Raw genomic sequence first — 559,488 nt, forward strand, 5'->3', positions numbered from 1 at the left:
AGGAAACAGCATTAGGCCTCGGGGCTCTCGGCCTGCCCAGCACTGCTTGGACCAGAGTGCTTGGTGTGTGTGTGTGTGTGTCCGGAGCGAGTCAGTGAGTGACTGCGTCATTTCTCCTCCAGTGATTGTCCAATCTGGACGAGGCAGGGGAAAGTTCTTCAATTCAATTAGTTGGACAAGTGGTGCTGTGGACACCTGCCACCCTCGGAGGCCAGCCTTCTACTGAAGAGTGAGAAACTGCTCCCTGGACCAGTGGTCCTGGAGTACTCCCTGAACACTGCCCTGAAGTGGCTGGAGAAAGTTGATTCTCTCACACGCGCACACACACAGGTATATGGGGTAACCTTGCGGCTGACACCCAAATCAGAAGCAAGTTCCTCGATTGGAAAACCCAACATGTGCCACATAATTTTTTTGTAACTAAAAGTATGACAGAATTACTGACTAAAAGACAGCAAAACTAGTCAATAAGTTTGGCTTGATGTCTGTTACATAGCTTCAAAGGAACCTATGAAGCTAGTCCAACTGTCTTATCCTTTGCTGTATTAAGATCCTTCTCCATCCACATTTTTCACTCTGGGCTAGAACAAATACATGCCATATTCTCCAATAATGAGCTCGCCCTTAAGCAGAAGGTTCATTGACAACTCCAGGTGTGGTTTCCCCTTCATGTACCTTTACAGTGTCATTCCTTTATTTTTTGCCCTTTGAAAATACAATAATTTATGATCAATACTATGTGTCATCTTTCTTATTGTGGTAACTTGTCCTTGAGTCAAATTCATGTTTATTCAGCTAGGATTGCATAATTGATTTCAAGGGTGATATTTTTTTGCAGAGCATAGCCCACAGAGCAGAAAATATCAAAGCCCTGTATACATCTGCCAAATAAGGGAGCATATGCTTACACATCAACCACGTATGCACTGAATATGTTATACGACTTTTGTCAGCAACACTTCGACAGAAACATGTGGTTTTGACAGGAACAAATGGATTTTAAGGGGGGGGACACAGGGGAGAGAAGAGAGACTGCATGAGTAGACACACACCCCTTGCTGGTTCTCAATTATACAACAATATCCCTCAGAGATCATGTGCTTTGGCTTTGAAAGCACCCACTCCTCCATTTCCCAGTTTGTAACCTGAACTAGGCTGTACGGCACAAACAATGCTGCTCTTTGTGTCACAAACATTCCACAATCAATCTCAAAGTCTTTAGGAGGGGGAAACGTTGCGTGAACAACCACACAAGGATTCGCTGTCATTTGATCAAATGTTGTAGTCTCCTTGCAAAAGACCAAGGACATTTTCTCATGTATCTCATGTAACTGTAACACTGGCCCACTAGTATCTATCAAAAGTGCTATCATGCTGATTACACAGAGCATATTGGGCAAAAATGTGCACTGAACTCCTGTTTTATTAATAACAGACTCTTACCTTGGGTTGAGCACGTCGAGGGAAGGCAACTTTGGGGTCAATCTGTCCAAGTTTGAAGAGATAGGAGAGGGAGAAAAAGAGATATTCAATTATATATCAAGAATGATTGAAGGTCTATTAAAATAATGCATGAAGAATGTTTGAAATATAAAAAAGAAAAGATGAAGATCTGAAGATGCCAAATGTTTAAATGTTACATTCGTGGGAAATGTAACCTTCATAAAATGTGGTTGACAAAATTGTGTGATTGGGTTTACAGATCTAAAATACACAGGACCGACATTACTGGTGGTGTGTTCAGCTTCAGGCCTGGTGATCCACACCCTGCAACACTGAACTTACTGTTCTTAAACTCACAGACTGAGTCAGACCGGTTGAGGCAGGTGAGTCAACTATCCGGCTAATAAATTACACTAATAAACACTAATATTACACTAATAACTATTAAATATTTGTGCATTAAAGCATCACCAATGTGTGTGCCTGTGTGTGTTTAATTTCACAGCTTCTTTGCCAAGGGGAATCAATAGTCACATTAAAAGTGACTGATATAACCAAAAGCCTGGATACTATTTGCATTCACCTTGTCACAATGATCCATTTCAACACAACTCCTCATTACTCCACAGCACAAATGATGGGAATTGCTCGATATGGCCTCACACTTAACGAGTTATCAGATGAAATCTGATGAAATGGCCTAACTGGGTTTGGGTTACTATTAGGAAATTGAAGATACATCAGCTGATGGATGAAGAACACTACCAACAGCTTTTACAATTATTACGTTAAAGTAATTTAGCTCATGCACTCTGTATTGAAGTTTGATATTCAAAGCAACATAATGTGCTGTCTGGTAAATGTTCTTTCCATTTGAAAACAAATGAGAAGCACATAAATCAAACTCCTCTCTGAATGCATTTTATGGATTTCCAATGATATATGGTTCAGCAGAAGCAGTTACTTAGCGTGCATGTAACCTATATGTGCTCAAAGAAAACAATCTAGTTACATTACAGTTACATAGGCTTATGGAATCCATTGTTTATGGCATTCTAGGGTCTATAAATAATACAATGAAAAATAAATACAAACTGCATTTGCAGGTGTTGTGTTTTGTTTTCTTTTACTCTACCTATGGATAAACAAGCTGCCAAGGTACTCTTGACTTAAGATTGAGAACACCTGCAAATATATGCAGTATACTCTGCCAGGTTACAGTGTTTACAGACTTTTTTTTTCTCCCTGAAAAGAAAACCTTCAGCACAAGACAATCACTCAAAAGTTCCAGGGTCATCAAGGGTTATTTGACTTTTATAATTAAGGTACTAAACAGAAAATAATACTCTGAATCTGTGTTACCACTTCACAATTTAAGACAACATAATCGTAGGGGAAAAAGACCACATAGGAACACTGCAAAAAGTGTGCTTTCAAGACCTGTCAATTCACCCAAAAACAAAGTTAAAACAGGACTGAATAACAGGGATAAATATGCCAGAGTGTGGAGCTGACAGACACAGACGTGTAACTGAATTCATCCGGTGTGCTTGAGTGCATTAGCATAGAAGAATGTTCTTTAGCTAGAGCTGTTTAGTCTAGTACAGAGAGATGGCTTTTACAAATGGCATCAGTATAAATTCTAGTGTCAGCACACATAGTAATGAAGTGTTGGGTAAACTCACTATGTCAAAGACTCAATAAAAGCTGAAATATGTCATGCATCATTTTGAAATGCTTGCAGTACATATGAACATGCAAACATTGTGTAAAGGGGCAGAAGGAAGGGGTCTGTGTTGAAGTAAGAATGTTGATGTCCAACTAACTACTATTATCTTAGCTGAATAATTATAATCGTATTATCAATAACTATTTTACTTTGAATATTTTATTATATTGTACAGTACACGTGTTGTTTTTCAGTCTTAATTAGGTTTCATTGCAGCCAAAAGTGCAATAGACAATTTCAAACACAGAATTACCATGTGGATGAACCATGTCTCTGGGTCTAATAACCTGCTTGCCTCAAGGTGTGACATGATTCTCCATCTCCATTTCACACTCCTGTCTCGTAGGCACTTGTGCACAGCCAAATCGACCTCCAACGTTCAAAACACAGAGGTACATTTTAGTTCCAAAAAGTCCTGTATGCTGGGCTATCATTTAGTCTTGGTGTTAGTAGACACCACTTTTATATGGTTCTTCATTATTATGAGATTATTAGTCTTCCTATGAGAGCAGTGAATATTTTAATGTAAAGGATCCGGGATAACTTTTCTTTTGGCCTATTAACTGACTATTTGGCTCGTGTTGTCAGTATTGAACCTGTAGGGGTTTTAAATAGGAACTCCGAGAGACAAAATCAGCCTCATTACAAACATATACAATTTGTCAAAAAATGGTTTTGAATATTTTTACGACCATGGACCAGTTAAAAACCTTGAGGACAGCATAAGTGCCCACTTGTCTCCTCTATGCTAGTCCCAAAGAAGGAAGTCTTTAAGCAGCCTCTCAGGTAAGTAAGCATGCTTGCAGTCACAGCCACTGGCTGCACTGAGCACAAATATGGTATGATTATAATTTACCAAGTACTGGGAACTTAAGTCAAAAAGAAATATCAACAGGGATCCACCATTAACACCCTAAGCAATTCCAATTAAATAAACATTGGTTTGTGTTAAGGATGAAGGTCAGGAGCTGATTGTGTAAGCTCTGAAAATGTCAGATTCAGGTCAAAATTAAGCTTTATGTCTTTTGCTTGACTGATTTAACTGACCTCAAAACTCAAACTTGAACATTAAACTGGAAAGTTATTAACAAATGTGCCATTACCTTTGGATATATTTTAACAAGCTACCAGATATTCAAATTAAAATATACATTATATATATATATATATATATATATATATATAACATATATTACATAAATACATTTGATGCCTGTAATAGCCATGTTTAATAAATGCTTGCATTATCCAGTCCTTTGTCGAGAGAACTTAAGTCTTGTTAATCACAAAATCTATTTAGAAATCCCATTTAAGACCTCTCAGAGCAAGAGCAGGAAATCATGCCATCAAAAATGATTGTGCTTGGAGAGATGGAAGGCAATTACAAACTGAGCTGTGTCAACCACCAGCAACCCTTACCCCCCCCCACCGGCCCCCCCAACCACCCACTCTCTCCCTCACACACACACACGTTTCAAGTAGCCCAGTCCTCAAAACAAAGCATTCTTTAGCAGGGAAACAAAAATAAAATACCTAAAGCCAAAAGGCATTTTCCAAAAAGTGAGTCATACAAAATAAATTCTGACCAAGTTCAATTTAGCGCCATTTTCACAGATTACAGTTATGCACTTCATATTTTTCTGCCCTCATCTTTATCTGGGGTCTATGGTTAGAAGAAAGTGGAGATAGGCAGCCTAGGGCATATTTAAGAGGAAGAGAGGTAAGGATATTCAGACCACTGAAGATGACAGGAGCCAACAGGTAGGTATCTCGTAGAGTAAATTACACAGGCAACAGACTCAGGTGGGTGTAAATGAAAGCTTAACTCAAGATGAAGTGCACATAAAAAGTACATTTATTTATAGATAAGCCTGCATTTTTGCAACACAATCTTTCAATTTTATTTTGAGGAAATGTAAAAAAAACAACAAAACACAGCACAATTATTTAGGTATATGTATGCGTATTTTATGAAGAAAAATATGTTTTATTTCTAGTTAAACAACAAAAGCTCACCACAACACTGGTCTGCTCAAAGCATTAAGATGTGCTTGGAGGGCCGATTCACAGTTGGTTAAAGTGCAACAATTACTTATTGTATTTAAGCCCTCTATGGTAAAGAAAGGGTTACAGGCCTTGCTTTTTGAAAGGACACAAGAGGCTCAGAATGCATAATTGCCTAGCCACTTGTTAACGTCATGTGTATGCGGCTGTGAGTGACAGATTCAAATAACATGGTTCAGAAGTCTGAAACAGATACAATGGAACAGGGGATCAAGGACATGCATGCAAGGTGCAAAATCGGAGAAGTAACAAAAGAAGTATCAAACATACCGTTTTCGAGTCTAATTCGTGATGTGGCTGAGCTAAGACTTTATCTACACTGGCAGCATCCGCAAATGTAACGAATCCGAATCCCCTGTGGCAAAGGAAACAACACAGAAAGCAAAAACATTTGCGGTGTGTACAACAACAAAGCTATACACTACAATGTATACGAATTTCGCATATATTTTCACTTTGCATACTAGTTCATTCAGTTTTGACCTTCAATGTACTTTTCCTTGTGGAATAAAGTGAACTGTTATTGACATATTTCCTAGACAAATGAAGGGTACAGATGTACGCATCGAAATATGTTAGTATTATGAGCTCTGGTCAATGTCAAATCATTGTCGAGCGCTGATTCAAGCGCTTGTAAAAGCGCAACGCGGGACAAAAATAAATTGCTTGGCTACTTGATATTGAGATAACAGTATGAGGACACGGAGAATACACGTCCAATGTCAAAGTATATTGAAGGCAAGCATGGGAGAACAATATCGTATTTACCTGGAGCGCTTTGTCGTTGGATCCCTCATCACCATACATTCTCTGATTTCCCCGAATTTACTAAAATAGTCTCTAAGGCTGTCTGCAAAACAAGAAAGAGAGATATATTGTGTCGATTATTTAACTGACACACATACTAATGTTTAAGAAATATGCGCGGTGACTGTTCCCTGTGAACATAGGGGTCGAATAGAGGACTTCAAATGATTGGAAATCAAAATAACCTTGCGTGCAAAGGTACACACTCTACATATCCCACACAGCACGGGCACACACGGGCAAGCAGCACGAGCAGCCTCAGCCTGCCACAGAATACAACCCGACAATGCCCCACTGTAATCCGCTTATGATTTTCTTACCTGGTGAAGTTTGCCAGCTGAGGCCACCGATAAACATTTTACTGTAAGAAGAAAATATAGCAGAAGTGAGTCCAGATGTCAGATCGGCCATTTTGACGTGTAGCTAACTACTTGGCTAGCTGTAGCTAACTACTTAGCTAGCGACAAAAAGCGAGGAAAACGAAGGTAGAGCAGTAGCAGGAGAGCTCTACATAGCAAGCTCACCGAGCCAGCAATATTGAAAAAGGGGGCAGGCCCGTTACAATCAAATAAAGGTGTAGTTGACTGCACCCGGAAGGCAATATAAATGTCAGTGATGTGATAAAGCAACATTTACAAATAGAACTAGTGAAACCATAAATAAACGAATCATTAACGTTCGTAGTCTTACCCCGGGTCGTGTTGCGAATCATTAGGGCTCCCAGATGTGGCTTGGCTCCCGTCTCCCTCCATATCTAACCTAGCTATTTGCAGTACCTAACACACACACAGACACAGCAAACGAAGCCCGCTACGAGAATATTACTGAGCCGGGAATGCAACCGTCACACGTGGGATCAGCTCAGCCTGTGGCTCCCTCCCCCTCCCTTGACCCACTTGGGGCGGGGTAGGGGCTCGTCACCTAACCAATTCCATTGACGTCATTTGCCATTCCCCGCCCACATACAGATGTAACCACTTTGCAGATTTCTTTCTATGTATGTGACACGTATTATATCATCGATACAGATGTAAAGTTAACCACAATAGTCATACATGCTTACATGCATGCTGACTGTGAAAAGAAAGTCATTAAAAAATCTATTTTAATTTCATGTAACTAGTTCTGATTGATACAGAAACAGAATCAGTTATTTATTAATCTATTATGGAAGGTTTTCTTATAATTTATTAACTGACATGGAACCATTATGCCTACGTTTTAATAAGATTTGTGTCTAGTTAAAATTGTTTCGGACTATTCACTGGCTATGTCTGGTTTGCTACAGTAGTTAACTGGCGTGATATATTCCGTGTGCACTGTGTTCTATGACGTTTTCCTTGCTCTAAATCTCTGAATCCGGATCTACAGTTGAGTACATCTCAACAATGAGAGTCTATGTGAAGTGAGCTTTCAAAGTTGCGTGTAACAGAGAACACTTGTTTTAACTGTACCCTCACCTAAACCTGAACCTACCAACATTTTGGTTGTGTAGCTGTTGCAATTCTGAAGAGATTTATAAATTACATGTTGAAGTTCAAGTCCACTGATTTGGTGGAGCAGAAGTAAGACTGGCTCTAGACCAATTGTATGTTGCTGGTGTTGACAATGCCAGCATGCAACATACCAGCACATATCATGTTAAATATTAAAATTAATCAACATTCAATTATCATTATATTTACCATATTAATTTAATAATTCCACAAACGCCATGCCACAAAAAAGCCCATACTAAGATGGTCTGCCAGCTCTGTCTATACCCATTGAACTGAGGACATTCAGAAATCTGAAAATGAGCTAGATGCTATTCTCTGGATTCAGAAATCATGCTAGAATGACTGTTGTTTATTTCCTCAAAGTTTCTTTGGTGAAAAGCATAGGCTGGAGGCAACCCTTGGTCCATCACTTTCTTTTTACCCTTTCTTTTTCCTTGGGTAGAGCTTTCAAACTGCAGTTTAGCAACACAAAGTAAAGGTGACACACATCAAGCCAAAGGCTAGGCAAAGCTGAACTAAATCTGACTGATTGATTGGCGTGTGGAGACTGCATTTGCACCTCACTTGCTAGAATCTAGGAGCTGTCTGGCTGTTGGTTAACTGCACACAGAGCCATGCTATTATCAGAGGCAGACTCAGTTTGTATAACAGAACTTTAAAGGCATAAGTTTAGTTTGGGGCTTAAATTACTTTCACAAACTATCATAGCAAGGATTTGAAACAGTACACATGCATTTTATAAAAATGTAATTGATTTTAAAATGTTATAATAGATGACATCCATTTTTAAGTGGGATTGATTTACAAATGAATCTCATATAAATTGAATACAATGGAAATGCACTAGTAATTTAGCCCTTTGTACTTACATGCTCTGGAGACCGTTGTCTCAGCATTAGAGCAGAATGAATGCTAACTCGATATATGCATAGTGGTGCCATAGCCTGTTGAAATAATCTTCAAATGAACAAATACACAAGTGTAATAACCCCTGTTCGCCTGTTTGACTTTCATGAAGTTTAGAGTTGTATGCAAATGAGGCTTGGCTCAACACTCAACTACTGTAGCATTTTCATTCAACTCAGTTGAATAGTCATAATACTTATTGAGCACAGTACTTGTGTATTGCATGTTTTGTTAAGAGGTGCAAAAGTATCATATATAGCACACTAGTATTTTGTTTTATTTTGCAACCACTGAATTAAAAAAACACTTTCTTTCAAATTAGAGGGGAATGGCTGTTGTTTGTTAGGGCCAGAGGTTGATCAAAAGGGGACGAGGTCTGGTTAGTGGTTTTTATGATTCTAAGGGGTTTGATGAAAATGTGAGAACTTTACATGGATTGGAAATGGATACTGTATCACTAACCTCTGTTTGTATGAAACAACTCCCACATAGCATCCACTGGACATCTCATCTCACTCATGCAGTTAAAAAAAACAGTTTTTTAATCGCAGTCATACAGGCTGTAAAAATAGACTTATTTTACTTCAAATGAGACATCTGCAAGAGTCCCAACTCTGGAATATGCTTCTGTAATCTAACTTTCAATTTAGAAGCCTTATCATGTACTGTGCTAAAACATCTCTCATCAGTGAGTCACCAGGAAATGAGTACACACAAATACGGTCATATGAAATATAAACACTGGCTCAGATGTCGAAGACAGTCTGATGGTGGGCATAATTAAACAATCTTTACAGTGAAAGTATTATATAATCCTCAAAAACAATGCCATTAATTACTTTACATGTTTTAGTATATAATATTTCAACCACAACTAATGAATGAGGAAGAAATATGCAAGCAGGACTGGGTGGGATGGGGTGCCAGGGGCCCTGGGGACCGTTAACAAATTGTAACAGCCATTAGAAGGAATCGTAAGAGGACATTCTCTCAGATCAAACAGTGACAGAGATAAGAGGATCCCCCAAGTAGCCCCCCACACCCACCCTCATCGGATGAGTGGAGTAAACTGGACTGTTATCAAACCAAAAGATAATAGGAAATGACAAACTGTGACTTAATTAACCAAGGGGGGTCTTGGTGCAGTCATTTCATCTCCCCATACATGATAAATCTCTTTCTCTGAGACTTAACGGATATGACTGCACAGTTTATTAAGCTACTATCATTGAAGTTAGTGCAAACTGAACACTGTACCCTATACTAACGATGGGGTCTTCCCCTGAACAATACAACTTGAAATTGTCTTTGAAAACAGTGCCAAGAACTTTATTTCTAACATCAAATGTTTCCGGACATAAAAACAGTACTTAATCATATACTAGTTTGATGAAAAACAATTCATGGAGATTTAATGATCCAAACATTTGTGCTGGTTCAGTGGCGTATCAGGTTCTATTGCATAATATAGCCTAGATATTAAGACTGGCTGGCACGTTAATGTATAACACCTTATCAGAACTTGCTTTGTAATGGTGATATGATGTAACACTAAACACTAAAACAAATAAGTGTTAGTGTCTTGAATGGTGTCAAGTAAAAATATATTGTCTATTTGGAGTAATTTCAGGTCTTCTGTTGGTTTGGTGTTAATAGCAGTTTATTAGATCATGTTTGTGATGCTGTTCTGAAATTCAGTTCAAAGAAAAATTTAGTGACTGTAAAGTCTGCTTCGCCACAGTAATGATGAATGCTAGAGAACACAAAACAATTACTTTACAACTGTGGTGATGAAAAGAAAAGTTAAGTTGAACTAAGGTGATTTATTCATCATCTGATGAGTCACAGGAGAACAGAAAATGTTTGTTGGTTTGCAGTCAAGGCCTAGTGTATAGTAGGTTTAAGATTAGGGTCAGAAAGTAATGTGCTAGTGGTACTAGATCTGTGTTGAAATCCCATTGTTCACAGTTTGTGTCACAGTTTAACGTTTAGGCCTACTTTACAGCATAGAATGTGTGAGGGCTGTTCAAGGATTAGGCCATGCTGTGTCTCAAGGGTAAAACAATCTAGTAATAATAAAAAAACTAAAATTGTTAGGTCACTATCCGGTGTGCATGAGCAAAACTAACACGACAGACTTATGTGCAACTGCTTTTTGTGTTGTGTGCTCAATACTGTTGAGAAAAATCATCTTAGAAATGTACTGGTGTGACTATCCCTGGTGTTTTCTCCATCCTGTTTAATTCCCTGGTCGTGATTTCATGAGGACAGTTTAGCAAACATCCTGTTGTGTTTCCTGCACTGTTAGATCAAGTAAGATCAGCTTTTAAAAGGACAAACCCCCTTATCTATTTTAGATATTGCTAATTAAAACACATTTCATTTGTTAATGAAAAAAGCCTCAGTGCACAGAGGCCCTATCGCATTACGCGCCTTTGTCGGTTAGCCGTCTGATGTTTTGTTTTGGCTGCAGTGTGATGTGTCAGCGTCGTGGGATGCCTGTTGCTACCGCTTCAGTGTGATGACAGGCACACACTGGCACATTCAGTTAAATACAAATGTATCCAGTTTTTCCCGTATAACTGGGCACATCAAGGAGTCCAAAAAACAAAAGCTGTTAGCTTTCATTCTAATGAACTTCCATCAAAGCGCCGTGGGCCTGTGCATCTAAGCACAGCTTCATTCACCAGCTGGTGGAGGAGAGCCTCGTGTAGACTATCCATACTGCTTTGTAGATCTATGACAGGTGCAATGCAGGCTACCCTCTCACTCTAAACTAAAACGGATTTAGACTTACTTCATATTATGTGTTTATTCCTCGAGATCCTGGACATTCTATTACCAGATGTTCATTCAGTTAATTGCGTTTTTAATTTGATGTTAGTAATTAACTTCTTAAAAAAAAAATCTATATTGAAGTCACCACCCTGTTGATGGAGCCTATATCATTGGCATTCTGGTGGCATATTTTTTGTTTGTAGCTTTCCAACTACGTTCTTATGCTGCCTCACCTGTCTTGAAAAAGTTCATCTGCGGTAACAGAATTCACGAACAAAGCATCTTCAAAACATACTGTCACCTTGAACGTTGCACAAACACAATTGGCTCATGCTCAAGGTGACAGAATCAGCGATAAATTCGAATCTAAATTTAAGGGACATTATTAAGCCTATATAATAACGTACACGATAGCCTATAGGATACATATTTGTGAATTAAAAAAAAACATCGAGAGAATCAGAATTTTTCCTATAAGCAAGACTGGCGTGGTTGTCAATACCTTAACCTATTGCGCCCTCTTGTGGTCTTAATCCCTTCTCTGAATTCTTTCTCTGATCCCTTACTGATCACAACGTGTGGCCAACGTAAAGCACGTCCTAAACATCCATGTCCTGCTGATGAAGACTGGATTGTAAAGTAACTTCAAGATATTGATCTTACCACCTGAGGTAAAAGACGAAAACCATTCCGCCTGTTTACAACGACAGCTGAATCGTTTTGAACGTAAAAGTCAGTTTCTCAAATTATGCATTATTCTTCCGGTCTGAACATTATATGATATACTATCATATAATGTATTCAACCGGACTGAAATACTTTTCTTAACCAATCGGGTATGCTTTACCTTACTGGCCGTATAAAAGAAAAGTACACATGCAGACAGTCAGGAGAAACACCCCTTGTAAATCGTTCATGTTTAACGAGAGGTCTTTGCTTTCACATTTCCATCTTACAGATTCAGAAAATACATTGTTTAGACTTGGCTACTGTTTACTGGCCACTGGCACTACGCTAAATCCATTTCCTGGACTGCTCTGTGCCACTTGGGCTTTGTGGGGCATACTGGTTTGAAACGTCTACTACAGTGTGTTGATATACTAGCGTCATTAGTCGACGCAAATGTAAAAACGTTGCTGACCACTATGTAAAAGGTGAGATTACCTACCAAAACTCTCCACAACAGCAAAAAATACTAAATAACACCTAGACAAAAAATATCCGATGACAGATCTATTCATAAGATTCACAATAATGTTTTATTTAGAGCATTGTTTATTTATATAAATAAATGCTGTTAGAACCTCATGGAAATGTGACTAAAAAGTACTTGTATATATCTAGATATGTTTACAGAAGTGGTGAAACTACAGAAACGGGATAACTGACAATGTTCACACCTAAAATGGGTCAATCAATATTCACTGGCAATCTCCTCATGTAAAGCTCCACCCCCACCTAGGAGATCGGTTTAACACAAATAGGCCTTTATTTGTGAAAGGAATAATCAAAGTCGGATAAAACCAATACCAGAAACATTTTTAATAATTTTATTTTTTCCCAATAGATCTGTACAACCAAGAATGAAATCTTTAATGAGCCTGGCAAAAACTGACCTGTACATATTAAATGATCTGGGCAGGATTGCTTAACACTCATTTAAATAATCAAATGATTAATGATCTAGCTAAGCAAACACTTCAAACCAGTCTTACCCACAGAGAACATTAAACAATTTTGGAAGGGGAGCAGAGTTGAACAACCCCCCCCCCCCCCCCCCCCCCTGAAAAAAAGAAAATATGTTCCCTTTTGCTTTCGGTCTCTCCAGTGTAATACAAAAGTACAGTGAAATATCTTATATACACAGGCCTGCACAAGTCAAAACTTATTGGATCAAGCATTTCTGATAATGGGGAGAGGACAGGTGAAGTGGAACGGGGGGATATATTCTGGATGAGGCATTGATGGGTTGAACCGAGCACAGATGTTGAAATGATGTAAAGGTCTCACGAGGATGAAGAATATGGCTACTGCTCCAACACTGGTCAGCTTTTGTACTTTTGTACAATAACGTCTGTTGAAGCAAACACAGAGCTATTCAAGACATTCACCCTCTTCCTAGAACCGTCTTCAACCAAGCAGTGTATCATATCACCTTACACATGAATAACCATTCCTAAGACAATCGAGTCTCATCCACAATAAACCAGCATTTTGAACTTTGTCATCCTCACAACAACACAGAGCATTTAGGGATAAAGTTAATGCAATTTACTTTCTGCTGCTGTCAGTCTTCCTACTGGCCTTCTGTAGTGCTTCGGTCAAATGCTGAAACACTTCTTTAAACCTTACTTGGACACAGTCTATATGAAGCAGTGGGAAATATATGGCCTTATTGTCAGAGTAGCATTGGTACAGTACTTTATAGTGTGGCAGGATCAACAGTATCTAGTCCCCTTTCAAATACAATAACTCGATTCATTTAAAACAGTAGCAGTAAGCAGCTAGTCAAATCAAAAGAAAGACTACATTTAGAATTCATTACATTTCCGAAACTTAAGTTAAACCTTTCACCTTCACTTGCTTTAGTGATGTCGACAGCAACCCCTATGTGGTGTTCAATGATGTACAGTAGTTATTTATTTCCATTTCTTGTTAAAAGTGTCAAAAAAAGTCTATGAAACCAAAACAACAAAAAGGTGTAGAAGCAACACACTAACAGCATTACACAGTATGTATAGTGTGATTGATGCAATATGCTAACCTTTCCTCCCCGCTACCTTGTCTGGTTTGCATTGTGGACACACAATTCACACACACGTTGATTCCTGTACCCTTGACATGTACCGAGTCTAGTGTAAATAGATAACACATGTAGGAGTCAACACAGTGAACATACAGGCGCAGCTGGGCAGATACCAGGCATATTATCATGCATACAAACGATAGACAAACTGGATTTGAATATCATGTAGTAGTTCCCTTTTAAAAGCCTGTAGGACTGGGCAGACTCTAAAAGCAGTTATTTGAGTGTACCAGGTTAGGTGGCGAGGCCTTTCTGGGAGTGGGTATTTTTTCTCAAGTGTTACCACAAAAACTGCCACAAATTTAATATGCCACCTTCCTCATGAAATCCTCAGAAAGCTGCAACGCAAAATTGGTGGGGCTAGGAAGGGAGTGAATATGGAACCCTTCCTCTACATGTTCCAAAGTGCCCCCCCATGCACACTGCTGAGGTCCAGCACCTGTAGTGTATGAAAAGGAAGTGGCCAGAGTGACGGTACAGAAGGTACAGGATCTGTGATGCCAAGCTTAGGGAAAGCCCACCATTGGCTCACCCACCCCCTCACCCATCTCCACAGACAAGAGTGTGCTGGATGAGGAACGAGGGCAGGCCTGCTGCAAATTGGACACGGTGCAGAGAAGGAAGCCCGTTCTCCATAAGGCCACAGTGTTGTCAGGAGGAGGCAGCCAGGTCAGGTGAGCAGGCCGTGTCTCCTAGGACCAGTGTTCTGCACCCTCCCAATGCGTCCATATCGACGAGGGGCTGGAGATAGTTTTCCCGTTCTTAGGATTGTGGTTATAATAAAATCCAAGGCATGGATCAAGAGTTTTTGTCTTCACGGACACAACTCAAGAAACCAAAACAGAACTGAGAGCACCTTCTATACCATTGTCCACCGACTAATCCACAGTTGTTGAAACAAATCCAGACAGAACATGACAGTGCGCTGATGCGTCTCAGGTAGTCTCACTTGACCCTACCAGAAGCCCCCCCACCCCCCCCCCCCAACGGTTTCATTGAAAAACGATTATTATGTTTACTATACTGTGCCAGTGTATAGGTCGTTAGATTTAATGAAGGTGAAGTTAGTTCCCCATTCATTGAAGGTTTTCTTTTTCCTATGGAGTCAATGGATACATCCACAGCATGATAATCCAGTCAAAATTGTGCAGAGGCCTGGAGAGAAGTGTCACGGCAGGACGGAAAACTTGGATCAACCTTTATTCAGTTACAATATATAATTATTTTCTTAAAATGTACAAGTACTTTCTTTTTTGTCTTCAAGTTGAAACCAAAACTAAGAAACAAAAAATTGAAAAAAAAAAGAAAATCCCCAATCCAGTGGTTGAGAGTTCTCCTATTGAAATGTGTATGGGGGTGTTCTGCGGGCAAGGAAGGATGGGAAACTCCAGGTATCAGAGTAGACAGGATCCAGAGGGGATGTAAGGAAAGGAGGGTGGTGGGGCCGGGGACAGCCATGTTCAAAAGCTGTCCACCCAGGTGCCCAGTCCTCTCTCCGCCAACGTACGATTCACTGATACCAGCTGGAGGGGCACAAGAGACAACAATCAATTAATAAAATGGTGATTTGGTAGCAGTTTGCATTTTCCAAGATGTGGTGTGTTTACACTGGTTAAGAAGTTCTACTTTCCTTTTTACTATGATACGCATTAGGAAATAATGTCAGCATTCAAATATTTATAGATTCTGTCTCCACTCCTTGATGGCAAACGTACCTCATCTCCAACCATGTTCCACATTTGCACCAACGGGACACCAGTGTTGTTGTCATAGTTCGTAACCTAGAGGAGAAAATAGACTGCTTTGTAACTCCTAACCCACAGAAATATCTGTCCAGTGGATAGGCTTCTTCATTCACCTTTTTAGAATGAATATGAGACTTGGGTATATTCATTATTGAGCTAGACAAATCCAACATTACTGCCAATAAAGTAGAGATTTTTGCAAGAAAGTAAAAACGACTTGGCTATGGGTCAGCATAATTTTATTTCACGTCTTAAAAGGGGGATTCCTGAAGACACCACCAAGGGGAAGAATCAATATTGTACCACAAACTGGTATGAAGCATAAACTGAACTCTTTTCAGTTAATGCATTAAAAGGATGTGGCAAACTGGCAATATACATATACCCACCCAGCTTCTCCCCAAAGCCCCCGGCAACTGTATCATTGTTTCTATGCATTACCTGTGCAAGCAGGGCAACTCCTCTGGTCATCTCCTCAAGTGCAGTGCTGGCCTCGGTAGAAAACCTATCCTCTCCTGTATGGTGTAATGGTATTGCCGTGTTAAGAGCATTGATGACAGTTTTATGTTCCATCATGCACAGGAATTTACATTGAGATGTACCATCATTACTAGTGTATTGACCACCATTACTAGTGTATTGACAAGTGGTTAGAGAATTGTAAAAGTAAAGTATTAGTATGGGTATGATTTGCACCTGGCAGAGGAACGATGTTATCCAGTAACACCTCAGCACCTTGAAACGGTAATGTTACAAAGTCCGACCTGAGGAAAATTATATTCAACAGGACGGATGGTCAGAGCACTGCAGAAGGCACCACAATTCACATTTTATTGATTGACTTGTCCATTTACCATGGACAGACCTATAAAATCCACATTATACGTATACAAGAAATTGCTAAACAAATGATGGAAAATTGACTTCACAATGATAGTTTCACTTTCCAACAGGGAGATACTTTTATTTTGGGGGGATTCATGTAATTTCACAAATAGTTGACAGATTACAGCGCAGCACTGCACACAGTACTGTTGACCAGCTCTAGCAAACATGTCTGAGTCAACCACTCGTAAGCTCCAAGTAGTACAGAAAAGAGCCTGCAAATTGTTGTTGAAATGCTCACGAGATGCGCTTGTTGAACAAATGCACCTAGATCTGGGTTGGCCCTTGGTAAGAGATAGATTCGCCATCAGCACGGTGAATATGTTCTTTAGAATACTTGTCAGTCATGAGCCATGAACTCCAAAAAGAGACCCTTTCTCTACCGTGCCGTTTATCTTTGGAACACCCTACCACCAAACATCAGATCCCTGTCCAGTCTCGCAAACTTCAAAAAGGCAATTCACCATTTGTTTGCAAGCTAGATTAATAGTTATGGGAATTCTTTAACTGTATATTTTATGTGATGATATGCATATATCCCACAATAATTAACAAATACACACACACACACGTGTGTGTGTGTATTTGTTAATTGTTCGAACCCTAGAAGATTAGCCCTTAAGGGCATCGCAATAAACCAATAAACCACTGCAGCCATGTAATTATTAACAACTGACCCCAAAGGCCGAACTCATTTGGCCCGTCAATCACCTACACATTCTTGAGCTACATTTAAAAATGTAAAAAGGCACCTACCTTATTTGCCGCAGGGTGTCGATCTTGACTCTGTCGTATCCACCGTAGTCTACGTATCGGATCTCCACCTCGCTGGTCTCTTTGAAGAAGGAGATGACCTGGGCTCTACACCAGGCTCCTTCTACTGCAGGCGCTGCACAGATCAGTCCCACTGCAGTGCATAGAGAGAGAGGGAGACAGATCTGAGTGTGCCATACCCACAAATACACACAGCGCCCTCTTCACTCACACGCATCAAAAAATAAACAAAAAAGAACCCAGGGATAGAAGGAAAAAGACCCTGTAACACACATCCATCCATCGTCGTACCCTCTGCTGGCGAGGGCAGGGCAGGTGTGCCCGGCTGGGAGTAGCAGAGGAACATCTGCTCATCCAGGCTGCGCAGGACATGGAAGGTGGGGTGCGTATGCTGCTGCACGAACATGTGGCCTGCGGAGACGATGTTCACCACGATCACCTCCACCGTCACCCCGGAGGGCAGCAGGAGCTGTGGACAGGATCAGACCACCCCCCAGTCAGCAGGGTTTGGATTTTGAAAGATGCACACATACATTAATACCCTGCATGTGGTACCGGTATATTCATTTGACATTAAGACTGCAAATGACAGACCGCTTCCTTAACAAGGGAATCTTGCAGGGTGTCTATAGTCATGTTCAGGTGACAATTTGGGATAGGAACAGGGTAGGACACAGACTTCAAGGACAGGAGAGGCAATTGTTCAGTAGCCCTCCTAATCTTTGTCACTGGTGGTTTGGGTTGGGAAGGTTCTCTGGCCTTACCCAGGAGGTCATGGGGAGCGAGGGGAGCGTGAGCGGCAGAGATGGGGGTGCGTACAGGTTGGTCAGGTCCAAGTCCTTGAACTTCTTCCCAATTAAGGACAGCGCTTTGTCTACCTGCTGCTGGGTGCCTGGAATGGTGAACAGTTAAGCCAGAAAGAGAACTTGGTATCTTTTAGCCATCAACAATATTTTGTTAGAGTAGTATCAGAAGATAAATGATAAATAAACATAAATGGAAATTATGCAAACAACCCCCCCCTCCTCCTCCTTTGAGGGTTTTGATTGAACCTTCAGGGTCCTTAAAGGGTCCTTCAGGGTGAGCAGCTAATAACAGACATGTTGTGATGGAGTGTGGCCTTACTTACCCTCTATGTGGCAGATCTGAAACTCCTGTGTGTATGGCAGGGTGGAGATGTAAATCTTTGCACCTGAGCTTTGCTTCAGGAAGCTCACGTATCGTCCCTGTTTCCCGATTAACCGTCCGACCAGATGCTGAGGAGGAGAAGACAACAAAAGGTTCCACGTCTCAGCATGGATTCATAAGAAAGAGAGGCCTGGCATGGAGACCCAGTTAATAAGAAATAAAAAGTTATTCGTTTATTTAACACTTTCATCCAAAGTGACGTATGAATAGTGCATATAGTAAGTGCATAGTAAAAAATCAAGGACAAAACTTGCACTTCCAACAGTACTATAGCAGTTAGTGTTAAGGAATATTGGCATTTTACTGGACAGTGCAACAGTAACTCATTTCAATTACAATATTGCATAACATCTGATACTAGAATACACTATACAGGAGAAGATGCATCAATCTAATAAGCTCATGTTCAGGTCTTCATAATCTTAGCCCTTGTATGAACTGGCGTGGGGTTGATAATGAATCAGCTGAGTGTTTACAGATCAGAGACTCAGTGGCCTGGTTCCCCCAAGTCCAATACTTTGAGTGAATCTTGTTGACATCTGAACGTATTGATGACGTCTGAACTTTTGATAAGTGTGACTGAAGATGTATGGCAGAGGCCACCAAGTGCCCCTGATGGAGCCAGGGTGTTCCAGACCCACCTTTGGCACCTCAATCTCCCACACGATGAGCTCAGAGTTGGCTGTGGGGGTCAGGCTGCTGCTGTTCTGGCTGTCCCCAGCCCCCATGGTGCAGCCACTGTCCACCGAGTCCATGCTGTTCACATCAGAACCTACACACATGCCAACAGAAAGGTCATTGGTGGAACTGGTATTACTGGTTCTTAAATACAAATGTTAATCTATATGCATTTCTTATATAGTACTACCCACTCAAACATACACAACCCATGTACTGTAGTAACAGAACAAACAGGTTATTATTAACCTTTAAGTGGAAGCTCTACGCCTTGTTTGCAGTGAAAACATCGCTCGGGTAACTCATCTTTGCACATCAAGTTGTCAGCTTAAAGTTACATTTAAATTGTCACTTAAACCAGCGAAGATGGGGAGAAGATATATCGATGTGGTGGCTGGGAGATTCAGTTTAGGGTTGAAAAGTGAATTGAAGCGAACTTGGGTGAGGTCCTGGTATTGGACTAGGCCGACAAAACATTTTCTAAGGAACAACAAGGAGGAGAATACACCCAGAACACTAATAGAAAAGCGTTCATCACCAGTATGAAAATGGAGGTGTAAACAAGCATGTGTGAGTTTGTAGCTGAGGGACCACGTGAGGTGCTGTACACTACTGTGAATACCGTCTTTCCCACAACTATGCATTTCTGTGAGTACACATTAAATAGGAAAAAGTGCTTGAGAAACTAGAAATGAATCCAAATTCACCTGAGGTATTGTAGAATGTACGACCATCTTTACATAAAACTGACGGGAGAGGAGGGACACGGCTACAGATCAGTTATGGGGAGCGTCCCCATATCCACCAGATGTCACATCAAATCTGACCCAAACCCTCAAGAGATTACAATGGAAAACCTCTTAAAAAGGGGGCTGGATTCTAAAAGACTGTCCTCTGGGCTATGAGGCATGAGTGGGATGTGAGCTTACCTCCGGACTGGTCCGTCTCAGCCTCGCTCGCCCCGTGAGCACCGTTCCTGAGGCCCACACAGTTGAGCCTCTTCATCTCACACATGGCTCCCAGCGAGTGCTCCCCCACCAGCGACGTCACCATTACCACCGCTGACTCCACCACCCCCCCTGAGACCCTTGGCCCCAAACATTCCCCCTCCTCTTCCAGTTTGTCCAGGCTGGCCAGGGCGGGATCCTGAGTCTCTAGCGAAGTGCTCGGACAGTGGCTATTCTGCGTGTTCTCTATTGCTCTGTCTCGCTGGCTGCTTATAGGCTCCCACACCGGCACAGACAGGCACCCATTGGGCACATCTTCCTCTTCCTGGTTTGCTGACCCCTCCCCCTTTGACTCGATGCCTATGGGAGAGGGCCAACTATCCCTTCTTATTGGCTCTTGCTCAGAGCATGGCTTCCCATTTGCCAGAGGCGTGCTGCTACTGCCAGGCTTGGCGATCTCTGAGTCTGATTTGTCGGTGTCTTGGCAGCAGGTGACGCTGAGAACCTGTGCGGTGGCTGCAGTGATGACATCAGTTATCAGGCCTGCCGCCATGAGCTCGAGCTCCGCCGGGCCGGTTCCGTTCTCCTGGGCCGGGCCTTGGGCAAGCAGGGAGTCTACAGGTGCTGGAGGTGATGGAAGGACTTGTATACTTGTCATGACAGTGTGCTGGATACCTTGTGACGATGTGGTTGTCTCCAGGGTGTGGGGCTCCTCTGGGGCTGTTCTCTGGTCCTGGGCTGGCAAGCATTCCAGTGTGTCTTTGGTGGAAAGGGTTGTGGATGAGGAGGAACAGGACAATGAGGGGGCATCTTTCCCTGAGACCTCCCCCTCTGGCTCTGGTCTCTCTGCATTGGCCAGTTCTGCTGCCAGTGGTGTAGCTGAGACCATGGCATATAGTACCTGGGAAACCACCACCTCTGCTTCTGCTGTGGGATGACTGGTTGCTTCCAGCTCTGGCTGTTCAGGCTCTGTTACCAAAGCAACAGCAGAGGGTGGGCTCTGCCCAGCGCTCTCCTGCTCCCTCTCAAGTGTGCTGGTGGCAGAGCTTTCTTCCTGATTCTGTGGAGGTGATGATGGCGTCTGTGTCACGCTGGTCCCGGCCGAGCCTAGGCAGCTCACAGTAGCAGGGTCTGTCTTCACTCTGTCGTGGAGAGGGTCGGAGGAGGTGTGGGGGTCTGAGGAGGTGTGGGGTTCGGAGGGGATGTGGGGGTCTGAGGGCGGGTGAGGGTCGGAGGGGACGTGGGGGTCGGAGGGGACGTGGGGGTCGGAGGGGACATGGGTGTCGGAGGGGATGTGGGGGTCGGAGGGCGGTTGGGGCTCGGGAAGGGTGTGGGGTCTGTCTGCGGTTGCTGACGCTGTGGGTGTGAGGGTACGGTGGACTTCTACTGGCGCCGCTCTGAAGGTGGGGACCTTCACTTCTACTTCCTGCTTGGTTGAATTTTTTCCTTTAACAATCGGGGGGGAGTCTCTTCCGGTGATTTGGTGAGTGGAGGCGGTTGGGGACACGGATGCCTTCTCCAACAGGCCATTGCTGCCCTCGGTGGGGGATGTAAGCAAGCCCATGGCCACCGCCCCCTCCTCCTCACTGTCGTGGCTGCTGATCTGCTCTTTCTTGCGTGAAATGTACCACCACCAGCCTATCAGCGCCAGCACTCCGGGCAGCGTGTACGGGACAACAGACCGGAACCTCAGCGGCATCTCCTCAGGACCCTAGCAGCTACACCTGGAGGAAACACAGACACAAGGGTGTAGAGGTTAGGCTAGTTTTGGACTAGAAAAAGTATTGGGCCTGACTGCAATGCTTTTGTTTGAATGCAGTGTGATACGGAAAAACCACAACCCCTGATTGCGAAAGTCCAAAACATGATCAAATAAACCAATACAGAAGAGAGGCAAAGTCTTAAGTAATTTTAGACAAGCTCTTATCGGAGCTGTGGTCTAGCGGGAGGCCCAATGTTTCTGAAGCTGTCTGCAGAAGAGCACATAAGGACACCAGTCCTCTAGAGTCCTCTAGTGTTCACAGGTGGGTCCTGGTCATATACATAGGATGAGAAGGGTGTGTCACTTTTGACAAGGTTCTGAGTTCATTCTGCCTGTTCACACAAATCTGACAACCAATGGCATATAGACACAAGTGTGGTTGCATTGTTAAGTTAAATGAATTGCAATTATTGCCATTTTAAGATCTGTAGTTCAGAAGTTTAAATATGATTTACGATGCCAAAAGTACAGCAACCTTTGATTTCATTGTAGCATTATCAGTAACAGTTGCCAAAACACAAAATGTGTGTGTATTAAATAAATCAAATAATCATTAGATAACTTCAAAGATATAGGCTTTATCTACTTTCCCAAACTAACAACCAAGCACACGACAAGGCCAAACTATCAGTAGCACCCAGTGGCATACAGTTACCCTTAAAACACTCATCAGCGTACTGGGCATGCCCAGTTACTCTCACAATGATTGGCTGCGGCAGACAGCCATTCCATATTTAAAAAAGAAGTCCAAGCATGCCTTTCCTTAACAGAACGGTAGAGGCCTTCCCTCTAGAAGGAAGGAATGAATCACAGGGGTGACTCTGTTGCTCCCAGGACAACCCCATTCCCCACCCTCTAATGTTAGTTGGTATAGCAGGGCTTCCAATGGCACTTAGTCTCACGCACGCACGCCTCTGAAGCCAGGACAGTGTACACCTGAACGGACTTTGACCTCTAAAGTGACAAACATGCAGTTCAGTTAAGGAAGCAGGGAGGCCATGGAATGCAGTTTCAAATAGCTATATTAAAACTATTACCTAAACATTAATGAGACAGATCCTTTCTATAAAATGGCATACACACTTCATCACATCAAAAGTGGCATTTTAGAGGCTGTGTTCAATATTCCTGGTTAACTTCTCATCGTGAGAGACAGAAATGCACTAGAGGGTCTATTACTTATTTCTTGTAACTTCCACAATTCTGGTCAGGACGGTGTGAAAACTTCAATGAAGCAGTTATGGAAGCAAGCTTACATGCCTAAGAGGCTCTAGTTATGACTAGAGTAAAGCAGGATTAGAACAGGGCGATGGATAGTAGACTGTGCTAATGCTAGTCTCAGGTAGGAAGGTGATGGGAAGAGACATGAATGTGTTAAGAGTTCAGAGAGGGAGACATAAGCCTGCCATCATTGTTGTGCCCCATTTTACACCCTTATCATAGTTAAAACATGGATGAGTGAGATTGTCATATATTTGAAATGTCTTGATGTTGTCAACATTTGGCACAGTTATTGTGAAATGAGGATCACATCAGGAAAAGTGTCCATGTTATACTGTAGCTGTTTTGCCACTGTGTCTTCTCCTGTTCTGAACTTGGTTATTGTCTAGACAGATGTATCCCAGACCAGCCTTTCCTTTATTTAAGATGAATAATAAGCATTCAAAAGAGTTTGCAGTGACAACCCAGGTAATTTAATTTTAATTTAGTCAATGGACCCCTTCATCCAAAAACTTAACAAAAGGTTTCATTAGTTATAAAAAGTCAAGAGTGTTGTGGAATAGTGTGATCATGTCTGAGTCTGACCAGCTTTTCGGACAACAGCTAGCCCATATGACAAAATAGAGCAACCGTCACAATATTTAAATTCTCTAAAATCCCATTTTGATTTTTTAAAGGTTCCCTGCCAATCAAGTAGTGTAATTTTGTATTGACTAACATAGTGACACCAAAGAGAAGGTTATTGTATCAAAGATCAAAACAAGCCTCAAGCTAAAGCTGCAAAAACCACTTTTTCCTGTATGTTATGGAGACAGGGGCCTCCTGGAATTCCAACGTTAGGATTCCAGCAGCGAGTTGGTGGTGTTGTGGGAGCAAGAATTGCTGGGATAGACTTGAAGGTTAGGGATTAGGGATGGGTCAATCAGATAGAATTAGTCTCTGACTGCCAGGACAACCCCCCCAACCCCCTGTGTCTTCTTACTAGAGTCATGCTTTACAGCATCAGCAACCAGTGTATACACACACGGCTAGTTGAGATGGTGTGCGATTCCAGTTTGTCAACAGAGACTACATTGCAGGGTAGCATTTCTACTAAGAATTTTTTTTTCTAATTTCACAGACATTTCATGTCTAAAACGTAATGGCACAACAAGGAAAACACGGGTTTCAGATGTTTATCCTATTTACACTGAAACAAAATAATGGAGCGCTGAAGCAGATTAATTTTTATTTCATGCATCTACATGGGGAAGATCGTAGACTGGAGTAAAAATGAACACATTTTGCTAATACTGTTCAATTTCATCTAATAAATAGAAGGTATATGCAGGAGACGATATTTGGGAAACCTTTATTAGTCAATAAAGATCTAACCAACATCATTTTGAGCGATTTGTCAAAAGGCCAAATAAGGACATATTGCTTCCTTGGCAGAGGAGAACACACCACATGGTTATGCCAGACCTAATAAAACGGGTTGTACAGAGGGGGGTAAGCTGCATGTACTACTTTCACATTGATGGCTGCGAGGCAGTTCCACAGATTCAGGTAGACGATATAGTTTCAAGGTGCAACGGTTGCGGGCATTGCGGTTATTAAAACAAAGTCTGGTTGTTATTTCAACGTTCACCTTCGACAAGGTTAGACAAAACGCCCACAATCGTTTGGACTTTAGTAGGCCAAAAGTGTTCAGCTAGTCTATGCACACATCACACCGCGTGTGGGACACTCCACGGCCTGTGCGAGTTAGATTGGCTGCACACTCGAAAGTCAAGAATCAAGCTGCGCTGCTATACGACCTTGGGGGCAGATAACGTAAGGGTCACAGTATAAATTGCATGTAACAAACCGTCCAATACACAAAGCAAAGGGGATTGCAGCTTATTATATAGATTCGCTGCATTTGGAACACTGGACAACATTAAACGAACACGACAGGCTCAAAAAGATAACTTAACCCGTGCATGGGTGGATAGTTATGTTGTATTCTAGCTAGATCTTACGAGTGGTAGGCTGTCCTTCATTTCTAGTGCCGGAATCTGACACCTGAGACCCTACTCTGCAATTCGATGATCTAAAATTGATAGCGTTTCCATACGTTCACCTCTGACAGATCTGAGAACCATGAATACAAGTTTCATCCAACAATGTACACCAAGATACAGCCTCGAGGCTGTGATGAGCTACGTGCATGTGCGTCCCTACACGATAAAGCTAGTTACTAACATATTAAATAAAACAGCAAAAGTATCATGTGTCACTAGCCAACTAGCAAGGTCTGGTGACAATTTATCTTGGAACAGTCGGCGGTCAAAAAAAACTGCTACAAAATATATGTCAGAATGAGCTAGAAAACAACTTGCTAGCTATGACCTACACTATCCGTAATAAAAGCATGGTAGGCCGCGGCGCATGATGAATTGCAATGCATTAAGTTAGCCGGCTGTGTAGACAATCGTTAAAAGATGCGCAGAAATATGCAAAACACCCATGCATGTCCTGTTTAAATGGCAAGATGGAACGACTGAATTGACAAGACGCAGACTGAATAGAAGCGTGTTTAAACTTGTCCATTGTCGTGGCTAAATCATTTAAGCCTCTTCGTTAACGTTAGCCATCTTCGTTGAGTTGGAATTCAGTGACTGACACTCCATTTACAACGCTGCGACAGTCACGCAACAAACTGTCTAGCTGCACAAGGTGTAGCCTACCTACATAAAATAGAGCATTACAATGATTTTAGCCTATATTGGGTAGCTCGTGACCAAATGTCGCATCTAGGACGTTATGGTCGTGATATATGCTTCTCTGCAACTTGGGCCTCGAAACCTTCACGTTAGCTTGTTAGCTGAACCTAACGACAGGAGAGCTAGCTTGTGGCTAATCATGTACATTCGCCTTTCACATCTTTCGGGCGAATTCAGGAACAATGATGAATGACCAACCCAAAAACAGTTATGTTTTTGTGTGATTCATTTAAGAGAATATGACATGCTAGCTGATAACTGCTGGTTTGCCTCTGCCTGTGCACGAAATCAAGCTAGGCTGCTCAATGACATGGAAATGATGTATATTAGAGCTGTGTAATTACGTAGACTTGACACCCTGTGTCCAACGGGCTACAATTTCGTTCAATGGGTGACAACCTTATAGTGCAACATTGTATCTTTACAAGGAAATATCTCGCGCTGTCTTGTTACAAATGATGCAGGCTACATAACCAGTTGCCGTGGTCTCAGCTGCCTATGCTATACACAGCTAGCTTGCAGAGTTCACTTACAGTATGTACGCGTCCTCCACGCCGCCACGATGAATTGAATTATTGAATTATAATGTTAAGTATTTCAAACTGTAGTCTATCCCAACCTGTCCCCGTCTGGTCTCTCTTTCTGTCTTCTCCACGTGTTGACCGACCAAGCATCGGACTCTAAAAACAGACCCAACAGCTGTTAAAACCTCGCGATAACGGCGCACACGCGAGTAGAGATTGTAGTCTCGCGAAATCACACTTAAACGCAGTCAACTTTTACATGACCAAGGCAACTACCTAGAAAATTGTTGTGGTAAAAATTGTTTTGGAAAGATGTGTATTACCGCATCAAAAGTCAGCAATCGCATGTTGAATGTCCATTGCAATTAAGCAATTCATACGGTAATCCATATCAGGAAGGCTTTTCAAAGGTTCGTATGAAAGTGTAGGGCAGGCTATCCCTGCTACACCAGACGTCATCCGACCAATCGTTTCGAAACGTTTAATTTCCAATTGTCCGAATTCATGCATTGGTTTAACCCAGACAACCCCTTTTAATTGGCCAAGATATACACTAATTATGGGGTCCCATCTCCCACGTTTTAAAAATAAAACTTTTTGGTTTGATCATTTTACTTTCCCTATCAGATTCTCAATAGACAAGACCATTGATGATGCAGCACAGCCTATTTTCAACAGGATTAACGCGGAACGTATTTTACTTTTATGAACGAATGTTTGTATGAAACAGATCAATCATGGACAATTAATTAAAAGGAATCATTTAAAAATTTGATATGACATTCACTGAACTCACCAATAATGTGAGGCCTATTATGGGAAAACTGTTTAACAGACGTTAATGCACATTACTCAACCAATTGTAACCCTTGTACAGATATGCTTTTGTGTGAACAATATAATTTCACACAAGAATGGGGATAACACTTTTATTACTAACACTGGAATCATTGAATTTTCTCGTCATACATTATACAGCAACGTACTGCTTTACAAAAAAGGGAAATATTACGATATCACATGTATGTACAGTTTAGTAAATATAGGCTACTTTTTTCAAAATCGTACACAAAATATTTACAGTGACACATAACAAAAAAAATCCTGACCAACACTCCACATTAGATTTTGCATAACATTAAATCAAACATGCAATGTTGCAGGTTATTTGTTCTTCACAAAACCCTTGACCGTGATTCAAAATAGTGCAAGTCAATCACTTCAGTAAGAAGTTATGGGCACTCAACATGCATCCAACTCAATAGACATAAGGGAATATGTTCTTGTTGCAAGGTGTACATTTCTAGTATGTATACCAATAAGATATTTAACTTATTTTTCAGATGATGAATGGCCAACAATAAGTATAGCAGTGTGGAAGTGTGATTTGGCAAAACACGTTCACTGTGGATGCCACAATACTAACATTTGTACACATAGGAGTTATTACCATATAAAAGATTTTCAGTTTTTGGACCTGAACAAAATACTGAGAGAAATGCATGAGTAGTGACAAACAATCAGACATACCTCAACGCAATCAAAATAGCAGGATGACTGAACAACAATGATGCTAAATCTATGCTTTACTATTTAAGTACTGTTTTGTTCTCGTTATACTGAAGTTTTTGTGTAAATGATGGATTTAGTCAATATAACATGTATGAAAATGTCTTTCCATTCACATAGTGCAAGCTAGTCTTTGGTGAAGTGTCCTTTTATCTGCTGCAAGGGCATCAGGGATTGATACCCTGTCTTGATGACATGCGAATATATACTAAATATGGTGTATGTAGGTCATTGTGTCTTCAACACTGAAACTGCCTCATTCCACATTTAGCTTGGTCATAACAAAAAAATGACACCTGACCATGAAACACCTGTGTGAGAAAAGGTAATTATAAACAAAGAATGGCATTTTATCCACCAGGTCAACATAATCTAGTTGTCTCTATTAAGTGAAATAAGACTTGTGCACTGCAATCAAGAATCACAAAGTATCATTACAGTGAATATTTAATCCTCATGTAGTCTTTTATATGGGCTGGATCAGATTTAGTTTGGTGGCCAAACTGTAAATAAATCAAACATACAAAGGTACACACAGGAAACATGATTCATAACAATAAAATAAAGGCCATATACTATTTACAAGTCTGCCTTGTCCCTCTAGTGTTTCTCAGATTATATTTGTATATGTCAAGTGTTAAAAAGAATAACTTCATAATTCATAAGGCCTATCTAGCTCGGGATAAGAGTGTCTGCTAAATGACTAAATGTAGCTCTACAGGTTAAATACTAATAGGCAACAGGGTATTGATGATTGTATATTTGACGATAATTAGATACCGTTTAAAATGCAGCTCTTTTCCACATGTATGCTTAGTGTGAACATGTCTCCATAATTAGTACCTGTTCCGTTTACCCAGAATACGATTTTTTTTCTTTATTTTACAAATTATACACATTGGAAAACCCTAATGAAGGCACACCATGGATAAAACGTCAACGTGTGAGACACAACATTGCCATATGGAATAGTGTGTGTATATATGTATATATATATCACTTTTTCTATATTATATATATATATACATATTTTATGTACATATCTGGGAAGAATACAATTGGCAAATTCATACAAATACACATACCAAGATGGTGAGTTAAACAATACTCCATGACTTGTGGTCATGTGACTGATGGCTCCACTGCATCTTCTTGGGTGGGAAAAGGTAACATAGGGTGGGGTTCAGAGGAGCTCAGACTGTGGGTATACTGTGGTCTGTACCTTGGCCTTCCTGTCACTGGGACTGCCTCAGCAGTACACATTCAGCCACACATCTCCAAACCACCGAGTGTAGTGTCCCTCAGGGTCTGGGTATTGTAGTTCTACGTGGCGCTCGGAGTACTAACAAAGATAAAAGGTCTCTGTTGCCCATATGTGCAAAAAATGAGGATCAACACATCCCAAACCTTTGTCATACATTGCAGCTATTCCCTACAAAATGTAATGTCATGTTCATTAACTGTGTGTATGTACATAGATCGTTTTTTAAAATCTATTTACACACAGTGTGTATATATAGATAAAAATCGATAAATTAAAGAATGACTTATTAATCATCCTCTGCCACACCTTGATGACTTTCAGTACTCTTTGCAGTTAGAAATATCACATAAAAAAAAACAATGGGTTTCTACACAAACATGTAGAAATGGGTTCCCCTGACATCTTTCCCTCTGTCTACACTCGTGCAGAGCTTCTGATAAAAATAATTGGATCGATTAACACAAAATGTAGCCAGTTCAATCAATTAAACAATCGTCAGGCAGTCTTGACCATCCAAAAAGAGACAGGTGGGGCGGGGAAGAGGAAAGAGAAAGAGTACATTGAAAAAGTGCAGCATAATGTCTGGCACAGTCGGCCAGGGACCTTTGGAGGGCAATGTTCTATCCATCTTTCAGTATTCTGGCTCATACTCTTTTCTTAATGCTGGGCCGCTTGAAGCTTCCAGCGCTGCGCTGTTTCTGCACCTGGCTGGCCGAACCGTGGCGAGTCCGTCCACTGGTGGACAAGGCAGAGCCGGGGGAGAGTTGGACATTCTCCTTGTCCACACCTAGAGGAGATGAGGAAGGGAAAAGAGAGAGAGCAAAGAATCAGACACAATGCTGACAAAGAACAAATCAATGAATCATTGACAGTCTAAATCATATTTATCATACAATTAAGACTAATGTTAACGGCACACTTCCTGTTCCAATCGAACAGCAGAGTTCACAACAGAGTCTACTAGTGGGATATCCTTTTATAATTTAGTCGCTGATCTTAATTCTTAGATTCGATTCAAAGGTTTTCAACAAGATAAGGTGCCATTCCACGGTTGACCATGTCAGTGACATTATAACTTCCTCCTTGCTATAAAAGTTGGCAAGCATTGGGACCCATAGGGGCAGAATAGACACTAGATGTTTTAGCTGAGAGGCGGATCATTGAGGCGTCACCCTTAATCAATGTTAGTGCAGCCTGTAGGTGGCGCCAAACACAAACTTAAGCCTCCCTGACAGATCCTTGATCCACTGGGAGACTAAACATCCTTAACATCCTGTCTTCTCTGAACAATCTTTTATTTGTTGATTGACTGCTACTAATGCAACTAATGCCACTGACTACTTCAGGGGTCTTTTTCACTGTTTATGGCTGTTCATTTCTCCCTTTTTCTGGTAGGATATTTTCTTAATGGAGGCGAGTGAAGGAGCGCACTTCACCTTTTTTGACCACTACGGGAGAAAGGGTAGGAGTGTACCTGGGAGGACGAGGAGGTGTGGCGAAAAACGGCAGACTTAGAGAAAGGTAGAGAGGCTTCACACAGTGAGAGAGAGAAAGCAAGAAATGTAGATTGAGAGAAAGAGGAGAGAATGGTAACATGAGTAATGAGAAAACAAAAGGAAAATCTGAAAACTGTTCATTAAAACGAATAAATCACAAAAAGGTGAATATTTGGCATGGGTAGAATGGAAAGATTTTGGCACTACAAGATGTTCAGAAAATCATAGCATAAATAATAACATGCTTATTTGCCCTTTGCTAAGACCAGGACATTGTATATTTATGATCGATATATACTGTTTTAATGTCGTTATTAACAGCTAAGGAAATGTAGTGCTTGTGACCAAGCTATTGTAAAACAGGAAAAAGCTTAGTACACAAGATGGAATACACAATGACAACAGCACACACAGAAAAATGGATATGTAAGTTACCACAACTTGCAATATATAGGCCACAGGGGGGGGTCATTAGCTGCCCAGGGACGCTCTAAAGTTGGGGTTTGAACCCGATGTTGTTTTCTCTGGCGTCTCGTCGGGGGGCTTGGGACGGGACAGTGTTGGGGACCGTCTATAAACTACACAAGCCCCATTTGGATACGCATGGAAATGTTAGCAGACAAAGCAAGAGAAGAGAGTGACTGGGTTAAAGTTCAAATTTGAGAGAAGCAAGATAGACATGCACACACACACACCGTGTTTGATGGCATTCCCACCTGTCTCATTGCATTGTTCAGTGTTAACGTCACATTCATTTTCAGTAAATGAATAGTACTTCCTTAATTAAAGAACTTCTTTTGAATGACATATCTGTCAAATTCCTGCCTGAGTTGAACTGAATTTTAAATTAGGAAGAATTGGGAAATTATTTTCAGGTTACGTGAAGACTTTTATTGGTATTTGCTATCAGCTCCAATTGCAGTTGCCTGACAATACTCTTAGGACCCCCGAGCACAGACACAACTTTAAGTGGTAAGAATTGTTAGACGAGAAAACTATTTTAGATGCAGAGTACAAGAGCAAGTTGAGGGAAAATATAAAATAGACATGACAAACCACATGACCTAGCTTCCAAGCACAAATAGTAAAAATACCAAAATGTGTGCAATGTGGAGACAGGGGCAGTTCTATGGGCGTATGTGAAGCCCTCTGTGACATGCTTGCGTGTAAAAAGGGCTAAACAAATACATTTAATTTGGAGACGCACGTTAGAAGTTCAGTGCAGTGTAACGCTCGTGGTCACATATTCTAAACTTATACCAATGCGGATACTGTGTGTGTGTGTGTGTGTGTGCGCTGACCTGGCGAGTGCTGGGAGGTAGCCAGTGAGGTCATGGAGTTGGAGAGGTTGAGGTTGGCGGTGATGCTGAGCTGGCTCTGGGTGACAGGTGGGTAGGGGGAGGTGGGGGTGCGGAGCTGCTCCTCCACCCTCTCGTCCTCCGTGCCCGGCAGGTAGCTCTCAATCAGGGCCTCCAGGAACTTCACTATCAGCTCGGCGTAATCCGGGATCTGGGTTTGCTAATTGTGTTGACAGGAAAGGGAAGAGATTAAAAGGGAGATAAAGTTAAAAAGGAAGGAAGAGAGAGATTGATGGAGAGAGAGACAGTAAGAGGCAGAAAAAGACCAATAGAAAGGCAGAAAGCGAGAGGCAGAAAACGAGTGAGACGAGAGTGAGAGATTTAAACACAAAATGCCAATACAGTCCAGCACCCTGACCTACATCACAGGTGACAGTGAATGACAGCTTTTGGCTCGGCCTGAATGCGCTTCCTAAGTATCAACCAAAGAAGACGTGTTTCCTTACCTTTAAGACAATAGGGTGTCAGCACTATACAGAATGACAACCTAGAAGAAGTACAGGACTCCTAAGTACCCAATTAGAGCTCATTTTCCTGACTACCATGAGGGCCACAAAATGCAGTCAAGTAACTAAGCCATGAGTACTGACACTTAGTTAGTACTGTGATGGTTCACTGGGATAACAGTTAACAGGGAGGGATCATAACAGATCCAGGTTAGGCCCAGACTTAGGTCAAAGTAGAGCTATCCTAGATTGTCCATTTCCTACCCCAAGCAACGCTTTTCTCCCTGCTGCTCAAGGCTCAACACAACAGTCATAAAGACAAACTGAGCTGGCCATAGGGAGGTTAGGAAGAAGGGAGAGAGGGGAGGACGGTGAAAAGGCTCAATAAATCTCCAGGCAATCAGCAGGCCCCCTGGTGCCGGAGGGGGCTGTTATTGCTTAGCGGGCGGAATTTCTCTACGGGCCGCTGTCGGTTCCTGGCTACCTTGGGAAAATGAAAGGGACATATGAGGGGAGCTATGAATCATACCTTTGAGAAGGGCCCGGCAAACCTCCAAAGTCCATTGAAGCCAAAGCCTGTAGATGGAGAGGGGGGGCAGAGGCACAAAGGAAATAGGGAGGGAGAAAGAGAGAGGTATGGAGAGGGAAGGAGAGGAAGAGATATAATTATTTGTGAATGATTTCACACACATGTAACTAGGTAGAACTGTGAAGGACATTTAACATATTAAAACATTTTAAACTAAAAATGTTAACGGAAATATTTAGGTTCAATATGAACATGAATCTCCAATAGAGAGAGAGAGAGAGAGAGCGAGAGAGAGACAGAGAAAAGAAGGGGGGCGACGGGGGTTGAGGACAAGACTAAATAGCTCAAGACAGAGACTGTGACAGAAAGCAAAATAATGTAAGATAGAGGAAAAGAAAGAAAAAGAGACTGTACTTTGTAAGTAGGAGGGCTGGTACTGTGGGGGTGACTCTTCATGGTAGACAACACTCTGGATGATGCCATGGATGGGGTTCAGCAGGTTGGCATCCTGGCACATGGACAGGAGTGTATTGATCTTGGAGTCCAGCAGATTGTGGCTGGAGAAAGAGGGCATTCATTCTGAATTCATAACTGCCAAGTAAAGCACAGGCAAATATGTATGCGCTCACATTCTTGCGCGCACACACATGCATGCATAAATGTATAGGCTATACATTCAGAGAACACGTCTTCTTTGGTTGATACTGAGGAAGCGCATTCAGGCCGAGCCAAAAGCTGTCATATATACACGTCTTCTCCAAAAGAAGACGTGTATATATATATTGTGTCCCTATTTCTTTACCTGTAGTAAAAAAGCCACTGCACACATTTCAATCTCTCAAATACTGCCAACATTAGCCCACTAAGTCATTAAATCCCTATGTATATGAAAGAAAACAATCTAGAAGCAAGGTGAAGTTCAGTTTTGCCTTAGGAAAGTTACTTGCATGGTTTACTTACACAACAGGAAAGACTTTAGGGAAGACAACACTTGCTTCAGCCAAATACTCATACAAGATTCTCTGGTCAAAGTCATCCGTTGTATATTTGACCTGGGTGGCCTAAGATAAACAACAAAATAAATGGTTCAAGTAAAACAGCATTATCTGATTTAGACATTAACATTCATTAGGAAATCTAACTACAGCACTGCAGTGAAATAATCTAGCCAGAAGACTAGGGTTTGAGACAAATATCAACAGAAATGGTACGTGTCTGTGCAAGCTCTTAAGTTCTGACGTTGCATGTGTCCAACTGTATACATACAGTATGGGAGTATATGCGTGTTTGTGTACATACACCTAATGTATGTAGCTGTGTGTGCCATTAGAGGAGGTCCACTCACCAGCACAGTGAGCAGGAGAGCCTGTACTTTAGGATCAGTCAGCACCTCCTCGTCCAGGAGAACGTTGGACTCTGATACAGACACCACACGGACATGGGAGTTGCCTATTCTTTGGCTCTCTGAATGGGACAGTAGAATGACAATGCAGGGATATTCAACAGTCAATTTACTCTTGAATATAAAACGTAACTGCCTCCCATAGGTACTGCCTCCCAAGTTCCTAAAATAAAAGCAACATCCGCTTCCTTTAATACTTCAACTTCCTAATTTAACCCAGTCGAAGTTAAACTAACCAAAAGCTATATCATCAGAGCTCTTTAAACCTACGCTTAACCACTAACACTAGGCTCAAGCCTGGAAGAACACACCAATCTCATAATTGTTCTCTCCAACACGCCTGATCTTGAGAGGGGTGGTCATGCCGGACTCTGTCTCTTGTCTCTTTGGTGCTTTGGAGTCCGAGATGAGGTGGTCGAAGCTGTTCCTGGTGCCTAAGAACACAAGGAAAATACAGCTTAAAAAAAACTTAAGTGAATTCTGAGGACATGGTGTCCAGTTAAGGGAGGCCATACCCAGCAGTTTCTTGGTGTTGGCGTGGGAGGGCTGACCCATGTCCAGGCTCATGGACTTCCGGGTGCGGGGGCTGACCTGGCCCACCGTGGGGTAGTGGTGCGGGGTTAGGTAGCGCTCCGACACTTTGGGAGAAGCCCACGGCTGGTTCTCTCGTAGCGTCCTGCAGTGTGGTGGTTGGACAAACCCTTTTATCAACTCATCCCAGTTCACTTTCCCCTGACCAGGGAACGATTATGATAAACGTGCTCCAACTCAAGATGACATTCATGAATACAAATAAATTAAAAAAAAACGAATGAGAATTTATCTTATTCATTTTACCTGCAGCTCGGGTCACTGTGGTAGAGAGAATAGGTATCCATGGTCACATTTTCAATGTCAGACAGCAGGAAGGACTTCCTGTGTTTCAGGTTGCAGCGACTGCGAACTTCCTCTGACACGGTAAGCAAGGCTAAAGACCAGGAGAGAAAACTGTTGTCAGAGCATATTGCTGAATAAGACAAAGGGAGATTGATTTGCTATAACCCATTATACTGGCGCCCAGATGACTGTAGTGCAGTGTTTTAGGCGGGAGTGCAGTCGGCTCTAAGATAAAGCAAACCTCTTAATGACATGGCAACGATCACATTAGCTAATCCTAAGTGACAAAATGCCAAAAAGCACTCATTGACACATTCACAGATTTTGATAGCCACAACATGGAAGTGTTGACACAACCAAGAAGAGGCACTGGCATCTCTGTGGCTCACCTGCTAGGTAGGCCACACTCTGGGTGTTGACCTCAAACTTATCGCAGTTGAGGTGCTTCCCCACCAGAGCCAACAATGTGTGAAGGATACGCACGGTTCGTGCCACTGTGGTGGGGGATGGGTGCCTGTAACCTGTGGGAGAACACCCCCACACACACACAAACACAATCATGTTTAGCTGATATCATATGTAGTCATTTTCAAACTATAAGGCGCACCGTTATATAAGCCGCAGTAGCTAAATTGAATGATGTGTACATAAATAAACCACACTGGACTATAAGCCGCAGGTGTTTTAATGTTTAATGACCCTATGCAAGGGTTCATGCACAGAGGGGATTGTCGGGAAATAGATGGCTGCTTGACGAAGTTCCCATTTATTAACCGTTAACTGTAAAAATCCATAGATTAGCCGCACCGTTGAGCCGCAGGGTCGAAAAATGGGACAAAGGGTGCGGCTTATAGTCCGAAAATTACGGTAATGCCAACATTTGTATTATGTTCGAAATCAATGCAAAAATACTTTTAGACCCTACTGCGCAAATATATATACCACTCAAGACTATAAAGAGAGGCAACACAGCCCTGTAATTATTATATTACAGTGTTTCCCACACATACACTAATTTGTGGCGGTACGCCACAGAATCAACCCCGGCCGCCACATATATATATATTTTTTTAAAATGCTGTTTAAAACTCGCAGCGTATTTGTTCAGCTGCATTTCCTTTCCCTGCTCTACCTCCGTCTGTCACGCGTCTCTCTCACATACACACACTCCAAGGCCGTAATGATAATACATATTGGGGGGGGGGGGGGCATCCATATAAAAAATATAAATGTGCTACGCAACGACAGGCTACCATGCACGCTGTCCGAAATTATCATAAACATTTTTAATTCGTCCCCCCCAATGTCACTCCATTGCTACGGCCTTGACACACAGTCACAACGTCAGCACACATTAGCAACGACGTAGATCCGCCGGTCTTGTAAGACAGACAGCGATAACAGCGACCCCACCAAATTGCTTTCTAATCTGTGGGAAACACAGATTATCCAACAAAATATCCAACAAGAACAGAACAGAGCTGCCAAGCTTGGTGTAACTGGCGCACAAGGACACATTGTCAATAGGCCCTGTTTGGGGCCATGACCGATTTGAGACACAGAAAAGACAGCCTTTCTCGACTGGACAAGTCTGGCAGACCATTTATTTTCTAATAAGACATTCCTTACAATAAGTAAGATCTATGTAAGATTGTGAGGGGAGAAATCTTGGTAGGCACCAGATTTTCAATGCTTTTTTTAACCTCTGATATCATTACATTTGATAAATGACTGGATTTAGCACCCTTAAAATACACATTTCTTAATGAATTACTTATATTGACGTATTATTCACTGACACTTACATCCTCATGAATGGATAAAGCCTGGATAATCAGTTACAAAAAGGCCCTTTGCCAGTCCTTCATTTACAGCTTCTGTGGAAAATTGAGTGTGCTGCCAACTTACCCTTAAGAAGGTGCCCCACCAGGGCAAAGTTGAAGTTGGAGCTGAAGTTGAGACCCACAAAGTGGTCCATCTGCTTGCAGTGCCATTCCAAGGGGCGCCTGATCTCCATGAACACCTCTTCAGGACTCTGACCAGACAGAGGAAGGGATGGATGGGGCAATGGAAAGTAGTAAAGGGGGTTGAGGCAGAACGAAAGAGGAACAGGAAACAGGAAAATGTGAGCAAGCAGGTTCTTCCAACACTGCGTAAAATAAAGTCTGGTAACCTGTTGTTACGTCCCCTAAATCATGTCTGCATTGTGTTGAAATTGTCCGACTGAACAGAAAGGGCGAACCAATAGGGCGAGTTTCATTCGCGTATTACATCGTCTTACCCACAGGCTACATGTGTTTTAGTGTGTTATTAAGTATAGAGTTAGATAAAATCCTTAAGTGGCCTAGTTAGTGCGTGTGGACAGCAGATTCTCTCTCTAAATTGAGTGTGTCTGTTTTACCTTATCATTGAAGGCACGCGAGCTGTCCAGCGTGTGGAGGTTCTGCTCGAGCAGGGCCGTCCCAGCTGAGTACAGGTTGACCTCATCTAGCTGGAGCACGGCAACTGCTACCCAGAACAGAGCCTTGTGCATGGGAGACTCCTGGAAGGACATGATCAAGTCACCACCTCTGCATCAATACACACAAGCGCGTGCACACACAGACCAACATCCAGGTAATCCCAAACACACACACACACACACAGCCTATTCCAAGGACAGAGGTCCAGATTGGTGGGACTCAACCACATCCAAGCATGGTTTTATGACTTTAATATTTGTCTTCAGAAAAGAGCTATACAGTTCTGTTCACTGTAGTGTGAACTGTAATCATATTCAGTAAGGAACTTACATAGAACCATTTGCCATTGGAGTACTGTACCTTGCTCAGAAGAGGCTGCAGCTTAGTCAGAGAGATGACAGTAGCTTCAATTAAAACCTGGCTGTTGTAATTATCAGGTCCCTTTAAGCAGCTCTCTAGACCCTGTAAAGGATGAGAGGAGACAGAGGAATTTGCGGTGCATGAAGAAAGGGAAGGCAACTCCAATAATACAATGATAACTGCAGAAACAGAAGTGCATTCATGAGGGTGTCAGATTATTCTCTGCTAAACAGGACCATCAGATACACACTGCGACCTAGCAAAACACATGGTGTGTCAGATTAGGTACGTTTAAAGCCAGGATGATGAAGTGCTGCTGTGTGCGTGCTGCCATCCGTCAGTGGACTTCAGAAACATACCCGGTCTATGCTGAGGAGGGGACTGGCCTTGCTGAGGATACGGATGATCTGTTTGATCTGACTGTGGGTCACCCTCTTACTGATGCAGCCAAACACGACTAGCGCCCGGGGCTGCAGAGAGGGGTTGTACTGGAATGCAAACCTGGTGTGGGACGCAAGCACGCAAACAAAAGGTGACACACACACGGTGACAAAGACACACAGCATGAATGATAGTGGTACATCGCATTTGGATGGACGGGTATCATTAGCTTGAGCGGGTAAGGTTCCAAGTGCACATACCTCTGAGCCAGCTCAGTCCACTGGTCCAGCCACTTGCAACCTGGAATGTCCCTCATGCATGCCTAGACAAGAAAACATACAGAATTAGACTTTGAGTTAGACTGATCAAGCATAGCGTGTGTTATGTGTATGTCTCTGTCTGTGTCGATGCATCTGTCTGTTGGACTGTTTCCACCTCCATGATCTCCAGAAGGGCCTCGGTGACCGTCTCCAACGAGGACAGGACAAAGGTCTCTCTCTCGTAGGAGCCCGGGGAGAAGGAGCGGTCGCGGTAGCTGGAACGGAAGGCGATGACAGCGGCGGACTTGACCTTGCTGATGCCAAACAGCAGGTAGAACTTGGGCAGGGAGAACTCTGTCAGGCTCAGCCGGAGCACCTGTTTGGTTTCCTCTGAAAAGGACGGATGGAAAAAGCCTCCGTCAGACAACGGAACACTGCACAAAGAAGAATGTATGACGCTTAAACAAAATCATAAAGCCCCCTCGTAAAACCATTTCATGGTTCACTGCTGGAACAACATTCCCAAATTGTGTTGAATATTATTATACATTTTCTATTCAGTAAAGCATGGTGCAGCACCAGGAGACATGGCTCTGGAAAATGCTACTTGACCATACATATATCCTCAAGTAACTGGGATTAACATTTTTACCATCAAACAAAAACATTATTTGATAGCTAGCCAAGATAGTAGACTTTCAAGCTAGAAAAGAAGCAATACAAATTGCAAATGTATTTACAAATGTTCGTATTAAAGCTCCATAGATGTGATGAGCATAGCCTAAAGCTAATGCTATCCCAGGTGGGGGTAGTTTGTTAGCCAAGCAATGGGGCCTCACCACTGAAGTTAAGCTGGGAGCAGGTGCAAAGTGAGTGAATGATGTTGATAACCAGGCCATGCGTGGAAGCTCGGAGGGACAGGGGGCCCGTGGCCACCAGCAGCGTCACCACGTGAAAGAGATAGGGCAAGTGAGCCGCTACGTCCAGGGAGTTGTTGAAGGACAGCATCAGCATGTAGCGTGCCAAGATAGCGATGTCATCCCACATTAGGTGCTGCTCCAGGGTTGGGGTGGGTGACAGGCACGTCTTGTCAATGATCTTGCACATTCGACCAATCACCTAGCCCGAGAGCACAGACAAGACCAATGAAAATCTGCAGTTAAAAACCCCTCACATCACACCATGTCTCGTATTTATGACCAGGTTGGATAAACATCAGTCTAGAATACTGCTTTTCGTGTACAGTAAGGATATATGTTGACCTAATAGCAGGCTAAGAAGGGACACTGATTATCTTAGGTCAAAAGGAGGCCATTGGCTCAAACCTTGGGTGACAGAGGCCAACATAAAAACACAATTCCTACATTGTTCTCAAAAGGCTGGCCTGTCATGACATCAGTAGTGGCTGGCTCATGCCATCCACACAATGCCCACCCTATTGATTGAAGTGTACACCATCAACAAGAAATAAGATTAGGGGTAAATGCTCTCAACAATGAGTCTAATCTGAAATGGGTCTATTGGCCCTTAAAAAAAGATTTGCAGTTGGGATGCTTGCCGATTTTGTTCGCTGCTCCTCAGCAAAACATCTTCACAATGACTACCATTCACTGCCATGCCTTACAGTGTATCCCATAATAGGAGCAAGGGTCTGGCTTACTATTGTGTGTCTGGTCTCTGTGTGCTGTGTTTGTTTATTTCAGTAGGAGGGAGAATTGAAGAGTGCACACCCAGACAGATGATGGGCATTGAGTGGAGGACTTTCAGTTGGGATACTATAAGGACAGAGACAGGATTCTGAAGCCGAAATTGGTAAGAAAAGTTACATTCAATATGATATGAATATTTGTGTTAGTGTTTCTTTCAGTTCAGGGGTCGTTAGAAACTAATTGGACTGATCAGTCACTTTCTGTAATTTAAACACCAGGATTTTACGAGACTTAAATCTAAGAGACTAATGTGTTTGACATGTTAACTGCAATGTTCTCTATATAAGAGGAGTACTGAGGTTTTGGAGATAAAGGCAGTGACAATCCAGAGTTCATTGAGGACAAGAACTGACAGGGGAGTCAGGTGGCTGAGCGGTTAGGGAATCGGGCAAGTAATCAGAAGGTTGCTGGTTCGATTCCTGGCCGTGCGAAATTAAGAGCCTCTGCTAAATGAATAATGTCTAAATGTAAATGACATGTCAGTCATAAGTTGAACACAAAGCTGTACTAGCAGCAGAGACTGACAGGGACAGTAGGTGAATTAGCACGAGACACTGACCAATAAAAGATAATCTGTGTTTCACGAAAAGACAGGTATGGGAAATGAATTACACCTGTAGTAAATATAATGTTGCCTTACTTTGCATCAATCTATACAAAACATTTGTGAGTGGCCTTCAGAAGCTGACAAAGTCCTAGCATGTCCTGACTGAGATGATAGAGATCTCACCTTGCTGGATACCAGCTTGACATTCCCAGAGGCTAGAGCTACAGCTGTGTCCGCCATGACCTCAGCCTTGATGGAGCCCAGGCCGCCTGTAGCGCTGGTCTTGATGAAGCTGTCCAACACCACATCCAACAGGTCTGTAATCTGAGGGCACAGTGGCTAGAAGTCAACATCTCACATCCACTTGGTTCTACGAAGTTGTTTAAGTGAGTAGTTGTTTAGGTAAATATTCAAGCATTCAACCTTCCTTCTGCCAAAAACGTAATTGTGCTTTATTCAGCTGAGTCAATAATGTGGAATTGTTCTCCATTGGGTTATTACCTGGATATCTGCACTGTAGTCACCAAAAACACAACACATTAATTCAGGGGAAAACTGACAAGAGAACATCCCATTATTACAATACCTTAAATAAAACCTTAATGGAAGCTGGTGAATACCAACAACTGAACGCTACAAACGGTAAAGAACCCACTATGTGCCTTTCAATCCATTTGTTTTCTTTTCCATACTGTGCCAACACAATGACCATATCTATCCGTTCACAGTATCTTGCTTCACCATGATTGCCTTTCTTTTCACTGGGCTCCAAAGCTTCTATAGTGCATTGAGTACATTCTGTCAGCCGAAAGATATACAACTTGGGGATGCCAAGCAAAGTTTCCGGATGAGGACATTGATGGAACTCTCTCTCATATCCAGGGTTATAAACTTTCCTAAACTAATAATACAGCTTGGCCAAGAGGCAGGGAATTTAGCTGCTCTTAAATATTTGCCTTAGGACAACTTCCCTCTATGATGTGTGCGAGGTAGAGGAAGCCTGACCTGGCCTAGGCTCCCCCAGATCTTAGCCTGGATAGAAGGGTACATCTGCTTCTCATTGATGGTCATGGTGATCAGCTTGTCCAAGATGGCGGTGACGCGCTGGCGCTTGGCGTCATCGTTGTGCTTGCAGAAGCGCACCAGGTTGAGCAGCCAGGGTGTCATGTACTCCAGACACAGGTGTTTCAATTCGATACCTGCACACAAACACAAGCTCAATTTACTGAAAGGTTCAGAAGGTGGAAAGTTAATAGGATTCCTTTGATGTAACATATCACGTTTATGACAAATGACAGAATACAACAGATACAAATGCAATGTATTGAGTCCTTATTTCATTAACTGTTATTGAAATGAATGACATTTCATAGAAGTTATTTCATTAACTGTCTACCAAGCCTTATGACTGAGACATAGCTTCTTACACACTGATGGACAAGACAATCAAACAGTGGCCTAAGATTCTCCAAAATGGGAAAGGTGGGTGTGTGTGAGTCAATGTGAGAGTGTTGACATGTATGGCTTTGTAATGCAAAGGCTAAAAACAAAGGAAGTGTGTCATTGTTTCCCACACATAGACTAATTTGTGGCTGTGCATCACAATGCGTTTCGTTATTATTTTTAACATTTGGTTGACGCTATTTAAAACACGCAGCGTATTTGTTCAGCTGCATTTCCTTTCCCTGCTCTCCCTCCATCTCTCGGTCACTCACGAGTCTCTCTCACACACAGCCACAACGTCAGCACACGTTAGCAACGACGCATAGATACGCCGTTCTAGAGAGTCAGCGATATCAGAGAGCCCTCAGCATTATTATAACATTATTATAGTCAGGTGGCTGAGAGGTTAGAGAATCGGGCTAGTAATCTGAAAGTCGCCAGTTCGAATTTGCCAAAGCAAATTCCTTTGCCAAACTTTCATGGCAAATAAATCCCTTTCTGATTCTGATTCCCGGCCGTGTCAAATGACTGTGTCCTTGGGAAAGGCACTTCACCCTACTTGCCTCGGGGGAATGTCCCTGTACTTACTGTAAATCGCTCTGCATAAGAGCGTCTGCTAAATTACTAAATGTAATTATTTGTACCATAGCTAAAAGTCTAGGAATGTTTAGGTTACTTTTCGCTAGGTAGCTCTACCTATGAACATGTCTTAATCTGCTAAACAAGTGGGTTCCTCTTCGTTCTTTTGGTGAGCAATCTCACGTGCCCTACTTACCGGCGTCATGGAGCCGACCAGCTAAATCATTATTTAGCACTAGCGTTGCTACCGGCATATACCTACAGCTGCCACCTCCGTTTTTCTCCTAGATTCAGACCTAGCCCAGGTAAATTGTAGAGCTAGCTAACTACCACACTTCTGTAGTAGTGCAGTAACTACTACACCCCACAATTTCCCCAGATATATTTTCAGGCTCTTTCAACTTTCTCTCAGGGTCAGGGAGAGAAAGTTGCTGTGAGAGAGCCAGCTGAAGCAACAAGTGAGGTGGACAAACAGATGTAGAAACAGGCAGGTAAGAAAGCAGGTCTCAGGATAAGGGAACTCATTTCTATACTTCAGTTTCTGGCAGATAGGACTTGAATGGGGTGTGAATTATTTTGAACCCCCCCCCCCCCCCCCCAGGGCAGACACAGGGCAACCCCCCACCCCCCCACCACCAGCACAAATGTATTTCTAATCTGTGGGAAACACTGTGTGTGGTGTGTTTGAGTGGGAGATGAAAAGAGCAAGTTAGTGAGCAAGTGAACACATGACAATTTGACAGGGCATGTACACACTGGATTTGCTGAAACCAGAGATGCACTCTTCCAGGAACTCAAGAGTGAGATGTGGCTCGTTGGCAGCTAGAGTCTTGCTGATAGAGACTATGAACAGTGTGTTGTTGGCTGGGATACACAGGCCTGAAGTCTCCAGCAGTTGGCCCTCAATCTTCAGGTTGAAGGTGCAGGTTAAGGCACAGAGGAGGTTGTACGCAGCAGACCTACATGGATCATCCAGTTCAAACAAAACCATATTAGCCTGATACAGAGGGGAGAGTTAGATTAAGAGTGTATTTCACAGTGTAACACTCTAGAAAATTGAACTTTGGGAGACTAATGGAAATGGTCACAATCAATCTTTTGCCAGTCTGAGGCCCAGCCTCCCCTTCCCCCAGACTAATACCATGTGGCTGACTGACCTGAGACTGGGGTCGGAACTACCCAGGTTGAGCAGGGCAATGTTGAGCAGTGTGCCCGGCACATCTTTGGGCCTTATTTTGGTGTGCTGAGGAATGGAGTCAGGCTGGGAGAGCTCCCAGCGGGTTCGGATGTGGATGATGGACTGAACGATGGCGTCACACTCCTGGTGCATGAAGGTGAGTGGCGTGCCCTGATTGGCCATGGTAAGGGTGAACTGGCTCTCATCCACCAGGCAGATCTCCTCAATCTCAGAGGCGTAGTACACGTCGTTGAGGAAGACAGGTTGGCCGAGGACACGTGTCCGCTCGGCCGAGGTCACCTGGACAGCAGTGGATCCCACCTGAGAAGGGTGAAATAAGGAGGAAGTGGACTTTCTTTTGGTTGACTGAAAGACAAGGCCATAAGAAAAGTCTGGCCAATAATCCCACACATTTTCCTTACTAGTTGCCTGGTAATGAACTCCATATCTTTGGTTATAATACATTTATCCTAATTTTTTTAAACTAATCCAGGCCTTAATAGGTGCAATGACATTGACTCCACCCCTGAGACTGAATTAGTCTCTCGGTTAGGTATCATGAGGAGAGAAAGTGATTAAGGACACTTGTCTGGCTCCCATTTTCTTGCCTCCCTCCCCCTAACCCAGAGCCCACACAAAGACACTGACCTTTATAGAGACCTTGGTGTCCTTGTGGGCCAACTTAAGAGCATTGTGGAAGACTTTTAGGTCTTCTTCCAAGGCTAGAGTAGCTGCGGGCAGTTTCTGCTGATCGGACTCGACGTGTTCTGCCAGCCTCGCCGGTGAGTCAATGAACTGCAGCCTTTTGCTGCCCTTCACGTTGGTCAGCAGCCTCTCGTGATACTTGGTGTACTCCCGCACCCAGGTGTTGCAGTTATAGACGTAGACAGCTGCCACATTCTCATAGGCGAAGCCGGGGAAGACCACAAACCAATTGGAGAGGAAGTCCGTCTTAAAGCGGTTGCTGGGACCTACGTGCGTGAGATCCACCACAATTTCATAGGGCTTGGCATAGTAGGGCTTGAGGGTCAGGAGGACATGATAGATCAGCAGGTCACCATTGATCTGTCCGGTCTTGAACCTAAGGGAGATCAGGGGTAGGCGGACATTAGATTACTTAGGACTTAAACCAAGATGAAATGAATGTAACAATTCAAACTCACACTACTTTCTTTTCTTTCTTTTAGTATGTGACAAACATCTGTGCTACAAATAAGCAAATAAGGTTCAAGCAGCCCCAAAATAACCTGACTCAAGAGACCAGGAGGACAGCACAGGAAGTGTGTCTGCCAAGCAGCTCAAGAGTGACTTCAGTCAGAAGTGTCACTCACTGGTCCTCACATTAAACAGGTCCGATTAAGACTTCAAACTTCTATCCTTCACTCACGCCCAGCAATCCACCACTTCATATAAAAGGTAAGTAATGCTCAATTAAACCCACAATTACATACATGTAATCAAGTTTAACATGCAATGTCTCATTTTACTAGATGTGACTGTAAATTGGGCTGCACCACCTTACTACTTTAGACATTCATAATTAACGTGTTTGTCCTTGATGTACACAACATTCTTTACATATACCACTTGGATTGGACTTGCAAAAAGGTTGGAGGTAAAGTACCCCCGGATATGGGCTAGGTACAAAAAAATTAGATCAAGTTTGAGGAGAGGGAATTTACATTTTACAACCAACCTTTTGAAGCTCACTAATTAGATGTAATTTCAATTTACCTTAGAAGATGTATCTGGGCTAATTAACATGTCAATTTGAAAAGCACACAGTTTCAATTCAACTCCCCTTTGAGACAAAGAGAGATGAACAGACTTAAGATCATCCACAGACGTATAATAGCATTTGATTATTGACAACCCTCACAATTGAACAAAATGTAACTTTTGTTTGTGTACTAATGTTCTTTCCTGATCCTTCAGGTACGATGGAAGGTTCCAAATTAGCTCTCTACGTCTTCCTTTTGGTACTAAGCTTCCGCAAAGCCCACTTGTCAGCAAACGTTACCACACCAATGAACAAAACGGAAGCACCAGAAAGTTCTTCTACATCAGCCCAGTACGAAACCCTGCCATCAACAGACACCCCGACTAATGTCACCGGCCCAGGCTGCTTGATCGAACCCCATATTGGTATCATTGCTGTGGCCTCAGCTGGAGGTCTGATCCTCTGCTTGCTGGTCTCTACTCTGGTGCTAGCCTGCCAGGTGTGCCGTCTGCAGAGACGAGTGCAAGCTCCGCGGCCGTCACGCAGCAATGCTGACCTGGTGAGCGATGCGGGCTACTGGGGCAGGGATTTTGAAGAGGAGGGGGGGGTAGAGGGGCCCTGCGACACCAGCGTCATGTTGCAGGAGGTGAAAGAGGACAGAAAGACGGTGGAGGAAGAAAAAAACGAGAGAGAAAATAAAGAGGACGAGGGAGAGGCAAGGCCAGCCACTAAGATAACAAATGTGGATTCTGGACATGGGGAAATGGCTATGCAGATGCAGAGCTCCAGCTCTAGGAATTCTTGTTTGGAGGTCCCTGAAAATCTGGAGGACATGCCGCTAGTGGTGTGAGAGGGCATCAGTACTCCTTGAGCTGAGATGAAGACCTATAAAAAAAATTGTAATCTGCAGCAAACAGTTTAGCCCAGCTTGCTACATGGCAAAGTGTCCAGTATCCAGTATTTTTAGCATGATATGATACTTTCAAGGGTCTTTCATCGTAGTATGAGCTTCTTATGTTTTTTTTGTTGAAAATGTAATTAACATGTAACCTGCTTTGAAACCATTTCGTAGTTAGTCTCTCTTTTAAAATCATAAAGGTCAGTAGAAAGGGCGATAGACTTGACAGGGTGGTGGGGAACTAGATTTGAATCAAGTGAATAGAGCATCTCTGCCAACTGCACAAGTTAATTACCCTTGCTGCTAAGGTTCAGGATCTTAAAAGGAGGTGAGTGACTTGTCATATGGGTACGCCCAGGCAATTTAAACATCATAGCTTTAAAAACTATGGATATTTGATTAACAAAGATTAAATTAAGGACTTGGCCAGGTGGGGGGAGTTTTTTCATGATGGTAGGCATTTGTATATGCATTTTTAAGCATTTTGAATGGACGTATTCAAAACAAATGTGAAGGACCATGCCAAAATGATTATAACTTAGAGTCAAGATAAATAAATTCCCCAAGCTTTTGAATTTCTTTTGTCATATATGGCTGGGCAAAGCGATGGATTTCAGCCTCCTTGTTGCATCAATTAGTCTCTGTTTCACGTTACACAAGCTGTTTAAGAACACTTAAATCTCTTAGCTGAGATTTTGAATTCTCTCTGCATAAAAGTTGTTCTTTTTAACACCAAATTCCAAATAAATTGCTGTTTTGTGTAATATGAATGGTTTTCTTATTTCAAATTGATGGGAGTAAAAAATTTGCCACAATTCCTTTTACAACATTATTTAAAACAGTGCAGTATGAAACAGGTAGCCTGGGAAAAAATATGCTTTAAATTAATTGTACAGATAGTTTTAACAAAATCAAGTATATCCCCTTTAATGGCCTCCTATGATAGCATTGAGTGTTTTAATATAGTAAATTAAAGAATGTCAGTGTCGTAGCTGTATTACTAATATTATTACAGCCTCAGGCATTATTTAATATAGTTAATTAGCAAAGTATGGGCGCTATAATGTATATGTATAATAACTTTAGGTTAGGACAATAACAAAAGACTGCAAAGATCAAACCAAAAACTGATAACCAAGTCTGAAGTTTAGGGTTTCTTTTTTCCGGTTTCATGACGTTTCATGAAGTTTCACAACTGTTACTTCCTGTGAGCAACAGTGGGTTCCTTATTCTGACAGACTCGGGGCCCTATGCCTAATTTAACTGCTGCTTTCAGAACAGTGAGCACAACTATGACGGTGGTAAAACCAGTTTAGGTAAGTTCAATTTATATTCCTAATACACTACCCTTCTAACGTTTGCAAGTATGTGGTTACGGTAACCTTTCCTTTGTATGATGGCCATGATATACCGGTGGACTCAGTGGTAATGATAATTGTAAGACAATGTGTGTATGAACAATGTAAAGCTCTTTAAAAGTGAGGAAAGTATTTTTTTAAGTGTGAGCAATTTTATTGAATTAAAAATGAACCCAAAATGGCATAACTGACTTGTGAAGTAGACCAGCTTGAAAGTAAAACATGTTGGTATGGGCACAAATGATGTAGAGGAACAAAAAGGAAATCAAGCCTTTGTATTTCACAGCAATGCCATTTTGCTCAAACTTCCTTGAGCTTAAACATTTCTAGATCAACTAGCATGCTGAAACAGAGACATCACTCACGAATGCCAAAATTTCACCAAACATTTCCTGTCTTTCTCAATCACCCAGACACATCATAATTCTGAGAAGACAACAATGGAAGGATTGCACTTAGCCTTTGTTCTGGTTCTGTGGATGCTGCCCCTGGGATTGAATGCCACTGTGACACCTGAACAGCTCACCCACTCCACCAGTTCAAGGAATGATGAAGTCATTTTAACTGACCAGACCAAATCCTTTACACTGGACCAACAAAACCACACCCTGAAATCCAGCCAAAACCCTGAAGCTACAATAGAACTGTCAACTCAAACTTGGATCTCTGACAACCATTCAAGGCCACTCATTCAAACCAGACCAGGAACAACCATTCCAGGGATGGAATCATACTTCAACATCTCCACAAAGACAATCCAACCCAACACAACCAAAGACCAATCAGGAGTGACATCAGTTGTGGTTGTGCGAGGACAAGACTTGAAGAGAGATTCAAGTACAACAGCCACTGAAGATCCTTTCTCATACACCCCATCACAAGTTTCAATCCTGGAAATGACGACCACCTCGACAAAATCCATTGATGAACAACCAACAGACCAGCCTGCTGCTACAACCTCAGACTCGACTGACCCTGGTTCAACCGTCATGTCTGAAACAAACCCTACAACACCAACCACAGTGAGTAAGGCTGTTGACATGACTACCAGCACCAAGGGCCTCATCACTCAAGTGGTCAACACTGATATGACAGTAATTGTTTCCACTACCACTGCAGTCACAACAAAAAGAGAACCAATTGATCGACCAACAAAGGCAACAAATCAGAAAAAACCCAAAGAGGCGGGTAAGCATGGCACAGTGGTGGCGGTACTGATCGGGGGATCAATAATAATTATGATGCTCGGTTTTGTCGTAATTTTCATAAGGAAACGAAGGCGACAGAGAAAACAGATGATGAACACAGAATGGGCTGGCCCCTCCCCTTTTCTGGACGGTGTAGTTGATGATGACGACAACGGACAAGTCCACTTAAGAGGATCACAGCGTATTTCTTTAGCGGGATTCCTGCCTCAGAGGTTGTCCACGAGGCTGTCTTTGCTTCGGGAGAAAAATACAGACTACAACATGGAGGATATTCCACAAAGTACATTTGGAAGGGAGTTAAGTGCTGGACAGGTGGAACCAAGCAATGAGACCAATTTGGGAGCAAAAGAAATCAAGGATCAGGAATCTCCAATTTCAATCTCTCCAACGATCCCATCAACCGACCATGATAGTGATCCCAAGACACCTGCTACCACTGAAGACACAGCCTCAAATTCAGACCACTTAGTTGTTCACCCTCTTTCACCACCTAAAGACTCTCTACCTTTGATGGACGTTGACCTGAGTCCCCATCCTGATGCCATCCCCAGTGTACCAAACACGGCTGGTGCCATTGTTCCCCCTGCTCCCCCTTTACTCATGTCCACATATGAACTATCATGACAAAAAATGATGGCGTTGTCTCCGTGGTGTCTATGCTTTTCCCTGTAGCCACAGTCATGCACCTGAATCAGCATCTGTTTGCTTTGTCTAAAAGTGAGACTTATTTTCAAGTAGTAGTTAAGAAGTGCATTTATTGAGAACAAGAAAATGTCTACTGAGATAGGGCTGTCTATTGTTTTAGCAACAGGACCAAATTTGAATTCACTGCATACAGGCCTTAGTGATGTGCCTTTAAAAATATTTCAAGTTTCTGAGAACTGAAAACAGGAAGGCAACACACAGCAGATGGAAATTACAATTGTTCTCTTCTGCCAAGAAACCACAATATATGACCTGAAGAACTGCAACCAAATACAATTTTCTCCAACAAAAGAGAAATATTGACATATTTACACAAAACAGATGTACTGAAATACCAAGTGGGGTTTATGTGTTACACTGCTTTATGCTAAGCCTGGAACATTCTGTAAAAAACCTCTGTTGCACAGGTTCAGACCACAATTCATTCCTGGTGGATGGTGATTGTCAAACGCCACTGCCTCCCTCCCTCCTCCAGCCCCGAAGACCAGCTACCAAACCACAGCACCTGCTTTATCCTCCTCTATAAAGTCTGTCACCCGGAAGATACAGCAGCTATCAATTCAGAGCTCTGTCACTCTCTTCCCCTCTTCACACTAAGAGAAAAATGTACAGACAAGAAAATTAGGAACAGAAAAATGACTTGAGAGCTTGTGTTGTTTCTTGTTTTTGTGAGTGTCTGTGCTTGTATCTAAGTAAATGAGTGAATGAGAAAGGGCAGACGATAGAAGCTAATTATAAAACCACACAAGTATTTTCAGTTTAGACAACGTCTGTCACATCTGACTTTTTAAATCTGAACAATGCATTGACTGCACTCCATTCTATTCATTCAAACAAAGATGATGTAGTTAATGAGCTAGAGCGTAGTGGTATGACTAACCCAACATTTAACTTTGTTCCGATGTAGGGGTTAGTCACTTTAAGAAAAAGGTGTGAATGACTATTTCCTTCCAGAAAACGAACAGTTTATGAAAACAACATTTACATTTCAAACAACTGTGCCAGGGGATTATTCATCTATTCATATCTGTATCTCAATCGGAAGTAGAACGCTGATATAGGTTTGGCAACAGTAACTCTTCAAGCACCAGTAACTCTTCTAGCCCTTTCCTCTACTAGCAAAGCTGCCTGGTGTTTCCATGCAGCTGCACACTTTTGATTGGTGTTGCTTCCTCCTTTATGAGTTCCCTTTCTGAACAGATGTGCGTGAATGGACCACCAAGGTCTACTTTGTAATCTAGTCTGGCCATAACTGAACCATTTAGCCTCCTGCAGTAGCAGCAAAACCAGCAGACTGACTCCCTCACATGCAATGCATGGCCTCAGGTAACAAAATGATGACTCGTCTCACCGCAAGCTGGTCGGTGGTCCAACACAACTATCCTGTGTGTGTTTGTGATTCCATGAGGGAAACAAGCACACCTACACAAAGATACATTTATGAGAGACAGGACTGTAAGGTTGGGTGGACTGTACCCTTTGGTCTGGGTGAAGTGAAACAAGGAGCATTGCAGAGCAGAAGGGGGAGCGAAGTAGACATTTGAGTCACAAGACATTCACCATTAGCGTAGTCTTAGATATCTGGCACTGTGTCAAAGAGTGGCCCTGACAGTAAACCTTTTTCTGCGAGGGCCAGATTATTTTTCCTTTCTTTAATGTGGGGCTGGGTCGGTCTGTAACAGAAAATGACATGGGCTGGAGCAAGGCCATAACCATGGAGTCAACATTGGGGGGGAAGAAATCTGATGGGGAGTCTGAGGGTCCTGCCCTGAGAACTTTTTTAATTTTTCAAAATTAATTTATTATTATATTTGGTTGACTGTCGTAGTGGAGCACATCATATTTTATTTATATTTTTATATCAATATATTGAGGGGAGGGGGGGACCCGATTTGAATATGGGAGGGGGATTATGATTACAGCCCTGAGCCGGAGTGACTACCAGTATTATTGTGGAGATTTTATTATGATTTTAAATGTATCCATTATGCTAGATTAGTTTATTATTTTGTTATGCACCGTACATCCGTGCATATCAAGGGATATATAGCCTATTAAAAGAGCATTATTACTATCGTAATGACTTTTTTTCATATTCATTGCTATTGAAATCAAAACATTTACTTGCTTATGGATATTAATCAGTGTAAACTTTTTTTAAATAACAATTTAAAAAGTCTCTGGCATTGTTCAAAGGGCCGGTCCAAATGCGTTGGCGGGCCATATTTGGTCCGCGGGTCGTAGTTTGGGGACCCCTGCTCTAAATTGTCCCTTTGTGTTACGACTGGATAATTCTGTACCTGTCTTTTGTATTTATGCTATTATTAACCTGTTATATATTGATATAAATTAACAGATACGTAACCGATACGTACTGGGATCAATAAAGTTGTATTGTTTCAATGTTGTATATTTCTTAGGCAAAGGTATGACCATTACGAGGGCACAGTCATCATAAAACACAGGCCACTGGGCACAGGACAGTGATTCCCCAGCATCTTTCTAACTCCTGGCTCAGCACATTTGACCAGAGCGCAGTTTTTATTACAGACTGGCAAGAGGGTTCCTGCAGATGGAGACTTCAGACGCAGACGGCAGACTTCCCCTCAAAGATAAAGCGACACGCTATGCTAGCCATGCTAATGTTCCTAAACGGAGGGAAAGAGGGATGTTAAAACGAAAGTTGAACTGACAACGGTAGTAACTACCGTTCTGTATAAATGAGAGGAATGGAAATGGTGTGATGGCTATTAGTGCGGCAGTAAATGGGACACAAATTAAGAGTTGAGACATCATTAAATAAAAGCGTTTTAAAATAAACGTCTCAATGTAACAGCATGTTTTGATGTACAGGGAGGGTGTGGTGGCATCAAGAATCATATAATATATAACATCTGAACAAATGTGGCTGTGTAAACTTGCATAGTGACTATGAGCGTAGTCTGCAGTTGCAGGTGTCGGATGTAAGACAGCTCCCCTGTTAAGAGGGGTGGGGGCAGTGTTTGCCTGTGTGTGCGCATGTGACAGAGGGGAGAGACTGTTCGTGCCTACTGATTCAGAACAATGTCACCCAGCCGGGTAGTATCAGCTGCAGAGTGGCTGCCTGTACCTAAACGCTTATATACTGGGTACAAGGGTGTGTGCGTGTCTTTGTTCGTAGAGGTTTAAAATAATGTTAAAATGTCCCCATATAAGTCTCCACTGAACCATGAGGACAGAGAGTGTGTAAGAGTGAAAGGCTGGATAGGTAGAAAGACTTCCTTTTGTAGAGTGCACGGATCCTGATGTTAAAAAGATTGGAGTCAGCAGCAGCTTTCCTCCTCCCTACCCTCGCCCCCCCCTCCTCCTCCTCCCCCCACCCCATCAGCAGCAGAGTGGGCCGTCTCTGTGCTGCATTTATCCCTCCACTCCTCCCTCCCTCTTCAGCTCCTAGACGTTCCTTCCCCCCCATGCAGTGCGCGTCAGGAGCCTGCAGAGGAGCGTTGTGGAGGAGGCTGGCGTTATTGAGGGCACCTCGCTCTGCCATGCCAGGACGAAGCCGGCAGGACGGCTGAGAGAGAGAGAGAGGCTGGCTGCACAACCCAGCACCAACACAGAACTAGCCCCGAGCGAGGTGAGAAAGGGGGGGGGACAAGGGGGAAGGACAAAGAAACACCTTTGATAGAAGAGAAGACGACCGAAAACGAACTGAAAGGACAGGATACAGAGTGACAGATATTGAGCCAGCCTACAAATCAAAAAGGAAAAAAAAGAGAAAAGGAATTCTAGTAAGAGAAAGTAATGAGGACAGATAAAAACCTGACATTTAACTATCCAATCATTTTCTCTGCTACGCAGCTTGAGAGAACAGCCAGAAAGGAAAACAAAGGTGAATAGAGAGAAAGGACAGGAGCATAGAGATGACTTTCTGAAGACATGGAAAGGATCAGGTGAGTGATATACAGTTCGGCATGGAAAGAAAAACAGTGAGGAAGGCACTCTCGTGCCAACACATGCGCACATGCATACACACATTTACAGAGCTGTGATTAGTATTACCACTTAGTCCAGTAGACTGCAGTAGGATGTGTCTACGCCAGGCTATGCCTGTTTATTACTCATCTCCAGAACAAGAAACCAGCATGAGCAGCCATTACCATGTTCAATTTGACATGTCATATGTACCCCATAAACAAATCAAATGTATTTTTTTATGTTTTGTACATTTCATACCTTGTGCATTTTGGTAAAGTATGTGATCCCGATGAGATTAAATTACAGTGTGATATGACCTGAAGAAGTTTCTAGAAAACTATGAATGTAACTTGCGACAGAGGTATCTCACAACAAACTATCCTGTGCTCCCCCTCACATGCTGCATCCAGCATTACAAGACAGTCATTTGACTGTGTTTGTGTGTGTACCACCCTAAATTTATTCAGCCGGCGCCCACTGCAGTATTTCCGAGCTCTCCAACTCTCTGGCAGGAGCTCACAGTCTGACTAGGACTCTTGTCAACTGCATCAGAGCCATTAAAACAGATTGGTCTGATCCTAACCTAAAGCACTTAGCATAGTACAAATTGTTCAATTGTCAACAGTAGCTGCAAATTATGTGGGAGGAAAGAAGAGGAAGGAAGAACAGAGGAGGTGTTCATGTACCAGGGTTGATATATTTTGTTCTTAAAGATTGATGGACTGATCCTAGCTCTTCCTAGATTCGAACGGGTGACGCACACGCAGTACTAAAAGACCATTTCAGTCTTCGGCAGCCACAGGATTGATTAACCAAGTGTTTTTCTGCTGTGCCTGGGTGCTCACACAAACATTATTTTCACAAGGATGAGAAAATGTTTAAATCAGCATAAATATTTGTTTGAATCAAAGAGATTTTACTCTCTTTTTACCACACGCAATGTCCTTATATCATTGATCTAGTCCCATGTGTGCATTTTTTTTTTTAGCTATGCAATGCTATTATGTCATAAATCTTTACGTTTATTGTGCCCAAAGTTAACCTCAGTCAGGTAATGGCTTCTTACAGGTTGTCACTGCATTTCTTGCCTTTTGGACCGATACATTTTTTTCTGGAACAACCATCATCATGATCTGTATCTGTACACCCCCAAAGCTTCCAACAAGCTCCAGCATCTTTCACTTTCTTTATCATTGCAGAGCCCTCGCCATGCCCCCCCTCAACTGTGCCCCACTGGCTGGCCTGCTCCTGCTGATTCTTTCTGGGTTCCTAGGGGGCTGGGTCCTGTCCATCTGCCCCTCTGTGTGCTCCTGCAGCCGGGGACACCGTGTGGTGGACTGCTCCTTCCGAGGTCTGACCCAGCTTCCTCCCGGTCTGCAGCACAACATCCGCTTCCTCAACCTCTCCCACAACAGGTACAATTCCATCAGCATGGACCCGCAGATATGCTAACCTTGAGATGGAGAAGGCCTGTGGGCTCGGGAGGAGAGTGCACCATTCTTGGGTAGCTGATAACATTTGAACTACTTATTGTGTAAATGACATCCAATTAATACAAAAAAGTAATTATACTTTCCAAACAGCCTACCCGGTCTTGGGGACCAATTAAGCCACTATGCCCACCTTCGTACCCTGGATGTGTCCTACAATCAAATGGGCCGCCTGCCCTCCTCCCTGCCTCGGGCCCTTTGGGACATCCGCGCAGCAGGGAACCAGCTCCGATCCCTTGAAAAGAATGACACCGCCTACCACTGGAACCTGAGGGTTCTGGATCTGTCTGCCAACGAGTTGGAAAGGGTGGTCTTCATCAACAACACCCTGCCAAGTCTTCACGCGCTCAACTTGAGTCACAATCGGTTTTGGACAGTCCCCACAAATATGCCTCACAATCTGGAGAGTGTGGATTTGTCCCACAACTACCTGGTTCAGATCTTGCCGGGCTCGTTGGACCGTTTGCCCAGGTTGAGCCGGTTCTACCTGCATGCCAACCGCTTCTCCTGGGTGGCAGAGGGGGTTTTGGATCGGCTAATTGGCCTTGAGTTGCTGACACTAGGGGATAATCCTTGGGCTTGTGAGGAAGAGGAGAACATTACTAAGCTCTTGGGCTGGGCTGAGCACACCCGTGCCATTGTTTTGGGCTGTCCTTGCTACACTAGGCCGACCTGCGGACAGGCCCACATGGTGACTCCCGGGGGGGAGTGGCACTTTGCCTCTTACACGGAGCCCCCTTTGGGAGCTGATGTGCGGGATTTCAGCCGCGATGATTCCCCTGTCAGGGCTGCAGTGGTCACCTCTGGGTACCTGGCCAAGTCGGCGCTGTTAGAAACTGGAATGTTTGGGGGGGGGAGAGGGGGCGCAAACGGTTCAGGGGACCAGACGTTGGATTGGACTTCAACATCTTCCTATTGGGTCTCCACACGCACAAGCACAACAGGGCGCCCACGTTCTGCCACCAAAAAGTCAAACATGGGAAGCGCTAGGAGTGAAGGATTTGGACTACATTACCAGATTCCACGTTTGGTAACCTTCAACCTTTTACTTGCAGTGGCTGCCTTGAAAGCCGTCTAACTCATCTTTAACAGGATTGCAACTGATGCATTTTGGAAACAGGAAAGCAAATGAAGACCTATGGGGGGAACGAGTTGTAACGCTATGACATTTTATATTAAAAAACTGACTGTTACTGCCTAAGATGAATATCATCATGTGTTTTCTCTACCATCTTCCTACAAAGAAGCCGTTCCACTCCAATTTAAAACTTGAGTATGCCGTCAAACTATGTCCTTCAAATTCCTACAAAAATATTTAGGTGAATGTACTGTAGCTATTCAAAATCATGACAGATACTACTCAAAAGCGCTACTGTTGGTGTGGCTAAATGAATGCTCAACTCTGTATAGCTGATGCTTGTCATGTGACAGATGCTACTGCATTTTATGGTTTATATGAGATAAAGAAAAAAACATCAACATCTGGACAGCATTTCTGTGTGGTTTGGTTGGAGTTTCTTATTTGCGGAGACTTCTTGACAAAGACGCTTATCTAGATGAGATCATAAGCCATTTTCTTGGCCTTTGCTTTCATAGATACAAACACACACAACTACTTGTTATGCACTAATGTAAATTTAGGGCCAATGTCGATAATTCCTTCTAATCTTTACAGCCTAGACCATTAACATAGACGGAGAGAAGACACTTGAACTAAGAGGCTTTGATAAGTTGCCAGGGGTGAGGGGGGGATATTTATATTAAACCTATACATATCTTCGTTGATAACACAAGTCTTAGACATGTTGATTCAGTTTTGAAAGTGTTTTTTTTTGCCTGTGGTAACTCAAGTCTTTTAAGCAATATCGATGTATAAAACTGCTCTGCATAAAGCCAAAAACCATAAAAAGAGGATGTGAAAAGGCTTGCAGAAATTTAAATTGAGAGACATCTACTCACATACATGCTATCGAGGGGAAAGCTCTCTCAACCTAATGAGGACAAAAAAGGGACAGTACCCTTAAGCCCAATGAAGACTTTGGTTTGAATATCTTCTCATTTTATAATGAATCATTTGTTATGCAATTATTATTTGCACAATTCTTTCATGAATAAAAAAAAATAAATGTCCTGCGCTCCCAAAATGTTTGAAGAAGCTAAAGTGAACAGTTGAGAACTTTTATCTTGCAGCAACTTTATTATTGTTTAAAAATACAAAAGATCAACATCCATTTCAGTATCATAGAGTTAGCAGCAAGTTGTCCCATCAATTGGGTCCTACAGAAACACAATAATTCAATAGAAAGTAAAAAACCTGTGTCAGGTTTTACCTGCGAGCAACGTAGTAGAAGACAGGGTTGCCAGTCTTGGAGGTGCCAGCTTGGTAGAAGATGTTAAGGGTCTTTAAGGCCTTGAACTCCTCTTTCTCATGCACCTGGTGCCTAGGAAAATGAGCCACAATATAAAGCACTTTTAATAATCTGCACATGCACCAACAGATAGTATTTTGACCAACAGTCCACATCATGGGGTTAAGGGTATAACAAATATTAACCTTGTCATGAACTCCTCAAACTTGGAGCTGGTGAGGTTAAGACTAGACCAATGAGTGTCATCTACCGGCTTGTGCTCAGGAGGACCCAGGTAAGCAAGGAGGGTGGCCATTTTGTCAAAAGGTCGCCTGCCTACTGCCTTGTGGTCTCTGTAAGGAAAAGTGAAGAGACAATCAAAATAATTTACAAAACAACTATGAAGATATATGGCTAGGTAGCTTCACAATTTAAAATAGTTTGTTTCCATGAACACAATTTTCATTTTTGAAGTGTAATTTAACGTTACATGAGTACGTTATTTTTCAGACAATTTGATTTGATCTGCTGCTGTGTCAGTTTCAGATATAATTTATTAAAACCAGGTCCACACTTATCTAGTCTACAGTTGTGAGGGCAAGAGAGAGATACAGAAAGTACAAAACTCATATATTTGACTCGTTAAATCAGTTTACAATCCACATTTTAACATTCTTTCAAAAACATAAAATATCGTTATAGTTCTTAGTACAGTAAGTTAGACCTGACGATAGCCTCAGGGTAATTACAATATCTTAAGAATAGTAAAAAAAGCATTTCATTTTGTTAGTATTTTGCCAGCTGAGACAAATACAAGGAAACACCAATAAGATGCGGATGTGTTGAGATGATGGGAAATTATTTTAATATCTTAGTGGCTCGTGATTTGTCAGATGTTAGTCAAAGTCATTAGTGTGCACACACGTTTAACTTACATGTGCTAATTAACTTGTACTGACCTGTTGCTGGATAGATACTGGCCTATCCTCTCCTGATTATTCCACAGTAGACGGTGTAAGGCCAGTACATTGCCATCACTGATGAAAGACAGGCTGTGGTTTACTGAGTCACTTGGCGGAGAATCAGATGCGATGTCCAAAAAAAACCTTTATGATAATATGGGTGAAAAGTGTAAATGTTCAAGATTGACAACATGGCTTGTTTCCCATCTAGATTGAAACCACCTGCTCAATTCATAAACTGAGATTCCACAAGCCCTGTATAACACATTATAAAACTAAGGCAATTATCAGCAATATTTTCAAAGCTAATTTGAAGTACAGTTTCAACAGCACATCCTTGAAGCTTTCAACAAGCTTTTTTTCATAATGAATGATTATTTAGCCACAACTTAAATGTCTTAAATGTCTTTGCTAAAAACAAAAATATTGATGGTTTACCGACTAGCTGCATCAAAGTTGCTTTTCACAAAGTCATTAAAAGGCCTCATGTGCTCTTCCTTGGTGAATAGGACATGGTTGGCAATACTCTGCAGAATCTGGAAGAGAGACGGAGAGCAAGCTTTAAAACATAAGGAAACATAAATTGGGATGTCTGTAGTGTCATGCATAGAAACACTGAAGTGCACCTTAGACATGAGCTTGAGGCCTCTCTCTATCCTGGGCAAGGGCTTCTTGTCCAGGATGCCCGCCTCGTAGGGTGACACAATGGCGGGGTTGATGAAACGCAGGAACATGGCACTGCCTACTGCACCAATGCTGTTCTGGGGGAAGCGCTGGCTAACCACCTGGATAGTGTTTTAGGTGTGTGGGGGTGGAAGAAGGCGGGAGGAGAGTGTATCAGCCATTTTGGTTGGGCTCAAAAACAAACATGAGGGGCCAGATCTCTTACAAAAGCCTTATGTTAAAGACAGCAAGAGCACAACAAAGATTGAATTTGAGAACAGCCAGAGAGAGAGAGCGCATGAGAGTGCGCGCAAGAGAGAGGCAGACCGACATTAACAGAGAATAGACAATACTTCCTCAAACAGGAAAGTGAGGATTTAAGAAAATGTACAGGATGCCAGAAGGGAAGGAGAGAGTACTTTTCGTTATATTCAGAACAATGGTCAAGAAAATGTGCATTGGGGGGGGTCAAATCATGACAGCAAACGGTCAAGAATAAATACAGTGAAATGTGAAGCCATGACTTGGAGAGCTTTGCAGCAAAATGAACCAACATGGCTACCATCTATACACGTACATAGCTAACGTTAAATAGGAAAAGGCAAGTTTGTTTGCGTGTATAGACACATACTACAAATAGCAAATTCAGTCCACAAAACTGGTTCAGCAACCAAACTACCACTAACATGCTTTACTTACACAAGGTCATACACCCCTCTATACACAAACACAGTCATGTTCAGTATAACTTTAAAACCAGTGGTGTGACGGCATTTGCAATCCAGGAATATGGCCACACCATGTCTAATCCCCATGGCCTCAAAAACAGTTCAAACATGCACCCCTTGAAGGCGAAGAGAAAACCAAAAGATCAACATAGCCAAGTAAAGGAGTTAGATGTATAATCTGTAGAAGTGGGATTATACAGAAGCCCCTGTCAGTTCAGTCATCTTAAAATATTATTGTGAGGAACTCCCTACTTCTCAAGTAGAAACCAGAATAGGCCAAGACAGCCTTATTCTTTTTATTACCTTCAATAAAAATTATGATATAACTGTTCCTTGCATCGTATATAACGACCCAATTACTTTTATCTTGTGTAAGGTATGCAAATACTGTACGTAGCTAGTCACTGTCATATACACGATGATGTGTCATACAATAACACTACCACAGGATATAACACGGTGAATGTGCTCAATTGTGTGTACTGCTGTAAAATGCAAGACCTGAGGGCAGAAAAAGAAATCAATTTATGAGCAAGCTGTTAATGGTCATGACAGAAAACGTTGTGTGTGTGTGCGAGAGTGAGTAAGACACAGTGAGGGACCCCCTGGGGAACTTGCAGCAGGCACCAGGAGCACAGGCTACAAACTAGAAATAGTTAATAACTCTAAAACGGTCAATAATCTTATACGTTTATATGTTCCTGTCCCTTTAGTTTAGCACATGATGCATTGTAGCAATGCAGGGGAGACAAGTTGCTCAAGCGCACCATTGCAAACTGGTCCCACCTGGGAGTCATCTGTTGGCTACTGATGCCCACTGCAGAAAAGTTCAACCTCTTTTCAGTATGTATTTCCTCCCTAACCACCATGCTCCCACAACAATACCAGTTCCCTTTGGGAGACATCAGGGCATTTTATCCACATCGCTATGACTGATTGTGTCTGATTTCCCCACTTCAAGTCTATTTAATGTCATTTGGTTGCCAAGGTGTTGTCTTTTTTTTCAAAAACTGAAGGGGAGCACAGAATCATTCAGATGTGGATCAAACGTTGGTAACAAATTCACTCCTGGGGTGCATACAAGACAACTAGAGAGACAGAGACCGCAACAGAGAGCCACTGGTTTATTGGGTTTTGTTAATAGAAAATGGAAGCAACTTGGCATTGATATTAGTACGATGATATCAAGAAAATATCGATACACAGACTTGATGTGGGGGAGAAAGTTTTGGGCAAATTAAAAAGTCAGCACCAAATTAAACCATTCAAATAATGAAAAAACAAATGAATAGTTTACTGCAAAAAAAAAAAAAAAAAACTTTTTTTTTTTTTTTGCTTTAGATAAAAATAAAATTAAAAAAAGTGTCTGAGGGGAAAAAGGTGCTCTGAACTTACTGCTTTTTTGTTTTCCTTTTTCTCTTTTACTGTGGCTTTAGTCAGTAGAGAGTGGCAAGTAGCCTACAGGACAGAGATTAGCATAAACATGGTCACAGTGCCAGCTACACACACAACGACATAAAGGGCATATGACAGCATAACCGTATCCACTGCACAGCATGGCGTGCACACGCGTGGCGAGAAGGAAACTAGGCAAAAGCACCTTACTGCACTGTCAGTCTGTGTCCATCTGTGCACTTGACTTAAGCAGAGTGTGTTAATATGCCTTATGATCATCTACAGTGTTTGATATACAGTGCCCTCCAAAAGTATTGGAACAGTGAGGCGAATTCCTGTATTTTTGCTGTAGACTGAAAACATTTGGGCTTGACATCAAATAATGAACGTGAGACCAGAGATCAACGTTTCAGCTTTTATTTCCAGGTATTTACATCAGGATCTGATGCACAACTAAGAAAATATCACATTTTGTTTGAATCCACCCATTTGTCATGTGATCAAAAGTATTGGAACAGATATACTTAAAACATATTTAAGTGAATAAGACTTAATATTTAGTTGCAAATCCTTTGCTTTCAATAACTGCAGCAAGTCTGTGACCCATTGACGTCACCAAACTTTTGCATTCTTCCTTTTTGATGCTTTCCCAGGCTTTCACTGCAGCCTCTTTCAGTTGTTGTTTGTTTTGTGGGGTTCCTCCCTTCAGTCTCCTCTTAAGCAGGTAAAATGCATGCTCTATAGGGTTTAAGTCTGGAGATTGACTTGGCCAGTCTAATACCTTCCATTTCTTGCCCCTGATGAACTCCTTTGTTGTTTTGGCAGTGTGTTTTGGGTCGTTATCTTGCTGCATGATGAAGGCTCTGCCAATCAGTTTGGTTGCATCTTTCCTTAAATTGGCAGACAAAATGTTTGTGTAGACTTCCGAGTTCATTTTGCTGCTGCCATCATGTGTTACATCCTCAATGAAGATTAATGAGCCCGTCCCAGAAGAAGCCATGCAAGCCCAAGCCATGACATTACCTCCACCGTGTTTCACAGATGAGCTTGTGTGTTTGGGATCATGAGCAGTTCCTTTCTTTCTCCAAACTTTAGCCTTTCCATCACTTTGGTAAAAGTTAATCTTTGTCTCATCAGTCCATAAAACTTTGTCCCAGAATTTTTGAGGTTCATCTCTGTACTTTTTGGCAAATTCCAGCCTGGCCTTCCTATTCTTCTTGCTAATGAGTGGTTTGCATCTTCTGGTGTAGCCCTTGTACTTTTGTTCATGAAGTCTTCTGCGAACAGTAGATAGTGATACCTTCACTCCTGCCATCTGGAGGTTGTTGCTGATCTCACTAACAGTTGTTTTAGGGTCTTTCTTTACAGCTCTCACAATGTTTCTGTCATCAACTGCTGATGTTTTCCTTGGTCTACCTGTTCGACGTCTGTTACTTAGTACACCAGTAGTTTTCTTCTTCTTCAGGACATTCCAAATGGTTGTACTGGCTATGGCCAATGTTTCTGCAATGGCTCTGATTGATTTTCCATCTTCTCTAAGACTCACAATTGCTTGTTTTTCACCCAAAGACAGCGCTCTGGTTTTCATGTTGTTTTCACCTCTGAATACAGTCTGCATAGACAAAACCTATCTTACCCAATCTGAACCTGAGTGTAGACATTCAGTGGTATTTATTGATTGAATAATGTATGTAATAGGACACACCTGGGCAACAAAACACACCTGTCAGTCACATGTTCCAATACTTTTGCTCACGTGACAAATGGGTGGGTTCGAACAAAAAGGTGATATTTTCTAATTTGTGCATCAGATCCTGATGTAAATACCTGGAAATAAAAGCTGAAACGTTGATCTCTGGTTTCACATTCATCGTTTGATGTCAAGCCCAAATGTTTTCAGTCTACAGCAAAAATAAAGGAATTGGCCTCACTGTTCCAATACTTTTGGAGGGCACTGTAGTTATCAGTATGAGTTGATCTGTGCATCTGCCCAGAGTAAAAGTCTTAACCTGGCTTCAGAGTATAGGTTTTTAAAGTCACGAGAATATCAACTTTGTTTAGGCCTTGTGTGTGTGTGTATACCACGCATACATTTTGACATGACACACTGATGTGTTCTGATTTACCATGACCACACTTTGTGTTTATCTTGCAGACGGAGCCCAGAGTTCAGTTAGAGAGAGAATGTGGGCTTTGTGAGAGCAGTGCACAGCAGCAGTGGTAATGGACTAAGTCTTTTCACCAACCATGCAAATGTAAAAGTCTGGAAAAATGTGTGTGTGTATGGTGAATGGCTAGACTTCCACAAGGGTGTGCTTTCAATGTGAGACTCACACAGGTGAGAGGAGGAAGACAACATTATGTTATTTTCACTAGCTTGTGAAAGTCAGTATATCTAGGCCACAAGCACTCCCCAAAAAGAACATTTGAAGACTACATCAATAGGGACGCTTTTTTCACAGAAGATTGTTAGAGTGTGTTTGTATGTCAGATGTTATTAGTCTGCATTGGCCAGCTAATCGGAATCACATGTAGTTGACCGGTAGATGAAAATATAAAACGCCAAAATGTCCGGTAGGAGATAATGCCAAATAAATTAAGTACTAGCACGTAAATAGTCTAATATTGTGTGACCTATAAAATATATTGCCAAAACAACTGAAACATACTTCATGTACAAGTTTGGTTTTGCCTCCGCTGTTACGACAAAGAGATTAATGAGTTTGAAACTTTGAAATGTCAAACCAGACATTCCTTAGCCATAAAAATCCATGTATCATTTATTCTTTCATTATTCAATTGAGAATCTAAACCAAGCTTATTTAGAATATTGAAAGAAGGAATGATACACGGACTGTTGTAGCCAATATGTTTGGTTTGTAATGTTTGTGAAAGGTTGCACAGAGGCATTCTGCAGACAACTTTTACTTTTATGTTAAATGTAGGCCATTATATGGCTATTTAAAACATGTCTGGTAGTTGTTCTACATATGAATTCAGGAATATTAACGTCCATATTATCAATCAAAAAAGAAGTCTAGTGTAAACTGGCATGCGTGTGTATGTTTACTGGAGTAAGTAACAGCAGTGAGGGCAGTGGCATCAGTCCCATTTGACATTTAGCCGCATATGAGGGCAAACAAGTTTTAAAAAGCGGTAAGGCATAAACGCAAACATGCGCTTACACACACAGACACACAGGGAAGGACACACACACTAAGGCTGTGGGCTGCATGAGGGGTGGTGAGGCCAGAGTAGTGTGCTGTGGCGTCAGTCTGCTACGTACCTGGTACAGACAATGGCACACACTCCGCAGCTGAGGGGGGAACTCGCTGGATGAGTTGATGATGGCCAGGAAGAAGCGTTCTGTGATCTGGAGCAGGTTCCTCTGGTTCTCCTCCAGGTTCTCCCCTTGATCTAGTCTGGAGACGGAAAAGGGAGGGAGAGAGGGGGGAATGTGTGTTATAAAATGGTGTCCTATGTAGCATTAGAGTGCTCAGTACTACTGGTTTGTGGGGATGGCACCCTACCTGGTGGGGTCTACTTCAAAGCTGATGTTTTCTGGGGTGGTGATGACCCCTCGAAGCAGAGGTTCTAGAAGCTTCTGTAGGTATACAGCACCATACACCTGACAGAGTGGGAACAAATGAAATACAATCACAAGTTACTCACAGATGTGTCTACGTCCAGCTAAGATGTCAATAATGAGTGTAAAAGAGTATCCATCTTATGCATAAACGCAATGAAAACACATTCTGGCCCTGGAGGTAAACACACTGCTGGTTAGGCTAGTTGGAACACTCCTGAATACATTTCCACTGTCTTCTGCAGCTTTTAATGATAAGCTATTTTGTAACGCTTTTTATTAAATTGTTCATCATTCTCTTATTACAAAGTTATTGGTCTTTATTGTTCACAATGTAGCTATATAATAGATATCTACGAAAACTAAAATAAATACAAAAGCAACGACAGGCTCTACAGTACTTCTTGTATTTAGATATGAATACGACAAACGTCAGTGACGAGATGTATCAATTAGGTTGTTGTGGTTACTTTACCTTGAAACAGAAGGTCATTATTTTACTGGCCAGGCTGTTGCCTCTGAAGAGCGTCTGCATGGAGTCAGCCAGCTCCACCTCCTTGGAGAACATGTTCCACAGCAGCTGGTAGAGCAGATGACGCGAATCAAACAGCGTCACCAGCACACGCGCCAGCTCGTCCTAGAGAACATTCAACAACAAATCAAACACATGAGCAAACAACACGGTGCCATCATGTTTTCGGCACGCTGACGTGCAAGACAGATCGCTGGGGCGTGGCAGCGTACGTACCCACTGGGAACCGGGCACCACGTTGGCCAGTGCCATGGCGATGGGCAGCTCGCCCTGGTCACCCATCATGGTGACCAGCTCCACCAGCCTCTCGAAGCGGTCAGCCAGCACCGTCTCGGCCAGAGTGTCAAACTCCGTCCCCTGCTGCAGGATCTTGGTGAGCACCTCCATGAAGGTGGCCCGTGTCTGCAGATCCTTATGGTAGCCCAGACCTAAGAGAGATAAAGGGAGCAAGGGGAAGAATGGGTGTGTGTGTGTGTCAGAAGGTGGCAGGGAATTTCAACTCATGGAACGTCTCTCGTCCAATCAGAAACAGAGAAATAAGTCGATAGAACCCAATTGTTTTATTATATTTAATAAGCCTTCAAACATGGGCTTTGCCTCCATAGCTGTTGTGAAATACAAAAGCCCTAGTGGTTCGACATTGAATACTCGTGCAGCTGCCCACCTATGGAATGCATGAGGCCGCTGTCCACGTTGGCGTTGAGCAGGTTGGACATGGCGAGCACCGTGCAGTGGCGCAGGGAAGCCAGACGCCGCGACATGCCCCTCTTCCTGCCGCCCACGGGCTGGCCCTCATCCTCAACCTCACTGCAGTCGTTCAGCAGGTTCATAAACAATGTGAAGTACCTGGATGTGACAGGACATGTGCGTTCGTATGTTTACAGTTATCAACATTGGCATCCATCCACATGATATGGCCTTCTGTCTCTTGGTTAAGATTATTTTCAAGGCCTGTAGGTTAAATGGAAAACTCTGTCTCCGTGTTATTTGTTTAATATCTGTAAAATTGTGTGAAGTCTTCAAAGACAAAGTTGACAAGTGGGGTCAAAGTGGACACATATCAAGGAGCAGTGTTTCCCACAGATTAGAAAGCTTGTGGCGGGATGGGGAGGGGGGGGGGGGGGGGGGGTTGGGTTGTTTCATGTCAGACCCGGGGGGGGGGACCTTGGATTAAGACATTCGTAGGTACCTAACGAAAAGCAGCCTCAACTTTCCAAGACCTTAAGCTACGGCACTAATGCTGAAGGTTCGCTGATATAGCTGTCTGTGTTACTAAAACGTTGTGACTGTGTGTATGTGAGAAAGACGTGTGAGTGACAGAGATGGAGGTTGAGCAGGGAAATGAAATGCAGCTGAACGAATACTCTGCGTTTTAACCTAAATAGTGTTAAAAATAAATATTTACGAAACGCAATATGTGACGACCGGTGTTGATTCTGTGACGCACCGCCACAAATTAGTCTATGTGTGGGAAACACTGAGGAGTCAGAAAGGGAGGAAGTGGACAAGGAACAGGAAGGGTAGAAGGTGTACTGACTTGAGGAATAGCTGGGACTTGGCCTCCATCAGTTCAACACCGTCTCCCTCTTCTGGCTGGAGAGGCAGCCCTGCCAACAAAGACACCACCGCCTCCATACTGGCCTGGTCCAGGTCCCTGTACAACACAACACACACATATAGAAACACGTAGACACAGGGAACAACACCTCCACACATGCACACTCACATCCCTACCTCGGTGCATGCTCATCAGCAAACTTTTTTTATTTTAATATTTGGGTTACGTACCTGATCTATTCCATAAAAAATTATATGAATCCCATTTCCTGATATTTAATACAACATAAATGGGTTTGGCTCGGCAGGTGAAAGGTTCCAGCCCGTACCTGGTTAGGCATTTGATCCCATCGTCTGCAGCATGGTTAGAAGTTCCCATCACCCAGTCTGTCAAGTACTCCACCATCTTATTCCTGGAAGGAGATCCACAACAATGCTTGCTAATGTTTAACAACTTCAACACATCATTGGTCATGTATATGCTGTCATCCATGAATTGAATCTACACATTTGTGAAATATATACTAAAACTTGTCAGTGGGTGTGGGAATCACAAGGTACCTTGTGATTCAATTACAATTCAGAGGTGTACAATTTGATTATAAAACGATTACTGATGAAATATAGGTTTTAAAAGTCAGATTATTGAGTTTTTTGCATCAATCTTTAATCGTTCAAGATAGAATCGCAGTGCATTGAAAAATATTTTTGCCCACCCCTACAAAATAGCACTGACAATCAGGCAGGAAAATATTATTTGCGAGTAAAATAAGTGTACAAAATCTTAGGTTATCATGTGACATGTTTTTCTAAACTTCTTCATATTCTGTAGATGAGGCTCTTGAGAGGTCCAAGAAACCTGGGACCTGGGTCGAGCTGGATTAGTCCATCTCCGGTCTGGTACATGGCACTATCTGTCTCACCTGAACTTCATCTCCTGGCAGAAGGACAGGTCGTCTCGTCTCTCCATCATCACCTCCACTAGCTGGCAAAGATTGGTCTTTATCTGGATGGCGTGCACCATGTTGCCAAGGATACGCACATACCTGGGAAAAGCAAACACGCACGTTAATTTCAGATTCAACCCCTCAAATCAGTCCAGTACAACCAATAAGACAACTGGCTTTAAGAACCCAGGCGTGTGCGTGTGCTCTTACCTGACCAGATTGAGCATCATGGTCTCTATGCTGGCCTGGCCCAAGTGTTCAGAGCTGCCCTCTGTGTGGTTGTCCAGAAGGTTCTTCAGGATGGCAATGGTTTGTTCCACAAACTGGGTGTTGGTGTCATTGATGGGGACCTGTGAGCGCAAAAACCCATCTCACTTGAATACTACTATAGGGTCAATTTAAGCAGTGAAATCTTTAATTTATCCTAAAATCTCATTAATCTAAAAACACTGTTTAAAATGTAATAAGCAGGCCAAGAACAAATCAAATTAGACTGATTTCCGGGTTTACATATTTAACCTACATAACTACTATGCCTGTTCTCTAAAATGCAGTACAGGTTGTATGGTTGTATGCTGCAGAAAAACTAAAGATGGATGGAAAGACGCCCCCTAGTGCCACTCACCAGGCCCTGCGTGTCAAAGAACCTCCCGATGCTGTTCTTGAGCTTGTTGAAGAGCATGGGGTAGAGCGCCGGGCTGAGCTCCAGACCCAGCAGATCTTTGACGTTGGTCCGCACGTGCAGGCCCACCCGCTCGTGCCCACACACCAACAGCGCCAGGAGGCGGTCCAGGAAGCTGCTCAGAGGCGTTTCATTGGAGGAGGCAGAAGAGGCGGCAAAGTTTGCAGACACCTCGCAGGACATCACGGAGATCATGGAGTGTTTGCGCTCTGTCATGGGGCCCATCGGCGGGCTGTAGGTGACTGGACCAGGGGTGTTGTGTTGCTGGAGACACACCCCACCCAGGGCACACAGGAAGCCGGTCATGTTGATCCACTCCTGAGTGAGAGGAAGAGACAAAAAGAAAAAAGACCAGCTTTAAAAGTAGAAGAACGGTCACCTCGGTCTGAAAATAGGAGAACATGTCTGTGTAGGTCTAAGGTCAAGACCAGCATGAAAAAGGACTAGAAAAACATCCTTTCCACGCAAACTGTATAGATGTCAAATGAAGATGAACATAAAGTCCATAGTTTAGGTAAATGAGGAACCTAAAAGCATTCTTACCTGACCATCCTCCACTTTGTTTTTTGGCCAGTTAAGAATCTGCTTAGTGGCCTGCTCCCATTTGGCATGCGTGTCCTCCCATGCCTGGGGATAGAACATGTCAACAGAACTGGAACTCAACAAACAAAACGAAGAATGTAAACGACAATCGATGATTCACCAGATCTCGATGTAACTGAACTGTGTGTACTGTATCAAGAGCATGGTAGAATATGTACCTTAGTGTTCCCAGGGGTGGGGTGTTCGATCCTCCTCAGCAAGGCCATCACTCTCTTCTGTAGGGTGGAGCGGCCTTCAAAAAGAACACAGTAAAGGTACAATGTTTATCTATATTTTAGTGTATATTTGTATCTACTAACCTTCACAGGATACAACACTGAATATAACAGTGACTGTACATGTAATCAATAGTATTTTCAGAGATACCAGAGTTGGATTAGGAACTAGGAATTATTATCTAGGTGTATTATCTTGTTGGAAAACACTTTACCGCAAGATCATGTGGACTACACCTACGAAACACAAGAAAATGCATCAATTTAAAATGAAAAACAGCTTACTGGTCGCCATCATGTTGCTGACCGAGGCAAACTCGCAGAAGGTGGCGTAGTTGGGGAGGATGGTCTGAACGGGCACTTCGTCTGCAGAGCAGCGGATGTCAGCTTCCTCACAGAGGTGACGGAAGCAGGACATGGCCACCAGCACTGCCTCTGCGTCAGGGCTCCAGAGGAACAGGTAGAGGCACACCTCCAGCTTGGTTTGGGCCCTCCGGCAGATAGGAATGCAACTGCCATGGGTGGCACACTCCTGAACAAAATAATACCCATGTACAATGTACACAATGTACAATTTTTAAACATAGAGACAAACATTTTGCACCTGCCAACAAGTTGACTTGCAGTGCCAACACCTTTGGGAATAATGAATCTGAAAACAACTGTCAGAACAGTGACATGCATAGAAAACTCGTCCCGATTGTGAAAAGGGTCCCACCCCAAACGAGAGAGACTTGGTTAGGAGTACCCACCTTGTTCTTGAGGAGGAATTTGTTCCTGCGGATCAGGATCTCCCTCAGCCATTTCAGCACCTCTGTGCTGTTGACGAGCTGGTGACTAATCAGCTTATCGCAGATGGTAGACAGCACCTGGGAGCTACAAGGATGCCCAGAGGCCAAGTGTCAGAAGCTTTTACATCAGCCAGTATCTCATGAATGCTGCATCAATTACATCAACTTGTGTTGAATTATTTTATGAATGCCATTTATACATTTGAGACAACGTTTTTAAGGTTCATTGAAGACTGACTTAAAATGCGTCATTCAGTGTGTTCTCAATGCTTTTTTACAAGGTGGAGCTTCCCAAGTGAACGAGACAAGCGGAGGTTATGCGCTTGTACCTTATGTCCCAGAAGGTTTCAATTGGGGCATCAGGGTTCCACAGCTCAATGGTGTCTGGCTGGTGGAGGACTAGCAGAGCCTGAGGAAACAAAAGAGGAGGGACAGAAGAAGTGAAGACCAAGAAAAAAGGAAAAGATGAGAAACAGGTGATGAGAAACAGAGGTAGAGAGAGCCACGTTTTTTTTTTGTTCCTTCCTCTTTCAAGCATTTGTCCCCGTCTCAACAAAAATGAGTACCGCCAACAGGAGAAACTGACTAAGCATAGGGCTAGGAATATAAGAGAGAGAAAGAGTAAGAGTAGAAAGAAAGAGTGGATGTCTGACCTCCATGGCCTCCTGGGAGAGTTGGGCCGTGTTGGCAAAGGGCACCAGCTGCACCAGGCCAGTGATAAGCTCCACAGAGCTGCTCTGGATCTCCTGAGCCTGCTTCCCTGGGTTCTACAGCAGACACGCGCACATACATACACAAACACGCACACACAGTCATCCCAGCCATTAATGTCAAACAGAACTAAAATAATTCCCTACTAGAACACCTTTCTAGGAATGGGGCAATTTTCACGCATGAAATATGACTTGAGCATCAGCACTAGCACAGCCTTGTATGATTTAAACTAATCTGTAAGTAGTTAATCCGAGCATTTAAACATTGGAGAATAAACAGCTTTAGAGATGTTGACAGAGTAGACATGAAAAGGTGCAAACAAGCTCTGTTTGTATTTCTGATTCCTTCTTATTCCAGCCCAACACTGATATGAGAGAACAGGACTCCTAAAAGTGGGTCTGGACTAAGATTCCTGATGAAACACTCAACTCTAAGCTTTATCAGTTGATGGTAAATCGAATCATTTAAAAAGGATTTCAAAAGCATGCAATGGAATTGGGGATGGGTGGGGAAACCATCCAGTACTAAGGAGAATATCACAATGTTTCAATTCCAGCAGACTCACATGCAGCATCAGTTTGGGGTCGGCGTGGATCAGCTTGACCAGGGCGAGAAGGAGACACTTGTAACTGCGTGTGTCCAGCTCTGTGGCTTTCTCTTTGAACTTAAGGCTGGTGGTCATCCTGTCCTTAAACGTCAGACTCTGTCACAGGGGAAGACCGAAAGTAACTTTTTAGAGGAGCTAGACATTTTCAAAAGAAGCCAACAGGGTTTGTGTGTGTGTCTTACCGGTGCGTGTGTGTTGGGGCCTTGTGTCACTTTGCTCAGAGTCTCTGAAAACATGCATCTCAGTTCCCCAGAATAGCAGTACACAGCGTCTATCATCGGCCACCAATCCAGGTTGGACTGAGGGGAAAATGAGAAAACAGGTGGAAAAATATATTTAGATAGATTATATATGTGATAAAAGAAGATTAAGTACTGTTCTGACATGAACAAATTAATTCCATTATGGTTATAGTACATAATCAATATTTTACAAAGTTCTTGTTTATGTAGCGTTTTTCTGTCTATTAAAAGCTAAATAAATCCACAATTACATTGTTGATGATCCTGTGCAGAGAGTTGACCAGGACGAAGTGAAAGGTGAAGGGGGAGGAGGAGACCAAACAGACCTGGGAAGAAGTGTGTTCCAGTTGGTGCACAGAAAACACAGATGGTACATGTGGAACAGCCATCAGGGTGTATTTTCTTTGTGGCATTTGATGGCAATAGAGCTAAGTGTTGGAGGCAGAGGTCTACCTTAAAGTGCTGGTTGTTGTGGGGGTTGATACGGAAACAGGATACAAAGCAGTCAATCATGAGGTCCACGTCGGCGCTCTGGCTGCCCGCCCCCCGCGAGAAAGGCTTTGCTGGGTTGAAAAGCAAGGCCTGATGGGACAGGGGAGACACGTGATCTCAACACAACACCAAGTCATGTTAAATGCACATACATGGAAACTAGCGTATTAGAAAATAACAGAGATGGTCAAAGTCAACAAATATACACAAATAGCATACTTGTCCATTTTCCATTGGCACACGTTACATTCAAACCATTTACAGAATTAGATTAACTAGTGCAGTGCCCATGATGCAGTCAATAATGAAGATATCGGTGACACATAAACACCGATTCCTGGAATCATAGGAATTCCTGCCATCTCTAGCTAATTGTTCCACAAAAATCCCACTATAAAACTTGCACAGACACACAAAGACTCCTCGCTAGGGAAAGGTCTGAAGCGCAGTGCTTGCGTTGCCTGGAGGGCACTGAAGTGTTGCTCTGACCTTGAGGTCCACCACGATGGACTGCACCAAGAGGAAGATGACAGAATGATCTTCCCAGTTGATGTAGGTGGAGGCCTTGCAAAGTTTGACACAAGCGATGGCCGCACTTTCCGTGAGTTGCTTGCTGCCACCCTGACCTGCTAGAGCCTTCCGTAAGCTGTCCATGAACAGCTTCTGTTGGAGGGAACAGAACCAGTCAGAATCAGCATTCCAATAAATGTAACTTGACTAGATAACTGATTTCATATCAACAGTCAAGTGGACATTTTTTGCATCTGTGTGTGAGTGAGAATAGAGAGTAGCGTATAATTTATCGATAAGTGAGTAAGCGAGTGAGTCATAACTGAAGAGGTGAGGATGGACTCTAAACAAGGACGTGTGGTCTCTGAATGCCCATGTCTATATATTCTCTCACTTTATTGGCCTTGCTCTCTTCCACCACCTCTCTTGAGATGGTCTGTGTGATCTCGGGACAGAGGACGAGGAGGATGATCTGCAGGGGCCACACTGCCGCCTTCCTCTTGGCACTTTCTGCAAAGCTGTCAACGAGGTCAAAGAGCTTCTCTGCAGCATCTGTAGCGGGGTGGGGGGGGGTAAGGGTTAGAAATAATAATTTCAGCTACTCAATACAGTCAGCTGCAGTATGTTCCGGGAAAGTGTATAACCATATTTACGCAGTACTTTTTGTTACGTAATGTGGTTAACAATACAGATGCATAATTATATATGGGCCAGTACTCACCAGCCATGTCTGTCTGTGGTCTTTGATAGAGTCTTGTGAACTCAGCAGGGTAGTTCTCTACCCAGTTCCAGAAAGCCTGGAGGAACACACAGACCTCACAGTTTTAATACAACAAATAACAACATTACATAAAGACCATTAAAAAGGGACTTCCGTTTTAGGGACAGATAGAAGCATGAAGGTCTAAAAGCATGTGACCGAGTAAAGTTTTATGTAAAAGCAAGAACTCTGTATATTCTGAATTGTTTTAGAAACACTTCATGGAATTTATAGGAGGCACAATGCTGATTTGTCTAAATCAAAACCAAAAAAGTTGAATTGATTCTGGTTTGAAAGCTTCTTTAATAAAGGGTTAGGGTTAGCTTTCAAGTAGCCCTGTCCAACTGACATTAACAAAGTGAATAAATATCTCACCAGCAGGCGTCAGTAAAAATTACATGGTAAAAATATAACACCACAGATGTAGGTCTTCCCTTTACCTTTTCTAAACTGTTAATGACGGACAGTTGTGCAGGTTTCTTGAGGGCTTTGAATTTTAGAACAGTTTCTGGAATACAGCAAGACAAAAAATAGACATATGTCTTTAAAGCATACTACCAGCACAATTACCAATACTTCATCAAGAAATACTAAGGCCCAATTTCCCAGACATGGATTAAGCCTTGCTTAATAAGTAAGATAATTCTATGAAGTTCTCCATTGAAAAAGGTTTGAGTCTAGGACTAGGCTTAATCCATGTCTGGGAAACTGGGCCAATGTTTCAATTAACTGTTAAACAAGCACCATACATGCATCTTTAATCAGGAGCATGTGCTGTGTAAGTACTACGTGAGAGTGCAGCTACCTTGGAGCAGTCTTTTGAGCTTGGAGCAGTCCACATTGATGTACTGCATGAGCTCTATGTCATGGACATCCACAGTGTCTTCTGAGCACACCGTCAGCTCCTGAAGTCTAGGATCAAAGGAGGGAGACAGGATGAATCCCAGAAATAGCAGTTACCGCTAATCCCAAAAATTACAGAATCTGCTTGATTAGGGTTTAAAAATCTGAAACAACTCCTGTGTGGACGTAGGAATAAAAAGGAGGAGTAAAAAATAAGTAGCTATTCTAGAAAGGAGCTTCCTGTAAGTAAAGATGGTATAGACATAATTCTTTCCCCCACGTAACCCTAAAAGGATGTCGCAAACAGAGAGATACAAAGACAATGGCATGAGGCTGACATGAGCTCTGCAATGGAGGAAAGCATGGCCGAAAATAATTTGTGTGCTGAAACTGTATATGTTCTGACAACCTTTCCATGACAACAAAGACAGGTGAACACATTAAAGTGACTTCCTCCCTTTATTTCCTTCTTCTTCCTTGAAGAGCTAAGAGTTGGCTACCTGGTGGAGATGCGGCTGAAGACAGCGTTGAAGTGGTTGCAGCTCAGGGAGAACAGGACCCCAGAGGCGGAGTTACGCAGCTCTGTAGCGTGCTGGTGGCCCTCGCGGTACGTGTGGATGAAGTGGCAGATCTCTGGGAGGAGTTGCTTTACCAGCATGGCCTCGTCCAGACGCAGACAGTCCTTAGATTGCTGTTCAAAACAGCGGAAAGACAAACACAGGAATTATGAGAGAAACACATGTCATTAAATACACATGTTATGATATGGAAGCAAAACTAAACCCTGTAAGAAGGAGTCAATAAATAAAAACATCAGTGAGCTCTGATGCCCTTAGGATTTCTTTCTCACCTTCCACATACTGAACAGCTATAGATTGATGGCAATAAAGTGAAGTGTGAAAATGCCACTTCTCTATACCCCCAGTAACGCATTTCTATCATGAGCAAATTCACATACTGAGATAAATACCGTATATCAGCATCCAATTTCAAAAGGGTGACATCAATCCTCACAATTGAGACAAAATAATTGTGTGTGTGTGTGTGGGGGGGGGGGGGGGGTAATATATGAGAAAAAGACATTGACCAAAGAAAGGGGAGAGATTTAGGTGAAAGCCCACGTCCAGGACGAGAGCAGCTGGCATCCATCTGATGGCAGGCTCTAACGAAAAGCCAATACAGGAAACTCCAGAGGATCCCCATTGGAGGATCTGGAAGCTGGAAAGCACTAACTCAAGCAGAGGAAACACCTGCAATTGTAATCTTTTACCGAGGGGTCTTCGAGGCGCGTTTCAGTGGAGTGAGGGGGAGCATGAGTGACGGTGGTTTAAGTGCATTACCAGAAGTCTGTGTCTATGTCACAAGACTATCACCAGACTTCTGTTTTCTAGCACTTTTAAGAGATTGGTGAGTTGTGGACAGTGCGTTTAGAGTTTTTAAGCTCAGTTTTATGGGAAGGTAACCTCTCTACAGACAAAAGGTTGCAGTCTGTGGGTATAGTATGGACATGGAAGTTAACATATGATGGCAGGAATATGACGGAAAAGACCTGCTGCATCTAACTGAGTGGACAGGAGACTAACACATTAACATAGTACAGAAGGAGTGCATATTTGTAATAACACATTCTCTTTTGGTTTTATTACAAGAGTAAAATATGTTGGCAGTCCTCACCCCTGCCAGGCACTTCTTCAGTGTGTCCAGTATGATCAGCTGAGAGAGGTACAGGTTCTTCTCAGCCGTCTCGCCAAATATCCTCTGGAGAAAGATCGAAGAAAAAGAAGAGATTTATTCATCCTCACAACCCTTGTGTATTAGAGACGAGGCATGTGAACTAGCACAAAATAAGGCCCTTTGTGATGAGAGGCATTGTAAAGTCTATATAAATCAGCTGTCTTCTAAAGTCATCTACAGCATCTTATCTTTAAGTAGTACACACATTAAAAATTACACCTCTGCTGCAAAATGACTTGGACACTATACAGAGCACTGCAGTAATAGTCTAAATTTTTTATAATCGGCCTGCATATCGTAACAACTCAAAATATTTAAGATATATTACCATATTGTTGACATTTTTTAGAATGTTGGTGAGGCCACTGATGACAAGAGAGAACTTGTACTTTGAAATGTTGATCAAACATTCCTTGTTGTGCTCTGTGCTGACTCTGGTGTGGGTGTTTTGGATGTTCCCAGTTTTGATGGGAAGCTGGAGAAAAGGTTGACAGAAAGAACATTTGAGTCAGCTCAGACTAGGATCTTGCCAAGAATCCAGTCAGAAAGAGGATATTTCTTAATTAGTACAATTAAACTAAATAGTTTTAAGGTAAGAGAATGGCAGTCGACGCAAATACAAGTTTGTCTGCATCTCTTTAAGATGTGTTGAGTCCATTGCCCAACCCAACATCCCACACAAAACACACTATACTAGTGCCTGAGAGTCATAGACAATGCCACACCTTGTTGGACTCCCAACCATTATCAGACTGGGGAGTGAGGACCAGGCCTCCTGCAGTTAGAGAACAAAGAAGTCCTGTACTATAACCATTCCCTCTCTCCCCACAACCCTAAGCACCTGTACACCAGGCAGCAAATATCCCACATACATTTGGCTCCCACACACACGATGGGGCCATAAGGCTAGATGACGTGGGAAAGAGCCCCTGTAAACTTGGCCAGCACTGTGGAGTCCTAGCTTTTGTAAACTAGAAAACACACCAGTGCCTGAGACAGTAGTACTAATGGAACATAAGTATTTCCCTCTTTCAGCCCATCCCATAAATATTTGTTTATATTTAGCACATTGGCATCAAGAGGGAAGCTTGTGCAGTCAAAAGCCCAACTATAAAGACACAGGTCAGAAAATAAGATTACACCGAAAAGGTCTGGCATGACAAGAATTACTACAAAACTGAAAATGTAAGCAAAAACAGGAGAGGATTCATTTCCTGACAACTGAGAATTAGAGGATGGAATTAACAGTATCCATAGACAGACAATCTAATTCTGGGCACCAATTGCACCCTATTGACAAACCAATACAAACCCTTCAGTGGGTTTCCAACAAAATGAGCTTAACATGAGAGGTGGATAAGTACACTTTCATTTAACTGTAATGTTCCAATCTGAGCCAAGCTGCTTATCCTGGATAAACTTGCCACTTGGTGGTTGAAACTAATGACCAATGCCCAGTTAAAAGTGTGCAGATATTTCCTTTCAAAAGACAGGAGGATACAATGGACTATTTAACAGAAACAGTTGCCAAGATTTTGCATTAGAAGTAGTTTTGTGGGAGAAATCAACACTGTAGAATTGAAGCTTTTTACAGAGTTTGGGTAGGAATGGGAGAGAGATTTTTGTGCAAACGGACTTGAGCTATTGCATCAATGTATTAGTCTCTGGTCACTTGCCAAACAGTGAAGATGATGTCCCAAGTCAGGTTAAGAAAAAATATGAAAATCTTCAGAGCCTGAAAATATGTTAATTAAACTTGTGCCAAAACAGCACTAAGACATTGAGCAAAGATAATTTTCTTTATCATGATCAGTCACAGTGCATCAATGATTCAAAGAAAACCCAATTTGATTGCAATCACGTTGTGGTTTTGACAGGCTGTCAAACCCATTCTTATACTCTTCACTAAACAGTTTGACCTACAAAGCTCAAAACTGCAGAATGGTCAGTACTTGACACCGTGTGGTCATCAGTTAATGCTGAAAAAGAGCAGGGTCTCCCACAACAGAAAGATCAGTACATAGCCTAGGTCTCGAGTTAGTAGAAAAGATACAAAACATGTTAGCCTGTTATTAAAGGCCTGGCCTCATAAAGGCCAAAGACGTAAAAGGATAAAATTTGGGAGTGTATTTCATGAAATACGATGGAAAATAAGCTCGCAGATTCGTCTAGTTCAAAGGCTAATGAAATACTGCATGACATGGAACCATTATTGTTGTAATACTGTATTATCTATTACTAATAAGTTGGATACGTTATTGACATTAAATCTAATGACAACACGAAATTTAACATAATTTTCTTAAGGTTTAAATATGTGAAGTTTGAAAGACACAGCATAGCTTGAGGTCAGCTTATTAAGTCAAATATAATTATACATTTTTGTTGTGCTCGTAATTTGCACATCCGTGCTTACTTTGAAGCTTCAAAGACAGTAAACAGAATTATGAGGTTCTTGCAGCTTGCAAGCCAAATGATTTTGAGTCACGCCTCGATTGTTGACAGAGTCTGGTTAGCTAAAGTTGGCTAGTACAACACAGCAAAGGAAGTCAGTTAGTGACACTTCACATTATCACGCACTTAATCCCTTGTCGGTTTAAACTAACAAGCAAAAGTATGGTACGGTGCTTATTCTCCCATTTCAACAGTATTATTATTTTTTTGAATGATACTAATGTAAATACGACAGGACGGTTATCCTACCAATCTGCTAACTGCTAGAAATGTTGTTGCATTGTTTGCAAACAAACGTGCATCGTTTCAAGACAGTAGTTTGAAATAAAAGACAAACTGGGATTCACGTGCTTGAAGAGTCATACGATTTTTAAGTCAGTTGTTACAATTGCAAGCAATACGCTTCATCCAAGTTAGCTAGCTGGCCAGTGTTCAGCTTACCTGCTCATCGAATCTATTAATCACGGCCTGGACCCATTCCACTGGTTTATGTGCCGCCATGGCCGGGCGGAAACTGCAAATGAGTTATTGCAATTCCAATATGTATTGCACGTTCCTGTCCAATAAGAACTTAAACCGATTCCAAACCGCTGTCGGGTAACGACAGAACGGGTTGGTTATTTTCCCCTTAAAACAGGCTTTACCATGCCGCCGCCATGACACACACCGGAAGTCTTCCCAGTGAAACTGATGAGAGTAGAGTTCACTGCGCGTGCATTCTAGCATCTGGATCTATCTGGATAGGAAGATCGCCCTGGTTGTCGGATCAGTCTGCATGAAAAGTGGAAGGACGAAAGTTGAGGTTTATAGTTTTTTTTACGCTAGTCTGAAAATGGCCTTAACTATAAAGGTTAAGTGTAGACACACCACATTAACATAATTTGTTTACTCCATATAGGCTACCTAAAACTTTTAGACGTCCATGAATACGGAGACATTTGGGCCATCGTGAAACTGTAAACATTGGCAGGACAATTAGCTTCATTAAGCCTGGTTTCTGCTTCAATGTCAAAGGCGTCTGCGTAGGGTCCGCGAACGCCGCACAGGCTACGTGCACCAGCTCAGAAATCTCGAAGCGCGTAGCTGCGCGTAGATACGCGTGCGCAGACCGCAGAGCCGCACAAACGATGATTGGTTTGATGGGAGAGAAACGATGATTGGTTAGATAGGAGAGAGGGAGGAGTTACATAGTTGTGATTTCCGGTGCTGTGCCCTTAGATGCACCCCCACCTGGAAAAGCACCCCCTCTTGGGAGGTGCGCACAAACCACTCGAATCAAAAAGTGAATGATTGTCTTGATATCACAAACAAACGGAGGGGACAGTTGTCTCACGTTATTTTTTTAATTAAGATAATAGGAAATATACCCCAGCAATAATGATTACCAATGGAACTTTATTTTGTGTAGCAGGTGTTTTACATGGCTCTTAACAATATATAGGTTTAAAGGCATGAGCTTTTAATGCAGTCAGCCTGCGCCTAGGGTGGCTATCAGGCAGGTCGAAAACAACAGCCTGATCCAGAATACCAGTTGTCCTGAAAACAGACCAAAGGTTCTAGTGCCTATAGCCTACAAAAGACAAGTAAAACCTCTATCAACATTAAAGTTAATGTTATCAACATCAAATCCTTATTTAAGATAGGAAATATTACTCTTACTGTTTAAGTCATCTAAATCTAGTCTAAATAGGTGCATTGCCCATGATGCAGTGATTACATTTATTCTCAGTGGTTTTGGTACTATATTTCTCAAATCACAAATGTATTCTGTCATCTCTGAAGTACTTATTCAACCTCCACATACAACCCAAAAAGGGTTCAGGAGTGGTTTAAGGGACCCAACGAGTTCAAGGTGTTGACTTGGCCTACATATTCCCTAGATCTCAATCCAATCGAGCATCTGTAGAGAAAAAATACACTCTTTTTGAGCTGGTGCACGTAGTCTGCCTGCCACAAAAATGATTGTGTACAGTTTCTAAATATTTAGCAACATTAATAAACAGTATTATACTATTTGGAAGTTTTCTGTCACATTAATATGTTTAAATAAGCTATACTTCCCTGTTTCAATTTTGTTTTAAGAGTTACTATGCATTTTCATGTTGAATTCACTTTGCTAATTGAGTTGTAGATTTTTTCTGATCAGACATTTCCCCTCTTCCGTGACTGACCAATATGACATCTAATTGACAATCATCATATTCACATTCAAAATAAGGGTTAGGTTTAGCCACCTAGCCAACCACATAGGACACCATAACAAGAAGGGACTTTTGGAGTGTCAAGTCATTTCAGCTCTTTATCTCTTTATGGTTTACTATTCACGAGGCCCTTGTACTCTATTCCTTCATGTGTCTCTGTTCTAAAAATGTTATCAGATCTAAGATTGCAATCAGACCTCTGAAGAGAAGGCAGCTCATTGTCTTATGAGAGGAGACCACAGTCTGCATCCTTCTATGCAACTGGTACATATTTTCACCTGTCAGTCGAAGGAAAGGCATTAATTTCTTATTTCATCTACGTCAGCCCTTCATATGCCCAAACCATGAGTGTTGGATCACATAACATTTCTGCCATTGTTCATCATGTCTGTAGACAGTGTCCCTTTGTTTTTAAAGGTCATTTCATAGCTTTTTAAATGTCACATATCAGGGTTGTTATTGAGGAGCCTTTTACTTGGGTCTTTTTATGTAACAGGTAGCAAGATAGAGGGGGAATTATCACAAGGTCATTAGCCAAGGGATTCAGTATCTGAGAGGATGGAATTCTGGGGGAGTGACGATAGGTAGAAAGATTAGAGTACTTTCCAGAAATACCTTCCTGTGCATGTACTGTGGGATAACATCCAGAAAAGGTGATCCATCTAACGCTCTTTAGTTTCTACACACAATAAGTCATCCTTGATCAGTAAACTGCACAACTTGCCATTACATTATCTAGCTCATTCTTGTTTTTGACTGACTTTACGACCAAGATCATAATTTCTGGTATGGTCTTATCCACAACTAAATGAAAAATACTTAACCCTTTTGCCTTCGGGTCACATGACCCAAAGGTTCATAACGAACCATCGTTGTGTTTACCCAATTTTACCCAATACAATAACAAATAAAAATAATTTTCTTTTAACCTTCGCAATGTGGGGGGTCTAAGACAGCCCAACGGTTGAAAGAAAATGCTTCACTTTGTTTTTGTATGCGGTAAAGTTGTCACAATACGACGGTGAGTCACAATCAATGATGGGTCAGAATGACCCGAAGATAACACAAGGGTTAAATACATCTCAAATGAATGTAGAATCATTTGTGCAAATGCACCAAATTATGTATTGAAGGAGAGTGGTCTTAAATTTAAGGAAGTTTTAATCAAGGGAATTTTAGCTGAACCTTTGTGAATCCCCCAAAAAGCCAAGGGTGTTGACAGTGATTCTGACGGACTGTCATTTAGACAAAACATTGTTTGTTTGTGGTGTAAAGGTTTTGGTACAATGGCAGAAACAATGTAGTTGCATGTCTATCAGCATTATGCAATGTGTTTAATGTCCTTAAATTCTCTCTCATATGTGGTTATACCTGTTTAAACAATTTGCATTCAAAAGGGTTTGCAGTAAATTGCAAACATATTGTGCCTACATTATCTGAATTACAATCTCCCAATCTGACTAGAATTTGGGGGAGAATTCCTGTGTTATAGCCTAGCCTAGGTGTTTATTCTCATTGCAAATTGAACAGAAAATCTCCGGAGCCGTGACGAGAACAAATCAATCCACACCACGGGGAACTAATTCAAAGGGTAGGGTTTTGTCAGTGTCAGTTTGGATGATGCACAATGTTTTTTTTTCATGTAATCTTCTCTTCTCCTTGGGTATATATCATTCATATTATATTGTTTTGAATTGTTTAAAAATACATCTGCTATGCAACCAATACATTGTGATTAACAATATGCTACAAAGATAGGCTACGTCATCCAATGAAAGGGGCGACAGAAACTGAGCTTCGAAGATAGGATGAACTGTTTCGCAGGAAAACGGCAAAACTAGGCTAGCAGCTACTTCTCTGATTATAGATGGTTATCTTTGAAGGTTGTTAAGATAATTTGTGTAAAACAGTATGTAAACCTGGAATAAAGATGTGTATCTTACAAGCCCGATCTTCCAAAGCGAAGATACGAAGTAGCCATTGAAACCAGAATACCATGTAGCCTAGTCTAGCCTACGTTTTAAGCTTATTTTTTTTCAGTAGAAATGATTTGTAAAGATACAAATATTTTCTACGCCATTACCTTTATAGCTATCTAAATGAAAAAAAGAAATAGACCTTAGCTTTGTTTACATTTCGTACTTGTAAACCCCCCCGCCCCCCTTCCAACATGCTTACCTGTGGCACAATACCAATGTGGCAAAGCAAAAGTTAGGCTCCTGTCCTTGTGTGAACCGAAATGTTAGGAGCCGTTTAGCCATTTATTTTTTAGGTAATTTATAATTTAATGAATGTGTTAACTATGCTTTTGCCCTTGCTCAAAGAAAAACATAAATATAAGTGATGATAGATATTATGTTGTAGCGTGTGTTCTGTTTACGTATTCTTAGTCAATTTTACACCTAAATGGGGTTCCACAGAACCCTGTTGGAAATAGTCATCACATCTGGAAAATGTCCCCGTTACAAGGAGCTCAGATGGTCCAAACCCCAATTCAGCTCTATCGCTACCTTCTTAGATGTTGTAAGTTATTGCCAAACCCAGCAATGCAACAACATTATCGACATGCGATAAGACAGGTAGGAAATGACCCTCATACAATTTGTGTGAATTGTGTAAAACCAATGTTAACCATTATTTTTGCTTTCCAACACAGGGTTACAATAGTCATGTGGATGAAGACGACCATGAGAGGATTCAACTTATAATTCAAAGAGCTATAGCTGATGCAGACTGGATTCTAGATAAAGTAATTTTGAAGTGAATTGCCTTACTCCTTCTGTTTTTGAGCACCTTAAGTAGGTTGTAAGACACAAAATACTTTTATAATTAACTTCACATTTGATTTCTGGATAACCACGATTTAGGGGTAGATAGTAGAAAACAATAGAATTTTCTTTAATGAGATTTTTTTTTATGAGAGTGCATAAGCCAAATTTCTCAATTGATCCTATGGAATTATGCAGATGTCAATACTGTTTTTAAAAAGGGACATCCTTAAGCATATAGGCCCTAATACATATTGTACAGAATGCGGTAATGATCTGTGATATCTGTCATTTGTTTGTCTGTTCCAGTACACAAAGAAGAAATGAGGTAATGAATCTTCAAGATAAGAAGTCCTCCGTGTGAGACCCTCACCCATCTTAAGTCTGAATAGTTTTTTTTTTATTTGTCAGGCTAGATCATCACTCTGTGAATGCACATGGACTACTCACAATATATTGATCTTTAAAAAAAAAGTATTCATAGGGGTATACAACTTGAGAGACAGGAAAGCAGGGAGAGAGAGACAAGACATACAGGGAAATACCCAGGCCAGAATCAAACCAGGACCTCTGCACCATAACCACCCTTAATGGGATGTGCTCCACCCGGTGAGCCAACGGTGCATCCCAGATATATTTAACTTTGATGTATCCTCATCAGATAAATCAGTTATTACCCATAGTTTGAGTTGACCAATCACAGAGTTTGCTTCATTGATTGATTGACCTTTTAGAATGCCATTTGATCTGAAGTGTATATGAGGTTGTGATCTTTGGATGTTCGGGATCACTCTTGCGAACGATTTGTGGCTAGCACACCCTTCGTTGAGACTGATCACAAAGTACTTTGTTTAAATCATATGTGATTGTATAATCTAAATAAATTGTATTTGAAACCATATCCTTTGACTATTCAGATCTACACAGTGCCATTCGAATTCTTCCATAGCACCAGTCTGTTATGTTGAGTTATGTTTTCATTTTAAGCTATGAGACCCATGTTGATGAAAAGCAACATGAGGCCATGAATACATGTTTACATTTAAACAACATTATTGATGCTTCTTTCCTTCTCTCTGTTTTCCAATGGCCACCCCCATAACCACATTTAATCATACACACACATTTTTGGTTGTGTGCCACCTTTGATCAAACAACATGTACTGATATTTCTTGTGGAACTTGTACAGAGCCTGTACAAGTTCACAACCGCAAACTTATAACATGCTTAACATATTACGCATTCACATTTAATTATTATTAGGCCTTTTGTTTTGTCTATGAGATGATAGGCTACTATTTGACATACCTATGTTTGTCCAAAAAATAAATATGGTAATAAACAGTAAATATGGTCTCCCATTCACTAAATGACGCCCATGCAGTGCTCTGAGACCTTCCAGAAGTATTTCCTACCTGTCTTCAGTAAGGTGTTATTGAGGTAATAGCCATGTTGTTTTGCCATATTTGGAAAAGGAAGCAATAAATAATGTTATCAACACTGATGGGCTCAGACAGGTATTTTCCAAAAGATTCTGTGTTTTATTTTTCACGGCATGTCCTTTAATAACTTGGTACAATGGGGCAGGTGATATTGTATTCTGGACTATAACGGCACAATTTACAATTCTATTATGTCTGTTCAACACACTGAGATCATCCTCCTGAGAAAACACAGGAAAACACATACCTTCGACTCACCCTTTTCAGGGAAAATACAAATTGAGGCTCAGAACATGGATTTTTAATTAATCTAAAGTATAATAAAATATCATTCGTAAGAAGCATCTTCCAGACCAAACTAACCTATGTAGGCCCTTTAGATGTAAACTTGTACGTCGTTAGTTTCTTCGTGTAACAACAGAACAAAATCAATCAACTGGCACATAGATGGATCACGTCCAGTGTGGCGAATTATGAAATAAATTAACAAACAGAGGAATGTCTAATCGACACACAAACTCTACAAAAAGAGAGACGACGTGACTTATGTTTCCCTCTATGACCACGTTTTAATTACGGAAATATTTCCCTAGAGACCTTCCCCAAAGGCAGGTTGGTGAAGGAGGCTATAAATGGGCACTGCCGGTCACTGTAGTTACATTTCAGTTGTGTGGTACACTTGACTTGAGGCAAGGTATTACCTGTAGGCTACATGTCAAATTGAGAACTGCTTTATTTAGTAACAAATGTTTTCGTTAGTTGTTGATTGGACATAATTTGACTTGACTTATATATCATTTACTCCAAACTTCATGATGCATCATTGATTTCATATGGAATAACTCATCTTGGCAGATGAAAGTGCTTCAAGATGACAAAACAAAATCTCTGCTGGCAGAGCCAAAGGTAAATACATTGATAGAAACAATTAAAAAAATCCTAGAAAATGGGCTCATACACTTCAGCATGCCATAACTGCCAGGCTCTAATTTTCGGTGTGGTTAGAGCCTGGCAGTTATGGCATGCTTAAGGCATGCTTGTTATGATTTTTTATCGTTATTATCATTATTATTATTATTTTGACAATCTAATTTGATGATCCATATTGTTTTTTGTTTCCTGTTGGAAACGAGAACCAGATGTCCGTTTTCATTAGCCATCAACAACACCCAGAATGGCTCACGCTACCAGGACACGCTGCACAAGCGGGCTGTCAAGGTTTGCTCAGACATGACAATGTTTTAATAGATTGATTGCTGGCAACTCAAGCAGAAATAGATTATTATTGCATTTTCCATCGACAACTTAGAATATTCATTGGCAAATTTTAAGTAGACTTCATTTTCATAAACATGTAGAATTTAATAGATAAGTTAAGTAGTCACTAATATGGTTGACAATGTTAACATGACCAAAAATGCCAAAAGTTTTTCCTTGTGTCATGTAGAATGTGATTTGTTAAAATGTACTCAACCCTATAGAATAAGCATATCTTGATTAGAATATCCTTTCGAATTTTCTGTCACACATGATTTACCACAATTTCACAGTTTTTTATTGTTTTGAGTACAGTTATACTGTTTCATTAAACTTTACATTTTGCTTTCAGAATCAGCCATGCGAATCAATCATTTGTCAGGGTTCATTAATGACTCCCAAAACATTGATTCGGAATCCAAAACTGGCTCCAACTGCTCACAATGAGATACTTCCCCAGGCTATTGACTTAATTAACCAGTACTTCAAGTCCAAAGTAAAGTAAGTATCTAGACACACATATTAAGGCCAAACCAGACTGCATTTTTCCTTGGACTGTTTACTTTTTGCACTTAATGTATGAATTAAGTAATTTTTGAGTTTACCAATCTGTTAGACTTAAAGTTATTTATTAATACCAACCGATAGTCCCAAAACTGAGGACCATCTTGCAAGATTGGAGACTATTGTAATGGAAACTGATGTCACCGGAACATATGAGCTGACATTGGAAGAACTGTCGTTTGCTGCCAGACAAGCATGGAGGAATGCTCCAAGATGCATTGGTAGGATTCAGTGGTCTAATTTACAGGTGAGAAAAAGTGTTGTCTGTCGGTCTTGGGGAGAGATATGTTTATTGGTCTGATGATGCATTTTTGTGTGTGATGAATATATATATATTTTTTAATTGTCTTACAGGTTTTCGATGGCAGAAAGTGCACAACTACTCAGGAAATGTTTGATCTGTTGTGCAATCACTTAACGTATGCCACAAATGGCGGAAACCTAAGGTAAGTTTTAGAAAGTATTTTTTATAACAAGACAGCTCTTATTTTGAGCCGATAGCCTTAAACATGTAGTCTTGATAATCTTAGGGATAAGATGTGTAACAACTCCAGATGGACTGTTCACAAGAGGAGTAGACAGACATGGTTCATTTCCTTACATTGCTTTCTTACAAGGATACATGTTTGGGCATTCTTAGTGGAAAGATTAACATTTCTTAACATTCTTCTGTGAAGATATTTCTTAAATAGGGTAACAAATATAACAATTTATTGGTCTGTCAGGACAAATATGATCCGTAAAGTAAAGCATTCAACAAACCGGTCTGACAGTATGTTTTATACATGACCTGTCTTCCAATATCTCTTATTTTTAGGTCGGCAATTACCATTTTCCGTCAGAGAATGACTGATAGGGGTGATTTCCGGGTGTGGAACAGTCAGCTGCTGAAATATGCAGGGTATCGAATGCCCGATGGAAGTATCCAGGGAGATCCCTCCAGTCTGGAATTTACTCAGGTAATTTTTTGCCTGAGCTGAAATACCACTGGCTTTATTTTATGCAATGGTTTCCATACAATACAAAATAGATGTTCTGCTGTGCCCTTCAAAGATTTGTATCCAGCTTGGATGGAGACCGAAATATGGCCTCTTTGACATGTTGCCTTTGGTATTGCAAGCCAATGGAGAGGATCCAGACTTATTTGAAATTCCACTGGATTGTATTCTAGAAGTTGCCATGGAACACCCACAGTGAGTGACTTTTACCCCTTGGTTCCACATTAGTTGACAATCACGACTTTCTGTTTCCTATCATAGCTTTTGATTGACACTGAAATTGTATAAATGTGAGGCTTGGATCTTAATAGAAAACCGAGTTCTAAAAATGTATGTGGGAAAATCTATACCGTCCGTCCGTCCGTCCGTCATCTGCCGCTTGTCCGGGGATCGGGTCGCGGGGGCAGCGACCTAAGCAGGGAGGCCCAGACTTCCCTCCCCCCGGCCACTTCCGCCAGCTCTTCCTGGGGGACCCCGAGGCGTTCCCAGGCCAGCCGAGAAACATAGTCCCTCCAGCGTGTCCTGGGTCTTCCCCGGGGCCTCTTCCCAGGAAAATCTGGAAAATCTATACACATTTCTTTATTATCAGAGCAAATTTGATGTTCTATTGACATAAAAGAGGGCATTTTGTGGTAGCTAATTAAGTTGGTACAAACAATTGGTCTGTCTGTTTTCAAATAAAGGCAGCTTCCAAATCTGGCACTTCAGACCTCAATGGGAATTCTTGACGCTGTATAAAACCTGTCTGCATTCCACATCCTTAGCATGCCTGTCCAAATAATTCCCCAAATCAAGCCAAGGGGTTTTCTACTTTATTGCACAATAATTGTAATGGCCAGTCACTGGTTTCAATACTAAGTAGGATAAGGTGTTTCAAGTTTCTTGTGAATGAGAAAAGAACAGGATCTCAGACTGTATGTGTACCCCACTGCAGTTAAAAAGGGCAGAAGTAAGGGATGAACTGTCCCTATAACAATTTTCATGAAATAAGCAAGATATCAGTTAAATTGATTCACATTTCGAAACAGTTGTATTTTAGCAGGGAATGCCTAACCCTTTTACTATTGGGTCCAAATTATAGCAAACTGATACTCAACACGAGACTCTTCCTGTATTTAAACTGCTCTTGTTCATTTCCCTTCAGGCATGAATGGTTTAAGGACCTTGGACTGAAGTGGTACGCTCTTCCAGCAGTTTCTAGTATGCTGTTAGAGGTTGGCGGACTGGAGTTTCCAGCGTGTCCCTTCAACGGCTGGTACATGGGCACAGAAATTGGTGTCAGAGACTTTTGTGACTACCAACGCTATAACATTCTTGAGGTAAGGTTCTGCATGATACACCCCTCTGGGATGTGTGTGCACCCCTGTATGGGAACAGCCGCAGTTGTTCAAAAGTGGAATCACAATTGACGACTTTTTGGTTGATTGGTGCAGGAGGTTGGCCGCAAGATGGGCTTACATACTCAAAGGCTGTCCTCGCTGTGGAAGGACCAGGCATTGGTGACCATTAATGTTGCAGTGATACACAGTTTTCAGGTTGGTAACCTGTGATATGACCATGAGTTCCACTAACCCTTAAAGGAATTCCTTATCACCATTTGAGGAGAAAATAATCTGTGGGAAGGTCATGATTGTCAACATTCTTAAATGCACTTCAAGAACATGCAATTTTTTTCCTGACTGGATGCAGAAAAACAAAGTGACCATCATTGACCACCACTCCGCGGCAGAATCCTTTATGAAGCACATGGAGTCGGAGTACCGGCTCCGTGGTGGCTGTCCCGCAGACTGGGTCTGGGTGGTTCCCCCCATGTCAGGCTCCCTCACGCCTGTCTTCCACCAGGAAATGGTCAACTATATCCTCTCTCCATTTTACTACTACCAGGTACTGAGAAACTAGTTTGTGTTAACTACATATACGAACTGTTCTTATACAGTATATTAAAATATCAGCTTCTGCAGAGCTGTGTAAGAACAGTTATGACAAAGTAAATTGATGCTTTTACTAGATATAAAATAATCTAAGTACAAAGTGTATACCTTTACATTATATTTTGGAACCTAGCCTGACCCCTGGATCAGCCATAACTGGAGCGAAAAGAACAAGTTCATGATCAGACAGAAGATCAGCTTCAAAGCCGTGGCCAGGTAAGGTGCCATGGACCAAATTGTGATTTGTATTAACTCTGATGGAATGGCCATGCATTTTGAAGACAAAGGAATCAGGATGAAATAATAAGGATAACTTACTGAAGCTATTCCAATGTAACATGTGAAATGCTCCCACTTGTAGCTCTCAGTAACTCAACGAAAATAGGAACACTTAACGGCTAAAATACTAAATGGATTTGGTTGAATGGCTTGCTTGCCTGAGATCAGACAAATTGAGGAGACCTGAGGGTCTTGAGAGAAAAAGTGTTTGTGATTTGGGCTTCAGCATGATGAGCAGTGGTCATGTGATGTGTGCTGTTGGGTGGTGTGAAATAAGGAAATTACATCAGATAATTTGAATACTGTCATACCATCTCGTAGGGTAGTCCTCTTGTCCTCAATCTTCATGAGGAGATTCCTGGCCAGCAGGGTGAAGTGCACAGTACTGTTTGCCTCCGAAACTGGAAAATCACAGACATTTGCAATGAAACTCCACACCATGCTTAATGGTGCCTTCAACTCCAGAGTAAGAAACCATTTACATAACACCTTAGTGAAATGATCATTTATAGGGGCTAATTACAACTCAAGTTAACAAGAGGCTCATAACAAGACAACATTATATAAATGTTTTTGTACTGAATTTATATAAATAAATGTTTTCTACAACTACTTTTAAAATCAGTACCATGCCTTAATACCTCTCAGATGCTTTGCATGGAAGACTACAACATCAGTGACATAGACACAGAAAGCCTCTTGATTGTGGTAACCAGCACTTTCGGAAATGGAAGCCCTCCTGCAAATGGAGAGGTGTGTATGTGTGTGCGTGGTAGAATCAAAGTAATTTCCTCCATGTCTCTAACAACCCTAACCCTACACTAACCCTAACCCTCTAAAACAAAATAATAAATTATGTTTTAAATCCCTAGAGCTTTAAGGAGAAACTTTTCTCTTTGCTGCATCTTAGCAAAACGTTGAGGTGGGTATCAAAAGTAAAGTTTGCATCCTTTTTGATTTACCATGAAACAACTGAAAGATATGTCTGTCTTTTGATTTTGAAAGTATTTTCTCTCTTTGAACACCCAGATACTGTGTATTTGGGCTTGGCTCCCAGATGTACCCCAAGTTTTGTGCCTTCGCTCACACAGTGGACGACAAGCTGGAAGAGCTGGGCGCTCTGCGGCTAACTCCCACTGGAGAAGGGGATGAGATGAACGGACAGGAGGAAGCCTTCTTGACATGGGCATCTGTGGCTTTCAAGGTTGGTAAACTGCAGAGGGATTCATTTAGAATTATTTTAAAATCCTCTGGGGATGATAATGCATTCGACAAAACCCTTTAGTGTGAATACAGTACACTTGAGTCAAATATCTGGATTTAAATGATATATGGGTAAGTGATTTACTAACTTTCATGATTGGCGTTTGAATAGTAAGTCTGAAAATAGTTATTACACCCTCTTTAGTCCTTATATTACATCTGGCTGCCTGATGAATGTGGAAAAACAGATAAAGCCATTCATTAATTTATCTGTCTGTTGTTATGCATTTAGGTTGCCTGTGAAGAGTTCAACATCCAAATGCAGCTGAGCTTTAAGCTGCCAGGGGCGGATCAGCTTTGTGAGTCATGGGAGCCCATGAAATATCGTGTTTCCCATGAAAACAGCCACTTGGACCGCAGTGCAGGTACCCGCAGCTTCAGGGAGTCCAATCTAGCAATATCCATTCAAATGTCTGAACTGTCTGACCTGAAAAGGTAGACCATGGGATGAAGAGGAAACCACAGGGCGTCTAGAAATGCCTCTATTGTTTTTGCAAAGGGGATGAGGATGTCCTTCTCTGTTCTGTTTTCTAAAAGTTAATGATAATCTATAGAGGTTCAATTACACATTTCGTTTTTTCAAGTTTGAAACAAAGTATTCATCTTTTCTCTAGCACTGGCAGCTGTCCATTCTAAAACATTGCTCCCAATGAAACTGAAAAGAAGACAGGATCTGCAGAGCGCTCATTCAAGGTCTGCATTTGTACCATCGCAACTGTGATTCAATTGTTTTACGGATATCTAACTGTTGATAGTTAAAAGCATGTCCAAAGCTAATCAGAATTAGACATACATTGTTTTTTGGCCCTACTGTAAAACAGTTATTATTATTGAAATAAGATTGGTGACCAAAAACATGATCATGCGGGTAAATGGTTAATCCTCTTTGTTTATAGTCAGTCCACTATTCTAGTTGAGCTAGAGATGGAAACAAGGAATGATTTCTTGAGCTTCTGTCCTGGTGACCACGTTGGTATATTTCCTGGGAATCAACTACAACAAGTGGCAGGCATCCTCAAGTTCATCCCTAATGCTCCCCCGACCAACCAGAGCCTTTGTCTGGAATATTGCAGTGACTCCTATTCTGGTAGAACTTTTCTTTGGTTCCGAAAATATTTGTAAGCATTCAGATACATTTAAGAGGTTGATAATTGTACTATATCAGTACTACTAAAAGTAAAAGTTTTAGAAAAGGGGTGGTCATGAACTGCTTTAGAGGGATTAAGGAGTGAGAAAAGTATGCTGGTAAAATGCAGATTTTTCTATTCTCCTTTAGATAACAAGAGAAACTGGGCCACTGTGGACCGTATCCCAGCATGCCCTTTGTCACAGGCTTTAACATACTTCCTGGATGTGACCACACCCCCCTCTCAGAATCTACTCTACAAACTTTCTCAGATCACGAACCAGGAGGAGCATTGCCAGCGCCTGCTAACTCTGGCAACGGTAATCAAATCAGTATTTGTTCACTCTTCTGTTCCAGATTGCCCTGGACACCTCTGTATTCAGTCATGAGAGGATGCCATTTGAGGACGTCATGTACAAAATGTTGTTTTACAACATTTTTTTGTTTTTTGTTTAGGACGTCAAAGAATATACTACATGGAAGATGTTCAAGTGTCCCACGTTCCTGGAAGTCCTAGAGGAGTTCCCAACCCTGGAGCCATCAGAGGCCTTTCTCTACAGCCAGCTGCCTTTGCTGAAGCCTCGCCTCTATTCTATCAGCTCCTCCCTCGATCTGAATCCCAATGAGATCCATGTCACAGTTGCTGTGGTAAACTACCATACCGAAGGTAGATAGATACCTGGATGGATATGTTTATACATCAATAAAATCTGCCTTTAGCAGAAAGTGAACACATGGTGCATGATAAAATAGCTTCAGCTTCTGTGTCCTCCTTTCCACAGAAGGACAGGGTCCTCTTCACCATGGGGTCTGCAGTACCTGGCTAAACAACATCAATGAAGGAGACCTGGTCCCCTGTTACATCCAAAGGCATGGGACATTTACAGTGACTATCTCTATGGTTACACATATTATGTTAGAACAATAGGATCCAAGTTAGTGGTTTATCCTTTTGAATAATAAACAACATATTAGTGGGGCAGATCAGCATGATAAGTCTGGGTCCATCCCAATGCTGCTGTACCACAATGCTGCCCCCTTGAGGCAAATGCTAGTTGTACTGATTGAATGTTCTCGTCCAACTTGGTTTTGCAACCCCCAAGTCATATGTAGTATTTGTTTTGGTTGTGATTGGATACAGTTCCAGTGGATTTCATCTTCCTGCAGAAGCCAGCACCCCAATCATCTTAGTGGGGAACGGAAGCGGGATCGCCCCCTTCAGGGGGTTCTGGCAACAACGACTGTGTGACATGAAATGTCCAGGTAACTCAGTGTTAAGTGTGCGTATTGCCCATGCTGTAGTGTCCGTGCACCCTTGAGGCAGTTTTAATTCTGATTCTGAAGCAAATGGTACCAATAAATGGTACAATGGGTGAAGAAAAAAAATATATATCTGAATGTATGTTAATGTATAATATATATAGTATTAGAAACACAGTAAGATGTGTGACTATACATGGGCCCTGATCGGTTCATTTTAGGATTCTCCGGCACTCCGATGAACCTGGTGTTTGGTTGCCAGACTTCAGAGACAGACCACCTGTACAAAGAGGAGACACTGGACATGAGAAGACAAGGTGTTCTGAAAAACGTAATATCGGCATACTCGCGTCAGCCAGGACAACCTAAGGTATGAAGCATGACTTTTGACCCTTTCGGTCTTCACTGTTTGGTAACTGTTAAATGACCAAAAAGGTATTATTATTTTTTTCAATTGAGGATAATTAATTTAAGGTAATCAATAACAATAATCAAATTGTAATTAAATTGTACACAGAGCTTTATGCCACTGGTCACTTCTGCTGTCCAGACTACTGCTTCTGGTGTCTAAACATGGCCTCTGATATCTAAATAGGTCTACGTGCAGGATATCCTGAAGGAGAAGATGGCCGAAGAGGTGCTGAGAGTTTTGCACCAGCAGGGGGGGCACCTCTACGTGTGTGGGGGGGTGAACATGGCACATGGCGTGACCCTGGCCGTGCAAGAGATCCTGTGCAAACAGCTTGGCATGACCAACCTTCAGGCTGAGGACTACGTGACCCAACTCAAGGTTGATCTCCTCCCTCAATCTGTACATTATCACACATTTCAAAGCAAACATTAGAATCCTCATTTGCAGTTTGCAGGCAGCTAATCTAAATTTGGGTTGTAAATCTGTCAGTTGCTAATGTAAAAAATTGAAGTATGTTTGATAACAAAATTGTAGGTGACTGTGAGCTATGTAATTACATAGCAATGGCCTTACCCAATTTCATGGTGTCAGAGGTTATAATTCATACTGATTTAAATGTTGCATTTTCAGATCAAAAAGAAATACCATGAAGATATCTATGGAGTCAAGATTTAGAAATGGGATGGTTATGAGCTGCTGAAGATTTCAAGGATTTCACCAATTATCTTGATAGCTGTGGAAAACCTGCTGTGTGTCAGTTTCTCAGAGTTTTTGGTAACTGGGTAAGATCTTGGGTTTCCCTTAAACATTTTGGATTATTAATAGACTACATTTAATTATTAATATTGTTTTTGCGGGGATACCTGGGGATACATTTTGGGGGGGGTTTACTCTTCCATTTATGGTGAACTGCCATCAAACCTTCCTATTTTCCTTCTACATCAATCTTAACTCTTCAAGATATTCTGATTTACTCATGGATTTGACTGCATTGTTTAATGAGTCAAGAAACCACTTTAAATAAAGATCTGAGGACCCTGTCTTAACATTCCATTTATAATGACATGTTGTCCTAAAATATTTTACATTGTCGATTGAGGATTTTACATTTGATGTTCATTTCTCACACGGAAAGCCTTTGAGAACCAAAATTTGAATTTGTCTGTTTGTGCCCAGTCAATAAATGTCAGTAACATTAACAGAATCAGACATGATATAATCACAAATCTATTTGAATCAACTTCAAAAACACACACACTGCACCTTTCTTTAAATGTCACATTTAATGATTTTAACCACTGTACTTCAAATCTACACTTTTTTCCCCCCAACACACATTTGACGAGTCAATCACATCCCTTACATTACCTTGGCTTTCAAAGTCCTCTGAGCGGGACGATGTTTCTATACCGTGTTTTGTATTCAAATGACTTCAGTTTAATACTTTGTATAAATGTCAAATATCTTATAAAAACGTGACTACATAAGTAGTACCTATGCAAGTTCTGTCAAATATAAGGTCAGATTGGTCTCTTTCAAAGCTCAAAGGATTTGTCTAAAGTTTTGATTAAGGACAAATCCAAGATAAGCAACAGTGTGTTTGTACTTCATTCCAACACAAAAATGTATTGAGGAATAGGAAACTACCATCTCCACACAAATATATTACACAGGCAGTGGGGTCATAACCTATCAAATATGTGACTCAAAGTTAACTAACAGTCTGGTACCCCTTGGCTATTGATAGGGTCTATAAGTACAAGGATCTGATATGAATTTATAGAATGATTTGTATTTTAAATGTATGGGGGGAAAACAAGTGCTTTTTCATTTCAATACAAAAGGTTGAAGGGACATTCAAGTTTTTCTAATCTCCACATTAAAATGATAAACTTGTGGAGGTAAACAAACCAGGTCATTGAACTCGAGGTAGAGGCCAATTTTGTGAATCAGTTATATACACATATACACACACAGCAGTGTTTCTCTAAGTGACCATAATAAAGAAAAGGGCTTTTACTTTGATATATCAACAGCTCTGCAGTACACACAAGACACAATTAACATAATTGGTTGTGTTTTTTCGTTTGTTTTGGGAATCATTTTTGTTTTGGATCATTCGGATTTCTACACGTGAAGTGCAGGGGGGAGGCGGGAATAAAAAAAAACTAAAGAAAATATATACATTTATATGCAAGTCTTAAAAATAAAATAAAATTCACAGCCCTAAAAATGTGCAGGCTATACTCCTATACAGCAGTACTGAGTTTTCATTTCTTTGTGTTTTGTAAATTTGTTTAAATCTTTTTTTATTTTTATATATTCATGTATATACATGTGATATTCTGTGGCTCATGAGAAACATGCCATAGAATGTCAAGGAAAAAGAAATAGAAAATAATAATCAAAAATATATTAAATTGTATTCTTCAGTTTTTTTTGTTTATGCCGACATGGTATTCATGTGAGTGGGATGAAAAACAGTGAATGAGAAGACGACCAGTCTTCATTCAACTGTGTTGCCATCTAAAATATCAGAATGATTGGCAATGTGAATCTTCTACACCTCTGTGTCACCAGTGTGTCTCACTCCAGTCTTTCACACAGCACAGCATCATCTTATGCAAGTCACTACTCTAGTTAAACATACTTATATTTGCATGAAATCTTTCATGTACTGTTCACCTCTTGTTGGATTCACACGGGAATAAATTAACATCCTCAACAAGGAATGACCCTTTTATATCATCAAATCTCTTTTTTTTTGGAAATATCTCGTTTCTGCTACAAATGTCTAAAAGCTAGTTTGGCTAGTCTGCATATACAGTGTTCCCATCTGTCCATATTTGGGTAGACTTTGTCACAATGTGGATGGCAATATGGGACTATAGATAAATATCACGGGAACATGGGACAGAGGATTTGCAGAGAATGACTGTCCCGTAGAATACAAGACCATTGCAATCGGTCTCTCAAGAGTTTTCACACCTAAAACAAGCGTTGCAAGCTGTCAAGCATCTACCCATCCTGCTTGCTCTGGTCTGCATCCCATCTCTGTGCTTCAAACCACAACCACATCCTCCCTGACAAGTCTTTAAAGTCTCTCTGCTACTTCCGTCCATCACCACTACCCCCTCCCGACCCAACTAACAAAAGAGCACAGAACAGCAAAAATAATCAGCAGGAATAATAATTGAACAAAGTAAACAAAATCACCACTGTCTAAACTATTCCAACAGTACAACACAAATAAATTAAAAGATTATGTCAATTAAACGCTATGGTTGGTGTGGGTGTGTGTGGGGGAGGGGGTCTCTGGCTAGGACAGGGTCATGATACCCTCTTTTTCCCTTCATAAATAAGTGATGAACTATGAATGTATGGAAATGTACATGAGCCGTGTGTTGCATTCTGGGGTGGGAGGCAGATCATGTGGTCTCTTTGTAGCCTGCAACACAAATCCACGAATGGAGCCCTACACCAGCCTGTTGAGCTGCATGTACATGTTTGTGTGCGTGCGTCCTTCTCACACTTTGCATCTAAACATCAGTGCGATCAAGCAAACTTGCATACACACATGCCTTCTTGCGACCCCCTTCCAACCCAGCTAGCAGTGGTTGATTCTTCTCTGAAACTTCATTAGTTAGTATTACAGTACACACACAGTGGACTTTACCAGTCCTAGACTCCAGTGAAATGCTACGCAAGTTTGGTGGGGACATTTTTTGTTCCCATTAGTCCAGTGTGTGCAGGAGGGGGGGAAGGGGGGCAAGAGGGTTTGGGCGAGAGTGGCCATGGCAGCAGCTATTCCCACACCAAGGGGGACGGGGGCATCTCTGAGGGCTGTGCCACCGTGGAACTGGAAGAGAGGTGAGAAGAAAAAACACAGAGCGATGGACAAGGTTACTTCACTGCACCAGTTTACTGCAGAAGCCTAATTAACTAATGCACACAGACTACACCCGAGTAACTCTAAAAGGTACGAGGATGGAAAGACAGAGGGTGACTTTTGTAATAATTAAAGTAAAATTAAAAAACAGGTTCATTTTAGAGGATAACGACACCTTTATACAGACGCTTCATTGATGGGCCACTGTAGCGCAATGTTTTTGGAGATTGAGAAACTGTGAGCGAACCAAAAAGATGCTAGCTCCGCAACTACAACGCAGAGGCAGCGTCGCATCAGCATTTATTCAGTGGAAATTAAAACCCTCTATATAGTGCTGTCAATTTCAGAGTTGTAAACTAGTCATGTGTGACATTTGATTTATTTAGAATGAGAGGAAGGATCTTTCTATATCCACAACTCGACAGTATACTTCCCCTATTTTCTGATGGCTTTTAATTAAGTCTCACTGGCACTAAATGTCTGAAGCGCATCTAATGACATAGTAAATGAGCCTCCACATCATATCAAAGCACACGCTGCATGACCTTCCAAAACCCATACTGATTCAATTCCCTGTCAGATTTATCAGTTTATGTGATAAAGACCTATTTACTTCAAGGTTCTGGCTATTCATGTAATTTCAGGCACCTTCCTGGTGGAGCTGCACCAATCAGCGAATGGGATAACGATGAGCTTGGTGGTAGAGTAACACAAGGGCCTTTACCTGATAAAGCTTTTGAAAGCTGCTGATTGCGGGTTGATGCAGAGTGGTACTCGATTTCCTTTCTGCTGTTCCAGGATGAACTGGTGAATGATCTCTGTTTAAAAAAAACACACACAAAAAATCAACAAAGGTTTTTTGTTCCAAATGGAGGAAATGCCCATCACCTGACATGCCATTGTGGGGGAAGGGGGGTGGGGGTGTCATAGTGTTCCTGCCCGCTCCCTCCCCACCCATGTCGGTGGTGCCTCCACCTGTAAAAACCTTGGAGTTCACCACCAGTGTCGCTAATCTCTCGGTTAAAGAAAGGAGCATGTGATAGAAGAGAGGGGGAGGTAGAAAGCCATATTTATTTCAGGCCTACCCCCTGGTGTAAGCCTGTTCTTAGCTGGCGACCTCTCTAATACTTAGTGACAGAAGTGACCCCCAGTGATAGGCCTACCAGCAGACAGATGGGGGGGGGGGACCGAGCGAGGGACAGAAGGAGAAAAAACTATCAAGCATGTGATTGGCACGTGATCCCTGAGACTGATATAATTCAATTAGAACAGGTTTCATCTTTGTGCGGTGGGGTCCAGCAGGGAATCCTCACACATCATGCACTTCATTCTGTCATCAGTCAAGAGATATACAAAAGAGCCTCTGGCTGGCTTCAGCAAATTAAAAGCTTTCTGCCAGCAGAATCAAGAACAAACAAGCATGTTGGTCTAAGGACTTACTGTATTCTAAGAATCCCAGATTCCAAAATCCGTTATCACATCTGGGACACTCATTCCTGGATGGTTAAAACTGGCGTCAGCTGGCATCAGCTGACAAGCCTTAGGGTCCATATTGGTCAAATGAACAATTAACATCCTGTTCTGTGGGTCAGATGACTGTGGGCCTCACCTTTGACCTGTCGCACAGATGTCAGGTTCTTTTCGAAGCCGTCGTCGAACTTGGGGTTGGTGACGGGCTCAAAGTCACTTGTATAGACGCGGCCAGAGGAGGTGGTGTAGCAGCACTTGCACATGCACGTGTGGTAGCGTAGCCGGCCCTCGTCCAGGTAAGGGTGGGCAAGGGCATCCTTCGCCGAGATTCGCTTCGACTGGTAACCCCAAAAGACAGAGTACATGACTTCAGTTTTACAGTACATATCCACATGGACCCCACACCTAATTGTCTGTTTTCTATTCAAATGCCTTCCATTCAAATACCTTATAGACTCTTGAGTCAGGCAAAACAATTACAATCTAAAACCTTGATGTCAGAGTAGTTGGAATATAAATAAATCAAGACGACTGATTCACAGACGTCATTTGCCCACCGGATCGAAGACCAGCATCCTGCAGAGAAGATGGACCGCTTCATGGGTGGCCTGGCTGGAGAGGGTGTAGAGTACAGGAAGAGATGGCTGTGGAAGAGAAACACCAGCAGGGTCAGGAGGGGCAGGAAACCATCTTCCTTATCATATTACACATATCAAACCTTGTGATGTTTAAACTATTTATTTTTTAGCCTTTCTAAAGAGTTTTACTTCCAAAACAACCATCATCCCACTGCGTGACACTGAACACAAGTAGCTTGGATTTATGCTCAGTTAATAAAGAGCAGCAATGCCAAGACAATCAGACAGTTATTTTTAACTCCGTAATTATCCTCACTGTCTGTGCTCTCCGACCCCATCTCTCACTCTCTCCAAAAAAACACACACATTTGATTGAAAATGTAAGCATTAGCAATCATTTGTTTTCCTTGACTTTGTTTTTGCAGCTAAAATGGAGGCCAGAGGTATAAATTCAGTTGAAGCTTTGTCACCTAGAGCTCGGAGATGGGGGGAAATCCTACCATAAAATGTTGAACCTATAGTACAGGTAGTGTTTTGCGTAGCCACAAACATTATTTGCGGAAAAACGACTAACTCTAACTAAGGATAATGAGTCATTGCTTTGTGTGTTTAACGTGTTACCTCTCCATGTTGCTATGTGAGCGGGTGTATGGATGTGGGAGCCAAGAGTGTGTGTGTTGGGGCCCCTTCTGAATAGGGAGCGTGGTAGCGCATGGACGCATTAGTGGGCATTAGCTTGGGATTAACAGTGGATGGCGTTCTAGTCAGGGAGTGGTGATGGGGGGAGCCGGGGAGGACACATGATCCAGACAGCCAAATGAAACAAATGATGACTCAGACAAGAGACACTGATGACATAATCGGCACGCTGTTTCAGACATCCCCTGGGCATTGCTCTGAGGCATGCTGCGCGGCGAAACATAAAATAAACGAGGCTTGGCTCAAAAAACAGCCAGTCACTGGAGAGAGTTGGAGCTTGACAGGAGACTGAATATTCTCTTCATTGGGAAAGCGTAAAAATTGAGCCAAGTTGTCTCAACATCAGCTATCAAAAAAGATACAGTGAGAGAGAGAGAAAGACAGAGAAAAAAGGCAATAGAACAGAGAGTAACAATTGAAGAGCAAAAAAAGAGAGCCAGACAGAGAGACTTACAGAAGAGAGGGAGAGAAATAAATAAAGACGGTATAAAAGTAAAGAAGAGAAAATCCGACTAGGCTGGGGGACATGCTTTATGAGTCCAGAGTGAGAAAAGGTGGTTTTGTAGTCTGTGCTTCAGTATAACACAGGGAGTTAGAGCCTTTATGAGCAGCGGGATCTGTTCCACACAAAGCACAGGAGGACAGCAATTAGCAAGGCATGGTTTCCGATGCCGCAAAGCCACTCAGTACCCTATAATTCATTAAACATGCTTCTAAGGCAGACATATTTGCCTCTAGGGTTCAGCTTAACCACATACATCAAGCTTCCGTGTAAGCAGGATGTGTTCTTGGCCCGTGTGTGCAGGTTGTTAAGCCATATAGGCACTGCAGTCAGCGCCTTGCCACACTGCATCATCAGACATCTACATTTGCTTGGATCTCAGTCCCCACATGGTTGCTATTGTTGTCGTTGAAACAGACAAGGACAGAACTTTCTTTGTTGTTGAACACCATCGCCATTTTTCAAACCTGTAGAGTGGGCGGGTGTTGCTGTGCCAAACCGTGACGGACAACTTGTGTGTGTTCTATTCTTTTGTGTGGTTGTTTTTTTCTAGACCATGGTGAACGGGGTCAGCAGGTCACTCACTTGTTTGTGGGGTCCTCTCAGGACGTGGGCTCTGGCCCCCTCACATGCCGTCCTCATGGCCTCAAGGGAAGGGGTTCCTAACAGGTCTGTGATCAGATCCAGCTAGAACACAAACATTTGTGTCAACATTTAGTCCCATCCAACATACCAATACTCCCACTAAAAAGCATAACAGATTACACAGTGACACACAATTTAGTCCTACACACTTTATACATAAACTCAACACATATAATGCTCACAGGCAGATAGACACCAAAGGGTCTATCTATTCTACACCGACCGAAGGGCCATTTTTGGGGGGGGGGGGGGTAATGCATGACAAAAAATATCCAGACTATTTCTAATCTATCGCATGACAATATATGGTATAATTCAGGCCAATTCCGTTTAGGCGTTTTTTCTCATTGACTCATTAACTAATTCTGTTTGAGAAGAAGGGCAATGAGGGTCTGTGTTCACAGCCTGTTTAATGCTTTGGTCAGAAACATCAGGCTTCATTGGTCATCAACCTCATTATGAATGTTTTCTAATTAGTGTCTTGTTGAACCAACTGTCCACAGAAAAACAATGACAGGGTTTAGGGAGGGGCATGAACACCACAGCATGCTCTCATTCAAGGGAGGATGCAAATATTTGCATGCATTTGCACAGAAAGTGCAAAGTGCACAAACAAAACTTAATGCCTTTTCTCAGAGCCCTTCCTTCAAGAAACAAGCTACAAGATGAAGAACCATTTAAGATGGAGGGGTGACGTGCATTGAGTTAGTTACCTGCTGGATGGGACTCTGGGCTTGGAAGAGGATGCGACGGCCCAGAAGCTCAGCGAAGATGCAGCCCACGGACCAGATGTCGATGGCGTTGGAGTAGTGGCGGCTACCCATGAGGATCTCTGGGGCACGGTAGTACTGCGTCACCACTTCCTGAGTCATGTGACGTGATTCGTCCAACTCCTCCACTCGTGCCAGGCCAAAGTCACAGATCTGACAGGGGAGGAGGAGGAGGGCGAGGAGGAGGACCAGGGGCACAAGGTCAAGTAACTTGATTAATGTCAAGACAGGCAAATTATCTTTTTTCATATTCTCTAACCTCCTATTTTTATTCCATCCATCCATCTGCCAGTCACTGTCATTTCCTGTCCCTTACTCTCTCTGACTCTTTCACACACACAAACATACAGTAAATGTGTGGGCGACCACACATGCACAGACAAATGCATAAAGAGTCTATTAAGACTGCCAAGCTGAAAATAGCCCCAAATGCGTGGGGGGAATTTTCCCCTTTGGGAAATAAGAATTAGAACCTACATTTGTAAATGTCTCATTAACACGTTCACCAAAGCCAGGGAGCAGAACAGGCAGCATCAGTCAACTTCCATTTTGTACCCAGGGCATAAAACCACATCAGTTAAAATCAATCATAAGTTGATTTCGTGAAAATCTTAATGCTATTTATAGTAGGCATTTAAGACTTAACGCTCACCTTAAGTACACAGTTGCTGTTGACCAGGAGGTTGCCAGGTTTGATATCTCGATGTAGAATCCCAGCTGAATGCAGGTACTTCAGTCCTTAAAATAAAACACATGTCAATTTTACAATACAGTATTAGAAGTACATCGGATATACATACCATACAGTGTCAATACATTTAGCTCACGCAACACCACTGTAAAAAACGGTCCACTCCCCTCCTGTTTAGTAACTGTTATGTGAATATTCAATTCACAGCCTAAAGTTCAAACAGTGTTTGTTTGCTTTGTGTGTTTGGGCAGCACAAACTGTACCTCTGAGGATCTGGTATAGAAAGACTTTGACGTGGTCAGAGCTAAGGGGCTGGGGAGACACGATGATCTTGTGAAGGTCGCTCTGCATCAGCTCTGTCACCACGTAGCTTGATGGGGGGGGGGGGGGGGTCAAGGGAAATTACACCAGAAGAAAACATGGCACAAATAAAACACCTCTTTGAGAAGAAAGACAGAATGGTGGGGGGTTACGTTTTGTTTCGCAGATAGTGTGAAATCTCAAAAAGGAGACTGAGAGGAACCAACAGCAGTAGCAGCATTCAAAACGTGTGATAACACGTGTACAAGCTACATGGTACGTGCATTGTACTCTGCCGCAAAATACCTTTATGCAAGTGCAAAAACAAGTCAGACTCCTTTCAATCGAGACAATGTGAATGTGTCAATGCAACAGGGGCCGACATTAAAAGGAATGAAAATTGATTTGAGCGACCCTTTAAAGAAAACACACTTCCAAGTGGGCGATGTTTTGATTTTTACCATGCCAACCACCACAGCAAAGAGACAGGAAATAACACAACCATACATAGAACACAAAGTAGAACACTTTCCCACACAGACTCAACTGCATACAAATACAGCATTCAATAACAACCATACACTGCAGCAGGCGTTCAAATGTGCTCCTGAGCCTCGTCCAGGCCCATTTTGGTTTCTTATCTTTGTCTGGCGACAGCAAATGAGATAGTGGCCAGTCGATGTTGTGTGAGAGTCTCACTCCACAGGGAGTTTGGAAATCGGTCGCTGGCCTCATTAGAGCCTGACAAACACAGAGGCCCCTCCTTGGGCACTCTGGCACCCTGGGACACTGAAGTTTGGTTCTGTCATGCCTGTTTGCGCACATATGCACACACACACATTTCGATTGCAAATACCATTCCATAACTGTGCCTCTAATCATTTGCTTTGCAGTATGTAAGTTTGGAGATTCTAAATCACTGACAGTGTCGTTCACAAGTCAACATCAGTGAAGACAGATCAGACACATTAAGTCTCACCTCCCACACCATCATTTCCTGTCAGTCTAGCACGACCAATAGCCGTACAGCCAGAACCCTAACCCTGTATAAGCGGCATGTGGCTTTCAATCAATGCCTTGCTGGCAGGTAATGATTGCACTCTGCCATGTTTGGAGGCTATAAATGGCCAGTCTGTGGTGTCAGTCATACTTGGAACAATGAGCTTAAACGGGGATGTGCGTAGGGAACTGATCTAGGATAATACAAAATCAGTGCCAAGATATTGCATAGAAGCTTTTAGCCAATAGGGTGAGAGCAATGAGTAATGACACCACCGACCCTCAAAAGAAAATCTCAAACCTGTCATATAGATTAGGGATAACCCCTATTGACCCACATTTTTAAATCATTAAAGTATTGCTTTAAAATAAACTACTTTGTGGAATTGGTTCTGAGACGGAGTGATTACTGTGAGTCTTTGGTAGAGCTTCCTTGTCAAGTCTCCATGCATGAAGAGGCTCAAACTATCAAGACCCTTCTCACTTCCTCATTCACTATCAACCCTACACACCCAGCAGTATTTCTCAGTGCAATAGGGGTGAAACATGTAATAAGAAGGCAGGAAAGCACAGATACCCTGCAGGTTTCTGGATGCCTACTTGTGTCTGTGGCACTCTGCTGGCTCACAGGAGTGAGATGTTGGGCCTGTCACAGGGCTCTGGGCTAGCTGGGAGACTCTTAGAGGGAATCAGCAGTGCTTCCATTCTCCTAGCTGACAACACTCTGCTTATACAATGTAGTTCCAAACACCCTTACTCACTTTACTGTGTTTAACGTGGCGGCAAGATATACTACACTTGTTCATAATTGACTACAGGCTGACAGTTCAATATGCCACCCTTCCCTTGCATCCAAAAGCATTGTTTGGTCATGCATACCGTACTTGCTACTACAGTTGCTGCTATTTGTTGCCATAAGCAAAAAGCTCAAATAAATTGTATGTCTTTATCAAGGATCATATTCCATGCAAATTAACTTGCTTATACAGAAGCAGAGTTACACAATTAAAAACTGAACAAACAAGTAATCTAAAATTAGCATCCTTAAAAACAAGTCAAATGAAAAATTCCTACGCTAAGGAAACAAGAGATTTATTTTTCTCTTTTGTTTGCTGTAAAGTAAATCTCTACAGAACATGCCAAGACATGAATCTTAAAATATAAAAACAATACTGATACCAAAAGGGCTTGACGAGAGGCTGCAAAAAGACCAAGAGGCAATTTCAGAATGGTTACATGTGTGTGATTAGTATGATTTAATTAAATGCTAGATTAGAAAGAAAGCCCAAAAAGCCTTGATGCTCCATTCTTCCACTTCTAATGCACCTAAAGAAAATTATGACAATTCCAAATGAACAAAAATGGGAAATAGCTTTTTATAAATTAACGTTTTTCCTAAAAAACTGGAGCACTCAGGCCGTATACTGGTTTATTCTGCCTTTAGTGAAACACACTTGTGGTCTACAGCTAATCATGACATGAAGACACCAAAAGAAACAATTAGCAGGACAACCTCCAGAGTGGCTTACGGATGAGGGACTTTGCGACAAATGAATGCAAACATCATAATGCATTCTACAGTAACCACAAAAACCACCCACGTCACAATCGACGGGGTAAGAGAGACAGACTGAGAGTTGTTCTGATTGTGATAGGGGTAGGTGCCCGAGTTAGCAAGCCAGTATCTTGGTCTGGGATCTACTGCTGGGGCTCAGACAGCCTCAAACTCCGTACGGGTTCCAAGCCTGTTGGAACCCGTAACAATGACCAAATTCAAATCTCCATTGCAACAACACAACCAGGTCAAACTTAATCCATGGGGAGGCCGGTCTATCCACTCTAATCTGTAGAGCCATGCAGACAGATAAACTGATATCAAGCAGAAGGATACAATGGGGTGAACATGCAAGGGCACCTATGAATTTCAATGGCAGTGGAACACCCACAGACTTAAGGCCCACTGTGTACTGTGAAAGTACCTCATGAACTCCAAGGGACAGAAGGAAGGATTAGGATGGCACACGGAGTGCTCTGATTTAAACAGAATTACCTAATTTAAAAAGAATGACGTGGTGTTTGTTCCTTTGTCCTGTCCTTTTGTGTAAACAGTGACGTACGTCAACCGTTGTAAATTTGGGCTCCCATGAACAAAAACAAACAAAAACCTCACCTATAACTACTACATGATAACTCCAGCAAAGACAGGAAGACATTGCTCAAAACGACAGGCATTGGGCTGGTTTTATACCACCAGCTGGGTAAAGGCAGCAATGAAGGATACATCTCCTCAAAGTAGTCGATGTGGGGAGGCTGAAGGATGTCCAGAGCAGAGAGTACCTGGGGAGAGAAGAAACAACCACAGTTTGAGTTTTCTTCAGATCCCATTTTCTTCATCCCCTTTTCCCCCTGTATGTACACAAATCCTATGGTCTGGTGACATGGCATGTTAACCACTTTGTTATGGGGCAACACAGAGTAATCAGAGAATACTTTGTGGAAGGAAATAAAATGCATTGTGGGACACTCAAACTAGTGCCCTGAGCTAGGAAAGGCAACCAGAAAGCTTCTGGGAGCAGAGAAAGGGTGGGGTGAGGACAGGAGGTCTGAGGGAAGGGAGGTCTGAGGACAGGGTGTCTGAGGACAGGAGGTCTGAGGACAGGAGGTCCGAGGACAGGAGGTCCGAGGACAGGGGGTCTGAGGGAAGGGACGTCTGAGGACAGGAGGTCTGAGGACAGGGGGTCTGAGGACAGGAGGTCTGAGGACAGGAGGTCCGAGGACAGGGGGTCTGAGGGAAGGGACGTCTGAGGACAGGAGGTCTGAGGACAGGGGGTCTGAGGACAGGAGGTCTGAGGACAGGAGGTCTGAGGACAGGAGGTCTAAGGACAGGGGTTCTGAGGACAGGGGGTCTGACGACAGGAGGTCTGAGGACAGGAGGTCTGAGGACAGGAGGTCTGAGGACAGGAGGTCTGAGGACAGGAAGTCTGAGGACAGGAGGTCTGAGGGAAGGGAGGCAGGTCTGACAGAGCTGTGAGGAATGCTGCTGTACATGTTTGGGGAAACTTCAAAGGGATTTCTTTGAGATTTAGAGTGGTAGGGCCTGCTGGAATCAACATTTAGGATGACAAAGACAGACTCAAGGGCTGCCAGTGAACCTGAATCCCGTGCAGCCGTTATGCTGTTGAGCTGTATGACATACACAGTTATAGGATCAAATATGTGGTTAGTCACACCATGCTGTTACCAAGGGGGCTTTACCGTTAAGACCGAAACTGTCAATAAATTATTATTCGATGATATGATGCAGCTGCGTCTTACTTTCATCTTAACCGAGCAGACAGTTGGCCAAAACCAAGCAGATTTCTGAATTATAATGTGCTTAGCTGAGGTGAAAAGAAGCACTGGCACTCAGGCTCCAGGACTGGAGAAAAGGATAACAAACTGTTTTGTCCTACTCACGTTATCATGTTTAAAAAAACAGAGCATCTTCAGCTCGCGGAAGACCCTCTTGCATGAGACAAGGTTCTGGAAGACGTTGGGCATCTTTTTGAGGGCGACTCGCTTTCCATCCCTAGGGTCGGTGACTGACCTGCAGGATGGGAGGGAAGGAGCAGAACATGAGTAAGGCTGAATGAGTCGATGCACTTTTGCCGCTTGAGCAAACACAGAACAGCTGAGACTACGAAAGGGCTTGTCAGGTCACTGTGCTGTCAACAAGGCTTTCAGGGTGCTACACCAACACAGTCATGACTCTGGAAACGGGTGGCTAAACTGGCACAAGTAATCACTGATATTGAGTGGTTTTCACCAGAAACTGAGAGATCATGTACTTTGTAGCATGTGTTGGCCTATGCAATACGTAGAAGAAATGGATACCAGCGGTGAATGCCAGAATCCCTACACCTCGTCACTGTTTGTTAAGCTGTTACTGCAAATATGTTGATTTGGTGGTTTAGTTAGTCTCCAAAAGTGATGTGAAAATCAACCAAATGTGCAGTGTAAGGGAGACATTTTTTTTTAAACTTATGTGCATAGATGCTATCATGTAAACAAATATATAGAATTTTGATAACCTAGTTTCCTCACTCCAATTTAGTACTCATTAGTAGAGACATATTCTCCTGAGCTATGTTGTCCTCAAAATTATGAAGAGCTTGAACGATACAATATCTAAAACAAACTAGGCAAGGGGCTGCTTTACTAGCTGCAGGCTTATGAAGCAGCGGCACACAAAAGGCAGCCTGCGCCTTTGAAATGGATGCCTGAGAGGACAGAAGCAGCACTGTTTGGCACTGAGAGCTAGTTAGCAGTTTCCCCTGCCCCTTTCCTTTCCGTAATTAACCCACTAAGCCAGGCCTACTCACCCACCCTCCACACACTCTCCTAGAGATCAGAGTGAGAGCCCTGCACCTTTCACAATCCCAGACTAGCTCCTCAAACTGCACTAGCTGGACAAATTGAATTTTTAGGGTGGTGTGCGTCTCTCTCTCTCTCTCACTCTCTGTCTCTCTCTCTCTTTCAAGGCTCCTACCTCTGTTCACCCTGTGCAGGAATGCGGTTAAATTAGAACAGGCAGGAATTAGACCGTGCTTGCATAATGAATCAAAGCCCCTTAGATATGGCAGCTCAAAGAAGGGAGGAGAGGGTGGGGGGTAGCCTTTTATTTTAGCACACACAACTACTCATCAAATGTTCATTGAGAAACATTCACTTGCTGTCAACAGCCACACCTGCAGCAACTGCAGAAAGCAAGACAATTAGATAACTTATTAAACATAACATACTCTACACGGACAGACACAACCACAGATATACCTTCTGTTTCAACCTCTCCCATAACATCAGTTAGTGGAAAACTTTCAGTTGGGGAACTTGTGGAACCAACTACAAAAACAGTAAGGTGCACCTTTTTGTGTCCGGAAGATGGGAGGAGGGTGATCCCTGACACATCCGTGCAGTATTTCGGTGTATGGCAGATTGACATGTTGAACGTTGAGCAGATCTGAGCAGAGTTGTGGCTATTTCCAAAACCCTCAACAGATTTGGGTCAATGACCTAATTATACTGAAATTAAAAAGTACTATTTATGTCATTAATATATATATATATATATATATATGAGAAAGTATGGTGGTGTGTGCTGCTTTCTATACCAAGAGCAACTTTAGCCTCCAATCTCTGTGTGTGTGTCTATCGACCCCCCCACCTCCAAACACATACAGACATTTTGGTGTCAGTTAGATAGTGATAAAATAAGGCCCAAGTTGGCAGTTAGCTAGAGCTGCAAAATAAAATATAAATAGAATATATAATAATCTGCAGGGAAAAAATAAATATTAACAATAGTGTGTGTGAGAGTTCACACTGCTTGTATATCTCTCCGGGGAGGTTTGAATATTTTGGAGCAATAAAGAAGACCAAAGGTGCAACTTGGAAGAAAAGATCAGCTGATGCACTACAATACTTGTCGGACAAAACTTGCCAACAAAGACCATTTTTGAAGAGAGCATGCCAGTAACGTAATAAGAGGCAACAATAATACTTTTTCTGTGGAGAAGTGGATGGTTGAGGATAATTATTGCCGAACTGCCAGCCACCGGTAATAGCAAAGGCCATAAATAGGACATCTGTCACACTCGCCACAGTCTCAAGGTTTGTGACTAGTACTGTGTCTGTGACTAGTACTGTGTCTGTGACTAGTACTGCTTCAGCCACACCAAATAATGGGATTGATGATTACCTACATCTAAAAGGATGACATCAGATAATGCTCTACAGAAATAATCGGTATCTTTTAAGATTAAGCACTTCTTTGTACACCCAGCCAATGGGATGTCCCTCTCCTGCTGAGTTACCGGGCAGACTTGTTCTGCAGGTGGATCCAGTTCATGGCCGGGTTGGTTTGTGCAGGATTTTAAGTTTTACAAGGACATTTACAGCTAAGGTCAGGGTAGGAGCGCCAAAAAACAATAAAACTCTGAGGCTGAGTGTGAACAATTTAACCAACTACACTTTTCGCTTGCTGATTTAACACTGGGATAACAGAAACAAGGGATGCCTCTATCTGTTGTCATCACAAATAGATTCTTGCAATGTATTTGTATTATTTATTGTACTCTTTTGGGACCTTGTAAGATCCCCACTCCTCAGCACCAGTTTCTTTTAGCGCATTTTTCGGCAATGCTTCCATCTGGTTTTTGTTGATATTTGGACAGTCTGCTTTCTTCTCTATAATATGTTCCATTTTCACACATTCAGCCAAGCTGACACGCAATTTTAACATTTGGCTCTAATCACCTGACACTTCAATCCCATGTTCTTTTGTATCTTACTACACACCTTGTGCCTCTATCGCCTTCCTTCTCTGGCCTCTGACAGACAGGAGCTTTCTAGGAAATAATGGGCCCCATTAGCAGCACTGCCCTGCCATGGAGAAGTGTAAAATTCTGCCTGCAGTGGGTGTGAGGGAGCATGCATGTGGGGAGATAGTACAAGGTACTGCATGGGGATACGTGTGTGTGTGTGTATGTGTATTAGACAATTAATGAGTTTGTGGGGTAGAAAGTGAGAATGTTTGCTACACGTAATCAGAATGTATTTGTTTTTTGTATGCAATCACTCTCTACCAAGTGCCCCAGGGTTGAGCCTTCTACTGTAATTAGGAGGGGCGGGGGTTAGACACTGACTGGGTTAATGAGCGGTAGAGGGCAAGCCCTCCCTGGGGAAACAACATGTGTCATTAAGCTAGAGCATACTGGCTCTCTCCACCTCGGTGCCCTGCACCATCCAAGGTAAATCTCCTCAAATAGGATGAGGCAAGGAGGCCAGATGGCAGCAGCTACTATGGTCTGAGGAGGGTTGTTCAGAGACAATAAGAACATGAGCCTGGGCTGTATGGGGCTTGAGTATTAGGAAAAGTAACAGCAAAAGACCTCAAGGTGAAACTGAAGTAGAGGTAGTAAAACAAAACCGTCTAAACTATGAAATGAATTATCCTGGTGATGACAAAAAGAGGGAAAGATTAGGCTACATCCGCTGCTGCTGACTCGAGCCATGAGGAACCGTTTCAGCGCAGATCTGAGTCAGCAGAACATGGCCAAGGGGGCAGGGACACACACAGAGGCGCGCTAATCCGCAACTCGGCCCACCAGAGAAAGTACCCACGTCATAGAGTTGACTCCCTGGCTCTCTGAAGACCAGGCGTTTATCTGACATCAACCAGTGAGTGCATAGAGAGGGTGCAGGAAGCAAGCAGAGAAAGGTGTCAACCCCAGATAGGCTACCAAATCCCAGGCAGCATGAACACACCCAAGTCTCAACAGTCTTTCTGAAAAAGTACCCCCTCTGACAGCTATTTAAGAATCTTGTTAGACTAGAGAATAGGAGTTCACTGTGGAATATTCTAACACAATAGAAAATTCCCCAGCATTTTCATTCAATAAGACAACATAAGAAGAAGTGAAAGTAGCCAAAACTGGGTGTTTGGGGCAAACACATGAGCATGTAGAATTATTTTGTGGGATACAGTACTGTTGTTGCAGTAATGACACATCTTTAGCCATTTCTCTGACAAGAGACTCAATAAAGCACAGACACACGGCAGCTGGAGGTTCTGCTGAGCGCGCCAGAAAACGTTTTCATCTTGTTTGCAAACTCCCTTCTGACAGCAAAAAGAAGACACGCGCAAGGGTAGCAGCAGACAGCTTGGTTGGAGAGCTTTGGTAATTGAGACATGGGGCCTCTCTCTCTTCTCTCTTCTGCTCCCCTCTCTCACTTCCTGTTACCCTTCAGTCTCAAAGTCTCAAAAATCGATGGCTTTATCTGACATCTCCAACATTTCCTCACAGGATGCTAGAATCTATTGAGACCCCCCCCCCGCCCCCCCCCCCCCCCCCCCCTCTCTCTCTCTCTCACCCCCACTCTCTCTGTCTCCATCTACAAAGCTGGAGTTGGATGTGTTCCTTCCTTGCCATGGCAGTTGGGCTGACTATTAAGAGCCCCTGTTTGAAACACATTGAGAGCTGATGCCTCATGGACATTCCTGGAGCCTCTCCACTGAAGACTCTGAGTGGCAACCAAATACTGAGTCACGCCAGCTGGTCGCACGCAGCGCTAGCTGCTGGCAACACTTTGATATGCATAAGCAGTGTCATAGGACTGAATCACATGCTAAAGCGGGTTCACTTTTCCAAAACACGTGGACCAGAGTGACAGGTCTGGGAAATGATAGAAACAAAGTGGAAATGTTATCGAGGAACGGTGGAACATTGCTTGGAACAGCGAACTTGGTATTTTGTTGTACATTTTCTACATTTTACTCTGTTCATTATGTTTACTGTATGCACCTATTCACCAAAGTAAATTCCTTGTTTGTGACCACTTACTTGGTGATTAAACACTATTCTGATTCTGATATGGGTGAGCGAGTGACTTCCTCTTTGTGCATTCCCCTCACGAACCAAAGGACTTGACAACTCAAGACCTTTTGTCTATCCTCTCTCCTTCAAACACCTTGTGGTGATCTCTAAAGCATTCTCCCTATTGATGCTCAAAATCAAGAAAACCGGAGAGGGCTAAAAATACATGTGAGGAATGTCCTGGAAATGACTAGTGCTGGACCTTTAAATCCAGAGACCATCTCTGGCACACAGTGTTTATAATTAACAGGCTCATTTTCGCAGGTTGAGTGAAACACTGCGTCACACATTCACTGCTCCTATAGCAGAGACAAAAGACTCCCACTCTGACTGACATTTTCACAGCCAGATTGAGGCTACGTTAGCTTTGAGACTCAACAGATATTACATTTTAATCCAAGGCTGTCAGGAATGATCCGGAACTCCCAATTCAAAGTTGGAAAATACACCATCCATACAGTAACATGCATAAAATAAATAAATGACTTACATTTTCCATCTGGACGATGGAGACTTTGCACCACCTAGTCCCACCCATGCCAGTTTGCTCGCTGGAAACAACATTCCAGTGAACATTGGCCTCTGGAATTGTTTCTGTAACGCTGGTCTGATTGTAAACATGCATGCCCCATTGTTTTAGATGGGAATGCTATAAAAAAATATGCATATTGCATTTGCTCCATTTATGGTAAGGACTGTTTGATGTATTCTAAGTATTCAATGTCAGTGGGAACATTTTAAATGCATACATAGGAGTGACTGTGACCTTTTGGGGGATGAAAACAAAAGTGTATGAGCTAGTTGTTAATTTAAAAGAGTAAAAATAATCAATTTAACATTTATTTCAGATAGACAAGAACAGCTGACACAAAGAGTTGTTCAGAGAGAGCCGTCAGCTCCAGGTGACTAAAGGGTTAACCGGGCACCTATGACAGTTGGTCAGGTATTCCTCTCAGCCCATGCGTCTGCCAACTGCAGGCCTCTTAAGAGCTCCTTCTGACTGCTACGGCTGCTGTAAAAAGCCTAGACTGTCTGCAAGCCTTTTAAGCTGTGGGTCCTAAAAGGCTGAGGCAGTCTGCACATTCATAATAGGTCCAAAACAACAAAGACATCACTATGAATGAGCCATTTTTACATTTTGTCATTTAGCAGATGCTCTTATCCAGAGTGACTTACAATAAGTACAGGGACATTCTCCCGAGGCAAGTAGGCTGAAGTGCCTTGCCCAAGGACACAACATCATTTCGCACGGCCGGAAATCGAACCAACAACCTTCTGATTAATAGCTTAACTCCCTAACCGCTCAGCCATCTGACCCCCAATAAAAGAAAAAAAAGACCCTGGCAAGACGCTGGCTATCTTGACATAAATGGAGCATTTTCTGGCCAATATGGAACATTATAGTGTGCACAAATAAAGTATTTTAGTGCACACATTCAGGGCTGTGTCTTAGCATGTCGGGATCATGTAGGTGTCATAGGTCACCCTCGGCAAGGCATTTCATTTGTGTTGCCCCTGGTGCCAAACGCAGTTGGAAGACACACTTTAACATAGTCATTAAACTTTATCTAGCTTGGTTATAAATGTTATGACAAGGAAAAAGTTACCACTGTGTTCACACAGGTGTGAAGCTGGGACCGCCGTAACAGTGACTGGGTGAATAACTACAGCCCGTTCCTTGGCATTACCCACATTCGTACTACTAGTCCTACTTTGGATAAAAGTTCAATAGATATAAAATGTAAACGTTAATAACAAGTCAGCGTACTTGTAAGTGGGACCTGACGGACAGTTAATTTAGTTTAAAAAAAAAATTATTTCTCACAAAGCCTTGGAGCACACTAAAAATGAACATGAGTGATAGGCCTTTGGTATAGCTAGCCTCTGTTAATCTAAAGTATAGAGTCTGTTTAGTTAGGAGGGCTGAGAAAAGAGAAAAACTAGTCTCATTGCTGTAACTTAGAAAGCTAATAAGCTATAAAATAACATCACCCAGACTCCCACACTTACAACAAGCAACCTCCTATGTCTTGACTAGTCAAAACACAAGTGAAGTCTATGTGCTTACCATAATCCAATTTTATCAAGAATACAAATACAACCTTCCACCCCTCGTGCACAAGCACAGACACACACACATCGACACACAAACAGACACAAAGAGACAAAAGACCCTGGAGGCAAGATAAGTTAAGAGAGGTAGGTACATTTTACTTAAGACGCCAAATTCCACCTGGGCTCTAAGCTGGTGAGCACATGACAAGCACTCCATGCAAGGGAAAAGCCAATTTACTTCACGTTCCACGGCTGCGCGCATCAGTGAGCACTTACCACGCCAGAGTGCTTTTTCTGAGCAGTGCTGCTTAGCTGTCAAGCAGTGGACCCGAGACACCAATGCTAGTTTTCTCCCTGATTTGGACAACCTTCCAGTTAACTTATAACCAAGTGAGGATTGTGTGAAAGTCATAAAAGCTTTCGTGTATTAGTCAAACTAAACAGACACACTACCTTTGAGTGTCAACACAACACCAGCATATTTTTACCCTCAATATTCATGAATATTTCTTACAAAATGATCAGTGTGTTGGCCTGTCACTTCTTTAATTTGACCAACAATCTGAAATTGTACAACTGCAACCTAATTGCAGCTTAATACATTTGCTACATATGGCTCTACAACCTCAAGCACACCAATGTACAAATTCTGCCTCGTCCATGTGTGACGATTAAAAGTTGTCCACCTATAGTCTCCTTACACCCATATTTATATATTTGGTTTTGGGGGACTTATTCTAGACAAATTGCTGTTTCTCTTACTTTACTGGTCAAACTATGATAAACTGTATTACAATTCCTAATAATGATGTGAAAGCAAAGAGAACAGTACGCTTAGGCTTTTAAAGGGGGAAGGTTGGCGGGGGTGAATATCTGAGCTTCTCAAGAACTTGGTGCCTCCAGCATGGGTCTATAAATACTCAGGCGGTCAGTGGAGCAGATTAAACGCAGACAACAGGAAGGGGTTTTGAAGAAAGGTCAAGCTGTGATGACAGTGGCAGTGAGACTGGTAACTAGCTGACAGCAGGAAAGGGAGGGGTGATGGGCTGACCATCCTGGCTGATGGTGTCCACATGAAATAGGGCAGACATTTATATTTAGTGCCACACACTGCAATACAAAATTGGAAATGGGAATACAAAGCTTTGTGAACATTCAGTAACAAACGATATATGCAAACTAGCTTTGTAATCTTGGACAGACCCCTCCAACTTGTATAAATACAGGCAGATACATTTCGTGGTCAGCTACATTTAGCGTATACAAACGTATACAAGTTGGGTTTAGGAAACAAAATGCATGGACCAAATGGCTCCGTTATTGCTATAGTTGTACTATAGCCTATAGCACTATAGCCTACACTCCTGATTCAGTAGCTTCACTGAGGAAAACAACATTTGAAACTTACCAGACCACCCCGAAAGCTCCATATCCAATGGGTCTATCCGGCTCAATATCCAATTGCTGGGGTAAGTGGTGAGGGTGTTGGTGATGGTGGTGGTGAGCTTTGACAGCTGCTGCTTGAACTTGGGCAGGTGCCGCAGCTGCTGCTGGACCAGGGGCTTGACCAGGGGCTGGCGAGGGGAAGTATGGCTGTTGCTGGCTCGGGTTCAGCATTACCGCCGCAGCAGCGGCCGCCGCTGCAGCTGCGGCTGTGGAAGCGTGTTGTTGGACTGGGTGGACAGCGGCAGCGGAGCCAGGGTGCTGCAAGTGATGCTGGCCCGAGTGGTGATGGTGGTGGAGGTGGGGCGGTGGGAGATGCGGTAATTGGTGATGATGGTGCGGATGATGGGCACCGACTGCTGATGCGCCGCCGTTATATGCAGACATCATTTTAGCGGCATTGGTAGCCGTTGTACCGCACAGAGCCATTCACTCAATAAGAACCAAAAAGAAATATACAAGTGGATAACAGTGTGTCGTTAAAATGATGCTACTAGTAAACAGGCCTCAAGATAACTACAAAATATCTGGGCAGGTGGATTACAACTAGTCGCCTAATTTCGCCGGTGCCTAAAATCAAAACAAAAAGTATTTAATGGGTTACAAATTAAACAAACATGTCTGTATGGCCTATTACAATTCTATGAGAGCAGCACTCACTCTCGCTTACGGCCTTATCGTTACGATCTGACCTACTTTCATTTTAATTGTCTTGTGCATACATCGTTACCAGCGAATATTGGTAGGCTATAATTAATAACCTGTGTAAAATGTAGTGCACCTGTTAAAATGATTAAATGAAAAATGCGACAGAAAAACCCGCACCCCCCACAATAAATAAATTATCCGCGGCCCTAGATCTCCCTCATGTTGGAAGTGGCTCTCCCCTTCCCACTGACGGAACTCGATCAATTTTCCCTCCTTTAAATGAAAAGGGAAAACGATCAAAAATCACATGGGAACTAGCACATTCATCTTTTAAATCTCAAGTTTGCCATATTGTCTGGTCCAGCACCGCTGTTGTTCCCACCGCCTGTGCTGCATTCAGTTTGCAGAAGTTAGAAGGCTTTCGGTCACGCTATTCCTGCTGGTCTGCCACTTGTTTCAGGCGTTAAAAGTAGCCATGCAAGACTTCAAATGTTACCGCATTGACTTCTTTTCCGATAATAGCCTATATGGCGAGCAGGCTAATAATCTCCGAGAACGTGTAGGCTAGTTAATGTAGACCCGTGCAAAACGAGGTGTGTGATTTGCCTTTTAATGCCGTCAACAACGTCTTTTACTTGCGTGCTGCTGTTTTGCATCAGATGTCACAATTCCTGCATTCCCCGGCGACAGAAATCCACATCATTTTGATATAATTAGCTATCTCCTTCCTGGAACGAGGAAAACAAATTATTCCAAGGGTAACCTAGTTTATAGTCAACTTATTTTCCCCATCGAATCCGGTATGTTCAGCGTGCTCCGCACTTTATCTCCTCAGGCAGCACAGACATCAATCCAATAAAGGTAAATACACTAAAAATCAAAACAAAAACACCCAAGAACTCCGTTTATTCAGAAATGTCGGCTGACTACCTCCAGCCGGATGGTGCTGCCAGGACCTCGGAAGAAACACGCACAGCCTTGGCTTCTTGGGTACCCAACTAGTCTGCTTGTGATGGCAGGTCTTAGCTCCAATCAAAATAGGAGTCTTACGTTTTTTAATGGCGTTAAGCCAATCAGTTGAATCCAAAGAGATATAGGGGTGTTACCATAACGTGCAACGTCAGAATCACTGGAAACTGTCACCATTGTGGAGCACGAACCCTGTGGAGGTCCCTCTGCACGTGAAAGGGAGGCTGAGCCAAAATGGAGGGCAAGAGATGTAGTTGCTTGAATAAATGTGGGTTGTTACTTAAAATGATTGGCATTTAACGTAGCCAATAGCATCCTAGGCTACGTCGCTACATGAAGATGAGGTTATGAAAAGGGCACGTGCTAGTTCAAGGCTGATACAATTGTATATTGTGGACTACCAGTTGTTTCATGGTCGCCTGTCATCATGGCAGTAAATCTTGTGTCTTGTGGTCCGAAGCATATGTTTCGACTCGGATTATTGTAAATTAGGCCAATACAATACTTTTATTGTCATACATATACATGTATTTTTTGGTGGTGGTGGTGGGGGGGGGGGGGGGGTTACCTGTATCTGTTAAAAAAAACAGACCATTCCTTGGCAGGCACTAGCCACTGTTAGAACTGGACACTACTGGTACTTGCTTATCTGCTGTACTTAGTATATGCACTGTTTAAATGAATACATACATTGCATAATTAACCTTACCTTATTGATAATAGCCTAATTAAAAGATTAATCAGGAGTTGAGATTTAGAAAAATCACCTGTGAGTTGCATTGAGTCATTTATTTATATTTATATTATTTATATTATTTGTCAACTGTTTAGCTTTGTCTGTCTCTAATGTATTACTATTGTATAATATAGTGTGATCAAAACCATGAATAATAGCCTCCATTGTTACTTGGCTTGATATTTGCATATATCTATATTCCTTACATATAATCAAAGAAACCAGATAGCACTGACACCTCTTTTTGCGGTAAACAAGTTTAAATGTTTCCTGCTGCTTGGCCACTCATGTTTAATGAAAAAGCAAATGTTGACCCAGACAGTAAAATAAATATGTACATGTTTCAGAATGTGCAAATAAATAAACCAGAAAACAAAACACTGGGTCCATGCAATTACAATGACTCAAAACAGAATATTACATTCTTCTTTCGATATATGAGATTAATATGAAATTAAACTATCTCTATCTGTCTCTATAAATCTAAGAGAGAGTGAGAAATATGAGATTGAGAGTGGATGAGAGAGACAGAGAAAATGAGAAAGAGAAATTCACTTTTTTCTTGTACCCTCCATCTTTGGGTGACAGATCTATTTTTGGAGGACAAGATGTCTGTTTTTAGTAGTTGTCGTCCCAGCAGTCTTCACAGGCAAGACTGGTCAAAATGATGGCAATATTTATTACACTGGAAAATAACAAGCTCCCCTGTGATGTGTTTATGCTCAAATCAATCATGGCAGCACACACTAAGTGAACTTCCATAACAACTGGATGAATAGTGGATCATTTTGTTGTCTCTATATTTACTCTTAACCGATTCTCAGTGGGGAGCAGCACATTCTGGCTATAAGCACAGTGACAAGTATTAATTAATCAGTAATGCATTTCACTGCTCAATCCTCATATGAGTGGAAAACAGCATGATACTGTAGCCTCACCGGCCACTGAATGTTTTATGGTAGGATGCCTTGCAATTCTTTTGATGTGCAAAAATATTGAGGCCATGCAGAACCAGTGGCCATGTTCATTTCTATTATGGATGCAAAATATAGAAAAACATTATTGTCCAAGGAACTGTTAACATGTAGAGCATGTTACATGTTTGGAATAAAAAACTTTGATGAGGAAGTTGCTTCAGAAACCAACATGGGAAAAAATATCTAATGGCTGCAAATAGAAAATTATTTAAAGAGACACCTGTGAAAGGAAGTGGTACAGAGAGATAAATTCAACTTCAAAGGATTAACATAAAAAATGCAGATTATGGCCATGAATAGTTTTCCATAATAATATCACAAGCTTATTTGACTAACAAATCACCCAGAGCCACTTTGTATATTGACAAGGGCATACCATGTTCCACAACCCAAAACATAAAAAGCAGTCCTTATTTCTAGTCCCAGATAAAGTAAACCAGTATTGCAATTACATAATGAAATGTAATATTTAAATGTAGATTCTATAATGTTTAATTATATGTACAGTATACTGCATGAACCAATCAAACTTGAATCAGTGGTATGTAAACTTTTGTGGGATATTTAGAGTAAATTAGGGTAATAGTAGATTACAAATGTATCAAAAATGTGTACAATAGTTATAGAATAGGATTTTTATTGGATGAAAATATCTGTGCAAAACTTGTGTCTTGCATCAGGTGCATTCAATGTACTGCTATTACTTGTTACTTACTAATGTAGGGTCACCAGAGTTATGTATAAGGAGGGGGCATGTGGTTAATTGGAAGCTCTAAGCTCTTTTTATGGACCACTGCTGGAGGTCAGTCAATACTGCATTGTCTTGACTTGTTTTGAATATTTCTGTTACTACTTTGACATCTTACCTTACTAGGTAGAGAACATTAATTCAATAACAAGTTACACAAAATATGCTATTTTAGGAGCAGGAAGTAAAGTTCATATTCAAAAGTCAGATTTTGAAAGAATATTGAGTAAGTTTGTCCCTTTATAGAGTATCTTACTGTATGTGTGCTTTTAAGATACTTTTTAGCACTCTCCTTCAAAGGCTGTTTCAGTTGGATGTTGCTGGTGTGAATGTTAAGGTTAAGGATTGTTTTCTCTTACATTTCTGTGCATTTTTTAAAAGTTAGTCCATGTTTAGGTTAAATTATCACAGATCAACAACAAATGCTCAAACTTCCAGGTGGGCTTTTTCATCAACTCTTATTTGTGGGATGGGCCACATTATCCTAGTAGTCTGTAAACAAAAGACTTAAACCCCAAGATCTTTCTGGTATAAATGAATAATGTTGCTATGCTGACTATGCTGTTAATTACTGACACAGGATGTGCTTGTGCTGATAGAGTGAAATATTAAGAGTGTAAAACCAGGCTTTTTGTACCATTACAGAACAGATTCCATTTCTTTAAGAAGTAACAGACAATGTAGAAAGTGTGTTAGGAGGATAGAAAATACAGGTAACTATTAGGCTACTTATTGTAGCTTTGGTCAGCTTGCTGTAAACAACCAGGCAGGAAGGAAACAATGCTTTTCATGACCTCTCAATAGGCATCTTATAATTACTGCCTTGGGGCTAATATCAACATCACAGTGTCTCCCCCGCAGTGTACCTTCAACAGGGTACACGACCCCTGCAATTGTAAAGAAGCATCGTAAATTTTGTTGAGAAATATTTTGAAAGCCACCTTTCTTAGAAGGCCACTTCTCTTTTAAGGGAATATCCAGTACAGTACATAGCCTACTGTAACACCCAGAGATGCCTTAAAACAACACCCTCTCACCATGTCAAATATGAGACATTTCAATCTTATGCCAGAGCTGGCATAAGGTACACTTTCCTAAATGTAAAACCAAGCTCTCTACATTTCAATATGTGGAAAAAATATAAATATAATGGAAAGGGGGGGGGGGGGGGGGGTTGGTTTGGAGTACAGAACAAGGCTCAAACAAAGGACTTGAATCAACAGCGGTCACAGGTGATAGTTGTAAAATATTTGTGTTCTTTTTCCCCAGCTTTGAAGTTCTGACCATTGTGTGTTCATGTCCTGCAGGCCACTCAGACCTGATTTATAGTACCTATTCATTGGAGACACTGAAATTACACTCCCTACCATTATTAGAGCTATAGAGTAGCAGAGTAGGAAGGTTAATAGAACCCAGTTAATTGTGGCCACTAAGATAATCTGTTGTGTGTGTTAACATAAGAAAGATGCAGATTAGTTTCTGTCGCACCCATCAATAAAGAATAATGAATAAGACAACCTAGATGTTCTACATAAAATAAATTCCCACAAAAATGTTATAACGTCTTGATACCACATTTACAAGTACATCACACTTCATCATCACAAAACCACATCCTATTGTGACATTGAACATTTGAATAGTTCAGATTAAGACACAATAACAGCAATGATCCCTGCATGACTGGAAGGGGAGGTTTCTGAGAACACACATTGGTTCCATCTGCCTCGAAGGCACTCATAAAACCACAATCCCACAATCCACCATTTCTATGAGGCCAGCCAATCACATGGCATAAAATGCCTTTAAAATGTCCTTTCCTCCCTCATAGTGACTAAGTGAGGCTGAGATGAGTTGTTGTAAAGACAGGGATGCTGGCTGACTACATGTCACAACCAGCTCCTGAGTACAACCATTCAAAAGGAGGAGCTTGGGTCTTCTAGCTCAACACAGGAACATACCAGCTCAGCTTCTGAAGGTCTATGGAGTCAGTCCCAGTTCTAATCTGAACTGGTCTTATCCTTAAAAAAAGTATTTAAGAGAGTTGGGGGGGTATAAAATATGAGCAGTCTGGCCAGTATCACAGAGCTTTCTGAGGATAGTCAGGTGGAACTTGAGCAAGACAGCACCAGTGGAAGTGACTCTGGTTTCGGGCAAGCTTCCCTAGAGGAGGTTGGTGTCACCACCAGCTGCCGAAACCATGCTGCAGTTGTGAAGAGATGCGGACGCCTGGTCCGCTCGAAGGCACACCGCGCGGCTGCAAACGTACGCGAGCGCAAGCGGATTCTAGAATACAACCAGGCCTTTAGCGCTCTGCGGAGGACTCTTAAGTACGACCTCAAAGGTAAGAGGCTATCAAAGATTGCCACCCTAAGGCGTGCCATCGACCGAATCTCCACATTGACGACAATCCTGCACAGCAATTCACGGGCCACCCCAGACCAGGGATCCTGCCCTCACGCAGAGAAGCAGCAGGAGCTCCATTCAGAGCTCAGAAAAGAAAAAGGGCTCCAGATCCCACGAGGCACCGGTCAGGACACTTCAAATTTACAGCGGTCACAGCATCAGGAATCAGATGAAGAGCCTCAGGAACTCCTGCTCTCCAGAGACAAGGAACACTCCAGCCTCTCCTGTCCACCATTCCATCCAAACGCCAATCAGGGCTCTCCCAGAATACAATGCTGTGCTCGCCATAGACCCTTGCATCGCGGAGAGGATGAGGTCGATGCCCTTTACTGCTCTAGAAAATTTGAATTGAAAGAAATTGAATTCTTACACTCCATGGCGCATAAGCTACTGACAAGTGTGAAGAAATTATATTAAAGATAATAGGTATCTATGATTCCTTTCTATTTTGGGTGTCTGATATTACAGTGCATTAGTTACACCTTTAACTACTGTCTTGTGGAATGTCTAATTACTGTGCATAATGACAAATCTGATCGACACTTTCAATAGTCAATTGCTACTTTCAACCACCAAGAACATTTCTATTTAGTTAGTAATAAAGAAGTTGTAATTTCTTAACTAAAATCATTGTGTTACTTACCTGCACTCAGTACAGTACATCAACATCTAAGGTCTGTATCATTATTTTGTATTTTTTTGTGATTTAAGAGCCAAATACTCGTATTCTGATTAATTCATTAATCAACTGAGTAGTAATACTGCATGGTGAATATTAAAAGTTTTCATTTTTGGCCTATGGAGTATTTAACAAATGTTACTTAAATGTATATTGTTGCATGGTGGCATGACTTTTACAGTCATTCAAATAATGCAGAATGTATAACAGTTTTAAAATGTTCTTAAAAAAATCTTTCTGTATTTACATTTAACAGATAAAACACAATATAGAATGCATATATACAGGATTATAGGTACAAAAAGACATTTGAAATGAGTGCTAAATGACAGGTCTATATACAAAATGACTACAGCATTGAGGACAAGACTTTAAACAAGCATTACAACTTATAACTCATACTAGCAGGTATCACACAGAGTCTTTAAATAGTTGTCCACTAAAAACACAATGGTGTGTGTATGTCCAGGCATATCTTTGTCCAACAGAAAAGCACTTAAGTTCACAATGATGTGTAGACACACAGTCTGGGTTAGTCTGAGACCACTAGTCAATATACTTCTATTTTGCATTTGTTTGCATTTTAAAGTAAGACAAATGTTTTTATTACAAATAATAATATGGACTTGATGTCAGTGAAAAGTTGAATTTTTGACAAATATACACGAATTTCAGAATTTCTCAGTTTTTGGCATGTTTCCCCTCTTTTTGCTTTAATGACAGAACGCATGGTCTTCACAAGATTGTTCAATACCTGATCACTCAAGTTATCCCAGCACAATCTCACAATGTTACAAAGAGCTCATTCTGACATAACTAAATGCTTGGCTTTCTCAGTATTCAATTCCCCCGTTAAAACATTAAAATATGGTCTCAGACTTTTGCAACCTACTGTACATAAAGAGGCATATGAACAAGTATGAGTGTATACTTATGAACCACAGGTAGCTATGCATGTATGACCATGTTTCACTGTACTATAATAACATGATAAAAAAAGGCCAGGGATAAATTAGCTGGTTTAAGAACTAAGAAAATGTTATAGAAAATATAATTGCCCTGGCAAAAGATATAGAGTACGGAAAAATTCAGTCCGGTGGTCATGGTGCAATGTCAATAAATGTTTTCAGTCTGTTCATGAGATATCAATAATACTTCAGTTTCATGCAAACATATAAAGAGTTTAAATAGAGTCAAAGGGGTTTTTCCATTCCCTGTCAAGCAAACGTCTCTTTAAGATTCCCTTTGTTTTGACTGAAAAGAGATCAAAGGGGGGAAAGGGGGGGGGGGGCTACGGAATGGGATTGGCGCTCTGTATGGGCACTTTGTGTGAGAGAGTCGTTTTGTCTGCCCCCTCTTGGTCAGGCGTGGTACTGTCTGTACCAGTGGCTTTGTTGACAGTCTCCTCTTTTGGCAGCTTGCTGGCTAACTCAGCGATACTGAAGACAAACTGCAAGCAGCCCAGTTTAATGTAGCTGCCGTGGTGGAGCAGAGCCGTGCCCTCCCAACCCGCTCCACTGCCCCCGATTAGGCTTGAGCTACTGGCCTTGCAGTTGCAGGAGAGCCTGGATCCTCCCTGGGGCTGGCTGCTCATCACTCCCCCTGCTGGCATCAGCCCTACAAGGGCACCAGACCTCTCCTCCTGCTCCTTTACCTTACAGTGGCCTGCAAAGACAACAAGGGAGAGGAAAGCATCATACCGCGCTTTACTGGCAAGGTCCTTCTGCTGATACAATGTGTGTACACAACGGATTGTAATTTGGTGAGATAGCAAAAAAATTTGAGTGTGCATGGGTGTTGACAATATGTGACCGAGTGCATTTAAGCAGTACTCACGAACGACGCCTGGCACTTTTGCCACTGGACTGCTGGCCGGAGATGCCGGAGGCTTCTCAGAAAAGTCACAGGAGTAGAGGACGTTGTCCACTGTAGTCCCGTGCTCGCTGTAGTTGAGCAACTCGTAATGCTTCGTATTCTGGACAAACAAACCGAGTGATTTACAGAGAAGACACAAAAACACAGTGTTAAATTCTTCCTATGATCGTTTATAACAACGGCAAAAAGGCCAAATACTAAATATCAGACACATTGGATATACTTTGCAATCAATGTGCCTAAAATATTTGTTTGCATCACGTACTGATGATAATGGTGCGAGAAAACAACACTCATCACTGTACCTCATCATAGAAGATACATGCGTGTTTCCCCGACACATAATTGCATTGTCCATAGTTTGTAAGGCACACATCCATGTCAGCACCTGCAGAAAGTTGAAGTCAGTCCAGTTAGACTCAAGACCTCAGTGAAACCTGATGCTGTGACCCCACCCCCCTCCCCCCCAAATGCTCATTTGAGATCTCCTCACCAGAGCCGATGTACAGAGCCCTATAACACATGCTGACGGCTACTCCCTTTCCCATCAGGGGGTAAAACATAGCTCTGGCCTGCACTTTCTTGTTCCGGGCTGCGAGAGGAACAGAACAAACATCTCAACCTATGCACGTCCACATACATTAGATTGAGATCTCACTTTTAGATCAGATTTCAAATTATTTTTGACTTACAATTGCAGTATACCTATATGGATGCATTTTTTTCTAAATGATTTTTGCACTTCAATTTCAAAAGTACGATTCTGACATGCTACACATGATACCAATTTACATTAAGAACCAGAAGAGGAAGTGCAGGTTAAAGAAGACAGCCTTACGTTCTTCGTGTGGCGTCTGAGGTTTGAGTGCGATGGTGGTGGGTGCAGGGGCTGGCAAGCTGCTTGGAAGGGTGGGGGGTGCTTTGGGGGGAAATAGCTGCTGTATTCTCTGCAAAGCTAAAAGTTTGACCAGCTCCTCATCTAGCTTGCTCATCTCAAATTCTGGAAGAAAAAAAAAAGCAAAAACTAAAAAATGAACTGATGTAAATTCGTTGAAGCTTAAAGCAAGTCTTCCAAATCATCCACACTAAAAGACACACACACACGGTTTGTATGTTGATGTGCCCTTTTGGGACAATAAACATTTTGTGCATTTGTCTAGAGACTGCACAATGATGGGAGTGTGTATACAAAACACTACAGGATTCTCAAGCTGTCCATTCATCCCCACCTATTGCGGTCATCATGCGTCCAGAGAGGTCGGTAACGGAGGGAAGGAGAGAGCTGGGGGGCGGAGGGACAACCACCACGGGGCTGGTCTTTATGCCTGGGGTGGAACCTGAGCACAGATTGTACAAATGGTTCTAAGTCACTAAAATGATGTATTCAATTGGCTGAAACCATTTAATTCATAATTCAATTAATCTATTTACTTAAAATACAATTACTGTTTGTATTTTGGTGACTATACTAAAAGATCCCATTCATTGACAATTAAGGAAGGAAGATGTCTGTGTTACTTACCGTGGGAAGGTGAGAATGTGACTAGCTTGGATGCGTCACTGACAGCTCTGGGTGGGGTGAAGATAGGGGCGCCATCAAAAGAGGGCCTCTCAACACGTATTATTGGACCTAGGCCTTGGATCTGAGTTTGGTCGCTTTGCCCAATGTCTGGGCGTATTGTGTGGGAAGGGGTGCAGTCTCTCAAAGCACATGACTCTAAGCGGTTAGTACTCTCCATTTTAACAGCCACGTCTCCTATGTGGTTGGAGAGGCCTTGGGAAGGGGTATGAGTTGATGAAGGTGGGGTTTGCGAGGGTTTCAGTCTGTTATGGAGCTCAGCCTGGCTACTCAAATCAGCAACAGAATCACCTGTTACAGACCTGCAGCCTTTAGTAAGTGACTGTTCGGCAAGAGGGCCATTCGGTTTCCTGTAATAGTTTTGACAATGTCCTTCCTCCATGGGGCTATTCAGTTCAGAAGCACCCTGGGGGTGGCCAAGGGTACTGCATGGTTTTAAACAAGCCGTTCTTGCTGGGGGAGGCAGTGAGCTCTGCTCCCCTGTCCCTAAGCAGGGTTTCAGCTCAGCTTTCTCTGTATGTTCCCAGTCTGACAACGACAACTTCTGCTCGGATGATAGATGTCGCATGATGCTGCACTGGAGAGCAATGACATCTTGAAGCCACTAAACAAGGCAAAACAATGCTTTTATAAATCATGTACAAATGTCCAATATAGTCTAGAGAATATCCCTCTACAGAGACCATTTGCGCCATGGGTGTTTATTTGCCACAAGCGTGTCGTGTTAAAACAAGAGATCATTGGCCAACATTTTAACAATACATTCAAATTGTGTTGAATCATAGATAAGATAAAAAAAATAATGAGATTTACTGTAGGTGCTAGAAGCAGGGGTACCTACCTCCTGTTGCTCAACCTCGCTGGTTAAATGTTGTGTAGGGTGCTCTTGTTTAGGATTTCCGTTGCATACCAGCTCCCCATTACGGATGCCTCTGGGGGCCAACACAGGAGGGCTGTTGTATTGGGATTTGATGCCATCTGGTACCTAGGTGGGCACACATTACAAATAAGTAGTGAGAATGCTATAGATCATGATATGTAGATCATTATAGACAGCTCTTTGTTGATCTAGGATTTAATGCAGATTAGGTTATTCTTTTGTGTGAACCTTGATTGTCTTTTTCCTGTGCTGGTGGTTGGGCGGGTTTTGCCTATGGACCCGTCGCAGGAAGTCCACCTTAACAGCATGCTGGGACATCCGGTCGTGAAACTGGTCGAAGAGCTGGCAGCGGTTGGTGAGGTTTGGGTTCCTCTGGTTCAGCTGGTGAACAAGAAAGCATGTTTGTTGGGTTCGGGTCAACCGAAACCAGAGGCTGTGAATGTATATCCACTGATGTTCACAGTTTTTTTTGTGCAATTAAAGTAATTGTTATATCGTCAATCTGCTACTACCCACTCCCATTCACACCCAAGTGCTGTTTATCCCAAAGATGATAAGACAGGGAAATAACATGCTATGCATGTCAAATGTAACCTTTACTAAACACACACTGATTTGCCTGGGAACCGCTTGGAAACCCGGCTGGGTGATGTAAAATGCTCGCCTCTTACCACCATATGCTCCATGTGGTTGGGACACATCCAACTCCCTGCTGGCATTGCAGAGAGCGGTGGGTTGAGACACTCCATGTGGAAGAGGAGGGGGCAGTAGTCACACTGGATCAGAGGGGCCATCCTGCAGCTCCTGTTAGGAGAAGAGGGATGCAGAGCTCGGGTCAAACTAAGCAAGAGACAAACGTCTTCATACCCATGTAGACGCAGACACATAAACAAGCACCCCCCCCCCCCCCCCCCCCCCCCCCCTCTTATGATAACACTTGTTTACCTGGTGCAGTTGAAGCATACTTTTACGGGCAGGGGGAGCGGCCCATTGGGGTCTGATTCAGGCTGGGGCTTCTTGAAAACCTTTTCAATAAACTCCTCTCTCTTCCTCCTTTTGCTATTGCCTAAAGACACACAGTATAGATTATTTAACTGCAGACATGTGTTTCTAAGCAGGGCTATACTGACACACTTTTGCCAACTGTCTCAAACTCATAGTTGCAACCAATAAAACTGGAGTTGGGGGATATAGCCTAACTAAAACCCCTATGTCCTTGTTTTGAAGTAAGCACTGATGGACTAACTAACCTGGTAGTGCACTGGAGCAGGTGAACTCGTTTGGCAGCTGGAATTGCGTGGGGTTTCTCTCCATGGCGGCAGCAATCAGCAGTTGAAAGGGCCTCTTAAGGAGGCGTGGAGTGGGCGTTGAGGGGGTTAAGCCCTCCGGTTCAGAGCCGTGCACCTCCTCTTCAGTCTCTGCCATGTCCTCCCCCACCTCATTCTGCTCCTCCGAGGGAGTAGGTGTGGAGGAGGCATTGGAGGTGGGCGTGCCGGGCCGGCTGTTGGTCCGGCTACTGCACCTGCGCTCTAGGAGGCGGACCTGGGCCACGGCTGCCATCCTTAGTACAGGTCCTGCAGCACCAGCTTCAGTGGTTAACCCGTCAAGATGCAGTGGACCGGGTCCATGGTTCAGTTCTGGCGCTGGGGAAGAGGAAGTCTTGGAGTTTGGCCTCTCTAAGAGTCCATTGGTCTGTTCTGCCTTCTGATCCCGCTTCTGGAAGTGAGAGTGCGACATGGTCTATAAGTAATAGCATCACCCCTTTAGTAATGTTTGTATAAACAAAAAGGGGAATAAGTTACTAACTGCAGAACCTACAGTACTAGTTATTGATTTTTGGACACACCTAAAATGACTGTTGTTTTTTTAGCTAGTGGTTAATATTTAAGTATATTAAAGTAAGTTTACAGTAAAGCAAATAATTCTGATAAAACAATGTAGCCTGACGTAGTCTCTCGAGCAACTGGACAGCACTCAGGGTGTTGTTTCCTTAACCTGTACACCCTACTGTTGTGGTTGGGGTTACACCAGATTTCTACTTTAAACTCAACATATTTGCTAATAAAGCAACAAAAAAAACATTGAGACATGAAATTGAAGAGTAGCACGTAAAAAAGAAAAGAATAAAGAAGCTCAATATTGAAGATTGCTTACCTTGCTCCTGACATTACAGCGATGACAAATCCAGTCACCAGGGGGCAGCTTTTCTTCACTTAATGGTGGATTACTACGGGAAGAAGAAAAAACTATAATAAGCGTTCAAATCAAACATGGCTCTGTTGTCACCAGTGCCCAAGGCTTCTGGTCATATTCAGAAAAGTTTTCCCAAAATGTCTGTTTTGCTTTTGTCCAAGGGAATGAATGAGAACAAGGCGATTGTATTATTCACAAGGTCCAGACCTGAACAATAAGCACTACATTTGGACCCTTCCATAAGTCACAAGTGTGGTGGTAGCACATGTGACACCAATAAATAATCACAATGGATGGCTTGCACAGCTTAGTGTTAAGTTGGACAGTTATGTAACCATCACATTGGCTTTCACCAGTCTAGTACAACTGCAATGTCCACAGTCCACTTACTCACAAACTGGTATGTACTAGTCTGAGGTTGTCCTGTAATGCACCATTAGAGATTAATAAAGTGGCAATGTCCAGTCTAGTCACTTATGTTTAGCTGCAACTACTGGTGAGGGATACTAAGGAACGTTATGAGGATTGAATAAGTATATAAGAAAGGTTGCTATTGATACTACTTAGTGCAAGGCTGGGTGAACTAGGAGGGTTTGCTTGACGGGCAGGGAGACAGGGGTCAAGGGGGAGTGGCTGCACTTAGGATACAAGTTGATGTTTCATGCGCTCTTTTGTTTTCGGCAGATTATTAGGAACTGTGTTACGTACAGTTTAGGCTAGCCAGGTTGTTTTGTTGCTGTCATTGTTTGCCCCCGTAACTGTAACAATAAATGTTGTAATCCTTACAGCATATCCCTCGTCTATCTAGATCAGTCTAGATGACCGTACAGTACTGTATATAAGACCAAATGTATTGAAGGATTCATTTCAGAATGTATTTTCTCCTTTTGTTACAGTCAAATAAATTTGGCTACATTCAATGTGTCTTTGTTACTCTTAAATCTGACATTACCAAATAATACAGCACTGGATTATGTCAACTGAATTATTTTAAATTAATGTATTGCAGACCATTCGACTGTTGCAACCAATCTTACCACAGCAATTATGACAGCATGGTGCAAACCTTTTAACAAAATGCTGAAAAACGAAGAAAACGCTGGCAAATACAATATGCCAAGATGGCGCTGTCAGAAAACATGTTCAGGGGATCGCCATATTGTAAACAGAGGCACACGAGAGAGAAGCTTCGTCCGACTCCATTTTTAGCTGCCCGTTCCCTAGTACGAGGGAGACGGAATGCCTGCGTTCAATCTTGCCGACCGCGAGAGGCGGGGGAGGAACTGGTTGCAATCATTCCGCGGCAAATTTTAACCACCAGGTGCTGACTGTCAGAACCACTAAGAAGCTCGTCTGGGAGCACATTATTTCGCCTTTAGCAAGTATGTCCAGCGAAAAAGACCCTACAACATCTTTTTGTTGCTAAAGTGTTAATCCAATTACTGCATGATCATTGCAACAGCATAGTTACAGTTATCAATAAAATACTCACCAACATTGTGGATGGAAGGCAGCAGGACAATGGTCACAGCACAATAAGTCCCCTCCCTCTCGGCAACTATCACAGGTGTTGTGGTTGGTAGCCCTGCCGCTTTTTCTGGTCTCTCTTTCGGACTTCCGACTAGTGTTCTGCCCGTCCATCGATTTAGGGGGCGAGAGCAGCGTTTGGATTTGCTGGAAAAGCAAACTTGCCTTTATAACAACATACTTGATCAGTTGTCAATTGCTACCCCAGTTCTAGGGATATAATAAGTAGTATGATTGCATAGGTTCGTCAAACCATTATACATTACCGTTTGTTGAAAACATTTGGCATGTGTACGTTATTACAATTTGACATTTGGCTTGACAATGTGACTCTAGCTTGAAACGGCCCTGACATCCGCCCGGCATTTGTCAGTCTGGTTTATCGTACATGCAGTTCCAAGTGGCACTATCCAGTCCTGGCAAATGTTTACGTTTACTGTGATGGTAACTGCAACTCATAACGGGGCCCGTTACAATTGTACACCCAGTACAAGCTGGAACTAAATAATATAACTAGCCTAAGAAACATTCATGGTTGGGACTATTGCTTTGTAGGACGGTAGTTGACATTGACATTAAACGAGGTGACATGCTTGTTACTTTAGACTTAAGCACGGTAGTCAGGCCTATAGGAGCTACATTGCCTCACCTCCATTAAACCCCCAGAGGTATCCAAGTCGTACACAATCGTTGGGGTCTCCATTTTGTCCCACATTCATCCAGCAGTCGATGACTCCTCGCCAGTTAACTAGCTAACTTGCTATGCAAATATATCCGTGCGTGACACTGTATCAGGGAGTGTTTCAATGAGCAACGACGCCAATTTGTTGACGTTGTCTAACTTGGCTATTATTGTGAGTAAAAACACACCAGTCAAAGGTTGAGGGCTGAAGATCATCGAACTGCCACCCAGTTTCTAGTACTACACACAGACTATATGGCTAGCTAGCTAGCTCAGCTCCTTCAGATGGCAGTAGTAGGATAGCAACCAAACCAGCAGTATTCACGATGCACCGCTGCCCAGCAAAAACAAACGTCAACAAACATCCACGTTATTTCAGCTATGCAGACAGTCTATTTTCTTCTCGTAACAGTTGTCGATTACACGAAAACATGAAATCAGATTTTTGCTAGCCAGCAAAACCACTTGTTATCGTTAGCTAGCCATGGTACTTGTTTCTGCTCCTGCAGTAGCTGCTCGAATAGAGACATGGAAAAATTGTAAACCCGTCAGATTTCATTGTCGAACAAAAGGATCCACAAAATCAAGCAAACTAAAACAATCTGCGAGCCACTTGCGGTGCACGGTTTTTGACAAGCATTGGTTAATAGGTATATAAGGCAGGTATCTCAAGAGATGTTGCTATTATTGTTGTGAAAAATCCTGTGCATTAAGCATCAACATTGAAAGCTAGCAACATCCTCCACTGAGTTGGCGCAACAGGAAATGTCGTTTCGGCATGCGCGAAAGATGTCGGAAGGATCAACACTGCGCAGTGGAGAATCAAAAACAATCACCATAGCCTCGCAGTTTTCTCTCGTTAACTTAATCGAAACATATAATATTTAAAATAAGAAAGCATTTTTCTGCGCAAATTAAGCATATCATTTGTCAATTCTAATAACTAGGCTACTATAGCAAACTGTTTTATTTAACTCTTTCTAAAAGATAAATGCCACAGCCTGATTAAAGATGGTGTAGGCAATGCTATTGGGAAGCACTTTTTTGTCATATTTGCCAAAATAAACTTCACAACCGATGCATACAGGTTTGATGGCAATATGAAAACAATCCGACATCTGTGGGCGTCATTGGACTGTAATAAACATGACAAATCATTTAGACCGAGACTAATGATTGGACTGGCTACCTGTCTGTCTACCAACTGCGCGCACTCAGCCTCTGCACTCAATGCTCTTCTTTTTTTTTTTTTTACAAACTATGCATTTGTGTTCACATGGCCACCTGCTGGTCGATTTGACTTAACTTTCAAGGCAGGCAGAGAGCGTGAAAAATGTCATAATAATGTATGACCGTATATCAACAATCCCTTTAGTTTTTATTGTAAGCAATCAGAAATCTAGCTGGGGGGCGGGGGATGAGGGCTACGCCCCTGTTGTGTACACATCTCCTTAAACAAATGAAACAAAGCATTTGTCAATTTCCCATTTTTTGAATAATAATTTTTATTGAAGATGTGTTTGTTCGTGAGGTGGCTTCATCAGCACACTATATACAATGAATCAAAAATAGATTACAGAATCATCATTGTCATCACACCATCTTGCAATAATAAATATTCACATTTGGCAATGTTAGAAGACCGATAATTTGAATGGTGATGCAATATCCTAATAGATTCAGCTTGGTTGCATCAAACCAATATATTGCATCAATATGCAGAATCCCTTTGATGATTACAATGGTGGCTAAGCTGTAGGAAAAATTTACAACACTAATAACACAGTTTGGTAATGTACAGAAAAGTGGTAAGGTTGTAAACTGAACATAATTCTGGCTTCCACCTCCACCATGATCCTTATGCAAACAAAAACAATAAAACACGTGTTTGAAATGTATAGAACAGACTGCAACTGATGCAAGCATTGCTTAGTTAGTGCCTTACATTTAAGGCACATTCTGATAAGAAATCTCAAACAAGAATGTTTTTAAAGTATTATGATAGTGACATACAAAGCTTATTTGAAGCTTATTATATAGAGTAAACAATACTGTATATCCAATGAAACACAGTTTAAACAACACATTTTAGCTATATTTTTGTGTCAGACACACAGGAGGAAAAAACACTTTTGCATTTGGGACTATTGGGTACAAGCTTACATTTGTTCCACTAGCATTGCCTTCTTCTTTTTCTGTGACGACATAATGTACTTAAGTCTTTAATTTTACAGGATAAAAACTGTATAAATGCTGCTGCTAGGCCGTTGCTGTTGATGCTCTAGAAAAATAATACTGTGGCCCAGTCTCTGCAGTGGTGTGGCTAGGGGTCCTCGAAGACAACGTTCAGTGGAGAGGACATGGTGGAGGAAGGGGTTGGAAAAGTTGTAGGTCTCATGAATCTTCGGAGGGGTTGAGAAGTGCAGAGAAAATTCCAAAAGGCAAACAGGCTTGATATCTGTCCATGCTTCAATGGGCCTCTAGATAGAAACCTCATACTCTCGTATCTCCTGTGAAATAAATACAAGGTATTTCATTAGTGAAAGTCAAGAATATATAGCAAATACTGTCAGTGAATGTATTGTAATTCAATTAATAGACAACAATGCAAACTTTGATGAGAAACAGAATATGGAACAACAGTTTATATGTATTTGATCATACCAGCAGAGGGCAGTATTTGATTAAATATAGAGAGGTGTCCAACAATCAAACATCATATCACTGCTGATGCTTGGTTAAACCAGACTAGACCTATTGACACATTCACTCATAAAAATGCAATTTTATTTACATTTTCTCATTTGTTTTGGTTGACCATTTAAGTATTTGCACAGTTATATTCTCAATATATGTCTTTGCTCCCCTGACCCTTTATCCCAAAGAAGCCCTACCTTATTACGATAAGGGTTTTTTCAGCACTTTTTATTCCTCGCTGTATTGTGATTCAACAGGTATTATTAAGTTAACCCTTGTAAAGAAAAGTTAACTAGATCTTGCAATATAAGTGTCCAGACTGACATATTTCTAAAGATGCAGGATCAAAAAAAACATTGAGTGTCTGCCCTATGAACACCTATGGCTGTTTGAATGAGGAATATGACAGAAATACATAATTACAGCAGAGAAGAGGAGGTGGTCTATTTTCACTAGGCAGAGGTGACATATTAAATTCAATTCCACATTCCTCACTGACCCCCCAGAATATGGTATATCTGACACTAGGGTCTTAATGAAATGAGCTTTGAGGTTCAGGCTGCAAAATCCTAATCCGTTTTAAAGCAGGATAGTTCCAGGGGGCTCTGCATCACTTAATGCCTTCTGTTGGGACTGCTTCCCTGTCCATATATACCCGCACACATAATGTTATTGCTATTACTGTAAGTGATAATGGGGACTTTGGTCCTTCGTTATTGCACTAAACGTGAAAATGAAGCATGATGGACGGAACTGATTTGTAAACTTATATACACATACATTTATTCAGTGGGATGACACAGATGAAATATAAAAATGGAGCGTTCTCACCTCATTGTTCTTTAGGAGGGCAATCATGTCATGAACAAAAAAGAAATGGAGAGACACAAAAATACTAGTCTTATTGAGGCATGAACAAGCTGGTATCATCATAAACTGTTATAATGATGTGTCACTTGACTATTGTGAAGTTGTTGCAAGCTTTACTGGACAAGAAATACATGATATTCTACAGGTGTTTTCATACAAACAAAAGCTGTCAGTGAATAAGCAGTTAATCACTCTGATAGAGAAGAGCATAGTGTCGTCTGATATATCATGAAGTGAGGCTTATTTCGAATATGAAGGGAACTTTGCTCCTTGTACATTAAAATACCCTCTTGTCATAAATGTATTTTGGAGGCAACCACCCAGTATGAAAGCAAGGTGAATGAACAGGTCACTCTTTCCTACACAAAAGTTATCACTATACGTTGTTACGGCCACGGTTTCAAGAGCAAGAGCAACACGTTGGAACCATCAGATTAAATGACACAGCTCTTGTCAGTAGCTGATGGTGAACGGACTGTGGTTGTACGCCACTCTGTTCAATTTCCATATTTTCACTTTACAGTAGATTAGGTTTGGAGAATAAACCTGCAATCTGGAACACAGATGGTACTTCATATTCATGGACTCTTTTTTTGTATGTATAAAAAAAGAAAACTGACAGCAACTAAACCTAACCTGGTTTTGGGGACAAAGCCAATGGATATGTTCTGGAAGAACAGGTGGAAGATATTGCTGAGGGCTTCTTACATTCAAGTTCACCCAATGCCAATATAATGTTGTTTAGGCTTTTATCTACATATTTATTCATTCATTAATTTTGTACATCAGTCTGTACTGATATTGACTAAGCCGCCCTTAGATTCTTCACAACTGTCAACACACATACATGCATGAATATACAGAAACATGTGTACAGTATACACACACATGTCACACAAACAGATTTATCATGCCCAGTGTACACTTACTGGAGTCTCATAGACAGAGTTGTCAAAGGTAGATTCTGCTGCAATGTGGTTGTATGGCAAGGTGGAGGCAATGGGGAGACGTATAGACTTCCCTTGAACCCTGCAGAGCACCACAGCGAACACACACACACGTCATCAACAAAGTATACAACAGAATGCTTGGTAGAATATAAGGCTCATTCAGAAGGATATATATTATACCTACTTTGAAATGTACAGGTAGATCCCCAAGATAAGGACCAAGATGAGAGCAACTGGGATGAGGACTGCTATGGTTACATTGGCCGAATCCATTCTGAGTTCTGCATCGGCAACTAGTAAAGACAAAGGGTAAAATATTCAAAAGGGATTAATCCTTGAAGGCTACTTACACTCTTTAATTGGGAATAATTGACATAACTGTTGAAAACATTTTTAACTACATGGGCACTTTGGTTGAAAATGATTCTGCTGTGAACATGTAATCAGAAGCATTTGTTTTTATTCTGGGCATGATGGCACTTACGGTCTAGCCTGCGCTCATTGACATACTCCAGTGTTTCGGCTAAAAAAGAAAAAAATGGCCTCAAATCACACTCAATGGCACAACAAAAAGCACATGCTTACACTTAGTCTTGCATTTTGACAAGCAACTGATTTCTACCTAGATAAATCAGATCATTTACTTGTGAATTAATAAAACAAATGCCAGCCATAAACAGTAATGCAATCACTACCTCTGCAGACAGGGGGCAGGCTGCTCCACTGAGACGGGTGTCCAGGGACGCAGTGGAGGACAGGCTCCCCCAGCAGCTCATGGCCAGTGAGGCAGGAGAAGCGCAGTATCTCATTGGCCTGGTAGAAGGGCTTCTCTGAGCTGGGGATACTGAAGGTTGGAGTGCCTGGGTTCCTGCATGGCTCATAGGTCTCCACTGAGGGAGGACAGAAGAGTACGGATGAATACTTGCAAACAAGACACATACATACAGTACAGACACAATAACAGGCATTCTAAATGCTAACCCACACCCCACACACGTGTGAAACTACACGTAAACAAACCAGTCTTCCAACACAGATTTGAAATAGCAAACCGGCCTTCGTGTGAAAGTAAGGCTGTCCAATGATAAACCTAAGAATATGATGAGAACATAATGTCCTCATTTAACAGCCTGGACAACTTTCTTTGCATTGTATAATTGGATCAGGTCCTATCTGTAGTAAGCAAGCAGACGGTACCATACATTTGAAGCTAATCTGACAGAAAAAAAGTAATTTATTGAGGACAATGCTGTTAAAATTACATCAATTCAGAAATGTGTGTAGCTTGAGAGGCTATAACCACAAGGCATTATTATGCATGAGATTGTGATTAAAGTGATTAAATACAACCTGGGGGAAGCGTCTCAAAGTAATTTTGAGTGTCTGTCTTGTCATTCAAGCCTCATAGCATGAATATGTGCATGAGAGACAGTAGTAGTGTTGTACAAGCTAGACATTTCTTTGCAGATTTTAAATTCAGAAACAGAAAGGGTTTTAATCGCCATGAAGGTTTGCATAGACAAGGAATTTGCTTTGGCAGGAAGGTGCATACATTAATGCATCTTACCATTTTAAAATTATTTTGACACTTTTTACAAACTTACCCCATACACTCACTATTGGGAATTGTTTTGGCACTGTATGGAGCATTTCATTGCAATCCTTTTGAATTGCAATGAAATGCAATCCAAAAGGATTTTGACTCTAAAAAGCTCAACTTTTGGATATTTATACGGATGTGTAAGACCAATCAGAGCACAGATGTTTCAAATCTCCTGCACTCTTGAGTGTGCTAACCCCAAGTCTGGAAGGGCAGCAACATGTTGCTCGTCAGGGTCTCCTGACTTCCAGCACTGCGCTTTTCAGTAAAGCTGCTCAAAACCTTCATATGTCAAGCTCTTTCAAGCCCACACATCACTTTACAACGTCCTTACTTAACCTTACTTCCCATTGGGGTAGGAGTGAATTCAAATTAAACTAAGAAAACAGGCGTGAATAAAAAAGGAATATCTAAATATACTGTACCTAATTTCTATACAGATTCTTGTCATTGCTGGATGCACTTTGCACTTCCTGCATGCATTTAAGTATATTTTTGGAAACGACTCCCTAGCCCTTGATCAGTCATTGGTATCCCAGAAGAGTTACGTACGGACACATCTGGGTAGCCTTTGGCTCCAATTGGGCTCAGAGGAGCCATGTTTGTAGCAGGTGAGCAGGCTGTTTCCAGAGAGGATATAGCCCTGGTTGCAGATGTACTGGACGGAGGAGCCCACGGTGAGGTGCGGTCCAGACATCACCCTGCGACTGTGCTCCACAGTTCCAGGATCAGCACAGGACACAACTGCTCAACGAAACACACACAGGGATTATATTTGGAATCTGTAATCTCACTGCCATCCTGATGCATTGATAAGAGTCTCTATCCTTTCCCTGAACCCGGAAACACAAACCCGCAGGGCTGCAGATTTAAGACACTGGCTTCGCGTCTGCATCTCCCAGCAGGGTTTCACAAACCCAATTCTGGGCACAGTAGGAAAGAGGGCAGTATGTTAATGACAACACTGTGAGTCAACCATTTTGGACACTGCTCTATAGATTGTTGTCACTGTTTGAGAGAGAGAGGATCTGAACCCCGGTCACCCAATCCCAATCTTTTGATAAGCACAGCCTGGCTGCTTGGATGGAAAAAGGATCAAAAGAAAAGGAGGGTGCAGAGGTCATGTGATTGCATGTGTGTTGTGTTTTGTACTTTTGTGTACGTGTGTGTTTGCATGTCAATGTTTCACCTCTTTCACAGCTGGGCAGATCCCCACTCCAGGTCAAGTCCCACTGGCACATGAGCAACTCGGTGCCAACCAGCTGGTACCCCGGGTAGCACTGGTATGTCACCACGGTGCCGTGGACCAGCTCGGGGTGGGACGTGCTTTTCCAGCCATTGGTGATCTCTGGGAGCTCAGGACACGTGTCGTTACGAGGAACCTCTGTGGCCGCGACAGGGAGGAAGAAAGGGAGCGAGAGAGGGGAGGGAGGGAGATCAATAGAGACCAATAGAGCAAGAGATTTGGAGAAAGACAAAATAGATGGATGAGAAAGAGAAAAAGGAAATATGTGAGATGGAAATAATTTGTTGGGCATACCAGGACACTTACAGGTTAAGTGTAACAAAGTGCAAATACTTTTTCAAGGTGCATGATTTTACAATGTAAAAACGATATATAATAAATTGCAATGCTTGGTTTCTGAAATAAACTGCAGTGTTTCAATATTTGTGGGGATTTCTCTGTTTGACAAGTGCTGTTGGGATGGCTTCCTGCCAGGGAGCTGGGCGGGTGCCATGCTCTTCCGATGGCAGAAGCAACGAAGGCCAGGGCTTGCCGCAAAACAAGGCTAATGTAAACAAACACACACAGTAATTGTGTTTGGGCATCCCAACCAGTCGTATCTGAGACACCTGGATCACTTGGCCAGGTCTTGTTTTCCTTCCTTCAGCGAGGGGTGTGAAGAAACTACAAATTTAGTTATTTCGTTTTCCTTACTAGTCATCTGCATACAGCCGCCCTTCTTGTCCTCTGTCTGCATGGAATTCGTTACGGCTTATCTGATCGCTGCTTTATGGTTTTGCTCTGGCATGTTACTGTGCTGATGAAATGGTTTCTCAGACCTCCGAAAGCCTCTTTATGCTCAAGCACTCTCACTCCTCCTCTCCCTACCTTCATACTAATGCCTCCTTGAACTCTATTCTTCTTCAGTCACACTTCCCTTATTCTCCCTCTCTTTGCCTCACTCTCTCCCTTCTGTCCTTACCAAAGAAGTGCACCACAAAGCCATTGTTGTAGCCGTATATGTTGGTGGCAGGGTCAGACTGGAACTGGATCGTCACGTCACCCATGGAGGTGTAGAGTTTGAAGCGGGGCCGAGTGCCACCGTACTGGCCCAGCACTTTGGCTGTCAGGTCATCTCCGTCATAGAATGTCAGCAAGTCGTTCTTGCCAACGTTGAGTCTGAAACAAGATAACAAGCAAATCAATTATTAATAAATGTTGTGTGTATATTCTAACCCCATTGGTTTCCCTTATGTTTTGTAATTATCCAACACATTTTGTTCCGTTTGGAAATGTATGAAAGTCAAATCCTGCCCCTCCATAATCAAGAATGAACAAGTTCATGAAGACTGTTCAGTTCCAATTTCTGTGGAACACAAGACCTTCTTTCCCCTGCCTATGTACTGCTACAGGAAATGATTATATTCTCTACACAGTTCTTTAAAAGCCTGTCTGTCACTCCATTGTGCAGCCATCTCCACAAAGCCTCAGTCATTGTGGGTTTTTCCAAATGTTGGCACATTCTGTTTTGTCGATCATTTTGTCATGAAGCCTCCACAACTCTATTGGCTTTTAAGTGGCTTAACTGTTCAGAGTGGGAGTGTTAGAACTTATGGCACTACTTCATCAAAAACTGAAATTCTCCTTTCTTTGTGTGGAGTCAGTGCTCGAATCCACAAGCTGTGTCAGAACCACAGGAAAGAGTGTCAACATTGTTGTCAATTGAAAGCATTGCAATGAATACTCTTTTACTCAATTATATCTATTTATTTCCAGCTGAAACTGAAACTACTATCATTAACAATCAGATGTCACCTGGGACAGAGATCTCTGCTTCAGCACAGGGAGGATTTACAGCGTAAAGGAAATGACTCAGCCAGAATGAAGAGACATGAAACCTCTTTCCTGTCTCTAATTAATCACAAGTGGCGCCTGATAAAACTCATTAAAAGGCAAGAAATGGGACTATAAATCACTTTGGAGACACCTGAAATCCAGATAGAATATAGGGAAATCAATTCAGAAACAGACAATATTTATTATCATGTATGTTTACGGTAATGGCATTTATAATTACAATTGGGACAAAACAGAGCAGGTAACCCCCATCTCCAGGTTTCCCGGCTGTGAAGTAAAACAAACAATTAAGTGCATAGATATTCTGATCTTTTGGAATGAGAATGAGAGTTGTTCTTTTAACGAGAATAAATACTCTCACGGGTCACTGGTGTGGATACTCATGGGGCTACTTCCCTAAGAAGAGTAAACACATTTACACCTACAATGCTTTACGTTTACTCAGGTGTCGTAAAAAAAAGATCTGATCAACAAAAACCTCACACCTGGTTTAAGGGCAAGCCAGACAGAGAAATGTTGTTGGCTTGGAAGGGTCATATGTGTTAAAGTAAACAAGCCTTTGCATAGCCTCGCCTTGTGTGTGCGCAGAAAAATCTATCATGCTTTCCAATTGCTGACACTAATTCAATTTAGTTTAATCTGAAAAACAGGCTCAGCTTGACTTGGCCCACAGGCTCAGCTGGCTCCCTGTGCTTTCAGAAAGCATTATTCTTAACGGCTCTTGATATGCAATGGCATTTTCTCTTCCCAAAGAGTGAGAGATAAAGAAAAGTCTTGCGTTTGTGCTCAGAATACAGCAGAATATAGCTATGCTGTGCCGTGCCAGCATCAGAGGAGCTGATCTGTAAATGAACAGAACTTTGGAGGAAGTTCAAAATGTCTTTATCAAACAAGGAAGATCAGAGAAATGCATCTGTTCTTGCTAGAACACTGTCATCACATCTCATACCAATGAAAGCACAATGAAGCAGGTTCTTAAGGAACATATGCCTCAAACTAGAATGTGAGAGGTTTGCTTTTTGGCCCTAGTCAAAATGAGGATAACACAAGTTCAGTTCCATGCCCAACGCGGTACCAGGAATCAGTGAGTGTGTGTAATACATTCACTTTATTTAGCCTTGTTTTGGTATCTAACAGTGGTATTGCAAAGACCTCTGCAACTACATTTTATGTCAACCCAAGAAGGCAAATCTAATAATAAAATAAGAAGTATAACTACTATTATATGCATTGATGCATAATACTAGCAGGGAACCCGCAAGCAAAAGCCACAGTTTGAATCTGCCACAATTCACAATTACTCATTACACATTTTTCATCCATTTTGACTTGCAAAGTACAATATATAGAATTTCACACTTCCATGGACTATTCTATAATTGTGTACATATTTGGTTCCTTGTGAAAGACTAATGATTTACATATGACCTAGCAGCAGCAATTCTTACTTGTTAGATTGACATGTGTGGGGCTTCTAAAGTATGGTTGTCTGAATGTACAGTGCTATTTATATTCGTATACAGTATACTTGTATATGTGTCATGAGAAGGCCAACATCTATATTTGTAATCACTGAAGTTTACCCGCTGGATACATATATCTGCAATATAGACAACCACCAGCTACCATGCATAAGTCTTCAATCACAATTTCTATATGCAATGCATTGAATATGTAAAAGCTACCATCTTTGGTTCACAATTTCGTCACAATGCCCCACTTGCTAGATTAGGCTAGACTAGGCTGAATGAAGGAATCAGTCGTCATTAGAACTTGTGTTACTCAGTGTTCGTACCAGACGGCACTGATGAATGATTATGGGGCGAGTTAGAATGTTCTCATTACTGCAGTGGAGGGTTCCAAAACCCCAGGAATGATCCTGAGGCACATAGAGCCTTTGTGTTGTTGGGTGGTAAAAAGGGGAATGTCAGTAGAGCAGACAGACACGCAACACAGGCTGGTGCAAAGGCAGAAGCTAAGCTTCCAGGGTCTGACTACAAGTCCAGAAGGATTACAACAGGACTTGTGGGATCTGCTTTTAGCAGTAGACAACGACTAAAAAATCTCTTATTTGACCGTGATAGTAAAGAAGGATTAGGGCTGAACACGAGCTGCATTAAGAACACAGTGTACACATGCGCTCAATTTCTCTCACACACTGTCACGCACATGCACACGCACACAGAACGCACGTGTCACTCAGTCCTCTCGGTGACCAGGAAATTCATTATTGTGACTGCATTGTGTATTAGACAAGGAGGGAAGACAGTTCTAAAAGTACAACCAGAGCGGGAGCCAGAAATACTAGAGAAAAGCGTGGAGAACAAGAAAGGACACGTCAGCAAATGAGTGGTTCTTAATTAAAGAAACCGAATGATTGCGCGCATGAATAATCTATCAGGTCCTGACATGGCAGCATCTTCTGTTCTCCCGCCCTACCTGACACCACTATCACAAAGAACACTCGCTTCTCTGCTTGACATAACAGACTTGGGGGGGAAAAAACCACCTTCAGCTGAACCCTTCTGAAATAATTAGTTTTCTCATAAGCTAGTAATTAACCTTTGTCTGGTCGTACTTATGTGTCTCATCCAAGTACAAAAAACGTTCTTTTGTCCTTTGCCTTTTCTATTGATGGATGATGGATGGCTTTTAACACCTTTGAATTTCAGTTTTAGCCAGGTAACAATCTAAAGCCAGATTCACATAGAGTGAGAGGCTAAACATGAGGAGGGAGAGGATTTGGATCTCTTCAAGATATGCTTATACAAAAAAGATGACTTGTGATACAATTATTCATTATGAAACATTATCTGCTACACAAAAACTTATTTTTTCACTGTCTCACGTGCACTCAATGTAGGTCAGTGACCACTCCAGTGAACTTTGGAAAGACACAATCAAACTCACACAAAAGCACAAAAAGTGGGCACTGTCTGTAGCTCAGATGCTGTCAGTGATGAATGAATCAGTATGCTTTGGTAGTCTTCTGGCTGAAATACGCACTCCTGCTCAGATGTACCTACACTTGGATGTCCAGCATGATCCTCTTGTCCTCCTCCACATGGATGCCCCAGATGCAATCCTGCCCCTTGTCATAAGCCTCAGGCCAGTTGGGGGATAGGACCACCCCTGCAGAGTCTGTCATCTCTCCACTGCACACAGCTGCAACACGTACAGTACACACACACACGCATGCATGCACACATGTTAAAGAAAAGAACAGCAGAAAGCCAGATGACGCACAGAATCATACAAAACCAACAGAGAAGTCTTATCTCACACACCTCTACAAGCCGGCTCTGTCTCATTCCATTGGGGGTTGCTGGGGTCCATGCACTCGATGATGACCGAGCCCTGCTCCAGTGTGTAACCAGGCTCGCAGGTGAACTCCACCACTGTCCCCACCGCCCAGGTGCTGTCACTGCTGGTGAAGTTCCCATACTTGACAAACGGCTCGTAGCAGTGACCGGCCGCAAACGCTGAGTACAGGCGAAGGATTGGGGTAAGGTTAAGATTTTGATTCATTGCCACCCTGTTTGGTGGCCTTATATATGTAGGTCTATAGAGAGGTTCTAAACCTTGGTATCTGATGGCGACGCCCGTGGAGGTTCCGGAAGCATCCGTGGTGAGTTCTATGAAGAGGTGTCTGATCGTGCTCACCAAACCCTCGTTGGGGAGGTATTCCACTTCGTACGAGTCGTACATTGTTGGAGAGTCGATGCTGTTCCCGTTTTTGATCATCAACCTGAAAGCCCAATGCAAGTCCTAAACTGCAGCTTGTGCAGTTCACTTTGTCAAATAACTTTGAGCCACCTGGACTTCTGCCATTAATTCAGAAAAGCACCAGGAATATAATAACAGAGGACTGGCTGATTTTCGTAAAAGCTAATGATATCACTGTTAGTGAGCTCAGCTGTGGTGGTAATCTACTTGATAAAAGTTCATGAGAAAATAACTTTAATTCACAATTTTCTTCTTCCTGTCTTCCCCACTCTCTTTGAATTAGACAAGGGCAATCCTCTACTTGACATCCCCCTCTCTGTTTCTTCCAAGTGTGTTCCACTTTCTCAGACAGACACACAGATGTTCTCCTATTTCCAATGATGAGACAATGCCCTGAAGTGTAACTAAAGAATGGTTTTCTAATGGCTCTGTGACAGCAGCGCCCGAGCCTTGGGTGGGATCTTGTGTCCAGCTGTCACATAACTGACAGTACGAGTCTGACAAGCCACTGAAGCGCTCCATCAAAACCAAACCTGCTATTCTGAAGAATCATCTTTTTTGGTGGATCTTTTGTTCCTTTTTCAGCACTGACATACCTTCTTGAGAATTACCATCAAATGGTATTCAATATTAATACTACATGTTATCATTACATAACATCACATAATTGCCCTGTTAAAAATGCAATAGAACTTAGAGTTGTAGCAAAGCTTGTCAATGTCATTAAGTTGGAGGTTCCTTAGATTGCACTTACATAACAATTAAATACATATTTCATGCTACATGCTCATTCATTATTATACTTTATTTAGAGTCCCTACGCTAGTTAGTCATTGAACTTGACCTACTTTACCGTGTTCAAAAACATGGCCATGAGCTCTCTATTAAGGTGAACAACTCATACGATAATGAAGGACTGTGGCCCCTCACCTGTCATCGTCCTCTGCAAGGGCCACCTTCTCAAAGTGGACGTGAAGCCGCTGTCCCTCAGGGGCCTCCAGCAGCCAATGGCAAGTAAGGTTGTTGCTGTAGTTGCTTGGAAAACCAGATGACACGATACGGCCGACTGTGGCATTTTTGACCATGCCACCACAAGCAGCTGACAGGGAGAGAGAGAGAACATGTTGAAAAACAAAAGAACAAGGAACATAGAACAAAATAAATGAAGAAAGAAGGAAGGAACCAGAGGAAGGAAGAAGGAAGGAAAGAAAGAGGCAGGGGATTAATAGGAGTAAAAGCAGAGGTCTTGGCAGTGGTTCAGGTATTGGTATCACAGGAGATCAGGGAAAGGTTAGGGCTGCAGACAAAGCTTAATTAAAGCTGAGCAGGTGCTTTTGCCCTGTGGCACGGCGCCCATGCTTCAGTAATCAGACTCCGACAGACACCCGCAGAGCTCTAAAGCGACCAGACCAAATCAGCATCCAGCCCTCCCCCTCCTCCCCACACACATATAGACACATCATTTAGAATATGGAATGGAGACCCTTGCATGCTTATTAAAATGAGTGATTATTTGTAAAGTAAACTTTTGACATGGCTTGTCACTAATCATCTTTGGGGAACAATGCAAAACTGCATTCTAACTGTAATTAAGAAACTACATCTAAATCTCTCAGGGTTATATTCTTCGAGGCCATTCCAGACTGCCTTTGGAGGGAGTTTGTTTAGGATTAACTGGCAACCAAATCAAACAGTGAATCTCAAAATGAACCAAAATCCAAGTCATGTGTGAGTAGGTCACATTGTATAGGTTAATTCCTCCCCAGAGTCTCAAGACACACAGTGACACAGATACTTTATCTACGATATTTCCAATTCATGAAGCCAGGACGATTTCTTAAGCCATACAGCTTAACTGTAAAAAGGTTCTTCGCTCCGGTTATCTATAATATAGTTAATATAGTTATATAATATAATATAGTAACAGCTAGAATGTTGTAGTTGTCGCACTTACCTAGGCACCGTGGTTCATTGCCGCTCCAATAGGGGGTGCTAGCGTTGCGACAGGTGAGGGTATTGGGGCCCTGGAGCTGGTAGCCTATTAGGCAGGAAAAGTAGGCCTCTCCCCCTGAGTGCAGGCTGCTCACCGACACATCCCCATAGGCCGGACGTTGAGGGAAGGTACAGCTCAGCACAAAGGCTGGGTGGGGCAGACAGAGACAGAGAGAGAGATAGAGATAGAGAGAGAGAGCTTTTATACTGAAGCATTTGTACGCTACTGTGACTTACTTCAACAGAGATTTAGCAATCATTTTACATAACAAAGGCTGCAAGGATTATATCCGGGCTGGCCCACAAGTGACCATTTCACTAACTACTCTATTACAACCAACAATCGTTCTTCCTTCATCCTCCAGGTGTTTTTGGCCATTCAGAGCACAGATATTTCTGTTAGTTCATCTGATCTTTCTATAATTGTTGCTACTTTATTGTGCACCGCTGGTTTGAAAAACGGCTTTGGGACCATCGTATTGATTTTGTGTAGAGAAGACATCGCTGCGCCTCGGGTGAGAAAATATGTACAGGGCTTAAAGAGGCCAATAAATCATAACCTTTGACCTGCCACAGCTCTGTCACACTTACTGTTGAGGACATGTCTGCTCAGATAACAGAGAGATCAACAGAATGTGGTACATGAGTATGTCTGCATGTTCCATCACCTATTACAGCAACACCCTGTTACCATTAACAATTGCAGATGGCAGCATCACAGAAAGGTACATTTTTTTTATGATGGTCCTGGTGCCAGAGTGTTTCCCATGGGAGGAACACCAGGCAGTGCAATAAAGTGGCTGTCTCCTGAGGTCAGACAGTAGTTAATGGCATTCCTCCAAGAACATCTAACCCTACACCCAACCACAATAACCTGCATGTAAAATACACCAAAATGATCACAAATCTGTAACGTGTTACTTGGTTACACTTGGTTTGCAGTATCTTGAACCTTTTCCTTACAGAATAAAAATAACAAATAATAAAATGCAACTTTTTAATATCGCCTTTCCCAAGCTCAAGGTTGCTTGAGCGCCATCTTCTTTCATCACATTTTGTTGGGACACCTACGTGAGTGAGAAAAGCCCTGTAATCCTAGGAGCCCTGCTGACAAGGTGGTAGAGATAGAGACAGCTATTCAGAGGGGAAGTGGTGGAGGAAGAAGGAGGATGAGGGAGCACGAGAGAGGGACCTGTCATTCTTAAGGAGAGCCTGCTGGGGCTGAATTATCCCCCCGGAAGAACAACAGCAAGTAAAGGCAGGAAGCAGAGCACTACAGTGAAATTGAGAGAAAGAGCGACGGGGCCTGCTGACTGCTTTCTAATCTTTCCACAGCGCTCCTCTTTCAGAGTCAATGAGCCAATGAGTAGGGCCCAGACACTCCCCCGGCCATCCATTTTATTTATGCTTTATTGCGGTTGCGTATCAGCGCAGCGGGGCTTGGGGCCGAAGACTTGGGGGTGTTGTTACAGCATTATCACCCTGTCGTTCTTGGTTCTATTAGACTAATACAGAGGGGACACTGGACGCCAGCCTTATAGAGAGACATAAGACCCGCTTGTACTAAATCACTGGCACTTCCAGCTCTGTCTCCTCACTCCACACTCCTTGGTGTCATGCTGCAATGTGTGCTGAGGGCTCAACTAATGGAGATGGTTTCACTGGGGCTATAACCTTGAAGCAGCAGCTGGCGTCAGAGAGATTAGCAGACGTCCTGGCTATCAAGAAATGGTTTTCAAATGTCTTTAGGACTTTAAGAGCACCACAATAATTTATTGAAAATTATGTGTGGCACTCTTGGGTACCGTTGACTTGTTGTAATGTCGAGGAAAATACTCGTTGAGGACGCCTATCACAGAGACTGTCCAGCTTCTTCTTGGTTAACTGATCACAAACCCAGTAATTTAGGCTTTAATCTTATTTAGACTTTGGCCGTCTTCCCTCAATGGCAAAATGGCGGACACTTTACGGCAAGATTTTTTTTTACTTTGTAGCCTATAGTTTCCCAAATTGCACAACACTTTGAAATTGTATATAGCAAAGTAAAGATATTAACAAAAAGACTTCTTTGCTTATGCTATTAACAAACTAGCTGAGGGCAAGAGACAAAACAATACTTGACCTAGCAAATCCCACATTTTGGTGGATTGTCATCGTCATGCTGTAACCAGACACGCTTATGTGGCTGCGAGAAAGGGAAGTGACACGTGACGTGCTTGGCTCGGCGTCATCTCGCTATCGAGGTTACCCACTAACAGAGACGAATGGTCTATTAAGTCTCCTGTATTTTACATGACCAGATGAAAGATACATCCTCCTTCATGCCCTGACATTAATTATGAAGCACAGAGGGGATTCATTTGTGCTCATTGAGAATAACGATCTGTGACAAGCTCACTCAGAGAGGACACTGGCATATGGAAAAATCTCTTTTAGTGATAAGATTGGATTTCACACTGTGATAGTGTCAAGCTTAAGAATTTGTAGGTTGGGATGCAGGCTTCCCACTTGCACTCACTGCTTGCTCAAGGGGACACTCATACCATCTACTTCATGTGTACTTAACAGGTTTCAACCGGTGAGGATTGATTATGCTAGCCTATTGTTGGCCCCCATGTTGCTTTGGATGCTAAACATTTAAAAACAGATGATATTGATACTGATGCACGCCCCATTTAGTCTGCGGCGGCCTAGGTTCAAATCCAGCCCAGGCCTTTCACCGCATACAATTCTCTCTCTCTCCCACGTTTCCTGTTATCTCCATGATTACTGTGTTTGTAAATAATTTTTAAAAAGCAGTAATGCCTCTAAAAACATATATAAAAAACGATTTTTCTAAACACAAAGCATTGATCTTCCATATGTGTTTTTTTGTTCCATAACAAATGACCCAAAAGGTTGATAATGTTTCAGCTGTATCACAACGATCACACATCAAGTCACATTGTAAGAAATATCATTTGTCATATTACTTTAGGGGGGTATTCCTGCTGTTTTGATGTAGCATAATACATTTAATGATGGGAGACAGTTAAAATAAGGATTGGATGAGGCTCATTATTGCACTGAACAAAAAACACAAACAAAGCTGGATACATTCTCTTGAGACGCAAAAACCCTTGTTTCCATGGAAATTACATCAACACCTTCTATTTTAACAGCTATACAAAGTGGCAAAACACAAAGGTAACAATTTGGCTAGCCCTGGTTTCATCACAAGCTGTGATTTCATCACGTGTTGTGTCACCTTTAATCTTCTATTTTACAGTATAATCTAACTCATGGTCAATTCCAGCAGAATATAATGAGTTGCTTAAAAACCCAGTGATTTTCATCAAACTCACAAAATCCAACTTGTAGCACCTGCTAATAACAATGTATTCCTTTCCCTGTAGTTCATCGACAATCAGCATTTCTCGTGGCTGGGAAGGGTGCGGTCGATGTCTTGTTCTTTTCTGACACGCTTACTTACTTAATCCAGTTTGCAGCTGCTGCAATTTAAGCAATATATTTCCTATTAAAGCCTAATATGGTGGTAATTTAATTTAGTAAATAATCTATTCTGTCTCCTCTAATTAGCTTAAGGAGAATCATTTAACTGTAATGACTTTTCTATAGTAGAGATGGTCACTATTACTGGAAGAGGATCATAAAGGTCATTAAACACATCCAAGTTTAAATCAATTTCTCACACTTGAGTGATTTTCATCCAATAAGGATTATGGCGAGACTAGCCCCTGCATCACAGACCACCATCTTGCAGAAACCAGATTGTCAGAATACAGAATTTCAGAAATATTGTTTGAAAAGCAACATTTGAGAAAACTGGAATACTTGGATTGCTAGTGGAGATGGAGGGGCAGTGATCTCATGATCTAGTGAAAAACAGCTGGTATGAAATTCATATTGCCCTTTACTGACATGCAAAAGCCATTACTACTATTACAGTATCACTGATACCAACTGATACCTAGAGCACTTTCCTTTTTTACATTGGTCTGGTTTTAAATCGAGCCAAGTTACGACTGCTTTTCCAATGGACTATGCCCTCCAGCATATTTCATCCGTGGATTAATTGAGATATATTTACTGACGGGAAACGCAGGCAGACAAAGAGCATCATCTGGCAGTTGACAAACGGCAGGGTAAGACGGACGTTCGAGACCGAGAGAGGAAGGGAGAGAGGTGATGCGTTATATTCCTTCCGATCAATCCACAAGGGCAAAAGGGCAGTGACACACAGATGTTGAGCTTATGTGTGTGTGTGTTAATGTGTACGTGCATGCACCCACATGTGTTGACAAAGGTCTTGGATAGTTCCTCGCTCTGTCATTGATTCAGACCCTCACTGGACAAGCACTGCAGTCTTAGTCGGAGGAAACAAGTACCTACTATTAAACTGAAGTGTGGCAGAGGCAGCAGCTTGGCTCCCCAGCGCTGGAGACTGCCTGTGGGGCTCTGAGACGGGGTGATGACACACACAGATGTGACTGTCAAGACTGAAGCCTTGCTGGGGGTGACAGACTCATGGGGATGGATGATTGTTTTGACTTAATTCTTGTTTTTCGTCAAATGGCTTTCTCTCTCCACTCGCTCGCTCACTCGCTCCTTTTGTTGTCTGCTCACTCTCACTCAGTCACACATTCATTCACTCACTTAGACTGCAAGGGTGAGAAATGTAGAACACTGTGGAACATCAACATCACTTCCCAGTGTTCTGCTTTCAAGGGAAGCAGAACAGACGTGTATTTTTGTTTGAGGCATTTTCTAATGAACAGCTGCCAAAAGGAGGTTTTGGAACGAGCTCTTAATTGTCAACTTAAATCTTAAAACTGTGTTAAAGTAAGTGCTTTAAGAAAGTTCTATCACCTCAAAGTTCTTTCTTTCAGGGTTTCTAGTAAAGACAACCTTGCCCGTAATAAATTCTAACTTAAGTTTATTATATACTGAGTTGAAACCATCTGCATGCTATTTCACCTTTCAGAACTGCAGGACAAGCTACTCTAATCACTGTGTCTCTTTGCCATTAAATATATAAGCCAGAAATAGAATTGCAAAAATAACAGTACTGAGAACAAATATAAACTGCTTGAAGTATTTGTTCAGTAGCAGAGCAGGAGTTTACGTAGATTGACACTATCACACAGTGAAAGAGAGAAAGTGACAGAGAGAGTTAGAGAGAAAGAGAAAAGGAGAAAAAGGAAGAGAATATAGATAACAAATACATAATCTGAAACCAAATTTACCCTAGTGTAGTAATAATATTGTATTTGACCTGAAAGACATGAAGAGTGCACAGGCATAGGATGGGGGAGGCGAGAGAAAGGGAGATGTGGAAAGAGAACAAATAAATAAAGAGGGAAATAAGTAAAGGGAGAGCGGGGATAATGTAAAAAAATGAAGGGAAATATAGAAGTTGTAGTCCAAGAATGTCCTTAACTTGTTATTTCCTAATCAGTCTGAGAAACACAGTAGTCTAGCCAGGATCTGGGATTTGTCAGCATTTCATTGGTTTCAAGGTTTTCAGTCCAATTTGGCGGACGGGTCAATCTGCTCCTCCTTAGTTGAAAGGAGTCCTGTGGGATTCTCTCCCTGCATGGAGTCTGATTACAATTACTTCTGTCTATGATGGAGGTTTTCTGCTATCATCAAACTCACAGCATTTAATCTCAGTTAGCTGCTACAAGTGATGTCAATCCATGATTAAATGATGATCATCATGAATTTTCTGAGCAGGCTTCAAAGAGGGTTTGCATGATGACAAACATGATTTGCAGAAAATGTAATTGAAACTTGACCAAACTTTACAGCACACTGAGGTGCATTGCTGCATAGTGGCACATGGCAAACAGACCTTGTTAATAGCAATCATCATTATCTCACAAGACTGCGTATGCTCTTTATTTATCCTCTGCATGAGCGAGGTGAAGCCATCAATGGTTGTGCTTAGAAACAGGAAGTTGTTACAGGCAATTTGTTGCCGTACTTTGTCAAATACAGTACAGTATGTATAATGACTATATTCTTTAATAGAGGACCTCTCACATTTTCTGCAACAGGTGGCATATGCCACCTACACACTTCCCTGGGGGAGAGATGAAGAGAAGGGAGAAATATGTGGACATTATGGCTACGGAGAACGAACCGGGAGCATGGACATTTTGCATGGCATTCAACAAGTTCTCTTTGCACTACAATAACACCACGCGTCATTAGTTCCTAAAGACAAAAAGGATCTGGGTTAAGAAAAAATAAACAAAATCACGTTATTACAGTAATGTTTAAATAGGCTCATAACCTTTCCAAGACTATTAATTCTCCTTTTGAAATATCTGGTTGAATACAATTAGAAACAGATTATCACAGCAATTTGCCCATCTAATTACACGGCCAATTGACAACCGTTGTCATTTTCAGGCTGACATGAACACGTTATGTTGACAAGATAAAACAGGTGTGGAGGAGGAGTTGGGCCAAATGTGCAAATGGAATTGGCGCACAGAGGGCAGAAGTCATTTATGTTTCTTCCATCTGCCTTTAGTGACAGGCAGGGATTAGGACTCGCTAGCAATCAAGGTAGCTGTTCCACTATTGGTGTAATGTAGTGTTTGTATCCTGTGCATGGTCTAAGCTAAACTCAACTGACATTCATCTCCACCTTCTCCAAACTGTAACACCCTTGACACACCTGTTTCGGTTTTTGACTTGTCACAATTCTAGCAGTTCTTCTTATCTGTTTGCAATGCAGGTATTGTGACATTGCTTGTTGGTTGCTGGCCCAACCACGTGGCATTCATGTGATCGTTGCCGTATTACGAATGCATGGTCTGGAACGCACCTTGGTACCGTAGCAGGAGGGACCCGGCGGTGTCCTGCCGTGCGCTGTGGAAACGGAGAGCGATCTGGTTGCTGTGACTCCGTACCACCAGACCCTTCATCAGGATGGACTCGTTGGCCAACATGACAGGCTCCCTTCCTCCCAGGTCCTCAAATGTCACTCTGTCACCCTCAGACAGACTCACGTTCATAATCTGGGGGTGAGAGAGGCAAGGAAAGAGAGACAGAGAAAGGGAGAGAGGACTGGTTCAGCAATGGAGTCACACGCTTGCGGTGGGCTGGGTGGGTACATTTAGTCATTTAGCAGACGCTCTTATCCAGAGCGGTACGACGATCAGAAGGCAATATTAGAGGACGTCTGTACATGTCTAAATACTTCTCACTCAGGGTATGTGATAACACACAGCCATTCACTGTTCTAAGTAGACGTGCTGTACACTGTACAGCATTTGAGAAAATCACTTTGCCAAGACAAATAACCAACATTTCAACATAGATATTTATGGTATCAGAACGCATATCAGTGACAAGAAGTCATAAGAACAAACGCTACTATGTATTGTGATAAACCGTCTGTTTTCTCACCTCAAGATGATGGGGATTACAGTCGCTTAGCTTAGTGACAGGCGCACACCTATCCCCACACAAAGATTTCCATCATATGGGCCACACATCCTGTGAGATATAGCTCTGTGTCTCTCCGCTGGGTTAACACTCCACTTAAAAGATATCCCTTCGTCTCTTTCACCACACACTAGATGGAATCAGTTAGCCCGTCCCCAGCTGAAGAGACACATACAGTATGAGTAGCTATTCAGTACTTGGCACTTTTACATCTCGGAGGAAGTGAAAAAGTGTTAGGGTTATGTTTTTAGGGAATGAAAGATCTGGCAAGTTCTGAGTCTGGGCTATTAGGATGCACTGCTTTGTGGTGCGGTTGACAGATCCTGGGCTTGACCTGTGAGTGAAGGAATCCGACTGCCTTGTGCAGCCTGGTTTTCCTTGGGGAATTGACGTGGCAGTTGGGGCAACAAAGAAAATGAAAGCCAGCAGAACGAGAAGAATTGGATTGACCTGGGTCAAATGGGAGAACAAAGAATGTGAAATATGCCCTGTCCAAGCTGGCTGGTTGCAGTGAGCGAGGACGACAGGAGGGACAGTCCGACATGGGTTTATTAAGTCTGCGCAGACAGGTAGCAGACAGTAGCCATCATTCACTCCCTGGCTGTTTCCCAAAAACACATTAAAAGACTGAAAGATTGATTTCCATTGCATTACAGACTAATTTTATTTGTCCAAAGCAACAGGGACAATGTTCTTCGTTAATTTGGGATCTACCATCACTGTGTCATGTACATTACCAAATATCAAGATGGAGCCATGCATAACACCAACCTATAACAGACTGTTAATGGACTCATGAACAGGGTAGTGGGTAATACACAGCCAGACAAGGGGCATCACTGAGTAATCACATTATGCAGAGCACCCCTGATAATAAAGCAATTCCATAACATTGAGAGACTTAATCCAATTTGTGCTGGCATGAGTCCCAAACCCCCACAGCACCTCAAACATGCATAATCCCCAGGATGAATACACACGTCAGACTGTAAGAACAACCACAACAATGTTATTGCTTAATTAACATGCAATCACAAGGTCAACAGCACCTTAAAAGACCAATTATACCTTAATGTTAAATTGACCAAGGCGTAAACAAAATGGCACCGTCAATGAATAGCCTATTTATTTATTTTACTCAACATAACAGTGTGACATACCTTGGAAGGAAAATATAATACCCAAAACGTTTTTTTCAGAACTTTTTGGTCGAACCCAAATTCATGTACCCTACAACCACACCTTGTACCATGAGAGAAGGTCACAATGAAGTATGGGATCCACATATTGACGGCAAGGGTTCATATTTTACTTTTTTTTTTCTTTTTTGATTCAAGCCACTAGCTAATTGCAGTATCTAGCCAAAACATCCCTAGTTGACATTACAACCATATAGGCTAAATAGGCAAAATGGCAATACTACAGCTAGCTAAAACAACTTGATTCATAAATGATCTGTGGTTGGGTAGTAGACCTGTTATAACTTAACTAGCTATTTCTTTAACTTGCTCAGAATGACATTTTAATTAGCTTGACATTGAAGTCATGAAAAACTTAAATCTGTCTTCCTGACAGACAGGTGTTATCAGGGCCGACCCAAGGCATAAGCGAACTAAGCGGCTGCTTAACGCCCCCGGTGGCCACCAGAGGGCCCCCAAGAGCACATTAAATTATATTTTAACGTAATTCATTTTTATTTTTAATAAAAAGCGACTCAGAGGGGCCCCAAAATCAATTCTGCTTAGGGCCCCTTAAAGGTTTGGGCCGACCCTGTGTGTTATGCATGTGTAACATGCAGTATACAGAGGGAGTCAAAACATGTTAAATAATAATAATGTTTTGCTGGCTCTGGTTATATTTAACAAGGTCAAATGGGAAATGGGATGCATTGGTTTTAAATTATTTCATGTATTAATTTGAATAGAATGATTGATTAGTATCCCAATTAAATGTATCAAACTACTCCATGAAATGTATTATATTTCTCAATTAAGTTATTTAAACCACTTAGTTTGGCAATTTTAACCTTAAGTTGGATTCAAACAATTCAATTGATTCAAAAACTTTATTTCAAAGAGAATAGAGAATTACATTATGTAATTCATACCATTGATAACAACACAGTTTTATTATAACATGGATGAAGAGCATCTTCAATTCTGTGTTCATGAGAAGGAGCATACGAACTGTGTGTGTCTGTATGCATGTGTGAGTGTCGTAAATGTGACACTGACACTAAATAAAGCAGCTTCCTTTGTCTTCTCCCCCTCCCACACACACACACACACACACACACACCCAAGTACATGAGAATACTGCCAACAACATGTAGCAACATAGAGCACCCCCAGCCTCAAACTAATGTTCTTTGTCCTCCTCTCAGGCACCCATGGTGTGCAATGCTGCAGGAAAGAGAGACAGAAAACAAGAAGGAGTCTACTCTAATTAGGTGGCCCATCCCCTATCTTAGTGGCCCACTTCTGTGTGTGTGTGTGTTGGTATGTGTATCTACAGTACAGTATTTATGTGTGTGTGTGCGTGCATGTGAGGCTTGCTAATTAAAAGTACTGATTAAGTGGAGGTGAGGAAATGATGGAGCACTAGACATAACATCTGTTCCAGACAGAAGAGCGGGGCCATGGTAAGCAGAGACAGATATAGAAAGAAACACAGACGTGGTCCCTCCGGCCTCACAGAGGGGGCTGCCTGTGGGGAAACTATCATCATCCACAGTATTTCTAATAAGGAAATGTCTGAACCATTGGATGAAGCTATACTCTTCTAGATTCTATTCGAAGAGAGACCTGTGGAAGTAAAACATCAGTGTATCTGATAAGGAAAAAATTGGTTTCCTGGTTAGATGTATATAGTACAACTTCAGAAAGGATCATAGAGCATTTCAGTGGTGTGTTAATGCCACATCTACTGATGGAGGGAGACAGGTCGGAAATTATGTTTAACACAGCCAGCCAACTCTCTTGGCAGAGCATGCAAAAGGACACACTGGAGATGGGAAAAAAATCTTGCATTTATCTGTAGTCCTTGAAGTACCAAACAGTCCCTGTCTGAAGCCAGATGAACAACAGAGGAAGGCACTTTAATTACTTGGCCTCTTTGAAATGAAATTGAACATTGTGTCAGATTCAGCTGAGTCGGTCTTATATTTGAGCCCTTTTGTATTCCAACACAAGAGTAACCCTTGTTCCAGGGGTAGCTTCAATGTAGATCTGCAGGAGGTCATCCTGGCTGTACCAGACTAAAAATGAAGGCCAAGAGCTAAGTGGTTGGACTATACATATGTAAAGTAAATGTAATGTAAATGTAAAGTAAGAAGCTCAGAATGGCAAGAAAGAACACACTTTGCACTCACAGTGTCACGGCCACAGCCGTGCCCCCCTATTGTTTTTGGTTTTGCCCTGCCCTAGTGTTTCCCTGTCACCTGTCTCGTTCAGTTGTCGTTAGTTTCATTGTGTTCACCTGTGTCTTGTTTGTTTCTGTGTATTTAGGTTCCTGCTTTGTGTCCAGTCTTTGTCTTAGCATTACCCTTTGTCACTGTGTGTACCCTGTCTGTTTCCCGTTTTGAGAATTGAACCTGTGTTCCTCGCTATGCCTCGGTACTCCCCTGCATTTGGGTCCAACCCCACCTCACGTCGTGACAGAATGCTAAGACCAAGATGGGACCCAGCAGAGAGTTCACCCAACCCTTTCCTAGGGACCCGCCTGGCCTTTGGTGGACCCCGAAGCCTGCAGCTCAAGGCCCACCCCAAGTCCTGGTTTCAGCCGGAACCCCGACTCCAGCCTCGGTCCTGCCCTGGGCCCCTGCCTCGATCCTGCCCTGTGCCCCTGCCTCATCCTGAGGTTGTGCCGCCCTGCGCCCGGACGAAGAAGGTTGCGCCGCCCAGCACCCAGACCACCAAGGCTGTTCCTGCCAGGGAGAGTCGGCCGCCTGCCGCCAGAACCCAGCCCCGTTCCTGCCCTGTACCCCTGCCCCGTTCCTTCCCTGTGCCCCAGCCTCGTTCCTTCCCTGTGCCCCAGCCTCGTTCCTGCCCTGTGCCCCAGCCTCGTTCCTGTCCTGTAGCCCAGCCTCGTTCCTGTCCTGTAGCCCAGCCTCGTTCCTGCCCAGTACCCCAGCCTCGTTCCTGCCCAGTACCCCAGCCTCGTTCCTGCCCTGTACCCCAGCCTCGTTCCTGCCCTGTACCCCAGCCTCGTTCCTGCCCGGTGCCCCAGCCTCGTTCCTACCCTGTACCCCAGCCTCGTTCCTGCCCTGTGCCCCAGCCTCGTTCCTGCCCTGTGCCCCAGCCTCGTTCCTGCCCTGTGCCCCAGCCTCGTTCCTGCCCTGTGCCCCAGCCTCGTTCCTGCCCTGTGCCCCAGCCTCGTTCCTGCCCTGTGCCCCAGCCTCGTTCCTGCCCTGTGCCCCAGCCTCGTTCCTGCCCTGTGCCCCAGCCTCGTTCCTGCCCTGAGCTCCTGCCTCGCCCCGAGGTTGTGCCGCCCAGTGCCAGGCCATCCGAGGACTCCTGGCCGCCTCCTCCTCCGCCCGAGGACTCCTGGCCGCCTCCTCCTCCGCCCGAGGACTCCTGGCCGCCTCCTCCTCCGCCCGAGGACTCCTGGCCGCCTCCTCCTCCGCCCGAGGACTCCTGGCCGCCTCCTCCTCCGCCCGAGGACTCCTGGTCGCCGCCTCCTCCGCCCGAGGACTTCTGGCCTCCTCCTCCGCCCGAGGACTTCTGGCTGCTGCCTGCCCCGGTGCCCGCGCTCCCATGCGCCCCGGTGCCCGCGCTCCCATGCGCCCCGGTGCCCGCGCTCCCAGGCGCCTCCTCGTCCGCGCTCCCAGACGCCCCCTCGTCCGCGCTCCCAGGCGCCTCCTCGTCCGCGCTCCCAGGCGCCTCCTCGTCCACGCTCCCAGGTGCCCCCGTGCCCGTGCTCCGGCGTCCGGGCCGCCCCCCGGACCTGCCTCTACCCTCTGCCCTGCCTCCGGGTCGCCCCCCGGACCTGCCCCGACCCTCTGCCCTGCCTCCGGGCCGCCCCCCGGACCTGCCCCGACCCTCTGCCCTGCCTCCAGGTCGTCCCCCGGACCTGCCCTGACCCCCTGCCCTGCCTTGTGGGTCGTCGGGTGACGTCCCTTGAGAGGGGGGTACTGTCACAGCCACAGCCGTGCCCCCCTATTGTTTTTGGTTTTGCCCTGCCCTAGTGTTTCCCTGTCACCTGTCTCGTTCAGTTGTCGTTAGTTTCATTGTGTTCACCTGTGTCTTGTTTGTTTCTGTGTATTTAGGTTCCTGCTTTGTGTCCAGTCTTTGTCTTAGCATTACCCTTTGTCACTGTGTGTACCCTGTCTGTTTCCTGTTTTGAGAATTAAACCTGTGTTCCTCGGTACTCCCCTGCATTTGGGTCCAACCCCACCTCACGTCGTGACACAGTCATGAAAGAGGTTATGTAAAGACTGTATTTTGTGAGATAAAGTTTTAAGTTGCAGATAATTCAAATTGTATGTGAAATATCCGATAATCGGTGAGATGGGGCAAAGGAAAGCCAAAATATGCACTGTAGATTCACATGTAATGGGAGTAAACTAGAAGATAATGGTAGTGTAGCCGTATGGTAGAGTTTAGTTTTTCCCATCATTTGTTTCCTCCTGTGACACAACACATTCACATGCTCTCTGTCTCCATTTAACTCATTTTAACAGTCACCTCACCTAGGTTTTTTCATTATCGCCACAATCTCTGCGCGCCAGTCGCTAAAATTGGTTTTATGCAATATGCCTGAGTGAAGCTGGAAAATTGTGGAAGAACAATTGCAGAGGCCCCTCCTTGAGTCACCACCTTACCGCGGTGGAGGGGTTTGCGTGTCCTAGTGATCCTGGAAGCTATGTTGTCGGGGGCTTCATGCCCCTGGTAGGGTCACCCAAGGCAAACAGGTTCCAGGTGAAAGACCAGACAAAGCGTGGCTCAAAAAACCAACCATGAAGAAATACAACAATGGTTCTCAGTTGCCCCTGCCCGGAAGCGGGTCACCGGGGCCCCCCCCTGGAGCCAGGCCCGGGGGTGGGGCTCGATGGCGAGCGCCTGGTGGCCGGGCCTTTTCCCATGGGGCCCGGTCGGGCACAGCCCGAAGAGACAACGTGGGACCCTCTTCCAGTGGGCTCACCATCCGCAGGAGGGGTCATGGGGGTCGGGTGCAGTGTGAGACGGGCGGCGGCCGAAGGCGGGGGCCTTGGCGGTCCGATCCTCGGCTGCAAAAGTTAGCTTTAGGGACGTGGAACGTCACCTCGCTGGCGGGAAAGGAGCCTGAGCTGGTGCGCGAGGTAGAGAGTTTCCGGCTAGATATAGTCGGCCTCGCCTCGACGCACAGCGTGGGCTCCGGAACCAGTCTCCTTGAGAGGGGCTGGACTCTCTTCCACTCTGGAGTTGCCCTTGGTGAGAGGCGTCGAGCTGGGGTGGGAATACTGGTTTCCCCTCGGTTCGGCGCCTGTACATTGGGGTTCACCCCGGTGGACGAGAGGGTAGCCTCCCTCCGCCTTCGGGTGGGGGGACGGGTCCTCACTGTCGTTTGTGCTTATGCACCAAACGGCAGCTCAGAGTACCCACCCTTTTTGGAGTCTCTGGGGGGGGTGCTGGAAAGCGCTCCTCCTGGGGATTCCCTCGTCCTCCTGGGGGACTTCAATGCTCATGTGGGCAATGACAGTGAGACCTGGAGGGGCGTGATTGGGAGGAACGGCCCCCCCGATCTGAACCCGAGTGGTGTTTTGTTGTTGGACTTCTGTGCTAGACACGGTTTGTCCATAACGAACACCATGTTCAAGCATAAGGGTGTCCATATGTGCACCTGGCACCAGGACACCCGAGGTCTCAGTTCGATGATCGACTTTGTAGTCGTGTCATCGGACTTGGGGCCGCATGTCTTGGACACTCGGGTGAGGAGAGGGGCGGAGCTGTCAACTGATCACCACCTGGTGGTGAGTTGGCTTCGATGGTGGGGGAGGACGCCGGTCAGGCCTGGCAGGCCCAAACGTAATGTGAGGGTCTGCTGGGAACGTCTGGCGGAACCCTCTGTCAGAAGGAGCTTCAACTCCCACCTCCGGGAGAGCTTCGATCATGTCTCGGGGGGGGCCGGGGACATTGAGTCCGAATGGGCCATGTTCCGGGCCTCCATTGTTGAAGCGGCTGACCGGAGCTGCGGCCGCAGGGCGGTCGGTGCATGTCGCGGCGGTAACCCTCGGACCCGGTGGTGGACTCCGGAGGTGAGGGATGCCGTCAAGCTGAAGAAGGAGGCCTATCGGACTTTATTGGCTGGTAGGACTCCAGAGGCAGCTGATGTGTACCGGCAGGCCAAGCGGAACGCGGCTTTGGCGGTCGCGGAGGCAAAAACCCGGGCATGGGAGGAGTTCGGCGAGGCCATGGAGAATGACTTCCGAACGGCTTCAAAAAGGTTCTGGACCACCATCCGGCGGCTCAGGAGGGGGAAGCAGTGCTCTGTCAACACTGTATACGGTGGGGATGGTGCGCTGCTGACCTCGACGGGGGACGTCCTGGATCGGTGGAAGGAATACTTCGAAGACCTCCTTAATTCCACCAACACGCTTTCCGACGTGGAGGCAGAGTCTGGGGACATCGGGGGGGGCCCTTCTATCTCTGGGGCTGAGGTCGCCGAGGTGGTTGAAAAGCTCCGCGGTGGCAGGGCCCCTGGGGTGGATGAGGTCCGCCCGGAGTTCCTTAAGGCTCTGGATGTTGTAGGGCTGTCTTGGTTGACACGACTCTGCAACATCGCGTGGACATCGGGGACAGTGCCTCTGGACTGGCAGACCGGGGTGGTGGTTCCCCTCTTTAAAAAGGGGGACCGGAGGGTGTGCTCCAACTTTAGGGGGATCACACTCCTCAGCCTCCCTGGGAAAGTCTATTCAGGGGTCCTGGAGAGGAGGGTCCGTCGGATTGTCGAACCTCGGATTCAGGAGGAGCAATGTGGTTTTCGTCCTGGCCGTGGAACAGTGGACCAGCTTTATACCCTCCGCGGAGTCCTGGAGGGTACGTGGGAGTTCGCCCAACCAGTCTACACATGTTTTGTGGATTTGGAAAAGGCGTTCGACCGTGTCCCTCGGGGGCTCATGTGGGGGGTGCTCCGAGAGTACGGGGTACCGGATTTCCTGATCGGGGCTGTCCGGTCCCTGTACGACCGGTGCCAGAGTTTGGTCCGCATTGCCGGTAGTAAGTCGAACTTGTTTCCGGTGAGGGTTGGACTCCGCCAGGGCTGCCCTATGTCACCGATTCTGTTCATTACCTATATGGACAGAATTTCTAGGCGCAGCCAGGGTGTTGAGGGGGTCCGGTTTGGTGACCTCAGGATCGGGTCGCTGCTTTTTGCGGATGATGTGGTCCTGTTGGCTTCATCGGGCCGTGACCTTCAGCTCTCACTGGAGCGGTTCGCAACCGAATGTGAAGCGGCTGGGATGCGAATCAGCACCTCCAAATCTGAGGCCATGGTAATCGACCGGAAAAGGGTGGAGTGCCATCTCCGGGTCGGGGAGGAGATCCTGAACCAAGCGGAGGAGTTCAAGTATCTCGGGGTCTTGTTCACGAGTGAGGGAAGAATGGAGCGCGAGGTCGACAGGCGGATCGGTGCGGCGTCCGCAGTGATGCGGGCTCTGCATCGGTCCGTCGTGGTGAAGAAGGAGCTGAGTCGAAAGGCGAAGCTCTCTATTTACCAGTCGATCTACGTTCCTACCCTCACCTATGGTCACGAACTATGGGTAGTGACCGAAAGAACGAGATCGCGAATACAAGCGGCCGAAATGAGCTTTCTCCGTGGGGTGTCCGGGCTCTCCCTTAGAGATAGGGTGAGAAGCTCGGTCATCCGGGAGGGGCTCAGAGTAGAACCGCTGCTCCTCCGCGTCGAGAGGAGCCAGCTGAGGTGGCTCGGGCATCTGATTAGGATGCCTCCTGGACGCCTCCCTGGTGAGGTGTTCCGGGCACGTCCCACTGGGAAGAGGCCCCGGGGAAGACCCAGGACACGCTGGAGGGACTATGTCTCTCAGCTGGCCTGGGAACGCCTTGGGGTCCCCCAGGAAGAGCTGGCGGAAGTGGCCGGGGGGAGGGAAGTCTGGGCCTCCCTGCTTAGGTCGCTGCCCCCGCGACCCGATCCCCGGACAAGCGGCAGATGACGACGACGATGACGACGACGACAATTGCAGAGGAAGAAAAGTAAGCAGTGTAAAACAACAACAGAAGGTATATAGGGTAAATATATTTTTTTTAGATGTGCTGCAGTATACAGTATGACAAAGTGGCCTGTTCCATAAAATTTAAAGTTTGTGCTGTACCAGCATTGTAACAAGAAGGACCGATAATTGGTTCAATGAGAATGTATTGAATTCTCTTATAATTATCAATAATAAGAAAAATACACACATAAATAAAGTGTGGTTTTATCCACCACCACTACATCTTCCCCCCCCTTGTCACCATTATCACCTTCACCATCTTCATCCTCATCAACATCATCACACTTGCCAGTATCTACTGAGTCTGCATTATGTACTGCATCTGTGTCATTATGGTCAAATGCACTGAAATAAATAAAATACAAGTGTACAACCTGAGTCTTCTATTTCCAGAAAGAAAAAAATATTTGGATGATCTTATCGCCTTTCCAAGACTTAAAACTAAAACAACTTCCCCTAAGATTGATCTAATAGTTTTTTTCCTTTTTGTCATACAGAGGTTAATAGCTAACAAAATAGCTGTGAATGGAATGAGGTGAATTATCCTGAGAACACATATTGATTGAATAACTCCTTTCAAGTAGGATCCAGATGCAGGCTCTATTTACATGGAGCTATTCTTTCCATTATTTCAGTCTTTCTTTCTTTCTTCTCTTTATCATCCTCCTCCTCATATTTCAAATTTCAGACTACATTCAGCAAAACGAGAGCGGGAGTCTACAAAAAGTGACGATTGAAGACTGGCGTAAACCTCAAACAAAAAAAAACACACATCAAAAGTCTGAGTAGCCGCAGTCTCCTTAATCATTTAAAAACCTTTAGCTCAGCAGTACTCATAACTGCACATGTGGCTCCTTACAATAAAGCAGTACAAAAGTGCAAGGCACAGGGATAGAAAAGTAACACACGTTGGGGAAAAAAGGATTTTGTCTTTCTCTTTCAATTTGTCTTTGTCTTTCTTTCCCTCTCCTTCCCTCTTGTGTGACAGCTTGCCATGGAGGTGGATAATGAAGCCAACAACTATTCCAAAATGGTGGCTTTGGTGTCGTATGTGTCAGGGAGAGAGCACAGTGCTCACATCTGCTACTGTACCTACGCCCCTAGTCATCACATTATACACATGGCAGAATGTGGCAGGACACCCAGTATGTATGCTGACACGTATGCTGACGAGGAAACAAGAAGCACCGAGAACCAAGTTAGACTGCATCTATGTAGTAGTTCCACCAGTTGGAAATTTAGCAGACGCTTTTATGCAAACTGATGTACAATTGTGAGATCTCCATTTTCAGCCGCCAAACTATGTAGACTGAGTAGCACAATAATATGTCATAGCCTGTCAGACAGTAGCAGCATTGGTCCTCATCACGGTGGTGTGCGTCAAAAACTTCTCTTGCATGTTAGATCATCCCCCTGTCTTAATGGGAAGAGGCCTGAACTCTGAGTCTTGGGGATGCGAGTCGTGTTGACAAGTGGACAATTACATGGTGACCAGAGAGGCTGTGATGCCGTCCAAAGTGCATAAGTGTGTTTTTCTGTTCCCTGGTGTGATGTTACACAAAAGGTAGGGAGGGAACATGTTGTCATTTCACTTCTTGTAACTTTGTTGCTGTTCCCTAGCAAAACCGGACAAAAAAAAAAAAGCAGAAAGGTAAATCAACCAATGAAATTGAGGAGAAGAGCAAGTTTCTCAGGCCAGGAATAGCAGCTGGCTGTAAAGGGAAGACCCGGAGAAGGTGAGGTCTGTCTGACATCAAGATACAGATGTAAAAGAAAAGCAAAAGTGGTTGTCTTTCTTCGACCACATGGGAATGATGTGAGGCTCTGCTGTCATTCAATGTGTCTGGTTCCTGGCTGAGTGAGTCCATCTTAGTCATGAGGGAGAGGCTGAGGCATTTTATTTTTGGAAGAGAGATGCAGGTGCTCTGCTGGATTATAGCAGAGGGCTTACCCAACACTTTAGACAGAGATAGGGAAGATCGTCTAAAGTACCAGGACCCTCCAGCAGCCTACTTGGGGCTTATGGGATATTATGGGATGTTCTTTTTTAGCTTGTGACTGTATTGAGGTTAGTGGTCTAAGTTGTATTATGTTAGAGTTGCTCTGTATTGAGACTTCCTGGTGTGGGAGAGAACTAAGATCCAAATGTTGAAATGCCTCAATACTTATGCAGTTATAGTTTAGGTTTTCTATTATCCTATTGTTAAACGTTGAAATAAGAATATAGCCTTCAAGGAAATAAGCAAACATGTCAAAAACCCAAAGTTGTCTTTCTGGGTAACCCATCTAAGTGTTTGGTTTAGAATATATTAGAATTTTGGTGTGGCATAAAAATGACTAGGCTGTTTGAAAACAAACAGCGAGTACTTTTGTGGAACCGTTGCATGGACAACCCAAAAACATCTTCCTTCCAAAGGTCAGTGAAATCCTGGCAAGCTCTTGCTATCTAATCAGAATACCTCCTTGCTCTAATCCGCAAGATCCAATCTTTTGCCACCTTTGAATTCCCTTCCAGGGAGTCAAACACCGAGCGTAGGACACTTTTAATAGTCGTTTCAGGCAATGAGCTTTAAGCTGCGTGACTCATGTGAAGGACCTTTCATTGCGCATCTTTGACTGATATCCAGTATTCAGGATAGGAGAGGGAAACAATGACAAGAACATCATTTATCAGCTTTAAGACATCTTAAAATATCATAATTAAGTCATTGTCTACATGTGTTTGGAACTATAAGTCATAACTGACACAATTATTTGGCATTTACAGAAAGGCATTTTCAAAATAAAAGTGCAATCTGATATCACATAATGCATGTAGTTCTCACACAGAATAGGTAACATTATTTTTTTTATCACTGTGTTCCAGCTGACAACAAACACATTTCCATGAGGTACACACACCTACAGGCACACAAACCTGGCTGTGTCTTGTGGCAGGCTATCAGACAGATAAATCCACTTGAGCTGTGTGTTACGGTGTTAGAGATGTAATCAGGTCTTGAGCTTTGATCATGTAATCTACCAAACATGCCCCTGGTCTTTTCTAATCTAGAACTTGGTTTCAACACCATCATTTGCATCCAGTAAAGTGTGAACAGTTCTCCCCATGGTTGACTCTGCAGACATAAATGTCATCGTCTGTCTCAGATGACCCATTAATGAATGAGCCAAAGGCCATAGCCAAAGAATGATCCCCATGGATGATGGTTATGCTCATAGTGGGCAGCTTCATTCAAATCAGTTATCTGTAGCTTCCTCCTCTTAGTGACCTTCTTTAATTGACATCAGTGCAGCTGATCACATTTTACAGTCCTTTTTTTCTTGAACATGCATTTAAGTACGGAGATTTAACACATCTAAATGTATGCCAAAGTGAAACAAGCCTCTTTTCTCTGAAGAAAACCTCTAACATACAACTACATTTGAAAGCCTCCTAAACAAATTATATTAATCCAGGCAGAAATGTTATTTCAAACTTTATGGTACGTTTAGTTGGATCTTCAGCTTGGCTTCAGGGAAGGTGAATAGATTTTCTCTCAACGCAATGTTCTGATTCAAGTGTTGGTTGCCTCCCCCTTTAGGGTTTTAAGTCTGAAACACAATAAAAATCCATGTTCTTCCAAGCCCATCTCAGGGAATAACCAAAGCCTCAGAGAGAAAAAAGATGTGGATTTAGTGATGAACTGAGTGTGAAAACCCACAGTAAGCTGAGTCAAAGCACTGTGCTTACTGCATAAGCCCTTCAAGGCATCTTGAAAGGTGTATGATGCTGAGAAAAAAATAAAATCAAACAAGGCTGCACTAAAAATGTAGACGCTTAAAAAAATACTCTGCTCGCATTGCAAAATCATAACCTTTTAAAGTAGCAGGGACCAGAGATGAACCAAATAACAAAAATACATCCCAATCTGTTTCATAGACAGTTTATTAGTCAGGAAATGACTGCCATTCTTAGGCTGTCTTGACAGCTGTAGTGCACCACAGCTAGTGTAGATGAGTGGCACTATGCCATTATAAAATACCCCCTTAGAGAGTAAGAGAGATAGAGAGGATATATATATATATAGAAAGAGGGAGACTGGCAGACAGAAAGAGAGTGATAGAGAGAGAAGTGCCCAGGTGGAAGAGTGGAGATCAGGGCTCACCTCAGGGTCACACCTGTCTTGAAGCTGAGCCCTCTCTCCTGGTGTGGCTCCTTTTCACCCCATTTCTTTTCTCTACCTCCTCCTCTCAACCAATTCCTTTTCTCCATCTACACCTTTTACCCATTCTCTTTCTTTATTGCCTTCCTATAAATCTTGAAAGACAAGAGTGTGTGAACACACCTGGTCCCATGCACACTCCTTGCCACAGTCCACCACAAGCTGAGACCTACATTTCCTGGAGAATTCTGTGTGTGAATTTGAAGTGAGGTTTAAATTAGTTGTGTTATTACTCTGAGTCTTGAGACTTTTCTACTTGGTGCAAAAGCATGGCCTCTTTATTGCCCACCCCAAGTACAGTCATTATAAAATACCCTGGTGCCCAAAGCAACTGTGCCATCGCAGCGTGTGTTGGGGGCCACACAATAAAGCTCCTTAAGAAGGAGACAAATGCTGCCTCAAAATAAAATAATCCAACCCAGTCTAAGAAAATAAATAGCCTTTTTCATGTACTTGATCGCAAAAAAGGGCTCTAAGATTCTGCTAAGATTCTGTCAAGCCCCCCGGTCCAGCAAAAACCTTTGAAGTACTTAATTCCAGATCATTCCAGAAAAGAAGAATTTGTATCATGAATGCTAAAAGCAGAGGGACATCTGTTGACTATAGAGTAAGGTCTTAAAACATTTAAGTGTCCCTCTCTGTCTGAATTTTGTCAATCAGCATGATGATGAGGCTCCTTTAATTAGGTAAAGAGGAACTTGGGAGACAGTTCAACAGAAGGGCATTTCAAGAGACCTTTAAACAAACAAAAGCAAGGAGACGGGTAATCCATAAGCAATTCATTAGGAGGTGGAACTGCGCTGTCTGTACATCACTTTGAATAATTGAAGTGAAGAAGAGAGCATTCAGGTACATTGTACCTGGCATTAACAAGCCTTGGTAAGGAGAAGACGCTTTGGTACCCAGCCCTTTGCTCATCTCTCCCCTCCCCCCCCTTACTGAAAATGTTAACGTTGTGATGTATCATTGAGGATGATTTAATGCTGCATATAAATTTTCAGGCAAAATATATTAGCCAGAGCAGCTGGAAGGTCAGCAGGGTAATGGCTATTGTATAGTTTATGAGTGCAGAATGACTAGCTCAGAACTTAATCATTGAGGATGAGCTTATTCAGGTAGAGACAGACTCACTCTTTAAATCATTGAGCCAGCCTGCCAAAGGTCAGTTGCCGTACAATGACAGTAAATAGCGTACAGATGGGGAGGTGAGATCATAATAATTTGTGGTGCTGGGCAGAGGCTCTAATAGCCTGGCATCGCCATACCAATTAGCAAATGTGTATTAGTCTGGAACCTCTCAGTTCATTTATGATTTCCAAGGGTTGTTATCAATGGACCCAGACCTGAATGCCCCTGGACGCAATTGGATAGAATTGGACACAACCAATCAGAGCAACAAAACGTCATCTTGGGTATTTATGCCTCAATGATGCTCCTCTGCACAGTCATTGTATATACAACACCTCATATCAGATGAATGGTTTTATTTTGTCAGCCAATGACTTTTTTGGGGGCAGAGGGATTGTGTGTGTGTGTGTGTGTGAAAGAGAGTGTCTGTGTGTGTGTGTGGGTGGGGGGGGGGGGGGGGGGGGGGGGGGGGGCTTTCAGCTGTATTGTGACAGATATAGTGCAGAATGACAGGAAATGTAGGAAGGAGAACATTTCAGGAAATGGACAGGAAACGGGTGCCCTGTTGTCAGTGAATGCCGGGTGGAAATCTTGTTGAATGGGAGGGTGGCCAGAGACCAATCTGCCAGAGCAAATAGACATGAGCTTGCAGATTTGTCTCGTTTTCAGCCACTAAACATTTGCACATTTTCATTATTGAAATAGCTCTAATTTATTAAAAGTGGTCAAAGCCTTGCATTGACAGCCATACAACTGATGCACTGTGCATGTTTCTAAATGGGTTAGCATGTGACACTATGTAATAACTAAATGAAGAAACAAACATCAAAGCAAGTGAGTAATCCACAGCCTCTAGAGATTCAGAGAGGATGCTCATTCCGTCCACCACTACCATGGAACTAGATATTTAAAATGGGCTCTGACCTGTATCTCCACACCATAGCCCTTGTAGACAGTAACAGTGTAGACGCAGTCCTCAGTGGAATAATACCAGGAACCCGGTGGCTGCGGAGTCTCTATGTAGCCATCTGGTGCTGTCAGGTTGAAGTGACAAGGTACTGCAAAGACAACAACAGAACACAAATAGCAACATGAATATGAAAGCAATTCGGGCTAAAAGCTTCCCTAAAAGGTCTCTTGTCAACTTCTGACTCTCTGAGCCAATCAGAGGCGGACCTCCCCCACCCCACACCCCCATAACAACGTTACAACTCACACACACACACACACTTCAACACAACGTCAATCTCCTTTTCTTTCCATCCTTTTCCTAATTTTGTGTTAGGATCAACACATTTCCCCTCAGATGTGTGCCTATAGAATTAGAAAAGGTAAAGGGGGTCACCTTTAGGTTTTTTCTGCTTGACCATCTTTCTTTATCTCTTCCTGATAAGCAGAATACACTGGGGACTTTCCTCACAGGAAGAACTTATTAAACCAGTGACCACACACTCCCTTTGCCAACTGTCTCATGGGACTGGCCACTACTGCATCACCAAATATCAAGGTGACATCATTGTACCCTGAACAGGGATGTGTGCATGTAAGCATGATTAAATATCCCCGCAAAGGATATCTTGAGATACAACCAATCAATTCTGAGGTGGTGTCTGTGGGTTAGCCATAAATTAAACTGGGACTCTTCCTCTCTCCCTCCTCTGCCTCCTTGCAATAACAAAGTGTCTGAAGATCTCTTGCAGCAATCTGGGGCCCCCAGCCCCTCACCACTCCAGGAGCTCTTGTCTGAGTGTATGGAACAGGAATACTAATGTTAGAATTAATTTCAGTCCCCCTTGCTGTTTAGTAACGTGAGATAGAAAAGGGGGAGTGGGAAGCCACAATTGTACATTTTCAGGAGCACAACATTTTCATACTCACATAAATATCTAAAGTAAATTACTGAGGGTGACAGAGTGGTTTTACCTGGGGTCTGTATGGTGGTGGTAATGGTGGTTGTAGTTATGGTGGTTGTAGTGGTTTCTTCATCCATATCGACAGATATTCGAGGTGACACCGATGTACAGTTGTCAGATGGGATAAGTTCACGCTCTGTCAATGATTGAACTGTACTCACTGCATCCTTCTCAGCTGGAGTGGTCATGGCAGAGGGAGCAGGGGGGGTTGTGGTTGGGATGTGTAACTGTTGAGATGCGATTGGAGTGGCGAAGTTGGGGGTGAAGGTGCGTGGGGGTGGTGCAGATGTGTGCATGAGCTGCGTGGTCAGGATATCCAGGGTGCCATCTCCTCTAACCGGGCCAGTCTTTTTTCCATCGGACAGTACCCCGTTCTCAACTCCTGGGTCAACTTGTTTTGTCGTTTTAGATGCCGTAGTAACGGCGGTTGTGCCAACGTTAGAGATAGCGGGTGTATCATGAGTAGGAGGGCTCCTTGTGGAGGGAGTGTTCAGGGCTGACATTGTGGGATCATGGTCCGCTCCCCCACTGTCCTCAAAGTCATGTTGCCTTTCACTGATGGTTTGAGCCTGTTGGGGCTGGTGCACAAGGAAGCCATCAAAAAGAGGGTGGTGGTTGGGGACATTAAGCGGCGGGGCTGTAGTCAGAAGCGGGTGATTTCTCTTTGTGTCCTGTGTGGTTGGGTAGGGCCTGGCTCCTTTCTGAGACTGGCCACTCTGGGTGAAGGGTACACCATCTTCAGACAGGGAGCCTGTAAGAAAGCCCAAGTAAAAAAACACATTAGTGACACATCGGTAATATCAACCAATAGAATGTTCTGTGGGCAACATTTTTATGTGAAAGTTCTTTCATCGTTTTTCTTCTTTTGTGATTTTTCGAGAGCAGAGTTTGAGTAACTGTTAATTCAAGTGTATAAAGCTGACTCATCTATTTGACTGTGAGAATTCATTTACTGTCTTTCTTTGAATGCTTTAAGTGCCAAATTGAGAAATCCATAAGTTAAACCACTAACAATAAGTGTTTTACGGGGCCCATTTAAACCGGTTTAGAAATGATAGAATACATCCCAGGAGGTGCTGTCCACAATCAGAGGAGTGAAAGCTATGAGCCAGCACACCACAGTAGGCTGATAACGGATTTGCGTCACAACCGGGAACCCGGAACCTCACAACCTCACCCCGAACCTTTGCAGACCGTACATCTGTCGCTCCCACTGTTTATTTTCATGGCACTGATAAAAATTCAATACGCCAAGCAGTGGTGGTGCTGCTTACAAACACTGAGCCCCGAGTGGGTTCCAGACACCTTGCTGTCAACAGTAACATTATCATTGGAATCCACACAAAGTAACAGTGCTGGAGGCACTAAGAGCACTGATAGCGATGTGGAACCAGTGCTATGAGAGACGTCCTTTGGAAACCCAGGCAGTAGTACCAATAATAATGGCTTTGACACTTCATAATTGCTCATTTTAGTGATCCTGCTCCACCCCCATCCATGTTAATGGGACTTAATGCTCAATCCTGAGCAGATTTAATGAACAAATGTAACGTGTGTAGGTAGAAAGGGTAGCTTTCTTTCTACCCACACCTGGTAAAATCTAATCTGAGGCCCTTCAGGAGGGTGTCATCTACCTTGGGAAGTGTTCTTCAACAATGCTTCATTTCCGCAATAATAGCTCCCCCCTCTCTGAGAGCTAATAGCAATCTGCTTCAAACAATCAGGGCTTATTGTACCAGCATCACATTCTCTACCCAGCATCTCTTCATTTCGGCAGCACAAATTGTTTAGCGCAACGAAAGACATCCGACACGATGGGAAGCCATGAAAAAAGATCATATCTCCAATTTAACGGAACTGACTGACTGTATTTCTTCCTGGTTCTTTGAGGTGTCACAATCACAAGGAGCGTATCTATCCTTCCCAAGGCAGCAGGAGTTTAAAAAAGGATTGACTCAACTACTGGGATTACATCAAACCTACACTAACACTTGTCAGTCATACTCATGCAAATGACACATGAAAGACAGGGGAAAGAAACAGTCAGTCAACAGAATGGCTTCCAGACAGACTCTAGCAGACTGTAGCACTAAACAGCCTCAATATTAAATACTGATACTGTATTGTAGTATTTTACATTTCTTTTTAAGTTTCTTATCTTCAAGTTCATACCTTTTCACACCACCTTGCTGGTACAAAGGAAAAAAAGAGAGGGGAATTTCCTTGAGGGGTACTTTGATGTTAATCACTTGGGTTTTCTAAGACCCACAACAGGATTAGTCTTATCTTGAGTGAAGTATCAATACAGTAAAATAACCCTACACCTTTTTTTTACGCTTTTGAGAACCCCCCAAACAATTGCCATGGGATTCCATCCAAGAACATCAGGTAAGCACGCATCACCCCCAAGGGCTTGATATCTATCTTGTATTTGTACAGTATAGCACATGCCTCTATATGGTCCTGCCTAGCCAATACACACAGGCTAAAAATGAGTTAGATTATCTACTATTTCGCATCAATAATTGACCACTCTTTTCTATCATGAAATGTACAGCTTTATAATAGCAATGTGGTGGGACTACCAATGTTAGTGAGAGATGAGCAGTAGCAGACGGAAAACCAGTCCTGAACTGCTGCAAGGTGAATAAACGCATCACCCGGAAGCTCCACTGCAAAACTTCACACGAGCAGCTTTGAGATAAGGAGCCAGATTCTAATTTAAGAATGTCGGTTGGCCTGCCTCCCACCCCCCTTTCCTGCGGTCAGACGCCTTTGGAAAAGGTCACTCTACCATCTCCATAATGACCGGGGACAAAGAGAAGGCAGGGCGGATCAATACAGGGACACTGGCTATCAGTGGAGCTGCATTGATCTGTAGCTGAGAGGCGCCAAGTGATGCACTTTGCTGATGTGAGTCTGCTTTCCCTCAACACAGGACCAGAGAAGTCTACCCAGGTATAATGGATGCAGGCAAAAGTACAGCGGTCACTCTCAACAACAATTGTCTTGTGTTCAATAGTCTCAAAGGGGAGGTTACATTATTGGGCTCAGACAAACAAGGTTTATAATCCCTTCAGAAGCCAACATGTACAGCTCCCTAGATGGACTGATAATTGGGTTCGTAAGCAGATTTTCAATCCACTTTGACCCCGCTCAGACATACAGTAATGGCAAGGAACGTACTCCCTCAATTTCATAGTGGGATTTCAGAATCGACTTCATTCAATAGCTTCTCTAATTGAAATCCTGCAATTCTACAGCATTTTTTCCCAAATCCTTCCCCTGTTATGCCTTTTACCCCAGATACAGTATGTCTTCTTATTTGTTTGCTACAAACACTTACCCCTGAGCTGCAGATTAGCTTTACTGGCTCTTTGTGAGGCAATACAACGCCAGAGCAATTAAAGTCTCTTCTCCCCGCTTTAACAAGCTCTAATCCAGACATGCTTTCATTTCAGTTTTTCCTCGCTCTCTGTGCCAAATGCTGAGAGGCAGGGCCTGCAAGAGCTCACTGTGGGCAATCATCAATAAGGATTCAGAGACTCATCTCAGAACTGCCCGCTGGAGGCCCTGTCATGTTCACAGCCAAAAGGCTCACACGGACCACTGTGAACAAATGAATTCCCTCTGGAATAGAGGTGATGGGAGTTTGTTTGGCAGCCCTACCACACAACAATGCCATAAAGTGTACAGCACACCAAATGACAGGGCAGTGATTTATGCAGTGCATAAATTGGTGTAATAAAATGAGGTTGTACTTCAATAAATTATCTTAACCATGTAACAGAGCATACACATTTTCTTTACTATATTCTAGTAAACGTAACTTCTTGAAAAAGTATCCTGCCCCTTCTTGCTGTACGTGACAACAAAATTACAACACTACAACAATTGGGTTGGTGTGTTGACAAAAAGAAAAAGTGCTACAGTCGATAACAAATGACTGCAATCTTAAAAATCCATCAATATATATATATTTTTTTCTCAGTCTTTTTGTTTTCCTGACATCACGCAGCAGGTTTTGCACCACCCACTGGCATCAGAGGAAAGGAGTCATCAACAAGCACTTTGCAGTCTAATCATGCTCTTGGTGTGAGGCTCAGGAGGAGACATGGATAACATTACGCTTCTCATTTGCAGGCCTCATTATCTCATTATCCTGAGAGGGGAAAATAGAAACAAATCTCAAATCAGGAGGATGCTCCTCGTGTAACCTCCCCAAATTATTCCTTTTCAACCTTTCCTGTACTTGTGTCTACCCAGGGATGTACAATGAAAGTAACTCGAACAAAACATGACCAAACACTTGCTTTCAAATCCATGTCAGACTGAACCAAGTAGGAGAATACATTTGAATAACAGCAGGTGTCCATGTTGGGCCATAGGCGATGCATCCACAGGTCAGGACTAAGTAACTGCATACAGTTTTTAAAGGGTCTGGCGTGGATAAAGAATAAAGACAGCTGAACATGAGCAGCTGGCATTAACTGAAAAGGAATCTTTAGGGTTCAGAACAGCATCTCTTGCAGGTTTTTGTCATTATCACATGAGGTGTAGAACATGAACCTTTAAGGAGTATATGATGTGGATGATTGTTTAGGATGCATATGTTTTTTCATCAGCCAGGTGGAACAGCTGCCATTTCTGACTTCAAGCTAGCATGTTTGTGTTGAATGGAGACAGTGAAGGGACAATGTCTGGCAGCGCTGTAAAATCCACCACCATCACATCAGCATAAAGGCTTTTTGGTTATAAGCTGTGAATGGGCTCAGTTCACTACATAATAGAAGCATCTGGTTTTGCAGCCTCACAAAACAAACACACAAACAGGATTAGGGTGGAATTGAATAGGATGTGTAGACCTAGTTTAAAGATAAAAGCCATGTATGGACACCCATTGTGCAAATTTCTGTCAGTTGTGAATGAATGCAGAGAAGGGTTTTGGCAAAGGGAAACTTTTTAGGCTGTTACTGGGGTATTTTTAAGTCAAAATGAGGGTTAAGATTACTCTACATACTACAATGTATGAAATCTAATATGTAATTAGTACCCCAGTTTAGTAGTAGCAATTCCAATAACCCATCACCCACACACAAACAGACACACACACACACTATTTAGATCTCCATATCAGCTTGACTGTCACAGCTTGTTCAGCTTCGTTCTTCCTATATCAGATTGAATCCCACATGGTTGAACTGATCCTCTTGAGGTGCTGGAGTGGTCTGTCAGTCACAGCACAGTGCAGTGGGAGGTCTGAGTCCAGTCACAGCTTTACTTGTCTCTCTAAATCTCCATCCTACCCCGTCTCTACCAATCGTATGTCTAGACATCAAAACCAAACAAGCAGAGACATTCTGCTCCAACTGAGTCTTGGCATCAGTGGGCACCTGCTAGCAAAACATCAAACTCAACTGGACCGATGAGGCATGATGGGATAGCTCAGTGGTACAGGAAGCAGAACAGAAAGAAATGAAGTGGTGAGAGGCAAAAAGGTTGAATGTATATAGAGAAAAAGAGGGACTGTAGGGTGCTAATAAAGGAAATAACTGGTAGAGGGAGGTGGTAAAACATTGATGGATTGGGACAGAAAGACGGGCGCGAGAGAGAGACCTCTGTTCAATGTTCTGTCTTCTCCAACTAGGGAGCCCTGAGTGAAACACATGGCAGATGAGGCAAGGATACTGGAGACAGGGACCTCTGTGTTACAAATGAGCTGCTGACAGCTCACAATCCAATTAGATTAAGAAATATGGGGGCGGACCCATGGAGTCATGGGACCTATCACTGCCTGGCAGCTTTAGGGAAGATCAAGGACCTTGTCGCTGCAGCTGCCGCTGCCTGTGGTCTGCATCCCTGATGGATTGCATGCTGCAGCCACCCCCCTTCAATCAAAGAGATCATCATCCTACTCTGACCAGACCAACCCACAGCATTGCAGTTCTCATTATTATTCATTTGAACTGGTCTCATGTAGAAAAAATTGACACTGACAAGAAAAGTCATCAAATCAATAATTTAGCAACAGTCAATCTTATCCTTAACCAACATCACAGTAAATATAGAATATATCTATACGGTTCGCATATGTATACACACAAACAGAAATCTCCTTGTCAGTTATGGCTGACACTTTCAAGATCAACGTTTTAAAAAGGATGTTCTTGTTCTAAGGTTATTTTTAATTGGACATGTCTAAGAAAAAACTATGGCAACGTTTTGAAACTAAAGCAAGGACAAACTCAATCCATTCACCCTTCAAGAATTCAATAGTGGCGAGCAAAGGCTTTTATTTTCATTTCAAGCACGGTAAGTGCAGAGAATATTCTTTCTTATTTTTCACAAACTTCAAGGACAAGAAATGCAGGCCTATACAAATAAAAATACCACTGAAATCAATGAGTGGTAGGGTTTAGCAGGATATATAAGCAATGTTTTCAGGGAAGACAGAACAATTTCATAGCTTCGAAGCAAACTCTATTCAACAGTTTTGGAGCCAGCTCTATTTTCACTGTTTGGAAGGAAGCAGATATTGCAGTGCAGTTACACTTGGCTGCGTACCTTCCCTAAACTGACAGACACAAAGATGAGAGTTTACTGCTCTCAGATGGAACAAGATAAGCCTACAGATAGACTTGCTATTTCAACAGGTCCAGAGAAATCTCAGAACCAGCCGCTGAGAGGATGGAGCGGAGAGACATACTGTGGCAGAAGCAGACAGAGAGGAGGGAGAATGATTTGCATGATATGGGTATGGATAGGAAAGAAGACTAATGTGGTTTTAATGTAGAACAATTTAGTAATACTATTAAATTTGAATGCAAACACAGTTAGCGCAGAATAACATAAAGAATACAGAAGCTCCCTTTCCTCAAGCACTACAAATGTCTGCAGGACTGATCTAGTAAATAATCACACTATCTGAACGTTTAGATAGCTTCTGACAAAGGGCAGCAGTGTGGAGATTTGAACAAAAATAACTGTAACAATAAAACCAGTAAGATTATGTAAGAATTGCATTTGTTGTTCCAGAGGCTTGGTGATAAAGCTGCAATATCTTACATATCAGTGACATTCGGTACAGAAGCGTTTCTTGTAATCAAACTCAAAATGCACAGGACAAGGTTGGATACATTTCAGAGCTGATTCCCCATTTCAGCCGCACCCTTGTTGGGTGCTGGCCTCCTCTTTGATCTCCACCGACCCCAACACAGAGACTTAGGTAAGACCCCTTGTTGTAAAATTACAACGTCACCTTTAGCTCTTTAATTGCTCTTTTCTTTTTTTTTTTAAGACCAAATTTATCTAATAACATTGTGTAGCCCAGGTGCTACAATTGCGAGGCAAGACAATAGGACCCATTGGTAATGTAAATGTACTCGTTCAAAAAAATCTTATTGCAAATGTGTCTTTTTTGGAAAGCTAAAGGTGACGTTGACATTTTATATCGGGTCTTACAGGGTTAGCCGATTGAGACAGGGCATACTACAGATAGCTCTCAGCAAGGCAAGCAGGTGTGAAACGAGTGCAGCAGAGAGGAACAGAGAGGAAGTCAACATGAACAACCCACATCTAACATGAGAGACAGCCTGTAGTCAAAATATCTCAACCTCTGAACTTCCAATTTTCGTCTGCTGGTGTTGTCAGTGAAGAAAATCCACTTCTTATTTACTCTTCATGCCAAAGTGTTTTAGTTGTTGATTTCCCAAATGCAAGCTTAATTATAGGAGACTGAAAAGGAGACAGACATGGGGGAATTCATCAAGAAAAACAAACAGCCCAAAATACAGTATGTCTCTGGGCCATGTTCTGCAAGTAGAAACACTATTAAGCAATGAAAATGGAAGCTGGATGACAAGGGACAAGTAAAATACTGATGTGATTAAAAATTCCACCACAAAACAATATGAACGTCTGTTAATGTGCAATATCAAGTCAGCAAAGTAGACAGACCTTTGCAGCTTGTGGCACACAGAAAATAAACTCGAAAGCATGTAATGTGCAGACTGGCCCAATGATAACTAATAAAATACTCAGATTTATACTGATTTGTTCATTAATTTGTGCCTGGCAACATCACTAATTCTGATAATGTTAATAAATCCAATTGCTTATCCAGTGTAGTTTTTATTGTTAGGCCCATCCTTCATATCTTCAACATTTTAATTTGACATTAGTTAAGGAGTTGGTATATTATGTAAAAGTTATAAGGTCATAAATAAAGTGAACACATAATCACAGCAAATGATAAGGCCTGTAATCTGAGAGGATCCCATCGGTGTTGGCATCACCTGTGAGGTGTGTTTGTTTCTTGTGGCAGTTGTGACCTGCCTTATCAGCAAGACAGCCACCCAGAGCAGCTCTCTCTGACACATCTAGATAACTGAGACGAGCCGGTCACTGATTCAATCACAGATGGGCACGCGTTTCTGCCGCCTCCAGCATTGAATCTCCACATGACAGCCGACCTACTGAGACACAGTCCTGGCTTTTCTTTCAGCCAACTACTATAGATACAACCAGAGCAACAATCCTCAATGTCTGTTTTCCCTTAAAACAAAACGTTTTTCCATATGTCAATTGGCAAAAAAAAATTTTTCAGGTCTACATTTCACCTAACCCAGCTTTAGCTCACTGTCAGTTTTACACAAAAAAAACTTCATTACCGCTGATGTTTGTTGCGGTAATGAACAAAAAGACATGAGACACAGACATAATACCAAGTGCAACATTACAGTAAACTGCTGAGATGGATTGAATGGGTGAGCCAGAAAAGTGTAAGGTATGAGTTGACGGTTGGTTTGAAGAGAGTAAGAGGGAAACTGTTACTACTGCTCATGGTGAGGTACACAACTCTTCTGAAACAACAGAACAGGAGCATGAATCTCTTCCTACAAAATAATAAACACTGTCTGTGGTCCCTGGGTTTCTGCTCAGTGCAGCTCCTGATTCCAGAACTGATGTTGTACAGAATAGATTCTTTGTGTCTGCCATTGCATTGAACTTTCTCTTAGCTAAACCATCATCCTTATTATTGCTTTACCCAATCAGTGACCAGAAATGACAAATGTTATTTTAGCACTGACACAGTAAGTGGCATGTCTGTTTTGTGACAACATATTACACCTTAATAAATCCATTTGCAGAGTTTGTGTTGGCTGAAGACAGCAACCAGTTTTCTGAATCAATTATACTCCTCTGATTACTCTTGATTTATAATTCCCAAGCTTGGAGCCTGGTTGGCTTTTAACATTAATTCAATAAGCTTGTTTGTGATTGCCAGGGGCTTGCAGCTGCCTGTTTATGTGAGGTAGCACAGCAGGTGCACGTCTCCTGCCACGTTTCCCCCTTTCCCCCTTCTCTTTTTGTCTCTGTGAGTCAAACGTCATCTCTAACACACCGAAGCAGCACAGACTTGTTCACAAATACACTGCTGCTGTTGCATGCAGGTTTAAAGTGAGGTGTGAGCGTTTCCCTAGCACATAGACACCTCTCAGACCACCTCTGAAGTCTTCACACCAGGGAGGTGAGAGACAACATCTTTGAATGGCATGCCTGGGGATGAAAGGCGCTATTGTTTCTAAACTTCAGACGAGCTTGATGAAGATTCTCCACAGCTCCCTGAGAAAATCCATGAAATGCCTCTTTTGAGTTTTGACATAATATGTAGCCCAAGATTACGATCAATTTGGTGGTCACGAAAAATGTGCGAAACCAAGGGTTTTGTGAATTTGAAAAGGTTATGGTTATTCAATTGCATGTTGTTGGTAAAAGGTCAAGGTGATTACATTTTTGAGAGTTCATAGGGAGGTACAGTATTGCTTCCACTAATACAGGAATATATTTTAGTTTAAATCAATCGACCTGTTAGAAAAGCAATCATTGTCACTTAAACAATAGGTCAACGGACTGAGCCATAAATGATGTGACTGCCAACTTTACTCCAGTGGGGTAGAGAGCTCTTGAGCCTAAACAAGGGGATGAAGGTGAGCTGATAAGCGGATTGATTTAAAAGATACACTGACCAGCAGATGCCGATGAGTGATGTGCAAGTGATAACAGACCGAACATCTTTTTGTCAGGCTCCAGATAGGGGTTGAAAAAGTATGAAAAGAAAAAATAATACCACAGATTGTCAGCATACTCATTACCAAAAAAAGGGTAAAATTTTCATGTCGTCTGGGGATATTTTTACTGCCTTAGATGTCAGAAAAAACCTGCCATGCGCGTAGCCAGACATCCAGCTCAAGGTCACAAGCTCAGACTCATTATGTTCCTACTTATGCATTTGTAAAGCGTATTCCCATTGATTTGAGATACATTTTGGCACTGCACAATGTGTAATTTAAGTCTTTGAACCTGCCAGGTTGCAGACAAAGACAGGAGGTTGAAGGGTGAGCTTCTTACAAGGGCACCGAATTCCAATAGGTTCGCAATCTGACAGCACTGAAAAGACGTTTACAATGAGAAAAAATATTTTTCAAAGCACACAGAAATGGTCTCAGCCGTCACATCCCAGAACCAAATGCTATGCCCTCGGGCCCAGCCCTCAACTATTGAAAATTACATTTGCCCACCTGCCCACCATGTAACTTGTCCTCAGGATTGGTGATGAAAAAATTGCGTAACAGGACCATTGTTTAAATAAACACCCCAAAGTTCTGTAACAGAAATTGATAACGTGTGGCTGTCCTGAAAAGAATATCCTCACCTAGACTGTACAAAGCTTGACTTAATAAAGACGTTTCACAGTTAACATGATAACACTTGAGGGGGGGGGGGGTTTAAATCCAGTATCGGACACACTGGCTGTAACCCTGGTACCTAGTCTGTCCTCACAAAAACACACCACAAACATCTCAGGAAATTTGTGATTTGATTCACAGTATATCACTAGTTACCATGCAGAGGAGCTATTATTAACATGTCACACCATGGAGTGGGAGTCAATACCTATCGATAATATAAGTCTTAATCACCAGTCTTTTCACATTCGGTACTAGTCATTGTTGAGATTTGTGTTCAAACGAACAAGAGAGAGCAGTGTCCTTTCAAAACAGCATGTATAGATCACAGCTAACTTTATTCCAGTACTGCAGGTCCATGGCACTGCAGGGGTTCCATTGCAGATGGTGACTCATCACAACACTACTGTACAGCATAGAAAAAAGTGAGAAAACCAAAAGTGAGAAAGGAACCTACAAAGAATCTAGCAATCATCCAGAGCGCCAATGTTAAACAGAAAGTATGGAAAAAACGCAGTGTGGGAACAAAAAACCTGTATAGTTACATCCTAGTTACAGCAATCTGGGAAATCTTAGTTAAAGCAGTCCAGGTCTGTAAGATGAGATATGCTACAGACAACAAAGGGAATTTAGCTCACACGCCTTTGCTCAACCAACCGTGCACTGTACACATTTGACGTTCCAGAGCTACATTGCTCTTGCAAATGGAGTTGTAACCACAAAGGAACACCATTACATTAAATTGTCATGGCTAATTTGTGTTGAAGCACCAGATCTCCATGTGCACCCACCCTGAAGCTGGTGCTGAGTTCGCCATTATAGTACATACAGCAACAACTGTTAAAACAGTATGGGTGGTCGGGGAGGGATGGTGAGATATACAAGTATTTTATTTTTCCTACCTCTGACTCTTGAGAATGGGGTGGGTTACAAGAGTGGAGACGGAGAAACCAGTGTGCACACAGCACAGTGACAGTACACTTGTTTGTCAGTTCAACACCCTTGTTCTGAAAAGGCAATGGAGGCATCACTGTGAGAGATGGGTTGCGGGTGCTGACCTCTATTGTCTCTCCCATTACCTTCCATGTCAGATGCCCTGGGACGGCATGTTAATTCCCTCGAATCCTGAACCGAGTCACACTGTCAACCAACTGGAAAAGGACAAAATACCAGCTTCCATTGGAAGGGGGAGGGGTTGTGACGTCCTTGTGATCAACACTGGGTAGGGTTAGCTTGGGCAAAGCTCCACTACCAGCATCCCCTTAATCCCCTCCACCCTGTCCTCTACGAATGCAATAAGATAAAGAGGCATGGACTCCATGCAATATTTTATTAATCAACTCTCCCCCGTTACAGGATCAGAGAAACAGCAAGGGCCTAAAGGCCCACACTACATCCAGCAGGGAGAGCCGATAGTTGAGAGTTAACACTTTGACACACATACCCATCTGCTACGAGAACATATTAGGAGGCTAAAATCACAGGACATGTTTCCTTGCTTTTCAACTTTTCAGGGGTAAACATTCAGACAGGTTGGAGAGGTGATGCTGATAAGAGTGTACAGGAGAGGTTCACTCCAAGCCTGACAGAGCCAGACAGATTATCCTTAGGTTAGCTTTCAGACACTGTGCTGCTCCACATAGCGCGATATCAGGGGAGAGAGGTGTGAGGAGGCTACGGCACTGTACTGTTTATCTCTGGAGTTGTAAAGCCAAACTGAACAGTACAGTATCTGGTGTTGTGGGTTAGGATCAGTTTTCTTGGAGAATGAAACCTTTTTCTTTATTCTTTTCATTTTATTTTTTACTTCAAATTAAACCAATTTTTTTGCAAACTGCAGATTAGATATTATGACCAGCGTGTAATAATAATGATTTGCTAGATAAAAGCTCACTTTTACTTCAATATCTATTCATGTAATCAAATGATGTATTCGGCTCTATATCAAGCAAACAAGCAAAAAGACAGAAGAGCACCTTGGACAGTAAATCCTATCTTCCTAATATCTGGAGGAGGGAACTCATTAGAAATGATCTGATATACAGGAAGTGAGGAGCTCAGGTTGTTTTCAATTTTTATCTTGATGGAAAGACTAATAGTAAAGTTTGTATCTATCTCCAAATCTGTAAGAGTACAGAGTTGTTGAAATAGAGGGATGTGTTTCGAAAGGATTGTGTTTTGTCTTGTTTTTTGTTCTCAGGAAATCCAGAAATCTTAATGGAATTTTACAATTACCCTCTAAGGCAAGATGCAACAAATCCCCCTGTGAATCCCACAGAAGATTTGAATAATCAATACAGATTGAAACACCGAACACGGACCACGCAAAACAAGTGGATCCTAGAAACCACAGTATGACCACCTAATCACCTGGAGCACAGAATTCTGGGCCGGTGAACCTGTGGACCGGTCAGGTACTGTGTACATTAGATGGATGAACAATAAGCTAAGCTTATGAATCCCAGCCAGGCTATATGGCTTAGTCACACCTAATGAATGATTCAAACATGAAAGTTCAACAATAGTGTATGTGTTTGCTCTTCTGTAGCACTGACAATAGCTCTGAATTACCAAACCATTGTCCTGCCGGACCATTCAAATATGGGTCGAAAAAGACCCATAGAACCCGCCTTAATAACTTTGCCATCCAATCACCGATTTTATTTCTGAAAACTGCCAGATACTCATGACAACTTAAGCTCAAAGCACATATCATTGGTTAAGGGGTTAGTGGGAGGGGGAAATAAATCTATCGTCTGCAACGGCAGCCATTGTTTTCTGAGGCGGAGCCAGAGCAGAGACCATGGGAGATTGCCTACAGTGTTAGATATACAGCTTCGAATTGAAATCGGAGACGATATTATGAGTTAAGACAAGTTCCTTAATATGTGTTGTCAATATTGTCTATTAAAAGTCTCAACTTTTTACTTACGAAGAATTTGTTTGTGGGAGTGACGCGAGTGTTTTCAGGAAAGAATGACGTGTCCGGCTTGGCCGTTTGTGACAGGCAGCAATGACGGTAGTAGCACTGTTTAGCTTCGATTTGAGCAGATTTCTAAAAAACTTCGAAAAACAACATTAACTAGGTAGATTATGTATACTCTAAGCTAAATGTACATGCCTTGTTTGGCCAATTCGGTCGATTGTGGAAGAAACTCGAACGTTTTTTACTTATCGAGAGGAGTATCTAGCCATAGCGCTAGCTGCTTTTAGCTGCTTTTGGGACAGGATAATTCCGGTTTCCCCCATGTCTCCACTAGTCACAAGAATGGTCATAACTTTTAATCAAAATAAGGTATTTCTAATCTGTCTTCTGTTCTACATTGCCCACAGACTTGTGGATATTCCACCTACTCAAAGTTTTTCTCTATCTTGTAATTAAAGTGGTGACAAATTCAGTTGTCTGATGAGGTATGGTGGATGGAGAAGTTTTTGTTAAAAATATCTACCTGAAACCACTTTGATAAAATATGATTTGCCTTAAGTAATCATATATTCATTGACATGATAAAAATCCCCTAGTTCTCCTCTTCAAGATGGTATAAACAGTTAAGGTGTATGATTTTATATGAAAATCCATAAAATATGAATATTAATATGCATATCATATTTCAACAGCATATGGAATGTTCGGAATTTTGTATTAGGCAGTAAAGGGTTAATTAGGTGGTGGTTGAGGTGGTTGGCATGCGTGTGTCGTGTACGTGTCATCAGGTCAGGGAGGTCCATTGGATATACAATACGGGGACAGTTGTGGAGTGCTTGTCTGGACGGTATGTTCCTGGCCCGAGGACGATCAATTCTGCACAGCAGCTCTCACAAAAGGGACACAGCACTGTTTATAAGTGAAGGAGGTTTTGGGTTGCATTTTTATGTTCCATTTAGAAGGTGTATTATTTGTGTGTGTGTGTCTTACAGAACATCAGGGATAGTAAAAGAAAACTGGCTCTGACTGCACCCTATTAGCAACTGTGAGGGCAGTTATTGCACCTTCCTAGTGTCTTTCAACTCAGCATGCTTCTTGTCACTTAATTACAATAATGGTTGCACCAAATAAAGGGATAGTAAAGGCAATGAAGACCAATTACACAGACATTAATCACATATACAAAAATGTAAAACTTGTCATATAATAGGATTTTGGCCAGTTTTCTTCTGTTCAGGAAATAACAACCCATATTTCTTACTGTAGATTCTAAAATGTAAGCTACTAGCAAGAATGGTAAATTATCCATTACAACCAGTTTAACCAGTCGTTCCCTCCTTGCTGAGCAGTGACTTGTTGAGCTTCTCTCTGGTTGGCTACACATACGATTCCTGAGCCTAGGGGGTGTTGGCTCCAGTGGTGCCTGATCTCATTACGGGCACTGAGAGCATCTTTCTTCCTGCAGCTGTCTGCTTCAAATATATCAGAATAACTGGCCTTTTCTTTCCTAGCCTAAGTACACCCAGACATTTCTACAGGCGAAGCTCCTCTGCAAATGTGGGTCTAACATAGGGATAGATGATGATTTCTGACAATCTTTGCCTCAACGATTAGGAGCTGTGTGGTCTGATTCATCTGACAGTTCAATGGGCTGCTCCACCCCCATTGTCTGCTTACCACTTCAAGACATACAATTTATGAAAGGGTTAGTTAACCAGAACAAATAATCTCCACACTGATTTTGTGTAGACTGTTGATTTATCAACATAAATATTGGACCAACAGTCATATTATTGGGAAGCTGTGTAGGTACTTTTAGCAACTGCAGTGAAAAAAATATGATTACTTCCCAATTCTACTCTGAAAGAAAAACAAAATAATTCCAACAAAACTACTGTATATTATGTGTGTGTGCACACACACTGGTATATCATATGTAGAGGGAGATTGTAGATCCATAGATTCTGTGAGAAATCTGGCGGGACTATTGAGCTGTGTTTAAGGCATTAAGTAAAGACCTCACTGATCCGTCTGCACGCAAAGATTTCCCTTAATTAAAGGGTGCTTGGAGCCGAGCAGGGGTCCCCTGAGAGAGTCCAGTCACACCGGCTCAAACAGGCAAGGGAAGCAGAAGTCACAGATCACTTTAAAGCTCATTAATACAGTCAGGCTATTTCACCAGCAGCTCCCTGGAGATTTAGAAAATACTTTGTAAGGCTGATATTCCCTAAATAATATTGCTACTAAATACCTGAAGTCTATGTGAAGTGTTGGCAAACCTCAAATGTCCTACCCCCCCCCCCCCCCCCCCCTCAAACCCTTACATGTACAATGTCACAACCATTTGGTACCTTTATAAATAACAATACAATGTGTCTAAACTATACTGAAACTAAGATAGTTTAACTAATGGCGAATTTTGCTCTGTAAATGTAGCAAACTGTCCACGCAGCAGTGGGGCTGCAAGTGAACATGCTGCAGGGCTTCAGAAAAAACACTCTATTGTCCTGCTGTCCAAAGCCAATGAGAAAGAGGTGAACTGAAGCTGGTTTTGGGTCTTTGAATGGGCAATCAGTCATGAGTCATGTGACGTAATCCTGGCCTCTAAGGTACAGAGCTACACCAAAGAGATATGGGCTCTTCTTCCTTCAAGCCCCCAGTGTGTGCCAATCCGCTTCCTGATCAGTTGTCAAGCTGGCTCTATGGGGAGGCCAATGAAACTGTCTGACCTTGAGTAGATTGAACTAACATGCCAGTAGAGGGGTGAGAGGGGATTTCACCTCCTAATGGAATGCTTTCCAGAGTGATAGCTCTGGGTAAGGCACCTCCCATCTGCACTCATAAAACTGAAAGACATTAGAGAATGGTCGATAACTCCCCCCATGGACAAACACAAGCACTGGAATTGCGCACGTACATGCACTACCACAAGAACATTCAACAGAGCGCACACACGCTCTTATACACAACCAGCCTAGCTTTGAAGGATTATTTCTGTAGAGACCTCTGGAGGGCCCATTTCATATTGGACCTGATGCCTTCTTCAAGGTTGCTTTCAGTCAAATGTAAATGGAGAAGAGTGACATCCGTTTTACCTTGGGAGCCCATGTTTCCTCTCCCTCCAATTCACTCAAGGCTGGCCCCTTAATGACAGAGAGAGCACTATGAGAGAATCCTCCATCACTGCTAATGTACTTGACAGAACCAATCAATATCACTGTGTAGTATGTTAGCTTGGTCAGGCACTCTTGCATGGAAAGATATGGGATGAGACTATAACTGTCTGAAACAAGGAGCAAACTCTCTCTGCCTCCCTCGTGTTAATGTAACAACCGCTAGACAGTGACAAAAAGAATTAATTTACGTTGTACGCTGTCAAGTCTTCTGACACCACTCCAATGTATTCATTAGTAATAGGTTCTAATACTCGCTAGACTGCTTGTCCAGCTACGGAAAGAAAATAATTTTGTGCACACTGTGCACATATTTCAGAAAGGCCTTAGAGGGTAACATGGTATTTCATCATTCAGCTAAATTAGCAAAACAGTATGGAAATAACACCACACCAAAATGGTCTCATTTTCCTTCAGTTCTTTGTGGCGTTTGCAACACTGAAACACACATGTATCCTGGGTCCTTTTTCCCGTCACAGTGGGCGGTGTTAAGTATGTGTCACAGTAGGATCAGGATGCACTCCTATCATCATGTAAAGACTCAACAAGTCTACAGAGCGATTTGAGGCGTTTTATAATTAATAAAGAAAATCACTTTGGTACTACTGTGAAGCATTAACATAGCTCCCTTGATCATCAAGATGTGAGCGATTACAATCCAGCACCCTCTTATAAACAAGCTCCAGTAGCCACATTAAAACTTTTTTTAGTTTAAAACACATTAAACTAAAAATTATGTTTTTAGTTATTTATGTGTCTGCTATGTCTAATGACTCCTCTGGCAGGGATTAAAGAGCACTGAAGAGAGGCGTATAGAGCTGACCTGCCTGCTTAACACAGTCTCCCCTGCAGGAAACCCTGTTTTACCATGACTGTAGGCCATTCCTTCTGAAGTACATGTGCAGTAATAGATGGGAAGTTTAGTAGCATTAACTGTGAGAATCCCAAGATCTGCTCTCTGCTGTTCACTCCCGACTATAATCTGTATATAAACACCCCATCAAAGGAAGTCAATGATACAATAATATTTTGATCCCCTGCTCTCAGACTTCACAACCTACAAGTGACCTTCAAACATTTACGATCCCAAAAGAAGACAATCTGATAGGGTTCTTCTAAGTATAGAATACAGTAAGCTCTAGATGAGTGCGCCATGAAAGCATGTATAAGTAACATAGAGTGCAACGATGCCTCCAGCTGTAAACACTGAACTACATAGAACTGATACACTAATTGGATTTTCCTGTCTCATGTCAGGACACTGTGTGTGTGGGAGTCAAATATGGGCACATAGCACTTACCAAGTCACTGCAAAAAAATAGCAAGAAAAGATTGAGTATGAACGCAAAGTTCTTAACCAGCAATCCCTTGTTTCTGTCACCCACCATTATGGAGAGAGTCAGCTATAGGTCATTCTGTGGTCTCCATCAACTGCCAGTTGTGTTTATGCAAACAATGACATAATGCACTTCAGCAGTTGATGAGCAGTTTCACATAATTCTCCAAACTAGTGCCAGAATAAAACTTTTGTAAGTATGGAAAGGGTAAACAGTGAAGAGGACAGAGTGGGACATCACAACTGTAAGTGTTGAAAAAACATATGGTTTGGTATGTGGATTATAATGGCAGTGTGCCCATGATTCTTAAAACACAACTACACCTGCCCTCTCACAGAGAGAGAGAGAGAGAGAGAGAGAGAGAGAGAGAGAGAGAGAGAGAGAGAGAGAGAGAGAGAGAGAGAGAGAGAGAGAGAGAGAGAGAGAGAGAGAGAGAGAGAGAGAGAGAGAGAGAGAGTAAGGTCCCTACATATACAGCTCCCTCTGCCGCCCCTCTTCACCTCTGCATGGAGGAGGAAGCAGCCTTTGATCTTGCTGCTGACCCGTACTGTCCCTGTTAGTAGCCCACTCCTCTTTGTAAACTCAGATCAATGGGGAGGCTTTTTCTTTTACCTTAAAAGGCACCTGGGCTGGGCCAGGAGAGTCTGGACACCGCATGTGTATCAGTGATATATCATGAGTTGGCTTTGCTTGGCCTTTGAAGCCTTTGTGATGATGCTCACTTCCCTACTGTTGTCCATTACTTTCCTCCGGATCTCCATGGTAACAATTCAAGGACTCTCTCTTTCTCTTTCAAGCAAATGGATGGAATTAGAGTACATATCAAATAAAAATCCGGTCTCTTGATCCCATTTTCAAGCCGTTTGGGCAACTAGATCAATAGTTTTCCAAACAGACACACAGACAGTTATGATCGCAAAATGTAAGAGCTACACACATCTGGAAAGGCTATGGAAACCTATGGTGCAGGAGAGATACAACACTGGTGATTTCAGAGTACTTTTTTCTCATCCTCATTGGGATTGAACAATGGAACAGGAACTGCAACACTGCTGCAAGCCAACAGCTGCATTCTGATTGGTGGTTAGTCTTTGTGTGTGTAGTTCTGAGCTACAGAGGGCACCAGCTGATGAAACAGGTCACAATAGAAACTGTCCAACTGTAATCCCCCCTTCCTTGTGCTCTGTCCATCACTTCAGAGCAATGAGCAATGGCTTACTAGGTGAAACAGATGATTGGGTGTGTTGTCTGTGTACTGGAAATGTAATGCTATGGCAATTTCATGGAGCGTTAATGGGTTTAGCTTGGCAATGAACCACAGAGGGTTAAAGGTTCCAATGCTGTCCAACTCTAAAGAGTGCGCAGGAGGCCAATGAGGCATGAGAAATGTACTAATTGCAGTTCATATGGCTGTGTAAAAACAGTAATTATGCCACTTCCTCACTTTTATCAGCACCAAGCTGGGACCATATGGGCCAACTGGAGTTTTAAAAAAAAACAAAAAAACAAAAGCACAACCAAAAACCTAGAAAATGTATTTAATACAGATGAAAATACCATGTATTACGAATTTCATTAATCAATAACAGTCTCCTCTGTATTTTTGCACACATACCTCTTTGCACAAACTAGGCTGATCCGGTCATGTGTTTTTGCCATAATATGCCTTAATTTAGCTTCTGGCCATAAAGAAGATATTTTAAGGACAATGATGGGAGACTGTTGAGTTTTTCCTTTCCTCAAACTGAAAGTTTCTGACCAGTGTGTTCTGTAAATGGAGACCTAACCCGAACCACAATAGTTAAATTCTTATGGATGGTTGACCATTGTGTATCAAAACAAAAGTTTCCAAGATACGTTTATAAGCACTGCTGGGCTTGCGTGTTATAGTTTCACCAACTGCTGTTTATTATTGGAAATATGACTGTGTGCAGATATTGACTAGAACATTCACACAGGTTAACATGAATGTTTCAGAAAGGAAAGCAAGAAAGTTCCAGAGCAAGGTCAGCGCTCTCACATTCCACCCACAGTCTGTGATAATCTCTTCCTCTATGTGAGGTCAGTAGGTGAAGGACTCCCCAGGGTGTGTGTATGTGTGTGTGCCTGTGCAAGTGAGCCTGGGTTTGTGTATGTGTTTCAGTGAGCTAGATCCCAATTGCTGGAGAGAGAGAAAGTGAGAGTTTGCCTCACCATACAGGATTGAGTGTGCGTGTACGTTTGTGTGCGCATGTGTGTGTCTGCAAAGGAGTAGAGCCACTTTCACTACAGGAGGCTTAATGCCATGGTGCAGGTCAGAGGCAAGGCTACGGTTAACGCTGCTTCAAATTGCCTTTCCTTCCAGATTCTCCTCTGTCAAGACTAGAGAGAGAAGTGAGGAGACCGGGTGACAGAGGTGGGGGGAATGGACAAGATAGTGAGCAAATGGGAATCTGAAAGCATGATAATGAAAAAAGGGCGAAAAAGACTTTTGTTCACCTATTTAAACTGAGTCACTGAATAGCCTTTCTCACATTTCCCTTCAGTCTTATTTGGTCTCAGAAAGAATGGGAGACTCTGCTTGCCTATGCCATATAATTCACCTGCCATATGTGAAATGTCCATAGGTTATTGCATGTAAAACAAAGAGTTCAAATCCTCAAGTACTTAAAAAAAAATAGTTTAGTGTCATATTCAAAATGTAAAAAATTTGATGAAAGTAATACACCACACCCTTAGTGCATTTTTGTGTGTTTACACATTTGTTCACAGTTGAAGTCCTTTAAAAAACAATACTACTTCACAAACAATGGGCCAAAGATAGCTGCATGGAATAATAGTAGCAGAAACATTTAATAAAACATTTCTTAGAATCCTTGGGTAAACATCTACTCCCTCTTTCTCTCTTATGTGCCTTTTCTGACAATCTTCACTGACTGACTTTCTCTCAAAGCCTCAATGCATGCATTGATTAAAAAGCCCATGGACGAATGTTATTTATGATGGTTTATGCAGTCGTCCACATAAATCACTGATAACATTATGTAAGGTTGAAATCATCATTGATTAATTGTGGGTCCATTATCTATAAATAGTTTAAAGTAGCATTTAAATGAACTCGATAAAGTGTTCTCCAACTTTTAATTGATAAGGGGTTTCTCCATCCTAAAACATATTTATTGCTTTGGATTTATATGGAGTCCAGTCCATTTCTCTTTTTCTTTATATGCAATGTAATCAAGAACAAGATTCTGCATCAAGGACTGAAGAAATATTCACTGAATGGAGTCTTTCATTGCTTTGGTGTGCATACAGTAAAGTGCAAAGCAGGATATTTCATTCTAAGAATGGTAAGTAATATGACTTTGCACACTGCTGCTGCTCTATGATCCATAAAGCATAGTTTCATTTTCCTCAGAGTCACAAAGGTACCGTTCATCCATGACACAGTATGTTTACAAGCAGCCACAATGAAGTCAAACACACCCTGACAGCGTCAATGAGGTTTAAATGGGTGTCTGCCTCGTGTCTGGCCTGCATATTGTCTTTGCTTGGATGCAGAAGGATCGCAGGTGAAACTTCAGTAAACGGGAAAGTCTAACATCTAAGTGAAGCTATAAGAAAGATGAAATATTGGCACATCAGTCTCTAAGTGAGATTGTTCATTGAAGGATGCAATCTGATGCAAATCCGACTCGGTGCACGTCGTCTTCAAAGCCTGATCTTCACACAGAACAGCCGTGAGAGAGCTTCTTCCATCGTGTCCACTTGAGATACTCTTAAATCAGAGTAGAGAGGTCTACGCCTCCAATTCTGACAGAGGTGAGGGCCAGCTGCAGCACGGTCAACACACTGGAAGTAGATTGCATTACGACTCGGTCACTGTGTGAAGAGAGCAGAGATTGAGGACAGACACATTGTTTAATGGAAGTTCTACTAGGGGAAAGCTGTGGGGCACAGGGATTAGTGAGCAGCTGGCCCAATTTCCCTGGGAGCTGAACTGCTCAGGCCCTGGATTTCTGGAGGGGAATCGGAGGTTGACTGCCTGCTATTGGTGCACAGTTGATTGGAGAGCCCCTTAGGTTCTAGGAAACCCAATGCTGGTCAAATATTTAATGTTTTTTGTAAGTAAAAAATACTTTCGTTATATGGGGATCAAGAAGGCATTTGAATGTTTATAAAAACAAAACCAATTAAAAAATGTTCAGCATAATTTATCTAATGCAAGACTCAAGTCCTGAAGATGTTCTAAAATTAAAATGTTTCCCCTCCAAGATATCACTAATATCAAGTCGTACATCAGACACGCTTGATTCCCACAGAATAAATTGTGTCCTTCTGGTAGAGCTGTGTGTGAGGTGGGGGTGGTGGAGGGGGAAGGGTTTAGTTGGTGTGACGTACTGCAAGGCCAAATAAAATTGCTGCTCTGCTGATGAGGCTTCTTAACTGGATGTGCTACGCCTGCCCAATTTCACCCTGCCCTTATGATTGATAACATGTCAGGCACCATTTATATATGGGTCCAGAGAGGCGTAACGTTTCCTTCAGCTCAGTACACTTCCATGTGCAGCGTCAATGTGCAGCAGAAAATGCAAGCAGAAAATGAGGACAATTAATTTGTCATTACTGTTGAATTAACATTTCCTCATAATGGTTTGATTAAAAGTGCATATTGAAATGCGATAAGAGCTCTTTCAAGTCAAAGGATTGCATACTCAGATCTGTTGAACTTGCGAGAAGTTACCATCTGGCATTCAATTTCCTCGAGATTAACCCTTACCACACAGCAAACCTGATATTAGATCATCCGTACAGTGCCAACTAAGCAAGTTTTAGCTTGCGCGGCGCATTGCTTTGACTGTTGGCATATTCTGGGGCATTCAGCATTTTGGAGGCTGAAAGGGCAAAGACATGTCCCCTCCAAAGTAATCAATATTTGAGATGGCATCTGTCAGCAGATGTCTTTAATAGAATGCATCTGGGCTCACAGTGGAAATATGGCTCTAAGGAAGAGCCAGCAGTGATGGTATTCATATTAAACCCAGATGCACCAAACTCGTACCCAACTTTTCACATAAATTAGCCACTATTCCAGGCAATACATTTCAACCCAGAGGTCACGTGCATTCAGAATTAGTTATCTGATATATGTTTTTTTTCGTTTGGCAAACTTCAAACATAAGGTTTCATTCCATTTTGTTATCAAATCCATTAACTATTAAAATAAGACACTTACAAACATTCATGCCTATTTAATAGGTGGAACTACACTTAACATAAAGTTCAACGTTAACGCCTCTAATGCTGAGGCATTTAGTTATTTCTGCAGTTTTACAGCTCAGAACCTTCAGCGTCGGTCTTTCTAGTGCTCAGTGTTCTGCAGCATTCCCCAACTGGCAACTCGGTAAAGGTAAATAACGACACTGCTGATTTCAGCCGACAGGATCCTGCGCCGTTTGCCTTAAATTTGCATTATTCATCTTTATTATCGCTGAGACAGGCCTCCGAGGATACTGACACTGGCGTCTCACATGGTCAGTTCATTACCTGCTCACTGTGACGGCACTACAGCCCTGAGAGCAGGGATATTTACGCTTCTCCATTCCTAACTTTATCTGTCAATCTGATAGGCCAATAGCGCTGATTAATAGAAAGAAACTGAACAGATTCATCATACACTTTATCCTATACTCATTTGCCTCCTAAAAAGCATACAACACATAAATGTGTGTATATATATGTTGCTTTTATATATATATTATACATGCACAATTTTGCATGCTTTAAAAATGATTAACGTTTTTCATTTACACGGCCTACAGTATAATAGCAGTTGAATGGGTAGTCAGCTAAAAGCAGATTTTTTGATTCTGCTTTCATTTCATGCTCAATGAGAGCAAATGGCTTGGCTAACTGAGCAAGCAAACATTATGAAACAGTGTGCTTGTCGAATGTTAAGTACAAAACATATGGTTACACACAATCCTTCAAGGAAGAACAGAGCACAGACAGCACCATGCAGATAAGCCTTCATGCCATTCAGAGAACCTACTGTACACATATGAATGAACTGCTGTTTATGTAAGTGTCTTTCATTTATAAGGGCTTTACCTATACGCATAAAATATGAGAGGAATTATAACCCTACAGTGGTGGTGGCCAGATTATAGAAGCATATTGACAGCTCCTAGATGATGTTATCAAGTCAGCACTTTCATTTTGGTTCTACATCCATTTTTCAAGTTTACAACTATGTCCTTACGAGACAACAAAAAAATGTATTTACCTACAAGCTTCTTTCATGAGAATCAGTTGTGGGATAACCATTTGGTGGGATAAAAGTAATTACAGTGCTAGCACAGCCTCCTGTAATCTCCATCTATGCACCCTTCTCAAATATGGCCTGGTTTTCAGAGAAACTCAAATGTTCTGGTGTACTCATTCCAATTGCAACAGATGCAAAGATAAGATACTGTTTTATTTAAAGTCCTCTGTTCCTTCATCCGTGTTAAGTGTTTACCTATTGCTTTGCAACCAGCTCAGACAGCACCAGTCCACCCATACTGATTAGGTGCCCTCTGGACAGGAGCTGGCTGTCTGGACAAAAAGAGAGGAGGGCTGGGGCTGTCAAAGGCCTAATGGTTCTGGAGAGGCCCTTAGCTCTGCATGTGTAGCAGACGCCAGCACCAATTAGCCAGGTGTACACAGGGTGCCAGTCCATGAGAGGAGATCGGACAGGGCCGATTCGCTGTGCTAACGTTTGCTTTCCTCTTATACGGCCGATCGATGAAGACAACGGAACTTGGGGAGAGAGAGAGAGAGAGAGAGAGAGAGAGAGAGAGAGAGAGAGAGAGAGAGAGAGAGAGAGAGAGAGAGAGAGAGAGAGAGAGAGAGAGAGAGAGAGAGAGAGAAAGAGAGAGAGAGAGACACATACAGAGACACAGAGACACAGAGACACAGAGACACAGAGACACAGAGACACAGAGACAGAGGTGAAATGAATGCTATGTTGCGTTAAAGAGACTATAAGCTGGTGGTGTGGTTATATCAGATTAATGACATGAAATGAGAATCACGTTTTGATGACGAGATAAGTTTAGATGGATTCTGATGTGGATGGATGGATATCACGAAGTGTTATTGAGCTAAAACCAATCAGACCAAATGGAGCCTCGCTCATCTTGGTATGGAATCATAAATGAAATCTCTGAGTGCCATATCCACACTTAAACACCTTACTAATGCGAATCATGATTTATACATGTTATGCAGTGAAGACATAAGTAAAAAGCATGTAGGCAGTCTTTGGACATTAAACTTTATGGCAGCCTCGATTGGTCATTGATTAATAATAAATACAACACCCTAGTCCCTGGAGAACATGTTGAGTGAAAGCTGTTCTATGACATCAGGGGTCAGTAACATGGCTGAGAGTGTTAATATGACTATGTTTTCACACAAGACCCTAGGGCAGTAATGGCATCAAAGGAAGGTTTGTTTGGAGGATGTTGAAGAAAAAGAGGGAATAGGTTGTTTGTTCAGTGAGGCTTCCTAAAAAAATGAATTTGAATTGAAATTCAAATAAGAAATAGCTCAAACAAGGCTGTAGGGTGACAGTGGACAGAATGAACCATGATTATATATAAAGATGGCAGTGTATATATTTCCCTCTCTTTTGTCACCGTGGAGAAATCCATCCCAGAGAGATGAAGATTTATAAAGCAAATAATCACCACCGTAGGAAAAACCTGTCCTGACTGACAGCAACTGGGGGTAAACACTTCACACGCTCTCTTGCTCGATTTACAGGTGATGCCAATGGAAAGAGACGAGAGGGGGGAGAAAATAAGAGCAATCCTCCCCCTCAGCACCACTTGGGATGTGTCAAGATTTATTTTGAATCAGAGGACCCTTTCCAGAGAGTGAGGAGGCGGATGTGTCTGAACAACACTCGTTTTCAATTGAGCACGTATGAAGGAAGCTCTGAAACAATTAGGACAGACTACCCACTGCTCTGAATAGTCCTTGATGAGAACGAGGCGCAAAAGGAGATTTATGTCTGATGGGTCAATCATGCATAAATCATGAAAAAAGTAGACATTCATCCCAAATCATAACACATCTTATCATAATTACAATAATATTAGCGCACAGCTTTTAATTTAAAAGAGAATAAAAGCCCTCATGCTGATTACTTCACATCAACGGGAACAATTGCTTTTTCTTCACTGGGAAGGTTGGAGTGGGGTGAGGTTCTTGCCTTATCACAGGGTCTCTCTCCATAATAATGAGTTCAATCTGGAAATGTTGTGAAAGGGACCCTCTGCAGCACTCAAGGCGAATGCTATCATGCAGGGGAGGAGGAAGGATGGCTCAGAAGGTCACTCACTTCAATTTGAAAATGTACAAGAACATAAATCTATGGAAACCCCTCTCACAGCCCACAATATAGACTAACCATTTTCTAGAGGGTTCCATGTCAGTGTCCTGCGAAAATGTCACATCTACATCCCAAACAACAGCGTGTCAAGGACAGCCGGCGTATGAAATATGATGTATGTGGTGTTTTAAGGCACCAAATAAATTCTAAATTCTCTGTCTTCATGATCTAGAAGACATTGGTTAATACACAAACCATTATGGCAGAATTTTCAATCTGAATAAATATTTATTGTAAAGAATAATGCTACAATGATTTTGTGATGATTTCATGCTCACAATGAGCGAATGAGGAAGCCAACTGTTTCCACGCACTGCACAATCACAGACAGAAAGAAAACAACTTCTATAATTGGAAAAGCATACTGTTGCTTACAGATTGTGGCATATTTAGGTCAAGCTTTCCTATGGATGTTTGACAAAATAAAACATAATAGGGAAAAAGGTTCTTAAAAATGGTAACATCACCCAAACCCTGGTAATAAAGTTTGACATTATTGAGGCGTTTGCTCCAATCTGACCAATCAAACCAACACAATGACTAACAGAAAAACCACACACATCCACGGACACACAAACATTGAACACAAAATAGGATGCATGTTATATTACAAGTGCCTCATGTAATGCATACAGGACTGATACACAGTGGTACTGTAAGTACATTTTATTTTAAAAACATGAACATTAACCGCAACTATGTTTTTAGACAGAAGCATAATTTCTGAGACTTCTGGATGAAGACTTTGCTTGCTAGCCTGTACAGCAGCCTCTCAGCCATGCTGACCTGTCACAAGACTCACTCTGGGATCATCAACGTACAGCTGCACCAGTACAGCATCTCCAGAGTGTTTACAGTATGACCCTCAGCCTGAGGAATTAAGAACAGGGGTGTTAATCACCAGCCTTCCCATGAAAATCTAACCATAAAAACCTGGGTGAAATAGCATAGCATGTGGTTGTCGCCCCATGTGGTTCACCACATGACAATCAACCACGACCAGTTGGGGAGGATGTAGGTGGGTCCCTCTGAGAGCTGCTGGGAGCTTGTAGGGGTTTTCCTAGCAGGGTTACTCCAGGGCTACTCCTGCATGGAAAACGTTGTTGGAAATGTTGGTTTGGATTCTGAAGAGACCAAGAGGGGCCAGGAATGGACAGTATTTCATTCTGATACTCATACGGTCCACTTAGGTGAGATCAAGGGAGGTCTGCTGTAAAACTGCAGCATTAATAGCAAACTCCCTCTACCTGTCATTTCAAGGGATAGCACCCTGCCCTGATTGGTAGAGCTGTTCTGGAAAAGCTCTTCTACTGCAATGAGACATTGTCTCATTGCATGGAGACAATGTCCCCCTTTAATATTTACATAGTACAAAACATCATACCTATGCTTTTGCAAGAACACTAGAATAAAACAGTGATGTGTAGAATTGGAACGGATTAATTTGAACCAAAGAAAGCCAGACTTATATAGATGATTTATGTATACCCACACACCATGTAAGTCAACACAGTCCACCAGAATGCTCTGTGTTAGGAAGTATGATTTACAGTCAAAAAGAGGGTTACAGATGGACAGCCCAAATTCAATCTGCTGACCCCATCCATATTTGACACTCTTATACAATATCATCAATTTATTATGAGCTCTGGCTTTTAGCTTACCAAGTCTCTCTGTGCTCAATTGTAATTGTTGGAGCCTCACATTAGCTTTATTGCTTTTAAAGGTGTACTGTACCTAAAGTATTACTTTGAATGCTCAAATGGAATGTGAGTTTTAAGGGAAAAGCCTTGTGAGAAGGACAAAAGGTGATGATAATTCAGTAATACCATAACTTTCACAGTACCCTCAATAGGATGAGGAATTCCGGAGGACAAAGAGCGGGACAGATTAAATGAAAGTGTTCAGAGACGTTTTTTGTTAAATTACCAAGACTGAAGATTTCTTATGCATCTGTATTCAGCATACCTTAGTCAATATAAATTGAATTGTAGTATAACAATTATTTTGGTTTGGAAACCATTGATGTTCATGTTAGTTGTTTTTAGATTATATTGCTGGCCTAGCCAATTTCACCTTGTTGTAATGGGACACATATAGACTATTAACAGAGTAATTATTTAATGTTTCAAAATATCGATAGTAACAGAGAATGATAGCAGTAGGTTAAATTAGATTTTTTGAAGTTTGAAATGTCACTGCAAAGTTGATTAAAATGTCTGACATAATTCCATGTTACAGAATTGACAAAGCCTAGAAAAAGTACTGTCTGAATAGCTTGCCTTCGAGAAGTCCTCTTTTTAGCTTAAAGTAATGCACTGTTTTTGCAACCATCGTCTCCACATCCCATTTTGTTTTGTCTAACACACGTAGAGGTGATCTAAAGGAGTTGTGTGACTTATTCATGAATTGAGATCCTCTTTAAGAACAAGAGCCAAACAACATCACCAAAACGGCACGAAAAAAGGAAGAGATGAATTGCTAGCAGAATCTGATGTAAGTGACCAAAAATCCAAACAATTGATAGGGCTATCTTACCTTTAGCACCTATATCCGTGACCACAGCAAGGAGAATCAACACAGTGCCAATGAAATTGCTTGAATTACTCATGTTTTCGTTGTTGGAGTCCTTAATAGGAGAAATAAATGTCCTTGGGATCAACACTTTTTCCTTGAAAAAATGAAAGGAAGAGCGGTCCGTCAGCCAGTTGCAGAGAGACTAAGGGTTTGCATACGCAGCACGGGATCTCCACGCGTTTGTTGACCAGTGTCCTGCTCTGTAAACTGTATAAGCTCAGCCCACTGTGACACTGGGCACAATTTTAAATGCTTGTGAAGCCGATTGCCCGTTGCGTGTACCGTTCGTTTTTAAAGACAGCGCGCAGCCTTCAATTCAGTACCACGGACAGCTCCTAGCGTTTGCTACTGGAACCACTTCAGCGTTTGCGAAAGTTTGAAGCAATAAGATTGGAGTGTTGTGAAATAAGGAGTGTGAAAGTGTGTAAATATACGTAAAACAATAGAGGGATTTGCAGTGACACGATTTAATAATAACAAACTGAAATAACAATTTAAACAGCCAAATCAACGAAATTAGTGTAAGAACAGGCAATCATTCTTATTGCGTCATTCCCTGTCACATAATCCTTAAAAAACACATGTATAAGTGGTCTACTATTGAAAAGGAAATGAGACTCAATGACCTCTTTGTGCCATGTTTGTTCCATGGAAAGAGCCAAATGTGCAAAAAAGGGATTGTGCTTATGAATCATACATAGACCAGATGAAGGGTATTATGGAAATATTATAGACATGTTAAGAGATGGTGCCAGGGCTAAGGCGTCACAAATGTTATGCATTGAATGCTTATGCACGTGTCCATCTGTGTGCTTCCTTTTGGAGTGTACTGTATTCATTTTGGTGGGAGAGTTGTTTTCCCCTCCTTGTTTACAGCTACACGCAGCCAGCAAAGGGTCTCCGATTCATTAACATTCAATGCTTTTCAATGACAGTGGAAGTTGGGGTTTGTTTTAAGCCTGTAATCAGTGTTAGAGCTTTATTTTCAAAGCTCTGGATATGTGTTTATTGTACTATGTGTGTGTGCGTATGTGTATGTGTGTGTGTGTGTGTGTGACAGGTGGCTGTAAAGCTTGGCTGATGTTTGTTCTGTTCTGGCTGAGAGGACACAGCTCGCTAAGCAGCAGAGGCTCGCTGACTCTGCAGGGGAGCGGCTGGTCTGGAGAAATGATCTAACTGTCTGTGTTTGCAGTACCAGTGCACCTTCCACTTCTGAGTCCCGTTCCCCATTGCCAAACATCACAACCATCCATTGTTACTTTCATCATGATATACAAACCTGCTCAGAGGCAATTATATATTAGGACAACATTCAAATCAAAAAACTATCTAGTGCCCCTTAGTTTTTATTCCATGCACGTATTATACTGTTGCTGACTATAGAGACTGGATTCCAGCTGCTCATTAACTCAAAGCAACCAAAACTTTGACTATATATGGTGTCCTACCCACTCTCTTCCATGGAATAAACAATTATGTAGGAGCAAGATACAGTCTTTAGCTGATTTTCATGCTTTCTTTGCTGTTGTTAGTTGTTTATTTGGATGTTTTTGAGTTATCAGTAACACAATAAATGACTGTTTGACAAACCGGAAACACATCTACCCACGGTCTTTCATCTGCATGCATCAAGACAATCTAGTAAACCAGTGAACAAAGGGGAAATTGGAAATGCTACTACAAATCACAATAGCAACAAGGTACTTCTTTGGGAGACAGGGAGAGCGTTTCCGAAAATATGGACTGCCACAATTTTGCTATCTGTGGTCACATGCATGTTTTATGACATGGGACACAACCTGGTTTGGACAACAAATGCAGAACAGAAAGAGTGAATGAGATGTATCACTATAATATATAATGCATGACTTTTCCCAATTTTATTTCAGCAGGAGAAAACCAGTCCTGAATCACAGCTCCCCTGCCACAGGGGCTTATTTGTCTTAATAAGCAAAAGTGTTCTCGCCAACTCTATTAGGCATTCTAGGCCCTGAATACATTTCAGCACCAAGGATAGATTAACCATCACTTCCTGATGAAGTTACTCTAGCTGCAAGGCCTGTCAGGCAGGACAAGGAAATAACAGGAGGGGGGGCAAGCCATCTAGGCAAGGTTCTATTCTCCACAGTGTATTATAAAAAATGGCAATTCACATTCATTCATTTACTAGCTTTTCTTTATGCCTCAACAGACATGGCTTCTTGTTTAATGGCAAAGGTTGTTCATCACCAGTACATTTTGGTGAAATTTATGTTTCATTTAAACCTGATAACATGGGGATCAATGGTGACACTAATCCAGGAATAAATGTATCTGAATTAAACACATATTTACAGATGATTCAAATACAGAAACCTTTTTTTTCATGAATTCCAACAATTAAAATCAGATGGAAAAAGCCGCAAATCAATTGTTGTTGCATCAACAACTCTGCAGTCTATCACAAAGGTATGCAGTTAAAATTACACTTGTGTTTTACAATGGAAGGATTGTTAATGTTCTCTCTCTCACTTGGTCAGCACATTACTACACCGTGACCACACGTCATATTATGCAAGTCATATTATGACCTGCATAGCCAGATTTCGCTACTGCCATTAGTTAGGAGAGATGCCTGCTCTAGGGTCCCTGATCCTGGGCTGGGAAAGGGAAGTCACAAGGCCTCAAACCCTAATCTCACATCCACAAAAATCTCCCAACATCCCCAGGGACACATTTGTCACCACTGGCCGGATATTTGTTCTACAGACGTGCGAATGCTTTGTCTCTCAGATAAATGCAAGGGGTGGCAAAAACCATTTAGCTTAGGGGAATGGAGAGCCTTGCACCATGGCGACACCTGTCCCAAAGAATAATTGTTTCACATGGTGACTCTGTGCTGTGTGACTGGCTCAAAAAAATAAAATAATAGGTTGAGAAAAAATAGAAACCTCTGAACCTGCAACTTCTTTGTAATTTTTTTTTGTTTCAGACAAATCCATTTTGTTTAATGTACTTATTTTGCATGGCCAACAGTTTCACGACCTCAACTCTGACACTTCATAAGTGCACATGTAAAGTACAATGGATGCTCACCTCCAGTGCATCCGTTTCCCCTGAAATCCTAAATGAGCATGGAAAAGAGAATCTGTTTACGATTCTTGTTTAATCAATATATAATTTGACAAGACAAATTATCAAGACACGTTCATACATTATACCCAGACCTATATCCCAAACACAAACTAAACTGCTACAGTCCCTGCTAATTATGTCTTACAGAATTGATACATTCTTCATCAGACATGAAGAAGTATCTCTATACAGAATACTATTATAAATATATTGTATATGTTATTTTTGGATAGTATTTCACATCTTGTAAAGCAGTTACCCGATGCATCAACAACATTGTTGCATTCACACTCTTCTTCCTCCCCCTTTCATATTCCCAATTGGGAGTTCATCTCCACAAGAGTCTTGGTATACAGCACACAACACAAAAATCTCATCTGCAACAACATGCTTCAGCTACATATTAAAGACAAAGGCCAAAGTTCACAGTTGACATTTTGGACCAGCCTATGGCATCATTCGGCACAGCAGGAAGACTCTGCTGTTCACTAACTGCTGCCCATCTTGTTGCACTTTCAGTTATACTTCCACTTTGGAAACTGAAACAGGCTGCGCTGAACTGTTTGCTTGACTGTCCTTAAGCACTAATGCACTAATACTGAAATAAGCCATGTAAGCAGGTACAGTGTACGTCTGGTCCCTTACATTCAGGTTTGATAAAATTAAGCTTCAAACTCTTGTAGATTACAGTTAATGTTTTATGGTTACAAAAATATATGAATCCTAAATCATGGGCTAGTGCATTACAATATTGTGTGAAAGGTTAGTGCTTTTATGTGCAAGTAACAACGTTATTGTAATTTAGTACCATACTATACTGTGATAGGATTTAACTGGGACTGGTCAACGTGATTAAATAAAGACTTCCAAGCTTCATAAATCAGGCAGGGACATACTGGTACCCTACCTTGGGTTCTGCCTTTTTCATGTGCCTGTGTGGGGAGTGGGGGGTTCCAGAGGGAGAGATATTGACATCTGTCTCACCCCTCCCCCAATTGAGACTCCAGCTACCATGATATGTGCAATTCAGTGCGGGTGATGGAGTGTGCAGCATTCCAGTATATATGTAATACATGCAGGTAATACTATTGGCTAATAAATATTTCAGATATGTATATACATCACACATGTTACATGAATATGTGTGTTTGTATGTGTGTGTTGTTTGTGTTTGTGCCTGCATTGATGTGCATAATCTTTATCTATGGTTTTTGAGGAAGACACCAGGAGACAGATTAACTGCTGGAGCTTTGCAGTCCTTTGTGAACAAAATAGCTAGTTACCCTTGCTTAAAGGGTCAGGAACGCTTCTCTGTCGATGCCTGATGTTGTAAGCAAAAACAACATTCACAAGACCACCTCCACAAACAGCAACAAAAGCTTTTATCCAGTTATTCACACTCCAGATGTAAAGGTTATCCCATTCTCCCTCAGTGGTCACAAATACAGTACTTGCACTCCAAAGAGCAGCCATCTGAATGGCTACCAATGACGCCGCAGCAAGGACGTTCCATCCAATCTTCACATAAATTTACTGGTTAAATGAGTTTACTAGAATGTAGAAACCATTGGGGATGACAATCACCGTATATAGGTCAGAAACCGTCCAGAGACATTCTTCTTGCCTTGTGTCCATTGCCTTATGAATCATCATAGGCACTAGGTCAACGAATAATATTCAAGATTTACTGAATACCTAATTCCCTAAACCGAAGTTCCTGGCAAAGCTCCTACCTGAAACTGCCTCAGTGAGCCAAGTAGAGAAAAGCACAAGCAATTTAATATTCACGAGTCTTCAGTTATTCATTAGACAGACCCGAGCATCCTCTGCTGTTGGTAAGGGCAATCATGAATATTTAAAAGAGGTACTTGATATTTAAACATGACTTGGAATAAATTGCTTGCAGTAAATGTCAGGTAAATAACACTAGAGTAGTACTTGACGTCTACCGATGCTGGCAGTTGTAATTATGTAGACCTCTAAAAAACATTTTAAAGGGAGTTTCTGTCAAAGATCAGGGTGACAATGTATCTATTATGTGGAAATCTACATAGCAAAAACAGAGAACATTCACAGGCATGACAGAGGTCACATTTGAGACATTTAACAGAAATCCTATAAGTCAAGCTATGCTACTTTCTAAAGACTGTGAGGCTCTACATAAAAAAATAAATGCCATGGCCTTCACACAAAAGTACATGTTTATGCAAAATGACTCAAAAACAGATGTTGACAATTTATTTTATTCATGAGTCACAAAAACCTGTACAGCATCATTTTTTTTCCATTCATAGTTCCTGATGTTGAGACATGGTAATGCTTGCTAGGACATCCTGACTCAGCAGTGTGTATACTGCTGCAGAGCAGCGGTCTTTTAAAGCAAAAAGGCACCCCGTTCATCATATTGTGGGCGGGGGGAGGCAGAATTGCTGGGCCTCAGCAGCAATCCTTTGCCATGTGCTCCAAGGGAATAAACTTTCCCTGCTGGCAGATGGTGACTTCAGTGTCCCAGTAAGGCTCACCAGTCATAAACAACACACGGATGGCTCAATCCCACCCTTTGGGGAGTTTAGTTTACAACACGCTGGGCTGCAAACAAATCCTGTGGACACCCTCAACATGCAAGTATATAACTCCATAGTGTATGGGCAGGAAACACAGATTCCTACATTTAAAACACAGTCAGAAAACCAAGCTACAGACATAGGTCTGGTCTGTGGTAGGTTTGCCTCTAACGAGTCAGAGGAGCTGAGATCAAAGGATCTACACTAACGAGAGGTTAACTGGTGCATGTCTGGCTGCCTACAGTTCTTTGGTCTTTATGATAAAACTAAGACAAGCAGATACAACTGCTATATTGCAGGGCAAACATAATTGAGAAGACCTTTCCATAATATAGCTCCAGGAGAGGGAAATGTTGAGGTCACCTGAGGTCCAGGCATTGAGCATAGGGGTTAACCTTAATTGGGAAAATTAGATTTTTTTACAGTTCGTTTTGTCAAATTTTAAATAACAAAGCCAACACAAGTAATTAAAATACAAATAATTTGATGAATGAAATGCCCTTTCTGAAAAGTGTATCAATGACAAAGGGGTTGAGGTTTACAGTAAATGTACGGGTTCAAAACAGCAAAATAATCTAAATAAAATAGGGTCCGGTGAGATTGTTTCAGCCATTTTAGAATTGATGCTGTGAGACGTGACCACCATCAGGTGTGTCTGCTATGAAAAGGATGGATGTGGGCTCTCTGGTTAATGTAGTGTGATATAGCAGGACAGGGGCTGTGAGGAGGCTCACACTTCATTTGTGTGTGACAGGCCAGAACGGTGGGGTGTGTGACCGGCTGACCCTCTCCAGGCCTGACATACCACAAGAAGCATCTGCTATGCCTGCTGTCCACAGACCCCTGTGTTACATGCAGGAACACAGCTACAGTAAAGCCAAACCCCTATAGCAAAACTATACTACTTTTAGTACCTTTACATAGGGCAGATGTTTTCTCAAGCTGTAAGAGTACAAATAATACATACTGCCATGGCTCTTTTTTTAAAAGGTGTCTGGAAAGTCTACAGGTGTAGTAACTATTTTAAACAAAGGTTTGTATATGGCACAGATTTGCCTTTGGTTAAGAGATAGTCTAGTATGGTATTTTTACTTAGGTGGAACACTTAAAACATTTTAGGTTGGTCCACCTTCCATTGGTTAGGTTGTTCATCTGGATTTTGAGAAATATTGTATGTTTTTGATTCAAACTTCTCTACAATGTTATTCAACTAGTTTGAGTTTCAGAGGAGATTCTGACTCATCGGACCACATAGTTTTTTATTGTCCTGTCAGAGGTCGGTGGGGATGAGCTATCTATGCGCTGATCGATTGCAAATGAGACTCATTCAGAGATGTTCTGCCTGTCCACACATAGGGAGGGAGAAATCAAGGGGATGCCTGAGTCTCTCACACAGCAAAGATAAAGACCCATTCTGAGCTGTGCAGAACAGGCTAAATAGGTTTTTAGGAATGCAAAAAACATAACTGCAATGCACATGGCCAAATTAACAAGAGGGGAAGACTATAGAATAATACTTAATGCCAGATGTATGTCTAATTAATAGTAATACAAATTGTTATTTTTCCTTCAAATTGTTATAACTGCTACTGGTATTTGTGGTACTTGTGGTATGTTTTAGATGTAGCCTAGCCGAATATTAAAATAAATAAAAAGCACAATGTGGACAGACAGGCCCTGGACGTTTAGAGACGAGTGGAGCGATTCGTAGGGCTGCCAACTGACGAGTTTTAACGGGTGTTGCTGTTCACAACGTTAGTCTTAAGTACGGTGTTCATTTTAGGACATCCTCAGACTCAAACGAAAAGGCGTCAAGTCTCAGAACAAACGGCTTCAGTCTCAGAAAAACCTCTGTCATTCTCAGACAAAACGTCCTCAAACTAAACGCCGTCAGAAAAACATATTTCATTCTCAGACCATAGACAATGTCTATGCTTAAGACTACTTGGTTGGTGTTGCCTTCTCGTGAGAAATACAATGTGTGGCGTAAAGGTTGAAATGCGTGTCTCACGGCCAATGCGTGAGAGTTGGCAGCCCTGCATTCCAGTTCCCTGTTCCTCAACAGTCTTTTGCGTTCTTTGGACTGTGTTGGAAAGTAGAGACAGGGTCGTCTCCAATAGCCTGACGTTGTCATACTCATAATTCTAGTCAGAATATGAGTCTGAGAACTCTCCGTTGGGCTTTGACTACAGGGCGTGTTTCAAACGAGCCTGGAAAACAAATGCCTCTTAGCTCAATTGGATAAATCTACAACCAATCAGAGCAACAGAGTATGTGACGTGTGTTAAGCGCCGCATAGTTGTTGTCAACAGAACTAAACTGAAAGGCAGCTAAATCTTTACTGACTAAACTGCAAGCAGACTTGAAGTATGCTTGAACAATGAATACAAACGATTTTTGCCGGTGTTGTAAAATTAATTTAAGGGTAGGGGGAGTACTTGTTCACACGGTCAACCTTTTAGAGCGAAACAATAAAGGGCAATGCATATACAAACAAGTTCTCCGTTTAGGATTACAACTCCACAAAAAAAAAGGAGAAACCACAATGGCCACTGGGTTTTCATTGTGTCCCATCTTCTTCGCGACCATCGGGGACAACTGATAAATTAAACTTTTACCGAATCCTGTAGGAAGGACGGCAAAACATATTTTCCATCGACAAATGCCTTGATTGCGTCTCTCTGTTCCTCTTTCAAAATTAATGCGCTGTCGATGTCTTCTAAAACAGACTCGATGGCAGAATCATAACATCCCAGATCTCCAGCGGTAGCCATGTTTGTTCAAAACGAATTCAACTTAAGCGCTCTTTTGTGTCGTGGGTGATTACGTTACTGTTGATCATCTGTCCATCATCGTATAAAGCCCGCCCTGGCAATTTCATTGGTTCGCCCAGATTCTGGTTTTCTGTAGTTGGTCCCCAATACGAGACCCTCCAGACCCAACTTCCCGACCAATTTTTTTGGGGGCGGGGAGAAGTTGGGCTGGCAGCCAGGCTACGTCTCCAATGCAATACATTTCAATAACAGCTATACAAAATGCCCCCTTGTGGAAACAAAACCATTTATATGGGCGGCCCTGATCCCCACCCCCCACCCACATCGGATTCATTTCGGAGCCGAGCCTGAGTAGAGAAGCTATTTTTGACCCACCACGCCAAGGAAAGCAAAGCAGTTGCATACTACGAATTAGACCTCAAACATGTCACAGGAGTTATACGATTGTATAGTAATTGGAGCCGGTATACAGGGTTCTTTTACATCCTATCATCTGGCGAAAAAGAACAAGAAAACTCTCCTACTTGAGCAGGTTAGTAGGCAGGGTTCCTTATTTGTTGTGTAATGTTCTGTGTTTTACCCCGAAGAAATAGCCTATATTAAGTTGTGCCGATTGTATATTAGGCTTATAGCATTAAACTTCGGCTCATTAACCAAATCAAACTAGTGGGCTTGACGACAGTTTAGACACCTGTTTGCTAGACGACCTAGACTTTGAAGCGGCGCACTCAAACTGTCCAGGTGGGTTGAGAGTGGTGACCATTTTTTCTTATAGACATGTTGAGACATATTTATATTAGAATTCAGTTAAAACTCAAAATGCTCTGAGGGGACGGCTTACATACTTTAACTGCAACTTTGTAGATGTTGGAGAAGAGGTGACATACCTCTGGTACTGTCAAGGGAGACGGAAGTAGTTACATATACAATAAATCACAAATTTAGGTATTTAAATGTCATAAACACGAACACATCAACACAACGCATTAAAGTATATTGTGATCTTAAGGCAAACACACTGTTTGTGTCACAGTTTCCTCTGCCTCACTCTCGAGGAAGCTCTCATGGCCAGACACGTGTTATCCGAAAGGCCTATGAACACGACTTCTACGTCCATATGATGGAGGAGAGCTATCAGCTCTGGTCCCAGCTGGAGAAAGAAACCAATGTTCAACTGTACAGGTGAGCGGTAAGCTCTGTCTCAGCAAAGTGTTAATGGAACATCACAATAGCTTTAACAGAACACTGAGATTTGTCACATTTGATGTGCTTTGTTCGTACGAGATGCAACTCAATCTGTGCTAGCTATAGATGAATGACTTTCTCATTACTTTCTGTGTCAGCGAATCACCCAAGACAGAACCTCTGATGCTGAATATGGAACAAGGATTTTTCATTTTACTCAAATTTCCTGAGAAAAGAGGTTTGTGCTTGTAAATACAACAGTAGGATCAAAGCAAGCCTTCAGCAACTTGGAAGTTTTTGGGAAATATTGCATTCCAACAACGATCAATGAACACAAATGCCACAATCAGTGAACTGCAAAACAAATGACTTATTATGTATGGAGGTGGCTAATACAGTAGACCAGCAGTATCCAGGTTATATTCGCAAGCACACATATACCTGAGACCCTCAGCCATGGTGCCTGACTGAGTGTTTGTCATTTGAAGTCCACCGATGCCCTTGGGCGGGCAGAAAACTGCACTACAGTGAGAAATACAGAAATCACTGTACTGTGGATAGGGCTATGTGAAACCTTCTGAGCAATGCTCTCCGCCAATCATGCCAGAGATGATCTGGACCCCAACCAACAAAATCCCTTCATTGGAACCACATGGACACACAAGAGCACAGTTGTATCTTACGCACAACACAAATACCCACAAGCTTGCAACCTTCATAATAACCCACCTCATAACTTGCTCATTCACAACATGCTGAATGGAATCATACATCACATTTTATGATGTGACATGCACTCAATTTCCTGGGTTTGACACTGTCATTCACAATGTATGTGTACACACTAGTAGACATATACACATAAACACACTTATACATGCACAAGTCTAATGAGGGAGATAGATGTCAAGCGGTGTTGACTGAGCCTTCTGGGTTATCGACAGATGTTGGAGCAGTGTCTGCCACTGAAGGAAAAGGCCAACCTAACCATAAATCAAGTAGATGTCCCTCATCAGGGACAGGGAACAGGGCCCTGTAATTGTGAACCTTAAACTTTTGTATCCAGTAACTCTTGTATTTTACAATGGTAATTATACTCACATTCACTTTAACATCTGTCTTCAGATTGTTGGTAGTTAGTTATTGGCTGGGCACTGTGGTTGCGTATACGGGGGCCGGTTCTGGTGGGCCGGTCTGGATCAAAGTGCAGGGCCTATTTTTACTCCCAGTCCGTCCCTGCCTACTGCATATTGAGCAAATTTAGATCGGTATTGCGCCAAAACAATCGCGAGATGGGGACCCCCTCGAATATTGACGTGTATTTCGCACACTGGTTATTGCATTTACAGCAGGTGTAAGGCATGCTTTTGAATTTGTTGAAATTATTAATTATTAATTCAATTAAGTTTTTTTTCTATACAAATAACTTTAATTGCATAAAATATTACAACTGTTCAATGACAAAATAATGACAAGTGACAATAAATATGAAATTAAAAACAAACATTTAATTTCATTTTACCCCAGTAGGTGAAACACTGTTGCGAGTAACAGGATGGCACAGATTGTGAATAGCTTACTGAATGTGAAACACAAAGAAACGGCATTGTGAATGGGACATCTCTGAGTCTACCTTTAACGAGAGGATCCCTCTTGCAGACGCACAGGGCTTCTCGTCATGGGTCCAGAGAACGGGAAAGAGTTCCAGCTCCTCAAGACTACTCTAGAGAGAAACCACGTCCCTACTGTGAACCTCCTGGGTGATGAGTTCAGCAAGCATATCCCCCTTGTCAACCTGACCAAGGGAAACGGAGCTCTTGTCGACACCACAGCTGGGGTGCTGTATGCTGACCGCGCACTCAAAACTGTCCAGGTGGGTTGAGAGTGGTGGGCATCTTTTCTTATAGACATGTTGAGACACAATGATATTAGAATTCAGTTAAAACTCAAAATGCTCAGAGGGGACGGCTTACTTACTTTAACTGCAACTTTGTAGATGTTGGAGAAGAGGTGACATACCTCTGGTTATTCCTCTAGTTATTTAAGAAATCAGGGAGCACTTAAAAGGCTTATGCTTCAAAAACCGGAGACAAGAGAAAAGCTACAGCGTTAGTTTCTCCCATAGACTCCCAAAGATATTTGATTTCAGATTCATGGACTTCTACTTGGCTGTGACTAGAAGCAATTGAGCAATTCTTGATAAAAACCAGATGCTGTGGTAAAGTATCTTTATATTCAGGGCAGGATTGGATTTTGTAATCTTTTTTTCTTACAAATTACCCTTGCATGTACCTGTGAATTGCCCATTTTATCCACTTATCTGTATCCAATTAGACGTTAGGTATTCCTTGTAATTAGGAATTACACTCATTAGCACCCATTATTTGGACATCTGAGCCAGATGCAATCTCTTGCTCATCAAGCCTAATAATGGCTAAAAGCTATGGAGTTAGATTAGTTTCATAATTCAAACAAACAAACGCAACACGATTCAAACAAACGTAACACGATTCATACAAACATAACACGATTCAAACAAACGTAACACGATTCACAAATAAATGACCCTATTACATTCGTTTGCAACCTGACAAACACAAGTTACAAATCCCTGCATTCGTTGGTGTGAATCCTTGCATTCGTTCGTGTGGATTTTTGGAACTTTCCTGACGCGCTTTGATCCACAAATGCATTTTTTCTAAAAGATATCCTCTGCAGCCTATCAGATGTCTCCAATTTTAGCCAATCACCGGAGAATGTCTAATATGGGTAGACGGGCTCTGCGTTAGCCTAGGAAACACGGAAAATGACTAAACATGAATCCTGCCATTCTCAACAATATTTAATCAGGTATGATCATCGGTTTAATAAGATTAACAAGCAATATTTCACCTACATGCTACCAGACGACATTGCTCGTGATCTGAAGGAGACGATGTCCGTCATTATGGCAGGTTGTTGAAGTCCACATAGACACGTTAATGTGATTGGCTAAAATTGGAAGAGACGATCTGAAAGGCTGCTGAGGATATCTTTTAGAAAAAATGCATTTGTGGATCAAAGCGCGTGAGGAAAGTTCCAAAAATCCACACGAACGAATGCAAGGATTCACACCAACGAATGCAGGGATTTTTAACTTGTGTTTGTCAGGTTGCAAACGAATGTAATAGGGTCATTTATTTGTGAATCGCTTTACATTTGTGAATCACGAAATACATTTGTGAATCGTGTTACGTTTGTTTGAATCGTGTTACGTTTGTTTGTTTGATTCGTGTTATGTTTGTATGAATCGTGTTACGTTTGTTTGGATCGTGTTAAGTTTGTTTGAATCGTGTTGCGTTTGTTTGTTTGAATTATGAAACTAATCTAACTCCATAAAAAGCTTACAAGAGTCAATACTAACATATTGAAATAATATATTACATGGAAGTATCAAGTACGAGTATATCAATGATGTCACCCCGGTTCATTGTTATCTAAAGCCCAATTATGAAACTAGCCAATAGACATAATCGGAAATGATAAGAAAGGCTTTGTAGTATCAGCTGAATGCTTATCTGATATACATGAAACTTAAAATCTAGTGTTTCACTGTTCTAATAAACTGCATAGCAACATTGTCAGCAATTAATAAAATGTATTCAGGCTCAGACAGAAATGAGAAAAGCACTACAGATACAGCCTTCAGTCACTGCCAGATCAAGCATAAAATAGCAACACAAATGTTTTGTTTCAGTTGCAGACTCAAAACCATTATCCTGTCTTCTATGTATTGATTAGACAGCTTTTTCCTCTTTTGAGCCAACTGCCAATGATGCATGAATTTCAATGTGTCAATAGTTGTAATAATAGAGGCCTCAATAGTTACCACTGTGCATCATGTGAATATCTCAATTCAACATCAATAGTCTGTCTCAGTGTCTACTAGCATTGACCAGACTCGTAACATTTTCTCCATGTTTCACTGTCTCCAAATTTGTGAAAACAAGTGTTTTGCCCATGCTCTCTTCTGAATATGTTTACTCAACTTGACATTTCACTAGACAAGCAGAAAGCTAGGTCCAACACTTAAAATGAATGGTGTTATTGGCTGTCTGAACTGTTATTACACTTACAACATACAATCTGAGATCTATGTTGGTGTCTGGATGGATGCAGGTTCCTCCATTTTAACCCTGGTCTTGATAACAGAATACGGGTCACTTGTAGATTATTGAAGACCAACCTTTGTGCCCAGAACACTTCACCTAAAAAGAAACTATCAAAGAGCTCATAGATGCCGTAGTAGATAACGCTGTATCCAGTAGAAAACAAACCGCTCCAGTCCGGTTTGAGCCGCCCTGTCCTGGGCTAACCCTCTTCTGGACTGACCTCTCATGGGTGCATGTGGCTTCCTGTTAAACTTTAACTGACCCTTACTGTAGGAAAAAGGGTAATTTTAGAATATTTGGTGCTGGAAAAGCTTTGGTGTAGCTATGTAAATTAAACATGTGCTGTCTATTTAGGTTATTAAGATGGATGCAAGATTCTCTCCAACTTCATTGCAAGTATCTTGATGTCCTTCGTTAACATTGGTTGATTGTAACATGTATGCAAGACTAAATGCCTAAAGTCCCCGTCACACCATAACGTTCTGGTCAAAGTTCTATGACGTTAGAGGAAACATTGGTAATCGTCCATGGTCGCTGGTATAGCGCCCGAAAAGCGTTGTGTGGCCGCTGGTGACGCTGGTAATCGTCGGTGATCGTCGGAGAACTTGAACAATTAGAACTTTCAGAGAACGTTAACCAGAACGTTATGGTGTGACAGAGCCTTACAGAAGGCCATCATTTGGGATTTGTATCCAGAACATGTATCACTCACTGGATGCAAACAATGTAAGTTGACAAGGTCGTTTTGAAGATTTACCTATAGTTAATTAAATATTGACTGTCTGTGTTGCCAGGGCCTTTTTCAGAGAATGGGTGGCGTCATAAAGGATGGCGAGGAGGTGAACGCCATCAAGCCGGGCTCAGTGGTTACCGTGATGACAGCCAGCGGAACGTACAGCGCAAAGAGCCTGGTGATCACAGCAGGATCCTGGGCCAACAACCTGCTCTCCCACACTGGGCTACACCTCCCACTACAGGTAGCCTAAATCAAACAAAAGCCCAAGCCTTGGTCAATGCCAGGCTAGTGCATCAGTAAGTAAGCTGCAAACTAACATTGTTTACTTGGTTTAGTATAAGGGCTCAGTGGGAGACCCCTGTCTTCTGGAATTAGGAGAGGTATTGCAGATAGCCTTCCCTTAAGTAACTGATGCATAAATTCATGGAATAAGTCCCGACCATATAGCATGACTGATGAGGTAGACCCCAATACAATGTAAGCCATATGGACTGTGGTATGCAAATGCATTTTGCCTACACATCTACAGCTGCAATCAAAATTATTCAACCCCCATTGCGTATTAGGCTTATTGGCAAATTGTAAAATTGTTTGCAATAAACAAAGTAAACAAGAACAGTTGAAATTGTTCAATAAAACTAATATTACCATGGGTTTTATCCCAATTCAACACAGAATGCTACTTTTAATCATTACTGCAGTTTCAAAATTATTCAACCCCTTTATGACAAGCATCTTCAGTACTCAGTAGAGCACCCTTTGATATGATTCAACTCCCACACTTGGTCCAACTAATCAAGGGCTTCACTAATTTAGGTGTGCGTAAGATAGAACACATAAATACCTGGACTGGCTAGGGTTTTGTTGAGTGATGTTAGAAATATGGTCAAAATAATTGTCCAAAAAGTTCAGAGAAGAAATCATTACCTTGAACAAACAAGGAAAAGGATACAAAAATAAACCAAACGCACTGAATGTCCATAGAGATACAGTTGGAAGCATAGTTCGCAAGTTCAAAGTTGAAGGAAGCAGTAAGAGGCATAAAGAGGAAGCTTTAGGGTTAGCGGCTGCCACTAGATTCCTGCAAAGGCAAGTGGTCAAAAACCCTTGAGTGACTGAAAAACACCTGCAGCAAGACTTGGTGACAGCAGGCACTGAGGTTTCAGTTTGCACAGTAAGGCGCGTACTAAACACTGAAGGGTTCCATGCCCGGTTTTCAAGACGCACACCACTACTGACCCAAAAGCACAAGAAAAGTCGGCTCCAATATGCTGAAAACCACATAAATAAGCCACCAAAGTTTCGGAATTCTGTTCTGTGGAGCGATGAGATAAAACTGGAACTTTTCGTGCCTATGAATCAGCGGTATGTCTGGAGGAAGAAGAATGAAGCATATGCTGAAAAGAACACCCTGCCTACAGTGAAGCATGGCAGTGGCTCAGTGATGCTCTGGGGCCGCTTTGCTGCCTCTGGCACTGGAAACCTGCAGCGTGTGGAGGGCACGATGGATTCAGTCAAGTATCAGGAAATCTTACGAAAAAACACCATGCCGTCTGTTATGAAGCTGAAGCGTCATTGGACCTTCCAACAGGACAATTATCCCAAGCATACGTCAAAGTCCACCAAGGCTTGGTTTCAGAAGAAAAAAATGGAAGATTCTAGAGTGGCCGATTCCACAGTCGCCTGACTTGAACCCCATCGAAAATCTCTGGTGGGATTTGAAAAAGGCGGTTGAAAAACGCACATCAAAGAATATTACTGAACTGGACGCCATTGCCCATGAGGAATGGGCTAATATTCCTCAGGAACGCTGTCAGAAGCTGGTGTCGGGCTGTGCGTCACGTTTGCAGCAGGTCATAACAGTGGTAACAATAGTAAATTAAGTGACTTTTTTTTTTTGAATTCATTAGTCATTAAAAGTTGCATTTTGTGTTGAATTTGGATAAAACCCTTGTGATATTAGTTTCATTAAACTACTATTCTTATGTAATTTGTTTATTGTAAACGGCGAAGAAATTGTATATTTTGCCAATAAACTTAATGTGCAATGGGGATTGAATAATTTTGATTGCAACTGTACTTAATCCTATAGGCAGTTCACTAATATCCATCCACAAGCACTTACAGCCATTCACACCCTCATGTAGTTGCAGTCTGTTTAAGGAAAGACAAATGATATAGGTTTTAAAACTGTGCATACTTGATAAGGGTTCAGGTTAGTGTTAGGGTGTTTTCCGCTGAAGGTTGGACGCAAACAACTGCATACAAGCATTGTGTATGTAAATGCAATTAATTGCTGGTTAGGAATGCACATTCTTATTGTAAACTCAAAACTTCATCTCCTTTGCCAATGATTTTGCAGAGAACTAACTTACTAGCTCATATTCACACAGCATACAACGGAGAACACCCACACTTTACCAGGCTGTACACTCAATATATTTATGAACATACTTGTGAAGCTCTGCCAAGGTGGCAACTGTGTTGATTAAAAAGCTTCCACAAAAGAAGAGTATATCCTCCTCATGTACTTGTACTTCTTGATGAATGGGAAGCTAGTAAACTAACAGTTAGACCAAAACTGAAAAACAACTAAGAACTTACTAAATTGAGTTTCATATCCCTAGACTATGACTAACAACTGAGGACTTGTCACTCCTTTGATTCCTTTAGCAAAGCAGGGGGAAGAAGCTTCTCCACAGACAGAATAGGCTCACAAATCAACTATCCCAAGAAGAATATATTTGTATTCTGGTTTTGGTAGACACCAAGCCAGCTAACCAATCTTGCAATATGTTACCCACCTAAAAAGAAAAGATGATGGAAATTCTTGGCTGTTATTTAAGGAAAAAAATTGAATCTGTATTGGAATTGCATTATTCAAGGTGGTGAGAGGCCCAGGGAATGCCATGGCTGAGTGAGCTCATAAAAAAGTATGAGGTATATGACAACGCTGTATGGTCCACTCTGCTGTGCCGGTTGAATGTTCATGGTCCCTTGGAATGATGCTGTGTCTGTTAGCTCATTTAACCGAAAGCTTTCTGTCATTGTGTCTGTATTATTACCTTCTTTCTGAGAAGGCAGGATTCTATATGCGTTTCATTAACACCTCATTCTTGGCCAGTTGCTACAGTGCCACTTTGGTAATTGCCGTTGAATTAGAGTAGAAGGGAATAAATATGGTAATGGTGATAGATCTATATAAATATATAAATATGGTAATGATGTCGGCAGTTGTGTGTATCATCCTCCAAATGCAGTTATCTTTAGCTTGGTATTTTGTTCTAAGAGAGGTTCTACCCCAACTAGGTGTTTAAAATCAACGTGTGCTACTGGAAGGAAAAGGTCCCTGGATCCTACAGCATCCACCGCCGCTTCCCTTGCTTCATTCAAGTTGAGTCCGAAGAGTCCAATCATCACATCTATGGCTTACCATCCAATGAGTACCCAGGGCTAATGAAGGTGAGTGTGGCTTTTGCCTAGTCTAGTGCCGCGTTACTGATCCCTGACACATTGTTACTGTCTTTTCTTCCTGCTCACTCCTTCCCATGTTTTCCCTATTTAGCGATGATTATTACATTATTGTGCAAATGTTATAAATACAATTGTCTGCCATTTTATTTTACACTCAAAATTAGTGAAGAAAATTATACACTTTGAAAGGTATTACTGATTCATACAGTATGTGTACTGTACCATTGACTCCAGGCAACACAATAATATACCATAGAAATCAGAAGTAGCTCAATTTCTTTTAAGAAGAATCTTGATATTTTGTGAGGTGTTGTCTCTGCGTTGGTGGGTTTATTTTATACATTGCATCTCTATTTTTGGGCATGATGGCAAGCCAGCAGGAGTTTTGGAGACTAATAGCACCTAACATGCTTGCAGAGGAGGGGGGGACAGATGGCTGAGCCACATCACATTATTCACCATGAGTTAAAGTCACCGTTGAGATGGCCTCATGTAGATGTGCAAGGCAAAACTACAGTACATGTACTGTACATGTGTTGCTTCACTCTATTGTGTCAGAATACACTTCTAATCAGTTCAGAGTCTGGCATACCTGTAAAGGGTGTGACTTTGTAATAAACAGGTAGTTCTTATCTTTTTTAGTTAACCTTTTAAAGGAAACCTAAAAACATATCTCTAAAAAAGCTTTTCACTAAATGTGTTTTATGGGTTTAGTTTTTAATTATTTATTGGCCTTGATCTTGTTTTACATTTTAATTATTACACTTTGATTATTTTTCATTTGTATTACTATATGCATTGTAGCACTCGGAGATTGCTTAAATATAGAGTGCAATATAGATACAATTTATTATTATTACTTCATATTTGACATCTTTCCTACCAAATCTAAGAAAAAATACAAAACTGAGCTACCGTTAACCATAAACTGTTTTGAATATTTGTTCATGTATAAAAATATACTTCAATACTTCCACAAAAAAAAATAATAATACAGTAACAGATTTATTTGTAGTTAATGTATGTAACAAGAACAGACTCCAAGAGGGATCCAAGTGTTTATTAATCACAGGGCAGTTAAGGCACAAGCAGATATCCATAATCTTGCAAGACAGGGCAATATAATCCAGAATCAAAGGTAGTCAAAGGTACAGGCAATTGGTCGTAATAACGTGAAAACATTCCACAGTTAATGAAAGGCAGGCAAAAGATCTAAACACAGATGGACAAGACTATCATAGACAAACGCTCAGACTGAACTAAGGAAACAACAAGACTTCACCACAAAACTAATGAACACAGGGGTTTAAATAGAAGAAAAGGGTAGACAAGCAACAGGTGACACCAATGATCCAGTTAGAACTCTGGCAAGTCCAGCCCCCTGGCAGACTACTCCAGGCGTGACAGTATTAATTTTGAACATTTTGTTTGTATTTTCTCTGGTATGTATGTTACTATTGACTACTATCAACCGTCTTGAATAAGCTGAAGACATGTTTTAAATGTGGCTCAGTTGATTCATACTGTAGCTTCCTAAAATCACACTCCATTCGTTCTGACCATGAAAAACAAGTTATGTCTAATGGTGTCTGATTCATATTGCATAATACTTTTGAGTTCTACAGCATAATGCGGTGTCAAATGTCCTATCTTGTCTTTTATCTGATCAATATCCAATCCTTTGTGTGTCTGTACCTGCAGTTGTGCTACCACATAGGCCCTGAGATTGAGCCAGATGAGAGGGACAGACAGACGGACAGAGAGGATATTGATATCCTGCAGCGCTACGTCGCCCGCTGTTTCCCTGGCCTGGTGCCTGTGCCTGCCGTGGTGGAGAGCTGCATGTATACGGTCAGTGGTGCTAGCCTAAACCAGCAACATAGTCCTTCCCTCCTGCCACCTTTTGCTTTCTCTTCTTTGCTCCCTCTCCGTCACTCTCTCTCCCCATGTCTCTTTCACCCACTCTCTTTCTCTTGTTTTGACATTTTGCTCAGGTATGTGCATCTGTTAAACAGTGAGCTACTGTTTAATGTTCTTGTTGTTTCAGTCCATACGAAATGCCTCTTTACTTTTTGATTCAACAGCCTGTGCTTACAAATATTTTTTATTCCAAATATTTTTGTGGTCGAGGTTCATCCTATTATTTACAACAAGCAACTACCAGGGGGGTATTCTAGAAAGCAGGTTATGTGACATACCTGGGTAAGTTAACTCCCCAGCTGACACCCAGCATTGTAGCAACATTGCCAGTGGGTTGATGCAACATTGTGAATCAGCTGGTGGGTTAACTTACCCAGTCATGTTGCATAACCTGCTTTCTGGAATACCCCCCAGTTGTGTTGTTCTCAAAATCAAGTCATTTTGAGAGATATTGTTTTCCTAGTCCACCTAAAAGATTTAGTAAAAATAGTTTTGGAGAAAAACAACAGTTCATATAGAGCTTTTTATTGACCTGTGCATGGTATAGGTTTGACCAGTGTTAAAGTCAGTGTGGGTGGAACTCTGTGGTGAATTGCAATAAAAAAAATATGAAGATGACTAGAAAGGCATTTGGCACAATAAAAAACAATAAAGACCACATGCATGTGATACAACAAACATTAAAGTACTCCTGTTAATGTAAATAAGATATTGAATAGAAAACATTATGATTAAGGAAGGCTTTGTGATGTAATAGCAGGTATCACCTTTCTCAACTTGGCACATTAAAGTGAAAACATTACTGGGAATACTGCACTGACTGCAGTCCCTGCACAGCATCGGATACCACAAAGGTCACCTTATTTACCTCAGTGGAGTTTTTATAAAGGCACAGTGTGTCATTTTCAAGCCCTGTGGCGATTCCGAAATAGAGGTGTTTTTTTTTCTCCAGAAAACAGAAAACTGAGTAAACTTACTGTGAGACTTTGGTGTCTCCCTCTTTCTCTTCTACTCCCTATTTTTTCATCACTATGACTCACTCCACTATTTCTCCTTTGTAATATTTTTTTTTCTTTCACAGATGACTCCAGACCAGCATTTCATACTGGACTCCCATCCCACCTACAGTAACATTGTAATTGGAGCAGGGTTCTCAGGTGAGCGATAGAAGAAGAAAAAAATTGTAATGAGAAATCTTATGTAGTAAGACACTGCCCCAATTCAACAACCTACTAAATTGACACCTGTAAGGCCAGTGCACTACATGTGAATATTGTATTAGACATGCCATAGTCACGGAACAAGTCGGCAGGTTGTTCAGCACATTACCAAAGCCTTGCGCTTAACCTTATAACTACAGTACACAAAGGAAATGTCACCAAACTTTTAATTTGATTTTAATTCAAAGTCTGTTGTGAAGGGTGAAAACTTGGGATTGGGGTCCAGGCCTTTTTTTACTCTCTAATTAGTGCTGGCCAAGTGCAGTTAGGATTCATCTCCATCTCTTTGTCCCTAACTTCAGTGTGACATAAGCTTTCTCCCAGAGGGCCTATGGGGTCTCCAGGCATTTTTTCCATCTGTTCCTTTAGCTACCTCCTAGAGCTAATTATATGTGTAATTAATTTTAGCTCTTAATAGCTTTTAAAGGACCTGGCAGTGGCAAGCAATGCAGTGAGGGGCAGCTGGACTAAAGGATATTTTCTTCTGGAGATTTATTCTGTGGGTCAGAGAAGCCTTATAATCAATATAAGGGGCAAGTAGGATTTGAACCGAGTGGTTTACATCCTGACCCCACTTGCCTTTCACTAGTGAAATCAGGAGCATTACAGATGTGTTCATTTAAATGATTAATTTGAGTCACGTGATACAGGATTTGCTCTTTACAATCATTTGTGTCCCAGCCTCTCTGCTTTGATAAGTGTGCAGTGCTGTATGAGCAGTTACTGAGGCAAATATTTTAGAAGAAAAAAAAAAATGTTAGCATTTCCTCCTCCTTCTACCCTTGTCATCAAAGAAAGGCACAAGTGCTAGGGGTTACCATGGTTACGAAGTCACCCAGCAGGTTTTGCCAACCATTGAAGACAAGTCGAAGGGGATGGGGGGGCACGTGCCCAACTGTCAGAGCTGGTCTTTTATGAGTCTAAAGCCGGGCAAAATCCTCAGGGCTCCAAGACCTTTGTCAAGAAGCAGACACACAGCATTCCAAAACCCCAGCTGACATTCCCCATTTTTCACTCAAACCGCATAGCAAAAAGAAGTGTATAGATCTTGCTTTCAGAAGTACCCCCCCATTTCAGATATCACTCTTGAGCTTGTGGCATCAGCTCATCCCGAAAAGAAAGACAAATCTTCCTAATTTGAAGTCTGGCCCAGGTCCACTTAGATCCACAGTGACAGCTAGAGCAATTGTTCCTCTTCTCTTTTATGTGCTCACTCATGCACAGCTCAATGGATCGCCTCACTCAGATAGACCAGGGGACAGGAAGGTTATTCACAAGGTTATTACAAGGTGCATATTGTATTTTTTTCGCAAATAAAGCCTCATTAAGTAATTATGTGTTTGATGACTGGCCTGTTTTGTTCACAGTGATGGGTTCTCTTCCCACAGGTCATGGGTTCAAGTTTGGACCGATTGTGGGGAAACTGCTATATGAGCTCAGCCAAGGTGAAGTGCCTTCTTATGACCTATCGCCTTTCAGAATTAGACGCTTTCAGACTCATTCCAAATCTGCTTTGTAGAGTCAGAATCCATTTTAAATGATGAGTTATGTCACTACTTTTTGAGGATATTAATCTTATCTCAGAAAAGTATATGCTAAAACTGAAGATTTGTGTTGGTGTACACCCAAGATTGGTAAAACGCAATGCTATGCAATGAAATATATTCATTTTAATGGACAGGACCGGTCATTTTCCTAGTGCTTGTTTTTCATGCAATAAGTTGTTAACGGGGATGCTACCACAGGTTCGAACTTGGACCCATCTTGCTACTCAAACGAGTGCTGTATGTTTCTTAATGCCTTCATCCATGACAAATTGTATTAAACGTTACAAAAAATGTACCCATATTTCCTTGTATGATTTGTATGCATCACTACCTAACCCTTCGTTTTTCCAGACCCCAGAGTGGGGCCTTTTTTGCAAACGAAGCACATAGTTAAAAAGACATCAGCCGTGGAGCCATTTGTCTCTGTGCAGCCAGCTGCAAGCTCAGTCTTCATTGGCGGGCCTCTTTCTGTACCTATTTCCCATGTAAACATTTTAATCACTATTCACCCAGCCAGTTACAATGGTTGCCAACCACAGCCATCAGCAGGAATGGGAAAATTATACAGTGAGACGCCAGAGATCAGAATACCATTCTGCTATCCTTGCCTCTAAGTGACTTTGGATTGATAGGAAAAAAGGCACCATTATGCAAATTACTAAATTAGGCGGACATGAGCAAAAGCAAAATGTTCAATGACTAATATTCAGCACAACAACATCACCTCAACATCAATTCCATCACTGAAAGCACAAACTGCTGTGTGGATTTGGACAATAATATATCAGCCACCTCCAAGGTCCAGATGGTTTTAGCTTAACAGGTAGTTAAAGGAAATACATTAGGTGCATCCATCTGTCAAAAAATTGCCTTGGTGGAGGACTGAAATTCTCACTCAGGTAAATACATCTTGTCTCAGATAGCAGTCAGTCTAAGAAATCTCTTAGATCTTATCAGTCTAAAGTGCTGTGGCGAATGACTCATTATCTGGTAGTTTGGAATTCTGTATGAATTCTTAATGATTACCTTGCAGTGATGGCTATAGTGAAGCCTCATCACAGTATAAGGTAAACTACATTTTTTTGTTTACAAGATTGTGTGATTAATATTGCCTGTGGCAGACAGGTCACCATGAAAAAACATCTCGATCTGCTGCTGAGGTTTTTCCGGAGATCTGTAATGGGGGGGGGGGGGGGGGGGGGGGGGGGGGGGGGGGGGGGGGGGGGGGGGGGGGGGAGCTTGTGGAGAATTTCACAACCAAGCAAAGATGGCAGTTTAATCATGTTGGTAAAAAATAATCACAATGTTAAATATGTGTTTTCCACACACAATATATTTGTATTTATGTCAGCACCCGTTTAAGTGCATCTCTGTCTTTTTTTATTCTTGTATAATAAAGGAACACTGTAATTTTATCTGATGAAACAGATAGTGTTATTGACTATAATTCCCCTCAGTCCTCCTAAAATTGCTAGAGAATTACAGTACCACTGCAGTGCCTGTAGTCATTGCAGCTGCTGTACTCCATAATAAATTGACAATTTCAAAGTATATGTCTAGTCTATGTAAAAGCATTCAGTTGTGTTTGTTGTGTGTGGTATGTGAATTGACCTTATGCACTCTGAGGCTTGGTTATTCCACTTTGAAGTTATTAATATTCAAATGGCCTTGTGTTTGGCTGTTCCAGGGTCCACTTCAGTTAATGGAAGTACCATCTGTAGGTTTTAGGTTACATGAGTTTTCATTTCATTCGTTAACAGCAAAAGTTTACGTGTCAGACATTAGTTTTAATGGATATTTAGCTTGCTAGGGGGCTAATGCCTCTATTTTTGTCTTCCTGGCTAATATCCCAGTAACATTAATATGTGATATGGCATAGCAATTAACTGGGTTGCAAATTACATCTCTTTGTAGATCAAAGTTGTAATTAACTATGTTTCACAAAGCTGTAGAAAATTATGCCCAATACACCATGCATTTTTTTTTACCATTATCTGCGATAGAAAAAGGAACTAATTGAATTTACTTTCATCCCAAGCAAATGCTACTAAAGATAATTCAATACAATGTAAGGATAATTTTACTATGTATGTGGATGTTTATATTTGTCTTGCGATGCCTGGAATCTCACCGTCATACAATACCAAGAAAAACCATTTTCCACTTGTTAATATCCATTTTAGACGTAGGAACTAGGACTCGACACCCTCAACACTCCCACAGCCCAAGCAGGCTGACCACCTGTCTCACCGATTTTATCAGCATGTAGGGGTCATCTTGCCACTGGCGTTAGGCGCCGAAGCTGACCGGCAGAACTTACACCCACAATGCCCTTACTGCGCTTGTAAGGGAACTGCCATGGGCCATGAGGGCACGAGTGAGCAGGGCAAGGTCAGCAGGGCAGAGGGGTGGGCGTTTGAAAAAAGATGGGGCCGTTCAATAAAAATACATTGATCTGCTCTCTAACATTAAAATCAAAATATGGAAGGTATTTAAGGAAGACATTTTCACCAGCAGCTACAGATGATTTGTTTATAGCTCAACTAAGTGGTTGCTTAATTCCATTTACACAAAAATGGAAGGAATCAAATAGTGAAGTAAAAGGAGTTCTGCAGACAGTACCTCACATGTAGAACTAAAAAGAATCGGCTAAGTGCATGTTGATGTCACAGTGGTTGTCATGCTTTCCTCTTGTTGGGAAATAAACATTATTGAACAGCTTGACTGCCAGAGCGGATGGCAGTTCAGCCAGGCAATCTGCCGTTTGTCACACAGAGGGTCAGAGGCAGGGGCCGCAGACCAGCCAAAAAACAAGACGAACTGTCATAGAGGGTGACCCAGAAGGAAGAGTGCGAACCAGCAGCTACATTTGGAAGTGTAATGAGCTTGGTGGTGTGGTTGCCGAGAGCATACTGAAGGCTGGATGTGTTTACATCTCCTTGTCACATCCTCTCCAGGGAAAAAGGTACAGTATGCTTGCCTCCCGTTCCCTGCAATCCTCCCCTCCATCTCTCCCTCCTTCTACTTTTGCAAGGCTAGCAAATGAAAAAAAGAAGCAATTTTCATCCATTTCGTATCAAAGAACGCCTCAAGCATTTTGGACAGAGGTCTTAGGTCAGTAATTTAGTTCACTGGAGGTGCTGGATACTGTGAAAACTTTGCAGTCGGATGCAATGGTAAAATCAATTATTAACCAACAATTTATTCAAAAACTATAACAGTTATCTATGAATATTTAGTTTCCTGGCAGAAATATCTTATATGAAAATGACTGTGTGAAGAGGCTACAATGGATAATTATTTCCTGAAATTGTCAGTCGACCTTGCTCTCAACTGCTGAGGCATCACAGTGTTTCTCACATCCTCTACCGCCTCAAGTTACTGAAGCTAAGAGGTGAGTGAGTCCTTCCCCTGATTTGAAAAGACTCGATGCCCGCTGCTTTTGGGAAGTCTCCCATAGCACTCCCACCGCGTCGCAGGAAACATCACTTACAAAACACAGACAGATTTGACCTTGCCTCCAGTCATTTCCTGTTTTTGCAAGATGGTTATAGGTGTGAATACTGTGGATACAGGCACTCAACTGAGATAAATGTCTATGACCCTTGACCTTGTAATTAGCATATGACTGACCTTATAACCTCCAATGGAATGGATTGCCAAACGTGGACTAGAAATCAAAGGGCTGATCTATGTGTGAAGCAATTATCTAGTACCCACACAATGTCAATCCCTAGGTTTGGATGTTAAACACAATGGGTTGGGTGTCGTATGTAAAGGTGATGTTTCCCAGACAGACAGAGGAACGACAAATTATGTCTTTGTCCCTTCAGTTTATGTTAGATTGTAATGCGTGCATGGTTATCTTTAATCATTTAAAAATTATTTATTTTAGAGATCTCCATTTGCTTTTTCACACACATGAACCTGTGAATTTTCCTGTCAAAACCCATAGTTAAAAAATCCCTAGACAGTTTTTTTCTGATTTATGAGACCATTTGAGGTTCACCAATTTAAAAGATTTAATAACATATGAGCAACCACTTTAACTTACTTTGACAGGAATATCTAGAATAAATATGGGTGGGTAGCATGGACCTACGTAGATCTTAATTAATGTATGAAATTTACATTATTCGAAACAGATTTGTGTGGTCGTCAATGCCAGGCTTTGATATATGCTGTTTCTTTCTAGGAATAGACAGGATAGATAGATGTTCTATCCCGGAACAAACATTTAATGACTCAATTTATGTCCACAGCAGGAGAGCTGGACGAGTTAAATGGGGGGTAAAATGCATGTGACATTCCCATGCAATATCAAAATCTGAGATTGAATATTGATTTATGTTATAGATTAGATCTTGACCCACCCAACTGTCGGTTCAAGGTCTTTAAAGTACAAAAAACTGAAAGTACAGTAAAATGTATATTTTCCTGTCAGTCGTTAAAACACAGATTAACAGAAGCTGCTCATTGTGATGAACTATTGAAACCTTACCTTGTTTTACATTATTAAGAAGGAATGTCTTCCAGGAGTATGGTGTTACAATTAAAAGGAGAACGAATAGTTTGTGATGAAGTAGATTCTAATCTTTTTAGTCTGAAGGACAGCGTGACTCGTTTGCAAACAGTTACTCACAACTCTATCTCTCCACAGAGACAGAGATAGAGTAGCTACTTTATGAATAAGAAAAAAGTGGCTGTGTAGAAGAAACGTGTATTGATTCTGAATGCCTGTGGTATTTTGAAGGTGTTGGATTGGAAAGGTCACCTTGGTAATATGGCCACATACACTGGGATGTTAAGACCTCATGTGAAACATTCCAAATATTGCATGTTCGGACCCCTTGCCATACTTCCAGACCATGATGGGACTGTATGCTTAATGTGATACATTTCTGTAATTTCCCTGGGAGCATTCTTTATTTCTGCTTAAGGTCAATGAATGTTAGGTAAACAATTCAACAAAATCGAGTAAGTTTCAACGCTTTGGATTTTTTTTAATAAAGTGTCCTGCACCAGTTAGTAGTGTGTCTGCTTTGAAGTTTTCATCTCAGATATGAAAACAAAAATTGTCAGTTGTCAGAGAGTGTTTATTTGAGAACAAGACAAAGATAATGTTGATGAGGAACTCATGTTGATACTGGGAAGAGCTTAAAGTCAGAGTCAGGTGTACCTTTCACAATTTTTCCAAGCTAGTGAAAACATCAAAGTGTATGCATCAGAAGACAACAGAAGTCGTTACATTTCTTTTCATCAGCTGCAAGCCCTCCAGCAATGTTTACGGGTAATACGACTACTAATATGCACATTGCAGGTCTAGAAAATAAAAGCATGAAAATTCCCATAGAGAATGCTTATTAACACCTCAGTTGATATAATAATGAGAACACCCACACAATAAAACTGAGGTTTGGAGGCATTTTAAAACAATCACCATCATTTATTTACAATATATTAAACTGTAATGCAAAATTATTACTTATAACAAAGGGTCATTTGTTTAATAACGAAAATAAACATGAACTATTTTGAAAGCTAGCATGAATCATAAAGATATTTATATATAAATATGAATGTGTACAGTCAGCATGTAATGTTTGCACATGACATTTTTTGTTAATTGTTTATTTTGACAGGTGTTTCAATTAGTTAGAAACCTGAGAGTTGACAAGCTCATAAACTCCTTTAAAATAACGGTATGTGACTGCATAGAGAATATGTGGAGCGATAGACGCGTGTGTCTATAAAAAGCATTTACAATCTGACCAAACTTCTCCCTTCAACAAAATACTCGAAGACCTAAACAGCACGTAGAGATAATAAGGACTTCGGCAAGCCAAATCAATTTATTAATTGCTAATTCATAAATACTAGAGTGTGCGCCAAATAGTTTAATCAATCACTAAGCAATCATAAAAGCATGGTTTATTTGAATCCCCTTTTGTTAAATCATCCTCCTATGCTGAGGGTTGGACTAAAACACTGATGAATCCTGCACAAATAGTCTAGACACTGAAAATAATTTCATAGTATCAGTTTAGTAGCAGATATCCAGTATTATGATTTTACGATAAGCGTCTTTGGGGTATCATGAAAGACGCAAATGAAATGCTCATTATTGAGAGTGTTTCCAGTTAAGGGGGTGATGTCATTACCAGAAGACCTTTAAAACCAGGCTAATGATACCCTATTGCCTTGTCAGTGAAAAGGTGCAGTTAGGAGTTAGAAATGATCAAACAGGTTGCAGGTTGGTGCCTAGTGTCAAGTATACCACATTCCCTTTGGATACCAGAGTGCATCAAGTGGGGGGGAAAAGCAGAAAAAAAGATAACAACTAGAAAGACTGTGAAAAAACTGCTGAGCCAAAGACTCTTTATCTTCAAAGTATTTGAGCAAAGTATTATACTTCATCAATTCAAGTTGGAAAAAAATGATCAGACAAGGCATTTCTCTAGGGCAAGCTCAAACCTCGGAAATGCCTTCTTTTTTTTTACTTTACATTTACAGTGGCACTATCCAAACACATTATACTTCTCAAGCAGTCCTTTTGAAGAAAAAAAAAAAATCAACTTTTATCATTGAGCAGTTAGTAAGGCTGCCTCGTCTCTTCTTACCCCTTTCCAAAAATTTAAAAGCTAAATCCATTAAAAAAAAAAATATATATAAACTTAGCATATAGTATTAAGTGTGTGGTATAGCTGCAAAACAACAGGGCTCCAAACACAGCTGTTGAGGAAGCCAGCTGTTGAGGACGACTTAAATCAATGGCATTTGTCCCCAAAAATATAGGCTTTTTACCAGGAGTGAGCATATACAGCACATACTTGCAACAAAGGCTTTTTTTGGTACTTTTTTCGTTTGTTTTTTTTGTAATCTTATGCTTCGAAAAACAACCCAAAAAACTAAACACAGGGGAACCCTCAGTTCTTTGGCTCAGGTACAACCACAATGGCAAGAAAAAGAGAGTGAGAGAAAGAGAGGCCTATACCAAGAAGACTTTCTGCATGCAGCCATCAGACAAGTCATTACCAATGGTGTTCAAATGGAGGAGACCATTGAAATGTTACTTCAGAGCTGAAAGACGAAGAGTACTGGAGTGTAAAGCGGGAGAAGGCATCAGTGTTGAAACAATTGATGCAATATGGCACTCAAACCCATTGAGGAGCTCAGCATAGCAAACTTTGTGGAAGAGTATTGGTAACAGGTTCAATTATAATAGTGTCAATACTTTATTGAAGAAGTACGGTAAAATGGATGTAAGGGTGTGCATGTGTATTGGTTAGTTTGTATGGGTGTGTGGTGTGTGACTGTTTGACTGTGATCACAGCACAGCGAGTTGGATTCATTCATCTCCACATGCAAGGCCAATTACTGTGAAAACGTAGCGAGTTACATTGGGAGAGCACTAGGGGCTATAGTATGTGTGCAACTACGCTGTAGTCTCTGAAGGCTTGTCCTCGTCATCGCTGTTGTTTAGATAGCTGCCGCGTGTGTAACGGGAACGGTACCCCACACGAGATGCCCCGCCTTCTTTTTCTTCTTTCTCTTCTTCGTCAGATCTGTCTTGACAGAAGCGTCTTCTGCTAGGTGGACTGAAAGAGAAGAAAGTTAGCACCAAACCATGTGCATGGTTACACAGAAAAGTTTGACCAAAACACTAAAACATACGGTAACATTCCATTAGTACATGATTTTCACCAACATATTGTTTTTGAACCAACATAAACACAAGTTCATGCACTAATTCTACCACAATGTAAAGCGAATAGAATAAACATGATACATTCAATTAGTGTAATGCAATACAATGACCTGAACTGAAGGGGATGACAATATTAAACTGCTAGAAATTTCACAGTGGCTTCCTGCCACAACCCTAGCGATGTGTATGTGTTCCTGTGTGTACCGTGATGAATGGCATTTGGCTTTGTGTGTGATAAATTGCACTGCCAGCTGAATAAAATTTGATATTAATGAACCCCCCTCATGTGAGTGATAATTTGTCTGATCCCTATTAACACTTCTCCAGTAAACATAAGAAACAACACTGGCTACTTCCTGGAGGGAACGGTATTTAACGCTTAAGTCACCTAAATAATGCAAACCTTGGGTTAATTACTGTCATTTGTGCATTCAAAATGAACTTGCTGCTTGTGTAAATCGATGCACTGGGTATAATTATGCCTGGAGTTAAAAGGCTGGAGGGGAAAATCTATGGTGGCCTTTCTAAATTGACGACTCCCGTTATTTTAGGCTATAAATCATACTGACATTTCAGGAGAAATAAGCATTGGCACTACCCCCACATGGGCCTTATTTCATACCCCTGCTGCTAAGATTATGCATTGTAATAAAATTCACACCCTTAATGTGTCTTTCAAATATTTCTAAACAATAGCATTGGTAGCTGCTGCGTGTAAAAAGAAACACGTCATTGTCATTCGAAACTCGTAATCTAAATTGAGCTCTGGTGAATTGAACACAACTATCTAGTGGATACATTGAGAATACTTTAGTAAACAGATTAATGACATGCTAAGCTAATTGACATTTTGCATATCCGAGGTGATGCATCATTCATAACACAACCAACTGTGAGATTAGAATTTCAATAGGTGAGAAGCTAATTGGGTTAGATTGAAAGGGCTCCCCCTGAATCACGGCATTTAGAAGGTGATGGCTGTGTTATATTCCTCATTGGTTAGATTCACACCATGCTTTCAGCACACTGCCAAGATTAACTCTGCAACAGGCAACACCTACTGCGTGCCTCAGTCACTGTCGGCTCTGTACAGGTACTTCATCATCAGGTTGTCTACTTTCTTCTTTCTCTTCTTCTCCTCCTTCTTGTTAGGGGGTTGCCCTTCGGTTGGCAGCCCGACCTCCCCCTCCCCCTCTGGGCTTGATGCCTGACGACCTGGGGCTCTCTTAACACTGTTGGTGCTCTTATAGGAGATAGTGGAAGCTCCAGAGCTCGATCCAGACTCCGAGTCAGAGTTGGTGGAAGAGGAGGATGACGAAGAGGTCTCGTCCCTCTTCCTGGACTTCTTCCTGGACTTCTTGCCCTTCTTCTTAGAGCTGCTCCTTTTGCGGCGGCCATCGTCTGAGCTGTCTGACTCAGAACTGTGGCTCCTCTTCTTCTTCTTGCTCTTACCTTTCTTCCTGCTGCTGCTGCGACTGCGGCTGCTCATGCTGCTGGAGGGACGGCAGTCGAGGGCGGACGCAGAGCGTCGGAGGCTGCTGCCGCCACGCCCGCTGTCGGTATTGCGCACGCTCTTGCGCTCGTCATCATCATCATCATCTGCAGCTTTCTCTACTTCCCCCTCTGAGTCTTCCAGGCTGGTCCGTTTGAACTTGATGGGCTTGAAGCTCAGCACCTCATTGATGGCCTTCTCCAGGTCCGGGTCCAGGTAGTTGCGGTGGCTGACAGGCTTCACGTCGGAGGTGTCCAGTAGTTCGCCGGCCCCGGCTGAGGAGCGAGCGCGGGGAGGAGGCATGGAGAGGCTGCGGCCGGTCGAGGAGTGTGGACTGTAAACTGCTGAGGACCGTTCGCTGAAGGCCATGCTCCGGCTGTCGTCCATGTCGTCAAACTCGCTGAGGCGGCAGCTTTGCGACATGCGAGACCCCACACGGCTCACGCTGCCGGGGCTGCGGCCCCCCGAACGCCTGCTTAGACAGGGACTGCTGGGGCTGCGTGTGTATGACTCGCCACCACCGCGCCCCTTGTCCAAGCGCGAGGCGCTTCGATGGCGCCCTAGAGGGCTGGAGAGACGGAGGCTGAAGGTGGACTTGGCGTCGTCGTCTGGGCTGAGGCCGCGACGCGTGGACACCCTGCTGGGCGGGATGGAAGACACGCAGGACTCCTTATCAAAATCGCCCCAGCGGCTCTCCAGACCTTTTCTGGCTCGGCTAGTGGCCTCGGAGTATGCCTGGGAAATGACCGAACCACTATCATCCATGTCCTCTCCGGCCTGTGACTTCCTCCAGGAACTGACAGAGTATGAGTCATCATGGGGGTCCGAAGCCTTGGGCTTGGCCTTGCGGAAAGAGGAGAGGGGCTCCTGGGGGTTGGAGTTGTCCTTCAGGGTGCTGAAAAGGGAACTGTCATCCCCCTGGCCTCCAATAGAATCCTTGAGGTTGGTGCGCTTCCTGTAGCTCAGGGAACTCATCACAGACACAGGCCTGCCCTGCTCTACCTCTTTGCCCTCTTTATTAGCCTCTTTCCATTCCTTACCCTCTTTCCACTCTTTCCCTTCCTTTGCGTCTACGTTTACAGCAAATCTACAAAGAGAGGAAAGGGTGGACGGGAGGGACGGGAGATACAGAGGAAAAGAGGCAGGGAGGATTGCAGGAGAGTGAAAAATCAATGTGGATGGAGGTGAGAAAAGAGAGAGAGAATGATGGATGAATTATAAACATAGGATAGAGATGAATGATACTTCAGCAGAAATAAGATGACAAGATGAATGAAGATTGAACTGAGTAGAAAGAAAATAAAAAAATGCAGTAAGTGATTCAAATGGATGTATTGTAGGGGTGACTTTGCGGAGTCTCTTTCATCTACTCTCTGGTAGATGAAACTATAGAATTACATAGTTCTGTAGCATGCGCTGACCATCTCTAACATAAAAGTATACGCTTCCTAGAAATATTCCTGTATGCAAAGTTGAGTTTTAAGTGGACATTTTATATTTCTAGCCAAGCCACTCACTTTGGTTAAATCTTCTGAGCGAGTCTGCAGGAGGGCTGTTCACATGTGTGCATTTGTGTGTGTATGTGCATGAGAGCGAGAAAGTTAAGCTTTGACACAAAACGTTTTAGTGTGTACACGTGTACATACGTAGTGTGTGTGAATGTGCACCTCCTTTGTGTGTGTATGTGTGTGAGCCAGGGACAAAGTGGGATATAAACTCTGGTATTTGTGAAGTCTCGCGGCTAAGGGAGAATTTAAAAACTTTCCAAAGTTGGGAGAGACTCAAGTGTGAGGGTAGAGTTAAATCTTCTGGTAAGGAGACAAATCTAGGGCAATCGAAGCTGTCAGCTGGCAGACACATCCATTAATCTCTGGGAGAAAGGGGGTATGCAGGTAGGCTATGCCAGCTGGCCACCGGGTGCGTCGATAAATCTGCCAGGGAGGTGGCTCTTAAAAAAAAAAAGCCCCTGTCATCAAGGTAGTGACAATAAAGACCAAACGACTGGAGAATAGACTTGGTAATAACAATCCTTACAGTTCAGCTAAGAACTCCCCTATTTTCTGCCTCCAAAAAGTGGCGCTAAACCATCCATAATGGATGAGGCGGGTGAAGATAAATACTCAGAGCGACTCAACCCAAGTTTAGACAGCCGTATCTCCATGGGGCCACCAAGGTAAAGGAGGAGAGGGGGTACTAACCTGGAGCTCTTGAGGCTGCCGTCATCTGAGAGGTTCTTGGCAGACCCCTTGTTCTTGGACAGCCAGGACTTCACCCCATCCACACGGCCCTCGACCTCTGAGTCTGTGTCTGACTCACCCTCACTGTCGAGGGGAAGGAGAGAGCATTTCAGAATGAGGAGAGGAGAGAGACACATGCAGAAGGAAGGGGAAACAGAGAGGAGGGAGAGAGGTGAGGAGAAGAACTGGTGTTTTTGGGGAGAGGAATGAGGGCATCAGAAAGAGAGGATTGTGTTTCAGACGTGTTAGTTGGATAGCCGCAGGAGGACCACATCTTTGCTTGGTAGGGAAGTCAACAGCATGGCCACATGCACTGGATCACAGAAACCTTGGTCGACACACACACAAACAGACCCCCTTCCCCCACCCCTCCCTTTCTGCACACTCTGCTACAAATAAGCACACCATGCTTCACAAATACACACTGACACCCTTGTTGTGACTGTTAGAGGGAGTGTTATCAGTGTGGTCCTGTAGTTAGTTGGCGTTAGGGAACAGTGTGAAGCTTCCAAGGGGGGCTGAAATCACTCTCCTCCAAAGCCACTTTGAGGCCCCAGCACTGAAAGGGACTACAAGATATACTGTACTGAGAGAGGGGGTACAAAAGGGGAGTTTTCACATCCCTCCACTTTGTGAACATACGCCCTAAAATTGCTTTCAGCTCTTGACAAAATGATTTGGTGCACAGCTTGGGCACCGCATTGTTTTCTCTCTAAATTATCATCCTGTGTCGACAGACCACTGTGAGGATAGAGGACAAATGGAGGGGTTGTCACAAAATTTGACAAAAATGAGAAGAGCACAACACTCATTATGTGCCGTCAAAGGCCCAGTGCTCGTGTGGTGCTGGGAAATTAAGCTGTTAGAGTTTAATAATTCTACTGAGACGCTGGGGGCCGAGGCCTCCAAATCTCCACATCTGTTTACAAAATCTACTTGACAATTTAAGGGGTCACACAAAAAGCTATCTCCTTTTCAGCACTTAATTCAGGGCGAGGCTAAACACGGCAGTCATCGGGAGCAAAAACCAAAGCCCCCTGGAGGGAGAGGGAGCTATCCAATGGTAATCTGGTCCATAAAGCCCAAGTGCATACCCTGCTCCATCATCAAATGTGCAATAACGTTGAATGGAGTAAGGCTATGGGATACACGTTGTTTTAGATGGCAGGGGAGAGAGTTGGGAAGGAGGTACAAAAGCTGTTCTCTATTCAAACTTTAATTAGCTTTTCAGGCCAAGCTCATTCTATTAAGACAGTCGGAGGATGTGGTGGCACTGATTGTTATTGTGAAAGAGTGAAGGTTGAGCGCTTTGTTGTTTTGCACGCCAATGCTTGTCAATAAGACGAGATAAACAACGGCCAAAGGGGCCCCGGGAGAGCCAGCACGCGCATTAGCTAGCCGCGCTAGACAATTCCAGGGTTGTTTGCTCATCTCCTCTCCTTAAAGATAAAACCTCATAGGATTTATGCGTTTGTCTGGGTTTTGCGAGTCAACACTTACCCAAGCCTTTAAAGATTAGTCTTTTATCCTTTCACTTATCTGGAAATGCACTGCTTTGAATTACGATTCCAGCCTTGGGAATAATAACGGGGCTGACGTTGTTTAGAGCAGCGAAAAGGGGAAGAAATTGGTTTTTGAAAGATTTGGATGTCATGTTTTCCTCTCTTGACCTTGGTAACATTACAGGAGTCACCAGGAACAAATCCTATTAGTTGTGTATACACATAATCAATGCAGCAAATCACCACCCCCACCCACATATTTTCAACATGATGCAATCTATGAAGACTAGACATGTACACCCCCAAAACAAGTGTCTAAAACAAAAGGCTCGTCACAGACAGAAGACAGGCCTGTGATAATACGTTGAGATAATGATGGCAGCAGTCGAGTTTCTCAAAGCTCTTAACACATAAGAAAAGTATTTTAGGTTGGCTTTCTGGGCATTCTCACTGCTTATTTTCTCTTTGTGAATTCTGAAGGGAGTGCATGGATAAAGAGTGAAATGATGCATTCTGAGAAGGCTCTCCTAGCCAGGGCCTAAACAACAACGACGGGCACTTTGTAATCGAGCGCTTCACACTTGGTGTCACCCACAATTTATGTCCTTGACCGCCATACCATTAGTTAAGCCCTGCCGAAAGCCCAGGGGAAGCAAACAAACAAAGAGAGTGTGGGGGGAGACATTAATTGTCTGTGACAATCTGCCGCCATTGGTTGTACATCTCTGTTACACACTATTACATTCATCATTAGCTTCTATGGATCTTCCTGCTCTGTTGGACCTGCTCAGTGTCCCCGGGTCTTACAGACTGCATTGTTTTCAGGATGGTTGAGGTGTTTTAAAGGTACTTCAGCCTAGAAAAGTAAATGGAGTTTCACAGATACAGACTTCTGCATGAGTTCAAAGAATATTGGGAACTAACTTAAGTTTTGAGCAATTCTTGGAATATCTAACTTTGGTTTTCATAGTCTCATTTTTCATCTTTTTTTTTTGCATCAGTAAATACTTTTAGTAATGGCCACCAACATATTATTCTTAGATTACTATAACTGGTTAAAAATATGTCAATTGAAATGTCTACAAACCACAATACAAATATTTTGCAATAGCCAATCATTAGCTATCTGTCCTCTTCCCAACCCATAACAAAGACCAAGACTAGAGTCAGCAGTCTGGGCCAATATACAGAACACTGACATGGCTCAAAGCCAGAGGTTAGCATGGCATCAGAGCCACTTGCCAGGCGGGCAACAGAGCTTATTGTAGGACATTTGAGGTTTCTGCATTATTTAGCTAGTGGACATGAAATATTGATGAGGAACATGTCCTCCCTTTCCTCTCTTGGAAGGTAGACACTGTAGGTCCACTGAAGCATTCACGTCCACTACCAGAGGAGCATTTTGAAATATTCATTGGGGGGGCGAGTGGCACAGAACCCTGTTCATACAAGCCACAGAGGTGTCTGACAGCATTCCCCTGAGGACACAGTGGAGCAGTAGAGATAGGGGGAGAAAGCGAGTAGAGTTCACATGGAAAAGTGGTAGGGGTCCAAGCACACAACCCTGGGGAACGCCAAGGGCAAAGACCCAGAAGCATCACACTTAATCAGCTAAAGCAAACAATCCCATCAATTAAATTAACAACCACGATATGTTACATCTGCTGCTCTTGGGAAAGAGGGTTACTGGGCAGATAAACACATGGATATCTTGGGAAAACTTGGGTTGAAGAAGCATGTCAGTGGTTCGTGCAATTGAGCATGTGGCATCATGCAATGAAAAGTGGAGCAAATTAGAGAGATTGTTGAGAGCTATGATGCAGTATCACTGAGCTAGTCTGTTGCTGCTACGCTGTTTGCCCTTTTGTAGCAACACACAGACCATGAGTTCATAGACTACAGATATAATTGTTTCGAGATTTCCAAAATAATGTCTCAAAAATACAATAACTAAGATTAGTTATTATTTATTTACTGTACTATTATTTTCAGTAAATGTGGAATTGCTACTGAATACTGCATCCTCTCCAGTTAAATGTAAAATATATATATATATATATATTGGCAATCACAAAATTCAGGTCCTCACGTTCTGTTCTTTCGTTTCTGATACTTTGTCACCATGTCTTGTAAACTGGTCATGAGGATGGAGATGACAGACAAAAAAAAAAGGCAAACAAAAACATTGAAGAAAAAGTGATATTGTGTTTGTACAGTCAAGATACTAAGTCATACAAAATGAACAAGAGATGAACAACGCTCGAAGGATATAAATCACAGTGTATATCATGACAGACGTTGCAATAACCGCTTGTTTTATATGAATCACCTGAGGGGGAAAGATCTAACCATTGCACATTTTTAGGGGCCACTGACTCAGCAAGCTAGCTCATTCTGATCCCCTTATTTCCCGTGTAGCAAAGAAAGACGGCATAGTTCACTAACGAGTCCTGACTCACTGAGCTATTTACTGCGGAGAGGCACAAGGAAGAAAGTGTTCTCCCTGGGACTGTGTTCGTAAACAAATAAACAAAGCTTGGCAAGAATCAGAAAACTAGGAAATAAATAAGAAACTGTGGAGATGAGGAACTAGATTTTACCATCAATGTTTTAGCTAGCATATCTCGCTGATAGGGGGGAGATCATTTAAATAAAAAGGCCAAGAAAAATTAAGCACAGCAGTTTTCAGTGCATAAATCTTTCAGTGTGTGTGAATAAGATATGACAGAGTCTGGGGAAAGTTCTGTGCTGATTGCTTTATCCAAAGCCCCTTTCAATTGAACATCCATCCTTAACTTCTCTCTCTCTCTCCTTTCCCCTCCCTGTCTTTCATATTCCTTTCCCCTGTGGTGGGTTGATATGAAGTTTAGCTGTGCTACTGCTTATCTAAGCTGGATGTGTGCTATTAACAACTAGGGTCATGATTGGGGTATTATGAATACAAAATTATCCAATTTATTCACAATTAACAGTGAATACATTTAGGTGTAAAGATAAACAGCCTATACCTGTTAATGAGGTCTTCATTGTCGTCGCTCTCCATCTCATCTTCAATGGCAGCTTGAAGGTCACCAATCCTTTTAAAAGCCAACTTGAGATCCGCCTGCAGACTCTGATTGGCTGCCTCCAAACTTTCTATATCCATTTCCTGTTGCAAACATGAAAGGCAGAATAAGCTAACATACCACAAAGGACAAAAGTTTCATTTATTATCAAGCTGCTTGGTTTCTATCGGTTGGCATCTATAAAAGAGACTGACACTAAACCTAGCCTAACTCTAAAGCTAGCCAACTATTACAGCATTTGTATAAATTCAGCTTGATATAGCACTTTAGCTATTGATTATTTACTACTAAAATATCCAAACCCAAACAGAGGAAGAAGCCAATACTAGAACATTACCATGACTTACAAAGTCCTTGTAACAGTTTCCTTTACAGTTTACAGTTTCCTTACCAGCTCATGTTTCTTGCGGCTAGCTTCAGCCTCCTTCTTGGCCAGCTCTCCCATCTCCTCTTTGATGTCCCGGATCTGCCTCTGAAGACGCTTATTCTGCTCCTTCTCTCGGTTCTCGCTGGTGCTGCGGTGGTCGCGTTCTTCTGTCAGCTTTTCAAGGTTCTCCTTCAGGCGTGCTACCAGGGTCTGTGGAGCCACAGGGAAGAACCAGATTAGATTGTTGCAGAAGTCTAGTAGAGGTCAAGAAGACGCAAACCGTTATGATGCAAGTACGGTAAACCATGGTCAAACTAATGGTAGACATCTAAAGAGTCCTATCGACTCAACTATTGCAAAAAAGAAAATCCTACTATTTATCAGTAAAACAAAAGGCATTTATGTTTACCTGCAAAATACTGTTTGATCAGTGGTACGTGCACCAATGATGCCATAATATCATACCTCATGGTACCAGTGAATTGTAAGAGTGCCTATGGCTCTATACTGGAAAAACTGACAACTGAAAACTTTTTTAAAGCTACTGTATATCATTATACAGCCGTCCATGTTCATATTTCACACTGTGAGATGGTGTGCTCTCTGGTTCTTCAGGTCTGTATTGATTGAGTTCCAGGACCTCAGGTTTTGATGAGAACTAGTTGTCTGGCCAAATGAAATATTTAGCTACTGGGCCAATGTGCTTAAGGGTTACCAAGGTACTCCACCAAACTTAACTTTTAACCATCAATCCTACAGCAAACAGTATTCTGCAACAATACTTTATTCATCATAATCCCATTGTTTTACTTTCTTTTCACAAGTTAAAAGTTTCCAGAGCTTGTAATCATTAAACGTGCATTAAAAGTGCCAAAACCAGTATAAAAACATGTATCTGTTTCTTTAACACCCAGGTAATGTAGCCTGTGGACGTTTATAGTATCCTTCACTTAAACTTTTGTCTTGGGAAATACTGGAATGTAATTTGAAAATGACAGAATAACAAATTATAAAGTGGAGCGAAAGTAATAAAAAGCTGGAGGACACAGGGGGCATTTTGTGATTGTTACTGCATGATAGCTAGGGGAGAGATCCCATGTAGTGTAGACTGAACAAATGGAGGTGGATTTGTGCTGCAAACAATGGGATGGCTTTGCAGAGCCAAGGGAACGGCAGAACTGTAAATTGAAGACTTCAAGAAAAAAGCCATCCAAAACCTTCTAATACACATACATACAGGCGTGGGAGAACTCACACACTCACAGCTTCCTGCCCTAATCTCACCTCCAGACGTTTGACCTGTGTCTTCTCAAACTCCAGCTTGGTCTCCATTTCACGGATCTTGGCCTCCTGCCGGCTGACCAAGGACTTCTCCACCATCGACTGTTCCTGGAACTCCAGCTGGCTCTGTATGGCCTGGAGCTACGGTCGGGAAGAGAAAGACGCACACACAGACACACACATCGTCATGACTGCACCATAAGGCTGAACATAAGGTTGGATGACCCTTATTTTGGCAGTGCATCTTTAAAGAGCAAACACCGTTCAGAGCTGACACATGCTCTCCATTTCCAAATATACAATATTCTGGTCCTCATAAACTGTGGCTGTCACAATTCTGGAGATATTATTCTTTAAGGGATCAAACACTTGACCTCCAATAAGCTCTTTATCACTGTTCTCACCATTGAGTCAACAGAGTTGAAAACACATCTCATCTCTATGGGGGGTCAGAGGGAAATTTCACTGATGGCTGAGTAGTAAAAAGACACACAAATCAGCCTGGTTTAACCTTCAACTTTTTAGTAGCCAGGCATAAATCTCTATTGTGCAAAGACTACAGCAATAGTTCAAAGCAGGACACGCCTTCAAAAACGTATAACTAGGTTTCTTCATTTCCATTATTTAAATAATTTAGATTAGGTTCAAAACTAACTTCTTTCAAAAGTTCTACTACTATTTCAAAGTAGGCAGAGCCTCTGAATAATGATGAGTTGGATAACAAAGTACAGTAGCTGCACAACCTTTTGTTTAATCTTGTAGAAAATGAAATGCTGGAAAGAATATATAAATAAATTTTTGTATTTAATTTAAATTTTAAATGCCTACGTAACAACTCAACTCCTGGGAGAAAATTGAGGAGGATGTAAAGAGGATTTCGAAATTAGTTTCTGTATCGAGTAACTGTGGCTTCGACAATTCATTTGTTCCTAAAAGTTTTCAGATGGATAAAATGTTCTTTAAAGCTTGAAAAGGACTCTCCACAATGGCTTACAGACCTGGCTCGGAATTTGATCAACAACACAACAACTTGCTGTAATAAGCGTGTCTGCTAGCAAAGAAAGAGAGAGAGAGTCCATGAGAGGAGATCGGACAGGGCCGATTCGCTGTGCTAACGTTTGCTTTCCTCTGCTACGGCCGATGGATGAAGACAATGGAACTTGGGGGGAGAGAGAGAGAGAGAGAGAGAGAGATAGAGAGAGAGAGAAAGTGAGAGAGAGAGAGAGAAAGTGAGAGAGAGAGAGAGAGAGAGAGAGAGAGAGAGAGAGAGAGAGAGAGAGAGAGAGAGAGAGAAAAAGTGAGAGTGAGAGTGAGTGAGAGAGAGAGAGAGAGAGAGAGAGAGAGAGAGAGAGAGAGAGAGAGAGAGAGAGAGGGGGGGGACACGGTAAATGGAAGAAGGTAAGAAAAAGAGAGAAAGCAAGGAGACTTGTTCCTGTTCCAGGGTCTCTGATGGTTATCGCCAGAATGGAGTGCGTCCGGCAAGTGTTGCGGTGACATAATCTTTCGTCAGCAGGGTCGTGAACGCAGGGTGACAGCTAAAGGTATTACAGGGCTGATCCCCCTGGTGAATGAGCTTGATTTGATGGTGTTAAAAGTAGATACAACAAATGCACGCTACTATGGCAAAACCATTAATACTCTCCAGAGCAGTCATGCAAAATGTTACAGCCTGATACAACCCTGTGTAATGGCCTGGATCATTCTTGTCATGTCTTTGCACTGCAAATCTCACAAGATTAACACATCAATTACATCAGCACAAGTTGGTGAAAAGGGGGATGTAGAATGGGGGTGCTCTGAAGTTGAATAATGTGTTGCCAACTCTGCATTCATAATCACCGGACTACTGTTAAGGGAATTGCTCCATCTCAAAACTCTAACCTAAAATGGTCAATCCAGCCTCTATTATCGTTTTAAGTTAAATTATGTATTTGATAAGTAGTGCATCTGCAAACAAATTGCCTTCTCTGTCTGAAACAAAAGTACTGTACCTTCTCTTGGATCTCCTGTTTCTCCTTGAGGGCCTCCTCAAGCTGGGCCTGCAGGTCGCTGATCTGGGCCAGGTTCTGGGTGGACTACACCAAACACACACACCAAAAGCTCATCTATAAATGCAATTTCTATAAGACTATAAAAAAAAATGTTGGAGCTTAGTTTTTCAATTTATAAAGCACACTTCTCTTTATGATCACCTACAATTGTATTTGTGTTGCAGTTTTCTTTAGCAGTGTTTATCTGCAAGCAACTTCTTAAACAACATAAACATTAAAACAAATACAAAATGCCTCGGAAATTGGACAAATACCAATAAGACTGTTCGGAAACTTTGGGCCATTTCCACTGCCATTGATGGCATGTCGTTCTTTCTCCAGTTAATCACTGGATTTAACTCACTAGTACTATGGATGGGTTTGTTTACAGTATGTTACCTGGGCAACAGCTGACTTATGCTTCTTCATCAGCTCATTCATGTCTTCCTGGTCCTCCTCCATACGAGATTGCAGGTCGTTCTTCTCCCTCTGCAGCCTGCTCAACTGTTCCTCCAGCTGGGGGAGGGGAGGGGGAGAGCTTTCTTAGCACAATGACAGGAAAACACACCCCATCCCCCAAGATTGTGTTCCGTATAAGGTATGTGTACACTGTGATGGGAGAAAGACATCTCTGCGTTGAAGTCTGACACATTGTCCCTCCCACACAAGGTATCTCTTGATATTAATGGCACAGCAAGGTCAGAGTCATTATCATCCTCTCCAATTAGAGGCTAAAGCTAGTAGTAGGCAGCACATGAGAAGCAGACTTCTATGGGAAGCGACACAGGCCTAATCCTACTTCCATAATTCCTTGGTGCATCAGAGGGGCGGCTTGTGAGGGGAGGGGAGGGAAGCTAGGGGACAGGGCTGTATTAATAAATGATGAATAATGTGGATATCAGAAAAGGCTAATGAATCCATTAGTACATAGCTGGGATGTGAGAGGACTTGTAAGGCGGCCTGACACGGCGGCATCCATCTTATTAACACGGAGCAAATACAGAACTGCAGAAAGGATAATGACCACTTCCAAAGATGGATTCTACCAGAATAGACAAGGATTCTTAGAATGAGAGTGTCCAAGTGAACAATTTCATCAAGGTATTAATGTCATGCTTGAGATTTTTTACTATTTCACATGAGGAAGGCAGTTGTATTATTTTTCCCCAGATCTGAAAAGATGACTTGATTTTCTTTTAAATTCTAAACTCTTAATTGTAGACATCTGGATGCAAATTAATTATTTTAGTTGACTACAATCCCCATGCAATCTGTTACAGAAAACCTGTACCTAATTGCCTTTTATTGAACCACATTTGTTTGTGAGAAACTGCTTGTAGACAAAGCAACACCCAGATGGGGGGGGTGAATGGCACTTGAGAACCAGTACAATTTGACAGCTACAAAGCCCCACCAAATATCTCCCTGTCACTCCAATCTTAAACCTATTATTCAGTCCATTTTTTTTTGCTTTCCATCAGTCTGTGACCCAAAAACCTTGGCTCAAAGATCAAAAAGGCCCGGGTTGGCATGGTAAAAAAACAAGCTGTCAAACTACGGAAAACAATCTTCCAAAAATGCTGCAATCACAGTGGAGGACAAAGTAGAGCTGAGAATCCGCGAGGGAAATACTATTTACATGATTTGATCCATCTTGCATGACTGTAGCAGTAGTGGCATGGATGTACATCTGATGCCTCATCATCATAGTAATAGCTATTCTTGTTGTCAGCAACCTAGAAAAATGTCCTCTTACCTCACCATTAGATCATGAAAATGGTGTAGCAGTGGCAGCAAGAGGGACATTCAAAATGCATCGAGAATTGGAAGATTCTGACTAGAGACCATCAGTTAGTGTTTACAGAAACTATTCTACAGAAAAAAATGTTTGTCTATTCCTTTAAATAAAAAAGTTTGCCTATAATTTTTGAATGATACATTTCAATTATAATTAAACCATGTCAAACCATTTGCCGTTGGGGTTTACCTGAGAGGAGTTTTGAGTAATGTCCTCATTTCTACGATATCTTAAATTGAATATCTGCAGTATGGGGCTGTTTATTTGTCCCACACATCCATGAGTAAAATTATGCCTTGGAAAACAGTTCTATGTCAATTTACATTTAGACTGATGAAAAATGTGTGTGTGTGTGTGTGAGCACAGCCATACTGTACAGAACGTTACACAATCCCAGTATGCAAAACATCTTTCCATCCATCTCCCCCAAACATCTTCCTGCTGCTGTAGGAACTCAATTATCTATCCCTCTCCTTTGTCCCTTCCGCTACCCCTTCTGCTGAGGAGATAATATTCATCATGGCAGCATTAATCTGTAACACATTTCAAGGTGATGAATCTTGTTCAAATTAGAAATGGTTTCGGAAACATGCCATTATGGAGCTCAAATGATTCCCCCCCGCTGTCAATAATTACAATACGAAGCGCTGATGTGGAAGGACAGTGGCGGTGGGGTTGCAGTCGGCGAGGGGGTGGGGGAGAGAGAAAGAGAGAGAGAGAAGACTGGGGAAGAGGGGGGAATGAAAGATAAACTGGAAATGGGTAGGGACCCAGATTACTCCTGGACGAAAAGACAGAGGAGTGAGGAAAGGTCGGGGAGAGAGGGACGGCAGAGAGATTAAGGCAGCGTGCTGGCTCGCCCAAGCAAAAGAGATGAGAGGTGGAGAGAAAAAAAGGGGGAGGGAGATGAAAAGAAAGGGGTAAAGGTGCAAGGACTGGTGGAGGAAGAACAAGGAGACTGTCTGAAAGAGGAAGGCGGTCGGAAAGGAGGGAAAGAGAGATAAGGGATTCTAAAAAGCGGAAACAGAGGGATGGAGGAACAGAAGGATGAAGGGACAGTTGTGACCTTTACCCTGTCTGACTATTAGCTTTGGGGCATCATATCTGCTGCCACCGTGTGCACACCACAGATGGGACTGCTCTGATAAAGGGCTTCTAACAACACTGACTAGCCACATGACTAGAAAAACATTTAGGAGGACACATTTAAGTGGTTTACCTTCCATATTAAGTGTTCTTGAGTTATTATATTGACTTATATTTGATTATATATTGAAATATTATAGGTGCTGCCTTTAATTTCCCACCAGTTAAATCTATGTTGAAACTAGATTAAAATCTCAACCTACGTGACTGAACTCAGTATTTAATGATTTCAATAACATGTACGCGGTCAACCTATTTCATTCCAATCCATATTATACAATAAGAGACCAGTGGAGTTTAGGCGACTACAGGCCACTCACAGCCTGTTTGGCTTTGGAGATGTCATCCATCTGTACATGCAGGTCTTCAATCTCCACCTCCATGGACTTCCGGGCCTTGACTGCAGCTGCGCATGTGAACTCAGACTCCTCCAGCTAAAACACACAGTAAGAAAGTAATGAGAGGAGCGAGTCACAAATACAACTTGATTAAAGGTTTATTTTGCAGCCCCTCAGGAAAAGAAAGGCGAAAAGTCTGCCACATTAATAGCTGACTTCAACACTATTAAATTTCCCATGCGATCACCTTATTTGATCTTACGTTTCCCAGTTATCTATGTGGACCTCTTTACGTGGGTAGGTCAGTAGAGGGGGAGATGAGCGATACTGCACCTGGTTTTTGAGCTGGGCGATCTCTCTCTTGCTGGGGGCGTTGTTTTTCATGTGGTCCAGCATGATCTGGGCGTCAGCCAGCAGGGCCTTGGTGCGCTTCAGGTCCTTCCTCAGGCGTTTCTCAGTGTCCACGTCTCTGTGGCACACCTGGGGGGGAGGTGGGGTCGAGACGGGGTCAACCAGGTGGTAGGGGCCTTGATATAGAGTCCCCTCAAAGCAGCAGGGGAACAGATATACCCGACACCGCACCTCGATGAATGCATTGGTACGGAACAGCACACAAAACTGGATGTGATACGGCGTGTGATGATATCATGGCGTCTCACCTGGTCCTGAGCCAGGAGGAGCTTGGCCTCCAGGTCCCTTCTCTCTCTCAGGACCTTCTGCTTGTCATCATACTCTTCCTCCAACTGGACCTCTATTTGCTTGAGCTGAAAATGCACACACAACAGTATTATTATTACATAAAAGGGAAGACAAATAACGTCAAATAAAAAATATATACAGTAAAACCAATCACAGGTCGGAAGGTGCAAGAAAATACTATTTAATGAATCCATAAATAATAAGGCAACAACTCATAAGTAAAGGTGTAAGTGCACAAATGGTTTATCTGATTATCATAATAACTGCAATAAGCAAGAAAACTTCTGTTCGTCCTGGGTATAAGAGTTTTGTTGCATTATTAATGAGTTCACGAACAGTAGTCCATATTTTAGGGTTATCAAAACTCAACCTTCAAACCCTTTATACGAATACTTATTCCCTAAAACAAATTTATTCAGCATAATAAATCACTGCGCTAATATATTCTTAAAACCTCTATGGTCAGTGTTCCTAGTTTAAGCAACTACAAGGATGTTAATTTTAGCGTAGGAAGGGAGATTATAATGGGGAGTGGTGGTAGTGGTGGTGGTGGTGGGGGGCTTGATTGGTTGGGAGGGTGCGAGGTCAAGTGACAGAAATGGGACAACAAAAATTTAAACAAGGCATATTAATCTAATATTGGGCTAGTGAAAACTGTTCCCACACACAATCACACACCCAGGAGGGGACAAATTATCAAGGTATAAATAAAGTAGACATGTCAATGAATGTGATTCATTTGAAACTAAAAGAGGCATGTAGTGAATCATCGCCTACCATGAGCGTCATGGTGATCCTTTTTCATATAGCCACTATTGTATTTAACATGTAACACACACATTCATTTCTGTGATTTTTATGTGTGCGCGTGTGAATGTGTTTGTGTGCATGTGTTTGTGTGTAAACATGAGTGCTTTAATGAGTGTGTGAGTAAGCGTTTGCTCTGCTGTGTGTGTGTGTGTGTATGCTGTGTAGCAGCCAGTCCAGGAGGGCATGCTCACCTTCTTGCTGCAGGACTGCCTGATCTCCTCCACCTCCTCGTCTTTGCTCTCGCTCTCCTTGGAGTGGGTCTGCCGGAGTCTCTCAGTCTCCATCTCCAGACGCAGCTTAGCCTGCAGGGAGGAGAGACCACCATGACATTGTGACCCAACCCCTTCTACTGCCGCTCACATCAGAACAGGCTTCTTCTTGTGTCATGTCTAATTCTGGATATTGAGAAACTATCGTACATACAGTTGAGGCTGAGGTGAATATCTTTTACTGTATTGTGTAGTGTGTTCAAAATATAGCTAACTATACATATGTAGAGCATAACTGTTTATCTTTGCAAATAGCACTACTCAAACAGATTTGTAATCTGTCTGTGCAACTGCCCTCTTGTCATCCAACATTACATTGCTTTCAAACAGTACAAGGTTATGTGGGTGGATGTGACCTTGGTCCCTTGTGTGGTTTCTGGTTAATCTCGACAACGTGTACCTGCTCCAGCATCTGGATGGTTCCAGCCTGCTCGTCAAGTTCCTCCTCCTGGTCTTTAACCTTAGCCTCAAGGTCACGGAGCTGCTTTTTGACCTTGGAAAGTGATGCCTCGTCCTTGGTCTCCTGGGAGGACAGGTCCTGCAACTCTGCGTCCAGCTGTTCCAGCTTCAAGTTCTGAGCACACATCTCCAGGTCCTTGTCCTGGAAGGCAGGTGATGCATAGGTATAGGAGTGTATGCATAGTGTGTGAGTGGGTGTGTATAGGCCTAAAACAAGCTTTTCAGTTGGAACAACCAGGATTTTGACATGTTTCCATGTCCTTGCTGGGCACATTATAATTCAGACACATGTGGATAGGCACAGCCGCGCATAGACTCACACACACACACACACACACACACAGAGGTGCACTATATTTACCTCTAGTTGCTGTCGCAGGCTGAAGGCCTCTCCAATCAGCATGTCCTTCTCCCGACTCAGCTTCTCCCTCTGGGTCCTCTCTCTCTGCACCTCTTCCTGGGACTGGCTTTGCTCCAAGTCAAACCTGGAACACACACCATGGACATGTACACACACGGCTCCTCCAATGCTTGAGTAATAAAAACACGGATTGAATCCATCTTCCCCTGAAGAAATAGTGAATGTGCACGTACACGCTGTACACTTCCCATAGCAGTGACAGGTACCGGCCACTTGTTTACCCAGGAGTTTAGAGGGGCTTAGCTAGCAGGGCCTCTACCCAGCCCAGACGTGGCAAGACCCCACAGTCTGCAATAATAAGACTATTGACAAAGTCTGGAGGGGGTGTGTTCTGGGGGGGGGGGGGGGGGGGGGGGGCATGTGGATAGTGGCTATGTAGTGTGAGTGACTGTGTTAGGAACCGTCCTCACTTCCTCTGCTTCTTCTCCAGGTCGTGGTTGCGGCTCTGCTGGCCCTCCAGGTGCAGCTTGGTGTCCTGCAACTCTGCCGTCAGGCGCTGGCACTTCTTTTTCAGCTGCTGTGCCGTCCGCTGCACTTCCTCATTGTCTGCTTGGAGGTCACTTAGCTATGCAGGGCAGAGGCATGGACACAGCCAGAGAGGAGGAGGGGGAGGCAGGGAATGTAGATATGTTGATACATAAATCAACAGAGACAGTCAAATTAATTCTTCCTCGAGATTTTCATTGTGTTTGAGCAACAGTTTTTTCCTCAGAGAATCCCTTACAGTGAATGCCTAGGCCTTTAAAATAATGCATTGTTTAATAAAAAAAAAAAAATTGCAACCAAGGTCTATGAATGCCTTTCGCTACTCCAACAACACCCTACCATTTCAGTGGCATTTTCAATCAGCACTGATGCTTTCATCACACAAAATTTAAAGGAATTCTAACTTCTGCTGATCAAGGCCCAGGACTGAGTACAGCTATTTGAAAGTGATTGGTTGTTAAACTAATCACAAACTCCTCTCAAGGCATTATTGGGGGCCATAAATGTTTGATCAAAGGACGATGCAGGATAATTGTGGTGTATTTGAGCATGTGAATGCAGTCTTTTGTCCTGTGCAAATGTTACAAAATCTTACACGTGTCAAACAAGCTGTTCAACAACCAGCAATTTGCAGGTAAAACTGTCAATTTCTGCTCTGGAACTTCATAGAAAGGGAAGTGTGTGTTGGCCTTTGACCTTTGTTGGCGTGTGACTGCCACAATGTTCAGACAGGTGAAACAGAAGAAAGAAAAAGGAGGAAAATTTAATAAAAAGGAAGTTTTGCTCAATGGATTCTTTTATGTCTTCCTCGGTTGAACGCTGCGGGAACCTAAAGTTTTATTATCAGTTGATGAGAACGGGCCGAGAAGCCATCAAAAAGAGTTTTCCATCCTCCTCTCAAGCAGACAAAGACAGAAATGTTTGAAACAAATACAAATTGAAAGGAGAATAAGGCATGTGTGTGTGTGTGTGTTTTTGCATGCCTGTGTGTGTCAACAAGCACTTGCTTCAGAGACTTGTACAAGGAGCATGTGACATTTACCCTCCTCTCCAGCTGTCGTTTGTTCTGCTGCTCCACCTCCAGTTTGTCATCAAACTCCTGCTGGAGTCTCTTCTTGGTGAACTCAATCTCTCTGATGGCCCGTTCGTACTTCAACCTCCACTCTCCCCCTGAGAAAAAAGTCAGAAAAAAGTCAAATGAACAGAGTGCATGCAGCTAGGTTTTGTTCAATTCATTACTTCCATCTGTTGAGAAATTGTGTAATTCCCTTTAAGCTAACCTAAAAAAACGATTATTACACATGGTTCCTCAGTTGGTTCTGAAACAGTATGGGATGGACCTCACTCAAACTCCAAAACACACCGCTCTTAGAAAGCCTCTGGGGCAAAACACTGGAGTAATTAGTTAGCAAGTCTGTCTAGTAAGCAACCTTTTTATATGTAATGGGTTGAATATACATGGCGTCTTTCTAGACACGCAGCAATGGAGGACTAAACCCTTATGTGCTGCAAAATGGTAGCGCCTATCAGAGTGGCACATGCGGCTGATTCTTCATATGAAGTACATTGATTGGAAATGCATTGATTGGAAAGATGCAGTGCTTATTTTAGTTCTTATATTGTTCCTAAATGTGTTGTAATATTATATAGTCTTAAAAAGGAGGTCGTTCTTTACAAAGTCTCTTTCCACCGCCTTGGCTCTGCCCTCAACACATTGTGTGCGAAAGATGGGGTGGCTGATGCTTACGCACAAAACATGTTGAAAATATATTTGGCTTTCAGACATTTCTAAACGATTACTGCTGCCTGACTGGATGCTTACGGAGCATAATGTAAAGTTGAACTTTATTCCGTCATGGATTCTAGCCGTTTCATGAAATCCATTTCTGGAGAGCTGTTTCCTGGAGAGCTCCTTTGTCTGGTCATTGATTAGATTTTTTCATGTATTTTTAGAAACCTGAAGTTACAGAGTCTGGGTTCGATCACAAAAACGGAATACTGCCACTGATGAGACCCTGTAATGCGCCAATGGATCCTAGTTGGATCCTAGTCTTGACAGTGTGTGTGTGTGTGTGTTGTTCTGTATTGTTCAGATATCTCTATAACACAGGGTATTAAGACAATTCAACTGAGCTTATTAGAGATATGATTCCCATTTTCAAATGGAACAATAGTCATAAAAGATAGTTGGCACTTTTCAACTCTGAATAAATACATTTATGACAAGTGATATAGGGATAATCATCTCTTGAATTTATCTGCTGCTTGTTACCATGGTGATGTGTGGGTGAGAGTGTTCCTGACCTGTGTCATCCTCGTCCAACTCGCCATTCAGCTCAGAGGCTCTGAGGAGTCGTGCCTCCATTACCTCCATCTCCATGGACTCCATCTGCTTCTTCATTGAGTCAAACTTTGTCTGGGAGAGGAGAGAATTGCGGCGGCCATTACCCGAATGACATGAATCATGCATGAACAGAGAGGTCCCCAAATGTTTACACGGAGACATGAACACGCTAATGAACAGCACAAAGTGACGAACAAATATATATAAATAGATTTTGACATTTTATAAATGTAGCAGGCACTATAAAAACTCACACTCCCTCCTAGCGTGAGGGCAATTTGCTTCCAGTCCAGCACAATCAGTGTGCATGGTACATCAGTGTGCATGGAGCAGTCATTGGAAAAATCTATTCCAGTCATTTGGAGTGCCACCACAAAAAAACACATGTCAAAATGTCAAATATAAAGCTAAAAGGTTGGGGGAAGAGGCTGACAACATAACATCCCAGTCTGGCCTGCAGAACCGTATGTGGTATCTGATGTGATGTCAAGGTTGTGAATGGAAAGTGGCTTGATGCTAACCAATAGTCATGGTTAGTTGAGGGCTAGGAAATGATTACAGAGCACAATATGGATATGATATGAATACAAATGTCTATGACCAAAGCCGAGTAAGTGGGAAACAAACAGAAAACAGGAAGGAATGGGAATGAGAGGAATCGACCTCACAGGGATCTGAACCCAGTGCTCAATAAGCCAAGTTGGATGCATCAAAGTACTTCTGTATTCCCCCGTGGAATACAGAAGATGACTCCACTGTCTCTAACACAGTATTCTGTGTCCATGAAAGAGACCACATCATTAGCCACCAACCCCATAGGGGTTCAGCACCATACATCAGACGTCCACCTGGTATCCTATGATGGGGTTTGGTTGGCAGGGCAAACATGGACAGTTCCAGCATCAAACACTCTTCAAGAGAGAATGGAAAAAAGCTTTCCACTGATCTCAGTTCAGTCCCCCTGAAAAGTCACTGTCCCCGGTGTGAGGAACGGGAATGCCAAAGGTATTTAAAGACTGGACTTTGATCTGGTGTATGAGAGATGTTCTGGATGAGCATGGCGCGTTAGCTCAGGGGAAACTTTGAGATTAGCGGGAGATGTAAACTAGAGCAGGCACGAAAAAAAAAGGATCATCAACAGTGTTTGTGTGTGTTTATGTGTGTCTGTGTGCGTTTGTGTGTTCTCACCTGAAGGTCCTTCATCTCTTTCTCCAGTTTCAGTCTTTCGGAGGTCTCGGACTCCAGCAGCTGGGAGGCAGACTCTCCGGTGTTCCTCTCGTCTGCAAGCTCCGACGACAACTCTGTGATCTAACATCACACACAAGTACACAAAATCAACACAAATACTCATATTGCAATTGAAGAGTTTGAATCTCACAGTGTGCAACATGTCAATCTGACTTTTCATTTCCGTAAAAAAAACTGCTGCGAGAGGTGAATTGTTAGCAGACTGCCACCACAGAGTGTGTGTGTGTGCGTGTGCACGCGCGTGTGCGCTGCCTCACCCTGCCTTCCAGGCGATCGCTGCCGAGTCTCAGCTCGTTCCTCTCCTTCTCCACCTTCTCCAGCCTCGCCTTCAGGGACTGGATCTCCTCCTGGGGAACAAGACAGACATCAGGAAACAGACTCATGAATGAGAGAGATAGAGAGACAGAGTGTTTGCATTTCCTTTTGCCAAACAGTTTGAGGTAACACAGCCTTTGGAAGAAGTTCACACAGCTTTAGGGAAGGATGTGTAAATAATGTGTATGCAGGTACTATATTTATCACAGAGTGTGTGTGTCGTTATGACTGAGTGTGTGTGTGTATTTGTGACTGTATGTGTGGTATGTTTGTCCTTTTCTTCCTTGAGGGGTTTAGGACGGTTACGGTACAGATTTATCGAGCCTCTTGTGACACAGCTCATGAAAAAAATTGCTCAAAATTAGGTTTGACTTTTCGAATACTCACATCCTTGCCACGGATCTGTTCCTCGGTGAGTTGCACCTCAATGAGTGGCCGCACAGTGGTGAAGAGCTTCCACCAGGGCCAGCCCTTCACCCCGCGGTTCTTCTGGATGTTCTTCTGGATGCAGCGAATGGCCAGGTCCTGAATCTGAAGAAAACCCGGAGAAAAAGAAGCGAGTTAATGACAAGTGCTTGTGTGTTATGTGTGTCTGTTTATGCAATTGTATTTAGCTTGTGTGTAGCTCCAGTATTGGGTTTGTTTGCTGTGCGTGTGTGTAAGAACTGTAAGAACGCCCTCTCTCTCGAACTCCCACCAACCAAAGGAACCGCTGTTCCTGCAGTTCCAGAGAACAACAATTGTCACTAGCTCAGTACCTAACTCAAACACAGCCCTCTCCACAGGGGAAGGGAAGAGGCATAAGAACAACCAGCCCAGTGGACTACAGAAAGGAGGGGCTACAGCACTCAGAGGGGCCCAGGGAAGGGAACTCTTTCTGGGGAATGGGTCACGTTAATGATCCCTTTTAGGCTTCAGAGATGGGGCACTTGGTGTTGTAGTCAAGGAGATGGGCTAAGTGGAAAGTACCATACCACTGTCTGTCATGGCTCATGTCCTGACAATAACAATCCACAAAAGTCAATCAACTGCAAATTTACATTAAGAGGGACTAATAGCACATTAACAAATTACTGATATTTGAAGATTACTTTGCAATAATTTGTGAAAGCAAACTCTTTGACGAAATAGCTATAGAATTAAGACTCCAAGCTCTTTATATAAATAAACATTATCATGATTCTAAGATTCCCCTAAATGCGAAACTTTAGCAGACTGAAATTGATGGTAGTTAAGTAAAAGGAAAAATAGTCCGCACACAAACCTAAATGTTAGGTTAATAAATAGCAGCACAAATCTGTTAAATAAAGTGAAAAACCTGGCTACATTTTCACCCTCTCAGTTCTGTGCCAGAATACAGCAATTCTGAGGGACAAGAATTAACAGAATCAAAACGTGTGCCCGCTCATGTCATTACAGCATCGAATGAGAGTTCCACTGAGAGAAGAATCCAGCATCAATACCACTTAGGAAGCCTGTTAGAAACGCATTAGGAGGAGAGAGAGCTACATGCTGCTACAACATGGGCTTTTCCAATACCCGCAGGTAATCTGGCAACCCAATTACAGGGACACCATTGGACACATCCACTGGTTTGACATGTTTGAGAACAGCGGCCCTGCATTAGCCACGCTGGTAAAGCCTATAAATACAGCTTAGCATGGGCTGAACAGGGTTGCCGGTTGAATTTCATAGAGTTTGTACACCATGTCATGCTGTCAGAAGCTTTTAAATACAATGTATGGCACCTTTTGGCTGTGGGTTGAATTCTCAAAGCATCTGTCCTAGTTGTCCTGCTTAAGGGTTTTCTTTAGAAAAATATAAAACAACACAGTTATGTTTCTGCCACCGCTTGGCTGCTTGTTGTGGAAAAGTAAATATTTACAGGGATCTCCATGGAGAAGATAATAATAGGTCTGTTCACATCTGTACTGTAAATTGAACTTTGAATTCAATTTTGAAAAAAATAGTGTTTGTGTCTGGCAGTGATGGATAGACAAAAAGAGAGTCTTGGGAGCAAATTAATACAACTCTCTCTCTTTGCCCCCAACATATTTTTAGCCTTCCCCTTTGAGTGACTGTGCAGCTACATGGTCCTTGTTGAGCCTGAACACAGATGTTGGCCCAGTCTCACCAAAGATGCATGCACACACACACACACAGCAGTTACTGGACGCTTTCACACACCTGTTCCCAGTTGGAGGAAAATAAGTCTTTGGGCAACGATTTAATTAGGCACACCATCGGCTGACTGGCGGACGGAATCCCCCACGCGTCTCCATTCTCTGCAGTTTGCCATGAATGTCAAATAGACGAGGGTGAGGAACAGGAGAGGAGAGGGGGGGGGTGGGGGTAGAGGGGGGGAGAGAGAGAGAGACAGAGAGAGAGAGAAAGAGAGAGAGACAGAGAGAGAGAGACAGAGAGAGAGAGAAGGTATGCTGCAGGGCTTCAAACAGCGCCGGATCCATTCTATTTGTCTATTCCCCAATGGTGGGGCATAGTTTTTCTTCCTCTTGACTCACTGTCTCGCTCTTCTCCTCCTTCGTTCTCTCTTTTCTCACCCCTCTTTGAAATCACCTCCCTGCGAGAGTTGGCTCCAGTGGAAAAGACTTCAAGGGGTGGGGAGCTTCCCTCTGAGCGATCAAACAGAGCACGGCAGGAACATACTAATAGATTTTTTTTAGGCCAAAAGGAAGTCAGTGGTTCAGAGAATGCAGTCAACACTTTCACGGTCTTCATTAGGAAAAGAGGAGGCATTGGAATGAGATTCAACTGGTAAAGACAGTCTGGCACTCACTGTATCCTGATGTTCGGTCAACAGGGCACTTGCAGTCACGTCCAAATATTTTTACTAGAAGAGCTACACCACTGAAAATTGCAGGTTGCTTTCACAAAATGGGAAAATAGGAACTTGGAACCCCCAATAAAGAATTTACAGTAAACCAAAAATATAAGGGTTTTAAGGATTTCTCTCCTCAGGACATGATTCCTTTAACCTTTTTATTCCACTATAAAAAAAGTACTTTGTCCTCTGCTGTGATTTTTTTCCTGCTGTGTATTTTTGAGAACAGCAGTTAGGTCTCAGCTTAAAATGAATGTCAATGTTTTACAGACATACCTACTACTTTCAACTCAAACATGTTGGACAACACGAAAAACAATGTATCTACTATGCCGTAAGAACATGTAAGAGTTGAGTGTTCAGAGTTTCAGTTTAAACTTATTCTCTCTAGAGCACAAAGTCCAGATACCCCCAAGGCCTCATTACACAAGCAGTCTATCCTGACACCCTGCCACAGCTCATTAAGGAATTCCAATCGCCCTAAGAAGACCACACTTGCTTAAACTCCGTTAACAGTGGTACAAATAGCTAACCGCATTCAAAGCAGGTGCAAACCTACGGTAAGTCAAACCAAATGGCGGGCTGTAATACTTACAGTGAGAGACAAGGCTCAAACTGAATGGACAGCAGCCCATCAAGGGTGGCAAGGCAATAAAGCAAAGCTCCACTGTCCTTGAAAAGCAATTTCAGCTGGCTGCCAGGCAGCTAAGTACGACAACAGCAAAGCACTTTACTAGCGGGTAGGGTTGTGGGACAGGGAAACTACGGTCAAGGCCCAGTCTCACCGAACACAAACCACCACACACACACACTCACATACACTTAACAACTCACATGTTGAGTGTGCATTCAAACTCACACCTCAAACTAACCTGGTTGGGGTTCATTCTCATGAGCACGCTTATCACTGTCACCAAACACACATACACACAATCACAGAATAGAAAAAAAGAGCTGAACTGTTCCCCACCGTGAGTTTGAAGTCACTCAGAGAAAGGTGCGATGTTCTTGGTCGTCATGCTCACACTGGTGGGGCATGCAGGGTGTGTGTGAAGGTCCATTATGAGCCAGGGCGCTAGCACATACAAACACACACATACAGACTGTGTGCTGCTGCTGTCCCTCTCCCCCTCCTCATGACTATGAGCTGGGATTATGACATGGTCTCTATCCAGTCACATGCTCTTGAGGGGCCAGGGCCACAAGTTGTGTCACGCCTACTTAACCCCCTTACAGTGCCCCCTACCCTCCATGCGAACAAACACACAGAGAGATGATTAGATAGATAAAAAGCAAAAAAGCAGGACAGACAATCCGATAGAAACAGAGAATGAACAGAGGTAAAAAAAAAGAAAATTGGACAAATAAAAAAGATGACTCTGAAAAAGTGAGAGGGATACAGCACGCAAACCGGGGCAAGGGATGAAACAGGCACTCTGGTGCAATAATCAATGAGGGCAGTGATGGAGGGGACCACAGGGGGAATGGAGTGTCCCAGAAGAGGAGCCGGCTGAAGGCCATGTGTCCTGGGCTGAGGGCCAGGGGGCCTGATGGATTGATTGAGCGGCTGTGCTCTGATGAAGTTCTGATTTAGTGAGCACTAAAGCGGTGGACAGATGTGGAGGCCTCCAGTAGAGGAGCAGGACACTGAGTCCATCCATCTTGGGTCTCCACAGGGAATCACTGTGTCCCTGTGCTGAAACATTTCCCTGAAGGTAGAATAACCTCAACTTTTTATGCCAGCAGATTGAGCCAATCACAACGGGAGAAAAAGCCCATTGCGGTGTTCTCTCAAGCTTATGGTCTTGAAAGTTCCCAGACACAGACACTTTTGTGAAAAGTGGGAAAACCATTCCCACTTGGCACAGGAAATTGCTTCTGCAGTAATCGCAACAAACAGTAAGCTGTGTGGGTTAAGTTTGTTGAGGTTTGTTGTTTGTCCATTTATATAATGGCTTTAATCCAAAGCAGCCCAGAAAGCTTTTACCTTTCTCTTCTTGAAGGCCTGTCTGGCCAGGTATCCTCTGCAGGAGGCCTGGAAGAGGGTGAAGTTTCTTCTGGTCTGGACATCCCTCTGCTCCTCCAGCTTGGCCAGGGTGCCCGCTCTCAAGAACACCTAGAGGGGTGGGATAGAGAAAGGGTGAATGGCTGGAGTGAATGAACAGATGAGGGAGAAAGAAGAGAAACTGTGTGTGTGTGTGTGTGTGTGTGTGTGTGTTGGTAGTGTGGAAAGAGAAAGACAGTGAGAGAGACTTGTTTATGTAGAGCTTAAAAGTGTGCTGTTTATTGCTTGCCTGTGCAGCTGGAGTGTACTGTGGCATACCAATTCATTTGTCAACAGAGCAGGCACACGGAAGGAGTTTGCCTTTTTGCATTTGCCCAAACAACTATTTTTGCTGACCTGAAGAGAATAAAAAGTAAAAACTGCACTCATGGAACCACTCGACAGGTTTTCTATAAACTGGCTCACGTCCTCCATTTCCTGCACATTTTAATGGCGTTTATTGGCGGGGGAGTTTAATTGAGTTGGATTAACTCGAAGGCTGCAGTCATTCCCATTTTCTGATCTACTCTGGGAGACTGGGGAGCTGGTGGACTCCCAAACTGTTTTTCTCCGATGAGAGCTCATGAAACTTTGAATGCAGTCTAATTGCATTAGCATGCTATTAGTGGTAGCAAGAGCTATGCAAAACTTCACAAAATCCTAATTAAAACTCCCTTGAGTCGAGTATGTATTCAGCTACCAGCGCTGAAATGGAAACTAACAGGAAAAAAAGAAGGTTGTCTGAGCAATGTCAATGCAAAAAGGCAAGTTTCATGGCAAGCTCTATTGCGCCATTTATCCCAAAGTTGGTGAAAGCTTTATTTTTTTATTTAAACAACAACCTAGTGCATAATTCCACAGAGTGTTTTGTTCAAATTTCATTAACAGCTTCTCGAGACAAGAGAGGGAGCGTGGGTGTTGTGCTGCGATTGCATCACATTGCGTCCGCATTGATCTAGCGAACTACTCCAGGGCCCTTAACAACCTATTATCCCCAGTGGCGGAGATAAGAAAAATAGACTTCACCCATGACAATTGCAGCAGGGAGAACAGTGCTTTACAAAGTGTGTAGCTTTCAATGTTGGGTTAAGACTGCGGGTGTTGAGCAAACAGAGAGTATACTGTATGCAACATTAAACACTAACATTTACACACATAAGCACATTATGCATAAACATCTTCTGTACTTCTGATATCCAACTGAGGGATCTCTTATATCACAAAAACTCAACATTATATTTATTTATGGGCCCGCCTTCTCAGAGGAATTTAGTATTTCATATACCTCATTACTTCAAAGCCAACACATTACCCATCATAGTCTCTGCTGACTACATTGGACTAACCATTGGCACAAGTTATTACCAGACCCACTGGTGGAAGTATTTGCATTTCATTATGACAACACCTAAATGGGAATATCTCTTAACATTTTCTTCTTGTTTTCCCCATACTAGCTCATAATGAATCCCTAACGGATATTTCATGTTTGATAGCTTATATGAGTGATAAGAGAGTAGTATTATATTATTTTATGATTCTAGTTTTTGTGTCGGTTCAGGAAGCTCTGTGGGGAGTCCAACAATAATGGATGTTTTAGAAAATATTTGGCATTCATACTTTTTGTCTAAACCCAGACATGCCTTTCAAACGTTGCACATTCACACCAAAGGCAGATGTGCAGCAGACCCTCAACTGTTTGTGGTCAAGCATCATCTCGATTTACTTAAGGCACAATAATCCAGTGCAAACAGATTATTTTCCCTGTCTCGCACTCTCTGAGCACACACCACGACGTGCTGGTGATGCAACCACTGAGCAATTTTGGGCTGTGCCCCTTACAAAGGCGCACACATTCCCCCCGTAGTAAGGGTGCCCTTCTGAATGCCAATGTCGTTGTGTGGGTGAGAGAGAGACACAGGGGATGTATTGGGACCCTTTGTTTCTCCTAAGGTCAGTAAAGTTCACAAGAGGGGGCATTTCCATTGGCTGACATTTTCATGTATCAGTTGTGACCATGGTGTGTCATACAGATACTGAAAACAGTGTCTTTGGTAACAGGAGGTTTGGGTTGAAACTGGTGAACCTCCTCAGGATGAATCCCAATGCATATGATGGGCTGACCAATCATATCTATGGACGGTGTTCCAATATCTTGGAATAAATAGGCTGACACTTTGTTTCAGTCCACCGTCCCATGAACATGACCTGAACGAACACATACAGATTTACACAGACACACATACACACACTCGAGGATACACACATTGAGCCAGCCTCAATGCCAATGTAACCCTGAAAATACATCTACACTGTTTATTATGACGAGTGTCCTTAGATTTAAAGACATTCAGAAGGGGGAAAAACATGCCCCTACTTGGTAATTAGCTGTCTCCTTTTGTCCTTCTCTTTGGGTTTTGCTGTTCATTCTGAAAAAGTGCGAGTCTCGCCAAGATGATTGGTGTCTATCGAAGGTTATCAGGGTGCAATTACACATAAAGCCCGCAAACAAAAGCCAGACGTTGTCTGCCAAAATCAATCGCCAGGGCGACGGAGGAACCAAAGAGTGTGTGTGTGTGGGGATTCAGGGTGGTGCCTAATTGTCGGCTTTGTCGAGATAGAAACCCTGACTGCCAAGGAGCCACCAGTAGCTACGTGCCAGCGCCGCGGTGGCAGATACAACTTTGTGTGTGTGTGGAGCATGCTGGGTAAACAGCTGTCCCAGACAGAGCAAGTGACAACAAAGTGTCTCGTTGACTAAATGCGAGCAATGATGTTCGGGGAAAGGGGATTTAGAGAGCGTAAATTGAAAACAAAGCTTAAAACATGTGACTTGTCTTCACCAGCATTTTTTGGGAATAAGGCAACATTTGAGGATAAGTCAAATTTGAGTCAATAACTATGACTTTCTTTCTTTTCATAGTACTCACACACTTATACATTAGTAATAGGGTACAATTCTCTGTTGTGGTGTGTGTGTGTGTGTGTGTTGTACTCACTCTGCTAAGGCCCATGTGGAAACTACTTTTCTCCAGTTCCAGTGATTCCAACAGCTCCTCCACAGCCTAAAAAAAACAAAAGAAGGTAAATAAACAAGATACAGATGTAAACCACTCAAAAACTGTATGCTGCAAAGAGCAACCCTCTCAAGCATGGTCTGCCAAGGCCAAAACAGTTCAACTACGTCAATAAGCTCCCTACACTTACATCAGCTACTGCAGCCCAGGGATGTCAGAATCCAAAAGGACAGCTAAAGAAAGCAGAGCTAACCCAAGGCACACAGTATATCAGCGATCAGAACGTAACACTTTCAAGCTAGTAGCTACCCTCCACCCTGCCGTCAGCTTAATCTAAATGTAGACTATGCATCAATACACTTGAGGTAACCTCAAAGTTTCAACAAATAAAAGTTCTGGCAAGGCTGGTGTCTCATAGGGGACAGAGCAGAACACAGCTCAGTGTATTTTAAGGGGTTCAGACTGAAAGGCTCTCAGCGGGTGTACAGGGCCTCGCAGGTAAACAGGCTCAGCGGAGGATGAAGGCTTAAAGGCCACCTCCTGTGCTAAGAGAAAGTGACAGGACTTTGCCAACTGAGAGAAGCGGCTTTGTTTGAAGTCTGCCTAGCACACAAACACAAAAGAAAAAAAAAGAAAAACAAGACGCTTCGAACACGCTGAAACAGTAGGAAGAGAAGAAAATCCTTTCCGCCTCCCTCTCTTTTGCCTTTCACCTCTCACTTTCATTTAACTACCACTTTCTCTTTTATTCCATCCCTTCATTACTCTTTTCATCCCCAGAGAACAACTCGCATTTTCATCTATTAATTACTTGAGTAAGGTTAGAGAGGAAATGTGCAATACCAAGTGTCCAAGGCAATATTTATCTCCATATTTAACAGCACACACTGGTCTGTCCATAGTGATACCTATTTCCATTTAGGGTCTACTGTGTGCTGCCCACATTATATATGCATAACATTGATTAATTACACGCAAGGGTTGTTCCTAAACTGTTAAACCAGATTCACTGAAGATGAAGAGATAGAGAAAAAGAGGGGAGGAAAGGGAGAGTGTCAGATAGAGAAAGAGTGAGGAGGAGGGCGGAGGGCTCTCTTCACTGCATGTAATTAATCAGAACAGCGGCCGTATGCTGCCAGCCCGTGTAATCATAATTAATTACACACCACAGCGGCTTTTGGAGGGGGAGGGGGGGAGGACACTTTCCTATGCCTTGTTTTATGCGTGTGTGTAGGGGGGGAGGAGGTATGCTGAGGAAAGGGAATGCCTCGACACTCACCCTCTTCTCGTCCATGACAATGTAGTTGCGGCCGTGCTTCTTGGTCAGGTGGGGTGCCAGCACGTCGAAGCGCCGGCGAAACTCTGAGAAGACCATGTGATCAGGGTAACCTTGATAGAAGGAGACAGGGGTTACAATGAGATCATACGGACATACGCCAAGAGGCAAACATCACGCAGGTTCGGAACGATTTCCTTGGTGATTACTCTGCGGATGGGGCAGTCAAAATGGCCAGTTCCTCAAGTGTTTTTTGAAAGCATCTGTAGCGCTCACCTTGTCTGTAGATGCGCAGGGCGTCGAGCAGCTTGGAACCACGGAGCTGAGCCCGGAGGAGGCCCACGTCCAGCTGCATGAGGCCCGAGTCACAGCTCTCGCCGTGGGCCACCCTGGGCTCGCCGGCCAGCCCCACCGCCTCCACCTTGGGCAGAAGGCAGTGGACGAAGTGGACCCTGGACCGCCGAACAGTGTCAATCAGAGCGTCCTAGGGAGCAGCATTGAAAGGGTAAGGGAAAGCACACTCCAACTGATTATTATTATTGTTGGCCCTGCACATGCTGATATGAAGGTCCACTGACTAATCATAAGGCTTCATGCTGGAACTGACGAGTCATCTGCAGTTTGTCTTCCCTTCTCCCCTCCATCCATCAATCCATTTGCTCCCTCGTTCTATCTTTCCTTCCCTCCTCTCCACTTACTCCATCCTCTCCCGCCTCCCTCCTTCTTTACTTCCTCCCTACTCCCTCCTCTCCCAAGTCTGTTGGGGTTCTTCCCATTGGCACTTATTTGCTTTTCACAATGTATGCTTCATGTTTTGGCTACCCGACTTCCTCTTGGAAGTCGGTTTGGATAAAAGCGTCTGCAAAAAAAAATTAAATGAATAAATGTAAGTCTCCTACTCCCCCTTCCCTCCTCTTCCACTCACCACTTGCAACTTGATCTGAATGCAGAGGTTCTTCTTCTTGACAGCGGCCATGCCCGTGGTGAAGGTCTTCCTCATGCTAGTGGCGCGACGCAGTGCCAGCTGGGAGCCCCCCTCCAGCCCCGCGATGGAGCCTGACAGCACAGTGGCCCCCCCGCCACGACCCACGAACAGGCCGCTGATGTTCTTCCTTTTGTGTGGGAGGGGGGCAGATAGAGGAGAAAGACTTTCAGAGAAGAGAACAAGAGGAGTCAAGAATTGGATGTCATGCTAAACTTAAATTGCATTTCTGAGAGCCCAGCATGACAAGTTTTCTGGCAATTTAGCTCCCTGCTGCCTTCATCAAAGAACAAACATTTTGTAAATGAAGTATCTTGATGACCTGAATCCTCCAAATCAATAAGTAGAACCATACAGAGCTAAAGCTCAATCATACAATATAGAAGTGTACTGTCAAAAGCTCAGCTTTGGAACTCTTGTTTTAACATAGGTTCTAAAAGTTAGTCCAAAGACTAACTCTTAAAACTCTAAGACTAACCTAGAACTCCTAGAACTCTTAGTTAGTCCAAAGCAATTAACAAGAAACGAGAAAATGAGTCTAAAACGTCTTACTTCTGGGAGTCTTGCAGGAGAGTGGCAGCGTTCTGGGAAGCAGGGTTCTGCTTGGCGTGGCTCAACCAGCCCTGCGCGTCGTACTCCACCCAGTCCGTCCCGTGGCTGTGGCCCAGCAGGAAGTGATGCGGCTTCTCGCTCTTCAGGAGCAGAGTGTGTCCTGCAGAAAGACACAAGAAGATCAAATCCTCCCTGTTGACGTTCAAGGTTATGCTCGGGGGCCAATGCGCAGCCGGTGGCACGGTTTGTGGGCAGCGCCCGCTGAGCCTCCTGTCTCACCCTTGTTGTCTCCCTGCGTGGGGCCGTAGTAGCTGAAGAGTCTCTCCAGCAGGGTGTCTTCTGTGCCCCCGGGCTGCACAGCCTCCTCCTCCATCAGCCAGAGCAGCCCCCGCGCCTCATCGGTGCGGGCCAGGGTCCGCACCTGGTAACCCTCAAACACATAGTGTTGAGGCCTTGCAAACGGTGCTTGTCATCCATGTACACACACTAATGAGGACAGGCAGTGGCAGCCAGACATTCAAAAACAGGGTGAGCCACAAACAATCAAACATACACACGCCAGATAACATGTAGCACGGTAAAAATGTCTGCCAAGATTGAACGGCTGAAGTGGCACACTTGCTTCAATACTAGGCTAGGCATTATTGACTTAAATGACTACTTCACCTTTGTAACCGTTAGAAAAAAAACTTGTACCGGGCCAATTTTGAATTAAGAAGCAATGAAAAGAGAAAAATGTCCCTTTTAACCTTTAGCTTCCTCATTAACGCGCTAGAATTAACGTTTGCTCCTGGGCAGGTTGGCCTTTCCAAACCTTATACTCAGACTGTCTGCTTAGGTAGTGAATGGGGTAATTAGCACCAACGGAAGTGTGGCCCTGTTGCTCTTAAATCACTTGCGGTTTGGGGTGAAAGGACTTAAATAAAGAGTATTTGATCAACAAACAACTTTCTACATATTGAAGGCCTTTTGGCAAGGTAGCAGTAGAGGCCATTCAGTATTGTGTTGCTTCTTTCGGTAGAAGTCAACTAATTAAGTGCTGCTGAATGTCAGGTTTAAATGAAAAGCTTTCAAAGAGATATTGCTAATTCAAATCCAAAAGAGACCAAAAGCTCAATGCTTTCTGTATCTCCAAAACACATTAGCAGACAAAGGGTGAATGACCCCAAGTTATTACTTGTGTTGACTGCTCTGACACAGTACATCTGGGATGTGTAAGTTGTTCTTTTAAGATCGATCCACCTCTGCAGGTTCTGTTCTCGGCATGCCGACAACTCGCTAGTTTTGTTTGTTGGATTTTTTTGGGTTGGCAGAGTTAAAAGCTATGTGGCCCGCTTGAATACACCCACACCCCCATGTTGGACATTTACACACACACACGGACAGAAACACAAGCATACTGTACACAGCCACATAAAAGCAAAGTAACATACACACGTGCGCACAGCAAGACAAATTAAATGTATCCTTGCCTGTTCAATCAATTCTTACACAACCCCATTCACATTCAGTTTGAATCTAATACTTGTTAATGCCACTTTCTCGGGCCAATACACATCAATGAAACATATTTCTGAAACGGGAGCACGCTATGCAAAAGCCTCATCTCATAAATAAACTTAATTGGATGGCTTTGCTCAACCCCAGCTCAAAAAAAAGCTTCTCGACTCAACAAGGGGAAATGAATCAAAACTTGACTGCAATTAATACCCCTGATGTGGGCTGAATTCCAAAACGCAAGAATTGGCAGAATTAACAAAACGACAAATGACACCAATCAAAAAGCTAAGTAACTTGGCAGGAGGTAACGGGCATGACACGGCTTACAAAGAGTAATTTGTCGGCCTGTGTCACGAGTTGACTTAATTTAAAGGAGAGCCTCATAAGTGGGTTGAGGGTGAAGATATTCAATAACTGGTTCTGAACGTGTACATTAATGTCAAACTGCCCTCCAGATAGGAAATATGCTATATGACAAACATACTGAGAGGACAACAAGTGTGAGACAGAACACATGGTTTGTAATGGGCTTGTGATGAAATGAAGTAAGAGAGTCAGATGGCTGAGTGGTTGAGGAATCGGGCTATTAATCAGAAGGTTGCCGGTTCGATTCCTAGCCGCGCACAATTACGTTGTGTCCTTGGGCAAGGAACTTCACCCTACTTGACTCGGGGGAATGTCCCTGTGACTAAATGTAAATGTAAGTACAGCTCTTCCCTGATCAAAGCATGCACAGAATACACTGACCTTTGTCATTCTTCAAGTATGTGTTCTCAATGCTAAACTCATCTTTAGGCAACTTGTTCTACGTGTCCCTGATTCATGTCCATCCCAAAATAAATGTCTGTTACGTCACAATGAGCAAGCTGATTAGAAAAAATTGCGAGGGGCAGAGGTCACACTCTTGCAACCCCATTCAGATGTAAACACACTCATACACAGTTAAACACATACTCAGATTGGAGCTTCTCCTTACCAGGGTTTGGGTGGAGGCTTGGTCAATAGCAGCTACAGACAGTGAGGTACTGGACTCTATGTCATCTAATGCAAGTTCTATATTCTCCTAGATGGGAACAGAGGGTTGGGTTAGTTGACTACAGTATGATTACCGTGAGTTCTCAAAGTTATGTAAAGTGGATCAGGTTTACTGTGAGGGTTGTTCTCGGGATAATTATTTTTTTTTATTCTTGAAATCACAATAGAACGATACGATTAAAATTATACACTGTCATCTTGATTTGCTGTGCAGTGAAAATATAATAATTTTGTAATTTAACAAAGAAAGACAGATTTACTGCACAGATATGTCATTATTGTCGGTTTAAAAAGAAACAGAGAGAGGAAGAAGCACTCGTCTAGGAGCTCCAAGATCAACATCATCCTAAAGCTTGGAGCTTGTTTCTCTGCATGTGCTGTCAGCTAGTGTGTGTGGCCCCTCTGCACCTCCTTGTATCTCTCCAGCTCCTGGACAAAGGTGCGCTCGTGGAACAGCGTCTGCAGCCTCTCCTGGGCGTAGTTGTGGCACAGTTCCTCAAAGGTGGCGCCTCGCTGGCGCTTGGCCATGCGGGGGTTCTGGAAGCCCGGCGTGTCCACGATGAGCAGAGAGCACAGGGAGTGTTGATTGGATTTGAGAGCTCTGGGGGCGGGGAGGGGGAGGGGGGGTTACAAGGAGCAAACGAGAATGGTATCAGAAAGAAGAAGAAAAAAAATGGGTTGAGATACAGAGAAGAAATAGGGGATGTCAAGGTATAATGAGATATGAATGAAGGAAGGGATCAAAGGAAAGGGGGCCGGAGAAGGGAGAGACTATTACAGGCAAATCAGTGGGAGTGAAATGAACAGTGAGAAGGAGACACCTGGAGAGAGGAAGAGAGGCGAGCTGACTAACCTGTTGACGAGGGAGATGACCAGTGTAAAGAGCTCAGAGTACAGGCCTGACGCCATGGCCTCGAGACACTCTAGAGCTGTGATCTTTGAACCTGAGGGAGAAACAGAGGGCAAGGAATAACAGGGTTTGCTGTCCTCCAATAGGAATTTGTGAAAATGAGGCATAACTTCATGCGGCCTTGAACTGGAAATTGTTCAAGTATCACACGCATTTCTATACCATTTTTCAGGCTTTTATTTTCACTTCAACCATTCATTGACCATTTTCCATGAACCCTTCCCTACCTGAGCTGTCTCCGCTCCCTGCATCGTCGGGCCCCTGGCGGAAGGAGGTGGATCTCTGCAGCGCCCCCTTAGCCTGGTGCTTGAAGATGGAAGAGGACAGCTCCTCCAGGGTGCAGCCCAGCAGGTAGGCTGCTTTCTGGGCCCACTCATGACGGGCAAACTGCTTCCGGCCAGCTGAGGGAGGAGAGGGCACAGGGAGTAAAGCTGCTGGTCCACTGCTCCGTTGTCCAAAAGAAGTCATGCTAAGTTTATTTTCTTAAATTAGACTGCAAATTAACTGCAAAATTAAGTTACCAGCTCTCGTTGCTGACTTGGTGAAAGCATGCTTGATTCTACTGATGTTGTGGATTAAATCCATGATCATCTCAACATTTATTTTATGTAGGTCTGGACGGCTGAGTCATAGAAGCCTATGACAAGTTCATGACATGTTATTTAACATGAACACGATCAAACTGAGTGGGTTCATATTTTTTGAAAGACAGATGCAGTCCTGGAGTAGCAGTTTCATAGCTCCTTTTATTTAGTCTTTATTTGAGCAAGTCTGTGTGCCAGGCCATGTTTGAGGCTGTGAGACAGATGGTGGTGTAGTCTCCACAGTTCTGGAGCTCTTTCAAAGCGAGACAATATGTCTGCTTCTAACCTCTAATCAAAGGACATGCTGAAACAAAGACAGCAAATCAGCAGTGACATTCTGGGGTCAAAGCCAATCAAAAAGGAAGTTCACTAAGACAAACAACGGAAAAAAATCTCTTGTGTTTTGATGTGATGGATGGGTGGGGTGGGGTATAAAGGGTGATAATAAAATAGGACAACCAAACAGGTTAAAAATAAACAGGCATTTTGGTTGAGCCGTGTACTGTAAAAGTGTGGAGACACGAGAGCTTTAAAGGAATAACAAAACTTGAAATCTCACTCTCTGGTTATATCGCACGCAGGAGGAAAGGAAAGGACAAAAAGGGGAATTGTCATGAGGCAAAAGCAAAAGAGCTCAACTGGGAGAGAGGACATAGAAAAGAAAGAAAACAATAAAAATGCTAATGACAAGAGAACGTCTGGGAAGAACGATAAAGGCATTATAGACAGAGGATGAATCAACAAAAAACAGGACAAAAAATACAAAGATTGGCTTCAGGTTTTTTTCTTCCATTACCTTCGTCGGCCTCTGTGTTTGAAATGGCGCAGCATGCAAACATGCGAGTAGAAAGAGGGAGTTAGAAACAACACAACTCACGTATTTCCAATTGACATTTATCACTGAGGAGCAGACATTTGTTGAAATAAGATTCATGCTCTGCAAAGCACAAGCAGTAGGGCTACGTTTGCCGAGTACATGTTTAGAAAAGAATCCAGAGCATGCAGTAAGAACAGGGGGCTATTCCTGTCTAGGGATGTGTAGGGTGTTCAGGCCCAGCACAAACTCTAGAGGCAGATCACAACAGTAGATAACCAGAAGCCCCTCTGCCTAATCCTTTGCACCCATCACTGAGGAGAAAATGTGTCCACATCCTCCCAGACTATAGTTAAAACAAATGATTCAGTCCAAACCCTGTGCCCTTTTAGCAACTATGGAAAAGGGGCTTTCAATGTGTGAAATGAAGCGGTAGTTCAGTTAGTTCTCCTTCTTCATCACACAAAATGCCGTGGAGAGTGGAAGGTTAAGTCTGCCCCCTGCTGGGAAGCATGTGCTCAGAAGAGTGCGTTTCACAGTCACTTCCCCCCCCAAATTAGATTTCTGGGAATGTCTTCTTTACACAGCTATTATCAAGTGCTTGCGTTTGTTAAGTGCAGAACTGTAGAGTTTTTCACAAATCTGGTCTCATTATCTTTGAACCAGTCTGATGACGCACAGAACTATGGTTTAATGTGCAAGGCAGCAAGAAGTTAAGTGATAGAGGACGGCAATGAGAAAGAAGAGAGAAAGATATAGTGAGAGAGACAAAGCAGTGGAACAGTGTAAGGGAATGAGCGAGTCAGACCATGGAACAGAGATGGGGGCGAAACAGCCAGTGTGCAGAAAGGGTCTGATAGACGAGACATGACAACACGAAATATGTGACTGTAAGTATGTCAACTTATAATTGCCGACCCCATTTAGAGGTTAGCGATATTTAACCTCTTAAAGCAGCCGTGGGCAATGCCTACCCTCCTACCCTCAAACCCCCCACACACATAGCCTCTCTCTGTTACACACATACACTAGTCTGAATGTAGACCCACACAACCATACACACACCCCTTTTCCATGGAGATGGGGTGATCTGCAGACAAATGATTAAAAAGATCATTACCGCCTTCATCTAGGTCTGTGACTGCGGGGGGAAGTGATATGACAAACTGTGAAACTTCAACATTTGCTGGCGTCGAAATTGTCTTCTTTGAAAACACAAATAATGTCCCAACACTCAGGCACCCTACCCTATTCTAAATGAAACAACTTCACAAGTGTTCACTTCTTTCTACAAAATGAGAAGACAGCATTGTCAGCCATAACTTGGCAGCACACGCTTGTTTTGTTTCTTTGAACTGGATATTTAATTGCTTGATTGTAGATGTGCTGCTAATGCAATTCACGACTGCGGCAGGTTACGGGTCAGTATTGTTTCTTTTCCGAATGACTTCAGGAAAAAATTGCACAAAAACAACCATGCAATAAAAAAGAGAATTCCAAAAAAAAAAGGATTTTTCTGAATAACCTTTCAAATCCAAACTAATAAAAATAGTACTATGTTCTTACATTTTATATTAAACATAGTAATTGAAGGAGCTCTGCTTTTGTTGGTAGTCTAGTCACGGCCAACTAAAATACAGTATACAGTAGATAGAACAGGTTTTTCTACTATATTTGGGGTCAGTCTGTGAGTGTGTGAGTGTGTGTTACCTTTAGTGGCCCCCGCAGCCCCCAGGTGATATATGGCCCCCAGAATGAGCCAGAGAGCCTTCTGCTCCTCGGCAGAAATACCCAGCACCTTCATGGCCGCCTGCAGCTTGGTGAACTGCTGGGCAGCCTTCTGTTTATCTTCAGGCTATAGGGAGGGAGAGGGAGGGAAAGAGAGAGGAAAAGGGATATGTTACATACTATTAACATATAAACACAACTGTATGTTTACACTGTTGTTCACGCGCACACACAACAAATTCACACAAACAAAATGAGCACAAAACCAAGCAGAAGCATACGGACAGGAAGACGTAGCAGAATGAGTGATCTCTCATTCAAGTGACAGGGGAGAAGCCGCAGGTGTACAAGTCCACTGGTAGATTAAATGTGACAGGTCCATAACATAACCTGTCTGGCTAAACCACCTGCTACCTACGCGCTGGAGCAAATAAATCAGTCCACAGCAGCACCGATAAAGGACCAGTGATGGAGGTACAAGCAGACAGAGGACTCAGCTGGATTGATGGACGAACACACACACAGAACCCACACTCACAACTTGGACACTAACAACAGAGGACACAGGTACGCGTGCGTGCACACACACACACACACACACGGCTGTATATAACAACAACAAAGACAGAATTCTGAAGGTTAACATGCAATATGCACACAATAGCAAATTTTGTGTACACACCATGAAAATCCTGTTTTAAATCCCAAATCAATCTTGTGACCTTGTTGGAAGTAATTACCTTTGACTGAGGGACTATTCCAAATGCGCTGTTCTCTGCAAAGTGGTTAAAGTGCAGCTCCGTCCTGAGAGAGACAACGGAATGGTGAAACGTCATGAAATGACAGGTCAGTCTCTATGCCAAAAGTTTAAAATAAGAGCAAGACAGCACAAGGCCAAACCTTGGCCTCAGACAATCACACATGCTAATTCCCTCTAACTATAACTGAAAGGGCAGTTGGTACAAAATGGGAAGTTAGTCATTAGTCTTCCTTTAAAGACATAATTTTGCAGAGCTATTTCAAAAGAACCAACCATTTTCAACATTCAGAGACATCCATGGTCTATACATTCCCTAGTTGACAGTACATGAACATACTACTTATATTCAAAACCAATTAAAGTTATACTGTACAGTAGCCCATTTGTCACAAAGCACAGGCTTCTGTCTGTTTATCGGACCAGTGTTTTCATTGTAGAGGTGGAGTAAGGGGATCTATTTGCGGCACCTCCTCATTGGTAGTGCAGGCTCACCTGAGGGTGCTGTCGGCTCCAGCCATCATGTAGTAAAAGACGTTAAAGGTGGACTCTGCCTCTGGCCGCTTGGTCACTCTCAGCTTCTCCAGCAGCATGGTCTAACAGAGGGAGGCGCTCTGTTATAAGGTTTTCTATGAGTTTCAAATATTTTAAGGGGGTAATGTGTGATTGTGTCTTCGTTCAGGTAAATAGGTGAGAAACTGAGTGAGTGAGTGAGTTTGAAAGAGAGAGAGATAGTCCGTGAGTGAAAGAGAGGAAGCGAGCGAGCAAAGGATGTTTGATAGCATGGTCATACCTGGATGGAGGCGGAGGCCACCTGTCCAGCCTGGTCAAAGTCCAGAGAGACGATCTGGGAGAAGCGACTAGCGTTGGCGTTCATGGAGGTGGCACTATTCCCAAAGGCCTCCAGGAGAGTGTAGACAGCCTGCCACTTCTCCGCTGCAGCAGCAGACAGACACAGAGGGGCGTTGGGTTTTAAGAAAGCATTTGAAGTACTGTTGTAATTAATCTGATTCAGGATGTGCTTTCCCACTAGTTGTTATAACGTGTGTAAAAGGTTTAGCGTGGAGGAGTAAGGGGGTGTTTTTAACCCGGTTAAAATTGTCAAAATAATACAAAATGTAGCCTCCCAAAGACTAAAATAAAAGGCAATTTGCAATTCATTAAAATGACCCCCCTCCTAAATTCAACAAAGCACGTACTGTATCGCTACCCCCACCTTGCAAAGAAAATTCTGCAGGTATGAATTCATGAGGAACTGCTTTAAACAGCTTTAGATCTACATCTCTTTAGATCACCATCTCTACTGTTTAACAGTCCACTAGCTAAGTGCTGAAGCTCTCATTAGTCTATTACAGCAAGCCAGGAGCTGAGGCGCTTTGATAAGCCCTGCTAATTATCCCACTACTCCACAGGGCGTCATTAAGGGGCTACCCTCATCCATCACACACACACACACACATGGACGCATGCAAGCTCAAACCTGGAAAAGGGAGCAGAGCTAATCAATTTTTATACCCCAAACATCAGATACTGCACTTCTTACACCAAGTCAAAATGGTCCTCTCCTGGCCTGTCTCTAACTAACCAGCCCAGAAGACCACTGCGCTGGATGAAAACAAGCCTACATTTTTACAATATACAGTGCTGGCATCTGCAAGGGAAATGTATGGAGCAATTTAATTCCTCACTTAATTACCCGCTCAGCAATTAGTGTTATCACTTACAAAGCAATTAAACGAATAGAAGCCACCAACGGCCATAAAAAAACACGTCAATGACTGAGCTAACCCTGTACCAAATGAATTCAATGAAGTTAAAAAGGGTGATCAATCAAACTAATAATCTCTAAGGATTTAATCAATTAAATAGCATGTAATCATGAAGAAATCCTTGACACCTATCACTATGCAGTGTTTCCCACAGATTAGAAACCTAATTGTGGCGGGGAGGGGTGGGGGTTGTCAGACGGGGGGGGGGGGGGGGGGGGGGGGGGGTCGTAATAATTCCTTCGTTAATAATTCTTTACAGTTAATTTGTTAGTAATTTGTTACATTAAATATTAATCCAAAATGATTCACACCTTCACAAAATTAACAACAACTAACATATTATTTCTGCATTATGCATGTAGCAACCCTAGTGCTAAACAACTATTTAACTGGTTGGCTCCATGACGCCGGGTAAGCTAGCTCTTGAGACTTCTCACCAAAAGAACGAAGGGGAAACTTCGAGTACTGTAATTAGCTCTGGATAAGAGCGTCTGCTAAATGACTAAATGTAAATGTGAGTAAGGTACCTCGCGAAAAGTAGCCTCAACTTTTCTCGACTTTTAGCTACGGCACTAATGCTGAAGGCTCGCTGATATAGCTGTCGGTCTTACTAGAACGGCATATGTATGCGTTGTTGTTGCTAACGTGTGCTGACGTTGTGACTGTGCATATGTGAGAAAGACGCATGAGTGACAGAGAGACGGAGGGAGAGCAGGGGAAAGGAAATGCAGCTGAACGAATACGCTGCGTGTTTTAACCTAAATAGCGATAAAAACAAATATTTTACGAAACGCAATGTGTGGCGGCCGGTGTTGATTCTGTGGCGCACCGCCACAAATTAGTCTATGTGTGGGAAACACTGCTATGATTGTGTACTGTTTCACTTTGCTTATCTGTCTGGTCTTTCTCTGCTAATGTATAAATCTCTTGGGTCCAGCTGATATTTCAATGGATGAAACCGAAACAAAAAGAATGTAAGCTTGTGAGATAACACCATTTAAAAAAGAAGAATTTGCAGCGATGGACCTTTTTCAGGGTACCTAAAGCTCACTGATATCTGCTTCATGACTAACCAGAGAAAATCTTGCCGGTGCTGCCGGCGATGGACACCAGGTACTGGACCAGGTGCTGGCAGTTGGTGGTCTTGCCACTGCCACTCTTGCCCAGCAGGACGATGGACTGGTCCTGCCGTGTGGTGAGCAGGTTCCTATAGGCCGACTGGGCCACAGCGTAGATGTGAGGCGCTGTGTCCTCACGCCTGCAGCCCTTGAACATGTGCATCACCTGAGGAATGGTGGAGAGAAAGACCAAGAGGAAGAGAGAGGCGAGGAAAAGGTGGGAAAAAATATGACAAATGTGTAGACAGCAAGGGACACAGGACACAAAGGAAACAGAAAAGAAAGGAAGGATACAATTATTTTAATTACTGATAACTTAAGACATTTCAAATCTAATCTCACACTCTTTAAAATTACACAATTTTCAAAAAGCAGCCAAAATCTTTAATTAAGTTTAGGCCCTTCACTTCAATTCTGGTTTGGAGATCTGGCAGTTGCCGGCTTCAAACAATTGATTATGCAGACCATGTCTTTCACCTTTAGACAAAAATCTAGAACATGAATTCTCAATTTTCTGTAGATAATCTCGTTACCAGTGTCCTCTCAATGACTCATTCGTATTTGTGTGTGTGTGTGTGTGTCCTGACAAGTCACAGCCCCTGGTCAACTACACTCTCTTACAGCTAATGAACAATCATTCCATTACAAATGATGAGCAAAGTAGATATAACTGTCCATCAGGCCTCTGGGTGCTCTAACTCTCATTAGAGATATTGGATATTGTCATTTTCATGTGCCTCAGAGAACTATATTCTCCTTCCTTTCAGTCATCATTCTTCCTTTAATCAAGCAGTCTTTTTCCTTCTTCACACAAGTCTAAAGAAAAGGGTTTAGGACTAAAAATCTTTTTTAAAGTTCATGTCTACAAAGTAATGCTCGTATCAACATCGAAAACCTCTAACCATAATAGTGTTATTAGTGTGGTCAAGAAACATTTGGACAGGGTTGTGTGTCTTACTGATGTCCACAATGTGTAGTGATGGGTTCATACTGAATTTTTATAGTCTGTACTGTACGGTGCTCACCTTCTCCGAGTACATAGAAGGGGCGCTGAGGGGGTTGATGATCACTATGTTGGGCCCGGCGTGCGTGTGGATGAGGTTGCCCCCATAGCGCTGGCGCAGGGAGTGCATCACACTGGCCTCGTTCAGGTACAGCAGCGAGGCCAGGTCCTCGGAGCGGTCGTACGACGGAGGGTTGGCCTGGGGGACAGGTCCAAAAGGTCCAACGTTAATTTTAGTGTGAAAACCTGAATCTGCTCAATGCTCTAAAATCCTATAACAGTCTATAGGATATACTGTAACACTGCATTTAATATATCTATATATTAACATATATAACATTCCACCATAGTCTACTAATATACGGTCAATACTGAATATTAAAAAGAGCACCAAGTATTTCACAGTAGTTTTATTTGACATCTTAAGGTCTTGGAAAAAAAAGTTTCTTCTTAGTCCAGCCATTTGATACAGGAGGATATCAGTTCCTAACAGATGCCCTTAAGTTAAACATCTCAAAGAGCAGTAGATGTGGGGTTTAGTATGTAGCAGAGCAACCAGGAACTCAATGCCAAGTCTTTGATGCAATTAAACCAGATGTCACTAGATTCAGGTCCAAGTTTACACTTCCTTAATCAAACAGATGCTTCAAACATTTGATTAGGCACCGACCTTGACTATGTTAATTAACACAGACCAAAGTCATCCTTTTCACTTTCCCCCGAATGAAAGCTAAATGATGTAGCACCGGGGGGGGGGATTAAAGTACACATTTTTGCTTTCTTTCCAGTAGACGACATCCTTAACTCAAGGTCGTCAAACAATGATAAACAGAGTGATGGACTGTTTTTGTGGGTTGAGCCAGTAAAAAGTTAGTTTTTAAAGTCAGTTTTGTCACAATTTTGGCTAGGTTCCATTGCTGGGGGAATAAAATAATCAGTCTCCAGCCAAATCTGCACCTGTTACCCTCTGACCTCTCGTCCAGACATGCCCGGGGGGATCTCTACGTGTCATTGGTTGGCCATCTGTGGCTGCCCGACAGTTCTGGGCATGATGACACAGTCTAACTGACAGGTGCAGGAACATTAACTCCAACCCTTCTCCCCACTCCCCCTGTTCCCATCACGCAGCCCCAATACTCAACTCAGTCAGATCCTGAGACCTGCACCGGGTTTCAATTCTCTGAAAATGCTTACATTTACATTTAGTCATTTAGCAGACGGTCTTATCCAGAGTGACTTACAGTAAGTACATGGACATTCCCCGAGGCAAGTAGGGTGAAGTGCCTTGTCCAAGGACACAACGTCATTTTGCACAGCCGGGAATCAAACCATCAACCTTCTGATTAATAGCCCGATTCCCTAACCGTTCAGCCATCTGACTCCCTTCAATCCTTTCCAAAAGTTTTCTGATGTAATTGAATTTTCAGTAGAACCAGATATTTGCAAGAGAGAGCTTTACAAAAGTGCATAGGTCACTGATCATAACAACAAGATAGCCCCAAACATTGCAGGTAGCCTAAACATGAAGCATATATTGTGAAAAACCAAACAAGTGCCAAAGGGACAGGTGCAAGAGTGAAACTTTACAGAAGCAATTATTTTTGTTTTAAAGGTGCCGACAACCTGGCCGCAAGTACAAAAAACCCTGTGCTTCAGGACATGACAAACACGAGATGCAATCAGCTGAACTCTTATTCTCTCAGAGTGAAGGTAACGCGTCACAACTCGCCTTCTCCACATCGTCCTCGTCCACGTCCAGTACTGTCCCGTCATGTTCCAGTCGGATCTTCACCTTCCCCTCGGGCAGCGCTCCGGGCTCTGTCTTCACCAGAGTTGCTGTGGAAACACAGACAGCATGACAAGTACTGCTACTGGGTCGTTCTTGATACTCAAAAGCTTTGACCCCGGTCAAACGCCGGTTTATTACCATGTCCTTAAATGCCATGTTTAAAATGCTATTATAGTTTGTCCATCAAGACTAGGCGCATCAACAATCAACATACTAGTGCATCTTGAAACTGATTGATAACTGAGGAAAATATTGGGGTGTAACACATTTTCTTATTTTCAATGAAAATACATTCACCGCCTGTAATTTACCTTCCTGTTGGTCTCAATAGTCATAAGTGTGCATTAGCCCATAGTACTGTAGTGGAGGTCAGAGAAGGTGACCTACCCAGGGAGAAGCCATCCTTGTGAACCAGCCACACTTTCTCTGAGCCGTACCATGCCTGCTCCGCTGCAATCTGCTCCTCGGTCTTCACCTGAAGAGGGGACATGGGGAAAGGCAAGAGTCAAGGACCTTCGACACGTCAAGTCTTGGACGACACGGCCACCGCTCTGTGTTCTGGGCATTGCCACTCAATGCTTTTGACCCTTGAGATTGTGTGTGTGTGTCCGTGTGTGGGGTGATATGACACAATCAAGTGAATTGAGCCAGGGTGGTGTTCAGTCAATGGTTAAGGGGTGCTAATATACATCACAACACTGCACAAAACAAAACACACGTGGTAAGGCGAGGTAACCATAATCAGGGCCAAAAACACAAAGTGTGAATCATAAAAACACAGATAACAAACATACACAGTGGAAAACGGAGGAGTGTGAGAAAATAGGGCTTCCCAAAATGAGAATGATGTGGTACAGACTACACTACTCGTAATATAAGCAAATCTAATGGTTTGCTTGTTTTCTCCATTTCCCCACCAGCAGTCTGCCATCATGCATTGATGGGATGAAGGTGAAGCGCCCTCTAGAACAACTGGACAAGCGCTGCACCAAGACAGGACAGTAGTCTCATAAGAGTTTCAGCAGTTAAGTCTCTTTAAAGGGCCCAAAAACTCTCAAGACCATTGGTTGCATTACGGAAGTGTGAAAAAATATAGAAATATCTCATCTCAATGAATGATCATGTCTTCATTGGCAACGTGAGGAGGGTGAGGGGAGAAAGACAGGCACGGCAATAACACTGACAATACAACTGCACACAGCACTCTGACGGCAGTGGAGGCGGTGGGGGGTGGGGAGGTGGGGGGTGGAGGTGAGGTGACGGAGTCTGGGATGGTGAATGACACACAGCCACGCGGGTACAGGCCCAACCTTGGGTTGTTGGGCGGCGGCGTGAGACGCCTGCAAGATGGCCACGGGGTCCTCATCCACCTGTCCCTGGAGGACGGCAAGCATGAGGAAGAGGAGGAGGAGGAGGAGGAACATGGGGTCATAGGTCACAGTTAGTGATGAAGAACAAAGAAACAAAGGGCGTATCACCGTATAAATACTAACAAGACATCACATGATCACTATCCGTTAGTGTTTGACCAGCCTCTGTGAGGGGCAGTGGGATAGAAAGGGGGGGGGGGAGGATGTAGCCCGGGAAACCAGTCGCATCTGCCAGCTCGTTATTTATTTGCTCTGACAGATGGGTCTGGCCACTCTACCGTTCAAACAGATTTTCCTCCGATCGGAATCTGGTCAGGCCAATCTCAACCAGGCTAGGGAGAAGATGGGGTGAGGACACAAAGGCACAGTGGTCTTCCTGTTGGAAAGAACCTCCATAGTCTTTAACTTTTCAAACAAATGATATAAGTTAATCATGAGTGGTATATAGAGCTGTACAATTACATGATGTGATTAACTTTCTCAAAATAGTGCTGATGCGTCATGTTACGACAGTTATCAGACTGGAGTTGCCAAAGGGAAAAGGTCAGGAATCAAATCTGTCCAACAAATAAAGTGGGGCTGGATTGACAAGTGTGGGTATGGAGGGATGGAAGCCCCAAATGATGAAGAGGTAAGGCTCTATGTTTGTGAGATGAGCTAATGCAACATTACGTAGAGCGACACAGAGCAATGAAACATGAACACTTGACACTCATAAATCACCACTGGGCCTCTGACCAGACACGCTCCCTCTGTCTGTCTCTCTCTGTCTGTCTCTCTCTCTAACTGTGTCTCTCTGACTGTCTGTCTCTCTGACTGTCTGTCTCTCTGACTGTCTGTCTCTCTGCCTGTGTCTCCTTCCACCAACATTCACCCTTACAGCCACTTGCTGGACACCCAGGGTGGCCAAGCGGCAATCTTGCTAATGAGGTAACCAAACTTTGCCATGCAGTAAGAAAAAAGAACAGTGTAATGCAATACGTTACTAAAGGGATTTACATGCAGGTCAATGTTTGTTCCACTTTCCTTAAAAATGTTTGTGTTGTGTTTGACATCTGCTTTTATCAAGGAGGACACACAAAGGTTAAACGAGGACCAAGTTCATCAGCTAAACGGGAAAAAGCTGTACAAATGAAAAAGTGTCAATAGACTAAATGTATACTGTCATAAGTCAACTGAAAGCATTTAGACGTCATCAAAAGGGCAGTACAAAGCACAAAGACCAAAAGCAGCCGAAAGGAGGGAAGTTAGAAGAGGAATCCAGGCTTACGCTCCAACACGCCACACGAGCACACACTCCCGCCAGGACTCCAGAGGGGGCCCCTGCGGGCCACCGTACCTGAGGAGGGTCTGAGGAGGCCGAGGCCGAGGCCGGGGCCTGAGATGTGAGGACTGGGGCAGTAACCACAAGCTCCAGCTAGTAGCCACACAACAGCCACAGAGACAGCCGCAGCAAAGAAGCAATGAGAGAGAGAGCAAGAGGGAGGAATGGAGAGAAAGAGAATGGAAGAAATACAGCAAGAGGGAGAAGGAGAAAGAAGGGAAAGAACATGAAGGAGAGTTGAGGGGGAGGGGGGGTGGTGGGTGGGTGGGGGGCAAAGATGACAAAGAGACAAAGATGAGAAACGTAATAATCCAAAGCATGGATTCAAAAATCCAGTGTACAGAGCATGAATAAGAGCAGAAAAAGCATACATGTAGGCATATCCAACAGAAAATAAGCATCTGTACATAGAACAAAATGCATCGCTACAGATTTGGGTGTTCGGAGTGAAGGCGTGTTAAATTTGTTACATAATAAATGCAAAGATGAGGTTGGACTGACAGACATGCAGGCGCAGAAAACACTACAACCTGTATCATAAGTTCAATTGCAAAAATGTCATAAAATACCAAAAGTCCAGCTATGGGCAAAAACATAGACGGCCAGAGGGTTTGGATGACAGTTGCAGATGCAGTTAATTGAAAAGAAGAAGGCATCTCAAAACTTGCAGTATTGATATGGGGCCAGTTATTATTTTCATCTGAGTGTAATAAAGTACGAGATTGAAAAAGTGAGACACACAGAAAAATGCAATGAAGGAAAAGACAGTGAGTCCACAACTCACAAGGGGTTTAGGCAAGAGAGAGGTAGAGAGAGAGTGTGTATGTGTGCGCTGGGGAGTGTGGGTCATTCCATGACAGGTCACATTGGCCCAACACCTGTTCACTGCACTCGGTCCTCGGCAGCCTAGCCATGAGGCGTGACACCAGTGCACAGCCATCCCTTTAACACTCTCTGCAGTAAGTATTAACCTGCAGCCCTGCTATTTGAAACATGCAAGGCATGGAGTGCTGAAGGCATAATGACTTGGCCCATGTGATTCGTTAATGATTTTAAGTGACCTGTCAGCTGTTAGCCCTAACTACCCTACTCCTTGATACAACAAAGAGAGAGAAAAAGAGCAAAAAAGCATTGTGAGAGAGACAAAGACTGACAGAGAGACAGAGAGAGACGGAGATACGGAGAGACAGAGAGACAGAGAGACAGAGAGACAGAGAGACAGAGAGACAGAGAGACAGAGAGACAGATACAAAGAAAGAGAGAGAAAAAGAAAGAAAGAAAATTATGTATGAGAAGAGAGAAAGAGATTAAAAACAGAGATAAAGGCATATGTAGCAAACTGAGAGCCCAGACAGACAGTAACAGACACAGACACAGACATGTTTGGGAGGCGTCATTACAGGAGCGGTGAAGATCCTCTCCAGGCGTCTCTGAGCCTCTTCAGTGGGACTGAGCGGCTCCTCCTACAGGTCACATCACCAGAGGTTGAGTCCCCAACAAAAAGCAAAGCTACTAAAAGTGTACAAACAAAGCACTTCTACCACCGCACAGCAAGTGACATGTAGGCTTCTTGGTTGGAGAGAGCTGAACTGTCGCCATGTCTCTCACTCACCATGGTTAAAACTACAATCACACAGCCATGCAGAAAAGTGGAGGTCATCCAATTGGTGCATGAAACATATACACACCATTTTGATTACAGTGGGGGTGCTCTTGGAAGAAATGTTCACAGACGGACCTTTCTCAGAGAAGAGGCCAGAGGGTGCCTTAACCTTAAAACAAACCCACGTACACACCAGTAACACACACACACAAGCATAACCACACAGAGACACAAGTTCCCTTAGATTAAAAGTGATCCAACCATGCAGACCAAACTTCAAACCAAACCATGCTTTTCCTTTTACAGCAGCGACATCTATTTTCAGATATATAAAATATTTCTAACCATTTACATGGTTGAGCAAAGTCAACTTGTACTGGTTTAAAACTAACAATACACAAGCAAACGTTAGTATCCAGCAACTAAAAGAAAACTCCCAAAGCCATTGTAGCGGTCAAAGCCAGCTTGCGGTGGGGCTTTGGGGTAAACAAAGACCCTAGGAGGCTTGGGTAATTGCGAAAACTCGGCAAGAGGCAGTGAAGCGCCTAAGCTTTTTACCATATCTGCCATCTGTAAAGTTTGTCAATAGTTCTGTTATCTCAGTGCCTAGCCACAGCAAGCTGCAGGGCCAGCTTTGAACTCTTATTCCAGAAAACAATGGCGCCATCGATAATTGGTTCAGCAGGGCCTCCAAGGAACCCCATGCAGACAGTGACAGTGCCACATTGCACCAGTTTTTACCTTCTCTCGACAGTCCCATTTCCAAGCCTTAATAAACAACGCTTCAGAGAGGAATGTCAGCGGGGTCTTGTTGGGCAAAGGCTGAATGGAAAACACTACTTAACTTGTTTATTTTGAAAACACTCAGCTGCTTAGCATGTCTCTGAGGAGAGGAGAAGTTTGAGACAGAGAAGCTGCATTTGATGAGACACTGTCCCCAGGAGAAGCTCAAAGTTTTAGAGAGAGACAAAGCTTGTGTGTGAGCTGGGAAACAAAACAAAAGCTTGGTCTCATGAAATGTTGGCCTTTAAGGACAGAAAAACTTGCTTGGAGTACTGAAAAATATACGTCCACTAAGGAATTTCAGAGCAATTTGGCAGCAAGAGAAACTAGAGAAACCCAGAAAGACAAACTGGTTGACAAGTTCACAATTCAAAAGTGATATTAGTCAAAGCACACAAAGCATCGGTTAGCATGGATATCTGATGAGTGATTGTAGTCACACGCGTGCATCACATTGTCAGCATCCAGTTTACAAAACGCAGCCCAAAGTATTGTCTGTACATGCCAACTGTGGTTACAGTACCTCCGTTTTCGTCACAGAAAGTTGTTTAGGAGCGGGAATAAATCCAGGTGGGGGAGCAAAAGGGTCCGTCTTGGGAGGGGGGGGGACAAAGCCAGTGGGAGGGGAGATGGGTGTGGATTTTGGAGGACCTGCTGGCAGTGAGGGTGCTAAGGATTTGGGGACTGGGGTGGAACTTGGAGGGATGACAGTAGAAGATTTAGGTGACGGAGTTGAGCTTGAGGAAGGTGTGGCTATAGAGGATTTGAGGGTTGGTACAAAACCTTTAGGAGGAGAGAGGGGGGCTGCATTTGTAGGGGGGACAAAACCTGCAGGAGCAGACAGGGGTGAGGTTTTCGGGGCTGGTTCAGAACCCGCAGATGGGGATATGGGTGAGGATTTGGGAGGTGGCACAAAACCTACAGGGGGGGAGAGGGGTGAGGATTTGGGTGCTGGTACAAAACCTACAGGTGGGGAGAGGGGTGAGGATTTGGGTGCTGGTACAAAACCTACAGGAGGGGAGAGGGGGGAGGATTTGGGGGCTGGGATGAAACCTGCAGGCGATGATAAGGGAGGGGCAATAGTAGCAGCTGAAGCAGGGACAGAAGAAACTGGAGCCTCCCGCTTCAAGACGGGCTCTGCCTCCTTCAGCTCAGGCTTCACCTCAGAGATCTTTGGGCTGTCTTTTACATCCTCCTTCTCTTTCTTCTCCACCTGCTCAGCTTTTTCAGGCGGCTCGTCCTTGCGTGTGCGAGGGCGGGGCTCCCTGGTCCTCCCGCGCCCCATGAGGCTCGTCAAGCCTGCCGATATGTCGTCTTTGTCCTCCGTCTTGATGCTGTCATGCTTGAAGGAGAACGAGGGAACTTTGGGGCCCTTGGGTACTGAAGCTAGTGCTGCAGCCGGTTTCGGTGGTTCCGTAAGCGTTTTGCTGCTTGGTATTTGGGCGTGCCCAGTGGGACGCCTGGCATCCTCTTCCTCTGTAGGCAGCACCTTTCTCACCACACGGCGTACCACCTTTACCACCTTCTTGCGGATAAGACCTTGGTCATCTGTAAGGTCCGGCTGGCTGATGCTGGCGCCCGGAGGCTTGACATTTCCGTTAGCACTGCCGTTGACGGCACTACCGTTCACTGCCCCGTTTTGTTTGCTTTCGCCGTTCAGCACCGGCTCTGGGCTCATGGGAGCTCGGGGCGTTTCAGGACTCTTATGCCTCTCGAGCATCCTCAACTCGGGCTCCAGGCTTTTGAAGCGTTCGGGCACCTTGACAGGTGAGCGGACCCTGGGTGGTGATGGGCTGTGAACCCGTGAGCTGGGCTGTGCGGGAGCCAGCGGTTGTGGGCTTTTGGCACGGAACAAGCCCTTGCCGGGGTCCAGACAGGAAACAGACTGAGCTCGGCTACTCATGCTTCCATCGCTGTCTGACTACTCACACAGTGTGGGAGACAGAGAGAGCATAGTATGAAGAGAAACCAACAAACATCTACTCTCTTCACGTCTATAAAAACATTTTAAACAGCCACATAGTCTATAAATAACAAGGTACCCAGCTCTTGCACTTCATTTAACAGGTTATCTGTATGAAGTTAGGGTCTGCTATGTTCATCAAATTGTCTTCCTAGTGAAGCACTAGTGAAACCCGAATGTAGCAGTTCAGTCCTTTTTACACAACTGTAATTGGCCAGCTATCTTTACAACAACCAGTTAATCTGAATTTGTCGTGGTCTACTGACAGCAATCTTGTCCATGCATTATTAAAAGAGACTGGATGCAACTTAATAGCCCAACTCCCTCCCAGGGCCTATCAGCTGTTAAGATAACATCAGAGTTAACACAACAGTGCAGACCTGGAGAGATCCTTATACAGTAGAGGGTTGAATTCTACTGCAGGGTTAGAAACTTTAATTAATAGTCATTAAAAGGGACCACAGGTTGCTGAACAAAATCAAACCTTGCTGTCACTTCCCTGCTTGGTCAGAAACATAAATCATTTAATACATTTCCTGAAATCCGTATAGACATTGCAGTCATTGACACTGATCTTTAACTGGAACAAGGGTTTGGGTAACCTTTTTGGACAACCGTTTGGTTGCCTTGTAACATGTCAAACTACTGTACAGATTTGGACCCACATTACCTCAACGCTGATTGGTGCCACTGTAACCCCACCTAAACCTGGCTTCCCCCACTGGTTTACATGGAAGCAGTTTAAACTGTGTTAGTTGGGCCTACAACACTGTGCATCCAGCCAGCTGCCACATGTCCGACCAGCTCCTGAAATAGCTCAGGGTGGGTTCATCTGACGCAAGGGAGTTGGAGACTGAGATAGCAGAGGTGTTTATAAAAGCTGACTGGACACCTCTACACTGTCCGGGCCTGCCTCGAATGAATGTCTTGTCCTTGCACAAGGCATGTGCAGACACTGTACAGAAAGTACACAAACGTTACAAATACCAATGGTGAAACGTGCTTCACTTTTCTTCTTCTTCAAAAAAAAAAAACACATCTCCCTGATCTCACGCTCCCAAGCCACTAACCACTCAGCCAACCAACACACTTCATCTCATGAAGAACGTCGCACTTGCATTATCTCAACCTAGAGGTCTTATCACCAAACAAACCAGGTCTGGTGTTTCAGTACATGACACTGCTCCATGAGGGCTTGGCACCATCTCTAGTCCAAGCAGAGGGATCCAGTCCTGGGGTGAATGCTTCTGGTTTTTAGACCAAGTTACTTGGTTATATCCCTTTCTGTCTGCACTGCTGCAGTGCCAACGTTAAAAACACACTGTCCTCTTTTACCAAGCTATGCTTGTCTCAGCACAATAATGCCTACAGAATCTACAATGGCGTACGCCAAGGTAAGCTTCGAAGAAGAAAAAAAAAAACAGTTTATTAAAGACGCAGTAACCATTACTCTGCCGATGCAAAAACACGCACCAACTATACCAATAGCACAATATCTATTTGGTCTAATGTACTTAAAACATCACGTTTTATGGATCAGTAAAGTTAGGATTGCAATGGTCTTTTTGTTTCTTATAAGGGGTTTTCACAAACCTTAACTTACCACATTATAAAGCAGTAGCCTATTTTGTTTTGATGTATATAAATCATAACATTGCCAGCATAGGCAGTGGACAGATTTAAACAGAGATTTGGGTAGTAACGCCTCTAATCTGAAGATAGCAGTTTGAAAGGATTCAAGTGCTTAGAAAAGCTCAGTCAATTAGAGAGTGAGATGATCACAGTTAATGCTTGAATAAGCTCTTAAATAAATACACAAACACACACTCAGCCTATTTGTAGATCCTAGGGGCAAAACACTACTACAAAGCACAGATACAAATAATATTTCTTCATGAAAAACTCAATGAAATTACTTCTCGGATATATAAAATAACTATAATCTTCGACTTTCCCCTTCCCTTTCACTCACTCATACATAGAATGCACCAAGATCCACAAAACCATAGTCTACATGAAAGGGCAAAAGGTAATGACAGCCATGTAGTGATTTCAAAGCCCAGAAACCTGTGTGCCCTTGTGTCACCTTTGTCCTTTAGGAGTTAGTGGTTCGCAAGTAAAAACAATCAAACTTACACCCCCATTTGAACTCTTGGCACCAGGCTTGGCATCTTCTTTAACCTGAAGAGTTTGATGTGGAAAGGGATTGGAGGTCAAAACCTTGGCAGTCCAAACAGTGCACTCGATGCGTAGGATACTCACTGCACAACATGCAAACCCACACCATGCAAATAGGATGTGTGGAGATCAAAATCACAAAGACTAATATTTCTTTTTTTATCGGTCAATAGAAGGACCCTTGCCTTTGCAAGGCTATCATTGTATCCTGCTGACAGCCCTGGTCAAATAGGGTTGTAAATTATTTTTACCATTGATTTCCTATTCATCATCATTTTATTTTGGGCAACTGGAGGGGTCAACTTTCTGTGGACTAACTGTGCGTGTCTGAGTGTGTGTTTGTGGTCAAACTAAATGGCAGTCTTTCAGAGTGGAATAATGGGACATCTTGGCATAGAATTACAAGTCCATCTGACACAATATCGAGAGGCTTCTGAGGTTTTCTTCTACTGAGGTAAACCCCACTGATATTAGATCGTGCTCACTCAATAACAGTTACTTTTAGCAGTCAAAAAGGTGTCGCTGTGCAATCCGCAAACACTCGCCATTAGATGAAAAATGGCCGCTAGTTTGTAGGCGTGAGGCATGCAAGGCGTCCCAGTTTCAAAGGCACACGCAGATGTTAAGCATAACCCCACTCGGTGCAGTGTCACGTAGAATATTAAACGGGACTTTCCTTTTGCTCCCAGAAGGAAAAGCGTGATGAGAATGCCATGCTGGCTTCTCTCCTGTCATGGGCTGAGCTGGGTGAGGGGGGTGGTTCAGAGACAGGGAGAGGGGGGGGGGGGGGCTCGGGGGAAGGTGGAACAGACAGAGAAGTGCTTCACAAACGGATGGATGGGGAGACAGATGGGTGGATGAGTCGCAGAAATCGCTGGTTCTTCCTTAAAACCAGAAGAAGAGGAATGGCTGCTTGTTGATGCTGGAGAGATGAACAACTCTGAGATACAGAAAGAGGCAGAAGACATGGAGGGTCACAAGGGAGATCAGGAAAAAGGGAGAGAGACTTCAACAATGACACAAAAACCACATGTGACTTCAATTCAAAGGACTGATGGCAAACAGATCCACAACCGTCACAGATTGGATTATTAGGCGTAAATGTCATCATTGGTAACACGCCACCCACTTCACTTCCTAAAAGTATGTCACGTATGTGTTTACAACACTGTAAACAAACACATGTAATACAACATTCCACCTTCCAAGCATTGCTCTTGCGACAAGCCGATTTCTTAAGCCGTAAACGTCACTATGCCACAGCTGCTCATTGGAAGGTGAAAACAGGAGCCTTTTAGGAAGGTTTCAATATGGAGGTTTACCATGTGAGCCCCTTCTGTTATCTCCACCTGTTTCACATGGTGCCATGTCTACCCCCTGTCCAGGCCCAGGTCCAGGCCCGTCTGTCCTCTGTGAGGAACAGCCTTGCTCCCAATCCCCCCTCCAGAACACAGGCTGGGGTCAGAGTGTGTGTGTGTGTGGTGTGTGTGTGTGTGTGTGTGTGTGTGTGTGTGTGTGTGTGTGTGTGTGTGTGTGTGTGTGTGTGTGTGTGTGAGACTGCGGTTATCAGTGGAGGCTTTTTTTAGAGGAGCAATGAGGATACAAGCCAACATAGTCTGGAAGGGACAAGTTTGCAAGGGAGTGAATCTGGGCCACAGCAACACGCACACACAAACAAATAGACTTCATGTCACACCCAGACCTATAGGGGGCCATCTCTACCTGTAATCATTATGTTGGCACCCTCAAGGTAGCAAATGTAGCTGTATCTCTAATGTTGTCCTGTGTGTTGAGAACCAGAACACAACAACAGGCTGGCATATAGTACAACAGAGCAACAACTCAAGGGAAAATCTAATACCCACTAAAACTTAAGTACTGTAGCAACTGTCTATGACAAACAAGATAGGTTTACAATTTTTTTTTTAAATACAAAATCAACAGGTATTCAAATATTATACATTAATACAATTATAAGGGGACTACATTATAAAAGGGAATATAAATGACTTGGCTTACACTAATACAAAAATGTCAACAACAACTATTTTGAGCAACCCCTAGGCCGACCCCACACACACACCCTACAGCTCAGACACACACACACCCTACAGCTCTGATACACACACACCCTACAGCTCAGATACACTAACAGGCATCAGCTCAAAACCCAGAAGGGAAATCCACTAACAGATGGTGTCAACCACAGGAAATACATATCAACTTTTCGAAATTCTAAAATAAACATCAACGTGTTTTACTTTTCTTTTGAACATCATCATTACACTAGATTAAGTTAACTTCTTTAAGATGACAAAAGTTTGGCAAATGAGGAAGCAGAAAGTGAAATCCTTGTATTAAATGACAACCTGTGAGCCCATTAGACCTACATTTAAGTTAATGGACTGAAAGTAAGAAACTACTGAGCTAACTGGAAACTCAATTTTCCATCAGTTGAAAGGCTACAACAAAAAGCTTCCTTTAACACTTAGGCTATTTCAACAAGCGCCCGCAAAAGTAGTGCCAACCCAAAACAACTTATCCTTCCACGCCCTTGATTCAAATACCGACAAGTTCAGGTACATGGAAGAAAGTGGTTCAAACTAAACCTGGCTGTTAGCATACAGAAGCTAGCAAAAGTACCATGAAGTACCATGACTAGCAGGCCCCCTTGACTCAGAGTAGTCAGCACTAAAAATAGTGGCATCAGCCATGGGGCCCAGTGGAGACACACTTAGGCCATGCACTTAACTCACAGATTCCTCTAGTGAAGGCAAAAAGAAAACCAAATGACTTGAAAACTAAATTACACACTTTATCTTGTACCTGCTATCCTCTGCACAGGAGGGGGTGGTGCAATATAAGTTTGTTCCTTGTAGATCCAATACAACCTAATTGAAGTAAGTCCGAGGCGATACCAAAGCAGAGTGAGCAAATGAGCCGGTAGACTAACGTCACACACACACTTGATGTGCGTGAAGGGGGCACAAAGGAGCGCAGGATCACATTTGATAGGCTAGCTATTCCTGACAACCAACAGATAGACGAGGGCTGGGACAGCTGTCGCGATATGAGAGTCCAGGGTGGGTTAAAAATAGGGGCCCCCAGCCCCCCACCCCTAGCACTCCCACCCGCAAGAATTCAGACCAGCAGGCCAGCCAGCAGATCCTCTGCTGCTGCCTTGTCCTGTCAGCTGCTCAGGTGGAGTGTCAGTTACTGTGTGTGTGTGTGTGTGTGTATGTGTGTGTGTGTGTGTGTGTGCGCGCGAAAGCCAAAGTGTTTGTCAATGACAGTAGCAAAATTAAGGCAAGCTAAAAGTTACCTGGTTCCAGAGGTTTCTGTGAGTATTGGAGCTTGTGGAAACCTGCATCCTTTCGCGGGTGAGTCGCAACCGAGAGTGACGCGTTGAGATACAGGGGAAATGGAAAAGAGAAACAGGGGTACGATAACACTAAAACAGGAAGTTGCGAGTTCAGACCTGGTCCGTTCCTCACAGAAGAAGGCTGCGGTATGGCTGCACTGCTTTATGGGTAAACTACAGTGGCTCTGTTCAGCCTCTCTTCAATCCTCCCTTTAGATCAATGCTACATGCTGAAGGAAGGAAAAGCATGTGCTGAACTAGCTGATGCCAATCAAACCTGATGAAATCCTGATGGTAGTTCCTCTTTCTCTCTACGTAGCTCTCAAATAGAACCAACCCTTAAACACTGTATGCATTTCCTTTGAGATTAACAAAGTGAATTGAAATAACTAAAATTCAGTTCATGCCATACAACACATTACTTGTGTTGAAAGATCTTGTTCATACTATTAGGCCTCCTTTCTAATAACAAATTAATTGTAGCTACTTTGAAAGAACAGTGTGTGACATTGCATAAGCTGCTTCAACACCAACAGAACCAAATCATTCAAAGCAATTATCCTCTCACACAACAAAAACACAAGCCTGAGGCTACACATTGTTGCATCAACTGCCAACTCAAACATCACCGCTAGAGGGTGACTAGAGCTCCACCATAGCTACAAAAAACAAAATGTGCATTGTGCATTTCCCATACACAAGAGGGAGCCATAAGACTAGATTTGACTGTCCCTACTAGCACAAAGCCCTTTCTGTATTCTGTCATGTAAACAAATCGTTATCACTTTCTAGCGGATGACCAGGATATATCGGGTCAAGCACAGCATACGGACCACAGCATGTCTTCAACAAAGCAATTGTTGGATCCCATTTACAGTGAGAGCGGTTGGGTTAAGGAAAATATGCATTGTGCAGGCGAGGGTGGGGAGGGTGATTGGAGAGGGCCAGGCCAGGAGGGAGTGGCAGTGGGATAGAGGGTGGATGCAAAAGACTGCTTTAAGAACACGGAGCTCTGGAAAGGTTGTGATGTAATAGGGTGTGCATGTGTGTTTGTGTGTGTGTGTCTTACCATTCCCAAGCCATATAATTGCCATGATATCAGAATAACTACTGAGAGAATCACTGGCAGATGGTGGGCAGGCATGTCTACGATGCTCTTCAAAAATGATGCAGCTACTGCTACATGCACGCCAAGAGCATGATCCATAAAGAATGTACGGTATGAGGGTTTCACTAGAGCAGACTGAAAAACCTCAGACTCCAAATGATGGTATTCAACTAATGCTAACATCACCTGCCCAAAACCTGCTGTGTGAAAGCGACCCAACGCCAACAATCACACTTTAATAACTACCGTGTTTTCATACAGAAAGATATTGCTGTGTTAATAGGCTAATGTATGGGGCTTTATGGAATAGAATAGGTAAAAATTGGGACGGCATTCGACGCTGGTTTAGGGGAAAATTAAACCACATGGCAAGTGGAGCATGGCCAACTGTGTGCACACACACATGCACACACACAGCGGGACTGCTTCCTCTCTTTCACCGCTGCCCACCCCAGACTTGGCGAGCCAAGTTGGGGCGGAAATACCTAGAGACCCCCTCTGGACTCCATCCTTTAAGCAGTCTGGAGAGTTTGCCCCACTCACCCAAAATGTTTTCACTTTAAATGACATTTTCATTCTTTTCATTCTTTTAAGCAAACGCATTTTTACATTCGAATATAAAGTATCTGACAGACAGCTAGGCCGACTGCTGCCTCAACCTGTGTGTTTGCGGCCGTCTGTCTGTCTACATGTCGTCTTTGGACGGATTGTGCACAAACTATCTATATAAAGACCTACTGTCTACATACTTAAAGACCTTTGGTCAAGCGATACAGTCTACTTATCAACAGGCTGTCTACCAGTCAGTCTACTACCCACTCTATGTCTGTCTACCCCATAGTCTAACAGTCTGTCTAGATTAGATTATTTGTTCTTTATTGTTCACCATTTTGTTCAGGTCAGTACCATAAAAACAGACATTAAATAAATAAAATAAAACGCCCCAGTACAAAACACTACAGTACCAAACAAAACAGAACAGGAGCTATGATTCTAAAAGCAGCCCCGCAAAAATTACGAAAACCAATGTTTTCTACCAGTTCTGGGAAATGTTTGTGTGGGGTGTTAGCACAGCAGGTCCAGTTCATCCAAGTGGAGGGGCCAAGAGGGTTCTGGAGTGTCTGTTGAGAATCCTAATAGCAGATGGGATGAAGCTGGAGGTGAGAATCACTACCACCCAGTCTACCAGACATTACCGCCTGGTCTCTGATGCTAAAAGTAGCAGGAGATAAGAAGTAGGATGTGGAACCAAGACAAAGAGTGGAGGTTCTGTCAAAGACAATCATGTGGTGGCAAAACTACTGGGCTTACCCCTCTGTCCTGAATCTGTCTCTGTTGTGTCTCCTCCTCTGACTGACTGTCTGGAACTACATCTGTGGGCTATCACATGTTCATAATACAAGTGTTTAAGTCAGCCTGCACATACAAGGCATCCAGCCAGATCAGACAGACAGACAGACAGACAGACAGACAGACAGAATGAACAGGCTTACAGTCATTAGAAACATTGTGGTGAACACAGAACAACAGTTACGGGGCCAAAACTTGAGATTGTCGTTAAATGCTTGCACTCTAAAGCTATAAAGGTAATCAGTGTTTCAGGGTTGTCCTTAAACAACTATTAAATTCACACCAGGCTATGACAAGGGAGTGTGACAGCCAAACACCACAGTGAGAAAATTAATTCCTTGACAACACGTGACATTCCAGTAAAACCCATTCCACATGGACATCATGCTGTCCCATGGCCTGACAGATGCTGATGGTATTAAAGTACAGTAGCATTCATGCTTAGATTCTTTTCCCCCAAAGACCCCCTTCCCACACACACAAATCTAACCTGAGAGATAGAGCATTAGATGAAAGCCATATGTAAATCCCTTTTTTTCTAAGGGGTAGAATTTAATTCCATACCCATTCCTTAATTGAATAGGACCTGGAGGTTGTTCAGAGTGGGGCGGTGACATTCTGCTGTGGCTTCAGAACAGAATGTCATACACCATTCTAAGAACTATTTTGGTGCAGTATGGAGGAAAATTCCAGTTAGACCTCTCAACACAAACACAGTTTATGGAAAGAGTCGAAACCTAAACAAACACAAAGTTATGATCTAGGATAATTACACTCACATAGTGATACCAATGCTGGCAGTGTTACTACAGTACTGTATCACAGTACTGTATAACCATTGATAAGGCACAGTATGCTCCAGACCTGGTGGAGGAGGGTGTGTTTTAAAGCTCACAAACACAGGGACTGATGCCAACAACTGCGGAAGCCATTACAGTAGCACATAACATGATTACTCACAAACACAAGGCTTAATCCTGGCCTAGGCCACAAGCATGAAATGAGGTTTCCCAGCTCCAGCACACAAACGTCTGGGTGAAACACGACCAAAATCCTTAGGCCTGCTACTGTGATAGATGTGTCCTGGTATATACATTCACACACAAATATACCAAACTACACACAACATACAAAAATTGGTGAGTCCAAATGAGTACCTTAAAGTAAAGTAGGTGTCCATATTGACAGCACAGAAGGTGCATGGGGCAGGTTCTGTGAGAAGAACTCCTTGAAACGGGCAGCTTGGTCCTTCTGGAGATTATGTTCACTATCTGTCCAACCAAGACTAGACAATGGAGCATCCCTCGTGGCACGGACCACTCCCTATGGATAAACCGTGTAGCCTTCTCTGGGTAGTACAGTAAGTGACATCAAATAACCAAGTACGTAAGAGAGGGCTCTCATTGGCTCTCTTGGCTGTTGTGGATGCCGAGGGTGCTTGTTAAACCATGGCCGTGCCTCTTAGCAGTGATCTCTTATCTAAGGGTCTATTTGGCTGCATCTCATCTTGTGGTACTACAGCGCAACAATGTCCTCATTTAAAACAAGCCTCCAGGCAGACGAGGTCACACACACACAAACACACACACACACAAGCTGACAGTCAAATGGCCAAAAGCTTCCATCAAACTCAGAAACGCAGTGATTATTGAAGTATTGTTATTGTTGAGAACGAGATCTGTGTGTTCTGTAAACACACACACACCAACCAAATTCTGGGCACTCTCCTCTGTTCGGGGGGTGGGGGTTGGGGCAGGGATTTGCAGCGTTGCAGTCTGAGTACAGTACACTTCGGTTCACATCCCCTGGCGTTGGCCAGCAGAGAGTGATAGCATCTCTCTCGAGTCCCTCACACAATGACAGGCTGTCTGGCCTCACATTCAGTCTGTGTAAGAGCAGCATGGACACGGATGTGGACAATGTTGTGAGGGGACAGCGAGAGATTGGAGGGAGAAGCGAGAGAGAAGAAAGAGAGAGGGGGATAGAGGGAAAGAGTGGGACAAAGACAGTGATATAAAGAGAAAGAGAGAGGGAGATAGAGTGCAAATAGGACAGAGGAAGACAAAGAGTGAGAGATATTGGTGGTGTCTTTCCCTCAGCTGGCTACGAAGCATGCTAACCCCTGAAAAAGGCTAATAATCATGAGAGACAACGTAAGTGAATGTTATCTCCAACTGAAGATACATGGCCTATTTCAGACATCAGAAACCTTTTTCCGCCCTTTGACTACTCAGCACTCCACAGTTCAGTGTAATACAGTTAGGATGCAGAACTAATGGCTACTTTTGCCTATCACCGTGGTGAGACCACTTAGCTTACATTTAGCCCACCAAAATCCTCATGGTCCCTTGTTGAATTAGATATAGTCGCAGATAGACCCAATGTTCAAGACCTAAGCCAGTATTAAAGAGGCATACAGTTATAATGCTGGGACAGACAGAGATGTAGAGGCATGTACTGCACAAGAAACGGTAATTTGACAAAATATCTAGTAATATATACTTTTATAGCGCATTTAGAATGTACAGTAAAGTTTTAAACATTACAAATCTGTATACTGTAGTGAATTGTGAATACACCGAGCATGTGAAGTGTGCCATGATGTGGGAGGCAGACAGTGGATGTCAGGGGAGACCCCAGGGCATGGAGAGGGAACGTGCTTGAGCGAGCCCCACCATGTTGCCTCGCTGCTCTATGGTGGCAGATCTGGGTCAGTGTTACAAAAACAGCCCCTCTGCTACGCAAACACATCCACAGTATGGGATTAAACACACACCAGACTAACAATCTTTCATTGGTAGAGAAGAGAAGGAGATCTATATGCATATATTTTATACACACTCCTCTTCTTACACTCTGTGCAATTTCTCCCCAGTGGATCAATAAAGTACGACTTTGCTATGTTGAAAGAAGTTAAAGGTCATATCACAACGTGATTAAAAAGTCAAACCCTAACACTAACCGAGTTGATCAATGGATCTTCAGATGGCAAAGCTACTATAATTCCATCCACTTAGTTTACAAGCTTAAATTTAAATAAAATGTGCCTGCCCAATATCCAGTCCTTGATCATTTGCTGCACTTACTAGGACCACTATTTTGGAGACACTTGTTGTGATCAATGTAAACGTAATGCACCTGATTTAAAGAATTGTCTCTTATTCTGAATATGCCAGGTTGTCAAAAAGACACCAACAAGGAGGGCTGGAAAACACAAAACCAGACTTTGAATATTTGAGTGTGAGGTCTGATGGGCCAGACAGGCAGGAAGGCAGACACAGGAACACACACACACACACAGATATAGACACACACAGACAGAGGGAGGGCAACAAATAGCTGCCCTGTCAAAGTTGACACCCTCCAGACCTTCCTCTCACTGCGTATCTTAATCATGTCTAAGTAACAAAAGAAACTAAATGTAACTGTGAAATGAAAAAAGCCATCTCAGATTCAGATTCATACTCCACGCTAGCAAACACAACAGCCAGCAACAAATACAACTTTGTGAACTGCTGAAGATTTGCTGAAAGAATGCTTTAATGTTAAATTACATTTAGTACAGTAATATTGACGGGTGCCCAGTGACAGTTGGTGACAGTTTGAGACAGTTGATAATGGCTAACAGCTGAAATTGATACAGGTCTTATCAGCGAAGCACTGTAGTCTCCCAGCTGGTCCTCTTCTCTTTCCTGTGTCTCAATCAAACACCAAACCAGCCCTATATCCAGGGCAACAAGCGCTGCTTGTTTCTTTAGCAGGCTAATTCTATCTAGCTGCTATAATCTCTGTGGAATGCATTGGTGAACACGGACGCTTTTCTACACAGCCCCAGGGATTTGGTCCTAGTCTCTGACCTTATATGGTGGGTGAACGGATGATGGGTCAGAGGAGCCAATGGGAGCTTGTACAGTATGGTCAGACCTGTGTGTTGGTCAATACAATCTACAATACCAGGGGTGTTATGGTGGATGCTTACTGATTGATTGATTTAATCACGGGTTGGGGTAGATGGTGCCTGCAGATATTCTAATTTGTACGGCTAGCTGTGAACACTGTATATTGCATGACCATTACAACTGTGTCACTTATCAGCCAAGATCGCCCACCAGCCTCACAAACAGGTATTCAGATAACAGTTTTGTGAGCAGACAAACCTTCGTCTACGTCTGAAAGATGTTTTTTCTCTGGTCTTGGTCTACTGGAGATAAGTAAATGTGTAGATGTCAGGAGTCAGATGGCTGAGCGGTTAGGGAATCAGGCTAGTAATCAGAAGGTTGATGGTTTGATTCCTGGCTGTGCCAACCAAATAACATTGTGTCCGTAGGCAAGGCAATTCACCCTACTTGCCTCGAGGGAATGTTCCTGTACTTACTGTAGGTTGCTCTGGATAAGAGCGTCAGCTAAATGTAAATGTTGAGTTCAGTCTACGTATTAATTCTCCCAGTGCAGTACCTTCTAACAAAGTGTTACCTTTAAGGCTCTGACTGGTCCATAAAAAAAGTTTACAAATGAAAGAAACATCCTTAGCACAAGCCACTTTTCTGCACATGATGTTTATGATTCTCAGGAATGCACACACAGTCCCATGATTCTGGTTGGAGGCCATTTAGACAGCTGAGTTATAACTGCTTATAGCTATTAATAGCTTAGCTGGAAGGCTTCTCATGTCTCCCGTAATGGAGAAGCCGATGACTTGATTGATTGTTATGGTTTGTCCGGCAGAACGTGTGTACTTGAGTACAGAGGTTACTGGTTTGTTTAACTTAGCAGTGCAATATTGCACAAGGATATGGAGAGGAAATGAGAGATAGGGTAAAGGCACACACACACACACAGGGTATCTCAACATCCCAGTGGTAGATCTGACCTCAAAATGCTGTCAGAAAGGCCCCAAAGATGAGGGAACACAAACCCACACACACACACACTCACACACACACCCCTGCAGTAATGCCTTCACACACACTACATGGCAAAATAAACCATGACGTGAGTACAGGTCCCCACCCTGTACAGTTATTGCTTCCAAATACCAAACCGTTTTTGATAATGGCTTTTAGGGCATGGCACATTGTGACACAGAGAACATACAAACAGTAGTTTTTAATTATCGTTCCAGCCCCCCCAAAATTGTTTCTTCTCACAACAAGAGTGTGTTTTGCCCACATGGAAGCAGTACGTAACAGGTACTTGCACTGAGAAGCCTTGGCTCAGGCAACTTTGTGTGTGTGTGTGAGTGTGTCAACATTACCGGACTGATGGTATCCACTGAAAGAAAAACCAGTGGCGCGCTCCCTGGACCTGCTCCTGCAGCATCAGGAGGGCCTCCTTGGTTATAGCAGTTACCAAATAAACAACGCAGGGCCGAAGTTTGTTGCTTTTAAAACTGTGGGGGGTTCACTCCAGTCGAGCGCTTTGCAGGGGCCAGCTGGCCCATGTACCTTTGAGGTGTATTTGGTCTCTTCAAGGGAGTTCTAGAGGGGGGCGAGTGTGTGCGTGTGTGTGTGTGTGTACGTGCAAGGTAAATACAAGAACGGGGCCCGTTACTTCCATGCTACAGGGGAAGTGACAGTCAGTTCCTGTGACTTCTAAACCTTCCAGCTTCATTATCCCAAAGAGACCCATGAAAACAGGAAGAGGACGAGCCAGTCACCCCTGGAGCCCTGAATAGCAAGAGATGGCCGCTTCCTGTCTTAAATTACATGGTAATTGGCTGGGGTACACCAAAAAGGTCGAGAACCATCTTAATCATCCTATCATTCTTGTTTTTAATAGTGTCATGCTGTGACAATCTTTAGCTGTTGAAAACCATCCAACACAAAGCCTTCCCACGAAGCAGCCAATGATTTGATTGAATCTAACTAACTCTCCGGTCGGTTTGAGCGACGTAATCCGCTACAGATCACATTCCAGATGGAGACACAAGAAGTGTGTATCCATGGAAATCGTTCAGAGGCAAGCCGCTCCTATGGAGATGACAGCAGACTCTTGCTGTTGTGCTGTGTCATGCTCGCTGAATGGAGAAAGGGGAGATGCTAGCTAGCAAGAGCTAGCCATGTGCTGCATAGTGAGGCGCCTACTGAGAAGCACTTTATTGGCAGCATCAGAAGATGAGGACAACAGACAGGCAACCACACCGTAGCTGCAAAAGAGCCTGAGCTTTGACAGTTGGAGATTAAGCATTCAAAATGTCTACTTCTGCCTCTGTCTTTATGCTTTGTCATCTCGTCCTTGTTTTCCACCCCTTACTCTGTTCTGGTCTATTTCAACTTCTGCTCATATCCCTCCGTCTAAGATTAAACCCAATTAGGCCCATCCATTTTTCTTTGTCTGCGATTCCACCTGCTCATCTCTCTCTCCCTCCTCTGTCTACTCTTGGCTAGCTTCTCCATTATTCAGCCTGCCGGCAGCGCCGCTGTAAATTATTCAGAGGAAGGCGAGGGGATAACACGCACACACAGAGGGCACACAGCTGCACTGTCGGACACTCGGCCAATGATGAAGTCAGAGGGAGGCTTCCTGGCAACCCACAGGAAAAAAAAACACATGGCACACCAGAAAGTGGCTTGCAAGGCCATTGTGCCAGGGTATAAAAATAAATTCCACCAAACAAACCAGCTTAAGGAGCCGTTATTGGTAATGGGGTGGTGAGATGAGTTTGACTGTAAATAGGCTATTTCAATTGTTTTCCCTCTCCCTCTTCCTACTTTCCATCCATTGGCATGTGGGAAGAGGCTGTTTTCCAATGTATCAGAATATCGTGAACTACCATGGATGCATGGTTGTTGCTATATATTACAAAAAGGCAGGAGGGATTGTATGGCAACAGCATATTGGAAGTAGCTATGAATGGTGAAAGTCTGCAAGGTGGTTAGAAGGAGCCTTAGCAACATCTGATGTTTTTTTGACATTTTGTTTGGGGTTTAATTTTCTCTGCTAGACGCATGTTGTTATGGAAACTAAATTGCTGTCAACCTCCACCTTCCCTCCCGAAAAAGCACTACAGTACAACCGCTAAGTCAGCTCCTCTGTCAGGGGCTTTCTCCGTGAGCAGAGGCTGTGGTGCAGCAGGAGGGTACAGTGCCAAACCTCACTGGTGGTTAGGAACGCAAAAAAAAGGTAAAAATGCTGGAGAATGAATGGCATGTGTGGGTGGACAAGCGGATAAACACACAGACAGTCCGGTTACAGGCCTCCCTCCCCCCCCTCTCCCTCCCCCCCCTCTCCCCCCTCTCCCCCCCCCCCCCGTCCAGACCTCAGGCCTCACCAAGGCAGTACTGTGTTTGCTTTAGAGCTGCCTCCTCCATCTCTGGTTGCTTCCAGTACCCAGAGAGCTGCATTTAAGAGCATGCCTGCTCCAGACACGTTCCTTACAGTGTTTTGAGTGCCACACTGCTGCAAATTGTGACTTTGGGTTTTTAGACAAGTCACGAAAGCAGCAATTACAGAGTCAAGTACAGTTCAAACTACAGTTGGAATGGAATGTAGGTAGATGTCAACTCAGATAACAGTGGAGAAAACCTTTTAGTGTAGGGGTTCCAACTGGATTCTCTACAAACTGAATAGGACTACTGTACCATGTTGACAAAAAATGAGTGTTGCATTGATCAAACTGCTTTGCGTGCACTATACTGCTACTGTCACAGCAGTCAAACATTACCCGACTACATCCTGATCCCAGAACATTTCAGTCAAGATCACTCGACATAAATCACAACCTCATTGAGGAGAGAAGACAGATCTAGGACAGACACATAGGCATCAGCTATGTGATCTTCATGCCTGTTTTTATTAAAGCAAGTCTCAAAGACAGGTCAGAGGCTGGCAATGGGGGAACAGCAAATCTGCTCCAGGATGCGGATCAGTGCGCCATAAAACAACCAGCACCTACCCTGAGACCTGCACAGTCATGGTAGCAGCAGTCTGCAAATTCCACTTAACCGCAGCCAGGAGGATGGCCAAGTCAAGTCATGTCTGTAACGTCTTGTGTATTAATGAGTTGTCACAGGCATGCATGAAGAAATGCAAGGCGAGGTGTCTTCGTCATAGGTAATAATTGAGATGATTCATGTTGTGTGATAGTACTTTTGCAATGGCAATTATCTTTCGGTCACCAAGCCTCACTGGAAAGTAGAACACATATTTGAACTGTGGAAGAGGAGAGTAACGTCTGTCTGCATACACCTCAGAATGCTAAGCTGTTAAAGTAGACCAGCGCAGGTCTTGCTGTTACCTGTAAGGCTGCTAGCTGTGTCTGTCCAAACACAGCCCCTGTTAATCCAGACCCTATAATCCCTTGCTGTGAAAAACCCTGGATTATCTCCCAGCATGGCATCACATTGAGGGTGAGCAGAACATCTGTCAGAGCCTTGAAGTAGCTAGTTATGCTGGGTTATGAAGAGGGAGGGGGGGGAGATTATTTGAAGTGGGGGTTGGGGTAATCCTCTTGAGTGGTACATTTAACACTAGGCTCTTATCCGCTTTAGGGTGGATGGTTTGTAGATGATGTTTGCGGTTCTGTCAGTCCATTGTCGGAGTACCGGTTCCTCTGTGTGTGGGTGTGTGTGACAGAGAATGAGGGCTACACTAACTGACTTTCCTATTACTCAATCCATCCCTATCACATTCCTATCGCCAGTTCTGTCTATGCCAGGGCATGGGTCTGCAAGCCCTCACACACCCCCAGGACAAAAGAGCATTTCAGAACCAGATCATTGCTTCATGTGATCTGAACTGGCATGAGTTACTCTGCTGAACAGATACCACTGATTCACAACACAAATCTCCCATAGGCTTCTCATTTGTTTCCAGGATGAAGGAGTGATTAGAGCTTTGTGGTAAGGTCTCTACCTCTTCTTTTGCAAATTCCACTTATTGCTGCCATTGGGTTGTTTCAGACATTCTAACTGCGATGCATTCAAATGACCAGCAAACAACAACAACTCAGAGTTTAAAGTAAAATCATCCCAGAATCTCACAGATCTTTGGCTGACATTATTCTACGTTTGAATGTTTCAGATGTTCCTCAGATACTATTACAAATACAAGAGACAGTACGAGGAAGATGGACAAAAAAGAAAAATGGATGGATGAAGAAAAGAAAAGGGGACAGACACTTTTTTCCACTGGGATATTCAGTGGGGGAATTACAAGAGCCAAATGTCAACATGCTTAATCTGTAACAGCAACGAATGTACAGCTAGAGTGTAACAATATGCGGACGCATCAGGAATCGGAGGAATCCAGCCTTAATACCCCACCCCAACCACAATCTCTATATATGGGACCACGCTGAGTTGGGGGGAAATTCAACCCAATTCCGCCCGGAGACAAAAAGCATTCCATTCTTTTACTCAAGAGTTTTTTATTTCCAGGAACGAAGGCAATGTTAATTTGAGTTACAAAATGTGTTTGTTAGACTTAAAACAAATCAGGCTTGTCTGGTAGGGGAGTGTGAGTCATGCCATCTGTGTGGGGCAGGAGGTCCAATGTGGGTACAATACACATGTACACACACACGGCCATCTCTCGCATATTTAAAAAAAAACGAGAGGCAACCATGTGTCATCCATCACGGCAACCCATCTTTCTTTTTCCCTCCCATGGCTTTTGTCTTCATTCCCTTTTCTGGCGTATTTTCCTCTATCTGTCTCTCCCTCACTGCCCCCCCATCACATGTCCCTCTCTCCCACACTTTTGGAGAACTAAAGTAGCAGTCTGTGGGCCTAACCCTCCCATGCACGAAAGAGGGGAATGCCACAAGCACTGAGAAGTCTTTCTGTGTCTGCCTGGAATGAAGGCCTTGTCCTGTGGAGAAGAGGGGGAATTGGGTAGACACATGCGACACATTGGCAAATATTCATGACCCCCGTGGGGGTCTTAAAGGGGGCACTGTAACGCCTCTCTCTCGGGTATGAGGAATCAGACTGGAGCAGGAAGCCTGAGTAAATCAGAAGGTCTAGAGGATAAAACTGGGGGTGATAGACAAAGGTCTCTGACAAAGCCCATGGTCAAAATCCAGGGTTGCTTTGGGTAGACACCAACTACTGTCAGTCAAAAAGGGAAAGCAGATCTTAAATGATCACATTTTTCATTAGTCATTAGTGTTACGACACACCATGGGGGTAATAACGATGGAGGAGATGGAAAATGTGTTTGTGTTGGAAAGAGAGAGAGAGTACAGGAGCATGCGCACAATTGTGAGGAGGGGGCTTGAAGAGACAGGATGGGCAGGGTCTGATTGCAGCCGGCCAGTCGCCCCCCCCAAGAGGAGCAAGGAGCAACATTTTCTCATGACACTGATGAAAGGTCTATCCTGACAGGAAGTGGCGTGGAACTAAGGAGTCTAGAGGCCACTGGGGCATTGCCTGCTGCTCTCGGCCCTTGCTCCGCAGCAGGGATTCTGCCCCTTCTTCCTTCTCATGCTTCCCTTCTGATTAGGGACTCCATGAGTGAAAAACCAGGTGCCACAAAAACACTAGAAAATAAAGTAGACAGTCGCTTGGCACTGGACAGCTAGCAGTCTGAGAATCCAAGAAGGAGTGAGGGTGGCTGAAGGAAAGACTTGAAACAACGATAAGAAAATCTATTTTAAGACAGTTTGTTTCACTGCCTCTTAAGGAAGGTGGCAGAGCTGTCTGTATGTTCACAGGACATCCCCCTTGTGATTACCCACAGGAGGTTACACAATCCATTACAATGCACTGTTAAACAAGCCAGGAGTATGGCTACTGCCGACATTGATGCAAGTCCAAGGTTCAACCCAAAAATGCATAAGGTTAAATATGTGTTAAGTTGACTCTGTAACAAGATATCTGTAACCTTGGCAGTAAAAAAACTAGACATCAAACAGCCTCCCTTCTTTGCAATTACTCATTCTCTTCCCTGCATTCCTTCTCCCCCTCCTTTTCGTAGCATCCTCCAGGGACATGGGTCAGGAAGTGCCATGTTTGTTCCAAAGCAAATTCCATAAATACCAAAGTGGAATGTCAAGGGAGGAGTCCCGTTTCTCCCGCTTCCTCCGTTGACCAGTCACTCACTGCAGGAGCGAGGGCTCTGTTCACGAGGATGGGGAGAAAAAACACTAACATTTCACAGTTTTACTTTAACTAAGATACCTTTCAATGTCAATTATTCTTTCCTGTTGTGAATAATATTGGCCGATATTATTTAGTACATCCCCCAGAAGCATGTAGGGTAAAACCTGACATATTGACACCTGTCAGAAGTCCAAGTCAATACAGCACAGAGTACTAAGTAAATCAATCTAGCTGCCAGTTTTTCTGTGGCCGCCCTATCCTGTACAGGCTCTATTGCTTCCCCTGTCACACGTTCAACTGTGCTACACACCCTGTGCTACTACACACACAGCGATAAAAATCCAGGGGACTTTATTTGCACTCGTGTAAGAGAGGAAGTTGTAAGGTGACCTGATTCTGATATGGGCCCAGGATTTTGGCATGGAGCCAGAGAGACGGTTGCCATGCCCGATGAGGTAACCCACTGCCACGGATCTATGGTACCATTCAACCTTTTCACCCTGCTGGTTAAGAGAGGGAATGCAGAGCCACGTGTGCAACAGGTTAAATGTTTAGGCATTTGACAGGGGGCCTAGCCTTCCTGTTAGCTATGAAGAGAGTCAGCGCAATTGCAAATCTATGTATGTATCAATATACATTCAAATAAGCAATAATGGAAGCACACTATTGGAGAGAAGATACACAGGACAAAACATTTCCAAAGCTAGCAAGGTCAGCTTGATGCTGACATGGTACCAGACAGATTTCATAACCTTAAGACATCTTGTTCAGCATCATGGTCATTCTAGATCAGTATTTCACTTTAGTTCCTCACACAGAAACAGAAGCCAGTGAAGAACTGGCACTGGTGTTTAGAGGGAGAAAACACTCTACGCCCCTCTCTTCTCTTCTTACCAGGGAAGAGGGTTGTCCCTGTCACATATACTTCAATAAATCCTGTCAAAGTCTAGGCTTTTTAAAGCATTTCCTTGATAGATCAAGAGGAAGGACAAGAGATATAGTGTACATAACAAGCTTTTATCTGTAGAAGCCATGAAAAGCCAGTTGGTCCAAGCTAATACGGACACATTAATAGCATTGTATAGCAGAGAGCTAGGTCCTGTGTCCCAGGAGCTGCTACAGAGAAAGGGGAATGGGTATAGTTCTGCAGTTGATCGTTTAACATTAGCATAGCATCTGAAATTATCAAATGCACCAAATCACTCCCAGACAATTCAGAACTGATGCCAAGGCAGCAGGAAATACCAGAACCAACTGCCAGAGAAGACGAGGGGCAAAGAGAGAGAAAGAGAGCAAGCAAGTGAATAACTGGTCAACTAAAAGGGAAACCCATGTTTCCCTTTTTTTGCTGTGTCCAGCAAACACAAATATCTCAAATAAGACCTGTCAAATTGGCATACCTGGTACAAAATATCTATGTATAGTGCAATTTGACAGTTATTTTCACTGTTAATGACACACTGTTTGTTTCAATAGTGGAGCTGACATGCATGGCATGACTGATATTGCAATTTGGCCCTAGATACCCCCACAGGCTACAGCTACACAAACATCAATTCAGGATCAACAAAACCAGTCAGGTTACTAATATTGATTACAGCGCAAGCTAATCACTACTTGCTTGTGCTAGTAACTGTTAATATGCGCACTAATTTAAAAGAAAATCCTCAACAATGTTACTCTGCAATGTTTGATGAAATAAGTTATAGATGCAACTTGCAGTCACACAAAAAACAGGTCCTGTTCAGTTTTTTCCCTTTAAAAGCCCAGCAGAAAAGCCCTTGAGCTACAGTAACAGTGGAATGTGGTGGTAAATTCCCAGCAGGCTTTTTGCTGTGGGTCAACGACAAGGCATGCTGTAGTGAGTGGTGGTGATACAGCCTAAAGACAACTGTGTGTGTGAGTGTGAGAGAGAGAGTTGAGTTGTGCTTACTGGTCTCTAGGCCAACCATTAACTTCACACAAGCTGGTCAAAAAGCTTCACCAGGCCTTAGCCGTTAAGAGCCAGACACACATCGCTGGTGTTGTTTGTACCAGTTAGAGCGAGGTGGCTTTCTCCTGGCCCTGGCAGGCTTGATGTGGTGTGCTGTCCAGTTTCAGACTTTTGAACAAAGGAGGGTTGGCAACAATACATCTTGTCTGTGAGTGGGTGAGAGCACAATACAGCACTGTGTTTTCAATACAATAAAGAGAATGATCTGTAATCAGATCCAAGTTGTCAATGTGCTAATTTATGACATAACCTAACCAAAGCAACAAGGCTGGGGAGGCTGGGGAATGGGGGGGGGGCTTCAACGTCCATGCAAACTCAGCCTGCAAAAATCCCAACCATGGATAATGATTGGACGTTTGGCTATCACTTCTTTGTCATTGGGTGGGGTGGCGGGGAAAGGGGGGGTCCAAAGACCAGGAGTTCCAGTGCAACATCCTCCCTGCAAAGCACTCAGACTTCCTGCTGCACCTAAACATCTGTGTATGTGTGTGTTTATGTGTGTTGCCCGCGTCTGGCACACAGCTGTGTAGAATGGGGAACCCATATAATAGAAAAGATCTTTATCAACCCAGCCTTTTTGAACCCATGCACAAAGTATATTAGAAATGTCAGAATGTACCATACCATGTACCATGTACCATGTACCAAATATGCCGAAACCTACGATTTGTATTTATTTATACCTGTATTTGAAATCCTATCTGTGGAGCATCCTTTACAATGCTACAATTCACTCCATCTCTGCATCATCACAACAAGGCAGCCTAGAGGCGTCCCTCAGCAGCATTCCACTGACTTGTGCATTAGCGCCCACCCATATGGACTCAGCTGGAGCACTCCACACAGGGGATATCATACCTGAGTCCAGCGAGGACTATTAAAACACCGGGGCCTCAACTATATACCCACAATGGTGCTTTAAAGTCACAACACAGGCATCTAACGGTTGGCTGGGGGGAAACAGCAGTCATACAGCTATTAAACTAATGTGCATCATAAAACTCAGACATAAACAATTCCCTCATAAAGAAAATTGAGGAAAAACTTTTGTTGGATCACCCAGTTGCTTTGGACAACGTGCTAGAACAATTCACACTGAGTCAGTGTATTGGGTTACCAATTTTTGTGTGTGAGACGTTTTGGGAGAATCTGCTGAGTTGGAAAAACAGGCTGTCTGGCATGGTGCTTGACATCAGGCTAGGTGCAGCACAGTAGATGCATGAGGATTTGGGTTAAACCCAGCAGAAGCCTGGGGGGTCTGTACAGGACAGTAAGGCTTCTGAGTGCCAACTTGGTTCTGTTAAGGTGCATACTGAAGGTGTCCATTCTTGCTTCTATATGACCTGTGACCTAATGTAAAAAACGCCTGGATAGATGCAACTTACCTAGTGAAATGCCTTTCTTGCATGAATGGACTTGGCAGGTGTAGCCTACATGGTGATTTGGCACAGCTTGACAAGGCGATAGCTTTACATTTTGCAACAATTTATTAGATGCGACGTGCCACTGAAAGTTTTTCAGGGTGGACCCTTAGCAGACCAAAATAGATGTAATATTTGTTTATTTGAGTAAGCAGTGCTTAATCTTGTCTCTACATCTCACTGCTCGTCAACGGAAATCCTGTCCACATGTACTTGTGACTGGAAATATGGGGTCTTTCCGTCCGTCTGGGTCATTTTTGTCACTGTTATCATTGTGTCTGTGTGTTTTCATTTGTGTGTCAGACCACACTGACCTATCCACCTGCGTATGACCCCTGCCATCCTCACACATTCCTTAGCAATAGAAAAGGAGCATTTTTACATGCTGCAGTTGGAATGATTTTTTTTGTTATTAAAAGACCTTCCAAAACCTAAAATAGAACCGCCTATATAGAATTCCCTTTCAAGAGCAGAGGAGATCTGGATCTGAGCTCTAGCCTTAACTATACAATGTAAACGATTAACCAGAAGGCCAGCCCAAATACTGGACCCCACAACATCATTAATGCCTAAGTATCAAGCATGAAATGTAAACCTAATGCTGTAGTTCTGCATCTATAGTGGCCGCCAGCTGCCCTTGTCATTGTGAAGCGTGCCTCCTGGCAGGAATCTGTGCGTTGCTCCTTTTCAACCCTTTGTCAGAACTGAGAAATGACCGGGCTGCTGGTTCTCTTTATTGCAGCGGACAACCAAGCTGTTGACATTTGTTTTACTGGACAATAGAGGTTGAGACAGGCCTCCTGCTTAGTATGGACGCATAAATCAGTAACACACACAAAGATGTACAAATAACACACTGTGTGTGTGTGTGTGTGCTGCATGTCAAGTTGTGTACTCAGTAGTGAACCAACACCACATCCACGCCTGGACAAAGACCCTCCAGCTTCCATTTCCTGTGTGTGTTATGGAAATTGCTAGGCCACTCAGTACAGTAAATCTGGTCTCTTATCCACCATGACTCAAGGATGGACCAACTGAAAGTCTGTGAGTGAGTGTGTGTGTGTGTGTGTGGTGGGGGTTTCCAATTGCTCTCCCAAAATGTATACTTTCTCTGTATCTCTTTAGGAAAAATATGCAGTCTCAACTGTCCAATTCCAGATGAACTCAAATGTGGTATGGAGGGGAGGTTTCAGAGTGCCTTTCATTATGACTTGTGTGTCACAAGGGCCAACTGAGACAAACAAACAAACAAACTACAGAGGAACAGAGAGGCAAAATGAAAGGCAAGGATGACGACTGTGTTGAAGAGACCTGGAGGAGGGGGGGGGGGGGGGGGGGGCAGCTAGAGAAGGCGAAGGGGAGAGGAGAGAGGAAATGAGAGAGGAGGAAAGCATGGGAGTGCTAAAAGAGAGGGAGGGATAGAAAAGGACAGCCAGTGTGACCACAGCAACTAAAAGACAGAATTAGTAAAAGTTTCAACAGATGATGGTTCTTTTAGATAACATGTTGTGCCAGTTCTATGATTTGGGTACATGTCGGTCAGTGGCTGTAGTTCGAACTCTGCTTTGGGCTTCGGCTGTAGTGCGGCACAGAAAGGGCGCACGTCCAGTACAAGCACAAAGGAGGGAGGCTGTCTTTGTTTATTGGTAAATCCCAAAATAGTACAATGCAGAAAATTCCAGAGTGACGAAGAATGGGAGGGCTAAGGGGTTTAAGGTGCTACCATGTCACCAGTTTGTGAAAAAAGCATATTTTGAGGTCCAAACAGACATATTTTCTGTCCTTAAAATCTACAGCTCATGGAGCTGACCTGTAATAAAGGCTGTATATCAGCTATCATCATAAAGAAAGTCCCTCACAGTCTCCTATAAGATGTTGTCATCTACCCATCTGCATTCCATGACAATTTTCCTGAGTTTGATCAAATGCAACAAGTCAGTTGGGAGGTAAACTAAATCATGGACAAATAAACTCACAAAAATGTTTTATAAAAGGTCTGTCCATCCTATGTATAATTTAATTCAAATGTGACGGAGTCATTAAGAGGTTGCAGATCTTGCTGAAAGCTCAGTCAGTGGACTGTAATGCGATATTCAGGGAATGATGTTCTGTCTTATTTATTTCAACAACATCTTATCTGTGTGAAAAAGACAAACAAATGCAAGGCCACTTCCAAAACAGTGGCTTGTTTCCTAAAACACACCCTTTATTTATCAGTTTGCACAAGAGTGCAAAAAAAACACACACACACACAGCCGCACACATGCACACACACACACTCCAAACCGCCAGAATACCCTTATCTGAGCAGGAAGCAGGGCATTAAATATAAGATAAGCTTAAACAGCTTCCGATATCAACCAGGGCACAAACCTGGCACTGACACTTAACTTCCTGGCTCTCCAGCATCTGGATGCATCAAAGTGACATTTCCCACCTACTGCCAAGACGCACACAGGAAAGCATGGGTGAAACATAAACATTACAGAGTGTAAAAAGAGAATGATGAAACATGGAAAGCCTCATAAAACAGCTCATAGTCCATTAGAGCACAGAAGGTCACTGTATTTTCTTTACAGTAAATACCTTGGGTCAAGATACTTTTTTTGCAATTCCGAAGCCCATTGAAGTGACTAACTGTTCTGTGGACAGAGTGTGAGTTATTATACAGACACCAAAGGCTGAGATTCCTGCAAGAGGTTTAATAAAGGGAGAAATGTATGTTAGAGACAACCAAAAGTAAGTGAGCTTGAATCAACAGTTCTGGTCGATCCTGAAACCTCTTTAGCATAATTGCCACATCAACATTATATGTAGGACGTTTTTGATTAGCAGAACCACCTACACAAGAATGTGTCTTCTTGACAGGGACCCCGGTGATGAAAGTGTGCATGGGATGCAGATTATCACTTTAAGGACCTGAGGTAAGTGGAATAAACTTACATGTCGGGCCTCCCTACGCAGGCCCTCAGTGTTCCTCAACCAGCAGCGGCTCAGCTCACTCAGCTCCAGGATCGGCTGCACCTTCAGTCTCACGGTATCCCCAGACTGACGGATCATCTCCACAATCTCATCCCGACTCTTATTCTCCACATTACGGTGGTTGATCTCCACCAGACGATCCCCGGGGACCAGGCCTAGAGCCAGGTCCTTGGTCCCCGCACCAGGCTCAGCAAAGTGGACCACGCGCCGGTAAACCCCGCCGTCAGCTCCACGATCCAGCATGGTGGTTCGGCGCAGAGAGAAGCCAAAGTCACCAGTGTTACGCCGTTGGAGTTCCAGCTCCCTGGTTTCTGGTGCAGTCGGCGGGACGACAGCTGGAAGCCGGAGGTTCGCAGGGAAGGTCTTGTCCACAACCTCTGGGATACGGACCTTTTTGGCGGGGGCTGCCACTGGCTGTTGTTGAAGGCTGTGCTTGCGTTGAGGGTCAAAGACTTTGTCCTCCACCTGTGGGGAAGGAGCTGCAGAGTTTTGGCCCGAGGGTGTGGAGCCTTCGGATGGACTCTCCTCCTTACTCCTCTGGGAGAAAGAAAAGCGCTTCATGATCTGGCCCATCTGCGAGTTCTGCTTGGCCAGTGAGCCATAGTGGGCCACGCGATCACGCACCGAACCGTGGTGGCCGTCTGGACCAACTTCGCCCTTCAGGTCGTCGGTGGAGCTGGCCGCACTAAGCTGGTCGGCATCCAACACCATGCTGCTGCGATTGCTCAGGCCGTCAGACTCTATGTCAGTGAGACTAAGCTCATGGCTGCTGGCTACCTTGATAGGAATGGGGTTTGAGATCTCCAGCTTGTTCTTGGAGTCCCGCTTGGCTTCTCTCTTGAGGTTGAAGAAGCCGCGGCGCATGCTCATCTCCTCCAAGCTGCGCAGCTCAGCAGCTGACATGCGCTCCTTCTTGTCTTTCTTGTCCTTCTTCTCTGTCTTCTCCTTCCTGCTTCCATCCCTCTCTTTGTCCTTTTTGATCAGGTTGAACATGATGGTGGTGCAATGCTCCACTCAGTGTAGCCCACCAGTTTGGCTTTTATATCCTCACACCAAAGGGATTTTTCCATACAGAGACAGAGATCCAGTTTTTGGGTGCAGTCTTTTTTCAATCCAATGAAGGAGTTATGCTGCCACTTCTTTGAACGCCCTGGGTACAGAAACAGTACATTTACACAATCAAGATATCTGGCATGGTGACACAATAAGAAGCACTTGTAATAGTAATCATAATATAATGAATCCTTCCAATGTTTATGAATGGGAGAGCAGAATAAACTAACATAGAAAAATACTAAATAAACACCACTATCATTACTCAAGCCCCTCAGCATACCAAGCAATGCATTAGTAAGACAACATAGAAAATATATTGCATATCACAACTGTGGAAACACTTAAATGAGCATTGGAAAACAATAAAACATTCCTGGCTCCAATTTAGAGCTGTGCATTGTCAAAACCTCAAAGGTCTGTGCAGATTGATGGCCACAGAGCTAAAACAGACATTATAGAAGCATAAAAGGGCAGATAGACCAAATCCCTAAAACCTGCAAGTCCTTTTCTACCACAGCAGAACTACTCAAACACCACCCCCACTACCTCCACAGGATAGCAAAGCACCCCAAATAACCATACACCCAACAATTATAGCTGAGTGGTGAATGATTTTCTGTCGCTCACATTCAATAGTAGTAGGCTACCCTTGGTATCGGCCAATTCAATATTAACAAAGAAAGACAAAATGGTGCTGCCTCAGTCAAGAGTCTCAGTCCATGGCATATGAAAAGTCAGTAATTCCACGTGAAGTAGTGTACTGACAAACTTCTGAACGTGTTTTAAAATTTGAATTCCAAATGGACTAAGAGTATAGCTAGAGAGAGTATTTAGTGAAAAGTAAAAATGGACTCTAGTAGCCCTGTGTCAAAAATCAAGCTTTCAAATTAATTTGGTCCCAACCAGTAGAGACACCACAGCATTTTATCAATCTCCATCAGTACGGGGCCAGGTTCATCCACACCACATGAAGGCAGAAAGCCAGGCCTTTTAAGGACCAACCTTTTTAGAGTTTAGACTCCATAGCAATATGATCCAGAATAAATTGTTTCTTGCCACTACTGATTTGTGGTTCATCTTTCTAAAATGTACTGAAAAACATAGTCCAACTGTCTAGGTGTTACACAGCTGCATACTTGACTACTTGAACTTGCAGTCTGAATTTGCTTGACATTTCAAAGGTTATTTGAGCATATTATTAACCATTCCATGATCACAGTTGATGGTCACTGGGATGTTATGGCCCTGAATATTTGCAATCAACTGGTACAAAGTGAAGAGAGCACAGCCGCATGTTAACTGTTGCCAATGTTTTCATTAAGTACCGTTGGCGAAAGGGAGAGATGCTAGTAGGCTATAGCCTGTGTAGAAAAGTAGTTTTAATCATTACAAGATAGGTGTCTATTTATTTAGCTAAAACGTCTAATTGCACACATGTTATACGAGTAATTGTAAATTGGGCTTCCTAAATTTCTACAGATTCTTTCCAACCACTGTGGACTGGGTAGGGGACAGGGACAAAAAAAGAAAAGACAGCCATCTAGCATGCTAGCTTTTTATCAGAGGTTGAATGAGAACTGACCTACTACTCTCTAGCTATTTACATCACTGCAGTGTGTACGTAGAATTGCAGTGAAAAAAATGCTTCTGGATTGCAAAGCTACAAAGGTCTCGGTGTCGTACAGTAGACTAGCTAGTAGCAAGCCAGGTGACCAGGCAAACCTCTGTTCTTTGTAAATCGTAGGTCGCTAGCCAACTAGCTAGCTTGTTAGCTCAAATCTGATTTGGGATTGGTGATTTTCCAGTGTCTGCTAAATGGTTAGTGGGGTAGCTAACTAAATCGCATGATAAGCAACCACTCAAAATGTTCCCGTACACATGCATCATTAAGTCCTCTAGCAAAATCTGTATATTTGTGAGATGATGGAATGCTTACCGTTTTCAGTGACCCTCTGTGCTGTTTCTGACACACCGGTGGGGTTTTGTTTTAGAGCTGTGATGGGTGCAGCTTGCGCTATGAGAAAAACCATAGAAAGCAGCTGCGCTGACTGTGTGATTAGCTGGCGAGTCTCTCGTCACTAGGATCTATCGAAGTTAGTAGAACGCTGCTTCCTGCTGGCCAAATCCATCTATTGCAGATGCTGGCCTATTCAATTTACTGTTTGCTTCAATAGGCTACATTATACCGGTTTACAGATTAAGATAAATAATTAGTTTTAAGCTTTTTTTTTTTTATGATGGTCGAAATAATTAACCGATGAGCTAAAACCACTGGTTAGTGTATAGACTAGCATATTAGATGCCTACCCTGCATAGGTTAGAAAAGTTTAATGAATGTATGTAGCTTTGGAAGCCCTAGCCTACACGTGAGCACATGCGTAGCCTAGTTACATCGTCAGCAACAAATGTGAGGCTCTTAAAAAGCCTTGACATCAGTAAGTGAATCGAAGCCAGAAATCAAAAGGTGAGTCGCTGTAATAACAAATGTGGCTATTTGAACAGAAGACAATTAGGATGATAATTATTTTGTAACCTGTAGGCTACATTGTTTGGCTATCTAATTTAATAGAACCGTATTCCTTCAATTGAATTCCGTTGTAAAGGGATTACATTAATTCAAATGACTGCACAACTCCGCTTAGGCTATGTACAAACAAGGTGTTTTGTGACGTAGGCTAGACGATGCTGTTTGAAGAACAGTAGACAGATGATGTACTAACCTAATAGGTGTAGGCTAGGCTATAAACTGTAAAATACTGGAATAAACCTTTTAGTGCAGAGTTAGGGTTGGTCACTCAGGTCGTTTGGATTTAATTTATTTTGAGGCTTTTCACAAACTCACCACACAAAACGTTTTATCTGTAGTGCTAATTGTCTTTTTTTTTATCACGGTAAGATATAGGCTTGTTCTAATAAAATTACCATTTGGATTAGCCTATATACAATTTTGTTCAACCTTTAAGAAGGTTGAGGCTAATTGGAGCTATAATAATAATAATAACAATAACGCATCCTACTTTCGAATCTCCGAGTTTTTTTATTTTTACAAATGTGTTTATTCCAGAATTCCAGTTTTCATGCCGGCTATGTAGGCTAGGTCTACTGTACAGTGGACACCTTGCAAAATGCATACGGATCAGTTAGGCCTGTAGGCTAATTATGAACTTGTCCGGCTCCAAATTATAGTCTAAACTTATTTAGCAACTGGGGTGCGTTACATTATAAAATATTCAAAGGCAAGCTTTTTCTATCAATATCGTTCTCCAATATCGTTCTCCTTCTAGTTTAGCCAACAGGCTATGAATACATGCAATGATAATACCTCAGTTGTCTGTTAACATGACACTTTTCCTTGTGTTTAGCCGATGATTTATTTATTATTTGTGGAATACGCCTTTCACCCTTTCTTCGTCTTTTGTCATCCAAATTGTTTTAAAATTGTTGCAGTAGCTCAAGGCCCATTGCCTGCTGGGACTAACAACACCTCAGTGCAACTTTCTTGGACCTCGAACTCCAGTTTACTCTGTAGAGATGCACCCTGGTCAAAATGAAATCAATCCTGTGCCTCCTCAGGTACCTGTGATTATGCCTGCCCCTTACAGACCCCCAAATTGCCCAACTGGTCTTGAATACCTGACTCAGGTAGACCAGCTTCTGATCCATCAGAATGTTCACATTGCTGAAATTGTTCTCAACTTGGAAACTCACAATTCTTACACTGTAAAGAACAGTGTAGGACAACAGGTGTTTGCAGTGGCAGAAGAGAATGACTGTTGCACACTAATGTTCTGCGGCCCGGACAGACCTTTCACCCTTCATCTCAAGGACAATCTTGGACAGGAAGTGGTGACAGTCACACGTCCCCTGAATTGCAGCCTTTGCTGCTTCCCTTGCTGCTTACAAGAGCTGGAGGAACAGAGCCCTCCTGGTTGTCCTATAGGGTACATAATACAGGAATGTCATGTTTATCTGCCTAAATTCATCATACTGAACGAGAGGAGGGAGCCCCAGCTTCGGATCCAAGGACCGCTTATGGCCTGCAGCTGGTGGGGAGACATCAACTTTGAGGTGAAGTCCCTGGATGAGTCAGTGGTGGTTGGACAGATAAGCAAGCAGTGGACTGGATGTATACAGGAAGCTTTCACTGACACAGACAATTTTGGAATCTCTTTTCCCATGGATCTGGACGTCAAGGTCAAAGCTTCTCTGCTTGGTGCCTGCTTTCTCATCGATTTCATGTTTTTTGAGAAACAGAAGGGATCAAATGATTAGGGGACTGATGTATTTGTCCACTAAATATTTAAATGTGTTGTTTTTAGTTTAGGGTTAGTTGTTTTTCATTCATTTATTTAGTCTATATGGATTTTTTTGTGTGTTTGTATTTTGTATTGTGTTATGACCGTCCTGTTAAATGCATTCAAAGGTTATTACACCTTATTTTTTGTGTTTATTGTAAAAAGGTTTTACAAAGTGTAAATTAAGACAATTACAATGCAATGAATATGCTTAAGCCTTAAAATCGATTACAATTAAAACATTTAAATAACAAGAAGTGTTTGATGCAATATTGAGTCACATTTTTTGTTAATATTTTTGTTATGTTTTTCCAGCATGCATAGATTAATATTGCAGAAGATTAGGAAATAGATCAAGCAGGGGCGAATCTAGGTTCCCACTTTTGGGGGGTAAAACCTATAATTTTTCCTGTGACCCAGAAAAACTGGCTAATGAAACTTTTGTAGGGCTAGATTCGCCCATGAGATCAGGCATACTCCGCCCTCAAGTGTAATTAGCCTGCCTCTAAAAGAACAATGGGCTCACATGTTTCTATCATGGACCTTCCTACAGGAAAAAGAAAGCGCAATTTTAAATTTAGCAACGTGAATTAAGTAACAGCAAACCTGAACATATTACAGGGCAGAACATTTACATGCATTCATTTAGCAGACGCTTTTATCAAAAGCGACTTCCAAGAGAGAGCTTTACAAAAATGCATAGGTCAATGATCATAAAAGACGAGATAGCCCCAAAAACATTGCGGGTAACCAAAACATGAAGCATACAAACATGAAGAACATCCACACCCTCTGAAAAAAATTTGCCTGTCTTCGCCTTGCTCGGATCACTGCTGCCATTGAATAAGGTAAATTTGTACACACGGGAAAACGCGCTCCTGGTTTACACCTGCTTTTAAGAGGCGGAGAATTTCCCCCGCAGAGTAGAGGCGCGCTCTTACTGGCAGACTTTGTAAATACCGCAGAATATATAATTAGGCGCACTTTACACGTATCCTCCTACCTTTTTGGGTGGAACTTCCACTTTCCCCATGACCCTCCCACTTTCCCCATGACCCTCCCACTTTCTCCATGATCCTCCCACTTTCTCCATGATCCTCCCACTTTCTCCATGATCCTCCCACTTTCTCCATGATCCTCCCACTTTCCCCATGACCCTCACACTTTCCCCATGACCCTCACACTTTCCCCATGACCCTCCCACAAACGCATATTGAAAGCAAAACTTGCCTGTTCTCACTCATGTGGCAGGCAATCTGCAATTTTACCCAAGTGCGCCCTGTTTGTAAATAGCCCGTATCGGTTAAGTCAGTCTTTGCAACAGTTAACGTCTGGAAACAGGCGCAAACGGCTTCATAAATCTATCCCTGAGTGCCTATGACTGCAAATCAGTGCCGGATGTAAGGTATGGCAAGGAAAAAAAAAAAAAAACGTTTTTATCCAAAGCGACTTCCAAGAGAGAGCTTTACAAAAGTGCATAGGTCACTGATCATAACAACAAGATAGCCCAAACATTCGGGGTAGCCAAAACATCAAGCATGCTTTGTAAAAAAACAAATAAGTCCCAAAGGGAAGAACCATAAGAGCATGTAGTTAAACAAGTTACAATTAAACAACATGAACCTCAATCTTCCCATGGAAAACTATTATTTGCACATTACAGAACATTTTTTATTTTAGCCCTTTCTGCCTGGCAACCAACCACAGGTAGAAATTAAAACATAACATAGGTCAAAGTGACATCTCCGCATACTTCTAGAACATCAATCTGTTGGAGATGGGGGTGACGATATATGTAGGTGTTAGTCTGATTCCCATTGACTATAATCCTGAAGAACTGAGCCTCACAAGAAATCATCACCTGAAAAGACAAAGCAAGCCATATCATGCAATGTTACATTATTTTTAAAAGCCCATATCATGCAATGTTACATTATTTTTAAAAGCCTAAGTAAATCTTGCACTGTAAATATATCCCTTTTATGAGTGTGGGTAGGTACCGTGAAGGGCTGGCCTCTGTGGAAAGGCATCCCTCCACATCTCTCCTCTTTTCCATATTGGTCTCTCAGCTTGCTGTTACACACCACAACATTGTCATCGAAACGGGGATTATAGTGCAGCGCAATGCCTGTGTTAAAGCTCAGGTTAATGTGGAACCTAGGTAAACAAAGGCAGAGTTCATATCAAAAACATGTACAGTTACATGTCATCTACCATGAAACCTTTTTCAAGCGATCACTAACAAGAGTATGTTCACTTCTTTGCAATGACATGTAACAGTTTATTCAGATCAATTTCTTACATTCAAACATCCATACGACTTGTTGCAGTACTATATATTGCATAAAACTAGACATACATTTCTACAATGTATTATTTAAATCAAGCAAGACAGACCTTTTGGCATTAGAGCTAGCTATTCCCTGGATATTGATAGTCCGGCCAGGATGAAGTCCACCATTAATGATGGTCTTGTATGGGACAACCTGAATCCAAATGGAACAACAGTGAGTGACTGTCCTGTGTGATGATAGTTAAAGACTAAGTTAACACCAAAACCTCTTTTCAGAGTTAAAACATACCTGGCTAAATACATCAAACCTCAGTTCACCAAACACATCAATCAAACAATTCTTTGGAGAAGGGTTATTTTGTGTAATTTATGATAAATCCTAGATCTTTTTGCCCCTACTGATGAAAATCTTTAGTATAATTTGTGATGTAGGGTTCCGATTCGGGGGACCGTTTTCTCATCAGAGGGATGTGTTGTGTACAATAATTGGTTGTGTTCATGTTGTTACATCTGACACGCCCTAATTCCCATTTGGTCTCCCTAATCTGCCGCATCTCCTAGCGTAGCTCTGTAAGTGGAGACAGGTGTGCAGGACTGTGCTGATCCCACAAGCTGCATCCTGTTCCAATTAACACCTCCGTAAGTACCCAGTCCTATCACTGACTCTGTGTTTTTTTAGTCTGTGTTTTCTAGCCTCTTGTGAGCCTTGTCTTAAACTCTAAGTTCTTCTGTCACAGTTCCGTCCTCTCTGTTTCTGGTCCCTGTCTCCAGTCCCCTAGCCTTGGTCTCTGGTCCCTGTCTGTAAAGATGTATGCTTACATGGTTCAGTAAATATTACATTATTAAACCAATACCTGAGTCAAGGTTTTGGTGCTTACACTACTAGAGTCAAGTTATAATCTGTTATAATTTTCTCCTCCTGCAAACATTTCCATATGAAAATGATTGGTAGTTTTCATAGAACAATATCAATTTACATATCCTTGTTGTGCTGGAAATCCTGGTTGAGGAGGGAATCCTGGGTGAGGGGGGAATCCTGGTTGGGCAGGATAACCTGGTTGGGCAGGATAACCTGGTAGGGCAGGAAAACCTGGTTGGGCAGGAAAACCTGGCATGACAGGAAATCCTGGCTGGGCAGGAAATCCTGGCTGGGCAGGAAATCCAGGAAATGCTGGTTGTGGAGGGAAGTAGGGCTACGGTAAAAAAGAAAAAAAGATAAGATCATTCTAAACCTTCATTCCAAGGCTTTCTGCTTCATCAGGATTGTCCTGTATTTTCTTACAGATGGCAGTATAAACTATGAAGCAGTGCATTTAAAATCATGTTAAATAGTACTAGTACTGATATCAACTACTTACTAACCGAGAGTGAGGTCATGCCGGAAAATATCAAGTTAGTAAGTAGTCAATATTTATCAATGCTATAACTCACTGCAGGGTTTTGGAAGGCAATAGAGGTCACTTCCACATTCCCCCCAACTGAAATGGTGTCCACTGCATTGAAGGGGATGCGATGCCGGTAATCCATGATATGGCATCCATTGGCATTCAACTAAGGTAAGAGAGGAAGACCATGAGTCCAACATTGGCCTGAGGACAGTGAACGAGTCATCTATCCCTTGTGCTATTTGTAAGCATTCAGCATCTCCCCATTACTTTTTGTTTATATATGCATATATTTATATTTTCATAGCTTAAATTACAGTATATTAGTTACTTCCTTGCATTCAGCCTTTTTTGTTTAGTTGCTAGCTCTCTAAATGTTTCTTTGGAGGAAAAAAATACAAAAAATACAAAAAATGTATATACGAATGTATACATTATTGCATTATTACAATGCAAGTGTCATTTTACATGCAAAAAGTGCATCTTAAAACACTGCATTATTGAAAAAAATATTATTGAAGCTAAGTAGTCTTGGAAGGGGGGGGGGGGGGGGCTTTAAGGGCAAGGTTAGCTTTGAAAGCCAGTGGTCACTAACAGGAAAACTGTAAATGAAGGAGTTGTGTGGAAACCTTTGTCCTTTGATGGGAGACCAGCATGGGGCTAAAGTTGAGATTTCTACAGAAGGCTACTGTTTAAATGCCACAATTACTTTTATTTAACAAGAGCTACAAAATGAAACCCTCCAAACTGGATATAAGATAATCATTGGGTCACCAAGGGGGTTTACACTTGCCAGAGAAGACTACAGCCATTCTGGTAAAAAAAAAAAAGGAAGTAGTCATAAAGGGGAAATGGAAAACTGTAACCTTGTATGAATCACGTTGGACTGTAATAATTAAGGTGAAACTGGAACCAGGGGTGAAAGGTGAGTTCTGCTTCCGCTCTTCCTTCCCCCATGAGGACAGCTGGAAAGTGTTGGTGACAATGTATCCAGGGCAGCTGTCATACCGAGGGTTAAAATGAAGGGCAATGTCTGCCCCTGATCTAGAACCACACTGTAAATTGACATGGAACCTGGGATAGAAAGAAGCAAACGGATACACACAATAAGAGAGAGAGGCATTGGAAGCCTATGCCACATGCCTTCAGACTATTTAACCATGTGATTCTGTACGCCTGCCCCATGATGACTCACATAACGGGAAACGACTGTTGAACTTTTTTTGTTGTCTTTCTTTGTCTTTTACTAAATCGAAAATGCACGTATAGGCTACATTGTAGTCTACATCGGTTTTCAAGTCAACAGCAAAGCCTATTTTCGCCCTCTTATCTCGGATCGAGACATTCTAACTACAGGTCTAGTAGACGAAAAACTTACTACAAAGTGCACTGTTACTAGCCTACTTGTTCTACTGTGATTTTCAATGAACAAGAGTATCCCGAGTAGCCCAACCTAATAGACTTTAGTAAGCACCACCAAATTCGACATTTACCTCTCAGCCCTAGGCGAAATTCGACCACTAACAGTTATGGTTTTCCCTTCTTGCAAGCCACCTTGGACGGAGCCAGCGAATGGAATGCTCTAAAAAAAATGGATGATCATTTCAAAGGACAATAATAATGATATGAATTGCAATAAACAATTGACTACATAGCGTTTACACATACATCCGTAAACCAGATCGACTGAAGTTCAAGCTTATTGAGATGCTACAAAGTTTCAAGATTGCGTAAACAATTAGATTGAGGTTTAATCGAGGGCTGCAAACGTGATCAGCCATATGATATCATTTTAAAGGTATGAAATATTTTCTTACCGGGTTGTAAAACGGTTCCTGGTTATAAAATGCCATTTCACTTAATGTCGGTTCAAGTCGTCAACACTAAAATGAAGATTGGAAAATTAATGCTGTATACTGATGGTTTAATGTACCCTTTTCTGTGGTCAGCGCTCGAGATGAATTGCACAACGACTTACTTTCTGTTTTGTTTTTTTACATTGTATTGAGGGAGGAGTGTTGAAATCAGGAAGTGGGTAAAAAGGCCATACATTTTGTTAAATATTTTGAAAATTATTTGGACACTGAACGCTATTACTGCTACATTAAACAGGAACTCCAATTTTGCAATTGTTGCCTTCTTGCTGGAGCCAGTGGTAGAGATGGACTGAAAGCATAATGATCACTTTCAAGAGTGATAAGACCATCAATGATATGTACTCAATTAATGATATCCACTCTGCATTAAAACCTTTTTAAATGTTAAGGTTTTGGTTATTAAATTGAGGTAGGCTGCAAGTTCTTACCAGTGACAAGATAGCAGTAATTAGGTTATAGGCCTAGGCTACTTGACATAGGTCAGGGGTGACATGATCAGCATGCATTGCTGTTTAGCTGTAGCATTTTAATACATCCTGTTTGTAAAATGGTTGCTGTTAATGCCAGTTCACTTGAATTCTGTTGTCTTTACTCAAATTAGGATGCTTTAAAACTCTGATGGGTGTTTTCTCAACTGTGCACTTGACATTTGAGGAGTATCTGCTGCATAGCGATGAGTTTTGGAAGCAGTCTTTAGGGGTGTTGTGACATTTTAAGTGAACCAGACCAGGACAGTGTAGGGTGGTTTTGTCCGACATGTCCGACAATCATTTACCAAGGGAGTTGATCAGTGAACTTGAATAACACGTTTACACACCTCACAACCCATTCACCATACTGACCTTTAAAATGAGACTGGTAACACAAAGTACTCGTGTTAATTACATGTAAACACAGAAATACATAGGCTTTATTTATGATAAATATTCCCAAGACAAATCTGCATGTCCCCTTTCAGAGACCATTGATTTTTTAAGTGCCGCATTATGGTTTCAAGAAAATATTAAGTAATAATTTCAACATACAGTTTAGCCTTGTGTCATTTGACATGACAGAAGAAAATTGTCAATAATATTGAATCATTGAATACCCAAGCATCAGGTATTTTGGTTGAATCAAACCAACTGGATAGACCACTGAGAATATATTTTAATTAAGCATCTCATTCTGAATATAGCATATTGTTACAGCATTAATTAGGTTATCTGTCTCTCAATCTGCTTATCTTGGGCCAAGAAGCAAACCTTAAGATGTAAACTCTTAGGCTCATAATATCAGACTGTCCCATCTTAGAAAAGCACCAAGCGCAATGGTTAAAGTCCAAAAGTAGGCATACACTTAAATGTTGCAAGCCCAATAAGACACAGGATCTCATTATAGTGAATGAAGTTTTATTGTCTTTGAAACTAGAGAAAGTGCACTGACTAACCACAATCTGTACGTTTTACAATGCATAAAATACACAGGCCATAACATTTGTCATTACCAAAAATATCTATATAAAGATATATACATAAATAGGTGTTGCGTACCTATTTAATATACACATCATATAAAATATTTGTACAAATAATGAACAGATATGTACAATAAATAAAAGCTATACATGTATATATGTACACAAATCTGACAGATGATTGTATTGTTTTCACTGCACACATTCGATCACAGTAGTCTTTCACAAGGTTGTGCCATTACAGTACATTCATCCATTCAAAACAAGAATGCACTGGCGAGATTTACAAACACACAAGTGAAAGACAGAGAGAACACATACGACCAAGGCACATCAAAGAGCAGTGGTGACCCATCTTATTATTATAAAACATATTTTTGTTTCTTGATAAGACTCAGTTTTATACTATGACAATCCTGTTCAATGCTACCTTCAAATCCGCACACACAATGCAATCCTGTTTCCCAATCACAAAAAAATCCAGTCTTTAGACTGTCAGAGATTATGTGCGTACAGAAAGTACAGCACACAATTCAAATGGTTGGGTCAAACCAAAGTTAAAACAAGAAGATTTTACTATATTCCTTGTTTAATCGCACAGTAAAGATATCAGCCGGTGGTGAACCGAAAAGATCCAATACACTTGGAATATGATGGTGTATAGGGAACCTCATACCTCTTATTTTTTACACTTAATATTAGCTGTCTTAAGTTTCAACAGATAAAACACAATTTAAACATGAGTTCCCATTTACTTAACTCTCTGAGGCCTTTATTGTCTTACAAATACAGAATCTGGCTTCTCAACCCTCAACATGCATACGCATGTGTTTCCCCACTAAGAGAAACAAGGAAGGCAAATGGCAATCAGCACTTACATAGTGAAAGGGAGTGTCATTAGACACACTGATCCTAAATCCTCTATCCTCTACCCTATCCCCCAAAAATCATCCACTTCAACAATCATTCAGTACTGGGGGCTACTTAGGGATCAGCTGCTGTATTTATACATGTAGGGACAACGAGAGTGCAGGCCCTGACAACAGTGGTCCCGCAGACAGTGGTGGTGATCCCATGGCCTTTTTACACATTATAGAAAGACGAAAGAGAAAAAGTAGGAACAGAGAAATAGAGTGAGGTGAAGAAGAGACGGGGGGGGGGGGGGGTGGAGTTTGAATTAAGATTGAGCATACACAGAAAAAAAAGGGATGGCCATTTTCATTGTTGACAGGGAAACATAGAGAGGGCGTTGTAGAAGTGTAGTTGGGATCCAGGGAAAAGAGGTCAAGGAGAGCAGTAGCAGTGGATGAGAAGCCAGGTTACCATCCAGGACAGAGTAGAACCGAAACAAAAAGAGACAGAAATTCGGTGAAACTCAGAGTAGAGATGGATTTGAAAGAGATGCACTAAAGCAGAGAAATTAAACACCTAAAGCAGCAACCCCCACTTAGACGGCAGGACAGAGAGGACAATGGGGGTGGTAGGTAATGGATAAAACTTAACATGTTTCTAATAAGGCAATCAAGTTATCCACAATTAGAAGAAACCATTAACATGGAATAAAATTATATGAAAGTGATTGCTAATTTTCAGAAGGTTGAATCATTCTGTTTGCAATTCCAAAACATCCTGCCCATCACAGCGGAATCAACACCTTCATAGGTGCCCTGTTTGTTTTGCAACTTGGTCTTATACGAGTGTGTGCCAAAAGTGGAGCGGGATCAATGGAGAGTCAACAATGGCCCCCAATTATCCCCCCACACACACACATTGTCTGTCTAAGATACATACTCGGCTGACTTCCAGAAGTGACCAGGGTGGGACAGTCTGCGGTTGAGCTTGGGCAGCTTCTCTAGCATGTCCGTCAACTGGGTGAAAGTTGGTCGCTCAACTGAATGAAACGACCAGCAGGCCGTCAGGATCTCCTGAAGGGGTGAGCATTTAAATAATTTATGGATTATGTTTAGTTGTGTTGATCATTTGTTAGTACTAACCCATTTTATCATGTCTGTTAAAAAGCACAAACTTTACTATAGAGCAGTAAAGTATACATTTATGATAGACTGATGTGTGACCTCACCGTGACTTCCTTGCCCAAGCTAACTTCGGATAGGACCTTCTTGATACCCTGGCCGCTGCCAACCAACCATATGGTGGCTTCTGCTGGGTGGTTTTTGATTGGCCAGTCTCCGGCCTGCAGCTCGTACCAAATAGTGCTTAGGATTGACATTTCTGTAGTTAGCTTTACGTAATCACGGATTGCACTGAGGAATACAGTATTGGTGGGGTATAGTAAGAGGAGGATTGGGTTGCAAAACCCTTGATGTTTAGCAGGAGAGAGTAAGGGTGTCTTAAAGTACCTGAAAGCATAGACATCTGCAGCGTTGGAAAAAGGAAGCTGGTCCTCATGGTTGCCTGGGCCCATCCTGCGAACAATCTCTGGAGCAAGGTAACATATCCACCCGTGAGGTAGCTTCAGCTTGTCCTCGCGCCTGGTAACGTGTGCACAAGCACACACACACACACACAGAAACAAGTACAAAAAACACTTACAAACTTAAACTGTGACTTATGTATGCATTCCTTTGTTATTTAAACAACCTTAAAAAAAAAAAAACTCACCTTCCTTCTTGAACTACTCCTGACATTCCAAAAAGGCCAAAGTCTGTGATGACCACTTTGTTTGAGTCATAGAAAACATTCTTGGACTTGAGGTCCTTATGGACAATGCCTTTGGCATGAAGATAACCCATTCCCTGTGAAGAGGATTGGTGATCAGGTCTTTGAACTAAAATAAGAGATGTTTAATAGCACTATATATAGTATTGGTAACATACCTTCACAATTTCCTGAGCTATTTGCCTGGTCTTGTGGATGTCCAATTTGTGCTTGGAGTCCCTCACCACAGAGAATAATGTTCGACCTTTACAGAAACTGAAAAGTAAAGTTATTTTTAATTAGATTAGATATTTCAATGAGAATAATATGCAGGAAACAGATCAAATGGTTTAATTATTGTAAATAAAACTGGTAATGAGTAGAAAATTACATTGAATGTACATTAACACTATGAATACTTATTTATACACACAAATAAATAACATTCTCCCCCCGAAAAAGGGGTCTTTTGGAGGCGCCCATGGCAGTGCCCATCAGGTGACCAACCTGGTGATGATGGCGAGGTGCGGCGGGTGCATGCAGGCGCCCATGAAGAGAACAACATTCTCATGGCGTGTCTGTCGGTAGTTCATCACCTCCTTCTTGAACAGCTTGAGGTGGCCCTGGTTGTTACCATCAATCTCCAGCAGGCGGATGGCAACCTCACCATGCCAACGACCCTTATGTACTTTCCCCCAACGGCCCTGAGGGAATGGGGCAAACCAATAAGTTGTTTTCTTGAAATGGAAGTTCCAAATATATGAAATGCCATTTGTAGCCATGTAATAATATAACATTCTACTAAAAAAGGATGCAAACACCCCAATCCCAACGTAAACGTAACTGACTTCTTCCATCAACTGACTGTATACTTCATATTAAGTGTGTCACAAAGAGAACCAAGTTTGGTAACATGAAGCAACAACACATTTCTCTTTACCTAAGCATGAAAAGCCAGGTCCCACTTAAATCTAAACGTATGTACTATGCTGCCCTAAAGCTGCACTCCCTCTATGTTGTCGGCGACAATGCCATCATTGATGTTTACCTTGCCGATGAGCTCGCCCAGTACCAGCTGTTCATAGGGGATGTCCCATTCCTGCAGGTAGACACTAGTCTGACTGGCTTTACGGGTGATTGGTCCCCTCCAGTGGCCCCCACCCCCAAAGCCCCCTGAGTTGGGCAGATCCTCAAGTTCATCCCCGTTGCACTCTTCATCCAACGGCCTCTCGTCTCTTCCCTCTCCGTCCCCTGTGGTATTCTCCTCTCCAGGGTACTCTTCCTCCTCTGCCTCCTGTAAAGATACCTAGTCCTTATTACCAAGGAATACGTTTTTGTCCTTAGTGCTGAATAAAATGTTTCTGTGCAAGGGCTAGTCATAGTTGCACAGGTACGCAACACATTTGTCTCATGACATTTGGGGAAAGAATATCTCTCATAAATTCCTTGGATGAAAGGGATCAAGCAACATGACAAACAGTTACAGAAGATATAAAATCATGTAATGTAGTAATCAAACTAAAAATTGTATGTTATCAAAGTAAGGGCCGGCACTTCAGCAAAAGTTCCCCATATGATGTTTTATTTTTTCATTTTGCACGGCTAAGACAAGTTCCTATCCAATCTGATGGCATCAGACACTAGACTGAAGACATGTCGTTTCTCTAACCTGCTACCTTTTATTCCAGTCAGTAATGTTATGCTACTTACCACTCCAGTCTTTACTCCAAGATTCTGCTGCTCAGTCACAGCCAGCTGGGTTTCTCTGCCAAAAGGAACATTTCCATGATAATCAGTGATCCCCTAACCTTCGTCCAACCTTGGCACTATACTTGTGTCAACATACTATTTCAAGTACTTTTATTTAGTTTTCTATGCATGATTACTGTTTTGAGGTACAATTGAACAGTATTTTTCCAAACCTCACTCTAGGAGCACTAAATTAAACAAGAAAGTATTTCAAACATACCAAGCCTGAAATCCTCAGTTGACCTTTTACAGAGTTTTTGTACATCACTACACGTCACTTAAAGTCTCTTACCCAGTTTCATGGTATTTCTCAGGGTGATTTCCACAAGGATTTGAGAACGTAGGCACATCTGTGGATGTGAGATGATCAGAATGAAACAAACATTTAAACAAACAATAAAAACATTGTGATGTTGACGTGAGCATTCTGCACAACCATTGAGTATCATAGCCAATTGTGTCAACTAGTTTTTGTGCTAGCCTTATTACGTTATTGGCATACCACCAGTTATTTATATACACTATCAATTTTGTAAGCACACAGCCACAACAATGTCCAAGTTGACACTAATCCTGTTATTACATGTAATACAAACATAGAGTAGTTAAATTAATTGACAAGCATGTGCATTTTAACAGAAAAATGCTTCACTTCCATCCAAATCCACCAGAGGGAGGAACAGGGTGCACACAGACACAGACACAGGAGACTTGTTAACTCACCAGGAAAAATAAACTGTTGTCTAGGCAGTGAATAACAGGCAGCTAAAGGAACATATGGAAAATGATTGGAGGAAAATGAAGAAGAAAGAAGAAGGGGATACTGGATACTATGTTAGAACAGCAATAAGCAGTTTCTAGGGGATATCAGTAGGATACACACCACCAAGCATATTCAATCAGGAAATTAAGATTAAACAGTAAAGCATTTTTGAGGGGAAGGTCATTTTGTTATTAGTTTAATTGAAAAATGTGTATAGGTTATCACTGGTTGATTAGCCGTCTGAATGAGTAATTAAAAACATAGGGAGTGGCTGCTGCCTTGAGGTGCCAGTGAGGGCTGTAAGGCATGAGGCCTGACCTGGGAAGTTAAAGCGGCTGTCTCGAGGAACCTGGGGTGAAGGGTTGGGAGGTGGCGTGGCGCCGACGCTGGGGGGGTTGCTCTGTTGGAAGGGGGCTGGTGAGGAGGGCGTGGACGAGGTGGTGGACGAGGGGTTACTGCTGGAGTCTATCGGGTTCTGCAGGGAAGGGTAGTCCTGGAAGACAGGAAAGATTTCAACAGGCAGATACAAAGACTAACATGCAATCGCAAATACACACAACTGAGTACACAACAGGGATATGGGACACAGCTGGTAGTATAAATACACACAAAATCTCGTTGAGCCATTGAGATGACAGTATTTTTCATTTAAATGCATATCATGTTGCAGTAATGTTGTTGTTGAGCCTTAGAAAACCCCTTCTGAGACCTTACCTTTTTGTTTATTGCTTTAGGTAATGTCCCAAACATAATGGGCAGCTCTGCATTGCGGTCTATTTTATTATTGATGTCTGAAGGTACAGATTCTGCTCTGCGTATTGGCACTGCAATATATGTAATAAACACAATATTATTGCACTAGTAGTAGATACATGTATTTATGTGGATATTCAAAATACATTTCAGTTTTACTGTGCAGTCAAGACCAAGGAAAATGTGAAAATGTTTTGAATGTCCAGGCCCAATATATACCTTAGATCAGATTAGAGATTAGAATGGTATAGTAACATTGTCAGGTAAAACGACATTAGGTATAGTGTCACCTGGGATGGCAGGCACTTACCTTGCACAAATGATATCCTGCATGATACCGCTTCTTTGGTACATTTGTTGTGGCATTTTAACCTAAGAGAAGAGTTGCACATGTTAGACACACAGCCGATAAAGGCTTCAGTTACTGTAACCTATCCTGAATCTGGAGATGTATTATAAGACTCTTACTTGCAGTGTTTGCACTTGACTCCAAACATCATACTTTTGTGACAGACCTGACAAGTCTGAGAAAGCCAGGATTTTGTTGAAAACCTTAAAGTGTAGAAGAGGTTGTTTCATTATTTTGAATATTTGTTTCATCCACAAATGACATCTACGATCGACCACCTTGAAAGTGCAAGGAATTCTTTCAATTTAAGAAAAATAAACTGTTCCTGTCCCTCTACACTGTCACTCTCAATAAAGCAGAATTGACGAAAATATATTCTCGTAAAAAGATTTGAAAAAAAACATCCACATTTCCAGTAAAATAACATTTCTCTGAATGGTTTGCATAATTGAAATTCCTGGATTTTCCAGGCGCCGTTCTTCCTAAACCAGTGGAAGAATTTTTGGCAGGTCTGTGCCAAGATATAATACAGAGATCACATCCCGGAATTGATTTGGTAGAGTCTCTTTATGTAGCTTATTAAACCCATGGAAAACAGGATAACAGTGTGAGGAAAGCTCCTTTATGACCAAATGAGCATAAGGTGGGAAAGGAGAAATAAGGCATACCAGGACTGACCTGTGAGTTACAGCTAGGCCAATATCTCTCCTCATCTGTGGAGAACTTCGGTTTATTGCCAAGTTATCTAGAAAGAAATGAGAGAAAGACAATGGTAAACAAGGTGTTGTGTGGCAAAGAGAGAGAGACCTATATCAGATGTACTATCAGACATGACATATTTCTATCTGACACACTATATAGGGTGGCAGCATGCCATTTGCAATGAGGGGCCAGTAGCTTGACTTACTCTCCAGGAGAGTTGGGGTGCCCGGGAGTGTGTAGGGGGCAGTGGCAGGACCGGGCGTGCGTGCTGACAGCAGGGGTGAGCGTGTGGTGGGTTCCTCACACCCGTTCCCACTGTTGTTGATCTGAACATTCAGAAGCAGCTTGTTCTTTTTACCCCCCCTGTGAAACAGAGAGGAGGTCAGGTCGGTCCAGTGTTGTTGTCTGATGTGGTGCCCATATCAAAGTGAGCACTGATACATGGATGGGGGATGGCATGGGGTGGGGACAGTATGCCTACTACTTCATACTTCTGACATGCAAAAAGGACATTTAAAAACTCCAAGAAAATATTAACGTGTCCAAAAAATAAACAAAAGGTTTAACTTATTAAAAAGGAGGACATCAATGTTTACAACTAAAGACCCACTTTCTGGGAGTGGGCTCCTCGATTCGGTTGGCCAGCTGGGACTCTTGACTCTTGCTTCGCGTCAGTGAAATATTGGGCAGGAGCTGCAGCAGTTTCCTGGATGAGGGCGGTGTGGTTCGGGGGAGCTTGTTACGGCTCTTGGTGGTCGGGGTGGCAGGCGGGGTGGCCAAGATGTGCGCTGAAGGAGTGAAAGCATCCATTGTGTCCTCTGTGCAAATGTAGGGCACCTGGTGGTCTGAACAGGGCACAATGGATACAGAGACGGAGCGGCCGTGGGTGGGGCTGTGGGTGCTGTGGGTGCTGGGGAGGAGGCCCGGGCTCTGGGGATGGAGGTCCACTGAGCGTGACCGGAGGTCCCCTGGAGGTGAGGTGGCACTGTCACAAAGAGGGGGTTCTAGGATGCAGGAACCCTCACGATGGTCACCGCCTGCGAAAGTGTAACGATGGAGCGGTGAGTCAGGAAGCAGGGGCAGGTGAAAACTTATGATCAAATAACAAAACCATGAACGAAACAATACAAAATGTTGAACACGCCAGTAACTGAGAGTAATAAGAACTAAAAACATAACATAATAAACAGATATATACAGAGGAGGAAATGATGAAGGACGTGTAGTCTAAAAGTGCATGATGATTGACAAGACTGGTGGTTAGAACTCAGGTGACCTTGTATGCATAGAGGAGGAGCAGGAGAAGACGTGACAGACGGGATAAAAACACCACACTTTGGGATGAATAGAATACATTATGTATTCTACTCTACATTAGGTACACATAATAATAAAAAATTACAGACATGTATCAATGTAAGAAATAACATGACGCAAACATTGTATCATTCGGTTATAATGTAGTCAGCACGAGTAACACACTTTGCCTCACAAACAAGCTACTGCGTACTCACCTATTTCAGTGGCGCTCTTGAGGCAAGAGAGGGCAGCAGTGAGACGGGAGCACTCTTCAGAGTTAGAGCCCAGTCTTCTCATTGTGTCCCCCACTTGAGAACTGGACATCTGCAGCAAAGCATCCAGGGACAACTTTGCTGGTAAAGCCTGAAAATGCCCAAATATAGGGAGAGAGAAAGAGGCAGACAAGAAGGTAAAGTGAAGGGGGGAAGAAATGGGGTGAGAATGAGGGAAAGATACAAGACGGAGAATGAGTGCGGAACATGTTTTTTAAGTACAGGAGGGTAGGGAAGATTGATTGATGGGACTGACAGAACAAAGGAATAACATATAAAGATATGTTTAGAGTTATGAGTGTATGTGCCTCACAGTCAGATTTATAAAGCATAATAAAGAGATATGTTGAGCTATGTTGATGGGACGAAAATCTGTGTCAACCATGTCATTTCAGTAAGTACACTGTGGATACTATTTAATAAAAAGCCACTAATAAGCCACAATAAAAGAGGCACTAGTATAAACCAAATTAAGGCAGAACTTGGAAAGCCAAAAATAACAGGCAGCCAAGGATCAGACAACTTTTCTACTGCTGCAGCAATGTCAAAATGTCACAGCAGAGATAGGACATACCTGAGCTTATTTTACGAGTCAAACAACTGAAGAACACATTATTAGGTGGTGAGATAAGATTCAATTGATCCTATACAAGAGCCCTAAAGTGTAGTTTTGGTTGGATATACAGGAAGTTGAAAGATATATAATGTGTATGTAACATATCTCTGTTTAGTGCTTTGAACATGGTTCAAAGTACATTCTTCAACTCGACACCAATGCATTCATGCATGCCTGACTGGTGAATCCTGGAATATATTGGCAAACCGTAAAAAGCTTTTGCCAGTGGACCATCCGCCCCCGTTTTACCGGAATGCATTCTCTCAGGCCTGTGTCTCCCAGGCGACCGCCCCCAAGCTCAATGGACTGTGCTAAAAAGAACAGAAGTGTTTTTTTGTGGGGGGCAGCTTAATCGCCTGGCAACCGAGCAGTTTCCCTATTGTCTCCATGGTAAATAAATGGATAGGGTGAGATGATATGCACAAAAGAGTGTATGACATGGTGACTGGCATAGTGTGTGACAGGAGGAGGAAAAAAGCTTGTGGGTCAACTGCTGAAGATGCTACTTCTGTGTAATGGAACCCTAGATAAAAACCACATGAAAAACAATTCAAAAACAAATTCAACAACAAACAATTCAACAATTCAAAAGCATAGTTGAGATAAAAACCTATTGACACAAGGTATCAGTACTGGACCTAAAACAAATGCGTATCAGATTGAAAGTTCAACTACAAGATATAAATATATCAAAAGGAGGACAGACAAAACAACTGCAACCAAAAAGAGGCCTCTTCTAGCTAAACATACCGGCTATAAATAATGTGTAATAAAGTTTTGTGGGTTTTTCTTGACGTGTTAATTCCAGGGTTCATCCTAGGTGTGTCCACACCATGTCTCTTGCTGTTCATGAGAAGAAAATGGATCCCATTACATTTACATTTAGCAGATGCTCTTATCCAGAGCGACTTACAGTAGTAAGAGTAGTAGAGTGAAGTGCCTTGCCCAAGGACACGTAATTTGGTCAAACTGGCAACCTTCTGATTAATAGCCTGATTCCTTAACCGCTCAGCCATCTGAGCCCCATTAGCAGGGGTTAAGATTAAAAGCAATAGCTGACCACAACTTTGGTCAATCTAAAAATAGAGTAGATTAAAAACAAAATACTACATTTTATGTGGTGAATTATGGTTTGTGAAAAGTTTCAAAGGAAAATGAATGAAAATGAACCTCACAACCATAAAACCATAAATAGTTTTGTGTTTTGTAGTATAGTACAACATAGCTACTGTGACAGGTGTAATAGCCTGCTGTAGCTGTGTGCTAAAATAAACATTGTGCATCAATCTCAAAGTGCATCAACAATCTAGCTAGCTAGTCAACAGAGATCAAGTCTGCTAACCAACTAGGCCTAGTTCATCCAGCTAACAGATTACTAGATAACTAGCTGGCAGTAACCCTACCCAATAATTCAAGGGCCTAACTCACTGAAAGAACTATCTCTGGAAGACAAATAAGACAACTGGCAACCTCTGTAATTCTGCAGCAACTGTCTATCGAAGTTAGTTGACAAGTTGATGAGGTATCAACAGCTATAAATTCATTAGAGTTTGCAAGTTTTTTTTTACGCTAGTCTTCATATTTCAAGCGTTCCATCGGTTCACTTGCTTCTTTTCCAACGACTCAGTATTTACAACTTTTCAACCTCCTGACAACCTCTCAACATGGGACTAGTGGGCGTGGCGGCAGACAGACGTTGTATTTAAAGGCCGAAGAGTTATTTTTGCCCTTTTGTTTCAATTGACAAAAATAAACTAACCCGACGCTGTAGTCTGATAGTGTGGCCCCAAGGACACCACCCAGGAAAGTGCCAGCTTGGTATTGAAGGGCTGTATTGGAGACCTGAATGATACAAGCCTTACAGTTTTATGTGGGAATGTAGAATAAACAACTCAAAAGTGGTCCTTAGCCTCCTTGTAGTGGTAATTTACTGAGCATGTAACAAAAGCTTTGAAGTAAAGGTTAAAGGGCAGACGTGTGGTCGTAAAAGGAACATGCTTCTGCCTGGGCTTCATTGAGTGCCCATTTAATACAGAGGAGGCACGGAGATCAAAGAGAGGGTGGAGTGGGTGGCAGCTACTGTTCGCAGCCATGGAGCAAGATAGAGAAAGAGAGGGAAAGAAAGAGTTGGAAAGAGAGAGAGTCCAAGAACCAGACAGTATCTGCTTCACACACACACACACACACGTGTGTTGTAAAAGAAGAGCATATAAGCAATTAGCCCACATTTGTTGTGCCTGTACGCACACACAGAGTATTTTTTATCAAAGTGTCAACAAGTATGGGTTTTCTGTGTATATTGTGTGTTTGAGCTTCTCTGCATGTGTGTGTGTGTGAGAGAGAGAGACAGGGTGGGTCATTATGCTGAGTGTGGCAGGCCAGGACCATAAACCAACTGTTTGAAAGGCTGACACATACCAATACCTGGCCAGTGTCTGGGCATGCCTTGTGTTTAGTGTTGACATAACCAGAAGCATGATACAAGATGATGACTGACTATGTAATAGAGAGAGAGAGATAGAGAGGAAGGGAGGGGTAGAGAGAAAGACAGATCATTACCGGTACATCAAGGAAAGTCTCTTTCTGTAAATCATTAAACAAACATGACCATAAGGGCTGGAGTTCATACTGACTTTGAGAGCGGGGACACCCCTAAACATCCACACATCTAACACTGGAGCTACACATGACGAAGCATACTATGCAACCACACAGACACACACACACACAGAGAGAGACTTATTGAGAGGACAGAAAATACAACAATGACAAATACTCCTTCTCAAAGACAACAGATTACCATCAATGTGTCTCTACTCAGACGCTACTGTATATTTTTATGTACAAACCCTCAAAGCTACACAACGTCCATCAAGCTGAACAGTGTGGAAACAAATCGCTCAACAGCTGAAGAGTAACAAAGACAATCTTTCAAAACACAAACAAACATCTAGTGAACACAATTTAGACCAAGTTACAATTGTAGCCTAAGCATAGCTCTCCCAATCTCTCCCCTTTCTACGTACCATGTTGTGGATATTGACTCCGTTTTTTCGTTGCTCCTTCTCATGCCCCAGAGAGGTTTACGAGGGTTACGAAACCAAACACTTTAAACTCCTGTCATATTGTGTGAACAACTGAGAAGTCTTGCCTTGCGCACACTCCCAGTTTTTCCCCTCCCTCTCTTTACCTCGGCCCCTCCTTCTTTCCAACAAGTTCGATAGCCAGCAAGCCAGTCTGTCTGCCTGTCTATCTCTCTCTCTTTGTGTCTGTCTTCCTGCTGGCATTCTAATTGAATGCATCAACAACTGTTCGTCACTGCACCCCCACAGGCCCCACCAGCCCCTCTAACCTTCTCCCTATGTATGCCAGGGTAGGACCAAAACAAAATAGCTGTAGGCAATAGCCCATAAAACAGAAAATAGAAGGTTAATCTGTGATGGTTGGTTGACACCAAGCACATTTAAAACAGCTTAAACAGTAAATATTACAGACTTTACATAGGCCAATATAATTGAATGATATAGCTCAACCTCAGGGTTAAAGTTAGGGCTGGTGGTACTGAAGGGTTAACTACGTATCTTGCACTGTCAGCAATCTTAAGTATAGGCAACCCCATTCAAACTATCATAAAACAGAAACTGCAGCAGTCTCTCTCAGTACATATTTTACAGAAAGTCAAGAGCAGTGCCATGAGAATCATGTGTCTAATCAGTCTTTTACCACCTTGAGATAATGGCTGTGCTTCCTGTGCAGTACTGCTTTTTTCCAGCCTTTACTGCCTAACTGTTCTAGAAGTGACTTGCCACACAAGACTAGACACAGAAAGAAGAAAAAGGGGGGAAAGAGGCTGAGAAAGGGAGGGGAGAAAATGGGAGGGGTACATATTCCACAAGGGCACAGGAAACCGTTTTTTGGGGGGGGGCCTTTGTAATGTTACTTTTTTCCAACAACTCCCACACTTCCAGGAAAGGAAAGGCTTGCCGCAACTGACCTAAGATTTCACTTGCCACTGAGTGTTGCTGTTAGGCATATCTTTTACTGCAGAAAAACATTAGGCATTTAAATAGCCAGAATGATCAAATATGTATAATAAAACAGTTTTTAAAAGTATAGTACAGTATTACATGCATGTATTTGACCAGATAGGGGCACAGACGGCTCCGACCATGGGTCATCTGTGGGGGGGGGGGTTACAGGGCGACCATCCATGCTCTTGCCCATAGGAGAATTTTCATTGCTCATGTCAGCCTCTTCGTACATTTTCCAAAACTGTCCAGTCATGCAAATGTGTCTGAGAGGCACGCCTGAGCCCAGCTCTCTGGCCGGAGGGGAATTCCTTTCCGCCTTCTGTGTAAACAGTAATCCCTCCCTACACACCTCACTGATTCAAACTCACTTACACAGACAAACATTCACACACACACAGTCAGACACACACAGACAGAGACACACATACCCCCAATTCACTATGCACGCACACTCACATGAATATACTGTCCCTGCATACGCGTTCATGCACGCACAGGGAATTTATAACGACAGAGCGGTCTAAATGTGTCCTCTCTCAGCTCATCTGACTTCAAAGGTGCTTAACAGAAAATGTCAGCAGTTACTTGCCAGTGCCACCTATTATAGTGTGCAACTCTGGCCAATACATTCTGCACTCTGAGTCACATAATGGATGGGGCCATGGCTGATGAATGCCCATGTTGCCAGGACACTCAGACTCGTAAAAATGATCACACAGAGTGAATAAAAAATGTTGAATCACAAGGCTTCACTGTTCTGGAGTGTAATAATCCACTAAAAAGCCAACTAAAACTGGTCAATTAAGTCTTCAAAAGTTTTTAAAACATATTTAGGAGTCAAATGTGGTAAACTCTCAAACTACGATAAATGTAATAAGTTGATGTTCTGGAAATCCACACACAAAGCCAGGAATGCAAGTGCCCACAGTGCATACAACAGGCGTTTCAAAGTTGCCTGGAATTTGGTCAACTACATAGTAATTCTCTTGAGCAGAGTTTGAAGTGATCAATCATCCTTTCATCCAAGAAGGGCCGATATGAACAAAACAATTCAACAGCAAGGCACAGAAGCTAAATTGCATTATAAAGGCAAACATGCAGTAAAGTCTTATGCAAACAGGAATAATGTTTCTGATCAGACACAACATTGGCCTACCTAAGTACACTGGACAGAAAACCATGTGCTGGACTCTATTGCTCCTGTACACATCCACTGCAGAACAGAAGGCCTGTACACATGCTAGCCTTTATCCCCTTTGTAGTTCAAACTTACAGCCAAGTTAATCCAACTTTCTTTTGTACTGTCCTATTGGGAGTGTGTGTCCAGTCTGGTCCGCTGCTAAGCATGTGTACTCCTGCTCTCCCAGCAGCATGTGTTTCTCTGTGTGTGCGTGTGTGTGTGTGTGTGTGTGTGTGTTGGTGGTATGTGGGAAGGCAGGAGTGGGTGTTTAAAAATAGCATGCTGGGTAAAGACAGTAAGGAGGCACAGCAGCTGACTTGGCACATTCTGGAGCCTCAGAACCAGTTTGGGTTGACTGCTCATCACAAAGTGTGTGTGTATGTGTGAGGGGGGGGGGGTGTAACACTTTGTCCTTTAAATTAATCTATGTAAGTAAATAGTGATACCTACAGTAACAGCAGTCAACTTATACCTGTCACTATGGTTTGATAACAGAAGAGGGTATTGAGGTAGAGTGGTTGGGAAGAGGGTTGCATACTTTGTCTCTCAAATGGCTGTGGTGAAAGGGTTGTGTTTCCAAAATACTGGCAAAACAAACTTGGAGAAGTGGGTTGCTTTTGTTGTGTTGCTTGAATTCTTACATACTTTGTCTTCCTCTATTGTCATTCCTCCCACTATACACCTCCAACAACTACCCTTCTTGGTAAAACTTTCTCACACTCCCTCTCTTGGCTAAACATTTTAATCCCATATATTTGTAAACAGGGCTTGGCAGAGTGAGTTTAACTGGTCCCAATGTGGCTGACACAGTAAAATGAGTGTTCTTATGGGGCACTACAGTTCACAATGACACAGTAACACAAGTGAAGAGGATATTAATCCTATACCGGCATGTTGCCAGGTCCTTTTGGGTGTGTATGCATAATTAGCAGAGTTGCCAAGCTCAGGACGTTAACCTGAGTCTTTGGAGGCTCACAACACGCCAACACCTGTGACAATTGATATGCATGTATTCAGCCTGGGGTCCTGTTCCATTTGCGCTTCATTGCTTATACATTTGAATACAAAATGTACAACTTCAAAAGTGGATCTCTGGTACAGGCCACTGAAACAAACACACATAAAACACACACGTACACTCACCTGTATGAGCTCAGGTCTGAGGTTAATGGTGTGGAGCCAATCCACTAGACGAGGGTAGCTTTCCAGAGCCAGCGTCCTCTCCATCTCAGGCACTACGTGTTTGCACTGCAGTTGTTTACAGATGTAGTTCTTCAACTTTACCTATAGGGGGCACAAACAATGCTGAGAAACTAGGAATTTTACTTTGGTGTCTTGGCGACAGCATTTTAATTTCACATATCAAAACAAAGTACAAACACAACATCAAAACAAGGTTCTGACTGAGTAGAGTCAGATATTATATATTTTTTGCAACAATGACTTGAAGGAAGAGATCCAAGGGGGTGTGAGAGGAAGAGAGCAGCATTACCATACAAGACTATTTGAGTTAGTCATGATTTTGCAATAGCATTGCTGACTGTGGTAATGCAGAAGCAACAATTCTCACTGCAGAAGATGTATGTAAACCTAACTGACACTGCATGGATACGTGTCTTGCGAAGTGCCTTGCTCAAGGGGCACAACAACCCCTTTGTGACACTCATGGTCTCAGTCAGATCCCACCATTTATCTTGAATCAGGTTTGTGTCAACTATAGCTCTGCTACCAACAGTCAGTTTCGATTTCTTACCATTTCAAGTAGATTCAGAACTAAGTTATGTAAATTAAGGCAAAGGAGCAACACTCACAGAGAATCAGGAAATCCCCAAGTGAACTATGAGTTAGGGTGGCTTGAAGTCAAATGGAAAAAAAGAGTGAGAAAGTAGAAAAAGCCTATGAATAAAGGCCTTAAACTACTGTAAGAGACTGAAAATTGACAGTACCAGAATGGTACATATCTATTCTTTTTATGACATGTCTAATGTACAGCCATTATAAACATTAAGACAGCACACAAAAACAAAAAAGGATTTCCATCGAAATATGCACAGATGTAGGTTTACAGCAGCAACAGTGACATATCTAAAAGGTAGAATGGATGACCGAAAAGGGTCATTAAAGGGTTATTTAAAGGTTCAAACAGGAAGCTGTGGAAGAACCATTTCCTGAGGTCAATATCAGGTAATGCTTTCACAATATAGTTTGTTTTGAGGGAACTTGTAAACTGTGCTCTGAACAAAAAAAAATGCAGCTACACACAAACAGAGTAGTTGTACTATTTGCAAGTTGGGGAAACATAGCTGGAAACATTCACACACACCAATGAAGGGACTTCTTTGGTGTATTGGTGTAAACACGGAATGGTCTGAGTTTACAGGCACAGTGTGTACCGCATCTCAACAACCAGGCACCATGAACAATAATATCTCAATTTCAATCGTGCATTGTACAGTGCAGCAATAACGTCATTTCGTCATATCAGACCTTATATTTGCATGTTTCTGCTGCTTAAGAAATCTTACGCACGGTGGAGACTCATGTGCTGTAAGGCTTCTTTTTTTTCTTGCATAATGACTTAAGAGAGAGTGGGGCTGTAATTATAGACTCAGAGGGTGGCTCCTGTGTCCAATGTAAACACAATACAGACCGTTTACATCAGCAAACCAACGGAACCCGATTCCCCAGCCTTTGAGCTCAGGTCCGACTACCTGACAGACAGGCCTTTTGTGGGATACAGAGATGTGGGAGAAAAGAGAGATGGAGAGAGACACAAGTCTGTCATAGGCTGTCATCTCTTTCTTTTGTTCTTATCCATGTTGATTGATGGCTCCACCAACCCAGAGAATAGTTCTCCCTCCCTCCCGCTCATCCTCCACTCCCTTCTATTCCTCCCTCGTTCTCTCTGGCCCTCGCCTCTCTGTCTGTCACTCTCTGCTGGTCTGCTTTCTTGCTCAACAGGCCACACTGAGAATGCGTGGGTGGGAGACAAGCTAAATTTAGAAGCTCCCTCAGACTAGTACTCAACAAGAGCTCCACACTCTTTCCAGCTCACCCATCAGCAAGGCAGCGATGCCAGCAATTATAACTCATCCGTAGACCACAGGGATCTCTGGAATACTTTGAATAATATCAGCCTCGTCTGAGGCCTGGCAGTGAGGCCACCTTGCCAAATTTGTATTTGTTGACAACCACTTCTATGAATACAGATCATGAGACAATTATAGTTGGCACTTAGCATCCCTAACAACAACATTTAAAATAATTTTCCATGAGATTGAACAGGCAGCTCAAAACAATGCCAGGCCATCATTGTAAATACAAATATTAAGGGAATGGTTTGTGACTTCGCAGACTTAGGTGAACTGGCAAATTAAAAATAATATATTATAATTGGAGGTTTTCAATTGAACCAAACAATGGTGATTTAGTAATAAATTTGATATGAGAAGTACTAATTAGAAAAACAGTGGAATTAAAGTATGTCGGCAGATGTGAAGATAAAATGCATTCAATTGTATACAACAATAGCCCAAAAAGGGCCAAAAGCAAGATCTAAATCCAACGAGAGCCAAATATCATCAAGATCCAACTTACTGGAGGTTGCAATTAATGTTTTAATAGCTCTTGTTTTATGAAAAGTGTCACAATGAAATAGGAGGAAGAAGAGATTTGAGAGAAGGACATCTGCTCAGGGATTACGGTTTACTTTCAGACACTCCCTTCACGCCACGTGATTGTCTGTTTTTCAGTTTTAAGTAAAGTTTTCCCAAAAAGTTGTCTCCTCTTCCAGTGTTTTTCTTTCATGCTATAAGTTGTAACACAGGAGGTGTTGTAGTTCAGTGTTGTCAGCTGTCTATAGAGGATGCTTTTATGCAAGATCCTAAAGCAGGTACAACTTTCCGTGTCCAATACTACAAGGCACCAGATGCCTGGATCAAATGTCAGTTTACATTGATAAACTACTAACGAGACACCTAGGGGAAGGTGTGTATTTTGGTGTTGGCATGCGTGCGTCTCCCCAGTACCCTGTGACAGCCTGTAACGCTACAATATGGATTTCTTTAGAGTGAACCAGTAGACTGGCAGATGTTTTAACATTTTGTTCTACAAGTGCTTACTGCACTTGCGCGTATCAACGTAGCCCTACAGTTTTGCGCTCCAAAGGGAAATCTGAAGGTGAATTAAGTTAGTAATACTGGTCGTATTGGCTATTGCGATTTAACTTGTGAACCTTATTTATAGTTTAGTTAACATTTTGTTCATTCTAGCCCATCTCGACAGCGACATGCATTATTTCGGCACAGGTGCCACGAGCTGACAATGGACAGGAAGTTAAATAAAGAAGACATATGTACGCTTAAACTGATATTGGTAAACAAGCTAAAAACAGTTTTCAAAAGTGCATACACGTTTTTCAAAGTTAGCTGCTAACTTTCTGCGGTGGGTATGCTACAATGATGTAATATAGCTACCTACCTCTAAAGTGCGTATCTCGTGCTGGGTGAGGTCATTAGAAGCTGCGCATTTTGTCCGTAGTCCTTGGAGGCTGGAGATGGAGATTTCAATCATACTTTGGATAAGTTTGCATTGGTCAAGAGCTACATCTGCGTGTACTGTTTCATTTGAGATTTCACTACATTTAACCATCCTGCTATTCTCACTTGGCAGTGGCACACTATCCATTCCTCGGCATCGACGCATGCAGTTTGAAAGGTTTGCTATGAGCTTTGAATTGAAAAAATGCAGAAGATAGAAATAAATCTAAGAATTAGAGAAAAAATTCAATGCGTAGCCTAGACGCGGTAAACAGAGTCAGATCTTTTTTAGAATTACACGAGTTCTTCGATGGGATATCAGTTTGACAGCTGGATGTCATGCCGATGGCAAACATCTTTGGGTTCCGTGTTTCTCCCTGCCCTATAGAATCACTGGTTTCTCCACCACGTTCGTTTTGTCTTGTCAGTTACTGCCTGGCCGTGATGCATTGTAGGAGATGTAGTAATTATTAGTCTTCACAATAGCGCTGCAAAACTAAATCATACAGTCCTAATTTGGCAGGCAGGTCAGTTTACAACGTCTACTAGTTTATAAAACGTAGGACGATTGTACCTTTGTACGATTGTACCCTTAAGGTAGGCTACAATCGGTAATATTTTTACAGTACACATTTGTCAAGTTGTGTCCTCGCTAAACATGTTAATGACGCCCTATGAACGGCCTTCAACTTATGTTGTCTTGAAGCGGCAATAGATAGTTTAACATAAAAAAATTCAAATATGAGAACAGCGCCCCTAGTAGCCTACTACCTGCGACTTCCCCCAGCTCCAATTGGTTTGACAGTGGTTTCATAGAGGAATGCACGCCTTGCTGAAGGCAATTAATTGCCTGGAACAGAATTGCTGGAACATAATTAGGTGGAAAGTAGCGGCATGCTCCAAAAAAACATAAATTTGCATTCCACTGGCACCAAGCAGTTTGTTTTGTGAAACACTTCTCACAGAGCCTCATTAGCTTAGGCCTACTGAACATGTTTATGTAGGGACTATACGAATTTGAATCCCATATGGGGTAGCCTACTCATTATCACGTTTTTGTCCACCATTAGGGTGAACATTTGACTACTTTTATGGTAGTAAAAATGCAGATATAGGCCTACTTGAACAAGTATGGAAAACTGATTCAAAATAACATGGTATGAGAAAGTTGGAAACAGTGTGGCACATAAGTACAGAAGGGAATAGTCTCCTAATTGATATCTACTGCCTTCAAAAAGGAGGTTCATCTCCATTGCTTTCCCAATAACACAGAGGAAGGCCTTTGCATCCTCCCACGTAATATATTTTTTTCAAGAGGAACACAACTGCGTTATAGAAACATGGAGGAAACATTTTTTGTTTAGTTTCTTTGCCCACAGATGAAACTTGGGATGACATTGTGGCCTGACTCGCCCATGGGAACCGTTGTCAACAGCTGGAAAACGTACTCCCAGCTTGACGACAACATGAGAGTGAGTGAAGCCAGAATCTGAACCACCAGTATTCCTAGCTTCTGGTACTTCCTGTGCCCTGGAAAAGTTTTTTGCTGGAGGGTTTGGCAGAGAGCACAAAACATGCATGTCCCAACTCAATTCAGCTCAGTGTGATGTTCCCTGGAAATGTAATAATTTACAGATACATTTTGAAACCAGATTTATTTGCATATAGGGGTGATGCACTCTGCAGGAAGAGCAAAATCTGGTTTTAGACAGGGTTATATTCCACGCCACCTGATCTCATGCGCATACAGCAGCTATTGTCATGGGAACATACGCTGCCGTTGGATCAAGTTGTGGTCTGCTTCAACTAAAAAGCATCGTGGGAGTCAGCTTCACATTTGTCTCTTATATCATGTTGTAACATCTCAGGTATATTCACTGCACAGACACTCTTGAAACTGTTAACTATTCTACATTTACATTTAGTCATTTAGCAGACATTATCCAGAGCGACTTACAGTATGTACAGGGACATTCCCCCCGAGGCAAGTAGGGTGAAGTGCCTTGCCCAAGGACACAACGTCATTTTGGCACGGCGGGGAATCGATCCAGCAACCTTCTGATTGCTAGCCCGACTCCCTCACCGCTCAGCCATCTGACTCCATTCTAGCTATCAACCTTGTGGCTTTTAAAGCATCTTGCAATAATAGTCTCACATTATACACATTACATTAACATGACGTCAATTCTGCAGTCATTAGTTGGCTAATTGTAGTCTACCTGACTGGTATGACATGGCAAGGTAAAATAGTTCTCAAACCTTTTGAGTCACAATTAAGAGACTACAATGAAAGGACATTGAATAATTAATATATTTCCGTCGTAGTTTAGTTAAAGTCGTTATACTCTATTCCACAATAAATGTAGTTGGAGGGATGCATTGAAAAGTATATTTCACAAAAATATAGTCTTTTTTTTTTTTTACCTTTGTTTATCTAATCCTATGGTTTTTGATGGTTAACTCGTATCTACTGGTATGACAATGGGCTTTAGGTGGCGCTAGATACTAGGATCTGGAATGACAGATCAGAATCCACTTGTAAAAAGCTTTAAAGTCTTTACACTTGAACCAAACAAATTATGTATGAAGTGTTTTAAATTGATGTCTGACACAGGAGGTGTAAATAACCTGGGGAAGAAAAAATAAATACATAGGGCCTATTTATATATATATATAAATATTTCATTTTTTTCATTTATGAGTGAAGTATAAAAATACATATTTCAATATAGGAGACAACACCACCCGAAGGGATCAGAGAGTGTCCTGACAGCACACAAGCATTATGTTGTGTCACTTCAGATTTTTTTCAAAACGTCCTTGGATTTGATTGATTGAACCCAGGGGCGAAGCTAGGTTCCCACTTTTGGGGGGGCTAAGCCCCTAGATAAAAACTTATTACCAACGCTAGTTTCCTCAAGGTTCACAATGACTCTTGCTTAGACTGTTGCTCTTGTTGGTTAGTGGTAGCTGATTTAAACTGTTGTATTCTTTTTTTTAGTGAATCCTATTTTTATTGCTTTCCTACAGGTACACCTGCACTTAGAGATTAATGTTGTGTAATTTTAACTTGTTTAACTACATGCTCTTATGGTTTCTTCCCTTTAGCACTATTTTTTGGTTGTTCACAATATGTACTTCTTGTTTTTGACTACCCGCAATGCTGTGGGGCTATCTTGTTGTTATTATCAGTGACCTATGCACTTTGTGAAGCTCTCTCTTGGAAGTCGCTTTGGATAAAAGCGTCTGCTAAATGAATAAATGTAAATGTATTATTTTTCCTGTGACCCAGCAAAACTAGGGGGGTCTGGGGGCATGTTCCCCCAGAATAAATATCCTTTTAAATAGTGTCCTCTATTGGGTTTTAGGAAGAGAAATGAACACATTTAGATTTAAAATATGATGAAGAAAAAATATTAATAATTATTTATTTTAATAATAATATTTTTTTGGGGGGGCTAATGAAACTTTTGGGGAGGCTACAAATCATAAACAAATCACCATTACTGTGCTGACAACCTATTAACATTTGGTTTGATCTCTTAGTTATCTAAATCTACTTAATACACACTCAAGAAAACTGATAACAATGGTTGCATACGTTTGAAACATGGCAAACTATAACATGGTTATCACAAGTGATATGGCATGACGCCTATGAAAAGGGCACACACACATTTTTTTGTACAATGTTGACATGTTTACTGATTGTAAGCAAGCCTATGACCCTGGGACAGCCCACAGGACAGCCATTTACTGACCAGCTGACCAATGATGTAAGTGGGTGTACATTTCACTTGCTTGTCTTAGCTCACAAGTAAACTGGGTTACCCAGGCAATTTGACCCACACAGTAAAAAATAATACACCTGTTGAAATATTCATTGATGACTGTTGAACAGTCATTGATGCTCAGTCTCTCAACACTATTGGGTCTGATCAGTAGGCTATTTATGAAATATGATCTTAATGTCAAGATCAAGGTATGGATAGCTGAACTCTTTGTTTTCCTTTACTGTTACAATAATTGAAATGTCGTAAGACAATATCACTTGTGACCTGTTCCTCCATCTCAGAATCATTAACTTTGTGTAGGCTGCTATTTATCCAACTAAATAAAGCTAGATCTATACCTACGTAGTCTATGTTTTGACTTTGTGTTAATAAAAGTACATTGAGTAAGGAAAGGCTTGCAAAGATGCACACCCCCAGTAGACAAGCCATGGAGGTTTGAGGTTGAGGTCTGAATCTCTCAGGCAAGACTCTTGACTTTCCTGGCTTCAGCAGTTCACTCATATGCAACTAGAAGCCCTGACCGTCCAGTCCACCATTACACACGTATGTTCTTCCCCTATTTCTTGCACACCCCTTTTGTGTTCTGAGTTTTCCTGTCTAGGTTTTACAAGGTGATAAAGATCAAAATAGCTTAAACAAGAGCTCTATCATGGCCATCCTTTACCTTACACTCAAGACAGGAAATGAGAAAGTCTAAATTGATGTTTTCCTGCCCTAAATAAATAATCCTTAATCCGACCTAGATTAGATTGCATAATGTTTAAATCTCTAGCAATTACTAAAATGTGACCTCTTAAAATTATACCAGATTGATGATTAGGTTTCTTGTGTATTTTGTATTTTTTTTTTGACATTACAATATTTAAAACTCTTAGCTCCATCACTGTGTGAAGGGGTTAATGAACATCAGACTTGGAGCAAAGGTCATGTTTGTACAGTCATGCATCAAAAGCTAAAAAACAGCACATGGTATGGAAGAGTTGGCCCATAACAAATTCCTTCCCGTTTTGACTTCTGGTGTTTCGGCTGACACAATGTACTGTTCTACTTGTGAATCATCATGCTCCAATCTCCACTCCCCCTCTCTATGCTGAGCCGTCCCCTCTGCGTGTCTTCGCCTCTGTCGGTCGCAGATCTTAATATTTAACCCGAGTCAATCATAAACCAGCTAGTGACTAATACCAGTCTTTTTATACCACACCATCATGTACGCATCGGCTGCTGGTACATTTCCACATGGAAATTGGAGGATCCCTTGTTGCCATCAGGTACTTTTCCAGGTTTTCAATGTTGCAAGTGGACCATTGTGGTCGCATGGCTTGAGGGCGTGTGCACGATTGTTTTTGTTACACTTTTAAAGGGACTCAAGTTATGACTCACAATTACTCGTAGATCAGTAGGAGAAAAATAGAGCATTTCATGTTCTTTGGATCCTGTAGTTTTAGAACTATTAATAAGCTTGTTTATAATCTATTGTATCAACTTGCCCAAAGTTGGTCACCACACTTTATTTTTACTTTTTATTACCACATCCATTTAGGCTTTAACATTTACTTACTCTACTGCAACAACCAAGTGAGAAGTTTGGGAGATTAGGTGGTAAAGATGAGTGAGGGAATCATTTGTGTCAAGAGAAACGTAAAACAGTTGTGTCAAAAATTGTTTATAGTTCTGTGGAGTGTTTGAAATTAATTATTAGCCTACGTATGTTATGTAGTAGCTTATTGTTCCATATCCTTGTCCCAGTAAGCATTTCTGTGTTCATGCTACTATTGTTTTGCTTGGATGCTAGCTGCACTTGGCCTCAAAGCAATGTTAAAAACGACCCCCTTCTGAGATGTTCACCACAGCTGAAAAAATGTAAACAGAGTGTGATCTTGCATAGTGAAGAGATAACATCAGGGTTCCTGTTCCAAACAGAAACATGCTACTGACTGACTACTATTCCTCACATCTGTATAAATACACATTTATACCCGTCAATGACAGGCGTAAATGTGTATTTATTCAGTGATCTGCCCTTGTAAAACAAATCCATGTTTCCGTAAAACAAGTTGACTATTAAATAATTCAATTTTCGGGGGGATTCATTGTGACACGCACAGTGCCTGTGTTGATATTGTTAAAATAAAAGACAGTTATTTGATTTTAAAAAGAAGCTTTTATTCAAACCATAAATACTTACCAGACAGAACAGAAGGACAATGGGATTTTTTACATTAATCTGAAATTGACATATCTAACATTTACTGTTGCTTACTGCATTCATTTGTGGTGAGTTGTTTGGTAAAATGACAGAAACCACTTTTAGGATTACCTTTACATACATCTGCAGTGTTGAGTGAGTATATAGTGCTTTGACTCATTCATCTTGCTTTACATACATCAGCAAAGGTTTACTAATACAAGTAATCCAAACCCACACCTAACAGCTTTATAAAAAAGAAAAAATAGTTTTTTTTATTTTATTCAACTGCACTGCACAAAAGATTTTCAAGTCTTAGCCAACAAGAAAACCAACTTGTCTGAATGTTGATAAAAGAGAGGCCAAGAAGGTTCCTTTGGCTTCAGCACTGACATTTGACAAAAGGTTATTGCCAAGAATGTTTGATACCAACCATGTATTCAGTTCTAATTGGTCAACAAAGGACAAAACAAGCAAACTGAATATAAAGTTTTCCATTTGTAATCCTTCTTTGCAAACTTTCACATTATATATTTCCATTTAGTCATATGAAATATCTGCATATTATGTTAGAGCCTGTAAAAGGCTGGCACATTAAATTACCCAACCATATTTACAAATGGAAACTAAACACATTCTTCTGGAAAGGTAACCATACTACAGGTAAAACAAATTGAGTTTAATTACATATTTTGAATTTGTGGTGTTTTCTGCATGGCGAACAGATGAATGGCTGAAGTCATCCAAAGCCAGATAGGAAGCCCGTTTCTCCCTAGTGTTACACAGAAACAAGTCACTGATTGGACGGAACCAGCCAATGAGAAATATCTAAAAGAGAAAGGCAAAGATTTTGGCAAATAAAACTAAAACGGTGATACTCATGATCAGTGATCACGAGGGTGATGAAGCTTCTTGGACTCTTTTCTGACATACAATCTCTTAAAAGACCTAGGGCTCGCTACCATTCACAATTTCACAGTCATGGTCTGACCTCTTCGAGTACAGACTACATCCTTATCTCTTAAGACATCTTGTGTCATTCATTTACAGATGTTCACATTAGAAGAGAGAAAATATACAAAAAGGAAACCAAGAAAAAGCACACTAGGCTCTCTGATATGTTTATATACAGGTATATATATCTGTACATACTATAGATATACAGAGACTTGCAGACTTGGAATTGTCTAAATATAGACATTTGTACAAGTAAAAATATACTAGACAACTATATTAGACAACTACATTTAGACATCTGAGGTACTTGCTATTGTTTGGCCAAGCAAAACAAAGCTTATCGGAGGCTACAGGATGTTTTGGGGGGAGGAAGCCAAGATTTTAAGGAAAGCTTGTAAAAGGGATTGTTCAACAGTAACTTCTTTAGTCAATTATATCGACAGGTTTGAAGAATAAAATACACTTTTGACGGTTTATGAGATTTTTCAAGGTAACTTTGGGTAGCATTGAACAATCCCTTGATGAGCTGGCACAGGCATGTGGAGAGGCAATCTGACCCTTGTTCATGAGGACCAAGCAGGCCCTCCTGCAGCAAGACACACCTACAGTATACATACATATACACTTTGTTGTCAGTACTGATGCTCAGAGACACACTTTTGTTTGCACAAGAACTTATCTCGTTCTCTCTCTCACACTCACACACACACACGCACCTCCATTTTCCTCCCTTTGAGCAGTAAAGCACAGCTTTGGGGATGTAATCCTTTGATATGCAGACACTCAATCTTTATAGCGAAGCCAGCAGTTGAACGGTTTCTTTCTCAGGAGGAAAACAAAAATCACTTCAGGTCTGTGTGTGTAGTCTTTAGTTAAAGTGACAACGGGTTGGTAAACAGAAGAAGTTGCTGCATTGGCAAAACCAGCATAGCGTTGACCCTGATAGAGAGACGGATCTTGGCAGCGATAGGCCACAGAAATAACTTAACTATCATAATTCACCACCACCAGCAAACAGACTGGAAGTAAAATAAAAATAAATAGATACAAAAAGAGGTGGCCTCATCAAAGAACAGCAGAGGAGGGGGCCCAGATAGAATCACGTTGGGGGGGGTCTCTTTCTCTCTGTATTTTTCTAGAAAAGTTAATAACTCAATGGTTTCCAGCATAATATGGGCAGGAGGGCAGCATAGGGGTTGAGGGGTTAAAGGATCTTGTAGGACAAGTAGTCACGGAGGGGTGTGGGGATGGGCAGCGCCTGCACCTGCTGAGTGGGAATGACCCGTCGCAGAGCCATGCGGCACAGATGCTGCAGGCTGGCGGTGCTACGAGGGCTCTCCCAGAAATGAACGCTACCATCTCGAGTCCTGACAGAAAGACAGAACACAGTCATTCATGTGTTAATATATATCTTGGAATGCAGTCCAGATCAAAGGCTATTCCCTGCAAGTTTAGAGAAGTTTATGAATGTGACTACTCAAATTACAGGCTCCCATTGTTTAAAACAAAATACTGTTCACATTATTAAAGTAAAAGCTGGGCAAACTGGATCCTATTTTGTATGTTTGGTTTGAACTGTGTGTGCACATGCCATACCCAGCAGCTAGGACACTCCCATCAGTTGAGAAGGCACTGCAGATACCATTAGTGAGGGGGGCAGTAGCCTGTGGGGACCTCTCATCGATGCTCCAGAAACGCACCAGTCTACAAGACACCAAAAATGTACTTCATGAGAGACAATATAGTCACAGGGAAAAGAAGGAACCGGGAAGGCTACCTTGATACAATAGTGGCAAAATAATAAAATAATGATGAATGTGAGCAAAGCTGACAACATTTCAGTTTTCATTTTATATACATTTTTTGTTTTTTATGTCTCCTTTTTTAATTGACTTTAATATAACTTTCTACCTTACGCATTTTCCTCTTATACAAACTCAAACTGTTTCTAACAGCAGCCATGAATGGCTATTACAGTCTGAATCTGAATACAGTGAAATACATGTTCTACATCGGCCATTTTGTGAGCAGTTCTGCTCCCTTTCTTCTCCGTCTCACTTGGCCTATGAGGGCCTTCTGTGCAAACACTTAACAGTCTAGCCAATGAGAGGACAGGGCGTGGCGTTGTAGAGCAGGAAATGGGGCGTCAGTCGGTGATTAATGGTTGTCATATGTGGGTCATGTGACTACTCCCAACAGAGCCCTGCAACAACAGCTCCACACTGCCTGACTCAGAATCCATTAGGTTTGTAACTCCCTCACCACAGAAAAACACTGAAGCACAAACCACGGTTTGTCTACAGTAGGGGCAACTGTTTACAGAGTAGGCGTTTATGCAGAAATGTTTTCTTAAAACATTTGTTTAAAAGGTTCTTTGAAAACGGGTTTGGAAAATGATTTTAAGCCTACATTCTGCATTATTAACCTCATAACTTTCACCTTATACTGCAGCACCAACATCTCCATTAAAATAATTCTTATTCCTTTATTTAAGCATTTACATGCCACTTGTCCTGGTGAGGCCAATCTTGATAGAGTATCCTAGATGAGGGCAAAAATGCAAGTAATTTATTATCAGGCTTGTTTCCTACCTATCGTCAGTGATGCTGGCGATGTGACTGCCATCGTGACAGAAGGACACCGAGCGTACCCAGCGATCGTTTGATCCACCTGCAAAAATGGGGGATGGAGGAGGGAAGAGGTGCCTGGAAGACATAAGAGAGAGAAGGGTTTTTTAACAGGGGTCGGTCAGGTGAAACTAAAGTCTTCCTTAGGATTGGCTTTTTTAAACACCAGAACAATAAGAAAAACCAATACACATAAATAAAAAATGACATCATGGTAGCTAAAAGCCTTCCCTCCCAGAGCTGCACAGGTTAAGTAGGAGCACACTAATACCAATTGGCTAACACCAATACCCGTAACTATAACTCCTATAATCTGTATTGGAAGGGTAATGCTTGAAAAGATCTTACTGTTGAGTGAGACGTTTGGGCCCAGTGGTTTGTTTGGTACTCAATTAGCTAACAAGTCAAGCCGATTCAATACTAAGCTAGAAAAATCTACAAACATTTGGTGAGATCACTGAGAGGTTGTTTGCAGATATGTATCCAGAAAAGTCAGTTTCAGTGAAATCTTTATTTTAGGTTAAATATAATATAGGTGGAGGTGGTGGTAATGTGTAGTGTGTGTGTATGTTTGTGTGTGTGTGTGCTTGCATCTCACCCCAATTCCAGGATCATGGTGCCAATGTGGGGGTCCCACACGATGACCCGAGTGTCGTAGGAGGCTGTGGCCAGCAGGGCTCCATCAGGTGAAAACTCACACGACACCACATCATTATGGTGACCTTCCAGCTTCTGAATCAGGGTATATTTATCCATGTTCCAGAGAAATACCTGCACAAGAAAAAAGTCCACGTTACAAACAGAAAATAATTTGAGCGATGTCACACACACACACTGAAATGTTTTTCTAAAATTGGTAGTGATAATTTAGGAGACAAACTAAAAATTTAATTAGGCAACATAATTAAACAGGAATTGTCAAAAATCTATACATCTATGCTTAGTGTCATGTCTTAATAGCTCATCAAGCCAAACAGCCCAAATCCAGCACATGCTATATATAAGTAGCAAACCTACTTGTTGCAAAATGCTCATTTTGTTTCTCTTTATAAAGTTGCCAGTACAGTTTCATACTATTGACTACAACATATAATTAACACAGGGTTATACAGTATATATCAATATCTAAGTAATGGTTTTCTTACAATACTATATATATATATATATTATAGCAATATAACATTTCCTTTAAATAAAAACTGTATACAGATAAAGGAGAAAATAAAACAAGTAGTAACTTAAGGTAACATAATGTTACTCCACTGGTTTCCCCTTTCAGAGTTTTAGTTCACTTGTGTTTACAATAGGCTCACACCTCCGGCGGTAGCCTACGAAGAGACAGATACTGCAAGAGAAAAGAACATTTGATGGCCAAAAGGTTGATGCCTTTGGCAACACACGCACACACAATCACACACAGTCACATTCAGCATTTTTTACTGTCAGCCATGGTTTAAAACTTTACTTTGCTCCAGTGCAATGCATGACAAGATGCTTGCATGTTTAATTACATATTTGAACGGGAAGTAGGAAATACTTTGTCATGTATTTAGTATATTCTTACTGTTGCAACTTCCTAATTCCTTAATCAAAACAGAACCCCCAAAACATTGCACTTGAGCAAATGTGTAACATTTAAGCTAAAGCAGCTATATGCCATACCACAATCTGGCAATGTCAATTATTTGGCTACTCTACTTTACTCTGTGTTCTGCTCCACCCTTCTGTAGGTACTAGTGTTAAATGAAAAGGCTCCCAAGGCTTGAGGCAACTGCCTGCATTCCAGCCCAGCTGCAACCTCCACATGCTTGACATGAGAAGACTGACCGCTGCTACAACTGCATAAGGGGGAAATCAGCTCCAAAATGGCTGGCAACAGTCATTGTCAGTTTCCACTCCTGTATTGGCTGCAATTTTCTTACTCACATTTCTTGTAGATTTCTATTTTGGAATGAATTAATTTGTTCAGTGTTGGGTGGTAAAAGTTTTGACTGCTTTCAAAAAGTACAGCTGGCATTCCGGCACCTGGGAATGAATTTCCTCTAGAACTCCCAATGTTCATGTTGTTGCCTCAGATAAAGGCACAAATGGGAATTCACTGACTTGTGCGTTTGTGTCACTTCAACATTCTTATTAAGTGAAGCAGTGTGTGTTGGACAAAGGCAGACATTTATAGGGATGCAGGCAGTCTGCCGTGGCACAAAGAGCCCTTTCATTTTCCATTGATGCCAACAATGCCCTGAGCCCTCCACGCCAACCCTGTAACAAAAGGGACAAAGCAGGCGTGCCAGAACAGAGAAAACGGGCGTTCTGTCGGCTGAAACTGTACCCTAACCACACAAATGGGCCCAGGGGAAGAGTGACCAGTGGGGACAGGGAAGATCTAGATTACAAAACTACAGTGACTGAAGTGCTGTCTAAAACTAACTAACTAAGAACAATACTTTTCATAACTGAAGGTCTGTTACACTGACAATGTAATTGATAGAATGTTTATTGGGGGACAAAAACGACTGAAAAAATGTGAGCTAATGTGCTGTAACACTACAAGTTTGTAGGTAAAGATGGGATTGGGGAGGGGTTAGGGAGGAGAGATGAGGTTCTGAGGGGGAGGGGGGGTGTTAACTGCCATCGGAATGACTTTCAAATTGAAATGAAAAAGGAGGAACTGCGAAAGCAGAGGTAGACAGACACGGAGCAGCACCTACGTATGGGACGCCCTTGCGGGTCAGGTGCCAGGGTGCCCCTTGCGGGCACAGTACATCCCCGGGCGCGGTAGCACCGATGCCCCTGCGGTCTGCACCGGCTGCTCAAATGTCAGCGCGGCGCTCCCTTCAAAACCACTCACACACAGAAGCTCTGCCACCACCTGTGACAGGGAAAGCAAGACACACACTGTATGGACACATACAGCCTAACATACAGCCTAACAAAGCCTAAAACCCTGTATAATTGGGAGAAAGTAATGGCTACATTAACAGCCAAGTTTTTAGGGATAGCGCTGCATTTGGTTTGTCTCTCCATTAAAAACAACCAAGTGTTCATGCACTTGGCCGTCGATATGAGAATGAAGCAATAGCTTTCAATAATACAGTGCATCTTGCTTTACTTCAAATTAAATTGATTTGGCAATCTGTACATGGAAAGTAGAATTGTAGCACAAGGCTCCAGCAAATAATATTAAGCCAAGATGGTATACATTTCTTTAGTCTATATGTTTCCGCAGCAAACCCTCCAAAAAATATACAGGCAGGTTGGAGTGAGGCTAGTCATGACACTCAGTGGCGGGTCAAGGTTTTATAGAGGTGGGAATGGGGCGGGGGGGTTTCATTGGTAGGTTCATTGAGCATTACTAGGCACAAGCAATAGCACACAGAGTAGCAAACCAATCCATCTCAGAAAAAGAAAGGAGGAGAAACCAAACTGGAGTACATACCGATTTACCAGCTCCAACAGAACACAGAATGGAAGAATCCGGGGAAAAGGCACTACAGTAAACCCAGTGCTGATGCCCCCGTAACACCTTCATCATATTTCCTGTGACACAGGAAAGAAAAAGGTCAATTAAATGTAACATGAAAGTATGTAACTACTGGAAATATGAATTCACATTGTACAGGATAATTGGGCTATGAGCTTAGTTAGAAACATGGCGTCTTTCCAGCTGGGAGTGGTGTGTCGTGGGGCAAACGCAAAGCTGAAAGTACCAAACTCCCATTTCTTGTGTTCTGAATGCCCTGTACAAAAGTCTGGGTGATTTGATAAAATATAGATACTTATTAACGCGTGTGGTCGTTTTTAATTGTCATGAATTACCACTGGTTTCCCCAACTAGGAATCCATGGTAGAGCGTGATATACTGTTGGTAAGCCCTACATTTTCTTTTATGGGGCCAAGACTTCCTGTAAGACTTCCTGAGCCTCTTTTAAAGTCAAGGTACACATGAACAGTTGAAAAGGGGAAAATCGGTGAAAGTGGTCAAATGTTCCACTCAATAATGGCTTGGAACACTGCACATTCCTACCATCATCTTTCAGGTCCCAAACTCGCAAGGTCTTATCTCTGGAGGCGGAGACAAGTACAAGGCTGCCATCGGGGGCAAAGGTCAAGTCTCGTACTATATCGGTATGGTCCATTAGATTCAGTAACAGCTTTCCTAAAAGGAACAGTCAAAACAAGAAGAGCATTAGATTCAGCAACAGCTTTCCTAAAAGCAACAGTCAAAACAAGAATGTGGGAAAAGCCAAGAGATTTACTGCACTAATACGGTTACTCCCAACCCTCCTGAACAAGTAACGTCTTGAGGAATGTGGCTTGTGGATCACAATGTGGCAGGGCTTGTGGATCAGAATGTGTCAGGGCTTATAGATCAGAATGTGTCAGGGCTTGTGGATCCGAATGTGGCAGGGCTTGTGGAATGCCGGGGCTCCCTACTTAAGGGTTTTTCGCAGAGGGAAATTGTGTTAAACTTCTGGGTTTAAATCCCTGTGAGCAGGAACAAGACAGTCATGTCTTAAAATAGTATACAAAATAATTAAGAAGAAATCTGATTGAATAATACAGATAAAGTAACAAAGAGTAATGACAGATAAGAGTATTGAGAGAGTGAGAGAGAAAGAGATGGACAGATGGAGACTTATTTACTTGACTTTGCAAAAGAACTAGGTGCAGTTGAGTGTGAAATTGGATGACTGAGGGCGGGGCACTATTTTGAGCGTCCTGTGTACAGTCAGATCTCAGCACAGAATGCCCTACAGCCAAATGGATTTGGGCTACAACAAGTGCAATCTGAGTAATCCTGACTTAATCCTTGCAATTTGTTGCTTCCTGATACCTGTGTCAAAACACCAGATTCATTGAGAACCCTTAAGAACTCCTAAGATCGCTAAGTCAGGTACTCACTAACTCAGCTATTTCTTTAAGTCTTTAGTAGTGTAAACATCAAATATATTTTTGTAGGTGAAGCCGCCAAATCGTTTTAGAAGTGATCCCGTCTATAATTGTAAATTCATAAATAAACAAGAACCACTATGTATTTATGTAATATTCAGCCCAATTGATTTGGACTGGGGGAATAGTTTAAAATGCATGTTACTGTTGCTAGTAGCAAGCACTGTGTTTAACGCCCTGTTGTATAGAAAAACTGTTATTTCCAGACTGGAGCTCAAGTTAGCTCAAGACCTGAATAGTTCTCATAATTCCACACCAACACTGATACTAGGGTTCTTCATCAGCCAATGACAACTTGCCTCTTAGACCAGCCCCTCAAAAGTCACAGAGTAAGTCAAGTAAGTACGGCTACAATTATAGCCTACGGATTAGTTCAGCAGACCAAATACTCAAGGTACAATGAAATTATTACACTTCTGGCTAAAATTGCTCCTATGCTACCTCCTGTAACAAACTCAATTTTTCTGCAATTTACATCAATATAATCTTGTTATAGGCAATCTGTCCATGCTGTTTTCGAAATAACATGTTACTGTTTTGCAACAAAATGCCATTGCAAATTCATGTATGAAGATTTTTGTGTCTGTACACATTCAAGTTCAAAAGGGCTGGGCATGAGTGAGGACTGTGTGCGTGTATATGAGAGTGTGTACAAGTGAGCCAATGAGCTTCTGAGTGAGAGGGGGCCCGTCAAGTTTTGAACATCAGCCATGTAGTCTGCTCTTGCAAAACAAAGACTGGGGGTGGAGCTGGGAACAAAGATCATCAAATCAGGTGTGGCCCAAAAAAATATCTTATGAGAGGATCTGCATCGAGACAAACAACTGCACTAAAACTATGTCAGTATCTTATATAACACTGACTGGGTATGTTTGTGTCTCTTCCTGGATTTGGAACAGGAAACCTAGGGATGTGGCTGGCGCCAGGAAAGGCTGTGAAATTGTCCAGATTTGGGAGTGATCTGGTATTTTCAATGAGCATTCCCTCTTTTACGTTCGGAAAAAGCTAGTTTAATGCTTTATCTCCATCAGAAAGGGCTTACGTAGAGCAACTGAGATTAGTCTACTCTAATAAATGACTGCTATTAAAGGCCCTGCAGCTCTGCAACAGCCAATGTCTCAGTCAGTTATCAAGTATTCCCTTTCAGCAGTAGGCCTAACAAAACTTTTGCATTTGAATTTGAATGACTACAAAAACCTGATTATTTGAATTGATCAAATTAGGCTGCAGGGAAAAGACTCAGGTCTGAAGACATGGTTGTTAATTTCCCTTAAAACATAGACCTGTTTGGGGTTTTTACTATAGATAGAGCCTCCCAACAAGGTCACAAGTTTTACAAATTTGCCACGAAATGCCCCAAATTCTCACCAGTGTAGACATCCCAGATTTTGATGCGTCCGTTGTTAAGGCCTGTTGCGAGCAGTAGTTGATCCTGGCCAAACTTGAACCGGTGCCACTCAATGTTGACGCAACGACTCTGCTTCTCAGGCACAGAGGAGCCGAAGGCAAGGCCCCAGACAACATCGCCACAGTCGATGGTGTGCTCTCGGGGCTCGTTGGCAGGCATCACCTGACTCCCTTCGCTGTTCTGCCTTGACAAGTGGCGAGGGCTCGCCCCGTTGGTGCCCTCTCCATGACCCACAGAGCTGCAGTGAGGGTAGTGATGTAGGAGGGTGACAGGAAAGAAGGTCGGGAAGTGTGGAGGGAGGCAGATTGATAAGTGACATACAGTCATTAATAGTATTCATGTATGCATGCATGGCAGCATTGAAGTTTTGTGGCAAGGGGCCATCTGTACCTTAACATATCTTGGTCAGTCAAATTTTTGACAATATTGCATATTGCCCTTTAGCAGGCTGACTGACAACAAAGTGTGAATAGGCAACTTGTGACAACTGGTTAATACAAAAAATCACATTCCAATATTGCACAGCAATTGCTCAGAATTGTTCTGTATTGTTCCAAGACATGTCACAGTTGAATTAGAGTATTGAATGATGTGTTTGAGCAATGTTCAAAAGTGATTCCCAAGTCTAGTTGGAAAAACAATTCTTATCCAAGAAAAAAAAAACAGGCAACCAGACAAAATCTTCAATTGTTTCAAAGTTCGGGTCTGACACTATGGGTCTAAAAGTATCACAAGGCCTTATTGAGCAGGAAAATGGCTCATTCGGCAGCAGATAATATACACCACGTGTCCTTGGCAGTTTGGAAACCCAACATAGTGAGTTCTTTATGCTTCCTTCTTTGACGGAGAGAGCATGAACTTCTAGAAAAATCCAGGAGATAAACTTGTCCGTGTCAGAATCCACAAGTCGACTGCTCTGACGTTGTCATAGATGCAGTTCTATTGATTCAATGTTTCTTATCAGTTTACAACCATTTTTGCAATTTACAACTTGACATGTTTCCGATAACAGGGCAATACACCTTTGAATATTTTTACAGCAAAAGGATGTGGTTCTATAAAATCTCAAGCTGTAATGTTTTTCTTTCTTGTGCCAAACTTTTCTAAGCCAACACCCTTTTTTATACAACTGAACTGTTTTAGAATATCTTTTTAACCTGGTAAACTGTTCACAGATTATCCTAGATTATGCTGTCACATTTCTAGACAAGCTTGTGAACCATCATTCTTTCCACCTTCAACTTCAATATCTGCACAATATCTGCACACAAATATGCTCTGTAAATGAAATCAAGTTAACCCAAAAGTTAATTATTTGAACAGAAGAACTATTTGTTCTTCAAAAGACAACAACGTGCAAAAACCAGATTAGGACGGAAAAGCCAACACAATAGACAACCTATTTCCACAGGTACAATAACCTGCTGGAAGAGAGTTTTTATTTAAACAATGAGTTTTACCCTATAGTTGCCTTTGTAAGTGTGCAGAAAGGTGAGATGCACCCGAGCGACCTGCTTTAGTAAAATACTACAGAAGGGTCGCTAAAAATGATATGAATGCTGGACATGAAGGAAGGCATGTACCAGCTGAATGCACAGTGGGTTTGGGGCACTGAGCAGCATACTTCACTGTATCCATTTCCTCCCTTTCTGGACCTAGCAATGCTTGTGAAACCATGTTAATTAGAAACGTGAAGCCCTTTTTGCCACTGTAATATATAAAAACACTTTTTACTGGGTACGGGTTATGGTCTACTTACAAATTCTTCAGGCATTTTGACCAAGGAACGAGCCTCACAATACGATGGCCTTGAGACCAAGCAAAGTAGGAACCATCAGGTGCAAACGCTACAGTCCAGGTCTCCCGACCGGACTTCTGGTCAAAAGGAGCAACAGGCACTAAGAGTTCACCAATGAACTTTGCCTTACCTGTAAGAATAATTGAAGGTTTATTTGTCAGACATAACTTAATTGTACAATCTCAATTCATGAATTACATTTAAATGTTTAACTCAACAACTGATATGGCCTAGGACTTATTCATTCAAAGCTTTCAGGACCAATTTTGATTACACTGCATTGCACTTTAAGAATTAATCAAATGAAAGTTACAAGTAATCAATTAAACAGGTTCATATTGTGTGAATGAATGTTGGCTTCTTTGACAAAAAAAGTATAGACTACAACTTTTTTGTATTTATAATTACTGAAAGATGAGTCATACTGGCATACTGCAGTAATGGCACTGACTAGCCTGGGAGGAGAGGGGGGGTGGTGGTAAATACTTCAGATAGGGAACCTACACCATCTATAGACTAGGCCTACTTACATTATTTATTAAATCAATATAACTCTATACACAAAAGAGGGATTAAGTACAAATTAAAGAAATGTTATTTGTTCCATCAATTGTAAAGACAATTCGCAAGACAATGACTAGCGCCGCGCTAGATGTGGCTAATATTCTATGTATTTAGCCTATCTTAATATTGCTGCAACATTCTTTATTTCAGAGACATACACTGTTACGTAGGTTCTATATTTGACAATTATGTATAGAAAGCCGTTATAACATTATAAAACAAATGTCATATAGACTAGTTTTAATCATTCACATGCTTAACCCCTCCCCTTAACAAAACAGTGAAAAGGGTCTTCCTTACCTATTTCATTTTCGTTTACAGAGTCTGGGAAGCTTGCCATCTAAATAGAAACTGGATCCTAAGAGAAAAACCTAACAGTTAATAATAAAAAACAAAAAATAGTATCCAGAAATGTACAACCCAAAAGAGCTCTTGAATGTAGCAGTGAATACCCCTCCTGGGTTTTTTTCTTTGCCTGTAACCTAGACTGCCGCGCGTACGATTCTTCTCAATTCAATATCGCACGCGCTAAACGCAGCTATGCTAAATTGTTGCTTTATTCACCTCGTTGGTCGTAAGTCGATGTATGGTATATACTGTTCTCTTTATTATTTATATTACTTCGGTTGACAGCACTGTTTGACAAAATTGCTCTGGACACGAGTGCCGTAGACGCCTACGTTGAAAAACAAAGGTCTCTGACTGGATAGCGTCTATTTCCATTCAATGGGAGGGATCATAGTGGGAGGGCTTTTCGCTCACGTCAGCACTGTTGCCAAGGAGACTGTTGCCAAAAGCACCTCCCCTTACTACCCCATGCTCTTGTAGACAGGAAAGATGGGCTTACCATTAGTCTATTAATCCGTTCGGAGACAACAATATTTAATTTTTTGACATTTCATTCGTGTAGCAAATTTCAGTTTTTTAAAGAGACATATGCTATAATAGACATGGAAAGTATACATGCGAAGATTGAGGATCAGAAGTGTATAGTTCTCACAATACTAAATGACTTGATGAGTCTTTTGACACTGTTATAAATAACAGAATTTATTAATAAAACATGTTAACAATGATTTATCTGACATCTGCTTTTGCCCTTGAACTATCAACCATCATACATGTGGGGATAACAAGCAGTGTCTTGTCTTTTTTTTCTTTCTGGTAGGAAGCTTTGGTTGATCTTGCTCAGCAGTCAAAAAGATGAATATGACAAAGGCAGCCATGGGCATGTCGGCAGTTTAAAGCCTCTCTAGGCTTTGCAGGGTTGGTCCACCAAGTATGCTTATAGAGTATACCGTTATATATATACACACAAACACACAGTTTATTGTGGCAGCCAAGGAGCTTTGAGTGTGGTTTGACCTCATAACTTAGGAGACACACAACTAAGGACTGGGTAAACCCACAAAAGAGCATTTAGTAACAAAACAAAAAACAAATAGGTTAACTGAAGATCTTCCTCAAATGAGGGGATTCTTCTGGTCGGGGTCCGAGATAGTTGGATAAGCAGACAGAGAACCGAGCAAGTGGGATTTATTCAGGAATGATATGCAATACTTAAATTGAGATGTTATTGCTGCCCTGTCTTGTAAAATACAGACCATTCCTTGGCACTAATCACATGAATGCTGTTGGAAATGTGCACAAGTCCTTATCTAAATCATGACTCAAATAGAGCACAATCACACAAGATAGGGTACAACACTTTTATTATCTCAATAGCTAAGAAACTCTTAAGAACACAACTATCACAACCGTAACACATTTTGTGAGGATAAACACAGGCATTTCCTTTGTCTTTTCCAATCCCACAAACAAAAAGACACTGACAAATGTATTTTATATTTTACAAATTCAAGTTCTTCAAAGATATTTAAGTTAAAACAACTTACTTTTTCTGCCGTCAATGTGGCTGGTGGGCAAAAATAGTTCCATACTAAAGAGAATGAAATCAGGCATTCTGTGCTAGTTTTCAAACTAAAGTATGGCATATTGTACATTCTTTTGAAAAGGACTATGACTATGAGTCTTGGAAGACTGCATGCCTATTGTCTGCAGTGTAAACAAGCAATTATTCTGCGAGAACTAACCTCATCTTCATGTACATTCAAATACCTGCGGCACACATACAGTACAATAAACTGTTAGAATACTGTGATAATCTGATTCTTGAACCTAAATCCAAGCCAAAGATTTGAACAGATAAACGTGAGCTCACATTTGAGAACTTGGCCAAAAACCATTAGAGGAAGTTCAAATACATACATTAATGTGATGACTTGACTACTAATAACCGACTCAATAACTGGTATGGTGAAGAGTATCTTATATTCTGGAAGACAGAGAGTAAGGGGGACTGCAAGTACAAAACTAAAAAATTAAATGTATTTCAATGTGCTTTTCTTGTCAAAAGGCATTATAGTTTGTTATTTGCCTAGCAACAAACAAGAGAAATAGGAGATATGGAGTGAAGGATGCCAAATAACCTTATCCATAGGCTACATTAACCGTGAATTATGTTTTTGGTCTATCTCAATGGTCAAGATAATGCATCTACAGTTGTGTCTGATGACTGAATGATATTGACCTTCCAGGAAAGAAACCAAGGTCATTTCCTAGTAATGTTTATGCTTTCACTGAGTCAGACAAACTAGAAACAGCAATAGAAAGATGGGGATAGTCCCTGAGAGGATGCCATTCATTTCACAAAACACCATTAAATCATACAGACCAACACCTTCAATATCTCAGTGCCTTTTTTTACAAAAAAATGTCAGGCCAAATGTGACGAAGCACTTCACGACTGATGTCATGAAACATTGGAAAACACACAAAGAAACTGGACTGGTTAACCTGTCAGTAGGTAAAATGTCATTGAAATTTGTAAACAAACAAGACCAGTCTTGTCCAAGCTTGGTATCTCCAGGAGTTGAGTTTCATAGAAATTCATCCCTATAATGTAATGTGGCTTTTCTTTTTTTCCCCACATTTGTCGACAATTGATGGACACTTTTTTTCATACTTCTATGTAGCACCCATGATAGCATCATTGTCTCGTATTATTTATTAGCAGTTATCTAAAAGAAATTGACAAAACAAATGTAATGTCACTATTACCGTTAACACCCCTGCATGACTTACAGGGAGCATTGACTAAATGTGGATCAAGTAGTCAGTGGTCCTGAGCAAGTTAAGCAGTTGATATCAAAACCTTTCCATTGCTTATGGTCATTTGGCTGAAATAGCTGACTTTGAAAGAGAACATTATATGACTAAATACTAAATACATTTATGAAATAACTTCTTATAAGGCTTTCTACATTTCTGGGAGGCACCTGTACTAACATATGGAAATATATATAATATACAGGTCTTGTTTGTGTTTAAAGTTGTTATCTAATCAGTACCAAATTCTAACTAAATTAAAATGTACAATTTAGGTAAGGAGCGCACATTAATGTCTTAAAATCTGTGTTTCTTTGATGATGGCGCCCCCTGTTTCTATTCAGTAATGGCACAAATTAATTTGTGATGGAAATGAGATGTCACATCACAATGCTATTTTACAATAGATAGGACATTAGAAAGTTCCTTGGTTCAAGCTTTATGTTCAGATCTGCTTGTGAAGATGTGGAAATTGATCCTAATAGAAAATGCAAAATACAAATTAGAAATAGAACAATAACATCAAGTTAACTGTCAATAAAATTGTTAACAATCACTGCTTTAATTGACCTTTGACCTCACTCCTTATATATGTACACAACCAACAAACTTAATTCAGTCATTCTTTAACATGTCAGTGAGGAATGTCAAATGCTGGATTGGAGGTTCATTTCAAATCAGGTACAATTCCACAAGCCAATAGATCTAAATAAGAGTGTGAAAGTTTTGGCCAATCGCTTTCTCTCTTCTCTACAGTTCTTAAGACTGCATGCAATGCGATTTCATAGCATGGATCTAGGACACTCAACACACTCACTCTGTCCCAAAATCAAAGTTTCAGACCTGAGAGCAAAACCTCGAAGCAAAGGGTAATCCCCCCCCCCCCCCCCCCCCCCCCCCCCCCCCCCCCCCCCCCCGCCCAATGTAAATTCATTAGTCTGTGAACACTAATAATATAATAATTCACTGTTTATCAAACGCTTCTGTTAATGACATTATTGTGCACATTAGAATAACACTTGTTCAAAATACACTCTCATTATGTCAACTGATATTTAGGAAAAATGAATTATACGTCTTCAAAGATATACAGTGAGAATGTAGAGCTATGGCAGTGTAGTTGGAAGGATATCTGACTTCCATAACTTAAATACTGAAAAAACAAACATTGAGGTTTATTTCAGGAGTTTTTGAAAAATGGCAGGCCATAAAATTATGCTTGGCATTTTAACAACAGTGACAATGTGGAGTGAAACAAAAACCCTGAAATAGACTTGAATAACACCCATCAATCCACACACACAGACATCTACACTATGATATAACCGCCACAGCACATTGTGTTCAGGGCCTCTCCAGAAGAAAAGTGCGGAGAGAGAGGAACTTTGAAAAGGTATCCGTTTCACACAAGCGTCTTCAGAAGCAAGCACTGTTCCGACTTGACACTGTGACGTGGAACTGAGGCAAGGTCAGTTGAAAATAGACATTTGCTTCTATTGTCAAGTCGGTGGTGATGCAATTGAGAAATGCTTTATAAATGGGTATAAATATGGTTAAGAGCCAAACAAAGGGGCTTGAGCACACTTCAGCGTATAGACTTGGAGGGACTAGCGTCATATAAAAAATCTTTGACAGGTCAGATGGACAAGATCATTGTTGTTCTGTCTACCATGCGTAACTGAGATAAAGAGACCCAATATAAAACTTAATATGAACTCATATATTAACAAAAGAGTTACAGTATACAGAGATTATAAAGCAGTATGGACACATGAAGGCCCAGAGTGAGGGAGAGAGGTCAGTCTGGTCCTGTTACTCTGGGGATATGGGGGTGAGGGTGGTAGGGTTCTGGGAGGGGTTGGCATGTGTTGGAGAGAGGGGCCAGACAGGAGGTTAGGAGGGATCAGAAAGCTACTCTGCTACCAGCCATGGGTCATTCAGCAGTCACCATGGATACCCTGATGAGGTACAGCTTGGGACAATCTGAAAATCAGAGGTCAACAGATCTTTCAGGGTAAGAAAAAACAATTTTAGAAAAATATTTCTAAAGAGTTTTGATCTCCCTCCAAAAAACCAAAGCAAGTATGACATTTCAATTTGGGGTAACATTCAATGGTATTGGTGCAAACGTGAAGTGTCTGAAAGCAATAACTAAACTAAATTATAGGTCCTCACCATGACACCCGTTCCCTGTTTTGCTCATCCTCTTCCTGAGTGGCTGACCCTTTAGGTTTGCTGTCCTCCTCTATGTAAACGAACGCATACGTACATGGAATTGAGCAATGCATAAATCATTACAAAGTCTGAAACTAAAGTGCTAAACAGTCACAAGATTGTGTGAGACTGGGTTACTGTTCAAGGGAATCCATGCAAAGTACTTCGACTTATCTTATTTTGCTATCAGACAAAATCCTAAGTGGGAAGATAAAAAATGTCCTAACAAATGTACACTTCAAGCCCTTTTTAAATCAATGTTTAATGTTCCTTTACCACATGGGTTTCCCTCCACATCATCCAGGAGGTTGGCTGTAGAGTTGGCCGTTCCAAGTCTTGAGAAAAGCAGGGTTAAGGGCAACATTTAGTTAGTAAACATTGCTGATCCGTAGCTACTGACCAACCCTGAGGAACAACGCAACACCAGGCAAAGGATACAACTGGTGTTTCAAGAGCATTCTCCTTTTTGACTTTCTCCTCTTGGTCTTCTCAGAGAATGTTCTGGCGATTTCAAACAGCTTCTTTCTCGTTGCTGGGTGACAAAGACACAAAGCAAGAGAGGTCATTTCATCATCTTCAAAAGTCTTTGCATATCAATGAGAACTGACTGCTTGCTGTGTCATTCAAACGTCCAGACATGCACCCAGACAGGTGGGTGATACTTAAGTTGTGACCCCCTGAGAAAAAGGTCTTACATTTGCCCATGTGTTTGAGTTTGTCTCTGAACATGGCGTCGTCCGAGACAGCAGTACACGCTTCCATCGAACCTGAGGCACAGTGTTCTCCTGGAGGACAACACCATTAAGAGGATACATCAAAGAAGACGCATTCACTTGCAAAATGTAATGAACCAAAACACATGCATTATGGGCTAGTCGTCTGAGGCATTAAGTGTGTGATCAACAGTGGTCAAAGAAACACACACACACGTTTGAGCATGTGCAGTATAAGCAAACATCAATGTGAATGTATATATCTACAGTACTTGAAATCCTTTGAGTTTGAGCACTCCTGGCAGTTTCAAGCAAAGGTTTGAGTGAATGAAAGGATTTCCAGACACTATTTGACCCACGTTGGACACCCAAGAGACCATGACAGTTAGACACACCCACTAGTCAAAAGAACTTGGCAGAGGAAGCATATGAATGACATCTACCTGTGGAATTCTCCATGCTAGATGAGTGATTGGACTTGGATTTCTTTGATTCATACTTCAAGCGATCTAAAAACAAAGGGTGTGAATGTTTAGCGTCAATGTGGCACACATGGAAGGGAGCAGCTCAAAGAGAGAACATTTTCAACATTAAAACTATTCCACTTGTGGAGCATCATATAGATCCAGTCAGAAACCAGTTCTTATTGATCCATTGACTGTATGTGAGAATCCAGTTTACATCATTTGAGGTTTTTTCGTTCAGTTGTATAAATGGATCAAAGGTATCTGGCTAGATTTTAAATGACCCAGCGTAAGTGGTAAAATCAGCACAATCTTGAAAACGTTTAACAATCCCTTTTGGGTGGGATTACCTCAGCCAATCCCAGGGTTCAGTCTGAAGGGATTGTTGCTTCCTCTAAATCAGAGAAATCACTAATCTGACTTTATGGGTAACTGCTGTAGGAAGGAACACACATTTAACCTATAAAATCGAGACTGGTGGTAGATCAGAGATTTCCATGTAGAAGGAAGGGTGGGTTCTGCTTTATGCAAATTTAGTACTGGTTTTGATGGACCATTGGGGTTCGTGAAGTCAGTTTCCCATTCGATCAAAAAGCGTGCAAAGATCACTCTGTGGTCTGGGATGGAGAACCAAACCTGACTAACCCTCCAACGGTTTCCGTACTAAGGTACCGCAGAAACTATCTCCAACGTGATAACGGGACCTTAGTAAACAAAGTTGGAGCTGAAGAGTCATGAAGGACAGCAGGACACAGAGATACAGAGTTGAACTAATATAGCATTGACATGATAGTGGTCTGCAAAGCAGCTTCATGAGACAGGGAGAGATATTTCCTGCCAGTGCCGTTTCTCTGTCCGTGGAGAGAATGGGTTTCGGAGCATCTAACAGTGCACATACCTCGCTCTAAGGCAACGAGGAACTCTCGGTTGCGCTGCAGTTCTCTCATGAACTCCTCGTTCTGAAGGAACAACGCAATACGCTCGTCTTCCAGATACTGCTTGAGCTTCCGCTCTTGTTCTGAGGCCCCCGATGCCCCACCTGCCCCCCCAGGGGTCCCATCAGCCCCCTGAGACTCCCTCTGGCTCATGGAGGAGAGGGAGGAAGAGGAAGATGGCTGGGACTGTTGACTCTGAGAACCCTTGATGTTGAAGGAAAGAGAGTGAAATTAGACCCATGCACACTGTACACCCAGCATTGCTAATCAACTTCCAGTTGTACTAATCCCAACACCAAGGTAACTTGGTAACTTCAAATAATAACCTTGCTCACCGTTATATTGTCCTTCTGCTGAGGCAAGATTCTCAAAAAGTCATCAGGCAGGTTCCCAAGCATGGGCGGGTTCCAGTTCCTGTAGCTTTGGACTTGTCGGTGGCCTGGGGGTGGCTGGGCCTCAAACCTAGGGGGGTGGGAGGACGGTGACAATCGAATTAGAAACTACATTGATAATTAACTATCATTTTAAAAAAACTATAAAGAAGTGCTACAGAGCTACTGTTACTATGGAAGCATGATTACTTGATTTGTTATGTTCTGGTTCAGTCATATATTCATTAATAATTAGATTGATCAATAATAAGAACACTCAGTACGTTTCCATGATGGTATCAATTCGAATCTAGCTTTATTCAGCTAATGCTAATTTCTGGGGCAACTGCTCCTAATATATATGGCAGTAAATAAACCGAATCATTGGCCGAAAGCATGTCACATCCCAGTACGATACGTGGCGCTGTCTTCATTACAACTAGTGGTGATACAGCCCTTTCCGCTTGACCTCTTCACCACTACCAACAACAACAACAACATCTACATTTCGAGAAAGACGGCGAACGGAGAGCAAGGTGAAGCTACGTCCCTCTACATTTCGAGCATGATGACAATAGTACTGCGAATGCAAACGGCGCTATTGGCTCGCGTTGTTTGTTTGTTTCTGCCGGGCCGGCTCCCGACACCGACAACTTATCGTCTTTTTCGACTTCCAGGTCACGACCTGGGAGGGAGGGCGGCGGGATCTCAAGCATGCGCAAAGACGCAGAGTCCAGTTCATAGTCCAATTAATCGTTTACAAGCATGCGATGTCCGAATTATCAACCGACTCGGATCGAATTATCTCGGGGTGTCGATCGGATCGTAGTCGGACCGCAATTATTCGAACAAAGGTGTTTACAAGAAACGGATATTCTATTTCAGTCCAAATAAGCCAGTAATTCGAGTCCATGTAACCACGGTGACTGAGGTTCATCTTAAAACGGAGACGGTGCAGCTATTCTTAAAATGGCCAGCAGGTGGAGCTTTCACAAAGCAAAACAGCATGGGGCAGATCTGCCTGACTCCCTATCCTCATCCTTATTCAGAGCATGTCAACGTGCAAGGCACACAAGGAACATTCACTTTGTAGTTCAGTCCCATTTTGTGTTTGAGTGGATAAACAACTAAAATGTCTAGGAAACCTTAGTTAGATTAATAATCCCATTAAGAAGCAGGGGGGCATTATTTTTCTCAAGATTAAATCAAGTGAAAGCTTTTCTTAATCAAGACACTTCCTGTTCTTGTTTTACCTTGGTGGAGGGGTGGGTGGGGCCTCTGGGTATTTCCGGTCATAGATGTGCATGTCGTAGGTTGGTGGGGAGTAAACAGGGGGCGGTTCCTCATCTGAACTGTCCGGTTCCAATGTCCTCTCCAAAATCTGTGTGAAAATTGTTGTTTGATTTGAACAAACTATTCTTACACACCAGCACACTCAAAGGTTCCTCTGAAAATAGTAATGGAGGCTACACATCAGAATAGAGCTGTTCAAATAAGATTATGAAGTTTGATTAAACTGAGAATACTACAAGTATAATACCAATGACCCATATCTGGGTTAAACTAGCGTCTCGCTAACAACTGAAGCATGGAGATAGTACTACATTTAACATGCTGCTTCTATTTCTTGTTCTAGACACTTGGGTTGCAGTTTACCCTAACATGACTTTGCTTGAAATGTAATATGCACGAGAGAAATGGGCTCTAAATGGCCTTTCTGTCATTGATGCCAATTTAAGTTGTACATATTATACACATTTTAGTTGTAGGGATTGTGACAACAGTCAACTCTGACTGAATATGACTAGAATAGAATCATATACTGTACTGAAAGGCCTAACCGAGTTGATCCGTCATGAATGCTATGTAACCACACTTGAAAGTGGGACAACTGCTCACTCCAAGATCAAGAATAGATGGAGAAGCAGGTTAATGTTGTGAGTGTGTATGTGCGCATGTGGGTGGAGGATGTAAGTGTACTAACAGATGCACTTTAGTTTTTCGCTTGAGTTGGGATCAAATTCAATCTCTGATCTCTCCAGGGGTTGCTCAAATCAGCAACATATCCAATGGGTCACAAAGCTAGTTGCAGGACAACATGAATTGTCTGGGATTAACAGTGCTACATATAAACAAGTCCAACCCCAACCTACACCATTTTGAAGGTAACCAGAAAGAGTTGCCAGTAACACACACCCGTAGGCCACTTAAAACTGTTCAAAGGGTCTGTTAAACTCCATATTCCTTTCTAACCTAAGAGGAAATGAATTATATTTACAACCATTGCACTAAAACAGCACCTACTGTCTTGCTCAACAGGCAGGTAAACTTCCAAGATTAAGGGACTTTAAAACCGGCTGGTGAACTATTGGGTCAAGCAGTACAAATGTTAGTTGTATAGTTCATCCCTAAGAACTAGTCTCTTTCTATAGTATCCATACCTTGATCATCAGTACTTCAGCATGAGTTGAGGAATGAGAACACTTTCACATGTAGTCTTGGGCTGGCAAGTCTCAAGGTTGTTGGTACCCATTACACTAAAAGCTGAAATCTAAAAGCTTGGGCCCCGCCGGACAAACTCGACTAAGACATAATTTAATATTTATAACATACTAATACTAGTGGCTACTAAAGCACCACACTCTTGCAAACTGTTTTGAAAACAGGTTCTCTTTACAGCTAGTCAAATGATAAACATGAAGTGATGGGAGCCCAGTGACAGGCTACAACAAAACCATGCACTCCCAGTGTTTTTGTAGGGCGGAAGTTGAGAAACACTGGGGTACTAGGCCTTGCCTCCGGACAGTAGGTGACTCAGGAGACTTCTCACTGACCTCTGGGGGGATGCTGTCATCAGAGTCGGAGCTGTCATCCGAGCCGCCTCCGTCGATGCTCATCTGAAGCAGCTGATCGATGGTGGCGTCCACTGCCCCGTTGTTCGAGCGCAGCACGCACTCTATGACCTCATAGTCCATGCTGGGGAACATGATCTTGAAGTCCTCCATGGCCTGGTTGAACTCGAGGCGCCGGACTTGCCGATTTGGCCGGCTGTTGTTGAGCTCTCCCTGGGTGGAACCGCCACCACCCCCACCACCGCCCCCTCCTCCTCCTCCTCCTCTGGAGCCTCCATTACTGCTGCTGCGCTTGAATAGGCTGGTCATTCTTTCGCCTGAACTGGCACTGCCAACCTAGTTAGGCTGGCACCTTGGCACTTACCTCAAACACTCTTCTGTCACTTCCTTGTTTTGATCACGCTAAATTGCCCTCAGATTTGACAAGCTTCTCCTTAAATCAGTTTCTCATCATAACACAAACATGGCAGTCCTAAGGAGGGGGAGTTTAACTCTTCTTCTTTTTCTCTTCCTCTGCTTGTTATTCCGCAGCATCCAACACAGTGGGCTGTGGCAGCAGTGACAAGTGCCCAGCAGAGGCTTGGAGAGACTGCGTTTATATCTGTCACCAGTTTTTAGGTCTGACGGGCAATCAACTCTTACAGCTGCATCTTGGGCTCAGAACAGCACCTGAAAGAGAAATATCCAATCAGAAGATATAGACAACATCATGTTTACCACAAGTACCTGGTTTGATCATTTATTTGAAATAATAAGCATGTCAGACCCCAAATCTGAGAGCAAAAATCTATCGTTTTAATTGTCTTTATACTTTTCAGAACATTTAGAAAGTATGCGATATTTAGGCTCAATATTTTAACAGCCTTAAAAGAGCATTCTCCTTCCTGCCTTTGTTATTTTGGTTAGATTGAGCTAAATAGAAGTCTAACAGAGGATAACAGCAGTTGAAAAAGTCCTTTTGGATCATGTCTGGCCTACGCAAACTCCGCTTCATGATTCACTCAGGGGTGTCTGTGGGCGCAAGGGGGATGGTGTCTGATTTGATCACATTAATGCAAGTTCTTCTGTCCTCTCTCTCGTTGTACTAAACCGTGCCAGTGTCCAGCATTGCCATGGCAACTGTGGCATAAACAAAAAAGCAGACACCAACTGAAGCTAAGGAAGACCTGGAGAGGGATCCCCAAAATGGAGACGTCCACGATGGTTAAATCTAGTCACGGCAAAAAAACCTCAATCATAACAGTCAGTGGATTATGGGATAGAGGTCATACTTTCACAATCAATTAGCAACAATAAGCAGACAAATATCAGTAGAATGACCACATGAAATACGCACATTTTTGTTGATTAGCCAAGACATGTCTGAGCGCCATGGTAAGTGTGTGCTAATGGTGGACACGCACAATAAGCTATGAGTGCATAGCGTCTACAGATTAAGCCCAGCTTACCGACACCGATATCAGGCCGATGTAGATAGTACTAATGGCCATCCATAGAGACCTCTGCTTTTGACCAGGTTGCAACCACTCAGGTCAGTTGGTAACAGCTGTGATAGGAAGTGAACAAATATGTCCCCACAAATAAACCAGGGCAACAGGGTAGCAAGCACGATACTTTCGTCAATATAAATAGTTCTCTCTGATACGTAGATAGACACTGACATAACTGACAGGGCAGGAAAGATTGGAGAGATTGATTGGAGTCTTTAGAGGTGGATCTAAATGGGTCAAGGGTTGGTCAATGGGTCCCTACATTCTGGCTCACAATTTTTCCCAAAACAATATCTCATAGCATGTATACTTGTTTCCTCTACAGGAAATGTAACTTCTCTCTTTTTTCAACTTGAGGGCATTTGATCAAGAAAAAGTCCAGATACTGAAAATACTGAACAATTTCAATGTTTTTGTAGGCTAAGTGTGACCAGTTATAAATCAATGATCCCAACATGGGAGATATTATGTAATGCCTTGTGTGGCCTACAGTCCCTTGACATGGCTATCAGGATACAGCCACTGGATAAATACACATTAATGTTCCCATTACCAGAACAACGTACTGCTATTTGGCTGGTGGTCTTGTATAAATACGGTTTCTTATAAGGTTATAACTTATCCTGACCTGAAGGGTGTCTGCTTGTTTAGACTTGGACACTTGGCTGGTTTGAGGTACACTTTGAAATGGAAGGAGAGATTCTACATGTATGCTGACTCATACAACACCCTAACAAACAAAGTGGTCTGCTGACCCAAAACAGGAACATGCACAAAGGGAAATTCTTTCAGAATTTAAGTCAAAGAGCAATACATTATTCAGTGCCTTAAAGTGACCTCTCCTAGGCAGAAAACATGGACATAATCATAAAGAGAGTTTACATAATCCCTGACATGAGTTATCTCTTGGTCTACACATCTGGATGTTCCTCATCTCTGGTTTCCATTACAAGATGAAAGGGGGAGGGAACAGGGAGGGAGGGGGAGGGGGGGTTAAAAGGAATGTGGTGGTCAACAGAGAAGCTGGAGCATCTCTCTGATGTCCTCAATATTGGCCACACCTCCTATGCTTCCCCTTTCCCCTCCTCGTTTTCAGTCCCCTCTTCCCCCCCAGTGCTGGGAAAAGAAATCCCTGTGATGGAAGGAACAATGCGCCCAGTGCCACAGCCCCGAGCCACATGGCAGTGCCAGGCCCCGGCCCCAGCCCCCCACTTCACCCCACCCTGCTTTGACTTCTCATCAACATAGATGTAAAAGAGTGCTGATGTAACAGAGCGCCTTGGCAATTGTGAGACACTTTCCAAATGCATGTGTGTGTCTGAGTTGTGCTTGTTTGGGATCAAGTAAAATAGTGGTGTGTGTGTGTGTGTGTGTGTGTGTAGAAGTGTCGTCAGAAAGTGTACTGTAAAGCTGACTACCTTCCCCATCTGAAAGGATTGAGAACATTGGGAATAGGACTTGACCACCGAATACTCAGTGAAGAACACCCCAAACAAGGCTGCAAAAATACTAGAATTACACCCCAGACGTTCATGTGTCAGACTACAAAAAACAATAGCTGAGAGGGTCATTGTGTCATCATGTGACCATGGGTGTCCTGACAAACCCCAAATCAAATCAGACAGCTTAGAGTCCTTCTGGAGCTACTTCCTTTTCTAAGCTAGTGTCTCTCCCATTCAAAGTAGAGCTATTTCACAGTCCAGGGCTGTACTGCGTGTCTTCACGGCCATTCAGCAGTCACTGTTAGTGAGAAAGGCCTCTCTTTTCTGTCGAGGAGCCAACAGATCAAGTCAAAGAGGGTCACCCCCATTCAAAATCCCCTCAAATAACAGAAAAAAACACCATGGCAACATGGCTTTTAGAAGAGCACAGAGTGCACGCATGCACACACAGCCTATACTTTCGGACTCATTCTTAAGTAACCAAGGTTCTCACATGCTGCTGCACATGTGAATTAAAAAAGGATCCTATCCTGCTTCATTGTTGGCTGCAGGCCAAACAGGCCAGCCAGATGTTGCAGCTCTTAAAAACACCATTTTGAAACCAGGCTAGGAAATCAATGCTGGGGCCATGCTTGTCATAAGTAATATAATAACCAGCTCACTGACGAGCACCATGGTGACTAAAATCCATTGGAAACCTAGCCTATCATTACTAAAGCATGAAGTGAAGAATTTGCTATGATTCTGACAAACTGTTCAGTGCTCACTGAATCATATTAATAGAGTAATTTCCTGTGACAATGGCTTCCACCACTGGAATCGTAACCATTAGCTAAAGAAAAGAAAAAAAACCTACAGCCATGAAACATCCTCGGAATCTGTTTACACATTGCTACATCAAATTTGGATCTGCACCATGAGTCCCAGGTCCCTGGTGGGGTCAGTGTGAGTCCACAGGACCAGTGCTAACGCATATGAAAACACGCCTCTTCCTATAGGATCATGACAGCCAACAAGGACGGCAGGGAGAAAGTCCCAGACTGTTTCCACAGAAACAGTTCTAGAATGTTGTCTATTTTCCACTTTCACAACAGAGCACCATGTAGCTTACACAGTACAGTGTTGTGTTAGGTCCAGACATGCTTTTGTATTCAGGTTTTTTGTGATTTTTACAATGACACCCACATGCTGGTAGTGTATTCTGTCGTCAGAGGCATCTCTGACTTGAAGCAACACTACTCTATGAGTGGTCAGAGGTGGTCTTGAGGTCACTAAGTAATATAATAGGCAGGCCACGAAGGGCTTTGAGAAAACAATGAAGTTTATGAGGGTAAGATTTTGGCAGCATGAACATTTAGGGAACCCACCTCTGGTTCAGGACAAGCCTTAAGGTTGATGTTGATCCATGAGATATCACAGCATGTTGTATGCTTAAACCAGTACACCAAGTCCATTGACTCTGATTATTAAATTCATGTGTCAGTGGCCTATTGCCTCCTCACTCCCAATCTTACTCACAGATTCATTGTTTTGCAAGCCTGAATGTACAAATTGGTCACAAGAGAGACCTAGATTTCAGACCTAGCGAGAGGTGATTATAAGAGGTGACTATTTCAGATTATAACTCAAGCAGATTCAACATTTGATCATCAAGACACAACCAGACAGTCTGGACCAAATAACCACCATGAATAACTTGTCTTACATGCATGGTCCCATTATGAGACCATTTTCGATGTCCTCCCCTTTTGCAGTCCATTGCCTAAAAGCTCCTCTAAGCACAGTCAAACAGGAAATCCTGCTGTAGCTACAGTATTCTCATATTTTGACTTCACTATTTCCAATGATAGGCAGAGGAGTTTTGCCAGTGTGGGCATAATCAAATATAGAATGGTGAGTAGCAATAGTAACTGTGGTGGAGTGGAGTGTTTTATCAAGGTCACCAAGGTAAAGTATAAATAAATAAAAAAAGTCCACTTTGAGAAGCAAAATAGAACAGTTGCTCCCCTCAACCAATTACAATGATCCTTTGTGACCCATAAGCATGGCACTACACTGTGAAACAGTTGAGCACTGAACCGAAGCCCCTGACTACTCCAATAGCCCATAAGCCTCCTGTTCAATGACCTTGTTCGGTACAGAAAAGAAAGGGTGGGGGGAGAGAGACAGAAAGAGAGAGAAAGGTATGCAGACACAGGATGGTAGGCACTAGGCAGTGAGTGTGAAAGGTGCACATCCATGTCAAGAGAATTACTGGAAATCTCAAAAGAACCCCCCTCCTCCTCTGTTCTTCCTGGAAGCTTCAAATGTGCAGGCCTGCTACATCTGTCAGAACACACGCTATAAAACTAATGATGACACAGTAATGGTTGCAGCGGGCTGTTTCTGGGCCATCTGCTACACAAGGGAATAGGGAAGCTCTTGCTCCTTAGCCCAGGGAGGTAGAAAATAATGGGAAAAATATCATTCCATTCATAATGTCAAATAGTCCTTTGTTGCCCTATTCTAGTGCAACATCAGCGAGCTGTGTGCTGAGTAACAAGCCCAAGTGTGACATGTATCGTAAGAAGCTTACGGACATTTCTTATAAGAGGGTTGAAGTTCTGTCTGGTGACCCTGGTCTATAAGTGGGTCTGTGACTCAAGAGGACACCCTCCACCCTCCCCATATTTCCTTTCATCCACAGAATTATGGTATACAAGAGAATGTTTTAAAGTACTCCGAGTGATGTTTGGTGTATCATGAGAACAGACATCTTCATAATACCAACTAGAGACAGGCAGAAGAGCCACTTAGATAAACTATGGTTAGGATTCAGTTCAATCTCAGGATTCATTGTGTGCAATAATGGCTTCAGATATTTCCCCTGATTCTCAGGGCTGGACTGTGTAACCCCAGCCTTCTCTGTTAGGGGCCTAGGAACAAGGGACCGTGGAGGGGAGTGGCGGCTGGTAGGGACAAACTTAGTGAAGAGATGACAGGGTTCTTTTCACCATCCCTCCTGCATCATTAGCTGCTTTGGGTGACATATGCATGACTGACATGTTGAGATCCCTCAGTTCATAGGTCTTGTGCAGATGAAGATGCAAGTTTAAAGAGCAATGACTGTCTCAATGAAAGCGATGTGAGTTAGTGTGTAAAGATTCTAAATACAATACTAGGTCTACATCAAAAGGTTGTAGGCTGTAACCGGAGATGATCTCTGCTGATGCATAAAAAAACGCAAAACAATTCCAATGTGATGTTCAGTGTTAAAGCAAGGACTTTGGTACTAAAATAACATACAGCATGAATCTATGACCTTGTTTTAACTGCGAGAAGAATCACACATACTAAACCATGACAAAGGTCACCGTGCTCTGAGCATGAGCCACTTAATTCGCCTGGTTAAAAATGTGACTGGTCGATTAGAATCCAAGACAGTTTAATTATTGCAAAATTAAAATGTTCATTTTGTTGTTTTCATGTTTCATGCTAAAGCGTCACCTTCACTTGTAGTAAAGGCGAATTGCTCTATTGGCCAGAACATTGAGTGACTTCGAAGGATCCCGTCTTATTGCAGCTGCTCCAAAGCAGTTTTAACTACATACTAGCACGAGCTAAACAGCTGACATTACGCAGTAGTCAACTCCCAGGTCAATGCATTGTCGGACTTATGCTTGACAAAACTTTGTTTTAAAAGTTATGGTGAGGTACTAAACTATGTTTTAACCCTGACAGCAATTGCTCTTAGAAAGTGATTTCTCAGTACTCGTACTGATGGGAGGCTAGTCAAACACTTTAAGCCTATTGACTTTTTTAAAATTAAATATCTCCTTTTGATTAGTTATGTGTAGGCTACAACATGTAGACATGACCCAACAAGCACAATGCCAGTGGTAATGCAATAAACATTCACCGGGCGTAGAGACAGTCTAGTTCAATAATATTATTCTAGAGGCCTCAGTAGCCTAGTCGCTAGCTAGCTAATCCCATGATAAAACAGACCCGCTAGCTTGTCTAGTGCAAGGGAATCATTCAAGGAATCTTGGCAAAGTATTAGCTGTGATGTTCTTGCACCAGTGTCTTTTAATATTGAACAATTACGCACAGTATGACGCTTTGATTTAACACACTTCTTGTTTTCAGTCGTAATCAAACATGGCTAGCTAATACAAACTTGACGTGTTTTCAAGCTAGCTAAACAAAAATATATTTCGTTAGCTAGTCTGACAATATGTGTATTTACTTACAGGGTGAGAAAACAGTCCACGTTCCGAGTTTTGATCAGATATTGCAAATCTTAGTATTCGGCAAACACTGTCCGTCCATTGACTGACTCGACATCAGACCATTCTATCTAGCGTTAGTTGTCTTGGTGCGCCCGAGACCGAGTCCACACTGGCTTGTATTTTCATGGCCCTGTGTTCACTGATAAAAGCTACTAGCTCACACCAGGGCATTGTGGAAAAAATACCAGACGAGCTGAAGTGTGTTCAGAGAGAGGCTCCTGCATCAATGTATAGTGTAGTTGTAGAAAACACACAGTTTCCTAGTGGCGAAAAAGGGGAAAATACTACAGCACACTAGGGCAACAATGAGGTATTTGCTGAATTGGTCAATTTAGTGGATACATGTGTATTTAAGACACCGACATAAAACGCCAGTTTTGTAATTATGTCTGATAAAATGCATACAAATGATGCTTTAAAAAACCTGCCAGTTTCATGGTAAAACAGCTGATATGTGATTGCAGGAAACAAATCCACAGCACACTGCCACAGGTCTGAGAGCAAGTGCCGAGGAATAAGGATTGACAACAGAACAAATGTATGTTACCCGCTCACTCCCTTTGCCTTGGGTGCACACCAGTGGCGATTTTAGACCCTTTTCAGGAGTGCTCAAGCACCCCTAAATTTCATTTTAGCACCCCAAAAAATAATAATAAAATATATATATTGTTTATTATCATTTGATGCTGGTAGTTCATGAAGGGACATCCTTAGTTTTTTCATTCATTCAATGTTTTGCGTAATAATACATAAATGTATTAATTGTTATTCAGTGAAATTAGGGATTCATATTAGCAAGGGGGTTTTGCACTTTTGCAAGGCACTGTATTCATGTCACATTCTCATTGGGGGCTGAGCACCCCTAAGTCTGATCCTAGAATCGCCCCTGGTGCACACGTTTGGTAAAACCGTGTCAATGGGCACATATACTAGCAAAAGTAGAAAAAAAGCTAATTCTGCCTGTAGGTTAAATATCTTAGCTCCATCGAAATAAGGTTTTTGAGATTCACTGTTAGGCTAATTGATATACACCGTAGGAACTCCACAATTGTGCCAAGTTAACAAATTAAGTAGGATATCCCCAGCAGTAGGGTAGACCTTCTGTACTATTTCAGTGTTTTTTTATTTACCCGGTTGAGACAACGACTAAGTAAGAACGGTTAATTGCCATTGCTATTTTAGATCAGAGTAGCCTATACATCAAACTATTATGATATAAATAAATCTACGGTATAGGAGGGTTGAGGGGCAGACAAATACAGGGCTCTCGAGTTTCATCATAAATTTGGCGAGATTATCATAGGCTACCTGTCAACGTTTGAGACAGAAATCCTGGCGTCGTGGGGCTGTTGCTGGTGCTTCTGATTGGCTTGTAGGTGGCATTAAACGAACTGGACCACTCTCAACTCAGCAGAAAACGTATACTCTACTCGACTTTTAACAGACGCAGAGGAACTTCTTGGAACACCAATACTATATCAACTATGAAACAGCACTGAATAAGAAACTCCAGTCCATAGCTAATTAATAAATGTCTAGGTGAAATAAATACCATTTGGCTTGCATAAATCAGATCATTCCACATGCAGAAGTGCCTTGAGGTAAATTTGATTTGATATATGAACCACACTTACTAGATACTACCAGAACTGATCCACGCCATGGACAGTCCACCAATCATGTTTCACTGTTTTTTTATTTAGACAACCCAAATAAAAGGCACATAAAACATTGCGCATAATGTTTACATAATTATTCTTGACAGACAGTACATTTAAAAAAAATGTAGGAATGTTTTACCTTTCTGCTAATCAGAAAGCCTAACTTTTTATATACAAAATTACCATTGTTAATGTTCTAATACAAAAAGTTTTATAAAATGTTATCTTGTTTTTTTCCTTTCATGTGTCTATCATAACTAACATGTCCTCTGAACTAATGGTTTTGTACAAAGATATACATTCATCTGCCTTCACAATATCATGCCAATTCATCAAGAATAACGACAGGAAGATTTGCATCTTTCTCTTCCAACTAAAAGTTCAACCGTTGTAATCAAATCAGAAACATTTGGTTAAATTTAATGTATGGCGCATGGTGTACAACAATTTGGTTGATTGAGCTGTTTTGCTCATTTAAGTTGGTGAAGGCTTCTTCACAAATAAAGTCCATCACACACAGCTAGAGTAGGAAGCATTGAAGTGTGGAATAGTCTTGCAAAAGCAGTTCAGGCACACTAGTTATTACGGCCACTGCAGAAGGACAAACGATACCACACGCATACATTAAACCTAATTTTTTTAGTGTTTTATTTCAATATAAAAAGTCACTAGCCATCTAATGACAGTTTTGAACTCAACCTCATACTGAGCAAGCTCAATTGTCCACATGCAACATTTTAGAGACCAGTAGAAAGGAAATCCATTGCCAAAATCAAAATGCCATTCCAGATTTGAGCAATTTCCTTGATTCTGTGTTGTCATGCATGCAATACTATCAAAGGCCTCAAACACCTTGCTGCTACAATGTAGATTCAAGGAAAAAGTGACCCACCAGAGCACAAAAGTCCACTGTTTTCCGTGTACAACACATTATCAAGTGTCAAAATACAGCTCCAAAGGTGTGCAATGCAGTGTACGTAACCCACTATCGGCTACAAGTGCTTCAAAGACTTCCTCTGTGGTGAGATTTTATTACTTGATATAAGCTTGGGCAGAGTCAGTTGGCTGAGAAGGTAAGCGGTCTGTCCTTGGGTAAATTACCCAAAACCTCCTCCTTCTTACCATATGACAACACCTGGTTTTCTTCATTTTAATTCTCACTTAGTCCCTTTCACACAAAAAGAGCATTGAGACAGGACCTACCAGCTAGCTGTATAACCATGGGCACCAGGTGGCAGTTTTGGTACTACAGTAATGATAACCTAGGATATAACCCCCAAAAGAAAAGAACAGAACGCTAGTCCCAACGTATTCCTAAACTTTCCATATAGGACGGCCATATCAACAATGATAAGGTAATTGCTTTCCTAACCTGTGACCCATGTTTTATTGTTCTGACAGGCCAAGAAAAAAAAAATAGTGTCTAATATTTACAAAGACAGGGTGTACGTTCAAGAAAAATATAGTGCGTTCATCATGATTCCATTCACTCCAAAAAGTCAAATACTGGGCTACTCTCAGCAAGGTTCCTGAGAAAAAAAATGATTTGTTGTAGGAACCGAAAGCTGAAATATGTAGTGGGACACAAAGGTTCTAACAAAAACAAAACATTTTACCAACATGATAAAACATTATCACAATAAAATATTGTGAACTTTGGGAACTTTGCTTCTAGAGTCTTTACCAGGCCACTAGGTGGCCATGTTGGACTCTAAACTGAAAGGCTTTAACAAACACTTACAATTTTTTGATCTTTGAAATACTGTCATTTTCAGGACTTAACCTGGGGATATGTTTTCTGTGCAAGATTTTTCCTGTGTTCTGGTACCTATCTGTCATGTCATACAACTACTGAAGACATAAAACACAAATCATTCTAACAAAAACATGAGCATACAGCATCTAGAAGTTTGGAGTGTCCATTTTACAGATACGTGTTTAAAATGGAGGACTAGGGAGTGTTAACAAAACATATTAAAAGGCATTTACTTAAAATACTGCCAAGTGGCCAAAGGTTTTCCGTCAACAAAATCGTTTTTTTAAATATCTTTCTATCTGGCAATGGATGTTTTTGTCCCTTTTTTGAAGTCCTTACAATGCATACAACTATTAAAACTCATACACAGGCTATAATAACAAAATAGTAAAAAAAATAACAAAAAAATATTAGCTCTATACAAGAGCATTTTAAACATTTTATACCAGCAACACATTACCGTTAAAAGATTTGTTTGACGCCAAAGGCATGTTCTGATGAAAAAAGCTGTCTGTTTTTCACATCAGCCATCCACTTGGTGAATCACTTAACAGCTGAATTTAAACTTTCAAGAACTCAAGATTCTAGGACTGTCTGTTGGCAGATGAAGAGAAATAAATGCATTACATATCATCTACAGGGGTTTGCCAGTCCCCCTCTCACATGCTGCTTTTTAACTAATGCTGGTGCTGCTGCAGTGACAGAGGGGTACAGCATCTGGCTAGCACCCTATCCTCCGCACTACCACAACATAATCTACAGTAAGAGGAGGGGCTACTAAGTTAAGAAAGAGTTATAAACTAAGAGGGTGGGGTAAAAGTTAGGAAGTGTATATGGGCAGGGTTGGGGGCATTAGGATAAGGGGTTTAACATTTCTACCAAGGTGGAGAGGAAGGCAGGACTTGGGAGAGAAAAGGCATGCTATCCATGGGCCTCATGGCAATATTGAGGGGCCCGGTAATATTCATGGACATGGGGGAGGTGATGGCCACTGGGTGGGCAATATTCATGGACGCTGACGCTGGGATGTTGACGGAGGCCAAGTTGACTGGGCCTGTAATGGTTACTGGATGCTGTAGGTTGACTGGAGAGTGGATGTTGACCGTGCTGGTGGTAATGTTCATCTGGGCGGCGATTGTGACCGGGTGGCTAGCATTGCCACGGTTCATTGCAGAGGTGATGGCAGCAGAGTTGGTGACAGGTGTCGCAGAATTGTGAATGTTGCTACCATCTGAGCAAAGACACAGAAACAAAGGAGAGAGAAATAAAGAGAGACATAGAGAAAGTGAAACATGAGAAATATGAGAGAGACATAGGAGAGGGAGAGACAGAGAGAGAGACAGAGACGAGCTGAATGTCCTTTCTTTCCTGATAAATCAGGAAAGCCAACACACTCTGCAGCTCCATGGGATTTGGGTTACGTGGGCTAGTCACTGCAAAAAGTACATACCAGACATGGGTCAAAAACTGTTTGCAAGTACTTGCTGTAAGCTTGATCTAGTGTTCCCAGTACAATGAAATTGTAGGTTGAAGGTCTGAAGTAAATCTCATCTATGCATTTGACCCAGGTCACGTCAACACACACTGATGCACTCTTTAAACTGTGGTACGATTCATATGAACCTACCTTGAGTGCGAGAGATGTCAATAAGGACTTGGAACGACTTATTTAAGACCTCTCCTACCGTCAACTCACCTGAGGGGGTAATTCAAAAAGCAGGATCAACGTGCTAGCCAGCTTACTTTCTTAATATTCTGTATAAATTCAACCAATGAAAGACAACCGTCTTAAACTAGAAACATTTCAAAATGTACACAACACTATCAACTCAACATCAGCGTCATTTATGAGTTGTGGTGTGAGTGGTAGCATTATTAATGAAATGGTGTTTATCAAAAGAGTTGTCTGGTTAACTTATTGATCCTGCTTTATGAAATAACACCCTAATTCCTGCATCGTCCTAAAGAACACACAACAAAAAGAAAAACATTCTCCAAATTCTGCTAACTACCAAATAATAAACGGGCCACGTTTGCTGAATATAGTTCAGTGAAGTAAACAGTCAAATTTGGGTAGGGGGGGGGGGGGGGGGGGGGGGTCAGGGGGGTTCTGCTGTCAGCTACAGTATTACCTTTTCGTAGCCCTGAGTGGTTCCACTGCCAGTCACTTAGCCCTATTCAGAGATACAGACAAATGGGGTTACAGATCGCAGGACAGGGCATCATTTAGGCCTGTATGCCAGAGGGCAACAGCAACAGGACATGTTGGAATAAGTGCTGGACTTCCACCTCAATAGGTTTCCATTCTTGTCAAAACAATAGACGGCCCATCCCAAAATTCACTGACATCTTAATAGCATATGAATCTAGGCTTATCTAAGCTACTGTTAATGAAAACATGTTTCCTTGACAATGACTACTTCACTGAACTCTGAAGACATTTAACTTGGTAATCGCCAGACCAATAAGAAAATATGTCATAAATCCTTGATTAAGTCATACATTAACAGAGCTATCCGCACAGAGCTAAAAAACTAAATGCAGATTGCAGACACATCAACACTTGAATAAAATATAATTTTATCTTGGTATCGCATATCACTTCGGGGTAACTCATTTCGCAGTGCTAGTCTGCTATGTGCGTCAAGTACATTCAATTCGCAAAGCCCTTTACATTTTGATTGTTTTATAACATGTCTTGCTCCAGGCTATCTATTTCTGTCAGTAGATACTCATCGTCACCCACACGTTTGTGAATGGTAAAATAAGAACATCTCCAGCTAAATATTGTTGCTACTCAAGTGCATTGTTGCTGAATTTGAATATAAATGGAATGGTGTGCTGCATTCTACTATACAAATGAGTACATGAGACCAGAAAAGTTAAATGAAATAATAAACTGACACCTTGGAAGGAAGCAGATGAATGAAATGACATGACATATGGGTAACATTCAAAAATGTGAATTTTGTGAAACTTAGTGACACATGGAGGACATGCCTTTTTACTGCCCAGTATTGTTTTGAGTGTAGGAAGCTTTGGGATTCAAATAGATCTTAGATCCAAGTTCTTTAAAGGTGAGCATATGATAAAGGAAGCATGTTGGAAGGTGACTTTCCCTAACCAATGTCATGCCCCTACCAGACTTTGAGACTCCCCATAGCCACTGTGTCTGAAGATGATTAGTCTAAGCACCTGTCCCTTGGAATATGTGCACACAAAACTATTCACATTTCCATTAGTAAAACCACCTTTGAAAATAATGAAACAATAGGAGTTTTAACCTTTGATCTAATGTTATTAGTGAATCACATCAGTTAGTGAACATGTTGTGTGCCTGTGTGTGGCCCCTGGGTCAGGAGTGGCTCATGGCTAGTGATGCCAATGGAGAGAAGAAAGGAGGAGCATACCTTTGTTACAGGGGTTGTTGAAGCTAGCCTGCCCGTGTGTCTTCAGATGACTGGTGATGTAGGCGGCGCTGAGCATCTTGCCACAGATGTTGCAGGTGACCTTGCCCTCATGCCGGATCATATGGGAGCGCAGACGATCTTTGGTGGCGAAAGCCGAGGTGCAGGCCTGGAACAGTGCATATTCCGTCGTAATTTTTTCTTTCAAATACAGCTAAAATTCATATTTGTAGTAGTGCTCAATTTTCACTAAAGACACATGTGACACTTCTTGTTCAAAGAGGGTAGTGTTTTAAACATGTTGCATCGTAATACTGTAGTCATAAAGAAAGGTGGGAGGGACGAGAGAGGTTCAGAGTGAGATAGTCAGAGTGAACGGGTCTAATAAAAGTTAGTGTGAGGATTGTGTGCAAGGAGCATAACCTCTTACCGTTACTTGGCATTTGAAGGGTCTCTCTGAAGAGTGAACATGCTTCACGTGACAGCTTAGGTGGTCAGGCCTACAGTGTTAGAGGGATGAGAAGACCATGGGAACTAGGTTCACAACCTAGGTTACTGGAAACTAGGTTGCATTCACCATCCTCTCAAAAGGAGCTTAGGTTACCACACTACATAGGATATATTACATTAATTACAAATGGGTAAAAAGTATGATGTAGGATTGTTTTAAAAATAAGTTACAATCGCTGTTCTTAATCATGCTTGGTTATACATAATTTCAAATTTGTTGAATTTGTTAACAACCATGCGTTTGAGGGCTGGCCTTTATTTTAAACAATATATGCGTAGTGCTTGAAGGAATAAACTATTCTTTACTACACAAGGAGTGCAACTAGGTTTCCATGTATCTAACTAAAACGGTACCTTTCTCTGGCCCAAAAATTATGGAAATCAAAACTTCTTAAAAAGTGTTAATTTTGGTCCATGGAGCCCACATTTGCTGAAGCAAAATCAGTCATAACAGAGCAAAAGGTACTGTAATACTAAATTTTCAGCCGGTTGATTATTATCATCTCTTACCAAAAAGGAATCGACAAAACGATCAATATAACTAAACCCTACCTTGATTCAAACTTAAATCATTAGATAACTTAATATCATAGGCTTACATGACAAAATAAAATACTGTAGATGTAGGCCTATCTTTATCTGAATTCAAGTATTGCACAAATGTTTGTCAATTCTTTAAAAACACGGAAAGGCAGAAGCCCAATAAAACTATCGAAGACTCAAGTTTGCAACATGACATTCACAGTTGCTATAGGCTACATAAATCCTGTCAAAGATGCATGCACCTCTCTTGGAACAACAGCTGTGAATTTTACCCTCGTCTTCACTAAGCAGCACTGAGCCCAACTGGGGCAAACCAAGCCAGACATTTTTCCATCCAACAAAGAGGAAGGAGAGTGTGGCGCAAAAATGTCTCTAAGGAGACGGTTTCACACTGGCAGGCTTTTCACAATGGCGAGCAGGCATCCGATCCCATCTTCTCAGGAGTGCAGTGGAGCTGAAAAGCTCACATTTCCCCCCCCCCCCCCCCCCCCTCCCCTCCTACTCGAGGATCCATTTGTTTAAGCCTGCTACTGAAGGCCTCCTTAGTAAAATGGAAGTAAGGAGATTCAATTCAACCTCAAGTCACTGTGGTCCAAATGATATCACCAAAACCTAATGATATCACCTTTTGGATGTTAAATTACCACTCTGTCTACTTCAACGCAATCGTGTCTTGGGGTGTAAAATGAGGCAGGAGAAAAAAAAAAATATTCTACTGAGCATCTTAGCAAAAAGGGGAGGGCTAAAAATTTATGGAATAAATCAAGACCAGTCAGTCAAAACACTACCATTGCGAGCAGGAGTGACACTGGAGGCCCATCTCTTCTGGTGCAGTCTGGCCCCTGCAGCAGTCTCTCTGTCCCGTGCCGTTCTCCCTGAGAGGGGGGGGACACGAGGGTCTACTATATGACGTACGCAAAGCTCCAGTGAAAATATACAAGGGGCACACTGCTTGCATGTCATGAGCCGGTACTGAAACTGCATAGCTAGCATCTGTGGCCATGGTTTGAACTACTCATATGGAGAAGGCCGTACATAGGCTTCTGTATGCCTGAGGAGATCATAATGGGGACAGCTTATAATATCTCCTAATTATCACTTATTTTATAAAAATGTATTGCTACCTGTTATACATCTGCTTGGATCATGGAGATCATGTTTTGATATTATGAGCAGGGATGTAAAATCTGTACACTACACTGACTAGGCCATTACCTACTAGAATTGTCTCTCAGACTTGTGATTATGTAAGATATCACATGAAAAAGGAAATTCTACTTCCCTTTTGCAATTTGAAGTTGGAGGCAATAGGGATTCTACATTAATCCTTAATAGTTGAGAATTAACAATTGGCATACAATTGAATTTACGTTTATTCTCTCAATTGAATCAACCATTTTTACATTGGAAATGGCCACTTTTATCACATCTTATTTGAACTTAATATTCCTATTTATTCCACTCAAGATTCAATCTTGTTTTTCCATGATAAAAAAAAGCCATCTTCTTAGTTGGAAAAGTCCCCAAATTCTCTCAATTCTACTCATTCACCAAACTATGCCAATACCACATAATCACTTCCTGCATTATAAATCATCTACATTTCCTCTCTAGTGATAGAAAATGTATTCAAAGAGGACAATGGAATTGCTTCATAATATTGAAGGAATGCAGCTTTGCCATAGGATACTTTTCTGGAATGATCCTCACTATAATAGTAGGCATCTCTGCATTTAGAAAATGTTTCAGATTCACATTGAATCTGTATGGTCAACTTAGTGAAATGATAATAGTATCAAGCCTTTCATTGGCTGTTAAATAGAGTGAGTAGGCCAGGTGTCCTCAATGGTCAGCCTAGTATTTAGCGTGTTTACTAATGAGCAGTGTTTGACAACGAAAACTTGGAATCTAAACCATCTAAAATGAACAAATTGGCTCTTTGAACCTTTGTTCTTAGCCTGATGGGGTGTATTTAGGGTGGATACTTACTTTGCATTAAATAGTGGGCATTTTGATCTCCGCATATTTTTTGCATCCAAAACTTTGAAGCACATTGAAATGAAAGCAGTGACTAAGCACCACTCTACCAAGATGGTGGTGTCAATCAATTTTAACTCACCTTACTTAAAGGACACAGCACAAATAATGCAAGTAGAGTACTTAAAAATTCTTTACATTTGATTAGCTTCATTAGCTACAATAGACACAAAAAATTGGACTTGTAGCGTTGCAGAAATATTCACGCATATAAGAAATCCAGTAATCAGATAAGAATCTAGGACCACGTACCTCGAAAAGCCCTTTCCGCAGACAGAACAGATGTAAGGCTTGTGGACTCCGCCGTCATGTGAACGTACGTGGTACGTCATGCGGTCCTTCCTCTTGAACCTCTGCTGGCAGATAGGACACTCAAACGGCTTCTCATCGGAGTGGGAGAGCTTGTGGCGGTTCAGGTGGTAGACATCCCGGAAGGCCTTGCCGCACATATCGCAGCCGTGGTTTTTCTTCACTGGTTTGGCGGGCTTCTTGGGGAGACTCTGCTGCTGTGGCATGGGTGACATGATGCTGGTGGCCGTGGAGGCGGAGGTGGTGGCCGTGGTGAGAATGCCAGCTATGGTGGAAATGTAGGAAGGGTTTCCGCTGTTCTCACGATGTGGCACAGTGGAGATGAGTGGCACCATGGTGGGTGCCGTCTGCACCTTCTTGGGTCGCGACACCATCTTGATGCCCGTGTGACAGGACTCATGCCGCCGCAGGTGGTAGCTGTCCCGAAAGGCCTTGTTGCAGTAGCCGCAGATGAAGGGCGTCTTGGATTTGGGTTCCTTCTTCACCACGGTGATGCCTCCGCCGCCACCTCCGCCCGCACCACTTGCCACATTATCCTTGAGGAGTTCCGCGGCGCTGACGGGCGGCTTGTGGTCCAAGGGGATTGGCATCACAGGCTTCTGGTCTGGCGGTTCGGCGCCGGAGTTGAGGAGCGGCAGAAGGCTGTTCTGGGCCACCTGGTGCTGGTGATGCAGGGCCTCATTGGCTTGCTGGAGGGAGGACACACAGCCATGCAGAAGCACATCAGTACACACACACCTCTCAAGGCTACTTCAGCAGCATGTAGCAAAGAGACGGAAGGAAGGGGGGGCAGGAGAAGAAAAAAAAAAAAAAAAACAATAGAAACGTTTCTGCTCTTTAGTTACCAGGAGACCTGAAAGATCTGAGATAATCTTGGAATAGTAATTTTGTGGTGGACATGACAGTAGTAGACATTACCTAGCAAATGCAACCACAATTTTTTCCCCCCACACTTTTGTTAAAGGGCCTATTTAGGTAGCCTGCTTTTATGTACAGATCTAATAGAATTACTTAGTGCCGTAACTACGCGAGGCTAGAGATCCCTGAAGCATGACAACCCCCAATGGAATATGATTGAATAATTTTACAGAATAATATTGGAACCAAATTATAGAGACCTTTATTTTATGAAGGCTAAAATGTGCTTTGTGTAATAGAGGAAACTACAGCTACCACACAACATCTAGCCTTTGAAATCCAAGGTCTGTGCGGTTGAAACTTCTATGTCCTAGGACAGAAGGTGGCTAGGTTGTCACCGACACGGCTTTAAATATCATCAGAATTAGAAAGTGACTCAATCCTGGGACATCCCTGACAACAGCACCATGTCTGATTTACAGGGGGGTTGGGATGCAGCTGTTCCACACGGTGCCGGATGACTAAAAAGACACAGGAGACATCATATTGAAAACTGAATATTAAGTCTCTGCCAACTTTAAATCTAATCAACAGTGATTGCAACATATAACTTGATCCCTATCCTCCATTCTCAGCTAGTTAACCTGCTTTGCAGGTGTTGGACCGCAAGTTAGTCTCTTCCAGAAAATGTTTTACCCACATTCAGATATCCACACGTGACAATGAGCTGTGAGGCATATTCTAGATGATGACAGTGAGCTTATCAAACATAGACGTGTACGCACATCCACCCACACGCTCACACACTGTTTCCTGCCACTCAAGAATCTAAATCTGTTGCATGTAAGGTGATCTCCCATGGTGACGGAGCTGATTTTTCATGTGACCGGTCCTCCACAGGCACAGTGTGTTCTAGCTGAGTTGAGACCAGCACAATCTGTACACTAACTCTACCTTTCCACTCATTATCCATACACACACTTTTGTGGTAGTTGTAGCCTTTTGAGGTGAGAAACAGTGAGAACTTGGGGGAATGTTATTGCAAGGTAGCACCAAAAGTGTATGCAAGCGTTCTACCAAGTTGGTTGTCCAATTTTTGAGACAGGTATACATATAACAAATCTATGAGCAAATTTGTTTACGGTATATCAACGAAAATATATACACGTTTTTGTAACAAAGTAGACATTTTCATAAAATTTAAGAAAAACTGTAGAGAAAAAGAGCAATGACAACTTTCCGTTGCCTTATGCATCTTCTGAACATCACTCAGTGTTTCCCACACATAGACTAATTTGTGGCGGTGCGCCACAGAATCAACACCGGCCGCCACACATTGCGTTTCGTAAAACATTTTTTTTATCGCTATTTAGGTAAAAACACGCAGCGTATTCGTTCAGCTGCATTTCCTTTCCCTGCTCTCCCTCCGTCTCTTTCACGCACGCGTCTTTCTCACATACACACACAGTCACTACGTCAGCACACGTTAGCAACAATGCATACGCCGTTCTAGTGAGACCGACAGCTACATCAGAGAGCCTTCAGCATTAGTGCCGTAGCTAAAGGTCTAGGAAAGTTGAGGCTACTTTTCGCTAGGTACCGACGGACACGTCTTAATCGAAGGTTCCCCTTCGTTCTTTTGGTGAGAAGTTTCAAGAGCTAGCTACTTACCCGGCGTCATGGAGCCGACCAGTTAAATAGTTATTTAGCACCCTGTATGCAGCGTCACTACCTGCATATGCAGAAATTATTTGTTTGTTGTTGTTGATTTAGTGAATTATTTCGACCCCCCCCCCCGCCACATATAGTTTTCTAATCTGTGGGAAACACTGATCACTCCTAAACCTGTGGTTTACCTATTGGATATAAATAGCTGGTCGCATTTAATGCAGTTTCACACTACTTTCATGTGTTTTTTGTAAATGTAACAAATAGGCCTAGACCACTAATCATCCTCAACCACACAAGCTGGCTTATACTGCTGTTCCCTCCTAGTTATTAGTAACTAGCTAGAGGACAAGTTCTCTTAACAGTATGAAAGTTTTATTTTATGGCTGACAGGTAACAGCACTTTTGCATGCAAACTGTGCAGGAAAACTTTCACAAAAATAAACTATCAGCTTCCACCCTTTGGAGTGTACTTCATGTGTTTTTAGCTATGACTAGCAGCTCTATGGCTCGCTTTGTCAGACCACAAAAATTGCATGTGTACAAGGGGTCGCTATCGCAAATTCACTTGTTCATTGTTGAGGCAACATTCAAATGATGGCTTGTGTGTCTTGATAAATAAAGTGGATTAATTCAAAGTAATGTGTTTAAATTCTAAAGTGGTTCTCAAATAGAAAATATTCATAAAAAACATCATTAAAATGTATCAACAATCAGAGGTCGAATGAAATGTAACAACTTATCATAATTAATCTTTCAGCTATTTCACCCAAGCCCTACAATAAATATATTTATGGCAACAAGTTATAGGATAGGATCCTTGACCTTAAAACACAAAATGGTGCAGTCTTTAAGCCAATGCCTTGGCTAGATAACATGCCTGTAATCTTAGGTAGGAACTAACAAACAGTAATGATACATTTACACACATACACTTTTTTAAAGTGTCAGCCTCAGTAATAAAGTGGTGTAGACGTCATCTTAAGTCTGCAGCTGCCAGCATTGTCCAATTGGTCACAGCACCCCACAAAAGATAGGTTGATGGGAGGGGGCAGGGGGTTTATGAATAGCTTTGGTCTGTGACTGAAGAGAGATTCACATTGTAACCAGCAGCCCTACAACGGGACAACTGAGAATCCAAAGACAGAGACAATCTTGTTCTTTTCTAATGACCATAATGCAGGGCTAAACACCTGACCGCTTGGCTTTTCAGGTTCAGCCAAGCATCCTGACCTGGTCAGTCGGGCAGGGGGTGTGGTCTGGGAAGTCAAAAATGTTTCCTTTTGTGGAGGACACAAATACAAGCAGTGATGCACGTATGGTCCTCAGGGGGGCCTGTTTCACAGCAGATCTTCTGGATTCAGATACTCTACTTGTCTGATAACCAAGTGCATGCAGTAAACAACCACACAGTCTATTCACATTTCAAGATTAGGAATGGTCATTAAATCTGTGAGACAAGTTAACTGTACTTGGATTTACTGATGAAAACATTTCCTGTAGGCTACATAGGCCTATGTGTGTGCGAACACAGACAGGCTGGGCCCTGCGTGCGTGTTTGGGATGACCAATCACAGACACTGTAGAGCAGGGAGAGCAGCCCGCTGTGCCTTCACGCTGCTCTGATGATTTTGATACAAATACACTCTGAAGGCTGAGGTCATTCCAAGATAAATAGTGCTGAAACTGAGTGGGGGGCGTGGAAAATAACCAGAAACAGCACACAATAAGAGCAGCCTGTTCTGTTTTCATTCATTCCGATACGGGCGAGGGTTTACAATGATGGGGGAGAATCTCATTCAATAGAATGTTAATCTGTTTGCATATCAGTGCGTCTCGAAGCCAGGGGCTGAGGCTTGAAATCCAATTGTTTTCAACAGGCCCACTTCTGGCCCCTCTAGCTAGGCCTTCATTCTAACCAATGACTGTAGGCCTAGTTTTGTACTATGAGTAAATACCACTCTTCTATATGAGGATATGATACCAGCTACAGTGTGGTGCAGGCTAACACCACGCATGCAGACAAATGACACCCTTATTACATACCCTCAATTACTGTCACAAACCTACTGGAATACACACCAAAAAAACAGTACAAAACTGTCATTTATATGCACTCTAATTGTGAGACAGACTCAAAAACCCATTCCTCTTGAAGGGGAAAATGTAGGCATTTATGAATCAATCTGATCAAATCCAGGAGTATTAGGATGCGCCTGTTAAGAGCATGACATAGCTTGACAACCCCCCTCCTCTTTTCAACTACATCCAGCAATACAACGCCCAGAGAACAATAAGTGACGCAGGCTAGACTGGAGTGCAGTCTCATTAGATGGCTCATCACATGCAGTGAATGAAAGAAAAAAAAAGACCCAAATAACAAACATGGTTTCCAATTTCCTCCACTTCATTGCACCAGCTTCAGGTATTTCTGCCTTGTTAGCCAGAAAATAAAACCATCACCATGGATCCTCGGCCCCTGCTAATTAACTGAAAACAGCTGCACCACTCCAGTGAGAATGGAAAGGAGATACAGCTTTGTGCCAGCAATGCAATTAAATGGAAGGCTACAGAAATAAAAAAAAAGTTACAACCTGCACTGAGGTCTTCAACTGTAAATTTGACTCCAAAAAGTGCGTTAAGTTACTACCATTTAAAAAAGAGTAACAGTGCAAAAACTATTTCAGTACAAAAATAGTAACGGGCCATAGCTCTTACTTGGTGCAATTAAAGTTGTGAACTGTGCCATCATGGGCGACGAACACGACGCGTCTCTGCCTACCCTGTACTGTTCTTGTGTCTGTCAGACCATATGCTTTTACCCCATGTAGAAAATGCATACGTACAACGTATACAAAAACAATTAAAGGTATTTCCTATGCCTGCAGTGGAGTTATTTTAATACTTTATCCACAGACAATCTAATTTAGGTTATTTATCTGTATGAATGTTAAGATACAATATATCTATATCTAATTGATATGAACTAAACCTAACCCTAACACATTCGCTAATCTTTGTTTGACGACTCGCTAACCGCTGAAACTGGTTCTGAATAGGTGTCCATGCAAAGACTAACCACCAAAAATCTCAGACATGCACGGAGCACCCAGGTTCCAATGGTCATCTAGCTTGCCGCCGCCGGAGCATAATGCATACTTCGAATTCTTTCTCCAACCCGCGCTTACATATTGAGGAAAAGGCAGAGTGTAAATGGGAAAAAGGGGGGAAAGTTTGTAATCGGAAATGGGGATTATCTCCTTCCCTCCTCGTGCCCAGTAATTCCACTAATTATTAGCTAATATCAACTGCTTAAACTAATTCCACTGATATCGCTCTTCAAAATGTATTCACTTTATAACCCCACCGGTCATGGCTTGCTGCAAGAGGTGATCTAGCGACGTTATTTTGAAGAGGCAAGCTAGCCGCTAGTTTGCGCTAGGTATAGCTAGCTTCCAAACTAGCTAGCCTACTTAGCTTGCTAGCTAATTAACTAGCGCGGGCATTAAGACTTGCGTGCTCATTCCTAGATTAACGTTACGCGTGATTCACTTAAATCAATAAACATTTATAATGGTGGTCTGAAACAAGAAGAGTCCAAATAAAAATATATAGAAGACGGACGACCGAATTCCCTCTTCTCGTCATCCATAAACCTCACACAGCTGGAAGTCTGGGATCTAGCTCGCTAGATGGCTTGGCTAGCAGCTTCCATGCTAGTCATTTCGCAAGCTAGCTAGGGCTAACTAGCTAACGACCATTGTTTTGCTTGGTTAGCTCTCCATGATTCCTACGCATCCAATCTATAATAAGCAAGTCCCCGTGGTGAAATAAGAGGGGAATTTGAATGTTTTTTCAAATCGCCCAATATTCCAACTCTTACCTGGAATAAAAATGTACTCCAACTCGGTTCCATCGCAACACTTAAATTCTCCAGGAAACCTACAAGGAATAGGAATCTACAACAAAGCAGCTAGCTAACATGGCAGCTGCTCCAACTTCCTGTAAGCCTCCGCTCCGGGCTAAACCATTTTCAATGTGGACTTTTTGTGGGATGTGAGGGATTTCAATTTTTTGGGAAGATACAGTAGACAAATTTGCTAAGTTAGTTGAATGTATATTTTGTTGATCATAGGCATATATGCGTTACAATTATACAACCATACAGTAACATTTGTTGGACGTATAAAAATTTATGAATCAATGCATTTAGTTTGCACCGCGGTAAAGGGCTCTGGGTAAAATAAGACGAGTTGGTTTCTTATTCGCCGCTTCTTCACAAGTGTGGGTCTACCTTAAATCACAGTTAAACTGCTATGATGATGCGAAGTGTGTGCAAATGTATGCAAACACGAGCAAACACAACAGCAACATGTTGATCTCATCCATAAACAATTTAAATTGTTTTACTATATTCTGCAAAAAATAACTAGGCTTTTGTTCTGTATTCTATTTTTAAGTTCAAGTTCAAGTCTTTTATTTGTCAGGTGCACAGAGCAACACAAGGTTAGACTGGGCACTGAAATTCTTAAGACAAGACAACGCAAGCACTTGGCATAACATAACATATAAGTACACAGAACAAATTTACATCTATGCTGAGCTTAGATAAGTGAACTTCCTAAATATACAGATAGCAATAAATAAACGACTATACTAACCCTAACACTAAAACTTCCTAAATTACAGATAACAATAAATAGTACGCTATACTAACCCTAATACACAAAATTTGCAAATTTACAGATCAGTGACTTTGTCAATGACCAAACAGGAGCCTGGTGGCGAGGTACAGTAGTGCAATGCTACTGAAGAGCAACCAGTAGCTGAAATATTGAAATATTTTAATATTGGCATGTGGTGTGGAGGGCATAAATGCTATATTCTGCAATGTAAGATATACAATGGACTCAGTGGGCAAACCCCTTTCTTTAAAGGGAGACAATAATGATATGAACACAATTAATTCCATCCCATTTAGATACCAATACGTGTGATTTAATCCATTGCAACCAATTGAATTGGTCTCAGGAGGGACAGGGAACAATTAACCCCGGTTGGGTAACCTGTAGTCGGAGTAGTATATATAATATGAGTGGCTATACTTAATATTCACATAACTATGTTTTCACAGGAAGGGGGTTATGATACAGAAGGGAGAAACGCAGTGACAATCCGTAAAGACACATTATTCGGTTGATGGGCTGTTCACTCCATGCATGTAATTACTTTTTACTGGCAAACAGAACATAGAGTAGCGTTATAGACATTGGACTATACTTTACGCTGCCTTATAAAGCATGATACAATGTTCAGAAGAAGTGAGCAAATAAGACATCAAAGCATGTGTTCAAGAGGGACGGAGAGATCGACTGGCAATTGGTTAAAATCAAGCAAATCATTAGTCTAGGCCTGTGACGTCCAGTCTTGTCCAGTAGGAGGTGATAGTGCACCCAAACGTTAGTTGCCATCCTCTATAAAGCACCGCAGAAGAGTAAGAGCAGGAAGAAGATTTCATTACTGTTATTGTGGTCGAGTCCCTTACCACTTTTGCGTTCTTATTACCGTATGGTCTTAATAGTGTCCGAAGACTGGGTTAGATGGTGTGAGTTTATTACCCTCTTTGTTTGTTAAGACAACTTTTCTAGTTAGCCAACCAGCACTCGCCAAGCTACGCTAGACAGATGCGCCAAGGCAGCTAGCTATCGTTATCTAGCAAGAAATCGCAATGACTGTTTTCGTCCTCAAACGTGCTTTCATGTTTGTTTTTACTAACCGAGCTACCCTGAGTAGCCTGGTTGATACTGTAATTGAAATCATATTGGTGGTCAAGCAATCGAACCGTGTGGCTGTATAGCATATCGGATGAATTGCACATGCTAGTTTGTTTAGATTAGCCATACCTAATTGTTAGCTTGCTAGCTAGCTGTTTGTACGGAAATGCTGATCTCACATGCGTCGTAGGACCCATCCACCGATGGAAAGGGGGACGAGATGTTGCCCGCTAGCTTGCCATCCATCTAAAACTAAATTATTTCAAAAGCGACTTTTTCCTAAATGTGTCTACTTGGTATATAAGAGACGTAGGCTGGATTAACGTCAATACTTGTGGTGACTGTGCAGGTGGCAATGGCGGAGCGCCGTGTGGAGTGCTCATGGAAGAAGCACATCGCAGAGCAGCTGAAGCAGAGAGACCGTGTGCAACGACAGGCCTTTGAGGAGATTATCCACCAATGTCAGTTGGATCATCTGATGCACATTAGAACCAACCACGCTGATTATTTGTGTGAATGTGGTGTCATGATAGGATGATAAATGAGTTTGTTTGTTCCAGATAATCGTCTGTTGGAGAAGTCAGATCTACAAACTGTACTCTCAGAAAGATATCAAACTGACAAATATGACCTACAGAGCAGACATGAGCCCAGGTAAACAATGGTCATGGAAGATTTCTGTCATCTGGTAATGAGATTATACACGAATTGGAAGCCTCTAGCATTGTGATTCGTTTCCCAGCCCAGGGGCAGACACCACCCGTAATGATGCCTTACAGCAGGAGATGGCCCAGATGAGAATCAAACATCAGGAGGAACTGACAGAGCTGCACAAGAAACGTGGCGAGGTTAGCCATTTCATGCTTGCCTGTCTTACCACAGTACACATTTATCATTGAGACGTATTGCATGTTTGCCTTTATGTAAGATGTTCAATCCCTGGTACAGGTTTTTCTCCTTGCTCAATACCAAATGATTGGAAATAGTAAGGCAGGCTGGCTAAGAACAGGCACAGGAATCAAAGGCTTCACTGTTATTTCTAGGTGACCTCATCACCTTATCACTCACAAGACTGCTGCTGCCCTGTCCAACAGTCATGGATACTAATAACTTGACTATGAAAGATCAGGCCAATATGCATATGGTCAGTCAGACATTGAACAGACTGTGCTGTGTTCGGTTTGGGGTGGATGACATGCATGTTTTTGTTGATCATAAAGATGTGTTTCTGTCTTGTCTGTGCAGCTGGCCCAGAGTGTGATTGAACTTAATAACCAGATTCAGCAGAAAGACAAGGAGATCCAAAGCAATGAGGCCAAGTAAGTATACTCAAAAGCTGTTCATGCATTTACCATTAGCATGTGATTCCTTTTACATTTACATTTAGTCATTTAGCAGACGCTCTTATCCAGAGCGACTTACAGTAAGTACAGGGACATTCCCCCGAGGCAAGTAGGGTGAAGTGCCTTGCCCAAGGACACAACGACATTTGACACAGCCGGGAATCGAACTGGCGACCTTAAGATTACTAGCCCGATTCCCTAACCGCTCAGCCACCTGACTCCCTTTTACACTCAATACTTCCCCAAATGCCCCTCAACTTTGTTCTTGTCTGTGGTAGGATGCTGGAGTATCAGCAGCAGATAGCTAAGCTGGAGGGGGATTGCAAAGAGCTACACAACTACCTACAGGACCTGGAGAGGGCCAACCAGACTCTGAAAGATGAGTATGACGCCCTGCAGATCACCTTCAGTGCCCTGGAGGAGAAACTGCGGCGCACCACCGAAGACAACCAGGAACTGGTGTCCCGCTGGATGGCTGAAAAGTCCCAGGAGGCCAACCGGCTCAATGCTGAAAATGAGAAGGACTGTAGGTGTGTGCAAAGACAGGTTCAGGGGTCTGCTCTGTGTCCCATGTAGTAGTTTGCAGGCAGAGTTTAATTTTAATTTCCTTTTTTTCATGTTAGACGTAGGCAAGCTAAGCTTCAGAAGGAACTAGCGGATGCTGCTAAGGAGCCGCTGCCCTTTGACCCGTGAGTACCTGGTGCTACAGTGGTAAAAAGTGGCTCTCGGGTTTTTACTGGCTCCAGCAAAAACATTTGTAGAAATCCCTCCGTGAGTCAGCACAACACCTGGTGTTCGTTCGTTTTGTGCTTAAAGATACAGTAACATCAACTCTGCAAATTTCTTATGTTTCTGCTGACTCATGGCCTGTCATCTGCCCTCTGCAGGGACGACGATATTGAGGTCGTACCAGAGGATTCTGAGAAAGTGCCTGGAGAAGCTTCACCTAACCGGCCGCTTAGTCGTACTCCCAGGTAATACAAGGCGTCTTTGTCCTGATAGAATTCCTAGAACCATGCATTTGTAGCTACGTAGCTTCTGGGGTCCCCTCCCCCCTCCATGTAGTTGATAGTCCTCTTTCTGTTCCTGCAGTAAACGCATATCACAGCCTCCTCCAGGTGGTCTATTGGACTCCATCTCCAACATATTTGGGTATGTAACTGAGCGCTAATCTGTGTGCAGTGACCAGTGTACAGAGATCTTTCCTGCTCTGTGGGGTCTTGTGTCCTCATGTCAGTGTATGCTCCCATGCTCCTCTCTGGGTGGGGGTGTCCATCCTGTTGTTGATGGCTTCTCTCTGTCTGTCTGCAGCGTGTCTGAGTCTGTGCAGCCTGGACTCCTCCCATCAGACTCCAGGTGAAATGCCACTGTGGTGTCAATAGGGCTCACAGTTGTCTGTGCCTGTAATTGTGTGTGCTAGAGGAATCTATACTAATGGGTTCATGGACTAATGGATCTATACTGATGGATGCTTTTGGCTTCATAGAAGTGTTTCCCTAACCAAAGGTGGTTTGTAGACCAAATCTGGGATGACTAACACACAATTTGATTTATGTAAATGAATCCCAGAATGAAAGTGCATTTCAAATTGACACAATGGATTTGTTTAGTGTCAATCAAGTTATGTGTTTTATGATTGGATGTTAAGCGGCAGAACATAGAAATCTTGCGGGAACACAGGAATTGTAAGGCATTGCTGACTTGAGTGCATTTAACTTTTTAGTGATGGGAAAGACTTTCCTTTGAGAATTCCTAAGTGTTCCCTCAAGGCTCCCATAATGATCTTGTTAGGTTTCCCCTCATGTTGGCGTGAGTAATGTAGTTTTAACGGTTGCATAATTGTTATGAACTGACCTGCTTATGATTGAGGTTTTACTGAGGTCTCCTGCTTCCATCGCTTCCTGACAAGATGCCCCTCTCCCATTGCTCTGCTTCCCAACCATGCATTGGACTTCTATGACCATTGCATGTTGAGCAGTGAATTATCCAAATATGCGTGTGTTTCCCTTCTCTGTGTGGTTTGAATTGGAAAGGTAATTCGTTGAAGGGTGAACAATGTGCCTCCTTGCTCCACAGGCGTCGCCCTGGTAACTCCTTCAGCTCCTCACCTGAGAATGCCGAAGCTCCGTCTGGGGTGTGTGCGGATGTCCGTGTGCCCTCGACCGCACTGCATGTGTTTGTACGTACCCCAGTTTCTTTGACATTTCTTTTGCCTCTGCCCACAGTCTTGAGAATGTGGTTCTTTCAGAAGCTAAAGGTCGATGATGAGATGTAAAAGGTCTGATTGCCCAAGTCCCTTCCCAGCCCTTAAGCTCCCAGCAGCCTCTGTTCTCTACCCAGCATGCTCTAGTTGTGCAGCGTTGAACTCAGGGGCTGCTGACAGACATGATGACCATCATAGTTTGTGTTTCTTAGAGTACAGTGATTCACAGTCGTGATGGATATCTGACACAACCAATCACGATGGAGTATGGTGGCGTGGGAATGGGATAGGTAGATGATCTCGAGTTTTCAAGCTGAGACCTTAACTTGACAATGTTACAAAGACTATCAGGAACTTCAACTGACTAGGAAGGACATATTTTTGGCAGCTATTTTTCACTTTTTCTCCCTACCCGATGGCCTTTTATAGAGCACCTGTTTGTGTCCATTTGTTGCAGGAGGCCCATGACGGGGAGGTGAACGCAGTTCGTTTCAGTCCTGGATCTCGAATCTTGGCCACAGGGGGGATGGACCGTCGGGTCAAACTATGGGAAGTGGTCTCAGGTGTGTTCAGTGGTCTGGATATCTGGCATTGTTTTTCTACGGAACATCATGTTTTCAGGTATTATGGTCGATGATGAGATGTAAAAGGTCTGATTGCCCAAGTCCCTTCCCAGCCCTTAAGCTCCCAGCAGCCTCTGTTCTCTACCCAGCATGCTCTAGTTGTGCAGCGTTGGACTCAGGGGCTGCTGACTGACATGATGACCATCATAGTTTGTGTTTCTTAGAGTACAGTGATTCACAGTCATGATGGACATCTGACACAACCAATCACAATGGAGTATTGGGCATGGGAATGGGATAGGTAGATGATCTCAAGTTTTCAAGCTGAGACCTTATTCAGGAAACCATAGGGAATTGATGGTAACTTTATTTTGCCCATCAGTTTTGTAATCTGTAATAAAATGCTGTTCTGTCTTTTCAGGTCGCTGTGAACCTAAGGGTGCTCTGACGGGCAGCAATGCTGGTATAACCAGCATCGAGTTTGACAGTACTGTAAGTGTCATTATTGTGTGCGGCTTCGATTTCTTGTCACAATGTCTGCGGTACATTTCATTCTAACAGCAGGATAGTAAAAAGCTGTTTGTTATAGGGCTCATACTTGCTGGCAGCCTCCAATGACTTTGCTAGCAGGATCTGGACTGTGGACGACTACAGACTGAGGGTGAGGAAAGAGAAGATCCATCTTTATTTCTTAAATAATAGTCCACCCGTTAATGTCAGATGTTCATGGTCAATGATGACATGTAAAAGGTCTGATTGCCCAATTCCCCTACCTGCTGCATGCGACTCCCAGCAGCCCCTGACCCCTACCCAGCATGCTCTAGTTGTGCAGTGTTGGATTCAGGGACTGCTGACAAACAGGATGAGCCCTCAGTCTGTGTCTCTCAAGAACAAAGATTCAGTCATGATGAACATCCAACATAACCAACCATCAAGGAGTTTTGGGCCCTGGTATGGGGCTGGGCCACTGATCTCAAACCTGTGCTGAGACCACACAATTTCCTCCTCACTCAACGATGAGACATTCTTGGGTTGTGACAATGGTATATGTCTCGTTTTGCAGCACACGCTCACGGGTCACAGTGGGAAGGTACTCTCTGCCCGCTTCCTCCTTGACAACGCACGCATCGTATCTGGAAGCTATGATAGGACCCTTAAGCTGTGGGACCTGCGCAGCAAAGTCTGTTAGTATTTGTTTTTCCAGCATTTGTCCTGCTCTTAATTGCCTTTTAGTTTTTCTTCCAATTCTACAATTCTTCAATTTTTTTGTTGTTGTTGCTGCTAATAGGTATGAAGACTGTGTTTGCTGGCTCCAGCTGTAATGACATTGTCTGCACCGAGCAGTGTGTCATGAGTGGTCACTTTGACAAGAAAGTACGCTTCTGGGACATCAGGTAGGAACCCAGCGTTGTGTTAATTTAGCACGCACACAACTGGACATGATAACATAGGACTAATAGTTTATTCGCTGAAGTCCTCATGAAGCGAGTGTGTCTGATGGGCGGCTGGTGTTGGTCCTGCAGAGCTGAGAGCATTGTGCGTGAGCTGGAGCTCCTGGGCAAGGTCACGTCTCTGGATCTGAACCACGACCGCACCGAGCTGCTCGCCTGCTCAAGGGATGATCTCATCAAGATCATCGACCTGCGTACCAACGCCGTCCGCCAGACCTTCAGGTAGGGAGAGCCATGGTTCTAGAATCCCACTGTGGGACATAACAAGGTTAAAAGGGTTGTTTTCCACATACAATCTAATGTTCTGTCCTTTTTCCTCAGTGCTCCAAACTTCAAGTGTGGAGCTGACTGGACCAGAGTGACCTTCAGGTGAGTGTTTACCATTTGGTGCCAGAAGCTCTGGCCTTCACATGGCTGTAGTTGAGATGGTACCCACATACATTAAAACATTTGACTCTTCTCCCCCCAGTCCTGATGGCAGCTATGTGGCAGCGGGCTCTGCAGATGCCACCCTGTATGTGTGGAACACACTGACAGGAAAGGTGGACCGCACGTTAGACAAGAACCACAGGTTTGTTTTGAGCAAGACTTTTATTGATCACTGGTAATTGAAACAAAAGCACTCAGCAGGTCATTGGCTTGAAATATTAATGTTTGGGTCTGTGTTTCAGCACTGCCATCAACGCTGTTTCTTGGTCACCGTCTGGAGCTTTCGTGGTCAGTGTGGAGAAGGGCAGCAAAGCGGTTCTCTGGTCTGATATGTGATTGGCTAAGCTCTGCTCTGGACATTGGTTGACTTATTGACCTGACTGTAGAATGGAGATCCAGACATTGGACAATAGGGAGGAAGGGAGTCTCAAAGTCCTACCCATATTGTGCTGCACACTGACACTGGACTTTTATGTATGCAGGTTTGTAAGACGTGGGCCTGATTGTCCCCACTGGACACAGTTTCAGTTGACACTAGGAAGCAGCAATGGATAGGTGTCCATTGCCCCCCCCCCCCCCCCCCCCCCCAAAGAAAAGACAAAGCCCACAAATATGGAGAGAGTATTCTCCCAGTGAACAGGATCATATATCAACTCAATTTACATGATATCCAGCACTGTCAATTATATCACCTATAAACCGGATATATGAAAGATTATAAAACTTATTTTAAAGTGAGCTGGGTTGTCTGTTCTTACAGCACTGATGTGTATAAGGTTAACCATTACTTTGGCAGGAGAGGCTTTTGATGTCGATGTCTGTGTGCATTTGGCTTTCATTTGAGTTCAAGTTCCTGTTTTGGACTTAACAAAATACATATATTTGCATTGTCCACTGCTAGGGGTGTGTTCTGTAATGCTAAGCTGCATAAGGATGTGTAATCGTCAACAGCTGGTTAGAAATGTTAATGTGAAAGCATGCTTGCTAGCAGTCTAAATGGGTAAGCGATATTTCAACACATGCATGAATAAGACTGTGCCAATCACAAAACGGTGCCCTCTAATAACACTAAAACAAAGAATGACTTGGCTCACTGATGGCTTTGAAGTTGGCACTGAGGATCAAAAACGTTCAATTATATTTATGCTGCCGTATTGTTTCCAACAATGTTTTTCCTGTCACAGTAAAAGGAATGGTGAGGTCTGAAATATTCTCTGGTATTGCCTACCCAGTAGGAGTGTGTTTGACAACTGTCTTTAATCCTAAATTTCTCAAAATGTCAACCAATTGTTATCGAGTTAGTGTTCACACATTGGGTTGTTGATCTTTGCAGGAAACTGCCACAAAGAAATGCATTGTGCTCTTAAACTTGATTCTGTTTCAAACTCCATGGCGCTTTTTTATTCTGGCTTTCACAGGCCATAGAATTTTTTGATTCACAAAATGTACAGTGTGTGTATCTCACTACATATCAGCTACCAGTGTTCTTCTGTTGCTTCTGTACAGGAAGTCCTGGCCATAGAGGGCAGTGTGACATGACCTGATTCAGCCTGGCTGAATATGTTCAGAGACGTTTGTACTTATTACCTTCCTAAGGAAATAAACATACAAACAAAACTAGAGAAGAGATGGATTCTGGTCTTCTGCCCCCCCCCCCCCCCCCCCCCCCCCCCCCCCCCCGTAACACCACGAGAACAGTACCTAAATCTGGTCTTCGGTGCCTTGCAGCACTCAACTAGCATTAATCACGGTTTTGTGTGTAGTTTTGCTGAAGTGATGTGGGCATTGATCCTAAGAAGAGATACCTTTTTTAACACCTTGAAAATGGCTGATTCACTCGACTGAACGAAGGACGGTGTGCTGCTGATCAGCTGTCCTTTCCCCTTCTGTGATCAGCAAAATGATTGTAAAGCTTAAGTGTAAATGAAAGTTCCCCTGTTTTAATGTATGCACACTGAAAACGTGTGGAAACATGACTGTGTCTTTTCCTGTGGGGAAAGAGGTTTTGTCAAACCTAAGATGAATGAAAATTGAAGAAACCGAAAACAAAACATCTAATGTACAGTATGTCTGAGGTCTTTTTCAGATATGGGGTCAGATGTATAGCTCCTCTTGAATGTTTATAAACTCTTTGAAGAGATTGTAGTGAGTCATTTTCCATTCCTCAGTGTAATCTCATTGGTCTCCCTGCTGATGTCAGCGAGCAGACTGCTGAGTTTAACAACAAGGTCTTTACAGCTTAGTGTCTTAATACAACTAGACATAACTGTATTGTAGTGGGTCTTGGTGAAACCACACTTTTTAAATGAGTGAACAGGCACTTAATGATCAAACAGTTGGTTTGCCATTACATTAACGTAACAGTGATCTTATCCATCCAGGTGTATTGACAAACCAACATATTTCACTATCATAATAAACTGTCATACAACAGTCACCTTATGAGTATTCTATAGTGTCAACGGTTTTGTTAATATTGTGAGCTATTTGACAAGGCTCAAGGCTGTTGTGCTTTTGAGGATTATATCCTTGTGCCACAAGTCTTGGGGCGCCTAATCACGCTGACGGAAGGAGCTGACAGGAGTGCATGATTAAGACAAAGCATTTAAAGAGCATAGGTAAATTAGTGGGGGAGGGAGAGGGCGTGGTCATAGGTTTAGTCAGACAGATTATAAATGCAGCAACATGGATCTGCACTGCATTCTTCTCTATCCTGCAGGTCAGTCAATCAATCCAAAGAGTTTGGCCAAGAAGAGTATCTGATTCATTTCGTCTGTTGATCTCTAGAGAAAATCAAGCAATGAGTCCCAAAGCTGTTATCTTCAAGAAGCTCTCCCGAGACAAGTCGGTGAGTTCCCCTCCACTTACCAGCCGCAGTAGGAACACAAGAAATGCTTTAGCTATCCTCAAATAGTTTTTGACCCTTATCTGTGTGCATGTCTCCCCTTGTAAAATCTGTCAGTCCTGGTGTTTTTCTAATTGTTCTCAGGGCCGTTTTCTTCCCCATAAAGCCCTATAACTTGTGTCTTTTTCAGGTGGGCGTCTACATGGCAAAGAGAGATTTTGTGGATCGTTGTGACTCTGTTGATCCCGTGGGTGAGTTTGACCCCTGGACTAACCGTTGTAGTGGACATTTAAGTAGCATTCTTTTTTTTTTTCTTTTTTTCTTTTTTTACTTATCAGTTCATTACCCCCCCTTGTCATTTATTAGATGGAGTTGTTCTGATCGATCCTGTGCAGGTCAAAGGAAAGAAAGGTTTGTGTCTCAACATCTGAACTGATGAGGATGTAGCTTAACAAATGCGCAATGTGCCCCAGATGGCAGACTTGTAATGACTGTGCTCCTCTCTCGCCACCTAGTGTACATCATGCTGTCCTGCACGTTCAAGTATGGCCGTGAGGACCAGGATGTGCTGGGTATGATCTTCCGCAGGGACATCTTTTTGACCACTCGTCAAGTCTACCCTGACCTGCAAGACAAGGAGAGAAGCACACACACCAAGATACAGGAGAAACTCCTTCATAAACTAGGAGACAATGCTTTCCCCTTCTTCTTTGAGGTGAGAGCCAGCAGAAAGTATCCTACTACAGGGTAGTTGTAGTCAGCATCGCTGTACAGGGCAACAAAAAAAGGACCAAGCACTATACTTAGAGAATGTACCGTCCTCATGGCTATATTGTCTTGCAGTTCCCAGACAACCTGCCTTGCTCAGTGTGTCTGCAGCCTGGCCCCCTTGATGTGGGAAAACAATGTTCTGTAGAGTTTGAAGTGAAGGCTTTTTGTGCTGAAAATCTTGATGAGAAGGTCCAAAAACGGTATGGACAGACACACAAACTTCTCCTAAAATAAATCAAAGTACTTGGTTTGTCAGGTGACAAGTCTCCACCAGTCATTGTCTGTCTGTGTGTCTTTCTGCAGGAGCTCAGTGCGTCTGGCCATCCGTAAGATCCAGTACGCCCCTGAGGACAGCAAAGTGGTCCCCTCTGCTGAGACCACCTGTGAGTTCCTCATGTCTGACAAACCCCTACACGTGCAAGTCAGTCTGGAGAAAGAGGTCGGTCCATCAGCAGTCACTATGATCAAGAGTAATGGGAGACATCAACAATGGTTAATTAATGGAACACAAATATAACTCAAATATAACTATTTAGTATGACTCTTTATCTGCAGACCTATTACCACGGTGAACCCATCAATGTGAATGTTGATGTCACAAACAGCTCCAATAGATCAATAAAAGACATCTCTTTGTCAGGTGAATATTAGACCACATCAAAGACAGTTTTTTTTTGTGACTTTTTATCCATGGTAGGAAACATTTCCTTCATGTCCATTTGTCTGTTTACTCTCACAGTTGAGCAAGTGACCAATGTGGTTCTTTATTCCAATGACAAGTATGTCAAGTCTGTGGTCAAAAACGAGACAGAGTAAGTGTCACAAACATCTTTTGTTATTTAGTTGTTAACTTATCAAAGACACATAAGAAGTCACAATTCCAGTTAAGGAAATACAAATATAATCTTTTTTTTTTTTTTTTACAGAGATGTAGTACCTTCTGGCACCAGCTTGAAGAAGCAGTATACCCTTCTGCCTCTGTTGGCTAATTGCAAGGAGAGACAGGGTCTGGCTTTAGATGGCAAACTGAAGCATGAGGACACTAACCTAGCCTCTACAAGCATGTGAGCAACCACACCAGATTTACACACTCCACAGACATATTGATGTTGATTAAACCTAATCAAACAATACTGTTGAATAAACTATTTCCCTCTTTTTGGACTCCAAACACCTCCTTTTCTCTCCTGCAGTGTAAAAGATGATGTGCTAAAGGAGGTGCAGGGAATGCTTGTGTCCTACAAAGTAGTGGCGAGACTCATTGCTGCAGGGTATGGATTAGAATTCACCACCGCATGCTTATATCTTGTAACAATTGTTTCGAATAACATCACACTTCTTCATCTAATCATTTTCCTGTCCCTTATTTCCTCAAAAGAACGGTCGGATCTAGGTATGGATTATTTTTTCTTTTCTTCATACAATGTGTTTATCGTAGTCACTACAATCTGTCCTTCAAGCTGAATGGAGTGACATCTTGTTATTTTTTTAATTTGTAATTTTTTTAGTGATGTATCAGTTGAGGTTCCATTCAAGCTCATGCATCCGAAACCTGATCCAGGTGAGTAGATCTCCATCCACTCAGCTCTACCCCTAACACAATAACTATCAAGGTGTGAAAACAATATCAGGTAAACAACAGGTAGATGGTCAGGTAGATAATTGCATTCAGATCACTGCGAAAGGCATTTAATCGGCTTTCCTTTTTGCTGACATCTTTAGATCTATATCTATCCACTCCAATGTGCAACCAGCTAGCATTATGATGTCCACACACTTAATACCCATCTATCCAGATTAGAACACAATGGCCTGCTGAAAATAAATACCTGACTGACAATGTTCCTTTATCCTTTGATGATCACTTTCTTTTCTTTGAGCTGCAATTCTTGTATGAAATGTGCTATATATATAAAGTCTTATTTTCCTTTTCCTCCTCGTCCGTCATACAGCCAAAGAGAGGTAAGACTGTTTTTTCTAAATTGTGGCATGTGGGGTCATTGGTCCCAGTCCATGTGTGGTGTTGAATTCAGTATTTGTTGGAAGGTTTGGCCACACTTCCTGACTGTATCACCAGCCGGTTCCCATAATTCAATACGGCTTTAATGTACCCAGTTCTAGAAGTTCCTATGTTGCTCTGACTTCACAATACAATGCTTCATTAAATACAGTATGAGTTTTAAATAAAGAATGGCCACTGTAAAACATTTCCTGATGCTGCTTGAGATTAATATGATATGTAGGGTGTTTTCAGTTATATGATCCAGTTTTATTATGACACGGCACAGATTTGGTACAAGATTAATTGATAACATAAGTATCAGTTTATGTGAGATGAGACCTGTGCTTTGTGACTTCTAGCAAGCCGATCTGTCTGCTTTTCTCACTTTATCTCTGCTGCTCACCAGCGAGTCAGGTGATATGGTGTTTGAGGAATTCAAAAGGGTTTACCTGAAGGGTGTGATTGGGGATGATGACGAGTCTCCCACAGAGGCCTGAGGAGGAAGGGCACCAAGGCTCATCCACACAGCCATGGCCCCAACAGCAAGCACAGGCTGACGCAGCCAGACCTGCTGAGGACCATAAGGAACTGAGATGATTGGAGACCACAGAGGATAGATGCAGCTTTAGGCTTCTGGTATTACAGCCTGATAGGGTGGTAGCATGCGCTATCATGTGCAATGAGGAACTGCAAACAACAAATCTTCTGCAAAGATGGTATTTTACCTCAATTTTTGTATTGGGCTGTTTAGTGTTTGTGTTTTTGGAACTGCAAAGGGGCCTGGTCATTTAGATATGATGGTTTTGATGTTGAGCTTGTCCATGTATGTTTCACATATTTCTGTGTGTTTGCATGGGAATAGTGTGCTACTAAATAAAATATTTTTACATTCTAGAATCTTGTAATTATTGTGAACAACTATTTTGAGATAAATACATAATAAAAAGTACATTGGGTGCGATGCAGTCCTGCCATCCACTGTATTTTACACGGTTCATTCCCACTGCTGTAAAACTAAATACATATTAGTATGGTGTGGTTGTGAGTCAAACAGACTGGGTCCGTGTTATTTTTTCTTCTTTCATTTAATTATTTATAGAGAACACATTTATTATTATTTATTTGAACATTTTATTTCAGATTTCAGAACAGCGAATGAAACAATCACCCGAATGCATTAAATACAATTCATCATTATTATTAAATATATATCTTGGGCTTCTGCTGTGGTCTAACCCCTGTTTAATGCAACAATGTGATTCTACATAAAGAGCTAGGTCTTGAAGACAATCATTAACTGTTCCCTCCCTCTTCTTTTCAGTCCCTTTCTTCCTTTACCTTTTACCAACAGTAAAGACGCTGCCTCGTCACATTAAACTGTACCATATCTCTCGCTATTGAGAACACCTTCACTCTCTTTAAACAGTCTCACATTACAGAGAATACACACTGAAAATAGACACGCCAGTACAATCTTGCATTCAATCTGAATGAGATGAACCCTCTTTGAACATTGCACTTTCAGACAGCTCTGATCATCTTACACTAACATTATTTTGTATGGAAAATGGACAAAGGACTAGGCAATAAAAGTGACAATACACACCTCTCTTCCACACTGAAACATAATCATCACAATTGCACATTTAAGACATATAAGATACACAATTGTGAGGGAGAGGGTTTCTGAAGGAGCATCCCTACAATTGGTATTCTACAGTTCAACAGCTATATTGGATGGAAAATACAACTTTGATTCAAATTAGTGTTAGCAGAGTTTTGATTCTGCTGACAGTGAACACAAAAACTACAATGAACAACATCGACTCAGAACCAAAATACTGAGGGGGGCAGTGACATTAGTAGAACTGTAGAATTGGTCCTGCATATTCTGCAGTTAGGCCTAGTACTTGCTGTACTCTAGTGTTCAAAGACTAAAAGGCTTTCATCTGAATAATCAGGTTTTTGGTTCGTATTTTGGAAAACTGTATTGGCACTTGTATATGAGTGTTTGGTAAGGTTAGATCTATGGGGCGGGGGTGGGGGTTGGGCCTGGCATTTCCCCCCAGTTGTATTGTCCTTTGGGCATGGGTACAGGGAAATCTCTGCCCATGGGCATGTCACAGGAGTCGGCATTCAGTAGAAAGCCAGAGAAGGTGCTGCTGGCCTCGCTGCTGGCATACATGCCGTTGGTGGTACTATCCTTGACTTGAATCCACACCCTGTCGCCCCTACTGAGGTGAAGCACTACCTGTTGGGAGGCTGTGCCCAAATCAGCTGTGTTAGTGGTCTTCACCACTGGCACAAAGTTGTGAAAGAGCCCCACTTTTAGCACTCTCCCAAAGACAGTGAGGTGGTAGCTGAAGATGTAGGTGCCGTTGGCAGGCGCACTGTAAAGACCAGACAGAGGATCGTAATGCCCCTGCATGTTGTAGTGGACAAAGGAGAAGACTACAGGCATGTTGGGATTAGGGAAGAGGTTGCTTAGTCCTACTGAGAAAGCTGACTGGACTAGGGGGGCACAAGGCCCTGGCATTCCCATCATTCCCATAAGTCCTTCATCTCCTTTTGGGCCAACGCTACCCTTAACTCCCTGAGGACCCACCTGACCCTGATCACCCTTTGCTCCCTGTAATCCCTGCAGTCCTGTTGCCCCTTTAGCACCATCAGTGCAGTTACAGTTTCCCTCAGGACCCTGATCACCTTTCTCGCCTGCACGCCCTGAACCACCTGGAACACCTGGAACACCACTGTCTCCCTTAGGTCCCATGCTCCCTGTTGGTCCTGCTACACCAGGCATCCCCCTGGCTCCTGCAGGTCCGGGCAGGCCTGGTAATCCTGGGGGTCCCTGGGCAACTTCACAAGCTTGGGGACACTGACCCTCATCTCCCTTGGGCCCCTGCTCTCCAGCTGGTCCATCCAGACCAGTCTCACCCTTTTCACCTGAAACAGGCGCCATCAGATCATCAGCAAGATTCCAAAAGCCAACATTCACTTTGCTGTTACTTTAGGTTTACGTCAAGGCTATTGTTGTCTGTATATATATATATATATTTTTAATACTTAGATAAAAAATACATCTGCCTATTACATTTTCTAAACCCTTGTGCTGCCTTCGGGTCACATGAACCAAAGGTTCACAACGAACCATTGTTGTGTTTACCCAATTTTACCCAATACAAAAACAAATAAAAAGCATTTTCTTTTAACCTTCGCGATGTGGGGGTTCTGAGACAGCCCGACGGTTCAAAGAAAATGCTTCACTTTGTTTTTGTATGCGGTAAAGTTGTCGCAATACGACGGTGGGTCACAATGGCTGATCGGTCTGAATGACCAGAAGATAACACAAGGGTTAATCTGCTTCAGCTGCTGCTATGTCTCTTACCTTTGAATCCAAGCTCTCCTTTGGCTCCAGACAAACCCAGAGGGCCTTTGTCTCCCTTTAAGCCCTCATCGCCTTTCTCACCTGAGGGAGGGAAACACAACCGACAAAAGACTTGAGACATTTGATCATCTATGACTGGGTGGATGCTTTTATAGCGGTCAGCAAACGTTTACTTTAATTGCCTCAGTGTAATGAATGAGAATGCAGACATGGTGATCTTTACCTTTGATGCCTGGCCTCCCAGTAAATCCAGGGCGACCTCTGAACCCTGTGAGACCTCTGATGCCGGGGCTTCCTGGGCTTCCTGAGACGGGGAACAGAGTGCGAGGTTGCCATGGAGAATGAGCATTTGCCTAACTGAGCTTGGCAGACTGATCACTACTGCATTTTATATTTAGAACCATGCACTTCTAATCCTTGATAATCTGCTGTTTCTATCCATAATATTTGTATATTTGCATCGCTTTGGAGAAAAAGCATCTGCTAAATGAATACAATTGCATGTAAATGTAATGTACTTTTTTAGTTAGTGGATTATTTTATCCAAAGGGACATTCATGTAGTAAGTACATGTAGCAAGTGGAGCAGATAATCAGCTTTGCGATAGCTACATACTTAAATGTATTTGAGAGTACAATACCTATGTTGGTACTTAACTAGGTGTTGGTTGAACAGATGTAGATGATTTAGGTGTCAGTTACCTGGCAGGCCCCTGTCTCCTCTGTCTCCTTTGGGTCCAGGGGTGCCCTGGCAGCGGGAACAGATACAGAACCAGGGCACCTGGTCAGCTGGAGGGGGCACAGGGGAATCCAGCAGCATCTGGCAGTAGGTAGCGTCAGCGTTGCTATCCAGTCCTGGCTGATACATCATGCTGCCATTAAACATGTCAGGGCCCAGGGGATCAGACAAGCTCATTGCGGATGACAAGGAGAGTCCAAGCAGCAATCCAAGTACAGTCTTCATTGCCTTGAGAGAGGAAGAGTGGAAGATGTATATCACATCGCAAAGAGAGTGCTTACTGCTTATACATAACCATATGACACACTATGCTCGGACATCAGAACAGCCGTCTAAAACATTCAGTAAACCTAGCGTCAATGCAGCAGAATAGTTCTAAAAAGCTCTAAAGCTCTTAAATCAGAGATCTCAAATATCAAATTCAAATATCAGCAGTCCTATTTATCACTCAGATAAGATTCAGACGCGGTCGTGAACAAGGCTGTACATACCAGTCCAGTGGAGGATGTAGCCATCTTTGCTGAGTTGGAATCTCTTGAAGTGAATATCTGACCATCAAGAGCACCCTTCTTATACACCTGTTACCACCAGGCCCCTCCCAGCTCCATACCAGTCTGGAGGATGGAAGCAAGCACTGGCTCTTTGTGAACCTGTGAAAACTAGGGCTTCTGTTGTTTTTCCTTTCATGCATAAGATGACCTCATTAGAACTTTAGTCCACAACAGTTCACAACTAAAAAAGCAGTGAAACCATAATCCTTCTCATGCATCAGTTATACAGCAGAGGCGTCGATGTTCATGTTATTGGATCCTGTTGGGACCCTACTGGTATTATTTATTACCGGGTTGTGGGAAAAAGAATACCCAGGTGCAACTATCAGTGGGTAATAATATAGTTCCCATAAGAAGCCACATCCTCAGAATCAGAAAGGGTTTTATTGGCCATGAAAGTTTGCAGAGGGATGTTCACACATCATGTACATCTATATATATAATTTTATATGCTGTTATGGTTCTTAAGGATTTTTTAAATTATTGTTATTGGAGAGCATTTTGGCATAGACTCTTGTAGTCGTATTGTATAAGGCATAGACTCTCACGTAGTCCTTTTTAATCTGTTTTTTTCTCTTCTCTCAAATATAGTGCTTTTCAAGGGACACATGCTGGAAGATCAAGCCTCATGATTCAGAATATTTCATAAGAAACCTGATTGATTCATATGGATCAATTGAGTATTTTTCTGGACACATTTTCTTAATTTAGGAGACTTTTATTTAAAGGATATAGAAAGTACAGAATTATCAGAAATGCATAGTTGTAACAGCAGGTTAGCTCGCATAGATATAACTTACATTTACATTTAGCAGACTCTCTTATCCAGAGCGACTTACAGTAAGTGCCCAAGGACACAACATGATTTGTCACAGCCAGGAATTGAACAGGCAACCTTCTGATTAATATCACGATTCCCGAACCGCTCATATCTCTAGATCTGGGACATCGGTCCAGAACCATTTATTAGGGGTTTTGAGCTGCCATTGTCTGGGGATGAATCACTGATCCAGTGAGGAACCATGGACCATCTGAGGGAGGATGTGGCCCCACACCAGAGCTTGAGCTGTGTTGTAAATAGTACATCTTTTGCTCATTTCCTGCTTATGGAAACAGAACACTTTATTCACCTAGTCCTCCATAATAAGTTAGAAACAGATGTGAAATATGATCTCAACCAACAAGGCCAGCATACAAAAGGACTAATGTAGGCAAAATACCTACACCCTATATGTGACCTAATTTACACCAAAGAAGACAGTTTCCCAAGTCCAGTGGACCTTTGTATAAAAGCTTTTGTCAGTTTGTATTCACCATATACCACTCCTGAATTTTGCTCTGCATTACTGATGAGTAAAGGTACGGATGTTATGCAACATGTTTAACTTCCAATTACTTCCTCCTTGGGTTATATTGACATAGGTATATAATTACCACACAGCTATCATATCACTTATGCATTTTTGAAGAACAGGGAACGAAGCCAAGCTGTTCACTGATATATAAACTATACAATTGATCTGAACATTTGACAGTTTAAATAAACCTATTTATAAAGTATTCAGTTAATAGGCTTATAGGCCTTTATTATGATGATCTTTCATCAGAAGAGGTCAATTCCCAAACTCAATTTGTATTCATTGATGTAGGCTTACTGGTATAAAACATTTGATATATGTTTTGTATGTATGTATGTATGTCATATGATTTATTGAAATGTGTTCCTATTGTGTTAAGGAGAACTTTACATAGACATACTGGATACTTTACAATTAAAGTTAAAACTTTAAAGTTTCGAGTTTTTCCTGCTTACACGTCTGACAGTGTGTTATTTCCTCTCGACCGCATGGAGGCACTAACTTTCCTCGAAATTCACACGAACTGTAACTTAAGCTATATATCCTGAGTTGTAGGATGGCGGTGGCAGTGGAGGCTGAGGCCGCGACAAGATGCCTGGAAGAATCCTCGGATAGCGAACCAGAGCAAGAACATGGTTCTCCACAGAAACTCATTCGCAAAGTTTCCACATCAGGTCAGATACGAAGCAAGGTAACGTGCAACTTTGATGAGTAACTTTATAATTTAATGCAAGGATTGGCAGATATTTTCATCCATCGGCTGTTTGGCTTGCTAGCTATGCGCGAGGCCAAATTCTTCTTTTTTTCTTTTTTTTTTTACTGTACTGTACTGTAATTACTTCTTCCAGTCATTCTTCCGGCTAACTTTGGCGATTATTTTACAATAAGTTAGACTGCAAGCAACCTTCTGCATCCGCAGCCTCATATCTAGATAGCTAAACTAGCATCACATAACGGTAACGTTAGCCACCTAGCAAGTTGTACTGGTAGAGATTGTACAACTAGGTTAGGTCAGTGCAGTAACAGGGTACGTTAGCAGCTAAGTTACTTAGCAGCCCAGCTGAGCCAGCTAGCTAGACAACCGGTCTGATGGACATAGGCTTCTAAATGTATGTAGTCTAGCAGTATTGAGTTTTTAACTTACAATGTAGTTGCTAAAATTACCTTGGTACAGTATACATATTTTCTTGTATCTCTTGTAACATTGGTTGTATTGCGATAAATCAGTTACAGTACCTAGCAAAGCAAGCTTTGCACTAGCCGGATGTTAGTCTCTGATTCGGGCCAGCTGTTTTACCCAGATTTTTTTTGCCAATTTTGCAATTATCGAATGAACTTTTGGTAATGCAAGCCGACTGACTAGGCACCTCCATTCAACATTACTAATGTTGCATCATGTTATACAATAAGGATTCAGACCCTTTTATTTATTTATTACACAAGCAATCACATTATTTTTCAGATGATAGTAATGTCAGTCTTAACATTTTAAATAGTTAGCCTAGTAGTAGCCTGGTTTACAGAGTTTGGGTCAGCTCTCAATCCGACTCATTAAATCCTACTTAAATATAATGGGGTGCGAAAGTTTCACGACTATGCACCTTCTGTTATCAGTTAGGAGATTGTTTCCTTTGATGTAATATAGTGCGTAATATAATGTTGCATGATTGCATGTTGTCTACATCTGCCATGTTTTTGAATGGTATTACCTGGGTTTGTAAATACATTGTTGCCAAAGCTGGCAGGGTAAGGTTTAGCTATTTCCTCCATTGTGTTTGTTGTTGCTGTCATGGTTGACGTAATTCTACTTTCTTAAAGCCATGGCACCTGACAGTTCTGTAAGTCACAGTTGAGCACATATGCGAAGAACCGCATTTCATTTAGGGATTTATGGGATTAATTGAATTTAAAATTTTAAACATCAAGGTAAAAATGGCAATAATTTGCAACTGCTGTCTTGATACAGCTATCACACAACTTGCCACACATCCACATAACAGCATTCAAAGAACAGAAAGATTCATGCAAGTGTTTTGCACACTCTGCACACGCAATATTTCCGTCTGTCAAGAACGTATCTGGGCTAGGCTTTGAAAAAGGGCCAGGAGACCACATCAGACACGTATAAGGTCAAGCTTCCTGTTCTGTAACGAGAGGGAGAGAAATAGGTTCTAGTGACAGTAACAGGTTTGAGTTCAACCAGTTGTATTTAAAGAGGACTCGATACCATCATTAATAGGATGGACAGTTTAAAGACAACCATATTGGATATTCACAGTCCTGTGAGTCTCTCCTTCCTCTACCTCCTTCTAAACTGACTAATTTTACCTCTGTTAGGCTGAAGACTTTCTGTCCACACAAACAGTTTCAGCCTAATTATCATGCATGGATGCTCTATATAAAATACAAAGAGATTTATATAACGTAATGCATTGTATTCATTTAGAACACGTACAAGGGAGATTTGAACCTGCAACTTGTTGCAGCTAAATGCTCTACCACTGAGCTATACCCACGGTTGGAATGGTGTGTTAATAAATGATCATTGACACCAATGTAATCTCCAACATTGAAAACTCTCTGAATTGTGTGATGTTGTGACTAGTTGCTGCTTGGAAATGCTGTTACAGCAACGGTGGTCAGGTAGTCTAATTGCTGACTCTCTAGTTCCCCCTAGTGTGTAATGGAGGTTCATTGTGTAACGTGTCCCGATGAAAGTAAGCCTATGAATCCTATATAGCTGTCTGCATTTGTTGAGAGGAGACTCATACAGTGGGGGAAAAGTTGCCTGGTCTAATCTATTGTTTAGACGCCTTATTGGCCTTGCTTCTCAGCAGCAGGATGGTGAATGTCCTGTGGCCTTTAGTATCGACTTGGAGGTGATGGTGAGTTACCCACCCACTCCATCCCCTTCAAAGTGTATTGATTTGTGTGTGTGTGGGTGAACTTCGGTGTTTATGCAGGAACTGCGTTTAGCTGACTTCTTGTTGACAGCTGACAGAGTGGAGTCTGCATTAGGCTCATATACCATCTCCAGTTTTGGCAACATCATAATGTTAGGCAAATGTAGCTCTTTGAGATTAGCTTTACACCAAAGGAAATTGACCATGGCAATGGTTCGATACCAAACCCAGGACAGAAAATCCTTGAGTGAAGATCATGTTTTTTTTCTTCTGACATCCGAGGTCAGAAGGTACTTGCAAAACGTATAATAAATAATGATACATGGCTGACTTTGTCAGTGCATATTTTCTGAAGAAATCCTATAAAGATTGTGTGGTTTGCTATGAATTTGATATCCTTACCTGGTTTCCAAAGTCCAGGGTTGATGTGATGGGTGGTCCCATACAGGAGTTAAACAGGAGTGTGAGAGGGTTGAACTCCTGACCATCCTTTTTCCTTGTCCTTAAAAGACCATCCTGAAGGAAGGGAAGTTAATGAAGCAAACCAACTCTTTCCAGCGCTGGAAGAGACGGTACTTTAAACTCCGTGGAAGAACCCTGTACTACGCTCAGACTGCTAAGGTGGGTACTTATTTCATTCTTCGTATCATGTTGTGTCTGTCTATATTGTAAGGCCGTCGAGCTGTACTTTTTGCTTTTGATTGTCCTTTCAGCTGTTTCACAGTTGTTTGCCTCCATTTTCCTCAGTCTATCATCTTCGATGAAGTTGACTTGACGGATGCAAGTGTGGCTGAATCCAGCACCAAGAACGTCAACAACAGCTTCACTGTGAGTCAGTGTCTCTCTCTCTCTCTCTCTCTCTCTCTCTCTCTCTCTCTCTCTCTCTCTCTCTCTCTCTCTCTCTCTCTCTCTCTCTCTCTCTCTCTCTCTCTCTCTCTCTCTCTCTCTCTCTCTCTCTCTCTCTCTCTCTCTCTCTCTCTCTCTCTCTCTCGGGTGTAGCTATGTTTGTCAGGGAAGGGAGTTTGCTGCAGACGAGTAGGTGTGTGTGTTGACATTATAAGCAAGTGTGTTAAAGGATATGCAATGACCTGATCTAGAGTTGGTTATTGTGTGTAGAGTTTTGTTTTCTGTGTCAACACTCAAAAAGGTTGCCTCGGAAACTCTTATGCAAGAACTCTGTCTGCTATCATAAATTGGTTAAGGAGGGGGGCCTCCAGGAAGCCAATAAAGTGTTTGCCTGTCCCTTTGTGTTTTAAAGGAGGCTTCTTAGCGGCCTTCACCACTCCCCTCCCCCTAGCCCACTCTGTGGATTTGACGTGAAGACAGGAAGTTTATGTGAGTCACAGAGGTGGATGGGGGAGGAGTCTTGGCCCCTGTCTGCACTCAGAGCAAGGCTGCTTGAGTGGAGGGGCAGCCGATTGAGAAAAGTTTCGATAGAGACTAGAGCAACTTAAACGAACACTGAGAGAGATCTCTTGGACTACAGAAAGACGGGGGAAGAAAACCTTATTGTCTACAGTCTGGCTCAATTGAACACTAAGGGAGATCTCCTGGACTACAGGCCAGACTGACTTTTTATATCCTTTCAGACTATAGACCTGACAAATGGAATCTTTTATGAAGGAGATCAATATTTAACCACCACATGGATTGCCTCAAGACAATTCAGATAGATAGCTGGAGCGTGTCTGTCAAAAGTCCACAGCTGTCAGGAGGGAAGACCATTAAGTAGTCAGTGAAGAAACGACAGCTCTGTGCCGGTTCTCCAGACCCAGACACACAGGAGAAGACCAGAGCCTGGAAACATAGGAGAAAGAGGGGGGATACGGAGCCCAACCGGCTGGACTGCACCCTAGAAGTAAGAAGTTAGGCAGAAAAATGTCTGGAATGACAGTGGGTGGGGGGGGGAAACACAGAAACTAGTGTGTTTCCCAATTGGTCACTCAGTCCTCGTGCGCCCTGTCGGCCGGTTGGCAGCATGTGGCTTGAGTCATTATGGCGTTGTTTACGGTCTGCTATAGAATTTTCTGACGCTGGCCTGTTGTGTGTGTGTGCGCGCGCGGCTAGCATGTGTTGGAGTGTGTGTGTGTTTGTGTTGATTCTCAGTGATATCTGAGGCACACATGGGAAGGGCTCTGTCTGAATCCAGTACAGACCCAGATCAACGATCGGTGTTCCTCCTTAGCCTGGCTTCAGAGATAAAATGTGATAACATTGTCCTCGAGAAAGGTCAATGAGCCTTGTGGAGCCTTGCCTGCCTATTCTTGTGTAACTGAAATATAACCCCTAAGTCATGTGACATGATGCACTGGAGTTGAGTCAAGGTTATGGTTATTGCATATCTGCATGGGTTCCGGTGATATTGATCACTCATGCTTGTTCTTCCCGGTATCTCGGCTGGAATATTGTCATCGTTTACAAACCGAATCCACTTTCTTGTCTCCAGTAGCTCCCTTCACTTTGTGGCCCTTCATTCTCCCGTTCTTATCTGTCTCAGCCTTCAGTCTAAGGACTCTTGGATTTTGCATAGTTTCTCTTATTTCAACCAAAGACTGAATTCCTGTCGGCCATTTTAAGTATTAATAGGTTTGTTTGCGTCAATGCTGTGAAGGCCACCCCACGTCCGTATTTGGATTCCTTCCGTGTGTGTGTTTGGTGTGAGACAGAGAGAAAGAGAGTGTGGCGTTTGCGGCTCTCTGGCCGAGGAAAGCGTGTGACTATTTTTATCCGTGTGGGAACAGAAGTGCCTTTGTGGAGCAGCTGTGAAGGAAATGGATTGGAAGGCTGACGTCCGTTCTTTAGAACTCAACTTGACTCGCTCAGTTCAGAACTCAGTCTGATCAATTACCACGCAGGCACCCAAAATACAGGATGTACGCACTAAAGACGGCCTGCTGGCCAGGTTAAAAACAAGCACTGCTGTCTCTGGTGGACTGGATGTGCTTCCCCGCTGTTTGCAATACTGGTCACACGGCATTGCACAACCACCCACATCATTTTTAGCCTCTTGAGTCTTTGTTTGTCCTGCCCCTGGCGGGTCTCATGGCATTTCTATATCTGGATGAAGCTTTAACTGTTTTCAGAACAGCAATTAAGTAAAGGCCAAATGAGTTCACATGACTAGGTAATTTGTCCGTGCCTTCTTCTTCACCCTCTAGTGTAAAACCAACACATGCTGTTTTTGATCTCTGTCTCTCCCTCTCTCTTTCTTTCTTTCTCTCTGTACAGCTTATCACTCCTTGTCGTAGACTTATTCTGTGCGCGGAGAACAGGAAAGAGATGGAGGACTGGATGGCAGCGCTGAAAAGTGTCCAGAACAGGGACCCCTTTGAGGTGAGTTCAGGGTTTGTGACCTTAGTTTCCCCCTCCTGCCTTACGGCACTCCCTGACCGTCGCTCCTCCCTCTGCCTTCTCCAAACCCTGCAGTCTACCCAGTACAGCATGGACCACTTCTCTGGGATGCACAACTGGTATGCCTGCTCACACGCTCGCCCTACCTACTGCAACGTCTGCCGGGAGGCACTCTCCGGAGTCACGTCACATGGGCTGTCCTGCGAAGGTACTCAAACACACACACACACATACATTTACATTTAGTCATTTAGCAGACGCTCTTAACCAGAGCGACATACAGTAAATACAGGGACATAGTAAGGTATAGTGCCTTGCCTTGGGACACAACGTCATTTGGCAGGGCTGGGAATTGAGCTAGTAATCTTCTGATTAGTAACCCGATTCCCTAACCGCTCAGCCATCTGACTCTGATCATTCCTGAACATTTATAAGCCATAGAGGGTAGGGTTCTCATAGTTCCCATTTTTGGCAAATGTGTCCGAGAAATTGTGCTTACTAAGTGGAAGAAATTCTTAGAAATGTGCCAGATCATTTCAAAGCTGTTTCGAAATTGCATCTTACAAAAGCCCTAAAGAGGAATTGGGGTGTGAAGCAACTGTAGTGTGTAGCCATAGCCTGACCCAGGAACCCTCTCTGTGGTGCCCCCTACAGAGCGCCCAAGGTAGTGTGCCACTGGAGAATGGGTTGCTTCGATCCAGTGATCTGTTCACTCAATACTGTTATATGATCTGCGGGGGGGAAGCGAAGTGCTGCGTAATGATGTAACCTCACAGTCTCTGTAATTCTAGACACGTTGCCTCATGTCATTTTAATGACACCGCATCTCTCTGTGATGGATCCTTGGGACGTTGTCTGTGTCTGTCTGTGTGACCCTCTCAAAGTACATTGCTAATGTCTAGTTGTATCTGTAGGTCGACAGTACGTGCTATGCTGACTTAATGCATGTGTGTGTCCCCGCAGTGTGCAAGTTCAAAGCCCACAAGCGCTGCGCGGTCAGAGCTACCAACAACTGCAAGTGGACCACCCTAGCATCCATTGGGAAGGACATCATTGAAGATGAGGATGGGGTAAGGTCAGAGGTCAAGAGAGAAATGCTGTTGAGCCTCAAACCAGGAAACCCACGTTAAGCGTTCCCTCTTATTTTTTTCAGTACTTCATTCAAGCCTTTCATTTAGCCTGTCGTACTTTTTAGTGAAGAAACAGAACAGTCAGAACTTCCTCTTTGGTGCTATTGTCACAGATTCAGTCAGGAATCCTCTTAAAATTAATATTAATTAATCTTAATATTATGTATTTTATCAGTGGTTCCCAACCCTGGTCCTCAGGACACACCTGTCCTGCATGTTTTAGATGTTAGATGCTTGATTCAAATGAATGGTCATAAGCAGGCTTCTGCGGAGCTGGATAACGACCCATTCATTTGAATCAGGTCGGTTGGTGCAGGGAAACATCTAAAACATGCAGGACAGGGGTGCCCTGAGGACCAGGGTTGGGAACCACTGTATTATATCACATGAAAATCAGCATTTTTCTTCCTAAACAAAGACTGATTAAACAGTTCAGCCAAACAAACTCCACCCTAGTCAACAATGGGTGGCAGTCATAGGGCGCATGGTCTCCTGTCAATAAAGGAGAACAGCACAGAACAGGGCAGGGCTGATGGAGGTGATAATGGAGAGGTAACGGGATGCTCAGCAAAAACAAGGGAAAGCAGGTGCTGTTGAACTTGACGTATTCATTACAAAATGCCTGTGCGTGTCCACGACACGTGTTCCTCAGTCACGTGCTCATTCCCCATTGTCGTGTCTATGTCTCAGATATCTATGCCACACCAGTGGTTGGAGGGCAACCTGCCGGTTAGCGCCAAGTGTACGGTGTGCGACAAGACCTGTGGCAGCGTGCTACGGCTGCAGGACTGGCGTTGCCTCTGGTGCAAAGCCATGGTGAGTGGGTGCTTTGAGTGAGGGGTTGACCTGACTCATGTTGTGTGACTCAGCATACATGGCCGATATAAATGGCGCAGTGGCTGAAGGCTGTCTTCCTGATGTCCAGGTTCACACCACATGTAAGGACCAGTTGTCCATCAAGTGTCCCCTGGGTCAGTGCAAGGTGTCTGTCATCCCCCCAACAGCCCTAAACAGCATCGACTCTGACGGTGAGTACCAACCCCCCTCCTTCACTCCACCGCATCCGTGTGCGCGCACTCGTATGAGCGGAGCTGGTGCCTGTCTGTCTTACCCTAGCATGATGTGGCTCGTCCCCCCCCCCGTTAGGGTTCTGGAAGGCCACCTGCCCCCCCTCGTGCACCAGCCCCCTCCTTGTGTTCGTCAACTCCAAGAGCGGCGACAACCAGGGCGTTAAGTTCCTGAGACGCTTCAAGCAGCTGCTCAACCCCGCCCAGGTGTTTGACCTCATGAACGGCGGGCCGCACCTGGGGTGAGTCTGCTGGCGGGTGTTTGCTGGGCCCGACTGCTTGGTGTGTATTTCCACTAATGTTTCAAACTCTTCCGTCTGGGGCAGTTTGCGGCTATTCCAAAAGTTTGACACGTTTCGTATCCTGGTGTGCGGGGGTGATGGGAGTGTGGGCTGGGTCCTCTCTGAGATCGACACACTGACTCTCCATAAACAGGTATGTTCACCACATCGTACAGGGCGCGCAGACACCTGCTCACGCCATCGCCTTTGTTTCATTTTTCCTAACTGAGCAGGCGGTGCACTCTCTGTTCTCATCGCAGCTGTCTGCTTCCCTGGCCCCGCCTCAGAGACTGCTCACGTTCCCTTCCTTTGTCTGAACCACACTGCCCTCTGCTGGGGGAGTGAGCCGCTCTTTAAAACAGAAGAATCTTGGCTTAGCCAACTCTTTATTTGCATGCCATAGGAATTGGATGTACCCTGTGGAATATGTGGCAGTTTGTGCCCCCCCCCCCCCCCCCCCCCCCCCCCCTTTGCCCAAAGAATGTGCTCACAGTGTTCCCTATGTTGCGTGGCAGTGCCAGCTGGGCGTGTTGCCCCTGGGCACGGGGAACGACCTGGCCCGGGTCCTGGGCTGGGGCTCGGCCTGCGACGACGACGCCCAGCTGCCACAGATACTGGAGAAGCTGGAGAGAGCCAGTACCAAGATGTTGGACAGGTGAGAGAGATGAGCCAGCCAGACCAGGAGAGATGGTTTACAGACGACATATCAGTCAGGCCCTATTGGAGCCAGTAGTGTAACCGCCCTGTGTCGTTCCACAGGTGGAGCATCATGGTGTACGAAACCAAGTTCCCACGACAACACTCCACATCCACTGTGACTGAGGACTGCAGTGATGACTCTGAGGTACAGCCAGCCCCTGGCTCCTGATGTCCCTCTCTGTCCCTCTCTGCCCCCCTCCCAGCACAGTTCCAGTAGGCTTGTGTGTCTGATTCCTGCCTGGTTGGGAGATTGATGACCCTGACTCCTCTTGTTCCAGGTCCAGCAGATTCTCACCTACGAGGACTCGGTGGCAGCTCACTTGTCCAAGATTCTGACCTCAGATCAACACTCAGTGGTCATCTCCTCCGCCAAGTATGTCCGTCGGTCGGACGACACCGTATACTAGCATTGTGCTGATTGTACTGTAGTATTCACCCCATGTGAATGTGTATCTCGGCCTTTCAGTCTGTAACCCTTGTGTGTGTGTGTGTGTGTGTGTGTGTGTGTTTGTGTTGCTAGAGTGCTGTGTGAGACGGTGAAGGACTTTGTCGCTCGCGTGGGGAAGGCCTATGAGAAGAACACCGAGAGCTCTGAGGAGTCTGAAGCCATGGCCAGAAAGGTAAGCAGCTCCGCAGTGTGTTTATCAGGTTGGATGTGGGGTACTCGATTATCTTGCTGTTCGAGAACGTTTTGATCGAATTTCCCTCATTCAGTTGTTGATGTTCATGTGTGAGTTAACGTTATCTAAACTAGAAAGACTAACGTTGGCTAACTAGTTTAACTGGATGTTTACATGCTGTGAAATTCAATTTACAAATGTAGCAGTATTTTGTGTCTTGATGCTTTCCTATGAGCAGTAGCTCTGTAGCTCACAAACATGCTTGAAATGATCTTCAAACTAATTCTAGAAGGTATGTCTCAAATGTACAGGTGTGCTAAAACATGAGTACGATTTAGTTTCACATTTCTCTGTGCATGGACTTGTGCATGTCCACTACTTTGTATAGGCCTACTGGTCGTTCTGGCAGTCCTATTGTTGCATGGCTGACTTGAGAACGTGTATTGATTGTTGCAGTGCGGAGTGCTGAAGGAGAAGTTGGACTCTCTACTGAAGACCCTGAACGAGGAGGCTCAGGCCTCTGCGGTCATGCCGGCGCCCCCTCCTACCATCGCTGAGGAGCAGGAGGAGGGCGAGGGAGTCCTGGTGCCCCCGCCACATGCCCCCGTGGCCCCCTGCTCCCCCAGGACCACCTCTGCCATCTTCAAACCCAGGGAGCAGCTCATGCTGAGGGCCAACAGCCTGAAGAAGGCCATCAGGCAGATCATCGAGCACACTGAGAAAGGTGAGGCATGGAACCACCATTTAGACGGGCAATGCCCTCACTCCCCTGTGTCCAGGCAGAGACTTCACATGCCTTGCATGACTTCCTCCACCCTTGACCTGGTCCATAACATCTTGTCTAAGCGCTCACTCAATCTGTATCTCTTCCAGCTGTGGATGAGCAAAATGCCCAGACCCAGGAGGTATTTGCTCTGGGGGCAGAGGAGGAGGAAGAGGAGGAGGACTACGACCAGGACAAACTCTCCCTGCAGTCGTCTTACAGTGGTATTGCCTGTAACAGCACCAAGAATCGCCCAGTCCGCAGAGGTCAGTTGTGGCTCAGTCTGACATCCACGAAGACAAGCCTGGTTTGATTGTTGTTTCCAGCAGAGCCTCTTTCCACTCTTGTCTGGCTGTTTACCCAGGTGTCCTGCTCTTTGTGTCCATAGCATGTAAGACGCCTTGTGAGAAGCTTATAAACAAGGGGGCCCTGTCATTAGGTAGCTCTGCATCACTTCCTGCCCAGACAGGAAGTAGAGAAAACATGCCAATGCTCAACACCAAGATTCTCTTTCCAAGTAAGACCATTTAATAATGCAATATTTGTATATTATATATATAACAAAAACAAAACAATATAGCCTTTGTGTGGTGTCTGGCAGTGTTTGAATAGGATGTTTGTGTCTGTTGTAGGTCTCCGAGCTGGAATATCTGGCTCTCTGGAGAGTAGCTCTGTCATCAGCAGACTGCTGGTGAACGCTGATCCCTTCAGCTGGGACCCAGAGAACTTGTACGCCCCTTTTGATTGATTTCATATTTTTACACTTTGCTTTAATTTTACTTTAAGTTTTCTTATTAAAAAAAAAGTCCTGTTACCTGCATAACCGAATATCCCCAATTGGGTTCAGCGGTTACCTTGGGCTTTGTTTGATTTCAGTGACTGTTACACTGAGAAGTGTGTGATGAACAACTACTTTGGGATCGGACTGGACGCCAAGATCTCCCTGGACTTCAACAACAAGCGGGATGAGCACCCGGAGAAGTGCAGGTCATTTGGAACACTACTTTCCAACAGAATACATGCCCTATATGTGCAACTCCAGCAGGATGTAGGCCACATATTTCAGTTGTTTGTGTTTTATTCTGGTTTCTGTGCGTATGTGTGTGTGTATGTGCTCAGTCACTGTGTTATACTGTGTGTCTGTGTTCAGGAGTCGCACTAAGAATATGATGTGGTACGGTGTTCTGGGAACCAAGGAGCTGCTCCATCGAACCTACAAGAACCTGGAACAGAAAGTGCTGCTTGAGGTAGGGAAAACACCAGGCGGCCATGTTGGATCCCATGGGCCTGGCCTAAAACGGTTTCCCATTCATGACTGACTCCAGCAGTTATTGAATAGAGTGCCAGCTTTACCAGGGTGCTTGATAGAAAATCAATCACCAATTGACTGAAATGTCCAGTAGTATTAGGCGCTTTGTTCTGAGTGTTTTATTAGTTCTCGTGTGAGAGAGGGACAAAGAGAAGGATGTGATGATATTGATCTGACTGTCAGCAGGCTGTTTGATTATGCAGCGGTGTGTTTGTGATTCCAGTGCGATGGGAGGCCCATCCCTCTGCCCAGTTTACAGGGCATTGCTGTGCTAAACATACCCAGTTATGCTGGGGGCACCAACTTCTGGGGTGGCACCAAGGAGGATGATGTAAGAGACTTGTCTGTGTTCTTGTTGCATAACATATTGTCAGCTGGTTGCAAGGCCCCTAACAGACTAGCATAACGAGCTCATCCCCTCCCTCACAGACGTTCACGGCCCCTTCGTTTGACGATAAGATCCTGGAGGTGGTGGCTGTGTTTGGCAGCATGCAGATGGCCGTGTCTCGGGTCATCAACCTGCAACACCACCGCATCGCTCAGGTACGTTGTACAGGAGTTGGGGCTGGGGTCAGGGATGGTACTACACAATACAGAATCCGCTCAAATGAGACCGCACGATTCCTCCTGAAGTCGCTCTGGGTAAAAGCATCTGCTAAATATCCATGTGTTCTGTCAGTGCCGGACGGTGAAGATCACCATCCTGGGGGATGAGGGGGTGCCTGTGCAGGTGGATGGGGAGGCTTGGGTACAACCCCCAGGATACATCAAGATCATTCACAAGAATCGCACCCAGACCCTGACTAGAGACAGGGTGAGGACTACTCCAGTGACCTCACCCACAAACATTCACAGGATACACAAAGTCTGTCTTGCTTATTCATAATTTGATGATGCATACACATGTTCATGTGTAACTCATTTGCAATCTGCACAACTCAAACCAACAAACTCAACCTATTTCACACAATAGAAATGGTGAATAACTGGGATTTCCTCTTGCCTAGTGGACTGAAGATGTATTCCGTAATTCCTGGTAACTGAAAGGGTTTGTGTTGTTCCTCACGGCAGGCCTTCGAGAGTACATTAAAGTCCTGGGAGGATAAGCAGAAGTGTGAGTTCCCTCGCCCACAGCCGCAGCATGCGCTGCAGCCAGAGACCGTCTCGGAGGAGGAGGCTTCCCAGATCAACGTGTTCGGCCAGGCTGCCGGCGCCCTCATTCACAGGTGAGATGGTCTCACATAGGAGTGCTTTGGTTACAAGTGTCTGATACGTGAATAAAATGTCAACCTTTTGGTCTGGTTTCAGCATCCGTGAAATCGCTCAGTCCCACCACAACATGGAACAGGAGCTGGCCCATGCTGTCAACGCCAGCTGTAAGGCCATGGATGTGGTCTATGCCAACTCCAAGAGCTCAGGCGTAAGTAACGGGATTCAACCGTACCTAACTTGTATGTATTCTAAAGCAGATCCAATTTAAATTGTTTGTAAAACTGTATATATTTTTTCCTCTCCCAACATTCCCAGGGTCTCAATTGCAGTGTTGTGGTTCAGATGGTCAGTAACGTAAAGGCTCTGCATAGTGAGACAGAGCTTCTGCTAGCTGGCAAGATGTGCTTGGTAAGTCTGTTCTAGTCCCACGTACATGCTGTACGTTTTCGAGGTGTGACTGTGTCACCTGACTGCCTGAGGTTGTGTGTCCTCCTCCAGCAGCTGGACCCCCCTCAGAAGGAGCAGCTGAGCGGAGCTCTGGGCAGCGTGGCCCTGCAGCTCCGCAGACTGGTGGACATATCCTGGCTGTGCCAGTTCATCGAACCAGGGGACGACGAGGTACACCTGCCTCCACTCTCTCGCGCCCGCAGGTCCTTCACGCACTGGCCACCGTTTCCCGGTAGCGGCGTGTCGACACGGCCGTTAACGGTTTTGAATTTTGTCTCGTGTCTCACAGGGAAACCTGACGGATTTCACCAAGCGAAGCCGCAGCGCTAAGTTCCGCCTCGTGCCCAAGTTTAAGAAGGACAAGAACAACAAGAACAAGGAGGCATGCGCCACTCTCACTCTGCCAGGTAGCATCTTCCTTTCTTTCTCTTGGTCCCTCTTTCTACTTCCGACCCTCCAATCCCCCCCCTCCAATCCTTCTGACAACACTGGGTGAATTGATTCAGGAAGATTTGAAATCGAAAAGATCCCCCCAACCACTTTGATAAATCACGCTCAACAATTTCCGACGTCGCCACAATCGTCTCGCACGCCAACCTATGGTTAGTCTTTCCGAAATCAATCGATCAATCAATTTCTGGCGCAACGTACGTGTGCCCCAGAGAGTGGTGCTGTGGGCGATTCAGTTGCGACTGTCCCCTCTCTCTTTCTCTCTCTCTCTCTCTCTCTCTCTCTCTCTCTCTCTCTCCTCTCTCTCTCTCTCTCTCTCTGGTGTCTATGATTTGGGTCTGTCTCTGAAGCACTTCCTTTCTGCAGTGCACCAGTGGGGCACAGAAGAGGTGGCCGCCTGGCTGGAGCTCATCTGCCTCACAGAGTATAAGGAGATCTTTATCGGGCACGATGTGCGTGGTGCCGAGTTGCTGCACCTGGAGAGGAGGGACCTCAAGGTAGAGCTCACACCCACCTGCTGGGCCTCTCAGGGCGAGGGGCTTCTCACTGCTCTTGGGCTTCGTGATCTCTGTGTGGGTGTGTGTGTGTGTGTGTGTGTGTGCGCGTGCGTCAAAGTAGCTTATCCGCGATGGCATTGAGATGATCGAGGAGGAAGTGTTTTTTTGTTGTTTTTTTTATGCCGGTGTCGACTCATTGCAGGACTTGGGGGTGACGAAGGTTGGCCACATGAAACGTATCCTGCAGGGTATCAGAGAGTTGAGTCGCAGCAGCAGTGCCAGCGAGGCCTAGGCTCCCTCCTGTACGCCTGCCTGTGCTGCACCAGGAAGAACACCCCCTGTGATGTCACCGAATCCAGCCATACCTCCCATGCCTGAACCAACCCCCCCCCCCCCTCTCAACAGGACCAATCAAGCTACAATACCTTAACACGATTTTCAGTCTTATCCAATACAATTCTACAGCAGTGCCTTCACACTTTCTCAGTGTCAAGACCCACCACATGAATCATGAACCAAACCGCCAGGGAATAGGTTTGGAGGGGAGAGCTAGGAAGAAATGACAGGAAAGTCAAGAGGGCTGATGACAAGGAACAAAAGCCTGATAAACTCATTTAACCATAATTCCTGATCAACAAACCAGCCCCAGATTCAGCTGGACTGTGATAATGGACCAAGTGGCACCTGAACCTTTAAACCTGTTTGAAGTCAGGAGCTTAGAGACTGAACAGGGAACCCTGAGCTTGTTAGCTGAGCATCATGAGCTGTAGACCTGCCAGAATATATAGCAGACACCATAGATTTATCTATCATTTCCACTGACTGGATCAATTCTAGAAAGAGTTTTGTATTGCAGTATATATTTATTACATATATATAGTACCAGATGTGTTATCCCAGTGTAAATTGTTTTACTAGGAATTGACGTGGGATGCCAGGAAATATGCTCCCCAACAAAAAACAAGGCTAGAATAGTCTGAACTTCAAAGATGAGCAGTGACAATCTTAATGTAAATATAATTCACCTCCAGCTTTTTCCCTGGTGTCAGTAATTTCTGTATCTCTTTGTGTACTTTCAATGTTCCCTGGCCTTTTTATTGATTTCAATATCACTACCTAGATGGTGCCTAAGGGTTTGTGCTACATCAATACAATGATCCACATTTTTCCTGGAGATGTATTTTATTTTTTTGTAGCAAGGGTTTCTTCTAGTATGGGGGAACGCCAAACTCGACAATGCCTTGTTCTCCCTGCTGCTTCATATCAAGGCTCAGGATGTGTGAAGTATTTTCGCACAATTTGGTGTCAAATAGATTGTAGTGGGTCTTGGTCACATTTCCAACAATAAATGCGGCCATCAGATACCAGTCCCCCAGTGGATTTAATTATCTGCCCTGTTTCTTGCTGTGTGACGTGTGGCAAGTTTATAATCTGCTCTCTGTTTTTCCTTACAGGGTTGTGTGAGATGTTTTTTATGGTCATATCATTTCCATTTGTACAACCTCCTGCAGGGTTGTACTTTTTGTGTTGTCCATTAATGAAAACTCTCTGGTAAACAGTCTACATCCGGTCCCAGTATTTATTGATAATTTATAAGTTAGAAGTAATACTGTATGCTACACCTGTCTTTTACTTTGTACATAATCCCAACCCAGTGCTGTAAATATGTCAGTTTTGTACAGTGAAATACCATCATCCTATAATTAAATGTTTGTTTGTGATTCCGTTTATTTTTCTGGTTCATTCTGAAAACAGCAAAGATTAAAAAGTGTTGTCACAAGCATGGGGGCAGCTCTGGTGTCAGCTTTTGACATGTGTCAATATTTAGAATCGAGTTAACTATCAAACGCCAAGCTTGTCAGAAGTCCTCCATTTTAGCAGACCGTCAGAGAAAAAGGTAGGCTGTACTCATTTAGTTGAGCAGTGTTAGGTCGACAGAGGAAGGGAGATTTGGTTTAGACTGCTTACACTTGTATACTTTATGGAAGTCCCCAGAATTGAAAATTAATCTGAAAGTCGACAAATGTTCTTACAAAATGTATAGCTTTTTTAATTGTAAATGTGATATACTCAACATGGAAAATATACAGGATAGAGAATTGTGTCATCTTCAGACTACTTAGCAAAATTGCATTTGCCGAGTCATTGGGTTGCCATTGGGTTGACCCTTGGTACAGTCTATATTGTTAACTAAATAGTGACCTATACCCATAGAAAGCCTCTTAGGTGTGAGATGTTGCTGTCAGAAGTTTGGCTCCCAACAGTTTTGCTTTTGAGCCTTTTTGGCTCACTTCTAGAATCAAAAGGTAGGACAAACGTTTTTCCCACAGTCCCTGTGATTTTAACTGTTCAATAATGGTATCCTTGAAACATTTGATGCAGAGGCTTAATTTCTTGTATTCTCATGGGTTATCCATGTGGCTGTAGTCAAAGGCAACAGGTTCTCAATCACGGATCTTTTTACATGATCAAAGCTTGCAGTGCATTACATTACAATAACGGGTCCAATAGGATCTGCAGAGTCTATGTGGAGGCAGTATATTTTGTGATTAGTTTGAGATCTTTTATCAGTGTTCCTTGAGCACAATAATGCAGTGCAGCTGCTTCGAGTGCGTCGGCCAAGGGCCAACTCATTCCTGGAAGAGATCATGCCAGGAAACCTGGAGCGGGAGTGTTATGAAGAGACCTGTTCCCAGGAGGAGGCGGCTGAGATCTTTCAGACCAGAGAGAAGACGGTATAGTACTGTTCCTAGCGTGATCACACCCCTCTCTGCACATATACACCACTCTCAAACTCTGTGTCCCTGCTATTCTGTTTTACAGATGGAGTTTTGGTACAGGTATAACAGTAAGTACAGAATTCCTGATCGGATGGCTCTTGGTTTGTTAAATGAGAGTCTGAAAGGGGTCTTTTGAAGCTATGTATGTTTTTCTGTGAACTAGATCTAAATCCTTGCTCCTACAACCCTTGTCTAAATGGTGGAATCTGCACTGTGGATCGAAATGGATACCTCTGCTTGTGCCCCCCACGATATGATGGCAAGATTTGTTCCATAGGTATGTCTGTATCCATACATGCCTAATAGCCAGGTTCTAAGACCCTCTCCCACATACATCATTCATTAACATTCACATGCTTGTTCTCCTCCTACAGAGGTGTTTGAGTGCCAGTATCAAAATGGTGGTTGCCTGCATTACTGTACCAACCAGGAACGCATGTCTGGTGTCCTGTGTAGCTGTGCCCAGGGCTACCAGCTCGACGAGGATGGCAAGGGCTGCTCTAAAGCAGGTGGACTTTATATAAACACACCACCAAATACTATCCTTGGCAAAACAACACCATCCAGAGTTTTCTTTTGGCATAGTTGAATGCTGTCATACGTATAACTATAACTTATATATTATATATTTGTCAGTGCCGTTCCCGTGTGGTAAAAAGCAGATTGGGTTCCGTCGTCGCCGGTCTCTGTTGGACGCCTCCCAGCACATTGCCTCAACGTCACCCTCAGTCTCACCCCTTCCTAATTCTTATGGAAACTTGACTGTGGAAGGAAACTTGACTGTGGAGGGAAACTTGACTGTGGAGGGAAACTTGACTGTGGAGGGCAACTTGACTGTGGAGGGAAACTCCACCTCCCCAGTAATGAACACAGAAGGCCAGTGGGCCGAGAACAGCACAGAAGTCCTGGACGACTTTGATGAAGACACTCGTATAGTGGGCGGTCAGCTGGAGAAGCAGGGGGGGAGTCCTTGGCAGGTACAGTAGATAGGTTAAGCGATTTATGGCTTACTACCATAGGAGCACAACACTGCTGGAGAGGGTTGGGTTGACCACAAAAGTTTGCTTTTCTTCCCATATGGCCAATGGGGCTTCTGACGGCGTTGTAATCATGTGGTTCTGTGCAGGTGATGATCCGGAGAAAGGATGGGTATGGGTTCTGTGGTGGAACCCTGGTAAGCCAGCGCTGGGTCGTCAGTGCTGCCCACTGTTTCTCAGACATGGTTCCTGATCATGTGATCATAGGTAAGGTTGTGTGGCCGCTGAGACACTCGAACATGTCATGGTGTGTGTTGCTCTTATTAACGCTCTGTGTTTCTCCAGGAGACTATGACAAGCAACGGCCCGATAAAAACGAACAGATGATCACAGTGGAAAAGCTGGTGGTTCACCCTCACTTCCATGAGTACACCTTCGACAGTGACCTTGCTCTGGTCTACCTCGCCCATCCAGTGGTCCTGAGCGCTACCGCCATCCCTGCCTGCCTTCCCAACAATCACCTGGCTAAATTGCTGGATAAGGAGGACATCCGGGGCGTGGTGACAGGCTGGGGAGCCACTCAGTTCCTGGGCCGCTCCTCTCGCTTCCTCAGGAAGGTGGTTCTCCCCCTGGTGGATCAGAAAAAGTGTGTCCTCTCTACGGAGCAGGTGGTGACGGACAACATGTTCTGCGCCGGATTCTTGGAGGCCAAGATGGACGCCTGTAGCGGAGACAGTGGCGGCCCTTTTATGGTCAACTTCAGAGGGACATGGTTTCTGACTGGAGTAGTGAGCTGGGGTGAAAGGTGTGCTGCTAAGGGTAAATATGGCGTTTATACCAGACTAGGCAACTACCTGCACTGGATCCAAGACACTATAAAGATGCAGGACCAGATCAGCAGCCAGACCTGAAAGCCTACAGGACTGGAAAACAAACATACTAAACATGCAAAATCTGGTGCTTAAGAGTTGTGAATTCTTCAGAATGTTTAACTCTCTTGTCCAAAGAAATTTTATTTTGTGATCAGAATGTTACAAACTGCCATAAACCACACAATATGAGCTTGACTCATGACTTGATTCCAATTGAGATCACTGTCTTTAGTTTGTATATCCCTATATACTATTAAACACCCCAATAATCCTGTCAGTTCTATTTGCACAATTTATATTATTTCTGTCTAATGTGACAAGACCAATAAGGGAATGAGTGAACCTGTGAAGAACTAATTTAAGACAAAAGTCAACTACGTACATAAGTATTCTTGGTGACTTAAATCGAATACAAAGTTGCCTGCAGTATATCTTTGTTGTCTCCAAGCATCAATAAACAAGCAATGAGGCCCAGTAAATTTAATAAAAGAATAGAATCAGGCATGAGAAGGATGGTGGAACCCTCTTTATTAGGAAAGTAACATCTGAGCTGGCACACTGTGGAGACATATCCAGACTGCTCCTGTAGAGGGTTAACATACATGAAATGGACAATATGTGTCCTAGAAGTCCAAAGGACTGATGAGGACCGGCCAAGCCTGTGAAGACATTATCATACATTCAAAGACTCAGGCCGGGCAGAGTGAGGCTTAAAATGACCTTAAAGCAACAAAAGCAGAGGAAAAAATAACTACTAAACACTTTAAAATATCAGAGGGGCATGTGGTTTCCCTGGACGCTGATCTTCACGGCGTGGCCCGTCTTTTTCATACGCTTGATGTCTGCAAAACGACGCATCTGTTTGTCCACCCGAGACATGCCTTTCTTTAATGGACCCTAAGGGGACAGAAGGAGGGACATGTAGATTACAGACAGCAAGGTGTAAGGAAGAGGAGATCTTTCCCAATGGTGTCTCCTCACATTACCCATGTGCTTAGAATCAAAATGTATGAAAATCACTTCACACCAAAGTAGAAAACTAAAGCAACAGACATGCTGGTATGTCATATTTGCAGGAATGTTCAGTGTACAGCTTAACGTTGTTGTACCCAATTAATTGCTGGACAGGTGATCATTTGAGTGGACCAGTTAGTTGGGGAAGCTTGGGGGGGTGGAACTACACTTCAGACAAGAGGCATCTCTGCATACTGCACGCCGTGCACCAGGGACATGCAGGTGGCACTTACTGCCCCCCAGTGGTGATAGTAGGTACTATAGGGGCATATGGTTTCCCTCCACACTGATCTTCACCGCTCCCTGTAGGCGCCTTCTCTTCCTCTCCTCTGCAATGCGCCGCTTGTGCTTCTCCAATCGACTCAGCCCTTTCTTAAAGCCACTCTACAGGAACCAATCATATCTCAGCATCCGAATGGTCTTTCCTCAGAGGACGCCCATCTCAACAGACATCCAACAGACTACAGAGCCATGTTTTAACTGACTCAACACCGGTATGTTTGGAATCCCTGATCTCGGGCCAAAGAGAAGATTTGAGTGGTCCTAGAGGCATTAAGAAACGTACCCGGCTGGACTCGACCTCCACGTTCCATTTGGGCCGAACCACATAGTCCTTGTTGGATGGCATGGGAACCCTAGCACGGGCACAGAACCCTGGGTCTCCAGGACGTAGGGCTCTGAGGGGGAATCACACGGGCACCGGGTTAACAGAGATAGACACATGCCAAGAACTGAATACACTTGACACGAGTCAGACTACTTACTTCTCCTCCCCTGTCAGCACTTTCTCTAGATCTCTGCGTGGAGTCTGACCCCCTGAGCTGTGGAGAAAAGACAGAACCTGTCAGGGGTTTGACACACTGCCTGAGAACTGAGGTCCACAGCTAGTTATCCAACAATCCCAGCACACTAGTCCTAACATGCGATTATCATCACTCCTCACAAGGGTTAGAGCAGCCATGATCCCAGTAAAGCTGTACATTATAGTATCAAAAACAAATAAATGAACTGAACTACAAAAATAAAGATGATTAATTACATAAAACAAAATGCTAATCTGACAAATTGTCAACCTGCTGAGAGAAGTGGAGTTACAAGAACATATGAAATGAGGCAAGGTTGTGACGGTGAAAGGTGTGTAGGACGAAATGCAGGTTAAACCTTCACTGCTGACTGAGGAGCGTTTTTCTTTGTGACTGCTGACAAACTGACATTGCTTTTACGACAACTCAAACGCAAACACTGGGAGTTCTAATAACACTGAAGGCGTGTTTCGGACTGAGGTCCAAGTCACCCCGGAGGCAGAGCTAGCAGTGCAATCATGCAACCACACTGAACCTGAGGAGCGGGGAGAACACATCCGGCTCCTCCGACCTCTCCACCTTCTGGGGAACACTTTGTGGGAGGAAGGCGGAAGGGCGGACGGGAACACAAGATGGGTGTCATGGAGAGGAGTAGGTTTTGATAGAGATGGAGCAGTGTGCCACAGAGAAGAGAGGAGAAGTGAATACTGGATGAATGGAAGTAAAGGAATATAATGGTGCCACTAGGGGAATGAGGAAAGAGGGAGAAGACAGGGGGATGGGGGGGGGACTATGTGGAAAATGGAAAAAGTGATGCAAGGTAGGAGAGTGCGTGCTGGGGTGTGTACCTGAGGCGTCTGCGCTGAGGCATCTGCTGGTCGAGGTCTCTCTGTTGTCTCTCCTCTCTGGTCATACCCTTGTAGTTGGAGGTCAAGCCAAATATGGGTCGCGACCACTCATCTGTAAGAAATGACAACTATTAACACCCAACACCTCCTTGAAAGAGGACAATCTCAACCCTTAATTGAGATCAACTTGCTTTCATTGCGGGGGCCAGACAACATGAATCTATGGCCGTTTGCTTGACTGAACAGACACTTACTGATGAGCTTGAGGGCGACGTCCTTGTTGGGGCGTGACTCTTTGGGGTGTTTGTACAGGAACATCACAGACCGGCCAATCCCACTGTGTTTGAGAGTCTCCTGGCTTACACTGGGAAGCTGGGGGAGGGGCATGACAGGTTTAAAACGACATGTTCATCCACATATCCCCTCAACCCTCAGCACAACTCTTGGTGCCATAGTGATAGCTGCAGCTTCAAAATCACATTCGACAATAGCGAAAATACCCCCCAATATCAAATGTAATGATATCATAACGGAGCTACACTGTGATGGATCTAGTACTTGGCCTGATCCCCATTCATACTGACTTCCTGTAGAATCCTGAGGAGTTCCTCTCTGATTTTGAGAGCGGGGAGACTCTTGTCTGGGAGAGGGCTGATCCACTCCTTGATAGCGGACATCACGCCACTGTCGATGAAAGTCTCCTTGAGATCCTGTCTGTATGCATAGAACATCAGACATCAGACCACATCCCTAAAACCAGCACTCACTTCACATCCCACTGGAGGTGGAGACACTTACTTTTTTAGGTGCATGACCACTGTAGGGAGAAGGGTCAGCTTTTTGAGTGCTGGTTTCTTCTGACTGTTCAGTGTTCTATCCTCCTGTGAATCAATCACTCCTAGTTAATGTGCCATCGTTGAACATCAATCATAATGTTTTTTTCTTAATTTTTTTTATACCCACACCACACTTTTCTTATTTTGTATTAATTTTGTTAAGTCCAGATGCTCACCTCTGCCGCCTCGTTCATCTTGGTGATCATGGCGCTGACCACATCGTCAGCGTCACTGATGAACGTCCCGCCGTCCCGGTTCCTTCTCCTCTTCCCACTCTGGGCCTTTTTGCGGGCCAGCATCACGTCAAAGTCGGACATGAAACTGGTGCTGAGACCGATACAGAAAGATGTCAGTTAGGCCACATGCAGGACCAAAACAACAACTTGTTAGGTTGAAGAAAAACAGCGATGGCTTGCTATAGAGATACTCACTCTTTGCCGCCTCGATCCACGCCGTCATCGGAGTCAGAGTCGTCCTCCACAGCCTTCTTGGCAGACGCCTGTGCTTTGTTTTTCTCTCCCTCCAGATCCTCCTGGTTGAAACCCTGTTGGTATACAAGCCAAACATTGTAAGTAGGGACCATCACCGTTCTCAAACCTGAAACACAGCTTGTTAACTCTTTTTCAAGGAATTAGGAGGGGCTTAGGGCAACAGCGAAGTCAATAACTCAATTCTGAATTGTAGTCAGGGTGTTCTAAAAAAGAAATTCTCACCGTAAACTCTTCTCCTTCCTCATCTCCAGATTCCCCGAAGATGTCTGCAATCATTTTCCTGAGTAAGAAATACATTTGTTGGTACTTCAGCTATCTGACAAATCCTCAAGCAGTCAGACAGATCGAGTCCACTCAGATACGGAAAAGGAGCCGTGAAAGCAAAGCACTTCAAATACTCACTCCTCTTCATCTCCAGAGTCACTGTCGCTGCCAAATAGCGTTTTCTCATCCTTCTTTTCTGCCCCATCCTTGTCTTCCTCATCCTCACTGTCGGATCCCAGTTCCCTGAGTTTGGCAGCCATGCTCTTGTCAGGTGCATCCGACCCAGCGTCGCTGTCTGAGTTGTCGTCGTCAGAGACGGCACGGTTCTTCTTTGCAGCTGAGAAGAAGCAGTCGCCACCACCAACATCAGAATTTCTCCGACTTATCATCACACACACCAAGCTACAATACTCAATGTTGTCCACTTACCTGGTTTGTCAGCTTTCTCTTCCTCATCTTCGCTGTCTGACAGAATGGCTTTCTTTCTCTTTACTACAATAAAAGAGAACAAAATAAGTCACCAACTTGACCACAGTGAAATAAAGAATTAATACAGACATTAAGAACAAAAAAGATGAGATGAACTTCGATAATGTTACCAGGCTTGTCTTCATTATCCTCACTATCATTGGCTGTTGGTTGGAGTCGACTCTCCCCCTCCTGGTCACTGCCTGCCGCCTTCATCGGACCTTCCTCCTCGTCCTCGCTGTCTGAGTGCATCACGGCCTTCCACTTGCCTTTTCCCTCCTCTGGTTTCTCAGTCTCCTCGTCATCAGACTCTATCGGTTTCTTGTGTTTTGGCACTTCTGTGTCAGAGTCACTGCCTGCATTTGACTGCCTAGCCTGAGGCTGGGGGTGGTCCTCATGTTCAGAGTCACTCCCGGGCACTTTTGGCCCTGACTCCTCCATGTCAGAGGTGCTTCCTTGACGTTTGACTGGGGACCCCTCATTGTCAAATGTAATGTCTCTTTCCTTGATGGGAGACTCCTCATTGTCTGATGGGGTCCCTGGTCGATGGCCTGGAGAGCCCTTGTTGTCTGATGGGCTGCCAAGACGTTTGACTGGGGAACCCTCGTTGTCAGATGTTGTGGCTCTTCGCTTGAGTGGTGACTCCTCGTCGCTGTCTACAGGTTGGGGAGGCTCTGCCTCTGAGTCGCTGTTGTGTGCTGCTGCCTCCCCCTCAGAGATGCTGTCCGCGTCTTTGTTTCCCTCGTTGTCTGAGCCGCTAGCCGTACCATTCCTCCCCATGACATGGCCAGCTCCATCGCCCTCATCCTGAGTAACAAAGTCTTACTTAGTCGTCATAGATTCGTTTAAGTTTGTGGCTTATAGATCCTTAATTTAACGGAATACACGATCCTAACCTCTGAATGATGTCGCTCGCTCCTCATCTCCTCGCCGTCAGAACAAGGGGCATGTTCGTCCTGAACTGGCGTGCCACCGCCATCATCTACATACAAAACAGTTTCAAACTCTAGCTAACCTTGGTGGACTGGACACCATGAACCGAATGCGCTGTCAGGAATAACAGCATTATATGAGGAAACAAAAGCTGTTCTTACCCGAGTGGTTTCCAGACATGAAATCATCCTCTTCGCCGTCCATGTGTCCAAATTCAAGACACAATGGCAGATAAATCAACGGTGCAGATAAGCCCTGCCTATGATCAGATTTATAGCTATTTCATCAACAACAATCTAAATATTTCGGAAATGTGCAATCCGTCGCATATTCCGATGCTTCAATAGGCCTGACTATGTTAGCTGGCTAGCTAACAAGCTACCGCAGTAGCTACTGTAGCGAAACGTCGTGGTAGCACGTTTATCGGCACTGTATTACAGAGGTCAGATCAAGCTTGCAAAAAAGCCCAACAAGCAGAATATCTTGCCGGACATTTATGGCCGTTTGCTACAAGAAATAAAAAATTGTTTCAACAGAAAACAAAATTATCTGAAACACTACACCTCGAATGTTGATCAAAATGGTGTCAGTGCACAAGAGATCACTTCTACGCATGCGTTAAATTATGCGGCGCCTGAAATTGACATCACTATTATAGCCCAGACAAAACCTTTATTTTGAAAACATGTCTTCATCTCACAGGTAACAGAAACACAATTCTAGTGTTTCACAAAAAACTTAATTCGTGTCAAGACATAAATATTTCTTATGTATGTCATTTCGATAGTGTCTCAAAATGCCCATACAACCATTTTTTGGTTCACTTAATTCCTAGAATTAAGGACAGAACAATCAGTCTAAAATTGTTTCCATGATTAAATACAAAAATTCAGGACAAAAAATCATGTTTAGTAAGAAGTCATTTATCATCGTATTATATGACCTATTAAGTCGACTCAGAGCGATTTGTGTAATAACTAAGTAAGTTGAGTAGTAACAGAAATGCCATAAAATATGTACACACAACATTAAAATATAATATAACACTTATTTCAATATGTAACACTAGTATATCCCTTATTTTGTACTTTCAGGCAACACAGCTGACTACTTATTTCACTTATACTCAATATATAATTCGTTTAGAGTTGTAAGGGTCAGTTGAACTGTATTCAAGTAAGAAGTATGTATAATTATAGAACATAATTTATAAACACTTAAGACTGTTAGCATCATTAGTTCCCATATGTTCTGAGTAGTCAGATTATTTTTAACTCATTGCTTGATTTTTTAAATAATATTCAAAGAAGTGCCAGACACTACAGCCAATCGAAGGATTCCCCAAAATCCTTATCTGCAAAATGGTAATGCCCTTTCTCTTTGATAAACTTTACACCTAAGTGCTCTTCTCATTGTGCTGTTCATACAATATCTGGCTCCCTTCTCCTTCCTCATCTCCATTTCTGCTGAACTGTCGCCGGGTCAGTCTTTCTGGGTCATGGGAAGCCATGTCACTGAAGTCACGAAAGATGTCCTGGAACGTCTCATCGTCACCTGTTCACCAAAACACAAGCAGCTTAGAAAACGGGTCAACTGTACAGCAGTGTTTCCCACAGATTAGAAAGCTATATGTGGCGGGGGGGGGGGGGGGTCGAAATAATTCACAAAATCAACAACAACAAACAAATAATTTCTGCATATGCAGGTAGCGACGCTGCATACAGGGTGCTAAATAACTTTTTAACAGGTCAGCTCCATGACGCCGGGTAAGGAGCTAGCTCTTGAAACTTCTCACCAAAAGAACGAAGGGGAACCTTCGATTAAGACATGTCCGTCGGTACCTAGCGAAAAGTAGCCTCAACTTTCCTAGACATTTAGCTACGGCACTAATGCTGAAGGCTCGCTGATGTAGCTGTCGGTCTCACTAGAACGGCGTATGCATCGTTGCTAACGTGTGCTGACGTAGTGACTGTGTGTGTATGTGAGAAAGACGCGTGCGTGAAAGAGACGGAGGGAGAGCAGGGAAAGGAAATGCAGCTGAACGAATACGCTGCGTGTTTTTACCTAAATAGCGATTAAAAAAAATGTTTTACGAAACGCAATGTGTGGCGGCCGGTGTTGATTCTGTGGCGCACCGCCACAAATTAGTCTATGTGTGGGAAACACTGTGTACAGTGGTTTGTGTTGAATCCTGCCATGACCTGGGCTACCTAGTCATGTTCCTGTATTCCAACTAATAAGTATTTGTTATTATTCCTAACTAATTTGAATTAGTTTACCAAATAGCTAATTATTAGTATCAGGTAGAGAGTCTGACCCAAAAGCTACAGTACAGCAGGTCTCTAGGAATAGGGTTGTTAAACTCTGCACTGTTTCTGTATTTCAAAGTATTACCCATAGATCCAAAGAATCCCTCAGAGTCTCTCATCTCTTCATTCATACGGGCCATACGTAATCTGTCAACATACAAGAAAAAATGATAAAAAACGATTCTAATTTCTTTAACATTTTGGTACACAGATTAGACAGTCAATTAAAAGTCTGTGCCACATCTCAGGCGCACATATTTTAGTGCAGTAATAACATTTCAGTTGCTTACATATACAGTAGAGCCTAGTACAGTGCAATGCAATGCCTAGAACATTGCAGCAAAAAACAACAAGATATCTTAAGTGCTATATCAACTATATATCAACTGCTCGTGGATGCATTTTTTTATCAACTGCACAATTACAAAACACTTCTGGATATGATTTACCACGTTACTCACAATGTCACAATGTCAGCATGTGCCGTCTCTATGGCGATAGCTAGTGGGTCCTGTCCCGTTTCATCAGCCGCATACTGATTGGCTCCTCTCTTGAGAAGCAGACACACTTGCCTGCAAAAGTGGGTATCTTAGCTAAAGCCATTTGAGAAACACCAAATTGATTTTAAACCCATGTCTATGCCATACTAGAGCCAAAGACATGGGTTAATAGAATCCTACTCCAAATCCTCACCCTGTATGGCCCCAGGTGGCAGCCACATGAAGAGCCCCTTGTCCTCTTTGGTCACGGTGGTTTACATTGGCTCCATTCAACAATAAGTACTCACATGCCAAAAGGGACCCCTGCAGACAAGCACAGGCACATGTAAACAAACACAGAACAAAAAACTATCATTTCAACAATAAATTAGAAGTATCAGTTTCATCACCCCAATAGCTGACGCAATCAGAGGTGTGCGTCCTTGCTCCTCAGAGTAGCTCCAGTTTGCCTCTGCCCCTTGGGCCAATGCGGCTGCCATAGAGACAAGGTTCCCTTGTGATGCAGCCTGGTACAACTGACGTCCTGCGTTTTCTTTCCCCATCTCTAAAACAGCAATGAAAATGGGATGATTCCAAATGTTTGGCAAAATATATGGAGCCCTTTGAAACATACGGTGAGGTCACTGTGAACCTACGTGTCTCAGGAAAGCTGCCACCTTTAACAAATCTTCTCTCCACATACTTCTGCTTAATCCATGTCTCTCTTTCTGAGCTGATAAACAGATATGGTAATAGAGCATTATTATAGAACATTATTAATGTAATGAATCGTGAGATTAGTTTAAAGAGTGCATTGATTAATTGTCAATTGCTGAATTTGACGAAAAAGTGCCAAATATGACATATAGCCACTGTACGTACCGTGGGCTGTCAAAACTGGGTTTCACTCTGTCCTCCTCCAAACACCTGGCTTCATATATCCCATTGATGACATCATTACCTAGAGCGCACAATAGCTACAGAGGAGGGGAAATAAGGTCCATACCAGGAATAATGCACTTTTAACCTACATAAAAAAGAGTAGTTTTAATTAAGAACATGGTTGATGACTGGTACCTTTAGCTGCTCTGGATCCCAGGAGTCCAGGGTGAGAGACCGTACTTTGGACACATGAACTCCAAGGCTCCTGTCGACACAAACAGCACAACCAAAACAAACATGACATTTGACAACCAAAATGGGACTGCCGTCAAACTGCCTGTGAGATGAATCCTCCGATCCATGCCATACCTATGGATCCCAGAGCACTCAATGCACATGGTAATGCCCAGGTTGATGCTGGCCCAGCGAGGCTGCTCCTCTCCACAGTCACAGCAGCGTTGGTTCCCCGGGCCTCGGAGGGCTACACCTAGGACTGCAGGCCTCACAGGGGCCGGGCCAGGCTGGGGATCTAGATTATTGATGGGCTGGGGGATATGTTTGGGCTGGAAGAAAATGTAAATGTATTTGATGGTGCTTTTATTTCAGGTCTACCATTTATGTGAGTGTGTAATTCCTGGAATGTTAGTACATTTCAGATATTGTTACCTGCAGTTGCTGGGACTCTACTTTTTCACGGTAAGCCAAATCAATGCTGCCCTGTACAGCACTAATCCAGGCCTGCTTCAGCTCTTCTGAATCTGCCTGGAGGGCACAACATCTGGGTAGATGGACAAAGGTCAATCAGGTCGGCCTCGCTATCAACTCTAGCAATGAACAGTCAGCAAACATTACAAAATCACACAAGGATTCATAATGCACTGTAAATTATCCAATAAAGTTTAAAAGTGAAAAAATACTACTTTTGAACAGAGACTAGTTCAAAACAGAAGCGGCGGTCAACGCTGTCCAGACTCTTCACTGCACAGAGCCTGAGGTCATCAAACAGCACCAGAGGCTCCTCCTGCAGAACACAAAGTCAAGAATCTTTCACTCTAAGGAAGTTAAATAAAGAGGAGACAGAATTGACAAAACTCAAGACAAAACTTGAGACAAAACCTTGTGTGTTTTCCTGTAGTTTAGTTGCTTATCTTTGATAGAAAACCAGCATCTAAAGGAAGAACAGACACATCCGGATTATGTCGATAATTAGGCAGATGTGAAAGAATGTCTTCTCTTGCAGAATGTTCACTTACCTCTTCCATGTCTTATTCTTTCTACGAGACCTTTTGAAGAGGTAGCCTTGTATAGTCTCACCTCGGTCAAGACAGGCGCTTACTATAGGTTCCCCAGAGGCATCCTGAGAGTGGACATTTCCATTTTAAATGTAGGACACACACTCTATGGTGTATAGTCAACACGAAAGACTTTGCAACAAATATACTCACTCTCTGCTGGACCAGAAGATGAGTATTTTCTAAGTCCTTTCTTTTTACTGTGCATTCAGTGGAGATTTGGGCAAGCTATAACAAACATTGTAAAGATCATTAATAAAGAGATCAAGAAATAACTGAACAATACAGTTAAATCAAGTCAAGTGTATTTCGATTAAACATGTAAAAACAACCAATGTTATTCAAAGTGCTGTACAATCAGCCAAGACAAAATAAGGAATTAAAATAACATTAAGGGACGCATTATTTCCAATGGTTATACTCTGAGGGGTTCACGTTTCACATGTGTTACTACATTTAAAAAATCATTTTGGCCTCACCTGTGAAGCCATGCTTTTCATAGCAGGCTCCAGATCCCTCAGTAAGTCAAAACCTTGGTGAAAGAAGGTGTACTGGGCATGGAAGTATGAAAAGACCTGAAACATAATGGAAAAAAATAAGTTAAAAATGTTCTACAACTTTTGTATATAACATACTTTGTTGGACTAAAGTTGAAATTAAAATAAGCAAACCCTGTCAGTAATTTCTGACTTCAATTAGAAAACATGACTTACAGAATTCAAGATATCCACCTTCTGTTGGACCATGAAATTGTTGATCTGTAATAGAAGACAGATTATTGTTATGGTTTATCCCCATTAGTCATAGTAAACACAGTTGTTAAGCCATCTCAACGTGTTCTCTCACTTGCCTACTTAAACAAACAAAGCTATCCTGTTCTTCCAGGATCTCTGGGTGAATACAATCAAGGAGCAGAAGATAGTTAGTAATATATAGTAAAACTGTGCATGCTCTTTGATGCTGACTGCTTCTCTGTATATCGGAGAGCTTCCTCTTTGACCACAACAAAACTTGATATTATCAAAACGTTTATAAATCTGTGGTTGAGAATGTTGTCTACCTGCAAGCAGTAATCCAACGCAAAGTGCTGATAACATTTGCGTGTGGCCAGAAGAAGATGGCTGCTGCGCTCAGCATCACTGGCTTTGTGGCGAGATATCTGGGCATTTTTCATGGCTGCTGTCTCCAGATCATCCCCAATTCTCACAAACTCCTTCCTTGTCTCTCTCAACTGTGGCAGGAACCTAAATAACAAGAGCACATTATGATAAATACTGAAAGAATAGAAAGCAATTGGTTGATCTTCATGGTGTGAAAAACAGTATTCTAAATATATCACACAAAACGAAACTAGCTGATGTTTACACGTTTGATGCAACATACTGTGTTAGGAGGTTTGTAAGTTGCTGAGTGATGGCTCTCTGTGTCTGGTCAAACAGCATCTGGAGCCAGGAAGTTGGCCCAATAGAGAGAAACAAGTCATCAGAATTAAATTAGAAATATATCTATTATATACAATGATGGTCATTGCTGTGGAGATTGGTAATTTATAATGTACTTTATGTAAACAATAGCTTATTCACCAAGCATACCTAACCTAATTACCCACTGAAACTGACAAGACTGCAGCAACAAAAAGAAACTACTTACAGTATGGAAGTTGATCATCTCCTGTAGCCCTTGACTAAACTGGCTCATGCAGTTCTGAGGTGGAAAGTAGTTTATTAATACCATCAGAATGCATTCTTCTTGAAACTTGTATCCATTATGCCTGTCAATATGTCAAGTACATTTTCTCCATACCATAATGATGCTGTCCTGCTTGTGGTACGAGGAGAATTCTGCCAATCCATTGAGGAATAACTGATTTGCTGTATTGTATGCTTGTCCTGATTCAACCATCTTCCCACAAAGCTTCATCACCTTAATAGGAAAAATAGAAGCAAGAAATGTTAACAATCCCTAGTGCATAGGAGTACTTTCTCCATTGCCCTCTAACAGACTGTCCAGTCCAATCAGAACCCCACAAGCACTCCGACGGACGAAATTCATTAGTAGATTCATGTTCCCTAAGGTAATATCACAGTTTATCATGGTACCTTTTCCACACGACTCTCTAGTTCGGTCACATCACTTTCACAATGGCCCAGGGTTTGCCTGTGAAAACACCAATTGATAGTCTATGAAAACATGCAATCAAAAGTAAGTTATCAAATGTATGATGTTGTTGTGAGAGGTACCTGAATGTAGGTGAGTCTTTGATGCACTCCTCAAAGTCCAAGAAGGAATCCATTCCAGACGTGTAAATTATCTTAAGAAATTATGAGAGATGGGTGGTAGTAATTTATTTTAAACTATGAGTAATCTGTGTTCACTTGCCATCTGTTCACTTTCCTGATTCACATTTGGACGCCAGATAGAAGGCATGACATCCACGTTTCATGTCGACTCGGTACGTATATTTTACAGGCGTGGTTGTGATACTTATTATGGTCAGTCATTAAATATTCAGACGCTAACACATTTTTAACATAGCCCTCCGGTAACGGGGTAACTCACTAGCTTTTTATTTAAAGGGAGCTTCCTTGCATTGAGATCGATGGAAAACGAAGATCAGATGATGTTCCATGCACAGGTGGCAGTAAACGCATAAAACACATGGCACACAGAGGTATGAGTTATCCGATGAGAATTCAACTTGAATTTCATGTCAACAGCTGTCTTTGCATCTATGCAAGGTGTTTGCTGGATGAGATCGGGTTAGAGTGTTGTAAATATATCCGGACAGTTAGGACTTCTTTCAATTTAGTCAACGACTCGCCATTCAGCTCTGAGGTGCATTACCGCCACCTAGCATCACGGAGAGCATGAAGGGATATTGACAAACGTCTTCTTCACTCATGTCTTTTGCATTTCCATACGCACTCTAATGTATGTTCTCCGTCTTCTGAATAGAAACCTTTTGAATGCTTGCAGGTTTACAAACTCATAAGGAACATCTCATGGCAGTTCGGTGACAATGTTTTAATAAGAAAGGCAAACTTACAACATGGACACAAATCAGAGTGGTTGATATGGCAAATCATTAGGGAGCAGGATGGTCAATAAACAGTTCACATTTAGAGATTAGAACACCTCCATGTTTTAAGAGTTTTAACATGAATACTTTCTCTGTTCATATAGTCATGGAGCAGATTCAGCAGAGCAGAACCTGTGATGTACCATGAGGAACAAGAGTCAGGGTGATGTTTTCAAAAACCAATAGACACCAAAATAACGGTAACATTGTCTGCACAGCCCCTCCTCACAGCTTCATTAGCTAGTCGCTGGCAAGCTGCTTCATAGTGGCTTTCCTCCTCTGTCTGACCCTCCTTTCTCTCCACAGTCCCATCCTAAAACAACACAAGTACCGTATATAACACAAACATAAGTAGGAGGTACAAAAACATATTTTTCACTGACCAACCGAGAATGACCAATATACCCTCACTGCTGTGATAGCTTTACCTCCAAGACACTGACGACATATTGAACAGCTTCCTCTGCAGAGAATACTTTGAATAGTCCATCACATGCCAGAAGGATAAACCTGAAGAGACAGAGGATAATTTATGAAATGTTTGAATGTATACGTCAATACATTTATGTCTCGACTAGACTAACCTGTCATTGGGGTTGAGCTGACAGCGCCTTAGGTCTGGTGTGGATATTACTCCACAGCGCTTGTACTGGCCATCGCCAATGGAGCGGGATACTTCCAACACACCAAGCACCCGACCATCTCTGTCGTCACAATAGACAGAATGATATTGATTTCACAGTCCATGTGGAGCAACACTGTTTATTAGAGCATTACACCCACCTGACAGTGCCCCCAGCACGTTGGATCCTCATGCGCTCCTCATAGATGGTGGGGTTGTGTTCCTTGCTAAGAGGTAAAGTCACACACTTCTTTTCATTGATCTTCTCCTCCTGCTCCATTCTGCACAGCACAGCCTAAATGAAAGCACCATGGAAACAATTGTCATATTATTTATTAATCATTAACTGGTCGTGTAACTAAGTTGAAAGAAAGTACAATGAAAACTGGAATGAGCAGCCTACCCTGCTGTCCCCAAGGTTCGCAACATACACCATTTCATTGACCACCAGCACACAGGTGGCTGTTGTCCCGTCTTTCCAGGCTGGCTTCCTTTGAAACATTATAAATGGGTGAAGTTACTTCTATGTTGCACATTTACATAAGGTGTATTAGCTCACTGGGCATAGTGATGAAATCAATTAACGTCAGGATTTAAATTGTAAGATTTCATCATAACACACAAGATTAATCAATCATCCCTCAAAAAGTAAATCTATTCTTACTGGCTGGAAGCTTTTTTCAAAAAGTCTTCATCTGTCTGCCGGAAGGTATCAAGTAGACATTTCTTAACCAGTTTGTCAAGGTTTTCAGTTACTCCTGTAGATGGTGACAAATATGCAGCATCTTCCTTAAGTACATGGACAGTCAAGTCTAAATTTAAGGCATGTGAAAATGTTTAAAGAGGGAAAGTACAGAATATCACTTATTTCTGACTGTTTCAACATGTCTATGTTTTATCAACAAAGAGTAAGTGCACTTCATCACCATTTATTTGTGCATAAGTATTGGGATCGAGCAGGTGACATAAAAAAACTAGAACATCATCTAAACCATAACCAATCTTGTCAAAAGATGGAATTACCAAGGATACATATATATTTAAACAAACCTTTAGGAAATTTAAGTGCAAGGGTGTGATGGAGATGCTCAGCAGCAAAGCGAGAGGCACGAGCTCCGCCATGGCCGTCAAACACAGCAAAGTAGGCAACACGAGACCTGGAGCAGCACACAAACCCGATCACAGGGTCAATATTTGAAGCACATCTCATCCATGAAGTCCAAGCATTGAGCCTGCCTGGTAATCCTAGTCCATAATGTGTTTGAGACAGACAATGTAAAAACAACATTCTAAAACATGCTGAAAACGGTGTTGGCTGTCGGCTGGAGATAGTTTTCAAGAAACTTACACTTGTGCTGGCAGGGAAGATAAGCAAGAGTTAATGTCAGGTAGGAGGACATGAGCATCTTGCATCTCATCTCTTTCACCTCTCCTTGCTGCAAAATACCCCTTCAGAGATGGTAGTCCTGTGGAACAAAAAATAAGGGGTAAGTACGTTTTATACTACTACAAACTTTGTGCAGTAACTGATGGGGTGTGACTACTCCTCGTGCCCACATTTTGAGAGCCAGTGTACGTAAAACACCACAGGCTATCAATGCAGCCATGCTCTGTGAGTATGGAAAAAAGTAAAGTTCACTTCATAGAATTATTTTTACTCTGTTAGATGGGATTTACTTGATAGCCTTCAAAACATTTCGAGAAATACTGTGGACTGTTAATGTTGAAAACCTTTACAAACTTTCTTTTCCTCCCACTTCTTTTCTTCCACCTCTTTCTCGTTATGGCAAGGCTCGAGTTTCCTCTTAGAACCCCTGTCATCTGCCTTCGGTGATTGAATCCTTGTTTGACCTATAACACACACATAACGAAAATGTCATAACTTATTAATTAATTCACAAAGTGAAACCTACTGAATTACTATTAAATCGTAAAAAGCTGCTTGCTGTCTAGGGATACGTAAAAACCAGGGTTGGATAGTAGCTAGCTAGTGTTAAAGGAAGTTGTTAGCTATAGCTACGGTAGTGAGCTATTACCGAGTGGCTAGCCTCAATATATCGTTAGCTAACGCTACTGGTAGGTGTTACCTGTGCTTTGCGATGGTTCTGGAAGATCGTCAAATAAATCCATTTTCTTGTGCCTGCAGCGTAGAAATCTCACTCTCGCGTGTTAGGACCACAGTCTATGATTTGGACGGTGGTTTTCAATTGTGTTGAATGAAGTATCCGGTGGCTAAGTGGCTGTGTTGAGCTCCTACCGTGTGTTGATTTGACTAGAGATAGATAGGGTGACATACGTCCCCTTTTTCCCGGACATGTCCTTTTTATAAGGACCTTAAGAAAGTGTCTGGCCAGTATTTAAAATTAACTCAAATTTGACGTTAGTTGCGTTATACGATGTGCAACTGGTATAACATTTAATTGTATGTGCCCGCATATTTGCATCGATTTAACCCCTTGTTGTAAGTCCCACCTTTTTGCACACCAATTGGTCTATTATAAAAGCATCAACCATTGGCCAAATTCTTGCCTGTCTATCTCTTTGCGAACGCGTGAAACGCTGTTGTGTTTGGTATCAAACAGTTGGCGTTGGAGGTAATAGTTGTGAGCATTGACTGTAAAAACCATGAGCTGAGCATAACTGCCCATATGGGCCCAAAGCCACGTGAAGCCTCCTTCCATAAGAAAGACTCATCAGGCTTAAAAAAAGCAGACATCCCAAGTCTCCCGGAAGTTTCGGGAATCTCCCGCATTTCGATAGCGGCTCCCAGAACCATAGAAAGTTAAGACTATTCATAGCAGACTGTTAACTTCCTTAACTTTTCCCATTCATTCTCTATGGCTAGTCTTAACCATATTGAATACTACCATTTGTGACCACTATGGGGATTTGGGGTGCACTGTTGCGCCTTGTTCTTATTCGATTGCGAGAATTGTCTAAGATCAGATTTCTTTGAGAGAACTACAGTACCACGTCTCTGCAATCAAATCGAATCAAATGTATTTGTATAGCCCTTTTTACACGCAAGCATGTCACAGAGGGCTTCACATACGCCCATAGAACTGCCCCTCAACCAACCTAAACTCTCAAGCAATCACAGGTAAAATATCCTCAGATCATGATAGATCTTAAACTAGCTAGCTAAATCAAAATGAACATGTTTAGCAGAGTATATTTAAATGTATTATATCTTTTGTAAAAACATTTTTTTTGCATTGGCCGGGAATCGAACCCCGGTCAACCACGAAAGTTGAAATTCTCCAACCAAATTCTACCCATGAGCCCCTTCGGCATGCGTTGGTGGTATAGTGGTGAGCATAGCTGCCTTCCAAGCAGTTGACCCGGGTTCGATTCCCGGCCAACGCAACCTTCCTTTTGACTTACATTATTTTGTTAAAACAATATAATACATTGTTTTTTTATGGAATCGCTTGCTTCCATGAATTAAGTACATCTTGTTTAAAAGATGTTCACCACTGTATTGGGAAGGACACTAAACATTTAAGGTTAACTTGTCATCCTGACGATAGGTGTCGTTGCAATAACAGACGTATCCTTTTCTCAGAAAGACAAAATATGTTACGTCATGTCCGTTCGTGCATTTTGGATCGCGAAACGCTAGAGTATTTGTTGCTCATCAATGTTAACTAATACGATACACAGTGATTAACCCGTTTTGGCTTGGGTTTGTTGAGTTGTTCTATTTTGGGGGATTGCATCAGCAGCAGGCGAGTCGTCATTGCAACTACAGACAAATCACAATGGCATCGGGAGGTGGTTCAACAACAATGCATGTTGGTGATATTGAGGAGGATGCATCCCAATTACTTTTCCCAAAGGGTTGGTAACTAACTAGGCTGTATGTTATCTCGATTTTTGAAAGTATCGATGTGGGCAGTAAACCCTCATGGATTTAATTAACTTTACAGAATTTGAGAATGCAGAGACACTCCTCAACTCCGAGGTGCACATGCTCTTGGAGCATCGTAAGCAGCAGAACGAGAGCGCTGAGGACGAACAAGAGCTTTCAGAGGTTTTTATGAAGACGCTCAACTACACTGCACGTTTTAGCCGATTTAAAAACAGAGAAACGATAGCTAGTGTGCGCAGGTGAGTAAAGCTGATTAACTAATACTTACAGTGTTAATAAAACTGTTAGCAAGTATGAACATTTTCTTTCCCATATTGGGTAGCTTACTTTTACAGAAGAAGCTGCATAAATTTGAGCTGGCAAGTTTGGCCAATCTATGTCCTGAAGCAGCAGAGGAAGCAAAAGCCCTCATACCAAGGTTGGTCCTGTTAACTTGATTATTTAAAAGCAATGATATATCTCTTGCCAATTATTTCCCCAACCACCTGGATTGGTGATGTCACCACTTAGTTGGACACTGACCATTTGACTACATGTATGTATATAATTACAGACAATTACACCACAAAACACAGTTGACTAAATGTTGCTTTTGATTGTAGTCTCGAGGGACGTTTTGAAGATGAGGAGCTGCAGCAGATTCTGGATGACATTCAGACAAAAAGAAGTTTTCAATACTGAATAGGGAACACTCGATGGGCCCATTGTGTTTAATTGAGTGAAACACTGAACATCTTACAAGAACACTGATCATTTTACCGTGCTGATGTTCCTCCATTTGAGACTTAGAATTTAGTGGTGAACGAAAACAAATACAGCTGATTGAGATGAGAGAAACATTCCTGTAAATAATTAACAAATAAACCTCTGAAATGCCTTTTGAAAAAGCATTTTTTGTTTTGTTTCAAATAGTAACAACTTTGTTCTAATTAACTTTGCACTACATCTGTTCTCTGCTTTATGAAATGTCCTATAATGACAATCATGGCATGAATGTTGTTAGTGACAAAGTTCAGTTAGTGTATGAATATGGCAAAATGTTGGAAGTGTGTAGGTCAACCAAGAAGAAATAAATCAAAACACCCCATAAATCTGACAACTTATAATAATCACAGACATAGTATTTGTCAAACATTCAAGCAGTATGCAGAGTTCTCTTCATTGTCAAGGGCCTCTGGGAATACCCCACAAGGTGTGGCTACCATCCTCACTGTGTTTTTCCCATGAAGATCTCTCTCATATTCCATCAGCTGACGCCAAAATCCAGCATTGGGACGAATGTGAGGCCTGTTCTCTAGAACCCATTCATGGGCCTGACGTAGACTGACCCCTTTGTGCTTCATGAGGTAAGCCATGATAAGGGCAGGAGACCGGCTCCTGCCAGCAGAACAGTGTACCAATGTGTTTCCTGAATGGTTGTTATGGATGGACTCGGCTACATATTCAAAGTAGTGTCTCAATGGGGCATGAGGTTGATCCTGGACAGGCACATGAAGGACCTCCACACCTTTGTAATTGGGATACACCATAAGCTCTGCTGTGGCATTTATTATCAGAGTTATGTTCCTGTTGGTGATCAGTGTTCGCTTCTGAGCAGCATCCACACCGCTCAGATAGAGAGAAGGTGTTATCTGGGAGACCGACATGAGGCATGGACAACAAGCTGCATGAAGTAAACCGTAAATGATTTCAAAACTGGGTGCGAACAAGGGTCAATAATATTAGAAAGTGTACTCCCCCCACCCACTTGGGGGGACCAAATAATGTTCATAACTATAACACGAACTACCGGGTTACCCCCTGGACATGTTAGGGCATGTTCTACAGAGTCGCACCGAAACTAGTCGATCTGACGTATCATGTGGGAGTGAGTCATTGTTTTCTTTATTACAGTCGGCTAACCTAGTTCAGTAGTCTACTACGGTACGGCACGACACAATAACAACACGACATTAAGTGTAGGCTACGGACCAAGACAGCATTCGATTAAACACAGCACGGGTAAGTGTGACTGGGATTTAAACTTAAGTCTGTTTATGATCCGTGAACATCCAAGAATGACAAAAATGATCTGAAACTGTTCTGGCTACTGCGTGTCACGTAGGCTACCGTTAACATGAGTAAATTGGGGTTTGTTTGGGGTGGGATTTATTTTCGGACTTTAGAAGACATGACATGCATCCCGATCGTAATCAATGTTACGAACATTACAAACATTTAAAATAATCAAAACATTACATACCTGAAAAACTCAAACTAGTCGACACAGAATTATTGAGAAGGGTTAAGTTTCGATTTCTACTTCACTGGAAATTATTAGACGTAGTCACAGGAGGACGCCATATCACCAGCAGGAACTACGTTGTAAGGGGAGGTCACGGATTGGTGGGTGTTGGAAACAGGCAAAACACTAACCCAATAGTCTTCGGATATGGAAGTGCATTAATAAGTGTGTTTTTTGGGGGTTTCTTATTTCATCATTACCTTTATAAGAATTATTTAAAAATCCATAGTCCATAAAAAAAATGCTGAAGATTAAGAGAGAGTGACATTTTGCGCTGCTCGTCTGGATGGGCAGGTAAGAGTAAACTGTGCCTGACAGTTGGGCACATGAACTGACTTGTGTGACTCTCTTAAGCCTCTGTTGGAAATGGCTGTATATAGCCACAAACGTGCTCTGAGGCTATTATTGCACTACGCACATGGAACTCCAGAAGCTCCCCTTGATGGGTAGTGTGAGATGTCAGACTCACATGCTGGGATCTACTCCCTGCCAGGGAATTATTAAATCTACACTGAATGTCCAGGAGTAATGTCCCCATAAAATGTATCACCGCTGAGGTAAACGCTTAGATGTACTTTAAAGCTTAGTTTCAGCTGTATCATTATGAGATCAGAGCCTCTATGAAGGTGTGTGGCCTGACCCAATTGAAGAGGGGAAAACAACACCTTTCAATCAGCATGTATTGGCTCCACTTCAGATGAGACATTTACCCTTGCACCATCTGCATGGTCCCATTCACAGAATAAAGTAGGGGGGACGAACATGGACCAAAGAGATTACACATCAGAAAGAGTGACAAAAAAAGATTGAGTGAGAAAGTCCAATAGAAGGATCACATGTGTGCACTGATACCTTGAAGACAAGCCAACATAAAGTAAATCAATGGAGTAAATCACACCAGCACATTTAGTTATCTTTATCAGCAGCTTGATGGTCATTTTCATCCCTAAACAATGCATTTTACAACCAAAGTTGTGAATACGTTCCTTTCTATGTATTTCACCCACAAATGCTGATTCTTTATTTTTCAGAATCCTTATCTTTTCTTTCATCGGAAATGTTACCCACCGGTATAGAACAGAAGAGCTCCCATTCTCACCAGGAAGCTCCTGTCTCAAAGAGAAGAACACCAAGACAGAGAGATGTCAACACCTCACCAACGGCATCTGGAGCCTCAGGTGACTCAAAGCAGTCAGCCCCTGGGAGAACCAAACCCCCAGGTAAGATTGTTGCCAAGAAGATTCCTGAAGTGAGATACCCCATCATCACAGAAAAGAAAAAAGAAGCACAAATGCATGTCAAGACCAAGACCACTCAAGATAAGGCGAGACCCTTGGTCCATCTTCCCAGGCCTGAGATTGTATCTCTGAGTAAGAAGATTGAGGGAGACGTTGTTAATGCAGTGGAGGTTCACACTCGTGGCCAAAGGGAAAATCCCAGCTGGTTTGAATGGCGTCACAACCGAATCACAGCATCCACAGCTCACCGCATCTCCCACAGTCGTTTTGTGAATGGGAAGAGTCCAACCCCGGCTGCATCCTACCTGGCGGCTATCACAGGAGAGGGCCCAAATGTGAAGACTCGGGCCATGAGCTGGGGCATCGAGAGGGAGGCTGAGGCTGTCCGCCACTATCAAAGCTTGAAAAGCAAAGCTTTGGGGAGACCAGTGCAGGTGCAGGAGTGTGGTCTGTTTATAGACTCACAACGTCCCTGGTTGGCTGCCAGTCCTGATGGGATTGTGCAAGAGTTGGATGGTAAGCGCCTGCTTTGTCTGGAAGTCAAATGTCCATATAAGCACCGTCAAAATACAGTAGCCCAGGCTTGCAAGGAGGATAAGACCTTCTGTCTAGAGATCCAAGAAGGAATGGGTTATTGTCTAAAACCCAAGCACAGCTATTACACTCAGATTCAGTGTCAGATGGCTGTTACAGGGTTGCATCAGGCCGATCTTGTAGTCTTCACCTTGGAAGAGACTGCCATTGTACCTGTGGCTTATGATCCTGTGTTCTGGGAGACCACGGTAGCTAAGTTGGAGCTCTTCTACAAAGACGGAGTGCTGCCCTACGCCAGAGAGAAAGGATTAGACATCCCAGCTGTGAAGCCTGAAGAGTAGAACCCGGTTCCAAAATGACCACGCCAATTTAACAGCTCCGAGTAACTGAAAAAAAGTGTAAATGCTTTAGTGGTGGACAACGTGCCCATTTCCTGAATTTAAGATTTTGATTTTGAGGCTGGAACACAAAAACAGCCATGTGTTGTTGAATGGGTCTCAACAACCGGTTATCTGCTTTATTCTTGCAATAAAACAAGACACAAGACTGAAAATGCTGTCAAGTCATTTGTATAATATCAATGTGAATAAATCATATTATAAATCATATATTTTTTACTAGTATTATCTTCATTAACTTTTCCCCCATCAATCCCTTCCATGCCAATGACCTGTCACTGCAAATAATCTCCCCATATAAAAAACGGTGAAAATATTTGCCTTCATCTAACCAAAGGTCACATAAACGACTTTACAAACAATTATTTACATAATTTGCAGTTACGATCATATGTACATTAAAGTCAATCACTCAGCAGAGCATAATATAAAACATAAGTGAGGAACTAAAAATAGAGGAAACATGTTACAATGGTTCCAAAGTGTAACCCAATAATTGCCATCTGATATATAATAAAAGAGAGGAGAAAAAAACTGCCCTGAGAAACATCATTAAACTTGGGACCCGGGATATAGTAGGAGGTGAATTGAAGCAAGCCCTTGAGAAAGTGTTCTCTATAAGATGCAAATAAAGATGGGTGTGTCTAGACCATGTTATATGCATGTGAACGCAAAAAGTTTTTGAACAATAACACCTGTAAACCTTAAACATCCTTCTGTCATGACTGCTCTCACATCACTCCCATCTTCGTTATTGTACGTAAATGTGTAGTTTTACCGTAAACAGTGACCAATTCCCAATTCTATTTATGGTTGTTTTTGTTAATGACGTTGGTGTCAGTACAAAGAATACTTGTGCTGAACATGACAGGTGTGTGACAGGCCTTTGTTCATTCCCTTCCACCCATGTCTGTATTTTCCAGTCCTAGAGAGCTTGATGGCCATGTGTCTTGACGGATGTGGGGAGTTGGTGCAGCTCCGCATTTAGTCGCTGAAGCGTTTTCGGGGGCGAATGCGAGCCCTGTTGGACCGGCGGATATTCTGCTTAGAGTCACGACAGGGCTGGCAGACGAACACCTCGGGAACATGAGTACGGCGTATTTTTGCACAGGACAAGTGCACCCAGGTCCCACACTCACTGCATTCAATCATGGGTCGTCCCGCGAACGGCTTCAAACAGAAACAAGTTATCAGGTCCCAGGAGTCTTCTGAGGACAGATAAACAAGAGGGGTGATTAATGATGATTCTCAAAATTCTCCTAAACACAATGATTAAAAAGCGGATCAAAAATGAACTCAACATACCTTCCTTTTTGCTGTTATTTCCAGATGCATCTTCTTTGACAAACACTGCGATACAAATGAGACAAACATAAATAATTAGCATAGTGAAATGCACAATTACAGTTGGAGGCAATCTGAGGGTATGGAGAGAGACACAGACCTGAGCGGGTAAGTCTGTTGCAGTCCCCATTTTGAGGATCCTGCTCTGTGTCACTGCCACACTGGTATGGGCTGCTGCCATCCATGTCAGTATAGTACCCAGTCTCCTGGTCATCAGGAAGTTGCTTGTCCATAACCATACATAGGACACTGGCGTTCTCCAATCCATTTTCATTATCCTCCAGGCTCTTCCTCTCCTCCTCATTCCCTCCAACCTTCTCATTTCTCTTCTTCTCTGGCCCCTGTTCTCCTTCTTCCTGTGGATTAGCCTTCAATTTTGATGTCTCAATTTGGTCTGCCATGGTCAGATCAACAGGTTCCCTTTTCACTTCCTTAGGGCCACATCCTCTCATCTGAAGTTCAGCATTGCTCTTTTCAGATGCACCTTTAAAGCTCTGCATCTCTTTTGCTCCTGTCTGGTCATTTTTACTATGACTTGAGACAGCGTTGCTGGATTTGGCCTCAGGGCTGGCTTGGACCTCTAGCAGTATGCCTGGTTTTTCACGATTCTCTGGCGAGGCTTGGTTAGGAAACAAAAGATCTAATGGAGTTTTTTGGGACTTCTTCACCCCTCCTGAATCACATCCTTTTGTTTTTTTCTCCCTTTGACCGGTCAACTTCTTGTCGGACTTCCTCTTCTTCACCTTCTCATCCTTTTCTTTCTGGAGTTTGGAAGGGTTGCCATCTGTACTTGAGGATGAGAGGTGTGTCCATGAACTATGGTTAGTGCTGTGCGTGCCGCTGTCCCTTGGTCCACCCTCATCACAGCACCATTCCTGTAAGGGCATACACCAAATGGTATTTGTAGGGTTGAATTAGGATATATTATAATTCAGTAATGATTACAGTATGCAGTGATAACTTGTTGCCGAGAATACCACACAGAAAACAAATGGTAGTTCTGGTTTCAAATGTCATAATTGATGATTTAATGTCAGTTTTGATATGGAGCCAGAATAATATTCAATCCCATAAATATACACAAGTGTAATTATTAAATTCCATCAAATGTAGGGGATTACTTAAATACTCAAACTATAATCCAAATGTAGCTATTAAATGAAGGGTTGGTCAAGGTTCCTTGAGGTTAAATAATCATAATATATGGATTCTGGGATCTCACTACTGTTATTCTGGAGTTATGACGTCTCCACAATGCTACCTGCAACAGTTATGTTTACTCAATAAAAAACAAAAATAAACTACTGTTGTAGTTCTACACTACTGTGTAGGCCTAAATATTTTTGTTAACTGTGTAAAATCATCTGACTATTTGACGTCATAAAACACAATAAAGTTACTTTAAGACAACGATGTTTAATCAATTCAATATGGTGAAAAACTGCGTTAGTCTTAATGTATTTTTGTTTACCTTCGTTGGGTATGGGATATACCCGGCATAAGCCAACACAAAGGTGCAAAACTGATTGAAGTCTTCAACAGTCCGTTGTCTTTTTCGCTGTAAAAAAAATACATACAAAATACAGTGATTACAGGTCACATGATTGGTCATCTAGATTTTACTTGCGTACGGTAGGCGACAAGCTCTTCATCTCTGAAAGCCTATTGTCTGAACATGCATGAAGTGTCGAAGCGCGGGAGACGCTGTCAGATCCGACTTACTGTAGCCCACCAGTTCGGTAAACAACATAGTGGCCAAGAGAGTAGTTATGTAACATACAAAAAATTCGTAATAAGATTCACAACATCATTGTGATACCGTTCTAATGACCGACCAACCTAATGTGTAGCTCAGAATAGTCGAGTCAAGCAGGCTATACTCTACCACGACGATCAAGTTAGGAGTGTAGCGTTTTGACTGCCAGTCCATTGTGAAAGAAAATTATCTTAGTTGTGACACTAAAGATTATATGAAGTTTGTGTCAAAATTATGAAAAAATGACTGGAAGGCTGTCGGCTATAGCGTATAAAAAGAAGGATCAAAAGATGACGATGGCATGGCACACGATCGTCGTTGTATCCAACAGTAGTCCTATCTGCAACTGAAATATGTTTGACTAAAATGCTGCTGGGACTAAAAAGCTTGCATTGTGCTTCAAGGTACCATATAAAGTTCATTCATTAGGCTAAGCTTTGAAAAATAATCAATTTGGACACCATTCTATCGACGTATGCAGGCATTAAAGTTTTGCCAAGCGCTCATCAACACACACGTTGCAAACTGGGCACGCAAATGTTATCGTCACTAACATAGAAAATGTTAATCAGTTATCAATGTGTCAGTCATTACCCTGTTACAGACATACTTTTGCGAAAATATCGAATCGACCATTAGCTAGCACAATCCACACGCCCGGACAATGCTACCCGGAACCTTGCAAGCTGTCATTGTTAAAAGGAAATATAATTTAACTGAATGTTGATGCACATACCTCAGTTGACATCGTCCTCCGATACAATTTACTTAATTGCAGGCAATATTATGAGGTTGTATGTCTTTTTCGTCCTTCGTTTGCCTGATCTTGTTGCCAGATGATGATAATCGATGATAGGGCAGGTCCTTCAATCCAGATACATTCGCGGTTCGCTCTGCTCTTGTCTAATACCTCGGCAGTAGTTGACAGTTCAATCCCGCAAGTAAATTAGTTTGATATTGAAACACAGTGGAGCTCCAACCGGTCTAGAAAAGCCTATTCATTCACACGGATCGTGTGCTTACTTGCGCCCTGTCGAAACAGTCTGTTGTCAGCAACTCGGATGCAAAATGAGTCCACAACCAGTTAAATGCAAATCGTATACTGAAGGCCTGCAATAGTCGAAGAACACATCGAAAAAACAAAGTAAGTTTACCCACTGTCTCATTCATGTGAAGCAAACTGTCCTGTACCTTGACAGACCGAAAAGTACACTTCAGTGCGGGAGATCACGGAATGACCTACCAAATTCTATCAGTGATGTCACCGCGGTGGGCAGGATGGGACCTCAACTACGGACAGGGTGATTTTTTTTCATTCTGTGGTCTGAACAAATGCTATCATCGGAAACAAATATTTCAGAGATGGTTAACAACTACTAGATTTCATATTTTCAAAGTCTTAATTGCCACGAAACTAACACGGCACCCTTTAAAAAATGTCTGGGGTTAGGAACACCCCAGTCAAGGAAGATGGTGTCCATTCATCAGCTGCTGGCAATGGTGGTGGTGGTGGTGGTGGGGGGGGGGGGGGGGGGGGGGGGGGGGGGGGGGGGGGGGGGGGGCATTACGCCCGCGAAAACTATACAAGACAACAATTCGTGGCTGCTGTGTTTAGAAGTAGGTTATCGAGTCATAGCCTAATCAGACCCAGGCGGCTGAATGAAAGATGGGAGTGATGGTTGAAAGCCACGATAGCCGATTTAAAGATCTTAAACAGGTGTTGTTGACTAATACTGCTGGGATTGTATTTGCAATCATGTGAGAAAGTAATAAAGGCCATTTTGATCGAAATGTTTTTTTATTAGCATGGAGTTATGAATTCTTACGTTTTTAACAGCTATTTATAAGTTATATATACCATTCAAATGGGTAAATGTATGCTTTTATTATAAGAATTAACTATTTTTATAGTAAACCACTACCTTTGCTGGTGGGAGATGCCCCGACAGCCCCCGCACACACACAAATAACCTTGTCTTGATGCTTAGTTTTCCTATGTTGACAATCATGGATATGCAATTGTTCCTCTGGTTAAATAAACTCCTCTTCTCACTTAATTTGTGCTGGATGAGTTTATATGCAAACAAAACGTTTGTCAATTTTCTCTCTCTCTCGAGCATATACAACACACACACACCATGCATTCTTCAGGATGGATTAAGAAATAAATACACGTTTTCAGATGTACATATGTCCCTTGATACTGCAGAGATGAGGGTTGCTTTGCCAAGATAGTTGCACATATGGGTGTACAAAGAAGGGTTAGCCCTGACGATCACAGGATGAAGTATCCTCTCCAAGTCTACCAAATTAGCGTGAAGGTGAGTAGAGAAGTCTGGACCCGGAGGGCAAAAGAGCACTTGATTTAGATCCCAGTACATCAGGTGGGTAGAGTTTGCACTGTACACTTTAGGACACCAGGCAGAATATTGCTCAGGACCCAGACCTTGTTAGGAGCCAGCTAAATTGAGTGTGCTCAAACAAAGACTATGCGATGGGAAACAGAGGATTGCTGGGTGGCACCAGTCAGACACAGTTCCCCCTCCTGAGGGACGCTGAGAGGGAGGCAGTTTGGGGTGTGATAGGTTTCTTTAGGTTGTGGTGGATATCCATTGGCAACTTGGCATGTCGGTCATTGGCATGTTGTTGGTGAGTTGCTTGGTGCTTCTCACAGGTATCCCTCCTTGCGGAATTGTTCCGTAAGGATATCTCGGTATTCGTCGAAGCCCCCTTCGATTCGCCGCACTTTCCCTCCCTCACAGACCCACAGCTCTCTACACACCAACCGGATTAAACGCTCGTCGTGAGAGACTAACACCACGCCGCCCTGGCAGGAGAAAGAGAACATTGACTCGATCCAAAAATATGCTTCAGAATATCAGATCATCAACTATTTTAGTTTAGTAGCTGCATATTTACTTACTTTGAATTTATTGAGAGCCTTTGCCAGAGCCTCAATAGTTTCCATATCCAGATGATTGGTCGGCTCGTCAAGGATATAAAAGTTTGGGCTGTGAGAGAAACAGTTACACAAAAAGTGTACAAATTAATCAGGATGGATTCATCTTGTAAAATAAATACGTATAACATAAAAATAATGAAATAAAAATGTCAATATACCATGGCATCGTCATCTGGGCAAATGCCACTCGGCTCTTCTGTCCTCCTGACAGGCTGGCTACAGGGCGCGTGGCGAGCTCTCCTGTGATCCCATATCCACCAAGCTGGTGCCGATACTCCTCCTCATTTCGACCTGAGGAAGCAGGACAAAGTGACAGTGGTTACAATGGAAAGGCAGGCCAGCCATCTCATCTCAGTCATTGTTAGGAAATCTATGAACATGAGCCTATGGCACACGGCTGTAAAATAAAAGCAGCTATGTGCTTAAGTGGTACCTGGGAATTTGTTGAGTAACAGCTCCACAGAACACACATTGAGGTCCAGCTGATCCACGTGATGTTGACTGAAGTAACCTATCTTCAGGTTCCTGACCAAGACAGAATTACATTGCCATTAACCACAAGCATACAAAAACCTAACAGGATACCCTTAGCCTAGAGATACAATGGGTCTTACCGGTGAGCCTGTCTGATCCCTCCGACGGGCGTCAGTTCCCCCATCAATAGCTTGAGCATGGTAGATTTGCCTGCCCCATTCTCACCCACCTGAAAGTTCAAACTCAAAGTTTCAGTGAACAAAGAACATTGGGTCTCCAATGAAAAGCTCCCTACCAATTCAGTGGCACAAGTGAGGTTATCAAAAGGTAAAGTATATAGATTTAGGAATTTTAGACTTTGTGCTACTTGGAAAAGAAGAAGAAAAGAACTCCCGACAGGTTTGGAATGTGGACGCTTACAATGCAGATCCGGGACTCTAGGTCTGCAGAGACACACAGCCCTGTGAACAGGCGATGATCAGGGTTGTAATAGAACTCCACTTCATCTAACTGAAGGATAGGAGGGGACAACTTCTCAAAATTGTCGGGGAACCTGAGATATGAGCGGACACACGGTTACAAAACAATAAGTACATTGAAAACAGAGACGAAATTACTGTTAAATGTGAATTTTGAAACCCCTGTAATGGAATAACACAGGGTCAAAGTCTCTCACCGTAAAGTAACTTCTGTCTCCTTTTCAAGAGGTTTTAGTTCGGGGCTGTGGGACAAAATGGAGAGTGGTCAAAGAAACACAGAATTAAAGAATGGAAAGGATGATTAAAAACAATAAAAAGGCACATACTTACAGTTTCTCCAAGAGCTTTAATTTGCTCTGCACTTGTGCAGCTCTGTTTGCATTATACCTAAACCTGTCAATGAACACCTGGGATTCAGAGGAGAAACGAACACCATTTAGATTGACATTTTGACTGACATATACCGTTGTCATTTTAGGTAAACATTTTGATAACTTTGTCAAGTAAGTAAGACTTTATTTATATAGCATTTCATACAAGAATTGTAGCTCAAGGTGCTTTACATAAAACCAATAAAAACAATACAAGTGACAAAAGTAATGATTAAAATAGCAAATCTAAAAAAACAATAATATATCTAATAAAAGTAGTAAAACCCTTTTGGAGATAAAATTACTTAAATGCTTTGGTAAAAAGGTAGGTTTTAAGTTGTCTTAAAAATGTCTAGCGTGTTTGCTTCCCTTATATTTATGGGTAATTTGTTCCATAGTTTTGGGGCGTAATTGACAAAGGCCGAATCACCAATCTTCTTATGACTGCTTCTGGTGACCTCTAATAGGCCTGTATTTGATGATTGCAGTGTTCTAGCTGGTGTGTAGTTTATAAGGTAGTTAGCAATGTAGCTAGGTCCTTGTGCGTGTAGAGCTTTGTATGTGAGGAAAAGGACCTTAAAGTAAATTCTGAAGGTAACAGGGAGCCAGTGTAAAGTGGCTAGGACAGGACTAATTTGTTCTCTCCTTTTAGTTAATAATCTAGCTGAGGAATTTTGAATGAGCTGTATTCTTTCAGTGGTTTTCTTGGTAAGGTCAAGGTGTTAAAGAATTTGTACAAATCCCCTATGTGTAGATGTGAATGAGAGAGCAAGTCTGGTTTTCTACCTGAATGTGATCTCTGTACTGTAGCTGGGCGTCATACTCCCTCTGCTGGCTCTTCAGACGATCCTCTTTGGTCTTGACAAAGTTCTCGTAGTCACCGCGATAACTCTCCAGCCTCTGGGAGTGGAGGTGGATGATGTCCGTGACCACAGCATTCAAGAAGTTGCGGTCGTGGGACACGACCAGGATTGTTGATTGCCAAGTCTGATGGAGGATGGCAAAAGAGAAAGTGAAATACAGATCCATAAATGCACAGAACAATATTCAGTGTTAGTAGCAATTAGGACCAACCTGCAGGTAGTTCTCAAGCCAGAGAATGGCTCTGACGTCCAACATGTTGGTGGGCTCTGAGAGAGAAAGGAAGAGAGGGGAAATGAGAGAGAGATTGTTAGTACATTTTAACTGACTTTTTAATCACCTTGATATTGAATTGTACTCAGAAAAGGTTTATTACTTACCATCGAGTAACAAAAGATCAGGCCTAAAAATGTCAGGAAAAATACACCAGTTACTTATAGATTAATGTTTAAGTAAAGAACTGGGCCTTCAAGAGCATGTAAACAATATATTAATTCCAAAGTTGAGTTATTTCCTTAGAGATGACAAAAAAAACTCACCGGGCAAAGAGAGCACTGGCCAGAGCTAATCTCATCCTCCATCCTCCTGAGAACTCCCTGATGAGAAAATGAATGCATACCTGTTACTCTCACATTCAAAGACAACCCTCAGACCAACTTAAGGAAAAGCGACTGGACACCTACTTTGTTGTCTGCTGTTGCATCTTAGCTGAAAACCCAAGACCTGCCAGGATGACTGACGCTCTGGAGGAATACAGATATAGAATTAAGCAATAAGCCCCAAGAGGCCGTGGTTTACGCTGATTTTAGAACAGGTAAGGGGAGTTGTTAGGCACGACGCGAAGCTGGATTTTACAACGGCATGGAACGCGATATAGCCAATCACAATCAAGGATGGGAACAACCAGTTTTAGAAAGAGAAGTATTTGCATAATGACAAAAATTATTTGTATCTTTAAAAGGTGGTTGGTATGGTTTTTCTGTTTTACCTGGCAGGTGCCTTGTCTGCTTCAATCTCTTCCAGTTTGGCATAGATCTCTGTCAGCCGAACACTCTCCAATCCATCAGCACTGCAACAGGAGAAGCAACAGGGGAAACAACAAGTTAACAGTTTGGGACTAAAAGTTTTCTCAAAGTGTTCCATTTAATCTGCTTTGTCTTTTGTTACACATTCAATCTTTGTCACAGGGTCATCTTAGAACAGTTTTTTACAGTTTTCAACAATAGATTGTTCTAGAATGTACAGGTGCTTGGCAACTATTGGTGCCCTCTAGTGGAATAGAGACGGTAATCAGAAAACATTTGCTGAGCATTGACCTTAGTTTCTGTGCACTTTTAATAACAGGCTATAGCAGTGGAATGTGTTCTTAATGCATTTCTGTCCATGTGTAACTTACACTCCGTTGGCAATCCGGGCATTGAGGAGGCGTTCCTCTTTTAGAAGCCCCTCCCTGACTGTGTCACTCTCTAACACACTCTGTAGGGCCACCGTCTCATCCCCAGCAACCTCCTGCTCCACATGAAGGATGGTGATGTGGGCAGGTACGCGCAAACTGCGACTGGCGAGCATCTTCAAGAGTGTGGTCTTCCCCAAGCCGTTGCGCCCAATGAGACCATAGCGACGCCCAGTGGCAAGAGACAGCTCTGCTCCTTGCAGCAAAGATCTGGAGCCACAGAAATGGGTTTTGTTAACTGTAAGAAATGCTTTCAAACCCCAAATGAAGTGTAGTTACTGCTGTACCAGATAAGAGTCTTACTCACCTCTCGCCAAATGAAACGTCAAAGTTCTCAATGCGAATGTCATAGCTTCTATTCTTTCCAGACATATCTACACGGTTTTCCTTCTTACTGCTAGCCTGACTAGCTGATGCTTCCTCTAGTACCCTGTGGAGAAAAAAAGAGAGCGAGTGAGATGTACAAAGACATCATTAGAGGGGTTTCATAAACAGTTTGATTCAACTTTGAATGTTCAAACAGGCTTGTTCCCTAGCTTGAAATAACGGTATATTATTTATTGGCAGTATTAAAACGAGACTCACAATGGGCTGACGGTTTTCTGTGAATCTCGTTCATTCCTCCTCACATGTTTTGCCTTCAGCTTGGCCTCAGCTTTCTCCAATTTCTTGGCATTCACAGTCTATATACACACACATTAGTGTATGTGTAAGTGTGTCCATCAGAGAGAGAGTACGGAAAAAAGTGTAATGGAAATGAAGGAAAATGACAAGTACGTAGTCAGCCCTATAAAATACAATACTGTCAAGGAGAAAACATATTACCGTGTTCTGGCTTCGCTTCATCATCCATATGCCTTGGACATCATTTGTAGCAGTTACTGAGGAGAAACAAGTGAAAATACTTCAATCTGAGGTTTTAAACAAGGGGTGAGTGCCTGGGATCAAATAATCAGAATTAGTTTAGCTTCTACATAAAAACCAGATACGAAAAGACAGGGATCTTACCACACTCAGCAGATATCTGAGACAACTGAACTGGGGCATTGAGCAATACCTGCTTCTGAGCAGCATGACAGTTATTCCTGATGAAGGGGGGGAAAGCCCAATATTAGCAAAGGCAGTTACGGTAATTACTTCAATAATTAGACTCGCGCTGTGAAAATATGATAAGGGAATTAACCAAGTATGCAGTTAACATTTGTACGTACAATTTAAGCGTGTTAAACATCTGAAGACAGATGTCTCTAATATCCTCCTCGTTTTTAAAGTCTGCGGAAACCCCCTGCAGTACCCCACCAATGGCATCAAACACCTCATCTTCATCCTCGAAATCAGGCCCTCCACAGTCCAGCACACCTGCAGTACAACACACAAAACAGAGAATGTTAACGCTTATAAAAACAACCACAGCTAATTTCTGCTAAATTGTTCACATTTAAATGGAATGCTGGTAGCTTTCTGATGTAACTTTAAAGAACAGGTATCAAATCGCTGTTGATGGCTCTAACTAAGTCATTGGTCAAGCAATGAATTTATGCCAGCTGATATGTCCATCTGAGGACAGCTAATCTCTAACAGTGAATGACAAATCACAATTCCAAATACATGGACGACAATAACTACCGATAGGTTGCTAAATAACACCAAACCTCCTTGACTAATGCGCAAGTATCGGTAAACTGGATGACAAGCTAGCCTCTATGCAGGTAGATGTCTATCTAAGGTAGACTGGGGGCCAGCAAATAACTGACCACTGGTATTGAATGAGCCTGGCTGTAAGTCGTGCTCATGAACCAAGCGACAGTCAATTAAGTAGTAAACCTATTGACTCCTCGTCCCTGAGATCAGCATGTACGCGGTACACCGGAGGCAGTCAGGGTAACCAAAACGTAGTTCACTATCGTCATAGATAATTTAGCGTGCTATTAGCAAGCTAATTCACGTGGTGAATCAAATGAGGACGTTGATCATTCATTTCACGATAGACATTTTCAAAGTCTAGGAGACTGACTGGGGATCATCTGACATTCTCTAACTCTTACCCGTAATATAGTCGAACACTTCAGTGTCAATTTCGGGAAACTCGCTCTTCAGAATATCCACGTATGTCGCCATGATACACCGGTCCTGATCATGCACCGCGCATGTGCTTTGATCAGGGACTTCCTTCCTCCGTAGCGGAGAGAGACGTTTTCATGAACGAGGTATCATGGGTATTGTAGTGTTATTGTGTAGTCTCTGTTGGTCAAACATGGTGACAGGTGGAAATGGGCCAAACCAAAGGGTTAGTGGTGCTGTAAGACCAGTTCAGATCAGTGACAGATTTGTAAGCTACCTCAAAACAGAAAGCAAATGATCCTAAAGTAAGGCCGTATGTGTGACTTTCATGGTTTTCTGCAGCAATTTACATCCCGGTGTTACGGAGATTTCAGTTCCCCTGTTCCCCCTTCATTGAGCGTGTGCAAAATCATGACTCTCTTGTTGCTTGGTTGAGCTGAATGTGATTTAACATGATCACGGGTGTTTATAGTGTACTATACTTATTTTCCATGTGCATAAGGTACATTTCTCTATGTTGGTTAGTTAATTTGCACTCAAATACAGGCTTTAAAATATAGTAAATTGTATTGCTCAGTCAGTCCCTGTTTTCGGAGTCCGTTGACAGCTAGTGCAAATCCGTCTAGTGTAGCCTAAAGTAGTAGCACTACTGTGATTTACAGTACTAAGGCATCCCAATTTGAACAGAAAATGCCTTCGTGAGCATTGTCTTGTTTGGAACATGTTTATTTTTTAGTTTATTGTATACATTTTTTTATTGTGTGTGTGTCGTTTTTAACACACAACCTTACGTTTTGTTGCAGGCACAAGTCGGTGTTATAATTTTAGGAAACTCTATTAAGGACCCTTTAGGAAAAAAGTTTACAAAGGTTTAACAAATATTTTAGAAAAAAAGTTTGCATCATGAGTACTTGATGAGGACTCTACTCTGTATTATGCAGAAAGGCTTCTTGTTTCCCTATCCCTCTCTCCTATTATATCCTTTCACTTCACATGTGAAAAAAAGGTTGAAACAATAATTTCGATTTTCTTTAGAAAAAATTGTTTTGAAAGGTTGAAACAATATTTTTGGGAAAAAAGTTTTGAAGGTTTGAAACAATATTTTCAAAAAAGTTAAAAAAAAAAAAAGTTTGCATCATTGATTAAGTCTATACTACTGTATTCTATTTTACTCTGCTCTGGTTCCCCCCCTGTATATTACAGTCTGGCCATTTATAAAGCAATAACTGATGCTGGTGATGTATGTTACTGCGATCAATATGTATAACAAGTTTCATCTATACCAGTCTTTTACACTGAGAACACAGGGGGAACAGATTTTCCTGGAGGCCCCAGGAAAGCGATTCACCATATAACGGTCTGACCACTCAGAAAGCAATACAGTGATGCTGGTGATGTATGTTACTGTGATCATTATTTATAAGAAGTTTCATCTACCAGTCTTTTACACTGAAATTACAGGGGAACAGATTTCCCTGGAGGCCAGAGGAAAGTGGTTCCCCCCCTGTATATAACAGTCTGACCATTTCTAAAGTAATACAGTGATGAAGGTGATGTATGTTACTGTGATCATTATGTGGGAAACATAATGCTAAAGTCCATGGAATATTCTGGAAAAAGAAAACATGTAATTTGTTCTGCATTTTTTGGTTATTCTGGACCATGTCCCCCGGGAACTCCCCCAGAACCAGCAGGATATCAGACCCCGAGAGTACATCATTGATATATTTTAATTTGCATCAAGTATACGCATCTCTCTTCAGCAAGACTACATACAAATTTGAGATTTAATTTAAAAAAAAAGGAATAGCTGAGTAGGATTTGTATGGGATAGGTAGGAGAGTGAAGCCCGAGTTATGAAAATAGTTTTCTCTTAACTGCGCACGGTCAGTTCCCAAACAAGCCTCTCCCATGGCCTTGTACAACACTTCAGCCTGCCCTTAGAATAATATGCGCTTGCGTAGAATCGATCTGGCTACTCTTCTTGCTTGGATAGGGAGAATCGGGTGGGAGTTAGCTGTGTAATGGCGGCCTCGGTGTTGCTGTCTGTGGAGAACACCGGACCCACTTTTGCGGTCGGTAACTCCGGGGCGGTAGGGGTCCCCGGTAATGGAGTAGGATCACCAGGTCCCGCATCGTGGAATCGATCACTGGACAGGGCATTAGACGAAGCTTCGGCAACTGGTTTCCTCAACCTCAGCGGCAGGAAACTAAAGGAGTTCCCGAGGAGCGCCGCCAACCACGACTTGACAGATACGATTCGGGCCGGTAAGTTTGGATTGAGTGTTGGGAGAAATAGACCCCAAAACAAAGACAAATGTTGATAAAACCAATAAGGATTGGTGTATTTACGTTTTCAACGCCGATGAGTACCGTATGATGAACTGGAAGTTTTGTTAGATAGCTTGAAACACAGGTCAACTATGCTAGCCGTGCTGCTAACTAGCTAGTTAGCCAGCCAGCTCGCTTTCAGTGGCAGTGGACAGTTGGTAAACACGGGGTGTGCGAATGGGATTGACATTTTCCTATGATAAGCGACTGCTAGTTATGATACAAGCCTAGGCGGCTTCAAGGAAAAGTTCAGCCTTTCGTCATATAACACTAAGAAGTGAGTTGAACAAATTTGCATATGCTTTTTAAAGGACACTATTTTACCAAGCCGACATAAACTACAATTTACGTATCCATACGTGGCACGGGATATTATACTTCAATATAGGCTGCTACATGCTACAGTGAAGTTAACTTAGTGACATGATGGGGTCAATCAGTCATCACAAGATCCAACAATATGGCTGTATGTGGACAATTTGTAGGTTGTGTAATTTTTAAGTAGTTTTGTGTTTCCTGCTGCAAAGTCAGTGAACATTTTTAAAGATGCTGACAACCTAACGGTTGAGTTATGACACCAAGTTGCACATTCTTGCACTCTGCTCCAGTGTCACTAAAACACGGACACATTTAGCTTGACGAAATGCTCCTCATTAATAGCATTTTGATTGAACTCTCACAACAAACACACCCTCAATGTCAGAGTGTATCTGGGTCATTATTGAATGTCTGGGTGGGGATTACATTTTCAAATCACAGTTGAAATCAGTGGTGCACTTAAGAAGCATGGGGTCCTTTTAAAGACAGCAGAGTAAGAAGACTGAGACTAAAGGAATGATCGATGAGTTGCAAAGAACAGAAGAATCAATATGACTGGGCCTTAGTTGAGAGCTGTGGAGGGGGGGATGAGGATAGACAGAAGGGAGCTGCTTTGGGACAGGGACACACTTGTGTTGTGATGCCTCTTGCATGTCACATGAAGGGACTGATTAATTCTATCAATGTTGTGCCAAGCAGTGGAGCTGAGCTGTCTGCTACCCCAACTGTAGCCTCCAACTCTACATGGACACACTACTCTTAGAATGTAAAGTAATATAAAAATAGAGATAAAAGGGAGCTGTGCTTGTGAGTGTATGTTGGAGTGGAGATTGAGCAAGTTGGAAAGAGTATCCATATCCTTGTCTGTGAGTAAGTCTGCAACCCAGATGCCCCAGGCACTATACTGTTCACTGTTGTCTATGTGATCAGAGGAACTGGAGCATAGTGATCGCTGTGTGTGTGTGTGTGTGCGTGCGTGCGTGCGTGCGTGCGTGCATGTGGAGGATGCATGTGTATACAAGTTTAGTACGGCTTTGGGGCATAACATACTACCAGGCTTTTCTAAAAAAAGAAGGAAGAGAATGGAGGAAAAGAGGCCTGTCTGTGTTGAAAACATGTGTCCTATTTTTTATTTTTTTGTTGTTGCCAGACTTCCGTCTTGATGGTCAGTCAACATTGTTTATCACGGGGAGGAGCTCATTGAAAGAAATTAAAGAATAAAACATTTCAGAACAGACTGTGAGGATTATGTTTGTATGTAGGCTAGCTTTGGTCAGTTGTTTCTGGTCTGAGCTCAAGTTAACAGGTATTCTTTGGGCAACTTTGTATGTGGTGAGCAAATTTGCCTGAATGTGTCTGGTTGGTAGGCTATATGTGGTGGTCAGAGTAGGAAGTAGACCTTGTAGTGAGCTCTACATCCTGTATTCCAGATGCCGGATCCACACACAGCTGCAGAGACAAATATAGGCATTTGGCTGAGAAACCCATCAATGGACACAGCAACATCCCAACTTTGTCCTATGATACGAAAAACAGTATCCCGTAATATCACACACACACACACACACACACACACAGGATAGCACTTAGATAATTACCCATACACAGCCACTGCGCTGTGCACCAGCAGTACCTCTCAATTTTGAAGTGAATAGAGAGCGCGAGTGAGTGGGGGGGGATTGAAGGGGGGTGACTCCCGAGGGTTGTAATGAAAACAAACTACCCACACCATTGTGTCACATGCTCATAATTATTCTAAGGCGTCATCTCTGTCGTTGGAGTAAAAGTGCCTTTTGAATCCTGCATCAATACAGGCAGCTCTGAATGCAGATCAGAGTGTTGACTATCTTCTTAGATCCGACTAGCTGTAATTGACTGTATATTTGTCTGAAAGTCCCTCACACATTATAGCCACAAAGAATGGCGCTAATGGGGACATTGTGAAGCTATGCAGCGTCATGCTATTATTAGCTATGGCCTGTACCTCTCTTATTTAGATATGCACAACACAAGTTTCTCAAGATACTAAGCTTGGTGGTACGACTGGGGAAGAAACAAGTCATTTTAATTGTCAGCTATGTGGCTATTTTCATCTGTCACGGGTATCTACTCAGAAATGGTGGCCAGGTTTTCCTGTGTTGTCTGTTGTGAAGGCTTTTTGCACAGTCGGTCTTGATACATTTTCTATTGATGTATATTAAGAATGTGTTTGTGTTCTGGTCAGTTGCCAAATAACAATTTCGCTTAATGTGATTAGTTGTGTAGAATGAAGTCAAAAATGTCACTTTTGATAACACAAGTTTTTTTTACGCTTTATTGAAATGTCTGTTTCTATTGTGTCTGTTTCTATTGTGTCGCTTTCAGATCTGTCCCGAAACCGTTTGCCAGAGCTACCCATGGAGGTGTGCATGTTTGTGTCGCTGGAGAACCTGAACCTGTATCAGAATTGCCTGCGCTCCTTGCCTGATAGTCTTCTAAACCTTCAGGCCCTCACCTACCTAAACATTAGGTAGGCTCATACACACATGCACCCTGCATCACTCAACTGTATTTGTTGACAAAATACTTGTACAAGTCATGCATCATGTAGGAATCATCACTATCAATATCAACACAGTATGAGGTATACTGTATAATAGCCTACATCTCAAACTATGGAAACGGGATGCGGGCATACTACACATCCACTGAAGTACCAGAATAAACTTTTATATTTTAATTTTTGGAGCAGATCATAATGAGGACATCAAAACCAGTGCCCTAAAAATGAAAGTGTCACTTTCGTGGCCTAATTTATTTATAATTATCATCTCTTCGCTCTGTTTCCATTACTAAAATGGAAGGTAGATGACCGAGCATAAAAATTCACCTGGTACCCGAGCAAAGACAAATCTTGGATCTCATTCCCTTCTCCATGTAGTCGGAACCAGTTGTCAACTCTGCCTGATCCGGTGTGCAGTCTCCCATTGAAGGTCCTGATTGCCTGCAACAACAAGCTTGTTTCTCTGCCTGAAGAGCTGGGCCAGCTACGACAACTCACAGAACTGGTCAGAACTGACCCATCTCCGCCCGACCTTTCTACTGCGCATCAGTGCATTCTACCGACACGTTTATCAGCTAACCAAGCAGAGTTATAGCTGAGCTTCATCCTCACCATTACACGCTACTAATGACAGCATCACATGTGTGCGCCTCTCCTCTCCTTCCCTGCAGGACGTGAGCTGCAATGAGATCCAGACTCTCCCTCCTCAGGTGGGCCAGCTGGAGGCGCTCCGTGACCTCAACATCCGCCGGAACCACCTGGCCCGCCTTCCCCCAGGTCAGCCCCCCGTCCTGTCTTTGAGAAAACACACGCACTACATATCCCCTCCTGTTGTTTGACGTGGGACCTCTTTACGCAGAGCTGGCAGAGCTGCCTCTGGTTCGTCTGGACTTCTCCTGTAACAAGGTGACGTCCATCCCTGTGTGTTATCGCAACCTGAGGCACCTGCAGAGCATCTTCCTGGACAACAACCCCCTACAGACCCCGCCCGCACAGGTACCGTAACACACGCCACACACACCCGTAAGTCCAACTGACCTCGCAATGATTTAGGATAGCAATTGCCTCATGATGTTTTTGTGTTTTGATCCAGATTTGTATAAAGGGGAAGATCCATATATTCAAGTATCTGAATATGGAAGCAAGCAAGACCACGCCTGAGCTTCCAGACTATGACAGGAGACCACTTGCCTTTGGATCCTGGTAAGAGAAACGCAGACAGTCACCACCATTCTCATAATGACCATGCCAGCAGCACATAGACAGGGTGGTGTTTGTCCTCAAACATCCACCATCTCGGGGACATTCACTTATTCACTGACAGAGTACACGGTCCTGCTCACACACACGTCCGCCGGTAGCAGCATGTGTGAGAGGCCTGGCCTGGGTACAGCTGTGTGCAGAGAGGGCCACTCTCCCGTTTATCCCCTCCTCTCATCTCTTTTGTCTGTCTGTTTCGCTTTGTCCCTCTCTCTGTTGTGACATTCTCTTTTTCTACTTTATTTCTCTTCTCTCAATATTTAGTTTGTGTTCTCTGCATGTCCAAAGGTGCATAGTAACAACGTCCTATATGTTGGGAGGACAACAGTGGACATAGCACAATGACAAAATGACATAGCTCGTGAGAGTGACAATGAGTTTGCATGAGAGTTCGAATGAGATGAATGGGTGGCCTGGGGGAGAGGCGAGACACTGACCGCTTCACTTTTGGTACATCCTGTCTGGCATACATTTCCATGTCCTTCCCCCTACCGTGGGGGACCAGTCCTGAACGATCTCATCCCCCTCTGACGCTGTTCCTGTTCCAGTGTGGAGGAGCTGTACCCTGGGAGGCCGTACGGAGCGCTGGACTCTGGCTTCAACAGCGTGGACAGCGGGGACAAGAGGTGGTCAGGCAATGAGGTGAGAGAAAAGGGGTTGGGGGGGGAAAGAACAGGCCTGCGCCGACCTGGCACTTTGTAATCAATGGCCACTGAGGTCAGTCACGTCGGTGTTATGTTTACAAGTTGCTGCCGTTAGTTCACTTCACAGCAAGGAGCTAATCTCTCCGTTCTCGTTCGCCTCCTCCATGTCCCGGCAGCCCGCAGAGGAGCTGTCCGACCTGCCGATGCGCGTGGCGGAGATCACCAAAGAGCAGAGGCAGCGGCGGGAGAGAGAGAGGGAGGAGCACAGACCCGCCTCCGCCGTCGCCAACGGCACACGTGAGAACCCGCAACCTCTTTGTGTCCGTCTGGCGGCCGTGTGCATTACTTGTCGGGCTCACGCGATTTTGTAGCTCACGTACCGCTAGGAGAAACACACCTGAACTCCGGTTTGAACCCCCGTCTAACCCCCCTTTCTTAGATCCTTCTAACACAGCAAGGTCTGGGTCTGTATGCGTTCCTCTAGTGGAGGCCGAGCTGGAGCAGATCGACTACATCGACAGCTGTGCGGGCGAGGAGGAGGACGAGGAGGGGGGGAGGAGGAGCCGGACGTCTGACGTCCTGACCACCCAGTTCATGGCGTACATTGAGCGCCGCATCACCAGAGAGGTAGGGGACACTGATGGACTGTGTCAGTGTTTGGTGACTGGGCTGCTCGTACTAACCCACCGCGGTTCTCTGACTCGGCAGGGCTCACCGGGCAAGTCCAACCCCACCAAAGACGCGAGGGCAGACGATGCGCGGAGACCAAACTCTCTGTCAAGCAGGTACGCAGGCACACAACGTGCCTTTGAAACCCACTAATGAAATCTATTAACAGGAGTTTACCGTTAACCACTGTTACACCTCTAAACGTGTGGTATGTGTCACTTTAGCAACACTCACCGCCGTGTCAGCTCTTACCGAGCTGATGGGAAGAGCTTCTTAAAGAGTAATCTGTCTGAAACACAACTGCGTCCATGTTTACGTTGACACCCCCCCCCCCCCCCCCCCCCCCCCCCCCCCCCCCTGTGTGTGCCCACCCTCAGGAGTGGCCATGACAGTGGCATTACAGCCGCCTCTGCTTCTCCTAATCAGGTAACGCCGTTAACATGTCCTCCCTGTCCAGCTCTGGTGTCTCTTAAGATTGATCCATGGACGTGGACTCACAGTGCTGGGTGTCTCATTTCTTCCCCTCTGTCCGTTTGTCTGTGTGTGTGTGTGTGTGCCTCCAGAGGGCTGGCGGGGCTGGGGTTGGCCGGGGCGTGGAGAGGGTGCGGAGGGAAGCCCAGCTGGCCGCCCTACGGTACGAGGAGGAGAGGCAGAAGTCTCGCTCCATGCAGAGAGAGGCTGTCATGACCTCTGTCAAGGTTAGGGTCCTCCGACCTAATATCCGTCACACCAAGAACCAGAGTGTTACTTAGTAGTAGTACCAAGTCTCAGACCCATTTCTGTTAAATCTATGACAGGGTAACTATGTGGTTGTGTGTCCCATTTGGCAGAGCTGTTGTTGTGTTTTGACACCTAAACGCTTGAAAGTAAAATCATTTAACTGAGTGATCCTGTTAATTCTCCTTTTTCTCTAGCTTCCTGTGTTCACAAAATAACAATGCTATTACTGGTGAGAACTGAGAACGTAGAAATCTTTTACATGGACTGTGCTTTTGTCAGTGGTCACTAAAAGGAAGAATCTATCTTGTGGATGCTGCTAGTACGTACTGTAGTAAACTGTCGCCTACGTGGGTTGATGGTTGACAAATGTTGCTCCCATTTTTGCAAATAACGCTATTAAGCTGTTGATAATCTGTTACGGCTCACAAAGAACCTGTAAATAGGGCCAGGATGCACAGATGTATTTGTCAAAGAGGGTGTAGTATTTAATTACATTTTTTCTGATTCCAGCACAAAGCAACCAGCCCTACCAAGCTGAGTCCTGAGAGTGAGGTGAGTCGACAGCCTGCTTCTCCACTGTATAGTGTGAGGAGGGAAACAAGCATTTCTTCTGCTTTCCCCTTCCATCCTCTATACAGCTCTCTTTTCTCATCCCCCCATTCATTTGTTCACCCACTCTTTCATCTTTACTTTTCCAGTCCTTCTTTATTTGTTTGCCTTTTCTCTTTCCTGGACTTGCGTCTCACTTCCTCCCCCCTTCCTCCTCCTCCGTTCGTTCCCAAGTGTTCCCTCGTGTTCCCTCTAATGGGTCCTCATTCCCTCTCTTCCACTCCCTGCCAGAACACATACCCCTCCAGACGCTCCACCCATACCGATGACTCCGCCCTCTTTGTGGTAAGAGCCTGCGTGTCATCCTTTTCCCGCCCCCTGCTTACCCATCCGCCCAATCCCCCACCAGCATCAACCCCATGACCTCTCATTACACCCCCGCCTCTCTTTCCTCCAGACTAAGTTTGCAGGCTTTGATCCACGCCTCTGTCTGTGTGTTGCACATGCACAGTGCTCTCCGCGTGTCTCACGCTCCTCCTTGAACTGTAATTTGATTTAACCGTCTGACCAGATAACGGCAAGAAAGCCATTCCTCCATTAACTGAAAAGGAGGATTCTTGTTGGCATTCAGTGTCACTGCTAACTGTGTATCTAGTCGTCTGCTGCTCAGTTTGTCTGGTTTAGGTTTGTTGTTGAGTGGCTGTTTCGGTGCTTGCCTGTCTTTTTTTTTTCTTCTTGCTTTCTGACTCTAAATCTTCTCTCACTAACCCGTTTCAGAAACAGTAGATTGTCCCCGTCCTGCTGACTAGTAACCGGCTTTCCTGGGCTTAAACCTTCCTGCTGACCCTAACCCTCTCTTCTCCTCCACTGCTCTTTCCCCCGTCTGACCCCTGTCTCTCTGTGTTGTGCTCCTACTCTGGACCTGTCTGTGGTTGGCTCCCTATCTTAAGAGCGAGTACCAGCCCCTCATGGTGTTTGAGATAGACACTGACACCAACACTATAAAGAGGAGGCCTGGCACTCACAAACAGGTGAAACACACTTTGGCTGTGTACACATGTACATACACACAGACATACACTGTCTTACACACTCACACGTCCGACAAAGTTAAAACACGGTCATGAACAGTCTCATTAAAGCATGTCCACCCCTCGTGAGTGCTAAGTTTGGTAGACTGAAATACTATTCACGGTCACGTCTGTGGTTTTGTGGCATGCATACAGCATGCATATATACTGCATGCTGTGTGTGTGCATTTTCATAAACTGAAAAGTATGTATGCTGGTTTTGCCACAATGAAATTAAACTCCAACACTTTCTTTCTTTCGTGCCCTCTCTCGCCCTCTCTCTCTCTCTCTCTCTCTCTCTCTCTCTCTCTCTCTCTCTCTCTCTCTCTCTCTCTCTGTGTCTCTGTCTCTTTATTCTTTTTTGCTTTCCATAATTTGTTTTGCTTATCGTTTTCATTTCTTCTCCTCAAATTGCCCCTCCCTTTCTTTCGTCAATCTCTCCATCCCTCCCAGTCTCTCTCTGGACGGTCCCTAGATGGGTGTCTGTCCCGCTCTACAGACCCCCCCCTCTCCTGTCAGTTGCAGGTACTGAAACCTGCATGGTTTGCTGTTTTTAGCGCAGCGTCTATCCCCTTTCTTATGTTGCAGTGTTAGTCCTGGACTCATTTTCTGGTGGTGTCATTTATAAGATTTGCAGCATCTAAAGTGGACCAGCACAGATGTGCATGAGTCTTACTCATAAAGTCCATCTGCTTTCTAAAACTCCCTGTACTGTTGACATAAGGGCCATTATGAAGTTAAATATTTGATTTACGTTTTTTTTTTTTCTCTGTTCTTTCTGATGGTTCTCTCTACTGGCTGGTCAGCTTGGGGATGAGCGGGCATCTCTATCTACCACAGGTAAGACCCTGGTTGTTTTCCAACTAACTCTTTATGCAAATACTGACGTTGTCTGGCTGGCCCGGGTTAGAGTTGTGTGATAAAGATAATGAATTGAATATGGTGCTGAATATTAGATCCATATACACCAGTCACTCATTTCTGGTATGTACTGTATATCTGCTTTACTTAACCCAACCTATCTCTCTTCTCCCACCTCTCCATTGGCAGCCATCCAATCACCTGCTTACTCTGGCCTCATTGGCCAACCCACCTGCCGAGGTCCCGGGCAACGACCAGACAGCTTTCTGCTTCGCCTCAGCCAAAAGGAAGAGAAGAGGAGAGGTGTGTCAAAGGGTCGTAACCTTTTAGGTCAGGGTGGAAAGGCCTAGGGTGTGTCAACAATGTGTGTTGCAATGGAGAGCCATGTATTACAGTCCACTGTCAGTTCTCACGAGGCTGTGACATTTATATGTGATCTAAGTCAACACAGCCAGTCAGCAGAAAGTGTCCTATTTTCAGTTTTTTTTGAACCGGTTAAAGAAAGAGAATTCTGAAACAACGCTGTTCTCAGAGTTCTGTCTGTCTTAGCTCAAAGTTCTGGTCCATTGTTTCTATAGGTTCCATTTGAGAGTTCTGTCTGTTCCCAAGGTTCCATTTTATAGTTCTGTATGGATTTAGCAAGATTCCATTTCAGAGTTCCGTCTATATTTATCAAGGTTCCATTTCAGTGGCCAGTTCAGTTTTAGTCTCTTGGCAAAAAGATGTATTATTGTTCTTTCAGTTCCGAGTTAGAAACTTGATCCAATCCAATAATTTTGACTTGCACTTGATACTGTGTCCTTCAGTGTGTTTGAATCTGCATGTGTTGTAGCCTCTCTCTCTCTGTGTCTCTGTCCTCCCAGGAGCCTCGTCCGCCCCCAGGCCAGAGCCTGAGGAGGTTGCCCCATCTCAGCCTCCGCCCCAGGGGCTAGTCGGTGAAGACGCTGAGCTAGTGGAGCAACTGCGGAAAGTGAGTTGACCATGATCCCCCCATCTGCCCAAACACACACACACACACATAGCTGTCCTCCTTCCTGTTGCCTGGTGTAGTACTGTGTCCTGCTGTAACCTACCCCCCGGCTCTTCTTGTAGAACATTGAGTCCCGTCTGAAAGTGTCCTTGCCCAGTGACCTGGGAGCAGCGCTGACTGACGGAGTTGTGCTGTGCCATCTGGCCAATCATGTGCGGCCGCGATCTGTGCCCAGCATCCATGTGCCCTCTCCTGCTGTGGTACGTGTCTAGGAATGTGTGTCCGAGAACATTTGTAGAAGAGTCTTCGAACTTGCCTTGGATAGAAGTACTTTTTTGTATTACCTGTATGGATAATTGTATATCCAACACTGTTCCACTAATGCATCATGCCATACGCTGAAATGTAGTAATAAAGTCCGAAAAAGGGATTGTTCTACTAACAACCTCATGTTGTCTGTTCCTCAAGCCCAAACTTACAATGGCCAAATGTCGGCGGAACGTGGAAAACTTCCTGGAGGCGTGTCGCAGGATCGGGGTTCCTCAGGTGAGACACAGAGAGGATCTTACAAACGAGCTCGGCCTCCCCTCACATGCTTTTCTTTCTCACAGAATGTCGCACAATTCCATTCTCCGTTCCCGACTCTCGCTAACTCAATATACAAAATACTTAACTAGGCACTGCTACTTACTAACATGGACTTTCTCTCTCTCCTTCCTCTCTGCCTTTGTCTTGAACAATGGCACCTCATCCCCCTCATCTATCTGTACACATAACCCTGTTTGTATATGAACCTCGCATCCTTCTCCTATGGGCCAGGAAAGTTTGTGCTCTGTGGGGGAGGTCCTAGAGGGCCGGGGGGGCTGTATTTATGGGACAATTGGGGTCCTGCTCTCCGTGGCGTCCCCCCGCCTACCCTCCCCCCCTGCCCAGCTTGCAGGCTTTGCCATCTTCTATCTCTCCATCATGTCTGTGCTGTGTGCTCTGTACTGCCACCTGGTGCCCCACCTGTGATCTGGACTGCAGATGTTTCACTTTGCCCCCAACACTGGCTTCGCGCCACTCACGGACTCCTGCACACAAAGTCTTATATGACGCATATAGATGCACACTCACATACCCGAGCTCCCATACCTCTTTACTGAGGCGCGTCTTTATGCGCATTGCTCAAACAGTAACTATCCAACAGTCAGCAGATCTCCAGTGAAAAGCACAAGTGTGAGTTGACCTCCCACTCAGCCTTAAAACAAAACATTGCCAGAGTCTGCTGGCTGTTAAGAATGACATAGCTCTGGCCAAATGGCACAATAGTATGCTTTTCCTCTTGCCCTTAATTTTGGGGGTTGCACACCCTCAGGGAGTGGCAAAGAGAGGCTGCCGACCCCGTCCTTCTCAAATTAAAAGTCAGAACCTGTGGGCTGTGTGTCACCCTGTCACCAATCCCATGGCTCTGCCTAACTAATCCTCTTGTCCTGTGCCTTAAGTTTGTCTGCTCATGTGGATGGAACTCTGAGAGATAAGAGAGTGCTTTAAATGCACAACGTCAAACGTCAACTGGCTTTTAGGACGGTATTGGAAGTGCTTCCTTTCACGCTGCACCAAAACACCATCAATACTGAGACGGGGGGAGGGGAGGGCAGGGCGTCTGAGTGCTGCTCACTGGTCGGCTGAGGGATCAGGGGAGCCGGAAAGCCAATCAAAAAGAAGTTGAATGACCAGCTTTCTCGCTGAGAAACAATCAAGAACCACAGACAATCTCTCCTTAACTGTGGTCTCAAATCCCTCTCAACCTAAGATCATCTGTGGGGGGGGGGGGGTGGCTTCAGAGAAACCCCTCGGCAGCTGTATTACAACTGAAGTCACTATCGTTCTATGAATCAGTGCTGTTGAGAAGAAACACGTCACTGTGAGAGAGAGAGGGTGAATCTTGTTTTGTAGTGTGCTGATGTCATGTTCAAGGACAAGGACTGCTATCTCCTCATGTCCTGTGCCTAATCTGGTGTTTCCTACGTGTCCGTCTGCTTTGTGAACCATGTGCCTATCTCTCCCACGTACTGTTTACCTGTGTACGATTCTTCCCATATATTTCTTTCACAATAAAATGAAAAATTTCTGAGGTGGCATCAGTTTCCTCTTTTGGTAGTTCGTTGGTGTGCCATATGTTTTTTTGTAGACACAAACTCAACGCGTAGAAAGGCACACAGAAACGAAGGTGTACTCAGCGTGTGAGAAGTGTTGCTTGGTAATTGTCTTAGTGCACCCCCTAACTTCATAACCCGGCATCCACCCTGTCAACCTTGACCCTTCCTTTCTTTCCAACCGTTTTGGCAGTTGACTATATGATTACTTTGGTTTCCATTCCCAATCATAATGTTTTTCATTTTTTGGTTCAGTTGTATTATTATTTATTCATTCATTGACACACCCTTTTTTTGTTTTCCCCTTCTGTTTTTCCATCCTTTCTGTCTTGTACGTGTGTATTTCGGTGTGTCTGTATGTGTGTGTGTTTGTATGTGTGTGTGTATTTGTGTCGGGCCTCAGCCTCAGCTGTGTCTCCCCCTCCATATCCTGGAGGAACGGGGGCTCCCTCAAGTGGCCGGGACCGTGCGTGCACTTCTGGAGCTGGCACCCCCGAAAAACTCTCCCTCCCCTGCCATCGCCACAGCCACTACCCCTCTGGCCATGTAAGGCAGATTGACACAATTATTCACCGATGGAAAAGACACAGGACCTCCTAACTTCTCCATGGATAGCCTCCCAACCTGCCCCATTTCCAAGAAGGGTGGAATAAAAAGAGACTACTGCAAAGGCTCTGCATATCCCCATACTTCAAGTGACATTTCCTTTTACATTCGACATTACCCCAGCCATTAAAGGGGACTCCAAGCCCTGCCTTCCCAAGCACGTCTTCCCCCTAAACCCTGACTGAGACACGGCTGCAAGAGAAAGGAAGATGACCTTTGCTCTGCTTCATTAATCCATACAGACTGCTTCTGACTAGCAGCCTTGAGGACTGACTGACGGATGGACAGACAAGGGACTGTCACAAATGGCTGGAAAAGAAAAGATCTTTTAATTCTAAATATTAGTCAGTCTTTTTCACTTTTTCCATATTTTTTCTCTCTGTGGGTATTGTTTTATTATTATAATATTATTATAATAATTATTATAATTGCTATTATTGCATATCATTTTTAGTATTAATTTACCGTCACTTCAGATCCTTGCATGTGGGGGATGGGTGTGTTTGGAGAATATAACTGGTTTGTCGCCTGAGTAACACTAGGTTGAGTGCAACTAAAAGTCAAGTGTGCAGGAATAATGGTGGTTGCATCAGTCGTTGCTACTGCCAACTCATGGAATTTTATAACTGATTTAACCACATTTTGAATGTTGGCTAAATCAATCAAAATCTCTGCCGGGGGGGGGGAAGAGTTTTCCAAAAGATTATTTTTCTTTTGTTAAAGGATACATGTACAAATATATACTGTATATAAACTCTGAAATTACTGTGCAATGCAACATGGACACAGGATTTGAATGTGTGGATGCTGTCCCTAATCGCTGGTCCGGGACAAGTAGTAGAAGATTAAACTAGCCTGATGGTTTGTGTTACGGGTGGGGTAGGGAAGACTGATCCGCGACCAGTGTTTACAGACAACTTCTTCCTTGAGCACCACTCATTAAGGCTCTTATTTAGGGCATATGGGCAGGTTGAGAGACTGCATGATGCCAACCTGCTCCCTTGCATTTGTTTGTGTTTTTTTATGATGAAATCCTGAAGTATAGTTATTCTAAGGTCTAGGGTAATGACAGCTGTTAGGACCAGGGGCTAAGGTGGACACGATAGTCAGATTATTCATACACTACCTTGTTTCAACTTGCGTTTTATTTAACTGCCTCACATTGGAGTTTTGCAACAAGTAGACTGTGGTGTAGCAGATATAGCTAACTGTGGTCTTTTAAGAATGTTGTATATGCACAGGACCCATTATTTTTATACTTGTGGGACGTTTAGCCATACTTGCATGAGAATCAAGGTCCTCTGTTTACTATTGACAGAGCCTTGAAATTCAAATGGTTGAGTATTTTTCGTAGGTTTGTACTTGCTGTACTCATAGCTGCACAGATCATTCATTCAGCCAAGCGAGTGTCACAGCCCCATTCAAAGTCTACCAGACTGGAGGCTTTAAACAGTGTCCCTGCACTGGCCGTCCACACCATCATTGGACTTCTCTAAGAAAGGGTTGGAAATGTGGTTTAAATAGGCAGACACAATCTGGAGATCAAGAAGAGAGACTGGGAGTGTAGGGGGGCTTTTGAACTGAACTGATGCCAGAGCTGACACTTTTTACAAATGCATGGTCCAGGCTGACCAAGGGGAGCATTGATTGACAGGGCTCTTAGGACTTTTCTTTTTCAAAATTCCCAGCCTACATGGATATTAGGCTCTTTAGGGCCGTGCATCTTAAATAACAGACATTTTTTTTAAAAGAGGTATGTTTTGTACCATTTTAACTTGCTTTTTGATAGACCATGAGTTCTGAAAAGGGAAGTTAAAACTGATTTAATTATAGATATATTATTATAAATGTTTGTATAGATATTTAAGTGTTCTCTCCCAAACTGACTGACATTTCCCCAACAGTAATCATGTGACCCTATTGCAGGGGTTTGCTGCCCTGCGTGACTTTGTACAGTTAGAGATACATTCCATACGTTTACAAGTATGATCTACTTCCCACATAAACAAGGACCGTTAACATGGTCTTTTTACATTTTTACTTTTAATTTTTACACCGTTTGCTGGAAGATGTCTCTAAAACATGCAAAACAAATTTGAACACATCTGGAATGACTATTTGGAGTTATCTTTAAAGTGCATTAATAAAAGTTTCCAATTTGAATCTCTGCTTCCAATGCTGTTTTTAAGAAATATTAATATGTAACACAAATACTTTGTGCAGAAGACAATTTCTGGTTTTCTACTCATAAAAAAGGCATATTTGATTTTCCCGGGCCCCAATATTTAGATATCAATATTGTCCATGTCATAAGGTAACTTATGAAGCATGTGTATAAACATTTATTTGGGGCTTCTGAGGTGCCTTACTTCTTCTTCTTTCCTTTTTTGCCTTCCTTGGATTTGGGTTTCTTGCCTTTCTTGTAAGGGCCCAAACCACGACGAACCATAGTCCCCCTCCACCAGGACTGAATCTGACAAATTTTGAGGGGACAAGATAAATGTAAACTTACTCATGACTAATGGAACATATACATTTATTATTAGGGGCTGTGTAGGAAATTATTTAGACTGTCCTTACACAAACACATTCATATATGAATTCGTCATAACTAATAGTCAGTCTTCAGTTGAAGGTTAATATTAGATCTGTAACTATAAAAGAACAAGCAGGTTGCTAGGCTGCACAGATTGGAATTAGTTCAGTTGGCGGAAGGGTGGAGCAGAATAGAAAGATGGTTATTAAGTATGCTTAATGGTTACCTTGGTCGTTGCCTCCCGCTCCAACTGCTCTTTCTCCAGCTGACTGCGCAGGTTCTCTTTTTCCATTCTGTCATCAATAACAACCTGCTCGCTGTCTCTGTACTGGAACATCAACACAGAGTTAGCATCCAGGATAGAACTTGGCTTGGGTTCATTGTACATTGTAGATGTCCACTAAAAACAAACCCTCTTGGCTAGCTCTTGTAAATGGGCGAGGTTATTGGCCTTATTGTTCCTCAAGGTGTTCAACTCGTGCTGTTTGTCCTCCATGTCCCGTTCATAGCGCTCCATCCACACCTCCAGTTTCTCCCCCAGACACTAGGCCAGCACAGCACAGTTAGAGTGTCAATAAATCTGAGCTGCCAAGAGCCAGGTGGTCACTGGGTCACGCTAATGGGAGGTTTTATATAATGTCTAGTTACAATATACGTTTGGCTTAAGGGATTCTGCTATCAAATGTTCCCCTATGTTAGTCAGTCATGCTGCTTTCCAAGAGTTCCTTCACTCACTGTCTGATGCTCCTTCAGGAAATTTTCCATCTCCATATGAACACGTCTTTCTTCCTCCAACTGGTCATGCAGTAGCTAAACAAAAAGAAGGGGCCAATGAAAGGACCAAAAAAAGGACAAAAAATATGACCAATTGAAGTTACAAGATCACAAACCCTGATCTCATCTGACAGTTGCTTCTCAGAGTGGGCATTCAACTTCTGTCCTTGGTACACCAGTAAATCAGCACTGCTTTTCACATACTTCCGCTCCAGACCAGTCTTGGCCTTCACCTCCTGTAGCTGGTCCTTTAGGTGAGCAGTCATTTCCTCACGTTGCTGACTTGGAAAATGGTTAAATGTGTCACAGTGAATAAAAGGTACAGAGTTATAGCCTATGTTACATCTGCACTTCTCATACATTACATTTACGAAAGTCTAAATGACTAGTCTTAACCTGAAGCTCCAGTGTTTTTTCTTTTTTGATGTCAAGCAGTTGTCTTTGAAGAGCTTTGGTCTTTCGGCGCCCCTCCTCCTCTCTGCAATATCGTATGTTTGTTAGGTGGACAAAAGTGAGATTAATTTGTCTATTGACATGGCTTAAATGAGGTATGACCTGATTATGATGTCCAGAAGGTGGGCCTTCCTTCTTTTTTCCTCTTCCACAGCCAATAGCAAGCTGTTAAAAACTTCTTTCTCATGCAATTCTTCTAACACATCAGCGAGCACACATGCCACAAATTGCCTGTGTAAAGGGAAGGAGAAATGTTGCAAGTATGAAGTTAAGAGGTTCTTTTTTTATTAACTTGGCGTTTTTAGACTGTAGTTTGAACGCACCTATCCCTCTGAACTTTAGCAAGGTTGTCTGGTGCCATCGGGTTCTCCTCAAGGGTACGGTTTAGCTCCTTCTGTGATCTATGAAACTCTCGTGTGGCATCCAGCAAGCCTCCAGCTTCTCCTTGAAACTGACGTGCTGCCTTTAAGTTATTCTCAGCCCCTTTCTGCTGTTTAAGTACCTCTCCAATGTTCGCTGACACTTCCTGCAATACACACACAGATGGCCCCGGTATAATTAATTCAATTCGAATTAGATTTAGACAAGCTGAAAATATGTATGTTGTGTGACTAAAATATTTTTTTTTGATACCAGATCCGCTTCCGGGCGACCCTTGTATGTGTCTGGCATGACATGTCCCAACACAGCCAGTTGATCAACACAGTCCTGCAGCACTGTGCACAGTCTGAGCAATTCAACGCGCGACAAACGAACCGACATGATGAAATCCACTTGGATTCTAGAGCACAACAGCTAAACAAAATCAAAAGTTCGTTTTATGCAGGGTAGGGACAATTTTGACCCGAAAACAGAGCTAGCTTACTGACTAACCTTTACCACTGGTTGTTTACAAAGATCACCATAGTAACATGGAAAGGACCCGACAAAAACATGAATGTGTAACTCAGGCTATCAGTAAAAGTAAATCGTTTTATGTAGCAACTACACTTTCGCCATATGTGTTAATGAATGCAGTGTGTGTGTTCAGTTCAGTCATTAGTTATAAGTCTGGAGTTTAAAACGAACATTTTATTCAGGCGCATAGGTGGTCAGCAATTTAACGTAAATTTCCCATGATTCCTAAGGACCTTCCTTTTCCTCCATTTTTGTCACAGTGTAGGTATGCTATCTAAATAATCGTCTGAAATGTATCATTTATACCTTCACTTTAAAGGGTTGTATGACAAATATTCGTCGATAATATTACAAATATGTGTATACGTGATATTCAATTTGGTCTAGATGGTTTATAAGCGATGATGTCCTAGATATATCGTAGATGCTAAGAAGCTAACCCGTACCTCTAGTCTTCGGCAGGAGGACGGGCAGTAAACGTAGCTCTACTATTTTTAATTTCACTTCATAGTTGATAAAACTCTAAAGTGTTTTTTCGTTCAACTTAATGCACATTACCACTATGTTAATGTATGGCGACTAGACTACAGATGTCCGACAGCCTAGGCCGGTCTACTGAAAGTGTCTGTGGTCCGAAGAAACTACAGCATTCCTCTCTAAATACTTTTCGAAAGTTAGGCAGCTACTGTACTCACGCATGTTCTTGGTTTACCAAATGTTTAAAGATAATTTCAAGCATTCATGACATGTCTATTTGCGATTTTAATATAGTGGAAATCCTTAATGAGGAAGTGCTTGAATCCCTCATTGATAACTGCAACACGTTGGTCAACAGCAGACCTGTGAATATTTTTCATTGGGCAGTATATAATTCTGGTTTATTTCTTTTTGACAAGGTTTGGCTGAACCTGAAGATTCATTATGCCAGGAAGGTAAGCGATTTTTCTCTATCCATAAGTTTTAGGGTCAGTTGTCTAAATCGTTATAAATTAAATATTGTAAGTAAATACTTTCAAGTGTACTGCTTACTGCTATTCATTGGTAGTTTGTTGATGGCAGACTTGGCCGATGCCCTTTGTCACTGCTGTTCATGGTGTCTGCTTATTTCTTTTCAGACTGTGGAGCAAGGCTATCTTTGCCGGGTACAAGCGTGGCCTGAGGAACCAGAGGGAACACACTGCCCTGCTGAAGGTGGAAGGCGTGTACACTCGTGATGAAACAGACTATTACCTGGGCAAGCGTTGTGCTTACGTCTACAAGGCCAAAAAGTGAGTGCAGTCTAAGTGCTCCATATTCTCGTCATCTGGTCCATTGTAGATTCCAGAGTCTTGTGTACCCTTCAATGATGGTCAGATGATTCAGACACTTGATACAAATAGTGCGGTGATGTTCTCTTTGAATTTGTTCTTGGTTATGGTTATTACCTTGTCATACCATTAGGTTTTCTCCCTTAATATCAAATAATTTAATTGACCAAAAGTATTCATGCCTCTTGAAAGACTGGATATGTGCAGTATTTAGTCTGACTGACCATTTTGGTTATCTTCACACCTGGATAGGTCAGATGTTCTCGCACGTTGAGTGGGCTTGTTTTTGGATGCTTGCACACTTAATGTCATTTTACCTCTTTAAATGCTTACGTTTTTTATTGTGCCAGAGAAGGGAAGACTTAGCGATCACTTTGCATTTCAGCATCTAACTTGGAGGTTAACACATTTTGCCTTCTCCCTAGGAACACAGTGACTCCCGGTGGCAAGCCCAACAAGACGCGGGTGATCTGGGGCAAAGTCATGCGTGCCCACGGCAACAGTGGGATGGTGCGTGCCAAATTCAGCAGCAACCTCCCAGCAAAGGCTATTGGACACAGAGTTAGAGTGGTGAGTGGCCCTCAACACAGAATCTGTCAGTCGGTTACAGGTCTGTCACTTGCTTCCCCCATTTGTTGTTCATGGGGTCCTCTGACTTGAGCACACTCTTGAAAGCTTGCCGTTCTAGTGTCTGGGTGGTATACATCATTTAACAAGTCGCCATCTCACTGCACACATCAGTGACTACAGCTGGTCATCTTGACCCCCCTGTGTACCCTGATCAGAGCACCATCGTTACAGATGGCACTGCTTTGTCAATTTAGCTTTCACTCCCACTTATTTGTCCTGTAAAAAGGTGGACCCCGGGTCCTCTCCTACATACTACTTCAGTCAACAATGCACATGAACAAAGCAATAAAATGGCACCGGAGTGTGTAGTCTATAGTGTTTATCTAAACAAATTTACATCTGTACCCCAGTCTCTTCAGATTATTTGCTAAATTCAAGCATTTGTATCCATGTGTAAAAATGTAAAATGTTTAGTTCTGTGAACACAGTATGACTAAATATCATATCTCTCTGTTCTTGTCTTACAGATGCTGTACCCATCCCGTGTATAATGTGCTGTTATGTACAATAAACAAGTCAGGTCCAAATAGTTTTGTCTGTTGTCTTATGTCAACTTCTACTTTGTCTAGACTAGACCAGTCAAGGTGTCTGCAAGGTTTCCCGTAGCACTATACAGTTAAGGCGGCCGCCTAAGCCACTAGTTCCCAATCCTTATCCTTGGACCCCCTGCCTGCCCTACATGTTTCAGATTTTTCCCTCCTCCAACACACCTGATTCAAATAAATGTTCCTGATAACGACCCATTAATTTGAACCCCCCCCCCTCTAACGGCTGCATCCTACCACCTTAACTGAAGCATTTTCTGTGGGAAACCCTGGTCTGGGAGGGGGGGCAGGATAACCTGGGCCATGTATATTTTATTTGTATGAAAACCTCCCTGTTGCCTCCTTTCAAGAAACACTCCAGATGGCACTCAACATTCAAGAGCAGGGACAGTGCCTCAATCTTACCAATTGACCAACATTTCACAAAACATGTTACTGTTTCAGCATCATCAGCAGTCAGAGCATGCCCTTCCATCAGTTATGAACAGATGACAACATTGTTTTCCCTAAATAGGGGACTTCCACAAAACCCCTGGAGCTGCCTTTTTTCTAATTGCTTATTAGATCTATTGAAGGTCATTGGAAACCGTTTATTTCATCAGCATTGCTTTTAGTTTGACTCATAGTCCATCACCTGCATCTTGGTGAGAATGAAATGCACACAACTAAAGGAAAAGATTCTTGGGTGACAATACCGGTAATTTTTATCAAACAGTACTTGAGTGGTTTTATTGATTGGTGCTGTAGAAGGACTCTAGTATTTTAAGAACAAATTACAGTAAATGTGGTGGTGAACGTGCAAGTTCTGTTTTTCTCTATTGAAATGAGTGCTAAAGCTGCCTGAAAGCGCAGACTCCACCCATAAATCTTACTGGTCATCAGCCGTTCATGGGAAATGTAGGCTTTTCTATAGAAAAGACAACCATTTATGAGGCGTGCGTTCTAACCTAGAACTACATATCCCATCACAAAAGTACAGCGGCTGTCTCAAAGAGCTGCTTGATAAAGAAGTGTTTTCCTGTTGTCGCTTATCAGGATCTGCTGGTTGGCTGAAGAGACGCAGGTAATTAGTCTACGACACTTTCCTGTATTTTATTCAGTTTTAGCAACGATTGACTTAAATATGTAAAACCCATTGATATAGACGAGTGCATTTTTAAAAATCCGTTATAAATGTGGAATTTGTAAAGCTGGCAGATATCAGTTGGATAGCATCATCCTATAAAACCTAAAGAGGTATTATAAACTGCATTGCGCGTTTTAATTTTTATAAACTGCATTTTTCGCCAATCATATTTCTTACTTGCAGACCAAAGCGTCCGTACAATAATAACGAGAGTGGACAGACTGTTCGTTGGCGTGTGTTTCCTTAATGCACAATCTCGGATGAGGCGCACTAGTCTGCTTTGTACTAGAACAGTCGATATAGATGGCTGTTATTTTAAAATATTAAAGGCCCCTTATCATAGTATCAGGCATTTCCTGTAGACAACGCCTGGATGTGGCTGTCATTTATGATGATTGTTCTAGATGAGTCAATAAGGCATCTATTGGAGTTGAATTTCACAAACATGATGTAGCCTACTCTATTGTCTATTGGGTAAAACTGTTAATGTATTTGATATGTCTCAGGTTAAAACGAGGCACACGGAGGAAAAAACAGTCAGCTCCTATGTTGGTTATAAAAGATGAAAGATCATGATTTGGGAAAGGACTACCTGGTGCCAGGCCCTGTGTACCGGACAGTGCCAAGCAGAGATACTTTACCAGGCACAGAGGTCAATTCATACCAGCATGCCAAGGTCCAGGTACGTCTGAATGGTGTGGGCACAGCTCATGTTTGCATGACTGAACTGTAGGTAAAAACTCAGCCTCAATGGTTACAGTGATTATCTTCATCAAAACCCTATATCGCTTTATAAGTCTCTATTTTGGAATATTATCAGCAGTTCATGTGTCTTGGGTAGTGCTGGGGTTACTGTGCCATACATATTGTATGGATCCTAAAGAAACATAAATGAAATGTAACTACAGTTTTTGTGTTGTAGTGGTACTGCACCCAGATCTTAATTTGGGAAATAAGGTTATTGTTGAAATTGTGCTGTGTCACTGAAATCTCTCTCCCACAAATCCATTCAAAGAGGAGATGGTTGTTTCCATCCCAGTTCTTCATAATGCGTTGTTTTGCTTTTCTCTTCACTTACTGGAAGGTGTGAAACCTAGTATATTTTCTGGAAATGCCATTACAGTAATTGATTTTATAGATGATATGGCCGGCATATCCTATTGCACCGTGGCTTGCAGTTCAGATAAATTGTGCCAAAACCAAGAGGGTCAAATGCAGTCAAAACTTCTGTGACCACGACCTGTGGCACTTCCAGTTACAATAGCTAAACAGCTGTTGTTTTGTGTTGTACGTACAGCTCAGCCTTTTATGTTGTCAGCAATGTTTTGTTCAGCCCTATCCTTGCAGTCAGCATTTAGTGTGCATGTTAGAATGTATGTTTATTTATGAGGTCTATTTTTAAGCATCTGTAAATGCCGTTTCCCCATTCTTTCTCTAAATATTAGGCTATGTATCATTTTTTCCATCCTTTTACCTTTATTACTAGATAATTTCTTTGCGGCCTGTGTCTATTGGTTGCTTCAGTGAATCCCACACCTACTGCAGCTTTGCTTTGATTGTTTACATAACTGAAATCCTCCCATTCACTGCCCCATTGGCCCCAGTAGCCAATAGCACTGGAGGGTTCTGTGACGCAAGAAGCTGTTTTGCACCGGATTGGCTGTTGCCGACTGAATGGGTGTGATGGTTGTATGGTTGTGCAACGTGAGAACAGAAACGTGAGAAGGGAGTGATGGAGAGAGGAGGGGCTGGCTGGCACATGCTGAGAAGCACTGTGGTGCTCTTTAACTGGCAGCATGCCACAATTATTCAGTGTGATATGGATACAGCCGTCTCTTGTCATGAAAATGTATATAGTATTTCTGCTATCTCCAGTTCATATTCAAGTTTGCCTTTTTGAAAGTATTATTTTTTTTCATATTTATGATTTTAATTTCAGGACTCTCCCAGACTCTTATCCAATCACGGCGTTTAAAGTATGCTTAGGTTCTCATGCACTTAAAGAATCTCTGACACTCACTCCCTTATAGCTTACTATCCGTGTGCCTGAACCTCTCACAAGGACTGTGTGACAGAATTATAAAATAGGGGGTGATTCATGGCTCAGCAGACGCAGTGGAAGTTTGTGCGTTAGTAGGATTTTTTTGTATTTTCCCTACTGTGCTACAAAACACTGTCATGGCACAATGATTCAGCACTTTTTTTGATGCACCATTTGTGTGTATTTGTGGGATGTATACCTGGCATAGAGTTTTAGTAATCAAGCTTGGCCGAGCTCATTTCTCATTCATACTCCTGCCTGTACAACCTCTGAATTTCTTCTAGGCTGTGGTTGAGTTTGTCTGTCAAATTACATATCAAATGAATATCTGACTTTAATCATGAACATTCTGTCACCCGCATGTCCAAAGGATTCTTGTTTCCTAACTATGCCGATTAGAGTTCCTTTAACAACACCCACTTGTGCTTATTTTGACTGTCTGCAACCTAGTTTGGGGCACTATTTTCAGAAGTTGGGATGTCGGGAGATTGACACACATAATATTGATCTATAAAGATGCTCTCGTTTTAGTGAGCAGGCATAGATGGTTAATGTGTTGCTGAGGTAAGTCTGGGCAAGTCTGAACCTCAGAATATTTTCCAGGAAGGAAGGAAAGTTTGTATTTGAGCAATAACAACGTCTGCATTAGCCTAATGTAAGATGCAATCCTTGCAAGTGCTGTCCAAGTCCATGTCTAGAGGGATGCCTGTGATGTCACTAAGGGTGTTGGTGGATGCCTGTGTCTCTCAGAGGGGCTCTTAAAGAACGCTGAGTTCCCTCTAACTGCGTAATCCTGCAGGCTTTTATTCTGCCTCCGTGGGTTGAAAAAACGTGGCACAGAATTCTCTCTCTCAGAGAGAACGTTATTGGCCAGGGGCACTTTGTCATTGAACCAGTCACCATTGGCAACAATCTTTCCACGGGTCAAGCATTCCCAAATCAGATTTGTTTAATGTACATGTTTTCATTGTGCTTGTCAATGCAGCTGCAACAGTGCAGCTGTAACCTTGAGGAATCAATAAAGAACCTCTACCATCTTTACTTTGTTTAGCTGATTGTTAGTTCTTCACGCTTCTGTGCCATGTTCAGTTTAGGCTGCTGATGGGACTGATAAGCGTACAGAACCTGTGAGTGGCTTCGCATGAGCTTGTCCTATCCAGTGTCTCACACTGTACAATGTGCCGTCCTTCCATCCCCTTGAAAAACCACTTCCAATGCAAACGATGACATAAAGATGACTGTGTCATTATTCTTTAGGGGTGTCGTCCTGGAGATACACAGGACGATGCATTGTTAGTGCGTGTAGTCAAAGAACGTTCCGTTCTCTCTCCATTTAACTCATCACATTCCGCAATCTCTGCGTTTAACCCCAGGATGCTCTGGAGACGGCGGCAAGGGCAGAGGGCGGTCTGCCTTTGGAGGAAAGCAGTGGGCCTCACATGAAGGAAGAGGAGGAGGAGGAGGATGGGATACGGAGCAAATATCACCACAGCGTCAGTGTTCTCAAGCCCATCCGCTCCACCAGCAAGTAAGCAACGCCACAGCACTCAACCCTTCCAACACCTCAAACGAGGTGGTCCAATCAGAGAGTGTCCTTCAAACTAACTTCTTTCACCCCCCCTCCCTCCCCAGACATCAGCACCCAGTGGACAATGCCGGCCTTTTCTCTTTCATGACCTTCAGCTGGCTGACCCCCCTGGCCATGCGGGCCCACAGGAAGGGTCAGCTCCTGCTGGAGGATATTTGGGCTGTCTCTCAGTGGGAGAGCTGCGAGACCAACCGCCGCAGGTCAGTGGACGGAACATGCTGGACTTTTCTGAGGAAAAGAGATTTTGGATGCCACTTTTCCTTTGCCACTCTGGGTGACTCCTTACAGATTGAGTCATTCATGCGTCGGTAGCTGTATGCTGGTTCTCGACTGGGCTTTTAAGGATGCCCTGTCTGTGTGTTTCTGGCCCTGAAGGTTGGCTGGGCTGTGGGACGAGGAGCGCAGGCTGAAAGAGGACCAGGCCTCTCTGTGCAGCGTGGTCTGGGCTTTCTGCCGCACCCGCCTGCTTCTCTCCATCCTCTGCCTCATGGTCACACAGCTGGCTGGCTTCAGCGGCCCAGTAAGTAACACCATCTCATCTTCTCTGCTCTGTGTTTCCCTTTCAATGTCTCGCTCTCCCTTTTTCTATCTCTGTTTCTTTCTCTCTCTCTCACTCTCTGTCTCATGTTGATAGCAGGGTGTGTGTGCCTGTCCCCTGCCTTTCTCCCCTTGCCTTCATTAAGGCTGACACCTACAGGTGAGTGTTCCTTTGAGGCAGACAGGTATCCCCCCCCCCCCTTATACCCCCACTTAAAACCCACCACAAGATCCCACTTTGACAAACTCAGGGCTACAGAGGTAGCAAATCCAGGAGGAGGGGAAGCCTTCCTGTTTGTTGCCCTCTAGTGGGTTTGTTTATGCGTTGTAGTCTCTGTGAATGTTATTTACCACTTGTTATCATTATGGCTGTTTGTCCTATGTTGGTCATTTGATGCTAACGGGGTCCACCATGTTTGTAGTCCTCACTGAAGATAGGTGCATTAGGGGGTCAGGCCAGGGGTGTCAGGGTTAACCCGTCATTTCTTACCTAGGATGGTCTCTGTCATCCTATCTTTGCTGGGGAACACAGTGAGTCACTCTCCTCCTCCACTCTTATGTGCTCCAACAGCACTCAAATCGTTTCCAGAAAATGATCCTTGTCCCTCACGTGGGATCCATCCATCTCTTAAGATCCCAAGTGAGGAACAATGCCCCACATGCCCTGTTTATGGTAGCACAAGACCCAGAGTCTCTCACTGAGTATGTCAAACTAAGCCAAATAGTTACACCCGGTTTACTCCCACTCAATCGGACACAGGAATCTAGTCATGCCTGTGGCCTAGTGAGATGTGTTATATGGGATGGTGGAGACCAGTGAGAGGCTCAGAATAAGGAAGGTTAAATATACTGGCTAGACTGGGGGGGGTCCAAACTCACTGCTCCCCCATGCAAGATATGTGTGACAGAGGCTGTTCTCTAGAATCCACAGGGCATCCCTTTAAACCTGCGGAGAGAAATAGAGAATGAAGCAGGCAGAGACCCTGGTGAAAAAAGACGGCGAGGTAAGGGCATGTTTCTCATGCAGGGATGGATCACAAGTTGTTTCTCTCTCTCTCTTTCTCTCTTCTCTTTGTCTTCTTCTAAGTTTGTTTATATATTTTCTCCTTACTTCCCTCTATAAAACCATTGGAGGAGAGGGCCTGAGGGGAGGAACCTCTGACCTTCCCCTCCAATGACTGTTGACTGAGATGAGGGGATTGAGGGCAGACTTGTTTTAATGATGTGGCATTTTTGACGGTAGACTAATGTATCCAAAATGGTCAAATGTTGCACATTTTTGGAAAGAAGATGGACATCTTCTGTACTGCTCTGAGATAGCTCAGGCTCCATGTTTTTTGGATCTGCTGTTCTGTAAATTGTTGATAGGCTAATGTTTCTGTGGTTGATACTTTTTTATTTTGTTATCTGTATAAATGTCCAATGCATAATTGTGTTTTATGAAAAGCACTATTTTGAATAGAAATAGCCACCCAATAGGTTTTGGGTTGCAAAATCAGACTTCCGTATTACGCGCCAAAGAAATTGAACTGCCAGATGTGGAGGTGTGTTGGGACCAAGACTCCTCTCAGGCTGGAAAAGGGCCCTCAGAATGCTGGGCCCTCAGAATACTGGGCCCCCAGAATACTGGGCCCTCAGAATGCTGGGCTCTCAGAATACTGGGCCCTCAGAATGCTGGGCCCTCAGAATACTGGGCCCTCAGAATACTGGGCCCTCAGAATACTGGGCCCTCAGAATGCTGGGCCCTCAGAATACTGGGCCCTCAGAAAACTGGGCCCTCAGAATACTGGGCCCTCAGAATACTGGGCCCTCAGAATACTGGGCCCTCAGAATGCTGGGCCCCCAGAATGCTGGGCCCTCAGAATGCTGGGCTTATATCAGCAGACTCTGCTTTTGGGCCTACCATGTTCTCCCCAAGTCACTACAAACTTTCCACCGTCTAGTTGTTCTGCTGGTCAGTTGATCTGTGCCAGCTACACTGGACACAGGGTATCAGTATTGATATTACCCGGATCATCCTTGGACAGTGATAAAAGGTGGAAACCAACGGTATGTGATATGTTACATCTGATATGTTACATCTCCACCCAGTGGACTGAACCAAAAACACATACAAACCAAAAGACTGAAATGCGCTGGATTAAAATGAACTCTGAGAACGAACGATTTGTTATTTTTCCATTGTTGTCGATGCTAGTGCAATGTTTTTTTGTTTGTTTACAACACACAAAAGGTTTAAAGGTTTCCTATTTGCCTCTTTCAATAAAAATAAGCTTTTGTCAAAGATGTGGGTTTGCCGACACTCCCTGTTTGTGGATAAGTAGCCTACTCCCTAAAAAGTTTTTCCGATTGTGGGTTGAACGGAATGCATGCATGTCATTAAATGTGAATTTGTGTGCTTCACTGACCATGAATATTGATAACTAGAGAATGAAGAAAGACAGTTATAATTGATTGGTCAACCTTAATTGCTCTGCTCCATTTTTGTCTGTGTGTTGCTCTCTTGTATAATCTGACATTAAATTTCAGGAAGTTTAGACATAACTGCGTGGTCCCCCTCTACCTCTCCCTGGTGTGACTATAGGTAAAATGTCTCTGAATTCACCTGACACAAATAATAGGAGATGTTTGGAATGTTTTTCTCCGTGTCTCCAATTAGCAGTGTCAACATCTGTTCATTGTTTCTCTCATTCTTTTTGAAGGATCTGTATAATAAACGGCCACCAAAGGTAAATGGTGAAAGTTAACATTTGAAGGGGCTGTTATGTCTATATAGAGGATGGTCAGTTTCTCTCATGAAGTCATAGGTCATGTTGCCTATATATAGAATGTGTACATTGCATTGACAGAGGTACTACTAGTGTTGATTTTATGGGGGGGGGGAATCTGGAGGGGAGCTGGGATGTGCTGCTACTGTCAGTCATGCCTCCTGTGCTCTGTCACCCCCTCCTCCCGCCCTCTCCTAGGCCTTTGTAGTGAAGCGTCTGTTGGAGTACACCCAGCAGGCCGAGACCAACCTGCCCTATGGCCTGGTGTTGGTGCTGGGGTTGCTGGCCACCGAGCTGGTTCGTTCCTGGTCCCTGGCACTCACCTGGGCCCTCAACTACAGGACCGGGACCCGTCTGCGTGGCGCCATCCTCACCATGGCCTTCCACAAGATCCTGCGGCTGCGCAACATCCGGGACAAATCCATGGGGCAGGTGAGACCTGAGGGACGGGCAGCTGGTTTCCACTGATATGGTATCAAGCCGGTTGGTTGGATGAGGTTCTGGACTAATGCTGGTCCCTGTTTGATCTTCAGTTGATCAACATGTGCTCCAATGACGGGCAGAGGATGTTCGAGGCGGCAGCAGTGGGCAGTCTGCTGGCAGGCGGGCCCCTCATAGCTGTGCTGGGGATGGGGTTCAATCTGGCCATACTGGGGCCTACCTCTCTACTGGGCTCTGCAGTCTTCATTCTCTTCTATCCTGCTATGGTGAGCACTTTGGAAGCGTACACACCAGGCTTACTGTTATTCGCAGACAGTAGAACAACTGTTCTTTGCCATTGCTGCCTTTTGATTGTGTGTGCATGCATCCCTGTCGCAGATGTTTAGCTCCAGACTGACTGCCTACTTCAGAAGAAAAGGTGTGGCCGTGACAGACAGGCGTGTCCAGAAGATGAACGAGATCCTCAACTACATCAAGTTCATCAAGATGTATGCGTGGGTTAAGGCCTTCTCCCAGGATGTTCGCAGTAAGTGCCTCACACTCCTCCCCCCGCCTCCGTCCATCTGTCTCTGGAAGGGGCGTGGCTGACGGTTGTGTTTGGGGTTCCGCAGGAATCCGAGAGGAGGAGCGCCGTATCCTGGAGAGGACGGGATACTTCCAGAGCATTACTGTGGGCGTGGCTCCCATCGTGGTGGTCATCGCCAGTGTGGCCACTTTCTCCACCCACATGCTGTTGGGCTATGACCTCACAGCTGCTCAGGTACGTTCTGTTGGTGCCTACATGTGGACTCATGGAACTCCTGATCTCTAATAGTGAGTCTAATAGTTTCTTCTTCCTCCTCCAGGCCTTCACTGTTGTGACTGTCTTCAATGCAATGACCTTTGCCCTGAAGGTCACACCCTTCTCAGTCAAGTCCCTGTCTGAAGCATCAGTGGCCATGGAGAGGTTCAAAGTGAGACTTTTTTTCAGTAAAAAAGTTTATCTTGTCTCTGGTCACTTACTTTCTCAGATTATTTCTCTCTGTCTCTCTCTCTCTCTCTCTCTCTCTCTCTCTGTCTTTCTCTCTCTCTCTCTCTCTCTCTCTCTCTCTCTCTCTCTCTCTCTCTCTCTCTCTCTCTCTCTCTCTCATGGTTGTAACTCTGGTACTTTCTCTCTCTCTTCTACCCTACAAACTCTTCTTCATGTGCTCCTGTGTTTGTCTGGTTCTTAGTATTGATGTTGGGTGTTGTCTGGTGTAGTTGGCGGGACATCAGTGTTTGTCCTGGAGGAGTTCAGGCTTGTCTAATACCCAGGTTAAACAAGGCTCTCTGAGATGTGTTTGCTCAGGCCAGCTGGGTGGAGGTATGGAATGTGCTGAGGGAGCAGGAACTGATATATGCCCACTAAGGGGAGAGCTTTCTGTGCCTAGCATGGCTTCTCTCTCTCCCCTCCTTTGCTTTCCCTTCACAACCAGCTCTACAGAAGCTCTCTGAGGTGTTGGAATCCTCTGGGTGACGGCGCCAAAGGGCCCAGTTTCTCATGGACACTCTAAATTCTGAAGATTCTTTTGGGATTAGATGGAGATGGGAGAGATATGCAGACACAGAAGCCAGGCGCTGTGATGTGGGCTGGTGGGGCAGGAGGAGTTGAGACTGGGATTATACAGCTTTAGATCAGTTCATGTCCTTTAAAAACACCAATAGATGTTTGAACTGGCTGAACCTTAGATTTTTCCATCACCCTGGTTTCAGCTCTGCCATGTGTGTCCATTTGTTTATGTGGGTGGGCATATATGGATCACAGCAGACTTCATGCGCATGTCCATGACATCCAATTTGTCTTCCTGTGCCGTTGATTGTATAGAGCCTGTTCCTGATGGCGGAGGTGGAGATGATCCGGGCAAAGCCCCACAATCCCCAGGCTGCCGTGGAGATGACCGGGGCTAGTCTGGCCTGGGACACAGCCGGACACAGCGCTCAGCCCACTCCCCGTGGCACCCCCTCTGTTGGCCTGGCCCAGAGGCGCGGGAGGCGCAAAAGGCCCCAGGATGAGAAGCTGGAGGACGAGCAAGAGGAGCAGCACGGAAACCTGCTAAAGAACGGGGAGGTCGAAAATGAGATTCCCTCCAGCCCAGAGCACAGCCTCCCTCCGATCCCCACCATCAGCCAGCGACTGCAGAGAACACTGCACTGTATCGATCTCACTGTGCAGCAGGTACGAAGCAATGTCTTACGGTGCATTTCTGAGTGAATTGAATCTACCGTTCTGTCTGTGCATCAATGACGTATTATGTTTTCTCTCTTCAGGGGAAGCTGGTTGGTATTTGTGGAAGTGTGGGCAGTGGGAAGACGTCTCTGATATCTGCCATCCTAGGACAGGTTGGCACATATCTTCAACTCTGGAATACCAGCGACAGTATCATGTATCTCTTTGACCACAGGCTTTGAGACTCCTCCCCCAAAAGCTGGATTGTAATATATGAATGATACTCCCTCCACAGTCTTGCCTTGTTTTAGTGATACACAAAAAAACAACAAGAGGTGTTACTTGGCAACCCTGCAGACCCTTTACGTAACAGAAGATAAGGTCTGTTTGTTTTCATCCTTCAGATGACCCTGCTGGAGGGCAGTGTGGCAGTGGACGGTGACTTTGCCTACGCTGCCCAGCAGGCCTGGATCTTCAATGCCTCTCTGAGGGACAACATCCTGTTTGGGAAAGACTATGAGGAGGAGAGGTACGAAACAAACATTTCATCTACCTGTTCTGGTTGAGGTCTTGTTAAAGGCTTCAGTATTTAAAGGAATGATTCAAGATTAATACAAATATGCAGATGTTCTCATAAAGCCAAAAGGAGAGGATAGTTGGAGAAGGGGACAGAGGAGAGGAGAGCATGGTGGTGTTATGGAGATCTAAAGTATACGGGTGATTGGATGTAATTCAACCTTCCACCATGAGGTGACCCAGTCTGCTGTGTTGTCACAGATATCAGGCGGTGCTGAGTGCGTGTTGTCTGAGACCTGACCTTGCCATCCTCCCCAACGCTGATCTGACAGAGGTAAAAGCATGAGCCTGTCAGCCTTTATGGAGATTTGAATGAATTACAGATCTTTTGAATTGTGTCATAATGTCACAATTTAGACAAGGCCAACAATATTCCTCCTGAGGTGTAACTAATGAAGCAGTGACCATCAGCATGTCCTTGACCCCGATTCTGTACTTTTATTCATTGTTATTGGACTTCTTTCTGTGTGTGTGTGTGTGTGTGTGGTCTCTGATTAGATTGGCGAGCGGGGTGCCAACCTCAGTGGCGGTCAGCGTCAGCGGATCAGCCTGGCTAGAGCCCTGTACAGTGACCGGTCCATCTACATTCTGGATGACCCTTTGAGCGCACTGGATGCTCATGTGGGAAACCACATCTTCAACAACGCCATCAAGAAGCAGCTGCGCCAAAAAACAATCATGTTTGTCACTCACCAGCTACAGGTGATTATGAGGGATTTGTGCATGAGCTCAGCGAAACAAAACCAGAATGGAAGATGCCAAGGCAGACTGCAATAATGAAGTTGAATTCCCTGGCCCCCCCTCAAAAGGCTTCTTTATTTTGTGTTTGTATTTGTGCGTGTACATGTGCAGTACCTTGTGGACTGTGATGATGTCATCTTCATGCGGGAGGGAAGCATCACGGAGCAGGGCAGCCATGAGGATCTGATGCGCCTGAATGGAGAATACGCTGCCATGTTCAATAATCTGCAGCTAGGAGAGACGCCCTTCATAGAGGTGAGGTGGATGTTCTGTTCCTGTATGCTTGTTCGTCTATGACCAATTTAACTGTCCTGAGTCTATAGTCTGACATTATTTGAATGTTTTTCTTTGAATAGGTGCCCAACAAGAAGTCTGGAAACTCTTTAAAGAAACCCCCAGAGAGCACCAAGTCTGGATCCATCAAGAAGGACAAACCTGTTAGCAAAGATGGTACATTTTAATTTGACCATACCTCGTGTTGGCTTGCATCCGTTTTTGTACTGTATCTCTGTGTCGGTTGGCCGGCCCCGATTTGATGGCGAGTTTTCAACCTCACTGGGTCCCCTCCCTCCACATCCCTCGCTGCAGGTCAGCTGATGCAGCTGGAGGAGTGTGGGCGGGGCTCTGTCCCCTGGTCGGTGTACGGCGTCTACATCAAAGCCTCCGGTGGGGCCCTGGCCTTCCTGCTCATCCTGGCGCTCTTTGTGCTCAACGTGGGCAGCATGGCCTTCAGCAACTGGTGGCTGAGCTACTGGATCAAGCAGGGCAGCGGGGTGAGTGATGACAGAGACGGAGCGGGAACAGTTTCCACTCTCCCAAAGTGCTGCGTGACGGCCCGGTGTCACGAGTCACGACACAAGCGATGATTATACTGAAATATAGATGAGTTCAGTTTTCCCACCGCAATGTTCTTGCTTCCGGGAGATATGGAAAGTAATCGCCATTGAGAGCATGTGCAAGCAAAGAGGTGAGCTTCAATATTTCATGTGTACGTGGCCTACATGAGCACGTTGGGATTGGGGTGTGTGTGTGTGTGTGGGGGGGGGTGTATTAGAGCTAGGGATTGTGTGTCTTCATTTGTGTAAAACTCAGAAAACAAAGGGCAGCCTTGAGAGCCCATGAAACAGTCACAGCGTGTGTGTTGCTGCTGACTGAGACTCAGAAGGAGCGGATAAACAAACAGGCCTTCCCGGTGGCTCTCAAAGACACCCCCACCACCAGCACCCATCCCCCCCACCCTGTGAGCATAGCCATGTACTTTTAACCATCAACATCCTGGATATTTGCTGAGTGTGGCTTTGTCTGTGCGTCTGTGCTTGCAGAACACTACTGTGATGGTGGGGAACAGCTCCGTTTTGAGTGTCAGCATGAGGGACAACCCCCTGATGCAGCACTATGCCGGCGTCTACGCCATGTCTATGGGGGTCATGCTCCTGCTTAAATTTCTAAGAGGCATCATCTTTGTCAAGGTAAACTCTCTGGGAATTTGTGTATATTTCATTCATCTCTTTGTCCATTTCATTTTTCATTTTTTTTTCCTTTCTTCACATTGCCTGTTTGATCCCTTAGGGCACTTTGCGGGCATCTTCCAAACTACACGAGGAGCTTTTCCGCAAGATCCTCCGCAGCCCTATGAAATTCTTTGACACCACGCCTACCGGTCGCATTCTCAACCGCTTCTCCAAAGACATGGATGAAGGTAAACTAATAAAGTCAAAAGTTAGATTTATTGTCATGTGCTCAACACAAGGTCATTATGGACAATGACTTTCTTGTGACCTAGCAAGCTACGTCGTGGCATTAAAAAAAACGTATTTACAGTATAAAATACAAAACACAAGCAGCAAAGATGGCAAAAAGTATTTCAAAAAGCAAAAAAGCAGCACAAAAGTAATAACGGGCGCCACTCAAGTCAATTATAAACATTGAGGAAAGGCACCTGATAAACACCGCAAAGCTTCAACTCCTCTGTCATTGTCTCTCTCCCTCTCTACAGTGGACACGCGTCTGCCCTTCCAGGCGGAGATGTTAATCCAGAATGTGATCCTGGTGTTCTTCTGCATGGGCGTGATAGGCAGCGTGTTCCCCTGGTTCCTGGTGGCTGTGGGCCCGTTAGTGTTACTCTTCACCGTGCTCCACATGGTGTCCAGGGTCTTCATCCGGGAGCTCAAGCGCCTGGACAATGTCACCCTGTCCCCCTTCGTCTCCCACATCACTTCCAGCATCCAGGGCCTCACCACCATCCACGCCTACAACAAGGGTCATGAGTTCCTGGACAGGTGAGCTCCTCCTGCTCAACTTTACTGTACTCTACTCCTGGGGAGACAGTAGTAAGGGGGTCTCTTTCCCTACCCCTTCCCTCTCCCATCCAGGTGAGTTACGTTTCACAGGGTTCCAGGCAGCTAAGCCAGTGTTCGTTTGTTCTCCCAGGTACCAGGAGTTGCTGGACCAGAACCAAGCTCCATTCTACCTGTTCAGCTGTGCCATGCGCTGGCTGGCGGTGCGTTTGGACGTCATCAGCGTGGCTCTGATCAGCATCACGGCACTCATGATTGTCCTCATGCACGGGCAGATCCCCCCTGCCTATTCTGGCCTGGCCATCTCCTATGCTGTTCAGGTAAGTGCCATACATGTGCTGATGAGACAAGTTCACTTCCACTTGGTCTGACCTTTTGTAACAAGATAATTTTTTTACCTATTTCAAGACTTCCTCTTTCATTTCTCCTGTAATTAGATCCCAGTAGAACTGTATGGAAACACTATACTGTACTGATGGGACACATATATCGAATAATTGAATAAAAGGCTGAGCGGTAAACCTAATAGATATGAATGTATATAATTGGGTAATTAGTCCTTTTTCTCTCTTCCTCTCTGTCAGCTCACAGGACTGTTCCAGTTCACAGTAAGACTGGCCTCTGAGACTGAGGCTCGATTTACTTCTGTGGAGAGAATTCACCACTATATTGAGGTATGCTTTGCTGATACATTGTCATACTATGTGTACATGTAGCTGTGCTTTGTGGTTTGCCATCTCTGGTGTGGCGGACGTGGTCAGATCCTCTTCTCTGTCATCAGTCCCTCGCTCTGGAAGCCCCGGCCCGCATCAAGAACAAGGCCCCCCCTCCAGACTGGCCCCAGGAAGGAGAAGTGGTGTTCGACAGGACAGACTTGAGGTATAGAGACAACCTGCCGCTTGTTTTGAAGAAAATCTCCTGTACCATTCGGCCCAAGGAAAAGGTTGGGATCGTGGGTCGAACCGGTTCAGGTCAGTAAGCCTCGTTAGATGTTGTAACAGCTTTAGACAAGCTGCTCCTCCTTGTTTGGATGGAATGGTTTACAGAGCTCGTCATTAAGAACGTAGGTCTGTACGTCCACAGGGAAGTCTTCTCTGGGCGTAGCACTCTTCCGCCTGGTGGAGCCTTGCGGCGGCACCATTAAAATAGACGGCATCAACATCTGTGACATTGGTTTGGCTGACCTTCGCAGCAAGCTGTCAATCATTCCACAGGAGCCAGTGTTGTTCAGTGGTACAGTCAGGTAGAGGATTTTATAACCTTCTTAGATGACAAATCTATCCATTAGTGATGATGGCTCTTTTTTGTGTCATGCATTGTAACAACCTTCATCTCTCCTCACATAGGTCCAACCTGGATCCCTTTACTCAGTACTGTGAGGAGTCCGTCTGGGACGCTCTGGAGAGAACTCACATGAAAGAGTGTGTGAGTGTCTACAACACTAACCAACAAACAAAAAAAGCAAACGCAAGCATTTGAGTGGTCCGTGTAAAGACTTTCGATTTGGAAAAGAAAACTAATTTCCTCACCTTTGTTATGTCTCTTTCTTTGCCCACTCAGGTATCTCAATTGCCCCTGAAGTTAGAGTCCGAGGTGGTAGAGAACGGAGAGAACTTCTCAGTTGGAGAGAGGCAGCTACTGTGTGTGGCCAGAGCTCTACTGAGGCAATGCAAGGTGAGTACAGGACAGTACACCATAGCCAATCTTGATGTACATTACATTTACATTTAGTCATTTTTAGCAGACGCTCTTATCCATGGTGACTTACAGTAAGTCATTAGATATAGAATTCCAAAAACACACGTTTTGCTGCCTCAGCCTGACTCAAGTTTCCTGTGTTCCTTTTTCACAGGTCCTGATACTGGATGAAGCAACGGCCGCCATGGACAGTGAGACAGATTCGCTGATCCAGGAGACAATCCGCAATGCCTTTCAGGACTGCACCACCCTGACCATTGCCCACCGGCTGCACACTGTACTTAACTGTGACCGCATCATGGTGCTTAACCAGGGACAGGTAAATATAGACTACTCAAGACATGCAACAAAGGCCAGATGTTTATCTTTGGAGATTTGATAACTGATGTATTACTATTTGAGGTATTATTATTTATTACTATCTTCTCATCATAAACCCTGTCTGTGTCAATTATATCCAGTTGGTAGAGTTTGATGAGCCGTCCAACCTGCTGGCCAACGAAAACTCAAGATTCTGTGCCATGCTGGCTGCTGTGGAAAACAAGATTTCTGTAAGAGGATGAACAGCACTGGAAGTATGTTCAACGGGGGAAGGACCCCCCAGCAGGATCCCAGTCATCCTCTGAGATCTTGCACTCTTCTTCTGCATACCCACAGCTTACTGCTCAGCCTGTTCATGGTTTTTTTTACATCAAGCTACAATGTGGGTGGGCACTTTGCACCAGGCAAACGCAGCCCTGAGGATATGCCTGCTCAGAAATGAAGGTCAGCCGGAATGGTCAAGGAACCACTCACACTGTACTGTAATGTCTTGAGTAATATATAAGAAAAAAAGCTTTACATGTAGCTATATTCATAGCATAACTGGTCTGTTTTATAGGATATATCTATATACATATATATTTACAGTGGTAAAATATGCAGAGTTTATTTTTTACCGACTCTGTATGTACAACGTAGTTGTATGAAACGTATTATGTATAATTAATCATTGATGTGCGTTACCATCATTGCAGTCTAACTTACTGTTGCTTTTTTGCGACATAAAACATCTGTAATCCTTTTGTCTTGTTGTGACTTGAACCCATGAGCCCTTAAAAACCCTGGACTCTGGCACCGACAGTGACACTGCAAGCTACAGAGGGCCAGAACGGACTCTATAGGAGGAAAACGTTGCTGCTTGTTCTCAGTGTTTCCACTGGGCATTCAAAGGGCACAGTTTCATCTCTGATTTAAAGGCCTTGTTTGTTTTTTTCCCCTTTGACTCTGTTACTTACTGTTGTCATTTTCAGATGTTATTTTTTTTATATCTATATATAATGTTGTTTGCTGTTCAAAAGTTTGTTGTTGATGTGTCACAGCCCCTTTGCACTGATGGTGGAGCTGCAGGGCTCACTGGCACTCTCTGCTGGTGGAGAGGGGTCCTGAGACTGTTCTGAGCTGTGTTTTCACATTGCAGAAAAGATGCCTAGTTAGCACACGGTCTCTATGGTTTAAAAAAAGCTTGCATTCTCTTTAACCTGACTCAGTCAACATGTTTTTGGTGTGCATATAGGTGTTTGTTGGTCCACTCGATAAAGATGGACCAGAGCAACACTGATTTACTCCTGCACTGCGTGCAGGTAAACTGCCTGTTGTGCAGTATTGAGTTGATGTTCAAATTGGTACTGTAATTCCAATTAACCTCTAAACAAGCCTTGCAGAATGTGAGTCTGTCTTTCTCTGTCATTTTTATTACTTTTTATAGCCTTAGCATGACTTCATAATTGCCTTGTTAGCAGGGTAGAGTGTGAGGGTAAAGGAGGGAGATTGCTTTGAAATGTCAATAAAACTATTTTAAGGTTACTTAATGTTCTGTCTGTTTTTGATATTTACATTGTGAACTAGCTTAATTGGAAGCTATCTCTTACAAAAGACCATTAACTAGCAGCTGTGGGAATAGGATCCTTGACATGCATCTTATGTTGCCTCTTGTATCGCATGTCTGCCTACAAGGCTCAGGGGTAATTATGGAGTGAAGTTAATGCGTATTATAACAGGTCATGCCGCTATGTGTGTGAATGCAGTTTAAAGGCTTTGGCATTTGCCAAATAGTGGCATTCTTACCCCAATAAGTGTACTTTTGTCCCTTTTCATAGGAATCATGTGCTTTGACATCCATAGGACATCCATGTGTTTGATGTTTAAACATTGCCATTCCAACTTCCATTCCATGGTGAGAAACAGGACCCTGCTTCGTTCTATTACAAGAGGGTCTTCTTGGTTTCAAGCTGCTTTACCATGGTATTTAAGAGGCACCTTGCAGTGGAGTCTGTTTATTGAAATGCCTCGGTAGCGCCACCCCAACCCACCCCCCACCCGCTTCAAACTTTCCTGTCTCGAAGAGATTTCCTCCCTTGTTTTACTTCCTGTTTTGTTCTACAGGAGTCACAGACTTATCCTTTCACTTGAACTTAGTCCTTAACTCAGTGTTTATACTCGTTTTTGTAATAATTAGGAGTTGGTGACATTGTAACGTTTGTCATAAGTTTGTCGAAAGCAAACTCAATTTATTTTATCTGTGAAGTGGAATCCTGTCCTCGTTTAACGTCGGTTCCGATGGATTTTACGTAAATGTAGTTCCTTATCCTCTTTTTCATATTTATCGTATAGTTTTTTTTGTATCGAACTCTTCCGATAATGGTCGCTTATATGTACTACGGCCATTCTCTACAAAGTAACAAATTAGCCAGCATCTCTGTTGTGGCTAGGCTACCTAGTTAGCTAACAAAATGGCTAGCCAACACCTTTTAGCTGGCAACTAATTTGCACACTGCCGCGTTCTAAGTCTTTTTCCTTCTACTATTGCTGTCAACGTTTTTAATTTATCCATTCCTGGGAGTAATGGCCGAATTCCAGAGGCCAACACTGTGTTGCTGTCGCAAAGTGCTAACGGTGCCTAGCAAGTCGTGTGAGGGTGCCCGGGGTCTGGGAGTGGGACAATGTCGTTTGATAGACATTGCTTCGGCATCCAATTTTCATTGCTTCCAGCTCCGCCACTTCCACCTCGACCTCCGCCTTAACTTTGCCGTGAAAGAAATGACCGGTTGGCAGGTCCTGGAGCTCGTGCCAATTCAGCCCGGGGTGCAAACTTTGGTGTTGGACACTCACCCGTCCTTGCTAATTCATTCCATAGACTGCAAGGTACCAGACTCAAACGGTCAGGATGTTCCCCTCTCGCTTACTTATCGTGTAGACCCTTTCACCGACTATGGATCCTCGCTAAATATTAGCCTCCCAGCTGCAGTGATAAAACCACACCGTGCTTTCCAGATCACAGTCCGCTACACCACGACAGACGGCCCTGCGGTAAGGTGACATTAGTAGTATGTCGATAAAATAAATGTTGTCACTTAACAATATATTATTGATATGCTTGGAATTATTTTGTTATCGGAATGGCTTGTTATTTACTGAATCCGACCAATTGTTGTCATCTCGAATAAGAAATACCTCACGCAGAATGTTGTTGAAGTAAATGCCTTATCGTAGGTATACGTGGGCGAGTGCGAAGCTGTCATCCCATTTAGAGGGCACATAAAATATTCAATAATTTCCCTGCCGGTCAAATCGGCACACCAAACCCGATTCATGTGGATTCCCTATATGATGTACAGACACAGATAATCAATGATAATACCTGGTTTACCTTATGGCATAACAGACTTCACTGGTCTCATATTCTTCCTTTTTCCCCTGCCACCATCCCCCTTCCCTAATAACTTCCAAATTGTTCTAATTGTTGTAGTTACAATCAAAGGCAGTCTAGATCCCTAACTATACAATACATCTTTATGTATTGCCTAGAAGGACACAATACATGCTTTCTGTCTTCCCTTCTGTGCGGTAGATCTGGTGGCTGGATTCAGAGCTGACATGTGGTCAGACACGACCTTTGGTTTTCACCCAGGGCCACTCCGTATGCAACCGCTCCTTCTTCCCCTGCTTCGATACGCCAGCTGTCAAGAGTACCTACACTGCTACTGTCAGGGTGAGTGCCATTACTATTGGCTCTCTTGATTGGTCCGTCTCATCCCAAAACTGATCTCATTCCCCTCATTCTATCACTTTCATGTTGTTTAAATATCACATTAAATCTCTTTGCAATGATGATTAATCTTCATCTAAATCCTATTATAATCTGATTTACTTGGTCTCTGTCTTAGTTTCTTTGGTTTAATCTCATGCTCTCAAAACTGATTTCATAGCAGTGTTGTAATCCAACACAGCCCATAAATAATCCAGTACTATTTGTTTGATTGTTTATTACCTTTTTCTATGTTTGACATTCATATCAATCTGTCCCATCAGAACTAGTCAACAAAAAGATTCAGAATTGTACTGTTCTTGTGACCTTACCTTGGTGTTTGTTTTCTGTCTCCTGCTCTATGCAGGTTCCGGAAGGTGTGACAGTGCTCATGAGTGCCTCTCGCAGTGCCTACTCCAAGCAGGACAGGGTCTTCCAGTTCTCCATGGAGTACCCTGTGCCAGCCTATCTGGTGGCATTAGTGGCTGGAGATCTACAGCATGTGGACATTGGGCCTCGGTTAGTAGAAACGTTTGAATGATTAGAGTGGGAAACACAGACACATTTACGTAATTGAACTTTGTGTAACCTTTTTTCATTTGTGTCCTGCCTGTTAACGTGTGTCCAGGAGCCGGGTATGGGCGGAGCCTTGTGTGCTGACCTGTGCTGTGAGCAAGCTAGGGGGCAGTGTGGAACGTTGGCTGGGTGTGGCTGAGGAGCTTTTTGGACCCTACGTTTGGGGAAGGTCTGTGTCCACACAGCAGTCACACAGACAGGCTTCCATTCATGCTTGTTGGGGAAATAGTATTTGATGAGAAAGTCAGACAGTGCTACGAACAGCTAATTAACTGGAACTAATTAGTATTAGCCGATACTGAGTGGGATGACATTGAAGTGTCAATGGATACTAGTCCTCATTAAAGGAGAAGAAGAAAGTCTGCCTCAACCTAATCTGTATTCTGTACATCATAAACTATTACACAGTTTATGCCCCAATAATATGTACACTTTTCACTTGTAAATCCATATCTAATCCTAGTTTTGTCTAATGTAATCTAACCTAATATGTGGCAATTTAAAAAATGGGTTACCAATCATGCGGTTGTAGATCTCGCATACATTCACATACACACGGACACTCTGACCCTTAAGGCAGGCTGGGATGGAGTGTGTTTGTCCTGGATGAGTGAATATGTGTGTCCCAGTTTCAGTTCCAGGCCTCTATATTTGTTGGTCCAATTGACCATCTGACCATGTCAATATACTGAGTAACCTTATAAAGACCAAATACTACTGCAATTCAACGGTACAGATATTGAAGACCTGGCCCTTGTTTAGCAAGACTGTTATCTCCATATTTGAGTATTTTAACAAACTAAAAGAAGTCTCTCATTGTGCCGTTCTCTACAAGGTATGACATTGTGTTCCTGCCCCCATCATTTCCAATCGTTGCCATGGAGAACCCCTGCCTAACCTTCATCATCTCCTCTATCTTGGAGAGCCGGGAGTTCCTGCTCATCGATGTCATCCACGAGATTGCTCACGGCTGGTTTGGCAACGCTGTCACCAACGGAACCTGGGAGGAGATGTGGCTGAGTGAAGGACTGGCTACCTACGCTCAGAGGCGCATTACTACAGAAGCTTATGGTAAACTCACAAACACACACACACACACATGTATGTACAGACGCAGTGAGGCATGCAAATTCAAGCATCTGTCCCCCCTGACTTCCACTGCCCTCATCTCACCCAGGTGAGGCTTTCACCAGTCTGGAGACAGTGTTCCGCCTGGATGCCCTGCACAGACAAATGCGTCTGTTGGGAGACAACAATCCCGTCAGCAAGCTACAGGTCAAATTTGAGCCAGGTAATTATGAGCCATAATCCCACACCTGCTCAAATTGGCTTGATACACACACAGGTGTTCCATTCTAGTTTTTATTTCCCTCAAAATCTGATGTCTCCATTGGTTCTCTTCATCTTCCCTCTCTATGTCCCTCGCAAGGTATTAATCCCAGCAGTCTGATGAACCTGTTCACCTATGAAAAAGGCTTTTGCTTTGTGTCCTACCTCTCTCAACTATGTGGGGATGTCAAACGTTTTGACAGTTTTTTGAGGGTGAGTTTATGATTGACACACATAATGTTTATTGATGCACACAAACAAAACACATTCCATTTTGGCATACACAGAACTCTGTTCTGCTATTGTTTTTCCCTCTCTCAGGCCTATATAGAAAAGTTTAAGTTCAGCAGTGTAGTTGCCCAGGACCTGCTAGATTTCTTCCTTGGCTTCTTCCCTGAGCTGAAGGAGAGCTGCGTAGCTCAGAGAGAGGGTGAGTGGAAACGCACTAGACGGTTAGGCCATTTTAAACAAGAAGGGACCTGAACCACAAAGAACTTTGGTAACGTTCAGGGTTCCTTCATCATCTTATTTATTTATCCCTTTCTCTCTCTTTTGATCACCCTCTCTCTCACACTCGCGCTCACTCACACAGGTCTGGAGTTTGAGCGCTGGCTGAATGGATGTGGCCCTCCTCTCTGTGAACCAGACCTGTCAGCGGGCCTGGTTTTGACCAGCCCGGTCCAGAGCCTGTGTGATCTGTGGGCCACCGACACTCCCGACACTGAGGCCATAGCCACCTTTGACCTCTCCACCTGGAGCACCTTCCAGATGGTTCTCTTCCTAGACCGACTGCTGGACCACTCGCCGATCTCCCATGGTACCTCACACTCTGACCACCTGCTCGTCCCCATCCAATAGAAGAAATCCACACATGTAATACAATTAATCATATGCCTATGTGTCCATAAATCATTATTTTTTTTTGATCTTGTTAACCTCAGAGATAATGGGTCATCTCTCACGCTGCTACTCTGCACTGCTGGACGGCATGAATGCTGAGGTGAAGATCCGATGGCTACAGATTGTGGTACGGAACCTGTTCTACCCAGACCTTCCGCGAGTCCGCAGCTTCCTGCACAAACATGTGAGTGATCCTGATGACCAGAGCATACAGGTTAAAAGCTAAACGTAAGGTTCTTCAAAAGTCGTGACCCTAGAAACTCGAGGAAGAAATTCCGCACTGTTTGGCTATAAGGTATTATGTCATCTAACACTTGCTGTTTCTTTGTAGTCTACCGGTAGCATGATCACAATTTTTTTTTTTTTACTAAATCAATGACACAACCGTAAGCATGGTTTAGAATTACAACAAGAAATGTTACTTACCCTTAAGGTTAAGACAATGTAGGTAAATCAATGATTAAACCATTACAATAACGTCCTGATCTCCTTCAGACATCGCGGATGTACACAGTTCCCCTCTATGAAGACCTCTGCACGGGGGTAATGAAGTGCTTCGCCGTGGAGGTGTTTTACCAGACCCAGGCCCGCCTCCACCCCAACCTGAGACGGACCCTCCAGCAGATCCTGTTCCAGACCAGCGGCCTGACTGCAAGCCCCACCCCGGCCCTGCTCCCCCTCACCCCCAATCCTAGCTCCACTGCAGAGCCCTCCACCACTGGAACAATTGCGCTACGGGATGTCAACGTCTCTGCCTGACAAGCTGATGCTTGTTCACTGTGAGAGAAGCTGGTAGGGAAAAAGGGAGCGCTTCCGAGACTCCGCTAACGGTGTCACAGCCAACAAACGTGTTATGCTCGACAGGCGTGAATAGAATGTGACTATGTCATCAATGCAACTTGCTACATCATCGGCACAGCTGTGTAGCAGTCAGGAGGAGGAGAAAAAAACACTGTGCAAACAACTTTTCCAACACAGTTTGGTGAAGAACTGGAAGAGACTTGAAACGACTGCGTTGACAGTCCTCAGCCGTGCTTTCAGAGAGTGAAGCAGCTTCACTCACACAGATGCAAGTTGTTTGGAATATTTATATGACTTTAATTTCCATAAGTTAACTTTTTAGGCCTGTCTGTGAAAATTGGCATGTGTGTGCCAATGTGTGTGTGTCTGGATCTGTGTATGTGATGGAATTGGTGATGAGAGGGTAGAAATGATAGTTTCAATGGGATTAACCTCACTCAGAGCAAAGAGTGATTCATGAATGGATGCATTCATTGAGCAAATCTGATAACAGGACAGAACCATCTGTTCTGAACACTAAATGCTTTCACTCTGCAATTAATTATATAAATTATTTCCCCTTTGCAATACTAAATGGTGACATTTATCCAGGAAGGAAGGTGGAAAGTCCCTTTCTTCATTCCTATGTCCTCTCACTCAGGAAGCACTTTGTTCGACAAGCCAGGGACCCCTTCTCACTGGGATCGGCAGAGTTTGCACTTTATTTCAAAATATGGGGCCTTTTTATCTGATTAGCAATGTCCCTGATCTGTATATGCTTTATATATGTTTAAAAGTGTCCATGGTATTACAAAACTGGCATAGGGTCAGAGCCACACAGCTTTAGGTCCAAGCCCTTTGTCTCACCATTTTAACAGTTTACCCCAATAATGCTTTGATATGGGAAGGATTATGATGAGTTGAATTATGTTTGAATTACTTTGAGTCTTCCACATAATTATTCATAAATTGTGAAAGGGCTTTACCCTCAAGTGTGTGTGAAGGATACGTTTATGTTTTCATGATTATATTGTTTGAGGGGTGAATCAGGTGATGACAAAGCAGTTTTCAGCAATTCCTAGATGCCTTACTTTACTCAGAGGGGACATGCAGGTTTTCAACGTTTTGCAGGTAATTAACGCTTTCAGTGTGCTTTTGACAAGTTATTTTACGTTCAGAACATTAGCGTGTAGACAACGTGTGTTATGCCCACGAGAGGGCGTTCGCGGCTTGGCCATATCCCTGACTGATTCTGTGAAGGGAGAATCCAACGTCATGGGAAGTTTTTGTATAAGCCTACAGCTGCGAAACTGTCGTTGGTTGATCAAATAAGCCATCATATCTCCTATAGTAGAATTTCGAAAAAGTTGTAATGTATGGTCTACTTTCCTCTTAAATGTTAATTTCATTATTATGCCTCTAGAGGGAGTCCTTTGGAAACTCGATAGGAGGGGCTATTTTTGTAGGCTACACAACATTGGCGGACAGCTGTTACAACGAACAGGGGATAGCACTGTCCGTTAACACAGGAGCACAAACTGGGCCATTCTCCACAAAAAAGCGAAATTCCTTGTATATCGGACAGACGATATAGGCCTACAAATGAAAAATGAAATAAATGTTTGGGCAATGGAATGTTAAGACCTCCATTTAATTGTTTTCATTAGAATATAACTGCGCTACAGACCATCGTACGAGTCCACCTCAAGTGCTACAGACCAAGGATTTAACAACAGCCGGGGTCCAGGCGAGAGGAGACAGCGTGAACCAGCCCCAGGGAGGCAGACAGAGTACCCAGGGCTGGATGTGCTCGGCCTTACCCTCCCCAGCGGCCCGCCATGGGGGAGACCAAAATTATTTATCACCTCGACGACCAGGAAACTCCTTACCTGGTCAAGTTGCCCATCGCTGCTGACAGGGTTACTCTTGCGGACTTCAAACATGTCCTCAATAAGCCAAACTATAAATTTTTCTTCAAATCTATGGACGATGATTTCGGGTAAGATCATAGGCATATAATATAAGCACAGCCTTCTTTTTAAGGTAGATATGTTTGTGTTTTGTATTAAATATAGGCTATTATGTATCCTTAACTCTACTTCACTTGGTATCCTGTGCTACATGAAAGGAAATCAACGTGGGGGTTGTCTGTTTGCCAGGCATAGTCCTTATAAATATGACGGCGTTACTTAGAAAGCATTTATTACATTTTCAGTGAAGAAATATGTTATAGATTGTTGAAATTACAGCGTCCATTTTGGAGATGGTATATTAAGTGGCTATTGGAAGCACTGATGGGAGGGGTAGTTTCAAGTCTGATTTCATTATGCAGAGATCCAGACTGTCATAATATGATGCAGGTCATTCAAAATGTCTTGAATCCGTCCTGAACAACAGAAAAAAACATTTAATCTTCGGTTGAGAATACGGAAAGTGAAATTTTGTTGACACTTCTCACGGTAGCATAACTACACGACAAGCTAAAAAAAAATCAGTTTCCTTATTGTTTCACAAACCAAGCTGTGCAACTTTTAACTAATTCCTTAATTGAAGCAACTTGACTTAACTTGCATTTGGCTTTTTGAGAGCCTACCATGCTTTCACGTAGGCTATTATACTTCTATTATCTTTCCAAGTGCCTGTGCATCAGTTGCAAAAGTTGGGCATGTAGGCTATACATTTCTAAACTATGTAATTTAATGTAAGTTACATTGTCACGTCTCTGCGATTGCCTGCTGTCTCAGTCCCATTGCAGCCCTTCGTTCGCCTTGAACACGACTCAGAATACAACTGACATCAGCAGTGTCTTTCTCCAGTGCATCGTGTATCACTACAACAACCTATTTTGTTGTATTTATATACCGTATAACCTACATTCTCCCTATAATAATTACATAATAACTATAATAATTCTCACTACAATAACTAGCCTAATTTGGGTAGGCCTACAGCTGTAATGTCTGTCTTGGCTTTCCCTTAAAGATTAGCATCGGATATTTCGTGACATGAGGGCATCTTTCCTTCCAAGAGCTCAATGGATGCTGTCGTTGAGCGGCTGGGGTAGTAATGGCAACCTCCAAATAAAGAAATGCTAGCTAACCTCAGTAGCCTATGCCGATGTGAATATTCACAGCCTGTTGTCAAAGAGGAAATCATTTTTCGACAATATTCTCAGTCTAAAGACAATAAAGCAAAACGTCTCCTTTAGGTCAGGATAAGAGCTCACCCTTATCTTCTTTGTCAGGAGAACAGGTGCGCACGTGATAGCACATGGCTTAGAAATAGACACGGGCTGTTTTGAAAGAAAGAAAATTTCTTTCTCGACTTTTTCAAATAATGTATTTTGTCGTATTGATGCTGATGTTTCTCCACCAACCTCTGTTATCTCTGTGCAAACGTCTCAAACTCGATAAGGTGAGCGAAATGATTTACGATCACATTACAGCGGCTCTAAACCTTTACCCTTTAACGCCACCTATGACCCAACCCCTTCCTCATTCAATCATGATTATATCTGTCTCACAAACATGAATACATATGAACAACTCATGCATTTTATCACACAAGACAATGGAGAGAATGTGCATACACATGGCAAACATGATTTATTATTAACACTATAAGATCTGTCTTGTTGCTGAGCCCATGGTGATTGTCAAAACACTTATTGCAGAGCTCAACCGAGCTGGAGGACAGGGACTCTCAAATGCTGGACCAGAAAGAGTTAGGAGTCAGCCAGACCGACAGACTGGGCCAGGGAGGGGATGAGGGAAGTGTTGGACAGGGGCTACTGGTCTAGTCTGCTGACTCATCTGTGCAGCCACAGGCCTGAGGAGGGGAATGTGGGACCCGCTGTGGAAGGATGTGGAGGGGAACCTTGGAAGGATGCTATTTGTCTTGGGAACCCATTAGTATCTGGTGTTTCAATCACACTTATTGTGTGGTAGAGTAGGAACATTTTTGTCAGTTCTTAAAATATAATCTATTCTACAACTTATTAGAAATAGTTGAAACATGTTCGGCAATACCGGAACATCAGATTTTTTAAATGCCTTATGAAGTCCATATCCTATCAGTCATTTTGGTAGTACATATGCTTGAAAGCATATGTGTTTTATTCCATTACTCTCCCACTGAACATCAGCAGGGACTGCACTTCCAACATTTAGTTCTTGTTTTTTAGAGCATTCATGGAGCCCAAAGGACCATGACTGTTTCAACGATCACTCACACCATGTTGGCTGGAAAAAAATCTGGATTTTTTACATCCTTTCCAGCGCTCCCTCTCTCTGTCTCTCTTTCTCTCTTCCTGCCTCTCTGTTTGCTTCTCCCCGCTTCTCTCTGTCTCAACCTGCTTCTCTCTCTCTCTTTCTCCCTCTCTCAGTGCTTCTTTCTTTCTGTCTCTCTTTCTCTCTCTCCATCACTTTCTTGCTTGCCATTTCTCCAAAGCAAATTACACATTAGTAAAGGAGTTCATGCCCTTATAGGAGATGTCATGCATACCAGTTGGTCATGCACATGTATCAGAATATGGCTGTCCCTCTGGCCGTCCAGTCATTTTTGACTGGTTAGAAGAGGTCTTTGATATGCATGTCTGGCCCAGCCTGCTTAACAATGCACAGTTTGGACAGCACAACCCGCACCCACCTCTCTCTCTCACACATATTCATGCACACACTCACACTCAGACAACATGTCATGCCCACCCCCCAAGACTCCCTGCAAAGCACATCTGTTTATTTTAGCACTGAGAGTAATTGGTCCAGAACTGGACAGAAATAGTGTGGGACTGCGGGAAACTCTGCAGTGTAGATGTTTGGGCTTAGTGATTATGTGCCCGTTTTCTGTGTGTGTGTTTGGGTGTGTTGACTCAATACTGTAGAGTGGTCAGTCTGGCACTAGCTGAAGAGGTGGCAGAACGCTCTTTTTGCTCCCCCTCTTTTAAGCTGACCTACTTTCCCTCTTCCTGTTTTATTTTCTTGTCTTGTCTTTTGTGTCTGTACTTGAGGCAATTTGCATATTAGATGCATGAGAAGTTACTCTGGAGAATGTTAGCTGTGCGTGTGTGTTTGTGCACATTTGGTCTGTTTTGATATTTAATCTGTCTCTGACGCTCAGGGATTGTACTGTTTGTGTCTCTTATGCCTGCGAAGAATAAAGGACGCTGCCTCTGAACATCCGAGATTAGACTTCCCTCCCTTTTCCTGGTGTCCTCACCTCTTTCCCTCATGCACTTACTCTCCATCTCTCCCATTCTTCTCTCTTCCATTTCTCTACCATTCACTCCCCCCCCCTCCTCCAGACACACACACAAATATGCACACAGTAACCAGTCCAGAGCTACATTCATCTTATTTCTCAGAGGTAAATCTAATCAGTGGAAGCTACATAGATGCAGGCTCTCTTTATTAGTGGTCTGCTCAGCTTTCAGATCAATGGGACTGTCTGCACCTGCTGGGGCTGCAAACCCAGCTCCCCAAAGGCCCTGTCAGCAGGGCCACATGGCTGTGCCCCCCCCAGTCCCACCCCCATCTGGGGCACAGAGGCTGGGAATCGAAAGGATGGAGGAAACAGAGAGAGGGGAAGAATAAGGACAACAAGTTACAAGGAACTATTGGTTTGAGTAACAAGGGCTGAGCGGTGGGATTAAATACATTTGAGTTTGAGTGACATGTTGTGATTGGTGGGTTGTCATTTGCGAGTGTGCAATGTGGAAGTGAAATTGAAAGGTCCTTGCATGCCATATAGATTATGTAATGCAATCTGTTGTTATTGCCTGGGCTGAGGCTGGATTAGTGCTCTGCAGTGAAACTATGAGAAATTTACTGTCCTGACCTCTTTAAAGCCCCTTAAACCTCCCAATTGGATCCAAGTTCAAAGGTCACATCAGTTGGTAGGCATTAAAGCTGTTACTTGTTGCTTTCATTAGCATACTGTCACTTTTAACTTTTAATTACACTGATTGACACACAGATACACATCCGCTCTCCCCCTCTCTCCTCTCTTTCTATCCTCTCTCTCTCTCCCCTCTCTCTCTCCTCTCTTTCTCCTTCACCATCTTCATCTCAATGTATTTTTAAATAAATTCAGGAACATGTACACAGCTCTTGTCCTGGAATTAGAAGGGAGGGAAAGAGAGAAATAACAAGACTGAGCGGATCATTGCCACAGTGCAGGGGTGCTGTGTTACCGACCAGGCAGAGGTGAACGGGGAATGATGCAGACATAATCAGTTGTTAAGCATTTCATCTAGTCGGGGGTCACATGACTTGAACAAAGCATGTGTTCAGCCATGTGCATATTGAAGCCCCACTGAGGCCCTTTTCAGTTGGTTACAACTCTGTGTAATGGTTTGTAACTCCACAAAACTGCAGAGGTGATATTGCATATTCTTATTTTAGAGGACCTATGGCTGTGATGGGTTAGATTACAGAAACAAAGAGGAAGAGAGAGAAACAGAGAGAGAGAGACTTTGAGCTGTCGATTGTTATTATTATTCCAACCCAGTGTTCAATAAATTCAACTGTATTCCTCAAGCACCATAGCCAGGAATGGCTTAAGAGTTTCCACTCTTTGGCATTACATACACTGGCAGACATTTACCTGCGTATAGAGTGGTGATATTGAGAAGAGGCTGCTCACCCCTTCAGTGTTCTTCCTATCTTCTCTGACTAGACTGTCAGAGAAAATAAGAGAGATATCGCTTGAATATTTTATCTTCCACTGTGTTAACCTGAGTGTGTGTTTATGTGTGGTATATTGTGTGGTTGTTTGTAGCGAAATCATTCAGATAATTTATGGATCCCCGTCTTATTTTCTCTGGCTTTTAATTGAACATTGCTGAGTCTCCCTCACCTCTCACAATGCATGGCCTCTCACAAGTCTCCCTGCCGTATGGCTTCTATGGTAACTAGGGTCATTTAGGGTCGGCACTTTTTTTAGAGAGCAGCTGGGTAGTGAGAAAAGACATTGGTTCTGAATCCTGATGTTGATAATGGCTGTATTTGTGTGAAACAGAGCGAAGGTTGTGTCTTTTTTCCCTTAAATGTTTAAACATCGTAAGTCAGATGTTTAGTGTCATTTTATCCCTTTGACATTACACCTCAATTGGATTTTATGGGTGAGGCGTATTCTAACACAATTATAATTTGAACTACGTTTCAAGAAACAAAACATCGCTTTTTCCCTAATGAGCAGGATGGGTGTTACTTAAAGATGGGTGGATGTAGTTCAGTGGATATTTGCTTAAAATATTTTTTTCCTTACAGGGTTGTGAAAGAGGAGATCTCTGATGACAACGCCAAACTCCCCTGTTTCAATGGCAGAGTGGTATCTTGGGTGAGCAAGTTTCCCATCTTGTCTTTAGTCTGACCATATACATATGTATGTTTATTTTCTACCATGTCTCTCTCTGTCTCTCTCCTTCTGCCCCTCTTTCTTTTGTCTCTCTTTGTCTCTCTTTTTCTCTCTCTCTCTGCCTCTCCCTCTTTCTTATTGCCCCCATGTGGGTTCAGCGGTGATAACAGTGAGTGCAGAATCCTGCAAGCATTCTTTTTGCAAGAGTGTCAAAGAGCTTATTACCAGACTGATAAATATTGCATGTATTCGCTCTGAAGACTATTGACTAGAAGACTATTGAGTATTAGTACCTTAGACTAACTAACTACATAGTGACCTGGAATGTGTGTGTGTGTATCACGTGTGGGGCTGCGATCACAGCTAACTGTCTTATATAACCTGACCTCATTTGTTTGTGTTTTACCTTCACCTCTGCCACAGCACATGTCCACGCCACAGACAACTCTGCCTCTATTCAGTGTAGTCTCTCTCCACCATTCCCATCTCTCTTTTCCTCTATTGGAATCCCTCCATTTCTCCCCTCTCTGTCTCACGTCCATCTAATCATCTCGCCAACTAACACTAACTAACACACACTCTTATGCATGCAAATCCCATTCTCAAACAGGCACAGCAGGCACTCTTGTGGAAACACCCTCCTAATCCCCTTTTTTCAGAGCACAGTTCTTTCCTTCTCTCTTCTGTTTCTCATGCTAGTCTAGACTCTAGACCATCATTTTCCAACCTGTCCAGTGGGTGAAAAAGCCTTGGTTAGGTGGAAATCTGCCTGGTTACAGAACGTTTCCCTCCATTTTGCTCTCTGGCCTCTCCAGTAATGCTGGACTCAGGGTTGGGGTAACTGCAGCTCTCTCAGCTGCGGTCTGGAGAGCTCTGCCTGTGATGGAACACTGTGTAGAGGGGCAGCGTGTGGCAGGACCCTCCAGCGCTTCCTCTGCTGGTCATAGAGGAGAAGGGCAGGCACGCAGGGTCCCTGCCGATCCTTTGTGGGCCGGAGAAGAAGAGGCAGAACAGTGGTCCTCACTTAGCCTTTGATTAGATCAGCTAACTGGAATCACAGGATGCTCAGCAATACTCCTGAAATATCCTGGTTCTAACGAGAAGATTGAATCAGAGGGCAGGAGTGGTGGACATTCCAGAGGAACAACAGGGATGCGGGGAGGAAGTGTATCACTACAAGGGTGGAAGTGAATGAAGGATTGTCTGTGGATCTGTCCACTGTATCAATGAGCGCATTGATAGTCAGATCTTTTGACCATCATTATTAACTTTCAAACTTTTACATCTTAGTCTCCCCCCCCCCCCGCCCTTCTCTTTCTCCCTCCAGCTGGTGTCTGCAGACGGCTGTCACTCAGATGGGGGTTCCGTGTGTGCAGACAGCCAGACAGACCTACCGCCCCCCCTGGAGAGGACCGGCGGTATCGGGGACTCAAGACCCCCCTCTTTCCAGTTAGTACACTCAAGACATTGTATGTGTGTGTGCATGCATCTGTGCTTGTATGTTTCAGGAGCACCACATATAACCACATTTATCAATTAACGGTATCTAAGCTCACCTACATTATGTAAACCATGCGTATCTAACACTTTAGCATCTAGTGTCTGTGCACCCACCCATAGTAGTTGGAGTCTGATTGTTGCACCTGAAGGAATAGTCCAGACATATTAACCCGATGAGCAACATAGAGCTCGCACATCGTCCTGTGCAGTAAACAAATACCTGTCTTGAGCCTCACCAGAGCAAGGGCTTGAAGTCAATACTGGTGTGAGATGAAAGGCTCTGCTTCCCTCTTGGCTCTCCCCTCACTCGCTCTGTCTTTCTTCTTGCTCTCTCTCTCTCTTACTTGCTTCCCATCTCCCTCTCTCCCCAGATCTCCCTCTCTCCCCAGATCTCTCTCTCTCTCCAGATCTTTGTGTATCTTTCCTCCTCTTTCTCTCTCTGTCTCACACATTCCCCCTTCTCTCCTTTGCTTCTTTACCTTAACATTTTACTACAGCTAGTCGCCAATCCCTGCTGCCTGTAAACGGTAAATCAAATCAGCTTACTGAAATAATCGATTGAGACCCACTGATGATCAATATGGGTCAATGTTTCTTAATGCTAATATTGATTGTCTTAAGTGCCAGGCCTACTGTATGGAAGGAAGTGGCCTTGCCTTTGCTCAGACAAGGGTATTGGGTGTAATCAGGGGATGGAGAGTCTGTCATAGACTGAGTGTGTGTCTGTGTGTGTGTGTGTGTCTGTGTGTGCGTGTCTGTAAATGTGTGAGATCAATTATTTATGTCTCTTTAAAACTATGTTTCAAACCAGAAGGCTATTGCTGACTGCAGTAGTAAATAACATGTTTCTCTATGAATTTGAATGGTTGAGTTTGGTCAAAAAATAGAGACTGACGTCTCTTATCTCTCAGCACACGGCTGAGGGGTTGTTTGTGCCCATGGCCTTTCCTGCGTGTGAGAGGATGTTTCCTGCTTTCTGTCTCTCTGTCGGCCCCCCAGTGAACTCAGGTTAATTATCAAACCAATGGAAACTTCTGGTATCCGCAAGCCGTTACAGCAGACCATTATGTCATTAGGGGCAGTCTTACACCCCCCCCTGCTGTTCGACTGGAGATCACAGTTTGGCCCACTGCAGAGCTCACATGCACACCAACAAGCACGAGGGATGGCTTATCCGCATACATACTCACACATGCATGCATGCACACACACACACACACACACACACACATACACAGCAATGATCTCTCTGTACCTAGCTCCCAGCACAGTCAGTTTTGGCTGACATTAAAACCCACTGACATTCAGATAACATCACGTGACACTTAAATAGCAGGGGGCTCCAAAAAGCCTATATGGCTGTAGCTGCTGTGTCTGTGTAGAGCGGGAATACAGTAGTGATAGTGATATTTCAAAACATCTCTCCCTTTCATGTTGCTCTTCTTTATCCCCCCTCTCTTTCAACATCAGTGCAAATGCTGCTGGCAGTCAGGATAACTTGGACAACGAGACTGAGACGGAGTCTGTTGTCTCTAAGCAACGAGAGCGAGAGAAGGAGCGGGAGAGAGAGAGGGAAAGACCTCGAAGGAAAGACACTCTCGACCATGGTAACTCCTTCTGCCCATTTGCATGTCATGTGCTTGAATCCCGCATTCTTCATAAATAAGATACATCATAGACACTCTTTTAATGGATCTAAATTGTTGGTACTGTGTGTTGACTGTACGGGTCTTCTGTCATGATTTTCTCTGGTGGCCCCTACAGGTGGGAGGTTGAATGGTCACTCCCGGCCCGAGCGAAGGCCAGAGTTAGCAGGGTATGACAGCTCGTCCACCCTCATGAGCAGCGAGCTGGATACCACCAGTTTCTTTGACTCTGAGGACGATGACTCGGCAAGCCGGTGAGCCAATTGGATTCTGTCTATTAGCCCAGATTTTTCATCTGGGAGACAAATGCGTACACAAGCACACACTCACACAGTAATACACACACACACAATTTATTCTTGTCCTAATGAACAAAAAGGTGTCCATTTACACCAAAACATGTCTTAAAGGCACTTAATGTACAAAAACGATATGGTCAGGATATCTAAAGCTTCCTCCAATCACATGCTCTAGAAACTCTGGATAAAGGACAGCCTATTTTCTTTCTGAGCTCAATGCCCTTTCTTACTATTGGCTTGAGCGGATCGTCACATGTGAAGATTGAACCAATGGTGGATGAGTGTACATTGTATGCCATCAAAGGCTTCACACCATCATACCTTAAATGACACAATATGAGTTGTGTCATAGCTGTGATGTCATCCCCCTCTCAGGTTCAGCGGTTCCACAGAGCAGAGCTCATCCTCCAGACTCATGAGACGGCATCGCCGTCGCCGACGGAAACCCAAAGCACCGCGGATGGAGAGGGTAAATGAGACAGACACACGTGTGCCCCGATTCCAGATCTGCTTCCTGTGTTTTGTGGCCTATATCTGTACCTTTATCATCTTCAAGTTCTCTCGCTCTGTCTCTCTCTCTCTCTCTCTCTCTCTCTCTCTCTCTCTCTCTCTCTCTCTCTCTCTCTATCCTCCTTCATTCCCCTCCTGCCTTCCTCTCTTTCTCTGTCCCTCTTGCTGTCTCCAGTCGTCCTCGTTCAGCAGCATCACAGACTCCACCATGTCTTTGAACATCATCACTGTCACTTTAAACATGGGTGAGTACGTCTCTGTCTGTGTGGGAGCATGGGGGGTGGTCCTGCAGTCTGTTTTTGGTTTTATCGCAGATGCCAAAACTCAAATCACACATTGAGGTGGATTGTGCAAAAGGACTGTTGAATCTCGTTAAGGAAATCCAATGTCTCCTGTTTCCTATACTATTGAGTAGGCAGTGCCATCTATTTTCTTAAATCCTCTTTCTAACCTCCCCCTCCACACGCACACCTCAACCTCTTCACTCCTCGGCTTGTACAGAGAAGTACAACTTCCTGGGTATCAGCATTGTGGGCCAGAGCAACGAGCGAGGTGACGGGGGCATCTACATCGGCTCCATCATGAAGGGCGGGGCCGTGGCGGCGGACGGACGCATTGAGCCTGGTGATATGCTGCTTCAGGTGTGTGTGTGTGTGTTTGACCCGGAGCTTTCTGTTAGTCATTTATTATTTTCATTTTTTTTTTTTTTTTGTGACCTCATTTCCTGTTCATACCTCCCCAGGTAAACGACATCAACTTTGAGAACATGAGCAATGATGATGCTGTGAGGGTGCTGAGGGAGATTGTGCACAAGCCAGGGTAAGGCTCTAAGGGAATATGGAATATATGTTTGTGTGTTTTTTGTGTGTCTGTGAGTGGATGAGTCTGTCTGCATGCGTGTGTGTGTGTGTGTGTGTGTGGGCGGTGTGGAGGAGAGAGAGCAATGCTTGTGAACAGAGTTTCCTCTGTGTGCTGACAGCCCCATCACTCTGACTGTGGCTAAATGCTGGGATCCAAACCCTCGAGGATGCTTCACGCTGCCCAGGAGTGAGTACTCATTCACAGCCCAATTGATTTAGTCTCACCGTCTTCAACAGTCACACAGATCAATCTATTGAAAGTTTGAGAGGATTGTGTTTCACTAAAAGGGACATTTTAACATTCTTGTATTTGGTGTTACTCCCACCCCGTGGTAAGGGTGGGGTGGGTCGGGATGGTCATATGGAGTCATGTTTCATGTAGAAACCCCCAACACGTACACCCCTCCTTTTCCGTAGGTGAGCCGATCCGTCCCATAGACCCTGCTGCTTGGGTGTCCCACACTGCGGCAATGACGGGGGCGTACCCGGTGTACGGTATGAGCCCTTCTATGAGTACCATCACCTCCACCAGCTCCTCCATCACAAGCTCCATCCCTGAGACTGAGAGTAAGTCCTCCTCCCTCTCCTCCTCTACGCTGCCATTGGCTGCCCTCATCCTCTTCTTCCTGCTGTAGTGAATGGCTCCCTTTGTGTTTGTTTCACGACTTGATCTTGTCATCAGACACTTTGGTTTTCTTTCATTCTCTATCTTTGATTTTGTTCTTTCTTTTCTCTCTCCCTTTTCTTTATTTCTCTCTTTCTCACTTCTTTCTTTCTGTTTTTCTTCCAGGGTACGATGATTTGCACCTGTCCATTCACAGCGATATGGCCGCCATTGCCAAGGCGATGGCATTCCCAGAGTCTGGGCTGGAGGTGCGAGACAGGATGTGGCTGAAGATTACCATCCCTAACGCCTTCATAGGTAGCTACAATCAATATTTTGTCCTCTCGCACTCTCTCCCTTCTTGGTTCTTCTAGTGTTGTCTAAACCCAAAGGCCTTAATGTGCATCTCTCACCTTATAATCTGATATCTGACCCTCACCAAATATCTGACCCTGTCTGTCTCAGGTTCAGATGTTGTGGACTGGCTTTACCATCACGTGGAGGGCTTCACTGATCGCCGCGAGGCCCGCAAATACTCCAGCAACCTTCTGAAGGCTGGATACATCCGCCATACAGTCAACAAAATCACCTTCTCTGAGCAGTGTTACTACATCTTTGGGGACCTCTGTGGCAGTGAGTTTTACTTCAGTAATTGGCATGTCTGTCTGTCTGTCTTTCCCCTGGTCTTTTTGTCCTGCAATAAAAAAATCTTAATTTACATGATTTTTTGGCTCTTTCGCCTGTCTACCTCACTCCCTCTGCTACACCCATCCCCTCTCAGACATGGCTGGTCTGTCCTTGCAAGACCACGAAGGTTCCAGTGGGGCCTCTGACCAGGACACACTGGCCCCCCTGCCTCACCCGGGAGCTGCACCCTGGCCCCTGGCCTTCCCCTACCAGTATCCCATTCCACACCCCTACAACCCCCACCCTCTGCACGAGCCACCGCACATTGGAGAGGGGGGCAGCGGGGGTAGCCAGCACAGCGAAGGTGAGACGCTTTGACACACACACACACACGATGAATGGAAATGTCTTTATCTCTTGTCCTCACACCTTTCTCTCTCTTGCTCTTGCAGGGAGTCGTAGCAGTGGGTCAAACCGTAGCGGCAGCAAGAAGGAGGCTGCAGGGGGCGCTGGCGGGGCAGAGTCCAAGTCGGCCGGCAGTGGCAGCGACCAAGAGCAGAGGCGGGAGAAAGCCACTAATGAACACTCTGAGGCGCCCCCTAGTGAGCACAGTGTGCGCAGCATCCACAGCCACTGCAGCTCCCATAGTGTCCACAGTACCCATTCCAACAGCCCGGTGTGTGGAGAGCCTGGCCTGCCCCCAGAGCCAGAGCCAACACAGCTTCCCACAGCTCCTCCCGGGTCCCCGCCGGGCCGTGACATGGCTTCTGTGCCCCCTGAACTCACCGCTTCTCGCCAGTCCTTCCGCATTGCCATGGGCAACCCGAGCGAATTCTTTGTTGATGTTATGTAATGTGCGATGGGAGTCAGTTGATCCAGAGAAGGGTTCCTTTGCTGGAGAGGTTGCTGAGGATGGAAAAGGTAAATGGAGAGCAAGTGGGGCGTGGCTGTGTAAAGGACATTGTTGTCCATATCCCCTCACCCCTGTAGCTGTTCTGTGTCTCGTACTTTCTTCAGTGAAGAAAATTGAAATGGGTACAGCTCTCTCTCTCTATATGTTCCCTAAAAAACATTTGTTCTTTACTACATTTTATATGTGCGTGAGTGTGTGTGTGTACTGTTTCTTTTCCTCTTCTCCTTGAAGTGACCTGTGTGTCTCACTTAACTGAAACGTATGTATTTTTTTACCATCACATTCCCCCACCCTTATTTATCAAAGACACTTCAATAATAGACAGGAAACTCTAAAAAAAAGACTTTGAGGAAGTCTGTGGTTAGGATTGACAGTTTTCTCTGGGATTGCTCTCTGCTCTACATAGTAGTATTAAGCTGAAAACAAAACTGTTAAATGCATAAAGAAAATATATATGAACAGCACTAAGTCATACATTTACTGGTTGTCTTGTTAAATGTACAAGGAATTGTGAAGGAATGTGGGGAGAGAAGCCAAAAAGAAAATCATTGAGCTAACCTACAGTACATCCAGACAGGAAACATGATTTCCTTTTGAAGTACTAATTTTCAGATCTGATGGTGTCATCAAGACGTCACCCTCCTCGTTCAAGCTTTGATGTACAGGCCTTTTGTTTTAATGGTACTTCTTGCCTTCAGTGGCCCTTTGACAGGACACACTTTGTAGTTCACTCTTTAGCAGGATGACTGCTGCCACATCAAAAGTGTTAGTGGTCATGGTCTTTGATAATGATCTGACCGATCGCTTAACTGGAGGATTAAGGATACACTCGTTATATCTCATAAGCTTGACCATGGGTATTAGAGGACAGAGACTCAATTTAGGGAGTTTTGGGAAAGGGTGGGTGTGAGCAATGTTGACCTTGTCTCTTTCCATCTTATTTTTCCCATCTCTGTGTACATTGCATTGTATTAGTCCAGCATTCTCTTTATTTCATAAATAACATCATTCTGCTAATATTACAGCCTGATGTCTCAAATGTTCTCTTTTGTTGCCAGAACACATTTATCTCAAATCTTTGATTAGAGATTGATTATGTATAGTGATTAACAGTTATGTTTAATCCTCGATAAACAGTTTTATGAGAAACAAATTGTTTTTATTTATAAACATAGTTTTATTGCCTGAACATGACCATGTTTTGTGTGATCTATTCATTAAATATCTCAAAAGTCAAGTTTTAACTTCTGCTGCTTGTTGGAAAGCATTATGTCAATGAACAAAAGATCTCCTCTGTATTTCTGGTAATGGCTCTCTCATTTTCCAGAGAAGCCAATACTTCTGTCGTAACAGGATCCCGTTAACTACAGAGGAAACAGGAAACGTGCAGTTTGCGAACTATGAAGTTTGAGTTTGTGGATTCAGACTGAAGTCAAAAACCGGAAACACAATAGTTGCAATTTACCAGGTTTAAAGTAGGACAAAAATATAAAGGTGTAGTAAATTAATCATATCACAGAACTGGGGGTCTAGTCGTCAAACCCATGTTATTTCAAACTTAACTTTGTGTAGACTTTTTTTCTCTAGACTCCTGCAAAGTCAGTGAAAAGGACTCCCGAATCCCGGGGGTTTCTAACAACTGTCAATTATTGTATTTTTACCATATAAATTAAACATGTAAATGAGTTGGTTCAATGCAATGACTAAATAATCAACTATGCTACAATTTGTTCAATGTAGTAGCCTGTCTCCGGTTGTGTTTATTCAAACATTAACTCTACGCGTTGGCAACAGAAGATAATCTCCTGAATATCTTGTCTTCGATACTACCTTATGCAATGCAATCAACGATGCTCATGCCTTTTGTTAAAATATGATGCTACCATAGGTAGATGCTGGGTAAAGACTGTATTCGTGACATTGGTATTAGCTGCTAGAGCAATGTTCTAGAACTACTGTCAGGCACGGTTTGGGCGTCTAACGTCAGTCAGTCAGCTGACAGAGTGGTCTGAAGGTAAGAGCAGTCGACATCTTGATTCGGACTCGGAGGACAAGATAGTGAGTCTATACCATTGAAATACTCGAGACATTTATAGATTTCAAATTGATGCTGTAAGTTGTCATTTACGGGATTTTTATGTCATTATAGTAGCCTGATGAGTGTCAGGCCGATGATACTAGCAATGTCGGCAATGCAGTAATTTTTGACCGCGAGTCGTGACAACGGTGAATACCAGTGCTAACCGGGAATAATAAGCCTAGCTAGCCTAGCCTAGCCGCTAGCTACATATCTGTGTATCTAGCAGATTAGTTTATTTTACATATAACTCTTATTGATCGGGCGTTTTGGACGTTCTCCTTTACCACGAATTGGTAGGTGGCTTGACAGCTAGGCTACCAGCTAACAGACGTAAACTATTAAATGTAGCTAGTAATATTTTTTGGTGTTGCTCTAAGCTATACAGTACAGTACCCGGTCAGTGGTTAGCATAGTAGCTAGCACTAGCTGATCTATGGCTTTGCATTAGCTAGCCACTACTACACCCTTGCCAGGAGAGGCAGACATCTTGCATTAACCTGCTAAAAACCAATGTAGAAACCCTGCGACTGTGACATTCAGCCAAACCGATTAAATGTTTAAATAGTTGTTTTGCAGTCGGCATCATTACGTTTTGTAACATCCGATTGAAATAATTTCTTCTTAGGCTAAGATAAGCGCTAGCTTGTAGCTAATGACGTTATGACTGTTCCCCGGCATCATTTAGTGTCTGACACCATCAATAATCTTAAATTAAGACATTTTACAGAAACGTAAATTAGTAATGTTCTTTTTGTAGTAGATCTATAACTATCCTAACCAACTATTGAACGATTGATGTTCAATCAAATGTTCTAAATAGGTACTGTAATGGGTTTGGCTGGTTTTGCAGTCTGATTAGTCACAGTTGGATTTGGTCTAAATTAAACTAGGCGTGTTTTCTTTTTCTTGGTCTAGTGTTTGTCAGTCAATAGGAGTGAGTTATACAGGTCAGCCTCCAGTACTATTAATAAACTGCATTAGAGCCTCACAATTTGAGTGTAGAGCCCATGTGTACAGAGAAGCTCTCTCGTGCGACTTACGTCGAGCAGATAACTGAACAAAAATATATCAAGCAGTGGTTGTTGCTGTCTTATGTCTTAAGAATATGTTTCCTTTCCCACACAGGCACACATCATGGGCTGTTATGAATAAAAGGTTGCCATCATGATTGGAGGACTATTCATCTACAACCACAAGGGGGAGGTGTTGATCTCTCGCGTCTACCGGGATGACATAGGGTCAGTAGTTTTCTGAGCAATTAATGATGTCCATGGGAGTTTTGGAGAATGGTGAAGCTGGTATTTAAAGACAGGAACAGTAGAGAGGAAGCACATCAACAACCAAACAGTTAGGGAGTCATGACTCCATAATTTTGATTGTGCATTTGCATGGCTGTGTTTGTTCATCATGATTGTCCGTTCTTGGGAGCACATTCCTCCTCCTTCTCCTTCCTCCATGTAATTGTGATGTCGTACAACTTGAAACGTGAAGCCTGACATGCTTGGCAAAGATGAGATCCGGGCTATAGCCAGCCGAGCCTCTGAGCAACGTACCATTCAGCTCTAGCGTTGCTAAGAAACGAAGTCCAACACTAAGCGACTAGCCCAAGGCCTGCGTTCTCATTCACGGGATCTGTCATTTCAGCCAGCACTGTGGCCTTAGCATGACCTCTTAGCATATCACATCATCTTTCATCTCTATCATGCCTCTCCTGTAGTTCTGCTGTAGACCTTTGCTTTATCCTGCCTGATGTGTCCTCCCAACTATCTAATGAATGGGTTCTGTGTTAGGTTGTGTTGACTCTGTGTCCTTCACATTGTGTCTATTGTGTGTGGTGTGTCTAGCTCTAACCATCTGTCTTGATGTTATTCCCAACTCCACCTCTTCCTGTGCTTTTCCTGTTTATCTTTTATGTGTCTCTTCACCCATTTTGCTGGTGTCATTTGTCTTCATATTCATCTTGCCCTTGGCTACTTTAGGAATAGGTAAGATATGCTTGGCAAGTGACAACATTATGAATGCTCCCCCATGCCAGCATGCCAGTTCCAGATTTCTACGCTCCCTGACCATAATTTGAATTCAGGAACTCGTATACAGTATGAACCAGCCTACAGGCAACTGCCTGAAAATACTTTAATCCCTCTCTGGAAAAACTGGAGGAAGATCTTTTGAGACTGAGAAATTATTATTGTGCAACAAAGCACACTTTTGAAGCAGTACTACAGACAAATTGTGTTTGGAAATGTGTTTTCTGAAGTGTTGTGGGTGGAGTATGAAAGCCTAAATCACATTTCTTTTGTCCAAAAAGCATGTGACTTTGTCCTTCATTTTAATTAGAATGTTGCAAACCCCTGTGTTATTTCAATTTACATATGCCTACAGTAACGTTTGGTGCTCTCCCCTTCTGAGATTCTTCCCATTCTTCTTGTAAACTACTCTTAAGTCTGACATGTCTACCTTTCCCCCTGGTGTCCCCCCTACCCTGTTTTGTTAATAGACGCAATGCGGTGGACGCGTTCCGTGTGAACGTGATCCACGCACGCCAGCAGGTGCGCTCCCCGGTCAACAACATAGCCCGCACCTCCTTCTTCCATGTCAAGCGCTCCAACATCTGGCTTGCGGCCGTCACCAAGCAGAACGTCAATGCTGCCATGGTGTTTGAGTTCCTCTACAAGATGTGTGACGTCATGGCCGCCTACTTTGGCAAGATCAGCGAGGAGAACATCAAGAACAATTTTGTGCTGATCTATGAGCTGCTGGACGGTAAACAGTGTCTGCTACTACACGCACACACACACACACACACACACACACACACACACACATGCACAATAGGGAAAGAGAAATACATTTAGGATTTGCTTAGTGTTTGCCAAGGAAGTGTTTGTGGAAGGCTTTGATAATGAGGTGACTTAACTGAATGCAGTCTCTTTAATGGATGTTAGTGTGTGCTTAATTACAACATCTTATTGAGTGTGGGTGTTTAATTATGGGATATCGTAGACATTGCTGTTTACATACCACCACTGCAGAATTCCAAGTCCCAGTAGCGATTCCTTCTAAAATGGGCCGTAGTCAGCATTTCTGCTGTGCTGTTGTTTTTTTAGGTTTTGATTTTTATAACAGTTAGATGGGAAAATTGAAACCTAAAGAAAATATAGCGCAGGCAGTTGTTTGTAGTGTGCCGATGTGCTGCTGATATACGAAGACCTTTCCAACTTCCACTGACATGTTTTGTGCGTCCCATGACTATCATATTTGTTGGGGCCATTCACAAGTGAGGTTAGTATTAAGGTGACCACCCCCCAACTGATAAGCTTGCAGCCAAACCTGTGGTTAGCCGGACAGTCCTCCTGGTTCTTGGTCTCACGGTCACCTTCCTTTGTAGAGATCCTGGACTTTGGATACCCCCAGAACTCGGAGACTGGCGCCCTGAAGACCTTCATCACCCAGCAGGGGATCAAGAGCCAGGTGGGTGAGATGAGTGGGAAGCCAGGCGCAGTCTAGTTCAGGGTCATGTCTACCTGAAGCTGTCTGTGGACCCCTAGACGTGGGGCTTTATTAGAGAAGAATGACACGAGTGGAGGTGAAGTGTGTAATGTCTTTCTTTTGTCACCTCCATTTCAACACGGACCATGTTTCTCTGCGAATTCGGGCTATTCTGTTCTCCAGCACCATGTGAGTATCCTCATTAGGACGTGTTAAAATAAGGCATTCATGTATAATCTGTACTGACGTCCGTCTCTCCCTCTTTCCTCCCTCCTTGGCCTTCCGCTGTATCCTCCTCCATCCTTCCATCCACCTCTCCTAACAGACCAAGGAGGAGCAGTCCCAGATCACCAGTCAGGTGACGGGACAAATTGGTTGGCGTCGGGAGGGCATCAAGTACCGCCGCAATGAGCTCTTCCTCGACGTGCTGGAGAGCGTCAATCTGCTGATGTCTCCTCAAGGTAAAAAACAAACAAACCCCCCCCCCCCAAAAAAAACACCTGTCTTCAACCCCTCTCAAAAACACCTGTCTTCAACCCCTCTCAAAAACACCTGTCTTCAACCCCTCTCAAAAACACAGTCTTACAACCCGCTCATAAGTCACAAACAAAGAGTCTTCCTGTCCTGGTGTTGACCCCTGGCTGTCTCGACCGCCCAGGCCAGGTGCTGAGTGCCCATGTCTCTGGGAGAGTGGTGATGAAGAGCTACCTGAGCGGGATGCCCGAGTGCAAGTTCGGCATGAACGACAAGATCGTCATTGACAAGCAGGGCAAGGGCGGGGCCACCGACGAGGCAGCCAAGAGGTGAGATTCCGACGGGACTCAGGACAAGCCAGCGCTCACTATCACATGGCTCTTATGTCAAAGAAAAAAGACTTTTTTTTCTTCCAAAGTTGTCCTTGACTTTGTTTTGGCGAAGACAAGCCCTCTTCAAGGGGGGGGGGGGGGGGGGGGATCTGTTATATGAAATCAGTCGCTCTGGCTAAATGTTTTGATTTGAACAGTACAATGCAGAAGATCCCAAAGCACAGCAGGTGACAGGTAGGAGAAATAAGATAGAGTTGCATAATGTAGAGACCTAAGATTAAAGAAAGCTGTGCATTGCTTCTTTGAGGTAAAAGTTGGATGGTTGAGTGTTGGCTGCATCAAATCATGAAGTTCTGTTATTGACCTCCAAAGACGTTTCTTCATTAGCAGTAACTGACAACTTGATTTAAAAAAAACATGCTTTAAAGTGAAAGCATGCATTGAATCATTCTGCAACTAATTCACATGGCTTGTTTTATGACACTACCGTATATGGTGCTTATGTAAAGTGATTTAAGTTATGTTATTTTTTTAAGTGTTTGTGTTTCCCCCCCTTTTGATTCGTGTTTAATTTTCTCCCTTCTCTGTGCTGGACCTCAGTGAGTTAGGGGGCAGGTAGCGTACCTCTCTCACTTGGTCAGACTGCTCCTCATTCTCAGTCTGCATCTGCCCTTTGTCCCCCCCCCCCCCCTCCAATACTAGCCACAGGGCATGCAAGTCAAACGACCAAACAAGCTGTATGGTGTGACTTTGACTTGCATGACTCGGTATGTTTGTGTTATCAGGGTGACCTGAACCTGAGCTCGCTATGTGCATTGGCTTGATGGTACATTGACTCAGTCATGGTCATTTCGTTTATTTTCCCCAGTGACCCGTATGGTGTTGTCGGTGTGTGTTTGATGAGAACTCCATTCATCCTGTCACTGTTTGTTTCTGTCTCCAGGGTTGTTTGTCTACGTTTTGTGTTATTGTGACAGACACTAGACCATTGCGGTTCTGTGTGTAGCGGACTCCATAATGCCCATGTCAGTGTGTGTTGTTGTCACAGCGTTCACTGATGTCAACTCTGTAGCATTTACTAACATGTAGTGGGGGTCTGGAACCACGTGGACCGTAGATTGTAGTCGGTCATCACTTCCCTTTTTCACATAGTCAACTTTTATTTTCTCACTTCCTCTTTTCAACCTCCAATAATCCCTCTCTCTCTCTCGTCCTTTTATTTCCCTCTCCCACCAGTGGGAAGCAATCCATAGCCATTGATGACTGCACATTCCACCAGTGTGTGCGCCTCAGCAAGTTTGACTCGGAGCGCAGTATCAGCTTCATCCCGCCGGACGGAGACTACGAGCTCATGAGGTCACACTCCTTTTTGTGTGTGTGTGTGTGATTGAGAGAGTGTGTTTGCCTGTCGATTTGTTGTTCTCCTGAGGGAGTTAACTGTTCTTCTCTTTTATGCAGGTACCGCACCACCAAGGACATCATCTTGCCCTTCCGTGTTATTCCTCTGGTGAGGGAGGTTGGCCGCACCAAGCTGGAGGTCAAGGTGGTCATCAAGTCCAACTTCAAGCCCTCTCTCCTGGCACAGAAGATCGAGGTATGGCAGCCCATTTTCCCTTTAAGGCGTGCAACCTCTCGTGATCTGCGTGGTTGGTTCTGGCAGCATACGATCACTTATGTGACAAGAACCTAAGGAACAGCACATCTTCAAATGATGAAACAGGACAGTATATAGAAGGGATTTTTGTTTGACAACATTTTGATCATACACCCTCTCCCTTCAGGTCCGCATTCCCACCCCTCTCAACACCAGCGGGGTCCAGGTGATCTGCATGAAGGGCAAGGCTAAGTACAAAGCTAGCGAAAACGCCATCGTCTGGAAGTGAGTTTTCATCATAGTTGAATGAACCAATACAGAAGCCAGTGTTTAATTTCCTGTTTGCTAGTGGTTTTGTCAACTTTGTGTACAAAACAAGCTTTGTAAATAGTGATAGTTGTACTTGTGGTGTCTGTGCTCTGACTGCTGGGTCTGTCCGACTGGTTATTTGTGCAGGATCAAGCGCATGGCAGGGATGAAGGAGTCTCAGATCAGCGCTGAGATCGAGCTGCTGCCCACCAACGACAAGAAGAAGTGGGCACGCCCCCCCATCTCCATGAACTTTGAGGTGAACTCTCTTGACATACTCAATGACCTCGACAGCCAGGCTACGATCAAGTAGCCTCAAACACGATTAACCCTCTGCAGTATTGATCTTAACCTCTCAACCCCCCCCCCCCCCCCCTCTCAAAGGTCCCCTTCGCTCCCTCCGGCCTGAAGGTTCGCTACCTGAAGGTGTTCGAGCCCAAGCTGAACTACAGCGACCATGATGTCATCAAATGGGTGCGTTACATCGGGCGCAGCGGGATATATGAGACCCGCTGCTAACGGCCCTCACTCTCCAGGGAGCAGCAGGAAGACTGGAACAAGGGAGGAGTCGCGTTGTGAGACCGTTTGAAACTCCTATCTTTTATGTGTGCTGGCTTAAAGCTTGGATAAAACGGGAGGGGGTGCATTTTAGAGGAATAAGTGAACATGCTGATGTAGATGTGGACAGGAACATCGTTTTCCTCGAGATGTGGTTTACATTTCGGCTGTTGCTCGACCATCCTATGTATTCCCCATGACTGTGTCCTCTGTCATACATGTGATCAGCTGAACTAGGACCCCTCGATGCTGGTGTAGGACTAGACGTTCTTTGTTTCCTGTAGCATTTAGCTAGCACCATCCTAATGCCAGTCCCACGCCTAGCCCCCTCATCTCCACTGGTGTAATCACTATTTAGTCTAGAGAGTACTGTTTAAGAAGGAGGCATTGCAGGTGTAACACTATTTCCCATTCATTTTATACAGTTTTTTTTAACATCCCTACTCACCTTGGTGTATTAGTTATGGAATTGTCAGTTTTTGTAGGTAGTGCTTTGTCCATCCATACGTTTTGCCACCTATTCTATTATTGCACTCAGTCATCCTTTTCCCCTCGTCCAGTAGATGTTCATTTCATTATTGTATTTTCTCTACCCATGCAGATTATAATGAAATGTTTTTGCTGTGGTATCTGTTGGTTTGTTTTGTGTCAGTGCTGCAGATAATTTTCTGTGTGACCAAAATTGCAAGTATGAGAAACAGGAAAAAAACTAAACACAAAAAAATATATAAAAAAAACAAAACAGGAATCTGTCTCAATATATAAACACGTTTCTACGTTATTTGAGCTTGGTGGAGCTAGTCCCATGTTTCTTGCTGTCGGTGTCTGTAGAAGTCTGTTGAACTGACCTGTGTGTGTGCGCGTGTGTTGCTGTTCAGCCAGTTTGTAAAACATCTCTCAGGAGTCTGGAATGTGTATTTTCTCATGCCCCTTACTTGGGCAAACGAGCAACTCCATACACTATGCTCTGATACCCCAAGCCTAGCTTACTAACCTATCTTTAGATCCGTTTACTGAAGTATTTATGGCACAAGTGTTGGGAGTGTTACTTAGGACGAGGAGTGTACAAAATGTCAATTGAAATCGGTTTTGTACCAGACTTTTCTTGTCTGCAGTTGAAACAAACATTCCACCCATGTCTTCATAATTAATGCATTCCTCTTGACGTCTTTAGCTGTCAAATCATGACTTTTGTGCATCAGATCATATGGGCATTGAGATTATCATTCATGTAGTTGTCCATACCTGTTATTATTTGATATCCCTGCATTGTAATATAATATTCAATACTAATAACCTGTCAACTGGAATGAGGTTTCCAAAACCAGTATCTCACCAGAAAAGGCCCCACTATTCCTGCCAAACCCTGGGAGATGGACAGGTCGGAGGTTCTTAGGGTAGTCCCTCCTCAGCTACAGTACAATGTGTTTGATCCCCATTTAACTTTGTGACTGTAAATGTAATCCTAATAAAAAGGTGTAAGCAATTATTCTTGATGATATATGTTTTCTTTGCATGCTATGAAATATGTCTAGACAGCAAAAATAGTTGAATGAGCGTTAACCCAGTGGTTGTCAAACTGACTACCAAGGAAGATCAGGACACAAATATATTTCTCAGGATAGAAACGAAAACTTCAATCACATTTAAGGGGCCAGCCAAATGGGACTAACTTATTTTATAATAAAAAGGAATGATGTGTATAGATATTTTTATCATGATTAATCTAAAGTACTTTGACTTGGATCCAGACACATAGCTACATACACTGCAATGTATTTTTTTTTGTATGTGTTTCTGTGTAATTCAGGATAGCCTGTCCTTAGCAGGTAACCTAAGCACATGTCTAAGGGGTGTCCCTCAATGTCTCACCCATGAAGTGTGGATACCATCTACTCACAAAGTAATGTTGCTGTGGTCTGGGTTCGAGTCCCCCCAGACACACATTTCCTGCATTAAACAAGAAATATTAAAACTAAAAATACTAAAATATATATATTTAAAGAATTTGAAACTAAAACTGTGAAACTATTGTTCACATAATTTGTGTGTTTAATTCTGTGAATTCTTGAATGGCATCTAGTGTTTGGAGTGAATTGTTGGAGAAAAAGACAAAAAAATTGCAATTTTCTTTGTGATGAAAGGAAAACAAAGTTGGGGTACAAAGTGGCTGTTTAAGAAATAACGTTGTGAGTGTTAACGTCGACAGACAGATGAATGGATAGATGAGTAATTAAATTCTCATCTCTCAGGGACCCCTGAAAGAAGATCTCCTGTCAGACTTTTTTTGCTTTTCCCCCTTCCGCCTTCCTTTGCTATTTTCCCTCTGCGCCTTCCCATGGAGAGTGACACGGCAGGGTCATGGAGGCCCGAGTTCCGCAGTCACCTGGAATGCAGCCAGAGCCTTGGACCGGAGCCAGATCCAGTGAGGGGTGGGACTTAATGAGCCTGCCATTCAGGTGCCCTTAACCAGAACTCTCACGTCAACATGCAGTTTACTGTATAGACGTATTCACCCAAGTACCAACATCTACTGCGTGCCATGATTGTTGAGGAGACTTAAAATTCATCCTAATTATTTCTGTCTGCCTTCAAAAGACAAATATGAAGTAGGCTAATCAAATGGCGATATTTCACTAGGAGAAACAGAAGCAACAAAGCCACATTTGTAGATTCAATATCCCTGAATCGATTATTTAATGCGCTATTACACAACACCAAAATGACTTGCTGTATCCATTTAAGTTTCCAGGGGTTTTCTATTTAAAACCACAGGCTGTCTTGGGGCCTTCCTGAGGTCAGCTTGAGTGATTGGGTTAGTGGGCAACTGTGGAACACTTGGCCCAGTAGAGTGGGCCCAATGCCAAACTGTTTCACTGCCAACATTTAAATCTAGACAATGGATTTTAAAAATTAGAAAACACTTAATATGCTGAGTTTGCTGACTTTCAAATGATTGTTCAAGCATTTTCTCAAGGTGACTAGGTTTGTGCATTGATGCAACCACTGTATGAGTCAATGAGGTCAACTGAAGCCTTTCCATGATGGAGTCCCAATGTGTAAATCGACTGGTAAAAGTTACAACCCATCATGGTAGCCTATTTGTCTTTGCTGAAATGTATCAATTATATCCGGGTCTAATAGTACAATAACCAAAGATACTAGTGAACTTGAATTAAATACATAGACCTAATCAAATGGGCATCTGGCCTGGTATTTAACTGTAGCCGGTGTTGATCAGTTAAACTCACTCCTCATGTATGTAACAGGCCACCCACGGCAGCAAATTATGTTGGCGTAGCTGCTAGCGGTCGCACTTGGGTTGTCAGAGGTGGCGGGTTCGATCCCAGTGAGGGGTGCACATCGGCCGAGTGTACCTCTGATGGAGCAAGGCCCCGTCTGTTACATAACTATTTGGGTTGAATAACATTATTTTTTTGTCTTGCATGCATTTGTGGAGGCAGCTGCCACCCCAACAAAAAAGACTTGCCACCCCAATCTCATCTTTGCATGAATGTAAAATCTCGCAGTGCTAAAATATATTATTAGTACCTTATAGTAGGCCTGCATTTTATTAAATCATTAAAATAATATTATTGTCATCATTAGAACTACAATGTTATATTCATTAATGGTGGTTATTTTTTCCGCACCTGCTCCATGCCACACCACAAATACCTCCTGCCACCTCTTTGCCACCCCAGGTGAAAATGTCTAGATCCGCCCCTGCTTGCACGAAACATTCTTTGATATCCCAATGCTATCCCAATTTGACTGACATACATCCTTAATGGTTCTTGATGGAATTTGCCAACAGGAAATAGAGAGTGTTTTAACAGATGGTGGACCGAGACGATGTTCAGAAAACTGCGCATCTGGAACCAAGTATCTGTGACAACATCGTCCGTTGTACCCACCTGCAGAATCAGTGGATGGCACTGCGCGCCACAGGCGTCAACAGGTGAAAAAAACATAGGCCCTACTCCCCGGCTGCAGACTTCAAAAATAGAATTATGTAAATATACACCGTAAAAACATGCTCTTTCCTTCATTTGCGTGTAGTCCAATATTCGTTGGTACAGAGACAGATTTAAAAAAATACCTATAGCCTCTGAATGAGTTCCCTAATGGTAAAGATATTTCTAGACTATTGGCTCATGAGTCCCCATTGACCCCATTCCCACCATCTAGTCTATACGACAAATGTGCGCAGTTTGAGACCATGTGAGAATTGCAGAGCGGAGGTACGGCAAATTGTTGTTTTAAAACTGGGCGGTACTGTCTCTGCCCTACCATTCGACTGACGTGCCCAGATCGTCCTTCGACACCTGATCCCCTCAAAGCACCGGGATTCTGCCAAAGTTGAGAGAACAAGATTGAGATGCAGGACTGTTGGATTTAGGCAAAAGTGGATGGCAATAACAGTCATAATTCTGGAGGTAAAGAACGTCGAGAATAGAGGATGACAGATTGATGAAAGGAGAGCTGACTTGGAGCTCCAGTTTTGGCCAAACTATATATTTTTTTTTAACAAGGTTACAGTTTGGATTCTTGAATGCAATGCACGATCGCCCCGGGAACAAAATATTGTCCAACAATACCCATGCAAAGATTTTTAATACAAGAAATCAAGTTTTGCAACACCTTTGCATCTACTCTGAAGTCTGAACTGTGAAATTTAAAGGACCCTAGGTAGCCGACGGAGTAACCGAAATGAATTTAAAAGACTTAACACCCGGTGTCCAGAGGCGGGGGACTAGTTTAAGACTTCTACTATTGGTGTTCATTACCACCGTGATAGATTGGGTCGGTGGGATCCCAACGTGGAAGACAGAGGTATGTGTATTACTATAGACAAATAAAATAGCATAGAAGTGAAAATGTCATAACCACATAAGCGTGTCCATTGCTTGTTGTCGGCTTTTGCAAAAAATCGTCTAGAAAGCTGTGGAGTAGCGGCTCTCACATGTGTGTGACAGATATTTGCAGCACAGAGGCAGATCGAGAGAGAATGTCAAAGGGGGTCAGGATGAGAACAGGAAGTTGTGTTGCATATGTAAAGAATTACCCTACTATGCAACGTAGTTTTCTTCAAATCGATATGCCAAAAATATAGTGGGTTTTGGTTGCTAGAATAGAAATGATTGAATTGTGTCATGGATTTCATTTTTATCTGGTGTTCAATGACGTCAACATCGGGTGCTTTTTTTCTTCCGTTCTCTCACATTCTCATAGGGAGCAGATGTGATCTCCCAAAAGCCACTTATAGAGACCTTCACGTCTGTGCATCCTCAGTCAGGAGTGACAATGAGCCGGTCCAAACGCTATGCCATCAACCCTTTAGGCCACAAATGGGAGCACTTTAACATCACCTACAAGTAAGAGAATTAAAGAGTGAAGAGGGAACTTTGGCATTGATTCTGTTGTCATTCAGGAGTCTTGAATAGTTGTGTGAATGCCAGGGATGCAAGAATGGTTGCCGAGTGCTTCCAGTGATAATGATGAAAGACATGAACGTGCTGATGGTCTGTATTTTCACAAAGCTAAGTTTGGATGGTGTTTGACTGGGTAAACACGTTTTTCTTTGTTCTTTAAGCTCCATCGTCTGTCATGTCCTGTGTATTTGTCAGAATCACCAAGTTCCCCAACACCCTGAACAAAGATGACACCCGTAAAGCAATCAGCATTGCATTCACCAAGTGGAGTGATGTGTCCCCTCTCTCTTTCAATGAAATCACAAACCCCAACAAGAGCGCTGACATCATTATTGGTAAGAAAGAACATCAGTAACAAAATCTAAGAAAGGGGGTTTCTGTCTTTTCAAGTCGGATGTTCCTTTTATGAAACATGCATGTGTCTGTTTGTGTGTGTGTGTTTGTTTGTCAGGCTTCTACACCTTTAACCACACAGACTGCTGGTGGTCTCCACTGCACCCATGCTTTGATGGGCTGAATGGGGAACTTGCACATGCCTTCCTGCCACCCCGAGGAGAGATCCACTTTGACAACCACGAGTTCTGGATTCTGGGAAAGTCCCGCTTCAGCTGGAAACAAGGTGCAGTCCACCTTGTCTGCAGAGGCTCTGCTTCCAGTCCCAAAGAGCAGCTGATGAGGAGGATCCAGATGGCGATGATGACAAAAAAGAATAGAAAGCTAACAGTGCTATCAACAGAGAATTTCATGCCCTTCATACGTACTGACCATAACCGCTGTAGTTGTTCATTTGTTTTCTTTTCTTGTATTCATTCTATTTTATCCCCCCCCCCCCCCCCCCCCCCCCCCCCCCAGGTGTGTGGTTGAATGACCTGGTCCAGGTTGCAGCACATGAGATTGGCCATGCTCTTGGTTTGTGGCACTCCCGTGATCCCCAGGCCCTGATGCACCCCAACGCCACCTATACAGGCCAGAGGAACATTGCCCAGGATGACATCTGGGGTATCCAGCGGCTTTATGGTAACTGACAAACTATAATGTAGCAGGCTGGCTCGATAAGTCTTGTATAAAATGGAATTCAGTTATAAGCAATATCCATACATGTCTTTGTGCTCTGCCCAATGTGCATGTCCTGTGTTTCAGGCTGCATGGACAAGAGGCGTGTGTGTGAGCCATGGGCTCGTCTTGGCTTCTGTGAGAGGAGGAAAAGCTTCATGAAGAAACACTGTCCTCAGCGTTGTGATCTCTGCTATGGTTAGGCTGCCAATTGTTCTGTAAATCTAGGTCTGATGGTGTGTTTAACAAAACCCCAAACTTTTGTTGTGATTGTTTATCTTTCCATGTCACATATGGGAAATGGTTGTGCATTTGCAAGAGGTATTGCCTGACAATGTTAGCAAAATGTATAACTATTTAAAACTATGTGCTATGTAGCCAATGTTCTGTTTAACCAATCACCTCTTTGGCGGATAGCCTTGTTTTGACTGTGGCTTGAGATACCATTATTATTTTGTCCTCAGATCACCAGCCCCTTAATGGTGGAATGTAAGCCTGTGGGAAATTGGGGCAGGGGTTTAATGGTTGTGGTATGTCACTCTCTTCCTACAGAACCCCTGGAGGCAGTTACCACACCAACTACACCTCCGGCCAATGTTAAGATCAAGATGGTTTCTCGTGGAAAGGTTGTGGGCTTTCGCTGTGGAACAAAGAATCCTCGATCGCCTCCCAAAGTCAGGTGAGAGTGTATAAAACTTAGAGTCCCATTTCTGAGTTAAAGAAACTATTATTCAAGGTTTCTTAGTCCTTATTTTTAGTTAATTTGATTTAAAAGCATGCCTATAGAATGTAATTTATTGATTTACTGTTTCCATCTTCTCTTTTCTGGTCCGGTCTTGCTCCAGCTGGTACAAAGATGGAGAGCAACTACTCACTTCCATCCCTGGTTACATCATCATGAAAGACCGCGATCTCCGCATCGTAGCCAATGAGTTCAACGAGGGCATTTACACCTGTCGAGTCCATCGCAGTGGCAACATTGTTTCAGCCAACTCTTGGGCCATCCGTTTAAAACCAGAGCAGTCTTCCAACACTTGAGTTATTTGACAGTAACAGGATGAAGGAGGGGAAAATTGAGTTGTGTTGCTGTAAATTGTGTAGCATGAGTAAAGTGATGATGAACCAACAGACATGCCAACTAGGACTTTTCTCAAAGTTTCAACCTGTCTGCTGAAAGCACACATCCTGTCCACTATGGACCTCACAGAAATATTGTGAAATTGTAATGGAGAGTGGATTGGATACCGGATTAACCTCATTCTCTTGGCATCACACCAAAGGGCTAATGTTATACACCCTTTATATTGTCTAATGTTATCCCCATTTATGTTTTTGTTATGACACATCTCACTGTATAAGCCAACTGGTTTTAAATATGTCAGTTGGTATTTCCAGGTCTTTTGTTAGTTATGACTAAGTAATTGTTGGTACAATTTATGAAGATTTAAATAATTGAAGACATAATGCAGCTAACCTTCTGTATATTTTATTACAAAGTTTTATACCATGTTAGTTTGTTTTGTATGGATTTTAGAAAAAGTTGCAAATATTTTCCAAGGTTATTTGGTGGTAGGAAGAACTGTACATTTTCACGTTTTTGCAACGCAATACAAAATTAAGCCTTTGAGTGCTATTCAAGTATTTTTACTTCAAACTGAAGCACATTTTTCCTCATCTTGTTCCAAGAAATGAAACAGATCATACAATATATCCAATATCTGTTCTACCCAGGGAACTACTAAAACAAAATAACACAATAGTTGCATAAAGAGTATAAGATTATTCTTTAGAGTTGGCCAGTAGATGCATACACTTTATTGAAACTGACAGACAAGACATCAAAAATAAACATCAGGCACAAAAAATGCCTGGAACTGGAAGCATCATTCATTATTTAGTACAATAACTTAAAGCTTTCCATTGTGTGAACAATGTTGACAATCTATAATATCATGGGTTAAATTGGAGGTTAACATGTGCATTTTAAACAGACTCACATGGTCACTTTATATTGCAAACATTTATTTGGGCACTGGAGAATCCTCTAACAAGCTGTCTGGTACAATTAGTAACACAATGCAGCTGTGAGCTAAGGTGGTTCATGATAATCCAACACTGTTCTATGGCTTACCCTGTTACCTGATCAAGCAAAGTTGAAAAATCACATATTTCAACAAATTGTAGAACTGAAAATAAATTAAACAGATTCTTAAATAGGACAAATCACATTGCAATCAGGTGATCAAACAACTACAAACCTAACTAAAAAGGTCCTAACGAAATACTTTGAGTCATAGTTTTTATCTTGAGGAAGTACTGGAGAGAAGAGAGAATGTAGACTTATGGGGAGAAGTAGCTAAAGAAATCCTTTAGACTGCTCACTGATAAACAAAGTTTGTGTCTACTGCCTGAGAGCAGAGGCATTCCATTGCTGCATGTAGGGGGATGTGCCCCCCCCCTCCTTGTCTAGCCCAACTAATAAAAAAAATGTGTTGGAGGGAAGTTTTTGTTTGGAGATAAAGAAGCAGACAGCCGTTATGAGGCTGGGTTGGTTTTAGACAACCAAACATTCTGGAGGCACATAGCTGTATGGTCTCCCAAGCTGGGGAGCATGAATGCGTCTTAGAATGTCAGCTACTTTTTATATATTATATGATCAGTCAAAATATGTTGTGTTTTATGTGTGTTTTAGTTATAACACCCCAGTCCAGTTCACAGAATGATAAAACATTATACATTTGAACAAATTCTCATAATTTTGAAATGGGTCAACCAAAGTTGGGAATAAAATACGATGAAAGTCTAAGTACATGTCAAGACTTGTCAAGAAACAGAGATAAAGGGAGGAATGGAGGGTTTAGGAATGTCTTCTAATCGCCATTGTCATCTTCATCCTCGCTGATGCTGTATGCTGCGTGGTGATGTGGTGGCGAGGATGGAGGGGAGGTCTTGGAGAAGAAAGGCAGTCGGAAGGTTGGCGAAGGGGAGCGCTCGCGTGTCGGGCTGCTGTTGGGGCTCTGTTTGGGACTGATGGCCTGCAGCATCCGCCCCTTACCCTCCTTCAGCATGTGTTTCTAAAGTGACAAACAGGAGAATCATTAGTTACCTCATAGACATATTTATAGCAATAAAAGAACTTCACCAAGCTAGGTATAGCTTTAGAGTTTGAGAGAAAAAAGGGTTTACTTCCTGTTATCTACTTCCAAAAAATAGGCTCATGAACAACTCTCTAAAACTTCCAAGATGCTCACCAGCGCCCCTTCTGGACCGAACATCTGCAGGAAGTTGCCAATAAACTCCCGGGATTTCTCCTCCCACTTCTGAATCAGGTCAATGCTCTTCTCTTCCACTTTCTGCACAAATTCTTTGGAGCGCTCTTCCACATCTCGAACCTTCTTCTTCACCTTGTCCACCCTCTCTTGAAGATGGTACTTCTTCTCCTGCCGAATATTGTGTTAATACTGTATTTATACCACAAGTTCACCTGTTATTATGCACATCTAAAGAATTGTCTTCTAAACAAAATGGTGGAAGTACTCACATTGATGAAGCTAACATTGAGCTCTTTGGCAGTGTAGCCTCTCTGTAGGTTTCGGCGCACGTAAACGTCATAATCACGAACTATGCGTGTGATTAAATCGGATGTGGAGATACCCTCTGTACGTTGTGTGGGTGCAAACATGCCTGGAAGAAAGGGGAGACGTCAGATGTCCATTCAGCACTTCTAATATAACCTACACATTAAGCTATTGGATCACATCTACCGGCTGCCTTTATGTGCTGGTACACATCATCACTCCCAGCTGAGGAGTAGGGTATATCATCATGAGCAACAAAGTCAATCTGTAAGAGAAAAAAGGGCACTATATTACAAGTAATAGTTAGTAATAAAGAGTTCTAAATTGAGTTAAACATGCAAAGTAGGCTGTATTGGGCGACTGCATCCCTGTTTGCTTACAAGACTGCACTGTTCCAACTCACCCGATGCTCAGCTAGGAATTCGGGTGTAAGCGTCCACGGTGCGTTACGCACAATTTCATCGACATAGCGACAGTGACTGACTGCATCATAGCGTTCGTCTTCGTTCATGACCGTAAAACCCTTCAGGTTGTGTGTGAGATCATCACTGCACACTGAGAGTGAGAGTGAGAGTGAGAGAGAGAGAGAAGCAGCAGACCTAATGGCTTGTTACAAACACACAAACAATAGAGTTAATTACCAACTGTAATATGTGATGTCATAGCAAAATGTTATTGATCTTGTGAAACAGACTGTTTCTTGGCATTAACCACTGTAAATCTGCCAGAAGTGTCACTGGTCCTTGGTTATCTGCTGCACACAAAATAATCTCCAAAATGTATCAATGTAAAATGTAAACAATGCATACAGGGCAACACAAACAATGTACTTCTAACCTCCAACGATGAGGTGGGTATTAGGAAAGAGCCCCTTGGCTTGCATTAACGCTCGAGCATGACCTGAGTGGAACATGTCAAAGATCCCATCTGCATACACCCGAACTGGACGATCTTCTAACAGGGACAACAAGGGACAGCAATGTGTGAACAATAGAAAGGGAGACAGGCGGTTTTAGGAGAGTTTTTGTGTCGAAGAAAAGCTGAAACAGAGACTTACGCGGAGTGCCTTGTCGTGCCTCGTCCATGCTGACGCGCTTGTAAGGGGTGGTGGCAGGCTCAAGTTGGTCAGCAAACGGGGCAGGATCTGTCAGACCCTGAAAAACACACATGCACACTATAAGCTGGTAAATATATTGTTATTTTATTTTCATCTATTACTCTTAATGTGTCTCTTATCTCCATCAGCATTTCACTCACCACAGTACGTGAGACCTTGACGGGTGGCTCCCCCTCCCCTTTCTCTCCACAGTACCCATCCCTCCTTCTTTTTCGGTGGGGTAGCCGATTCGAGCTGTGAGGCTCCATTGAAGCACTTCGAAGAAAATATATAACTACTTAATTAAATATATATGTAGGTCTATTTGAGCTTTTAATAATTCTGTTTTGAAGACTCAGGGTTTGTTACAATGGTATCACTATTGGCGTGCTGGACTTGAACTCCTATGTTGGAGATATCACTTTTGAGAGGACAATGTTCAGCTATTTTGTATTATCTAGCAATAAATGTACACAGCAAGTTACACCGATAACAACTGGCGTTAGGAATCCATCACTAACCAATTAAAATCATTGAAGTTACAGACTGTAGCTAGCCTATACAATAGTGTAATCTACTGTAGCTAGCCAGCTACGTTATAAAGTGTACGTTGCCCGCTAGCTTGCAGTGAATGGAAATCAGGAGAGATCACGTAGTTATCAAACTATTGCATTGAAAAATTAGCTAACTTTCTAGCAAGTAGGCGACTCTTACGCTAGCATTGACACTGTCAGCGACTAGCAGTTGGTTGTTGCTAGCTAGCTAACTTGCTATCTAAAAACGAGTATATAGCTACCTGGGTGTTGGCTACTTGTAAGTGCACTATACGTTAGCTAATTGCTTGAAGCTTGTATAGTACTCTTTTGATTAATAGCGTTTCCATCAAAGTCAGCAGGGCTGTAATCCTTAGATTTGGTTCATTTATTCTGACGAAGACGCCATATAGCAGTGAGTTGACAGGTTGTTTTTACTCTGGTCTGTAGAGCTAACAAACCCGAAGTCTGACAAATGGGCGTTCTAGATCCAACTGGGGGGCTTCGAGCTTTGAGGTTGTATACATTCTCATTAGAATTTGTAAATGTATCGAAAGAACTCAGGTTGCATCTTAAAATATGTACAATGTATCCTAATGTAAATCAAGCAGGTTTTACGTAGCTATATCTTGGAGATCTAATTACAAGTCTGATTTACCGTCCTCTAACAAGAGACGATATGGAGCAGTCCAAATAATGACTAATGCTGCCACCCAGTGCCAGTGGGTCAAACCATAGATTTGTAAAACATTAAGAAAGCTGGATATTTCTCAAACCCTCCTATCACAACATAAATGTTTTAAAATTTCAGTTTTTCTTTTATTGTTATTAATATATATATTGACGGACAGAAATATTTGATTTCACAGGTGTATGCCACACATAGTGCAGCAAGACATTGCATTACCTTCAAATCTTCTGATTCAAAAGATTCCTTCTGTTGTCCAAATTTAAATACAGACACGGTATGCATTCACTATTATATCAAGGCTCTATAACAAGATATTTGCTTTTTACAGCCATGCATATAGTTTTGGGTTAGGGAATGAAAAAAGTACGGTCCTTTGTTTTGGAATATAGACCTAAATTTGGTGTTGGCACATCAATGGACAACAATTGCCACTGCACAAATACATATCTCCATATAATGACGCCACAGGCATCTTATATAGATTCAACAATAAAAAATAAAAAAAACATCCTTGATCACTTCAAAAGGTCACTATATCTTCAGGTCAATCATGATGTTCATTTATGGAATGCAAATGGTATTAACTACATGGCTGTCTCTCATTTACAGAAGGTGCATATTTATCCAGTTTTGGTAGTGCCAAAGAAAAGGAAGACAGGGAATGGACAGATGATGGCTGTTTCTCCTTTATCTTGTGAGGGACAATTAAAGCCCTGGATGTGTAGTTGGAATTTGGACAAGGGTTGTCGTCTTCACTTTACATGCCCATACGGATGCTTTGAATGATCTGGAAAATGGCTGAAACAAACACAGAGCAAGTAATGTGAGTGTGAGCAGTGTGATTCCATGAACACCAGATCAGGACATCAAGGACGAAAACAGGAGGGTAAATCAAATCAAGTATTTTCCACTTTGCACCAAGTACAAGCAATATTTGGTGTCTCAGAATAATTAATTTGATGGGAAACATTAATAATCCACTATCTTTTGAGTGGAAAATATATACTGTCTTGATTCAGAGGGAGCAAAGATCAAACTTTTGTGAATGGCAAACAAAGTGGATTGCAGGGAACTTTGTCCTTCGACAGCACTTTTAAAGAGATAGGATGTCCCAGCATATCGCTACAATTAGGCTACATGATGTAGCCTTTCAATAATATATTTATTCTCTAAACAATTATGACTTGGGCGATACAGATACACGATGCAGAAGAAAAGCGAATCATATAGATATTATGAGTAGATCTACCTGATCCGCAGACAACAAAAATGAACAAGGCAAGAAGCCATGGTCCCACTGCCACTTTGTCATCCCCAGCATTTCTCTGCAGAAAGATGTACATGAGTAACAAATAAACAAATTACTCTTAAGAACAAAAAAATCTTCCTATGGTAGATTACACAGGTTTTAGTTTTTTATGACGACTAAAAAGTTATAGTTAGATACGGCCTACATCTTGACAGTTATAGTTGTGGCGTCTCTCAATGGGTAATCGATAATACTATGGGGATGCAAACTTACCGATGACTTGGCGACATTACCTCTCTGTGTAATGTTTTTGCTGTGCTTCTCGTTTGCCATTCGTATTTTCTGTTTTGCTACCATGTTTTCAGCTTGTATAGCTATTGCAGATGAAGATCTCTCGGTGCTCCTTGTGTCTAGCAACTAGTTAGAGACTGTCTATTTTTCCTAACTTGTCTACGTACACATTAATTAGACCCCACCCACAAATGATTCCGTGGTCGTGTCACTAACAGGGACGTCCAAAAATATCTATATATATTTTAAGACAACTCATTTTCCACAATGAATCGTATTTGTACACGGAAAATTGCTCATGCTGCAGATTATTGTCCGCAACTTTAAACAAATTATGTCTATATTTTATGATGATGTGGCACTGACTCGCCCTTATAGATTTTACGTATTTCCGTCAGGCGGATGGTTTATCCGGTGTGGTGCCAAGAGAAAATTGAAGTTGAAAATGAGCCACAAGCTCAACACAGCTTTCTAATGACGCTCAAAGCTACACTGTTTCACAGAACAATCATGACTCAATCTATTCCCATTTTTTATCGGTGGCTCTCCTTTGTTATAAGTAAAATTAAAAGCAAAAAGTCGTGTAGAGTATTATTTCAAAGTACATCTTTATATAGAGTTCTGGTATTTAATAGCCCATATTATTATTTTTATTTTTGGAAATAGTCAGTTGTAAGGCAATTTTCAGCATGCTCCCAGAAGAGGGCAGTATTACCCCCTGAAACAGTGCTTCTATGATAGTCGGTAACTTCTTGGTAAGCATATGCCCATTGATGAACTCAGCGTACCGAACAACGAAAAATTATAATATTACAACCCCATCCAATAATAATGACCGTTTGAATGAGAGACTGCATGTTTCCCTCAACCTCACACCTGATGGCACCGTAGCGACTCTCCTCACACCGCTGCCTTTCCCTTACATTCAATCCCTCCCCTTGTATTTGAGTAAAGAATATCAAAACAAAAGCTTACATCAACAGAGCGCACAGTTGCCTACTACAGCACTTCCCAACAGCAAGCTGTTTATAACATCCCTGTGTGCACAAATAGGGACGCACAGAAGCAGAAAAGTAAACATTGCACTGTGAAGGGTTCGCGCCAGCTTCGACTTGATAAAGCAGGTAGGCTAGTTTCTTTTCACTCTAACAGGTTCTGCAGGTAGGCCCAGCTGACGTCTCACCACACCAGCAACACCCACTATGGTGATGGTGGGTGTGACTTCACAACACTTCCTAACTTGTTGTGCCTTTCGAGACAATCCCTCAACGCCAAATCCACGGAGACGGGTGGGAGACGGAAGGACCGTAGTGAACTTGGGAGGCTTTTTGAGTGTTCAACTCATCCCAATGTTCTAGAACTATTTTTACGGACAGCAAAGCCAACATGCTCATTCAGGAATTGTAAGTATTTGTAATTATTTAAATCCCGTTGTGAATATTTATAATGATTATTAGTTTTATTGACTGATGTCAATTACTTCGAGAAAGAAATGCTGTCATCGTTTACACCATTTTCCGTTCAAGAATGAAACCTTCTCTTTTGAATGAAGCTTAAGAACATAACTTTAACTAAATGGGCGTTGTCACAAATCTAGACACACCTGCATGTCAATGTGTAGACTAATATCGCATGAAGTTGAAAGATCGATTGAATGAATGAACAGTCAACAACACAGACCAGAGGTTCAAACGGCCATGGGAATGATAGATTTAAGGAAAATTGATTATAATATGCTGTCATGTGCTCATCACTCGTGAAGACATGAAGTCACCTGCTTTAAGTACAAAGTACACGAATCAACACTAGGCCATTTTTAAAGAATGTCTACCCCATTCATATACCTTGACGATTTCTTAACTTACACTATAAGTCAATAAAGTGTAGAGTGAACAATGTATCAAGACAAGTGAAAATAGTTGTTAATTTACTAAAGCCAACAACTTAAGCATCAGTATGACTGAGAGTTTTCCTAGCATGCAGTCTACTGGGGCTGCTGCTGTTCCACCTGTTGGTCCATCTTTGCGAGGCTCCCATTACACTCTGATCTGTTATAATGAAATATTCAAACACTGTTCAACTGGGCACAGATGCCTATTAATTGCCTATTGTATAGTGTCATAAGAAACACGCACGCCCCCCCCCCACACACACACACACACAATGATTCAAATTGCCCCCTGCCAGAAACAGTCTTCTGTGGTTCTCTATGCCTTTTTACTACGCTTGCTTTAAGCCACAGCAGTGAGTACTGTGTGTTTGTATGTTTGATTGTGCTGTTGCGATGAGGCTATAAACATGTCTTATCTGTTTCTTCTAGCCGAGTCGTCCTTCCTATATCAGTGGAAGAGGTGAGTGTTTGACCCAGCTAGCAGTATGTCATATCTTTGTGTCATAACCTCATCCATTCCAACCGCGACCACAGTTACCCCTCTGAGACACGTCAGGGGTAGTTATGAGCCCAGCTTCTTTACAGCAGGCCCAGAACACTGTTTCTGGAAGAACCAGGTGGACATATAGTTTGAAGCCCTTTGTCCTCCCAGACATTAGTTTTGTATTTCCTACACCTTGTTCTTATCTTGTATTTCCTGTTTCAGATGAGACTCTGTGTTTGTCTATCGCTCTGTTCCCTGATTTTGCCGATAGTACTGTATCTCTTGTAAATCACATCTTGGCGTCCATCCCCTTTGTTGAAATTTTATGAATACATGAGATTTATATACTTTAAATTAAATGGGCCTACCTGCAGACTTGGCTGGTGCCCTATGTGCCATGTATTCCCCTCAATCACAATAAGAGGACCCACTGGTTTAACATGTTTAGTCACATTCCAAACTTTCAACGTGTATCAACATACGGTACACAGCCACCTAAATAAGGCCAATGGCACTCCTCTCAAATAGGATGGGTCTGCTGGAGAGAGCTGCCTCAATTACTGTGTCTCACCAATGACTACTCAATGTATAACTATGAGCCATGCTTAGGATGAGATGACACTGACAGGACATGACAGTTTCAAAGCTTCCTCTGTCTTTACACTCAGTCTGTTTGTTTCTCAGTTTGACAGACTTTGTGTCTGATTATCTGACTGTCCCTCTTTCCGTCTCTCTGCCTAACTTCATACCTGCTGACTTTGCTAACACTCCTAGTTTTTGCAGACTCAGGATCTGTTCTAGAATCTGGAGGAAACAAGTAAGGGAAGTAACGTATAGTCCGCCAGAGGAGTTTGAGAATCAGTGTACAGGGGCCACAGGAGTTTAAATGGAAAACTGAAATTGAAAATGCTAAATAATCAACTCTTTCATGATTCACTGTTACACTCAAGCAACATATTTCCCTTTCGGCCTGAATGAACAAAGCAATTCTCTGAAGATTTCTTTGCTGGTGGTGCAATAACAGAATTAGGCAATCATTTGGACTGGGTTTACATTTTTATAATGTTTTTCTTCATTTTTTGGACAGTTTGCATGTTTCTTATAATATGTCTAATTACCTCCTTCTTTTCTTTCCACACTCAGTACCAGGTGGGTCAGCTGTATTCTGTGGCTGAGGCCAGTAAGAAAGAAACGGGAGGAGGAGAAGGGGTGGAGGTACTCGTCAATGAGCCCTACGAGAAGGATGGAGAGAAAGGCCAGTACACCCACAAGATCTACCATCTGCAGAGGTAGGAGCGGACTGCAATCCTGGAAATGTTTGTGTCTGTAACAGTGAAGAATCCACCTAAACAAGTCATTCCTAACTACTTTATAGCATGGCATTATCATTTTACACAACTCATACGGTCATTATACTTTGGTCTTTCTGCTGGCTCACCAGAAAACATTGAACTTAACAAACTAAATCCTGACTATTCTACAATTATTATATTACCCTAGTCATAAAATGATGTAACATTTTCACCTTTCCTATCTCTCAACAGTAAAGTGCCAAAGTTTGTACGCTTGCTTGCCCCCTCATCTGCTCTCAACATCCATGAGAAGGCCTGGAATGCATACCCGTACTGTCGAACAAGTGAGTCCTGCAACACACACACAGTCACATTTAATAATTTACTGACATGCAGTGTACATGCATAGACATATACTTTGTTTTATAGATCTATCAGTATTCCAGGATGGCCGATATCTTGTTGTTTATTAAGTATCATCCTGAACATTTTGTATCTTCTCTTTTTCTCTTCCATGTCCACCTTTCCTTCCGCTGTAGTCCTCACAGTAAGTACTGTTAATTGTTTTGTTTACTCTGTCAATTTTTTTTACTACTTTCTTCTAATCCATGTGTATTACTACAGTGATGCATAGATACAAACAAAGAAAAACAGGGAAACTTAAACAAAAGACAGCAAAAAACTTGGTCATAAAATAAAAGTAAGTACTTGTAACATTATGGCTATTATACATCCACAGCAAAGATCCTGTTACTTGTTGAGTGTGATTGCCCACTTCAGTAGCCACAGTTGTCATGTGGTTGTGTTCAAGTTCCATGTAGGACTCTCCAGTGCAGTAGGTGGCATATGTGCACATTACGGTCAACACACACAAACACACACACACACACATTAACCCACAGACACAAATGCACACACTCAGTATCGGCAGCATGATGAAAGACGAGAAGGTAACCTTGCCTTTCAGAAAGGAGAGACGCTGACAGGGTTGACTTTACACAGTGGCACACATCTCAAGTGTGTGGGAAACTGTGCATGTGTGTGTGCTTGAGTGGCGTGTGTCTTTTGAATCCCAAGGGGCTGTTATTACACTGTCTCTTAGCTGATGAACTGTAACCCGGGTCCTGACAATGTCATGTAATCTTGTTAAACAGTTTCTATGTGTGTTGACATTCCTGTTTTCCTCCGTCCTCCTTCTTCATTCTTCTGCAGAATGAATTCATGAAGGACAATTTCATGATTAAGATTGAGACGTGGCACAAGCCTGACACGGGAGAGCGGGAAAATGTGAGTAATCTGTTAATGCATTCAATACAGTGTAGCTTAGCCACTCGTTTAAAATATGCTAGCTTTTAAACTGGAGATTGCATGGGAGACCTTGGATGAAATCCAATTCGGTGAGTCACTGTCGTCATTTCCTCTTTGGCTCTGAATTGGTGTGTGACAGTGTTCCTAGCTCTTCTGATATCATCTCAAAGTGTTCTTGCCGATATTTCTGTATCGTGAAGGTGCATGGACTAGATGCAGACATGTGGAAGGATGTGGAGGTGATTCATATAGACATTGCTGACAAAAGCCAGGTGGAGACCAAGGTAAGAGCAGTAGTGTGCTCTTTGTTTATATTTTGTAATAGTCCTGCTCTTGTCATGTCTTAATTAGTACCTGTAGACTGTTCCCAATTCTAATCATTAACTCTCTTGTGTTCACAGGACTACAAGCCAGAGGAAGACCCTGCCACATTCAAGTCAGTCAAGACAGGCAGGGGTCCTCTGGGGCCTAACTGGAAGGTACTGCATTTCCCATAATTCTCCCCTGCCATTCCGTTCGCAGTGACATGCTCAGACCAGAGAAACAACCATTTCATGTTTTTTTGTCTCTTCAGGAATCCGAAGGCTATTAACTTGTCATTCTGTTTGTCTGTAGAAAGAACTGTCTAGCAACAGTAGCTGCCCCCACATGTGTGCCTACAAGCTGGTTACAGTCAAGTTCAAGTGGTTTGGTCTACAGAACAGGATTGAAAGCTTGATTCAGAGGGTACGGCAAGAAATGTCTGCAGTGATGCATATAATACTTATCAATAAGTATTTTTATTGTGGCTTAGAATAGTCTTAACTAGAATAGCAAACATAATGGACTGTAGCGTATGTTATGTTAGTTATGCTAGTTATGTTATATTTTTACGATTTTATGACTTTTATGACACCAGTGTTCTGCTTCTTCTTTAATGAATGCCCCTCCCCTAGGAAGATTGAGGTGCAATGTAACTGTGGGGTGGCAAAGTCCACGATGACACTAGTGTGACCATTCAGTGGTTACATGAAAACCTCCCTGGCTGTGAGGAAGAAGGCTGCACAGAAGTGTCTTGAATAACATGACTCATTACATTCCTGTGACCTCCCTGACTGAGTTTATAAACTCTAGGCGCCAAGTACTGTTTACTGTCCTCCAGTGTTTAGATCAGGGATAGAAAATGCACTACTGTAGGGTTTTATTGCCTGGACTTGATATTTCCTCGTTGGCTAACTTCTGCTTCATATGATTTTCAGCAAGAGAAGCGGTTGTTTACAAACTTCCACAGAGAGCTGTTTTGCTGGATAGATAAATGGATCGAGCTAACCATGGATGATATTCGACGGATGGAGGAGGAGACCCAGAAAGAGCTAGATGAGGTACTGTACAGAATAGTTGTGTATTCCATCTTACAGTTTTGTCATGATAACAGATGTTAGCTATAAAACATTGCTCTGTTACGGCAACTAATGGCTGAAGGATTTCATGAATACTGAAGTGTGCATGTGTGTTTCAGATGAGGGTGAAAGACCCAATCAAAGGCATGGCTGTAGCGGAGGACTGAAGCTGCTGGGACCCCCATTGTGTTCTTGACCACTGGCCCAGGAGAGCAACAAGGCCCGAACATTTAGCTGAATCCCTAATCCAACCTCCACTCCTCTCAACACAATCCTGTTGATCCAGTGGTGTACAATTGGTACAAACTCCTTCTGGCCGATAACCTGACAAGATTTCACCATGTCACTAACATGTCACACAATATTTTTTTTTAAATTTGGGAATAACTTTGTTTTGGAGTTATGTGTTGTTATGATTAGTATTGTCTGCAATTCACCATATGTTTACACAACCAAAGTTGTTATCAATGTTGACTAACTTCTAGTTACTGCTCTCTTAGATATTTTGCGTGTGTCACTCTCCTCTCTTTATTATTCACATGGTTATGGAGCATTGTCCTCAGTGATGGTAACTAAATGCCCGCTAGCTAAGTGCCACTGTAAGTGACATAGACATAATAAAATTCTCTATCACAGTCTGAAATACAATCAGCCTTTTTCTGCTATTCTGGCACATGTGCTAATGCTATATGATTTGGGACGTGGGGAAACAAAAAGTAAGTTAAGTACAAAATAGGAAACATATCCTTAAAAGTCTGTGTTTACTCACAGGTTGGCCTGTTTTGTTTAATTCATTGTCTGTGTTTTACTGAGATACAGTGCAATGACTTTGACAAGAAATGTTATTATTCAATTAAAAAAACGATGTTTATACAGTTAACCTCTTGTGATTTGTCTTTCTTGGTTTAGTTTTACTGTTTCACCACACTCCAAAGGAAGGGTTTAAAATTCCAACTAAAGTAGGCTACATCTGTTCAAACCATGCAATAGAAAACCATACATTAATGCAAGCCGCCTCACTTTTTCAGAATAGAGTTTATAAGTGATATTGTGTGACACTATTAGGGTCACAGACAGAGAGGTCGTTTGCAGATCATGTTGAGATCTCAACATGCAAAAGGTTCTCAGAAATAAAAGCATTTCTCCATACATTACCAGGAGGGCGCTATCGTTCAACAGGATGACCCATTACCCCTGAAGAAGAGAGGAGGTAAACAAATTATAACAGCAGACCATTTTCACTACCATTTCGTATCGTAGTAGAAAACATCCCTGGTTTGGTCCGCATGCAAGTCAAACAGGGGAATTAACACTCATCTAAGTGCGGTAATACACACGATTATGTCGTAATTTTGTCACTAGTCAGCTAGTTAACTTGATATTACCTTACCGCTAGTTAATTATCCATAGATTAATAGCTAGAGCTAGCTAGTTCAGTTTAGCTGCTCTGTGAGTGCCAACTTCACTACAGGAACCCAGCAGGAAATGCTTATTTACGTTAGTGTCACTTGAAGCGCTAAAAGAGTTGAATGTGTCAAGCTCACACCGTACAAGGTTCCTATTGCTAACATAAGCTGGCTTAAGCAAATCTAGTTAATTCTTTCTCAGAACTTTTCATTCTAACTCCATTGTGGGTGTGTTATTTTGCAGCTGGTAAGAAGATGGAAAGTAATGGCCAGTCCAACGTCCAGAGAACAGTCAGCCCGGGGAAGGACTGCTGTCTGGACTCCTTTAGGTTAGACTGCTCACGTAATGTTCATGAATTGCATTTGCTAGTCAAGTCTACAAGACAACCTGTGGTTAAACTGGAAGGTTAAGCAACTACTGCATAGAGTAGGACTATGCAGTAGTCGTAGTAAGTTGTCTTGACTAAGATTTAGTACTTGTACTAAATCTTATTGGAAGACCAATGTATAAACTAGAATATCAGAAAAACACGTTGAGTTCTATTTTTCAGTCTGGTTGCCTGTAATACAAAGCTTAGGGCTTAACAAGACTGAAATGATGGTGATTAAGTTGCCCAACACATTCCCATTCTTATTAGCCAATACGTGGGAACTCTTTCTTCACCAGAGGAAAGTTTAGCCTACACCTTTATCGTGCAACAACCACCCCTTAGATCCGTGTCTACCGAGTGAGAGACTTCAAGTTTATGGGATTGTCTTGGCATTCCAAGTTTTTCTCCTCGGATTTTTTGATGTCGAAATAAAGTTGAGTAAAGTGATTACAGGTTCATCGGGCTGTTTCCTAGTAAAAGGGTTCATACGTTTTTCGCACTGTTCTCACGTGGACCCTCTCAGAGACAGATTACACATAACTCCATTTAGCCCACCCAAGGTCCTCTTCCAAAACCCTGACTGGGACTTACCTTTCCTCACTCCACCTTCAGCCACTGGGACTGGACAGAACCAGGAGACCACTAGAATCTATTTATGTCTCAGAAATCAAGTTATCATATACTTAACTCCTGTAACTTCAAAAGGAGGTACATTACTGAGTATATACTATTTTAATTGAGGATTAAACTGCAAAAGAAGGAGCCATTCTTATTTATAAGAAACTAGCTTCTGTACACTTCACTATTGGAGAACCCAAAATAAGGAACACTCTGCCCATCTGGACCCAGTTGTGAATCTTCCCAGTTATTGAGTCAAGCTCCAGTAGCTTGAGCCACAATGGATGAGATCCGGCATCTGTTTGGTACCATGGGGCGCGTTCGTTCTGACAGCATGGCCAGCGCTGACACTCAATCCACGGGCAGCCGCCTGCTGCTGCGCCAGCGCCTTACCCAGCTAATGACTTGTGTGGATGACCTGGACCCCGGCGACAAGCTACACGATCAGGTGGCCCGAACCTTGGACAATGCCTTTTTAATCTGCGGGAAGAAGGCTGGTCGCATCAAGAGAGACCCTTTCAGGTGGAGGTCGAGTGAAGAGGTTTCTCCTGAAGACCCAGCTTTACTCCATTCTCTTTTGATCTGCTTCTGTCATTCTGTTTGTGCTTCCTCCTGATTGTTGTTGTCTGAGCTAGTGACCTTATTCTGTCAATTGAGAAACACAAGACTGATTTTCATAGACTCATCATCACAAATGTAGCCATCATATCAACTGATGTCTATCTGTATTAGAAATAGACAAGGCTTGGGCTATTGAGTCAAGGGAGAGGGTCAGAGTTTTGTTTGTGTATGCGAATGTTTCTGGATTTGAGTCTAATAACGCAAACGTCTAATTTTGTCATTCAAGCTTAGAGACATTGATGGTGGTCATGGTTATTCTGTACCAGACAAAGAAGTGATTCAGTTTTTTCATGGAAAAATTACATGAATAAGGCTGTTAAATGTTTTTTCTGATTGATTGTAAAGTTTG

The 559,488-nt window shown here is 42.9% G+C and overlaps 44 protein-coding genes, 1 long non-coding RNA gene and 4 other non-coding genes across 109 annotated transcripts in view; 27 read left to right on the plus strand and 22 right to left on the minus strand.

Moving 5' to 3' along the window:
• Nucleotides 1–5,009: 5,009 nt before the first annotated feature.
• LOC124477985 (RNA-binding protein Musashi homolog 2-like) lies at nucleotides 5,010–6,941 on the minus strand. 2 transcript variants are annotated; one of them, XM_047036070.1, is made up of 5 exons: nucleotides 6,734–6,937; nucleotides 6,364–6,404; nucleotides 6,005–6,086; nucleotides 5,507–5,591; nucleotides 5,010–5,419 (listed from the first exon to the last, which is right to left on the minus strand). In XM_047036070.1, the coding sequence occupies exons 1-5, from the start codon at nucleotides 6,793–6,795 to the stop codon at nucleotides 5,369–5,371; spliced, it is 321 nt and encodes a 106-aa protein (XP_046892026.1). In that variant the 5' UTR covers nucleotides 6,796–6,937; the 3' UTR covers nucleotides 5,010–5,368. The 2 variants fall into 2 exon arrangements, with proteins under 2 accessions (XP_046892026.1, XP_046892025.1); XM_047036069.1 differs by having other exon boundaries at nucleotides 5,010–5,591; nucleotides 6,734–6,941.
• Nucleotides 6,942–12,762: 5,821 nt separating this feature from the next.
• akap1b (A kinase (PRKA) anchor protein 1b) lies at nucleotides 12,763–26,688 on the minus strand. The gene is made up of 11 exons (XM_047035982.1): nucleotides 26,513–26,688; nucleotides 20,232–21,973; nucleotides 19,266–19,396; nucleotides 18,566–18,692; nucleotides 18,201–18,328; nucleotides 17,728–17,905; nucleotides 17,419–17,569; nucleotides 16,474–16,541; nucleotides 16,219–16,292; nucleotides 15,748–15,813; nucleotides 12,763–15,555 (listed from the first exon to the last, which is right to left on the minus strand). Exons 2-11 carry the CDS (start codon nucleotides 21,946–21,948, stop codon nucleotides 15,493–15,495), a joined length of 2,703 nt encoding a protein of 900 aa, XP_046891938.1. The 5' UTR covers nucleotides 21,949–21,973; nucleotides 26,513–26,688; the 3' UTR covers nucleotides 12,763–15,492.
• Nucleotides 26,689–28,501: 1,813 nt separating this feature from the next.
• On the minus strand, nucleotides 28,502–79,757 carry nf1a (neurofibromin 1a). 7 transcript variants are annotated; one of them, XM_047036656.1, is made up of 58 exons: nucleotides 79,501–79,755; nucleotides 76,934–77,080; nucleotides 76,546–76,629; nucleotides 75,372–75,562; nucleotides 74,834–74,940; nucleotides 74,469–74,536; nucleotides 73,990–74,065; nucleotides 73,663–73,820; nucleotides 73,248–73,421; nucleotides 72,720–72,848; nucleotides 72,518–72,592; nucleotides 72,207–72,323; nucleotides 71,983–72,120; nucleotides 71,357–71,470; nucleotides 71,033–71,112; nucleotides 70,665–70,788; nucleotides 70,198–70,444; nucleotides 69,856–69,929; nucleotides 69,638–69,721; nucleotides 69,038–69,412; nucleotides 68,623–68,762; nucleotides 68,389–68,511; nucleotides 67,795–67,878; nucleotides 67,446–67,562; nucleotides 66,573–66,754; nucleotides 66,125–66,336; nucleotides 65,852–66,013; nucleotides 65,321–65,418; nucleotides 65,077–65,212; nucleotides 61,791–61,853; nucleotides 59,631–59,789; nucleotides 59,443–59,540; nucleotides 59,002–59,148; nucleotides 58,249–58,395; nucleotides 58,025–58,135; nucleotides 45,010–45,442; nucleotides 44,342–44,682; nucleotides 43,941–44,143; nucleotides 42,168–42,361; nucleotides 41,346–41,486; nucleotides 39,746–40,025; nucleotides 39,082–39,296; nucleotides 38,907–38,968; nucleotides 38,625–38,766; nucleotides 38,266–38,367; nucleotides 37,845–37,985; nucleotides 37,352–37,478; nucleotides 35,833–35,964; nucleotides 35,405–35,534; nucleotides 35,083–35,243; nucleotides 34,879–35,001; nucleotides 34,511–34,629; nucleotides 34,126–34,226; nucleotides 33,580–33,722; nucleotides 33,166–33,212; nucleotides 32,134–32,350; nucleotides 30,811–30,866; nucleotides 28,502–30,123 (listed from the first exon to the last, which is right to left on the minus strand). In XM_047036656.1, the coding sequence occupies exons 1-58, from the start codon at nucleotides 79,558–79,560 to the stop codon at nucleotides 29,968–29,970; spliced, it is 8,367 nt and encodes a 2,788-aa protein (XP_046892612.1). In that variant the 5' UTR covers nucleotides 79,561–79,755; the 3' UTR covers nucleotides 28,502–29,967. The 7 variants fall into 7 exon arrangements, with proteins under 7 accessions (XP_046892612.1, XP_046892613.1, XP_046892614.1 ...); XM_047036657.1 differs by lacking the exon at nucleotides 61,791–61,853; XM_047036658.1 differs by lacking the exon at nucleotides 30,811–30,866.
• Nucleotides 40,309–47,386, plus strand: LOC124478373. The gene is made up of 3 exons (XM_047036665.1): nucleotides 40,309–40,718; nucleotides 45,549–45,777; nucleotides 46,297–47,386. Exon 3 carries the CDS (start codon nucleotides 46,302–46,304, stop codon nucleotides 46,929–46,931), a length of 630 nt encoding a protein of 209 aa, XP_046892621.1. The 5' UTR covers nucleotides 40,309–40,718; nucleotides 45,549–45,777; nucleotides 46,297–46,301; the 3' UTR covers nucleotides 46,932–47,386.
• LOC124478371 (protein EVI2B) lies at nucleotides 48,019–52,326 on the plus strand. The gene is made up of 2 exons (XM_047036661.1): nucleotides 48,019–48,295; nucleotides 48,751–52,326. The coding sequence occupies exon 2, from the start codon at nucleotides 48,778–48,780 to the stop codon at nucleotides 50,167–50,169; it is 1,392 nt and encodes a 463-aa protein (XP_046892617.1). The 5' UTR covers nucleotides 48,019–48,295; nucleotides 48,751–48,777; the 3' UTR covers nucleotides 50,170–52,326.
• omgb (oligodendrocyte myelin glycoprotein b) lies at nucleotides 53,637–57,978 on the plus strand. 2 transcript variants are annotated; one of them, XM_047036662.1, is made up of 4 exons: nucleotides 53,637–53,863; nucleotides 54,088–54,179; nucleotides 55,404–55,619; nucleotides 55,788–57,978. In XM_047036662.1, the coding sequence occupies exons 2-4, from the start codon at nucleotides 54,166–54,168 to the stop codon at nucleotides 56,770–56,772; spliced, it is 1,215 nt and encodes a 404-aa protein (XP_046892618.1). In that variant the 5' UTR covers nucleotides 53,637–53,863; nucleotides 54,088–54,165; the 3' UTR covers nucleotides 56,773–57,978. The 2 variants fall into 2 exon arrangements, with proteins under 2 accessions (XP_046892618.1, XP_046892619.1); XM_047036663.1 differs by lacking the exon at nucleotides 54,088–54,179.
• Nucleotides 79,758–82,828: 3,071 nt separating the features above from the next.
• Nucleotides 82,829–85,198, plus strand: lyrm9 (LYR motif containing 9). The gene is made up of 4 exons (XM_047035820.1): nucleotides 82,829–82,923; nucleotides 83,681–83,839; nucleotides 83,917–84,009; nucleotides 84,338–85,198. The coding sequence occupies exons 1-4, from the start codon at nucleotides 82,888–82,890 to the stop codon at nucleotides 84,353–84,355; spliced, it is 306 nt and encodes a 101-aa protein (XP_046891776.1). The 5' UTR covers nucleotides 82,829–82,887; the 3' UTR covers nucleotides 84,356–85,198.
• A 1,128-nt stretch (nucleotides 85,199–86,326) lies between these two features.
• nos2b (nitric oxide synthase 2b, inducible) lies at nucleotides 86,327–96,778 on the plus strand. The gene is made up of 25 exons (XM_047035303.1): nucleotides 86,327–86,376; nucleotides 86,590–86,689; nucleotides 87,081–87,229; nucleotides 87,377–87,539; nucleotides 87,647–87,738; nucleotides 88,110–88,251; nucleotides 88,346–88,485; nucleotides 89,435–89,609; nucleotides 89,724–89,825; nucleotides 89,980–90,174; nucleotides 90,355–90,437; nucleotides 90,822–90,966; nucleotides 91,149–91,253; nucleotides 91,373–91,422; nucleotides 91,530–91,704; nucleotides 91,996–92,128; nucleotides 92,378–92,456; nucleotides 92,660–92,850; nucleotides 93,040–93,209; nucleotides 93,346–93,556; nucleotides 93,672–93,759; nucleotides 94,031–94,152; nucleotides 94,371–94,519; nucleotides 94,745–94,939; nucleotides 95,192–96,778. The coding sequence occupies exons 1-25, from the start codon at nucleotides 86,327–86,329 to the stop codon at nucleotides 95,234–95,236; spliced, it is 3,249 nt and encodes a 1,082-aa protein (XP_046891259.1). The 3' UTR covers nucleotides 95,237–96,778.
• On the minus strand, nucleotides 95,826–118,662 carry nlk2 (nemo-like kinase, type 2). The gene is made up of 11 exons (XM_047035305.1): nucleotides 116,982–118,662; nucleotides 108,561–108,690; nucleotides 107,386–107,441; nucleotides 104,069–104,175; nucleotides 103,767–103,852; nucleotides 103,058–103,267; nucleotides 102,285–102,386; nucleotides 100,478–100,564; nucleotides 100,060–100,258; nucleotides 99,175–99,268; nucleotides 95,826–98,420 (listed from the first exon to the last, which is right to left on the minus strand). Exons 1-11 carry the CDS (start codon nucleotides 117,443–117,445, stop codon nucleotides 98,366–98,368), a joined length of 1,590 nt encoding a protein of 529 aa, XP_046891261.1. The 5' UTR covers nucleotides 117,446–118,662; the 3' UTR covers nucleotides 95,826–98,365.
• Nucleotides 118,663–124,389: 5,727 nt separating this feature from the next.
• On the minus strand, nucleotides 124,390–133,682 carry LOC124478079 (PHD finger protein 12-like). The gene is made up of 15 exons (XM_047036203.1): nucleotides 132,883–133,682; nucleotides 132,199–132,380; nucleotides 130,668–130,740; nucleotides 129,764–130,229; nucleotides 129,459–129,579; nucleotides 129,185–129,317; nucleotides 128,742–128,894; nucleotides 128,475–128,618; nucleotides 127,577–128,237; nucleotides 127,284–127,391; nucleotides 126,893–127,054; nucleotides 126,548–126,646; nucleotides 126,360–126,442; nucleotides 126,016–126,154; nucleotides 124,390–125,844 (listed from the first exon to the last, which is right to left on the minus strand). Exons 1-15 carry the CDS (start codon nucleotides 132,946–132,948, stop codon nucleotides 125,471–125,473), a joined length of 2,964 nt encoding a protein of 987 aa, XP_046892159.1. The 5' UTR covers nucleotides 132,949–133,682; the 3' UTR covers nucleotides 124,390–125,470.
• A 724-nt stretch (nucleotides 133,683–134,406) lies between these two features.
• On the minus strand, nucleotides 134,407–201,184 carry sez6b (seizure related 6 homolog b). 2 transcript variants are annotated; one of them, XM_047036610.1, is made up of 18 exons: nucleotides 200,886–201,184; nucleotides 171,755–172,495; nucleotides 170,756–170,889; nucleotides 154,671–154,863; nucleotides 147,795–147,980; nucleotides 146,771–146,939; nucleotides 145,696–145,862; nucleotides 145,402–145,596; nucleotides 145,141–145,279; nucleotides 141,240–141,436; nucleotides 140,222–140,416; nucleotides 139,585–139,776; nucleotides 138,128–138,322; nucleotides 137,917–137,955; nucleotides 137,617–137,725; nucleotides 137,412–137,511; nucleotides 136,444–136,452; nucleotides 134,407–135,425 (listed from the first exon to the last, which is right to left on the minus strand). In XM_047036610.1, the coding sequence occupies exons 1-18, from the start codon at nucleotides 200,956–200,958 to the stop codon at nucleotides 135,396–135,398; spliced, it is 3,063 nt and encodes a 1,020-aa protein (XP_046892566.1). In that variant the 5' UTR covers nucleotides 200,959–201,184; the 3' UTR covers nucleotides 134,407–135,395. The 2 variants fall into 2 exon arrangements, with proteins under 2 accessions (XP_046892566.1, XP_046892567.1); XM_047036611.1 differs by lacking the exon at nucleotides 136,444–136,452.
• An 8,509-nt stretch (nucleotides 201,185–209,693) lies between these two features.
• pipox (pipecolic acid oxidase) lies at nucleotides 209,694–223,904 on the plus strand. Its single transcript, XM_047035786.1, has 8 exons — nucleotides 209,694–209,908; nucleotides 210,410–210,558; nucleotides 212,221–212,434; nucleotides 215,507–215,689; nucleotides 218,758–218,910; nucleotides 220,624–220,773; nucleotides 221,924–221,999; nucleotides 223,451–223,904. Exons 1-8 carry the CDS (start codon nucleotides 209,801–209,803, stop codon nucleotides 223,579–223,581), a joined length of 1,164 nt encoding a protein of 387 aa, XP_046891742.1. The 5' UTR covers nucleotides 209,694–209,800; the 3' UTR covers nucleotides 223,582–223,904.
• Nucleotides 223,905–228,690: 4,786 nt separating this feature from the next.
• myo18ab (myosin XVIIIAb) lies at nucleotides 228,691–312,909 on the minus strand. 16 transcript variants are annotated; one of them, XM_047036257.1, is made up of 49 exons: nucleotides 289,888–289,951; nucleotides 287,242–287,505; nucleotides 286,524–286,568; nucleotides 282,948–284,345; nucleotides 281,727–281,810; nucleotides 281,439–281,501; nucleotides 280,054–280,131; nucleotides 278,655–278,720; nucleotides 277,732–277,819; nucleotides 277,285–277,391; nucleotides 275,578–275,754; nucleotides 274,508–274,718; nucleotides 272,459–272,601; nucleotides 272,161–272,261; nucleotides 271,649–271,712; nucleotides 270,891–271,035; nucleotides 269,163–269,174; nucleotides 268,010–268,183; nucleotides 267,726–267,816; nucleotides 267,281–267,473; nucleotides 266,814–266,900; nucleotides 264,617–264,758; nucleotides 264,338–264,497; nucleotides 263,729–263,915; nucleotides 263,080–263,287; nucleotides 262,807–262,916; nucleotides 261,510–261,575; nucleotides 258,454–258,582; nucleotides 254,012–254,155; nucleotides 253,567–253,656; nucleotides 253,250–253,369; nucleotides 252,022–252,133; nucleotides 250,760–250,887; nucleotides 249,642–249,796; nucleotides 249,172–249,295; nucleotides 248,752–248,952; nucleotides 248,274–248,384; nucleotides 247,233–247,337; nucleotides 246,907–247,053; nucleotides 246,556–246,669; nucleotides 243,691–243,807; nucleotides 243,253–243,336; nucleotides 241,265–241,402; nucleotides 240,005–240,190; nucleotides 239,557–239,696; nucleotides 238,638–238,682; nucleotides 235,008–235,130; nucleotides 232,379–233,896; nucleotides 228,691–231,207 (listed from the first exon to the last, which is right to left on the minus strand). In XM_047036257.1, the coding sequence occupies exons 2-48, from the start codon at nucleotides 287,278–287,280 to the stop codon at nucleotides 232,387–232,389; spliced, it is 8,262 nt and encodes a 2,753-aa protein (XP_046892213.1). In that variant the 5' UTR covers nucleotides 287,281–287,505; nucleotides 289,888–289,951; the 3' UTR covers nucleotides 228,691–231,207; nucleotides 232,379–232,386. The 16 variants fall into 16 exon arrangements, with proteins under 16 accessions (XP_046892213.1, XP_046892211.1, XP_046892216.1 ...); XM_047036255.1 differs by having other exon boundaries at nucleotides 264,617–264,767; XM_047036260.1 differs by lacking the exon at nucleotides 238,638–238,682 and having other exon boundaries at nucleotides 264,617–264,767; nucleotides 289,888–289,952.
• Nucleotides 312,910–313,304: 395 nt separating this feature from the next.
• LOC124478109 (phospholipid scramblase 2-like) lies at nucleotides 313,305–316,063 on the plus strand. Its single transcript, XM_047036246.1, has 2 exons — nucleotides 313,305–313,342; nucleotides 314,326–316,063. The coding sequence occupies exon 2, from the start codon at nucleotides 314,410–314,412 to the stop codon at nucleotides 315,148–315,150; it is 741 nt and encodes a 246-aa protein (XP_046892202.1). The 5' UTR covers nucleotides 313,305–313,342; nucleotides 314,326–314,409; the 3' UTR covers nucleotides 315,151–316,063.
• On the minus strand, nucleotides 315,306–320,847 carry LOC124478108 (galectin-9-like). Its single transcript, XM_047036245.1, has 8 exons — nucleotides 320,669–320,847; nucleotides 320,345–320,433; nucleotides 319,718–319,925; nucleotides 318,898–319,017; nucleotides 318,444–318,659; nucleotides 317,571–317,659; nucleotides 317,174–317,330; nucleotides 315,306–317,034 (listed from the first exon to the last, which is right to left on the minus strand). The coding sequence occupies exons 1-8, from the start codon at nucleotides 320,702–320,704 to the stop codon at nucleotides 316,888–316,890; spliced, it is 1,062 nt and encodes a 353-aa protein (XP_046892201.1). The 5' UTR covers nucleotides 320,705–320,847; the 3' UTR covers nucleotides 315,306–316,887.
• A 1,255-nt stretch (nucleotides 320,848–322,102) lies between these two features.
• On the minus strand, nucleotides 322,103–341,497 carry LOC124477384 (kinase suppressor of Ras 1-like). Of its 5 annotated transcripts, XM_047035106.1 has the most exons (22): nucleotides 341,221–341,496; nucleotides 341,036–341,105; nucleotides 337,700–337,840; nucleotides 330,673–330,820; nucleotides 329,769–330,195; nucleotides 329,364–329,521; nucleotides 329,135–329,201; nucleotides 328,576–328,659; nucleotides 328,418–328,479; nucleotides 328,069–328,178; nucleotides 327,673–327,847; nucleotides 327,315–327,356; nucleotides 326,884–326,941; nucleotides 326,553–326,607; nucleotides 325,891–326,136; nucleotides 325,350–325,546; nucleotides 325,022–325,118; nucleotides 324,807–324,940; nucleotides 324,545–324,676; nucleotides 324,265–324,400; nucleotides 323,976–324,109; nucleotides 322,103–323,263 (listed from the first exon to the last, which is right to left on the minus strand). In XM_047035106.1, exons 3-22 carry the CDS (start codon nucleotides 337,781–337,783, stop codon nucleotides 323,176–323,178), a joined length of 2,634 nt encoding a protein of 877 aa, XP_046891062.1. In that variant the 5' UTR covers nucleotides 337,784–337,840; nucleotides 341,036–341,105; nucleotides 341,221–341,496; the 3' UTR covers nucleotides 322,103–323,175. The 5 variants fall into 5 exon arrangements, with proteins under 5 accessions (XP_046891062.1, XP_046891060.1, XP_046891061.1 ...); XM_047035104.1 differs by having other exon boundaries at nucleotides 341,036–341,497; XM_047035105.1 differs by lacking the exon at nucleotides 327,315–327,356 and having other exon boundaries at nucleotides 341,036–341,496.
• Nucleotides 341,498–345,964: 4,467 nt separating this feature from the next.
• On the plus strand, nucleotides 345,965–352,755 carry LOC124477394. 2 transcript variants are annotated; one of them, XR_006957137.1, is made up of 4 exons: nucleotides 345,965–346,156; nucleotides 351,267–351,343; nucleotides 351,965–352,035; nucleotides 352,388–352,755. It is a non-coding gene; the product is annotated as an uncharacterized LOC124477394 (long non-coding RNA). The 2 variants fall into 2 exon arrangements; XR_006957138.1 differs by having other exon boundaries at nucleotides 351,965–352,755.
• wsb1 (WD repeat and SOCS box containing 1) lies at nucleotides 347,035–360,084 on the minus strand. Of its 3 annotated transcripts, XM_047035126.1 has the most exons (11): nucleotides 359,942–360,084; nucleotides 359,678–359,735; nucleotides 358,775–358,943; nucleotides 356,976–357,253; nucleotides 354,682–354,813; nucleotides 354,094–354,194; nucleotides 351,256–351,428; nucleotides 350,622–350,735; nucleotides 349,627–349,734; nucleotides 349,295–349,397; nucleotides 347,035–347,901 (listed from the first exon to the last, which is right to left on the minus strand). In XM_047035126.1, exons 2-11 carry the CDS (start codon nucleotides 359,715–359,717, stop codon nucleotides 347,731–347,733), a joined length of 1,389 nt encoding a protein of 462 aa, XP_046891082.1. In that variant the 5' UTR covers nucleotides 359,718–359,735; nucleotides 359,942–360,084; the 3' UTR covers nucleotides 347,035–347,730. The 3 variants fall into 3 exon arrangements, with proteins under 3 accessions (XP_046891082.1, XP_046891081.1, XP_046891083.1); XM_047035125.1 differs by having other exon boundaries at nucleotides 359,678–360,084; XM_047035127.1 differs by having other exon boundaries at nucleotides 347,035–349,397; nucleotides 359,678–360,084.
• A 3,412-nt stretch (nucleotides 360,085–363,496) lies between these two features.
• cuedc1b (CUE domain containing 1b) lies at nucleotides 363,497–377,545 on the minus strand. The gene is made up of 11 exons (XM_047035129.1): nucleotides 377,259–377,545; nucleotides 370,077–370,763; nucleotides 368,496–368,623; nucleotides 367,207–367,333; nucleotides 366,835–367,075; nucleotides 365,916–365,981; nucleotides 365,455–365,544; nucleotides 365,198–365,291; nucleotides 365,036–365,094; nucleotides 364,721–364,790; nucleotides 363,497–364,528 (listed from the first exon to the last, which is right to left on the minus strand). Coding segments are annotated over exons 2-11 (1,203 nt in total). The 5' UTR covers nucleotides 370,404–370,763; nucleotides 377,259–377,545; the 3' UTR covers nucleotides 363,497–364,527.
• A 1,429-nt stretch (nucleotides 377,546–378,974) lies between these two features.
• LOC124477387 (vascular endothelial zinc finger 1-like) lies at nucleotides 378,975–394,060 on the minus strand. Of its 8 annotated transcripts, none has more exons than XM_047035115.1 (8): nucleotides 393,930–394,060; nucleotides 387,464–388,209; nucleotides 385,963–386,049; nucleotides 384,552–384,621; nucleotides 384,125–384,290; nucleotides 382,847–382,888; nucleotides 382,342–382,410; nucleotides 378,975–381,945 (listed from the first exon to the last, which is right to left on the minus strand). In XM_047035115.1, the coding sequence occupies exons 1-8, from the start codon at nucleotides 393,960–393,962 to the stop codon at nucleotides 381,590–381,592; spliced, it is 1,569 nt and encodes a 522-aa protein (XP_046891071.1). In that variant the 5' UTR covers nucleotides 393,963–394,060; the 3' UTR covers nucleotides 378,975–381,589. The 8 variants fall into 8 exon arrangements, with proteins under 8 accessions (XP_046891071.1, XP_046891075.1, XP_046891073.1 ...); XM_047035119.1 differs by having other exon boundaries at nucleotides 387,464–388,267; nucleotides 393,930–394,017; XM_047035120.1 differs by having other exon boundaries at nucleotides 381,853–382,147.
• Nucleotides 394,061–395,509: 1,449 nt separating this feature from the next.
• atg16l1 (ATG16 autophagy related 16-like 1 (S. cerevisiae)) lies at nucleotides 395,510–402,394 on the plus strand. Of its 2 annotated transcripts, XM_047035113.1 has the most exons (20): nucleotides 395,510–395,651; nucleotides 396,170–396,281; nucleotides 396,381–396,474; nucleotides 396,563–396,668; nucleotides 397,066–397,139; nucleotides 397,442–397,693; nucleotides 397,787–397,852; nucleotides 398,051–398,137; nucleotides 398,256–398,315; nucleotides 398,475–398,519; nucleotides 399,240–399,342; nucleotides 399,824–399,929; nucleotides 400,351–400,421; nucleotides 400,519–400,590; nucleotides 400,993–401,113; nucleotides 401,218–401,323; nucleotides 401,453–401,602; nucleotides 401,702–401,749; nucleotides 401,850–401,951; nucleotides 402,052–402,394. In XM_047035113.1, exons 2-20 carry the CDS (start codon nucleotides 396,176–396,178, stop codon nucleotides 402,143–402,145), a joined length of 1,863 nt encoding a protein of 620 aa, XP_046891069.1. In that variant the 5' UTR covers nucleotides 395,510–395,651; nucleotides 396,170–396,175; the 3' UTR covers nucleotides 402,146–402,394. The 2 variants fall into 2 exon arrangements, with proteins under 2 accessions (XP_046891069.1, XP_046891070.1); XM_047035114.1 differs by lacking the exon at nucleotides 398,475–398,519 and having other exon boundaries at nucleotides 395,510–395,649.
• LOC124478380 lies at nucleotides 399,420–399,687 on the plus strand. Its single transcript, XR_006957233.1, has one exon. It is a non-coding gene; the product is annotated as a small Cajal body-specific RNA 6 (non-coding RNA).
• LOC124478379 lies at nucleotides 399,995–400,261 on the plus strand. The gene has a single exon (XR_006957232.1). It is a non-coding gene; the product is annotated as a small Cajal body-specific RNA 6 (non-coding RNA).
• Nucleotides 400,658–400,921, plus strand: LOC124478381. The gene has a single exon (XR_006957234.1). It is a non-coding gene; the product is annotated as a small Cajal body-specific RNA 6 (non-coding RNA).
• A 2,105-nt stretch (nucleotides 402,395–404,499) lies between the features above and the next one.
• Nucleotides 404,500–408,284, plus strand: LOC124477393 (S-arrestin-like). The gene is made up of 14 exons (XM_047035130.1): nucleotides 404,500–404,657; nucleotides 404,845–404,905; nucleotides 405,021–405,065; nucleotides 405,170–405,369; nucleotides 405,498–405,625; nucleotides 405,729–405,864; nucleotides 405,981–406,065; nucleotides 406,165–406,237; nucleotides 406,352–406,489; nucleotides 406,619–406,696; nucleotides 406,804–406,818; nucleotides 406,934–406,986; nucleotides 407,378–407,387; nucleotides 407,834–408,284. Exons 1-14 carry the CDS (start codon nucleotides 404,610–404,612, stop codon nucleotides 407,922–407,924), a joined length of 1,161 nt encoding a protein of 386 aa, XP_046891086.1. The 5' UTR covers nucleotides 404,500–404,609; the 3' UTR covers nucleotides 407,925–408,284.
• A 254-nt stretch (nucleotides 408,285–408,538) lies between these two features.
• LOC124477391 (inner ear-specific collagen) lies at nucleotides 408,539–412,370 on the minus strand. The gene is made up of 5 exons (XM_047035128.1): nucleotides 412,042–412,370; nucleotides 411,514–411,778; nucleotides 411,036–411,116; nucleotides 410,813–410,893; nucleotides 408,539–410,370 (listed from the first exon to the last, which is right to left on the minus strand). The coding sequence occupies exons 1-5, from the start codon at nucleotides 412,063–412,065 to the stop codon at nucleotides 409,454–409,456; spliced, it is 1,368 nt and encodes a 455-aa protein (XP_046891084.1). The 5' UTR covers nucleotides 412,066–412,370; the 3' UTR covers nucleotides 408,539–409,453.
• A 1,562-nt stretch (nucleotides 412,371–413,932) lies between these two features.
• On the plus strand, nucleotides 413,933–429,909 carry LOC124477382 (diacylglycerol kinase delta-like). Of its 3 annotated transcripts, none has more exons than XM_047035101.1 (30): nucleotides 413,933–414,150; nucleotides 416,873–416,983; nucleotides 417,110–417,190; nucleotides 419,591–419,695; nucleotides 419,789–419,921; nucleotides 420,677–420,783; nucleotides 421,534–421,659; nucleotides 421,769–421,871; nucleotides 421,990–422,152; nucleotides 422,237–422,345; nucleotides 422,707–422,846; nucleotides 422,951–423,035; nucleotides 423,169–423,263; nucleotides 423,411–423,510; nucleotides 423,967–424,234; nucleotides 424,384–424,539; nucleotides 424,662–424,790; nucleotides 424,906–425,002; nucleotides 425,150–425,260; nucleotides 425,424–425,520; nucleotides 425,806–425,913; nucleotides 426,012–426,125; nucleotides 426,262–426,396; nucleotides 426,654–426,808; nucleotides 426,891–427,002; nucleotides 427,110–427,202; nucleotides 427,293–427,412; nucleotides 427,531–427,648; nucleotides 428,058–428,188; nucleotides 428,391–429,909. In XM_047035101.1, exons 1-30 carry the CDS (start codon nucleotides 414,016–414,018, stop codon nucleotides 428,478–428,480), a joined length of 3,627 nt encoding a protein of 1,208 aa, XP_046891057.1. In that variant the 5' UTR covers nucleotides 413,933–414,015; the 3' UTR covers nucleotides 428,481–429,909. The 3 variants fall into 3 exon arrangements, with proteins under 3 accessions (XP_046891057.1, XP_046891058.1, XP_046891059.1); XM_047035102.1 differs by lacking the exon at nucleotides 413,933–414,150 and adding an exon at nucleotides 414,160–415,741; XM_047035103.1 differs by lacking the exons at nucleotides 413,933–414,150; nucleotides 416,873–416,983; nucleotides 417,110–417,190 and adding an exon at nucleotides 417,510–418,220.
• Nucleotides 429,910–429,994: 85 nt separating this feature from the next.
• LOC124477389 (coagulation factor VII) lies at nucleotides 429,995–433,284 on the plus strand. Its single transcript, XM_047035124.1, has 8 exons — nucleotides 429,995–430,494; nucleotides 430,760–430,923; nucleotides 431,012–431,036; nucleotides 431,132–431,245; nucleotides 431,343–431,477; nucleotides 431,605–431,945; nucleotides 432,095–432,212; nucleotides 432,291–433,284. The coding sequence occupies exons 1-8, from the start codon at nucleotides 430,422–430,424 to the stop codon at nucleotides 432,854–432,856; spliced, it is 1,536 nt and encodes a 511-aa protein (XP_046891080.1). The 5' UTR covers nucleotides 429,995–430,421; the 3' UTR covers nucleotides 432,857–433,284.
• A 41-nt stretch (nucleotides 433,285–433,325) lies between these two features.
• Nucleotides 433,326–439,087, minus strand: LOC124477385 (protein IWS1 homolog). 3 transcript variants are annotated; one of them, XM_047035111.1, is made up of 16 exons: nucleotides 438,636–439,080; nucleotides 438,438–438,523; nucleotides 437,673–438,348; nucleotides 437,503–437,565; nucleotides 437,212–437,410; nucleotides 437,032–437,089; nucleotides 436,750–436,862; nucleotides 436,495–436,645; nucleotides 436,281–436,363; nucleotides 436,067–436,196; nucleotides 435,737–435,854; nucleotides 435,483–435,594; nucleotides 434,596–434,652; nucleotides 434,397–434,508; nucleotides 434,065–434,215; nucleotides 433,326–433,714 (listed from the first exon to the last, which is right to left on the minus strand). In XM_047035111.1, the coding sequence occupies exons 1-15, from the start codon at nucleotides 438,676–438,678 to the stop codon at nucleotides 434,090–434,092; spliced, it is 2,127 nt and encodes a 708-aa protein (XP_046891067.1). In that variant the 5' UTR covers nucleotides 438,679–439,080; the 3' UTR covers nucleotides 433,326–433,714; nucleotides 434,065–434,089. The 3 variants fall into 3 exon arrangements, with proteins under 3 accessions (XP_046891067.1, XP_046891066.1, XP_046891068.1); XM_047035110.1 differs by lacking the exon at nucleotides 434,065–434,215 and having other exon boundaries at nucleotides 438,636–439,087; XM_047035112.1 differs by lacking the exons at nucleotides 433,326–433,714; nucleotides 434,065–434,215; nucleotides 434,397–434,508; nucleotides 434,596–434,652 and adding an exon at nucleotides 434,683–435,226.
• Nucleotides 439,088–439,147: 60 nt separating this feature from the next.
• Nucleotides 439,148–446,249, minus strand: zgc:162872 (BAR_ACAPs and ArfGap_ACAP domain-containing protein). 2 transcript variants are annotated; one of them, XM_047035576.1, is made up of 23 exons: nucleotides 445,996–446,249; nucleotides 445,677–445,747; nucleotides 445,536–445,593; nucleotides 445,240–445,359; nucleotides 445,087–445,140; nucleotides 444,820–444,878; nucleotides 444,497–444,680; nucleotides 444,150–444,194; nucleotides 443,916–444,011; nucleotides 443,590–443,664; nucleotides 443,398–443,501; nucleotides 443,261–443,312; nucleotides 443,065–443,165; nucleotides 442,811–442,922; nucleotides 442,514–442,707; nucleotides 442,340–442,409; nucleotides 442,145–442,239; nucleotides 441,919–441,995; nucleotides 441,673–441,827; nucleotides 441,477–441,586; nucleotides 441,245–441,355; nucleotides 440,869–440,930; nucleotides 439,148–440,028 (listed from the first exon to the last, which is right to left on the minus strand). In XM_047035576.1, the coding sequence occupies exons 2-23, from the start codon at nucleotides 445,727–445,729 to the stop codon at nucleotides 439,871–439,873; spliced, it is 2,145 nt and encodes a 714-aa protein (XP_046891532.1). In that variant the 5' UTR covers nucleotides 445,730–445,747; nucleotides 445,996–446,249; the 3' UTR covers nucleotides 439,148–439,870. The 2 variants fall into 2 exon arrangements, with proteins under 2 accessions (XP_046891532.1, XP_046891533.1); XM_047035577.1 differs by having other exon boundaries at nucleotides 445,677–446,249.
• A 192-nt stretch (nucleotides 446,250–446,441) lies between these two features.
• Nucleotides 446,442–450,592, minus strand: LOC124477649 (integrin-linked kinase-associated serine/threonine phosphatase). Its single transcript, XM_047035585.1, has 10 exons — nucleotides 449,225–450,592; nucleotides 448,869–448,988; nucleotides 448,486–448,603; nucleotides 448,188–448,294; nucleotides 447,802–447,895; nucleotides 447,541–447,628; nucleotides 447,299–447,432; nucleotides 447,100–447,219; nucleotides 446,944–447,025; nucleotides 446,442–446,828 (listed from the first exon to the last, which is right to left on the minus strand). The coding sequence occupies exons 1-10, from the start codon at nucleotides 449,265–449,267 to the stop codon at nucleotides 446,688–446,690; spliced, it is 1,047 nt and encodes a 348-aa protein (XP_046891541.1). The 5' UTR covers nucleotides 449,268–450,592; the 3' UTR covers nucleotides 446,442–446,687.
• trnag-ucc lies at nucleotides 450,432–450,503 on the plus strand. Its single transcript has one exon. It is a non-coding gene; the product is annotated as a tRNA-Gly (tRNA).
• Nucleotides 450,593–450,700: 108 nt separating the features above from the next.
• Nucleotides 450,701–451,889, plus strand: polr2d (RNA polymerase II subunit D). Its single transcript, XM_047035587.1, has 4 exons — nucleotides 450,701–450,977; nucleotides 451,067–451,247; nucleotides 451,331–451,426; nucleotides 451,611–451,889. Exons 1-4 carry the CDS (start codon nucleotides 450,899–450,901, stop codon nucleotides 451,687–451,689), a joined length of 435 nt encoding a protein of 144 aa, XP_046891543.1. The 5' UTR covers nucleotides 450,701–450,898; the 3' UTR covers nucleotides 451,690–451,889.
• LOC124477650 (dual specificity protein phosphatase 14-like) lies at nucleotides 451,691–452,670 on the minus strand. Its single transcript, XM_047035586.1, has one exon. It carries the CDS (start codon nucleotides 452,652–452,654, stop codon nucleotides 452,136–452,138), a length of 519 nt encoding a protein of 172 aa, XP_046891542.1. The 5' UTR covers nucleotides 452,655–452,670; the 3' UTR covers nucleotides 451,691–452,135.
• LOC124477648 lies at nucleotides 452,609–455,670 on the plus strand. Its single transcript, XM_047035583.1, has 2 exons — nucleotides 452,609–453,009; nucleotides 454,324–455,670. Exon 2 carries the CDS (start codon nucleotides 454,350–454,352, stop codon nucleotides 455,403–455,405), a length of 1,056 nt encoding a protein of 351 aa, XP_046891539.1. The 5' UTR covers nucleotides 452,609–453,009; nucleotides 454,324–454,349; the 3' UTR covers nucleotides 455,406–455,670.
• LOC124477647 (PHD finger protein 13-like) lies at nucleotides 454,334–459,835 on the minus strand. Of its 2 annotated transcripts, none has more exons than XM_047035582.1 (5): nucleotides 459,299–459,835; nucleotides 458,278–458,364; nucleotides 456,907–457,681; nucleotides 456,768–456,812; nucleotides 454,334–456,667 (listed from the first exon to the last, which is right to left on the minus strand). In XM_047035582.1, exons 1-5 carry the CDS (start codon nucleotides 459,308–459,310, stop codon nucleotides 456,447–456,449), a joined length of 1,140 nt encoding a protein of 379 aa, XP_046891538.1. In that variant the 5' UTR covers nucleotides 459,311–459,835; the 3' UTR covers nucleotides 454,334–456,446. The 2 variants fall into 2 exon arrangements, with proteins under 2 accessions (XP_046891538.1, XP_046891537.1); XM_047035581.1 differs by having other exon boundaries at nucleotides 454,334–456,670; nucleotides 459,299–459,834.
• Nucleotides 459,836–460,331: 496 nt separating this feature from the next.
• On the minus strand, nucleotides 460,332–467,303 carry abcf3 (ATP-binding cassette, sub-family F (GCN20), member 3). The gene is made up of 21 exons (XM_047036439.1): nucleotides 467,208–467,303; nucleotides 466,374–466,521; nucleotides 466,171–466,247; nucleotides 465,988–466,043; nucleotides 465,748–465,845; nucleotides 465,470–465,592; nucleotides 465,106–465,372; nucleotides 464,698–464,778; nucleotides 464,393–464,452; nucleotides 464,249–464,305; nucleotides 464,090–464,112; nucleotides 463,923–463,978; nucleotides 463,635–463,835; nucleotides 462,808–462,884; nucleotides 462,675–462,719; nucleotides 462,419–462,551; nucleotides 462,139–462,227; nucleotides 461,958–462,049; nucleotides 461,683–461,815; nucleotides 461,486–461,573; nucleotides 460,332–461,389 (listed from the first exon to the last, which is right to left on the minus strand). The coding sequence occupies exons 1-21, from the start codon at nucleotides 467,278–467,280 to the stop codon at nucleotides 461,231–461,233; spliced, it is 2,136 nt and encodes a 711-aa protein (XP_046892395.1). The 5' UTR covers nucleotides 467,281–467,303; the 3' UTR covers nucleotides 460,332–461,230.
• A 1,879-nt stretch (nucleotides 467,304–469,182) lies between these two features.
• Nucleotides 469,183–484,064, plus strand: lrch3 (leucine-rich repeats and calponin homology (CH) domain containing 3). Of its 6 annotated transcripts, none has more exons than XM_047035383.1 (22): nucleotides 469,183–469,491; nucleotides 472,237–472,381; nucleotides 472,793–472,919; nucleotides 473,086–473,191; nucleotides 473,274–473,410; nucleotides 473,508–473,617; nucleotides 474,223–474,316; nucleotides 474,495–474,615; nucleotides 474,758–474,945; nucleotides 475,027–475,103; nucleotides 475,365–475,413; nucleotides 475,551–475,685; nucleotides 476,218–476,259; nucleotides 476,548–476,601; nucleotides 477,207–477,287; nucleotides 477,780–477,851; nucleotides 478,133–478,166; nucleotides 478,377–478,490; nucleotides 479,051–479,157; nucleotides 479,280–479,417; nucleotides 479,626–479,703; nucleotides 481,699–484,064. In XM_047035383.1, the coding sequence occupies exons 1-22, from the start codon at nucleotides 469,248–469,250 to the stop codon at nucleotides 481,843–481,845; spliced, it is 2,400 nt and encodes a 799-aa protein (XP_046891339.1). In that variant the 5' UTR covers nucleotides 469,183–469,247; the 3' UTR covers nucleotides 481,846–484,064. The 6 variants fall into 6 exon arrangements, with proteins under 6 accessions (XP_046891339.1, XP_046891341.1, XP_046891342.1 ...); XM_047035384.1 differs by having other exon boundaries at nucleotides 469,184–469,491; nucleotides 474,803–474,945; XM_047035385.1 differs by lacking the exon at nucleotides 477,207–477,287.
• On the minus strand, nucleotides 483,620–486,680 carry iqcg (IQ motif containing G). Its single transcript, XM_047035389.1, has 9 exons — nucleotides 486,298–486,680; nucleotides 485,988–486,190; nucleotides 485,767–485,895; nucleotides 485,608–485,689; nucleotides 485,328–485,489; nucleotides 485,173–485,247; nucleotides 484,850–484,981; nucleotides 484,664–484,765; nucleotides 483,620–484,374 (listed from the first exon to the last, which is right to left on the minus strand). The coding sequence occupies exons 1-9, from the start codon at nucleotides 486,424–486,426 to the stop codon at nucleotides 484,267–484,269; spliced, it is 1,122 nt and encodes a 373-aa protein (XP_046891345.1). The 5' UTR covers nucleotides 486,427–486,680; the 3' UTR covers nucleotides 483,620–484,266.
• A 67-nt stretch (nucleotides 486,681–486,747) lies between these two features.
• Nucleotides 486,748–489,025, plus strand: rpl35a (ribosomal protein L35a). 2 transcript variants are annotated; one of them, XM_047035390.1, is made up of 5 exons: nucleotides 486,748–486,826; nucleotides 487,458–487,493; nucleotides 487,677–487,829; nucleotides 488,294–488,438; nucleotides 488,966–489,025. In XM_047035390.1, the coding sequence occupies exons 2-5, from the start codon at nucleotides 487,483–487,485 to the stop codon at nucleotides 488,987–488,989; spliced, it is 333 nt and encodes a 110-aa protein (XP_046891346.1). In that variant the 5' UTR covers nucleotides 486,748–486,826; nucleotides 487,458–487,482; the 3' UTR covers nucleotides 488,990–489,025. The 2 variants fall into 2 exon arrangements, with proteins under 2 accessions (XP_046891346.1, XP_046891347.1); XM_047035391.1 differs by having other exon boundaries at nucleotides 486,775–486,822.
• Nucleotides 489,026–490,028: 1,003 nt separating this feature from the next.
• Nucleotides 490,029–506,876, plus strand: abcc5 (ATP-binding cassette, sub-family C (CFTR/MRP), member 5). Its single transcript, XM_047035508.1, has 29 exons — nucleotides 490,029–490,106; nucleotides 490,676–490,851; nucleotides 493,584–493,738; nucleotides 493,843–493,998; nucleotides 494,174–494,318; nucleotides 497,302–497,535; nucleotides 497,637–497,810; nucleotides 497,923–498,070; nucleotides 498,156–498,304; nucleotides 498,390–498,497; nucleotides 499,388–499,738; nucleotides 499,831–499,902; nucleotides 500,134–500,258; nucleotides 500,507–500,579; nucleotides 500,804–501,007; nucleotides 501,158–501,301; nucleotides 501,403–501,496; nucleotides 501,635–501,819; nucleotides 502,369–502,515; nucleotides 502,616–502,745; nucleotides 503,043–503,325; nucleotides 503,477–503,663; nucleotides 503,928–504,017; nucleotides 504,125–504,314; nucleotides 504,427–504,586; nucleotides 504,690–504,768; nucleotides 504,904–505,017; nucleotides 505,196–505,360; nucleotides 505,503–506,876. Exons 2-29 carry the CDS (start codon nucleotides 490,732–490,734, stop codon nucleotides 505,602–505,604), a joined length of 4,284 nt encoding a protein of 1,427 aa, XP_046891464.1. The 5' UTR covers nucleotides 490,029–490,106; nucleotides 490,676–490,731; the 3' UTR covers nucleotides 505,605–506,876.
• Nucleotides 506,877–507,422: 546 nt separating this feature from the next.
• On the plus strand, nucleotides 507,423–513,844 carry rnpepl1 (arginyl aminopeptidase like 1). The gene is made up of 11 exons (XM_047035667.1): nucleotides 507,423–508,389; nucleotides 508,931–509,071; nucleotides 509,475–509,626; nucleotides 509,736–509,852; nucleotides 510,519–510,754; nucleotides 510,861–510,974; nucleotides 511,113–511,225; nucleotides 511,334–511,442; nucleotides 511,605–511,829; nucleotides 511,954–512,096; nucleotides 512,408–513,844. Exons 1-11 carry the CDS (start codon nucleotides 507,925–507,927, stop codon nucleotides 512,669–512,671), a joined length of 2,079 nt encoding a protein of 692 aa, XP_046891623.1. The 5' UTR covers nucleotides 507,423–507,924; the 3' UTR covers nucleotides 512,672–513,844.
• A 473-nt stretch (nucleotides 513,845–514,317) lies between these two features.
• Nucleotides 514,318–528,244, plus strand: LOC124477699 (segment polarity protein dishevelled homolog DVL-3). Of its 2 annotated transcripts, XM_047035666.1 has the most exons (15): nucleotides 514,318–514,691; nucleotides 519,961–520,030; nucleotides 521,376–521,497; nucleotides 523,019–523,155; nucleotides 523,313–523,448; nucleotides 523,869–523,962; nucleotides 524,179–524,248; nucleotides 524,505–524,644; nucleotides 524,746–524,822; nucleotides 524,983–525,050; nucleotides 525,281–525,430; nucleotides 525,654–525,785; nucleotides 525,933–526,100; nucleotides 526,249–526,458; nucleotides 526,547–528,244. In XM_047035666.1, exons 1-15 carry the CDS (start codon nucleotides 514,531–514,533, stop codon nucleotides 526,945–526,947), a joined length of 2,136 nt encoding a protein of 711 aa, XP_046891622.1. In that variant the 5' UTR covers nucleotides 514,318–514,530; the 3' UTR covers nucleotides 526,948–528,244. The 2 variants fall into 2 exon arrangements, with proteins under 2 accessions (XP_046891622.1, XP_046891621.1); XM_047035665.1 differs by having other exon boundaries at nucleotides 523,869–524,248.
• Nucleotides 528,245–528,376: 132 nt separating this feature from the next.
• On the plus strand, nucleotides 528,377–537,330 carry ap2m1b (adaptor related protein complex 2 subunit mu 1b). Of its 4 annotated transcripts, none has more exons than XM_047035868.1 (12): nucleotides 528,377–528,475; nucleotides 530,213–530,325; nucleotides 531,585–531,850; nucleotides 532,476–532,558; nucleotides 532,760–532,765; nucleotides 532,902–533,037; nucleotides 533,235–533,379; nucleotides 534,619–534,738; nucleotides 534,841–534,976; nucleotides 535,164–535,261; nucleotides 535,433–535,544; nucleotides 535,670–537,330. In XM_047035868.1, exons 2-12 carry the CDS (start codon nucleotides 530,252–530,254, stop codon nucleotides 535,802–535,804), a joined length of 1,311 nt encoding a protein of 436 aa, XP_046891824.1. In that variant the 5' UTR covers nucleotides 528,377–528,475; nucleotides 530,213–530,251; the 3' UTR covers nucleotides 535,805–537,330. The 4 variants fall into 4 exon arrangements, with proteins under 4 accessions (XP_046891824.1, XP_046891826.1, XP_046891823.1 ...); XM_047035870.1 differs by lacking the exon at nucleotides 528,377–528,475 and adding an exon at nucleotides 528,964–529,065; XM_047035867.1 differs by lacking the exon at nucleotides 528,377–528,475 and adding an exon at nucleotides 529,011–529,119.
• A 2,799-nt stretch (nucleotides 537,331–540,129) lies between these two features.
• mmp23bb (matrix metallopeptidase 23bb) lies at nucleotides 540,130–543,964 on the plus strand. Its single transcript, XM_047035324.1, has 8 exons — nucleotides 540,130–540,679; nucleotides 541,079–541,221; nucleotides 541,474–541,613; nucleotides 541,730–541,897; nucleotides 542,131–542,295; nucleotides 542,419–542,529; nucleotides 542,884–543,010; nucleotides 543,177–543,964. Exons 1-8 carry the CDS (start codon nucleotides 540,557–540,559, stop codon nucleotides 543,367–543,369), a joined length of 1,170 nt encoding a protein of 389 aa, XP_046891280.1. The 5' UTR covers nucleotides 540,130–540,556; the 3' UTR covers nucleotides 543,370–543,964.
• On the minus strand, nucleotides 543,524–547,274 carry pcyt1ab (phosphate cytidylyltransferase 1A, choline b). Of its 2 annotated transcripts, none has more exons than XM_047035325.1 (8): nucleotides 547,167–547,274; nucleotides 546,967–547,063; nucleotides 546,747–546,863; nucleotides 546,313–546,464; nucleotides 546,096–546,174; nucleotides 545,873–546,015; nucleotides 545,583–545,771; nucleotides 543,524–545,405 (listed from the first exon to the last, which is right to left on the minus strand). In XM_047035325.1, the coding sequence occupies exons 1-8, from the start codon at nucleotides 547,272–547,274 to the stop codon at nucleotides 545,202–545,204; spliced, it is 1,089 nt and encodes a 362-aa protein (XP_046891281.1). In that variant the 3' UTR covers nucleotides 543,524–545,201. The 2 variants fall into 2 exon arrangements, with proteins under 2 accessions (XP_046891281.1, XP_046891282.1); XM_047035326.1 differs by having other exon boundaries at nucleotides 546,967–547,083; nucleotides 547,167–547,235.
• A 1,061-nt stretch (nucleotides 547,275–548,335) lies between these two features.
• Nucleotides 548,336–549,837, minus strand: LOC124477505 (stress-associated endoplasmic reticulum protein 1). The gene is made up of 3 exons (XM_047035328.1): nucleotides 549,752–549,837; nucleotides 549,479–549,554; nucleotides 548,336–549,027 (listed from the first exon to the last, which is right to left on the minus strand). Exons 1-3 carry the CDS (start codon nucleotides 549,833–549,835, stop codon nucleotides 548,987–548,989), a joined length of 201 nt encoding a protein of 66 aa, XP_046891284.1. The 5' UTR covers nucleotides 549,836–549,837; the 3' UTR covers nucleotides 548,336–548,986.
• Nucleotides 549,838–551,031: 1,194 nt separating this feature from the next.
• On the plus strand, nucleotides 551,032–557,003 carry pitpnaa (phosphatidylinositol transfer protein, alpha a). Its single transcript, XM_047035327.1, has 11 exons — nucleotides 551,032–551,172; nucleotides 552,090–552,120; nucleotides 553,288–553,433; nucleotides 553,689–553,780; nucleotides 553,976–553,983; nucleotides 554,649–554,723; nucleotides 554,945–555,028; nucleotides 555,146–555,223; nucleotides 555,360–555,470; nucleotides 555,983–556,105; nucleotides 556,243–557,003. The coding sequence occupies exons 1-11, from the start codon at nucleotides 551,156–551,158 to the stop codon at nucleotides 556,288–556,290; spliced, it is 813 nt and encodes a 270-aa protein (XP_046891283.1). The 5' UTR covers nucleotides 551,032–551,155; the 3' UTR covers nucleotides 556,291–557,003.
• Nucleotides 557,004–557,324: 321 nt separating this feature from the next.
• inpp5ka (inositol polyphosphate-5-phosphatase Ka) overlaps nucleotides 557,325–559,488 on the plus strand; it is a 7,784-nt gene continuing 5,620 nt past the window's right edge. For 3 of the 5 annotated variants that reach the window (XR_006957176.1, XM_047035741.1, XM_047035742.1), the window contains exon 1: nucleotides 558,784–559,040. Coding sequence is in view for 4 of the 5 variants with exons in the window: in XM_047035741.1 (XP_046891697.1) it covers nucleotides 558,799–559,040 (242 nt within the window). In the remaining variant the exon portion in view is untranslated. Of the gene's footprint in view, nucleotides 557,450–557,773; nucleotides 557,859–558,783; nucleotides 559,041–559,488 lie in introns of those variants that run through there. The other 2 variants (XM_047035743.1, XM_047035744.1) reach the window with 1 other exon arrangement.

Source organism: Hypomesus transpacificus, chromosome 15, assembly GCF_021917145.1.
Source record: "Hypomesus transpacificus isolate Combined female chromosome 15, fHypTra1, whole genome shotgun sequence".
NCBI classification, from domain to species: domain Eukaryota; kingdom Metazoa; phylum Chordata; class Actinopteri; order Osmeriformes; family Osmeridae; genus Hypomesus; species Hypomesus transpacificus.

Bases quoted from the DNA above. Each gene is read 5' to 3' on its own strand.
- myo18ab (XM_047036255.1), bottom strand. From the start codon at position 287,280: ATGGCATTCTCATCACGCTTTTCCTTCTGGGAGCAAAAG. The intron at 264,768-266,813 runs GTAAGGAGAAGC...TATGTGTTTGAG, and splicing joins AAGCCTCCACCCAAACCCTG to GGTTACCAGGTGCGGACCCT. The intron at 258,583-261,509 runs GTGAGTACAACA...CCACCCCTCTAG, and splicing joins TCCACATGGGCCTTAGCAGA to GTGTTCTTGAGAGCGGGCAC.
- abcf3 (XM_047036439.1), bottom strand. From the start codon at position 467,280: ATGGCGACATACGTGGATATTCTGAAGAGCGAGTTTCCCGAAATTGAC. The intron at 463,979-464,089 runs GTAAGTAATAAA...TTTCTCTCTCAG, and splicing joins TGATCTTTTGTTACTCGATG to AGCCCACCAACATGTTGGAC. The intron at 461,574-461,682 runs GTATATTGACAT...TTTCTCTCACAG, and splicing joins GCCCAGATGACGATGCCATG to CCCAAACTTTTATATCCTTG.
- lyrm9 (XM_047035820.1), top strand. From the start codon at position 82,888: ATGTTTTTTTTTCATGTAATCTTCTCTTCTCCTTGG. The intron at 82,924-83,680 runs GTATATATCATT...GGGGTTCCACAG, and splicing joins TAATCTTCTCTTCTCCTTGG to AACCCTGTTGGAAATAGTCA. The intron at 83,840-83,916 runs GTAGGAAATGAC...TTTCCAACACAG, and splicing joins ATCGACATGCGATAAGACAG to GGTTACAATAGTCATGTGGA.
- cuedc1b (XM_047035129.1), bottom strand. From the start codon at position 370,403: ATGACCAGCCTATTCAAGCGCAGCAGCAGTAATGGAGGCTCCAGAGGA. The intron at 367,334-368,495 runs GTAAAACAAGAA...CCACCCCCCTAG, and splicing joins CCACCCACCCCTCCACCAAG to GTTTGAGGCCCAGCCACCCC. The intron at 365,545-365,915 runs GTAGATGTCATT...GTTGTCCTCCAG, and splicing joins TAGCATGGAGAATTCCACAG to GAGAACACTGTGCCTCAGGT.
- nlk2 (XM_047035305.1), bottom strand. From the start codon at position 117,445: ATGGCTCTGTGCGGTACAACGGCTACCAATGCCGCTAAAATGATGTCT. The intron at 103,268-103,766 runs GTGAGCGTTAAG...CTCCCCTGTCAG, and splicing joins ACAGCAACTGTGTACTTAAG to ATCTGTGACTTTGGCCTGGC. The intron at 99,269-100,059 runs GTGAGGCCCACA...TTTTTTAAACAG, and splicing joins ATCTGTGCGACAGGTCAAAG to AGATCATTCACCAGTTCATC.
- abcc5 (XM_047035508.1), top strand. From the start codon at position 490,732: ATGAAAGATCATGATTTGGGAAAGGACTACCTGGTGCCAGGCCCTGTG. The intron at 498,071-498,155 runs GTAAGTGCCTCA...GGGGTTCCGCAG, and splicing joins CTTCTCCCAGGATGTTCGCA to GAATCCGAGAGGAGGAGCGC. The intron at 498,498-499,387 runs GTGAGACTTTTT...TTGATTGTATAG, and splicing joins TGGCCATGGAGAGGTTCAAA to AGCCTGTTCCTGATGGCGGA.
- pcyt1ab (XM_047035325.1), bottom strand. From the start codon at position 547,274: ATGGAGCCTCACAGCTCGAATCGGCTACCCCACCGAAAAAGAAGGAGG. The intron at 546,864-546,966 runs GTAAGTCTCTGT...TGTCCCTGTTAG, and splicing joins GGCACGACAAGGCACTCCGC to AAGATCGTCCAGTTCGGGTG. The intron at 546,175-546,312 runs GTGAGTTGGAAC...TTTCTCTTACAG, and splicing joins AATTCCTAGCTGAGCATCGG to ATTGACTTTGTTGCTCATGA.
- omgb (XM_047036662.1), top strand. The intron at 55,620-55,787 runs GTACAATTCCAT...CTTTCCAAACAG, and splicing joins CTCAACCTCTCCCACAACAG to CCTACCCGGTCTTGGGGACC.
- LOC124477985 (XM_047036069.1), bottom strand. From the start codon at position 6,795: ATGGAGGGAGACGGGAGCCAAGCCACATCTGGGAGCCCTAATGATTCG. The intron at 6,087-6,363 runs GTAAGAAAATCA...CTTGTTTTGCAG, and splicing joins CAGCTGGCAAACTTCACCAG to ACAGCCTTAGAGACTATTTT. The intron at 5,592-6,004 runs GTAAATACGATA...CCTTTGCCACAG, and splicing joins CCAACGACAAAGCGCTCCAG to GGGATTCGGATTCGTTACAT.
- LOC124478373 (XM_047036665.1), top strand. From the start codon at position 46,302: ATGGAAGGTTCCAAATTAGCTCTCTACGTCTTCCTTTTGGTACTAAGC.
- LOC124477385 (XM_047035110.1), bottom strand. From the start codon at position 438,678: ATGGACGGCGAAGAGGATGATTTCATGTCTGGAAACCACTCGG. The intron at 436,646-436,749 runs GTGAGTATCTCT...TATCGGTCTCAG, and splicing joins GTGGATCGAGGCGGCAAAGA to CACCAGTTTCATGTCCGACT. The intron at 435,855-436,066 runs GTCAGTATGAAT...CCCCTCCCCCAG, and splicing joins TCCTCAGGATTCTACAGGAA to CTTCCCAGTGTAAGCCAGGA.
- nf1a (XM_047036654.1), bottom strand. From the start codon at position 79,560: ATGGCGGCACATAAACCAGTGGAATGGGTCCAGGCCGTGATTAATAGA. The intron at 74,066-74,468 runs GTAAAGGGAAGA...GTGTTCCTCCAG, and splicing joins TCATTAACAGTTTAGAAAAG to GCTTTCTGGAACTGGGTAGA. The intron at 34,630-34,878 runs GTGTGTTCTTCC...TGTCCCATTCAG, and splicing joins AGAGAACAATTATGAGATTG to AGAGCCAAAGAATAGGCAAC.
- LOC124477649 (XM_047035585.1), bottom strand. From the start codon at position 449,267: ATGGATTTATTTGACGATCTTCCAGAACCATCGCAAAGCACAG. The intron at 447,629-447,801 runs GTAAGAATAGAT...AATGTTTCAAAG, and splicing joins TTGAAAAAAGCTTCCAGCCA to GAAGCCAGCCTGGAAAGACG. The intron at 447,433-447,540 runs GTAGGCTGCTCA...GCTTTCATTTAG, and splicing joins CGAACCTTGGGGACAGCAGG to GCTGTGCTGTGCAGAATGGA.
- ap2m1b (XM_047035868.1), top strand. From the start codon at position 530,252: ATGATTGGAGGACTATTCATCTACAACCACAAGGGGGAGGTGTTGATC. The intron at 534,739-534,840 runs GTCACACTCCTT...TCTTTTATGCAG, and splicing joins GGAGACTACGAGCTCATGAG to GTACCGCACCACCAAGGACA. The intron at 535,262-535,432 runs GTGAGTTTTCAT...TTATTTGTGCAG, and splicing joins GAAAACGCCATCGTCTGGAA to GATCAAGCGCATGGCAGGGA.
- LOC124478108 (XM_047036245.1), bottom strand. From the start codon at position 320,704: ATGGCATTTTATAACCAGGAACCGTTTTACAACCCG. The intron at 319,018-319,717 runs GTTACAGTTTTC...CTCTTACCTTAG, and splicing joins TCCAACGTGATTCATACAAG to TTGAATGCCAATGGATGCCA. The intron at 318,660-318,897 runs GTGAGTTATAGC...TTTTTACCGTAG, and splicing joins TTGCCTTCCAAAACCCTGCA to CCCTACTTCCCTCCACAACC.
- LOC124477650 (XM_047035586.1), bottom strand. From the start codon at position 452,654: ATGTCGGTCTCCCAGATAACACCTTCTCTCTATCTGAGCGGTGTGGAT.
- iqcg (XM_047035389.1), bottom strand. From the start codon at position 486,426: ATGTCGGTTCGTTTGTCGCGCGTTGAATTGCTCAGACTGTGCACAGTG. The intron at 486,191-486,297 runs GTATCAAAAAAA...TGTGTATTGCAG, and splicing joins GTCGCCCGGAAGCGGATCTG to GAAGTGTCAGCGAACATTGG. The intron at 484,982-485,172 runs GTGAGTGAAGGA...GTGCTGGCCTAG, and splicing joins TCCTGAAGGAGCATCAGACA to TGTCTGGGGGAGAAACTGGA.
- wsb1 (XM_047035126.1), bottom strand. From the start codon at position 359,717: ATGGCAAGCTTCCCAGACTCTGTAAACGAAAATGAAATAG. The intron at 358,944-359,677 runs GTAAGGAAGACC...TTATTCTTACAG, and splicing joins TGTAAACGAAAATGAAATAG to GTAAGGCAAAGTTCATTGGT. The intron at 354,195-354,681 runs GTAGGAATGTGC...CCTGTGTCACAG, and splicing joins TTGGGACCTGAAAGATGATG to GAAATATGATGAAGGTGTTA.
- rpl35a (XM_047035390.1), top strand. The intron at 487,830-488,293 runs GTGAGTGCAGTC...CCTTCTCCCTAG, and splicing joins TACGTCTACAAGGCCAAAAA to GAACACAGTGACTCCCGGTG. The intron at 488,439-488,965 runs GTGAGTGGCCCT...CTTGTCTTACAG, and splicing joins TTGGACACAGAGTTAGAGTG to ATGCTGTACCCATCCCGTGT.
- LOC124478109 (XM_047036246.1), top strand. From the start codon at position 314,410: ATGCACCCTGGTCAAAATGAAATCAATCCTGTGCCTCCTCAGGTACCT.
- LOC124477699 (XM_047035665.1), top strand. From the start codon at position 514,531: ATGGGGGAGACCAAAATTATTTATCACCTCGACGACCAGGAAACTCCT. The intron at 520,031-521,375 runs GTGAGCAAGTTT...TTCTCCCTCCAG, and splicing joins ATGGCAGAGTGGTATCTTGG to CTGGTGTCTGCAGACGGCTG. The intron at 525,786-525,932 runs GTAGCTACAATC...TGTCTGTCTCAG, and splicing joins CATCCCTAACGCCTTCATAG to GTTCAGATGTTGTGGACTGG.
- LOC124477393 (XM_047035130.1), top strand. From the start codon at position 404,610: ATGAGTCCCAAAGCTGTTATCTTCAAGAAGCTCTCCCGAGACAAGTCG. The intron at 404,658-404,844 runs GTGAGTTCCCCT...TGTCTTTTTCAG, and splicing joins AGCTCTCCCGAGACAAGTCG to GTGGGCGTCTACATGGCAAA. The intron at 405,865-405,980 runs GTCGGTCCATCA...CTTTATCTGCAG, and splicing joins AAGTCAGTCTGGAGAAAGAG to ACCTATTACCACGGTGAACC.
- atg16l1 (XM_047035113.1), top strand. From the start codon at position 396,176: ATGGCGGAGCGCCGTGTGGAGTGCTCATGGAAGAAGCACATCGCAGAG. The intron at 396,669-397,065 runs GTTAGCCATTTC...TTGTCTGTGCAG, and splicing joins TGCACAAGAAACGTGGCGAG to CTGGCCCAGAGTGTGATTGA. The intron at 397,694-397,786 runs GTGTGTGCAAAG...TTTTCATGTTAG, and splicing joins GAAAATGAGAAGGACTGTAG to ACGTAGGCAAGCTAAGCTTC.
- akap1b (XM_047035982.1), bottom strand. From the start codon at position 21,948: ATGCCGCTGAGGTTCCGGTCTGTTGTCCCGTACACGCTGCCCGGAGTG. The intron at 18,329-18,565 runs GTAAGTAAGGCC...TCACCATTCCAG, and splicing joins TCAGATCTGCCACATAGAGG to GCACCCAGCAGCAGGTAGAC. The intron at 16,293-16,473 runs GTGCAAATCATA...TACACCATACAG, and splicing joins TAACATCGTTCCTCTGCCAG to GAGAGGATAGGTTTTCTACC.
- LOC124477382 (XM_047035101.1), top strand. From the start codon at position 414,016: ATGGCGGTGGCAGTGGAGGCTGAGGCCGCGACAAGATGCCTGGAAGAA. The intron at 423,264-423,410 runs GTATGTCCGTCG...TTGTGTTGCTAG, and splicing joins GTGGTCATCTCCTCCGCCAA to AGTGCTGTGTGAGACGGTGA. The intron at 425,003-425,149 runs GTACGCCCCTTT...GTTTGATTTCAG, and splicing joins AGCTGGGACCCAGAGAACTT to TGACTGTTACACTGAGAAGT.
- LOC124477387 (XM_047035115.1), bottom strand. From the start codon at position 393,962: ATGGAACCGAGTTGGAGTACATTTTTATTCCAG. The intron at 388,210-393,929 runs GTAAGAGTTGGA...TCCTCCCTCCAG, and splicing joins GGAGTACATTTTTATTCCAG to CAAGCCAATGAGGCCCTGCA. The intron at 382,411-382,846 runs GTAATACTGTAG...TTACCCCCTCAG, and splicing joins CCACTCAGGGCTACGAAAAG to GTGAGTTGACGGTAGGAGAG.
- pitpnaa (XM_047035327.1), top strand. The intron at 553,434-553,688 runs GTAGGAGCGGAC...ATCTCTCAACAG, and splicing joins AAGATCTACCATCTGCAGAG to TAAAGTGCCAAAGTTTGTAC. The intron at 554,724-554,944 runs GTGAGTAATCTG...TGTATCGTGAAG, and splicing joins ACACGGGAGAGCGGGAAAAT to GTGCATGGACTAGATGCAGA.
- LOC124477647 (XM_047035581.1), bottom strand. The intron at 457,682-458,277 runs GTAAACAAAAAT...ATGCCCTTACAG, and splicing joins ATATCCCATACCCAACGAAG to GAATGGTGCTGTGATGAGGG. The intron at 456,671-456,767 runs GTATGTTGAGTT...ATCTGTCCTCAG, and splicing joins AAATAACAGCAAAAAGGAAG to AAGACTCCTGGGACCTGATA.
- lrch3 (XM_047035383.1), top strand. From the start codon at position 469,248: ATGGCGGCCTCGGTGTTGCTGTCTGTGGAGAACACCGGACCCACTTTT. The intron at 469,492-472,236 runs GTAAGTTTGGAT...TGTCGCTTTCAG, and splicing joins GACAGATACGATTCGGGCCG to ATCTGTCCCGAAACCGTTTG. The intron at 479,704-481,698 runs GTGAGACACAGA...GTCGGGCCTCAG, and splicing joins GCAGGATCGGGGTTCCTCAG to CCTCAGCTGTGTCTCCCCCT.
- LOC124477389 (XM_047035124.1), top strand. From the start codon at position 430,422: ATGTTGCTGTCAGAAGTTTGGCTCCCAACAGTTTTGCTTTTGAGCCTT. The intron at 430,924-431,011 runs GTATAGTACTGT...TCTGTTTTACAG, and splicing joins TTCAGACCAGAGAGAAGACG to ATGGAGTTTTGGTACAGGTA. The intron at 431,246-431,342 runs GTATGTCTGTAT...CTCCTCCTACAG, and splicing joins TGGCAAGATTTGTTCCATAG to AGGTGTTTGAGTGCCAGTAT.
- rnpepl1 (XM_047035667.1), top strand. From the start codon at position 507,925: ATGGCCGAATTCCAGAGGCCAACACTGTGTTGCTGTCGCAAAGTGCTA. The intron at 511,443-511,604 runs GTGAGTGGAAAC...TCACTCACACAG, and splicing joins CTGCGTAGCTCAGAGAGAGG to GTCTGGAGTTTGAGCGCTGG. The intron at 511,830-511,953 runs GTACCTCACACT...TGTTAACCTCAG, and splicing joins CCACTCGCCGATCTCCCATG to AGATAATGGGTCATCTCTCA.
- zgc:162872 (XM_047035576.1), bottom strand. From the start codon at position 445,729: ATGGATTCCTTCTTGGACTTTGAGGAGTGCATCAAAGACTCACCTACA. The intron at 443,502-443,589 runs GTGAGTATATTT...GTCCACTCTCAG, and splicing joins ATCTTCTGGTCCAGCAGAGA to GATGCCTCTGGGGAACCTAT. The intron at 443,313-443,397 runs GTAAGTGAACAT...TTCTTCCTTTAG, and splicing joins AAGAATAAGACATGGAAGAG to ATGCTGGTTTTCTATCAAAG.
- LOC124478079 (XM_047036203.1), bottom strand. From the start codon at position 132,948: ATGTGGGACAAAATGGAGACCCCAACGATTGTGTACGACTTGGATACC. The intron at 128,619-128,741 runs GTTCACACAAAA...GTGCCCACCTAG, and splicing joins ACAGGAAAAAGACAATCAAG to GTACCAGATGGCATCAAATC. The intron at 125,845-126,015 runs GTGAGTACTGCT...TTGTCTTTGCAG, and splicing joins AAAAGTGCCAGGCGTCGTTC to GCCACTGTAAGGTAAAGGAG.
- sez6b (XM_047036610.1), bottom strand. From the start codon at position 200,958: ATGAGTAATTCAAGCAATTTCATTGGCACTGTGTTGATTCTCCTTGCT. The intron at 172,496-200,885 runs GTAAGATAGCCC...GCTTTCTTACAG, and splicing joins CACGGATATAGGTGCTAAAG to GCTCCCTGTCTGAAGATGGT. The intron at 141,437-145,140 runs GTAGGTACATCT...ATCTTGTTTCAG, and splicing joins ATCATGCTGGACATCCAAGT to ACTCAACGTTGGCAAGAACG.
- polr2d (XM_047035587.1), top strand. From the start codon at position 450,899: ATGGCATCGGGAGGTGGTTCAACAACAATGCATGTTGGTGATATTGAG. The intron at 450,978-451,066 runs GTTGGTAACTAA...TTAACTTTACAG, and splicing joins CCAATTACTTTTCCCAAAGG to AATTTGAGAATGCAGAGACA. The intron at 451,248-451,330 runs GTGAGTAAAGCT...CATATTGGGTAG, and splicing joins ACGATAGCTAGTGTGCGCAG to CTTACTTTTACAGAAGAAGC.
- nos2b (XM_047035303.1), top strand. From the start codon at position 86,327: ATGAAAGTGCTTCAAGATGACAAAACAAAATCTCTGCTGGCAGAGCCA. The intron at 90,438-90,821 runs GTAAGGTGCCAT...ACCATCTCGTAG, and splicing joins AGCTTCAAAGCCGTGGCCAG to GGTAGTCCTCTTGTCCTCAA. The intron at 93,557-93,671 runs GTAGATAGATAC...TCCTTTCCACAG, and splicing joins GGTAAACTACCATACCGAAG to AAGGACAGGGTCCTCTTCAC.
- LOC124478371 (XM_047036661.1), top strand. From the start codon at position 48,778: ATGGAAGGATTGCACTTAGCCTTTGTTCTGGTTCTGTGGATGCTGCCC.
- LOC124477648 (XM_047035583.1), top strand. From the start codon at position 454,350: ATGTTACCCACCGGTATAGAACAGAAGAGCTCCCATTCTCACCAGGAA.
- LOC124477391 (XM_047035128.1), bottom strand. From the start codon at position 412,065: ATGGCTACATCCTCCACTGGACTG. The intron at 411,779-412,041 runs GTATGTACAGCC...TCCTCTCTCAAG, and splicing joins CTACATCCTCCACTGGACTG to GCAATGAAGACTGTACTTGG. The intron at 411,117-411,513 runs GTAACTGACACC...TCCCCGTCTCAG, and splicing joins AGGAGACAGGGGCCTGCCAG to GAAGCCCAGGAAGCCCCGGC.
- LOC124477384 (XM_047035104.1), bottom strand. From the start codon at position 341,260: ATGCGTCGATGCCGAGGAATGGATAGTGTGCCACTGCCAAGTGAGAAT. The intron at 328,480-328,575 runs GTAAGAGTCTTA...CTCTTCTCTTAG, and splicing joins GTCAAGTGCAAACACTGCAA to GTTAAAATGCCACAACAAAT. The intron at 328,179-328,417 runs GTAAGTGCCTGC...CATATATTGCAG, and splicing joins CAGGATATCATTTGTGCAAG to TGCCAATACGCAGAGCAGAA.
- pipox (XM_047035786.1), top strand. From the start codon at position 209,801: ATGTCACAGGAGTTATACGATTGTATAGTAATTGGAGCCGGTATACAG. The intron at 212,435-215,506 runs GTGGGTTGAGAG...CTGTGTTGCCAG, and splicing joins GCGCACTCAAAACTGTCCAG to GGCCTTTTTCAGAGAATGGG. The intron at 218,911-220,623 runs GTGAGTGTGGCT...CTGTACCTGCAG, and splicing joins AGTACCCAGGGCTAATGAAG to TTGTGCTACCACATAGGCCC.
- LOC124477505 (XM_047035328.1), bottom strand. From the start codon at position 549,835: ATGGTAGCAAAACAGAAAATACGAATGGCAAACGAGAAGCACAGCAAA. The intron at 549,555-549,751 runs GTAAGTTTGCAT...ATCTTTCTGCAG, and splicing joins GTAATGTCGCCAAGTCATCG to AGAAATGCTGGGGATGACAA. The intron at 549,028-549,478 runs GTAGATCTACTC...TGTTTGTTTCAG, and splicing joins TTTTGTTGTCTGCGGATCAG to CCATTTTCCAGATCATTCAA.
- mmp23bb (XM_047035324.1), top strand. From the start codon at position 540,557: ATGAATTTAAAAGACTTAACACCCGGTGTCCAGAGGCGGGGGACTAGT. The intron at 541,614-541,729 runs GTAAGAAAGAAC...TTTGTTTGTCAG, and splicing joins GAGCGCTGACATCATTATTG to GCTTCTACACCTTTAACCAC. The intron at 542,296-542,418 runs GTAACTGACAAA...CCTGTGTTTCAG, and splicing joins GGGTATCCAGCGGCTTTATG to GCTGCATGGACAAGAGGCGT.